Source organism: Dunckerocampus dactyliophorus, chromosome 1 (assembly GCF_027744805.1).
Source record: "Dunckerocampus dactyliophorus isolate RoL2022-P2 chromosome 1, RoL_Ddac_1.1, whole genome shotgun sequence".
NCBI lineage: Eukaryota > Metazoa > Chordata > Actinopteri > Syngnathiformes > Syngnathidae > Dunckerocampus > Dunckerocampus dactyliophorus.
Genome location: NC_072819.1, coordinates 15,800,488 through 16,330,000, shown reverse-complemented (window position 1 = coordinate 16,330,000; position 529,513 = coordinate 15,800,488). Strand labels below are relative to the sequence as shown.

The window sequence follows — 529,513 nt, the reverse complement described above, 5'->3', positions numbered from 1 at the left end:
ATGACCAAATTGTGGTGTTAATAACTATATCCGGAGGTTGCCCACAGTCACAGCTGTTAATGGCAATGTTTGTTGACTCGGGCGAAGTAAAAATCCAGCCGGCTATTTGCTCTTGTAGACCACGCAACCGGCTACTATAGGTGACTTGATGGTTAACTGAATCTGCATTCAATGGAGCTCTTACTGGAGACTACTTGTCGTTCAATACGATGGTGATGTCACTCTGCTTTGTGAAAACGACAACGGATTTCCATGAAACTTTGTGGGGAGGTAGCTAATGTGCAAAGAAAAAAAAAACAATATATTTTGGCACGGCTCTGAATATAACTGCTGATAGGATAGTTTACTTTTTCCTGTAACAGTACACTTGCTTTAGGGCCAAGTGGTGCCGTAACTAACCAGATCCAGCAGATGAAGCTGCACCTACAGGTCTATACTTAAAGAAGTTGTATTTTATTTCATTGTTTATATTTTTGTTATCTGCCCCTGAACACAAAACCCCCAAAATTGCCCAGGCAATTATATCAAAGACTCCATATACAGTATATCATCACAGGACTAATGTATTTCTCTGGGGGTCAAATGCAGCAAAAAAAGGTTCTCTATTAAAGGACCTCTATGCACCTTGCCCACCACTTGTATGCAGATAGTTGCAATCTGATGATGCAAACTGACTCGACCCCTATTCTCAGGAATAAAAGTGGCTACATACTCTGAGCATGATGCGATGTTCAATGTTCAGCAGTATTTTCTTCTTCTCTCTGTAGTCTCTAATGAGGGCGTGTAGCGTGTCACAGTGGGGCACCCAGCCGATCAGGCCTGAGTTAGTGGACAGGGGGATCACGGCGTAGCGCTGGATGCTGATGGGTATGCCACACAACCCAAAATGTAAGAATCAACAGTCAACTTCATATAATGCACACTCAGCTACGAGGGTACCTGAGGTTCTTCCGCAAAGACGCAGGGTCGTTGGCCAGCAGAGTGTTGACCAGGCCAAACAGCTGCATGACTCTCTCGTCCTGCCTGAGGTCCTCGTGGCCCTTTAACAGGAACATGAACTCATGGCCGTTGCTGCCTACAGAGGGAGCAACAAAAACAACACAGACACTGCAATTTGCATACAACCTTTAATGTTGTTGACATAGTAAAGACATTGATATGTTATAGTTGTTGTATGTTCCCTGAAGACCATCCAAGTACAGCAATGTGTTTCCTGTTGCCATGGAAGTCAGCCAGTAAATCTAGGAGGCCCGGTAGCAGATGACAGGTCTTAATCTGAAGTCTTGCTCCAGAGGTCACTTGATTTATTGCCTTTCATCTTTTACAGCCTATGTTGTGTATCACTGATGGAGAAACATGAGAAGAGGTACAACCACGACGACGACGCTGGCCCAGTGGAAAAAGTGGGAGGTAAAGCCAACCATTTGTGATTAATAACAGCGTGATTTGGCTCGGAGACAAGGTGACTTTACGGTAGTGTGACTTTTTTAAAAGGCGTTCCAGTGTTGTATTTCATACCACGCGGTGTAATGGAATGTTGCTATTATTTATTTGGGCCTTCAAATTATTGTTAAAAGATTGGGGTGGCTTATGTATGCATGCAAATTTTCATCACAAGTACTACTGGAGTGGGAACAGAAAGGTTGTTCAGGCATGCTGGACAACCTCTGATTGGATTGGCTATAACATAATGGAAAATGAATGAATCTAGCATTTTAACATTCTTAGTTGTCATACAACTGTGTTGTGTAAAAAGAAGACAACCACTGATTATAATAAAACGTAGAAACAATAAATAGTATACACATCTGTAATTTTATGTTTGAGAGGCAAGTTATTTCACAAAGAGACTACATTTCTTTTTCCGTTATTAATGCAGACTTAGGCAGATTGGACTAAACAGCCAGGACAGAAACGTGTGTGTAACGCTTTCCACTCACGCAATAAGTAACATTTCTGGTACTACGGCAGTTACCACAATTTTTCCTCTGTGGCAATATCTAAAAAAAAACACAAAAAAAGCCAAGGTTATTCAACTGGTGACCTGCAGGCCAGCGGAGTGCTTCTGTCATACAGTATAAAGGATCTTTGACTTGCGTTTTTGCTGTAGGTCGTTAAAAATAGTGGAGCGCTTCTGTCACGCAGAGAACCTTTGACTACATTTTTATAACAGAGCCTTAAATACAGTGGAGCGCTCCTGTCATATAGAGAATCTTTGACTAGTGTTTTTGCAGTAGGGCGTTAAAGACATTGGAGCACTCCTGTCCTGTCAACCTTTTTACAGTCACGTACCCCATCAGACAATTGACCTGAAGCCATACATCCTCTACTCCTACACATATTAAAAAAACATAAACCTTTTTTATCTTAAGTAACTTGCAAAATTGAACATAATTACTTGGTTAATTAATTTTATAGTAATTCCGTGTCAAAAATATGTATTTTGAATGGTGACATTCTCATACAGTTTCACATTGGCACTGATACATCAATAAGTAATTATCCTACATAGCTTTTATTCCATTCTGTTGTTGGCATCCTTCTGTCTGAATGGGTTGAATTTTAGCTTCACTTTTTTTTGTCAACTCACGATGGCTATGGTTTAAGTGTGCATATTAATTTAATACCAAATTGAAGAGGAAGGTTTAACAATGACGATAAAGGAGTACCCGAAGTACAAAAATACATACAACCAACGATAGACTTATTTTCGGGGGAATCCCCACTCACAATGACAGGTTTTCACCGCTGTGCTATGCGGGGATTGGAACTGCAATATAAATGAAATCTTCGAAATTAAACACTCTTAATGCACAAAATAATCATCAAATTTACTTATTTGTTCATATAATGCACACAGAGCAAGGACCAACTTCATGCTTTGTCTTCTTTCTGCTCCGTTCTTCTTGCGGCGTGAGGCATTCAGGCGCACTTGTAATTGTGAGTGTTAGGCACTAATTGTTTTTTTATTTTTATTCACGTACCCCTGACAATTGGTGTACGACTGGGTGTACACGTACCCCACTTTGGGAAGCTAGGATACAGAGAATCTTTTTAAGCGTTTTTGCGGCAGGGCATTAAAGACAAAGATCGCTCCTGTCATATAAGGGATCTTTGACGTAGTTTTAGCAGTTGGTCCTTACAGATAGCAAGTTGGGCCATGTCAAAACAAAAAAATGTTTTTCAAACATTCACACTAAACTGATGCTAATCCTTACCCATGATGGTGAGTTTGCGAGGCCGCTGCTTGGAGGTGATGACCTGCAGGGAGGGTGCAATGGACTGGATACGGATTATGGGCTGATTGGGGTCATAAGTGCCAGGCACGGCTAATTCCAGGTCGCGACACATCAACAGCTTGGGAGAAACGTACTGCAGCTCCAGGGAAGTCAACTAGTATGCAATTTTGATGAGGAGAAAAAGTTAATGAGATGGGGTGACGATGCGGCAGAGGAAGTGAAATCCTTCTGTTAAAAAAGCTGCAGGGATAAAACTAAAGATATACTACTAATTTTGCACACCAATAAATACACAACTATGTCTCATTAAACAATCACATTTCACATGTTATCACACCACTGTGCACCATGAAGCACATTTTATGGTTTTCCACACTTGTGGATGCTGATGTAAGGCAATTTCATCACTGCATCAACCTGCAGCCTAGATGTGCCCTGAAGTGGGTTTATTTCTGTAGATAACCCGCAGGCATATATTTGCAGCAATCCCAGCACCTTATTATGTCGCTGTATATTTCATAATGTTGCAGCGGGGAGAATCCCACCTCCCTAAAGGCAGCACCCTTGTCACAGTCTGTTATTTATGTTGGGGGTTTTGCTGTGCTTTATTCCTCATGTGCTCTTTGTGATTCTATCTGGTTTGCACATGTGTCTCATCCTCACCCTTGTCTCCTCCAGTCAGCTATCTCCTCCCTCTTGTCTAGTCCAGGTGTGTCCTGTTGTCTAATTAGTCTGAGTATTTAGTTCCCTCTTTTTCTGTTAAGTCTCTGTGTGGTGGTTGTGTGGTGAGTCTGCTTCATGCTAGTTTTAGTCTCTGAGCTCGTCATGTCCTTATGTTTTGTGTGTTCTGGACAGTGAAAACTCTGATTGTATTTTGTCTTTTTGGATCCTAGGTTTATCCAGTGTTTTTGGTAATTAAACCTTTTTTTAGCTGCATTCTACTGTTGCCTCTCCCTGCTGGGCCACTTCAGCTTGCCACCACGCCCCAACATTAGCAGCCGAATCCTTAAGTGTACTGCCCCTGTCAAAATTGGTGTCATTCTTTAACTTTTAAATGTGAGATACTCTCGGTGTGTTGATTTACCTAAACCTCAAAGAGGATGGGGATTGGGAATTGAACCAATTCAATTCAAAAACCAATTAAACCAACCAAACAACCAATCCAATTTAACCAATAAATTGGAAGCAAGCACTAATTGGCGAGAAGCTGTGATTTCCTAAATGTGAAGTCTTACTATATACTCTCAAAAATATAAATGCAGCACTTCTGTTTTTGCTCCTATCCTTCATGAGCTAAACCCAATAATCTAAAGCTTTTTCTGTGTACATAAAAGACCTATTTCTCTCAAATACCGTTCACAAATCTGTCTAAATCTGTGTTAGTGAGAACTTCTCCTTTGCCGAGACAGTCCATCCACCTCACAGGTGTGGTATATTAAGATTCTGATTAGACAGCGTGGTTATTGCACGGGCGTGCCTTAGGCTGGACACAATAAAAGGCCACTCCAAAATGTGCAGTTATATCACACAGCACAATACCACAGATGTCACCTCTAGTATTGAGGGAGTGTGCAATAGGCATGCTGGTGCAGGAATGTCCCCCAGAGCAGTGGGCCGTGAACTGCATGCTCATTTGTCTACTATAAGCCATCTCCAAAGGCGTTTCAGAGAATTTGGCATTACATCCAACCAGTCTCACAACCTCACCAGCCCAGGACCTCCACATCCAGCCTCTTTACTTCCCAAGATCATCTGAGACCAGCTACCCAGACAGTTGCTGCAACAACTGCTTTGCATAACTTTTCGTCTCCGTAACCAACGCGAGTGTGCAAATGCTCACATTGTATGGCATGTAGCACTTCGGAAATACTGCTATATTTCCCAGCTTAGATTTCACCAAAAGCTTTAATAATACACTTTTCATGAGCGATGTCACACACACAGAGGAAGAGAGCAGTGCACAGAGAGAGCACTTTCAAAGCATTTTCTCTTACATACAGTGGTGTGATTTCTTATTTTTTTGCATGTTTGTCACACAAATGTTTCAGATCCTCAAACTAATTTCAATATTATTCAATGACGACACAAGTGAACACAAAATGCAGTTTTTAAATGAAACTTTTTATTATTAAGGGAGAAAAAAAATCCAAACCTACATGAACCTGTGTGAAAAAGTGATTGCCCCCCCCCGTTAAAACATAACTGAGATCTATCAATCTGGAAAAGGTTATAACTTTGGGACTCCAGCAAAACAGAGTAACAGCCATTATCCACAAATGGCAAAAACATGGAACAGTGAACCATCCCAGGAGTGGCTGGCCAACCAAAGTTACACCAAGAGTGCAATGCCAACTCATCCAAGAGGTCACATAAGACCCCACAACGACATCCAAAGAACTGCAGGCCTCAATTGCCTCAGTTAAGGTCAGTGTTCATGACTCCACCAAAAGAAAGACACTGGGCAAAAACGGCCTGCATGGCAGAGTTCCAAAACCAAAACCACTGCTGAACAATAAGAACATTAAGGGTTGTCTCAATTTTGCCAGAAAACATATTAATGATCCCTAAGACCTTTGGGAAAATACTCTGTGGTCTGATGAGACAAAAGTTGGAACTTTTTGGAAGGTGTGTGTCCCATTACATCTTGCATAAAATTAACGCCGCATTTCAGGAAAAAAAGCAATATACCAACAGTAAAATATGGTGGTGGTAGTGTGATGGTCTGTGGCTGTTTTACTGCTTCAGGACCTGGAAGACTTGAATCCTGTAATCCTTAGGTTTAGGGGGTAATCACTTTTTCAAACAGGGCCATGTAGGTTTGGATTTTTTTTCTTCCTTAGTAATAATAATAATAAAGTTTCATTTAAAAACTGCATTTTGTTGTAATTAACTAATTTGTTTGATCTAAAATATTTAAGTGTGACAAACATACAAAAAATAAGAAACAATGACAACACCACTGTAGTTGTCATTTCTGCATGCCATTTGCTGTCATTTCAACACTGGTCCATGTCTTTGGTTCATGTTCTCATTTGCTGAAGTGAACCGAATCACACCAGAGTTCGCTTGCAGGTGGCCTGAAACCTCTTACCGCTTGTTCAGATGATCACGTTCATACCAAATGAACTGTACTAGCAAAGCAAGTTCCTTTTAACCCAATCAAACAAGTTTTAATGCACCCTTAGCGTCCAGTTTTACATACCTGTGGCAACTGTTTGGAAATGCGTCTGAACACGTGGTAGTAAAGGTCCCAGGCCTGGGTCAAGTCTTTCACGTTTCCAGAGCGCATGTACTTCCTGCACCAATCCTGAGCCTCCATCAGATCCCTGCCATAAGCCTTGAGCAATGAGGACAGATTTAGTGTTTGTAAAAAAAAAAAAAAAAGTTCCATTCTGTATAATCCTTGATTTGTCATAAGGTCAGAACTTGCTGTACTTTCCTGAGAATGGCTTTAACCCCAATCTGCCAGAGACGCACCTGATTGAACGAGGTCTCTTTCAGGGTCTGCGGCCCCCTCTCCATCATGGCGTGTAGAGGCTCCAGTACAGCAAACATGCCCTTGACGTTGCGCTCCCCGAAGTAGAGTCGCGATGCCTCCTCCAGGCCCTCATGCCACATCTCGTGCCACAAGATGGCCACTCTGATAAGCTCCTCGCTCACCTGAGACCAAGGACGGAGGAGAAGACCTGGAAAAACTTGCAAACTCAAGGCAGAAAACTTTGAATAATTTATAGTGGTCTAGCAGTACATGTATTTGGTACGGCAGAGCGGCAATATAGTCACATGTCTACTGTGTAAACAAGTAAGTGCAGCCCACCCTTAGGGCTAGAGGAGAAGCCATGAAAGTCTCCTATTTGGCAACACTTGGCCTTCCCGATAAAGATGAAAGCAGTATGTCGGCATACCATTGCACCCCTAATAGTTTACATAGGGTTGACTAGTACTACTAAAAGTCCGTACCATGATGGCTTGCTGAACCAGAGTGTTGCAGTGTTCGCACATGTTCTTCAGGATCTTGTTAGCGGCATTGTGGCGAGCTGTGGTGGTGGATTTGGAGGCCACAGTCAGCGGGTAGATCAACGCCTTGAGAACAGCAGTTCAAATGTAATCAGTGCTCCCAGTTACCGTTTTAAATTTTGGTTTTAGAAGCGGGCTTACTTGGGGATGATAGCGGCCGATGTCTGTCAGCAGTTGGTGGATGAGGCGACCCACCAGAGCACGAGGAGTGTCTATTCGAGCTATGAGTTGCGGGATCACCTAAAATGGCACAAAGACAGGAGACGACTTAAAGGAACACTGCACTTTTGTTGGAATTTTGTCCATCATCCACAATCCTTATGTGAGACATGAACACATATGTCTTTCTCTTTTCTGTGCATTCAAAAGATATAAAAACAGTTAAAAAGACTTGGCTAAGAATGCACGTAATGGGAAACACACTAAAAACAATGTCAACAATACTCCATTTACATATAATGTGACGTGCATATTAACCAGGCTGAAGCGACATTGTTGTTGTTATTATTAACATTGTTACGGCAATTGAACTATGTTACTGGCGTATTGACACCTTGCCACACCACACAGGCTAGCCGGCTAGTAGCTAGCTCGCAGCGCGTCAGCGCCATGTTCACAGTGCCTCAGGCGACTACAAAGCGGTAACCCTACATATTGGAGCTGCTGCTACTGCTGCTGTGTTTTTATTTCTGAGTTTGGGAAAATGACCTCCACTAAGGCATTGGTATCTACAGTACAAGCATGTGTTGTGTTGTGCAGAAATAAGACAACACAATGGCTAAATACAATTTTTGAAATTTACAGTTATATCTATATCTCAAATTATAGTTATGTCTTTGCATTCCTGAACAGAAAACAAGTTTTATAAAGCCCAAAGGTCTGGTAAATAAATTTCTATTTTATATATTACATACTTTTCTTCTTTTACGAGGATATATATTTATGATTTATTTTAGATGATTTAATAAATCTATTTAATAAAACATTAAATAAATGTTACGATTTATTTTAGGTGATTTAATAAATGTTAAGCACATGTTTTTTTTGTCTATAGTAAAATAGTGGAATTGTACCTAGTATTGCTTCCTATCATGAGAAAATGCAAATTCTTATATTAAAATCTGCAGACAAACAAAATCAGTGTAAACAACACAAATTGCTTATAAAAAAAGAACAAATATAATATCCCAGCAGTGGATAGATAGCTTAAGACTAGCTTATGTGCATGTTTTACCTGCAGCCAGGTGTCTATTTGTATGGTTTTTATGCCCTCCACTAGGGCCTCATTCACCTCAGGCCAATGACCATAGTCGAACCACAGAGTTAGAACCCTGAAAAACACAAACAACAAAATAATTATATTGGCGGCAAGAAAGCAGCCACTAGAGGTCCTCTTAAACCCACATTCTAGGTCTACAGTGTGAAGCAGTTTGTTTTCTTGAGTGTGTTGCATTCATTTGAGTCACCTTAGTGTATCCTGCAGGTTGTTGCCTCTGGAGAGAGAGATGGAGCGGAAGAAGCCTTGAACGGCAGGAACTGTGTACAAGAGCAATGTTTTGGAGAGGTCCTGTGTGGCCAAGCACAGCAAAAAAATTACAATTTCTCACTTGTTAAGGCTCACTGTGTGGAATTGATTGATTAGTGTCTTCCTGAAGCAAGCAAAATTTGGCCACAGCCAGTAGAGGCGCTGTTGATTCAGCTTCAAAAGAAGAACACCTTACATGAGCTAAAGACCTACAGCCACATAAACCTTCACTATGGACACCTCCTCTAAGTAAAATGTACTGCACATTTTACTGCTACGTCATTAAAAAGTCTGTGTGTGTGTGTGTATGTGTGTGTGTGTGTGTGTCTGTGTAGACATAGCTCAATGTCCCATTGCTGACATCTTGTTCTTCTTTACAGCGCAAACTAGTTGAGACTGAATAAACCGTGCCTCTGCTGGTTGAAGCCAAGTAGTTCACTTCATTTTTGCCTGAATTTCTTTAAAACGCTATTAATTAACAAATGCTACCCATATCTATTCCCAACCAGGCTCAGTGAATTATGATGTGATGGTGTGGATCTTAGTTGACTATATGGATGGAGGGGTTCATTCCGTCCGACTCTCACTTCATTGACTTTTTTCTGTCCCGCACTGTGGTCGCTGCAGTCCATCTCGCTGTCGCTGTTACTGGCCTCGCTATTGGCGCTGGCGCCACTGGCGTGCCGCAGCTTCTTCTTCTCGTCGCGGGCCTGGTTTTGGTGCTTGTAGTGTAGCACCGCCTCGAAGTTCATCACTGCCCAGGCGTGCCAGGCCTGAAAATAAAGGGGGCAACGACTGGAAATGACTTCGATTAATGGCTCATGATGTCATTTTCCAAGTTTAAGGTATGACACGATGTCTCCACGGGGGTGATCCATGTGTGCTGTGTTATGCAACCAGTCTATTAAAAGGTTAAAAGCTTAAGGGGGTTGGCAAAGACAGATGAGTAGGAAGTTGGGTAGGTGAGTAAAATACAAACATCCCAGTAGCCTGCAGGTTGGATTAGAAGAAATAAAAAACATCTCCTTCTCAGCATCCCCTGAAACCTTTGATATCATCAGGCGAGGCACCATTCACTGATCTACATAAATGAACCATGCAGCCACTAAACAACATTCTTAGGGAGATGTGTTTAAAAAGGCATTTACAATGAAGAAGAACGTTTCTTCTCGTAAAGAAAACCTCCTGCCGACGCACCTGGAATTTTTACTGAGGTCAGTGAGGTTGAAAGTTTAGAGCGTGAGGGGTGACGTGTTTGTTGGGGATGTTTGGGGCTGACCTTGTACCAGTTGCGGTCGTGCTCGGTGGAATGGCTATAATACTGCAAGACTTTGGGAATGGTGCTCTCATTGATGCCCTGCAGACTGAGCTGCCACTCTCCCAGCTTCAGGAAGCATCTGTGAAAAAGAAAAGCACAGAAAATCCTTCAGTAGGAAAACCAAATCACTAAATTGTGTGTGTGTGTGTGTGTGTGTGTGTGTGGGGGGGGGGGGGGGGGGGGGGGGGGGGGCGGCAAGATGCTACAGGAGGTCGGAGGTCAACCCTGCTGTTTGAAGCTCTGCAGTATCAAGTTCAGCTAGCTCAGTCACAATACAGAATGTTAACACACCTGATAAAATAACATGCTTAAAATAACATATTTTTATGATATGGTATACTATATCCGAATAAATATACCAATACAATAATACAGTGGTGTGAAAAAGTGTTTGCCCCCTTCTCACACTTAAATGTTTCAGCCCATCAAACAAATTAAAATCTTAGTCAGTCACAACACAACTGAACACAACTGCAGTTTTTAAATGAAACTAAGGGAGAAAAAAAAATCCAAACCTACAGTAGATGGCCCCATGTGAAAAAGTGATTGCCCCCTAAACCTAATAATTGGTTGGGCCACCCTTAGCAGCAACAACTGCAATCAAACATTTGCAATAACTTGCAATGAGTCTCTTACAGCGCTGTGGAGGAATTTTGGCCCACTCATCTTTGCAGAATTGGTGTAATTCAGCCACACTGGAGTTTAAAGCATGAACCGCCTTTTTTAATGTCATGCCACAGCATCTCAATAGTATTCAGATCAGGACTTTGACTAGGCCACTCCAAAGTCTTCAATTTGTTTTTCTTCAGCAATTCAGAGGTGGACTTGCTGATGTGTTTTGGATCATTGTCCTGCTGCAGAACCCAAGTTGGTTTCAGCTTGTTGTCACGAACACATGACCGGACATGCTCTTCCAGGATTTTTTGGCAGCAGCAGAATTCATGGTTCCATTTATCACATCAAGTCTTCCAGGTCCTGATGCAGCAAAACAGGCCCAGGCCATCACACTACCACCACCATATTTTACTGTTTGTATGATGTTCTTTTTCTGAAATGTGGCGTTACTTTTAGGCCAGATGTAGTGGGACACACGCCTTCCAAAAAGTTAAACTTTTCCCCGATATGTGCTTCCTCACAGCGTGCTTTGCTGTACTGTTATTGTAAATGGCTCTTATGTTACACATTTATGGCTCACATATTTGTTGATTATTCAGCATTATTCGTTGGTACTGTCTTGTCTGTTGCTATCTACCTATTATGTTGCGGTGTGATGTTTTTTTTTTTTTTTTTAGCTCTTTCTTGAAAGACAATGTGAGTAAGAATGGTATGTGGAATGGGGGGGTAATACAGTGGTAATACACCACTACAGTAGTTGTATAAATTGAATATATTACTTTTTTAATACAATATATATTAAACAAGCTATGCACATTTGACAAAGCCTACCTATTATACATTTCTTTTATATTTATATATACTGGTAAATCATAGTTCATATGTATTTTATTAGTTAATTTTTTTAAATTATATTTTATGTTAAATTTTTCTCCTAATATTCGTCTTATTTTCAAGATTATTAAAAAAAGTAAATCATATAAATATAAACATTATATAAGTTCATATTTACATTTATCTAATTTTATAAAAAAATCTAAATGTATCAATATCTAAATAAAAAATGACAAATAATGCAATTATTTTATTTAAAAAATACGTTTTTAAATGAATGGATAGCTTTATTGTCATTGCAACAAGAACATTACAAAAAAAAAAAACATAAATGACTGATCAAATTCTGAAAAATGCTGATATTTTAAGGTTTGATAAGCAAGCACAAGGGCCCGGTGCATTGCGCTTTGGGTGGCGGTTGAGGGCGGGCCCCTGGGCGACCTGGTCTTCGACTGCCAAATCTGGTTCTTGGGACATGGAATGTCACTTCTCTGGCGGGGAAGGAGCCCGAACTTGTGAGGGAGGTTGAGATATTCCGACTAGATATAGTTGGGCTCACCTCGACCCACAGTTTGGGTTCTGGATCCAAACTCCTCGAGAGGGGCTGGACCTTGTTCTACTCTGGAGTTGCTGCTGCGGAGAGGCGGCGAGCTGGTGTGGGCTTATTAATAGCCCCCCGGCTCGGTGCCTCTCTGTTGGAGTCATCCCCGGTTAACGAGAGGGTTATTTCCCTACGCCTTTGGGTTGGGGAAAGGGTCTTGACAGTCGTTTGTGTGTACGCGCCGAATGGCAGTTCAGAGTACCCAGCCTTCTTGAAGTCCATCAGAGGGGTGCTGGAGAGCACCCCAACTGGTGACTCCATCGTTTTGCTGGGAGACTTCAACGCCCATGTGGGCAATGACAGTGTGACCTGGAGGGGCGTGATTGGGAGGAACGGCTTCCCTGATCTGAACCCGTGTGGTGTGTTGTTGTTGGACTTCTGTGCGAACCACAGTTTTTCCATCACAAACACCATGTTCGAACATAAGGATGTCCATAAGTGCACATGGCACCAGGACACCCTAGGCCGCAGGTCTATGATCGACTTTGTAGTCGTATCATCAGACCTGAGTCCGCATGTTCTGGACACGCGGATAAAGAGAGGGACTAAGCTGTCAACCACCTGGTGATGAGTTGGATTAGATGGCGGGGGAATATGCCGGTCAGACCCGGGAGACCCAAACGTGTAGTGAGGGTGTGCTGGGAATGTTTGGCAGAGTCTCCCGTTCGTCGAGTCTTCAGCTCTCACATCCGGCAGAACTTCGCCTGCATCCCAGGGGAGGACGAGGATATTGAGTCCGAATGGGCTCTATTCCGTGCCTCCATTGCTGAGGCAGCCGATTGGAGCTGCGGCCGCAAGGTGGTTGGTGCCTATCGTGGCGGTAAGCCCCGAACCCGATGGTGGACACCAGAGGTCAGGGCTGCCGTCAAGCTGAAGAAGGAGTCCTATCGAGCATGGATGGCTTGTGGGACTCCTGAAGCAGCTGATAGGTACCGGCAGGCCAAGCGGCACGCGGCTTCGGCGGTGGTCGAGGCAAAAACTCGGGTGTGGGAGGAGTTCGGTGAAGCTACGGAACACGACTTTCGGTCAGCCTCGAAGAGGTTCTGGCAAACCGTCCGGCGCCTCAGAAAGGGGAAGCAGTGCCCAGTCCACACTGTTTACAGTGGGGACGGGGGCCTGCTGACCTCGACTGAGGATATACAGTAGTTGGGCAGTGAAAGGAATACTTTGAGGCCCTTCTCAATCCCACTGACATACCTTCCATAGAAGAAGCAGAGGCTGAGGACACAAACGCGGACAGTTCCATCACTGTGGCTGAGGTATCTGGGTTAGTCAAAACGCGCGCGCCCCAGTGGCAAAGCTCCGGGGGTGGATGAGTTTCGCCCTGAATTCCTCAAGGCTCTGGATGTTAAGGAATTGTCTTGGCTGACACGTCTCTTCAACATTGCGTGGAAGTCGGGAACAGTACCTCTGGATTGGCAGACGGGGGTGGTGGTCCCCCTTTTCAAGAAGGGTGACCGGAGGGGGTGTGTTCCAACTACAGGGGGATCACACTCCTCAGCCTCCCTGGGAAAGTCTATTCCAGGGTGCTGTAGAGAAGGGTAGGACCGTTAGTCAAACCTTGGCTACAGGAGGTGCAATGTGGTTGTCGTCCTGGTCGCGGAACACTGGACCAGCTCTACACCCTTGCAAGGGTACTGGAGGGTACTTGGGAGTTTGCCCAACCGGTCGACATGTGCTTTGTGGACCTGGAAAAGGCATTCGACCGTGTCCCTCGCGGTTTCCTCTGGGGGGTGCTCCGGGAGTATGGGATTGTTGGCGTGCTACTACGTGCCATTCGGTCCTTGTACAATCTGAGCAGGAGCCTGGTTCGCATTGTCAACGGTAAGTCAAGCCTGTTTCCGGCGAACACTGACCTCCGCCAAGGCTGCCCTTTGTCACCGATACTGTTCATAATTTTCATGGACAGAATTTCTAGGCGCAGCCAAGGTGTTGAGGGAGTCCAGTTCGGGGGCCTTAGGATCTCGTCTCTGCTATTTGCGGACGACGTGGTCCTGATGGCCTCATCGGGCTGTGACCTGCAGCGTTTACTGGGACGGTTTGCATCTGAGTGTGAAACTTCTGGGATGAGACTCAGCACCTCCAAATCTGAGGCCATGGTTCTCAGTCGGAAAAGGGTGAATTGCTCCCTCCGAGTGGGGAATGAGGTCCTGCCCCAGGTGGAAGAGTTCAAGTATCTCGGGGTCTTGTTCTCGAGTGAGGGAAGGTTGGAGCGTAAGGTCGATGGGCGGATCGGCGTAGCGTCTGCAACGGTCACCGGACCGTTGTGGTGAAGAGAGAGCTGAGCCGGAAGGCAAAGCTCTCAATTTACCGTTCGATCTATGTTCCCACCCTCACCTATGGTCATGAGCTTTGGGTCATGACCGAAAGAACGAGATCGCGGACACAAGCGGCTGAAATGAGTTTTCTTCGTAGGGTGGCGGGACTCACCCTAAGAGATAGGGTGAGGAGCTCGGTCATCCGGGAGGAGCTCAGAGTAGAGCCGCTGCTCTTTCACATCGAGAGGACCCACCTTAGGTGGCTCGGGAATCTAGTCCGGATGCCTTCCTGGTGAGGTGTTTCGGGCATGCCCAACCGGGAGAAGGCCCCGGGGAAGACCTAGGACACGCTGGAGGGATTATGTCTCAAAGCTGGCCTGAAAACGCCTTGGTGTCCTCCCGGTGGAGCTGGAGGAGGTAGTTGGGGACCGGGAAGTCTGGGCTTCCCTACTAAGACTGCTGCCCCCGCGACCCAGACACGGATAAGCGGAGGAAAATGGAATGGATATTCATGTTTGATATTTGCTGTATTTGCAGCAAATGGAAAGAGAGAGACACTGAGGATAATTATTATTATGAACAGTGACTATGGTGTTACATTCAATGCACTGAGGACCGTCAAAAAAAGGGAGTTAATTCTCCTTTGACTTTGAGAGAATAGCGTAAGGGCATTTATCAAATCTATGACTAATAAACTTCAAATATCTACTAAAAGGTTCCGGGAGCACATCTTTAATGACTTTTTCTACAGTACCACTGAGCTCCGAAGCAGGTCGCACTTTTGACTCCACTTAATCCATCAAACAGCTGGATGATAAGACGCTTCTTACAGGCGGGCGTCTAGTGTCTGGCATCGTCTGCACAAAACACTCATATTTAACCCAACTAAGCGCTTGGCACACATGGTGTTGTCATCTGATCCATCAACTGTCCAACAGTCTAAGCCCCATTTGCAGAATACCTAAACTAAATTGTTTTTGGGAGATTATGTAATTCCTGAGTGCTTTTCCATGCAAAAAAAAAAAAAAAGGTTTCCTAAACTACTGCAAACTGCAAACAGGTTGAGGGAGAAAATAGCTGTTTGTGGGAACAATGTGTCATTTGGACAGAGGACGCCGCCAGGCTTACTGAGCTTAGTCACACACTACATAGGATTCTTCAAGGGAGGGGGACGGCAGCGTTGGGCATCCAGGTGTGCTGTATACTGCGACACGCCGACCTGTGTTCTCCAAAGTGTGTCAGCACGTCTGGAGGTAGCCTGTCCTTGTCTGACAAGATACAGGTGTTGTCGCTAAAATGCATTCCTCAAGCGCCCGGCATCCCTCTTGGGAGGATGGAAGCAGTTTTCCAAAATAGCCCGTGTCTTTAAAAAAAAAAAAAAATCTTGTCACGCTTCTCTGTTGTCATGTGTGACTAATTACAAACAATGATGCATTTTTGTGTGTGTTTCTGTGTAACAAGCCAAAACAGACCTCCACCAAGACAGAACAGTCTTCACGTTGGTCAAGTGGTCGTTCTTGATTCATGTGTTACCAATCTATAACGTTTTAAATGACAATTTACAGTACATCTTCTCAAAGGACAATGCTATGGAGAGTAAACTTAGATATATTTTATAGTCAATGCGCGGTATAGATTTACTATCCACTAAAAATGAGTCAACACACAGCCATAATTGTCTAAATAGACGGCAACACAAGTGAATAGCAGGGTAATTGTGCCTTAACTCGACTGGGGATGCGTGAGTGCTGCGGGCCCTGTGTAAGCTGTGGTTCATTGAGGGAAACATGAATTCCAACATGTACATTTTCAAAAACTGCATAATCTTCTCCCTTTTCTTCTTGAGTTTAATGAGACAAAACAGCATGCAGCATATCATGCATTGTCTGGGCCATCAAAGTATCGTATCACTTTGTGTCTAGTGACTTGTTCTGGTCTTTTGGAGTCTTTTGGCATGCTAATTGTGTCTTGCCTACAGTCAAGCATGGCAGTGGTAGCAGCATAATGGTCTGAGGCTGCATGAGTGGTGCCGGCCGGCACTGGGAAGCTGTGGATCATCAAGGAGAAAGATTAATTCCACCATGTACTGTGACATTGTGAAGCAGAAACTGAGCTGCATGGCAGGTTTCCAAGATGATGATGAGCCTTACCACACCTCCAAGATGACAAGTGTCTTGCTGAGGAAGCTGAAGGTGAAGGTGATGGAGTGGCCAAGTATGTCTCCTTCAGACCTGAACCTTATTCAGCAACTGTGGAGGCATCCTCAAGCAGGAGGAGTAGGGAGCAGTGCAAGGTGTCTAACATCCACCAGCTCCACCAATGATGTCACCATGAAGGAGTGGAAGAGGACTCCAGTAACTTGTGCAGCTCTGGTGAATTCCATGTCCAACAGGATAAGGCAGTGGTAGGTAACAATGGGGGCGATGCTAAATATTGACACTTGGGCACAATTCACTGCAGGGTGTTCCCCTCACTTGTGTTGCCAGCTATTTAGACAATAATGGCTGTGTATTGACTCATATTCAGTGGATAGTAAATCGATACCGCTATATAAGTCGTACACTGACTACTTTAAAGTATATCCATGTTTACATTCTATAGTACTGGCCCTTTACAAGATAAAATAATTAAGAATGAAATGCTTTCTGAAACATCAAAGTACAGTCATGAACAAAAGTCTTGTCATAGGTAGCCAGTATGAAGTAAAAACCTCATAACTCCACCTGCATCTGTTCCATCCATGAAAACCATGTTTCTTCAGAATACTAATGTTCTCAGTATTTTATTAGTACAAGTTGCATAACATTTCATGACACTATCTTTGATCAGTTACATAATGATTACAAAAGGGTAGATTTTCAGCTGGACAAAAGTCTTGTCACGTTTTACACTTTATTGAAATGTATTCAACAAACATTTCTTTGTTTCAGAACAACATCAAAGCATCATAGCAACAAGCATGTTGAACATTTTTACCATGAGAGATTTGATAATTTCAGTATCGGCTGTGGCTTCCCTTTGCTTGGATGACGGTTGACATTCGGCTGGGCAGGGACCTGTACAACTGGTTGATGAAGGCATCTGGGATGGCATAAAACGCGGCCTCACATGCCTTCCACAAGTCATCTAGATTCTTTGGCTTTGTCTTCCAGGTGTCTTCCTTCAATTTTGCCCAAACGTGCTCAATAATGTTCATGTCTGGGGACTGTGCGGGCCACTTTTCGAGAACTTTGTCTTCTTCTGCTGCAGAAATTTCTTGGTAGAGACCGATGTATGGCATGGAGCGCCATCCTGCTGGAAGATCTGACCCCTCTTGTGTTCTGGAATGTAGTGGGAAGCAAGAATCTGTTGATATTTGATGCTGTCGATGTTTCCATCTACTTTGCAGGTCTTCCTTCCTCCTCCATGTCGAATGAAACCCCACACCATTATCTTCCCGCCTCCGAAATTGACCGTTTTCTGGGTGTACCTTGGATTTAGTCGGGTTCCTGTAGGTCTAGGGTGCAATTCTACTGAAGATTCATCTGAAAAGTCAACTTTCCCCCACATTTTGGTGGTCCAGCCTTTCTCAGGGGTGTGGTCTTTAGCAAACACAACTCGATTAGTCAGCTGCTTCTTCTTCAATGCTGGCTTCTGTGCTGCAATACAGCCTCGTAGACCATGTCGACCAAGAATCCTTCGTACTGTTCTGGTTGAGACAGGATTGGACGGCGTCCAGTCCTGCTGAAGCTGCGTTGAGGTTGCAAATGGGTCAGCTGTTGACTTTTGGACCAGCATCCTGTCTTCTCGAGTAGTGGTTTTGCGTGGTCTTCCTGATCTGGGCTTGTCGCGAACATCACCAGTATCTTTGTAACGCTTCTGGATCCTCAGTACATGGCGCTTGGACACATTGAAAGTAGATGCAACATCACCAGGCTTTTTGGTCTTGAGGGCTTTGATGATGAGCAGCTTTGTCTCAGGCTGAATCTTCGGCATGTTGGCTAGTATTCTTTTAGAAGTCTACCAAGCCTACTGTGAATCAATGTGAGCCAAATCTTTGCTTTTATACCCTGGCAAACCAGACCGTGACCAATCAGGGCCTTTCAAACCATGTCTGTACACAAAACAGATGGAAACATACAAGGTGACAAGACAAGGTGTCTATTTGTGACTATTACGTAACTGATTCAAGACGGTTCGAAGACACGTCATGTCATTTTTACCAGAGAATGCCAAGACTAAAGTGATTCATATGAACCATAGTTCTCAACAATAGGAGGATTAGTTAGGGAGTTATGAGGTTTTTATTTCATACTGTCTACCTATGACAAAACTTTTGTCCATGACTGTACTGTACTCACTTTTGGGAGATACTGTAATCAATTTAATCGGTGTCTGACAGTTTTTTGAATAGCTGACAAGCTTTTGAAAGAGGCTTCATGATTTTCCCACATTGGGCTGCACCCTTCTGCCAGAGCTGTCAAGGCAAGCATTCAGTGGGAGGGGTGTGTGCGTAGGTAAAAAAATAAAAATATGGCAGTGTCGGGGTGGAGGCGGCATACAAGATCTATGACTTGTTTAGGTGGCTGATGAGTAGTTGAGTGTGAAAGGGTATCATTTTATGTTGCAAACATTTACTTTTTTTTTTTTTTTCATTCAACGAATCTGGCTCGCCTTGTAAAAGACCATAAGAAGCCAATAAACTTGCAAAAGGTATACTGGTGGTATTTAGAAGATGGGGAAAGAAAGAAGATTTCTTAGATTAGTATCGTAAGTGCTTGTACAAAAACAAAACAAACCTGGCCATCAGTTTGTGGAGCTCCAGCTTGTGTTGTTGGTCCTCAGCCGCAATGGCGTGCTGGGCTTGCTGCTGCATCCCTTGCACAAAGTGCTGCATGTGCTGGAAGGCATCGATCTGAAAAGGAACAAAACAATCTATGAGAAATACACTATATTCACAGCTTCACTCCATCTCGGTTTGTCAAATATATTAATTAATAAACCATGCTGCTTTGTGGTTAAATACGGCCTATTATTAGTAAAAAGCATTAGCATATTTAAGCAAAATTGACAGTTTTTTTTTGGCTAAATTAAGCATTTTCAGGCATATAAATAGCTAAGGAAATTAAAATACAAATATAGGTCATTAAGAAGACACATTCAAACTGTGAATGTAGTATTCTACACCGGTAATTGTTTGGTGAGACAAGCACCAGACTTGATCGCCGGGACAACAGGCTTTTGTTGCAGGTTTAAATAATCTCACAACAGGCACACTAATAATAATAACATAATAGTAACATAAGCTTCTGTTGTGGCTATAACTCATGGCAAGCTAATACTCAACTCTGAACCCCAGATGTCACTTCCTGTCCTCCACAAGGAACACATTTACTGCGACAAACACAAGCACAAGTTTATGCCTTAATGTTTATGTTTATGTTTATGTCTTGGCTTATTTTATCTGATTATATCTACCAATTTGAATAATATAAATGTAAAGGGGACTATCGGTGTTATTTTATGTCTAGAAGATTCTAATAATGTAAAAAAAACATATGTAGAAGGTCTTAAACAGGTTTTCTATGCCACATAAAGAACAAATCCTACTTTGTGGAAATTCACTTATCACGGTCAGGTCTGTAAGCAATTAATCGCGATACATGAGGGATTACTGTATATTGAACTTTGGTGATAATTAACGTTGTGATGGATTAGCTCTCGCCACGTTTTTTAAATTATTATTAAAATATAGCTGCTATAAATTTTTTTCACTGTTCCTCCACAGTGTGTTGAACCACCATTTTACATCTCATCCAGGAGGTTCTCCTCACGACAGTGGTGGAAAATTGGGAATGCGAAGTTAAACAAAGATGCACCAGCATCGTTGAAATCGAAAGTGTGGGCTCACTTTGGCTTTAATAGTGTGGATGTGACAAAGCTGGAAAAGTATGTAAGAAGTATCTCACAAAAATATGACACACGGGCAGCATGACAAACATGCACAGCCACTTCCCTTTCACTTGATCGAGGGTTGGCGCAAAAGCATTTCTGTCCCCCAGTGGGGACATGACAGGAAATCATTGGGAACCACTTCCTTAATGAGAGTTGTTTATGCGTGCCTGGGGATGTACTAGTATATACTGTGTGTATATGCTGTAAGGGATAGGCTGGAACAGCATGTCAATCGGTGCGTAATATGTGTACAGTTCCTGCAAGAGCAATTCATCAAACCGCGTGTTGAACAAACACATGTACAAAGGTGGTATATCCTGACATTAAATGCCTCTTTTAAAATGCCTCTCAGTGTTTGTTGCCAAGGACTAAAAGTACCTAAATCACAAAGAATTGGAGCACAATATTCCAGGAGCCACCTCTTCTGCCAATACTTTAAGTCTTTATGATGAATGAAGAACAAAAAGAGATGTCGTTTAGCTCACTTTCATAGGATAGGATTGCTTGCACAAGAAGAAAAAGTCAAAGTAACGTACACAGCCTGATGCAAAGCCTGTGTTGTGGGTTTTGTTGTAGACATTTATACCTGTACAGATACATTTCATAATCATTGAGTTTTAAAATAAATTGTTCTACCTATGGAAAAAGCTATACAAAAATAAAAAGACATATAGCTATATGACAAGAAAGATTAGCTATACAGAAAGATAAATAGAAAAAAAGGAAGATGTAATTAAGAATACTACCATACGAAATTTGGCCCTGGACTTTTTGGTCCAGACTGGCCCACTACAATCCATGCGCATGTACTGTGCCAACTCGCCCCATTGATGTACACACAAGCCCTTAACAACGCCACTATACTGAACAATATCCCTTTATATTCTGGAGCCTTAAATAAATAAATTAGATTGAAATCAGTTATGGGTGGGCTCACTGGGCTGCTGGGGTTTCTGGTGAGATCATGTCCACAAACTAGGTTGTACTGGGCCTGCCAATTTGATTTTAGAACAGACAATACAGCTCTACATCTTGTATAGACCAGGCATCTCCAACCACCGGTACCAGCTCCGTACCGGTCCGTGGGTGGGGCTGAACCGGGCCGCGGGAAACTTGCAGGTGCAATGATCAAAGAAAAAGCACTACATCAAATTGTATTTAAATGCATATCAATTTTGGAAACATGGGCCATTATTTTATAAAAGTTAGAAATCCTAAAGTTTTTGCATATTTTTGTTGTTTGTTGCGAGCGGCAACCCACTTTGTTCGACGATCCTTGAATGCACTATGGTGCGTGTGCCAACTTTCTTCCACACTGCACAGACAGACTGCTATACTTGTTCCTGTTTTTCGTTCACCTCATATTTGGTCCCAAATGCTACTACATATACATACTACATACTATATGGGAATGAATAAAGGTAAGGTTTGATTACGTTATTGAGTGCTAATAAAACTGTGGAAAGGACAATAAACCAATGTCCTTCATGTCACTTTAAACACTTCAACTCTGCAGGTGACATACAGGTGAAGGGATGTCATTATAGGCAGAATGACTATAGGTATAGGATTATGGGTAGAAATGATTACCAAGTGTGAAAATAGCACATGTACATGCTCAAAACACATCGCATTGCAACATGTGACTTTTAAGCTTTGTAGATGCGCAATGTGGCATTGTTTGATCACTTAAGTATCACTTAAGTGCTTCATAAAAGCAATTAATCAATGAATCAGTATTACTTTGCTTATTGTTCTGTAATACTCATGTTTGCTATTTATTATGTCAAGTAAAGTTCATAGCCAGTTAAGCAAGCGTTCAACTATTTACAGTGCTACCTCGATTCTCCCCAAAAAAGACATACGCACACATGAACACAGATTCCAGGGCTCCAGACTAAATGTTTTTACTAGGAGCACAGTGGCCCCTAACCTAAAATTTTAGAAACGCAAGCAGAACATTTTGGAAAACCTAAATTTACTTGCAAAGTAAATATTCACATTTCCTCTCATTTTCAGTGTATTACTGATAAATACTCAAACAATAAATGACAACTGTCTTCTCTATCCACCCTGTTTTTGTCCCTATTATCTGAAGGCCTCATTGGGGGTTTCATTTGTCTCCTCCTTCCTTTTTTAGAGTTAGTGTGGATTGGCAAACTATCTCCTTTGCAAGTCATTGGGCTGAAGTGTGGAGCACAAGTTTGTCAGCAACAAAAAATACTCATTAATAGGCTCCAGCATACCCCCGCGACCCTAATGAGGAGAAGCGGCATAGAAAATGGATGGATGGAATAAAATAAAATCTCCAAATTAACTGGTAAGGTTGTCAACTTCTGGAAAACGTTGTTGGCAGGGGCAACCAACGCAACACTAAACTCATCATATACATGAGAAATATACAAACATGTACCAATACGAGTTTAAAATAAAAAATAAAAAAACAACTCTTTAAAGTTTTCTCATAAGGCACTGCGTCCGAGTAACGCATTCATTGGTTCGCCCCGGGGCGCTACAATGACATCAGCTTCCCTTTGGGCTCTTCTGGCTCCCTCTGGTGGACAGAGGCAGTATTGCAGAACCATCAATCCATTTTCTATGGTGCTTGTCCTCCAATGAAATGCTTGGCTCAGACAAAATGCATTATGGGAAAACTTAAACATTGTTTTTTCTCATGTTAAACTGTATTGGTACATGTTTGTATATTTGCCAGGTATACCTTTAGAGTGTTAAGTTGCTATGTGATGAGTTTAGTGATGCTTGTAAGATAACACTGTGAGTCAGACTGTTATATTGTTATACTGTTATATATAATGACCTCCTGCAATTTCCAGTGGGTTGACAAGCTCGTCGTGAGTACATTGATAGCTCGTGATTGGCTCCTGCCAAAGAAAGAGCTACCGTTTCCTCACTGACTCACATACGGCACAGTATTTAACCGATTAGTAGTAGTTCTGAAGTTGTGTTCTTTCTAAGATGACACAGTGATTCAGACTGTTATATTGAGTAATGACCTCCTGCAATTTCCAATAGGCTGACAAGCTCATTATGAGTTTTTTCATAGCTCATGTTTGGCTCCTGACAAATAAAGAGATGCCTGGTCCTCACAGACTGGTGCGTGCCACAACATGCCATTTTATGTCGTGGATATGTGCGTCTTATATATGTACAAATCTGTTTTTTCCTCTAAACTTTGTGGGTGCGGCTTATACGCCGGTGCGGCTTATACACCAGAATTTACGCCATGTTTATCTGGTCACACATGCGCAAGCAGATGAAAAATTCATTCACAATGTCTCATATTTTAATTACAAAATGTGATCATTTAGTCTCAGTCTGGAGCCCTGGATTCAAATTTGTTAATGAATATCAACACGGACTCCTGGCGAACTAACAAACACCGGTGTGCCATTTCCAGGTGCTTATGGAGTGACAGTGGGATGGCCAATCACACGTTAGGAACAAAAATGTAATACCTATCGATGAGCTTGTGGGCCGTCTAAAGAGAAACAGGCTTCAACTTGAGCGGCCGTATTCTGCTTGGTCCCAGTGCTTGACCCATCTCAATTTCCACTTAATATAGCATAACATTCAAAGGCGCATAAATAAATAAATAATAATAATAAATAAATAAACGGCCATCCATCGGCCCAATTTTGGCACTCCCAATGGCCAATCCACTCTTGCTACCATATAGAAAAAAGCATATTATGAAAATATTAAAACATATTATAAATCATGGTTGAAAGATTGGTCTGTTTTCAAATTTGATTAAATAATTATTTACAGAAATAAATTAATAAAGAAAGAGAGCTTTTAATTAAAAGAACAACATACAGTAAGTAAAACATGTTTTTCTCCCAAATTTAAAAATTATAGTCACATTTGTATTTATAAACTAGATTATAGATTTAGAAATTATTTTAAAAAGATTATGGATTTCTTTATTTTAAAATTGCCAGTGAAGGTTGTACGAGTACACAAACCCACATATATTCTTAAAATCTTACAAATTGTTATGACGTTTTTAAAATAGTCCCTCCCCCCAAAATAAATAAATACTACTTTTAAAAAACTTTAGAAAAATCTATGTAGCTAGATTATAATTTTTTTTAAATTTTATATTTACCAGTGAAGGTTGTATTAGTACACAAAAATATATATTCATTTGCTAAATTTACAGAAAATATGCATATGTATTTTGTATCATTTACAATTTTTAATAATTAAATTAAATTAAATTCACATCTATCTTTCTGTACATCTAGATTATGCCTTATTTTTTCAGTCTTCAAATTACTAGTGTAATTTGAAATACATATATTTTTGCCATTTAAAATGATTACACATGAATCCTAGTTCTCTTTTTACATGCTAAAAAATGGAAATCTGACATTTTTCTTGCAGCACTTAATGCTTACAGTGCATGGCGGAGGACTTTAATTGTCCAAGAATTTATTGGAAATAAAAAGTGATTTTATCCACACATCAATCATAAACCGCCGCTGCTGAACAACTGACTCATACCCGTCTAACATTACAGACGCTCTTTTACCGTTGTGATGGAAATATAAATGTCTGCGGCACTGGCTCCGCCGACATGCCGAGTCAATCCCGTTCGAGGCCCAGACAGGAAGTGTGAAAATTCTATCAAGGGATCATATGACTGATAGCTTCCAATTGTATTATTCCCATTGAGGACGGCTGGAGTCTTACCTTGCGGGTGCTCTTCCACATGTACTTCATATAAGCGTAGGTTACATGCGGGTGGGCTGTGGGCAGAGGGTGATCCAGTTGCTTGGAGGGGTCAACGCCCAGCAGGAGCACCAGGGTCTTATGGGCTAAAGCCTGGAGGGAGCAGAGCAAGGAAGTCAAAGTTGGCCAAATGCATCACAGCAGGAGGAAGAGCGCTGTCAGAGAATTGGGAATTTTATAGACCATGAACGATGACCCCCGGTGACCCTTTGTTATTTTGGGGAGAGGGGAAAAAAAAAACTCCTTGAGACCTTACAGAGCTTTATTATATAACCGCCATGACACATCCTTAGCCAGGAGGGCATGCATAAGTAATTAGGAAGAGAAGGAAAAAAGGTAGTCTTAGAGGGTCATTTTTTCCAACACCTTGCATTCACATTCACCCCAACAGGCTTGCCATTGCTTTCACTTTCAGTTACATCACTGTTAGCATTTTGTGTGTTTACATAGTGTATGTGTCTAATTGGCTGCGATGCTTAGCAATCAATGACAGTAACAGGAGAAGTCAAACATGGAAAACTACTGGAGTCAAGCAGATGCACAAATATTACTTTTCAAACGTTGATTAAGTCCCTTTCATCAGTGTCAAAACAGCTCCAAATTGTCATGGTAGGAGTTTACTTGTCACAAATAGTTTTTTAACTTTTATATCACGGCTCAGAAAGTGCTGTCACCCGTGCTCTGGCACATTGCATACAGTATGTCAGTATTTCATAATATAGCACTGCATTACTGCAACGTTCCTGACATTGTGGCTTATTTTGAGTCATTCTGTTGATTTTGATGACAAGAAGGTGGATTGAAAATAATTTTAAAAAAGTTTTAAATTACAAGTCACAGTTGTAGCGCTTCAAGAATAAAGTTGTATTTATCGGGAAAAAAGTTGGAAAATTAACATATTAATGCCAAAATTGTTTTTCACGAAATTTCACTCTCGTGCAATTTTTTTAAAACTTTCCTTTTTATTCTTATTATTCTTTTATTCTTATTCTTGTTCAAGTAGGTCCCTAAAACACCTTAGTCCTAATATGCAAGGTGAGGGTTATCATTAATAACTGGTGGAAAGAATGATCACATTAATTACACGATACATCAAGATCGGGCGCTAGTGCATGTGCATGAGCAATTGTACAACCTCAGTCGGGTCAAGTTTGCATTTTGCCTGATTGTTAACTTGTCTGTAAATGTACTGACCAGACGTCCACTCTTGCCACAGAGGCTGGCATATTTCAACCACGTCCTCATGTCCTCGTGGGGACTGATCACCAGGGACCGGACCATGAGGATCCTTTGCCAGTCCTCCACAATACGCTGACAACCCTGAGCGAAAACACACACACAAAAAATAAAACAAATGACAGATGAAATACTCTTTTGTCACCGTAATCAAAGAGAGGCAACTACTCCTGACATTTATGAGATGGTGCTCATGAGGGTCATATTGTTAAAAACCCTGGGGGCTATTATTGCCGTTTCAACACCCCCACACGTGAGGGCAGTCCCACGTGCCAGAAAAAGCTCCCCACACATATAGGTCATGTTTTATGTATTTTCAAGAAGTAACCACTGGCATTCTCTGCGCTGATATCATTTCATGAGGAAGGCAGTATTATAAATTCTTCTTGAGTGTGTAACGCAATATTTTAAGTCTTTTTGCATTGAGGCGATTACCTTATTTCAAGTGATTTTGGACAAAAAAATGACATTTCCTTGGGAGAACTTTTCTGAGGGGATCTCAGTTTTTTACAATTTTCAGTCAACTTGACAGAAGAAAAAGTCTCGAAAAACAGTGGTTCAGGATAGCAGCCTACAAGGTTTCGACAAATGACACAATAAAATAAAATAAAAAGCACAGCATATAAGTGGGACAGGAACTTAAGGGTAGTCTCAGATAAATCATTATGGTAAAAAAAGAAAAGAAACGTGTCTGTCTGTTTGCTCAAAAGATCGCAAAGAAAGTCTCATCTTTGGGGAAAAAAAGTCTGGTCAAGGGTACCTTCATTTTACTGCAGAGGGAATTGTGTGTGTCTGGAAATATTTTCTTTTCAACTCTTAAGTCGGAACGTTTTGAAAAATCACCAGCAGGAATTCTGCCAGGTGCCATTTCAAACCATGAGACCAAGGATCTATCACTACAGTATCTCACAAAAGTGAGTACAATCCTCACATTTCAGCAAACATTTTTATAAGTGTGTATCTTGTCAAGCAACAACAATACAGAAAGCTTGATAAACTTGGATATACTCTAGAGTAGTCAATGTACCGCTCGTATAGCAGTATAGATTTACTATCCATTGAAACTGAGTCGCCACAGCCATTATTGCCTAAATAACAGGCAACACAAATGACTGAACATAATTGTGTCTTGCCACAATCAAGCGTGGTGGTGATGGTGGTAGCATCATGGTCTGGGGCTGCATGAGCGCTGCCAGTACTGGGGATCCAGGGTTCGCAGTGGAAACATGAATTCCCACAAGTCCTGTGACATTGTGAAGCAGAATTTGGGGCACATGGCAGTTTTCCAACATGATGATGAGTCCAAGCACAACAAGATGGCGAGTGTCTTGCTAAGGACGTTGAAGGGAAGATGATGGAGTGACCAAGTACGTATATCTCCTGATGATGATGATGACGATGCTGATCAAAATTGCTATGTCTTCTATGAAGACATGTAGTGTTCCTTCATTCACTCATAATGGCGAAATAAACCTACCTTTACAATATTAAGAAAAGTTAAAGAAGAAAAAGTCCTGCTCCTGCAGCATCATTACCTTTTTCTGGTGCTCCATTACTGTAGATGTGGCGCCACCAGCAAGACGTACAAGGTACTTGTGTTAGGGAAGTGTGTGCATGCGCTTCCCAGCACGCCTTGTGTGTATCTTGATCGCACCGTGAGTGAGATAGTGGTTAGAGCTGATGACCCTCTGTTCTTTTGTGCTGTGTGTTTACGATAAGCTGCTATTGGCAATCAAAAGGGCAAGTGCCGTATGTCACCTGCTCAAGATTACATTTTTGTCAACCAAAAAATATAAGAACACCACCGGCTAGCATATTTTACCAATAATGGTTTAAGAGAACAAATGGAAGAAAAAAAAAATAATTTTTTACAATTCTGAATTAAACTACATAAAATTGACGTAAATCTTTGTTCAGCCCAAATAAGATGACTTCTTCTTAATACTCTTAACACTTAGTCACACGGCTGCCTGGTATTCACACACATGTCTGTAGCATGTCCACACGTAAAAGCAGTCTCAGAGAGGTCACATATTTGCAGTTACAAAAGTCTTCTGTTACAAAAGGCTAAAGAGTAATTCCTCATTTACCACAGTTCGAGACCTGACCGTGATAAGTGAATTTCCACAAAGTGAGATTCCTTATTTATAAATCAAATGTTTTTGGAGTTGGAACATAAAAAACCTGTTTACGACCTTCGAAATACGTTTTTTTAACACTATTAGAGCCCCAGACATAAAAAATCACAAATCTGCGTGAAAATTCGTATATTTTCATAGTCGAGAATGCTGACTCACAAGTATGTGGACATCCAATGAGCTGTCATAAAATATTTATGGAGTGGTAACACAAACCAAAGAAGAAAACTTTGGTGCTGATAAAAATAAGGACTGTTCTATTTTAGTGGACATCTACCTCTATTTTAGTGGACATTCTAGCTCAGCTTGTCACACACAAACATGCCGAATGCCAGTGGATAGTAAATCTCTACTCCTATACAAGCTGTACAGCCGACTACAGAAACCCAATATCATAATGGCACCGGTGTCAACGTAAACGGCAGTAACCGGCTGAAAACACTAAGTAGCAATCGGTGCCTCATTTCCGTGCTGTATGAATGTAGACTCAGCCACCTGCAACAAGTGCTTGAAGGTGATATTGTGCAAGTATCGTCTTGTAAGTAATGTAACGTCCCTACAGAGGCACAAAGTCACACGCTCTTTTTAAACTTTATTACTAATCTTAACACGCAAACAGCAGTGCTGTATTGCAACACTGCATTCTTAAACCCGCACAAACGCTTCTCCGTTGCTCTCTTTGCCATCACACAATACTACCTCATTATCCCCCAATCACAGTCAGCAAGGTGCATTCATGAACACCGAAACACCAAAACCAAACATTACGACACAAGCAGGCCATTAAACTAACTTAATTTTGCTCAATGAATACACGACTTTTGCATGTCAGTTTAACAAGCAAACACACACTTGCAACAGCAGTCTAACATCGCCAGAATTATGTATTAATTGTCAATTTCTGCTAAAATTGTGGGCAATGTATGCTCTTAAGTACTGTAAAATCTTAGGATTTTTTTTTTTGCACATTCTATGTGTTCTGTATTGCTGCTGCTGCTTTGCTGTGATAATTATGAGTCAGTGCTGTGGATGTTATTTCATGATGGTGAATTTATGACTTTTTAAATACATTTTATTTATATCATTGAAGTATTTGAATGACTATTCTGTTTAACTTGCATGTTCCAAAATTCGGGCACAGTTTAGGCACCAGCACCGTTTCAAAAGTACCGGTATTTGGCACCGGTATCGTATAATCTGTAAACGATTCCCAACCGTAACATCAATTGCTCTAAAGTATATCCACGTTTTATTTCTTTAGTACTTTCTCTCGTGAAGATATAATACAGTTGTTGGTCTATCATCCATCTATCTACAGTACAAAACATTAGAATTGGGAAGCAGACGAGCTCTCCATGCTTCCCTGATATAGTCGCGACTCTTAGGCTGTGCTGGGAAAGCACTCGTGCATTCATGTCTGCACAAACGGTATGATGTTAGTCTTACAATGCCTCCCTTGAGCAACAGTAGACCTTTCAACATCTGCTTTAAGCTGCATTTAAGCTTTCACACGTGAGTTCATGGTTGTGTGTGCACACTCCATACATCATACTGAAGGGTTGAGGTTTACCTGAAGCCTCTCCCACCACGTTTCCCTAATAATGTCCCTCCTCTCGGGCACAAGCTTGTACTGGATCACCTCCTCCAGCTCTGACAGCATCTGGCATGACACCATGGCCTGAAAAACACATGAATGTGTCGGTTATGATTCCAAATATTACGATTTATGGGGAGACCAAATACTGTAAATGTACACGACTTGTACACGTGAACATGTGCGGTGGTGGCGCAGAACTGTACAAGATACAGTGGAAATTCTTGGGAAGTCAAACAGCGTTCGTACAATTAATTTTGACTGTATTTTACTGTTTACCCCATAGGCTCGACTGTAGCTCTCTCCAGCCATGGCTGTCAGCTCAGCATCCAGTAGGTCTCTTGCTTTGTCAATGCACTGCAAAACAAATACAACATACTTAGAAGATGCTCTCATGCACCAAAACTGCACGAGTAGCCTCTTTAGTATTGCAATTATTGTAAAATATACATCTGCACCTTGATGTGTACATCTATTAATAGGCAGCAACACTGGCCACACATTTTAATATCGTGCTTTTAAAAATGAATCAAGACCAACTGGTGATGGACGAAGGCTTGACTATAAAAAGATAGTTGACAAAATGAGGGAAAACAAGTTAAGTTTTACTGCTCATATAGCAGTGATAGCGAGCCCTGCCAACAGTGGTGCAGTGGTGTATGACTTAAGACTTTAAATGTGCTGCTAAGTGTTTTATAAGAAGAATTAAATTAACTGTTGAAAGAAACAGTATGGACGTTACGTAACTTCAGGTGTGGGTATACAGTATAGTCGAAACATTGACCCAAGAATTATACATTTAAGTGGGGAAACCCCTAACATTTCAGTAACAACCAGTGCAGTACAGTATATCTCTGAAGGGGCAAAATCTACTACACTGTAGTCAGATTAAAAAATGACTCAACACAGCCATTATTGTCTAAATATAGTGGTGTGAAAAAGTGTTTGCCTTCTTCCTGATTTCTTATTTTTTTGCATGTTTGTCACACTTAAATGTTTCAGATCATCAAACAATTTAAATATTAGTCAATGACAAAACAACTGAACACAAAATGCAATTCTTAAATGAAACTTTTTATTATTAAGGGAGAAAAAAGTCCACACCTACATGGCCTTGTGTGAAAAAGTGATTGCCGCCCCGTTTCCCACACCCAAGCTTTGGGACTCCATCGAACCACAGTTAGAGCCATTATCCGCAAATGGTGAAAACATGGAACAGTGGTGAACCTTCCCAGGAGTGGCTGGTCAACCAAAATTACCCCAAGAGCGCAGTGATGACTCATCCCAAAGGTCACAAAAGACCCCACAACGACATCCCAAAACCTGCAGGCCTCACTTGCCTCAGTTAACATCAGTGTTTGTCTGAAAACATCTCGACGATCCCTAAGACCTTTGGGAAAATGATGAGAATTTTTTTTTTTTGAAGGTGCATGTCCCATTACATCTGGCAAACGCTGCATTTCAGAAAAAGATCATCATACCGACAGTAAAATATGGTGGTGGTAGTGTAATGGTCTGGTGCTGCTTTGCTGCTTCAGAACCTGGAAGACTTGCTGGGATATATATTCCACCAGTGATGTTATCATGGAGGAGGGGACGGGGGTTCCAGTAACAACCTGCGCAGCTCTGCTCAATTCCATGCCCAAGAGGATTAAGGCAGTGCTGCTCAGTGGTGCTCACACTAATTGTTGACACTTCGGACACAATTTGGACAACTTCATCATGATGTGTACTCACATGTGTTGCCAGCTATTAAGATAATAATGGCAATGTGATGACTCATTTTCACTGCATAGTAAATTTATACTGCTATACAAGCTGACCAAGGACTACTCTGACGCATATCCAAGTTCACTTTCTATATTATTGTTCCTTGAGAAGATGTGAAAAATTTAGAAGAATGTGAATTCCTAGGAGGCCAGGGCACACAGCTGTTTCAGGCCAACTCCCAATAATTATTGTTCCACGGGGAAGGGGGTGTAGGCATGGCATACCAAAACACCTATGCAGGCATGCACAACAACAGAAGGGGATTTCAAGACAAGGTTACAATGAGACTAGCTTCTTTACAACCACAGTTAGGGCTCTGTGTACACCTCAATAACTGCACTGGGGCCCTCGGTGGAAATGTGCAGACCAGATGACTCCTGATAAATGTAGTGTATCTGTTCTCTTCCTTAAATATTGTGCTTATATGCACTTGAAAAAAACGTCTATATCATTAAAGCATAGTGTGTAAGCTGCTATATGAATGGTGTGGGACAAATCAGCCTCTGCAGAGACAAACATTGGTGTCAACTCTGTCTGGTGAATAAAACAAAGTTTTGCTGCATGTATACATTAAACACAGAGTAGGAGATCGCTTATATCATGTTCCCTCAGACTGGTGTGGCTACAAACCATTGTCGGGACAGACAAAACACCACAATTTATAGAGCGGCCTCAAATTGTGCACAGACACACAGATGCGCTCTAGGATTGGTAGAGCACATCTGCATGTTGGGGGTAGAGCACGAGGACAGAACCAAACCCCTGTGAAATCAAAAGAAGTTAAGTGCGAAGATTAGGAACCACATCCGGAAGACTAGACTGAGCTCATGTTGACATTTAAGCCTTCGTCCGTGCTCCATCTGCTTTTCATCCCTCATTATTCATTTTGAGTGGCTCGGTGTCAGCTAGAATCAGAAGTCTGCTTTCACAATTCAGTCCTATTGGCCACACCTGGATCTAATCTCTCGCCTTAGAGGGGGGCTAGGTTGAGGACGGAGCACAGAGAGCACAGAGAACAAGATTTGAGGGAGCTTTGTCGTGAAAAGGGGATGCAGTGGATGAATCCCAGGAAATTGGACAAGCAGGCGTTTACTAATGGTAATGCTCAAGCTTGCATTCATTAGAAGTGTTGGCATCCAGCTCCAGTGAGATCATCTCAGCTGTATAGGAAGGGCTCAGTCATTTAGGATTTGTTCGGTCAAGGCAGACTACAAATGGCGTCATCGGGTGCCATTTTGGTTTTTAATCAGGCAATATTCCAGGAAAATAAACTTCTTTTAGGTAACCTTATCTTTCTTAAGACAAATATTTGACACATTTACCATTCAAAGACAGGACTATAAGACAACCCCAAATATAAGACCACTCCGATTTCCTAATTTTTTTGACAAATATATGATGTTTTCAATATCAGTGAAGTACTGCGGGTAGAAATAGAGGACATTTGTCAGCAGCCTAAGCACTCAAGTGGTGCAAAGGGCTAAAGTCAAAGCAAGTCACTACTGGTAGATTGCAATTAAAAGGGATATCACATTTCTCAGCTTCTGGACATTTGGTTGACAACTCTCAACATTAGCATCATCCAGGAATCCTTTGTGTTGATACGCAGACCCTAGTGTTTCCGCCATGGCGGGGAGGTCTGCACTCCAATGAGGAGATTTCGAGTTGAATTGCAGGGCAATAAAGAATTCTCCTCTTGTAGCCATCCAGAGGAGACTAATTATTCCAACATACCTTATAGACATGAACAAAATAGATGCCTTAATTGTGTGAACCTGAAAACTGATGCTTTTACACTTCAAAAGTGAGTTACATAACGCTTACAGTACCATATAGGCATCACATTATTAAAAAAAAAAAACGAACAGAATGAGGCAATAAGGGAATTCAATTGGGTCTGGGATATACGTATAGATATTTTTACGCGTCTTTACAGTGTCCAATGAGGTTAATGCATTGCTTCAAAGACTAATGAAAATTCCAGACCACTGTCAGACTATAGCATATTCTCAAGGCATGTTTTTATGAGACGTTTTCTAAAAATACAGCCGGTAAATGGGGGTGGCGGGTGGAAGTCCGCTTCGTTGGGTGTATTTCAGATGATGTAAACGTACCTGCTGGGCCAATGAGAACAGATCCTGATGCAGGGCTAGCACTGCTCTATAGAAGGCGCCGTCGTGGGTATCTCTCGGGATCATGCATGTATATTCCTCCATGCTGTCCCAATGCCCTGAAAGGGAAAACAATCAAGTCCAAAAAAGACACGCTCAAGGGTGCAATGATCTTTTTAACTTTGCTGACCATAACATAATGTACATACCACATGGACAACAAACATGACATATAAAAGATAGTTCTCATATAGACAAGTCAAACCCACAGACCACAAAGCTCAGGGGATGCTCTTTAACTGTGTTGTTTTCCCTCTACCAATAGACCATAGAGGAAGACTGGACCCTGTTCTTTTTCTTTTATATATTTTTTTATTCTATAGAGTAGGGGTGTTACAGTACATGTATTCATAATCTGATTTTTCAATACGGAACATTTGGTATGGTACAGAGGTATATCAATTTCCCACATGCCACACATTGAGTGAGGGACATGAAGTGTAACTGCCCATAATCACACATCCACTCGATAAAAAAAAGACAGTCAATTCCAGATTTTCGCAAGCAGGAGTCACGGCTAGCAAAAATGCCAAGGAGAAGCCAGCGCTTTAAAACCCTTTTACGTAAAAGCCTCCTGTTTGGGAATACTTGGCCTTACGTAATATGTAAACGGATAAGTCTTTAGCAGTGTGCCGGCAATTTTAAGTAGAGATGGAGAAACTGGAACTGTTAATGCTGCATTTCAGCCAATAAGGAATCTTCACTTACTAAAAAGAAAATGTATTATGATGTATGTATTAGAGTGCGAAAAAGACTTTTCAAACTGTTACTTTTACAGTCGTCTGCATCATGGCACTTTCCTAAAAAGAAACTTTATAAACTATTTTTCATATTTATTTTACAGTCGTCCATCGCCACTGTGCGGTCTGAAAATCACGGCCTCACTCTAACGTGGTTGGTAAATTCATTAATTACGGCCACGACGTGTCACAGGCACTAAGTTTGATTGATGTCAACAACAAATATTGCCGGTTAGAATGATCTCACAGCTGGCAAAATATTAACAATAATCATCATAATCAGAATAATAACACGACGGGGTACAGCTGTGGCCATACTCCAGCTAAAACCCAACCCTGAATCCCCGACGTCGCTTCCTGTCCACCCGTCCGGAAGACAATTTCTTGAAACACACAAGCACAAGTATTATTTATGTCTTAAATAGCTTATTTTCTCCGATTATACCTACTATATTGGGGTAAAGTGCACTGTAGGGGTGTTATCGTATGTCTGAGGGCTGTAATATTATTTTTAAAAAAACTTACGTAGAAATTATGTTATGCACAACTATGAAAATCATTGATTTATAAAAAAGGAAACCTACTTTGCGTAAATTCATTTATCGAGGTTGGGTATGGAAACAATTAACCGCGATACATGAGGGATTATTGTCTTAATGTTTTTACTGGGGATTTACAATAAATTATTGTTGTACTGGTATTTGAATTTTTTAAAGTTGTTTACACAAAAATGCAGCAATTTTTTTTTGTTTTGCATTTTGTTCCCTTGCCGTACCAAAAATGAACCCAACCGTGACTTTAAAACTCAGGTACATACCGAACTGTGATTATGGCGTACCGTTACACCCCTAAGTCATCCATTTAGGCCCTATCCTAGGCCCTTACCTAGGCCCCAAGCAGCTGCAGCAGCCATACGAGCCATCTTGGCCTGGGTTTCTTCACTCACGAGTGTCCATTCCTCACAGCACTGCTGGTGTAACTGGCCCCTGAAGGAAAAGAACACCCAATAAAAATTAGCACGTGCTTGAATTGCATATGCACAATCAAAATATTGCCCTTTGGATTTAAAAAAAAAAAATCTAAATGCAATGTGATGTGTGCCTTAAAAAGCCCTAAAAAACATAAAGACTAATTTATTTTGATCCTAGAAATATACAGTATTTGAAGGAAATTGCTGTTTAATTACTAGAGAACGACTTCTGGTAAAGAACAGACAAAATCATGTCAAGTCTTAATGCAATATGTTGTGGTCTTTCAAAATGAAAGCCCTCAGAAATCAGTGCGAAAGACTCATATGTGCTGATTTTAGACAAATATTCACAAGTTTCTATGTTATGTCATTTTTGTTGTAGATGAGACATAGGAGTAACGTAAAATTATTTTAAGAATGTGTTTAAGAAAATATATGCCTCTATGGCTATATTCAACTGCAGGTGAATTCCGATTTTTGTTGCTCATATGTGACCTGTATCTGATTTTTTTCATGTCAGTGTGAACAGCGCAATTAAAAATGTTTCAAATGCGACTCAGGCCTCATTCGTATGTAGATATAAATCCGATATGTATGCGATGCGACTGCAGTATGAACGGTCAAGTCGCATATATCTTAACAAAAAACCCTCAGAAAAATGGCAACAATGTTCCAGTGACCTGTATTAACAAACCTACTGCGATATTGTTATTGTAGCAGCTAACACGAAAAACGATACTTTTTTTCTGGCGGAGTAACACAACGCCTCACTAGCCGCTAGTCTCAGGGTCACTCACAACGCCTCAAGCCACTGCAATGGGAGAGATGGAAGAGTGGATATTCAATGTCCCTACGAAGACTCAACAAGAGGCTCGTTTGCTGTCAGCATTTTTTACCTGAGGACTGGAGCACAAGTCTTGTGCTGGAAGACACAGTCATCCCAATGGGAGCGGACATTGGAAGTGTTGTTGCTGTTTCTATGCTGCTGTTGTTGAAGGAAGTCGCATTAGCTCCTACGGGGTATCATGGACCGAAATTAACCTGACGCAAGACGCTAAATGCGTGCAAAAACTGCCAAAATCGTACAGATTTTCCATCTAAGACTAATTATTTTGCGTTTGATCGGGTCAGTTCAGTCACGGGAATAAGGGCGCAATATAATTTGCGAAAACCAAATTGCGCTGGAAAGTACGGTATTACGATATTATGGCCATGGTGCGTATGAAAGCAGATCTCTGATTGGTCGTGAAACATACTCCCATCCAATCACGATATGTGTTGCAGCAGATCTTCTGTTGCTGTTGGAAACAAATATGGTGGTCCTGCTGCTGTTTTAGCTGGCCGTCTGAAGACTGAACACAATGATTTCTAAGTATTTTGCCTAGGCGGACTCATGTCACTCGGAGCGGGACAACACTAACAATAACAACCCTCCGAAAAAACAAAAAAGAACGGCCGATGACTTGGATAAGCCCGCGGTTTCTCATTTGGCCTCAACCTCAGCAGGCCCCTCCACAGGCACCAGTGACAGTTCCTGGACGCCGACGGTGAGTGATGGACGACAGCTGCCACCGAGACCTGGTGCATCTCATGTCGCCATAACCAGCTTGTTAAAAACAGTTCGGAAGTAGATGAAAGAAATGAACACGGACATTGGTTATAAAGTCAAGGACGACGATTGTGTTTACGAAATTTGGTGTGAGGTGTGCAAGGAACATGGTACTGGTTCAGATCGTGGGTCGGCTCTTGTGACTGGTAGCAACAGGGTGAAAAAGGAGGCAATACAGCAGCACATTAAATCAACACTTCACCAACGGTCGTTAGCAACCAGGCACGCCAAATATTTAGAAGCAAACAAGAAATCAACTCCAACTGAAGACGGCTTTAAAAGGGCTGATGAAAAGACATTGGAAAAAATTGACAATTTTTTTTGCCTGAAAATTGCTTCTTAGATGAGCAATTTGCTTGTAAAGTGAAAATCAACAAGCAACAAATTGCTTCCACTGGATTTTGGCAATTTCTACCCTTGGCTATGTGAAATCAATGCGCATAGGTAATGTTTTTCGGTAATGTTTTAAATCTTCAAAATACGGCAAGATACTGCAAGTATTACATGTTATCATCAATGTACTTGCTAATGCATGATCACAGCAAGTATATAAAACGATAAAACATTTTTTTGAGGACTTCATGGTCAAAATGGTTACCTCCCATGACGTGCATTGTTAGCTGGCTCATACTAACTTTTCTCTTGTTAGAACACACAGAAAGGGAAAGAAATATGTGTTCATGTTTCAAATAAGGACTGTAGATAATGGGCAAAATAAAAAAAAAATGTGCAGCTTTCCTTTAAAAGGTACTCACGGATGTAGGCAGTCATCGAAAGGCATGGTTAATTGTGCAACACTTGGATAAAGGTACTTCACCAATGTAGGTGAAAAAGTTCTTCTCATCCAAAACTTATTTTTAAAAGGTATTAATAAAGCAGTCTCATCAATGTCTCGCCACTTCTGCCTCAGACACTCACCCACACGCACCTCGGAACAGACGTGGCAGCAAGTTGCCTACAAACTGCCAAAGCCAGAATTCTTGTCCTCTTTCTTGTTAATCTCGGACACAGAATCATTTGGTTGAAAAAATATTGACTCCCGTTGCATAAAATCCTTGAAATTGCCGCAAACGCATTAAGGAGCGCACACTAGCAATGTGCAGATTGACACGGAAATATTGATCCTTCCTTACTACTTATTAAAATTTACCAGACACATTCGGTGAATTTGCACATAGTATCGGATCGGTATCGCAGACACCAGCCTGAATTTTACCCAGTATCAGCTCAGAAATGAAATCAATGGTAACGCACATCACTAGAGCACACACGGCAGCAATCTTTACTTCCGTAAACACACGGTTTTGCGAGTGACGTTGTGCTTTTGCGTATGCACGTCACTTTCCAGACGCTTTGCGTTCACATTAACAAGTTGCATTTGTTTAGTAATGTCAACGACCACATAAAAAAATCGGATTTAAACAAAAAAAAAAACTGCATCATAGCCTGCAGTGTGAACGTAAGCCTAAAGCTCACTCATTGTGACTTTACATTTGATGGACTCAGTTGAGAACGCATCAAAGTCAGTGAGTGCAATTCAAAGTGTTCAAAGTTCTTTGATCTGTAACATCAATGATCCTTGAGATAACTTCTATTGTGGCTTGAACCTATAAACAATAAAATAGACTTGACACTGACCTGTATTATTATTATTGATAAAACTGTATTTAAGCTCTTTGACACCAGTTTTGGATTAGCCCAGCGAGGTCCTGTACAATATCCTTTACCCTGACAGGAAACTATGTGCTCGCAAAAATTTGATCTCTTTTGACTCATGACCCTGTCAAGCATTATGTAATAGTCAGACCGTTACTGGTCCTCACGCATAAACATTAAAACACAACTTCAGCAAAATCATTTTGTTACCAAAAAAAATTATATCATTTACCGAAATGACACTGTTGACAAAAACGACACAAGACAGTTACATAAGTAGATGGCCATCTGCTTAGCGTCAGGATTTCTGTGACTATCCGCGTCGTTGGATCCTTTTGACGTGACTGTGTTTTTCCCCTAAGAATACTCTTATTAGAGTGCGAGCCTTCAGAGTGGAGTGTCTGCACCTCTAACCAGAGTCGGCCACAGGTTCATTCTTTCCGGATTGAATTACTTTGGTCAACGCGGAAGAAACCCTTTTTTCAAATTTTTCACCCCCATCAAAGGGATTTTTGTCAGAACTAGTTAGGAAAAGGCACCGTATAGTTAATATATACAGCAGGGGTCACCAACGTTTTTCCTTGTGAAAGCTACTTTTACAAAATGAAAATGGCCAGGAGCAACTCATTTTTGTAACATTTATTTTCAGAGCTTATTTTAAACCCAAACAAAGCAAATATGCTTGTTTTACCAGAACATTAACACAATGCTGGCGTCCACAACTCACATTTTGTATTTCAGAATGGATTTCTTTCTACTGTTCTTTCATTATTAACTGAAAACCTGAATGAAAAGCAGGCTTGCGGGCACCTCATGTGGTCGTGGGGGGCTACCTGGTGCCCACGGGCACGACGTTGGTGACCCCTGATATACAGTATATGACAAAAATGAGTCCGCCCCTCACAAAGTACAACAGAAATTAAGCTTGAATATACTTTAGAGTAGTCAGTGTAAAGTTTGTATGGTAGTATAGATTTACTATCCAAAGTGTCAATAGTGTAAATACCATTGTTTTCTAGGACTGCCTTCATCGTCTTGGGTATGGAATTCACCAGAGCTGCATGGGTTGCTACAGGAATCCTCTTCTAGTCCTCTATGATGACATCACTGGTGGAGCTTGTGAATGTTACACACGTTACGCTCCCCCACCTTCCTTCCTTCCACATGATACCCTACAGGTGCTGAATAGGGTTCAGGTCTAGAGGAGACATACTTGGCCACTCCATCACCTTCGGCTTCCTCAGCAAGGCCATGTTTTTTCGGAAAACTGCTATGCGAACCACTTCCTATTTAACAATAGCACGGTGCATTTGCAATTCATATTTCCTCTCAATAAACCGCAGCTCCCCAATGCCTGCAGCACTCATGCAGCTCCAGACCATGACGCGATCACCATCATGCTTGACTGTAGACAAGACACAATTATCTTGCTACTCACTTGTGTTGCCAGCTAGTCAATAATGGCTATGTGATGACTCATTTTCAGTGGATAGTAAATTCATCCATCCATTTTCTATGCCGCTTATCCTCATTAGGGTCGTGGGGGTATGCTGAAGCCTATCCCAGCTGACCGGGCGAGAGGGGGGGTACACCCTGGACTGGTCACCAGCCAACCGCAGTGAACAGTAAATCTATACCGTTATACAAGCTGTGCACTGACTATTTGAAAGGTACCGGTATATCCCCAAGTTTCCTTGTATAGTATTGTCCCTCGAGAAGACACACTAAAAATGCTTGCTGAAATATGTTGGGTATACTCACTTTTGTACAATACTGTACAGCAGTGGTCCCCAACCTTTTTTGACCCACGGACCGGCTTGTGTTCCCACAAATCTCCCGCGGACCGGGGGTGGGTTCATACATTACAGCAATCTAATTTATCGTATTTATTTTGTATTGTGTAAATCCAAGACATGAATAACATCAAATTAAAAGCAGAAAATGAATGCCGACCCACTATCCACCAGTTCAAGTTCAAGCCAAGTTTTTTCCAGAAAGATTATTACATGGCTGTTTGACGTGTGTGGTAAAAGGCAGTGTGCTAGCATGAATTAACTTGAGACAAATGTGCACATTAGCACTCAATAAGTCATCAAAACTTACCTTTATGCATTCCCACATAGTATCAGCATTTGACACCAAATATGAGATGAAAGAAAAATGGTAAAAATACAGTAGTAGTCTATCTGTGCGGGATGAGATAAAGTTAGTACACGCACAATGCGTCAAGTGAGACGGATGTAACAGAAAGAATCTGGACACTTTTCAAAATAAAACTAAAAAATGAAATAATGGAAATTATTTTTTCTTTCTGTGCGGCCTGGTACCAAATGACCCACGGCCTTGGGGTTGGGGATCACTGCTGTACAGTACATAACTCAAAAGCTGGAATATTAGAAGACCATTAGAAGATAATGTCAAAACAAAAGGTCTCAAAAACATACCATTCTCCCAGGGCCTCTAAGCAGCGCATCCTGCCCAGGATGAGCTCTGGATCCTCTTTGTTCATGTCGATCTTCTTGTCGTACGCCACCAGGGCATCTTCCCACTCATGGAGCTTCTCGTACCAGGTGGCTTGGATTTCCTAGTCAGAAAGTGACATGTTCTTTATTGCGCAACCTTTGTTCCTATGACAAAAATACCACTGTGAAAGAACTGCACCACAGTGCACACCACGTATCTTATTTATTTTTGGTGTGAAGACTTTGCTTAAACCTGTTTTTTATGTTACTGATTTTAAAATATATAAATTATATACATTTATTTACATAAATTGTCACTACATAGTGATGTCACTTGAAATTGATGTAATTGATCTGAAAAAACAAACAAACTGTAGCTTCCCATACAGGATTACCGTGTAAAGATCCTATCTGTATCAGGTATTCAAGACTCAAGATTCAAGAGTTTTATTGTCATATGCACAGTAAAACAGGTAGTTATACTACGCAATGAAATCTTTATTTTGTTCATTCTCCATAAAAAAAAGAAAGAAAAGGTATGTATGCAAAACGGATACATGCAGTGCTGTAAAAAAGTGTTCGTCCACTTCCTGATTTCTTTTTTTTTTTGCATGTTTGTCACACTTAATGTTTCAGATCATTACACAAATTAAAATATTCGTCAATGGCAACACAACTGAACAAAAAAAGCAGTTTTTACATGAACCTTTTTATTATTAAGGGAGAAAAAAATCCAAAGCTACATGGCCCTGTGTGAAAAACTGATTGCCCCTGCCCCCCAACGCCGTTAAAACATAACAACTACGTTTATTTGAGTTTTATCAGTCTGAAAAAGGTTATAAAGCCATTTCTAAAGCTTTGGGACTCCAGCGAACCACAATGAGAGCCACTATCCACAAATGGCGAAAACATGGAACTTGGGTGAACCTTCCAAAGAGTGACCGGCCAACCAAAATTACCCAAAGAGCGCAGCGATGACTCATCCAAGAGGTCACAAAAAACCCCACAACAACATCAAAAGAACTGCAAGCCTCACTTGCCTCAGTTAAGGTTCATTGTTCATGACTCCATAATAAGAAAGACACTGGGCAAAAACGGCATGCATGGCAGAGTTCCAAGACGAAAACCACTGCTGAACAAAAAGAAAATTAAGGCTTGTCTCAGTTTTTCCAGAAAACATCTTGATAATCCCCAAGACCTTTGGGAAAATACACTGTGGTCTGACGAGACAAAAGTTGAACTTTGAAGAAGGTGCGAGCCCCATTACATCTGGTGTTAAAGTAACACCACTGCATTTCAGAAAAAAAAAAAAACATCATACCAACAGTAAAATATGGTGGTGGTAGTGTGATAGTGTGAGTGTGTTTTGCTGCTTCAGGACCTGGAAGACGTGCTGTGATAAATGGAACCATGAATTCTGCTGTCTACCAAACAATCCTGAAGGAGAATGTCCGGCCATTTGTTGGTGACCTCTAGCTGAAACGAACGTGGGTTCATGCTCAAAAATGTGGCTGAACTACAACAATTCTGCAAAGATGAGTGGGCCAAAATTCCTCCACAGCGCTGTAAGAGACTCATTGCAAGTTATCACAAACACTTGATTGCAGTTGTTGCTGCTAAGGGTGGCCCAACCAGTTATTAGTTTTAAGGGGGGCAATCGCTTTTTCACACAGGGCCATGTAGCTTTGTAGCCCTTAATCAAGTTTTACTTTAAAACTATATTTTGTGTTCACTTGTGTTGTCACTGACTAATATTTAAATTTGTTTGATGAAACATTTAAGTGTGACAAACATGGAAAAAAAACAAAAACAAATCAGGAAGGGGGCAAACATTTTTCACACCAATGTATGTGCAGCAGTTATATAATGGTAGAAGTAAAATATCAAGACTTCAAAGTATAGCTCACAGCAGCACTTCAAACAATACACGTCTTCGCAATACATATGTATTGAATATATATATATATATACACACACACAGTCAAACTTGTCTATAGCGGCCACTAGAGGGAGTCTGCAAAAGTGGCCGCTATAGACAGGCGGCCTCTATAGACAGGTTGGTGTCCAGTTTGAATGTTGACCAGTAGAGGAAAAACAAAGAAAAAAAAGGGGAAAAAATAATAATGTTGACCATTAGAGGGCACTGCGGACTGTGGATAAAAGTTGTACAGCACTACTAGGCTTGTTATTATCATGGTTCATGGTTTTAATTCATGCTGAACATGCATGAGTCAAACAGTAGCACATCACATAGTACAATTCACAATTTTGCATGTCCAAAAAGGAGTAGGAAGAAGCAAAGCTTATTTAATCCTACCCCTCATCAGTTTCACATCAGTTGCAATACATTTATTCACTTCTTGTTCTTCCAAGTGTACTTTGTAGTGCAATCATAGCCAAGGTTTTTACTTACTAAAAGGAAGCTAGAGGCTTAATAATAACTGATAGAATATATCCACGACCCACAGAACAAAGCTGTGCTAGTAATGTCTTACGCTTGTTTTTTATATTTTACTTTTTATACGGCAGAGTGTCATTACAGCTTTAGTTCATCAGGAAGTGACGGGAAGTGACGGTGGGCGTCCCGAGCAGGAGAGCTGGGCTCAGTGCTAGCTGTGAGTTTGGAGAGAGTTGGGAAGTGTGTTTATGTTGGCGTGGATGTAAAGTCCTGCAGTATTCTCCGCTGTTAATAAAGCCATTAAAGTGCATCGGCGACGTGAGTCTCTCCTTCCCCACAACAAGCGGCATTACAGTATTGACCAGTGCACACCAGGAAATAAACGGTGTCATTTCTTACAGGCATTGGCTGGACAGCTATGTAGTGGGGCTTGTTTAACCTTTGCCTTGTGGGCAAGCAGGAAGGCGAGGTGTGTGTGTGTGTGTGTGTGTGTGTGTGTGTGTGTGTTCTGTGTGCTCTCTGGTGGCTGCATTCAATAAATAAAGTTGGCAGAAGCAACAGGAGAAGTTTCCTTCTTTGCTTCGGAGCTGAATAACACTGACAAGTTAACAGACTAGTAGCGAACGGAAAAGAAGACGGCTTTTTTGTGTCGAATAGAGAAGATGAGGACTTTGATGGATTTGTGGATGAGGATGGATGAAAAATAACGTGAGTACATTCTAAAATACTTCAATTAAGTACAACCGAAATCAGTTTTGCTCCCGCTGCCGCATGCATGCTAGCGTATGTTTTTTTTTTATTGTAGCGTCGCTGGGAGCACGTCCTGTTCCCAGCCTACTTTGCGGTAATGTTTTGGTGCAAATGCTCTTAAAGTTACATGTTTGACCAGGAAATAGCAAGCTCAAAAGAAAACGGCTTTTTTATGTGGAACAACTGACAGTTTGTGTGGATCTTGTGAATGATTGTGACTGAGCTAGGACTCAGTAATTAAAGTCTACACACGACGGCTTCATTGATTGAAAAACAAAACTTTTTCGTGCATGAAGCTTCTACTTGAGTTGGTAATTTGGACGCTATATGCAGTCAGATATTGACCAAGGGAGACAAAATGGGTGGCCGCTGGCCGCGTTGGACAGGTGACTGCTATACACAGGGTCTATAACATGTAAATTTGCTGCGGGGGTTTTTTCAGCGGCTGCTATAGGCAGATGGCCGTTCTATAAAGGTGGCCGCTAAGACAGGTTTGACTGTGTGTGTGTGTGTGTGTGTGTGTGTGTGTGTGTGTGTGTGTGTGTGTGTGTGTGTGTATATATATATATATATATATATATATATATATATATATATATATATATATATATATGTGTGTGTTTGTGTGTGTGTGTGTGTGTGTGTGTGTGTGTATATACAGATCTCCTCTCAGATCTGGACCAGGGCATCAATGAGCTCCTGGACAGTCTGAGGAGCAACCTGGCGGCGCCGGATGGACCTAAACATAATGTCCCACAGGGGTTCTATTGGGTTTAGGTCAGGTGAACGTGGGGGCCAGTCAATGGTATCAATTCCTTCATCCTCCAGGAACTACCTGCATACACTAGCCACATGAGGTCGGGCATTGTCGTGGACCAGGAGGAACCCAGGTCCCACTGCACCAGCGTAGGTTCTGACAATGGGTCCAAGGATTTCCTCCAGATACCTAATAGCAGTCAGGGTGCCATTATCTAACCTGTAGAGGTCTGTGCGTCCTTCCAGGGATATGCCTCCCCAGACCATCACTGACCCACCACCAAACCGGTCATGCTGAATGATGTTGCAGGCAGCATAACGTTCTCCACGGCATCTCCAGACCCTTTCTCGTCTGTCGCATGTGCTCAGGTTGAACTTGCTCTCATCAGTGTAGAGCACAGGGCACCAGTGGTGTAGTTGCCAATTCTGGTGGTCTATGGAAAATGCCAATCCAGCTCTACGGTGCTGGGCAGTGAGCACAGGGCCCACTACAGGATGTCGAGCCCTCAGGCCACCCTCATGGAGCCTGTTTCTGATTGTTTGGTCAGAAACATTCACACCAGTGGCCTGCTGGAGGTCATTTTGTAGGGCTCTGGCAGTGCTCATCCTGTTCCTCCTTGCACAAAGGAGCAGATACCGATCCTGCTGAGGGTTGAAGGACCTTCTACGGCCCTGTCCAGCTCTCCTGGAGTAACTACCTGTCACCTGGAATCTCCTCCATGCGTCCAGGTACCGCGGTGATGGTCCAGATCTGGGAGGAGATCCTCCAGGACACCATCCGTAGTCTCATTAGGAGCATGCCCCGACGTTGTCAGGGATGCGTACAAGCACGTGGGGGCCACACAAACTACTGAGAATCATTTTGAGTTGCTACAATGACATTTTAGCAAAATGGACCAGTGTGCTGCATCATTTTTTCACTTTCATTTTTGGGGTGTCTTTGATTCCCCCCTCTATAGGGTGATCATTTTCATTTCTATCAAATTATGTGGCATCATTTTGTTACTAATACATCACCCACGTATTATCAGGAAAGATATTCAAGATCATTTTCCCCCCAGTTTAGATCTGATGTGTTTTCCAAGTGTTCCTTTAATTTTTTGAGCAGTGTATATATATACATACATACATATATATATATATATATATATATATATATATACATATATATATATATATATATATATATATATATATATATATATATATATATATATATATATATATATATATATATATATATGTGTGTAGTACTGTAGTACTGTACTGTAGTACAGGACAATCACAGCATGCATCACAAGCATGCATATAACATAAAAAACTGTGTTTGTAAATAACTAAACATTGTTATTCTCACACTTTTTTTTCAGTCAGACGAGCAAATGCGTTTCCCACATGCTGTGTTTTTAGAACAGGGTAGGCGGCTCAAATGACCCTGTATATTAGGAGAAGGATACCCCATGAAGAGGTGTGTGCAGACATAAGACCACCCATGATACAGTTCATTAAGGTTGTATTATAACTGAAAAAAGGGGAGGTTTTCTGTACTTGTGTGTGTGTGGGTGTTGCTGTTGGTACTGTTGACAGGTAGAATTACTAAGTCCAACATATTCAGAAACTAAGATAATATGGTTTCCATTTGGTAGACTCGTTTTCTCGTCTGCCCTGACACTTTTAAATATACATACAATTATAAAAGTTTGCATTTGTACTTGTTGGCTTGACTACGCTGCAATGAATGAAACATTTTGGCTTATTAAAATGACAAATCCTGCGTATTGATGACTAATTGCAGGTTAAGTGCTATCTGTCAGTTTTGTTGAACTTAAGGAAGCAAAACACTTACCAGTTCACCAAAATGTTTCATGGCGTACTCCAACACACCCGACGCAGCTTCCGGCTGTTGCAGTTTATTGTTGATACTGCAAGAAAAAGAGACAAAAACAAGCTATTGGGACATCTTATACAGGTAGTCCTCGCGTTATGTATGAATTCCATTCCAAGACTGTGATGGAAGTCAAAATTGGTCGGATGTTATACCTAAATTAACTCCTAAGTCACTCACACTACACACAGAACGCATGAAGGATATAAAATATAGTAACACTAAATACAAGAATTAAATTAAACAGTATTAAAAAACAAAAGCTAAAGCACAAGCAACCTTTCCATCTCAATAATAAAACCACTACACTGCAAAGTTATTACTGTCGCTTTCAGAGTATCAGCGACCTGACAGTTATGTGTACACTACTGTTGTGTTAAGAGTTTTGTGTGTGTGTTTGTGTGCGTGTGTGTGCCGAGGGGGGCAGTTACGTGCAGAGGGGACAGTTGAGTTTGCTCATGTTGTTTTGGCGTGGTTGTGGCCAACAGTCGCCTGTTTCGTTTTTGCACATTTTTTTCCATCGACCACCTCCGGGTCATCCAACGTCAGGGCAGACGTTAAAATACGACCTTTACCCTTAATGATGATCACGATAGTCAAGCAACTGAGACAAGTGCGGCAACTGAGACAAGTGCGGCCAATACTGAGCACATACACATTCTGTGGCACACCGCACTATAACTAGTGCTCGTGTTTTCCAATTATTTTCAATTAATTTATGGGAGCTGGTATGTAATCATGGAACGCCGTAAACGGAGAACCAAATTACAAAAGAAAATATACTCTTAATTATTGTGACATATGCAGGCTTTTAGTAAACTTTCAAATACTGTCATAAGATGTAATAATTATAATACAAGTTCATTACCGAAGAAACACAATTTTGACATCACTTTAGGGTGGCCAGACATCTTTCCAAGGTGTCCCGCCATGTTACATAATGTCTGTACTAAGATATTAACTTGTTATAGATTAAAGTGTTACTATATACTACAGTACTATGACAAGTTGTTAATAAAAAAAAACAAAGGCTTTGATTGCATCATCATATGTCATTATTGTGTGTCGCCACAACGCAAGGTTAGATTTTTATGGAGCGTTATGTACGCCATCACCTGAAGTGTTTTCTCTCTGAACAAAATTGATCATTGTTGGGGGAAACAGACTGATTTGCATTTGTCACACTTTTCAAAAGATGTGTTATCTGTCACAATCACACCCTGAACTCACACACACCTCCCCCCACATCTGGAAACACTCCTGTGAAAGGCAACTCTACTTCCTCAACGGGTAAAGAAGCAGGATAGAGTAGAAGTGAAGGAAAGTAGAAGCGGGCCGCCCACAACCAGCCAAAATGAAGCGTTTAAAAAGCGCTGGTATGTGGCAGAGTTCCTGAGGACAGTGAAATCTGTATTTGTCAGAACAGTAGCTTTAACGCACAGTCAAGGTTAGAATGTGATGAAATGGATCAGCAAATGACCACTGCAAGCTGCTGATGCTGAACTCAATACCTGACAGGTACAATTAATATTCACAAAAGGTGGCTTGATCGGAACCAAATGCAACCGCCACACATCATACAGTTATCGTGAGAACACCTTTTTAGCAAGGTCCGGAAAGGAACATTAAATGAAGGTAATGAATTGGATTTGAATAAAATAAGTATTTGATCCTCAAGCAAAACCCTTGTTGGCAAGCACCAATGTCAGACATTTCTTGTAGTTTGTCACCAGGGTTGCACACATCTCAGGAGGGATTTTGGTTCATTCCTCTTTAAAGACACTCTCCACATCCTGAAGGTTTTGAGGTTGTCACTTGGCAACTTGACGTTTCAGTTAACGCTACAGATTTCTATGGGATTAAAGTTCGGAGACCGGCTAGGCCACTCCAGGATATTAATGTTGTTGTTATTGGCTTGCCTTGGCCGTATATAGTGGGACTTTGTCATGCTGGAAGACCCATTCACAACCCATAGGAAGTCAAATATTCCTGTACCCTAAGGGCATATGATAATTATTTCCAACTCCTTAATTTGCATCTTCTTAAGCGACACCTTTGTGGCCTTAGCGGTATATTTTGGGTCATTATTATACTGCAGTATAACATATAACAATGACCCAAAATATACAGCCAAGGCCTTCCATGGAAGACCCATCCACGACCTATCTTCAGTGTTCTTCCTGTGGCCATTACGTTGTAATCAGTGATTCTAAGGTAGATGGCCCTGTTCAACAATCTTCCTGTACCTCAGGGGATGACATACTTAGCCTTGAATTTATTTATTTTAAACTTAAGATGCCAAAAACGTACCACTTCCACACAAGATGGGAGAACTTTTTTCACTCTATCATGTCGGTCATACCATGGCTGACATCATGACTTCACGCAATGTTAGGTAATGTCTCAATATTTTGTGTTTTACTGCCATCTACTGACCAGCATAATACATATCACTTGTATTTCAATATGTTTGACTCTTCTGTGGACCCTGGAGACATAATTGTCCCACAGTGAAAGCCATCTGGCTGCCAGGTTCCCCACAGAAAACACATCCAGATGACAAGGTTCACACACTATGTTCTCCATCAAACTATTAATGAGCACATAACTTCTTGAGACTACTGTCATGCTTCTCTATTGTGGTGGGTGTGCACGCATCATATCTTAATTCAAAGCTGGTGAGGCCAAGAGTGGACTTGAAGTCCACTATCAATATGTTCAGAAAATGTATCATTTATCCTGAATAACATTGCTTAAGAGGTTGAATTACATCTGGATATTAGTAGTCCGAGTCCTCAACTAAAAGAGAAGAAAAAGGAAGGGATTGGCCAGCCAATTGCCTTTATAATGTAAACACGACAAAGTAACCCGAGAGACTATTAGACTGAAAAAAGGGCAATTTCATACCATATAGCTATATATATTAACTCACAGTGGGTCTCCGAGTACTGAACAAACAGGTTTGCTTTTAAGCTTGAATGACGGAGAATATTTATAACCATTTCGATTACAAAAACAGATTTTTGCCCGACTTTTGTTCTTCAAATATCCAGAGGGAAAATCGAAAGTGCAGTATACCGTAAAGTGAAATCATTATGAATCACCAAAAATGATCTTGGCTTTCAACAATTACTACAATGACTGTGAAAGCAAGCTCTTTTGAAAAGTGAATCTTTCCATTAGGTAAGTAACATCCATGCTTACTTGAAAGCCAGCGTTGGACCGATATAGAACAATATACTTTACTACTAAAAATAGAAGAAAGAAGGCCAAGTCCCTCGTTTAATAATCTCTAATGTATGCAAAGCAAACAGAGAGGGATACCGAGCCTTGAAACTGAAACTAATCTAATTATTAAGGAAAATCCACCTGATCCTGGATAATGTAAAGCATAATATTTTTAGAAGGGGGACTGGCAATGTGCAGTTTAGAAAATTAATATTGGTCGATCAAATGTATAGGTTTGAAATCTCCGGAGACATTTCTTCAGGAGGAATTAATTTTTACTCCATAGTGGTATTCTTGTAAGTGTCAGTCAAGTACAAAATGGATCGGGATGTCATCTGAAATCGAAAAACTACAATGGAATCCCACAAAATGACCGCATCAGAGCCGTAACACAAGCTGCCACAATGATACGCCTTTGCCTTTTAAAGAGAAACCACAGAAGGATGGACATTTTTGCAACATTGAGCTAGCATCCTGAATTCAAACGATTGAGATGAGGGACGACTTCAGTGCCAGCATCTGAGTCATGGAATTCTTGTTGGACAATTGCTTTCAATACAAAGCTGATACAATTCAATACATTTCTGATACCACTGCCAAAGGTGGAATGTTGGGGGAAGAACATACACAGTTCTATGCCATTTATACAGAACAGTGAAACACAATAAAACTGAATTAAGGGTCCAGTATTCTAGTATTTTTCAAGTTTTTGAAATCTCACCGGTCGCACATTAGTGTATTGTAAGTGTGACGTCCAGAATTTATGCTGGAAAATGCTGGAATTTAAGCAGTTGAAATGTGCTTTTAAGCCCTATTAGGACCACGCCGTTTTGTGTGTCTGTAACTTTAATTCTAATCAGCCGTGTTTGTCCACGCCTGTCTCCAACAGAATGCGTGGCTCTAGGAAGTGCTATTGTGCACTTCATTCATTTTTTTACAAATACACTAGAATAGCTACAGTATATGAGTTACAGTGCCAACATTACAGTCACATTTTAACAACATCATGCTAGGTTAGCCTATTCGCTGAAGAAAAACAAAAAGCTCTAACTTACAGAGCCCACAACTGCAGCTGACTGTTAGTTGGCAGAGCATCAGTTTTTGTTTGTTTTTTTTAGATGTGTAGCGAAGCCTGCTTTTTCATTCATGACGTCATAAAAACCACACAATGGGCACTTACAGTACTTATACAGACGCCTGTTACTGTTAGAACATCATTATAGAGTAACTTGCGCATAATAGGAGACCATTACTGCCAGTTTGAACAGTCTAGAAAAGCGGCTACTGAAACTGATACTGAAATTGCTACTCAATCAATGAAGAGTACCGTTCAGTAAAAGCAGGCCTTTGGAGCTGTCTAATATAAACCCAACCATAACCAAACCTATGCTTCAAAAGTTTCAATTTTTATAACTATTTCTTGAGCACTATGACTGATATTTAAAGGACCATTACAATGTTAAGGGAATGTTGAGGGAATACAGAGCTTAATTTATGTCATGACATAAGCAGCACACATATCCTAAACATGATTTAAGCAGGAAACTAAACTTGTAATACATGGTCTCTTAGGGAAGTTTGGCACGAATATGTGTTCTATGGTAACGATTAAGAGTTAAGCGCCTGTATTAAACACAGATCTCAGCCTCTCTGCGACAGAGAAAGCGGCACATAGTTGGATGCGATAAGCGTGGATGCAAAGGAAGTTACATCAATACTTGGTGACCTGTGTCCTAGCAAATTGTTTTGGGATAAGAGTGGCTTGGGGGGAGTTTCGAGGAGGTTTTGGTTTTGTTGCCTCAAGCAAGTTAAGAGTGCTGGGCCATCAGCTGGAAATACTATTGAAACGTGATCACCAAACTGGGAGAGACCAACGCAGGCCAGTGTTTTCTGGGCCTCTGCACCTTTCGGGTCAAGAGGCCAAAAGAAAAAAGTGTCTCTGGTGCACCTCCCCACCACCACCACCCCTGAAAACTGGAAGTTACCTCATTGGAATGCTGTTGTTGCCATGTGAACAAACAAGTCCATAGTCAATGTTTTTAAGCCAAATATTAACACAATTGTCAGTAGGATTGTTGGACATAATGTAAACTCCTTTTTTTCTCCATTTAAATTAAAAAGCCAAACTTTATATCATATATATATATATATATATATATATATATATATATATATATATATAAGATAGGAGTGTAATGGTACATGTATTCGTAATCTGTTTTTCTTTTTTTTTTTTTTCTTTTTTTTTTTTTTTTTTTTTTAAATGGTACAGAGGTGTACCGAGTTCCCTTTCTGTACACATTGAGTGAGACACAGGAAGTGTCACTGCCTTGTTATAGTCATGTGTCCACTCTGTAAATAAATACAATACAGCCCAGGTTTGGCTAGTGAGAGTCATAGCTAGCAATAGTGCCAAGGAGAAGCCAGAGCTTGAAAACCCTCTTCTGTCATTAAAGTCTCCTATTTGGGATCACTTGGCCGTCCCTGTGTAATACATCAACTGACAACTGGATAGGAGAAAAGCAGTCTGCCACTGTTCAGTAAAGATGGGGAACTGTGCTACAATCTGGAACAGTTTATGCTGCAATTCAGCAAATAAGGAACTTTCATTTTCAAAAAAACAAATAAATAACTATTCGAACTGTTGATGTTGCATATGTCAGCATCAGTGCACTTTCCTAAAAAGAAACCTTGTAAACTATTATACATACATTAAATTGATTACCGTAGTTTATTTTTGTTGGATAATTGTGTGTATTGGAGAACTACCTTCAAGCAGTTTGCATTTCTTTGTTGCATTTTAAAAATCATTAATGTTGTTTACTAGGGATGCTCCAATCAGGGTTTATGCTGGCGATTCCGATACGCATCAACCAGGACCAAAATCGGCTGATACCGACCACATGGATTAGTTATACATTTTTCAATGTATTTATGATGAGTGCTATTGGCCATATGATATGAAAAAAGAAACCATAAACTCACCTTAATTTAGACAAAAACATATTTGACTTACTTTTTCAACAGAACATATCTTACTGGTGAAACTTGCAGAGGATGAGACGCCTTCTTTAAGGAGACTTTGGATGTGAGAGTATATTGGTAGAGCTCAAGCAGGACTTCCAGGTGAGTAAGAGAGCACTCGGCGAACCTGGTGTTTTCGATAACCGAGAAAGGCCGGTCATCTCGTCCAATGAATTCAATCTTTTCGGGTTATTTGCGTAGACATCTGACTGTCACACACCTTCGGACGGGTGTCCACATGGCTGCGTTAGCTGCCGTTTGACTGATGATCACACTGTGAGCCTCAAAAGCTCACCATACTCCATCAAGTGTTTGTTCTTCAAATGCAGTAATAAATTACAGCTTTTTAAGGTGCTCCCTCCCGCAAGTTAGTAGTTTTCGTGGCATGTGTTGGTAATTAAGTTCCACACAGCAGACATGATGTTTTTGTTTTGGCACGTCTGCACACTGTGAAGGAAAGAGGGAGAAGCACGATGTCAGAAATGTTAGGGCAAGACTCTACATTACATGCATGGATCCTTGCGGGCTGCAATAGTACTAGCCACAGGTGATTTTTTTTTTGTGATTGGCGGTGAAAAAGTACTTATCACCATATGCCGACCACATGATATTTTTCACGGAAATCGGACGATACGGATCGGTGGCCGATCGATCGGCGCATCCCTATCGTTTACACAAAAACTGAGCAGTTTGATGTTTAGCATTTTATTTCCAAAAATGGCCCAAACTGTCACCTTAAAACCGAGGTACGTACCGAATAGTGATTAGGGCGTACCGTTACAGCCCTTAGGCACAAGGTACAAAATTATATGCTGCATACAAATTAACAAAATTATTTATTATTTAAACCAATTCAAATGTCAATATTTCTGTCTCTTGCAGTAAAAGAACCACAACATCCTCACATGTCATTAGTCATTTATATATACCCCGTCATGCCATTTATCTTGAAGTTATACCACACATAAAAGAAAAAAAACAAACCGCTGTGAATACTCTTGAGGACTGCGGCCAATCTATGCTCTATCCGTTCAGGATGTTTGTCTGAGCTACTGGTTTCGGAGAGTGGCAAACTGTTAGCTGACAAAGAGTTGGCTGTACAACTGATACCAGCTGGCAGTCATCACTAACTTAAGCCACCAGAGTACCAGAGGGCCTGCCAAGACATGAAGTCAGCCAGTCAAAGCTACACAATACCCCCAGTATATTCATATCGTCTCCCCAAAATCATGGAAAATAGTACAGAACAGCATGTTAACCCCAAGTCGCCAGGCTTAACCAGGTAGAAGGTCAACATTTATTGGATTATTTTGTTCGAAATGCAAAGCTCTGATTATTCCACTTTTATTGTGGTTTCTTACAATCTGATCAAACTTGGGTGCGGACCACATCATTGGATACAGTTCATAGACCAGATTTGGTTCATTTCGATTTTTTACATGAAAGCAAAACAAACAAACCCAACAAATGATTCTGAATGGAAGTTACGATTCAAAGGGATTGTAGTATCTTGCACCACCCTTCCTCTACCATTCCCTGAAAAGAGCCGAAATGTGGTACAGGTTGTTATTTTGGTACACGTCAAAAGCCATAATCTTTTGACAACAGAACATCGCAGTCAACTGAACTTTACAGCTTATGGAAACAAGGCTTTAGTAAGTTAATGCTGCAAAAGTTCACTATAGTATCAAGAATGTTGAACCCTGTGTTTTAAACCACTATCCATCTTTACATCTATTGGCAATCTTTGAGCACAGAGGCCTACCTCAATCTCCAACCTCAGGTTTAATGAAAACCATATTACTCCACGGTCACATCTACCTTTGATATCCATCCAATATTCATATACAGTTTATCCCATACAGGAGGTCATAGGGAGCTGGAAGCAAGCCTAACTGATATTAGACAAGAGGCCACAGGCTGGCTGCCAGTAGGACTGACGTATGGAGATAAGCGTACACGTAAATGGGCAACTTAAGCCATTGGTTAGCCTCACCTTGTGTTTTTATTCGATGAGAAGGAGCAGGAGCACAGAGACTAAAGCCCCGGTCACACCGCCCGAATTTTGCTCTAGCGTCCCTGGGGCGGTGAAAAAAATCATCACTGCTCGTAACCGCGCACAAAATGGTAAAAAAAAAATAGAAAACACGGGCGTTGTCCTAGCGGTGCACAGCTGAAGCCGCCGTTGCTTTAGTGTTGGTTTAACGGTAGCGAACGTTGGTCTAGCGGTGACGCGAGCCTTGATAGAGCGGCGTTCTGCGCATGCGTGCTGGTGGCATCCTCATTGTTCTGTGGGTGGTGTCGAATAAACAAGCCTACTAGTTATTTATGACTTTAATCACCAGGTCTGCTCGCATGCATCATACAGTACAGCTCCACACTCACACAACTGTTGGTCCCATTCGCAGTCCCACAGTGCCCTCTACTGGTCAACATGTAGCAGTATAAATATAATGTGTCTGCAAACACTACACTCATGAAGTGCTGGAAGGCTCATTCCACAGCTCCACCATCAGCTTGTCATATCCATGGTATTACAGTTTTACTGTAACTTGGGGGCAAATTCGATATAACTGAGGTCTGCACTCAAAGGCTATTCCAAATGGGCTCCTGGCCCTCCCCGTATTAATAGCGAAATTATGCTCCGCCTCCGACACCTCCATACTAACAGCAAACCAAAGTTCATCACCGCAATGGATCGCTTTCCATACAAAGCTGATACAATTCAATACATCAATACACCGTTCTAGCAATCCCGTGTCCGCTCGTAAAGCGCTTACAGCCGCTCCAACTAAGTTTTTGCAATGTTTAATCACCGCCTGGGCAAAGCTGGCGAAGCAGCAGTGGTCCAGCGTTCAAGATTTCTGCGTAGGCGTAGCGGACCCAAAGGTCCACGAACTTCTGTTTAGCGGCGCCAAACTTTGACTGAGCGTTGTTGGAGGGTGATTAACTTTGCCGTAGCGGAAAATTGCCCGCTCCTCACCGCTGGCAATATTTTGTGCAGCTCAAAACTTTTGGAGCGGTAGGAGGGACCATCATCGGTGGCCGAGCGTATACGGCGTTGCCTTAATGGGGACCAACTTCTGTTAAACGGTGGTGCGAGGTTACGAGCGGTGATGAATTTTTTTCACTGTTCCAGGGACGCTACAGCAAAGCTCGGGCGGTGTGACCGGGGCTTTAGGAAGACCATGTGAACTGCCTAGAGAAGGATTTTGTGAGGAAACTATGCCTATTACAGAGTGTCAGCACGTTATCCAAATATCTAAAAATAAACTGAAGGAACAGATTGGTACAAATGGCAAAAAAACAATGTCAGGAGAAAGACATTAACAGTTAATACAAGTTATGTAATTCTTAAATTCGGAGAGACCAAGAATCTGCTGGTTTCAACTCAATGTAATTGAACCCATGAGTGCTCTGCTGACAGCTTGGCTCAGGTGGTTACTATTTAATACCAATGGAGATATACTGACATAAAAGCTCTTTTGGGCTTTTTGTAACTAAAGCATTATGTCAGCCACCATTCCACATAAGGTAAATGCAATTAGCACCACAGGGGGTCCAAAGTGACATCACCATGGGCCTATAAGAATTTGGTAGGTAGGGTGCTCCATATCGTGCAGAGTCTGATGAGTTAGACAGTAGTTTAAAGGAGGTGGTTTCCAACGGGAAAACGAGCATGATGATAAACATGCAAAAATAACATCCAGCATCCAGCTAGGCCTTTCTGGGCTAGCACCGAATGACAAAGTCCAGGGCAAAGGAAAGAGAAAAAGTGATGCCTGCGATGTATTGTTGGCGAGTGAGATGTGACTCACGGAGCAGTTAGGCAAATGAGGAAATGTAGGAAGGCAGAATTTACTATGTTTTTCCGTAAAGAGAGACTGACGCACATCAGTGACCTAAGGACTCATGAAACGGTCAACAATCATCACCCCCATTGTTAATGTGGACACTTATACATTTATAAAACAATAGAAAATTATATTATTGTTATTTATTCATTACGTGTACCTTTTTACACCTATACACATACACAACAATACGCATACAATAAAATAAAAATAACAATTACAAAAAGTCTAAGCGAAAGGATTAACCATATTAATTGGTTAGATTATCTGTATTCATTATTAATTATAAATACAATAAAATAAATAATACACATATTTTAAAACTTCACTGTATAGTACAATAAATGTGTAAATTATTTGATGGTGTTCAGAGGTAAATAGCACAGGATGTATCTGGAATTTCTGTCATTGATGAAGTCTATCCTGCTATTTATTATGCAGCATTATGGTAAAATATTTATTAAATAGTATGTTTAGCTTTTTGCATGTCTGTAAAAACTGTAAATATTAAACACTGATAAGTGTTTTCTGCTTTAACTTCCAAAAAAATAAAAATAATAAAGCCCAACAACAATCGGACTATGTTGAATCGATCTATCTACACCTCCAAACTGATTTTAGAGGAATAGCACTCAAGTCACGAACCCTTCAAGCATTTCACATGTCTTGGCATGTGAGGACCAGATTTATTGAAGAAATGGTCCTCCCCCAGGATATCATAAAAACAAATGTGCAATGTGTAGCTGACGTGTAAACGCGGTGAGGGGGAAATGACAGCGTGACCATAAAACCATCAATATGTATTCACAATACTCAAGGACTTTTCATAGCTTCATCATTAAATATGATTTACACACTAAAAAGGTGACTTAAAACTGGAAATGCGATGCCATCTGGCAGTACTTTCTTTACTTCTGTTGGTACACCTGTGGTTATTTCAAACAAATGCAAAAAACAGAAAAACATTATGTCGCAACAGCCAAAAAAACCTAACGTAACACAGGTCTACCATCTGTGGAATGAGTGAAAGTAAGTTGGGACAAAAAGGTAGCAGGGAAGGGATGAGAAACCTCTCCACCCAGGGAGGGTTGGAGAGTCCAGTGACGGGTGTGCACTGAGAGGGAAGGGGGAGGACCCATATGTGAAATACTTAAGATGGTCTGGGAGAGGAGGTCTTCACTGAGGAAATCAGATTTGGGTCAAAGAAGAGCTACTGGGCAACCACATTTTGAATTGCTACTAAAAACAAGAGCTTTTCCCAATATGTCAAAAATCAATCTGAGCATTGCGGCTTTGCTTTTTGCCCTTGTTCTGGTGACGGTGACATGGGCCCAGAGCCCCAGGAAGACACTGAAATCACCAAAGCCCTCCAAGGGCCAGTGCTGCGACGAGGTGCGCTCTCTCAAGGTCCAAGTGGCCAACTTGACAAGCCTTGTCGGGGAACTGAGTCGCAAGCAGGAGGCCGACCTGAGGAGCGTGGTGAGGCAAATCATGGACCTGGATAAGCAGAATCGGCAGCAGGAAGCCCGGGTCACCGAGGCTGAGAGCAAGTACTCAGAAATTAACAACCGTGTGGAGATCATGCAGCTTCAGACTCTGCAGTCGGCACCTCAGACGACATCAGGTAAGTAGCAGCAGTTTCTCCATCTTGGATCTGAGTTATCTTTGCTGTTAAATAACTTTAAAGTAGACTCTGTCGTTTAGCAAATATTTCAAAGGTCAAAGTTCTTGTGAGAAGTCATAATCAGTCTTGCCCATCAATACAGCTCCCAAGTTCATTTCATTCATTAATTTTGAGCTCTAAAGTCCAATCTGCATGGCTGTCAATCATGTCTTCCAACACTTTAGTACGCACACAACATTAATCAGCATGGGCTCCCATGGCAATGGTATTGTTTATTATTTCAGTACCTTGACTGGGTGGTCTCACAGGATCACGCCTGTATGACCAGGAAAGCGAACAGAGACCTTTTGAGTGAGACATATAGACAGGAAAGCAGTAGATTTAGGAAACTGGTTGGTTTCCTATCTTATTTACAATGCCTAATTTATTTTTTGTGGACATGAAAATGATGATACTTCGTTTTTCCCAGATGCCATATATGACTGTGCATCACTCTACAGCAAGAGCTATAAGATATCCGGCGAGTACAAACTGCCAAAAGACGAGTTTCTGGGAACTCCTGAGCTCAGCGTGAGTACTAGTACTACTACCATGGGGTGTTGTGGTCAAAATGCTTTACAAGTCACTCGAGCATTGAATTAATACACATATCTTCAAAGTTGTATAATTATTAGACAAATGGTCAATGACTTATGGACAATTAGCTGCTAAGCCCCACCTGTGCCCCTGCAAAGATGGAAGCCATGTTTTTCAACTAATTCTGGTCAAATTTTATGGACATGTGTTTGTCAGTCCCCAAAACTTTGTACCAAAGGTGATGATTCGGCAAAACAATCTTAGTTTACAGTGGGTGCTCTGTAGAGCGTGTTGAGCTGTGTGAGAAATTTCAAGTCATTCCAACTTACAGGGATTAATAAGCGCAACCATGTAGTGTATTTGTCAGAAACAGCGTGTTTTGACAAATTTCCATGGCCGCCATCAAGCAACGCCTTTGCAGAAGCAAGGTCGGGACCTGGCAAATGATTGGCCATACATAAGTCATTGACCATTTGTCTAATGATTATACAACTTGGAGATCTGTATTGTAAGTATGCACTTCCATAACATTTTGACCATAACCAAAAGGGGGATGCCACACATGGGCTGTCCAAATTTTTCCATGACCGTATATGATCGTCCATGGTAAGACACTTTGGAAATGCTTTGTAGGTGTTCTGCGACATGGAGACAAATGGAGGCGGATGGACTCTGATCCAGAGACGTAAAGTGGGCCTGATGTCATTCAACCGCGACTGGAAGCAGTATAAAAGTGGCTTTGGATCCATCCGCGGAGACTTCTGGCTTGGCAACGACAACATATTCCGTCTAACAAGGCGGCCCACTGTGCTCAGAATTGAGATGGAGGTAGGTTTTAAGAAAAAAAATATCCATAAAGCATTTTGAACACATAAAAACTAATACGTTAAAATGCTCACAAATGCAGGACTGGGAAGGAGAGAGCCGTTATGCTGAGTATGGCTTTTTCACTGTGGCCAATGAGCTCAACAGCTACAAGCTTTTCCTGGCCCACTACAGTGGGAACGCCGGAGACTCCCTGCGCTACCACAACAACACCAACTTCAGCACACTCAACAAAGACAACGACAAGTGTGTGGATGACTGCGCTTCTTTACGTAAAGGTAATCATTTGTAACTTCAAAACCAATGCATCTTACAAGCACATTTTTACAATGTTCGTGTTTTCGTAGGTGGTTATTGGTACAACTGCTGCACCGACTCCAACCTGAACGGCGTTTTCTACCGCTATGGTGACCACGTGAAGAGCACAGACGGCATCACTTGGTACGGATGGCACGGTCCCAACTACTCCTTGAAAAAGGTGGAGATGAAGATCCGGCCAGTTGGGTTTCAGCCTTAAGTTCTACACCTTATGTCCTGGATGGAATGATGAGGCTTTCCCTTGGCAGCCAAAGGAAGGAGATTCATTCTTTATGTTGGCCTGATTAAGTTTGATGAATTTTTTTTTTATTTGTATCATGTTTGACTGTAAATTGCAGACTGTGTGCGTGTGTGTGTGATTAGTCTATTTATCAGTAAAATGTTTTATTTCTTAAAATCTTACATATGTGTGTGGCTGGATTGTGCTTCATTTATACATAGGGCAAGCAAAAACAAGTGATACGTAGCAACGATTGTGCTCAAATGTGGTTTGAAATTGCTGGAATGGGACCAAATATTATTGAATTATGCCACATTGTACTGGTATACACTAGCCATTGATTGTCATTGTTGTAAAATGTGTACAGATGTGTGTTTTTATATGTGACAGAAAATAAACATATTTTTAAAAGAAAGTGACAATTTTACTATCTCTGTGGCTAGTTTGAAATGTAACTAACATAATGCAGTATTCTCACCATTCATTGCCAGTCTATTTGCGCCAGTCACTGACCTCTGACTCTTAGGTCACATCCTGACATTCAACCCAAAGCGCTCCTAAGCAATGGTAGGAATGAAGACCACACACGAACATGCTAGCTAGCCCTTTCATCGCCTTGAGTCAAATAATACAATTTTGCTATGTTATAGGAACAAAAAGATGGCTAAAAGTTTCAGGAGAACAGTCAGGCCAAGCTCAGGAACTTTGCCGTAGGTTCGGTCAGATTCTTTGACATTAAGTTGTATGACATCCCCATCAGCAGTGTAGTGCATCAAGAGTGACTTACGCCCCCAATTGGTCCCGTGAGCTCAGTTATGGTCGGATATCAGTGAGGAGGAACGTAGTTCCGCTAAGTTGCTGGGGCCATTTAAGTAAAGAGTTTGGCTTCTCAAACCTACATGCCTTCAAAAGAGTAATACATTTGCATCACAAAAATGCCAAAAAGAAATCAGTCGCTTGGCGTTATATTTGTCTCCAACCGTATCCCTGCGCACTGCCGCCTGTGCATTCCTGTGTATGTGATGAAGACACTAGCATCTTCTTCCGTGACGGAGCACCATGGCCATCTTGTTTACGTGTGTGTTCCACAGCAGAACAAGATGCGACCGTCTTCATCGCATACACAAGAATGCACACAAGAATGTGACAGTGTGCAGGGATACGGCGGGAGACAAATATAATGCCGAGCTATTTGTGAGGTCTGATTTTTTGGAGGAGGCATTTTTGTGATGCAAATGTATTACTCTTTTGAACCCATACTGTTTTGAGAAGCCAAACTCTTTACTTAAATGGCCCCGGCAACTAAGCAGAACAACTAAGCAGATGTCATACAACTTCATGTGAAAAAAAATCCAAACTATCCCTTTAAGTCACGGTAAACATCTAATTAAGGTTGTAATGGAGCCCCTTCCCTTGTGGGAAAAATACCATTGCACCTAAAGACCTTTGTGAGAATGTGACAGATGTTCTACTAACCCAAGTCTATAAAAACATGGAACACACTAATGTATAAATCTCAAAGCGGTATATTTATTACAGTATATTTTCTCAAGGGACATACCGTATTTTCCGGACAATAAGTCACACTTTTTTTCATGGTTTGTCCGGTCCTGCGACTTGTACTCCGGAGCAACTTACATATGTTTTTTTTCACACTGACAGCTGCGAAAGGGCGCACACTTATGTGCAAGTATGTGCTATTCCTATCACTCCTTTACCAATGAAAATTTACTATGTAAACATCAACTTGTAAAGACAACTGAGGCCCTGTCCACACGAATACGGATATTTTAAAACCGCATATTTTTCTATGTGTTCTGGCCTCTCATCCACACGCATACGGAGGTTTTTGTACTTAAAAACTCAGCTTTTGGAAAACACCGGTCAGGTTGAAGATTTTTTTAAACTCCTGCTTCAGTGTGTTCGTGTGGATGGCGAAGACATATCTTTTAGCTTGTCGCTTACAGATGACGTAACAATTATGTGCCGTTATTTCCACATTAGATAAGTATAATTTAATGTGTGCAATGGCACACATAACATTGCTGAATGAATTTTTGGCTGTATAAGAGTAAACATACACCTACTTTTGTTTTACATTGGCCAACAAAGGCGCCATCGTGGGCTTCGGAGGATGCTATGCAGCTGCTGTTTTGCTCCCGAAACGGCTAAGACATCCCCGCCAACCATTGCGGGCAAGACCCAACCGGACCTCTAGCTGATGGGACAACTTTCACAAGCATTTGTTTGTTTGGAAGAATGGCGTGCGAATGTTAGCATGACAAGAAGCTTGTGATTGCTTCTACTGTTCATCGCCATGTTTGTTATGATATATCTACGGAAATGACGACATCTGCACCTCTGGTTAAAATTGCCTTCACGGTCTACAACGCCCCCCTTACTTTGGCAAGCTCATGACAGCTACAAATGCCCCCCAAGAGAAAATCACATTCTGCAGATTACAAGCTGCAAGTAGTGAATTTTTCAGCCGAAAACGGTCATCAAACAGCAGAAAAAGTTTGGAGTGAACGAGAAACTTGTGAGGGATGGGAGAAAAGCGGGGGATACTCTAACTGCAATGAAGAAAACAAAGCTAATAACTGACCACAGCTTGTGGAACAAATTCACAAATGGATGCTTCAACAACGTGCTGCCGGGAGAGGCTTGTCAACAGTGCAGTTACGTCTCCACGACCAGGTAGGTGTCAAGGCGATGAATATAGATGGCTTTGCAGGTTGTTTAGGTTATAGTTATCTGAATAACTATAAGTTCCGTTAACATACCACCTATGCTTCTCCATTTTATTGTTATCACTAGAACTTGCCTTTCAAGATAAAATGTCTGTTCTTGGTCTAAGATTTTATAAAATAAATTTCCCCCCAAAAATGCGACTTATAGTCCAGTGCGATTTATATATGATTTCTTTCCTCTTCATTGTGCATTTTTGCCTGGTGCAACGTATACTCCGGAACGATTTATAGTCCGGAAAATACGGTACTATAGAATGTAAACTTGAATATACTTGAGAGTAGTCAGTGTACAGCTTGTACAATGTACAGCAGTATAGTTTTAATATCCACTGAAAATGTTATTGCACAAATAACTGGTAACACAAGTGAGGGGCAAAAAATTGTGTATTGCCTAGAGTCAAGCGGTCGAGTCAAGCAGTCAAGTAGTGGTAGCGTCATGATCTAGGGCTGCTGGATAACAATGGTGCTCATTATAAACATTCACCCCAAGGACACAATTTGGACACGTAGACTTGGACTTGTGTTGTCAGATATAGACAATAATGGCTGTGTTGGCTCATTTTCAGTAAATCTATTTTGCTATACAAGCCGTACTACTGTAAAGTATATACAACATCATTCATTTCTACAGTACAGTATTGTCCCTTGAAAAAATATAAAATGCTTGCTAAAATGTGAGTGAGTGACATCATAAGAGGAGCCAACAAGCAAAAACTTCCACTCCCTGAGAACAAGATGGATGAAAGACTCACATGTCTGCACAGGAGACCAGAGGACAGGGTCTCAAAATGTTGGCGATGGTCCGATGGGCTGCTACACAAAGCGGAAACACTGCTGTGGTCAGCTCTCAAGTGCTTTTTTGGCTTGTGGTGCTTAATCTCTGTAATTTGGAGGTTTGTTCTTTGTAGTGTTTCTGTTGCTTTAGCATTTTTAATTAGATGCGGCATTGCAGTAGTTTTACTACAATTACTGTATTATTACTGCAATTACTAGGGTTAACGATAAACCGATGCGACAGGATATCCGGTTTGATGAAGGACAATTCCGATGCGTCAGTGGAAGCCTCCTTTATCGATAAGAATCAGCCATAAATATAATACAATAATGTCATAATTATTTAATGTAATTTTTTATAATTATATAAAAATATAATTATACATAATTATATTTATATATTATATACATAACTGGAGAAGGACTTGGAGAGCGCAGACCTCCGCCAAGCGCCATAGTTCCCTCCATATTGTGAGTCACACCGCAAATAATAATCCAAATTTTTTGGATCAGTCTTTGATATTTTGTAGAACATGTTGGAAACTTGTCTTGTATTTCTTTTCCAAGTGCTCTGACCATTTTTTGTGTAGTTATATGCACAAATGCCAAAAATCTCTATCTCGTAATGTTAAAAGAATCCTTAAAAAAATTCCTGGATCCAGACGGCGATGCGGATCACCCCCAAAATTGTATCCGTTCTTCCATATCCCATTTCCGAAAATTCCTGAAAATTTCATCCAAATCCAGTCAGAACTTTTAAAGTTATTTTGAACACAAACAGACAAATAAACGCCAGCAAAAACATAAATTATAATTAAATTTCTCTTGGAGATAAATAATGAATGTATGAATGCATGCATGTATGAACGAGAATGGGTGTAAATGGTTGCAGGCTCATAAGCTAGCCAACCCCCAGCCAGTGCGCCTGCTACTATTTACCGCAATTTACTACTCACCGCCTAGCTAATCACAGTGAAAGATTTTCAACACATACCCCCCAAAAAACGAAAGTTTGGAACGTCTTTGGATTTTACAAGAAGGGTGCAAAACTTGAGCAGCCAGACCAAAAGAGGTGAGTATGGTAACTGTTTTGCTTTGTAACTTGTTTACTTAGAAATGCTTCACCTTAGTTACCTACCTGGAGTGTTGAAAACACTATCATGCTCAGTCTGAAATGTTGCACTTAATTATGACATGATTGAATTATTATGACATTTTGAGTAGTTTACTTTTCCAAACTAACACAGTGTATTGTTGATTGGACTGACGGCTAAGACTGTTTTTTCATTGTTATATTTTATACAGTTCTATGGATGTTTATTGTCAAATTAGTTTGGTGGCTCCACTTCCATTTCTAGCAACATTCTTAAATACATTTTTAAAACTTAAATGTTCCAAATCTACCAGGTATAAAACTACAAATAACCGATATAGAATGTAAAATATAGATTTTTTTGGTCTGTGTCTAAACAATATAAACATTTGACATGTTATTCTGTTGACTTTATTTTTGCAGTGCCTTACAGCATGCATGGGGATATGATGTGGTCTTTTACACATTTGAAAATACTGTAAGAATGCTACTTTCATATACAGTAGATCCGTTCCGAGAACCTTTATGTTATAGGGATTTTATGTTTGGCACTTCAAAATATTCAAAGTCCACCAAATATGGTGGGAAAATATAAGAAAACGTTAGCATAAACATAGTAGAGTAACATTCCAATATAAAATAAGGTAATAAATAAGATTACTGTAATTGAATAAAACTGAAAAACAAAAACAATCTTACTGTTCAGGAGAACGCAAGTGGAGGGGAGGAGGAGGACTAGCCTGAGTCGAAACGCGACTCAAAGAGTCTAAGAGTCAGCTGGTCTCACAGACAAACGCACACGCGCTACACGATAATGCTGTGTGAAAATAATAATTAGCCAATGAGAGCGTGAAGCGTCAGAAGGCGTCACCAAGTGTACTCTGTTAGTCTCTCTGTCGCTTGCACCGACTTGACGCTTTACGTTATATGGAATTCCTTTCGTAATACGATGCAAAAACTGTACATAAATTCTTTACGTTCAGTGGAATTTACATAAAAGGAGGTTTACGTTATGAGTGGTACTACTGTAATTGGCATCTTTATTCTATAATGCAAGATTTATGTCTTCATCAACATTAACCCTTGAATCAAATCGAATGTTATCGTTTCTACACTGCATCAAATCATATTGAGTTATTCTGTTTAAAAATATATAATTTTTTTAATTGTATCGTAACGTGTATCTAGATTCGAATCGAATCCTCTATCACAAAGAGATTTACATCACTAGCAATTACTGCACAATTTTATTATACAGTGGTTAAATTCAGTACAACAGTTAAGAATGTTAAAACTTAAACATGATCTGTACATTTAATAAAGGTTTTGTGTTGGTTGAATTATTTCATGTTACATTATTTCTTATTGGAAAACTGTTTGAAAATACAAATAATTTGGAATGAAATGTGATCAACTTTGGAGGTTCCACTCTTCTTGGCATATAATCGAAATATATAATGATAATGTTACATTTTTAAATGTTACTGAAATGTTTCATAATAATTGTAATAATAATGTCCTCAGGTTTAAAGTGTAATGTATTTTAATAAAAATGCCTTCTAAAGGTTTAATTAAATTGTTACAATATTTATATATTCAAGTTGGAACATTCAGATGGTGCGATAAGGATCCATGTGACAAAAATAAAATCAACAACTCTTGCAGTAATCAGAGGGTCATTAACACACACCATGACTAATGACATATTCAGAGAATCGCGCGTTGCCTCCATTATTACCACAATGGGGATCAGATACCGTATGAAAGCTTTCAGAGTCCTTTCTTTTCATTTCAAATACAAGTCACGACTCATTAGAGCCACGTTTACGTCTTGCATTTTGCACACCGGCCCAAACTCTGAAAGGAGGTGAGAACCAGATGCGGAGAGTGCCTGCTCCCATCATTCATCATCATCAAGGCTCCCGACAAATTGAAAACAGGACTGCTGAGAAGTCCAGAAACTCATCGTAGATGAAAAAGAGGCAACCGTCCAAATTAGATGCCTGGAAAACAGCTTTCAACACACCATTCTCCCAAAAAACAGAAATAAGAAAAAAGAGGGACGGAAAAGATGACAGACGACATCTACAGGTCATGGGACAAGGGGGTAATACAAGTATGTCATTCAATGCTGTAATTATTTGATTAAAAGTAGGCTGCAGGATGTTGGCTTGTAATGCTAATCACAGAGTCCCCAGTCAAACTTTATTGTTGTGACAATGACGATGCTCATCCACCAACGATTCATATGAAAGACATGTGAATATGACCTCAAGTTACAATCGATGATGTTATGATCTTTAAATTAAAGTGACTTAACATTAGCAAACCCATATGAACAGCCACATATTCATCTAAAAGGTTATTTAACTTAAAAGGTTCAATAGTATAGTATTACTATACTATTACTATATCTGTGGCATAATGTTAACGATGTATGCATGTCATCTCGAAGCTGTGGACATGTATGGCAATGTTGTGGGTGAGGGGTGGGTTTCAAACGCCCTTGGGGTCGTCAGGTGGGCACCTGATGAGAGAATGAGCTCAGCAGTGAGGAACCGACCTGGGTACAACCACTATCCCGCTGGACAGGATATGAAGGAAGAAATCGTCACACTCCAACAGGACATCGAGAGCAAGCTAACAGCTCGCCGCAACAACCTACACGAGCAGAAGGTAACTCTGGCCGGGGCTCTGGGAGGCATAGCAGAGATTGAAGAGTAGAGGACAGGCACCGGGGAGGCGATGATAGAAATTCTAGACCAAGTGAGCCGGATGCAAGAAAAACTGACAGACCTCGAGGGAAGATCCAGCCTGAACAAAATCCATATGTTCGGCATCTCCGAAGACACGAAAGAGGGCCCTGTGAGTAGATTCATTGAACAGTGGCCAAAAACAGAACTACATCTACCCGAGGACCTGCAGCTCCAGCGTGCCCACCGTGCTCTTGCACAAAAACGTAACCCGGATGCTGCACCAAGATCCATTATTCTCAACTTTCAGACGTTTGAGATGCAATAAGCAATTTTAAAGATGGTGTGGAAGAGGAAGGTGCATATAGGAAACAAGCAAATTTTTTTCAACCACAATGACACAACAACAGTCTTATATGAGCATTAAAAATTTACTTAAGAAGAGAAGGGTTCAGTTCCAGACACCTCTGGTTAAAATGCTAATTCATTGGAGCGATGGAGTGAATACCTACGACCGCGCCACTGCAGCCGCACAGGAGATGAGAGCAAAGGGCTGTCATGGACACCCCAAAAGACGACCAGTAGTGGCAGAGAAGGAGTGAGGAACACCGGAGTGCTGGTGTGTCAGACAAGGAGAGACTTGACCTGAAACGGCACTACGGGCGAGGGAAAAGTTCCAGGAATTCATCAAGAAAATCTAAATGAATGCGGGAGGAGAGCAGTAATACTACGGGCCCATTAACAAAGACTTCTTCATTACTCAAAATAATAGTTTCACCCAGCTGGGAATTGTTGATGTTAATAATGTATTCGGTTGGCGCCTTTAACACCATCCAGTCTCAGCTCCTCTGGGACAAACTGACACAGATGGGAGAAAGTTCACATCTTGTGGCATGGATCACAGACTACCTGACTGGTAGACCTCAGTATGTGCGACTGGGGAACTGCAGGTCCAACACTGTGACCAGCAGCAAGGGAGCACTGCAGGGAACTCTGCTCTCTCCTGTTCTGGTTACCCTGTACACATCTATCTTTGTACAGAAGTACGCAAACAATACGGCCATCGTGGGATGTATCAGGAATGGACAGGAGGATAAGTACAGAAAACTGATCCAGGACTTCGTCAACTGGTGCGACGCAAATCACCTGCACCTCAACACCACCAAGACCAGGGAAATGGTGGTGGACTTCAGGAAAAATAGGACATAGCCAGAACCTGTTCTCATTAAAGGTGACCGTGTGGAGGTGGTTTACACCTACAAATACCTGGAAGTGCATCTGGATAACAAACTGGACAGGACTGCCAACATAGATGCTCTGTGCATCTATGTTGGCAGTCCTGCGGATCCTGAGGCGTTCCCAGGCCAGTTGGGAGACATAGTCTCAAACATGAAGTCTGTATGGTATTTATTGCAATCACTACTATGACAATGCCTGTATGTCATGAAATAACCCTCATAATGAAAAAAAAAGTGAATGTTGCAAAAAATAGTTTGTTGTTATATTTGATTGTGGTCAACCTCCTGTATGTTTATCATCATTAATTATTTTTTTTTATTAGTATTTTTTTAATACTTTTAAAATGATCTTATTCGAACAAAATGTGCTGTAGCGTAAAGCTATGTAATTTAAATTAAGAAAAACTGTTGTTGAGATGCTTACAATAGATCTCTGTGAAATCTCATCAGACACGGTACTAATTCCGTAGGATATTATTACATTGCATTGTTTTCAATTCGGGAGAAAATCAGGATGAGGGTGACACTTTACCTCCTCTGAGCTATTAGAAAAGATATGCCTTACTAATTATGTGAAGGAAATGAAGGCAATTAGAAATCCTAGATGTTAACCATTCAGGTGACAAACTGACGTTTTAGATTAGGCTGATTATAATATGATATGCAGAGATTAATCAACCAGCATTGCACTCCTGAGTTCAATTACTATTTGGCAATTCTCAGGCCAAGTAAACACGGGAACGCTCATGGGATTTTTTTTTGTGGGTTGAAAAAAAAGTCACGTCCACACTGTGCCAGATTAGTAAATATTTGCATCCAGACGGGAACAGATCACTGGGTGAAAACGATATAATACACAAAGAACACCTATGTGTGGCGCTGTAAACACACATGCAGAGCCACATGACACACCAAACTACTGAAGAGAACATATGCGCATAAATCCTTCGTCTTGTGGTTGGTTTTCAAGGCTCATCTAGACATACGACAAAGTGCAATTACTTCTTCGATTCATTTGGGAGAATAAGACGACAAAATATCAGGGAATGTTGACTGGGGTGTGTCATGTCCGTCGAAATATTCTGATATTATGTTGGCTTGTTGTCAAAGCTCACTTCAAGTCACGTGACAGCGACGGGTCTGTGATGTCATCATTTCTGTAAAACCACGGTTCGGCCGTCTATATGGAAACAACAAGCTGGCGTTTTCAGATTTCCTCCACTGTGGAAGCCGTTTTAACAAAATACAGTTTCTGGTCACCCAGAACGTGGATTCCGAGTGGAGGAAAGGCTGAAAGGATAAAATACTTGCCTGTTTTGAACTGAAAACGTTTCCGTGTGAATAGCCCCTCAGTCTAGTTAGGAAAGGAAACCTCTTACCTGATAAGAGACTCCAGGATGAGGGGTGAAGCACCTTTCTGGAATTCCAGCTCTTTGTAATGCAAAGCTTTGGCGTAGGCGCGACATTTGGCAGCCCTCTCGCCAAGCAGCACAATGCCATTGTCATCTCTCAGAGGCAGAGGGCCCTGTAAAGGTGAGCATATGGTATCAAAAACAATTAACAGCACCTACTTTTAATTTATTTACCTACTGTAAATATGCTAAACGTTAAATCACAACAGTTGTCAATAAACTAAAATCCTATCTATACGTCCATTCATCCACTTAAGCGGGCCTCACAGCCCAACGTATGTACACTCCTGATCAAAATCTTAAGACCAGTTGAAAAATTGCAAGAATTTACATTTTGCACATTTGGATCTTAAAGAGGTTTTAAGTAGAGCTACAATATGCAAAAACAAGAAAGGGGAGTGAGACAAGAAGCACTTTTAAAAAGTAATTTATTGAAAACAACAATTAAACTGAAATAGGCTGTTTATCAGCTGATCAAAAGTTTAAGACCACCTCAAAAAATAAAAAACTCTCCAAACCAGAACAAAACATACTTAGTAATGAGTAGCTCCACTGTTCTTGTTAATCACTTCAAAAATTGGTTTGGGCTTGCTTGATGTGAGTGTTTCCAGGAGGCTCGTGGGAACATTGCTCCAAGTGTTGAAGATGGCTTCACGAAGGTGGTCTGGTCTTAAGATATTGACTAGGAGTGTATTAAATATTTAATTAAAAATATGAGGAAAAACGTAACAAAAAAAAGTCACAAAAAACCCTAATATAATTCTGATAATATAATTCAAAACAATAAAAAAAAGGAAACAAAAAAGAAGAAAAATGTTTCCTTTGGGATATGTAGCCACAAGCAGTCCGATAAGAGCTACAAAAAGAAAATATGACCTGTGCAATCAGCTGTTTGAAATACACAACAGGGAATGAGTGGTTTCACATTCAATGCTGACCTTGTCACTGTGCTCCATGAACTCTGCCAGGTTGAGCAGCGTCTGCGTGACCTCAGCGATGTCCTGCGACGTCAGCGCCAACTCGATGCTGCGGATCAGCTCGTCCTGCTGGTCTTCGCTTAGCTCGGACCAACAGGACAGGAAAGCAGCGTTGAAAAGATCCCTGTGGACAAAGACACACCAATATGACACCAGTAGATCAACTTGTGGATACCTTAAACTGAATGACAAATGCAATATGATTTACATTTAGACGATTACATTTGCACAATATTCGTGTTTGCGATTCACAACGTTTGCTAACCGTTTTTGTTTTGTGGTTTGCGTGCGACAAAATGATACATTATGATACAATTTGTTAGGTTAATATTGGTTAATAAAATAGAAGGAATTGTATACAGTCGTCCCTCGTTTATCGCGGTTAATTGGTTCCAGACCTGGCCACAATCATTTCCACGAAGTAGGATTTAATATTAATAAACAGAATATTTAAATAGCTAGAGCATAGAAAACATGTTTATAATCTTCTACCGTGATGTACCAAGGGAAGACTGTACAGCCCAAGAGCGCCTCTGATCCCGCCACTAAAAACAAATAAAAGCTCAAAACTGAGCTGAGCCCAAAAACATTTAAGTGCAAATGCCTATAATACATAATAGAAAACATTTGTTCAATCCTTGCATCGTCTCAAATTTAGTACAGCCCTTGGAGGCCTGTAATAGGATTTTACATTTTTGGACAAAGTTTTGGGGACACACAACCATTTAAAGTTCCTTTTTTTTAATCCCACATTCATCTTCACATAAAATAATGTAATCCGTTTTCTGCAAGGGTGCCTTGCTACTTTTTTTAAATAAAAAAAAACAAAACAGCTATATAAACAAATTGGCCTTTAAAGGGTTAAAATTTCCAAAATATAATTAATACTATTGTTTGGCTACATATGCCCTGGCTGGCAACCAGACCCTAGTGAGGACAAGCGGCACAGAAAATGGATGGCTGGATGGATAGTTAATATTTGATACACACATTTCAGGGGGAAGTAGTTTGACAATATTGACACACTTCTAGTGAAAAAAGCCCCCCAATATTTTTACTGTGGTTTTTGGAAGGTTGCCATTTTTGTCTTGAGGACCTTGAGTGTGAGTTTATAACAAGGTATGAAAATCAATGTTGCTGACAATCACTGTATCAAGGTCCAATAACAATAAGCAAATATGACTCAATAAAAAAAGCCGTGAGTGTATAAAAACATACTGGCCAGTAAAGGGTTAAAAAACACCAAAATATCAATATTTCATATCTATGTTTTAGGCAGAAGTAGTTTGAAAAGACAGGCTCGTTTGAAGTGTAAAAATATATTAACATATGTAATATTTTTACAGAAGTTTTTGGGAATGTTTTTGTCATTAGGGACAAACGAGTGAAGACATTTGAAGAACCTTGTAACGGTCAGTCAAGTGTTTGATCAATCAGGGGTTAAGTAGACCCTGTAGTTTGCAATCCCTTTAAGCGCCAAAGTTCCAAAATTGCGACAAGCAACACTGCTGAATTTAACAAGCCATTGCTGCAAATATGGTCCCTCATTTAGTCAATACTTTACACCGGGAGATGGGGGACATCTGTAACTTCAATCTGAGCAACATTTGTAGGCGTGTTTTTATGCAAAGTTTAGGAGGTTATAGACTTTGAAGCATTGTGTGCGTGCGGCAGCGAGTCCACTAGCCACAGTCCACACGCAGCATATAATTGAGCCGATGCTTAGCTTCACCGTGTTCAGGGTGGCAGGAGGGGACAAGGTGGGTTGTCAAAAAAACGCTAATGATGAGAGGGGTAGCGGGAATGTAAAAAAAACACGGAAATAGCGGCATCACATTAGACTATCCGTGGGAGACTCCTCGGCCGAAAACGCAATGCTAATAGACAGAAATGACCTGAGAACACGACCTGGATGAATGATAATATTCACAGGGATGATACATAAATACTTTATACCTATAAAGGCAGCAGTGGTGTTCAAGATGTCGCTGTAAATGACGATAATGATAGCTGGGTTTGCTTGAGAGATGAGTGGAATAGTGGATCAGACATTTTGATGACCCGGTATCGTGGAGACAGGGATCTGACAAATTTGGAGCATGGCGATGTCATAATATGCAAATTAGATGAGTACATTTACTCTCATCACAAACTTTGGGTCATACTGACAATTTTTCGAATTTACTTTATGTCTTTATCTCTAACCATTTTCAAGTTACAACCTTTTGAAATAGTAATGTCAAAACTGAAAAAAACTCTGGCACCTAAAAGGTTAAATCTTCCTCTTACCTAAGACACTGTGGACGAATGGACAAAAAAACAAATCCCAAAGACAAACTCTAAACTCTTCCAAGTTCGTAATGGCCAGGTGTCCTAACACTTGATAGTGTGTGTGTATGACTGATGTGGTGGCGTACCTGGCCAGTGGGATGTAGGTTTGGGCCAGCGACCAGCATGATCGCAGCGCCGGGGAAGAAGACTCCTTGAGGAGGACCACGCTCAAGCGCCTCAGCCACTCCAGCCAGTCGTCTTTGGAAACCTTTCGTGCGGCGCCCCAGGCCTGTGTGCAGGGAACACATTGTTTTCGCTGAGAACTACGTGGGAGCAAAACACATTTTTACAGTCTGTTGGATGATGGACACTTGATCATCCAAGATTTCAAAGGAAAGACTCTTTTGATTCCAAACTGATCATCCAAGATTTATTTTAGCAGGAAGGCGAGAGGTGTTGTTGTGATTGTTGTTGGGAGGTTTACGTAAAAAAAAAACGACACATTTGTACAAAACTTTGTAGAGTGGTGGCATGTACCAAGAAAGAATCCAGTACATTTTGGAAAAGATGTAGTAGATAAAGGAACCATTTTAAGTAACTATGGAATTTTAGGGTCATCCAAGAATGGCAATGGTAAAGTCTGTCCATTTACTTACAGTCTTCAACACAAACTGCATTGGATGGATGGATGGAATAGCCTGTGTTTTTCCACACTGTTTACCAGTTTTAAGTTGCTATGGGATTTTGCTGCTGTTCATCCAAGAACAAAAACAGTACACTGCTATGGGGCAAATGAAAATGGTCAATTGTTGTGTCTTATTAGCAGAACAGTATTATTTGCTGCTACGTTACAGCAAAGATATACTGCACTGAAGAAAAACACTATACAGATAGCTGGCAGAGCACTAGGTTTTAATTTAAGATGTGTAGCAAAGCCTGTTTCTTCTGTCAATAGTGGAGCAACAGAACAGTATTAATTGCCGGTGAACTACAGCAGAGATACCCTCAACTATATTGCAGGATTGGTTGAACCTTGTTGGAGGTCTTTATTCAACAGCATTAATGTTGGTTTACATGCCATGGAGTCATTCATTTACCCACTGTGCATCTGCTCACATCAGACTTTCCCACAAATCACTTGGGGTTTTCCCACCCTTCTAATTTGTTTGTTCCTAAGCCACCACCCGGAGTAAATTGTACACCAGACTGCAGGTGGTTTGTTTACTCTATCCAATCACATTGCAGTCAAAAACAAAGCCTAATTTTGTCATGGTGTCATGATTCTTTCTGACCTTCTGAAGAGCTGTCGTGCTGACGTGAAGCTTCTTCATGGGTCCCGCCTCCACGGGTCCGCTGACCAGGGCATCGCCTTGGTTACCTCGTAGCTGGCGGTGTTGGAAGATTAGAGGGTTGTCTTCCTCCTCTGCCAGAGTGTAGCCCTGTTATGAACATGCGAGGACCACACACACACACACAAAAATAAAGGCCCCACACACAAACAACTGTTGAATCAAGGTTTTTTTTGTGTGTGAGTGAACAAGTGCACATCCTTCCTGAGGGATAACTAATGATGAGCTAATTATTTGCTTATGTTGCATATGTGCTGAGAAGGTTGTGCTTGATTATAATTATGCAATCTTTTTGGAGTCAAACATGTGGTGCTGTGCAATGTCAAGAGGCCTTTACTATTTTGACCTTACATATGCGATCAGTGCAATTTAGAACTGTTGAAATGGAAATACAGAATCTGAACACCATACACACCACAAGGAAAAATGGAAATTAAAATGATATGCTCCAGGGTCGAGCTGTTGCCCACATTATTATCTGTACAGGAAACATTTCAGGTAATATCTTAATGGTTCCATATTGCAGTATTTGTCACCAATTTTAAGTAACAATAGTGTATAGGAAGTGTCCAAAATCTAGCCTTGATGCTGGCATATAAACAAACAGTTTAAAAGTGCTTTTAGGAAGCCCTACTGGGAACACACTATTTTAGCAATGTGAGCTACAGTGCTAACAGTACAGTCGCATTTTAACAACAACATCATGACAAAAAAAAAATAAATGACCAAACTTATAGCTCCCATGTTTATACCTGATAGAGCGACTGTTGGCAACTCCAGGCTTTATTTTTAGATGCGTAGAGATGACTTTTATACAAGGTGATGGGCTTAGACACAAGGCGGGCTCATCGAACTAAAGACGGGTCAGGGGTAGTATCAAGGAAGAAGGTTTTTCCATTCATGACGTCACGTCTTCTTTTAAAAGTGGAGCATACAAGTGAGGGACATGATAGATTTCTTTCATGCTTGGTGCTCATGAGCAGCCACTAGGAACACGTACTACTGTTAGAAGAGCCATTTTGCATAATCTGAGACCTTTAATTTTCTTTACAGTCAGAAATGCGTAACAAACCAAACATACACACTAATCCTAATAGCTTAACTGAACTCTAAGAATCTGACTTTTTATTTGACATGAGTGGCCTGAAAATTGTGTTTTAGTTTCCTTAGCAGAATTTGTAACGTCAAGTTGCTTTCTGCGTTTCATATACAAAAAAAAGGGAGCTCACCTTAACGATGCGACATATCAGTATGTCATAACGTTGGTGGTTGATCCGGTGCTTCAGCATCACTTTATTTACCATAGGGATGAAGATCTGGTACTGCAAATAAGAGGGAAGGGGCGGAAAGTAAATAAAAGGGTATATAAGTGTTTAATTATACAGTTTACCGAAAATGCCTCCTTTTCTTTTACCATAAGCCAAATAAATAAGGATCAAAAGCTTCCATTTCGCATGTTGCCAGACGTGGCTACACAAGGAATGCTAACGATAGTGTTGATGAAAGAGGAGGGGGTAACTCTGACCTCATCCACGCTCATAAATAGCACCCCCGCCCCCGACAAACATCAGTCCATAACATCAGTCCATGACATCAGTGGTCTGGCAGGAAGCAATAAAAGGCCATGATGTACTGTAGCAGCCAGCAGTAGGTAGGCTGGAATTGTTCTACTGAATAATGGGCTACCTTCTTGCCCAGCTGGAACACCAGCGAGGACAAGGTGTCCATGGAGGTGGAGCGCAGCTCTGGCGTGCTGTCCAGCGTCCGGACGATGGGGTGGATAATGCGAGAGGCGTAGTCAGTAAAGTCCAGGGATTCCGTCAACCTGTCCAGAGTCTCCAGAGCAACCCTGACAATCAAGTTAACACAAAACACTCAACTTTAAAGAGTATTATTATTATGCAGTATTATTCAAAATTCAATTATTCATAATGTTCTAACCCGTAGAGCAGGGGTCACCAATGTGGGCACCAGGTAGCCCCCCACGACCACACAAGGTGCCCGCAAGCCTGCTTTTCATTCAGGTTTTCAGTTAATAATGTGAGAACACTAGGAAGAAATGCATTCTGAAACATAAAATGTGAGTTGTGGATACCAGCATTTTGTGAATGTTTTGGTAAAACAAGCGTATTTGATCTGTTTGGGTTGAAATAAGCTATGAAAATAAGTTCTACAAAAATGAGTAGCTCGTGGCCATTTTCATTTTCTAAAAGTAGCTCTCGCAAGAAAAAAACGTTGGTGACCCCTGCTGTAGAGTCTGTTTACAAGCACCAAACGTGAGAAAAATCTATCATCTCCCTCACTTGTTGGCTCCACTTTTGAGAGACGAGACGCTCAAACGCTCACTTGTGAAGTTGTGACTCTTCAGGTATGCTTTCCAAAAAAACACTTTGCTACACATTCGTCTGTGTAGGCTCTCAGTCGTACAGGAGTTGTCCATCGAGGAAAAGGCTTCTTGAGACGTCATCTGTACTTCTGTGTAGAAGGTGTCGGACGTTTCGCTCCTCATCCGAAGAGCTTCGTCAGCAAACTAATAAGTGCTGGTAGCTTAGGCCTTAAATACAGTAAGAGTGGGCGGAATTGGTGTGCCAACACCCTCCTCCTATTGGTTCGTTACACTAAGCCTGGGCGGAGCAGTGGTATAATCCTATCCTGTTATTCACACCTACGATAAAAGGGAAGTGTCGCTCCCTGAATTGGGTATGAACGACTCTGATACTGGCTTGTTAGCATCTATTGTTCTGGCTCGGCCCTGCCTTCACCTCATTTGCAAGACTAAGAGCTGTGGGTTTAGGTCTCAGTAACCTGCTGAACACAGGGTCCAAATTAAACCTCAAACCACCATTCCGGTTCAATGATGGGTTCTGTTGTTTGACAAAAATAGCTTCCTTTACTCCTCTTTCAAACCATCTGTTTTCTTTGGCCAAAATCTTTACCTCGCTGTCCTGAAAAGAGTGATAGGTAGCTTTCAGGTGTAGATGTACTGCTAGTGGTCCTCAATCAGCAGTACATCTACACCTGAAAGCTACCTATCACTCGCTGTCCTGAAAAGAGTGATAGGTAGCTTTCAGGTGTAGATGTACTGCTAGTGGTCCTCAATCAGCAGTACATCTACACCTGAAAGCTACCTATCACTCTTTTCAGGACAGCGAGGTAAAGATTTTGGCCAAAGAAAACAGATGGTTTGAAAGAGGAGTAAAGGAAGCTATTTTTGTCAAACAACAGAACCCATCATTGAACCGGAATGGTGGTTTGAGGTTTAATTTGGACCCTGTGTTCAGCAGGTTACTGAGACCTAAACCCACAGCTCTTAGTCTTGCAAATGAGGTGAAGGCAGGGCCGAGCCAGAACAATAGATGCTAACAAGCCAGTATCAGAGTCGTTCATACCCAATTCAGGGAGCGACACTTCCCTTTTATCGTAGGTGTGAATAACAGGATAGGATTATACCACTGCTCCGCCCAGGCTTAGTGTAACGAACCAATAGGAGGAGGGTGTTGGCACACCAATTCCGCCCACTCTTACTGTATTTAAGGCCTAAGCTACCAGCACTTATTAGTTTGCTGACGAAGCTCTTCGGATGAGGAGCGAAACATCCGACACCTTCTACACAGAAGTACAGATGACGTCTCAAGAAGCCTTTTCCTCGATTTGCTACACATTAAAATACAGCCCAGAGCTCTGCCAACTATCAGTCAAAACTGGGACCTGTAAGTTTGATCATGTTGTTTTTCTTCAGTGAATAATAGCAAGCATGATGTGGCTGTTACAATGAGTGTGTAATGCTAGCACTGTAGCTCACATACCTATGCTAGTGTTGCTAATGTTTGTGTCCTCCTGTCCAGAGTTACTGTACACAGTGGCGTGAAAAAGTGTTTCCCTGATGTCTTTTTTTTTTTGCATGTTTGTCACACTTACATGTTTCAGATCATCAGACAAATTTCAATATTAGTCAGTGACAACACAACTGAACACAAAATGCTGTTTTTGAATTAAACTTTTCATTATTCAGGGAGAAAAATGGGGATGGCGTTGTCGGCGCTATCTCCGGCGGTGGCTCCTGTGTTGGAGGTGCTGGGGTGGCCATTTCTGGTCGAGATGGACTGGGTGCCCTGGAGGGCTGGGTGGGTGTGGCCTGCGGCCCATGGCCTGCCCGGGTCTTTGCTGTGGTGGGTGGCCTGCCGGTCGTGTGTCCTCGGTTCCCCTTCGCTTGGTTCGGGTGGGCACGTGGGGCTCCTGTCCTTCCTGCTTCACTGCACCAGTACACCTACATATAGGACTTTGGGGATGGTCTACAGTCGGACACCCCCAGAGCTTTTAATTGTATAATAGACACATCCCATCTCATCGCATACACGGGTGGAGTGTGCTGGATCGGGGTGCCTCCTGCCTGTTCCATGACAACTGTCTGCTGGGCAAGGCTGGAGCTGCGGTTGTGGACTTGTCCGCGTACCACCAGGGCGCGGTGGCTCAATCGGGGCGGCCTAACCTGTGGGGGTTTTGGTCTGGCTGACCTGCCTTTCCCGGGGAGACCCACTGGGGGCCGGATGATGCAGGGGCTTTCGCCGGGGGTGCGTCCTTGGACCGACCTGGGCTGTGGGTATTTGTGTGCGCTTGGGGTTGGGTCCCGCAGTCTCCGGGGTGCGGGGTCTGTGCTGCTAGCGAGCTGCAGGCCGCCGTGGTGGGGTGGCCTGAGGATGCTGCGCTGCTTTGGCTGCTGGGTGAGCTAGGCTGTGATGTGGGGTGGGGCGTGGTGTCTCGTTTGCAGGGATCGTAGGCCTGGGTGTGTGTGTGTGTGTGTGTGTGTGTGTGTGTGTGTGGTGGTGGTGGTGGTGGTGGTGGGGGGGGGGGGGGGGGGGGGGGGGGGGGGCAATTCGTCTTAGGTCGGGTCTGTTCACTAGTATAGTTAATTGTTACTACCGTTACCACTAATAAGTATGACAATACTTATTAGACAATACTTATTTCAATACAGTATTATCACTATGGCTGTTGATATTATTTTGTCATTTCCATTACGGCCTTTACAGTGTTCCATCGCTCTATCGCGGTTCACCTTTTGCAAAATTTTTTAGTGCTTCTTTTTTTTTAATCACAGCATACAGTATGAACGCTGTTACAGGCCAAGCCTAGCCCTTTAAGAAGAATTGCATTGTGGGAAGTTGAGTGTCACTTTTTCACGCAGGATTATTTTTGTCCCTTAATAATAAAAACATTCATTTAAAAACTGCATTTTGTGTGCAGTTGACTAATTTGTTTGATGATCTGAAACATTCAAGTGTGACAAACATGCAAAAAAATAAGAAATCGGGAAGTGGGCAAACACTTTTTCACACCACTATATATAAAAAAGTGGTGGTGGCATCTGCAATATGCAGCGTTACCTTTCGGTAGTGGCCTGAGGTGTTGTAAGCGAGTGTGTGGTGAAGCTAGTTGCTAGCCTGTGTGGTGTTTTAATAACAATAACAACAACGATGTCGCTGTAACTTGCTTAATATGCTGGTCACATTATGTAAATGGAGCATTGTTGGGGGTTTTCGGAGGTTAACGTTTGGATATTAACCCACACACTTAATACACTATAGTTCCCCCTCGCAATATTGCGGTTCGATTATCACTACCTTCCTGTATCACGGTGTTTCAGAAATTAATTAATAAATGATCGCTGTTTCGTGGTGGACTATGGCCTATTATTAGTCAAGACATATTGAAATACAAGTGATATGTAGCACTGTGGTCACTAGGGGGCAGTAATGACATAAAAGATTGATGAGGCATTACCTTACATTACATTACCTTAAAACTGTATGAAGTCATGAAGTCAGCCATGGCATGTCTGACATGATAGAGTGAAAAAAGGTCTCCTCCCGTTTCGTGTGGAAGTGGTATGTTTTTGGCTTAGAAGAAATACATTTGGAGGCTAACTGGTTAGCTCGCTAGCTTGTTAGTGAGCTAGCTTTCAAGCTAGCGGCCGTCTCGCGTCCATGCAGCATAAGAGTGCGCAATGTGATGTAAACAATGAATAATAGGACAGTAAAGGTGGCTACAGGCGTGTTATTTCATGTCTACAGAGCTCTAATAATGTTAAAAACTGTATTTAAAAAGTCATAAACACGTTTTCTATGCTCTAACTACAAAAATAATCCATATATTAAATTTGAATCCTTTATCGCGGAAATTCATTTATCGCTGTCTGGTCTGGAACCAATTAACCGATATAAACGAGGGACGACTGTATTGTGGGATCTCTGACATATGTTTAAAACTGTTGAAAAACACTACAATATGGAAACACTAATGGGTTCCTTCTTCCATGTACCACCCCTCTACAAAGTTTCATGAAAACCGGTGCTTTTTTAAAAAATGTAAAACATGCTGAACTACTAACAATAAAACCACAAAGCTCGTGGTGACCTTAGATTTTTGCATAGCACTATAAATGCACAATAGCAATTCTCTAAGTTAATGGGACGCGACTGCCGTTATATTGTAAAGCTAGTATGACATTTGAACATTGAAATGCAAAGTACAGTACTGACTTGCGGGCCTGCAGAGGAACATCGGGCGCATCAAACAACTTGACAATAGGAGGCAGTAACAGGTGGAGGTAGTCGTCCAGGTTGGCGCCAAACAGCTGGATGGCGTTCAGCAGCTGTAGATGAAAGCACACCACACGAAAAAAACAACAATTTAAGGTGTTGTTGTCATTTCTATAGTTTAGTATGATAGTGTATGTAATGCTGCAAGAAGAGGGTGAGTGAACAGATGATGTATGTTGCATCCGAACGTCCACTCCAGACGCCATCTAACGTCATGACCACAGCTGATTAGCCCTCTTGTTTAAATGTGCACACGGCGCGACAGCAGGAAGCTGACGTGGAGGAGCTCTGTGAGATTATGGTAGCTGGAACGAACAGCCCCTTGAAATGATGGAAGTATGTTTTTCTTTTTGCTTTCCTTTAGATTAGTGGGTAACCCGAGTCCCATTTCCCTGATTTTAATCCTCGGGAGGCTACTCTCCAGAATACCTGACCCAGTCCATAGGCTGCTGTTATCCAATAGTCATGTCTCTGTGGCTAAAAGCAGGAGGCAAAAAGTTTTGATAATGTATGGTGGTCTTTGCCCTGAAACCATAATTTAGGACTTTAAGGGAAACTCAAACTAATACTGGCAGCAACAGCAGCTGAAACAAGAGAGAGTGCCATTTACAGGTCTATATCATCTTTGACCTGCTCTATTATACACATGTATGGTATAAACCTGAATGGGCTTGAAGGAAACCGCAAAGAGAAAACATAACTGGAATAAATCAATGAGAGTGGAACCTCGAAAGTGAAAGTGAACATTTTTCAGGAAAAATGTGCCTCTAAATTGATAAAAATCTTGTGCATGAAACCATGACTCATCAGCCTATTGTACGAGGAAGGATCAGAGGATTTTTCTTTAGCTTTTTTGCAGCAAAAGATGAGTACTGTAAATCGACTCACGTTCAAAGCATTAGGACGTCCACATCCTCACTAGCTATCTACAGGTAGTTGTTCTAGCTGTTGTGATGTTGCCTATGACAATGGTGCACAATTATTTACTGTCATGCCCCTCCTAGGGAACAGAACAGAACGAATTTGATCTACTATTGAGAGCATAATATGACCTGTACAGCACTGCCCTATGGGAAGTCAACAAAAACTGTGTTTAACTATAGAAGTCGCTGTGCACCTATGTTTTTGCAGCAAAACAAGCGCATTTAAAAAAAAGTACACACCAGCAGAGTTAAGTAATCCACCTGAATACCAAGTATAGTATCTAAGACAGGGGTGCTCACACTTTTTCAGCCTGTGAGCTCCTCTGAAATTACCAAGTCCCAAAGATCTACCTCGTATTATAAATATTTTCCGGACTACATGTCACACTTTTTTTAATGGTTTGGCGGGTTCTGTGACTTGTACTCCAGAGCGACTTTTTTTTCCCCGCACTTACAGCCTCGAGAGGGCTCTCTAGGCTTGTGTGCCAGTGTTATATAGTGTATGTGTCATGTTGTTTCACTTCAATGCCCCTAGATGGCACTAATGTGTTGGGCATCTGTGGAGTATGTCTGTTGTATGGAGGAGCTGTTAGTTGTGCTGTCGCTATGCTAGAGACAAGATGTTGCCACCCACACTGAAATAAAGCAATAAAGCAACCCAAACAAGAGATAAGTTTCTCTCTTTTTAGTTGATATATAAAGATATCACAGCCAGTATCTGCTACTCCTATCACTCCTGTACCACTGAAAATTTACAATGTAAACATTAACGTATAAAGACAACTCAGGGGCTATCCACATGGAAACATTTTCCGTTCAAAACGGCAAAGTATTTTATCGTTTCAGCCTCTCATCCACACAGGAACGGCGTTCTGGGTGACCAGAAACGGCTTCCAGAGTGAGCGTGTATACAGACAACGATGGTATCACCGACCCACCACCGCCTCGTCGCCGTCACATGACCAGACGTGAGCTTTGATGACAAGCCAACATAATATCTGAAGAGTTCTATGGACATGACTCATCTTAGTCAACATTCTCCTGATATTTTGTTGTCTTATACTCCATAATGACTTGCAGAAGTAATTCCACTTCTCGTAAGCCGAAGACGACAGACTTATGCGCATCCGTTCTTTGTTGTCTATGGTTTGGAGTGTCGTGTGGTTTCGTCTATGTGCCTGTTCACAGCACCACACATAAGTGTAGAAAGACGGAACACAATTGCCCCCAAAAAGAAAATCATATTCTGCGGATTACCAGCTGCAAGTAGTGAAACATGCAGCCAAAAACGGTAATCAAGGAGCAGAAAGAAAGTTTGGAGAGAACGAGAAACTTGTGAGGGACTGGCTAAAAGCGGAGGACACTAACTGCAATGAAGGCAACAAAAAAAAGCTAATCACAGGCTAAATGGCCACAGCTAGTGGAACAAGTTCACAAATGGGTGCTTCAACAATGTGCTGCCAGAAGAGGCTTGTCAACAGTGCAGTTACGTCTCCACACCCAGGTAGGTGCCAAGGCCATGAATATACAGTAGATGACTTTGCGGGTTGTTTTAGTATGTTATGTTAACATACCACCAATTCACGTTACGTTAACAGACGCCTGTTCAGCCTGTTGTTCTCCATTTTATTGTTATTAGTATAACTTGCCTTTCAAGATGAAATGTCTGTTCCCTGGTCTCTGATTTTATGAAATAAATTTGCCCCCAAAAATGTGACTTATTGTCCAGTGCAACTAATATATGTTTTTTTCGTCTTCGTTGTGAATTTTTGGCTGGTGCGATTTATACTCCGGAATAGACGGTACAGTCAAACTTGTCTATAGCAGCCACTGGAGGGAGTCTGCAAAAGTGGCCGCTATAGACAGGTGGCCTCTATAGACAGGTTGGCGTCCAGTTTGAATGTTGACCAGTAGAGGGAAAGAAAAGAAAAAAATAATAATAATAATAATAATGTTGACCAGTAGAGGGCACTGCGGACTGCGGATAAAAGTTGTACAACACTACTAGGCTTGTTATTATCATGTTTCATGGTTTTAATTCATCCTGAACATGCATACTTGTATGAGTCAAACAGTAGCACATCACATAGTACAATTCACAATTTTGCATGTCCAAAAAGGAGTAGAAAGAAGCAAAGCTTATTTAATCCTACCCCTCATCAGTTTCACATCAGTTGCAATACATTTATTCACCTCCTGTTCTTCCAAGTGTACTTTGTAGGTCTACATGACAATGTAGTGCAATCATAGCCAAGGTTTTTACTTACTAAAAGGAAGCTAGAGGCTTAATAATAACTGATAGAATATATCCACGACTCACAGAACAAAGCTGTGCTAGTAATGTCTTACGCTTGTTTTTTATATTTTACTTTTTATACGGCAAAGTGTCATTACAGCTTTAGTTCATCAGGAAGTGACGAGAAGTGACGGGAAGTGACGGTGGGCGTCCCAAGCAGGAGAGCTAGGCTCAGTGCTAGCTGTGAGTTTCGAGAGAGTTGGGAAGTGTGTTTATGTTGGCGTGGATGGAAAATCCTGCAGTGTTCTCCGTTGTTAATAAAGCCATTAAAGTGCATCGGCGACGTGAGTCTCTCCTTCCCCACAACAAGCGGCATTACAGTATTGACCAGTGCGCACCAGGAAATAAGCGGTGTCATTTTTTACAGGCATTGGCTGAACAGCTATGTAGTGGGGCTTGTTTAACCTTTGCCTTGTGGGCAAGCAGGAAGGAGAGACGATGCTGAGAGATGTGTGTGTGTGTTCTGAACTGCTGTCTGGTGGCCGCGTTCAATAAATAAAGTTGGCCGAAGAAACAGGAGAAGTTTCCTTATTTGCTTCGGAGCTGAATAACACTGACAATTTAACAGACTAGTAGCGAACGGAAAAGAAGACGGCTTTGTTTGTGTCGAATACAGAAGATGAGGACGTTGATGGATTTGTGAATGAGGATTGATGAAAAATAACGTGAGTACATTCTAAAATACTTCAATTAAGTACAACCGAACTCAGTTTTGCTCCCGCTGCCGCATGCATGCTGGCGTATGTTTTTTTTTTTTTTTTAATTTTAGCGTCGCTGGGAGCACGTCCTGTTCCCAGCCTAATTTGCGGTAATGTTTTGGTGCAAATGCTCTTAAAGTTACATGTTTGACCAGGAAATAGCAAGCTCAAAAAAAGACGGCTTTTTTATGTGGAACAACTGACAGTTTGTGTGGATCTTGTGAATGATTGTGACTGAGCTAGGACTCAGTAATTAAAGTCTACACACGACGGCTTCATTGATTGAAATACGAAACTTTTTCGTGCATGAAGCTTCTACTTGAGTTGGTAATTTGGCCGCTATATGCAGTCAGATATTGACCAAGGGAGACAAAATGGGTGGCCGCTGGCTGCGTTAGACAGGTGACTGCTATACACAGGGTCTATAACATGTAAATTTGTTGGGGGGGATTTTTCAGTGGCTGCTATAGGCAGGTGGCCGTTCTATACAGGTGGCTGCTAAGACAGGTTTTATTTACTATATTTATAAATATTTGATATATGTAAATATAATGTATACATAAATACAGTGGTGTGAAAAGGTGATTGCCCCCTTGCTGATTTCTTATTTTTTGGCATTTGTCAAATCATTCAATACCAAAGACTTATTCATACGTTTTTATTAACCCAAACGCCCTATCCCAAAGACGTATAAACGTCTTTTACTTTTTTTTGCGCAAGAGGCAAAAAGAGGTGATGACGCAACTGCACAAAAATAGACTGTCACTGCAGTTTTAAGCCAGAAAAACCGCCACAAGGTGCATTTGAGCTTGGCATGAATGATTTGTATGTGTTAACACACTCAACAGCAAGGAGGAAGTGGAAGAGCATGGAGGAGTGTAGCATGCAAAAGGTTACGCATTTTAGGGAAATTTTTACGAATGTACACCCACACAGACGCACACATAGTTTTGTTCAAAATGTGAAAATTGTAAATAGTTAATCGTGTTATATTTGTAAACAAATTGTTATTTTAATGTAAAACAACCATCTTTTGTGCTGTTCAAGTTGTGGCACAGCTGTTTAGATATTTTAGCTGTGACAAAAGCAAAAAATTTGTGTCAAAGTGAAAGTGTTTTTCTCCCTTTCCTTGTTGGGAACTGATACTTTCCTGAAAATGAGATATGTACTACTGCTGATTACAAAAGAACAGAAAAAGGAAAAAAATAACTTTTTCTGATGAAAAACGAGAGCCTGTTTCTTTTGGTAGGTTCCATATTTATATAGCCATAGAACACATGTGCCTTCTGTGTGCCTTGAAAAATCGGTCAAAATAGTCTAAAATGGCTGGTACTGAACAAATGTAAATATCACTCAATGACAACATAACAGAACATAAAATGCAGTTTTTAAATGAAATACTTTATTATTAAGGGAAAAAAAAATCCAAACCTACATGGCCCTGTGTGACACAGTGAGGGCCATTATCCATAAATGGCAAAAACATGGAAGAGTGGTGAACCTTCCCAGAAGTGGCCGGCCAACCAAATTTACCACCATAGCGCAGCAATGACTCATGCAAAAGGTCACAAAAGACCCCACAACAACATCCAGCACTGCAGGCCTCACTTGCCTCTGTTAAGGTCAGTGTTCATGACTCCACCATAAGACACTGGTCAAAACCAGCCTGCATGGCAGAGTTCCAAGACGAAATACACTGCTGACCAAAAAGAACATTAAGGCTTGTCTCAATTTTGACAGAAAACATCTTGATGGTCCCCGAGACCTCTGGGAAAATACTCTGTATGGTCTGACGAGACAAAAGCTGAACTTGTTAGAAGGTGTGTGTCCCATTACATCTGGCATAGAAGTAACGCATTTTAGAAAAGAAAGAATCATACCAACGGTAAAATATGGTAGTGTGATGGTCAGGGGTTGTTTTGCTGCTTCAGGACCTGGAAGACTTGCTATGATAAATGGAACCATAAATTCTGCTGTCTACCAAAAAAATCCTGAAGGAGAATGTCCGGCCATCTGTTTCGGACCTCAAGCTGAAACGAACTTGGGTTCTGCAGCAGGACAATAATCCAAAACACACCATCAAGTCCACTTCTGAATGGCTGAAAAAAAACAATATGAAGACTTTGGAGTGGCCTAGTCAAAGTCCTGACCTGAATCCTATTGAGATGCTGTGGCATGACCTAAAAAGGCGGTTCATGTTTGAAAACACTCCAATGTGGCTGAATTACAACAATTATGCAAATAGAAGTGGGCCAAAACATCTCCACAGCGCTGTAAGAGACTCACTGCCAAGTTATCACAAATGTTTGATTGCAGTTGTAGCTGCTAAGGGTGGCCAGTTACTAGGTCATCGCTTTTTCACACAGGGCCATGCAGGTTTGGATTTCTTTTCCCCCTTTATAATAAAGTTCCATTTAAAATTGCATTTTGTGTTCAGTTGTGTTGTCATTGACTAATGTTTAAATTTTTTTGATGGTCTGAAACATTTAAGTGTGACAAACATGCAAAAAATAGACATCAGGAAGTGGGCAAACTCTTTTTCACACCACTGTATATGAATATTTATGTACATTATACATGTATATCAGGGTGCACCCACTTTCTCAGCATGCAAGTTACAAGTAGACATGATCTATCTCTGACTATAAAGCATAACACATTTACAAAATCTAACCAGTAAACTTTGAAACTACTATCGTAAATACTAATAATTAGTATTTCACATTCACAATTTCAAACTTTACAGGTAATCAAAGTAGTAGCAATGATTAACAAATCATTTACAAAGCAATTCAATGTGGCAATAAAGATAATTACACATAATTCCTAAATACTTATGTACATAACCGGAGTACTGGTAATATCAAAATATCAATATCATTCAAAAAAGCTACATACACACAGTTTTACACAAAGTTCATGTATTAGCCCAGTTAGCATTTTCTATCAAACATTACCAATACACAAGAAATTAAAATGATTATTTAAAAGACAATGCAGCCGAAGTCAAGGCAACATATAAAAAAGTCTGAAGTCAGCTGGGATAGGCTCCAGCATACCCACAACACTAGTGAGAGTAAGCGGCATAGAAGATGGATGGATACATAACTAGCCACTGCAGGAGAACGGATAACTTTTATTATAGATAAAGGCATCTTACCGCTGAGCTAGTTTATCCGTAATCGGAATAATAAAGGTAAAAGTTGCATCGCTGTGTGTAGTGTGAGACATCTCTTCACTTAATCTTTGCCGCGGGAGAGCAAGAGCGAATTAGTAGGGGAGAATTAATATATATCTACAACAGACGTTTATGAGACCAACCGAAACAACCTTCGCAATCTACCCCGATCTAAGCATTTCAGTTGCATCACAAAAACGGACAAAATAAACAACACAATCAATATTATTCGGACCATGTGCTACTGAATAATGCCAACGATTAGGCAGTACGACCAACAGTACCAATATCCATTGGGTATCCATGCATTATCCCCTAAAAACTAAAGTGTGTTTCACCTACTATGCATCTTTCTGCAGATTTTTTCGCCAGTATGTGTAGTTGCAAGTCAAACAAAGATTGTTGTTTTTGCCACGTCAGCCACCCAGCACTTACCTTAATGGTAACGCTGCGCCCGGTGCTGTTGTCGTGCATAAAGACACGCAACATGTGCGGGATGAGCTGAGGCAGGTAGAGTTTGAACTCTCCACCCAGTGCTACCACGATCTGCTCGATCAGAAGGATGATGGTGTTCTGCATCGGGTTGTTGGGTGTCCAGTACTCCTGTAACACACAGAATAATATAGTTCCATGTTATTGTTCCTATTGCCTTTTGAAGGTGTGGTCCGCCTGCATGATAAATCAAGAATAACTGTACACTTGTCTGTTCCAAATGCACAATCTCGGTGTGTATTGAAAGGTGAATGAAATTCCAGTGTCAGTAACATTGTGGCTGTTTCTACTGTATGTTGGAGTCATTTAGGTTCAATTTAAAATTGCGATAGGTATGCTTACAGACCATATAAAGCCTGTGTAATTCTTTCCTAGAAGGTGTGAGATCGTGTTGGAAACCTTGCAGTGAGTACAAAATAATCAAAAATTTCTATTAAACTATAGGTCGCCAGTGGCTAACATCAAGGCTCTGTGCTCAGTATTCATCTGTGAAACATGTGGATAGACTCAAATGGACAACAACAAAAAAACAATGTGTCGACAAGAATAGCCTTGAAGCCTGCAGCCCACCAGCAGCACAGACCCCGCAGCCCGGAGACAGAATTTGTCTGCCTGGTTAGTCAGATGTATTGGATATATATTTATATATTATATTTGGAAAGAGGAGCTTCCTAGCTTTCAAGTGATACTCTAGGGCAGTGTTCACCAACACATCGATCGCGATCGACCAGTAGATCTTTGGCACTTTGTCGGTCGATCGCGAGAATATTAAAAAAAATGTATTAATACATCAGTGTCCTCCCCTCGCAGAGAGTGACCAACAGGCAGGTATTTGGACCACTGAACACGCCCGTAAGCTTTGCCACTCTCCAGGTACGCAACCTTCAAGTTCCAACCAGGAACCCAGTCCCCAAAACCCGGCCGGAGGTACGACAGCACCCACACCGGCTCGCCTTGCTCCGCAAGCAACAAGCGTTTAGCGACAAGCATGCAGAGGTTAAGAGAGAGGGGCTGAGAAACGTTGCATATTAATATGGCTCAAAATCTGCCTTTGCTACCTCAAAATTAAGGCACAAATATAACTCCATAGACATGCACCTCCAAAAAAATCTTCGAGCTGCGCGGACGCGGCTCATTAGGGCTGACAGTTGTAACGCATTGACCTGCCCCTCTCTCCTCAATCACCATTGCTGGCCCACGACACTGAGCCAACAAGCCAAATAGAATTGTGGTTTGTTCATAGAGCCAACGCCACAAGCCCAACCCCAACGAAGATCCACAAAAGTAGGGGTGCCCAGGGCCAAGTGCGGCCCAATTTACAAAACAGCAAAAAATTGTTAAAAATAGAGCAAAAGGCCCAATGAGTAAAGTTTGAAATGTTGATACCAACAACTAATGTATTTAAATACAAAGCTTTAATAATGTATCACTTTTTACTTTACTTTAAAAACATTTCTCCAAAAATAGAAATATATATATACTGCAGATACATTCCTGATCAAAATCTTAAGACCAGTCGAAAAATTGCTAGAATTTGCATTTTGCACATTTGGATCTTAATGAGGTTTTAAGTAGAGCTTACAATATGCAAAAACAAGAAGGGGGAGTGAGACAAAAAACATTTTGAAAAAGTAATTTATTGAAAACAACAATTAAACTGAAATAGGCTGTTTATCAGCTGATCAAAAGTTTAAGACCATCGCTCAAAAAATAACAAAAACCTCTTCAAACCAGAACAAAAAATGTTGTCAGTAGGACTCAGTAATGAGTAGCTCCACCGTTCTTGTTAATCACTTCAAAAATTGGTTTGGGCATGCTTGATGGGAGTGTTTCCAGGAGGTTAGTGGGAACATTGCTCCAAGTGGTGAAGATGGCTTCACGAAGGGCACCAACTGTCTGGAACTGATGGCCATTTTTATAAACTTCCCTTGCCATCCATCCCCAAATGTTCTCTATGGGATTTAAATGAGGGGAACATGCAGGATGGTCCAAAAGAGTGACGTTATTCTCCCTGAAGAAGTCCTTGGTCAAGCAAGCATTGTGAACTGCAGCGTTGTCCTGTTGAAAAACCCAGCTGTTACCACACAGACGAGGGCCCTCAGTCATGAGGGATGCCCGCTGCAACATCTGCACGTAAGCAGCCGCCGTTTGACAACACTTCACCACCTGAAGCTCCAATGTTCCACTGAATGAAAAAGCACCCCAGATCGTGATGGACCCCCTCCACTGTGCCGGGTAGAAAACATCTCAGGTGGGATCTCCTTGTCATGCCAGTAACGTTGGAAGCCATCTGGACCGTCAAGGTTACATTTTTTCTCATCAGAGAATAAAACTTTTTCCCCCTTTCAATGTCCCATGTTTGATGCTCCCTGGCAAAGTCTAAACAGGCAGTTTTGTGGCATTGAAGGAGACGAGGTCTTAGATTCCTTTTTTGTTTGTTGTTTTCCTGCAGATGTCGTCTGATGGTTATTGCGCTGCAGTTGGCACCAGTAAGGGCCTTAATGTGAGTGGAAGACCGCCCTGTGTCTTGATGAACAGCCAATTGGCTCCTCCGGCTCTGCGCAGGTGTGATTTTTTTGGGTCTACCACTTGACTTTTTTGTTCTGTAATGCTCAGGATCTTTAAAAAAAAATTAGAATGACTGATTTACTGCACCAAACCGCAGAAGCAATGGCACGCTGCAAGAGGCCTTGCTTATGCAGCTCGACAATCCGACCACTTTCAAAAAGAGAAAGCTTCTTAGATTTAGCCATCAGGAGGGCATGACAGTGTGAATGCCTGACAGAAAATGAAAATTTTAAGCAGATTTTGGCTTTTATAGCCTGTGGTCTTAAACTTTTGATCACATAGGGTCGTCCGGTGTGGGTTGTGGGGGGCGGCCTCTCCCCTCGGTGGGGGCACGGGTGCTTGAGCCCAGCTGCCTCTGTAAAGCCATCTCCGCTGGGTAGGAGGGTGGGTTGAGGGAGGGCGGTTTTAATTTTTCTGTTTATTTTATTTTATTTTTTTTTATAATAAAATAAGTAATAAGTTAATTAACTTATTACTTATTTTATTGTATTTTATCTATTTACATTATTTGTGTATGGTATGTGTGGTATGTGTGACATGTAGAGACTGCGTGCTGCCCTCTAGCTCTTGTGACTCTCCCCCCGATGACTGGGAACTTTCCGGCATTACCGGTTGCTCTGGGGACCGTGCCGACCTGGAGGGCCCTGCTCTCTTTGTGGCCTGCATGCTGGGATGCCCGGGGTGCGCAGGGGTGGGGGTCTCGGATGTGCAGTTTGGGCTTGGGATGGGGGTGCGTGGTGCTGGGGTCGGGGGATCCCTTCCTTCCTCCCTTCTGGGGCATGGCCGCTGTGTTGTGGTGGATGGGGGGGGGGCTGCGGGCGGATGGGTGTGTGGGTGCCCGTGCGGGCAGGGCGCTGGCTGGGGTCGGCGGGGGGGATGCTTACTCTGGTGTGGGGTGATCGGGGGTGGCTTTGGTGGGGGGGTTGGGAGCGGGTCTGGAGGGGGGCTGATTGGCGGTCTCCGCTACTTGCTGGTGTCTAGCTACTCTCTGTTTCCTGGCGCGTGGGCGCGGCTCCTGCTGTTCTGGTGGTGGTCGGGTCTGCCTTGGGGCGTGTGGCTGGTCCGTGGTGTTTGGCAGTGGCGCTGTGGTCCGGTAGGGCTCCGGTGTTGGGGGTGCTGAGGGTATCGCCTCTGGGGGGGTTGGACTGGCCGTCCTGGGTAGGACCTGTGGTGTGTCCTGTGGTCCGTGGCTTGCCCGAGCCTGTGCTGTGGTGAGTGCCCTGCCTCTCTGTTTGGGCGGTGTTGGGGTGTCCTTCCTGTTCCACTGCACCAGCTCACATACATATAAGACTTTGGGGGGTGGTCTACAGTGGTGAGGGAGTGGAGTTGCCTTGCGGAGGTTTCTTTGCCCCTGCCATGCCACTGACCTGTCGCCCCTCAAATTGAATCGCACAGTCGACACTTAGGTTGACACTGTGCGTGTGCCCTGGGGCCGGGCGTCCTGGGGGGGTGGTGCTCTGCCGGGCGCTTGGGCATTTGTCACCGCTGGTCTTTGTGCTAGCTGGGCCGCTGTCTGCGTCTTTGCCTCCCGCGGTCTGTCTGCGGGCTTGTCGAGGGTGGGGCTCCAGTGCGCGGGTGGTGCGCCGTCGGCTCTGGTGGCGTGTGGGTGGTCGGCTTCCGGTGGAAGGTGGGGTCCGGCGGCTGGTCTGCTGCTGGTCTCGCGTCCTCGGCTGTGGTGCTCGGCCTCCCTCGGATTGGGGGTGCAGCACTTCCTCTCCGGGGTTTTGCTGCCCCGCGGGTGCCGGTTGGCGCTGTTTGGTGGTTCTCCCACCTGCTTGCTCATTTGCTGTCACTTCTGGCGTGGGCGGGCTTCTTTACAGTTGTGGGGGCGTCTTTTTTTTTCTCTTCCTCTCTATCCACTCCTACTCCTGTCCGGCAGCTCCAAATTTGCATGATAACAAAACACCAAAGCCAAATAAATTCTGTGTGAAAGGGGAAATGTATCTCACACTTTTTCCTGGCAGAGTTGGCAGATTAAATCTGTTGAGCACGTGAGGGCATTTAGATCAACAATTCTATCTGCCTTAAAGGCTGGACAGGACAGGGAAAAAAAAAAACAAACAAAAAAAAAACTCATTAAGATCCAAATGTAAAAAATGCAAATTGTAGCAATTTTTCAACTGGTCTTCAGATTTTGATCAGGAGTGTCTTGAGTTCTGGACTCCTATAGAGCAGCTACACACAATAACCCGCAAAGAAAGCTTTCTAGATCTTCCAGACTCTGCACCTCTTCCTGCAGTGTTTCCTGCCTCCCGCCCAAATTGTCTGTGTAATTTACTCCACCCCCGGCCCTCCTCCAGGTACGCCTCGTGCCGAACGCACTCCGCTGTGACTGGTCACACTCCCAAGCGCTGCCAGGGACTGCCGGACAGCTGCCCAACCCCTTTTGTCCCATTACTTACACAAAATAAACAGTTAGGACACTGATAAGTTGTTACTTACAGCTTGTTCTCCTGACTTGTTCAACACGACCAAGTAACATTGGAAAGGTGTCAGACTTCAGCAACAGTTTGACGGATAGTCCAGCTCAGTATTGGCCCATGTTAACAAAACAGTCCCGTGTGAAATGCCGTTGACAGATGAGCATATTTTTCTATTGCTGCCCGGCAATCAGCAACTTCAACCACTTCTGCCTGATGCTTGCGTCTTTAGGTACACCTGAACAAACATTTCCTGGGAGCCATATGTGCTAACACGGTAAACAGAGCACAGTGACGCAGAGCGGGGGGAGGGTAAGCCTACAGCCTGCCCATATAAGGAAGTCTGGGTTGCACTGACGTCAATGGAACTCGGTGTTAAAAAAAAATCTGTAAAACACTGCATGAAAAGCCGTCCAAAACTGCTTTCAGGTCTCACTTCGAAATGAGCAAACCCCATTATCTGACAATTGGCATCGTTTAACACGAGAATCATAGTATCAACATTTATAGGTCAGAAAAGCAGGTGCTCTTAAATGTTTAAGATCATCAAACAAATTTAAATATTAGTCAATGACAATAAAACTGAACACAAAATGCAGTTTTTAAATGAAACTTTTTATTATTAAAGGAGAGAAAAAATCCAACCCTACATGGGCCTGTGTGAAAATGTGATTGCCCGCGAAACCTAATAACTGGTTGGGCCACCCTTAGCACCAACAACTGCAATCTAGCATTTGCCATAACTTGCAAAGAGTCTCTTAGAGTGCTGTGGACGAATTTTGGCCCACCCATCTTTGCAGAATTGTTGTAATTCAGCCACATTGCCACAGAACCCCCTTTTTAACATAATGCCACAGCATCTCAATAGGATGCAGGTCAGTACTTTGAATAAGCCCCTCCAAAGTTTCATTCTGTTTTTCTTCAGCCATTCACTTGCTGGTGTGTTTTGGATCATTGTCCTGCTGCAGAATCCAAGTTAATTTCAGATTGAGGTCACAAACAGACGGCCAGATATTCTCCTCTCCATTTTTTGGTAGACAGCAGAATTCATGGTTAAATTTATTATAGCAAGTTTTCGCAGGTCCTGAAGCAGCAAAAACAGCCCCAGTCCATCAAACTACACCACTGTATTTTACTGTTGGTGTAATGTTCTTTTTTTGAAATGCGCTGTTACTTTTATGCCAGATATAATGAGACACACTTTCCAAAAAGTTCAACTTCGTCAAAATTGAGAAGAGCCTTACTGTTCTTTTTTTCAGCAGTGGTTTTCAATTTGGAACTCTGCCATGCCGGCCATTTTTGACCAGTGTCCTTCCCATGGTGGGGTCATGAACACTGACCTTAACTGAGGCAAGTGAGGCCTGCAGTTGTTTAAATGTTTTTGTAGGGTCTTTTGTGACCTCTTGGATGAGTCGTTGCTGCGCTCTTGGGGTAATTTTGGTTGGCCGGCCACTCCTGGGAAGGTTCACCACTGTTCCATGTTTTCGCCATTTGTGGATAATGGCTCCCACTGTGGTTCCCTGAGTCGCAAAGCTTAAGAAATGGCTTTATAACCTTTTCCAGATTGATAGATCTCAATTAATTTCAGTTTAGAGTTTCATTCAAAACTGCATTTTGTGTTGTCATTGACTAATATTTAAATTTGTAACATTTAAGTATGACAAACATGCAAAAAAAAAAAAAGAGAGACAAATCAGGATGGGGGAAAACACTTTTTCCACATCACTGTATATAGAGGTGCTCCGATCGATCGGCCGATTTCCGTGAAAAATCACGAGATCAGCGTATGCGTAAATGCCATTCAACACCGATCACAAAAGCCGATATCACCTGTGACTAGAACTATGGTTCATGGTTCATGGTTTTGCTCTAAGTAACTATTGCAGCCCGTTGCAGCCAGAAGTCTAAGCTAATACCCTAAAAAATAATTGAATTCATTGGACGAGATGACCAGCCTTTCTCAGCGGTGGAAGACACCTAGTTCGCAAAGTGCTTTCTCACTTACCCGGAAATTCCACCAATGTACTCTCACATCCAAAGTCTCCTTAAAGAAGGTGTGCCATCCTCTCCAAGTTTCACCAGTGATATATGCTGTCTTCAAAAAGTAAGTCGAATATGTTTTTCTCTAAATTACGGTGATTTTATGGTTCCTTTTTTCAAATCATATAGCCAGGGTCAGGGGTAAAGCCGGGAATTCTGGGTCCCATGAAAAAAAGCTCTTGCACAGGTTCATGTGCGAGACCAGGGATCTTGGGCTGAAAAGGGTTGGTGACCACTATCTATAGGGTAAAGCAATGCATGCACTTATGGCCATGGGTATGGGTTTCTTGAGTCATTGATTGAATAATGAGCTCAGGATTTGACGAAATTATCAAATACACTTGTTTTGGTGTATTTGATTACGTCTTTTAGAGACATTAGATTGTTTGTATTACATTTTCATATGCCGTTAAGCTACATTTTCCGCTTCGATGCCTACTGGTGGCACGTTAGGATGTGTATTGTTTATTTATATTCATTAAAGTTTTCAATGTACAAAATATTAACACTAATGTAGTTGTTGACGTGCATTTTGTGCATGTTGTTTCAGGTGTTCAGTAAATGTAAAACACAGTCAGTCACTTAAAAATATGCATCAAATCGGAGGCATTTAAGACCTGCCATGTAAATCTAGATTTTACTTTATGTGGCCAATATTCTCATAAAAATCCATCATACGATCTAAAAGACAGCACATAAACCAAAAAAACAGATGAGTAAGCTAAAGGTTTCTTCCAAAATATGAGTGACCTTATTAAATGCTATTCCAATTTCTGGATATACTGTAGGGTGATTCATGTTGATAATATTTAAAGTGTGGATTCCAAAGCTTTTAACCGGTTTGGGTCAAGTGCAGAGAAAATGGGACAAAATGTATTTCCACTGAATTTGAGAGCCAGGAACAGTGAGTGCCACAAAGCTGGAGAAAAATAATAGTTTATTGGAAAATAAGACTATATCACACCTCTACGATGTTTACGACACTGGTTCTGGAGTAGTCGCATAGTGTACGCTAGAGATAATGGCCTTTGGAACACCTGAAAGTCAGGCCATATGAGCTCTTGTAGAGGTGTATTTGGGAAAGTCACAAGAGGTCCTGGGCAGCTTCTCACTTCCTGCTGACTACAAAGCAAATGAGTGTACATTCTGAATGGCTATTGCAGCCCACTCATCTGGATGCTGCAGTAGCTAGGTTGAAGAAAAAAAAAAGTGAATAGATTCTTTGTTTCCCTTGCCTTTTATTAACACGGGGGAGGGGGACCGGTTCTCTCAATTACACCCCTCTAAGATTTATCGCCCTTTGTAAACTTTAATGGCAAATACGAGGACAGTCATGTGATATGTTATGCCTTGCTATTTAATTATGTGCTTAGGCAGATGGGTTTGTACTGTATGGCTTTTGCAGTCATTCAGCATCATGTGAGAAGAGTCATTGCCGGTATTCGGCGCAAGAAAGAACTGGACGTTTTGAATGGAAAACATACCTCAACAGCTGTTAACTGCGGCTAGTCGTGTGTAATTCGCTGTGTACAAGTGGAAAGAATTTAATGTCCACATAAAAACTTGATTGGATATTTGACATTTCCGATTCCTGTTAGTGGAGTGAGCACGCTGTGTACTAAACTGCTACAGTATGTGACGCTCACCACTGTGGCCAGAGGCCCGGAACGACTTACTAGCAGAGAACCCAACAGAGTTTACAGCTGTTCACATGACTCAGGTAAAAGAGACAGACAGTTGGGTTGTTCATGACACCAATCAATGAGCTGTTAACTCATTGAGTACAGGAAAAATGGACTGTGGATACAAAATAACGGGCTTATATGATGCACAAAAATGAAATCGCAATGAATCATTTTAAATCAAGCATAGAGGAAAAAGTGTGACGATAAGCATAGAGCCAGAAGTTTAATTTGCGACACAGGAAAGGGTCTGGCTGCTCAATGCTATATGAACAATCCAATCAATTAAACATGGTTTATATTTTTAACAATAATAATTATTATATTATATTATATATTATCAATATTATCAATTATTATTATATCAATTATTATAACAATAATAATAATAATAATAATGTATATACCGTAAATGCTCCAATTAATGCCTCTACTGAATCAACTGGCGAGTCTCTTAGTCGCCATGTGGGTGCTGGTCTACAAAAGCAAATAACTGCTGGGGTCTCTAATTAGCACCGGGTCAAAAAACACTGGCATTAACAGTTGTGGCTGTAGGTAACCTCCTGATGTAGTTATTATTTTTTAATTAACTCCACAAGATGACAGTAGCGCCATTTGAAGTATCTTAAGTAGTCAGTATCCAGCAACTTTATCTATGTCTGCATACTCTTTAAAAGGATGTTTGTGCTACTCAGCTGTTGAGTTGAAACTCATGCATGTTACCCCCACTGCACTGAACTCATCAGTGCTATTAATGCTGACAGAGCAGTTTGCTCCTTACCGCTATTACAAAATTAGTACTGTTGCTTCTATGTTGTGCAACATACTTGATAACAAATGGCCATGTGCTATGTTTTCCTTTCCACTTTCTCATAAACTGAAAATTATTATTAATGCTAAAAAAAAATTAAAAAAAATAACTTGCGTATAACGAGTTTTCAAATTGTACAAATACATATAAAAACACCACTAGGTGACAGTAGGTGACAATATATGACCAAATATATTATATTACCAAATATTAGGTCGGCTGGGGCATTCGTAAACCAAATTTGTTTTCTTATTAATATTCTTTTTTATTTATTTGTTTATTCTTTGTGTTATTTTGTTTATTGCAGTATATTTTTTTTCAACAAAAAACATTTATGTGGCGCATTCATTTTCTATATGCACTTTGAAAAAATTAATCTGCCATCAATGTTTGCCTATGCTCAGTCCAATTATAGGGGAATATTCACTATAAGTATATGTAACTGTATAAGCAAGACTTTGGATAAGTTGCTGACCAACATTACCATTTTTTATTTAATGTACACAGGCAAATTAAGGGTCTAGCTAAGGCAAGAAGGCAAAAGCTAAAGATTGTACAGGCAGCCTCGGCTACCTTTAAAGCAATACAAATAACGGATTGTATTTTTGCTCTAAACTACACTAATAAAAATGTACCGTCAGACCAGATGACTAATCAATAAACAAGTTCCAAACGACAGACTTTCCAAAAAACATCTGAAACCAGCCTTTCTCAGAGCTCCTCTTAAAGTCATCTCATCCGTGACACATTAAATCATTGGAACTTCCACAATGATGAGGAGTAAAGGGGAGGGCGGTGGACACAATTAGCAGAACGGAAAGTAAACATAATTACTCACTCTGATGAGGGTGAAGATGTCATCCATGTAGGGGCGGATGTGGATCTTCACAAAGCACACCACCATTCCCATCTGCTGAAAGAGGAACTGGAGGACCACAGGGAGGAAATCAGCATCATTACCAGTAACATAAACCAGTAACTCATAAACTCTATCACTGCCTACCTCTCGGATGCTGGCGTCGCACACCCTGATCACGTTGAGGAAAGTGGGCATGACCTGCGGCAGGAACTGGACGCACTTGAGGCCCAGAGATTTGAAAATGAAGGTGACAGCCTGGACCACCATGGTGTGGTGGTTTGAGAGGGACGGGTCTCTCAGGATGCGCATCAGGGTGACGATGGCCACGGCCGGGTAAAACTCATCCAGGGGCAGGTTTCCCATGTTGACCAGCATCTCACTTGTGCTGTAGTCGGCTGGAATAAAGACAGGAAAGACAAGTTGACTTTGCTATGTTGAGGTTTTATCTCAAACTTAATGTCACGATTTCTAATGTTATGATGACTCAGTCTAAAGTTTGGAGACACTGTCTCATGCTAAAACATGAGATGGTGTATCTAAACATTGTTTGCTTGTATGCATTACACAAAAAGGACTACTGACCAAAAATGGTGGCGAACCCATCCATCCATTTTCTACTGTATACTGCTTATCCAACTCAGCGTCAGAGCTGGAGCCTATCCCAGCTGACTTAAGATGGGCATACACAGGGTGACTTAAGCTCGGAGTTTCACCAAAAATGGTGGATAATTGCCTGCCCAGCCCTCCATCAATACATTTTGTATACTTCTTATCTTACTAAGGGTGATGGGAGAGCTAGAGCCTATCCCAGCTGCCTCAAGATGGGCATACGGAGCGGGAATTTACCCTGGAGTTTCTCCAAAAATGGTGGAGACTTGTCCACCCATCTGTCCAATACATTTCTATACTGCTTATCCTGCTCAGGACTGCGGGAAGGGATGGTGCCTATGCCAGCATACGTAAGATGCACATACAGTGCAAATTAAGCTCTGAATTTGACAAAAAATTCTGGAGAATTGCCTATCCATCTATACAAACATTTTCGATGCTACTTATGCAACTAAGGGTCACAGAAAAGGCTATAGCCCAATCGCAGATGACTTAAAACAGGTACACACTCAAATTAAGCCCGAAGTTTAATAAAAAACGGTGGAGAATAGTTCATCCATCCATCCGTTGGGATGGGCTCACACGAATGACAGCAAATGTAATCCAGTCAACCATTTGTTGACTTTGCTGCATTTGACCAAGGTTTGTGACTTTTTCAACGCTCATGTTAGGTATCTGTTTGAATCCCCTGGATGGTTTATTTTCAAACACTAATGGTGGTTGGTGATGGGCTGCGTCCTGTTTCATCTTCTTCAAAGCCTTCCATGGAAAAGTATGTGTCGTCCAACATAAACACAGTTTCTCTGCCATTGAGAGCTTCATGCGGTAATCATCACAATATGGGGAATCGGGGTCTACAGTATGGTTATTATTATAGCTTTAAGCTTACAGCCTTACTTTGTCACAAATATATAATAGTGCTTACTCACAACTTTCTGGCACGCATATTAAAGTGAATTAATTTTTTTAAAACCATGTGTCCTCATTGGGGTCATGGGTGAGCTGGAGCCTATCCCACCTGACTTGTGGGCACACTCTGGTCTGGTCACCATTCAATCACAGGGCACATATAGACAAACAACCATTCCCAATCACATTCACACCTATGGCCAATTTACAGTCTTTAGTTAACCTAACGTACATGTTTTTGGGATGTGGGAGGAAGCCGGAGTAGCTGGAGAAAACCCACGCATGTACAGGGAGAACATGCAAGGAAGATTCAAACCAACATCCACTAGATCATCGTACAGCCCACATTAAAAGCTGAAACTTGAAAACATCCAACCCCAAACAATGTCACAGTGCATGTTGCAATTCATGTTTCCCTTCAATGAACTGCAGTTTCCCCAGTGCTGGCAGCACTCAAGCAGCCCCAGACCAAGACGACCACCAATTGTCTTGGTACTCACTTATGTTACCAGATATTTAGACAAAAACGGCTGTGTTTTAAGTAATTTTTAGTGGACAGTAACTCTACACTGTGACACAAGCTGTACACTGAATTCTCCAAAGTTATATCAATTTCTATACCATTGCCCCTTCGAAGATATAATAAAAATGGTTGCTGGAATGTGGGGGGTGTACTTACAGTACATATAGCTGAAAGAGCGGTTTCATCTCTTAATGAAAACCATCAAGGACAGCACACATCCACAACACTCATTATTCACACTCCTACCGTCAGGCAGACGTTACAGGAGTTTGAAGTCCAGGACCACAAGGCTGGCAAACAGCTTTTACCCACAGGCCATCAGGCTCCTCAACGAAGCACTCGCACACGCCGCACGCACACACTCATAGCACTTTATTTATTTATTTATTTATTTATTTATTTATTTGTATTATTTGCTTGTATTAATGTCTCTTCTGTTGTTGTTGCTTAATTTATTGGTATATATGTTTATGTGTTTATGTTTCTTATGTTCTTATTCTTTCATTTGTTTTATTTCTTTTCTTGGGAGAATGAACAGAATAAGATTTTCATTGCATGGTATAACTGCTGTTTTACTATGCACATGACAATAAAACTCTCTTGTATCTTGTATCTTGTAAAACCTGAGACAACAACCAAACTTTTTAGTATTAGCAAAGCATTTGGGCAAGTCAATTGTCCTTTTGTAGAGAATAAATGTGGCTACATGAAATGAGTCATCAGCTGTTGCATGAGCAGTTGCACCGCATGTTCTCCTTAATTATTTTCACAAATGTTTTCTTTGACAGGTGATGCTTACGGGGTTAATGTGTCCATTTAGCCATGCAGAACTAGTGAGTTTTACAGGCAAAATAAGCCCACAGACGTCTGGTATTCAGAGTTTTGCTGACCTTCTCCCTGAAGACGCAGGTTGTAGACATAACAGACTGACAGAGGCTGCAGAGAGAGGCTTCATTATTGGCCCTTTTATGAATACCATTCAGGCCTATCACAGGTTTGTAGAAGACAAGCTGTTTATTTATACCTGAACAGTCATCACTATGGTCCAACGAAGACATGGGAAAAAATTAAAAATTATAGCCATTTTCTGCAGCTATAGGCAATAATCGGTCAGTTTTAAGGCCTTGACTTTCAGAAAAGAGAGATGGGCAGAACGAATGACAAAATCTGTGCCCTAAAAACCTACTCTCTCCACAGTGACACAATAAATCCACCAACACATACAACCTGATCCTAGGGTCTGGCTGGATGCCATTCAGTTGGAGAACAGATCTGGTAAAACTATTATCACGCAGACACAAGACACATAGGGCTGAGCTCCTCTATTTGTGCATATGTGCAAATGTGCAAATGCAAATTCACGGTTACGCTGCACAATCATTGCGTGTCACTTGTTACTTGCAAATAATTGGCTCTGTGAATAAAGGTCTGATATAGGACCTGCTTTGATTCTTTCTTGAAAGCATGGTCGTGGATGACCATATATCATAAGAATAGTGCCTTCTATCCAGCGGAATGCCATTAGACGGTTCTAATACTACCTTCGGATGTGGAAAATTGCAGTGCAGGTGCCGTTTATACAAAACTGAGACAGAAAAAAAGGAGGGCAGGCTTTTGCAGGCAAGTAGATTCTTCCGTACGGAGAAGCTGCACATCAGAGCCATACCAGTAGTTGTGGAATTTATACGCATGTGCCTTTAATAAAGTACCCAACAACTTGGGCCAGAGTTGTATGCTATTCTTAGGAGGCAGAACATTTTCAGGTCAAGTTTGTAACCCTCACCCCATTTCAAGGAAAAATGGCAGCTTTTTTACTAACAGTATCTTCTTTCACACAAAGATGCTACAAAATAGGCATTCAACCTAAAAAGCGACATAGACAAAAGGAGGAAACATTCTGGCATTAAGTAGCCTCTTTCACACAATGATGCCACACTCTGCCTAGTCTCAGTTTAAGTGCTCTCAGCAACTTTGTCATTAAATTAACAGTTTTGCAATGGTTGTTGAAAAAGTTATATAAATAAGTTAATAAATATATTAATAAATCATAAAAATTATTATTTGTCATGACAAAAAAAATTGCAGACGCAGAACCGGCACAACACAGTGGCGGCAGTCCGCCCTCCTATGCAGCCCGCAACCACAGCCTCAAAAAAGTCCTAGGGGAAACCCTGCGTGACCGCTGCAAAAGAGACCGTGTTAGAAGAATCCTTTTTGATGAGAAAGCACCGCAAAATCCAACTGGCATTCAGTCAACCCAAACAGCCAAAAAAGAGATTCCCATCACTATAAAATGCCACATTTTACATCTGAGATACTGTATGTGATTTGCTTTTGAACACATTTCCCACCCTGTCACATGTTCTGATTTTAGCGTCCATAAGCATTTGACCGTCCACGGTAAGTTTGTCCTAGTAAATGCACTGTGACCTCCATGCCTCATTGGAATATATATTTTCAAATTCCTATGTGAACACTATGTATTATGGCTACAAATGTCCTGTGGTTATCACGCATGTTAAAATCTGGCAGACATCATAAAATGACACCAATTTGTCTGTATATGACAATATCCATCTGGCTTACGCGCACACTCACACGCACGCACGCACGCACGCACGCACACGCACACGCACACGCACACGCACACACATTGCAGGCACAGCTTAAAAAGTCCCGGAAGGATAGCCCAAAATGTACATGTGTGTAAATAATGACCATAGGCAGACACTTGTGATGTAGGCGTACAGACTTTCCAGCTGCTAGGTCTGAGAATTTAACACCACGGTAGTTTTAAAGAAAATAAAAAATAAAAATCAATATTACAGAGCACAATGAAACGTGTTCCCTACGCATAGAGTTTAGCCATGGTGATACAGTTTACAGTAGGCATACCTGAGTCCTGACTGGACTTGGACTCGGAGAGACTGACGGCAGACGCATCTCGTGACTGGTCGATCATGCCGATGTTCACCTTGTGTTTGTATGGGTCCAGCGCACCGAGCAGACCCAGTACACGGATGGCCTGTCGGTAATGCACAAAACCACAGTAAATCGTCTTTTAAATAGAGGCCATCTGCCAATATTAACGAATACTTCGTGAAAACCTCCATCAGTATTATAAAACCATAGCTGCAATTGAAACCTTGGATCTAGAAATGTAAGATTTGAATGAAATCTACAGTACAAAAAAAATGTGACAGAGTCTAAATGTGTAAAGTAAGATTTTTCAAGTTAGACTTAAACTTCCACACAAACTAATAATGAAATAATTATAATAACAATGTCAAATCATTTTATTCAGATAAGATACTTTTTAAAATCTTGACAAAAATTTGTATTATTATTATTATAGTGTACAGTATATATAGTTTTGGCAGATATACATTGTCAATGTGTAGTTTCTTTTGTTAGTATTACTGTTACTATTGTTATACTCCATTTTCCTGTAATATATATACTGTAGTTTAGACAGATTTACATTCTTAATGTGTAGTTTCTTTTGTTCTATTCATTCTTAGTAATTAATTCATATATTAAAATTAAATACAATAAAATTAAAATACGTAAATCATTTATTTATATGTGTGTTTGTCCGCAACCGAAATGAGGATTAAGCAGCACAGAAAATGAATGAATGAATGAATGAATGTGTGTTTGTGTACATTGATTTCAATACTTTTTAAATTACTGTTTGTAATATAATTTAACATATATGAATTCAAAATTTGAAATGAAATATTATACTATTAAATAAATAAATAAATAAATATTTTTTTGTTTTTGTTTATTTAATTAAGTACTTCTTCAACTACCTTTTAGGGATTCTCCATGTTAAATAAAAATAAAAATAAAAATCTGTTTACTCTGTGTGGCTGCTTTTAGCATTGTCAAAAATGTGTAGACTGTTAATTTTTTGTAATATTAGTCCGTATGAATTAATTCATAAATCAAAATGTAATTTACATTTTTTTTTACATTTCTTTATTATATTTTAATTGTTGTGTATTCATTTAACTACTTATGGATTCTCCATCCCCAATTCTGTTTACTCTGAGTGGCTACCAAAAAATGACCACATCGTCCCTGAGCCTCTCATTATGTAACAGGTAAGGAAACAAACAATTTTCAATTACATCAGACTGAAAAAATAGCAAAAAAAAGTTTCAGGTCTCTATGGAAAAGTGCAGTGTTTATATTCATGCAATGACAATTCAGTGTTTCAAGTCCAAACAGACAGGCAAGCCTTAATTTGTTAAGCATGTGTGTGCAGTCAGGCCTCATTACAAGTTACTGAGCTCCCAAAGGCATGTCGCCTGTAAGGAAAGCGTGAGAAACACACACGTGTGCGTATACCTCTCTTCTGATGCCCTGGTTTTGCTCCGTCTTCAGGAAGTTGAGCAGCACCTCCAGAAGGGAAGGGTACTTTCGGTAGGGCTCCACCACATAGCCGGTACTTGCCACCTGTTGGCCCAAGGTCCACAATGCCACCTGGTGGAGAGACACAAACAGCAATATTATAAGTTAAGGAATTTTTATCCTGGTAATTTTTAGGGATATTCTTTGTGGTGTGACAGATCGTTATACAGTTGACCCCTCGGAATGCAGACACTTGGAATTCAAAATTAGATGGAACAAAAAAAGAAAATTTTGTTTTGGAGTTTGATTTTGGGAGTTGTGTATTTTCTATTGCCAGGATACAAGTTAAGGTCAGAAGAAAATGGAGGGGGGCAACAAATAACCTTATTCTATTTTAACTTTTACTGTTAACAAGAATTAATTGCATAACGTGCATTTACATAACAATTAGCTATGCTAAAACACTTCCTGTGCTGCATGATAACTTTGTTGTTTAATGATTACAATTTCCATTATTTTCCGATACAGAATCAGCTTCTTTACGTCCTTTTTCCTATGTTGCTGTTCTATATAAATAGCACAAGCGGATAAATGCAACTAGGGAAAAAAATAAGAAAGAGAGGCCACAGTCGCATCACATACCTGTCGTTTGGCCAATGAAGACGAGTCCTGCAGCATGTCCATGATGATTGGGAAAAGCTCGTCCATCCACTTCCTCATCTCCAGGCCGCTCACCTGACAGGGAACAGAACAGATTAATATTCAGTTGGTTTATTCCTGCTTTCAAGTCTCTCTTCCACCCTTTCACACTTTACCTGGGCCAGCTCGCCAATGGTGGCAAGCACGCTGATGACCACTCCAGGATTGGGGTCTGGGTCTTTCAACTTCAGGATGAGAGCCTGCAAAAGTAAAGTTTACAGAAGGTAAGTGGCATATGCACCTTCACAGTGGCTAGAACTAACACAGTTGAGATAGCACCTTGAGGATGGGCTCCATGTAGGGCCGTATGAGGCGAGGGGCGTTGGAGACCAGGTGGCCCAGCATACGTGCACTCTGCTCCTTGTTTCTACCAACTCCACTGTGCTCCAACTCGGTTAAAATCTGTGACAAAAAAAAAACCCAGCTGACTTTTTAATTATGTTCTAACAGTAATGTGTCGCACGGTGGTCTAGTGGTTAGCACGTTGGCCAACACAGTAACAGCTTGGAGATCGGGAAGACCTGGGTTCGATTCTCCCCTGGGCATTTCTGTGTGGAGTTTGCATGTTCTCCCCGTGTGCGCGTGGGTTTTCTCCGGGTACTCCGGCTTCCTCCCACATTCCAAAAACATGCAGGTGAGGTTAATTGGCGACTCTAAATTGTCCATAGGTATGAATGTGAGTGTGAATGGTTGTTTGTCTATGTGTGCCCTGCGATTGGCTGGCGACCAGTCCAGGGTGTGCCCCGCCTGTCGCCCGAAGTCAGCTGGGATGGGCTCCAGCATGCCCCCGCGACCCTAATGAGGAAGAAGCGGTATAGAAAATGGATGGATGGATCACACAGTAATGTGTCCCTAGAACCTGCTTATCAGCACCAAAATTGAGGAAAATATATAATCTTCCACACTTCTCACTTGAGGACATCTTTATAAAAAAATAATACTAATAATTTTTTTTTTTTTTAAAAACAGGCTTTGCTACACAGTTGCAGCTCTGCCACAGTTTGATCATGTTGTTTTTCTTAGGTAAATAGGCTAGCCTAGCATGTCGCTGTTAGAATGGGAGTATTCACATTGCTATGTTAATGTCGCTAACATTTGTGTCCTCATGTCACACTCCTTAATGTTATGTTGTAATATATGGCATCTATTACTATATTATGGGAATACTGGTATTTTTCGATTGTGGGTTATAGTTTTTCTGCATTAAGGTTTGTGATCATACAACGATGTAATTTTTATATAGATGTGCCTATACTGCTCTCTCCTGGCGCCAAGTAGTAACAGCACCCAACACCCATTGAGCACAACTAATCCCAAATGTGCATGATGATAAATATCTTACAAAACATTTTTAAAAAAGTACTCCTTAATTGAACACATATTGTAAAAACAAATGGCCCATTGTCCACATGTACTACCTGAATGAGCATCTTGCGTAAGAAGGGCATGACAAAGGCCGGGTTCATGCTGCTGAGACGTCCGATTGTGCAGATAGCCAGTTCTCTGATCTCAAATACTTCATCATTCAGGGCCACAAAGAGCGCTTGCAGGTTCTCTGCCTGTGCCAGGTGGGCATCGAAGCGCTCGTCGAGGGACGCCAACACACAGTATCTGATGTCGGGATCTGAGGAAGGACAGCGACGATAAATCATTTGCATTGATCTATAAAGGTCGTCCAGGGTGGCGGTCCGTCATAGGTTACCTGGGTCTGTGATGCCGACCACCAGCAGCTTACTCAGCACATCCGCAACCACCTGCACAGCTGTCTGGCTTACAACATGGCCACTGATGGGGTGTATGGAGGGAGTGAGGAGTCGGGAGCAGGTCCTCGCTGCCTCCATTCGGATCTCCTTGTGCTCGCTGTTCAAGAAGTGGTCGGCACAGTGGCGCACAAACTGGGTGAGGGAGTGTCCTGATGAAAGACCACCAAGTTAGAACAACCTCAAAATCAAATGTCCCAGACGTTGAAGTATTGGTAGAGTGCAACCAACAATATGCAACTAAAACCCAGAGTTGTAATTGCCACTGTGAATCAGATCACACGGGATCTCAGCAAATCTTGTGAGGCTTCAGCATAACTTGTCTTGACACTCAGCCATCTAGTCAAAACTTCAGAACACATTTCTGTCCAGGCTGCAAGTACAACATGGCTACGTCAACATTATACACTGTATGGCATTTAGGAATGTTAAAATGTTACTTATATCATTGCCTCTGTTTACCTTACTTTTACACATGTATGACAATAAAGACTTAAAATATTACTTGCATCTCCTTAATTTATTTTTACACTTGAATGACAATATGAATGTTAAATGGGTTACTTAGTCCGCGATCTTCATCCGCGCATGTAAACAATGTGGAACATGTACACAACAACGAACAGGCAACAGCGCCAACTAACCAGAACTACGTTCCTCATCACCGAAATCCAACCAGAACTCGGCTCAAAGGACGAAGTGGGAGGTAAGTCACTATTGATTCACTACACTGCTGATGGGCATGTCATACAACTTCATGTAAAAAATCCGAACTATCCCTTCAAAAAGGTTAAAATGTTCCTTGCCTACGCTTAACTATTTTTAAACTTGTGTGAGTTAAGTTAAAATGGTACTTGCCCATGCTGAACCTATTTTTACACTTGTATGGCAGTTAAGAATGTTAAAATCTTATTTGCCTCTGCCTAAATTCTTTTTTTACCCTCTGTTACTTAATAATAATAACATTGTCTCCACTTATTTTTACACGTACCTTTATATGAAATGTTAAAGATCCTTGAAACATTGCTTGAAGAGTATTTTTGTCATGGAGACAGTTTATTACATAACATTATAACAGATTATTTATATTGTCATTATTTCCTATTGGATCAAAATGTCTTACCTTCAAACTCAAAGCTTCCCAATGTGCGAAGGGCCAGAGTGATGCTGCCAACGTCACTGGCCTCCGGGATGTTGGTAAGGCTCGGTGAGGCCAGCTGGTGAGCCAAGCCTTTGGGCATGCCTGGGTGACGCAGCGGCTTGTGCATCAAAACCAGCGAAAGCATCTTCAGCAGCCCATCCTGGATGTCCTTCTTCAGCTGGGGGATCTGGCGGCTCAGGTCGTACAGCACCGCTGTCAGCGCAGGGCTGGACAAACGGGGAGGACAAAGTTATGGAATAAAATTCAGGCATTGTCAAGCATACTCTAGGGTGTATGGTACCTGAGGCCCACAGCTAACATGGGCTCCAACAGCTCCTTGATGTCTGGCTGGATGCTTGGGCCCATGGCCCTGGACAACATGCTTATACAGGTAAACACTGTGGCATCCACCTGTATTGACTTCTGCCTCCTGCACACCAAACACATAACAGTGAAACACAAGGGCATGGGAGAAAACCAAATTCCAAGAACTGAGCAAGAATACTAAATGTCAATGATGACTGACTTGTGAGCAAAGTCTTTGGGTGGAAGAGCCGCCTTGATAATCTCCAGGATCTTAGAGAGATAGGGCTGGATTTCCACTCTGACCGCCACCACCAGCAAACCCAGAGCTTGGAAGGCTGCTGTCCTCTCCTTCTCCTTCTTTAGGCTGCCCAGGAGGTATCCCATGGTGTCTGACAGGTATTGGTCTATCCAACAACAACAGTGTCCAACAATGTGATCTCAGTGTTCAAGTCTATATGTTGGCTGGAACATGTTGACCTGAACTACCTTGTTCATCTTGTGTTGGATCTCTTAAAAATGAACTACACTCACCAGTAAAGGTGTGCGGCTGGAAGGCACCAAGCCGTGGAAGCAGATTGAGGATGGTCATCTGGATGAGAGGATTCTTACTGGTTCGGTATTTTAGCACCCATCGACACACCTGGAAAAAACAAGAGATTTTGTTACTTCTCCAATTAATGCCTCTATTCAATTAAGCACCTCCTTCTGTGGCCAGGTGCGTAGCCTACAAAAGCAAACACCGCCGAAGTCTCTCATTAGTGTTCATTAGTGTTCATTAGTCATTATTCAGCAACTTTATCTCTGCATGCACTTTAAAATGTTGCTACTCAGCTGTTGGTGTGAAAGTCTTACGTGTCACGCTTGCCATACTGTTGTTTACAATGAACTCATCAGAACTACAGTATCAATGCTGACTGAGCAGTTTCTATCCTTACTGTCGTTACAACATTGGTTGTGTTGCTGTGTTGTGTCACTCTACTTGTAAAAAAAATATCATGTGGTCAAAAAGATAGACGTTTGCCTTTCCACCCTCCCATGCACTCCAAATCATCATTAAAGATATAACATTAAAATCTTATATGTAACAAACAAGTTTTCAAATTTCTAAAATAACAGCCTCTCTCACAACACACTCTCACTCAGCCAGTTATCATCTGAGTAACACCCCGTCCCTCTTTGCCTTTTAGGATAAATAAATGCCCCAGCTATGCTTACAGCGTTTATTGTATCAAAATTCCACTAAACATATTTTAAATATTTTTTAGCAAGACCTTGAATTTTGATTTCCCAAGTACAGTAGACGTCCCTACAGCGTAAATAATCCGTTCCGAGAACGTTTATGTTATAGGGTTATACGAAGCGTAAAATACAAGTAAATAGCCTAATCCGTTCCAAGATCTTCCCAAACTCACCCCTTTGGCTATTCAAAATATTCAAAGTCCACCAAACATGGTGGGAAAATATAAGAAAACGTTAGCATAAACATAGTAGAGTAACATTGCAATATAAAATAAGGTAATAAATAAGATTACTGTAAATGAATAAAACTGAAAGGCGCCACCAAGTGTACAGCACTGTTAGTCTGAACTTGCACCGACTTTAAAAAAAATAAAAAAATTAAAAAAACTTGCACCGACTTTAAATTTGCCAAAGTGAAACCCCTTTTTTATGTTTTCATGAAAGAACTGAAGCTGTACTTCAAATCAATATCCTCTGCTAATAACAAGAAAGCTATCAAGACTATAAATCTGTGCTCCCACTTCAATATCCTTAATTCAATTGAATTTTCATTGCTCAGGTCCCCTGGTGTAACTTACTTTAATAATAATAATAATTAATATTATTATTATTATAATCATCTTTATTTTTTTTGTATTTATTTATCACTTTTCTGTTACGTTTTTATTTCTTTAATCTCGATTTCTGTGTGATTTATTTTGTGTTTTTGTTATCCAACTGTTAATTTTCAATGGCCATGGTTTGATGCACTGTTAGTGTAATTTGTAAGGCATTAATAAAGTTGATTGAGAAAAAAAAGACGCTTTACATTATATGGAATTTCTTACATCATACGATGCAAAAACTTTACATAAATTCTTTACGTTCAGTGGAATTTACGTAAAAGGAGGTTTACGTTATGCGAGTTACTACTGTAAAAGTACATGTATAATTTCCAATATGAGTTTGTTTGTATGTCATCAAAGCACCAACAGATGACGATGCTCTCAAAACAATTGCAACTGTTTGATATTGCTTATGAGGGTATTTGTTTTATAATTTATCTGGAAGGGGTAAAAGAACATATTCCGACAAATACTGGCTGTCACTGAGGTAAACATCTACCTGGTCAAACCGCTCCTCCATGAGCTCCCGGCAGTATCTGCTCTCCACCAGCGAGCTCTTAGCAGGCACCGGTGTCGCTCCAAAGCTGAGGAAACCCTGCGGCGTGCTGTAGCCCAGCAGGCCCAAGAGAGCATTGGACTGCTGCGGCTGCACAGACTGGAAGCTGGTGAAAGGGGTGATGTGACGGGGCTTGGTTCCGAAGCCCATCAGCTCCTTGCAGTACTTGTCGTGCACCAGCTGCTGCTGCGTGATCTCCTCCATCTCCTCGCGCATGCGCTGGTGGATGGCAAGATAAGTCAATACACTTGGCTGCCATAGATGCCATGCACAAACAATTACCAAGCTGGTCACAAACGTGAACAAATATGCGCCACATCTCAAACAGACAACGTCCTTTTGCAGGTTATGTCAATTATCCTATGACTGAAATTAGACACGGCATCTAAAAAGCTGATCTTTACAACAGAGATTAAAGCAGAAGTTAGTTAGCAAGGAGTTCCAGGATTTATTCCAATGCAGAAGGCTGTAATATAACACAGAGTAACATTATATTATACTGTTTATTATGAAACATATTACACTGTAATGCACAGTATTGTGTCACCATAAGATGCTGTTTTACCAATAATTTCATTATCACTTAGAACTAGAATGTCACTTAGTAGAGCCCTGCTCTCTCCTGAGGCTGAACTGTTAACTTTCCTTTGATGCTATACTGACTGTCACAATTGAATTCCTGTGTAAATCTCTTTATCCAGATCTCCACCAAATTCTTATGGATTCTGCCCTGGTCCATGTGCCACTCCTCTATAAATCTGAATATCTTTTTGTGTATTTTATAGTGTAATTTTGCTACTTGAAAACTACAATTTAGTTTAATTTACATTTTTTTCATAAATCAAGACCACCGCTAAGAGATGCCTGACATCCTCTGCAGTTGAGTAAAACACCGTAAGCCACTATAGACAAAGAAAGAAAGTACTGTAGTCTAATTAGATGTCTTAGCTTGACTAAAATGTGCGTGAAAACAGAGTGAGAGGACTGTTTCGTTTTTGGGTATGAGTGACAAGTGAAAAGCAAGCATTACCTCTCCTTCCATGCTGCTGATGCGAACCAACTCATTGAGGATGAGGAGAGCACCATGGAACCTGTCGTCCCGATTCATCCCTTTCTCCTTGGCCAGTGTTTCATCAAATCCCCTCTCTGCCTCCTCAAACGTTTGCTACAAAAAATAGGTGAGTTTATATACCCCGATGGCACACTGAAGGGAGGATCCCTGTCATTCATACTTTGTACCACTGTGGTTTCTGCATTTCTTTGGTCTCCCTTTGCGTGGTTAGGATGAGGCAGGCCCGCAGTGCTGACACGGCGCCCTCTCGGATGGCCTGCTTGGGGTCCCATACAGCGTAGAAGATGTTGTCAAAGAAGGGCTGCACTTGCTGGAAAAAGAAGGTGGGGGCACTCACGGCCAGCTCCCTTAATACCAACACCTGTAATCGAAAGAAAGCATTTTGTGACTGTGACAGCAAACATAATGTAATTTGAAATAATACAAAGAAAGTCAAGAACAAGAACAGCCTTGTAGCTCCTCAAGAAGTTGCCTGGGGTGTTTAATGGAGTTTATTGGAGGTAATATTTCCATATTTACAGGTAATATTTAAAAAAAGATTACAACATGTTTATAATCTGTGTCATGTTTTGCGGCTCCAGACTATTTTTTTTTTTTTTTTACTGCAAGAAGAGGAGGCAAAATGGCTCTTTTGATGTTAAAGGTTACCGACCCCAGTGTGGAACTTCTCACTGATCCAGAGGAAGACATTTTGCCAAATGCTCAGCAAACATTCCGTAATGACGGAAAGAAATATTGAGCTTCAATACATCAAACCTTATCACCTGAAACGCAAGCATCGCTACAACGCCCAGGGCCTTTTCACATTTGGCGCGCGTGTGTGTGCATGCATGCGTTAAAATGTCCCTACAATGTGTAACCTTCTGCACGCTACACTCCTCCATGCTCTTCCACTTCCTCCTTGCTGTTGAGTGTGTTAATACACTCAAATGATCCAACCCGAGCTCAAATCAAATGCAATTCTGCCACCTTGTGGCCGTTTGTATAGCTTAAATCTACAGTGACAGTGATATCTATTATTGTGCAGTTGCCTCATCACCTCTTTTTTTTGTCAAATCACACTCGGTTTGAGTCATTCTTACCTACAGGTGTGCACAAACAGCAGTTAAATCTAAATTTGACAAAGTTATCGGTCATTGCATCGGTCTTGAGAAGCAGGAAGTTATCGGTATCAGTAAAATATATATAATAAGCACCCCTAGTAAATAAACAACTTTGCACAAATGATAACTTACTGCTGCATGGCGTCTGCCTTCATTCCTGTCTGCTCCCAGCCACTCCAGTGCCCGCTTCACCTCAAACTCCACATATTCAGCAGTGAAGGTATCCCCAGCCATGGACAGGTGGCCCATGGCTTTGGAAGCCATCTCCATCACCACCGGGTCACCAGAGGGGAGCAGGTTACGCAGGTAGTTGGCAAAGCGACTGATCCTGGTGGCATTGCCTCCCTCCACTCCAATCAGACTCACTAAAGACAATAAACATACATGTATGCATTTATATCATCGCTTTGCTTGATGGAGCACGAGATGGCAGTAGCTGTATTTGAAGTACCATGAGCGGTCAGCATCTTGCAGCTTTCTCTCCTGCTGCATGCGCTTTAAAAATGCTGGTTGTACTCATCCATTGGTGTGAAACTCATGTGCGTTACACCTGCTGTACTGTTGTATACAATTAACTCATCAGTGCTCTTAATGCTTGTTCCACACACTAGTTAATAAATTGCCATGTGGTCAAAGACAGCTAGGTTTACTTTTACAATTTCTCACGCACTCTTAATCATTATTAAAGTTTAAAAAAACAATTTTAGGAACTAACACCGTCTCTGTCGGTAAATGAATGACCCGGCTATAATTAGCGCATGAGATCTTTATTTTGCTTATTTGGTTGGTTTATTTGATCCCTAATTCTTTCTGGGTAATGTTGACTCCACTCCACTGTTTGACAGATGCCATGTCTTCTCTGCCAACAGGGTGTGTTGTGGTAAAGATGTCTTCCACCACACAGTCTCAGTAAACTGAAAGTATTTTTTATTAAGGGAAATGGCAGATATATACTGCTCAAAAAATTAGAGGAACACTTGGAAAACACATCAGATCTAAACTGGGGGGAAAATGATCTTGAATATCTTTCCTGATAATAAGTGGGTGATGTATTAGTAACAAAATGATGCCACATAATTTGATAGAAATGAAAATGATCACCCTATAGAGGGGGGAAATCAAAGACACCCCAAAAATGAAAGTGAAAAAATGATGCAGCAGACTGGTCCATTTTGCTAAAATGTCATTGTAGCAACTCAAAATGATTCTCAGTAGTTTGCGTGGCCCCCACGTGCTTGTACGCATGCCTGACAACGTCGGCGTGCTCCTAATGAGACTACGGATGGTGTCCTGGGGGATCTCCTCCCAGATCTGGACCAGGGCATCAATGAGCTCCTGGACAGTCTGAGGAGCAACCTGGCGGCGCCGGATGGACCTAAACATAATGTCCCAGAGGGGTTCTATTGGGTTTAGGTCAGGTGAACGTGGGGGCCAGTCAATGGTATCAATTCCTTCATCCTCCAGGAACTACCTGCATACACTAGCCACATGAGGTCGGGCATTGTCGTGGACCAGGAGGAACCCAGATACCACTGCACCAGCGTAGGTTCTGACAATGGGTCCAAGGATTTCATCCCGATACCTAATAGCAGTCAGGGTGCCATTATCTAACCTGTAGAGGTCTGTGCGTCCTTCCAGGGATATGCCTCCCCAGACCATCACTGACCCACCACCAAACCGGTCATGCTGAATGATGTTGCAGGTAGCATAACGTTCTCCACGGCATCTCCAGACCCTTTCACGTCTGTCGCATGTGCTCAGGTTGAACTGGCTCTCATCAGGGAAGAGCACAGGGCACCAGTGGTGTAGTTGCCAATTCTGGTGGTCTATGGCAAATGCCAATCGAGCTCTACGGTGCTGGGCAGTGACCACAGGGCTCACTACAGGACGTCGGGCCCTCAGGCCACCCTCATGGAGCCTGTTTCTGATTGTTTGATCAGAAACATTCACACCAGTGGCCTGCTGGAGGTCATTTTGTAGGGCTCTGGCAGTGCTCATCCTGTTCCTCCTTGCACAAAGGAGCAGATATCAATCCTGCTGAGGGTTGAAGGACCTTCTATGGCCATGTCCAGCTCTCCTGGAGTAACTACCTGTCTCCTGGAATCTCCTCCATGCGTCCAGGTACCGCAGTGATGCCCTGGTCCAGATCTGGGAGGAGATCCCCCAGGACACCATCCGTAGTCTCATTAGGAGCATGCCCCGACGTTGTCAGGCATGCGTACTGTACAAGCACGTGGGGGCCACACAAACTACTGAGAATCATTTTGAGTTGCTACAATGACATTTTAGCAAAATGGACCAGTCTGCTGCATCATTTTTTCACTTTCATTTTTGGGGTGTCTTTGATTTCCCCCCACTATAGGGTGATCATTTTAATTTCTATCAAATTATGTGGCATCATTTTCTTACTAATACATCACCTATTTATTATCAGGAAAGATATTCAAGATCATTTTCCCCCCAGTTTAGATCTGATGTGTTTTCAAAGTGTTCCTCTAATTTTTTTGAGCAGTGTATATTAGAGTTGTGGTGTGTATTTATTCAAGTTTAATTTGGCCATGGCATCTATTCGCATGGAGGCCACATAGAAGGAAATCAGTACATTTGGCACAAAAGATACATAGATTATTTCTTACCTATGGCAAGAATCCCTCCTTTCTTCTCATTGACATCAGAGCTGGAGACCAGCTCAAATATGTGGTGATTCAATTCATCGTAGAATGTGGTGGCTTCATCTTGACTTAACTGTTACAAAAACAAACCAATGCTTAAGAGTAGTCTGTTCACTTCCTGTGTTTAACATGTTCACACATACAATACAGGGTTTCCCACACATCCAATTATTTGTGGCGGCCCAACACAATTAATTTTGAACCACCACCGAAGAATTTGGCGCTACCTTTTATTTATTTATTCTTTTTAGAATTGGCGCTATATGCTCTGACTCAATCCCAATCACGTTATAGCAAGTCTGTTTGAATGGCTTGTTATTAATTACAATTCCGTACAGAAGATGGTATCGTAACTCTGCATAGTCAGAGGCACTTCAGCTTCTTTAAAGGAAGGTGATCTTCAATATCCAAACGATAGCTGACAACTAGCTTGACAATGCAGGGCAAACTGATAGCTGACAACTAGCTTGACAATGCAGGGCAAACTGATAGATTGTCATCTAACAAAACCACAATCTTACAGTACAAACCAAAAAATAGCACAACAGCACAACCCGTAACAGGTAAGTGAACACACAACAACAATGAACTACCATTGTAGGTGGATAACAGTGACTAAGCACTAACAACAAACCAGTCATTTTAACTGGTCTTTACAAAGTGCCCACAGGGCATGCCAGGTACTCCAGTGGGAACTCGCCTCGACACTACAATACAGTGAGATATCAAATGTACAATGTGTACATTATCTTCAAAATCAGCACACATTTACATGTAGTCCAGGACACATTATGAATGTTTTTTTTAACGCACGCATGCCAACCACTGCACACAAAAAAAACACCCGTAAGTCAATAACTTCATGTCCTTTTGTTAAATAAGGTTTACAAACATGAGATAATGCTGGATATTTCTTATGACACAAACCAAAAAGCTCAGATTTACTTGTCAAACAAAAACACAAACACTGAGTTTTGCGTTATGTTGAATTATGCAAATTAGTCTATGGCGTTTTTAGGAATACAAGGTTTGTGTGTTCTGTGGTTCTTCACACTTTTTCAGTCAAGTACCCCCCATAGAATATTTTTTGCAGCCTACTACGCTCTAACCAGAGAAAAAAAAAAGACATAAAATACAGCGGTGTGGAATCACTATCGGACTTACTACTGTCCAAAACCGTGCTCACCTGTAGTGGTCTTGTTTGAAACATTTGCAAACAAAATATAAACATATAAAGCTATAAAATAACTTACATTTTAAACTAATAAATTAATCAGTTAAAAAAGCTTTGTGCACATAAAATAATTATCAACATTAAGTGCCCTCTTCTGCGATCATGATAAAAATGTGTTCTTCAACGCAAATACTATTTATTTGTTTTACATTCTATCTGCCTCAGTTAAAATAAACATATAAAGAGTCTGTACTGTTCATATCTTACAAGGGGGGTAAAATCAGCACAAGATCAAATACATATTTTCCTCACTGGACAATATACATTCATATATATATATATATATTATAATCCCAAGTACAGTACTCTCATTTCTCCTGTTCTCAAAAATTATTCATAGCATATGGATTACCCTGATTGCAGCTCTTTTGCAATATGGCCAGTGACTGTAATATGGATAGGAACACACACTGTATATTTACCTCTCTCAACTCTGTTGTCACATAGTGCTGCAGATCCTTCGCAGACTTTGCTCTGGTGTCTTCATTTCGACTCTTGAGCCCGCTGACAAACTGCTGCAGCACAGTGGCTGTGCCTGACATGATCACCATTTGGATGGCCTGGTCTGCAGGCACACAAACACCACCAGTCAACCTCAATAAATTAATTGTACTGCAGAGGAAGACCGTTTAAAGTGGAGTGGGTGTTTCATTAACCGGTGTGTAGCTAGGTGACAGGAGAGACTTCGTTTCTGGTGTCGAGGTAAAAATCCTATACTATATGGTAACACTTAAATCAAATATGTACAACCTATATGTCAACAATGTATCATTTTAACACATACTATTTCTAAGCATATTATGGCTAACTGTTTATGTTTAGCTAACGTCAGCTAGCGCTAAACAGAAGCTACCTTAGCCATTATAGCAGACATCTAACAGCACAAAAGCGAACGCATTGTTTACTTACGTGTTAGCAGCTATATACAGGCAATCGATACACTATAGGACCTTTGCAGAATATCCCTCATGGTACGAACACCTTTAACAACGGACACAAGGTTAGCTAGCTAATGTTGTTTAGAACGAGGTGCTCTGCAGGCTTCTCGCGAGTAATTCAGGAGAGTAGTCTTGCGCGGAAGCGGCGCACATTGCGCAGATTTGCACGATTTTACGATTTTTTTTCAAATTGTTTTGTCTTTTAACGCGATAAATATGATTTTTTTATAATTAATCATTTAGTAGTATATATATATATGTTGTGATTTGATTCTGATTATTTTTGGTAGGTTTTTAGAAATATGAATTTTTAAATATTACAATAGGCCAAACTGACGCAAATAGACTTATAGATCGATAGATACTTTATTAATCTCCAAGAGATTTTTATAATTTTTGCGTTATACTGATCAGTAAGCTAAATCATTGTTAAAATTGGTGGGGTTACTTAAATTATTCAGTGTCCACAACTTATTTATTTTGCTGTATCTCACTTTTTAGCCTGAAGAGGGAGACACAGTAGAGGTTTCCAATAGATGCAATTGGTAGTAGTTACAATTAGTACTTTTACAATAAACTGTTAAGATTACAGTAATCGTGTCAATCATGTGTATTTTAAACAAAGAGAGATTTTTCATCATCATGAATTAGTTTTCAACCTCGTAAAATGAAGGTAAAATGAAAAGAAACCAGGTCTAGACAACGAGACAGTGAGATTGCAAGCACAAACTGCGAGTCACCTTCTTTTACAGTTGTTAAAATAGATCAAGAAATAGTAAAATGCATTAAAATTGTAGGAAATAATGGTTAATAGAGTAATTCAACAAAATCACACAAACTGTTGGACTTGTGTTTGTTTTTCCGTGTTTTCGGCATGACGTCCATTTTAAACTTTTATTTTGTCAAGCCCATTTCCTGTGTTTGCCCTCCTGGGGCAACGTTACGTTCTGTTTAACGCTGGCAGCTAACGAATTATTGTATTATTTCAGTTTCATTTGCATGTGTTGTTGTACGTTTGCTTGCTTTTGCTTCCTTGCACTTTTTGGAGGACAAAGCAGGGTTTCCCCTAGGATTTTTTGAAGCTGTGTTGGTAGGCTGCATGGGAGGGCAGACGCTGTCTTGTGCCACTGCTGCATCTGCAATTTTTTTGTGATGACAAATAACAATGTTTACAACTTATTTATTTATTAACTTTTTCAACAAACAGCAGAACATGTTAGCATACTAAGCAAATAAATAACAGAACAAAAAAGCTGAGATATGCTCCAGCATACCCCCGCGCCCCTAATGAGGAGAAGCGGTATAGAAAATGGATATATGGTATTCATGTCTCTTCTGTTATTGTTGCTTAATTTATTGGTATTAATGTTTCTTTTGTTGTTATTCATTTTCTTGTGTTTTTCTTTCTTTTTTGGGGGGATAATGAACAGAACAAGAATTTCATTGCATAGCAGAACTACCTGTTTTACTGTGCATATGACAATAAAACTCTTGAATCTGGACTGTGAGCAGAGTTCGAGTCGGCTCTTTGAACGCAAACTCTGTTTCTGTCTCTCTATCTAACACACATAAACATAAGTCATCTTTGCAAACAGTTCATTTCTCCCCATTTCCATGCCTTCCTCCTGACACTGTGTATAGTTATGACTGTTGACATATATTGTTTATTAATTGCTTTTGTTATGTTGTAATAGTTTATCTTCACCCTCAATACATACACAGTCTCCTTCTCATTCTCTCTGAAACACAAACGCACACATCTGTTGTGATGATGTCTGATTTCCATCCATCCATCCATCCATTTTCTATGCCGGTTCTCCTGTTTAGGGTCGCGGGGGTATGCTGGAGCCTATATCAGCTGACTTCGGGCGAGAGGCAGGGTACACCCTGGACTGGTCGCCAGCCAATCGCAGGGCACATATAGACAAACAATCTGAGTTGTTTTTGTTGAAAAATAAAGCTGGTATTTTTACATACACTGGTTTTATATCTGAAACTTTATTCTATCATTCTGTTCACCCCGTATTAATTTAGTGCAAGGTTGTATATTGATAGGGGCCTCTGAGGCTGCTTTTCCTGCTTTTTGTGTTAAAAAAAACATATGAAATGGCCCCTGGCTATGTTCGCCTTAGGCCCCAAAATTGCGAAGTCCGCCACCGTTAATAATGTGACACTCACATACCTGTGAGGAAGAAGTAAATCTTTATTTGGCAAACTGAGTAACAATAGAACTCACAATAAACTTACCAGCTCCATAGAAATTGCGGGGGAGTTATCATTCCACATACCATTCTTACACAGGGTCTTTAAAGAAGGAGCTAAAAAAAACATCACACAGCAAAGTAATAGGTAGATAACAACAGACATGACAGTACCAACAAATAATCCTGAATAATCAACAACTATGTGAGCTCTAAACATGTAACTTAGCAGCCTTTACAATAACAGTGTTACGAACGGCCAAGGCCGTGATACAGGAATCCAAAATGCAGAGTCGACTACGTGAAACAGAAAAGGTCTTTAATACAAAAATGGATAACAAAAAGGTACAAAAACAACACAAGAAACAAAGTACAACAAAAATACCTCCGGACCTAGTCGCGGGAAATAGTAACAAAAAACACTGCTAGCAAGGAGAGCTGAGCAGGGAAAAATACAGACAAGTAACAAAAAGAGCTGCTAACAAAAACTAGCAGAAGTACCAAAAATACAGCTACTGCTGAGAACGTCAAGCAGGTAGGTAGGTACTTACAAGAGGGCTGAGCGTGGGTCAGAAAGCCAAAACACAATGCACAAGAACAAGCTGGAAGGAGCTGAACAGGGTGTAGCAAAGGGACAATCTGGCACTGAACCTAGCATTGCACACAGCTTAAATAGCACTCCTTAATAAGGCACAGGTGAGGATGATCAGCTCATCAGGAGTGTCAGGGATGTGCTGCAAGGGAAGACAGAGAGATGGCAGTACCGAAGCACACAATCCTGACAAACAGTACAGCAAAGCACGCTGGGAAACAGGAAGTGCTGTTGTCAAAACCATATAAGTAGATGCCGCAGGTGCTGAGCCTTATGGCAACGTCGCCACTATATTGGATGTGGCAAGGCTGCGCTGTAAGTGAATACCAATAAATGTACTTACTTACTTATAAAGCGCCTTTCTACAAAGAAATTTAAGTTAATGCCTCTCGTTTATACATTCACACACGCACTAATATACACTAAGTCCCCAACTAACGAACACAATTGGTTCCAGACGACTGTTCTTAAGTCGAATTGTTCTTAAGTAGGGAAAAGGTAATTACCAATGATATAGGTACTACATGTACATGTATACATATACAGTATATGTGTATGTATGTAAATATGAGTTTGGATGCAGTAGTAATATTAAACGAGGATAATTAATGAAAAAAACAATAATAAAAAATGATATAATAATACGTAACGATAAATGTTATTTACCTTTGAAGAGGAGTGGTCAAGCATACGTCGTTGTGGTGGAGGTGGAGGAGTTATTGAAAAAGGACAAATTGTTGTCGTCATTAGACTCTTCTAAAAGAGGTAGTGTTCTGTGGGTGGTGTAGAATTAAGCAGGCCTGTTAACTCTTCATAAACTTTAATCACACGCTCTGTCTGGGTTGTATAGACCAGCTACAATTTAGCTTTCCATTTCTCCTTTACACTCTCTCCCCACCGCCTGCCTCTGTGTGGGTCCCATTAGCAGTGTCACAGTGCCCTCTACCGGTCAAGCATGTAGCAGTATAAATACTGATGGAGCGACTACAAGGCAAAATAAAATCAAATATAGACCAGTCGGCTTTGTTCGTATCTCCAAGTGTTCGCTAGTCGGATGTTCGTAAGTTGGGGACTTAGTGTACTTGGGAAACAGTTAGACATGTATTTGATCTTCTTAGAGAGCCAACATAAGAATTTCATTGATCCCACACAGTAGTATGTAGTGCCGAAAAACCATACACAGTTTATATATATATACTGTATATATATATATATATATATATATCCATCCATCCATCCATCCATTTTCTATACCGCTTCATCCTCATTAGGGTCGCAGGGGCATGCTGGAGCCTATCCCAGCTGACTTCGGGCGACAGGCGGGGTACACCCTGGACTGGTCGCCAGCCAATCGCAGGGCACATATAGACAAACAACCATTCACACTCACATTCATACCTATGGACAATTTAGAGTCTCCAATTAACCTAACATGCATGTTTTTGGAATGTGGGAGGAAACCGGAGTACCCGGAGAAAACCCACACACGCACGGGGAGAACATGCAAACTCCACACAGAAATGCCCAAGGGAGAATCGAACCAAAGTCTTCCCGAACTCCAGACTGTGACTGTGTGGCCAACATGCTAACCACTGGACCACCGTGCGACCCACCCCTTTAACTAAGAATAAATTAAATCTTTCCAAAAATGACATAAATCAAGGCACAAGGAACACAAATGTATTCTTATATAAAATATGTAATACATTAATTATCTCCTCAGAGATGGGTGGAGGAGCCAACAAAACAGCTCTGTAGCCGGTCAGTGCTGACACTGGCTAAAAATTGAGTCTGCGTTGTGTTATTTGACGTTTGTGAGTGACGAGGAGACAGCTGAAATTCTCTTGCCAGCCAGAAGGGGTGTTTATTCTCTGTGCACAACATATAAAATATACACAACTTGATGCGTGATTCCATGCACACGTCTCCTCTCCTCAGCAGTCCAGAAGGCGACTGAAGCATTTTAAACAAAATATACAAAGAGGGAGCCGATATACAGTACCTGTGCACAACATATAAAATATACAGCAACTTGACTACGTTTCATGCATACGTCTCCTAAAAAACAGAAAACCACCTGAAAAACGAACTCCCCAAAACTAGCTTCATTAGCTGCAGTAACTTTTGTGAGTTGTCTTGAAATGCTGCACATAATACAGAGAGCACACACTGGCATGAAATGTCTCTTATATTCACATTAACATATTAAAACATTGTTGCCACAAGACGAACCTCTCCTCAGCAGTCCAGAAGGCAACTGAAGAGGAGCGCGCCAGAATGACAGGAAATGACATCACAGCGATGTCAAAGTTCACACAACAAAAAGGAACGCAAATAAAATAAAGACTGCCCATAAAAAGGTGCATATAACAACAAATACATACGTGAGAAATTAAAAATGAATTATCGGTGAAATTAAATTAACTGAATTAACACATCGGTTACATCCTCCCCTCCTAGATTTCACCAAAATTAAAAAAAAAAATTGCTTATACATTCAGCATACATTCAAAATACACTTTGAAGCAAAACACTGGAACAACTGATACAACATTTCACAAACCAGCCAGGATTCACGAAAAGTCTCTAAACTTTACCATTAGCTGTATAAGCTACCTACTAACATACAGTAGGTTCAGAGAAAACTTACAGTAAGGGTGATCAAGCCTTAGGCCTTTAGAATAGCATGAGGAGTGACTGGGACTTTCTATCGACTAAACGTGCTAAATCTTTAAAACCAAAAAGTTTTTGTGCCATGGACTCTATGAGTCGGTTGACTTTCTTTCTGACCCTTCCTGCCCGTGTCCTAACCACTTGCCCAGTATCTACTGATGAATGAACATCTGTGTCTAGGTTGTGTCTTGAATGCACTTTGGTTTCAGGAAGTGGGTCTAGTGGTCGAATTACTGTGTCACTGTCTGTGTCACCAGAACGTAACTGGGTGCTCTGAAAGCACATCTGTCATGAGCGGTGAGTTCGTGTAAGGTTCTGCTACTAAACTGTCCGAGTCATTGTCTCTGTTAGGATGGGTCTTGTCTTCCCCTTTCACGCCTGGAAGGATGCCTCCCACGGATGACGAATGGCATGATGACTGAAATAGTGGGATCGAGCTCCTCACTTTGCTGGAGTTCCTGTAGCGTGAACACAAGGAGGTTGTCTTGTCCTGGTGGCAGCAGATCTTGAACTGACTGAATCAACTCCACAGCTCTAGTCTCAACAGCAGTATCCCACTGGTCATGGACATCCAGAACAGCTTTTACAGTAACAAAATCACAGTGACACTGAAGAGGGTGGGATGGGGACTTGACACCGCCGTTAGCTGTTCTTTGTACTTTGTGACACTGGATCTTCAGTCGAAATGTGTCCTGGATGCCATCTTGAGTCATGCCCTCAGCTTCAGCAAGTAGGTGGTGGTACTGCTCTGTGATAAGTCTGTGGCTGTTTCTGCAAAAGGATCCCTGCTGAGAGCATCAGCCACTATGTTCTTGCTGCCAGGGATGTGCCTCAGGTCGAAGGTGTAAGGGGCAAGGTGGGACACCCATCGCTGTTCACATGCATCTACTTTAGTTTTGTCATGATATAGGTGAGAGGGGTTATTGTCAGTCCATCCTGTGAATGGATAACCTCTTAACCATTGACTACCCTGCTCACACACACTCCACTTCAAGGCTAAAAATTAAAGCCTGTGGGCTGGATATTTTTTGTGGGAGCTGCTCAATGTCTTACTCGCAAAAGCGATGGGGTGTGCTTTCTCTTCACCAGCTGGGACTTTTGGGATAAAACAGCTCCGAGCCCATCTAGCGAGGCATCAATAGACAAAACAAGTGGCAGTAAAAAATCTGTGTGCGAGACGACAACACAATTTAAGAGACTCTCTTTCAATTTATGTAGGGCCACATCACATTCATCATCCTTTGGATTCATCTGTCCAATCAAAAGGTTAGAGCTTCCTTGTTCTGACCCTACCTCGTTTCTTCTGTCCAGCAGTAAGGGAAAATAACGGTTTGGAAATTGAGGAGCAATTGGGGATAAAGTGCTGAAAGATTTTATCCTCTTCACTGACGGCATGCAGCCATCCTCCTCCATGAGATGTGTTTTTGAGATTTTGGTTATGACCTCGACTTTTACTGGGTCTACTGCAACTCCCCTGCCATCTAGCTATTATGTGACCCAAAAACTTGACTGAGGACCTCATTAAATGACATTTCTTTGGGCTTAGTTTGAGGTTGTTCAGTCTTAGTTGGTGGAAGACAGTCTCTAGCCTCGCCATTGCCTCCTCTTCAGTTGCAGCAAACACAAGCAAGTCGTCAAGATAGCACAACAAACATGAAATTCACGTCTCCTAAAATGCTCATCATAGATAGACTGCCACTGGAGACAAGACACCAATAGTCACTGCTCGCTTTCAACTGATGCATAAGGAACCTAACGACGTTAGTGCCTATGATCAAATCTTCACGTTGGCCAGGTACTACAAGTACGGGTACAATGCCAGTCTCTCCCTACAGTTTCATCTCGACCTCATACATGCATTTAGGCTTGGTTAAAGTCCCTCCGCATTCCATGAGCACAACCTCCTGAGTTAAGAGGAGACAACATTTTCACCCAACATCTTCAACTCTGCTTGCTCACTGAGGGTGCATGCCATGGAATCAATCATCCCTTGAAATGTGTTCATGCTAACAGAATTGTAAAACAGTTCATCATAAGTGCCCAGTTTCTGTGTGTTCTGAACTATTACTTGGGCGCCAGCTGGTGCTGCTGCACATGCTTTTATATAGCGCTGTTCGTCATCACCACTGTATCTTCTTCACCCGCACATCCCTCATTAAATGCGGGCCAGCTAGTTTAAAGGCTCAGCATTTTGTGGCAAGGGGACACTTTGAGCTTTGTTAGTATGACAGTTGGGACAGTCCTTAATGTGATTTGGCTCAAAGCATGCCAAACATAAGCGCTTCTACCAGCAGTGTGCAAGGGTAGAATGCTCTGTGGCCTGACAACCCTGCAGGATCTGTGCAGAAAGTGTTCATGTGAGACAGGTTTGTGTGCAGCATGGCTCTTCTGTGAGAGTGCATTTTCAAATAGGCTGACTAACTGTTTAAGGCAGGTATCATTACAAGCGGCTTTGGAGTTACACTACTCCCACTTTGCACTGGGGACTCTCCTGGATGGAAGTTTTCCTCTGAGTCATCAGGTTCTGGAGTCTGAATGTGGATTACCATTGGCTTAAGGCGCTTTGATTTGGAGAGCATCTTTTCTTTCATTTCAATCTGCTCTTGGACCTCACTAGCAGTCCATTTATCTGGGGCCTTAAATCTGAAAATGGCGGCAAACGTGGGATCTGGGCAGTATTTAACAAACATCATGGCCACCTCCTGACATGGGTCCTCCATGTGTCATCCTAATCTTTTCAGTCCCTCCTCTGCTTCATCAACTGCCTTACTGAGCCGAAGCCAGTAGTCAATGAGGGCCTCTCCTGTCACTGGGACTGTGCTGTAGAAATAAGCCATAGGCATGCAAGAATAAGTCACCTCGCTGAAATGCTGTCTGAGGATGTCGTAGATGATTTTTGGATTTTCTTGAGTCTTCATCTACGAACTGCTTCTCAAAGTTATTCTCACTGCATCTTTAGCCTTGCCCATGAGCTCAGACATTATTTCTGGGTACTGTTCATGCAGGGGTGTGGCTCGTTTCCTGAAGTACACTTGCATCAGCTCCTCCCATTCACAAACTGTGTTCTTGTCAGACCCATCTCCTCTGAAGACTGGGGGCTCTTTGACATCTGACTGAAGGACTAGCTTTGCACCGGTCAAGTTGAGGTAAGTCGATCACTGGAAGTCTGGCCTACACTGCTTTGAGTCAGGGAAGTCTGAAGATGTGGCAGCCTGGCTGGGACTGGCTATAGCTTGACCCATTATATTTGTAGCACAAAAAGCTGGTGAACCAACATCAAATGTGCCCCTAGCGGGTGTACAAAGTGATTTGTAAATTGATTTTCCCCTTCCAAAAGCAAAACTGTCAGGTGAATTTTTGTCTGCATCCATATTTTCATGAATATTTGCCATTTTAAACAAAATCACCTTCAAAACATAACATGTGAAACAGCTGTTGAATAGTTTTTCCCCTACTTAACACTTCTATCCATCAACAAAATAAACATTACAACCAATGTGTAGCAACCTCATGGTGACCAAGATGGCATTGATCCACAGCTCCAGGAGAAATGATGAACCAGCCTGAACCAGCGTGGATCCTGGTCACGGTACCACTGCAGCCAGTCTGTGCTGACACTGGCTAAAGATAGATTCTGCGTTGTGTTATTTGATGTTTGTGAGTGACGAGGAGACAGCTGAAATTCTCTTGCCAGCAAGAGAGGGTGTTTGTTTATTCTCAGTGCACAACATACTGTATAAAATATAAAGCAAATTGAATACGTTTCATGCACACGTCTCCTCTCCTCAGCAGTCCAGAAGGCAACTGAAGCATTTTAAACAAAATATACTAAAAGAGGGAGCCGATATACAGTACCTGTGCACAACATATAAAATACACAGCAACTTGAATACGTTTCATGCACACGTCTCCTAAAAAAAAGAAAACCACCTGAAAAACGAACTCCCCAAAAATAGCTTTATTAACAGCACTATCTTTCGTGAGTTGTGTTGAAATGCTGCACATAATACAGAGAGCACACACTGGCATGTCTCGTATATTCATATTAACATATTAAAACACTGTTGCCACAAGACTGACATGCCTCTCCTCAGCAGTCCAGAAGGCGACTGAAGCCAGAACGACAGGAAATTATATCACAGCGATGTCAAAGTTCACACAACAAAAAGGAACGCAAATAAAATAAAGACTGCCCATAAAAAGGTGCATATAACAACAAATACAAATGTGAGAAATGAAAAATGAATTATTGGTGAAATTAAATTAACTGAATTAACACATTGGTTATAACTACACATATTTAGGAGTATTGTTACTTTAGAACAATTTTACTGAAGAAAAACATATGTGATGTGGTATCGGTTGATATCGGAAACGGAAATTGAGAGTTGGACAATATCAGCATATCGGTTATCGTCAACAAAGCCAATATCGGACATCCCTAATAGAAACACAATAAACTGCCTCCTCTTTTAACCAGGCTTCGTGAAGATTAAGAAACATTTGTGTTTGAGATCTTGCTGTGTAAAACAGGACGAGCTCCAACCTACATGCGTGATTCATTTGCACTGAGCTCCACATCATGGCTTGTGACTGCCTTTGAGCGGCAACCACTGCTGCTCAGTGAGAACACAAAATGCCAAACAATACATGCTTTCACCATAAGAAGAAAACTCCCCAACGACACCAGAAAAAATCGCTACATTTGTCGATAGTTGCTTTTGAGAAAATATGTCCTCAAGGGGGGTTGGAATGTCACCAGATCTAGCAACAAAATCACCAAGTTGGCAACAGTGGTTGTTGTTCCTTGCTCGCTGTCTGTGACTACAGAGTGGCTACAGACTTGCATATGACCTGTGGCTAGTCTGCACTTGATGTTTACTTGTTGTTCTTTGTTGACCTGATAAGGAATAACATAGAATGTTCATTATTTATTGAAGTGCAGTTTTGTTTACTGAGACTTGATACTCCATTTTATTTATTGTTTTTATTGTTGTGTGTGCTTTTTATTGGAGTGGGGTTTTTTTTGTAAGAGAGACAGGGGCTGTTTTTTTTTATTGTTTTTGCTTATGATTTTTTATTTAAGTGCAACTTTTACTAAACAAGACTGAGAGTCCATTTTGGAGTTTTAGAGTTACTGATAAAGCTGACAAAATTATCATCGCTTCATTATCATGAAGTACTGTGCCGTAAAAATAGCACTGTGTCACATAGGTTAGGTTTTAATGGAGCATGCGCGCTCCCGCGACCTGCATGCCGATTGCCGATTGCCGATTGCCGATTGCGTGCATGCAAAACTCAGCACAACACCGTCTGCGTCTGTGACGGTGTTGCCTTCGCCAGTTTATCACGGCAAATTGGGTCTTTTGGAAAGGTGAACAACCTTACTCCTTCTGCTCGAGTGTTTGAGCAAAAGCCTGCCTCACAATACTCAGCCGTTATATCAAAAAATATGCATAACAACAACGAGCCGCCACAACACAGAAGCAATGTAGGGGGCGTCCCGGAGCTGACGTCACTTCCGCAGAAAAACTAACTTAGTGACAAAACCTTAACAAAAGTCAACATTCGAGCACATATCTACCATAGGAAATATGCCTTACAGTGTAATTTTTCACAGAGAAAATAAGATGTGTTTTGTGTTATGAGCACTTGATTTTATTTAAAAGCTCTTGACATTCCAATCACAATGTTAAATACTCTTGAGAAATTAAAGTTTATTGCTTTTAATACGATGTGCTCGCATTATTATACAATATAATTAATGAAAAAATTGTTTCAAAAAATGTTGTCAATAATATCCAGCAAAATTTTTTGTGACAGGCCTACACACAAGTAGTGTTTTGAAGACAAGCCATAAGTATTATAATGATAACAAGAGAGCAAGATTGTTAAGTAACAATCTTGTATGCACCTCATGAACGTGATAGCCACTTGTAGCTCGCCAGTGGGACAACAACGAGCTAGCTCGCTGCCGCCAGAGAGGAAGTGACAGCCAGGAAAAAAAACAAAGACGCCAGAAAGTTGAATAAGATTGAAACGTGAGCAATCACACACGCTGGCATAGATAGGCTTAGCCTGTGACAAGCTGTCGTCAATTGACTCCATATTTTACGGACTAGGTTCCATTCTCGCGATAATAAGGAACAAAGTAAACGTCAACACAAGACGAGCCCGCGAGTTTGAGACCCCTGATGTAAGGGATAGACAATAAATGCTGGCTAAAGATGAAGACAGGACATTTTCATTCTCCTCAAATGAGGCTGAACATGCAGCCAAGGAGACCCCTGTTGGCTTGGAGGCACTATCGCCTGGTTTGCCTACAGCAGGGGTGCCCACTACATCGATCGCGAGCTACCGGTATGTCGTCAAGGTAGTTTGAGTCGATCACGTAAATGTCATTTTGTAGATATCATATGACATCAGTCAGTTGACATTAACCTCCCCTCCAGATTCCTTCGTTCTCCCCTGTGGTGTTTCAACCTACACATGGAGATGCAACTTTCATATTTATTATTCTGAATACGGATAAACTAACTCAGCGGTAAGATGCTTATATCTATAACAAAAGTTATCTGTTTAGTGTAACGGCTAGTTATGTAGAAAAAAAGTCAATTGTTTGATGGCTTTACTTCACATCATGAGCTCCACTACAGAAATCAGTGTTTTCTACACGTCTGCTTCTTAAACTATTATTTCATGATGAAATGGAAAATGTGCCCATTGGTGAAACCTTGGGCCGCACGGTGGTCTAGTGGTTAGCATGTTGACCAACACAGTAACAGTCTGGAGATCGGGAAGGGTTCGATTCTCCCTTGGGCATTTCTGTGTGGAGTTTGCATGTTCTTCCCGTGCGTGCGTGGGTTTTCTCCGGTTTCCTCCCACATCCAAAAACATGCCTGTTAGGTTAATTGGTGACTCTAAATTGTCCATAGGTATGAATGTGAGTGTGAATGGTTGTTTGTGTTGTTTGTTTGCGATTGGCTGGCGACCAGTCCAGGGTGTACCCCGCCTGTCGCCCGAAGTCAGCTCCAGCATGCCCCCGCGACCCTAATGAGGAGAAGTGGTATAGAAAATGGATGGATGGATGCTGAAACCTACCTCAGCTGCATTGTCTTTTGCATAACCATTTTAAATTCTTGTATATGGGTAATGTTTGATAGCAAATGCTAACTGGATGTAATACATGAACTGTGTCTCCTAATGAATGTTACTTAGCTATTTGACATATAACCAGTACTCAGGTTATGTTCACAACTATTGAGGAATTATGTGTAATTATCTTTATTGCCATATTGAATATAATTATGATGTCAACGACTTTGATTCCCTGTAAACTTAAAAAATGTGAATGTGAAATACTAATCATTAATATTTACGAAAGTATTGCAAAGTTTACCAGTTAGATTTTATAGATGTTATATGTTTTGTAGAAAGAGGTAGATCATTTTGACTTGTACTTGCATGCTGAAAAAGTGCGTGCACCTCTGAGAGACATGTATAATATCTACTGATATGTTTTTTATAAATGTGGTAAATATATATATTTTCGATATTTATAGTAGGATGTAAATCTTTGGGACTCGGTCATTTTAAAAGTAGCTCGCAGGCTAAAAAGGTATGAGCACATCTGGCCTATAGCAAGAAACGACCCTACCTCCAATCATTCATCACTGAAGTTGTATCCTTGGGCATAGGATACAGTAAATGACAATCGCCCCAAAATGTCCACATGTCACAATGTGAAAAATGTTTGTGATGTGGTTTTTGTACAGGGAGGTACACTTATGACACTTAACATGGAAAAAATTACAGCGTCATGGAAACATGGTGAGAACATGTAAAAATGGAGAAAGGTGATCCTTTTTTTGTCCTCTCTTTGAACATTTTTAACTGTTGAGACATGGACGTTTTCAATCAGCGAGACTCACCGTTCTGCTGAAGCTTTTACTCATGTGTGAGCGACAAGCAAAGAATGACAGGCAAGGTGAAATGTCCACATACTTGACTTGGACATGCTCTACACGTGTAGTCAGCGCTCCTGTCTCAACAAGCCTCTGGACAGGATGTGTACCACGGGATGTCTCATCAGCTGGAGACTTTGATTTCTTGTGTTTATTTTGCTCAAATGTGTTTTGGAACTATTATGGTGGAGTCTATCATTAACGCTTCATGTCTTTTGTGCCATTCAGTTTTTCATTATTATGTAGCGGTATAGAGTGAATATAGGTGGAATACAAGTGGATATTTATTTTGAAAACCTTTTAGAATTGTCATCTGTCATCTGTACCCAAAAACAGCAACACATTTGTTCACTGGGACCAAAAATGTCCAATTACAATCTATTGAAAATGCCATTTTAAAGCCAACATTTTCCTTAACATGAGCTAATATAATACTTTATGTTAACATTTCAATTTGGACTACTGTCGTTCAATTTTTTATTTGTATATTTATCTACGAATTCCGCCACTTTTTCCCATTCAAAGCATGTAGCAAAATTTCACACCTTTAACTGTTTTTTGCAAGGGTGCCATTGCTACTGAAATGCTAGGTGTGTGTCAGTATTGATGTTTAATAGTGGTGTGTATTTTTTTAAAAAAGTGTGTTTGTGCATTTTTACTCGAAAACACTGGGGTTATGTAAACTTACTGCCTTTGAAAGGGTTAAAACCCTCAAATATAAGGGGACTTTGTTTGAGTCACAGATTCCTGAGCGAGGATTCACAAGGTAACATCTGGTTCTTGGGGGCGGAGGGAGGCTCTCATCACCTACCTGGACACAACCCAAAAGTCCTGTCTATCCCGCTGTGTTCCACCTGGCCAGAAAGTAATCTGTTTTTTAAGCTGTTTGAAAAGAAATTTTGTATATTTTAGGATCTCTTCCAGAACTTGACAAAGACACATTCCAATAACTTGTGCTTAATTCTTAGAACTGATCTCGGAATCTGCAGTTGTTTAGAAATAGCTCAGTGGCTAGATCCTCACTCATTTCCTTGAACGTTCCCTATTTTTCTATTATTATTAGTCCAGTGAGTACTGTCAAAGAAACTTCAGCCTGCAGTCAATGGTGATCACTAATAAGTTAGTAAGGCTTGGCTGTGTCAAATTAAAAGACATTCTAAAACCTTCAGCACCACTTACTATGATATAAGTGACTGTATGTCCATCCATCCATCTTCTACCGCTTATCCGAGATCGGGTCGCGGGGGCAGCAGCCTAAGCAGGGAGGCCCAGATTTTCCTCTCCCCGGCCACTTCGTCCAGCTCCTCCTGGCGGACCCCGGATCCAGTTGGGATCCAGTTGGGATCCTCCTCGAGGCCTTCTACCGATCGGACTTGCCCTGAACACCTCCCCATCCGGGAGGCTATTATCTTTGAGCCTGTGTGTCAGATTTTGACCCTGTGTGGATTAGGCGTTCAAATTTGAACATTGAATTCTTATTTTAACTGAAAATGTATGTGAAATCCCTGGTGTAATCGGACAGTCTTTTTCTTTTCATGACAGAGGGCTTGGGGTCAATTCCCAGACGGTTGCATCATTAGGGTATCAGGCATATAAATTATGCCAAAAACATTCATGTGGTGATCCCTGATCGGAAAAAGCTGACAGTGAGAAAAAAAAATAGACACAATTAGAAAAAAGCATCCCTGGTTGTGTAATTGTACAGGCAAGGCACTTTAGATTTCTGGCCAGGGTTGCATCAGGAAGGGAATCTGCCTTAAAAACTAAACCCTGAATTATACTCCAGCACCACACAGCCAGCATAAAACAACGCCACCTGGCTCCTCCCCCTCCAAATCCTATGGCGGAGCTTGACATGCATCTTCCAAAAAATAACTTCTTTGCGTCAATGGCGACGCAGACCGCAGAGCTGCAATTGATCTGTCATGTTCTGTTACTTATGTTCTGGGTTTTTGCTGTGGTTGCTTCTATGTGCTTGTTTGTGCCATGATTGGTTCATACTTTATGTCTCGCCTTCTACTCTTCTGTTTCCTCCAACCACTCTCTCCTCGCTCTCTTGTCTAGTCCAGGTGTGCCTTGTTTAATTAGTCTGTGTATTTAGTTCCCAGTATTCTAGCTTGTCTTTGAGGGTATTCTGCGAGTTTAGTGGGTTGGTGACCTCTGTGGAAAGCCGGACCTGCCTGTTCAGCAAAGGTTGCTTTCTTTTAAGGCAGCTGTGTCACCATAGCAACTTAGGCTAAACTCATAACCTGGTTGCGACCAAGTTATGTCCAGGCCTTCAGCTTAATGTCGGCTATGAAAGTGCCACCGTTTCACTGTTTAACTCATTTGGAGATGCCGTCACCATTTCTTGAGAACCTACAAGGTCCCCGACGGGACGTGGGAAAAAAAAGAGCATTGATTCGAGATAGATTTTACACTAGATATGCCCACTTTTAGAGGAGAGCAGCAGGAAAAAAATGCAATATGAAATATTACTACTCTACTTAGGCCAATATTAGCAGAGGTAAATGTCACAGGAGTACTTAGCTCGTTACTCTTCTTATATTACAATATTTGCTGGAGGTATAAACACTCTGATGCATCAATCAACTGAAATAAACCACTTGTTTTATTATGACAAGGAAAAAATGTACAAGAAAAAAATGAAAAAGGTTGCCACAAAAGAGCTGCACGGTGGCCTAGTGGTTAGCATGTTGGCCACACAGGGCAGACCTTGGTTCGAATCCGCTTGGGCATCTCTGTATGGAGTTTGCATGTTCTCCCCGTGCCTGCATGGGTTTTCTCCGGGTACTCCGGTCTGGCCACCACAAGCTCGTGTCCCAACTCTGCAGTTTTCCAAGGCGCTCTCCTGCTCTCCTTCACACCTGCAGTGGCAGCACACGATAACCAAACTCCAGCCTTTCCTTGGTCAAGCACCCAAGGGGTCCCAACAGTTTGGCTGGGCTTGACGTCCCGGTCGTCCCCCGCGGGGGCCCAGACGACTCAGCTGGGCTTGCTGTCTCCCTGACTTCTCCAGAAGGTTCCTCCTGTTTCTGTTTGGACAGGCTTCTGTTTCCTCCACTTTTCTCAAACATGAAACTTTTCCCCTACACTCCAGACGGGCTTGTGTTCAGCTGAGTCAGTACAGCTTGTCAAATGACGATGATGATGATGGCACAAAGTGGTACAATGACGCAGGGCTGTGCAATTAGCTAATGCAACCATTTTAGGGTCAAACAAAGTATGCAAAGGAGTGTAGTCATGATGATGGTGCACTTTTTTTTGGTCCCACTGCTTAGTTAATCTCTGGCACTCTCTCAAGGGCAGTTACAAGGACATGCACTGACTGTCAATGTCTTGGCGTTTGCATCCTCTGCTGATACGTATGGAAAAAGATCAAACATTATTGCTAATCCATGAATGTGAAGACCACTTAAAATTAATGTGGATCCTTCTTGAGACTTCATTTTCTGTACATAAAGAAGTATTTAATCAGGGTGCAGTAAACTATAAACTTCTGCTCATGAACCACTGCACACAAAAAGGTGAATATTTGTCTAAAAACATGCGCCCCTTCCATGCTGTCTGTACTGTTATTTTTCTGACAAATAGTGGCAAATGGTGGCACTGTTATTAAACCCCAAATTTTGACCGCATTGACTTGAAATTTCTCACACAGCTCAATATGCTCACAAAGCAAACAGTAACTTTGGAGTGTTTGTTGCCAATTCACCATGAAATTTGGTGCACACTTTTAGGGGAGCGTCAGAAAATTTCAAACCTTTACACTAAAGCATCATCGTAAGTAGTTCGGAATCAATATTTATCTAATAACATGACAAAAACCTAATAAAATGTAAATAAAATACATCATGCTCACCAGAGATGCAGATTATTTATAGAAAAACCAACCCTCCTTTCCAGATGGCTACAGACGGTTTGTTAAACAGTTTTGCTCTGATCAGCCATGTCCTCTGACAGAAAAAGGCTGACATTATTGTGTGCTAGCTACAGTACATGGTCCTCTGAGGCGAATCTGAAGTCTAATTGGTAAAAGAAACAGCCCCACCCATTGCTAATATAGTTTAAGATTCTGATTCTGAAGTTGGTAAGACATGAAAGCTGAACAAAAAAAAAAAATCCCTCACGTACTGGAAGCAGTACAGCCAAGAGACACTCTATGAAGTGAAGATAATAGACTGTTTAGGATAAGTAATACGATGTCAGCTAGAATTTACCGCAAATTCAGGTGTGTAAGCCACACCGGTGTACGGTATAAGCACTAAATTTAGGTCCCTTTGCAATCCCTCTCATCTTAGGGTCCACCTGTCATGTGCTCCAGCAAAGACGCACCAACATTGTTGGATCATTTTCTGGATAGTTACAAGGTTGGGTCATAGCATCTGTACACTCCAACATGGTAGGTGCAGTAATGCGTCTTACTGTAAAGCCTGCAAGAAGAAAACGCAGCACCACCATGTAGACATGTCCGCGGGGTACCGTGGTGAAATTAGCGCCCGGACTGCTGTGTCATGGTTTAGGGAGCTCGCACTGGAAGGGTTGATAATAGGCACCTTACAAATACTACTAAACATGTCGAAACGGCGGCGAAAAACCTTGGAAACTCCTCTGTTACGGCGCGTGAATGGAAGCTAGCGAGGTTCGCTTAGTTTAGCTTGTGCAGCCGTGCGTGCGCGTGTGCGTGACTCAGGCTGGATGAGTATATTTTTACTGTGTTGTGTTTTACTGCTTTAATGTAAGGACCAGTTTACATTTCTCTGTGACGACGTGCAGGTTCTGAGTGAAAAAAGATGAGAGGCACGTTTATTCTTGCACCCAGCACGTATCAACCGTCATTTGCCATTCTCAACACACACACAACACATTCTGGTCTTCAAAATAAGAGCACTCTTTGTCACATTCATCTAATTGTGTAAACAAAATAAGGGTGTCATTAAAATATCTTACATTAATAACGCGATTGGAATTACATCTGTGACATCTGTGTCGCTAACCCAAATAGCACATACTCTATTCTGGTAAAATAAGCGGAACAGGTAAAAAAAAAAAAGAATTCTAAAAAATTTAAACGGAAAAAACGGAATTTGGGAAAAAATTAAACGGATTTCATAGGGCCCTAAGAGAGTTTGTTAAAAAAAAATCTTACTCTAAATCACACCACAAATAGATCTATAACCATGTCAAATGATTAGTCCTACCCTAAAAGTATTTTGCATTTTATTGGATATTTTAGATTAGGGACCTGGTTTGTTACAAAAGCCAAACAATATTGTTGGCCATGCTGTGTAATCCCACAAATTCATGTTTGTAACAAAAGCTTATTATTATTTAAAAAACTAACAAACAAAAAAAAAGATCGGTACCGGATCGGATCGGCAAGACTATAAAAAAAAAAATCGTATCGGAAGCCAAAGAATGTGGGTTGGGACATCCCTACTGACAAGACATTTTTGAATCCTTTAAATCAACTTTCTGGATGAAAGAGAAAACTAAAAAAAAGAAAAAGAAATGGGATAGGCCACATGAGGAATTGAATTATGTCACATTCCAGTTCAATGCACAGGGATAAAACCAGGTGTGAATCGCGCTATCGTGTTTAGACTTGACACCACAGAGCAGAGGGCCATCTGGCAAACTGTCAGACAGCTAAACAACGCGTGTTTGCTGCAACTCCTTCCAGTGCAACTGTTTGTTAGGAACGTGTTGCTGCCACTGTGGCAAACACAACACCTGCCGACACTTTCTGTCTTTTTTTTGCAATATGAGGAGCATTGTGGAGAAAGCGTTGCTGAAAATACAGAACAACTTCAGCAGGTGTGCTCCATTATTTATGTTTCACTATGAGAGATTGCAAAGCTCAGAGAGTTTTCTGGCATGGCCCTGCACAGTGATTCCCTGACATCCCATGATGCAGCGTTGTACTACAGTGCAGCTGCTTCTCAGCAACAAGCCTTCCACTGGGATTTGCATACAGTTTGGCTGTTTGTTTCGCATCTTGAATTACATCTCTGTCTGCCCCGTGACACTCACAAGAACACAAATAAATGCTCTAACAGTAATGGGAACCTAAACATAAGCCATTAACTTTGAAGTGCTCACGACACCAAAAAAAGTTTGAAAAAACAAAAACAAAATGAAAGCCCCCACTTAACAAAACATTTTTGCCATACTGCTGTCATAGCTAAATACACAACTATGAAATAGGAGTGAAATGAAGTGGTGATTTTGACACGCCCCCCCAGGGAGTTGTCTGAACCGACGCCATCTTGGTTGTGACGTCACTGCCAGACTACGTTCCGGGAACCAGATTCAAACACATGCAGCCATGAACTCACAGCAAAGCCAAGTAAGTGACATATTCACTACAATAACACATTGATAACATTCACTGACATTGTGTTGTGATAACTATGATATCACACACACAAAAAATGGCCACAAGTGTGTTTTTTTCACTGTCAGTATGTGACACAGACAGCTGCAAAATAAAAGACCAGTGAGCCCTGGAATGAAACCCCGTAAGATTATTGTAAGATTCATAGAATAAATCTACTAAAAAAAAAGATATTTACTTACTGACACTCACAGATCGACTCCAAAATGGGCTAGAAAGACGAGTGCCAGCAATCCATGTTTTGCAAGCAATGCACGTCTAGAATACTTATGGGTACACTTACTGTATACTTATGGGTGAAATATATAACAAACAACATTCACCAAGAACTGGAGCATAACGCCAGCCAATGCATTATGGGGAAATTTGTTGATACAGATTTGAACTTCTTTGTAACACATTGTTATATTGCTTTATCATTTTCTGGCAAAGGGAACATGTTGAATAGGAAATGCACAAATGTATTAGCAATTGATGTAAAATGTTGAATAAACTCTGCTTTTTTTGGACATGTTGAATTGCGAATTGTCATCGGTGATGTATGCCGAAGTAAAACGTACAAATGTTCAAATAAATCAAACCACTACCAAGTCATATATTGTTCAATATTTAAAAAAAATAGCATTTCACATTATATCCTGCCATCCTGTGTTACTTTTTATATCAAAAGTCACTTTTCTTTACCCTAGAAAGTTGTCTGTTTGTGCTTACTCAGCTGTCAGTGTGAGGTTTAGGAACAAATTTCTACAAATATCTTCTCCGGCAACCGTGCTGGAGTAAGCCTGTCATTTTCCCAAGAATAGACGGTAGTTAAAATTATAGCTTTTAAGGACTAGAAATTGACGCACTGTCTGTTCTCAAGTGGGAGTATAGCCATGTGTTAGCATTTATACATGGTAAGGTTTGTGATATAAGCAGGGATCTTTAATGATATACGACACGTATACGACACGTGTAGCCTGGACCTGTGCAGCATTCCAATTTTGTTTTATTGTGGCTATTTAACCATACATTGCGCAGTGAAGTTTAGGTAAAGATTAACATAGCATAGCTCTTATTAACAAGTCTATTGCACAGCATAGCAGCAGCAGAACCAATGTTCTAACAGAGTAAGGAGCAAACTGCTCAGCCAGTATAAATGCTGCTGATGAGTTCAATGTAAAAAAACAATACCGCAAGTGTCACATCAACAACTGAGTAGTCTTACAGACATTTTAAAGCCCATGCAAAGCTGCTGGATGCTGACCATAAATTATACTTAAAATGCAGCGACTGCCATCTTGTGAAGTTTATAAAAAAAACTACAACATGGGGTTGCCTACAGCCACAGTTATGAATGCCAATGTATATTTTTTTATTTAACAAGCACTAATAGAGACCCTGGCATTTTGTAGACCACTCACTCGCCAACTTAGGAGTTATCCGAATAGATGTGGTATGCACTTCTCGGTTTGAACATCACTCCCTCACTCTATCTCGGTTTTTAAAAATGAATGAATTCATAAATGATTGTAGTTTCGTGGATGACTATGGCCAATTATTAATCAAAAAGTATTGAAAGATAAGTCATACGTAGTATTCTGGTCACTAGGCATCAGTAATGTTACATTGATGAGACATGACATGATCTTAATACTGCATGGAGTCAACCACGGCATATCCCATATGACAAAGTCAAATAAAGTTCTCTTCCTATTCTGTGTGGAAGTGGTCAGTTTTTGGCTACTTACATTGTCTTTCTTCCCCACTACATTTGAAACCCTTTCTTAAATTTAGAATAAATAAATTGCAGGCTAACTAGTTAACTCGGTAGTATGCTGTGCTTAAAGTACTCATGACACCAAAAAAAGTTTGAAAAAAAGCAATAACAAAATGAATAAAACATTTCAGTCCTACTGCTGTCATAAATAAATAAAATAAAGTAAATAAACAATGGTGAAATAGGAGTGAAATGAAGTGGTGACTTTTACACACTCTCAGCGAGTTTTCTGAACCGACGCCATCTTGGTGTGACGTCACTGCCAGACTACATTATGGGAACCAGATTCAAACACATGCAGCCATGAACTCACAGCAAAGCCAAAAAAGTGACATGTGTAACGATTTGCAGCACGGCTGTCGAATGCTTGACCCCCGGTATGCAGAGAAATAGGCAGCTTGAAAATAAAAGTGTTTTGATAGCGCGAGCAGGAGCAGGTACTCACGGTTGTGCAGAGAATGAACAACAAAAAGCGACAGCAAAAAAGGCTCTGCGAAAACACAACAGGTAGATCTGGAGAGGAGCAACGGGCAGGAAAAAAACGTTCAGGTGACAGCATGGGTGAGGATAACAAAGGCAATTAACCAGCGTCGTCCCTGTGACAACGCTGGGCTTATAAACCCAACTAATTGGAATTTCACACAGCCACGCACCGTTCCACTGGGGTGAAGCGGATGCATACTAAACCCGGTAAAAAGTACACCCCACAAAATAAAAGCACCAGACAGGAAGTCACTCTTCCTGTCCTGTGGAGCATGACAAAATATTCGCAACAATAACGCAATAATAACATTCACTGATATTGTGTTGTGACAACTATGATATAACAAACACAAAAATGGAAACAAATATGTTTTTTAGACTGGAAATGGAAAATAAAAGACCCTGGAATGAAACCCCATAGTATTATTCTAAGATATTTACTTACTGAAACTGAAAGATCGACTGCAAGACGGGCTAGAAAAACTAGTGACTGCAAGTAATTCAGGTCTCGGACACTTACGGGTGACACCGGCAACCAGATGAATAGAAGCACAGCCCTGAAAGCACCAAAGAAAGTGACATATTCACAACAGAAGCACGTAACGGCTAGGTTCTGGAATTAGCTTCCAAAAATTGCCATTGCTCTCGGCAACCTCCTGATGTAGTTTTTATGCTACAAGATGGCAGTAGCTGCATTTGAAGCGTCATGAGCGGTCAGCATCCAGCAACTTTATCTACCTCTGTATGCATTTGAAAATACTGTGACTTAGCTGTCATTGTGGAAGTGCCGTGCGTTACCGTACTGTTGTTTACAATAAAATCATCCACGTTATTAATGTTGGCTGAGTAGCTTGCACCTTACCCCGCTATTACAACATTGGTTCTGTTGCTGCTGTGTTGTGCAATATACTTGTTAAAGTATCATAATGGCGTCAGGTCAGCAAGAGATATGTTTTCTTTTGCACTTTATCATATTTATCCCCCCCAACCCCGACGCCCCACCACCACCACACACACGCGCGTTTTGTAGTTTAAAATTGAAATTGACCGTCTGTCCGACGGAGGGCGCCGCTGCACAGCCACTTTGTGAGGACGTGCCTGCGTGCTGCGTCCCTACAACCCCCCACACCAGAAAGACAAACACACTTGTGGCATCACCTCTTCAGATTGCATGCAAATCCAGTGTGTGTGTGTGTGCGTGTGTGTGTGTGTGTGAGAGAGAAAGAGAGAGAGAGAGAGAGACCGTGTGAGGAGGGGAAAAACGGCAAAGTGTCGCTGCATTCCTGCAGAGCGAGAGAGCGGGAGGGAGAGAGAGAGAGAGAGAGATTTCTTCTCCTTCCGCCTCCTTCCTTTTCTCTCCCATCCAGCACTTCCAGCCGGCGGCAGATTTTCAAGCCGGGCTGCAGATGCGCGAAGCTGGGCAGCGGGGTGGAAGAGACGACGCTCGAGAAGTTGTGGAGAAAGGCCAAAAATCAAATCCATTCAAAACACTTTGGAGTAACCGCACACTCCTGGTGGTAATATTTTAGATCAAATAGCGAGTTTTTTTTTAAATCAAGAAAAGTTAATTTAAGGTCATGAGTTCCCAGAGGAGGATCAGTGGAGCCGGCCGAGCAGCGTTGCTCCTGGCCGGGCTTCTCGCGGCTCTGTGGCGTCCTTGCGCGGCCACTTGTCCGGAGAAGGACCTTGAGGACCGGGAGGAAGAGGCCAACATAGTTTTGACGGGAACCGTGGATGAAATTATCAACATGGACCCGGTGCATAACACCTACTCTTGCAAAGTGAGTGTGTCTCCATGCGGTTTGTCATTTTTTGCACCTGCTGCATGCATGAAAACTACACAAAATGGAGTGCAAGAGACATTACAAAAAGACAGTTTTTTAAAACTTAGAAACTAAGTGAATCCCCTTGAACTGTTTCGCAGTACAAGGACACACACACTAGTGTGATAGGCTATATTGATGATTGCCATTAGCAATAAGTGAGGATTTATATAATACTGTAATCCTAAATATTCTGCAGCTGGAGCTTTAGGTGCATCTCAACCTCTGGATTTGTGAGAGATATTTGGAATTTTTTTTCATTTGCTGTTTTTTATTCATAGAAATCACACCATTGTAAGTTAATGTTAAGTCAAAGTCACTGCAGTTTGGACACAGAATGGGATGCTTGTCAGTTTTCGGTGAGTCGCTGTTAGTGTGGAAGGCATTTCATTGGTACACTATTCAGCTCATTCTTTCAAATTTTGGTGTTACCTATTCATACAAATCACAGCAGTGAAAGGGGCTGTTCACAACTGAAGAAGAAAAAAATAGTTCTTTTTTTACAATTATGAATTAAATTGAATAGAAATTGCCGTCCGGGCCAAATAAGATGACTGGCGTGTATGCCTGTCACTCACAGCTGTCTTGTACACATTTCTGTAACGCGCACAAACACGAAAGCAGTGATATTAATTGAAATGATGTTCTACTTGTCCTTTGCGTTAGATATGAAAAACACGAGAAGGATCTTCTGACTTCAACACCTTCAGCCCACCAGTGCTGAGCAAAGGCACCTGCTTACATATTCGAGCAGGAAATGGGCGGGCTATAATGCTCGCAGCACGTTTGAAATTTAGCGCCCTCTAGGCAGCCGCATAACTTTTCTTTGCGCTACAGAATCTCATTGAAATTTTGGCTGACTTAAAAAAAAACAAAAAACAAAACATAAAACATGCCCTGTTCCTGGTTCGTAGCTCTGGAAGGAACCATTCTTTTCCCCCTTTCTATGTCCATTCATTGTGAAACGTTTTGCACCGCAGTCGACTTGTGGTTGACCGCTCTATAATCTGTCAAAATAAACAGTCGTGTTTAGTCAGCTTGCTTTCCGTCACCAAGTGAATGAATGGAGAAGATTAGAGACAAGCAGCTAGCTAGCTCTTACCCTGGAGACATAAACCACAAGTGGCAACTGCTAAAATAAGAAAACTCCTCCAAAATCTTTGTTGAAGAAACAATATAACAATCAATAAATAAGTAAATATACTGTGAATAAAAATAAATAATATACACGGGCATGCTCATCAAGCTAGTCAGAGGTGGTATGATGTCCATGATGAGGGAGTTTTTTGTTGTTTTTTCAAGAAGTCATGAAAAGCCGCAACTTCAAAAGTGTTTGAGCGCCTTTTCTCTAAAAAGTGGAGCGAACAAGAGAGGGAGATGATACGTTTTTTTCATGTTTGTTGCTCATAAACAGGCTCTTGGGACATACATTATGCACTATGCGCAAAATTGATTAATTAAAAAAATGTATGTGTTCTGAACTCCTGTTTCTATCCCTGTGTTGCTACAAGCAGATTCATAGTTGGGAAGGTCTGCATGGATGTAGCTCAACCATGATTGATGTTGTGTTGTTCTCTTTAGACAGCAAACTAGTTGAGAATGAAGCAACAGCGCCTCTGCTGGTTACAACCATGTCATGCACTCCATTTTGTCTCAGTGGTCAATTCCACACAATCGATTGGCCATAAAATATGTTTGATAAAATCCTGATTCCAAATTGACTTGTTTTTGTCATCCTTTGGCTCCAAGGTCAGGGTGTGGCGGTACTTGAAAGGCAAGACCAGCATCAACCGCGAAATCCTGTTGGACGGCGGGAACAAGGTAATGATTGTTGGCTTTGGCAACCCGGGGGTCTGCGACAATCAGGTCGCCACGGGGGACACTCGCATATTCTTTCTCAACCCAGCCCCGGTGTCCATGGGGCTTGAGCACAAGAATGCACTGATGCTCAACTCGAGCCTGATGAGGATTACGCTGCGGAACCTGGAGGACGTGGAACACTGTGTTGAAGGTAAGATGGCAGTCTTCTTTTCCGCTAAAGCCATATTAGTGTGTTGTGTTGAGTTTTTTATGGACTGAAAAGACTGAGAGCAGTTGGTAATCACTTAATCTAACAAGGATTCCTTACAATGCTTAAATGACATAGCCTGAGGCTTCCAGACTTTCCCACAGTGCCATGAATCGAGGACACCTGAGTCTTTGATGCTATGGTGAAGCTCCAAACTCATATTGCCTTGAGGCGGGTGTGCCTGAAAAAACACCTTAAGAGTCGTCGGGCCTGAAGTGGTCAAAGGGTGATTCCTGACCTTTGCACTGGCACAGTTTCTCGCCTGTGTCATTAAGTCAGTGGTTACACTGCTTGCAGTGTAGTAGGGATCTGGATTTGGCTGCTTTTTACCACTGCTTAACTTTATATTAGCACTCAATGTCAATGTATTCATTTTTACCGTTTGCAGTTGTTCAAAGTTTGGAGTTTCTTTGAGTGTGGTGTACCTGTAGATCAATGGTCCCCAACCTTTTTTGACCCATGGACCGGCTTGTGTTTCCACAAATCTCCCGCGGACCGGGTTGGGGGGGTGGGAGGGGATGGGGGGGTTGGGGGGGGGGGTCGTACATCATAGCGATCTAATTGATCTTATTTATGATGTATTGTGTAAAACTAAGACATGAATAACATCAAATTAAAAGCACAAAATGAATGCCGACCCAACATCCACCGGGTCAAGTTCCAGCCAAGTTTTTCCAGAAAGATTATTACATGGCTGTTTGACGTGTGTGGTAAAAGGCAGTGTGCTAGCATGAATTAACTTGAGACAAATGTGCACATTAGCACTCAATAAGTCATCAAAACTTACCTTTATGCATTCCCACATAGTATCAGCATTTGACACCAAATATGAGGTGAAAGAAAAATGGTAAAAATACAGTAGTAGTCTATCTGTGCGGCATGAGATAAAGTTAGCGCACGCACAATGGACATGCGTCACAATGGACAAGTGAGACGGATGTAACAGAGAGAATCCGGCCAGTTTTCAAAATAAAACATAAAAAAGTGAAATAATGGAAATTATTTTTTCTTTCTGTGTGGCCCAGTACCAGATGACCCATGGCCCGGTACCGGGCCGCTGCCCCGGTGTGGGGGATCACTGGTGTAGATGGCTTTCTGTGCCATTTTTGCATTTCAGAGTTAAAGCGAGAGTTTGTTTGCGTTGTTAAGTCTGTCCTGCCTTGAACCTCCTGCACTGGTAACCCGTTCATTCATCCATCCTCTCACCCTGTCCATCTCATTGCTGCTTTGGAGAGGGCAGCATTTTGGCTCTGACTGGCTGGCTCGAATATCTCCTGTTTGTTTTGGCCCTTGTATTTGGGGATGGTCTCTTGAGACACATTTTCTTATGTCAACATTCAACTGAACGAATACTCATTTGGTAAAAGTTAAAGTGGCTTTGGCTTAATCAAGTTGATGGCTTTGTGTAAAACGTAATTATAAACACACCGTGGTGAAAAATTGGGATTTATTGCTAACTTCAACAATCATGAAAATTACTTATGAAATTACTACTATAAACTATAAATTACTTCTATAAACAGTCCTGTTTAGAGCGGCTAGTTTGGGGGTTTGTCCTGCCTCATGTCAATGAGCCACTGATCACTCATTGAGGTCGAATCGCTTTCACACCACCATCTAAATCATTGCAGAGTTTCTCCAAGGTGCATCTTGGACTGGTTGATTGAAGTTGATATCGTATGGTGATACCTGACCAAAGAAACACACTAACGGGTGCTAAAATGAAAGCACCCAAAAAAACTCATTTCCATCCAATATCATAACATCGCGAGATGATTGACAGCTTCACCAAATCTGTATAAATTGTCTCAGGCGCTGCCTTGGCAGTCATCCATCTAAGTGAATAGTCTTTTGGGTGTGTTTCAGTGCTTTTCAGCACAAAGATTTAAGTCCTATCCCCGTTGTATGCAACTAGTACCTTCAGAGGCTTGGGTGTTAGCAAGTGGGACAAGACTCTACCTGCCACCACACTCCATTGTATCCTCCTCTCTGCTTTTTCTCCTTTCATGACATGTTGGATAGATTCAGGAATGCCTGGCAGAGAGCTCGATGGGGAGACGCAGTCTCTTAAGAAAAGGGCTTTGTGCGAACTACTTGACACTGGGAGGTTGAGAGGAACAGACCCAGGCAAAACAGTGTCTGCATGTGAGGATGCAGATTCGTGATGTATTTTTTGTTTAATTACAGATCATACCCTTGTTCTTCTTGCATTTGTTCTTTTGCCATTCTTTTCCTCAAGTCAGACCATGACGACAAAATCAAATGTACCATACAAACCTAACAACTGGTACCCCAATACTATTTTCAGCAGGTCTCGGAGGTGCCACAATTGTGTATTGGAAGTGTGTTGTCCAACATCTAGCCTTGATGTTGGAATTTAGTAAACCCCCCTGGGAAAAAATACATTTCTGTAAAAAAAATCGTGTGATCGGCATTTGCTGATAAATGCCTTTCAACGGCAATCACAAAAGCCGCGGCCTGTGGCTGGCACATTGCAGTCCGCAGCGAACCTTTCGTATAGTGTAGTGTCTTGGCCTCACTGACGTCTTGGGCAGTGGCGTCCTCGCACTTTCCTTCAAAACAAAAACAATCATGTCTGCCGTGTGGAACCTAACTGCTCACACATGCCACGAAAACTATCTCACGGCGGTAGCACGTTAAAAAGGGGGGGTATTTCAAATAGGAAAGTTCCTGTGGTGGAAAAGGGGCTATTGTTACTGTGCCATTATGCATCATCTGCATTGTGTGCTGGGCTTGAACTGTTATTTTGCTGTGTCTTCTGAAGTTCTGCTACTATACAACATGTGCAGCTTTTTGTTATGATTTCCAATTCATTGTTGACTTAATGACAGCAAAGCGATAAGCCCCAGGCGTTAGAGGAAGGGAAGAAGCTCTCCTGATGGAGAAGTGATGAGCACTCTGGGAGATCTTATCCATTTTATGTTTCTCGCGATGACTCTTTCCTTCAATACCCTGACAAAGAAGAGAAACAAATGCATTCTTTCTTTAGAGCTGGATCAAAGCATTGTATCACCAGGCAGCAGCTGCTTCAAAGATCCTAATAATGTAATATTGCAAAGTTCTTGTTGATGTCTGCGTGGCATTTTCCTTGCTCAGTTTTCCGGACCCTGCATGATCAGGTTCCATAGCGATTGGGTTAACCAGGCTTGCTGAGAAAATGACGGGGGTCCAGATTTACCAGAAGGTGGTCCTGCTTAATGATGGGCATGCAGACAGGTCTGTGGAATGTTTCTCAGGGTGGGTGGTATACGGGTGAATTGTGTGAGTCAACCCCCCCTTCTCTTCCCTTAATACTCCTTCTGCTGCTCCTTCAGTGAATGAATCTTGGCCTCCTGGAAAATTCTTTTTTTTTTGGTCCACTGTTTGTGCAAGGTGGAGGTAATGAGTTGTCTGGAATGCCCAACCTGCTTGAGACACCTGGCTGCTTCTTTTTTCCAATAGAGGAGAATAGAGAGAATAATAGCAAATGCTCTGGCCTTTTATTTCATAACGCACATGCCATATTTGTTTATCACTAGGTGTTGCTATTATATATGACAATTTTGGAGTGGATGCCTCATTGGCCTCATGAGTATACCCTTCATATTTCAGAAAGCATTTTATTGTCAATGGACAATACTATATAAATACAACTTGGATATACTTTAGAGCAATCAGTATACAGCTTGTATAGCAGTACAGATTTACTACCCACGTACACTTACAGTCAACACATAGACATTATTGTCTAAATAGCTGGCAAAACAAGTCTGGGCTTCCCTACTGAGACTGCTGCCCCTGCGACCCGGACCCGGATAAGCGGAGGAAAATGGAATGGAATGGAATGGAATGGAACAAGTGAGTACGCATCACAGTGAACACGTCCAAATTGTGTCTTTGGTGTGAATATTTAGTGAGCACCATTGTTTTCTAGCACTGCCTTAATCCTCTTGGGCATGGATTTCACCAAAGCGCTTCCACTCCTCCATGATGACATCACTTGGGGAACTGGTGGATGTTAGACATCTTGCGCTTCTCTACATTCCTTCCTTCTGCTTGAGCCCCACAGGTGCTCTATTGGTTTCAGGTCTGGATGAGACATACTTGGCCACTCCATCACTTTGATCTTCAACTTCCTCAACATTACTTGTCATCTTGGAGGTGTTTTTGGACTTATTATGTTGGGAAACAGTTTCCCAAGGGAGCAGATCATGCTGTGCTTCACAATGTTACAGCGCATGCTGGACTTAAACTTTCCCTTCAGTGAACCACAACTCCCACAATGTCGGCAGCACGCATGCAGCCCCATGTCGTCATGCTTTGCTGTAGGCAAGACACAACTACCCTGCTACTCACTTGTATTGCCAGCTATTTAGATAATAATGGCTGTGTTGACTCATTTTCAGTGGATGTATGGGAACGTTTCATTTGTATAGTATTTGCCTTTGAGGAAATGTACTGTATTGACTGAGGTATTGCAGTAGATGTGTAAATGATGACATGAAAGATGACCTTTGCTCAGGAAAGAGTGTGCTAGAATCCTGAAATGACACACAGGTGACATCCAGATTTTCCTTCCATCTCTGCCTGCAAAAGCAGTCTCTTTGTTCAGGAGTCATGAGGATTCAAGTATACGTATCGCAGGTGATTCCAGGTCTCTTTTAAACTGACAACAGGAATGAAAACGGCGTCGTTTTGGCCGTTTGTTGACCAGAAACAGTAGCTTTTTTCACACAGATCTTGCAAGATAGACTCATCAGAGCTGCAACAGGAGAGTAAGTAAGCATTTGTTCACCTGTGCCTCTCGTACAGAACACAGTGACGCGTGGTATTGCCTCAACTGTATTCCATAATCAAATATTTACATGCAGGATGTCAGCTTTCGACTATTCCCTTTCATGGAGGTGTTGTCTTGTCGAATCCTAACTCTAATTCTAACTGTTCTTTTTCTACCTCTTGAACACAAAAATTGCCAGGTCAGGCTTTTATAAAAAACAGCGACATGCAAAAAAAGCAGTGTGAAAGAAACGTGCTATCATTTGTCGGGATGCCCGATAATAGTAACCGCAGAGTAACAACAGAACTCACAATGAACTTACCAGCTCCATAGAAACCATTCCACATACCATTCTTACTCACTGTGTCTTTAAAGAAAGAGCTAAAAAAACACAGCAACATAATAGGTAGATGACAACAAGACACTACCAACAAATAATTCTGAATAATCAACAACTATGTGAACTCTAAACATGTAACTTATCAGCCATTTACAACAACAGTACAGCAAAGCATACTGGCAAACAGGAAGTGCTGTTGTCAAAACCATATATACGTAGATGACGCATTGAGCGCTGAGCCTTATGTCAACGTCGCAGCCATATTGGATGTGGCCAGGCTGCGCTGTAAGTGAATGCAAATAAATGTACCTAATTTCATAAAGTGCCTTTCTACAAAGAAATTAAAATTAATACCTCTCGTTTATAAAGTCACACACGCAATACTATAACGTACGGGAAGCAGTAACGTACCAAAAACAATGTATTTGATCTTCTCAGATCGCTAAGATAAGGACTTTATTAATCCCAAGATTAAAGCTACTATATATATAGTAGTTTTAATGCAATAAAATAAGAACATGAAAGCAAATTCATATATTTTAAGCAATAGCCCTTTAACTAAAAATAAATAAAATCTTTCCAAAAATAACATAAATCAAAGCACAAGAAACACAAATGTATTCTTATATAAAATATGTAATACATTACATTACTATTAATACATTAATACATTACTTTACAACAATTTTACTCAAGAAAAAGGTATGTGATGTTACACCTATCGGTATCGGTTGATATCGGAATCGAAAATTGAGAGTTGAGACTTGAGAGAATCGGTTATCGGCAAAAAAAGCCAATATCAGACATCTGTAATCATTTCTCGTGGTTTAAGTACAATTGCTTAATGTATCAACATGCAAACTAAACCATGTACACGATAAAAAAAGTCAACAAATGTTTTTATTCTTTGATTTTTATCATTTCCGTTTAATTAAATTATCCGTCCACTTTTGGACTGAGACAAAGAGGTAGCTTTAGATGAGTAGCTGTAGGATGAAGTCCTCAAATAGTTTGTCTTTGAAAAGACGTTGATGTTTTCAAGGCTATGAACTTGTAAGGTGCAAAGTTAGTTGGTGTCAATGTCCCGTTTAGATTCTTTTCAAGGTGAAGAACAGGGGAAATTGAAATGCCTCGGGAGATTCTGGGCAGTCACTTGGATGTACAGTGACCCGGAAAACTCCCTCTTAGTCCGCGACATAAAGGAATCAGAGCGGCAGTCTGCGTGAGATTGGGGCTCCCTCTGGGCAACCGAATTCCTGCTCCCGGGTTACATTTCTAAAGCAGGGCAGCCGCTGTGGCAAGTGCAAGGCTCCAAAAGCGACGATTTAGAGGGAGATTAAGGCTTTGGTTGGACACCCAAGAGATAGCAAAGCACATTTTTAAAATTTTTTAATTAGTTGTAGTTAGGCCTGTCACAATAACATTTTATCATAACAATTTTGCTGGATGATAATTGTCCCACAAATTACTCATGAATGATATTATGGTCACGTATATATTTTGAGACCATTTTTACATTAATGTCATGATAATATATAGCATAATAATGTGAGTAATTTCTCAAGAGTATTTAACATTGTACCGTATTTTCCGGACTATATGTCATTTGATAAAATCAGAGACCAAGAACAGACATTTCATCAAAGGCAAGTTATAGCAATAACAATAAAATGGAGAACAACAGGCTAAATAGGCATCTGTTAACATAACGTGAATAGGTGGTATGTTAACATATTAACAGTTATTCAGATAACTATAGCCGAAACAACATACAGTAACGTAACTAGTTTGCTTGTACAGTATCTTAATAATCTGCAGAATATGATTTTCTTTTTGGGGGCATTTGTGTTCCATCTTTCTCAGTTGTCTTTATATGTTGATGTTTACGTTGTAAATTTTCAGTGGCACAGGAGTGATAGGAGTAGCAGTTACCGGCACACAAGCCTAGAGCGCCCTCTCGTGGCTGTCAGTGTGGGAAAAAAACATATAAGTCGCTCTGGAGTATAAGTCGCAGGACCAGCCAAACCATGAAGAAAAGTGTGACTGTGAAAATACAATAATTGGAATGTCAAGAGCTTTTAAATAAAATCAATTAAACAAGCAAACAACATAATAAATTAAACAAACAAAAAAGACAGAAAAACTCTGATGAACATAAAATGGTCTCTTTTAGCAGAAATTGCATTTGAATAAAACCCACAATTTTTCTGATTGAATCAGTGTCACTTTCATTGTTGTCTGGATGTTGACAAAAAAGATTGAGAAAATACTCTGAAGTTCACATTGTGTGTCAATGTAGATGTCAGCTCATTTGCATATACACTTTTAACTCATAGCAACTTTGTGTGTGAAATAAGCTATTTACATTTAATGGGGTGTAACGTTTTGTGGGAGTTTGGTCAAAGTACATGTTTTAGATGCAGCAAAATGCGTTAGCTGCATAAAGAAGTGTTATACTTCGGGAATCAGCTGAAACCTAAGTTCCACCGTTTTGTGTTATTTATTTAGTTGTCTTTGTCCGAAACATCTTAATGTCACAAAATCATGATGCGCAAACAGGTTGAAATTGACATCAGATCGTGTTTTATCCACGACAGGGACGCAGAAAGTATTCCATCACGTAGCACACAACACACACAGCTAGTGAGTGCACACAAGTGGTGCTGCTGTGTGTGCGCTCGATTGCAGCCCCGTCACTGAGACAAAGACGCTGAATAACTGACAGGAATCTTGACTCACTACGTTCATTTCGCAATAGAACCAACGTGCTCTGGTGCTGAGACCGAAGTACAGAGTGAAACTTCTTGTCATCCAGGCTGTCTGAGAGAGAGAGGTGAGGAAAACAAACACGCATGTACACGTTAATTTTTCGAGGCTGGCAAAATTATTGACTTTGATTTTAGTTATTGGGCTATTAATTGATTTATTGATTATCGTGACAGGCCTATTTGTAATCCCCTATTAAAGAATCAAATTGATTGTAAATTCTGTGAAAATATCGGATGCACTACTTGGCTGCAACCAGCAGACATGCTGCTGATTTAGTCTCAACTAGTTTGCTGTCTAAAGAAAAACAAAATTACATCAACCATAGGAAATTGATTTACATCCACTTATTCTAATCAGTATGAACTGGAAGGAAAACAGGAGCCCAAAACATTTAGAGAGAGATGCCTATATCCCTTTAGAAAAAAAATGACTTATTAATTGAATGTTATGTCCATAGGTATGTCATATTCATACCTATGGACAATTTGGAGACGCCAATTAACACCAATTAACCTAACATGCATAATAATAAGAATAATAATAACAACAATAACAATCATTAATAATAATAATAATAATTATTATTATTATTGTTATTTATATATATATATACATATATATGTATATATATATATATATATATATATATAAATAACAATAATAACAACAATAACAATCATTAATAATAATAATAATAATAATAATAATAATAATAATAATAATAATAATAATTATTATTATTATTATTATTATTATTTTATTTTTATTTTTATTTTTATTTTTATTTTTATTTTTATTTTTATTTTTATTTTTATTTTTATTTTTATTTTTTGTTTTAAGTTATTCCTTTTTGCCCTGTTATTGTCCGGATCCACTTCCAGGTTTTCCTATCCTGCCGGCTTTCATGTTGTACTGTGAGTGTCATTGAATATAGATATATGGGTTCCTAATTCAGGCTCCAGCATGCCCCTGCGACCGTAATGAGGAGAAGCGGCATAGAAAATGGATGGATGGATGGATGGGTTCCTAATTCCAGTACTTTGTTGAGCAGGTCCTGGCAATGATGATATAAAATGTCAAATGTTATTGAATGTAATTCTAACTGCATAGTTCTCTCTTTGTGGGTCATATCCTCCATTTGCCATGTTGTCATGGTAATATGATATTTCATATGTATACAGATTGTTGATTACTTTGACAACAAGCACTAGCTGGATGTAGATTTTGGCGTTGGTGCTCCAAATGCTTTGTATCTTTCCCTGCTTCCTCAAGTCTCTTGCTTTGTTGACGATGTCAGCGTTGCGTTTTGTCAGATGCTCATTCGTGTAGACATTTGCACCTTTCAGCTTCTTTCCTGTTTCAGCAGTGCACTTATGAATTCCATGTTTGTGAACTTAACAATGATGACGGGTGTGGTGTTGTTTCTGCCATACAGTGCAAGTATGCAAGTATTGATAGTGTTGACATTTACAACCATCTCCCTTGATTGTGGAAAGTTGGCAGTTTGTTGCTTTGTTGAAGGAACATTAATTTCATCTGGTTCTCTATTTTGGACTGCCCTGTCTTTTGACCTGAGTGTAATTCGGAGCCTCGTGAAGATCACATCATTCATCCGTGCATTCTGATCCATCTCATCAATTAGTTTTCATTTGCTCAGTGATATTTTCCTTTACTTCTTTCGCTTCCTCATGAGTGGTGCGCAAGACAGCATTAGCTTGCAATAGTGTCTTGATATGATCCATTAAAACCTTAATATCATTGCATAATGCTCAATTTTCTTTTTTTAACCTCCTTGAGAGCACCGCGCAAGGCAGCATTAGCTTCAATGGGATGTCAACCTCAGCACATATTGCTACAACATCTTGTATGTATCTTGAATAAACGTTCCCCTTGTCTTTTTTTCACTCACAACCTGCACGTCGTCAGTGAGAAATGTAAAATGGTCCTCACATTAAAGCAGTAAAACACAACACAGTAAAAATATACTCATCCAGAGTGAGTCGCGCACACACGCACATATGCACACACGCACACACAGCTGCACTAGCTAAACTAAGCAAACCTCGTTGGCTTCCATTCACGCTCCATAAAACAGAGGAGTTTCTAAGGTTTTTTGCCGTTGTTTCGAAATGTATAGTAGTGTTTGTGTGGTCTCTATTATAAGAGTGGCACTTCCCGTGCGAGCACCCTACACCATGACGCAGCAGTCCGGGCACAGTGAGATAGAACTACCGCTGTAGCTACAGAGCCGAATATCCAACGTCCAACGTGAAACTAACTTCACCACGGTACACCGCGGACATGTCTGCATGGTGGTGGTGTTGCGTTTTCTTCTTCTTGCGGGTGGCGCGAGTCGAGTGCTCAACCAGCACATTACTGCACCTACCACGTTGGAGTGTGGCTCAGCGTTACAAATGTGATATGACAACCGGATCGGCCCGATCTCGTGGCGAAAACCTGTATTATCCGATCTTCACAAATACAGCGGATCGGCAGCCGATCCCGATCCTGTAGATCGGATCAGAACATCCCTAGCTGTGAATGTAAATAACGACGCAAAATCCGGAGGTAAAAAGGTTTAACCATGTATTTCTGAAATTCTCATGAAATAATGCAACAATTCCATAGACAAAACTCAGAATATGAGTTTCTATAGAACTGTCGTATAGAAGTGGTCCTAGTCCAAATAAGGACCGTTTGGTTTTCCTGTGTTCCCAAAGCATGTTTGTTGTGAATCCGGTTCGGAAAAAAATATAGTTCTGAAATCTCAGGAAATAATGCATAAATAAATTACGGTAGACACATTTCCGGCATACTCAAACTATGGTTATCTATGGTGGTCTACAGTCTGGTAATCCAAAATAGAATCTTTTTCTCACAGTAGATTTGGAACATGCTGAATCTATGCTGCTCAAACAGTCTTATCATCTTACCCGTGTTGTCATGCTCCATGTATCTACCAATTTGAAAATGCTGACACTGTGACACTGGTGTTGATGCATTACTTGATGTTGCTGCACATACAGGAAGCATGGTAGACCTGCTGGTAGGAAGTCACACTTTTTTTAATCAACAAACACGGGATGCGCTGGTTTGTTTTTAGCCCTTGGGACAACACCTCGGTCTACGTGGCTTCCTTTCCATCCAGTCACACCTCCCTCTGTCAATGGGTTGTCATGATGAAGCCACTTTAAACGCCACTTGTCCTCCATGTTTTCTTCCCTTATCACTTTGCCTTACATTTCACTTATCTTCAGTCACCCAATCACATTCTTTAGATCAGTGGTTCTCAACTGGTTTGTCTGCGAGAACCACCATCTCCCCTTAATGACAAGCGGTGACCCAAATTGCGGAAATCTTTCAACTCAAGTTTCTCCAGTGTCTTAAATTTAATGATAAGACGGTGCAGTTTGAGTTTGATGTACAAAATAACACTGTGCCAGCACAAAATAAGTTTAATGAACATTTCATGAACGTTAGGTTTTTATCAACAGACTCAAAATAATTTGAACAGGTTTTTAGTACATCAGGGGTGCCCATTACGTTGATCCCGAGCTACCGGTTGATCGCGAAGGTAGTTTGGGTCAATCGCATAAACGTCATATGACATCAGTTTGCTGACATTAAACTCCTCTCCTTCTTCTTGCTCCCCCGCAACAATGTTAAACAGATGTCACAGAGATGCAACTTTCATCTTTTGATTATGGATAAACTAACTCAGCGGTAAGATGCTATCTATAACAAAAGTTATCTGTTCAATGGTAGCGGCTAATTATGTAGAAAAAAGTGAATTGTTTGAGGACTTTGCTTCGCGTCATGAACTCCACTATAGAAATGCATGTTTTTCTACTCTTCCCTTTCTTAAACTATTATTTCATAATTAATTGAAAAATGTGCCTGTTTTTAAAAGTTTTTTAATATGTTGCCTTGACTTCGGCTGCATTGCATTTCTGGTATATTGGGAATGTTTGATAGCAAATGCTAACTGGACGTAATACATGAAGTATGTGTCTAATGAACGCTACGTTCCTATTTTGACTAACATATTACTTAGTTATATACACAACTATTAAGGAATTATGTGTAATTATCTTTATTGCCATATTTAATTGAATTGTGAATTATTTGTGAATGATATAAACTACTTTGATTACCTGTAAACTTTGAAACGGTGAATGTGAAATATTGATAATTGGTATTTAGTATAGTAGTTTAAAAGTTTACCGGTTAGATCTGATGTATATACGTTATATGTTTTATAGTAAGAGGTAGAACATGTGGATTTATAACTTGCATGCTTAAAAAGTGTGTGCACCCCGATATACAATGTACACAAATCAGTGGCGAGTTTGAGTTGCACAGGAAATGGTCAAGGGACTTCAGCTTGCTTAAGGAATGGGCCCTTTTATTGCAAGCAATTAGCTAACAACTAGCCTGACAACACAGTGCAAATGAAGGACGGCACTAGACAGGACCACAACGTCACTCGCGGTACGAACCAAAAATAAACAGCACATCGCGTAACAGGTAAGTTAACACACAACATTATGAGCTAACATTCTATGTGGGTAGTAAACGACTATGCGCTAACCACAAACACGTAAATGTTAACTATCTACAAGTGCCCGCAAGGTATGCTGGGTAGTCCAGTGGCAATACCGGCCAATGCTACAATATACTGCAAGATTACCCAGCATACCTTGCGGGTTGTAGATGTGACTATAGTTTTGCACATATATTAGTGTATAAGTGTTATTTAGATACTTGCATAGTCCATTTGTTCCATTTGTGATGACACACATGGAATCCTGTTGTTGCGTTACCGCTAGGTGTCTGTGTTTATGACCTTCTGTCCTTTTCTGTTGACAGATTGTGTTGGTAAATAAAAAGCATTTCTTTAAGCAAGCTGAAGCTTTAAGCATTTCTTGACGCCGACTCAAGCTTGCCACAAATATGACTACAGAGCAGTAGCAGTAGACACCCCGCTGCAAATTTCCAACCAAAACCAACTTTTGTGGGGTTACAGTTGGTATTTTAAAGAGCGTGTCGAGCTGTGTGAGAAATTTCAAGTCAATATGATTTAGTTTTTTCACAACTTGTGCAATATTATTCCGTCTTCTGACAACCACTTTAGTTGGTATTTCTTCTACTACTAATACCCAAACACCGCCAACCCCCCTCCAGGGTCCATGCTTGCTTTCAGACTCATGGCCTAGCCCCGCGTTGTGTTGTTTTAACCAACAATGGCAAGGACATGATGGCTTTCCTAGTCAAACAGAGACATGTGTGGCAAAGGATATCTCACCAACTTGACCATGTGTCTGTGTACACACACATAAACACACTCACGCACACACACACACACACATGCGCATGTACACACAGTACACAAAGATTTCACTCGACTTTCATTCTAATCTTTAATCTAACTAATCTAAGAAAACATCTCAGTCCACAACAAGCTTTGTTATTTTAACTGTTTCAATTTTTCACAGCAATTATTCTGACATCATAAAAAAATAGTAGGACACATACAGTTTGCGATACAAACCCCCCCCAAAACATTTCCACAATATGTTGTACAGGAAGAACACATTAGATGTTGGTGAGGATCTGGATAAAGGCACAGATACATTAGTTGAATTTTGCTGTTTGAGTCATTATGGCATGAATGGAAGTCTGGACACGCCAGCATTATAATCGTACCACACTTCTGTTTGTTAGGCTTAACCGGGAAATTGTCTGCTAACTGTAACTTTTGTTGACAGTTTGGGATGCGCTCATGTTCTTGAAAGCCTTGCTATAACAAATCCCGGTGAATATAGTGTGGTTTTGTACAGCTATTAAAAATACCGACCAAAGGTGAACTTTATCACGGTGTTATATCTCCACTGCACTTTATACACATAGTCATCGTACTACTTGCTTTATGGAGCCAATGATGCATCGCTGAGAGGTTGTTACTGCCCCTGCACCCACTCAACCTTTTTATAAGAGGCAATCTCCTCCTCTTGGGCTGTAAAGTTATATGTTAATCAGACCCAAACATGACCCACTCTGCACAGACCAAGACTTTCTAAACAGCAAGGCCTCATTATGCATCTCTTTTTGTCATTCAGTATGTATCATATTGACCCAAATATAAAGCGACCAGCAGTGAAATAAACACTGGTAGATTGCAATAAAAAAGGATATCATGTCGAGCAGTTGGACAGTTGTGTGATGACTCAGCTTCATTGATCACCGTTAGCTTAAATTTAGCTCCTCCTCTGTTGTTTGCTAACGAGATAGCAACTTTTGAGGCTTTTTAGACTTTTGGAACTTTTTAGTCAAACTGTTTAAATGTACAATTTTTTTTTTTAATCTGTTGTTTTCTTACCAATCAGTTTTGTATGTTTTGAATATAAGAAGACCCGTCCTTCTCAGGCTGTTTTTTAGTGGGGAAAAGCCGCCTTATAACCGAAACATTGTTTGTATGATAGCAGCATAAAGTTTACAAAATGGAACCACCATCCAATACATTCCAGTTTTACCCCATAAGAATAATGTAAATAGAAATAATCTGTTCCAGAGTCAAACTGTTGCAAAACCAAAACAAAAAAAAACAATAAAATTGATAAGATTCCATTCAATCCACGTCTTGTTTCCTTGTCAAATTCTCTTCTTGAGCCCTCTTGTTGACTAAAACACACAACTCAGAGATGAGTGTTTATGTTGCTGTAAATTGCTGTCTTTACAGTTGGACAATTAGCTGTGAAGTGCCTCAAGGTAAAGTTGTTGTTGTTTTGCTCCATGTCTTCCTCTGTAAAGTTGGTGACGATGGAAGTTAGCGCACAGGACGCTAGCAGAATTTTGATTAGCTCCAATTCACATGGAGACAATAGTTGGGCTGGAGAGGCAACCTCTCGTCTCTACTCTCCCCTTCTTGAACTTCCTGTTCCTCCTCCTTGTCCTTCTTCTGTTGGCCTGTCCTGGACAACCCCGCCTCTTTCATTGTGGGCTGCCTTTGAGCTGAGGGACACAAAAGATGGACTAAACTAAATGAGACTTAACTTCATCTTCGATCACGAGGGGAGCTGCCCTTTTTCTGCTGATGAACAGAAGACGCACGTGTCCTTACATGGACACTTAAACTCTCACTCTCACTTCAACAACTGTGACTTGTTGATGGACCGTATTTGACATTAAAAGGTGTTGTCATATTCAGACAAACGCATCTGCGTTTTGAGCAAAGCACTCCAGACAAAAATGATCTTATCGTGTTTTAACAAATTGTCAATGTCAGCGGGCTGTCAGCGTGCACTTTGGTTGTTGAAAATCTCTGTATTTAGTGTCACTTTTAATGGCATGATTTAAAAAAATGAACAACACGGGGGGATGTGTTCCTCTAAGGGTTTTTCGATGGTTGACTGAAGTAATTGGAGGGCAGGTAGATTTTGGACTCTTTCAATTTAGCTTGCCACAATCTGGTTTTGAATGGCTTACTTTGGTAAAATTGTGTGCTTTTTTTATGTTTAAAAGGGTTCAAGTGTCACTGAATAGAACAATGAAACAGGTGTGAAGATAACCTGTTCGACATATGTACAGTATCTCACAAAAGTGACTAGCCTAGACTCCTCACATTTCAGCAAGCATTGTATTATAGAACCTATAGAACCTTGGTTAGCATCATTAATTCCTTCTAGAACAGGGGTCTCAAACTCGTGGCCCGCGGGCCATTTGCGGCCCACCAAATCGTATGTTGCGGCCCACGACTGGACATCAAAGAGTAGTGTAACTGCAGCCCGCAACATCCGGGCAAGCTCAGTGTTACTTCCATACTTACAGGGGCAAGTAAACACCGACACTGAACTAACAGTGGTGTTATCATATGGACCGGGGGACGGGTGGCCCTAGACGTCGAGGGCCACCCCTCCACTGAGAGGTACCCTGAGATTCCCAGCCCTACTCCCAATACTTGATGCGGCCCAGCCTCAACCAGACGCTACATCCAGTGGCCCCCAGTGAAATTGAGTTTGAGACCCCTGTTCTAGAAGGTCCAACTCTAACCGAAATGGACATTAACTGAATCAATGTTTCCCACAAGAAATAATGTAAATCCAATTCATCACCTCCAGAAAGCCAAAAATAATACCGCAAAGCATGTTTTGATAGTTTTGTAATTATAGTTTTACATGCAAAAAACAATTCAATTCACTGAAGACGTGACTGAAATCAGGAAGGTGGTGGTGGTTGATCTCACTGCCATCTTGTGTCTTTGGCAACACATCTCCAGTGAAGGTAAAAGTAACCTTAATTGTTCGTTTATCTTTTTCATTTGTCATGTTTATGCATTTGTAATTGTTTTATGCATGTAAAACTATAATAGCAAAACTATAAAAATGTGTTTTGTGTTCACATTTTTGAGAGTCAACCGCTGATGACATCACAGACAGGCGACTTAACGTAGCTAACAGGATGCTAACAAGGAAGGACGTTGTGTGATAAAAAAAAAAAAAAATCATTAAGAAGACAGTTGGACACTCACAGTGTTTTAACAACACGACAAGACACGCTCCCTGTTATACGCTAACTGGAGAATGCACGCAAACATAAGTAAAACCGTGGCCCCAGACCATGACTCTTTCCCCAACGTGCTTGTCTGTAGACAAGACACAGTTATCCTGCTACTCACTTGTGTTGCCATTGCTATTTAGGCAATAATGACCGTGTGTTGACTCATTTTCAGTGGATAGTGACTCTAAACCGCTCCACAAACTGTACACTGACTACTCTAAAGTATATCCAAGTTTACTTCATATAATATTGCACCTTGAGAACACATACTGCAATAAAAATGGTGTCATAGCTTGTTGTAGCCTGTTGTGGCTATACTAAATGAAAACAAACTAAGAAAACTAACTGAAAGTGAGGTTCTAAACTAACCACCATCCATCTAGTATAATGTAAAGACCAATGTATCACGGTGAGGAAAACCCCACTAAAATAACCTACTATTATATTGCTTTCTTTGGCATGAGATTTAAGACTGAGTTTGGAATGTTATACCTTCAGGCTGCGCAACCATTTACTAAACTCCATAAATATGTCAGCAGCTGCTGCTAAATACATTTTAGACACATTTGAATGAATCATCAGTGTCACAAAGAATGAGCATTTCACCCAAATGGTGTTTTTTCCACTTCCAAAGCTTAAATCTTTTAACTAGCTTCAGCGGTAATTATTTTTAAAAAAAATCATTTTGGGATTTATTTTTTTTATGTATTTTTTGCCTTAATCGTATTTAAGTGTTACAAATGTGATATGGCAACCGGATCGGCTTAATCGTATTTGAGGTTAATTCTCTATTTTCCATGATCCCCACCAAACCATCTATAATTTGGTTCAAGTCATTAGACTCATATATAAATAAATTTCTTTGGAAAAATAAGCCAGCACGAATAAGTCTCAAAACATTACAAAAATCTAAAGAATATGGGGGCTTGGAACTCCCAAACTTCTCCAACTACTTCCTTGCAAACAGGTTACAGTATATCTTAAAATGGATCAACCCTAACCCATTGGATTATTTATGGCTAGACATCGAACAATCACTTAGCCACGAAATCCCAATTTGTAACCTGCCCTTCATTAGCCAAATCCTCCGGAAAAATAATTGTTTTCAAAATATAAATATAAGCAACACTCTGACAGCTTGGTGGGAATTTTTAAAAATAACCAAATTCTCGCTCACTCCTTGCCAATACACTCCCGTCTGGAATAATCCTGACATCTTGCTTAAAAAGAAACCATTAAATTTCCCAACATGGCACGAAAAAGGAATAAGTTGTATGAAAAATATAATTATAGGAAACAACTTTATCTCATTTAACGACCTTGTTACACAGTATGGAATAAATCATAACAAATTTCTGAATACATACAAATTAAATCCATAATTAAAGCAAGTTTCAGGACCATATCATGGGAAAGCAATACCACTATTGACCAATTTTTAAAAATATCTGCCCCTAAAACATTATCTAAATTATATATTCTACTTTCAAAAAATGACAACACAATTGGAGTACCAATCTCCAAATGGAGCTCAGATTTATCTAAAAGCTGTGACCCTGAATTCTGGAAGCAAATATGTCTTAATGCTTCCCGGTTAATCAATAATCCCAACCTACAGCTGATTCAGTTTAAAATCCTTCATAGAGTACACTACACAGGACATAGAATGTTTAGAATGGGCTTAACTGACTCTAACATCTGTACACACTGCTCAGACCATAGAATAGATGACTACTTACACTCCATGTGGACCTGTGCTCCCATTAAAAAATTTTGGCACGGAGTGTGTGAGTACCTATCTTTGGCACTTGGGTTCTCCATTCCTACCTCCCCTTTACTATGCCTGCTGGGTGATCTCTCCACAATTGATGTAGAAACAAACCAAACACAGCTTCTCATCACTGCATTAAGCATCGCCAAGAAAACCATTCTCATCAATTGGAAATCAAGGAAGAAACTGAACATAGCTCTTTACAAAAATCTTTTGTTAGATCATATAGCTATGGAGAGAATGTCTGCTGAATCTAAAGAACAAATGTCAGAATTTCAGTTTATATGGGCACCAATAATTAATTCCCTGACCTGACTCTCTCGGGGGTGAGGGCATCTGTCTCTGCCCCTGGGGGTCTCGTTCATCTGGCATGGGGTGTGGTCCTGGTCGCTTGGGCCTGGTACCTCGGGGGCGGGCGGTGGCGGGCTTGGTGTCCCGGGTCTTCTTTGCTGGGCTGCCTGCCTGGGGGGGCTGGTGGGTGGGGGTGGGGAGGGGTCCGGGTCGGGTGATGGGGCGGGGGCGGGGTCGGGGGGGCCGCCCAGAGGGCGGCGTTGGTTGACCTCCGGGGTGGTGGGTGGGCGGGGTGCTGCATCCTGCGGGTGCCGGGCGCCTACTGCTGCTGGGGGGGCCCGTGTGCGGCTGGTGGCGCTGGCTCTCCCTCGCCTCCTTTGCCTCTGGGGGTGGGGCGGGGTCTGCCCTGGGCCCTCCTGCTCGGCTGCCGTGTGGGGCCGTCCGGTGTGGGGTGTGGGGGCCGGCCTCTCCCCCTGGTGGGGGCGCGGGTACCTGAGTCCAGCTGCCCCTGCGGGGCTATCTCCCCTGGGTGGGAGGGTGGTTTGGGTTGCCCCTTTTTATTTATTTATTTATCTTTTTTTTTTTTTTTTTACTTTATTTTATTTATTTTACAGTATTTTATTTTACCGATTTATGTGTGTCGTGTATGTGTGATAGGTGGGAGCTGCCTGTTATCCTCCGGCGCCTGTGGCTGTCCCCCGGGTGACTGGGGGCACGGAGGTGGGGGTCGCGGATGTGCGGTTTGGGCTCGGGGTGGGGGGTGCGTGGTGCTGGGGTGGGGGGGATCCCTTGCTTTCTCATTCAGGGACGGGGCCGCTGCGGCTTGGTGGGTGGGGCGTGTGGGGCCCGTGGGCGGGTGGGTGGGTGAGTGCGCGTGGGAGCGGGTGGCGTGGTGTCCATCTGCGTGGTGCTTCCCGGGATCGGCGGGGGGATGCTTGCTCCGGGGTGGGGCGGTCGGGGGGTGGCTTTGGCCGGGGGCTTGGGGGTGGGGCTGGCGGGGGGCTGGCGGGCGGTCCCTGCTGCCTGCTGGTGTCTGGCTGGTCCCTTGCTTCCGGGCCGGCGGTTGTCTCCCTCCCTCCGGGGTTTCTCCCTTGGCGTGTTGGTGGATGGGCGGGGGGTGGGGCGGTGGCCGGTCTGCGGTGTGGCGGGGGGCGGGGCGGGCGGGGGCATCTGCTTGGGCGCCGGGCGGGGTGCCGCTCCTTTCGTGGGCCCGGTCGTGCGGTGCTTGCTTCTCTGTCCCTCCCTGGCGCCTCTGGCCTGCGTGCTTCGTGGGTGTGGCCGTGCTCCGCTCCGTGTGGGGTCCGGTGCTCTTGTGGTCGTCGTGGTGTTGCTCCCTTGCCGGCCGTGGTGGTATGCGGGGGGCGCATGGGCGCGGTTCTTGCTGTCCTGGTGGCGGTCGGATCTGCCTTGGGGCGTGTGGCTGGTCCGTGGTATTTGGCGGTTTGGGGGTGGCGCTGCGGACGCTACCTACGGTGGGGCTCCGGTGTTGGGGGACGCTGGGGGTATCGCCTCTGGGGGGTTGGGTGGGCCGGACTGGGCATCCTGGCGGGCCGGGTAGGGCCTGTAGTGTGTCTGCGGCCTGTGGCTCGCCCGAGCCTGGGCGGTGGTGGGCGGCCGGTCGGCCATGTGTCCTTGGTCCCCCCCTGCTCGGTTTGGGCGGCGTTGGGGTGTGGGGCCCCAGTCCTTCCTGTGCCACTGCACCACCTCACATATACTGTATATAGGACTTTGGGGGGTGGCCTATGGTCGGGCGTGATTGGGGAGGGGAGCTGCCTTGCGGGGCTCCTTTGCTCCTGCCGTGCCACTGACCTGTTGCCCCCCAATTTTAATCGCAGTGTAGACACTTAGGGTTTGGGGGGGCTGGTCAGGTGAGGGGCCCTCCGAGCGGCAGCTGTCCCCCGATTTTAATTGCACCATTAGCTATCATCCACATACACCCCATATACATGCACACAGATACACCATCCTCTTTTATTTTATTTTATTTATTTATTTATTTTTTTAATTGCATTATAGACACAATCACACCTTATCACATACACGGGTGGGGCGGGCTGGATTGGGGTGCCTCGTGCACCTCGGCGTCTGCCCGCCAGGGTCGGCGGTGTGACCGGGGGCCTGGCCGTCACGGTGGCTCGCCCGGGGCGGCCTGGCCTGTGGGGTGCCCTTGTCTGGTTCGCCTGCCCTTCCCTGGGGTGGCCCTCTGGGGCCTGTTGATGCCGGGGCTTGCGCCGGGGGGGCGGCTTGCGGTGCTTCCCCTGGACTGACACGTGCTGCGGGCGCCTCTGCGCTCTTGGGGCGGGTTCGACGGTCTCCGGGGGACGGTGCCGGTGCTGCGGGTGGCCCGTGTGCCGCCGCGGCGGCTGGTGGTTGCTGCGCTGTGGTGGCTGCTGGGGCGCCGGGCCGGCTGATGGGTTGGGGCTTGGTCATGCTTGCGGGTACTGTGGGCCTGGGTGGCGGGGTGGGGGTGGGGGGGCGGCTGCCCTGGGGCTGGGCCCGCTGGGGGGGGGTTGTGCTTTGCCGGGCGCTTGGGCGTTCGTCGCCGTTGCGCTTTGTGCTCTGCCGGGCCGCTGTCTGTGTCCTCGCCTCCCCCGGTCTGTCTGTGGGCTTGTCGGGGGTGGGGCTCCGGTGCGCGGGTGGTGCGCTGTCGGCTCTGGTGGCGTGTGGCTGGTCTGGCTTCTGGTGGTTTGTGGGGGCCGTCGGCTGGTCTGCTGCTGGTCTCGCCTTCTCGGCTCTGGTGCTTGGCCTTCCTGCGGCTTGGGGTGTGGTGCTCCCGCTCCCTCTTCGGGGTTTGCTGGCCCGCGGGTGTCGGTTGGCGCTTTGTGGTGGTTCGCCTGGCTGCTCGCCCGTTTTCCCGCCTGCCTGCTCAGTTTCCCGCTTTCCTCCTCGCTGGCTCCCCTGTCTGCCTTGCTGGCGGCGTCCTACCGTTGGGAGAGTGTGGCCTGGTGTCTTCCTGCTCCCCGGCGGTCCGCGCTCTCCGTGCCTGGGTTCTGGATCGTATGTCTGGGACCCCGGGGTCCCCGTTACCAACGGGGGATAGGGTGGGGCTTCCGGGTGTCGGGCAGTCGACCACTGTGTGTGTGTGTGTGTGCACGCGCTTGAGTAAGTAAGTGCGTGTATGAGCGTGCGCGTAGGGGTGTGTATGTGCGTAGGAGTGTGTATGTGCGTGCGTGTGGGTGCGTAGGAGTGTGTACTGTATGTGTGTGCGTGTGTGCACTTTTATTTATTTATTTATTTATTTTAGTTGTTTATTTTGGGGGGGGGGGGCATACAGGGGTTTGCTCCGTGGGGTCGGGTGCTGGGTGATACATCTCTGCTGCCCGTGCCTCCGCCGGGTGGGTGGAGGGTGTGCCTCCTGCATCCCTTGGTGGGGCGGCCCTGTGTCGGGGGTCGGGCGGGGGTTGGCCCGGGGCGGGCCTGGCTCCGCTCCCTGGGGGTGTGGGGGGGCGGTGGGCGGGAATTGGCGCTTCCGGCGCGGGCAGGCTTCTTTCCGGTTGTGGAGGTGTCTCTGGGCCTGCCGGTTTGTGGCCCCCGGTACCCGTCTGCCTTTGTGGGGTGTGATCTCTCGCTGGTCTCAGGGGTTGGCAGTCCGCCGGCCCGCTGGCGCCCTGTCCTTGGCTGGGATTACCTCTCTTCGGCCCCTTGCTGGTCTTCCCGGGGGGGGGGGGCCCTCTGGGCTGGCTCTTGGGGCACTGATCTTTGTGCTGCCTGCCCCTATGGGCCTGGTGACCTTCTGGCGGCCGGGGCCCGGCCTGGCTATTTGGGGCGGGGCTCTCTGGGAGGTGAAGGCGGCCCCTTTCCTTTCATGCATTCTCAGTGACAATTACTTCCCACACATTTCTGCACCTTTACATATATATGAAGTCTTCCCCACATACAGAGATACCTGTACATATGCACACTCACAGTACATACGTACTTCCCCACATTACTCACTGAGTTAACCAGGGTGTTGTTATGTTGTTGGTTTTATTACAGCGACGGTGATATCAGCAGTATGACTATATATATATATATATATATATATATATATATATATATATATTTGGGGTTTTTTTTACAATGATGTGCATTTCAGTACTTTTCATTCTGTTCACTATCATGGATAATCATTTCATTACTACAATTATGTGTGACTGTTTCAATGCGGTATTGTCATTGTGATCACTATCATATTTCATCATTTCATGACTGCTATTATGTGTGACTGTTTCAATGCAGTGTTGTCATTGTGATCACTATCATAGTTCATCATTTCATGACTGCTTTTATATGTGATTGTCATTGACAGCTTCGTCATTGTGGTTGTTGATATTGTTTTGTCCTTATGTCCCTGGTCGTCTTGAAAGTTGTCACAGTCATTTATTTGCTGATGTCATTGTGGTTGTTGATATTGTTTTGTCCTTATGTCCCTGGTCGTCTTGAAAGTTGTCACAGTCATTTATTTGCTGATGTCGTTCTGTATGCTTCTGTTGGTCTGTCACTATTGTTGTTGCTGCTGCTGTTGTCCTTGTCTCTTGTCTCTATTTTTTTGTTTTTGTCCCCCCCCGTTTCCTTTTTTCTTCTTCTCTGTCCCCTCCTGCTCCGGAAAAAAAAAAAAAAAAAAAATCGTATTTAAGTGCAGAGTAGAATGTTTGGTTTGAAGTTGCTAAAGGCCGGTGTATGTCAGTACGTTCCAGCAGCATGTAATTTGTTGCATGATTGTTTTTGGCGCAGTACAGGTTTATATCCAAATATTATAAAATATAATGTCATATTTCACACCGTTGTGACCAAAATGGGTCCTTGCAGAAATGGTGCTTTAAAAACCATAAAAAATAAAACCTTTTTATCCACTTTCAAAGTTCAGATCTTTCAATTACCATCAGTTGTAATCTGGATGATACGTTTTTTTTTTCTTTTTTAATATTATTTTTGCATGGCACCCCACTTTGGTCAACATGGTCTTACAAACTGAGCTTTTGTCCCTTTCAATATCTGTCTACAAACTTGATCTTTATTTAGAGGAAGTACATAATGTCCTGATTGCAGGCTTTATTCACCATTCGTCATTTAAGAGTGCTTACCACAATATAGCAACATTAAGTCTTACTTATCGGTTTGTCTTGTAAAAGGTTGAGCTAGATGGAGGAGCTTCCGCTTGCCTGGGCAAGGCATGCAGCACAAGCACCCGCGGTCGGATTGTAAATTATTACCCTCACTCAGCTTCTCCCTTTTCAGATAGCCGTAGACAAAAGATCGGAGGCCAGTTTCTGGTGGGGTGCGGGGGTGGAGTTAGATCCTTTTGTTGTTGACTTCTTCTTGTCTTTTTTTTCAAAGTGTCCCCCCCACCTCACAGCCACCTGTCCACGATCGTGGCCCATTATCAAAGCTCCCAAAGTCCTGCACTGTGGACTTAAAGGGAATATAATATTGGCATATCCCAGAGGCTTTGAATGGCAGCCACCTATGAACAGGAACCAAGTTCAAGGAATGATGAGGAACTCTTTGGGAGGAGATTAAAGCAAGTAGCGACGCTGGCAGCTCTCTTGAAGAATCAGGGGTATTGTTGCAGGCTTGCTCATCCCAGCAGAAAGGGGTCTGAAAGGGGCTTGGGGGTGTACCGCCATTCCTGCACTGGCATACACAGTTTGAAGTTTGAGATAATGAGGTTTTGCTTTAAGTATTTCCTTTTGCACAACCATACATTTAGAAAAGCCAAAAATCATTGCAATAAAATTCTTTGGGGTAATCATTAGGTGTCTTTTTCCCACCCCTGAGATCACAAGTTTGGCCAGTTTTCACTCTCCAAAGTATTTGAGCCACTGCAGCATATCATGCAGTGTCAAATGAAGCACATTTTCACAAAGTCTGTCCAGTTTGCAGATCCGTCATCCCACTTGTTTAGAATCCTAGCAGCAGCGGCATACCATGCACTGTCGTGACTATTAAACATAGATTAAGTCAAATTAATCCAGATTTACAAAAAAAAATAAGGCTGTGAGGACTGGCTTTTAAAGCACGACCAATTTTTGGAGCCGCTAGTTCCAGTGAATCATTGTACGATAACATGTAATAATTGTTTTGTAAGGTATTGCCAGTCAGGTCTGCACATAAGCCCCCTGTTGCACTGGCCTTAAGTCAGATTCTTGCTGTCATGATGCAACATACTGAATCTGAATGTCTCTGATCCTCCAGCAGCAGCATAGACACTGTTGTGTCTGCTGGCATCCAAATTGTGTTCAGCCGTTCCGATACGCATCCGATGCACCAAGTTCTCTTTTTAAAAGAAGCTTCAATTTATGCTGGCGCGGCAGCAGCAGCATACCATGCACCGTTTCATTGGCGTAATATTACAAATTGTCTGCCTTGTCAGCACATAACAGTAGCAGAGTGATTCTATTTGTAGGAAGATTTTTCCACATTTTACGTTAAAAATAATCTACACTTTTTGAGCCGCTAGATCCAATCAATTTTAGTAAGATAACATGTACCCAGATGTTCTTAGGCATTCCCAGAGCATATATGAGCCGTAAGCCCCTTTCAGTGCCCTTAAAACCCAGCTTTTCCCTGGGTATTATGTATCTTATTCACTTATTTTGTGGCATCTCTGTATGAAAGAGGCTTAAATCTTAGTAGTAGGACCAGCAGCAGCGTACCATGCATTGTTGTGACTATTGGCATCTGAACAGTGCTCAGATTGGGGTTTTGCTACTGCAAACAATATACTCAGAGTGTATTCATATCTTGGTTATGGTTGGTACTGGTTTAATTTATTTTGAACATATAATTTAAAACTACCCTCCATCCGTTTTACATCAATTGCAGTACATTTATTCACTTTCTTTATTTCAAATGTACTTTTTGCTAGTTTAAAATACAAAGGAAAATGATAAGGCAGTATAACAATGTGGTAAAATAGGAGTCAAGGTTCTTGTCACTGTAAATACATTATACAACAGTCATAATAAATAATAAGAAACTTGAAATGCTAATAAAAATAATAACTGATGAAAGGAATAGCTCGGATTTTTTTGACATGGAGTTGTATGTGGACCTACAACGAATAATCAATTAGATTATGCAATTAATCGACAACAATTTTGGTAATCAATGAATTGTTTTGTTTAAAAATGTAAATGTCCTGCTTTCAGCCTCTCAAATGTGACTATTTTGTAATTTCTTTAGTTATCCATGAAATAGGCCTATTATCTTTGTGTTTCAGGCAAAACAACATAGTCACACACATCAGCTTTGACTTTGAAAAAGAGCAATCGTCAGTTTTGCCTCTTCCGATATCTTGCAAAGCAAACCACTGCCGAGATGTGTACGTACGTAAGAACGTAAGAACATTGCCACGCAAAGTATGGGATTTATCCACTTGTACTTGCCCGTTGGAAAATGCGTACATTTATGCATAACTCTTACCATGCGTACACACAAAACCTGGTGGCAGAACAGTGAAACTACAAATAGCTATGGCTGTGCCTGTCCAGCACAAGGCTATATCATCTTGCTACGTGCTTCACAACATGACCAACAAACAAGGCACCACCCCTCCCCCCAGACCAGACGCGCCGATGCCAAACGCAAAGCCTGCCCCTAAAGTTAATTTATTTGTTATTTCTTATTGAATTATTGCACATGTAGCACTGTGCCAGTGACTTGTTGTGCAGTACAATGTTTGTGATGTTTGTCAGTTGATTGTTTATGCCTCTCTACTTCAATTTCGGTGTCTGAGAAATTCCTCTTCCTTGCCCTGTTTGCTATGACTTAGGGGAGTAAAAAAGTCCACGGATGCATTCTTAAAGGGATTGCTCCTAAGAGGTGGAAATTAAAAATGTGTTTTTAAAAATCGGATTAATTAATTAATCTTTTTAAATTAAATAATTAATTCAATTAAAATAATTGATAAATGAATCGGTTATTAAAATAATTAGTTGCAGCCCAGGTTGCATGACATCCCAATCAGTAGTGTCGTATATCAAAAGTGACTTTTCCCCAACTTCGTCCCACGGGCTGAGTTCTGGTCAATTTTTGGTGTTGAAGAAAGTAGTTCTGGCTAGTTGATGGGGTCACTAAAGTAAAGCATTTTGCTTCTCAAAACAATATGCGTTCAAGAGAGTAATACATTTGCATTGCAAAACCATAAAAAAGTCAGACCTTACAATCGCGCAGTGTTTTCTCCTCTCCCTTTGTATCACCACCCCACACTGCTGTACACTTCACAACACTACCCCCACCAACTAGGATTACGTACTTTCTTCAGCACCAAAAGCTAACCAAAACTCAGCTCATGGAATGAAGTGGGAGGGAAAAGTTTGTTTTTTTATTATTAACCTTTATTTAACCAGATAAAAACCCACTGAGATCAGGATCTCTTTCACAAGGCTGACCAGGCCAAGAGGTCAGCAGCACACGTCACACGTGGTAAATTGTACAAATCTAGGAGGTAACAATAAACAGTGTATATGAACACACATACTTTGTAAGGTGCAGGTGTTTTGTGATAAATACATAAAAGCTATTTAAAACAAAGGCACTGTTCTGTGGTCTCACGCTCTTTGTCCAACAGCAAGGCTCCAAAAGGGATGAATTCTGAGAGCTTTAGCTCAGCCTGTAAAAAATTCCACGCTGTGGGGGCTGCAAAACTGAACGCTCTCTTCCCCAGTTCACTTCTGACACGAGGAACAGAGAGATGGAGGATGTCACGAGATCGCAAGGCATCATGACTTTCAGTTCTCTGGAGTAAAGTACTTAAGTATGTTGGGACTAAGCCAAGCACAGCCTTATAAATCAGGATCAGCCAGTGTGTATACCTCTGCGCACTTAAAGAGGGAAGTCCTGATTTCACATATAAGTCACAATGATGTGTAAGGCGGCCATCACCAGTGACAAACCTCAAGGCACTGTGACGATTGGAGACTGGAGACACTTGAGAGGAGCACCCCTATACAGCACATCTCCATAATCAATCAGAGGGAGAAATGTAGCTGAAACAAGCAGTTTCCTGGCTCTAAGTTCTATTTCTATAATAGAACCCGGGTTTCACCCTGCGTTTGGACCCCAACATTTTTTGACCCACGGACCGGCTTGTGTACCCACAAATCTCCCGTGGAACTCTTATTTATTATGTATTGCGTAAAACTAAGACATGAATAACATCAAATTAAAAGCACAAAACGAATGCCGACCCACCATCCACCAGTTCAAGTTCCAGCCAAGTCTTTCCAGAGAGATTATTACATGGCTGTTTGACGTGTGTGGTAAAAGGCAGTGTGCTAGCATGAATTAACTTGAGACAAATGTGCACATTAGCACTCAATAAGTCATCAAAACTTACCTTTACGCATATGTAGTCTATCTGTGCGGCATGAGATAAAGTTAGCACACGCACAATGGACATGCGTCAAGTGAGACGGATGTAACAGAGAGAATTCGGACACTTTTCAAAATAAAACATAAAAAATGAAATTATGGAAATTATTTTTTCTTTCTGTGCGGCCCCGTACCAAATGACCCACGGCACGGTATCGGCTCGTGGTCAAGAAGGATTAGAGACCAGCTCAATGGTGTTACCCTGTAGTGTTAAAACAGTTGGTATGTTTATACTGGTAACACACTTGAATTTGAAAAGACCATGAGCTTGTTTTTTTCTGTATTTAAAACCAATTTCAGGGCCCTCCGACGAGACTTTACAACATTAAAAGCAGCTTGTAAAAACTCAAAAGCCTGAGTTAGTGAGCGTGAACAGCAATAAATAATGGCATCATCGGCATAAAAATGATAAAATGCGTTTGACACGTCAGTACACAAACTGTTGATGTATAATGAAAAGAAAATGGGTCCCAGAACTGATCCTTGGGGCACCCCTTTAAACAAATCCAGAGAAGTGGAAGTGGATCCAGCCCACTGAGTTCTGTTGGTTAAGTAATCAGAAAACCAGTTAGTGGCCGATTTCGAAATACCACTGCTGCGTAAAATTTCAACCAAGAGTCTGTGGTCTGCTGTGTCAAAGTCACTGTTGATCCCCACTACACTACTGGTGATGGGGATGTCATACAACTTCATCTTAAAAAATTCCAAACTATCCCTTTAATCTGGTGTGCTGTAGCTAGATTGCATCCTGGCCATCCTGGTTTGCAGCATTTAGTCACATCTGACACAAACAAATCTCCATTCTGAGGACTACACGTGTGTGAGAGGGCAAACGCGGACAAAGCCAACATAGTCAGGTGGGTTCAAAAACCCAAAAAAGGGCTTCACGTTCCTCAGGGAAGTGCACAAAACACGCATGCACTCGCCTAAGCATACTTTATCCTGACCGATGTGTGCTCTCATGTCGACAGATTATTCACGGGGATTTCATTCTAAATGAGGGGGGAAATGATTTATCTCAGTCAAGCGGCCCGGCCCTTTCAGAAGTCACTTCCACAGTTTTGGCTGCTTTTCTGGTTCCACCTCCCTTTTGTGGGCTTGTCAGTGTAACCTAACCCTTGAGGTGGCAGGCACTTTTTGCTCAAAGCACAAACCAGACTCTAGTCTAATTTTTCATGACTAATTATGGTGATGGTGGTTGAACGTTAACACCGACAATGTTCTCGTTTTTCACAGGAAATGTCTGGTTTTAAACTTAATGTAGCCAAAGTACTAAACTGTTATGTGAACTTTGCTGTCCTGTTCAACACTCAATTGAATTAGGTACAAGGTAGCCTAAACTTGTTCAAATCAGAAATATGCTTTTGTCCTGTGACACGAATTTGTATGAATTGCCATCACACTGACAAATGTATGTAGAAATGAATCAAACTGACAGTAATTTCATTACATTCAAATGCGGCGTTTCTTATCGGCAACGGCCGACAAGAAATATATAAATATAAATATATAAATATCACTAATACGTACTGTTGTGACAATTGTTTTGTAAATTAACATTGTAATTTCAATTTAAATGAATAAAACCTTTAAATAATTATGATTACAATTAAAATGTCAGTTAAAAAATGGCAAATTTGGCAACTCAATAGAAATTCAGTTTATGATTCATTTAAGTTTACACAATGATGTGATTTTTTATTTTTTTCATTTTTTTACATTTCCAAACTGATACCTTTTTCTTGCTTTTGTCATTGGAGTCATTGCTTCCTATCATGCACTGTTGAATGAATCATTTAGCTGTTTTCCATCATCTGCTCTTTTGAAATTGGAATAGCAGCAGCAGCAGCATACCATGCTCTCTCGTGGCTGTTATAATACATAATACTGGCATAATACTGTAAACTTGTCACTGCCTTCCACACTTCAATCATGTGACGCCAGCATGGTGCCTCTGTTTGTCAGTAGGCCTATGCAAAAAAACAAAAAACAAAACAACACCCATTTAAAAATTATTCTTAAAATAAATAAAAAGCTAATTTAAATAAAACAACTAATTTAGCACAACGGAAACAAGTTGGCAGACAAAAAAAAAAAAACCTACATAAAATATTATATACTACATATAATATTTACGTTTAAAGTTGGGACAAGGCTGAATTGATGTTTTGGAATTGGATTCACCGTAGCATGTCATGCAGTGTCAAATAAAGCCCTTTTTGGCAGAAGGGTGCCAAGTTCTATCATGCCACACTTTCTAAATCTTAGCAGCAACCACAGCAGCAACAGCATACCATGTGCTCTTGTGACTATTGGCATAATAGTGTAAACTTGTCACTGGTTTTCCGCACTTCAAGAATTTGATGCCATTATAGTACCTGTGTGCAGATTTTTGCACATTTTGTATATAACAAAAACGTCTAATAAAGAAACCCTATTTGCGAAAATGTAATCATATTTTGGAAAATAAGTCAAATTTGAATTATTTTAGCAATTAAATAAGAATTGGACCTCATAGCTTGGTGTCATGATAACAATCTCCAAGGGAAAAGGAGCCGCATAAACCTCTGTTTATTGATGAGACTGAGGTGGAGAGGGTGAAAACCTTCAAGTTCCTTGGCACACACATCAGCGAGGACCTCACCTGGTCTCACAACACCCAACAAATTCTGAAGAAGTCCCAAAGGAGACTGTACTTCCTGAGAAGACTGAGGAAATTTGGCATGTCCACCACAATCCTGAGTTGCTTCTACAGATGCATCGAAAGTGTCCTTACCGCCTCCATCACTGTTTGGTACGGTAACTGTACAACACGTGATAGGAAGGCACTCCAGCGGGTGATCAAGACCTCACAGAACATTGTTGGGGCAGCCCTCCCCTCACTGCAAGACATTTATAAATCTAGAGTCCTACGCAGAACACACAACCTCATCAAGGACAGCACACATCCACAACACTCATTATTCACACTCCTACCGTCAGGCAGACGCTACAGGAGTTTGAAGTCCAGGACCACAAGACTGGCGAACAGCTTTTACCCACAGGCCATCAGGCTTCTCAACAAAGCAGTCACACACGCCGCACGCAACACAAGCACACACTCATAGCACTTTATTTATTTATTTGTATTATTTATCTGTATTAATGTCTCTTCTGTTGTTGTTGCTTAATTGATTGGTATTTATGTTTCTTATGTTCTTATTCTTTTTCTTGTGTTTTTCTTTCTTTTTTTGGGAGAATGAACAGAACAAGAATTTCATTGCATAGTATAACCGCCTGTTTTACTGTGCATATGACAATAAAACTCTTGAATCTTGAAATAAATGCAAATATAAAATGACTTAAATGCACAGTAATTTGGTCCAACAACAATCAATTATACTGTACATACTGGAAGTCACCTGGAGTTAAGCAGTAAGACTCCAGGTGAACCTTGGATGAATGTTCCAGAACATACAGTAGACCTCATAGGTTCCACTGTGAAGTATGTTTTCCCGCAGTTAGCACATCTTAGCACCGACATCTTACATTCTTCCAAGTCTAGAGAGGATAGCTACACTCAGATATTTTGGTATTACACTATTTTGATGCTTGATCAAAAACCTTATTCACTATTAGAGGATGGACAAGCGAGACAGGCATCTCTCTTTGAGTGTATTTGCACAGTGTCAAAGGAAGGAAATGGAAATGCACACACACTCAGTTGTCCTTCAAGTTCCCTGTTGGCCTCTTAGCCATCTGCAAACATTGTTAGCTTGCAAAGCTTCTCCCAAAAGGACCGTGAGGCCATTTCAACGCGTGCTCTGTCATCCACACGTCCTCAGCTGATATGCAAACAACTCAGTTCATTTTTTCCATTCCACTTTTTATCCACTTTGCCCAAACTTGGGACTGGAGTGTGAAGGGAATGACGAGTGTTTGGTGTTGCAGTGGTTTGGCTTTGCCTTTTTTGTCTCTTAATGACCCGAGCTAGTTAGCCACTCCATTCAGAGTGTTTCCCCACGTTCAGTTCACTCACCTGGGGGAGGGAGATAATGGAGAATTTTCACTCAACTTGGATAACACAGGGAAGGATGCTGTTATTTTTGAAATGAGAAAACTCATTATATTCTGTATATATATATCTGTATTCAACTAAAATTCAAATGGTGGACCCATTTGAATTGTAGTTGGTGCAGAAAAGTTTCTCAAGCAGAGGTCCAGAAGGTAGATATGCATACAGATGTTCTTTTCAACAGCTAAATACTCTATGTTATCAAACCATTTATCAATTCATAAAAGTGCCCAAATACGTTGTAGAATATATTAGAACTTATATTTTTACTGTTTAATGTTGATTTGGAGTGCACAAGTGGAACGGAAAACATGTTTTTTTTTTTACCAGATGGTCATTTAAACCATAAATTCCAGGCTATAATCCGCTACTTTTTTCACACACTTTGAACAATTATGCATCTTATTTATGGCTAAAATAAGTACAGTTCCCATGATGTTTGGCGTGCAGTGTCAGAAAATAGTGAATTGGAGTCGTGAAGTGGGTTCTAATATCACGTCTTGAAGTCTTATGCAGTGATCGTGTTTTGATCTGCAAATCATAAGCAAGTTTGATAAAACTTAGAATTACTACAGCTTCTGCTTGCACTGCTTGGACCGCTGCAGCTGTTGAAGTGGAAAAAAACGTCTCACGTCTCACTCATTGGAGCTAACGAGTGACGCTGGGAATGCCGAGTGCAGGTAGGATTGCAAGGTTTATAGTGGCAACAGCGGCTTATAGACAAGTGTGGCCTATGTACAGTATGTACAATTTTCTTTTCTTTTTAAATCTGGTGGGTGCAGCTTATGTTCAGGTGTGCTTAATAGTCCAGAATTTATGGTATATTGCACAACACAACACCAAGAGAACCAATGTTGTAATGGCGGTAAGGAACAAACTGCTCAGCCAGCACACTTATTTTGGCACCTAAATTGTATTTAAAAAAACAAGGACCAAATTTCAAATATATAATAAAAAGTTTGACTGTACAAACAATGAATGAACACAAGAGGCTTATTTTTAAGTTAAATAAAACTGCACCGGTTCCTCTGAAAAAAATATTAAATAATAATTTAATAAGTGGCTCTTTAACAGAAAAGCTGCAACAGTACATTGTTTGCCTTTGAGTAAGATCTCTGCAGCAGAAGCACTCCTCCACCACTCTCGCGTCAGTGAAATATGTTTTGTTTTGCTCCAATATCCATACAATCTTTAGTGAAGACTCATTTGCATGTTGCTGTGCTATAAATGTATGTGCTATGACTCGTAGATTTTTCATACGGGGCTTTACAGTTTCAGAGCATATGAGACGCAGCGGTTTGGCACTGGATTCAGGAAGAATGAACATACATTGGTCTGTCCTTTGACTTTTAAATGTTGAGTTTTCTCAATCAACTTCTTACTTTTGAGCAAGCAATGGTTCTCATTTGAAGATTAGCGGCATAGAAAATGGATGGATGGATGGTTCGCTCGGCAAGTAAACAAACGATTTCATTGGCTCATTTTGAGTGACGTCAGAGCGTTTCCTGTCACGTTAACCGTAATAACTGCAGTAATTACAAACTGCAATCGGTCCGCGAGCATGATTATATGTTATTATGTTTCCCATTCACTTTAATTGGTCACAGGTCCATAAAGGGCCATCACTGGGTCCCGAGCCGGACCGAGGTCCGCCATTTGGTGATGGCTTCTGTACATGAACATTGAAACATACCAGTTTTTCATTTGAAATGGCCTTTTTTTCTGGTAGCCTGTTCAGGCAGCAAGTGAGCAAATGCAGTGACATTCATCAGGCCAAGTCTACAGCATACAAATCTTAGCTTGATCAAATTCTTGTGTCAATGAAAACCATCCCTAAAACCACAGTAGTTCACATCACTGTTCCATTAGTATATAAATTTCCATTTACTTAGAAATATGTTGTGGTTTTGTGCCATTAGTGCAGGTACACAGCTTTACTTAAAGCTGACAGCCTCAGTGTCCTTATCCATCATGTCTAATCAGGTTACAGAGACATTTATGGGTTGCTGGTACATGCAGAGGAACACTAATCCCTTAAAAAGAAAGATATATGAATTTATTTATCACATATATTGATTTGCTGGCCGTAAAATCTGATAAGAGCAGTCTGAAGTTGCTTTTTTTTCCTTATGGATGGATGGAACAAATTAATGATGAAAAAAACAAAGTTACACTGTATTTCTTAGACCTCAGTCCTTGTGGTGGTGCTTAGTCTAAAGACCTCATGACGACAAAACGTGTTAAAAAAAGAAATTAAAAAATGTATTCTCTTAACTGCCATTGGCTGGCGACCAGTCCATTGTGTACCTCGCCTCTCGCCCAAAGTCAGCTGAGATAGGCTCCAGCATACCCCAGCGACCCTAATGAGGATTAGCGGCATAGAAAATGAATGGATGGAAGTATTCTCTTAATAATACGTTTTGACATCTTGGCTGTGACGTCATGCCGAGGACTCAGCCAGACTCATCAAAACACAGCCATGGACGCACAACAAAGCGAAGAAAGAGAAATATTCACAAAAATAACATCCATCCATCCATCCATTTTCTATACCGCTTCTTCCTCATTAGGGTCGCTGGGGTATGCTGGAGCCTATCCTAGCTGACTTCGGGCGACAGGCGGGGTACACCCTGGACTGGTCGCCAGCCAATCGCAGGGCACATATAGACAAACAACCATTCACACTTACATTCATACCTATGGACAATTTAGTCGTCAATTAACCTAACATGCATGTTTTTGGAATGTGGGAGGAAGCCGGAGTACCCGGAGAAAACCCACACGCACACGGGGAGAACATGCAAACTCCATACAGAAATGCCCAGGGGAGAATCGAACCAGGTCTTCCCGATCTCCAGGCTATTCCTGTATTGGCCAACGTGCTAACCACTAGACCACCGTGCGGCCTAGAAGTATAATATAGAATGTAAAATACAGTACATCGGGCCGATTATGACGTATTACCAATTAATAAGTATCGGTGAAAATGTAGCCGATATATAACTTTTTTTTGCTGGGTTGAGATGCAATCGCTCCCTCCGTGTCTCTCTCTCTGCTTGCTGCCTTCACCTGGCCCTCCCCCTCACACACAGAGCAGGCTCTCCCGCTGCCGCTCCGTCTGTCCGTCTGTCTCACTCACTCTTCTGTAGGAAGAGACGATTTAAACATGCAGAAACTGCATTTTTGTACACCATGGTAAGCTGTGACTTTGTAACAATACAACACTACACTTCACTGCTACACTGTCAGGGCCCGTCAAGGAGAACATTCTAGTTTTCACGCAAGTTTTGGAGAGCGTTTAATAGCGCTTTTTAACTTTGTAATGTTAGCTTTAGTATTTGTTTTCAGCAGCTGTTTGCAAATACTCAATGGCTGCAGATATAACTTTTCAACAGCTAGTAAATATGACTAATTGATTTGTGAATATCCATCCATCAATCCATTTTGGATGTGCTCAGCCTTTTATAAACACATGAAGTCTTTGTTGAAAAACACCTCACATTAGCCTATGTATTATCACTTTCAGCCCAATGCAGCCGCTTGTTTTTATTTTAAAGTATTCAACTATAGTAGCAAACTCTAGGCTGATGACCAAAATGCACTAAATGTTTATATTTTCGTTTGCCAGGCATAAGGGAAGAGTAAAGTTAGATGCAACATATGCAGTGTGTAAGTTGGCCAGGGTTTCAGCACCAGCAAAGCAAAGAACACCACAACACCTAAAAGTAAATCACAAAGAGGCTTGTCCTTATGTTGACAGTCTTATTAATTAAACTTTCTTATTTTCATTTGGTAGTCTTCTCCTTCTTTGCGTGGAAGGAGATCCCCCAGGACACCATCCGTAGTCTCATTAGGAGCATGCCCCGACGTTGTCAGGCATGCGTACAAGCATGTGGGGGCCACACAAACTACTGAGAATCATTTTGAGTTGCTACAATGACATTTTGGCAAAATGGACCAGTCTGCTGCATCACTTTTTCACTTTCATTTTTGGGGTGTCTTTGATTTCCCCCCTCTATAGGGTGATCATTTTCATTTCTATCAAATTATGTGGCATCATTTTGTTACTAATACATCACCCACTTATTATCAGGAAAGATATTCAAGATCATTTATCCCCCAGTTTAGATCTGATGTGTTTTCGAAGTGTTCCTCTAATTTTTTTGAGCAGTATATATAGTATGTGTCCTGTGTAGATCAATGCTCTTTTCTCATATATTGCCCGATATATCGGTTATCTGCCGATATATTGGATATTGGCTTTTTTTCAGCCTTCACTATCGGTATTGGCATCAGCCCCAAAAATCCCATATTGGTCGGGATCTACTGTCTATCTACATTCGAATCGAATCGTCTATCACAAAGAGAGTTACATGTCTATTGCTGACAAAGCAGTTCATTGAGCATCTGATATAACGCACACAAAAAATGGGCCACAACAGATATGTTGTTTGACTGACAGTGATTGACACTGACAGATCTATGCAGAGACTGCAAGATACAAGAAGAGTGACCAGAGGTCCCTGTTCAGCTAGCCTTGAAGTTTGTTATGAAAACTCACAAGATTCTAAGATTCATAGAATATATCTAGGAGAAAAGATGTTCTTCCTGTCACCTAGGCACGCTTTTCCACTGTCAAACCTCTTCTATAGTGTTTTAACTCGCAGATCCCCATCTGGGTGGAGGAAAGATACTCGGAGCACACCCCAGTAATACACATTCAGTCCCAGACTTTCCTTTAACTGAGGCACAGTATAAAAAGAACTGTGTTCGAAATGTGCCGAACATAATACCGAAGGATCTGACGTGACGAATGCTGTTTTTTGGAAATGTGAACAGGCTTACTCTCTCCGCTCAAGTGTTTGAACAAAAGCCTGCCATACAATCATAAAAATATAAAACAACAACAGAAAATCAACAAAAAATGCACCACAACAATATCAAACCAATGTATTCCATGCATAGTTCCGAAAGGCCGTGTTCTCAAAGTGATGTCACGTCTTCCTCCTTCTTCAGTCTCTGACAGGATTGTTAATCAGTGGCAAAAAATGTAAATATGTTGTAAATATGTTGTAAACATTCGAGCAATATGCCTTTCACTGTTACTTTGCACGGTAAAAATAACATGATGGATGCGTTTTGTGTTTTGTGTTCTTTAAGTCTCATCATACCTGTCAACCCTCCTGTTTTTGCTAGGAAACTCCTGTATTCTGCCTTTATTTCCTGTCGCTGTCTCGTTTAGTTTCCCGAAAATTTATCATATTTAACTCATCAAAAAAAAAAATCCTCTCCTGTACGGCAGGTGACAATGGTGAGAGTATCTGTGCTTGAGCTCCAGCAATCAACAACATCATGCTAGGCTAACCTAGCTCCTATATCTGTAGCTGACTGATGGATAGCTGGCAGAGCACCAGGCTTTAATTTAAGATGTGTAGCGATGCCTGTTTTGTTTTGTTTTTTTGCAAAAACGTGAAGTGGTGGCCGTATACATGGTCATCTAGCTGGGGCAGGTCAGAGCTGGTATCATATCCATGAAGAATGGGTTTTTCCTTCATGATGTCATGAAAGGCCACAACTTCCAAAGCGAATGTTTGAGCGCATCTTCTCTCAAAAGTGGAGCAAACAAGTGATGGAGATGAGACATTTTTCACACGTTTGGTGATCATCAACAGGCTCTAGTGACACACATTACTTTTAAAACATCATTTTAAAAAGTTCTGCATTAAAGGGGACCTTTTCAACAAGGTAGTATGTTGCTTTATTGTGTCTATAGCAGCTACCACCTCCAGCTCTTTGTATTCACATTCAGAAAAAAGGGCTCGTGGTCAAGTGCCCTATCTGCTTGGTTGCTAAGGAATTGGCACTTAGCTAATGAAATGCCCACTGGCTGACGGGGGCACTTGATTGTGCTGAGACTGAGAGAGAGCAAGTTAGAGGTGGGAGTGGAATGGGAACTGGAGCAAAGGAGTGTGAGCTGGGGACAGTCCAAAGTGAACACTAAGTACATAGCATTGAACTGCAGTAAAATATAAGTGGTCTGGGGGATATAACTTTTTGGTACTTATCCGTCACCTGAGCAAAAGAAGATAAGCCTTATTCTGAGGCTTCTTGTGGTATCAGTATTGCAAAAATAGCCAAAGTAAAAGTATTTTTGTCATTCTCAAATACAGCTTTAATAATAAGCTCTATCTACTATCCCTAGTTACCTGAGTATGACAACGGTACCATACTATTACCTCCAGAGGTTCATTACCTTGAAGCCTGCCACAACCTATGACCTTTGCACCTACCTTATGACCCCTGTCTTCAGAGCCATGCATCCTCTACAGACTCTTGTAAAATCAGCAGTTGGAATGTTTAAATTTATGTCCTTTCAATAAGTAACAAGTGGAGCATAGAACCCGGAGTGGAGCACATATGCACTTCCTGGTTAACTTTTCAACATTCCTTAAATTCCTTCCTTCCATTGACGACTTTTGCTTTCTTGTCGTCACGTGTCAGCGCACCGCTGGTCTTTACCCGATATGACTTTCAACTAGCTCAGATAGAATGAATGCATTGTGTGGCTATCACCGAGGAAATTTGGGGGAACTGGTCGCAAACGAATCAATGCAACCTTTGCTCTTTGGCATGGTCGACATCTTGGGTCAGATATGCTTTCAAGTCATCATGGCTGTTTGCTAACGATACCCAAAATGTCTAAATGTTTATGGTTTTTCAACAATTTGAAATAAGTCAGGTCAGAGGTCCAACAATAGCATATTCCGCAGTTTAATTTAGGGTGTGTATTGACAAAAGGGACTCCCAACAGATAATTTTCATTGGAACGTTCCCCTTCAGGGTTTGTCCTTTTAAAGGCTCCACACCATTAGTAAGGAGATGAGAGCTGGCTTGCAACAACATTCCTGCTCATCCCCATTACAAAGGTGTTGAGCAGGATTGAGATCAGGGCCTTGTGCACCAAACGGTGGGAAGCAAATCTGATCAAAGACTGTGCTTTGTGCACAAGAAGTACTGTCATGTTGAAACAGGATACAACAATGGGTATGTCAGCCAGTTTTAGCATTAGGAATTGGAAGAACAACAACAGATGTATGTTTCAAGGTGTTGATGAGTGAGACTACACGTCCTTTTTGCAGCCTTTGTCCCGAGTGAGAAGAACAGCAGCTGAAGGAAGTGAGGTTTATTTAATTGCTTTGGGTGACAAGAAATCACACTTTAACAAACCATTAAAACCTTTACTTAGACCACTGGGTCTTAGAGGCTAACCACATGTTTTCAGGTCAAAAGGGCAAAGTATGTCATCCTTTCAGCCTCCCATCTAAACGGAAATGGAGATCTGGATGAACTGAAATGGTATTTTTTGAAAACTGCTTCCAGAGTCGGAAAATCTGAAAATGCCGTAATTCCACTTTGTCGTAAGTCTAGACGAGCCTTGGAAGAGCAGAAGATGACGGACGTTCTTTCTTCTTCTATGGTTTGGTGTGTCATGTGGTTCCATATGTGTGTCTGCTCACATGCCTTGTGTATTACATCGTTTTCACTCAGTCATCCGATCCCGTCTGGATGCGTCTATTTACTAATCCGGCACAATGTGGCCGCAAATCTTTTTCAACCTGCAAAAAACACTAAAACCTCAGGAGCATTCCAGTGTGGATAGGGTCTTAATTGTTTCCTGTCATGCTCCCGCTAGGGGACACACATTTCTTTTTTTACCATTTATGATCAGATATTTATTTATTTAACTGTACGGATCGAGGCAAATTTTTTTTAGATGAACCAAAAAATACACTAACTAGGAAATGTATGCGGACTGAGGTAAAATGTTTGTGGAAATTTTTGGATGTAAACCAAAAAATACACTAACCGGTGTGTACGCTGACCACTGTACGTAAAGTCATGTGAAAAAAGGACACCAACATTTAAATTCCATTTATGGCGAACCCTACGGGTTGTGGTCAAAATGCTTTGGAAGACATTCTTGAAGACAGATTGTGGAAGTTTTATTGTCATTAGAAAAAATGGTCAATGATTTATGATTAATTACCGGTAAGTAAGTAAGACGGGATGGGAAACTTGGGTGGTTTAATAACAGCACCACCATGTGGTTATTTGTCAGAGAGCACAGTAGCGGTGCATGTTTTGACAAATTTGACCCTTTTGTGCGAAGCGGTTCAGGGGTAGAACACTTTCCTTGGGGTGTCTTAATTCTTTCACATTAGCTAAAGTTTGTGATTAATGAGAAATTGTTGGAATTAAAAAATCAACACTAAGATTGATTATCAACTGTTATTAATAATTGATTTTTTTGAGGAGCTGACATTTTGTCAGCTAAGGGACGATTTGATACATCCATGCCATGGCACAGCGTTATTTTTTCCTCAATACCACAATGGTATGGCAACAGGAGTTCAGAACATTCAGACAACAATTCTCCCATCCCATTGAAAACAACAGTTAAAACGAAAACTTTTATTTGAATGGAGACGAAATCTGTGGGGCCATTGAGGCTTTTGAGGTTTTTGGATGTCATATCACTGCAGCTGCAAGGCTGGCTGGCTGGACAGCCGTCCTCTCCACTGTCTGGGCACTGTTCCAAGCTGGTGTGCTGGAGGATGCGTTGGCTTTGGGCTTTAATCCCTCTTTTTACTCAAACTTAATTTTTACTTTTTACTTAATTAAACTTACTTTTTACTTAATTTTGACACATACTGTGAACTGTCCTTTGGGAAACTGGGCCACATGGGATCATGGTCTGGGGCTGCATGAGTGCTGCCGGCACTGGAAAGCTGCGGTTCATCAAGGGGAAACATGAATTCCAACATGTGTTGTGACACTGTAAAACAGAAATTGGGCCGCATGGCAGTTTTCCAACAGAAGGAGCCCAAACACACCTCGTAGATGACAAGTGTCTTGCTGAGGAAGATGAAGGTGAAGGTGATGGAATGGTCAAGTATGTTTCCTCCACACCTGAACCCAATTGAGCACTTGTGGGCTCCAGCTGCACCAGTGATGCCATCATGGAGGAGTGGAAGATGTTTTCAGTATCAATCTGTGCAGCTTCCATGCCCAACAGGGCTAGATAACAATAGTGCTCACACTAAATATTCCCACCAAGGACACAATTTAGACATGTTCACTGTGATGCGTACTCACTTGTGTGCCCAGCTATTTACGCAATAACGCCTGTGTTGGCTGAGTGGATAGTAAATCTGTCGTGCTATACAAACTGTACACTGACTACTCTATAGTATAATTAAAATAGCTGAAATGTAATGGCTGTAGTCACTTGAGTGTGCTTCTTCCTCTAAAGCCAAAAACCCCTTGGTTTTTCACCTTACCTCAGAGTGTATTTGACACACACGTAAATCATTAGCAAGCTGTTTTCTTGACCAGGTTGTTGTTAACCTATCTCTCTCGCTCTCTTTCTCTCTCTCTCTCTCTTTGGCACTCTCACCGACACTGATTCTTCTTATCGACATTGTTGATGGACAAATCCAAGCCAGCTACCATTGATCCTGGTTCTGTTGCGCATATTAGAATAAAACACTCCTAAACTAGGGATGTTATACGGTTTATTAATAAATGCAATGCTTGACCAGCTACAGCAGTGCATTCTGGGACATGTCGATAAATAAAGGTTTCATACTCTGCTTCTTTGATAACAAACAATAAAAATGCATTATAATGATCTATTTTGGTCCTGAACGCAGGCTTGTTCACCATGATCTTGTACAAAATAAACCCAATTTCCAAGCTGTTAAAGTTAAGCTCTTGGTTCCAAAGGTCTGTTGCAGACTAATTAATTAGAAAAAAACTATTAGGAAAGACACTCTGTAAGTCTGTGGTGTTGGACTTCCTACTAAATTTCCATGGGAGCAGCACGGGACAGTGTACGCAAAGAATAAGAGCTTTGTTGCCAAAACTTAACCTGCTGCTGCTGTAACGTCCTCTAGCTAAATCTAACCTGATTTAAGCAGCTGTTTCCTGTCTTAAATCCACTCCTGCAGTGTTTTTTTTAAGCACCTGAGCCAAATTTAGCCATTTAGCTTTTATACCTAATAAGAAGCAGATTCCCAAAACATAAAGTGTCTTTTGATTTTAAAAAAAAAGCCTCCAGTGAGAGGAAATGTTGGATTTTCCAGCTCATGAAAAGTCATCCTGAGGTAAAAGTGCTTTTTTGGGCAGGTCGCGGCTTGAATTGGCCTGCCTACTCCTTTGCTTTTCTCATAGCTACTGTTTAAAAAAAACAGACATATGTTACTTTTTTAAACCTTTTTTCTAACACACTGTTGATCATAACATGTGACAGTTTAATGGCGTTGCGTGTCACTGCTTATCGAACTTGAAGAACTTTCATATATTAATTACTGTATTGAGACACATTATTTCCATTATTTCTAATCACGTTTTTGGAAAAATATTTTTCAAGACAGGAAAAAAATTGCAGGTAGAAAAATTCTTGCTTGGTTAGACGTTTGATGCCACCTGTTGGTTTGCTTGTATAAATAACTAAATCCAGAATATAAGACTTTGTTTCAATACCTGTTTTTTGATTTTGTCTAAATCAAAGACCACAAAACACAAAACAAATGTGGGTAAGTGATGAGAAGAAACCCTCTCTCTCATTTGGGGGGAAGCCAGCACCTGTTGGTTTGCATGTACAGTACAGGTATACACATATAGACCCTGAATATAAGATAACCACTCTTTTTCACACCTTCCATCCATCTACTATGCCGCTTATTATATGTGGGTAAGCTGGGAGCCTATCCCAGCGGACTTTGGGCAAGAGGCGGGGTACACCCTGGACTGATCACTAGTCAATTACAGGGCACATATAGACAAACAACCATTCACACTCACATTCATACCTATGGACAATTTAGAGTCTCCAGTTAACCTAACATGCATGTTTTTGGAATGTGGGAGGAAGCCGGAGTGCCTGAAGAAAACCCATGATCACCATTATCTTAAAATTAACATCATAATTCTGTTTGCTAACTTGCTAGCGGCCTTTGACACACCGCCGTGTTTCCAGGACACTGGTGTGTGTGAGTGTCGAAGAAAAACTAGACAGATTACCTTTTTCAGACTTGTCTATGTGAAGAATATTGTCTTATTTGTTTTGAAATGTTAAAACTACTCTGATCCAAGGAAACAGTGATAGTTATAGTAAATGTCTTTTAGTGTTTTCTAACCAGCTGGACCTGGACTTTGTGCTGTCTTCTGCCCCGTTTACTACCACACTTCCTGTGTTCTTGGGTAACCGCGGTGTCTTGGTAATTAAAGAGACTTCAATGGGTTGGTTTCCTTTGCTTTCTGGATATGACATTCTCCACTCTGTAATTTGTGGTACCTACCAGATTTTGTAAGTCCCATGCAAGTACTGGAATATTACAACATAGATCCCTGCATTTCATGCTCATGTTCAATATACCATAGCTGTGAATGTCTTTAGTTAAAGTGTGACTCCCGTCTTTAGTGTCGCCCTCCTCTGTTATCTCCCACTGGCATCGTCTGTTATGCCGATGCGGGGACTCAACAAATCCTGAGACAGTTCAAAGGGTCAAGAAAAATGGCTGATAAGACGTAATGGTGTCCAAAATCACACGTGAGGACACACTTATCTTTATGGTTCATCTCTACATAGCCACACAAGTGAGTAGCAAGACACTTGTGTCTTGTCAACCATGGTGGTGGTAGCCGCATGGTCTGGGACTGCACGAGTGCTGGCGGCATTGGGAGCTGCAGAAAAGGAAAAAACATGAATTCCAACATGTAATTCAAAATGGTTGCTGAAATGTGAGAAGTGTACTCACGTATTGTGAGTGCTACCTAGGGCTAGGTGATCATATTGTCATGTTCGTAATAAATCCCAGGTCGATAACGGTGATAGCTTTGAGCATATTTCAATCGATCAAAAATGGCGGAAATCTGAATCAATTGAAATACCACTCCCGAGTGATGATACAGAAAGCGTAGAACGGGAAAGATCGATAGTCTCAATTTTAACGTGAAACTAGCTAATCTGTATTGTTATTAAAGATAATGCACATTTGCAAGCAGCAATCATTTTACAAGATACAAGAGAGTTTTATTGTCATGTGCATAGTAAAACAGCAGTTATACCATGCAATGAAAATCTTATTCTGTTCATTCTCCCAAGAAAAGAAATAAAACAAATGAAAGAATAAGAACATAAGAAACATAAACACATAAACATATATACCAATAAATTAAGCAACAACAACAGAAGAGACATTAATACAAGTAAATAATACAAATAAATAAATAAATAAACAAACAAATAAATAAATAAATAAATAAATAAAGTGCTATGAGTGTGTGCGTGCGGCGTGTGCGAGTGCTTCGTTGAGGAGCCTGATGGCCTGTGGGTAAAAGCTGTTTGCCAGCCTTGTGGTCCTGGACTTCAAACTCCTGTAGCGTCTGCCTGACGGTAGGAGTGTGAATAATGAGTGTTGTGGATGTGTGCTGTCCTTGATGAGGTTGTGTGTTCTTCGTAGGACTCTAGATTTATAAATGTCTTGCAGTGAGGGGAGGGCTGCCCCAACAATGTTCTGTGAGGTCTTGATCACCCGCTGGAGTGCCTTCCTATCACGTGTTGTACAGTTACCGTACCAAACAGTGATGGAGGCGGTAAGGACACTTTCGATAGTGCATCTGTAGAAGCAACTCAGGATTGTGGTGGACATGCCAAATTTCCTCAGTCTTCTCAGGAAGTACAGTCTCCTTTGGGACTTCTTCAGAATTTGTTGGGTGTTGTGAGACCAGGTGAGGTCCTCGCTGATGTGTGTGCCAAGGAACTTGAAGGTTTTCACCCTCTCCACCTCAGTCTCATCAATAAACAGGGGTTCATGCGGCTCCTTTTCCCTTGTTCTTGGGTCGATGATCATCTCTTTAGTCTTATCTGTATTGTATTTTAACAGCGTATGTAGCATCATAACCCATTTACTTTATTTATTTTGTAGGGTAACATTTTGAACAAATCTCTATTTTTTTAGTTTTTAGAAGCTTTTAAAACTGGCAGATTAAAACAATCCCAAAAAATAATGATAATAATATGAAAAAATATATTGTGATGATTTTCTTTGCCATATCGTCCAGCCCTAGTGCTGCTTCATTTATTGTCATGTTAACGCCTGCATTTGCATACCTAATAGGAAGGTTTGTCAAACACACACACTTTCTAGTGCGACCTCCACAGTCAACAACTTTATGAACCTACTAGAATACACTACTTGCCTTCACCTGTAAAACCAAGTGTGTTCCTTAAACATGCAGTCAGTGCACAGCTATTATCAGCAGGGATAAAAACAAGCTATTCATTAGCCTTCAGCTAGTCTGGCTGTCCTCTGTCTGTCTTCCCTCAAAGGCACCTTAGCAACCATGGGAAACAATGGATGTGTGTGTGTGTGTGTGTGCTCTCATGTGCGTGTGTGTGTGGTCCTCTCGCCATCATAAAAAAACAGTATTTAGTGAGTGCGGACTTTGGCTGAAGCAGGTCAAGAGGATTTCCTCGCTCATTGATGGAATGCAACCACAGAGGGTCAGAGTGATGTGGTTTGTCTAAACCTTGTTTCTGTGTCGTTGACATGTGACGTGTGTTTGACCTTTGGCCTCACAGGGCAGGATGCTAACACACAATATGTCAATAGTTTCCTGTGAAAATTCAATAAGGGTCGCTTTCCCAGGTACAAATCCAAGTGGAAGGTCAGAGTAGCTGGGAGAAGCGTCAATAAAGCTTGTTTGTTTGGCTTTAACTACTTGGAGGTTATGTCCAATTGTGGAGAAGTTGCTTAAGGAAAATTTGCAGTTTGCGTCCTCACAGTGTGACCTCATCATTTTGCGTACCTCAGACACCAAGCAGGACAGTTTGGGATGGTAAAGCAATACAATAGTAGAGTTCCGCAGTTCTGCATACAACACAAGATCCTTTTCTGCAGGGTAGCCATCCGCTTCACCACGGCAATTGATGAAAGATATTTTATCCATGAGGAAACTGTGAGCAGCAACTAAAGGGAACACGCAGCAAGGTGGGGACTCTGGTAGATAATACTGCAGTCTGTGGTGAAAAGGTTCTCTTTTCACCTGCAGGGTATCCACCTGCCTCACCTTGCCTATTGACGATGCAAATTTTAATCCAAGAAGAGACTGTGGGAAGCAAGAAATCCATGGGATAGTGCAATCGCATTGGATAAAAAAAGTTTTCCTGTGTCTCCTGTCAATAAGTAGGGACACACTTTATCTAGGAGAAGACTGAGGACAGCAATTAAACTAGCCTCTGCAGCAAAATGGAGATTGCGGAGGAGGAGCGACTGTGTTTGGCATGCTGGCTTGGCTTAGAACCCCAGAAATAATAATTATATTTCTAGTAATTGGTAGTACCTGGTTAAGACTGTGGATATATGCCAATATATTTGTAGCGAGCCACGTAGGTACCTGTGTAGCTATTTTCTGCTGCAGGGTAGCCATTGGCCTCACCATGGCTATTGACGATCCAATTTTTATCCAAGAAGAGACTAGGGGCAGCAAGCAAACCAAGAGGATACTGCGGAAACCACGCTGCGACACTGGAGAATGAAAGTCTCCCTGTTCATACTATGTGGCACGCTAATTACATTCGGAGAGACACATTTATCCAAGAGGAGACTGAGGACAGCATGAAAATAGACCTCAGTGTTTGGACCTTTGTGCCTGTATATACTATGGGGCATGTTGGCCACAGTGAGGAGGAACACATTCTTATTCAAGAGAAGACTGAGGGTAGCATGGAAATGGAGTGCTGAAGCAAAGTGGAGACGGTGAACTTAGGCTGAATCCCAGTTCTTCCTCTTAGCCCTTCCCCTTAGTCTTACGCCTTGTCTTACCCCTTTCCCCTACCCCTTAAAACCAAGGGCCAAGGGGAAGAAGCCACTAAGAAATGGCACACCGCTTGATTCTCATTACATCATCACCCTTCACAGCTATTATTGTTCATAACACATGTTTGCTTCCATAAAGTACAGTGCATACATTTATACATTATTTCAGTGTTATATAGTCAACCTCACAACACCTTTTTTTTTTAGGAACTGTGGCATTTATTGCACAAAAAATAAATCTAATAAATAACAGCTTACAGCCAGTACTATAACAACGTTTATAAAAGTGGAAAATGTATCAAATATACATGAAATAGAAATAACAGTATAACAAATGTCATCAACAAATGTATAAGTCCTATTCAGCATCATTTCAAAGTTTAAAAACCTCCCCTTTTTGGCCTCGCTCGCCTCCTGTCGTTGATGTTCTCCCTCAGATTGTTTTGTGAGAAAGTCCAGAATGGCATTTTGTTGTATTTGACTTTTCCATACTGATATTGTAGCTTTTGAAAGGTCCTGGAGTGCTGTATCGTGTAGCAGAAGGCTGACTTCACTTGGCTCAGCATCTCCTGCAGGAATGGCACATATGCATGATTGATGGGCTGCAACTATTAACTCATTGTAAATACAGTAATAATAGTAATATTGCAACGGTGTGCCAAAAACCAATATGTGTTGATGGTGATGGTAAAAAAACAGATGGGACAACGTTAGATTCCAAAAGTTGAATAAAGTTTGATAATGAGGTGTGCTGTCCACACATGGCCATGTTTACATCTTTTATTTAGCTCATGAACACAATAAACATATCTCATGACAATTGTTGGTGGACTACGGTGGCTATAATTCATAGCAAACCGACTTCACTACGATGTGCTGCGTTACATGAATGATAAGATTAGAAAACGCCAACGTCACTGTACACTGTTCACTCGAGCGGAGCGGAGCGGAGAGAGCCACCTGCCATGGAGGTGCAATGTATGTGGATGTATTGTATGTTCCGGGCAGCCTCTGGCTCAGAGAACCAGAGTATAGAGCAGGAAAGCCACCCGTCGTGGCCTAGAAAGGGGGCGCTTTAGTCGGAAACAAACATGGCACTCTCTTGGCCAGTTCAGTAATGTAGAGTCCCCTCACTAGCGAGTGATGTTAAAATACAACTTAGAATTAACAGGCTAATGTGGTCGCTATCTCTTTCTAGTCATTGTCTAATAATTCATGAAATTCAGTAGATTGCAGTGAAGTCAGATATCTGTGTTAGCCGGGTAGTTATAACTCAAGGCTACCACACTGGTTTTCAAGGGGTACATACCCTTTAGCACTTACCCCTTAGCACTCGGTTTAAGGAGAATTGGGACACCACTTGAATCTCGTGAACGTGCAAAACCTAGGGGTAAGACATAGGACCAGTAAGTAAGGGGTAGAATTGGGATTCAGCCTTACAATACGGTAGCTTCTAGAGCTCAGCAGCAGTGGTAGCTAGCTCACAGTAGCACCACTACATTACCAATTCTGTTTTTGGAAACACGTTGCTTAACCAACTGAAGCAAACTTTGAGCTGTAATTGATGGACCCCGGCCTTTTACTAATACACTCTTACATTAGCTTCTCTATCTCCAATGAGCTGCTTTTCTATCTAGAAAGAAGAAGAATGGTCCCGTCAGCCAAGCTCGGGGGAGACAACTTAATTTCTCCCCTGGTAATTAGATCACAGCCGCCGTTGGCTGAGCAGCCAAAGAAAAGCGCCCTGCTCTCTGGACCACAATGGATGAATCAGTGCCACTGTATCTGCCTTTGCATGGTACGAGGAGGGGGGTGGAAAGGAATGCTTTAATGGAATTGCTGTGACGACCTGGATAGTGGCAGCAGGGAGCGGCTTGAAACTCATTCTTTTGGTTGGAGGTGCTCTTTTCACAAAGTTGCTTTTGTAGCTTTTGGCTGTAAAATATGCAAAGATGAACCTTTTGTGTGATTTCTTTAGGACTTACGGTAATTAGACTACAGAACCGTCATCCTGCACCTTCTCTGTGGTCATGTTTGAATTTTGTTGTGCCATTGTAGTCCTACATTGTAGACCAGCGGTGTCCGAAGCTTTTCCACTGAGGGCTGCATGCAGATGGCCCACTTTGATATTCTTCACCTTTGGTTTATTAAACATGCTAAAACCAATCAAGGTCAAGATATGCTAAACAGTTACATTTAAAATGTAATGATAGAAAACTTGATAGTTTGAATTATTAGTGTGATATCTTGAAAAATGTTTTCAACTCTTTCCGTGTGTGTGGGGGTTTTACTCCGGTTTCCGCCCACATTCCAAAAAAAACAGAAACATGCATGTTAGGTTAATTGGAGACTCTAAATTGTCCATAGGTATGAATGTGAGTGTGAATGGTTGTTTGTCTATATGTGCCCTGCCATTGGCTGGCGACCAGTCCAGGGTGTACCCTCCTCTCGCGCAAAGTCAGCTGGGATAGGCTCCAGCATACCCGCGACCCTAATGAGGATAAGCAGCATAGAAGATAGATGGATGGATGTACTTTAATAGTCATACACGTGAAAAAGGAGCAAACCATAGTGTGATATGAGGGTTTCCCCTAGGATTTTTTTGAAGCTGTGGTGGTGGGCTGCATGGGACTGCCGCTGCTGCGTCTGCAATTTTTTTTTAATGCCAAACATCAATTTTGATGTTCATTATTCATTAACCTTTTTTCAACAACCAGCAGAACATAAATGGAGAACATTGCAAAACTGTTCATTTAATAGCAAAGTTGCAGAGAGCACTTAAAAATGAGTCTAAAATGTCAAGCCTCTCGTTACCTGACCTATTTAGTCTATGTGACTAGTACAAAAGTACAACATTTAGTACTATTTGACACAAACCTACATTTAATTTGATGTCTGTTTTGTAATACGAATACATGGGAAATTTGTTGTTCAATAATATTTTTTTTCAAGATAACACGATTAACAAAATAACAATTTAAATATTTCTGTTACAGAAATCTGTCCTGGATTATGATAAAACAGGTGTATCTTGCAGCACTATTAAATCTACTTTAACAAAAAGAAAGGAGAGGTGAGCTATCTGTTTTATGTGACTGCCAACATTTAAATTGCACTTTATTTACAAAGTACATCTCCACTCAGTGTGCTCATTTGTCATTGAATACAGGTGTCGTGTTTAAATAGAACACTTATAAAATACTAAGAGGTGAAGCAAATATTCTTCGGTGAACTACTCAACAGCAGCTGGTGAGCTACTGCTAGGTTACGCGCTACCTGTTGGAGACCCCTGTGATAGCGTCGCTGTCTAAAGCTGGACACATTACGTGTTTATGTTGAACAACTTCAATACACAACTAGTGTATTGTGTTAATGTGTTAATGATAACGAGAGTTCAAGATTGTTAAGTGACACAAAAAGTTAGTTGAGATGATGATCGATGATTGATACTGTACTGTACTGGTACTGTATCTCATGAACATGTGTAAACAAAAATGCCGTAAAGTCGAACGAGATTCAAACGTGAGCGATCACACATGCTGATATAGATAGCCTTGGCATGTGACAAGCTGACGTCAATTGGCTACACATTTTACGGGCTATTGTTCATTTTCCCGATAATAAGAAACAAAGTGAAAGTCAACACAAGACGTTTCGTGTACCTGGTCGCAGTGGCAGCAAGGCAGACAGGTGATTGCGGTGCATGCTTATCAAAATAAAGCGTAGTGAACCATTTTGATGATATATATATATCAATATATATATCAATATGTGCTTAAATATATATATATTTTTTTCTTTTTTTTAGTTTTAATTGTTTTAGTTATTTTTGTTTTTAATTCAATGTACTTATTTATTTATTTATTTATTTTTTACCTACTTCTTGGAATGTTTTGCTTTTTATTGTTTTTACTTCCTGTTTAAATATTTTACTTTTGTACGTTTCTTTGTTTTTATTAATTGGATTTTTTTTTTTTTTTACTTAACATTGTTTTCAAGTTAAAAGAAAAATCCCTCATTTTTAAGGTGTGGCAGCTTTTATTTTCTAGTCGCTGTCCGCCACGATCAATTACAAGCAGCGGAAACCCTGGATACCATATACCAGGGGTCACCAAGACGGTGAAAAAGAGAATAGAAGACAGAATAGTAGTAAGTAATAGTAAGATGGGCTTCAGCCAAACGGTCAAACAGTGCACGGATACACTGACGGTGCGTGCGTAAGTGTCGCTATACACTACCACATCGTCTAAATATACTGAACAGCCATCCAGCCCCGACTCTACACGGTTCATCAGGCGCTGGAATGTTGGCGGAACATTTTTTAACCCAAACTGCATGACAACATATGAATATTAACCTGAGGGTGTAAAAATGCCCTGGGCCCGCTCAGATAAAGGCACCTTCCAGTAGCCGTTCAACAAATCAAATTTGCTGACAAGTTTAGTCAGAGAATTAACTTTTCTAAAGTCAGTACAGAACCTGTTGGCCTTATCAAGTTTAGGTAACAAGGTCCATAGAGATGGAAAGCTAGATGGTGAGGGAACAGCAATGTTGTTTGGGAGCATGTAACTGACCTCACAATCCAAAAACTTTAGCTTCTCATGCGATGTCCGGCAAAAACGTTACCTAATTGACTGTGTGTCGCTGATATCTATGTCGTGTTCGATCAAATTAGTGTGTGACCAAATATTATTAGTATTACCAAATAAAGATGGATACTTGCGCACCAAATCAGCTAATTCATTGCATTTTCGACTCTGGCAAATGAAACAACAGCTTCTCCAAATTATGGAGAGATGCAAAATTTTTCAAACAACCATGCAGCAAACTGTTGTCCAACTCCGGCAATCCATCACCCTCCTGCAAGGACACAGGACTGACAGCAAGAACAGGCCGCACACCGTCCTTAACTGCAGCAACATCCGCTCGCCTGTAACACGGTTTCGGAAGATTAACATTGCGTAGTTGTTTTGATTTTTCACGGCCAGGTTTTGCAATAAAATAGTTCAAGTCTGAAACCTTGTCAGCCACAGTAAAAGGACAAGTACACTTTGCTTGAGACGGTGAGCCAACCACAGGCATAAGAGCCAAAACCTGGTCTCCTGGACTGAACTCGCGCTGGTCTGTACGACAGTCATATAGGAGTTTCATTTTTTCCCGAGACTCACACAATTTCTCCTTCGCAATCTGACCGGCAACAAGCAAGCAATGTTCAAAACCATTTACAAAATCCATCAGGTTATTAGGTGGCTCAGCATCAACCCAATTGTCCTTCAATAAAGACCACCTTGTGGCTAAAAATGTGATAATTTGGGCTAAAACCTGTGCTCTCCTGAACAGTCTCTCTCAGCAATTGAAGCCCCTCTTCTTCTCAATCTACTCGAAGGAGAGACTTAAGTGTTTGGAGAAACTGTTCCAAAACTCCCTGACTTTTTCTAATTATGTCTTCTATATTGGGCAATACGAGTGTAAAGGAGAATATAGGGGTGTTATTCAATGTCGAGAGGGCTCTAATGTTAAAAGCTAGGTCTGCAACAACTTATTGATAAAGGAATAATCTTTCACGCAAATTCTGTTATCACGGTCAGATCTGGAACCAATTACCTGTGATAACCGAGGGATTACTGTACCTCAGAGTTCCTTTAGGGTTCCACTGTTCTGTACAAATGAAGTGTTATCTCACATTCATAACATAGCATAGGGCAACATAGTGTTGTCAAAATATTTTAGTAGGAGGCTAGAGACACTTCCTTTTGAAGCATTTCTGGATGTTTTGAAAGTAAGTGGTTTTGTCGGATGGTTGGAAACATGGAACATCTTTGGGTTATCCAAAACCACAGTATACTGTATATCAAGGTCAGCATTCAAGTCAAGCATTTTGTAGTCCATTCCCTCTTGTCTTGTTTTCTGCCGTGCATGTAAATACTGGCCCTCATGGAGCAGAATACCTGGACTTGGGACTTCCAGCAATGGGATCCTTTTTCATTCCTCCCTTCTTAACTCACAGTGTTTCCCACCAGGATCCCAAGAAGCAGGCAGTTTTTTTTTTAAATGATGACACAATGAGACCTTTTAACTTGGCCTTGATTCATACCGGTACCTGAAAGATCATGAAATCTGTCACTCACCACGCTCAAAGCCAAGAATTTAGACCCTTTCACACAGGTTATTAAAGCCAGGAATCTTCTGGCATATTTGTGTGAAAGACTCTGCTGATATCATAGCTCTTTTTACACTGACTATTAAAGCCAAGACCTTTTCGCCTTTTTTTTGTGTTGCTGTTGTGCTCTGTGTGAACAAGACAGACACGGAAAACGGACCCGAAAATTTTCTGGCTTCAGAGGTAGTATCAGAGGCCTAACAGAGACCTGTCAGTGCCTGTGTGAAAGGGAATAGCGGAAAGTTGGAACACAGATGTGAAGTTTGGTATCTAAATAGGTGAACTCGGAATTCCAAGTCCTGGGTTCTGTGTGAAAGACGTTGACAAAGCAATGTCTCTGATGCAGTACTACAGCATCTCTCTGTGAAAGAGGCTACGTAGACCCTAGCCCCTTTCATACTGTCTGTTGAAGCTGGGGAAATTGTTTGCCTTTTTTTCCTGTTTACTGTTCTATATGAACAGCACCAATGTGGAACGGGGGGGAAATATACCTCTCAAGCTACACAAAACTGTAGTCATGGGGCACCTTAAACTACCTCACAAGACTCCAGGCATCAAACTCTACTGTACGCCTTTTCTTTGTTGTTTTGAGAGAAGAAGCTTAAGGTCATAAGCTACCCTGCTTTGTAGTTTTTATGTTTTACAAGTACTATGTCAGTGCTCAACTTCTTTTTACACATGTATGCCTCTTGTGTGACAATTTAAAGTCAAGACTGTTTTTATTTTGACATCCTAATATTTACAGTATCTAACTTGTTGTCATTAGAGCAGGCGTGTCCAAACGTTTTCCACCGACGGCCACATACAAAAGATTGTGTTTTGAGGTGGGGTTCGGGGCACTTTGATGCAATGCTCTGAACAAAACATCTTAGTTTTGTGTTATAGGTGACAAGGCAAATTAGTGTCATGTCTAAGAATATATAAATACGCCTTCTCCAGCCTGCTAGCCTCTAGCGCTAGCATGACGACCAGGCTAAAGGCTACCCCGTGACTCTGATTCCGATTGTTCATCGATCATTTTACATGATCATTTATTAGTGGGGAGTACCTATACATTTTGTACTTTAAATGCGTTTAATAAGTGTGTGAGGCATATTTCGGGTTTAAACTTGGATTGTGTTGTGACAACTAAAGAGAGAAGGGGAGGGTACTGGAACTGAATCTAAACTTACTAACTTGCAATATAGGCATGTAAGGTTAGATATGCATGGAAGCGGCATACTTGCCGCAAAAAAAAAAAAAAGCTAGCGTGGTGTTTGCTTTTTGGATTGGAGCAGGAGTTTCTTTACCCTGTTTTTAGATGCTTTAGGAGAGTTCACTGTTCATGTGAAGCCATTTTGCTGCTGACCTCAGCTTTTCCTCATCCCCCAACTTGTCCCCAGACCAGATTGTACAGGTCCTTGAGGATTGATTGGATTTTTGCACAGGCATGCAAGGGAAAACCTGCATTGTGAATAATGCATTTTACAGTAAGCACTGTAAGAAGAAGTTGGGGGGGGGGTGAATGATTATTAGATTCTTAACTAAATAAATGAGCTGTAACAGTTGGCCCTTTTAGACATGACTTCCCAACATCTAATTACCAGTCTACTCACTCCAAATCTGTCCCACAAATCAGACCTTTTAATCTCTTGGGGGGAGACCTTTCACACGCAGACATACATAGTAGGAGTGGTTATAGAAGGGGGGGAGTATGTTACAAAAAAAGGAAGGTCGAAGCAGAGACGTACCAACAGGATCACAGAGCCATGCAAGTTCTCACCAGCGCAGGTCAAAGGTGAAAGCCTTGAAGTGGTGGACAGGGTGGGGCGGCTTAGCATGGCCTAGGGTCCCATATGTGTGGGAGTAAAACGTGCACAACACATAAACCTCCAGTAGTGAGAAGTAAGGCAAAATGGAGTGCAGTACTTGGCTTCAACCAGCAGAGGCACTGTTGAGTCAGTCAGCCAGCTTTCCGAAGGGCAGGACTCGACGACTGTTAAGTATGTGTTGGATTTATTTATTTATTTTTTTTAATGTATGACTTAGATTTAAATGAGATTAAAGATTAAAATGTGACTTTTCTCTTAAAGTAAAATTGTTTCTTTGAAAATAGGCCTTTAAAAAATAAAAATCAGGAAAATTGCAACGTAGTAACATTACCACTCTTCCACATTATGACTGTTCTGTTCTGTTTTATTATTGTAACATTAACCTTACTTTATTCACTTGTAAAAAAAAACAAAAAACATAAGGTTTGAACTTTCTTCTTTTGAAGATATTACTTTTAATTCACTTTTATCTATGTAGCTATTACCTATTTCAAGTTTATCTAATTTTATATTTCTCTGTCAACAACCCCCCACAAAAACAAAGTAACTTGAATTTCCCTTGAGATCAATAATGTATCTGCTATCTGTCGTTTAATTTTTTATGGCATTCTGACTTTATTTAAATTTTCTTTAACTTATTAAATCCCAGCCATTTTTCAAAAGGCGATCCCTTCAGTACGGGCCATTTTAGACGAGTTTGACTGATTTTTCAAGGCACACGGGATATTGTGTCCAATGGGTAAATAAATGTGGAACCTACCAAAAAAAGATTAGACTCTCATCGTTCATCAGAAAAAAAAGTTTGTTTCTACCTTTTTCGTTCTTTAGTAATCATCAGTAGAATATAGGTCAATTTCAGGAAAATATCAAATCCCAACAAGAAAAGGGAGAAAAACCGCTAGTTGTGAAAAGATACATTTCAAGCATAACGTCTTTGACACAATTTTTTTGCCTTTGTCACAGCTCAAATATCTAAACAACTGTACCACAACATAAACACAAAAAAAGGTTGTTTTACTTCAAAAAAAGATTTATTTACAAATATAACACCAGGAACTATCTACAATTTTCACATTTGGAACTAAACTGTGTGCGCACGCATATGTGGGCGTGTGCATGCATTAAAATTTCCCTACAATGCGTAACCTTCTGCACGCTGCACTCCTCCACGCTCTTCCACTTCCTCCTTGCTGTGGAGTGTGTGAATAAATGCAAGTGATCCATGCCGAGCTCTTATCAAATGCACTTTTGCCACCTTGTGGTCGTATTTTACGGCTTAAAACTGCTTTAACAGTGACATCTATTAGTGTACACCTCTTTTTGCCTCTTAAAAATAAACGTAAAAATGTATACGCAAAAGACGTATGAATACATCTTTGGGATCGGGTGTTCGGGTTTATAAAAACGTATAAATACATCTCTGGTATTGAATGAGTTAAAAATTGAGTGAGTCAAAAAAGTATCATCCTGAAATATGACCTTATTTCTTCTAAAACTCCCACTTTATTCCTGTAAAAAATTGTCAATGTGTCTACTACAATCAGTGGTGTGCATTCAGGGCCAGCAAGGCCTTCTCTGATGGCCTAAACACTATCAGAAGCACTGACCTGAATTTACAACTGAAATTCTAGTATTCGTTCAATGAAATTGTATTTATCATTTATTCCCAACAGTTCATGAAGTGGTGTCTCTTGGCTGCACTGCTTCCAGTTGAGTATGCTAGATTTATTTTTTCCAATCAGATATCAGCTTCTATGTGTTGCCGTGTCAATCTAATCTGCCCAGTGCCTTCAGAATCAAGAGTGCTGGCCCATGTCACATACACAATTTTAGCAATAGGGCTGTTTTTGTTACCAATCACATTTCAGATTTGCCTCTCAGTGCCAGCTAGCTGGCCCACAGTGATATCAGCATTTTTTCCGTCCTCTGATTGGTTGATCTGAGCGAAACTGTTCCACAAGTGAAGTTATGCCCACAACGGCTGATGGAGGAGGAGGAATTGACATCTCTGGTTGAGTAGATGTATTTTATTTGAAAGGTTTTATATTTTTGTCATGTTATTAGAGAAACATTGAGTCTGAACTGTCCTGGATGATATTGTAGTGTAGATGTTTGAAGTTGTCTGTACCCTTAATCACTGAGACATTCCATTTACACTCGTTACATTTGGTTGACGTTTACACGCACCGCCTCCACCAATCCTCAGTGAAAGTTACTAATGCTCAAAATTGCTAGCAGAAATGGAAGTCAGGCATGTCGGTACTATTCAAAGATAAGGGGACTTATTGCAGTGACTAATTGTGTTGGAGTTCCTCTGTTACTAAGCACTAGCATAATGCATTGGTAAGGATGCTAGCGTACAACCAGGGAAATTGTGGTTCGAAGCCCTGCTGGGGGCTATTTTTACCATTTTTTAAAATGTATGTTTTCATTCATGATACCGGCCGTCACAGTGTCTGCGGAAAAAATTCAAACCGGTTAATGAGCGGCACACACGGGAGGCGACAAATGACCGTGATTGGCGAAATTCATCGCCATCGCGTACGAAACCATGCGCACGGGAGGCGACCAGCAATTGTGACCACCTACACAGGTGAGCGACGCATGCACATCCAGAGCGAATTGTACGAATCTCGCACGGTTTGATTGGCTGTCAGATGTGGAGGGAATTTCGGGGTGTCAGAGTAGTTCAGAGGAGGAAAAGCGGCCGGTGTTGATCGAGGACTCTTGCTAGTACTGGTTCTTTGTAGTACTGAAGATGAACTTACATAAATGTCCATTTAAATTAATGTAAACTTACTACATATGTTTACTCTGGCGCCAACGGGTCCACAAGCCCGTGCTTTTTTTATATCTCCATATTCTTTTTTTTTTTTTAGAAATGTCAAATAGCTCCGGGAAATCTGACACGGCAAGTGTAGCTTACTGATTAGCGTCCTGTCCGCTCATTGGTCGATCAATGAAACTCCCGCTGTTTGGTCCTCGTCTGGGCGACGGCAATGAAAAGTTGTAAACTTTCTGGGATCGCGTCGCAAGACACGTGTCGCATGACACGCACCGGCACAAACTTTCACACGCACAAATTTTGCATGTCGCTTGGCTGGACGGTTACGCGATAATCGCCCTATCACGCAGGTTCCATTGAAAATGAATGGAGTCAAGGTGATGTCTTTGTGTGTGGCGCCTGTAAGTCCCTACTGAAGGCTCATGTACCAAATGCACTGCCCGTCACTGACTATGATTGTGATTTTATCTTATGTCTTTTGTTTTGTAATTCAACAATTCTTCAGCATGGACTGAATAGTGTTTTTGTAAGTTAACAACTTTTTTCCTTGCCTTTTTGTTTGTAGCAAACATCATTAGAACACTGACCCCAAAAACCTCTACTGAGTGATTTGCCTGGCCTGTTGTGACTTGATGGTATTAATTCCTGCCTGTCCATTTCCAACAATTGCTTAGGCAAAATGCAAACACAACTCTGTGTGGGTGATTGTGTGTGGATCATCCATCTATCTCCGAAGGGAAAGGTCCACTGGTTTCACTGGACACATATGTCTTGAGCGTGTCAAGGGGAGGTCAATACTCTGCTGGCAGCCTAATCAGGACTGATGAATGGATGTGGAGTAACTACATATATTTTATTAAGCTTTACTTCATTAAATGAGCTTTGTTTCTGCATCTACAGCTGTGACTTGTACAAATATGTTTATTTAACCGGAGGTGGAACAGGGAGCTAAAACAGTATTGCAGCATTTTGTGCACAAACAGTGGCATCATCTAGGGAGGTAAGGGTGGCAGTAATTGATACATGTTTGGAGCTTCAGATCCAACCTTTTGAAATCTTCACTTTCATAGCTAATTCACCAGCAACGTCCTCCTCCTGTCTTGTTGTCGTGAGAGAACCTAAACCTCCATGAATGATGGCACCATAAAAATGTTGCCGCCTCCTCGCCAAAAGGCTTTTCTTTTTTGGAAAGGATCCTAGAATTACAGAGCCAGAAACATGAAGTCGGTCTAAAACATGGGATCTTCTTAGGGAATGCAAGCAGGAAATTTACTGCTGTCGGTGCCAATGTTGCTGTCATTTGCTCAAGTCTTTGTACAGGTGTCGGGGTTGGGGGTTGGGGGGTGAATGACAATACGCCTCTAGAGAGCTGTGTTTATTGCCCTGACCCGATCAGTAAAGGGTCATGGAGGGGAGGATGGGTGGGTGGGATGAATAGTTGACAGAAGTGTCATCTGGTGGAGGTGGGGGGCGGGCGGTTCCTCTGGCTAGCGGCAAACAGCCGGAACACATGGTTGACTGTCATGGACCTCTCCTCCACGTTCTGTTTGTTTAACCGCCGTCTTCTCTGTTTATGAACGGCAGACATCCAGCTGGCCCACAATGACAGCGCTCATGAGTTAAATGTCTTACATCAACACCAGAATAAATGATGTTTGAGTACAAGGACATGGCCCAATCATCCTTCATGATGGGGGCCTTTATAGGATGGATTCCAGGGCTCATATTTATTCTATTAACACACAGACTTAGAAGTAATAAATTGTTGTCTTTTCTGGAGCATTTTCCCCTATAAAATGTACTCAATCAAATGGGTTCCTTAATCAATTATTGTTAAAATGAACACATCCTTTTTTTTTTTAAGTGAAAGTGAATTTATTTGTTAAATTGGTATTTTGTAGCTGGGAATGTTCTGCTTTCCTTTTTTGTTGGTTTTACATATTAAAAATATATAAAATTACTGGTCATTTTTTTAGTTTAAGCAACCCTTAAGCAACATTTCATAATTTTTTCTATTATATGTATACTGGAAATGACTGTTACAATTATTAACGAAAACTTTTTTTTTCACTATTAAAATGGTCAGCATATTACACTTAGATGTTTTTTTAAAAAATGTTTTAAAAGTGCCAAAAGACTTTTTTGTTTTTTAAATATTAAGTTCTATTTTAGTTGGAAATTACACAAAGTGGTAATTTTTTTTTTATTAAAATATTTTTCAGTGTATTTTTCTATTTACAAATTAATGGTCAACATTTTACATTTGTATATATTTTTTTAAAGTGTTCATTTTTAATAGTTATATTTTAGTTCAAAATGACTCCATCTGAGAGCTCTTAGAACTATTAATGAAAAATAATCGCCATTTTTACTTTTTCATTTACTATTGGGAAAAAAAGGTAAAATTAACAGTTAACATGTTACATTTTTATAGTATTTAAAAAATATATTTTAATGTGTGGGAAAATACTAAAGTGTGTGTGTTTCCATTCTGATAGTTATTCCAACCAGTCATTTGATTATTTCAATGATCTACACTTTAAAATATCTATCACATTTAAAAAAATAAAAATGTATTTGGTAAAGTTAATTTCATTTCAAGTGGAAGAAAGTACGAGAAAGTATTGAAAAATAACAATAATGGCATAATGGTGGCGCATAAATGACTCAGTAGTACAACAGTCGGTGTGGCTCAGAGCTATCGTTATTTTGCGTCAAAAGTGCATGTGCAAAAAACACATCATGTTTGGATTCTCAAGAAAAATACAAGTTAAGTGGGGGGAATCCAGACGTATTCATATGCTAACTCTGCTAGCCTAGGAACCTCATTCCATTTGCTCTCCATTGTTTGTCTGTGCTGTAAGTACAGTAGAGTATGTTTCCTTGCTCCATAAACATTCGCTATCTTTGTTTTTACTGCCCGTTTTGTTTAGTTAAGACAGCAAACTAAATAACAACTCAATTAAAGGCCATTTTAGCTGCCGTGTGTTTGTGCGTCAGCTTTTCCCGTCGTCCTTCCAGATGTGGGCATGACTGACCCTCACCCTGAGCAGGGCTGTGATGAAATGGTTGCCTTCATGCTTATTGCATTAACTGCAATCAATAAATCCTTTTTTTGTGCGCTTGCTGCAACCTCCCCTCGTCTCTCTGAATCTCAATAAAGCGAGAGTGCTTTCACGGTAATGAAGATTGCTCGCCAACTTGATTACCCTTAGTGCCATCAAATAAAGGTGCTTTTTTAGGTACTGTATGCTTTTTCATGTTAACATACGGGAGCCAACGCAGCCAAGACACTTGCAGTAAACACCATGGTAAACAAGATTTGGTTTACACACATTGCATTTAATCAGTAGTAGGCCTGTCACCATAACGCATTTTGCTTGATGATAATTGTCCTACAAATTATTGTATTATTGTCAACATTATTTTTAAACCATTTTTTCATTAATGTAATGATAATATATTGCATCAAAAGCAATAAACGTTAATTTTTCAAGCGGATATAACATTGTAATTGGACTGTCAAGAGTTTTTAAATAAAATAAACACCAAAAAAAACCAATAAATACAAAATCTGTATCTTTTAGCAAAATTTGCCCTTCACGAAAAATCATAACCAAAAACAATAAATAAAAAATAGACCCTGTCTCTGTTAAGAAAAAAACAGTCACACAACACACACAACAATAAAAACAATAAATAAAATGGAGTATCAAGTCTCTGGAAACAAAATTGCACGTTAATAAATAATGAACACTGGGTATTACTCCTGAACAGAAACGCTTAAGATGTAGCGAATGGCACTGTGAGAGTGCACCATTTTGCACTGTTTTGTTTATATTTACTTTGCCGAACAAACACCTCATTAACACCTCATTAACCGCTGCACTTTTTTTCCCATTTGGGAAAACTGAGGTTTTTGAGGTGCCTATGCAAGTTGGTTGTATTCTCCTTCTTCATCGCCACTAATTTCCAACAAATGGGACATATCGGCTCATCGGTGTTCATTGGCTCACGTTGTTAATACTCTTTAAAGCCAAAATATTCCCACACTGGGGCTGTGGCATTCGCCACCATCGCTTAAGTGCCGTCATTTATATTTGCGTTTGCTCACTTGCAGGCTGCAGCACTCCCTGGCTGTGTCCAATTTAAGAGTCTGCAGCCGTCAAGGCCAGTAGCCTACCCGGTCGACGAAGGCCAGACGTTCGAAGGCTCCGTTTCCAGCAGCGTTCAGCCTTGTGAATTTATACGAACTAGCCTTCCTAACACTGGTTATATCACATGTTCTCATGTTTACCCTGGTGTCATGACGGCCTGATGTCAGTCATCTGGGACTGCAAAAGGAGAGCGAAAACATAACTAAAGCTACAGGGAACAAACTTAATGTAACATTATAGAAGCAAATGTATTTGTTTTTTTAGATGCAGGTTTAGATGCAGGACCTGATACATAAAAAAAGTAATTTTTAACAGCTAGTTTTACATTTTTGCTACTTGGTTCGTTTGTACAGCACTCTGATCATCAACAACACATTTATTTTTGAAGTCTGTTTATATATGAATATGAACATTTAAGGATCATTTGACTACCTGGGCTATATTTGTATAATAAACTGTATTTATTTGATCACATATATAATTTGTACATGGTGTTACCACATGTCTGCCTGATTTGGCCCGTCATATTGTTTTATGTGGCCCGCAAAAACCTGGATATTATGCAAAACGACACTGCATGCAATTGGAGTTTATTATTTTTTTGTTGTCAGAAACCCATATAACAGAATTATACAATAGTTGTATACTCAAATTTCTGCTTGGCATCTTGACTTATGATTTCAATGTAAGTAAATAAATAAGTAAACAATCAAATGAGATGACTACACATTTATATGGTTTCACAGTTAAAGGCATCACTGTGAGGGTAACATAACTTCAGTGTGGCCCATGGTAAAAACTAGTTTGACACCCCTGCTCTATACTGAAGGTATAATAAAAAGGTACAATAAAGGTATAAGAACAGCACTTCATTCCTGCCTTGAAGATTCTGCCTAAAAGTGTCCACTGACTCTGATGATCACTCTTTGATGCTACTTTAAAATGACTTTGCAGACCAAAAAATGTGTGTTTCTTCTTTTTGAACCTTATGAAGTGTGTTTGGTTGAGAAGTGGCAAGAAAATGTCAAACCTTTCATGGAGAAAATGTTCAACTACTGTTGCTCCCATGCCCTCCATGGCTTATGTGGGAACTGACCATTACGGTACCAATGGTCCTAGGACACCACTGGCCACGACACCTCTTTTATTCTGCTGGGTCATAGAAGAGGCTTTGCTGGGTTCACTCAGTGGTCTCGTGACCCTGGCGAGATGGATAGGAGTCGATAGCGCTCTTGTTTTGTCTGCAGCTACTTTCCCACTACACAATATCTCTCCATCAAGGCACCATCCTCAGTGATAAACCCAAGAGCTTCTCCTGCAATCCTCCCTCACCATCTTCCTCATGCACATCTTTACCTTCCCTCCTCATCTTTCAAGTATCTTTTTTTCCCCCAAATGAAATAAATATGAAGCCAACTAAATAAATTAGATTTATATTTAAATATTTAATAATGTATAAAAATGTGTAATGCATTATTAAATCACCTATTAATACATTTCATTGTAAAATAATATATTTAAAATAATAGTGAAATAATATTATTAATTAGTAATACTATAATTATTTTCTCCATGACCAATATATTAAATAGTCAATTTACATATGTTTTATCTTATATATATTATATTTGTCATGTTGCAGAAAAAAATCCAATATATTGAAAGCAATACATGTTTTTGATTTGGAAATTAATAGGACATCCATCCAATAATATGCTGTCCATTTAAAGTCATTTTTTGTCCTTTTTTCCCCCCAAATTACACAATGTCATTTCAGAGGTTTTTTCCTATCTAAAAATAAGAACAAAGCTGAGACAATAGTGACAGCATTTATACCAGGGGGGTCCGAAATATGTCCGACAGTTTGTTTTTTCTAAAAATGCGATTAAACAAGAAAACATACAAAAAAAATCAACAGCAAAAATTCAACTTTTGTATTTTTCAGTAACCAGGCTTTGTCACTCTCTCACGGCCCACACACAAGCACATGCTCATAGTGTGCACACACACACACGCACACGCAGTCTCAGAGAAGCTATCAACGATTAGCAGGTAGAGTGTGGGATACGGTTCGTTGGAACGGTGGCGCCCCCATTGCAGTACCTAACCATGACAGACAGCACATTTAATGTCTGCTGTTTTGTAGTTAGCTTTCTATTGCTGTTTCCTAAATGTCTGTCTGGTTTACGTGGTCAGTCCAAACAAGAATGTAAGACAAAAGTACTTCTTTACCTAAAAATACAGCAATGAGATGCCATTTTCTTTATCCTTCGCCTTTCCAGGATGTGATTCAGTTCAGTGGAATACAGTTTCCTCATTGACTCCAGGACAACATTCCCATGATGTCTATTGTTTGATAAAGTGGGATGGACTTCAGTGTGACAGTGTATAGTCCAATATGCCTGTTGATGGATGCTTAAGTCTTGCTAAACGGCGTCTAATGTTGTCTTCTTTCTCTTTCATGTGCTGCGTCTCTTTTGTCCTGCCAACACCCTTTCAGGTAAGACCACTCCCTTGATTTTATTGTCTCCCTGGGTCTTTTCCCCTACACCACATCTGTCAAAACGCCCCCATCCATTTCTGTTACCTCAAAAGACCACATGTGAAGTCATGTCAGAAACACTGCAGGAAAACGATACCTGCTTTTGATTCCTGCATCTTCCCTTTGTAACATACTGCCAAATGCATGGTCTACCAAGGCAAATAACCGTCAGGCTCTAGCTAGCACGGCGTCAAACAATATTGGCATGAACAATCCGTGGCTGTAGGTAACCTCCTGATGTAGTTTTTGATTGATGCCATAAGATGACATTACCTGCATTTGAAGTATCACAAGTGGTCGGCATCGAGCAGCTTCTTCTACGTCTGTTTGCTCTTACCCTTTTTACAACATTGGTTCTGTTCCTGCTGTGTTGTGTAATATGCTTGTTCATTCATGACCATGTGGTCAAAGATGGCTCTCTCAGGCAAGATGGTTGGAAACTTTTGTTCCCTTTTTGTTTTGAACTCGTTGAGCAAGAAGCACATTCATGTGTAGCATTGTGAATGGTCCATCAAGAGCAGATGTCTTTGCTCAGCCTTTGATGCAGCCTTCTACCACCACCATGACGATGACACGATGAAATGTAGCAACAAGGGGACGAACAAGTGGTTCAGGCGGTCCAGCCCTACTGCTAGGGAAGGTCTGGGAGGGATGTCTTTTGATATGCATATTTCAAGAGCTCTTGAGTCAAGACAAGCCTTTCCCAGTCTGTCATTTATGCTTCCAGAAGACAGACGGTCTTTCATGTTTTGTCCACTCTTTGCTCTACCATCCCTGTTGATGCAGTCATGGCCAAGCTCATCCATATTTCTTTTTTTCAACAATTTTAAATAGGTGTCAGAGGTGCCACAATAGTGTATTGGAAGTGGGTTGTCCAATCTGGCCTTGTTGTTGGAATTTAGACAGTTTAAAAGTGCTTTTAGTAAACCCTACTGGGAACACACCATTTTCTGTGTTTGTAGCTTCAATGCTACCTAGCTGTGTTTGTCCACGCCTGTCTACAACAGTGTGTGTCTCCAAGAAGCGCCATTGTGCACTTTAACCACTTTTTACACTTTTTTTTATGATGGTGACAGCTGGACCCCAGATTGGGACGGGGGAAAAATGGGTAAAAATGTCAAAATGCAAGGAAATCCAGGGTTGTCTGTTGTACATTAGAGCTGTCCTATATTAGGGAGAAAAAGCACAAAAAAGTCTTTTGAGAGCTTCCTTGTTCATGGAAACGCTAGATTGATAGTGATGGGGGCACCTCACTGACTGACAAGAGGACCTCCCACTTCAAAGAGGCGCAGCGATGAGGCGTGACCACTCCTCTGACAGGTGTTTTGTCTCTCTCGGTGCAACGTGCTGTGGACACTTCCACCAAATAGAGCTTATTCTGCCTTTACAAAGCCACGAAACGTCCATCAATAAGGCAGCGTGACAGTGGAGGGCTAGGTAGGTCAGTGAATGCAGTGACGGCACATCAAAGCCATGAAGGTTAAACAGTTTCTGCTCTACGTGGGGTTCTCAGGTGTGTCAGTATGTCCCCGTCAATTCTTAAGACTCGTCTGGAATTTAATCATGAGAAATCTTCTGTGGGCCGCAGAGAAAAGGCATTTAAATCCTATTACTACATACAAAGGCTCTACTGTTGTATTGCTATTTCATTTCTAACGTGAACTAGCAGCTGCTGTACTGCCGCCATCCAAAATCTCAAATCCATCAAAGTCCGAAAGCACTTGGAAATGTTTCATTCATGCTGCAAATCCTAGCTTTTTGATGACAACTCGAAGAGCATTGCTTACATTTGCAGATAACCCAACTCGTGTACAAATAGTACAATTTCATACAAAAAAAGCAACATAAAAACTATATTTTTGTTGTTTTCAAATTTTTGGTTATTGACGCTGTTGACTGTGTGTTAAAACCTGTGTAATAGGACAGGTGTAATGATTCGGTGGTAAAAACCTATCAATCTGAAGTGTTCTTGCTTTTTTGGCTTTAGAAATGGACATTTCAGAGTATTGACTTGTCTATATTTGCAACTCGCTCTGCTCACGTACAACAATACAAGTATTTCATCCAAAAAAGCAGCCATATTAGTAGAAAATTATCATATTTTTGGGCTTTTGCTGAATGCTGACTTCATCCCTGTGAAAACGTCTTGCTACAGTATTGTCTCAAAAAGTACAGCATCCCTGCTTCCATTCAAAAAAATAAGAATTTCACACAAACATGCAGTGAAATGAGTAGAAAACTATCATTATTTTGGTTGTTGTTAAATGACTAGAGAATGTTGACTTTTTTGTGTGTTAAAATAACTCATTTAATACCAAAGACGTATTTATGTGTTTTCATTAACAACACAAACGCCCAGTCCCATATTTTACATTTTTTGTGTCTTTTTGCCCCCCCCACACGGGGGCTGTGGCATTTTGCTTTGCAAGCATATTTTTTCCTAACGTTACCTTGCATTGCTCCTCATGAAGTTCCACTCTTTGCTGTGTGTCAGTGTGTGTATGCTAGCAGCCCCGTCTCCCCCCACAGAGACAAAGCGACTATGACTGACAAGAGGTTTCACTCTGTTTGCCGTTGTATATATGTTTGAGGCAGAGGAAGCGTCTAGGTGCTGAACCAATGCACAGAGTGAACTCTCTTCCAGCCTGTTTGGAGGCGAGAGACGAGGACAACAGACACGCATTTTATTGTGTGATTAATTTATTTACTGTATGTATTATCACAAGGCTTTTTCGTCCGGTGTCTAAGTGCCAATAATAAAAAAAGACAAAGAAAAAGCTAAGTTTATCCTTGAACTCAGCACTGATGTCTTTGCCCAGGTCTCCCATGACATCATGTTCAAAGTCTGATATCTTGGTATGCTGAAGTTTCCCCCAACAAGTTTGTCTGTACGACCTCAGGGGTACTGACTGTAAATGTGTGAGAGACAATGAAGAGGTTGGAATGCAGATTTCATATCCTTCCAGATAATAAGATTAGGTACATACCATCTGACGGAGGAATTCCACTTATCCCCCCCTCCTTTTTTTGTCCTTCCTTCGTTGCTCCCAACACGGAGCACTGCAACAGGACAAGTTGACATTTTTTCCTCTCACCTTTATTATTAAAAAAATAGCTCCTTGACTTTCATTTTCATGGGGTCCTAAATGTGTCATTAGGTCATAATAGGTGCAATAAATGGACAAAACTTTATTACAACTTTTTAAAAACTTAAACTATAAAAAACTAAAGAAACTAGAAGTAAAACAAACAAACACCGTTCGTTTGACAGAAACAGGAAGTGCTGGATAATAGCGGTCCACTCCAGTCTTGTGGGTGGCGGTGTCCCAAATGTGATGGGTGATTTCTTTGCTAATACGCCACCCTCCTTTGAAGTTTTTTTAGATGATAAGTTATGTTGTGTTTGTGTAATCATGCTCATAATGTATACCCAGGCCCTTATATAATAAAAATATATTGTGTTTTATTTTGTATTTTCTTTTTCTTTTGTTGTTGTTTTTTTATTTTTTTAGTTTAATCAAAATGTATTTCATTTTCTTTCTATTTTATTTTTTTTCATAAATGCAGTGGGTTATTTCTTGGCTCATGCACTACCCCCTCAATAAAGTTTCCTGGTAATTGAATGTTATTTTTATGTAATCATGCTTCTATAAAAATGGCTCACTATCTAAAAATAATAATAATAATAATAACAATAATAATAATAACAATACTGCGATTGGCTGGCGACCAATCCAGGGTGTACCCCGCCTGTCGCCCGAAGTCAGCTGGGATAGGCTCCAGCATGCCCCTGCAACCCTAATGAGGAAGAAGCGGTATAGAAAATGGATGGATGGATAATAACAATAATAATAATAAACAATATTATTTTCATCCTATTTTGTCATTTTATATTTGATTTTTTCATCTCTATAAGGTCTGTACGTTGGCAAATAGAGTGTGTGAGGGATTCTGTGCGTGCGTGCGTGTGTGAGTGAGAAAAAGCACACCTAAGCAAAGTGTGGTCATGCAGGAATGGTACACCCAAAGAAAAGACAAGCCCATGCACGTCTTTCGCTGATCCTGTGTCAGCCTGCATTGACATTCTTTCCTTCTGTCTTCTGTCTCTCCGTCTGCCCTCTCATGGGATATTTGTGGAAAGCTTCACTTGGCGCTAAACCAGCTCATAATGTCATTTTAATCACAGGACAGTCACAACAGCCTAATAATGATGATGATGAGTAATAATTATCCTGAAATAATCGCTTGCAATAATAATGCTCACTGCTTCCATTCGGCAATCACGCGGACACTAATTGTATCTTCATTTTTTCCCCCCACACAAACCATTACTTACAATCAAGGCTTTTTGATAACTTTCTGGAAGTGTGCTGTCAAAAATCTAGCCTTGATGCTGGAATTTAGACAGTTTAAAAGTGCCTTTAGTAAGCCCTACTGGGAACACACCGTTTTGTGTCTGTAGCTTTAACGCTAATGAGCTCTGTTTGTCCATGCCTGTCTCGACATGTTGTACACTTTTTACATATACACCCCTGCCCAGTTCTATTAATTTGTTTTCTAACACCTTCTCATTTGCAAGTAGTCATTTGCGTTCAATTTATCCCAGAAGTGTTTCTGTATTCAGGGAATAGTTGCCATTGAAGTGTGCCATTTCATCTGTTGTTGAGCCTGAGAAAATGTTTGAAGTGTGTTATGCTTTTCGTAAGGGATGAGCCGGATACTCGTTATAAACATTGCGCGTCGTACGCAAGTTGCAATCTTAAACTTGTTTCATAACGCACTCGGTGCATTTCACAAGACAGCCTAATACGACTTGTGCGTCAGTCACTGCCTAGATTTACTTATGTGCATGGCTCAGATCAAGGGTACTCAAGTGTTACATTTAAAATTTTAAACTGGTGGATAGACCTTGGTAATGTTATCAACACAAACGTCAAACATTGCAAAACACACACCCAACATACCACAGCTCGAGACATCTTCCATTTCCCATAGCTCCGATGTTCACTCTTTCTTAAATGTAAAGTACATAACTCGGTGTCCACTCGGTGTTAGGCTTTTGTTCAAATAATCTTATTTTACTCTTTTATACACAAAAAAATCACTTTAGTTGCAGAGTTGAGTAATTATTCCATGAATATATACCATTGTAATCATCATGGGGTTTGTTTTTCCATGGAATTATGTTCTTCAAAATTTTCATCGGCAGGCGGACACGAAGGTTATGTACTTTTCACTAATGATTACACAACAGTTATTTTTTGAGACAGTCAACAAGGCTGACAGATTATGTCCCTGTTTGCCATCAGTAATTGTTTGCATGTATCACCAACTTCACACAGATCATTAAAATATATAAATATAGCAACTTCTGATTAATCCATGTCAATTTTAGACTTAAAATAATGTAGCAATGTAAGCCCCACCCATTTCCGGATAAACCACACCCACTTCCGGTTTGTGCCCCGCCCACTCTGAGTACAGATACGGATCATTTAGATGGGTGGACAGATACAGGTATAGATACAGATAGTGGTGTACTCGATCATCCTTACTTTTTGTTCATCGTTTGTTTATGTGGGATATGTGTCATTTTTGAAGGTGTTCCTTTCTGGAGCTCACCCAGCTAATCGCTAGGGTGTATATGTGACTTCCCATGTAATGTAGCGTTGAGCTAGCGCATTTGTTTGAATGCATTTTTTTCATGTTAAATGCGATTATTTTATTATTTTGTATATTCTGTAAGTCATATTGTTACATGCTTGATTTCTGTATGTTCAGTTTTACAGTGCTTCAACTAAAGGCTTTGAAACAGAACTCCACAAAAGTAGAAATTGTTATCTGTCTGCACCTGTCTAAATGTAATAGATGCCATATATCACATACAACAACGTAACACTAAGGAGTGCGACAGAAGGACACAAACGTTAGCAACACTAGCATAGCTGTGTGAGCTACGGTGCTAACATTCCACTCCATTTTACGCTACATAATGCTAACATCAGCTCATTGACTGATAGTTGGCAGAGCTCCAGACTTTCTTTTTCTTTTCTCTAAAGTGTTGGGTAGATACACGGGTTGGGCTCATCTTGCGAGAGGTGGGCCAAAGGTGGTGTCATCTCCATGAAGATGGAGGTTTTTCCTTCATGATGTCATGAAACCCGCAACTGTCGTCTCTCAAAAGTAGATTAAACAAGTGAGGGAGATGATAGAGAATGTTTGGTGCTCATAAACAGGCTCTAGGGACGCATATTACACATCATTAAAAAGTCATGTTTGCATCATAGGGGAGCTTTAACTTGCCTTAAGACTTGTAATATGATAACCTTACAGTAGATTGTTAATGTCCTTCCTTGTCAGTATGTAACGTCTCTTTCAGTTGTATATTGTAATTTTTCCGCCTGTAACCACCTCATCTTGCCAAACAGTTAAACCAGATGGTTGCAGTGGTGCGGAATTCCACTTTTAACATGTCCTCTTTTTTCTGAGAATCAAATATGTGCTCCATCGCCATCAGTTCTCGCAGTGCTGCTGTTCGTGCAGGTGGTTGTTGTGTTAATTCTATAAAAAAAACTCCTGAAGAATGACTGTGTGTTAGTCCATGTGTGCCTGTTTTACTCATTTGTTGAGTGCGGTGTGTTGCAGTGCAGAGAGCGAGGCCTTTGCACCGTCTTTTACTTACCCTGTGGGAACATAAGTGGCCATTGTTGGCTGCACACAGTGCCAGCGGGTGGGGTGGTATTGGGATTTTAGGGGGGATGGGGAGTCGTTGACGTAAATATGGAGGGAAGCCCAAAAATTCTGGGGCAAGCGGGTGCAGCGACCCATCCTCCTCCATCCCAGCTTTTGTCCAATTATCAGTATGCAGCATATACAGACCAGCTCCCATCACCATGCAGTAGGCTGACTTGGACCTCTGAATGAATTTAAGTAGAGGATTAAGAAGGATAGCCCCAGGAGCTGTCATGCTAGGCCCTAGTGTTCGCTTTAATAGCTTTTTTATTTGTCTTTTTTAGGTTTTTCAGTGGTTATGTCATCACCAGCACTTTTCACATATCACCTTGCATCAGACAGGATGGGTAATTACAGCCTCATATCACATTGCTCACCTGGAAGGTTAGAAATGGAGGACTGCAGCCTTTGTGGGAAGCCAGTTAACTCGCATGCAGATGTTCTCACCAAGAAGAACAAGGAGGACTTTTTTGGGGTATGCAGGCCTGCAGACTTGTTCTCCATCAACCAACACCTCTGATGCACTTCTTGCTCTGGCAATGCTGTTTAAGAAAAGTTTGGGGTTTTTTTAGACAGGAGAAGCCAGGCTGTTATTGATACGTCAACTTAAAAAATGCTAGCCAAATATCTTCTATATATGACATGAACACTGTGCTGTTTTTAAGATTTTCCTCCAAAAATAGAACTTCGGGATCCTCTGTATGACAGAGTACCGTCATGTTTTTGAAGATCTATTGCAAAAATCCAAAGATCCTTTTAAATAGAGGTTTGTCCTTCTGTTTTTAAGGACCTACTTTGAAGACCTACAGCAAAAACGGTAGTCAAAGATTACTTTCAAGACAAGAGGGCTCTACTGTTTTTGAAGAACCTAATTAAAAAAAATACCAGTCAAAGATCCTCAATTAGACAGAAGTGCGCTGCTATTTTTGAGGACCTACTGCCAAAAGTCTATTCAAAGAGCCTGTCTAAATGATGCAATGTGACTTAGTATTCATCACAGCGAGTCTGCCAGGAGCTTACCTTACACAGACGACTGACTGGACTGACTGCTCATCAGCTTTTTTCCTCGCCCACCCTCTAGAACACTTAGGACGATTGCTTTTTCTGTGACCTGACTGGCGTGGGAGGTTGAGCGGAAAGGACGCAGGAAAGAGAGAGGAAGGAGATAATGAGATGGAGAAGCGAGATACAGTAGATGAAAGGTGGTGTTACTTGATGACTATACCCTCTTTATGTCGTTTGATTTTGTCATCATCAATTGACCAAACGGAATGAACATCTATTGCACACGTTTTATCCAAGAGGAGTCTGAGGGCAGCAAGAAAAAGGGACCCACGCAAAAAAGTGGAGACAGTGGAGTACACACCAACAGCTAGTTAGCATGTGTGCTTATTTTCTTCTTTTGTATCCCTAAAATTGCATTCAGGTGCAGATGATGAATCTTTTTTACCATTGACTGACCAGTGGTATACATCACACACATCGTATCGACTGCCTGGCTGACCAGGTACTAGAAATAGCACCTCATAGTACCTGCTTTGACTAATGGAAATGTTTTTAATAGTGAGTAGAGACAGTGCTGACAGGCCGAGGGCCATTTTTGTTCATTGAGATGTTGGGCTGACATTCTTAGGGCTGGGTGATATGGACCAAAACTCATATCCCGATATATTTATGTTGAATATCGATATACGATATATATCCCGGTATTTTTTAAGCAAAGTGAGTTTAGACAAAATCAAAATCAAATATGCGTGTCAAGTTGTTTTATTAAAATAAATACGTAACATGAGGATGTTTTTACAAATTTTAAAGCTTCATGCAAGATGCACATCAAAAACATCTAAAATAGCCTTGAAAATAAGGTAGAAAAAGTCAAGTCCTCAGCTAATAACAAAAGAACAACATTTGAAGGAGTGCCCGGTTTAAGAGGAAATTTTACAATGTCAGCAAGTCAAAAATACTTTCAATTGAACAGTAGTATTTTTTTGGTAAACATTTTTAGAAGACACAACATGTCCTTATGTTGTGCCAGGAACACCAACCTGTCAGTTGTATCAGGCTTAGCAACTCTCTGTCTGACGTCCTTGTATATTTGTGGCCGAGTTTGTCGTGCTAAATAACTGTGACTGCGAAGCTCGCTGGACATCAGCAGGTTTTGAAAGCCATTTTTTCCACTGTTGCAACGGGGATCATATCTTAGCAATGTGATAGGACACCTCTTTATAATAGATAGCACACCACTTTGCTTTTCCTTTCATGAGGAATGCAACAGGAGCGCACAGCTTCACACATTCCTCGTATTAGAGTTTGCGTCAAGTCTTAAGGTGGTGAAAAATATTTTTTTATGCTTTGAATTCAAAGTACCTCCACATTACTGAACTACCGCTTATTCCTAGCTGCTCTGCCCCTCCTGCCTCCTCCTGCATGCAGGGATGAGGGAGATACAGCACAAATCCAGTCTATATCGAAATCAACGATATGGTTGGTTTTGATATCGTGGTTAAAGTAAATATCAATATTCAAAAAATATTGATATATCGCCCAGCTCTATTGCCTATGCTTGCTGTCAGCTTTACACTTCAAGTACTGTGGGGAACTGCAAAAAACATGCCTCAAATGCATCAGTTGGAAGGAAACATGCTCATCAACTACATCAATGGATGCCACCGTAAGGAGGCCACACATTTTATCCAAGAGAAAACTGAGGGCATCAAGCAAAGTGGAGCCTGGAGTCTCTTAATACAATGTCCAGAACTAGCTTACGTTAGCATTTGTGTTTATTTTCCTCATTCCTGGTTGTATTGTTACAGTGTTACATTTACAGTGCATAGTTGGCAGAACCCCAGGCATTATTTCAAGTTGTGTAGTGAAGCCCGCTTTTTTCAGTCAAGTTTTTATTTCTACAAGCCTGTCCTTCGTGAAGTGGTGGGTGTGTAGTATAGTGTCTAAACTGGATGACTACATGGGAGCCAAACATTCCAAAATCCCTGTAAAGCGAGCACTTGAATGCCTCGCTCAGGTACGTGTGTGTTCATGCATGTGTAAATGTACAGTATGCATTACGTCATCAGGATGGCAGGGTAGTCGGTGATTGACTAATGAAGCCTCTTTCATTTTTGGGAGGGAACTTCAATGTCACGCATATACACACACATGCACGCAGACACATGCACACACACACACACACACACACACACTGACACACAAGGCACAAGACAAAAAAAGACTCGGGCAATATTGCGGGCGGAAGAAACTAAAGCACCTGCCAGGCGGATGAAGATGGATGGCAACCTTTCCACTCGGCTCTTTATCTGGGCGTGCACCAGCCAAACACAACAAAAGCAACAAAAAACTTGCTCTCTTTCTCCACTTTTAAGGAAAAGTGTGTAAAGACAGTGACATTTATGGATATTAATGCCATTGCACTGAGCTGTGACACTCGTTTAGAACCAATGCAGTACCATTTGTTGCAAATATGACTCTAAAGTCAGAGGATTTGGAATTCAACCCAAATATTTTTAGGTTTTTTCCAGTTTTTGTACACCTTATGGCAAATAAGGAAGCGTGATGATGATCATAGAACAGGAAATGGAAGTCTCAGACGATAACAGAGGATGCCGAATGGAATCGTAGCTGTGCTTAGTCTTGATGTGAAGACACTCGCCTCCCAGGCACAAGCAGTAATCCTCCCTCAATCCGTGTCTGTCATTCAAGCCATTTATTGTGTCAAGTTTTATTACACAATTATTACACTTCTTTTTACACTCGTATGGCAGATACGAATGTTAAAGTGCAATCACTTCCTTTTACGCCACATGTTGATGTGTTATCAAGTGAATAGTTCCATTTTAATTGATTATTTATCATCCTTATTTAGTTTTTTTTTGTACAGCGGTTAACTTCTTTTTACACTTGTGTGACAGTTACGATTGTTGAAAGGCACAGTGCGGCGAGTCATCGTCAGAAATCCTATGCTTGAGTAATTTCATTTTAGTCTTGTTTTGTTTTGTCATACAGCGATGAACTTCTTTTTACACTGATATGCCAGATAAGAATGTTAAAATGCGTGATTCAAGAAATGAACATTAAATAAAAATTTAAAAAAAATGCTCCACTGTTTGTTACGTTCCAAAATGCAGCATTTGAAAATAAGAGGACAGGAAGTGATAATTCCTGTCCTGCGCTCTTATTTTGGAATGCTGCACTTCCTGCTGGGGGTAAGATGCAGCCGCTTTGCCTCAGTGGAATTATGACCAGCTGTTGGCAGTTACAATTAGTTGGGTTTATAAGCCCAGTGTCGTGTCAGGTACGGTGCTGGTTCATTACCTTTGTTCTCCTCATCCGTGATGTTACCTGAACGTTTTCCATACCGGTTCCGATTGCCCAAGACTGCCGGTTGTGTTTTTCACAGAGCCTTTCCCTCTGTCGCCTTTTGTTCTTTGTTCCTGCACAAGTGTGAGTACCTGCCTGTGCTTAATAAAAAGACTTTTATTTGCACGCTGCTGCCTGTGTGTGTGCATACTGGGGGTCAAGCATTCGACAGATCCACCAAATCGGGACTCTATACATGTTATCAAGTGAGTATTATTTATTATATATTTTTATTCATATATACAGTAGTATTAATTGGGCTGTCAAAGTTAATGCGTTAACAGAAGTTTCCTTTAACGGTACTATTTTTTTGATGCGCACGTCCTGTTTGACCGTCCGCCCACACTGTAGTTTGAGGAAGTAAAGGTGACTGTGGAGCCACAAGCGGGAATAAATATTGAGCAGAAATGGACAAAAGGGTATTTTGATTGGTAAACTTAGCTTCAACGCCCTGGCAGATGGCTCTCACAGCAAGACCAAAGTTGTTTGTACCTACTGTCGCTGTGACTGGGATTGTCACGGTCTACGTGGACATGCCGAGTGAGACGGTACTGAAGCACTACTGCCATATATCGGCTGATTTTTTTTTTTTTGCTTTGAACTGTGAGCTAAAATTTGGGTGCGAGCTGCTAGTTGACGGTAGGCATTGCCAAGGACAGCTATTTGGGGGATTATGTCAATGTGACATAATCCACGCTAGCAAGAGCTAGCATTAACAATTAAAAGCACAGAATGAATACAGACCCACCATCGACCAGTACGAGCCTGGACTTGTTTTTCAGATGGGTTGTGTACTGAACAAATACGCACATTAGCACTCAGTAAGGTCAGCCAATCTTTCCTTTATGCATTTCCACATAGTATCAGCATTTGGGACCAAATATGAGGTCAAAGAAAAAGGGTAAAAATACAGTATAGTAGTCTATCTGTACAGCGTGGGACAAAGTTAGAAGGTGCGTTCAAGGACCATCAAACAAAGTGAACAAAACACCACTCGCATTAAACATGTAAAAACTAGGGGATTTCTAAATGTACTGTATATAATTTTTTAAAAAAAATAATGGCCCATATTTCCAAAATTGATATCCCTTTGCATAGACTTTTATGTAGTTATCATAGTTTCACATCAAATCGCTTACCACAAAGAGATTTAAATCCCTACATAATATAAATAACTTATTTCTATCTGCGGTTAAGTGTGATTAATTATGAGTTAACTATGGACAAAATGGGATTAATCGCCATGAAATAGCTTAATCGATTGACAGCTGTAAATATTAATAATATTAAATGTATTCATGTATTTATTTTAGTTTATTCTATGGCTGTTAACCTCTTTTTACACTTGTATGACCATTAATCATGTTTTAAAAGCGCAATGCAAGAAGTAAATTCACCTTTAGCTGTCCTCTTTCTGTGTCCACTTCTTTTTACACTACAGTCGTCCCTCACTGCATCGTGGTTCCAATATCGCCCCCTCACTCAATCGCAGTTTTTTAAAAATTATTTAAGAAATGATTGCTATTTTGTGGTTGACTATGGCTGGTTATTAGTCATATTGAAATACTAGTATTAATAATATTAATAATATTGAAATACAAATTATATGTTGTAGCATCACTGAATGCACCAGTAATGATGCAAAACATTGATGAGACATGGTATTACATCACATTAGCCTTACACTGAACATAGTCAGCCATGACATGTCTGACATAATACAGTAGAAACACAAGAATTTCTCCTCTTATTTTGTGTGGAAATGGTACATTTTTGGCTCGTTATTTTGTGTGTCTTCCCTACTCCGTTTAAAACCCTTTCTTAAGTTTAGAGTCTTTTGTGTTCCTGCAGTGATGCCGGAGCCTGCGCATTAGCATTGTGGTGTGAACAAAGAATAATAGGAGTGTAAAGGTGACTATAGGGGTTTTATTTGATGTCTAAATGGCTCTAATAATGGTAAGAAAAGGTTTAGAAAGTCAAGTTCATATAAACATGTTTTATATGCTCTAACTACAAAAATATGCCATTTATTATTATTGAATCCTACTTTGCGGAAATTCACTTATCGTGGTCGGGTTTGCAACCAGTTGACCACGATAAACGAGAGACGACTGTGTGTGTGTGTGTGTGTGTGTGTGTGTGTGTGTATATGATGTATGGATATAGGATGTATGATGTTCAAGTGCAAAGACAGAAATAGATTCGCTATCGTCCTCCTCTCTCCTTTACACTGTTCAAGTCAGTGGTTTTAAGTGAGTAGTTTTGCTTTGTTTTAGTTTTATTGTACTGTTTTTAAACTTTAAACTCGTGTGTGTGTGTGACAGTAGAATGTAAAAAAAAAATGCGATTCAAGAAGTAAGCTTTTATCTGCACTTTTTTCACCACTTCTTTTTATGTTATACATGTCATCAAGTGACTACTCTTCAAGCCTTCTTATACAGTGGCTAAGTTCTTTTTACACTTGTTAAGAATATTAAAAACTAACCTTCAGCAAACCTCCAGCTCTCTCCTATAACACAAGTCATCAAGTGAGTAGTTTTACTTTATTGTTCTTTTATTGTACTATTTTCAACCTCTCTTTACACTTGTATGTATTGTAAGAATGATAAAATGTGATAAACATTGCCTGGACAGTTAAGAGAGGTTTTATGATGGCGACAGTTGGAATGATTTAACTTTACATTGTTTTGTATCATCCATCTTCTATGGCGCTCATCCTCACTAGGGTCGCAGGTATGCTGGAGCCTATCCCAGCTGACATCGGCAAGAGTCGGGGTACAACAGTTACGCCAGCCAATCACAGGGCACATATAGACAAAGAATCATTCACTCTCACCTATGGACAATTTACAGTCGCCTAATTGTGGGAGGGGCAGCCCTCCCCTCACTGCAAGACATTTATAAATCTAGAGTCCTGCGAAGAACACACAACCTCATCGAGGACAGCACACATCCACAACACTCATTATTCACACTCCTACCGTCAGGCAGACGCTACAGGAGTTTGAAGTCTAGGACCACAAGGCTGGCAAACAGCTTTTACCCACAGGCCATCAGGCTTCTCAACGAAGCACTCACACACGCCACACGCAACACACGCACACACTCATAGCACTTTATTATTTATTTATTTATTAGTATATTTATTTGTATTAATGTCTCTTCTGTTGTTGTTGCTTAATTTATTGGTATTTATGTTTATGTTTCTTATGTTCTTATTCTTTCTTGTGTTTTCTTTCTTTTCTTGGGAGAATGAACAGAATAAGATTTTCATTGCATAGTATAACTGCTGTTTTACCATGCACATGACAATAAAACAATCTTGAATCTTGAAACTGGAGAAAACCCACACACGCACGAGGAGAACATGCAAACTCCACACAGAGATGCCCAACGGAGATTGGAACCCAGGCCAACATGCTAACCGCTAGGCTACCGTGCGCCCCGTTTTGTATCATAAAAATGTCCAAATACAAAAACAAACTGCGGCATCCAAGGATGGATTGTCTTTCAGGTTTTAGAGGTTCCACTGTGCCATTTTACCACCAGTGCATCATTGCCACTACCTTCCCTGCCCGACCTTCACCATGATACATCGTGACCTCATCACCACTTCTTATTGTTCCGTTAATTAAAATCTCGATCATGGGTCTCAAGCACAAGCCGCTGGAGGTAGAGTCTGAGTGAGGCTGGGCCGCATCAAGTATTGGGAGTAGCGCTGGGAATCTCGGGGTACCTCACGATACGACACGCGATACATGGCTCACAATAACAATAATATCTTGACACAGTAATAGGGTGAATCAAATAAATAATTTCACAGTTTATATTTTGCTGCATTCAGCTGGGATAGGCTCCAGCTTACCTGTGACCCTAATGAAGACAAGCGGTATAGAAAATGGGTGTGATTTTTGTGACTCACTCACTCTTAATTCAGTGTAGGCTTATGTGTGCATCCTACGAGTAACATTGGCTTATCGCACGCCGTATCACAGTAATCTTTGAAGACAAGTTGCGGGCCGCAAAATGTGACTCGGCGGGCCGCAAATGGCCCACGGGCCACGAGCTTGAGACCCCTGATCTAGATACAGAAGTTACGATACGATTCAAAAACGATATATTTTAAAAACAGAACGATTCGATACGAGTCGATGCAGTGTACAAATGATTCGGTTCAATACGATTCGATGCAATTAGATTCTACGGTTAATGTTTGTTGATGTAACATTAACTTACATTATAAGATAAAGATGCCAGTTATATGAAAGTGTCATTCTTACGGTATTTTCCAATGTGTAAAAGACCACATCATATCCCCAAGCATGCTGGAAGGCACTGCAAAAATAAAGTCAACAGAATAACATGTCAAATGTTTATATTGTTTCGACACAGACCAAAAAAAGACTTGCTGAATGAACATCTTTTTCCTTGAAGGGATCAATATTTTACATTCTGTATCTGATATCTATATTTTTATACTATTACATTTGGAACATTTAAGTTTTAACATGTCTTAATGCTGCTAGAAATGGACGTGGAGCCACCAAAGTAAGTTTGATTGACAATAAAAATATTTTGCTGTGATTAGCTAGGCGGTGACTAGCAAATACTGTAGTCCCAGGTGCGGCCGGCTAACGGCCTAGCTAGCTAGCGCGCTGTCTACTACACTGTATTTACACCCATTCTCGTCTTCAGCCATGACAAGCTATGGAGCAAGCGTGACAGTCCTTTCGCTGGCAGCCCAGGCTCTCGTGTTGTTTATGAGACACTGTCAACCGATTGCTTTTCTCACGATACCCGGTGCATGACTCCACAATCGATTCATATCAAGATTTATGGCTGATTCTTATCGATACAGGAGGCTTCCACCGCCTACTCGGAAGCATTCCTTCGTCAAACCGGATAGCCGGTTGCATCGGTTTATCGTTAACAACCTTAGCTACAAGGATCTTGTGTGTCAAATAATAATGATATCACTCAGCTGCAGAATGTCTGTAAGCAAGGACATTCCCACTGGGTAATTGGATGCCTCACCCTCAAGTATGTGCGTGATTTGAGCTCAGTGTTTCACCGCGTTCCTTCATTACACCTTGATAGATGATGCTGACCCTCCTCTCCCATGAATTGATGAGCTTGATAATTACATATATTTATATTCCCTCTAATAGTGTGAGCTTTTTTTGACATTAGCTGAGCCGTTTTGTAAAAAAAAAAAAAAAAAAAACGCTTGCAGGAATATTCCAGTGAGAAATGATATGATATGACATCATCATATTCTTAAATAGCGGTCAGTCATGATGTGACCTTATGGATGGTACATTTCATTTCCTGACGTCTGTTTGACTTTGCAAAAGGCTGACGACATCTTCCGGCTTTAATTACATAGCTAAAACCTCCATGGAAAGGTTGCTCATGCCAAGCTTGGACTTGTAGTCTATTAGGCGAATGCATCCATTGCTTTTTGCTGCCTCAGGGAACACTTGACAAGGTTAATGTAAGTAAGTGTGGCTATCGGGCCAAGACTTTATTGGAATACAGAACATTTCGAAGCACTAGTTAGCACATTTGTCTGTATTGACTGATGGAATGTCACCACGGGCTGACGATGCTAATGGGCTGAAGCAAGACCCTCTTTTTACAACCAACCAGTTGTGGCCTTTTCTAACTTTTAAACAATACGATCCTGCCTTGTGAAGTAGTAGATCTTGTGCGCTGGAATGAAGCACAACTAAAAGTAAAAAAAACAAAAAGAGGCATTGGTTTCATTTATTTTTATGATTGTGATTGCATCATACTAAAAACATTAGCTTGTTAGCTAGATAATGAACAGTGATAGTAAAATATAATGAAAATAGCATTACATTACATTAACTAGTTTTGATCGTATAAAAGCTCATGCTAATACCATACCGTATTAACCCAAGTATGGCAGCCTTTTTTTCTGATTGCTATAAAAACAGTCTGAAAACGACTGCTCTTCTTATTTAGGTTCTCGAGATTTAAAATGTAAATAAATGTCGGGGCTTGTCTTACTGTCACTCTCATACACAAGCACACGGGACACAGAGAGTCACAGTCCCAAAGGTTTTCAACAATTTTGAGCAACAATGCTAATTTTAAGACAATGGTGCTCAGTGAAACAGAGTCATTAAACAACTGTCCAGCAGTGTGATTAATACACATTTTTAATTCATATTTCACTGGTTTTGGAATGCAAAACATTTAAATATTTTTTTTTTTTTTAAAGTGTACTTTTTTTGCTTATCAAAAAATCTAAAAAGAGGTCATCTTATATTTTCGGCCAATATGGTACTAAAAAAAAAAGTTATGAAATTACACCTTACGATTTTTAACGTAATATTCTGTCTATATTCTGTATTCTTAACAGTCATAAAAGTGTTACGTGTTATCCGATAGCGGTGTCAAATTAGTACTTTTGAAACGGTGTCGTGCTTAAAGACAAACTGCACTTTTTAAAAAATTTTGCCCATCAGCCACAATCCTTATGTGAGACTTGAACACACGTCTTTCTCTTTTCTGTGTTGTTCTAAAGATATAAAAACAGATAAAAAGAGACAGCCAAGAATGCACGTGATGGGACGCACCTATTCCGCCTATAAAGCCTTCTGAAAAAAACCCACTCATTTACATAATGTGACTTGCTGATTAACGAATAATGCTGAATAATCAACAACTACGTGGGCCCTAACCGTGTAACTTAGCAGCTATTTACAATAACAGTACAGCAAAGCACGCTGGGAAAAGGGAAGTGCTGTTGTCAAAACCATTTACGTCGGCCGCATCGCTTAGCCGTACGTCAGTGTCGCCACCATATTGGATGTGGCAAGACTGCGCTGTAAGTGAATATACGTAAATGTACTTCACTTCAGAGCCTTTCTACAAAGAAATTTAAGTTAATGCCTCTCGTTTATACATTCACACACGCACTAATATACTTGGGAAACAGTTAGGCACCAAAAACAATGTATTTGATCTTCTCAGATGGCTAAGATAAGAACTTTATTGATCCAACACAGTAGCAATAAAATAAGAATATAAAATAAGAACACAAAAGTTATCAATCAAAATAATAATCAGCAAATTCATGGATTTTAAACGATACCCCTTTAACTAAAAATAAATGAAATCATTCCAAAAGTAACATAAATCAAGGCACAAGAAACACAAATGTATTCTTATATAAAATATGGAATACATGAATGATCTACTCAGAGATGGGTGGAGTATTCGTGTGAAGCTTCTGGGATGAGACTCAGCACCTCCAAATCCGAGGCCATGGTTCTCAGTCGGAAAAGGGTGGATTGCTCCCTCCGGGTTGGGAATGAGGTCCTGCCCCAGGTGGAGGAGTTCAAGTATCTCAGGGTCTTGTTCACGAGTGAGGGGAGGTTGGAGCGTGAGGTCGATAGGCGGATCGGCTCCGGATGCCTCCCGGACACCTCCCTGGTGAGGTGTTTCGGGCATGCCCAGCCGGGAGAAGGCCGCGGGGAAGACCTAGGACACGCTGGAGGGATTATGTCTCACAGCTGGCCTGGGAACGCCTTGGTGTCGTCCCGGTGGAGCTGGAGGAGGTGGTCGGGGACCGGGAAGTCTGGGCTTCCCTACTGAGACTGCTGCCCCCGCGACCCGGACCCGGATGAGCGGAGGAAAATGGAATGGAATGGGTGGATTATTCAACGAAACAACTACACTCATTTAAAAGTATTGTTACTTTACAACAATTTTAGTCTAGAAAAAGATATGTGATGTCACACATATCGGTATCGGTTGATATCGGAATCGGAAATTGAGAGCTGGACAATAATCGGTTTTCTGCAAAAAAGCCAATATCGGACATCCCTAAATATTTTCCATCGTAATAATTGCTTTTAAAAAGAAAAACCCAACAACAAGAAGAAATGAACAAATAACTCTCAGCTGTAAAACCTCACTCCTCATCAACAGAGATACTTTACTTTTCCCCTCTCTGGGGAGTGATCATGTCCAGCAAAGGCCACCATGTAAATTGGGAACACATGAATGATGTGCTTCATGACGTAAACAAGGAGCAGAAGAATCTCTTCCCTACAGCCTTTTTCTCGTCTATTTATTCTAGCGAGTGAAAAAGTAAAAGGGGGTGGTGTTAGGCAGTGTGTACCTCACAGCTGGAAGCTGATAGCACTTTTTTTTTTTAACACAAGCGCCTGTGAGAAAATGCAGTGATCCCTTTAGACTTATCTCCCACTTACTGGCCTTGTTTGTGGCTTCATTCTTACAAATTAAACCCTAGACCAGTATGAGGATGAGTTTTTTTTTTTTTAAGTGTACAATAGAGAGAGAAAGAACAGGAGGGATGACAAATTTCCCTTCCTGTCCTGGAAGGAGGTCTCTTTGAGAGGGGGGACAGTATTCAGTGGGTTCTCTTCAGAATCAGACTTGCAAACAAAGACTCCTTTTCTTTCAGCGGGGACACACCACTTTTAACAACAACAATGTGGACTGGAACCTCATTGCAAGTTAAACAGCATCAGGAATAGTTGTCAGCCTCTTGTACAATTTCTAATTTCACCAAAATCATCTAAAAATGTAGCCTCTAAAGTCGCAAAATACTTTTAAAAGTCACCAGATAACCTCTCTGCACGTGTGTGTAGCTTTTTCTTTGGCTTTTTCTGACTTTTTTTGCAACAGTGATACCAAAAAGAAGCATCCACAGTGTTTGTGCGTTGTACAGTGATTCACTTCTTTTTATGTTTGTAAGGAACTGAGCTGTACATTGCTGCATTATGCCTTTGTCATAATGGTTAAGACTAATTTTGTACTTTGTACTATTGTTATTAACAGTAGTTGTTTTTTTTTTTACACTTGTGTGTACTGAGCCGTGGTGCCCCGCCACGATCCATTACGTGTAGCGGAAACCCTGCGGGAGATCTGGAAGGTCTGGGTCTGAATCTCTGTTGGGCATCTCTGTGTGGAGTTTGCATGTTTTCTCCGGTTTCCTCCCACATTCCAAAAACATGCATGTTAGGTTAATTGGCGACTCTAAATTGTCCATAGGTATGAATGTGGGTGTGAATGGTTGTTTGTCTCTATGTGCCCTGCCATTGGCTGGCGACCAGTCCAGAGTGTACCCTGCCTCTCGCCCAAAGTCAGCTGGGATAGGCTCCAGCATGCCGCCACAAACCTAATGGATTAAGTGGCACAGAAAATTAATGAATTGGAGAATCTGGCTTTAAACTGTGCTATGTTCACAAAACAGCTGTCCATGAAGTGGCCAGATCAGATGAGCAGTGACCGTGAGGTAGGTCTTTAGCTCCCCAAAAAACAACAACAACAAAAATCTTTCCATTACTTCCCTACTCCGATTTAGATACACAATTCTTACATCCGAAAAAACACTTTCTGGCTAACATTTTGTCAGGAAAATGCGAGCAAGCAGCGGTTGCCAATTAGCACTGGACACTTGGCAAGTTAGAAATGTAGGACATGGCCCCTTTAAAGATGTTAATCTCTTTCAGGAGGGGCAAATTATTGGCATCCATCAAGCATGAGGAAACCTCTAAGGAGATTACTGCTAGAAACTACTAAAATGGGCTTAAGCACTGTCCAACGCATTTTTTGAAAAGTGGCAGGACTGTGGGGAAGCTTTGCACAGTGGTCCGAATCCCCCATCATCAAGACATGATCTTAGATTTAAGCAAAGTTCATGCAACTCTTAAAAAGAAATGTGACATTGCATAAGCTTGTGGAACTCCGGTTTCCTCCCACATTCCAAAAACATGCATGTTAGGTTCATTGGTGACTCTAAATTGTCCATAGGTATGAATGTGAGTGTGAATGGTTGTTTGTCTATATGTGCCCTGCCATTGGCTGGCGACCAGTCCAGGGTGTACCCCACCTCTTGCCCGAAGTCAGCTGTGATAGGCTCCAGCATAGCCGCAATCCTAGGGAGGATAAGCGGCATAGAAGATAGATGAATGGATGGATGCCAAGGGCCAATAAAACAAATTGCGTGCCAAAAAAATGGCCCCTGTTCCTCACTTTGGACACCACTGCCGTGACTACTAGTATCGCTGTCAAACCTGAGGTGCATTTAAGGGCAAAGTTTGACAGCAGGATGAAAAATGAAAGTTTCATTAAGAAACTTTATTTTACAACCCTGAGCTTGATTTATTTGTCTTTGATTGAGCTGTAGAAAGAAATTGCGATCAGCTGCTTCTCTCCATCTATACCTACATGAATCACTTGGAACCAACACTCTAAATCTAAATGGACCACCCGCCCGTCCTCCCACCAGCCCCCCCTTCCACCTTTTAATCACATTATCCTAAGTGATATGGGAACTGCAGGCCAGACACACACTCCCCTCCTTCTCTTGCCGTCTTTCAACTCCACTAAATAGCCACTCCTCTGCAGATTTAAGTTGTCTTAAGCTCCATCTTTGGATAATAGAATGTTTGCTCCCTTCGAGACCCCCACTTTGGAATAATGAGGATGAAGGAAGAAAGCAAAGAGAAAGTAAAGAAGGAGAAGAGAACATGGGGATAATGCCTGCCCTCTTGTTTGGATGCTACTCGGCTCCGGAGGTTACGTGAAGAACTTTTTAGTAAAAAACAGCTTTCACAGCTTTTGTTCCTCAAGTTTAAACCTTTTATTTCACAGACCAAGCAACATTTTAGGGAAAAATACACACAGCCCAAGACTGAGCATGTAGTAAATCACTTTACGTGAGGGGTGGCCGTCAGTTGTCAGCCTCCCTTGGACTGGCTGACTCACGTTGATATAACGTTATGTTGATATAACCAGATTTGAAGCTGGCCATATTGCTAGCGCGCTTACTTTGGCAGGAGACACAAGGAGAATGGGCGATTAATAAAGGATCTTTAAACCTACGGCAGTTTATTCACGCCATTTTGTTAGTTGGTGTGGTATCCAGGTTATTAATGCCATGCTTTTATTTTGAAGCTTACTTTGCCCTGAACAGAAGACACTGTGTGTATATTTTAATGCTGTGTACCTAGACGGTAGTTATTTCTGTTGTGGTGTCACACAGCTTAGTGATAACGATGAAGTTAACAATTATGTCGACAAAAGCGGGCACATTTCAGTAATGGACCAGGACTCGATGAGTCATCCACATAGACGGGTTGTCCACATAAGCGACACCTACTTCTGTGGGTTCTACTGTATCCACCTACCTACTTAAAGGGCCTTGCTATCATTTTTGTTGTTAATTGGCACTGTGCATGTTAAAAAAGTGGTTCTACAGTCACTGTCCTAGTTGCTCAGTACTACGTGGCTAAGTTGACCATTATATGATAGCAATTTAAACATTGATTATTTCTTTTGAAAAGTCCCTTCCCTGTTTGAGGTCATGGCAAGGGTGTCTTCATACCAGGAATCTATCAAAATGAACATTTTTGAACACCAAATCACTCTCATCTCACCCTCTCCTATTCTTTTAAAAAATACATTTTCCTTGATTTTCCCTCAAAGTAATCTTTAATAACTTTTCTTCTGCCTCTTCCTTATTGCCTACGGAAGCTCACAAGTATATTGTGGCAGGTAAGAACTTAAAACTTACATTTTTAAAGTGTATTATATTAGTAGGGGTGTAACGGTACATGTATCAGTAATCCAATTTATAGTTATGGAACATTTGGAATGGTACAGCGTTCCCACACGGAATGCGTTGAGTGAGGAACAACTATTGGATTTTCAGTATTTAATTTTTTAGATACATTTAAAAAAACTTATTAAATTGGAACTGTTGACACACTTATGTTTTGCATTTTGTTCCCCGACTGTACCCAAAATTAACCGAACTGTGACGTTAAAACCGAGGTACGGACCAAACTGTGATTGTAGCGTACAGATACACCCCTACTTGTACATGTTAAAATGTTGACTGATTTGAAAAGGAACAAAAATAATGCTGTAAAGAGTCGCATTAAGATGGGAGAGCGTATGAGCTTACATTTCTCTTTATGAGCTTTGTGGTTTGATGCCACGGTTGTAACAACACCATGTCAGGCTCTGCTTCTGACATTCAGTAAATGCATTTCAGCTTCTTTTTGTATTTATTTCAATTCTAGATTATGCATTGCCAGTATTTATTCCTTTGAATGTCTCCACGTTCTATAAAAAGCTCCTTGAATAGCATGCTCATCTTCCAGGTGCGTCCCTGACACGGCAGCATTACGGTCATCTTTGCCTCGAGCCTTTACGAAACAAAGGCCAGGTAGTTTGGCTTCTTTCAAAAGAGGTACACTCTCCAAACAATGCACGCCAGCGCATCTATTGTGTGTTCCTTCTTCCGCAAAATACATTCTCTTGTTTCCTTCAGTGTCGCCTCTTTGCTGAGCCTTTCAATGAGCAAACGTTTAATGCTGCACTGACTGAAAGGCTGGTATTTGACTTAAATGTCAAACACACCCACGTTATTCAGACGGTATGCTTCATATCTAGATGTAGTCCCAACATGCAAGTCTGGATGCTGGGTTTTCCTGACCTTTTCAGCTCAAAGTTTGAATTTGGTACTCAAAAATTACATTTTTTGAAGGACCTAGTACAAAAACAATGCTAGTCAAAGATTCTCCATATGACATGAGTGCTTTGCTGTTTTTAAATAGCCTGCTATCAAAACACAAGTCAAAAGATTCTCCAAATTACAAGCGTGCTCTGTTTTAATGGCCTACACTCTTTAATTTTAATCAAAGATCCTCTATGAGACAGCACCGTCCTGTTGTTTTTAAGGACCTACTTTAAAAACCTTAGTCAAAGATTCTCTACATGACAGGAATGCTCTGCTGGTTTTAAGGACAGAAAACAAACGCTCATCAAAGATGGAAAACCTCGATGTGGCCGAGCATGTTACCCCTCACTGAACCGCAGCTACCCTAGTGCTGGCAGCACTCGTGCATCCCCAGACCATGACGCGACCACCACCATGCTTGCCTGTAGGCAACTGACAATTATCTTGCCACTCCCTTGTCATGGCTGTGTGTTGTCTCATTGTCAGTGGACAGTAAATCTATACTGCTATACAAGCTGTACGCTGACTACTCTAGTAAGTAAATCCATGCTTGCTTACTATAGTGTTGTTCCTTGAGAAGATATCATAAAATGATTGCTGACATGTGAGGGATATTACCACATTTTTTTAGATACCGTACATATACTTCATGTGTGATTGGAGGACGCCATGTGGGCTACATTGATACATGTAGTCATAGGGCTGGGCGATATGACCTCAAATCAATATCACAAAATATTTGGGCAGTTTGACCTTGATATTGATAAATGCACGATAAATCCCCGACCACAAAATATCTTTGCTATCTGCAAAATAATTGCAGGAAATGCAAATTAACTGCTTTTCGTTGATTTATTGACCAAGTTCAATGAAAGATAATGCACATAATGGGACGCACCTATTCCGCCTATAAAGCCTTCTGAAAAAAGCTCAAAAAAGCACCAACTAAGCTCCATTTACATAATGTGCTTTGGGTGGTTACGACACTTTTCATATGACTTTGCATTTCGTGTTCTTTTGCTCAACATCATCTTTGTGGAACCCAAAATAAATCTCCCTGGGACTGCGGTCCACAAATATGAATGTATCGCACATACCCTGTCATACTACGTACTGTACACACGTACTAAGCTACACATACAGCCACATGACATGACTGACATCACATCTCATGCAATTACATTACTAATGGCCACTTATCACATTGCACAAGAATGGCGTTGATGTCAACCCAACCTACCATGTCAGGTAATATATTCCATCCATCCATTTTCTATACCGCTCCTCCCCATGCTGGAGCCTATCCCAGCTGACTTTGGGCGACAGGTGGGGTACACCCTGGACTGGTCGCCAGCCAATGGCAGGGCACATATAGACAAACAACCATTCACACTCACATTCATACCTATGGACAATTTAGAGTCTCCAATTAACCTAACATGCATGTTTTTGGAATGTGGGAGGAAGCTGGAGTACCCGGAGAAAACATGCAAACTCCACACACAAATGGCCAGGGGAGAATCCAACCCAGGTCTTCCCGATCTCCATACTGTGACTGTGTGGCCAACATGCTAACCACTAGACCACCGTGCGGGCCCTAATATATTCCAATAATAATAATACTACCATTTATAAATATGATGACTTTCTCATTTTTCTAACAATTCTATTCAATTCCAGACATTCCATTGTCATGTTATTTGCCTATATGTGTGTGCCATGCTGGCTTTAGAAACCGGATAGATAACATCATCAAAATGATTATTTTACACAACGAAAATAGAATTTCACATGTTCTTGTAGCCATGTGACCATCTATTAATGACATCAAATAAAGCATGCAATCCTTAAAAAACTGCTACTATTAGCAAACTAATCATGGTTTCCTACAGAGACACTTTTATAATGTTTTTATTATCTTGATCTTTATTTGTGAATTGTCAATTTTGCATAATTGGCCATGATGTACATGTTTTTTGCTTTTTTAAAGGCTTTAAAAATCCATATGTTAAAAGTCAAGTATTTGTGTTATTACTTTTTAATATCATTCAGAGCGGCGTTACGATGAATACAAACAGAAAAAAAAAGTGGGAAAGCAGTATAGTACGTCACAGAGAGCAGTCAGCTTTCCCGCAGCGTTACAGTATCCAACTGATAACATAGCTACAGTAGTTAACTACGTCAGCGAGTGCAGCTTGTACGGCTGAGACGTCATCGCTCGTTGCCGATTTGAACCAAGAAAAGTTGCAGAGACACGTAGATTTATATACAGATGCGCCAAAATGTTACTCTACTTTGATTCACTTTGTATGGACTTATTTCAGGAGCAAAATGCGAATGAAAGGGTTGAAAAACGTAGTCGCACGTGTGATCCCTTTTTATTTTTTCTACTCACACCGTCTATTTCTACGCACATATGCGAGTGGAATGCTGGCACTGTACAGCCGCTTCTTCATTTCAACCGTCAGCCGTTCCCTCATTGTCTGTTTCCCTTCTTGTTCAGGCTGGATGGGTGGCGTCACGTGACTACACACGCTGTACCTCGTCTTAAAGGGGAATGAACATACTGTGGCATACCGGCACACACAGTCCAAACAGACAAGAAAGACTTTTATTTTCTTTTTTATGAAAACACAGAATTTAGCGACATGGGCAAAATGACGTCGGTTTTTGAGGTAGATTTCGGTCACGGTAAATTTTTGGTTTATCGCCCAGGCCTATGTAGTCATATGCCCTAGTTTATAACTTCAGTTGGTTGTACAGTGGCTAGCATTGCTGATCTTTGTGCAACTAGTTTGGCATTCATTCCACTGTGCTTAACCGGTGTCCAGTCCAGGGTGTCGTTCACCCGAAGTCAGCATTCTCATACTTTATGGTACTTGTGTCATGTCACACATGAGCACACCTTCTTTGGTCAGTAGGTTTATTCCCATACATACTATCTCTTCTGCTGTTTTTGCTAGACTTCCCATTTAGGCAGTGTTATCATTCTGGCGTTATCACCTCCTCACCTCTTTTTGGCGTCTCATCCTCCCTTCATCCCTGATCTATCTAAGGAGGAAACCACCCAGTAGTCAGGGCCATCCTGACCCTGCATATCAGCCTGCGTGCTCAGATAAGAAGCTAATGAAGCCACACGCTCACCAACAAGAACCTTTTCAAGGACCGGACTTGTCATTTTAAACTTCAGATCACTCATACTTGACATTGCTGCAGAAGTACTTTGTTTGGCCAAGTGGAACGATAGCTGATGCATATGAGCATGCACGTGCATGGGGGTTCTTCTAATTATTATTATTTCAGTAAATAATTTGCCTTTTTGGAGCTTTAACATATTCGTACATTATAGCGATCTAATTTATCTTATTTATTTTGTATTGTGTAAAACTAAGACATGAATAACATCAAATTAAAAGCACAAAATGAATGCCGACCCACCATCCACCAGTTCAAGTTCCAGCCAAGTTTTTCCAGAGAGATTATTACATGGCTGTTTGACGTGTGTGGTAAAAGGCAGTGTGCTAGCATGAATTAACTTGAGACAAATGTGCACATTAGCACTCAATAAGTCATCAAAACTTACCTTTATGCATTCCCACATAGTATCAGCATTTGACACCAAATATGAGGTGAAAGAAAAATGCTAAAAATACAGTAGTAGTCTATCTGTGCGGCATGAGATAAAGTTAGCACACGCACAATGGACATGCATCAAGTGAGACGGATGTAACAGAGAGAATCTGGACACTTTTTAAACTAAAACATAAAAAAAAGAAATAATGGAAATTATTTTTTCTTTCTGTGCGGCCTGGTACCAAATGACCCACGGCACGGTACCGGGCCGCGGCCCGGGGGTTGGGGATCACTGCTGTAAGACACAGAGGTCCTCTGCCATGTTGGTCGCCAAGTGCCATTTTTTCAGGGATTTGGGTTGTTTTCTTGGTTTGTACTCGAACAAACTCCTCTTACTTGATTGGGAATACTAATACTGTGACATTTCAAGCCATTTTAACACACATCAACCTCCAATCTAGTTAAAAATCATAAGGATGGCACAAGTTATGTCCCATTTTTATATAAATTAAAGTTCATATTTTTAAAAAAACTAGGTAAATGTGAAAAAGTGGTTTTCCCATAGCAAATATTGGACATAGAATGAATGTGTTCCAGGGTCTGTACATGCACTGTTTTCAATAGCATTTTAACATGAACTGCCATACAAGTGAAAAAAGAAGTTAAGCACCATTACTGGTAATAACGTTACCTTACCCTTCAGCCATATTGAACTGAGCATGTAAGACAGGGGATTTGTGTTCTGCTTTCCTACATCTCCATTGTCATACAAGTGTAAAAATAAGTGAAGCGCTCTTAATAGTAAAAACTGGTAGATGACTACTTGTGCCAGGGAGTTTCTTCACATCGCATCTTACTATCCAGTTTATGGTACATTCTGTTTTTTTACTTATTGTCACTTCAGCCCTGTTGTACTGAGCAGCCAGGACAAAGACTGTCCTACATCCCGTTTAACAAGTGTACAAAGAAGTGAAGACACTGTAATATTAATACAGTGGTTTTCAAAGTGTGGGGCAGGCCTCCCCTGGGAAGTATCAAAAAAACCTCAGGGGAAAGGGCAGCAGCTTGACAAAAATAAATTATAGATTTTTTTACTTCCTATGGCGAGAGACCAAATGGGGTCAAGTGTGAACAGAGAAGCCAAAGAATGTGTTTTTCGGCCAGTAGGGGAGGCTCACTGTGATGCACTTTGACAACACCTGCATTAAAACAACCATATTGTACTCAGCAGCCAGGACATACAAATGTGTAGATAGATAAATAGTTCCTGTGTCTCAATAAATGCCATTCCCACTTCTTTGGTTATGATGTCGCCGATAGCCTTTTGTGGTCACATGACACAAAACTAAGCCAAAAACACTGAGGAAAAGCAAAATGGCTGCCGCTCTTGAACTTTGTGTCACTTGTTGGTTGAACTGACATGAAATGTTCCACAGAAGGCATCTTTTGGAAGCCTCTCACCTTTTTGTATTTGTCGTGAGTCATTGTTATTCTTCGGTTGTTATTCCAAGTCATCTGTGACCTGTTCTCGTCAGTCAGTCATAAGCTTGTGTATATAAACACTTCAAAGTGCCATGGCCATGCAGTGTATATACAGCACATGCATACTGTACAGTGTATATACTGTACATGTCACTTCTCACAGGCTGGTGCGAGCTACGCTTTGTGACGACTCGGTTTGCACTCGTGACTTGTTTATTTCCACCGACACACATGGATTGTTTATTTGCAGCCTGCACACGTCTGAGCTTGAGAGCTTGTTTCCAAAAAGCGTCTGGAAGCACATGAGCCTCGGGCTATGTAATCATGATGCTACAAAGCCTTATTATTTGAACTCTTAACTTCAAATCCACTTAGTCATGTGGTGGTAATTGGCATATTCCACAGCAATGGTAAGTTTAGTTTCTTCTGTTTATGACTGTTTATTCACACAGTCTAATTATAGTAAATGAACACACTGCAAAGACAGTAGCTCCCCGCTATTCCAAGACCCCCCCGGATGGTGAAAAAACACAAATAATGGACGCACCAATGAAAAGCCCGAAAAATGCCTATTTTTGATACTCAAAACCAGGGGTGTTAATCGTGAGTTACTCCATTCACACCCTCATGCTATTTCTTATCTGCAAGGGCTCATCAGGCCTGTGGATGCCTTGACCCACTGGAATCCACAACAAGTTGCTTCAGATGAGACCATTCATTCTCAAGAGTGGTTTTAATTGATTTCACTGCATTTTCATTACAGCATATCCCTTAAAAAGTCCCCTTTTATTTCTCTCTGTGAAAGTTGTGCTGACTCAGCCATCAAGATGAAGGTCTTCCAAGAGATTAAAAAGCTTTTCCAGTAATTGGAAGCTTGCAGTTGCTTCCCCCCCCCCCCAGACTCCTGTCACAAGTCTAAGCATTTTCTGCTTTATCTTTGCATGTGCTGCCCCCTCATGGCTGCGTGGAGCAATGAAAGGCTGCCATGATCATGGAAAATTACCTAAAATGATTCATACCTTGGCCAAATGTTGAATTAGAAGGGGTTTTTATTTACTAAGGTGGCAAAACACCCGGTATATTCTTAAAAATGCTTAACATTTTGCCGGAATTTGCAAAAAATAAAAAATACCTGACAGTTTTTCGCCACTATATTGTGTCATTTCCTGCTAAAATATACCACAATTATTTTACTTTATTTTATTTAATAATTATTATAGGGCCGCACGGTGATCTAGTGGTTAGCATGGTGGCCACACAGTCACAGTCTGGAGATCAGGATTCGATTCTCCCTTGGGCATTTCTGTGTGGAGAAACTCCGTTTTCCTCCCACATTCCAAAAACATGCATGTTAGATTAATTGGCGACTCTAAATTGTCCATAGGTATGAATGTGAGTGTGAATGGTTGTTTGTCTATATGTGCCCTGCGATTGGCTGGCGACCAGTCCAGGGTGTACCCTGCCTGTCGCCCGAAGTCAGCTGGGATAGGCTCCAGCATGCCTCTGCGACTCTAATGAGGAGAAGCGGCATAGAAAGTGGATGGATGGAGGGATAATTATTAGAACAATGAAACAGATCATAATTGGAGGAGAGTGAAGTCTGGGCTTCTCTGCTAGGCTTCCCCAGAAGATGGCTTAAACTCACACTCCAAATTTGGCTTAGATATGAGTCATTTTTAGGCTTTACTGGACATAGTCAGATGTTATTGGTGAGTTTTAAAACTGACAACAATTACAGGAAATACATTTTCAAACAGTTTAAAAAAAGAAAGTTGGAAAACAACTCAAACCTTAACATGAATGCTGAGTAAAATACGCGGTGCATTTGTGTTTTTATTTCATTTTATTTTATTTTTTTTATAAAATATATATTTATGTGTTTATATATTTATATTTATTACATATTTTATTTATTATATATGTTGCCCATTTTTAGTTGGTCTTTTTTCATTTACTCTAGCATTCAGTCTTTTTGAAATATAAGAATAAGGATAAGAATGATTTGAGAAAGCAGATTTGATTATTTTGTACACGAGAAACTGACAAAAATAAGTATCATTTCGATCCATTCTAAATGATTGTGTAATAAATTTGTTTTATTTTAGTTTTTTTATATTTAATAATGTTTCATATTGTCTGTTGTGTTGTTGTTTAGTTCTTCAATGACACCACCATGTAATACTAATAATCAATATTAATAATCACCATCATCACTGCAATAATAATCATGATAATCATAGTCATAATAATAGAGGGAAAATTCAAACCTGCAGAAATGTAAATCTTAAACTTCAGTGGGGGAAAAACTCTACATTTCTAGCTTTTATTATAATTTACTGCATGTATTTAATGTTATTTAGTTTTATTTTATCGCAGGCTTCAACCTTTTTTTGGTAAACACTGAAGCTGTGATTTATGTAAATGTTTTTCTATTTTTTGTGTGTTTAATTGGCATCACGTGACGACATCATTAAATTATTCCTCAAGAGGCGCGATGATGAGCATTACCACCAGAGGTCGTCATTGCTCCTACAGTGACAATATGTAACACTGTATTGCGGTCATTTCCACACGGCAATTCAGCTTTTTCCACTTCTTATGATGCTCTTTCTCCTAATATTTATAGTTCATCTGGTCTTTTAGTTTGAGATATTTATTGACACACTTGGTCGTTATCAAAGGGGAGCAGTTGGCTGAAGAATAAATAAGAGAGGGGAGGGCGTTTGTTCATGTCCATTCATATTTAATATGTCATATGAGCTACTGTATAAAGTGAGCTGGCTTCGCCGCTTGGGTGCACCACAAGGGTTATCATATTGCCAAGGGCGCCGTCTCCATTGGGTCATGGTGGTGGGCTGTGGGGGGTTTAGTCCAGTGTATCTAGGCTATGGTAAATCTTCTATTGTATTGATGATTGGAGGGACATGTGCTACAGTAAATAATGGACAATCGGGGGTCCCATCTGGTGTGGAAGTGTGTGTGGGTGGTGATCCCCTCCTTTTCTGACCAGGTTAAGAGATCTGACCCAGAATCTGCAAACCAACCCCTCACCCACTGTCCCCCTTCCTTTATTCACTAACATTTCCTGGTTTGGATGAGACAGACAAGCTCCTGGGACAAGGCCTCTCCATTAGCAGCCTGCGATGGAAAGTAGGGGTTAAAAGCAATGGAGGATTTAGTTCAAAGGGGTGGGGGCGGGCAGTGGCGGGGGTGAGATAACGTGTAAGCAAGTGCAGATGGTTGGGAATATAAAAGAAGAAAAAATCCATATCAAAATCTATCTTCTTCACTGAAGAGGTTTATAGACACATATTCCAGTTCCAAGCAGGGGTGTCCGTCTGGTGCAGTGGCTGTTTGTTTTTTCAGCTGCTTTTAAAATGGTCCGCTGTGTATTTTAAGAAACAAAATCTGAAACATTTTTCACAAAGTAAATGTTAACAGTGGCTGTTTGAAAAAGTTATCATACTAATACTAATAACTAAACTTTATGTACGGTAATAAAAAACAGTACAAACAATATGTGCAGTTTTATCCCACAGCGCAATGCCACAGATATTGCAAGGGACCGCCACATGTAGCATCTTCACCACAAGATTGTCTGAGACCAGTCGCCATGGTGGGCATGCAAGAGCTGGTATGTTTCAAGTTTCCAGAAATATTGTACAGATTTTTGCAACCTGAGGCTGTGTATTATCATGAGTTGGTGGTCCTGGATGAATGGTGCAACAATGGGCCCCAAGATCTCGTCAAAATGGCCCTGTGTTTGTAACACACACCTGCACAAATGATAACCCCACCGCCACCACTTGACCTACAACACAGGTCACCTCGTGTTGCAGGATGCATTGGCGGTGGTGCATTTGCTACCTGGGCCTTCAGTGGGGACTTAACTGGACAATTTTTTTTTCAGCAGATACCGTAAGAGCCTGTATCATAAAAATGAATAAACAAATGAAAATTGTGGAGTTTTGTACCACTGTCACCCGTGTTAAGCATAAACATAATTACCATTGTGTCATGCTAGCACTTAGCAACAGGGGAACTCCAACACAATAAGTAACTGCAATGCCAATACTATTTTGGTAATAGGTCCCTTTATCTTTGAATACATAGTCACCTATACACCTGTCTTACATTGCTGCTGGTAACTCGAGCATTAGTAATTCATTTCTACTGATGATCGGCAGCGGTGGTGCTTGTAAAGTTGGCACTGAGACAAATGTAATGAGCGTAAATGGAATACCTTGGCGACTGAAGGTTCAGACAACTCCAAACATCTACGCTATCACCTGGAGTAGTTTACAATCAAATATTTATCTAATAACATAACAAAAATATAAAAGCTTTTAAGTAACATACATCTACTCAGCAGAGATGTCTCCTCCTCAGCCAGTCGTAGTGGGCGTAACTTGGCTTGTTGAATAGTTTTGCTCGGATCAACCAATAAGAGGATGGAAAAGTGCTGATGTCACTGTGGGCTGGCTAGCTGGCCCTGAAAGGCACATCTGAAATGTGATTGGTTAAAAAAAAACAACCCCATTGCTAATATTATGTATGTGACATGGGTCAGCACTCCTGATTCTAAAGGCCCTGGACAGATTTCATTGATATGGCAACACATAGAAGACAAAAACAAAATTACCATACACAACTGGAAGCAATGGAGCCAATAGCAACGCAACAAAATGAAAGTAATAGACTGTTGTGAAAGAATACTAGTATTTAAGTTGTAAATGTAGGTCAGTGCTTCTGACTGCACACTACTGTTAGCATGGTAATGTATGGCCCCACGTTGTAAGGATCTGTACACAGTTCTTGGAAGCTGGAAACATCCCAGTTCTTGCATGGCCAGCATACTCACCAGGCATGCCACCCGTTGAGCATGTTTGGTACTTGAGGCAAATGGTGGTCACACCAGATATTGACTGTTTTATGGACCTCCCAGATTCCCCCAATGCAGTAAATTGGCACAATTTGAAGTGGACTTTTATTGTGGCCAAAATAAAGCCCACCTGTGCAATAATCATGTTGTCTAATCAGCATCTTGATATGCCACACCTGTGAGGTGGATGGATTATGAATGCTCACTGTCAGATTTAGACAGACATGTAAACAATATTTAAAAGAGAAGCTTTGCATTAGATTATGTTCAGATAAATATGATAAAAGTGATTTAAAAAATGACTTTTAGTCAAAGGGAGCAAATGTGTGATGTTTTAAGGAACAGAGATAACAATTTGGCTCAGTGTATCGTTATTTACATTGGTTGATTTTCGCATGTTTATGAAAGAAATCAGTTTTTCTGTCGTCGACATTTAAAAATACATGCGTGCTGATAAGCTGATAAGCATCCAGTGATAGACTGCTCCTATTCCTGCCCACAGATTTGTATTTAACTGAGCTCTAATCCGCATCCTTCATAACGAAGTAAACCCCCTCCCCCTTCCTCATATATCCCAAGGCTTTTATCCCATCCCCTGCATTCCTCCCTGGTCCAGACATGTCCTGGATCCACTGTTGTTGCTGCTGCCCCCAATATCCATACAGTGCACGCACAAGGCGCTGACCCACTGGGAGGTGGGGGGCAGCTTTGTTTGAATCCAGGCCACACCCAGTGAAGAGGACCCACTTTTGTGTTGTTTGTGTCATGGAAGGAGAAGGCTTGAGGCCTTTAGTGGAACACAAACATCATTCCAACACTGTGGATGATGTCGTGTACAGTGGATTTATTGGGATTTTTTTGCTCCTATAGGCAATAATGGAAATAGAAATAATCTGTTCCAGGGTCAAACTGTGGCCATCATAACATATTTATTAACTATATGTTTAAAGTCACATTTTTGTGTACATTCTCGTCATGGACTTATTGACGCTGGAGCTGTGAATTGCCTTGACTGTGACAGGCTGTGTTCCGTTTTCTTACATCTCAGTTCAAAGTCCTACAAGTGTAAAAGAAGCTAGCCGATACGACAAAACTCTGTGTCATGAGTCATGTCGTAGATGTGTCTAACCCATTTTTCAAATTGTTTTTATTAACATTGTTAATTGTCATGGAAGTGTAAAAATAATTTAACAACTTCAATAATAACGCAGTGAAACAACAAAAAATTATTCAGTGATGAATGACACACGTCATAAGTAGGGATGCGCCGATCGATCGGCCAATGATCAATATCCGTGAAAAAGCATGTGATTGGCATATGCCGACAACTGCCTTTCAATGCCGATCACAAAAGCCGATCACCTGCGGCTCGTACTATTGCGGCATGCAGCCCGTAGCAAGCGTCCCCCGCCCACTTTCCTTTGCACTGCGTAGGCGTGCCAAACCCAAAACAAACATATCTGCCGTGTGAACCTTACCTGCCGTTTTTGAGAGTGATATAAATGTTGCACCCATAAAACATGCCACGAAAAGTATCTTGCCGGGGTAGCATTTGAACAACAAACACTTGACGGGGTATGGTGAGTTTTTGAGACTCACGATGTGATGTCAAACAGCAGCTACTGTAGCCAAAACACTGGACAGCGTTCACCCGTATGTGCTTGACAGCCAGAAGTCTAAAGCAAATAACCCGAAAAAGAAGTGAATTCGTCGGACTAGATGACCAGTCTCCCTCTGTGGTGGAAGACACCGGGTTTGCCGACTACGCTCTCGCAGCCTCGCTGCGTGCTAACTGGAAGTCCTGCTAGAGCACCATCAGAACGTACTCTCACATCCAAAGTCTCATCCTCAATTTACAGTCTCATCCTCTGTAAGTTTCACGAGTGATATATGCTCTCTTGAAAAAGTAATTAAAATATGTTTTTTGTTTAAATGACAGTGATTTTATGATTCCATTTTGGAGATCATAAGCCAGTAGCAGGGGTGCAACCAGGAATTCTGGTGGAAAACAAAAAATCACATATATTTTTTAATAATTACCTAATTTTTGGGGCCTCCTGGTAGTCAGGGAACCTTGGAATTGACCTAACTTTTCCCCTTATAGGGCACCACAAGTCGACAGCACTCATAAATACATTGACAAATTTACAGTTGTCATGAAAAAAAAATCATTAGAGCACCCTTTCTTTTTCATTTTAAATTACATTACTGTCCCTCTGCCCCCCGCCGAAATGATAATATCGGCGCACGAGTGATGTGGAGCACAGCAACAAGCTTGCTAGCTTCTGCTGCCTATGTCTGTATTGGTTCTTTTTAGTATCGGAAATTTTGTGTTGGACAATATCGGATGCCAGTAAAAAGCAAATGTCGAGCATCTCTAGCATAAATATTATGATATTAAATAGAAATTATAACTGTATACAACGTTTGTTTAATTGACGATAAAGTTTCCCCTTAACAATCTTGTGGGAATAGTCAAATTAATTAATGTATGCTTATTGTGCCTTATTTATGATGGCTCCCAGTGGCAAACTCTCATTTAATGATAATTAAAAAGACAAAAATTAAAGCTCCCCCTATTTGATAAGATAAGCAGGCCATTATGGGATTTATTGGCTGCACTTTCAGCATCCACCTCCGTTTTTTTTGCCCTCTTTGTCACGTTACACTAATCCGTCCCTGCTTGGCTTTTTCCTAATGGTGTGCACGCAACAAGCACACCACTAAAAGTCATTTGCACAAAAGCAGCAGCTGAATGCAAGAAGGAGGGACTGTTAAAATGAGATTATGTCGGTAACGCGCTCCAGCCGTCAACGGGCTAAATGGAGAGCTGCGAGTAAAATTTCCATTAGGAAGAAGGTGAGATGTTATATTACTTAATTGGCACCTTTTGGATGCTTAATTGGCCAGCCAGGAGAAAATGCAGATATATATAGTCAAGGCTTTGTTGATATGCATGATGCATTAAACATTTACCCTGACCTACAAGTGCTGACAGCCTCCCTTCACTCACAAGCATCACTTACCTTCCACTCTCTCCACGTACTCTACTGTATATACACCATTGTATTACACTCATGATGTAAGCATTTCTCTATATACTCTTTTTTATGCATTTGTGAATAAGTGTTACCACTGCAATGTTGGAGGAGCAGTTTGCTCCTTACCGCTATTACAGCATTGCTTTAGTTGCTGCTGTGTAGTGCAATATACAATACTTGTTAATACATTAGCATGTGGTCAAAAAGAGCTACATTTTTATTTCCGCTTTCTCATGCACTCTAAATCATTATTAAAGTTAAAAAAAAAACAAGTTGTTATATATTCTACAACATATTTGGTCAATTTTGGAAGTTTAGGAAATAGTTTGATAACACTTAGTTGCCCAAAATAACGTCCATCCATCCATCCATCCATCCATCCATTTTCTATGCTGCTTCTCCTCACTACGGTCGCGGGGGTATTCTGGAGCCTATCCCAGCTGACTTTGGGCGACAGGCAGGGTACACCCTGCACTGGTCGCCAGCCAATCGCAGGGCCCAAAATAACATCTCTATACATATCTACCTCTGCATGCACTTTAAAATGTAGCTGTTGTTGTTGGTGTGAAATTCATGCGTGTTACGCTTGACGTAATGTTGTTGACAATCAATTCATCAGTGCTATTAATGCTGGCTGTCACTGTGCAATCCGCAACCGGAATCGCAATCGGTGCTACGCATGTGCAGAACGCGTCTACATCCGGTCCAATCCAATCTGGTAAGAGGACAACCAAGAAAAAGAAGAGAATAATTTACTTTGGTTTGTTTTCAAATGCTTCTTCCATGCTACTTATCCTCATTGGGGTTGCCTATCCCAGCTGACTTCGGGCAAGAGGCGGGGTACAACCTTAGCTGATCACCAGCCAATGGCAGTAAGAAAAAAAAAAAAAAACTTTTTTGGCCCATTTATTGTTTTTATTTTTAACTGAAAAACATTTGTGTTCCTTATCCTTCTCCAAGTCTTGGTTGTCAAATTCATTCGTTCATTCAGCATATATACTGTATCTTGCATTTGACTTGTTTGCAAATCTAGCTCTAGTCGGCACTGCTGTTTGTGTACGTATTTCAACAGAGTAAAAACAAACAAAAAAAAGGTACATTCTGTGAACTTTGACCTCCCATCTTTCTGTGTATTTCACTGCTTGTCAATGCATGGACTCATCCCTTAAAAGGGAAGCTCTATTCCGTCACCATTTTTTGTGTGACTTTTTGTCTTGTCCTTCAGTGTGTGTGCGTGTTTGGGGGGTCATCCGCTTTGCTCGCTCTTTAGCAGAAGAAACTAAAAGGGTATGGTGGACTTTGTGGACAACAGAAGGGGAGACAGTCGATCAGTCAACATTATCGATTGAGCAAAGACGAACTCTGCCAAGGAAGATGTTTGTCCCGCTTCCTCTGCTTTTTAGTCTTAAAAGGGTGTCATGGCTGTCAGAGTCAAGGTCAGATTTGCTAACTTAACTTGTTCTGTAAGTAAGTGAGCTCAATTTGGCCGCACTAAACCTGCGAGACATCCAACAAAAACGAAACCAAGGGTACTTGGTTACATTTATAATACGCATGGGGCTGTTGGAGCTAGTAAGCAAGATGACACTAAAACTAAAGGCTGTTTTCCATGAAAGTTTGTGTGTAATCAGCTAAATTTGAATAAAAATGTGGATATAGGAAGTTATAGGAAGTACAGACACTAACATTAAGCATACTCCTGAAGCATTACTCCGTAATTTTGGAATGTTGTGGTTTCTATTTGTTGTGGGAATTGCTTCACCAGATGTCCTTTTACCGGTATTATCATTTTGCATACTGCTGTTATTACAAAAGTCAAAGTATAAACCAGCTCTGGCCTTCAGTTATTTATAATTATCATCAATTTATTTCACTAGTGTACTCCACACAAAATGTCCAAAATGTTTCTACAGCCATTTTAAAGACTTGGATAAAGCAAGGTAATCTGGGAGATGAAGTGTTGTGCTATCCTTCTATCCAACAATTCGAAAGTTTAAAAAATGTTTAATGATCTGTTTTATCTGAGTAGGTTTTCAGTGTTAATTTGTGATTTTAAATAAAGTTATTACACTTAGCAATTTACTGTAATAAAGTATTGTGCACATAAATTCCACACAATAATATTTTTATAAAATTCACGTTTTTATATATATACTGTAAAGCTTCATTGTTACATGCACCTTAATTATGCAACGTGGATTTCTTTGAATTTCATGGAATTTCAATTCTACTTCCTGCAATTCGAATTTGAATGGCAATTCAGCTTTCAGTTTGTAACCACAATTCAAATTCAAATTCAATAATTGAATTGGAATTTAGAGGTCATTCTCAATTCAATTCTGAATTTTGTACAGCCCCGATGTGGAGGCAAGGCATGGCGGACTCAAGTGCAAGGAAGCAGGGACAGCGAGAGTGGAATGGTGCTCAAAAAGGTTAAATGCTAAGAATTTGGTCATTCAACATTCAACATGCAAAGTTCCAGGTAGTGAAGTAGAAATATATTGTATTACTTTACAAATATTATTATATTATTATAATATTATTAATTAATATAATAATAATTGTTAATTTATTATTATTATTATTATTATTATTATTATTATTATTATTATTATTATTATTATTATTATTATTATTATATTTAATAATATAATTAAGTAATTCTTAATAATTAATTATTGTAATACAATTATAATATATTATTAATTATAATATGATACAAATATTATTGTATGCAATTAACATAGTGTAGACAACAGACACACAAAGGACATATGACGATCCGACAAAGACAGGACAAAAAACTGGGAAGTAAATACACATACTAATGACACACCAAGACACACCTGGGCTACACACAAGAGGGAAGAGAGAGCTGATTGGAGGAAACACTGAGGTCAGAGCAAGACAGAGGATCCAATCACGACAAACGTGGCCATAAGGCACACAGCCACAACAAACGGAATATAACGTGAATGAGACTTTTTCAATTAATACAAATATTGTCTTATGTGTGTGTCAGTGCATCTCTCCAAGTCATTGGTGTGTGTGTGTGTGTGTGTGTGTGTGTGTGAGTGAAAGGAAGAAAAGCACATGGCAAGTAGATTGTCTGGCACCAAATACACCCCCATGAATGTAAGACGACTCATGTTTTCAAGGCTTTTTTTCTAGAGGAAAAATGTCTAAGCCCCAACTTGAACAACATACTGTAGATAAGATGAATGAACATCATCATGCATGTTTTAATGTTTTACATGGACAATGAATGGGTGAATGTGTTTTATTTGTCTGTATGGGAGCTCAGGTGTGTTCTGTGGGGGCTTCACTCCCATTGGCTCCCACCTTACTTACACCCTGAATCCCATAAGGTCGGGTTACACTGGTAGAGATTCTACCTTGAGCGTTACGAATGCAGACATCTTTCAGGTGATGCTGCTCAGTTTCTCTCCTCTGGTTCCTCTTAGACCACCTTCTCCCAACAGCCATTAGCCAGCCTCTTCCCTGACTCTCAACCTTTCAGCCCCTCGCTGTCACCTCTTACTGATTATCTCTGTTCTTCCACCGCAACCACCACCATACTCCACTCCCATGTGACTGTCCCAGTTCTTAGCCTTCACTTTTGCTGTCAGGCGTGTTCTCCTCTATCTTCTTCTACTGTACACACTTATTTGTCTCCTCCTCCTCCTCTTCCTACAAGCAGGTCTTGAGCTCCTTTTCTGATGTCACCCTGAGATGTGACACTATAATTATTATTGCTTTTAATTCACAGTTAAACAGACTGTATGCAACTTGTTCCAAATTAAACATTTTTTTCAAGCAAAAATTTAAGAAGAGATTGTCCAAAAAAAAAATTCTATATTTTTCACAATTACAAATTAAACTGCATAAAAAATATTGTACATTTTCATTCGACTCAAATAAAATAACTAGTATTCAACACCGTCAATCATCGCTGTCTCATATATTAATAGAAATAAAGACATAAAGTCATTTGGCGGTTGTGTAATTATCTGCTACTAGGCCCATGGCAGCCAATCAGAGGAGCTGATTGGAAAGCAGCCTCGTTTGTTGCTGTGGTGAAGTGAGACTTGTCATCTGACCTCACGTCCTCTGCGGAGGGAAGTCAGCAGGTCCTTTGAGGTCTGGTAAGGGTCACACGGTCACATGGACTGCGTCAAGAGGAATGTGTATGGGAGAAAGGTGGGGGGGGGTCTTGTTGAAATCAGAGAGCAGCACTGGGAGTACTTTTACATGAAGAAGGGTCCGACATGTTCCTTACTGCCTGCTTTGGATGCAGGCGGCGTTGTGTTCCGGCATCATTTAGCATGTGGAGGAATGGTTTGCAGGTGTTGGGATAGAAATGATATGAATGCCAGATGAGATGACACAAATTGTGGAAAAGCACTCCAGCAAATTGTCGACTCTCTTCGCTCTTCGTCGTCTTCTCGTCACTAAAATGAAGTCCCACAAATGGCCATTTTTCTCTCCATGGTGGCTTTCTCTCCATACTGGGTGTCGCCATGACAACGGGGCAATAATTCATCCCCCTGCTGTCTTGCAGCAGCAGCAGCGATCATGGATGCATGGATGTGAGATGTGAAATATGACGCCTGCTCTCCTGCTCTCTCTTGCTGTTTCTGCTAAAGTGATTCCTTTTGGGCGGTGGGGCGGGGTGGGTCAAGGTGAGGGGTCATATGATTGTAATAGACATATAGTATATACAGTATATATGTGTGTGTGTGTGTGTGTGTATATGTGTGCATGTAAAACAACCTATGCTTTACCAAGGAGGTTATGCATTTTTTATTATATGTATTTCTTACAATAAAACTGTGAAATGGCAAATAACCACTGAGGTCCCTAATTAGCACTGGGTCAAAAAACCATTGCTGGCAACAACTGTATGGAGGTTGTTTTTGTTTTTTTTAATTAACTCTAAAAAATGGTAGTAGCTGCATAAAGTATCATGAATGGGCAGCATCCAACAGCTTTATCTACCTCGGCATGCAGTTTAAAATGTTGCTACTCAGCAGTCGGTGTGAAAGTCATGCATGTTACACCTGTGTGCCATTAATGCTGGCGGAGCAGTTTGCTCCTTACTGTAGGACAAGATTGGTTCTGTTGCTGCTGTGTTGTGCAATATATTGGTTCATAAATGACCATGTGACTAAAGAGAGCTAGGTTTTTCTTTTCACTTTCTCATGCACCCTAAATCCAAATAGGTTTTCAAATTTATTGTATGACAAAAATCATGCAAATGCAAAAATGTGTAATATCTGGATCTGGAAGATCAGGGTTCAAATCTCTGTTGGGGCAAATCTGTCTGGAGTTTGCATGTTCTCCGGGTACCCCGGTTTTCTCCCACATTCCAAAAACATGCATGTTAGGTTAATTGGTTAATTGTCCTTAGGTATGAATGTGAGTGCGAATGATTGTGTGTCTATATGTAGCCTGCCATTGGCTGGCGACCAGTCCAAGGTGTACCCCGCCTCTCGCCCAAAGGCAGTTGTGATATGCTCCAGCATGCCCCCACTACCCTCGTGAGGATAAGCAGCATAGAAGATGGATGGATGGATTGGTTGACCACCACCATTTTCCACTCTGTGGTTGTTTCCGTTCATTTGGCTTGTTTATCAGTTTTGTTAGCCGGATGAATAATGGATAAGGTGGCTTGTTGCCTCGGCAACATGCCACGCTCTTTGCTGTGGTGCGTTTGCTTGTAAAAACATACAGAAAAAATGACCTCCTCACTTACCAGCCCTCCCTCCTTCCTTTGACTCCGCTCCTGCCACTTGTAGATGACAGCTGAGTTGATGCATAGGCTCTCGCTCCTGCTGCGTCTTGGCTGCTCGAAATGAAGAGGAGAAGGCCTTAAAGGAATCTTTTCAGCCATTCATCATGCCCATAAAGCTTCTATCAGAGCTCTAGAGAAACAAATATAGTATGTTACACACCTCTATTCAGTCACTTTGGGCCTTGAAGCCTTTCTTGTGCTGTTTTTGTACTTACCATACATGTCTAAAAACCCTTAAATAGATTAAAAAAAAAAAACATTGATAATAACAACAGAAAATAGCAGCAGCATTTTACACTATAACATCACGTCAGAGTATAAACGTCTGTCATGGCCGACCTAGCAATAATATTTTTGTGAGTTAGCAGGCGACTTACTTGTTTTATATAAACGCATAGACACACTCTAGGGGTGTGGACAATTCCTGAATATGCTCCTTTATTTGATGTTTTTCCTTGACCCAAGTGCCAGTAAATAAATAAAAATTCAGTCATGTAGGTTTTGCGGCTAGCTAACTTCAGTTGTCAACGACCAAACCAACCAACCAGTCAACAAACAAGTATCCGAACAAGATGTCTTGCTTATCATAATTAACATAATGGTGGTCTATATTTAGTGTATTTAGTGGTATATATAGGAATTTGCAAGAAACCCACCCAGCATTGAACACATCAGTCAGTACACAAACAAACCTTGTAAGGGGGCGCTGAGGGCAGCGAGACAACCGACCTCCACAGCAAAGTGGAGACTGGGCGGTATAATACTACGGCACAGGAGCAGTTTTTTTTTAATCCAATCTTTCACCTAAATGTAATGCATTATTCTTTAGCAGAAGTGTCAATCCACTGTGCTAAAAACCAGTGATATCTGAAATTTTGGAATCTAAAAATGGAGAATGATGGTTGCAATATTTAAATATGTTGAATGATGGCACGAGGACTGAGGAACAAACCAGCAACTAAAATTATGTTGTAAATATGAATGATTAGTATTTCACGTTCACATTTTCAAAGTTTACAGGTAATCAAAGTAGTTGCTATCATAATTCACTTCAATATGGAAATAAAGATATATACACATACGTCCTAAATAGTTGTGTACATAACCTGAGTACTGGTAATATGTCAGTCACATTAGCTATGTAACGTTCAATAGGGCACACATCATGTATTACATCCAGTTAGCATTTGCTATCAAACATTACCCAAATACAAGAATTTAAAATGATGACGCAAAAGACAATGCAGCCGAAGTCAAGGCAACATATTGATAAGGTTTCAGCAACGGGCACATTTTTAATTTCATCATGAAATAATAGTTTAAGAAGCGAACGTGTAGAAAACACTGATTTCTGTAGTAGAGTTCATGATGCCAAGCAAAGCCAGTAAACAGAATTACCATAATTAACATAATTGTGGTATATAAACCAGTGATTTCATGGTAAATAAAAAAAAAATACACATGGTATTGAAGGAATGGTTGGATATATACATTTTGCTTTTTCTGCAATATCAAACTAAAAGCACGTCGACACATTCTAATAAATATTGCTAAGCAGCCTTTTCATGGCTACCGGAGTAATTGGGACTTCTTCACCGAGGCGCACACTTTTCTTTTCATTAGACTTCTAATTCCTGCATGCAGTCAGATACCGCTTGGCTGCACTTCCATTAAAAACAGCTGGAATTATTTACGATGTGAAAAAGAAATAGCAGAAACTACTGACTTATTTGAGAGAATGCATATATAATTTAAGACTGTCTCATTTGTAGGCTGGCCAATTAGTAACATGGCCTCTCTGCTTCTATCAGGGAAGATCCAAGTGGACAGGCAGCCACCAAGCACTGACTCTGTAGTGCACATGCAAACAAATGCAATACAGTGTAGCCATACATCCACAAATGAATTTGGCTAGTGCTACCTGTTCATCCTCACTCGAAAACACATTAAAACGCACCTGGTCTGCTAAAAAATAAGAAAATGGAACAGGAGGGAATGGTGTTGCTAACTTAGCGATTTTATCGCTGTATTTAGCGAGTAATCAGACCCCTCTAAATACTCTTTAAAAAAAAAAAAAAAGCAACTACCAACAACCCTAGTGAAGAGACTTTTGGTGACTCTGACATGAAAGCATGTACAGTGGAACCTTGGTTAGCGTCATTAATTTGTTCCAAAAGGTCTGACGCTAGCAGAAAACGGATGTTAAGCAAATCAATTTTTCCCATAAGAAATAAATTTAATCCAATTAATCTGTTTCAGAAAGCCAAAGATGTTAACACGTTTTTATAGTTGTACAGTTATAGTTGTACATGCAGAAAACAATTTGAAATGCATAGAAATACATATAAATTATAAATAAAAGGGATACATTAACATATAAGATTACTTTTACCTTCATTGAGGACGTGATCCCAAAAGACATGATGTGGCAGCGAGACCAACCACCACCATCTTCCTGTTTTTGACACGATTTGAGTTATTTCTTCAATTCAATAGTGTTTCTCACCTCAATACTCTAACCCGAAATGGAGCCAAAGAACGTTTCAGCTGCCAGCTTTTGATAAAGAAGATGAGAAACACTACTGAATTCAAGAAATAACTTATGACAAAACAGGAAGATGGTGTCTGTGGTGCCGTGCTGCCATATTGTGTCTTTGGGAACAGTAGTCTTCCATGAAGGTAACCTTAAATGTTCATTTAAATGTTCATTTAGCCTCACTCATCATTTATATACATTTAGAATTGTTTTATGCATGTAAAACTATAATTGTAAAACTATAAAAACATGTTTTGTGTTAACATTTTTGATGCCATCAGTCAACCACTGATGGCATCATAGACGGGCAACGGTTCTGGTGGCCATTTTGTTCGTTAGCTAACAGAATGCTAGCGAGGAAGGATGTTTTCTGATAAGAAAAATATATTAAGAACACAGATGGACTCACGCAGTGTATTAATAACATGACAAGACGCGCGTCACATTTTTTGGTAACCAGAGAATGCACACAAACTGAGGCAAATTTGTGGCATACATTTTTTTACCTTAACCAAAAAACACACTAACTGAAGCGGGCGCTAACTGATGTCGCTCTTCTCAACAAGCAGCGAGTGCTGCTCTGGGTCCTTTCCCAGCTAAAATTGTTCAGAATGTAGGCGTCTTTGTCTTTGTGAAAACAACACAAAGCGACAGTTCATTTGCAGTTCTAATTTTGCAAATGCATCATGGCCAAATATGCAACTTGGATGATTATGTCAGCCCTGCAGTAATCCACCACCTGTTAAATGTCCCAGAATTTACCATTTGTCACTGAATTTAAATAGTGTATTGGAAGTGTGTTGTCCAAAATCTCGCGCTGATGCTGGAATTTCGAAAGTTGAAATGTGCTTTTGGTCAACTCTACTGGGAACATGCAATTTTGTTTGTCTGTAGCTTTAATGCTAATGAGTTTTGCTTGTCCTTGTCTCTGACAGTGTGTGTCGTCCCTTGCCACATTGTGGTTCAAGTTTCGCAGCTTCACTCTATCACAGTTTTTCAAAAATATATGAATAAATCATGCTGTTATGTGGTTGAATACGACCTTTTAGTCGTCAAAACATTTAAGCAAATAGTATGTATTTTTTTCCTAAATTAAGCATTTTCAGGCAGAAACTAAAATGAACTAAAACACAAATGTGAGGCATTCAAAAGACGCATTCAAAGACGTTGATGTAGTATTCTACACTGGTCATTAGGTGTCAGTAATGTTACTGTAATGTTCGGTGAGACATTCAATCACCAGACTTGATTGCTGGCTTTCATTGCAGCTTTGAATTATGTCACAAGAGGCACAATAATCTGTAATAAAAATCTCTAATAAAAAAAAAAAAAAAACGGGCTACTCATGCGGCCATAGCCCACGGCAATCTAACACTCAACTCTGAACCCCCCGCCGTCACTTCCTGTCCACCACTCACTCTGCTTCCCTAGGGAACACATTTATAGCGACACACGCAAACATGAGTCTTATTTATGTCTTAAATGGCTTATTTATTTACACTTATTATTCCAATACACTATTGTGGAACCTCTGAGACAAATTGTTCATAAATCCTATAATATGGGCCCTTAATTTTAAGATGTGTAGCAAAGCCTTTTAAAAAATATTCTTAACAAGACTGTCCTGCGTGAAGTGGTGGCCACATACACGGGGCAGGCTCATCTATCTCGGGTTGAAGCCGAGGCGGTATCATGTCCATGTGGAAGGGGAATTTTTCTTTTGTGACATCATGAAAATCTGCAACTTCAAAGCCGCCTGTCTTCTATCAAAAGTGCAGCAAACAAGGAGATGACTGATTTTTCTATTAGCGCCCATAAACAGGCTCCAGGGACACGTATTGCTGTTAGAACATCATTAAAACGTCACTTGCAGAATATGGGACCACCTCCCCACTGCTGAGGCTAACGGTGTTAGCATCCTGACTTACGATGTTTACAATTAATATCTCAGTGAGACCTTGCCTCCAGGGCTTCCCTCCGCTGCACACTTTAGTGCGCATGAGGAATCCAACATGGCCTTCACATGTCAACCTAATGACCCCTGGAAGCAGAAATTGTGTCCTTGAACAAATGACTGAGGTATTTTTTTTTAAATACAGTTCCACAGGGCTGCAAGAAATTGAATCATCTGTGTGTTCTTTAAAGTCAATCTTAAAAGGCAAGAGTGTCTTTTTGCTGATTATCCTCTCGGCTTTTAGGTGGCGCAATCATCATTCAGCATGGGCAACTGCTGCGTGTATCGCTCGCACACACACATACACACTCACACACCTGCACACACCCACACACACACACACATGCACCTCTATTGACCCATCAGTGCCAATCAGTTATTGAACTAGACAAATGTCTCTCTCTGCACACAAACAGTAACTGTGGCCATCATTAAACAGGAGAGCAGCTCCTTTGGCTTCTTTAATGGAATTTGCAATTTCAAAGGCTTCCAGAGAGAGATGTTAACCTCGCTCGGTACCGGTGCCATTAAAAATGGATCAAAGCGCCTCAGCTTTGATGTGGGGGAGAGGGCTCCACACCGCCCTCTGCTGGGAGGATGCACACCTGCAGTGTGTTGTTGTTGCGCTGAAGGTCTTTTCTTTTTTGTGTGGCCAAACAAACGGCTGTAAAAGTGAAGATGGCGACAATAAAAAGGCTTTCTTTGCCTGTAAGCCCATTAATCAGCTTTTGTTGTGCTGCTGATGGGAATTGTTGCTTCTTAGCAGTAAAGGATGGGGGTGGGGGGTGGAGGTAGCCGATGGTAATGATAATAAGGGGGTGGACTCTTGAACCTCAGCAGGTCGTTGAGAAAGTGTGGACTAAAATGGACAAATGTCAAAGATCCCGTAGCTCACAGAGCGCACTCTGCTGCTGCAAAAATCACTAGTCAAAGATCCTCAATGTGACAGGAGTATTTAAGGATCTTCTGCAAAAATCTTCGTCAAAGATGTTTTTTTGGATTATAAGTCACCCTTTTTATAGTTTGGCTGGTCATGTGACTTATAGTCAGCTGTGACTTGTATATCAAATATATATCAAACTGAACTTAATGTGCTGCCTAGAAAAATGGGGTGGTGCTTGGTTTTTGGTGACACCTATGCTAGGTTCACACTGCAGGTCAATTCAGATATTTTTGCACTTATGTGACCTGTATCTGATTTTTATCATGTCATTCGTATGTAGATATAAATCCGATTTGCATCTGAGCTACTGCAGTCTGAATGGTGAGGATGCGCATATCGGACCTATATGTCATCGAAAGGTGTGTTTTGCTGTGCGAGACTTGGACAAAGTTACTCACCGATGTAGACAAAAGTTATTTTTGTCATCCAAAAATGTTTTCAAATAAGTGTCAGTGAAGCGGCTCAGGTCAATGTACCACCACTCCTGGCCCCGACGTCCACCCACATGCTCCTCGGAACCGACGTCACAGCAAGTTCTCCACAAACTGCATCTTCTTGTCGGTGTAAACATTGCCCCCTGCCTCTTTGTCTTGGCCTTGTCTTCTGCTCTTGTGAATTTAATGTTGTTTGGAGCGACCCCATGACACTTCTAGAAAGAAAAAAAAAAGCTTACTGTGATGATAGCTCGATCATAAATACCTGTAAATGCAACATAGTCCAGTGTGACTATTTCGTCTTGATGGTGTATTTTTTGGACTCAGTCAACTTCTACTCCGGAGTGACTAATAGTCTGTAAAATACAGTAAATCATTGCATTCATCACTGCACTGGACAGCATACGCTTGATAGTAAAAAAATAAATAAAAACCGTGCTCATCTAAGATCCTGTGTATGACAGAAGTGGTCGACTGTTTTTAAGGAACAACTGCAAAAATGTGATTTGAAGATCCTCTCTATGACATGAGCGCTCTGCTGTTTTTAAGGACTGAATGCAAAAAAAAAAACCACACACACACACACACACACACTAGTCAATGATTTTTTTTTTACAGGAGCACCCTGCTCTTTTTAAGAACCTACTGCAAGATCAGACCTGCCAACATGTAATCATTTTTCATACCCTTGAATACGCTGCTATCCAGGTACGCATTTTGTCATTTTCAGTTTCGATTTCAGTCTGTGAAACCTGGATTATGCTCCTGTGTCGAGGCACTAGCATGTGTTTCACCGGCTTACTCCTCCCTGCACAGCCTCTCGTCACACACGCCTTCAACAAATCTAACCTACCAGACCGTAAAGGCTGTGATCAGTGGGCTTGTGAACATTATTTCCCGTGTGTATACGACTCGTTCAGAGGGTGTACAGCCCATCCGTGCCTTCTCCTCCAATTTCTAATCAATAAAATACAAATGTTTGTTGTAATGCGTCCATTTGTTCCAACTACACTCCCCTTCATCATTCACTCGCTACGAAGGAAGCTAGCAAGCTAAATAGTCGGCAAAAGTTGTGGCTGCTCACAGAGTTGACGTCACGTCAGGCGCTCAACCCCTCTGGCAAAAAGCTATAAAAGCAGGTGTCTGGGAGCTTCTTTTTTAATTGGCCCTCAGCACCTTGTAGCAATACAATTAATTAAAACGACAGCAAAAAGGGGAAAATAGAGCAAAAGGCATAATGTAATGAGAAAAGGCTAATAATAACACAATGGATGCTTGATTTTTTTTCAGAAATAATAATGTCATCTGCATTTCTCAACATTCGAAGGAATCTTTTACCATGCCACCAAAATAACCATGGCGCATCAACAAAGACCTACCTGTATTTATCAGAAAACACAATGATCACAGAGAAATATCACAACTAAATTTGTCTTTAAAAGTTACAAGTCAATGATGAATAGAAAATGTGAAGGCTTACCTCACCTTACCTACTTCAGCACATCTGTTGTGACAGGTCATCACTATAGTTTGCCACATTGTGCTGGCGTGATTTTGGGTCACTCTTCTTCCAGTCTCTTCCACAGCTTGGTAACTACAGTATAATTGGTCTCTTGGCCATACGTTTGGTGCCGAGGATTTTCCAGAGGTTTTCTATTAGTTTTAGATCAGGATTCTGAAATGTAGTTTATAAGAGGCCAACTCCTGCTGCAGAAAATAATCCCCAAACCATGACTCTTCGTCCGCCAGCTTGTACTGACTTCTTTACACACCTTGGGTTCAGCCTTTGCATTTGTCCTTTGTGGAGGACCAGCCTTCTTGGCAGACTCGAATGAGTTTGTGACGTTGTTAAGGTGCAAAATTCTAGAAATCACAGATTTCTAGACCAGCTTCTCTTGCTATGGCTGATAGGGTCATCCTTCTGGCCTTCATTTGGACAACTGGCTTCCGGAGGGTTTCAGTCACTTTAGAATGCTCACCATCTTCAAAAGTCAGTGGAATCTTGAACGTTATGCTGCCAGTTAAATACCGTTTGTCAGATAATTACGAGAATTAGAGCGAGAACTGAAGAGAAGATGCTACTGCATTTTGTTCTGGATAAAGCACACCAGATGAAATGAATACTAAATACAAAAAAAATGGTTTGATAAAAACAGATTATCCATGAAACTAAGTAAAACTAAAATATAATAATGCTATTTAGCAATAGCAGAAAGGACACTCATACGCAAATACAAATAGATTGCGTGGGCATTGACAGGGCGAGCGAAAATAGATTTCTAGGTGTTACAATAGACGACAGAATGAGTTGTAAATGCCACATTACGTATATACAACATAAAGTGGCAAGAACAATATTCAGTACAGAATTAAATTCATTCTGGACCAAAAATCACTCCATTCTCTCTATTGTTCTCTGGTATTACCATATCTAACTTATTGTGTGGAGATATGGGGAAATAACTATAAAAGTAGACTCCGCTCGCTAACCGTGCTACAAAAAAGATCAGTTGGGATAATCCATAATGCCGGTTATACTGTAGAGAACATACCAACCCTTTACACACAAAATCCCAATGATTAAAATTTGCTGATCTGGTAAACTTTTAAACAGCGAAAATCATGCATAAAGCAAACAATAACCTGCTACCCAAAAATGTTACACAATTCTTCTCAACAAGAGCGGAAAAATTATGACCTTAGGGAAAAATTAAACGTAAAACACTTATACGCACGAACAATGCTAAAAACCTTCAGTATATCAACATGTGGAATTAATTGTGGAACGGATTGAGTGAAGAACTATGCATTAAAATGAGCCATTTCAATAAACATCAAAAGCAGTTGATGTGTACAAAGTACAAAGAAGAAGAATCGTGAGCCAGATAAGAGCTATCCGTAAAACGCAATTGTTATTATTCTTCATTATTATGGCTGTTACATAATTCATAATTTCTTTATATTGATTATTACGACCTCAACTCCTATTTTACATTGTTATAATGCCTTATCATTCTTTTATGTTGTTTGGAGTTGGTAAAGGGTACATGCTGAATACAGGAAGTGGACAAATGTATTAGCAATTGATGTGAAATGGATGGGGGTTAGGATTAAATAAACTCTGCTTCTTCCTGCTTCTTTTTGGACATGTGGAATTGTGAACTGTAATATTTGATGTATTCCAATGTAACATGTACGCATGTAAAAATGAATCAAACCATAATCATAACCAGCATTAGGTGCTTGAGCACTGCCAATAACCAGAAGGTATCTGAAAGTATTCTCTAATTTTCATTAATGTTTTTTCAAATATGTCATTTAAATGTTGACATTGTGCACCAGAATATAGGGAACTCATGAAATATGCTTAAACTTGAATTTAAAACTTTTACTCCTGTCTGGATCATTTCAAATACAACCATATGGTGACCTTGAAATGTAAGAAAAAGGTAGAAAAAGGTCTAATCTTGTGATGTCCGGCATACGTATGAACAAATCTGTTTTTTGTGGGTGCGGCTTATACACCAGTGCGGCTTATACAACGGAATGTACGCCAATGTGACGTGCATATTAACCAAGCTACAGCGACATTGTTATTATTATTATTAACGTGGTTACGCCGATCGAACTATGTTATTGCCGCATTGACACTTAGCACCGAGTAGCTACTAGCTGGCTAGCGATGAGCTTCACCACAGATCCACCTGCAGCGCCTAAGCGCCTTGCTCACAACGCCTCAGACCACTACCAAAAGGTAAGGCTACATATTCCAGATGCCCCAGTGCTGTTGTGTTATTATTTTTGAGTTTGTTAAGTTAACGTTAGGTATAGGTATTCGTTTCTATACTGCTTTGCGAAATCAATGTGCCGAGAAAGGAATTTCCAGTATTGGACAAAATACACAAAATACTGCATATACTGTAATACTGTACGGTTTTTGGAGGCGTTTTAATTGCGGTCTTTGTAGGCGGCATTGGTGGATCCCATTACGTGCAGTTTCATGCAGTTACCAGCTCGAGCTGTCACTTTTTATCTGTTTTAGTATCTTTAGAACGCACAGAAAAGAAAGACGTGTTCATGTCACACAAGGATTGTGGATGATGGTTTTCCTTTAAGAACCCACTTCAAAATGCTAGTCAAAGATCCTCTACGTAACCATCAGACCAGATCTGGTCCACATGTGAAAAAATACCAGGATGAGCTCTTTTCAACTTATTAGTGTGAGTGTGTGTGTGTGTGTGTGTGTGTGTGTTTGTGATGAAGTGATGAAGATGGAGGCAGAGCAGGAGCTGGAGAAGACACAGAACAGAACATGAGAGAGTGAAGAAACATAAATAATTGATGCTCCATCCCGCCTTGCATCTGCCGCCTGCTGTCGTTGAGTTTATTCCGAGCCGACACATAGCATGACCTCATTATCGCATTAGGAGAGAAATGATGAATGGCTTCTTTTTTTTTTTTTAAGTGCTGTTCAAATTTTCATGCTGTGATATGGATGCAAATGCCTTCACTCTGCTTCAGTGTTCCTATTTCAATCTATGGCTATAAATAGAAGAGGATGATAAGAGAGAATGAACATTTGGTAATGCTTATAATTGTGATGAGAAGATCATTACTTTAATACTGATTGAACTGATTGATGATTGAGTCAGTTGAAGCCAAAGGACGTGCATTACCTCACTGGATGCTGACCACTCACGTTACGTTGATGTATGCACTTGATTGCAACACTGCACTCCACTTTTGTGGTGTTAATAAAAAAAAAAACGACATCAGGAGGTTGCCTACAGCCACAGCTGTTATTTTTAATGTTTTTTTTCACCCTGTCTAATTAGAAGCCGGTGTTATTTGCTTTTGTAGATCATGTGCCTGGCGTCTTTAGGCAACTCTGTGGTTAATTGAATAGATGTGTTCAATGGATCATTCATGGTCATTTATGCGTTTTCAGTTCTTTTTAAACGTGTGTGTGAACATTTGGACACCTTTGTCATCAGTAAGGATCCTTTCAAAAATACCCTTCATGTACCTTTACAGTGTTGTGTTAATATTCGAAAGTAGGGGTGTTTTGATGTTTTTGAGCAAAAGTAGTTGTGCGCATCTTTTAAATGTCAGTATGAAAACTCTCTACAAAAATGTTTTGAAACGCACTTTACCTGTCTTTACTAGGTTGGTGCAAAATCACTAAGGCAGGGCTATGCTGACAAAATGTAAGCTCAAACACTCCCTGAAGCATTGAATGTGATGTCTTTTTGTGATGGAACATGTTAAACACAGGAAGTGAACACATCAAGAGTAATTGCTGAGGAAGACTTAAGGCAGCTCTATTTCTTCCTACTCCTTTGTTGTATTGTGATGTTCAGTTATTGTGTAAATTGTTAAGAATGCTGGAAACAACCGTTACTATTACCATTTTTGTGCTATTTTGCCGTAAAAAGAGTACGTCCTAAAGGTCCGTGCCGCGCAGATCCCTTTTGATTCGACTCATTCCGAACAAACTGAGGAGTCGATTGACATGTCCAGAAGACCTCGACCCCTTCTTTTGTCCGTACACTCCACCGTTGCACTCCCCTCACTGTCAGGACTCCAGCGCTATTCAATTCCCAAGCCTTTTTTTAAATTCTTCCTTGCCGACCCCTCCTCCCTTCTGTCTTTTGTTAAGACGGCCCCCCACCCCTCTCTTGCTTTCGCTCTCTCTCTCTCGCTCGCTTGCTCATTATCATTGGTTCTGCCGGCTGAAGGCTGGAGCGCTCAGGAGGAGCGTGTTTGAAGAAGCAGCAACACGCCGTTGTTGTTGTTCCACAAGAAGAAAATTGATACAGTGGAGTGGCATTTTTGGTAACACTCCTTTTACTTCCCACTCCCACATCTGTGGTCTGACTGGGGGCGTCCACAACCGGGACCACTACCTGCTGCCGTGGGATTAAGCGCTGGATGCCGTCGCCTGTGAGGACCTACCTTGGAGGAAGGGCTACCAGACAATCAGAGACGCTGGATTCTCAGGGAGAGGAAGTTATTTCCTGGTAATCAGGGTGCAATGAGAATTTTTTTTTTTTCGTAAATGAGAGCCCCATAAATCTTTTCCTTAGACGCCTCAGTCGCGGACCTACTCTGACAGGTTAAATCAACTTTTCCCATCACTTCTTCAGACGAAAGGAGAACCCAAAGCGAAGAACGTATTTTCTGGTTCCTGGTTTTGGCCGGATCTGTGGATGTGCCACGCTTCTCGTGTGTCTCTCCACCGTGACCAGCCTATCCACAGGATACAAAAAGAAGCAGCTGTGTGGAGTTTGGGCTGGAAAAAAAGAAAAAAAGATGTGCGCCTCTTAGGAAATACTTGTTGTCGGGGGCACCGGACCTTGGCGTTTGGACAGGGAGGCGGAGGGAATCCCCGGACCAACCGTCCAATTACCAATAAGGGTCACCGCAAGGACAGAAGAGAATTCCATGATGATATCTGATTAAAACACTTTTTTTTTTTTACACAAGGTGCCACTCACTTGCATATTTATCACCACCACCTACTACGCATTTATATTCACTGTAAGTATTAACACCGTGTACATAAACCACACTAAAAAGACCAATACAATTTTCCCAGAGAGATGGAGGTAGTATGGACAGGCGGTGGGCTGTAAGAGTCCAACATGTCCCCGACTGTCGGGCCCACGTGTTTAAAAATGCGTTGCCTGGATACGCATGAAAGTTTGCCTGCTGGAAATCACCGCACCTGAAAGCCGGATTACACTTCTATTTTCCGAATTTTTTTTCATTCTTTGCCGCTCAACCACCAAACCGCCATCATTTTCTCCAGCGGGTCTTTGGGCGCCTCGCGACGCCCGCCACGCCCCGTCGTCCCCTCAGCCACCACCCTGGAGGGGCGGGGATCAATGGATTGGACCATGGGCGGGTGCCACTATCCGTCGCCAACGCCGCCTGAGCGGGACCGTCGGTACCAACATAAAGTATCTCTGGTGGTGCGCTACTTCATGATCCCCTGCAACATCTGCCTGATCCTGTTGGCCACCTCGACGCTGGGCTTTGCCGTTCTTCTCTTCCTGAACAACTGTAGGTTCAAAATCCGTGTGTGCAATTTAATAAACATTCTACTCTCTTTCAACAATTTTAGATAGAGGTCTCACAATAGTGTATTGAAAGTGTGTTGGCCAAAATCTAGTCTTGATGCTAGAATTTAGACCTACTGGGAACACGCCGATTTGTGTGTCTATAGCTTTAATGCTATTGAAAAGTGTTTGTTCGCGGCTGTCTCTGAGAGAGTGTGTGTATCCAAGAAGCACTATTTCCACTTTTTACATACACACACGGTAACTCTGCACTTGTCCAAAGTTATAGATGCCATATATTACATACAGCGAGTGGGACAGGAGGACATAAACGTTAGCAACAGTAGCACAGCCATGTGAGATACAGTGCTAACAGTCTCAGTCTCACAACATCATGCTAGGTTAACCTGTTTGCTGGAGTAAAACAAAATGATCAAACTTACAGCTTGCTCTTTGTAGCTGACTAACGGTTAGTTGGGCAGAGCTTTATTTTAAGATATGTCGTGAAGCCTGTTTCAGTACAAACCTGTCCTCCGTCCAGTGGTGGGTGTATACTAGGGGGCATCCTGATGTAGCTGGGGGCAAGTCAGAGTCTATGTTGTTGTAGTTTACGCCTTTGTCAGTCTTACGCTTGTCGTGTTGTGTTTTGGGAGGGGTGACTGTGGAGGGGTATCATTTCTAACATTATCGTATTACCACAGCCAGACCCAATCTGTCAGCAATGCTACAAAGTCTCCCCAAAGCTTGCTTCTCAAATGACCTAATCGAGAGGGAAAAAAAAGGAGTAATGGATGAAGTCAGCATGTGGTCACAGAATGACAGGAGCTGGACTCCTGCAACCGCAATGTTTGTGATGTGTGTTGTACGTCACTATCACACATGCACACACTCTGACATCATTCCGTATGACTCCACATTGAAAGTGACACCCGCATACGTACGGACATGGCTAAATGTCACCCTCAGACACGTATTGATTTGCTAAAGATATTGGCTGAATGATGGCCGTGCGGTGACATTCAAGTTAGATGGGGAAAGGATGATATATTTATGAAAAGACCTTATGTCCGTTTTCACGGAAGATGGGATGAATTGCTTTCCCTTCATCCCACCGCTCTCACTCTCTCGCTACTCTTTGTGTGTCTGTTTTCCCCCCAACACCAATGCAGTGCGCATGTTAGGGTGCTAGAATTGGCTTGTTTTTGTTTTCAGTGCATTCAGAACAAGATTTCCCAAACTTTTTACCTGTCATTTGGGGAATTTTGGGCCATTTGTGAGGTCAGAGGTCACTGATTTTGTACCAAATATTTCCCAAAGGTGTTGAATGTGTTTGTTCCTCCACACAGAACTCACCCAAGCATGTTTTTAAGGTCGCTGCTCTGTATACTGGGAGCAGAATTGTTGAAAAGAAATTCAATAGCATGAGAAAGTATATCTCAACTTTTGTTACATTACATTATTATTATTATTATTACTGTAATTTCCAGTGTATAAGACGCACCGGTGTTTAAGCTGCACCCATTTAATTTAGCAAGAAAAACTGAGTTGTACATATATAAACTGCACTGAACTATAACCTGCACGTCATAAAATGGCATATTGCGACACGCACGAGTCCGTGAGGACCTGGCAGCTCTTTATTTGACAGGAGCCAATTATGAGCGATGAGCTTGTCAACCTATTGAAAATTGCAGGAGGTCATTACTCAATATAACTTTCTGACTCACGCTGTCGTCTTACAAAGAACGCTAAACTCATCACACAGTAACTTAACACTCAAAAGGTAGCTAGGAAGTATACCAGTACCAATACGAGTTAAAAACAAAGAACTATTTTGCTATTTTAACGTTTTTCCCTAATGCATTTCATCTGAGCAAAGTCTTTAATTGGAGGGCAAGTGACATAGAAAATGGATGGATGAATGGCGCTGCAATGCTGCCTCTGTCCACCAGACAGCGCCCCGGCAGGCACCAATGAATGCTTTGCTTGGACACAATGCATTTGGAGAAAACGTTAAAATATTGTTTTTTTTCATTTGAAACTTGTATTGGTACTTGTTTTGTAGATTTCCTAGCTAACTTTTGAGTGTTAAGCTGCTGTGTGATGACTTTAGCGTTCTTTGTAAGATGACAGCATGAGTCAGACTGTTATGTTGAGTAATGATGATGATTGCCTCCTACCAAAGAAAGAGTTGCCCTTTCCTCACTGACTCGCAAGTGGCACAGTATTTAAATGATTAGTAGTAGTTCTGAAGTAAAGGAGATTTCACGAGATTAGAATTTAGCCATAAATTAGCCGCAAGGCTGTATCAGCCACAGAGTTCAAAGTTTATGAAAAAAGTAACGGCTTATACACCGGAAATTACGGTAATTTTTATATATATTTTACATATAAATTAATAATGATACTTACTTGATAGACAGTTACTATTATTACTGTTATTATTGTAAAATAATAATAATAATAATAATAATAATAATAGTAATAATGCAGAGCATTTATGAACTATGTCACTTTTCTAGGTACGCTAAGATGCTGAACAATAGGGGAAAATGATTTACAGTGCAGGTGGGATAAAAAGTAGCTCTCCCTGACCACATGGTCATTCATTAACAAGTATATTGCACAACACAGCAGCAACAGAACCAATGTTGTAATGGCAGTAAGGAGCAAACTGCTCATCCAGCAGTAATAGTGAGTGATGAGTTCATTGTAAACAACAGTACGGGAAGTGTAACACACAACACTGATTAGCAACATTTTAAAGTGAATGCAGAGGTATATAAAGCTACTGGATGCCGACCACGCATGATACTTCAAATGCAGCTACTGCCATCTTGTGGAGTTAAGTAAAAAACATCCACAGATGTTAATGCATTTTTTTTTGTACCCAGCACTAATTAGACCAACTGGCGGTTTTTGCTTTTGTAGACCACACACCCGGTGACTATAGGAAACCTGACGGTTCATTGATATAGAGCTTTTAATTGGAGAAATTACTCACACTTTACATTTGGGAAGTTTCTAAAACTAAAATGCATTTTGTTTCTTATCTCTTTCAGACAAACCTCCTCACTTTACACCAGCTCAGCCTCCTGATGGTAAGTCATCTGTATTTTCTTAATCATTGCCTTGGTTGGCCACTGCTGATTTGGGAATAAGACCCTCTCATACCTCAGACAACCTGGGAGGGACACCACCCTAAAAGCATCCCACACCCTGTGCTTCGATCAGTACTGTGGGAGTTGTTTTATGCATTTTTGCAACCTTTAACAGAAACCGAGACATCTAGTTCCGCCTCATACATGAATATGCATATGCTATAGCGCAGTGCAATACTAGCTGGATAGATTTTTGGTTGTGTATTTCTTCAATGCCCAGGGCTGGGTTTTTACTGGCTCTATAGGCAATGGATCATCGCGCTTGTTGGAAGGCACCAAAGCCGGAGGCGTAAAGGGCAAAAAAAATAGGAAAGAAATGTTTGTAATGCTGTGGTAGAATGGACTTTGTTTCTGGACTCATTCCGTCCTGACCCATGTCGACCAGTTTCTTGACTGTATGTATTTGATTGTGGAAGGTAACTCTTCTACCACTGAACCGCTGCACACAATAGGGTGAACATTTGTCAAAACACGCACACCTACTGTGTTGCCTGTGCTATTATTTTCTGACAAATACACCACGTGTCATGGTAGCTACTGTAGATCACTTACACAATTGTCAGCAATCCCACTTCTGACCCCAATTGTGACAGCAGTCTGAGCACTAGTGCTCTTAAATAGGATTTAACTTTGTGTATTTCTATTATGGCAGTTAGTGTTTATCATTTATAACTGGTGGGAGGAGCGATCACATTACCGCTGCCTTGCACACATTTATGCGTTCATATGCAAGCGACCTTAAGGTGGGCTTTGTGTTTGTGGATTATTTTGAGGCATTCTGTTTGTCTATTATAAAACGTTGCATGTAGAATTAATAACTTGTGAGAGGAGTGATTGCATTCAGTATATGTGCTTGGACATACACTAAGTCCCCTACTAACGAACATCCAACGTGCGAACATTCTGAGACACGAACACAAGCCGACTGGTCTATATTTTCATGTGTTTTGCCTTATATGTCCATATTTATACTGCTACATGCTTGACTGGCAAACCCATATTTATACTGCTACATGCTTGACCAGCAGAGGGCACTGTGACACTGCTAATAGGACCAACAGATACAGGAAGACAAGGAAGAGGAGAGAGGAAGGCTAAGAGTTTTATGATACAACCCGGACAGAGCGTGTGATTAAAGTTTATGAAGAGTTAATAGGCCTGCTTAATTCTACACCTCCCACAGAACACTACCTCTTTTAGGAAAGTCTAACGACGACGACGATTTGTCCTTTTTTCAATAACTCCTCCTCCTCCACCACAATGACGTATGCTCGACCACTCCTCTTCAAAGGTAAATAACATTTATCATTACGTATTATTATATCATTTTTATTATTGTTTTTTTCATTAATTAATTATCCTCGTTTAATATTACTACTGCATCCAAACTCATATTTACATACATACGCATATACTGTATATGTGTACACGTACATGTAGTACCTATATCATTGGTAATATTACCTTTTCCCCTACTTAAGAACAATTTGACATAAGAACAGTCGTCTGTGTTCGTTAGTTGGGGACTTAGTGTATACCCTTATATTTTTGTGTCTATTATGCAACGTGGTATCTTTCATAACCAGTGGGAGGAGCAATTGCATTAATCATATGGCGTTTGAAAGAAGTTAAAGAAAGTGCTGTTACAGAATGTGACCGCAAAAGTCTGTCTTGTCTTTCTAAACTTTTCCCCAAAACAAAAGCAATAAATTCCTGCTTAATGGAGCCCCATGCATTTGCCCCGTCTGGGGCCGCAGTTTGTTTCTGCACAAGTCAAGCGTTTAAAAGCCGCTGCTAGCTCTTAATTACCTTTCCAATAGTTCTGCAGGCTCTCCATCAGCAGCACATGTTTTTTTAATATCCCAAGGAAAACAAAAAGACCAAGTCTCCAATCAGTGGATTAAAGCTTGTCCGGTTGGACGCTGTTTTCTGTGGGTCATTTAACGGCGGGGAGATTAGTGAGACAATTACAGTCGGCCTCAGTAGGCAAGAGTCGTACCCTTTTTTTTTTTTTTTGGACATTTAGTAGCGACATTGGGGGGTGATTTAGAAGATGCTCCCTAGCGGCAGCCGAGGGCTAATATAACAACGCCATTAGTCAAATCTGCTCCGAAGAGCTGTGGCAGGGCGTCCACTGAATGTGTCCTCCAACGCCAAGGACACTTCACTCCCTGGCCCTTAATTACAGCAAATCAAGGATACAGAGGAGTGTGCATTTTTAAACAGCCTCATACATCGAGAGATTCCTGTTTTTTTTGCAAATTAGTGCCATAGAATCCAGTGGGTCTTAGGGGACAAATGATCCCAGCTCCTGGGTATTTATGGCATGAACCCCCTCTACTCCCTCTCCCCAGTGAATGACCTGTAATCATCAGTACAAACAGTCACAAAACAGCCTTTAATTACCTCAACTCGGCCACCTACTTTTACTGCCTGTTGTCTCCTAATGATAAGACACTTGCTAGACTGCTAATATTGTCTTTGAGAGGGTTTAGAAGTGGACTTTTGGAAGTTATTTCTGGAGGAAAACAAATACTTACTTGAATGAGCTATAAGTGGTTCTGTGAAGATGACCTCTGCCAAAGGCATAGGGGTTGTTTGTCTGCAACTTCCTGGCTGCCGTTTTCGATGTATCATCTTATTATTTTTTTTATGACGGATGGGTGTTCTTCCAAGGATGTTCCGATTAATTTAATAACTGGCACGAGGAGCGATGCAATTCTGACACATACGTTGCGGTGGTGTTGCAGTGGGCTTTGACTTTGAATTATTTTGAGTCTTTCTGTTTTTTTTCAATAATGCAAGGTGGTGGCATAATAACTGGCAGGTACAGCGATTACATTATACTAACCACAAAAAAAGCATCAGCAGGCTTGCTTACTTTGAAAAGACGATCTCCAAATTAAAGTAAGTTTTTGTCAGACGTGGAATTATACAATAACTTAAAAAAAAAAAGGCGAGGAGGTCAGGGCCCCCTATCATATTCCACCCTTCACGTAGCCACTCGCAATTTATTCTGCTTGAGCCTTCCCATGTTCTTGACAATATGCCTTGACTCACCGAGAAGCAGAATTAATTATGATTCCTCCGCCTATCTTAATTAAATCTTTTCACATCATAGATTCCTCACAACAGAGACAAAATATCTGCATCATCTCCGAGGGGTTACAGTCAGAGAGAAGGTCAGCAAATGTTGAAGTTTGCCAGAAACACAAATTCAGAGAAGTGTTGTCATAGCCGACCCAACGGAGGCCTTGTGTTCATCAAAACACAGTTTAACGCCCTTCAAAAGTACACACAACCCTTGAGTCAGGGTGCTCTGGTTCATGTCAGCAACCCAACATATCATATGCTTGATTTCTTGTGTTCATGGTAAGTGAATCAGTCCGACTTGTCACCACATTTATGTTGCGTGCGTGTGATCCCAATGACTGGTTGTCCGGTCAGACATTTTTTCAAAAAGAAAAAAAAAAAACACAACTCTTAGCCAGAAATACTGTCTGGTTAACAGTATTGACACTTATTGACACTGAAACGGATGAGGAGGTCATTTCAGGACCCTGGACTTTGTAGGGATCAGCAGATATTTGGTCTGAGTGGATTAGTTGTGTTTACATGGATTACAAATATTAAGACAGCACTGTGTAAATTACACAGTCCAATGACCTCAACCTGGACATTAAAATGGACATCATGAAGACCTGTTAAGTGGGCGGGACTATGTACTGCATTTGGAATATTATGTAGGCAATTCATGAAAAAAAAGAAAGACAAATATCCCAAATTGCATTCCAAAATATGTATAAAATTGAAAGAGACATATAAATAATGAATACAAATGAAAATAATGAATACAAATAGAGATTAATTAAATAAATGGAAAAAATAAATGTTATATACAAATAAATACAAAAAATAGGCATAAAGCTTCACACGTTGCAGAGAAAAAATACTTATCAATTAAACTGAAATATAAATAATAAATAAAATGAAATAATAAGAGTGAAGAATATAAAAGTTGGTGACAATTCTATTGAAAAAAATGAAAATAAGTAAAAAGTATAAGTAAAAAAATAAATATAAAATAAAACTAGGGCTGTCAAATTTTAGTCAGATTAATCACAGTTTTCAAATTAATTAATCATGATTAATCACCATGTCACACTATGTTACCTTATATTACCTTATCATATTATCATATTACCTTATCATTTTCCTATGCATTTAAAGTAGCAAAGAGTACATTTGGAATGCAGGAGGTGAATCAATGTATTGCGACTGATGTGAAACGGATGGGGGTAGGATTAAATAGGCTTTGCTTCTTCCTACTCCTTTTTGGACATGTACAACAGTAAATTGTACTATGTGATGTATTCCAATGTAACTTGTGTGCATGTTCCAAATAAATTAAACCATTATCATTATCATGTCTGAAATATGGCAATTTTACTGTTTTTTTTTATTGAAAGAAAGATAAATGATGTATGTATTAACAGTGCCAAATGAACTTCAAATTTAAATCAAGTTAAGAGATGGCACACATGTCTGAAAATCTATTTACCTAACACTGGTTTCTTTAATAGCAGATATTTGAATCAGACTTTAACTGTGTTGTTATGAACAATGAGGAGTGTGTTCAAAGACGCCTCATTATTTAAGTTGAATTCACGTTTTGAGTGAATTTTGAGTGGATTTCCTAGCGCTTTTAAATGCAGTAAATTGTACTTCCGCATTAAGAGTTACAAAGTGAGTGCTAAGAATATCCAATTATTGATTTTCATTGCATTTCTGTTTATTTAGACAACCCATAAACGCATAACAAAGATGTTGTGATGTTCGGATTTTCCATGAACGCATCTCGCGGTCTGTCTCGTGACAATGAGGAAGTGTTGTTGCAATGAATGGAAGAAAGACGTGTTTGTTTGGAGTAGGAGATACATGTATGGTGTTGGCATTGCACTGCTGTTGATGTGTTCAGGTAAGAATAAATATAAATATATAAATATAAATATAAATATAAAAGAGCATCGGACACTGTGTGACTCTGCGGGGAGCTACACTGTGCCGCCGTCTGTTGTCATAATAGAGAGCTGTGGCTTGCCATGATGTGTGGGCGTTAATTACGCAAATAAAATTAAAGTAAATAATTAAATATATTAGTTACCGCTGTTAACATGCTATTTTTGACAGCCCTAATACAAATATAAGGTCATCACAAAAAATAAGCAATTTTCTCGCTTAGTAAAAGCTATTATAAGCTATTATATTTGACATATTCCTTTATTTAGCCTTATCATGCATTTAAACTGCTCCAGATGCTCAAAGTGCTCTAGAATGTCCAATATGCCCAGTATCTGTCAAATATAACAGTTTGTGGGTGGGATAATCATCATCTCTAGCTGCTTATCAAAGCCTTCATCAGTCAACACGGTGATACAAAGTCCAACTGTGTCATGTATTGCATGCAATTAGCATGTGCTAATGCAATGCCGCTTGAATGAGCTGTTACTGTAATGCTGATGGCGACGGCAGCCATTAATACTCCTTGTTTATACTCCATTCATTTTTTTAAAGCAGGAGTCTTTTGATGGGCGTGAGGCTTTATATACATTGTTGGGTGGGCCTTGACAGATGTCATCGTAAGTATGTTAATTACAGCACGATATGTAAATGAGATTGAACGAGGTGTCTCGCCATGTCAACGCGTTGCTGAACAATATTGTACTCCGATTTCCTGCTATTAGAAGAGTCTTTCATCACGGTCTGTGCTTTCCATAACGAGACTGGCTCAAGTTATTTAAGCGTAGAGTGCACTGATAACACACACACACACACACACACACACACATACACGCATATTATTCCATACCAAATGCAAATGTTTCCCATTGGAAATAATGTAAATAAGCAACGCTTTAAGTCACATTTACGCTTAAAAGTGTAAAAAGGGGGACGGGAACCCATATAGGACAAATAAAGCCTCTCATTGAGGCTGTTCCTCTGCACTAAAGTGAAAGAAAAAGCTAATTTTCAAAATAGTTTTAAATATTGTATTTTTACTGTAAATACATACCTAAATAAATAAATCCATCCATCCATCTTCTCTGCCGCTTATCCTCACTAGGGTCACGGGTATGCTGGAGCCTATCCCAGCTGACTTTGGGCGAGAGGTGGGGTACACCCTGGACTGGTCGCCAGCCAATGGCAGGGCACATATAGACAAACAACCATTCACACTCACATTCATACCTATGGACAATTTAGAGTCGCCAATTAACCTCACCTGCATGTTTTTAGAATGTGGGAGGAAACCGGAGTACCCGGAGAAAACCCACACCATGCGGCCCTAAATAAATAAATAAATACAAAAAATAAAAATGAAATCTTTTTAAAAAAAGATTAATCATCAACTTGTGAGTTGTCATGCATGACATGTTTTTTGTGTGAATTTAGCGGCACATTTTCCCAGAAAATGTCGATCAAACGTCTTAATTTGTGAACTTTAGGGACCTTAAAGGTTCCACTGTGTATATTTTTCCTCTCTGTGTGTTAAAATACATTAGGATGCAGCAAACAGACTATCGCTTTACCCTACGTTATTGTTATATATTACTTTAGCGGCGGTTGACGTGGCAACCATTATGTCATTTGCTCCGCTGCACACAATTACAACACAGCAACATGTGGCTCAGCACCATGCAGTGTGTACACACACTTGCACACAGTGCTGCCCTCAATAAAATTTACAACAGCAAAAAGCCACAGTAAGTCGTCAAGAGAAAGCATCTGAATCACAGTTTTGGCAATGTTCCCTCGAGATGTTGTTTTCCTTCTCTTCCACTTGAGTATACAGAAAGACATCACTAAACAAATCATATATTTGCTATTTGCGCATTGTTTGCCACCATGTGACGCGCAGCCAGCTAGGAGGCATAGTGGATGATGATAAAGATGCATTCTGTTGTTTACTGGCTTGTCAGCCACCTAAAATGGCATTAATGCACATCCCCGGGGCTTGTTTACATGCATGTACATTTTGGCACTTTAATATGTGTGCTTAGAAGCCTCTGTGATGAAAAAGATGCTGCCATAAAACTAAAAGGGATTTACTTTTCCAGACGCTGATGATGAGTACACAGGAAAGACCTGCTTTGGGAAGGACTGGGAATTGACTTAATGTTATTTAAAAAAATAATGCTATGGGAATTATACTCAGGTCTAGAATTGAACACGTCTGGACTGTTCAGGTTGTTTTGGAAGACTAGTCCATCTAGTCTAGTCTATCTAGTCTTTTAAGACAACCTGAACAGTCGAGCTGTGATCGATTCAATGTCCTGATAATACGACCTAGATGAATGAGAATATTCCAAAAAAAAAATATCCCAAAAAAAAAAAACATTCAAATTTTTTTGGATAAAAGTTTTCACTTGACAAGACAATTTATTCATAATTTTTTGACAACAAAGTCGTAATATTACCAGAAAAGGTCAGACTTTCACTAGAAAAAAGTCTGAATTTTAGTAGAAGTCATTGCAGTAGATCATATTTTTTATGTTAAAAAAGGAAATTCATAATTTTGCTCAATTAAAAAAATATATATTTTAAATATTCTGAAAATTAAATATTTTTTGCACCCTTAAAAACGAAATAATTTTTTACTGGATAAAAGTTGTACTGTACTGTAGTAGTATTTTTTTTTCTTTGCAAATAAAGCCACAATAGTAGGACCATTTTATAATGACATCATAGTTTAACAAGAAAGTCTAAAGTTTACTACGTAAAATATATTATAGTTTAATAATGAAGCTGTAATATTGCAAAAATGAAGTTGTCATATTGTGAGAAAAAAGAATAAAGGTGTAAAATTCTCAGGAAAAAATGAGCAATTATACTAGATAGAAGTCATAGTTTCATAAGAAAAAATAAGTCATTTTATGAGAATAAAGTTGTAAAATATTACAAAGATTAAGTTGTAATATTATGTGGGGAAAAAAAGGCATTAATTTTTCCATTTTCAAGAATATGTCCTTATTTTATTGTTTGTACTTTGGTAATATAGTATATTTAGATCATATTTAACACTTTATTCTTTCACCGTACTGTAGGTTTGATTTACTGTGGGTGGTTCCACTTGCTATGGTGCTGCTGCTTATGTAAATTCTTGTTTTTACTTAGGGTGTCAAATGATTAACATTTTTAATCATATTAGTCACAGTTTACAAATTAATTTGTCATAATTAATCACAATTTTCAACTATGTCTGACATATACCAATTTTCACTATATTTTCTTAAAATAAGGCTTAATGACAGGACATGTTTACATGGATTAATATACCGTTTGGTATTTAGAACAGTATTATATTTTTCAAACACAGTACAGCAAAATAGTAAAATTAGGAGATACAACACTTTTGTCCTAAATAATGAAATTGGGCCATCTCTTTTGTGAGGAAAATAGAACCTTGCTTGAATGAACTTCTTGTTACCGCTTACCTCTTACAGACTCTGTCCACAGTCATAACAGAGAGGGGTAGCTTTCCATGATGCACATAAATTACTGTAATTTCCGGACTATACATTTGTACATACTGTATACAGGCCACATCTGTCAATAAGCTCCAGGTGTCCATGTTGTAAAATGGTATATTTAGTAAACAGAAAGATGTTACACAGAAAGATTTTTTAAAACTGTTAATTAAATAAATGTCTTTTTCCAAGCAGCTCCAAGCAGTGCTTGCAATACGACCAGTTCAACAGCAACCTACCAGAAAAGTCATTCGCCGCTGTCCTCTTCCTCTTGCGAACTAAAACCACTAAAGTCGTTCTCTTCAAGTGTTGGAACCGAACAGCGCTACAATTCCCTCAGTACACACGCCGCCGGTCACTCTCCTTCTTTCATTGTCGCTACCAGCGTCACCTCTGCCCAGAGGCAAATCAGCCCCCGAGTTTATGCTGTCCTCCCCAGCACGCAGCAGTCCAGTCCCCTCAGACCCGCTGGCAACAGTGGACCTCCCGACGCTGCCCCACGCTGCCAAGATCCACCGACAGACCCAAGCTAAAGCCGCCATCACATGCACCTCTTCGCACGTGCTCCATGATGATTAGTGATGTGCGGATCAATACTGAAATATTGATACCGTCGATACCAGATCTTTAGGTTTTAAAATCGATTCTCAAATCAAAATATTGATACTTTGATACTTGAGTAATTTGAGGTAATGTATATTATTAACAGGAAAGAGTGGAAAGTAACACAATTATTGAGACCTTGTGTAAATATTATGCATTTGTTGAAAATAACAGAATAAATTACTCTGATGTCTTATATTCTTTATTTTATGAGCTATGCTACAATTTGAAATACACACCTTTTTACACTACTTTTTAAAATTTACTCGACACGTTAGTATTGGCACAAGGTATCGGATCAGTATCCCTGAAACCAGCGTGAATTTTACTCAGTATCAAATCGGAAAGGAATTCAGTGGTATCGCATATCACTAATGATGAGTGTGCACGCACAAACCACAAAATGACTTCTCCGAGGTACACAAGAGGTCGCGATACCAAAGCGCGACCACAAATTAGCTGCGTCACTGTATAAGCCACAGGGTTTATAAAGCGTGAGAAAAAAGGTAGCAGCTTATACACCGGAAATTACGGCACTTGCCAGCGTTACCGCATTATATTTGACAGCCCTCGTTTTTAGGTCATTGATCGCCATATTTTAGTGATGTCAGGCTCCAATTGACAGGAATATGTCCCATCTACGTGCTTACGCTGCTGTCGCTCTGGCAGATATCCGTTTCTCATCTGATGAATACAAAACAAAAGATCCTGATGAGTAATATTCCATTCTGTTGCTGACATGTTGAGGATTGCATGATTGCAAGTGATGTTTGTGATGATTGCTTTCCAGATATTGACTGATTAAATCAAGTCAGCTATGGCAGAGGCTTAAATTAAAGCCGAAAAATGCATTCCTCGCATTTCTGCAAGTCTACTGATCTGCCTACAGGAGATCCGAAGAGCAAGTAAACAACAGCAATCCCCAATTATGCACAACACTTCCACACACAACATCCTACATACCCATCTATGCCACGCTATTCCCTATTTGGTGTGTTTTTGTGTACAAATGCATAGGAAAGGTCTGCTTGCTAATTCGCTTTATGAGTTGTGAATGCAACTCATGCATGGCATTTGGGATGAAGTATTTCTGCACACACCTTCACACACACTGCTGCTGCTGTCAGAAAAGCAACTGAGTTCATCTCTCTGCAAGTCTGGAAGGAAGCAACATGGAAAGTAGGTTCCGACTCGGAGCCTAGGACTGCTGCAAGGTTACTCAGTTCACTAAATAAATGGGGGGGAAAAAAATTCACCATGGTTACCTTAAAAAGTAGTTTTTATTTTAAAAACCCCGCAAGCTTCTTGAATATAAACAGGGAAAACAGTGAAAACGGCCACAAAGGTTCCAGTCTTAAGGTTCGAATAATTCAGTGCTGTCTATATTAAAACTGCTGACATAGGAGAACGAACGCTAATTAAGGATGTTTCAACCTATGGCCTTTTCTTCCATTTGTGCATATTTTTATTTTGATTCTTGTGGTTTTTTTTAAATTATTTTATACTCTTATCTAACAGAGCTCTTCCTTTACTTTGTTATACGTCTTGATTGCCATGGCAAAAATTGCGTGCTTCATTTTTATTTTTTAATGCTTTATTTTTAATCTTACTTTGCACAGAACGAGGAAGGCACTGGTTTTAATGCTTTGTCACTAGACAGTCGTTACTGTATGTTGCGGATGTCGTTTCACAATGCTTACAACAACAAAGCCAGTGGCAGCCTTTTGCACAGGACTGTATGCTCTCTCTCTCATACATCAACGCATCACTAGACTTCTTCTGACACCTTTTTATTATTAATCATTACAATGACTTCTCTGGGCACTCAACCTCCAAATCCAAACACACATACACACTCCTTCAATAATTGATACATTGCTCTTTCTCTTACCTAAAAATAGTCTAATCATCTTTTGCTTCATTCAATGCTACCTCTTTGTCTCTCTCTCTCTCTCTCTCTCTCTCTCTCTCTCCAAACACACACACACACATATGTGTGTGTATGTATATATATATAACTCATAGTATATATATAACTCATCGTTTTCCCACACACTGAGCTCCCGTCGAGCCCTCAGGCAGGAGCACATGCACAGACCCCAAACATGCAGACGCAATATCGGCTTATGCAACGTGCGGGCAATACTACATAAGCCTGCAATATCCTTGCCTACAGATCTTTAATAATTACTACAAAAAAAGATGGACTTGTGCCGGTGAAAAACACCCAAAGAGATCAGGAATCGGCTTGAAGAAAAGCTTAAAAAAACATTTGGGAATTTTGTTGTGGCTTTTGTTTTTAAATTGTAGCGAAGGTAAGAGGTTTTGCATTGATTGCCCTCTCTTCGTGGGTTTGTTAGTTGGCAGGGTTATGCAAAACACTGCAGACGATTTCCATGACAAACAATGAAACCAAACACTAAAACCTTTACAAGACCAGTATGCGGAGCAAAACTATGGAACGGCTTGAGCAAGGAGCCCAAACTTTGTGTCAGTATGAGTCTGTTTAAGAGACATTTGCAGACCTTCCTATACGTCACACATTTTGCCCCTTCAATGCGCTTGCCCGCTTCGCTGCGCGACACGTACACATTTTGTTGCATTTCGCCTGTTTTAGTTATGAGTTCAGTCTGTGAAATCTGGATAGTACTCCTGTGTCGAGGCACCGGCGTATGCTAGACCGGCTCCCTCCTCCTAGTACAAACTTTCTTGAGTTGCAGCGATGCAGACAATTGTTGATTGGTTGGCTCGTAGCACATTATTTCTATTTATTGTGTATACGACTGGTTCAGAGGGCTCATGTCTGCAAATGCCTTCTCCTCTGATTTGGGATCGCATTTACAATAATCATTTACAATAATAATTACTGTTGTTGCTGTTGTAATGCATTGATTAGTTCCAGATGCAATTACACTCCCCTTCTGTCTTTAATTGACATTGTCTTAATTTTTGTCTGCTCGCTATATGCTCATTTATTATTATTATGAATTATAATATGAATAATAATATGATTAATAATGATGTATTATTTAATGAATACTACAGTGTCTGACATCATTTATCTTGAATACATGAATTAATTATTATTATATGGGTTCAAATCTCCGTTGGGCATCTCTGTGTGGAGTTTGCATGTTTTCCTCGTGCGTGGGTTTCCTCCCACATTCCAAAAACATGCATGTTAGGTTAATTGGTGACTCTAAATTGTCCATAGGTATGAATGTGGGTGTGAATGGTTGTTTGTCTATATGTGCCCTGTGATTGACTGCCGACCAAGTCAGCTGGGATAGGCTCCAACGTACCCGCACACCTAGTGAGGATAAGCGGCAAAGAAAATGGATGGATGGATCATAACAGTGCTTTATTTAATCTAAAAAAATAGTGGGCAATTTGTGGGACAATAAACTTTTCAAGACACGCCTACATTGTTTCGTGACTCAGTTAAATAAAAAAAGATTGCCCAGACATATTTTTTCATTATACTTTTCTTAAAATCTCGTCTGGTCTCGTTCTCGTGGACCCAATTTTGTGCATTGTCTCGTCTCGTGAGCTGGGTGTCTCGTCACACCTGGTAAGTATAGGTCTTCTGATAAACACACACGGCATTTTCAATTCTTTACAAACACAAAATAGGCCGTTTTGTATCAAAATGTTTAATAATGTTTCTTATGTTCTTATTCATTTTCTTGTGTTTTCTTTCTTTTTTGGGAGAATGAACAGAACAAGAATTTCATTGCATAGCAGAACTACCTGTTTTACTGTGCATATGACAATAAAAACTTTTGAATCTTGAAATAGGCTATTTATAACAAAAACAAAGGCATTATTTGGAAAACAGTATGGTCAGCCGCCGACGGCCACCAATGCATGTTAGGTTAATTGGTGACTCTAAATTGTCCATAGGTATGAATGTGGGTGTGAATGGTTGTTTGTCTATATGTGCCCTGCCATTGGCTGGCGACCAGTCCAGGGTGTACCTCGCCTCTCGCCGAAAGTGGGATAGTCTCCAGCATACCCCCGCGACCAGAGTTGAGGATAAGCAGCATAGGCTTCTTGAGACGTCATCTGTACTTCTGTGAAGAAGGTGTCGGACGTTTCGCTCCTCATCCGAAGAGCTTCGTCAGCGAACTAATAAGTGCTGGTAGCCTAGGCCTTAAGTACAGTAAGAGTGGGCGGAATTGGTGTGCCAACACCCTCCTCCTATTGGTTCCCTACACTAAGCCTGGGCGGAGTAGTGGTCTAATCCTCTCCTGACATTAGCACCTCTGATAAAAGGGAAGTGTTGCTCCCTGAGTTGGGTATGAACGACTCTGATACTGGCTCGTTAGCGTCTATTGTTCTGGCTCGGCCCTGGCTTCACCTCATTTGCAAGACTAAGAGCTGTGGGTTTCGGTCTCAGTAACCTGCTGAACACAGGGTCCAAATTAAACCTCAAACCACCATTCCGATTCAATGATGGGTTCTGTTGTTTGACAAAAATAGCTTCCTTTACTCCTCTTTCAAACCATCTGTTTTCTTTTTGCCAAAATCTTTACATCGCTGTCCTGAAAAGAGTGATTGGTACAGATGACGTCTCAAGAAGCCTTTCCCTCGATGGACAACTCCTATACAACTGAGAGCCTACACAGACGATAAGCAGCATAGAAAATGGATGGATGGACAGATGTTCTTAACTGATTCTCTATTGTTATCTAATCAAGTTATTGCTTATCATTTATTATGTACTAATTTTCCCATTAAAATTTAACTTGACAATCAGCACCAAATTGAACAGGAGAACTTGTTGCAGCCTCATGAATATGTTTTTGTGGTCGTACGTGTGATCCACACTTGCTGGTTTCTGGTCACAGAAGAGTTAGTAGTGGTCACAGTGCATGTGTGTCTGTACATTTCCAGGAAGGTAATACAAGCCAAAGTAATGGCCTCTGATGGGCTACAGCATGTTCTAGAACCCGGAGTGATAATTGGTCACAACAGAATGTGTGGCTTAACCGTGCATGTGGTACTGGCATGCTTGTATTTTTTTGGACCGACTTACCAAATACAGGAAGTGTTACGCCGAGTTTGCCCGAGTGATGCCAAAGCTGTTTTTTTCAGTTGAGATTTTTTTTTTTTAGACAAAAGTAAACATATATAACAAATGTGGTATAAGTACATTTCCAAGCTGCTGCAAAACACAAAGGAAATAAGGAAATTAAAGTATGCATATGGTAAAAAAAAAAAGTAAAGAAATGGAAAATGAAACAATAAACTAAGTGTTTCATACAAGATTCAGATGATAAATTGGATGAGTTAGTTGCGCGGCTGGTTTTGTCAGAGGTGGACAAAAAAGAAAGCTAGATTGTGAAATAGGCCTTGCTGACCTTTTGAACCCACTCATATATAAAATACCACATAATGAAAGTTGGTCTACCTCAAGTTGCCAGGTTTTAGACAGGTGTGCATGTCTGATGGTGCTCACAGAGGTGCAAGGATTGCTCAGGTCGTTTGTGTGTATGCTCAGACACGTGAAAAATTAGAGGAAACATTGATTGTGGCGCCTCTGAGACTTAATTAAAATTGTTGAAAAATACTACTTGTATAAACTGGGACCTTTAAGCAACTACTGCCACTACTACTACTGCTACTACGAGCCTTCACACAGTTGAAATATCTATACTACATGTATGGTTGCCAATTTTGCAATCATTTATTAATACAGTATTTCATCCATCCCTGACTTGCTTCAAATTGGTATCATTTTAGCGAAGGGACAGATGGGTGGAAGCTGTTTACCTGCCTTCCTGGACAAGTTTATTAAATACTAATCAGTGTGGGCCGCATAGATATTAAGTAATAGATCATAGTGATAAAAGTGCTCATTCATCCGTTCAATGATGAAGATTGAAATGTGATCCGAGTGGACTTTGGTGCTGAGCATAGCCTCAATTTAGGCTCTTAATTTGAACAAAACATCCCATGCATACATAGAACAAAGTTCAAAGGTCAGAGCCCCATCATACCCCTTCAATGTCACCTCCTATTATTTCCACTCCAATTTCCAGGATGTAAATGGCTTCATGTGAAACTCAATACTGGGGGTGAAGCATGAATATGGAGTAGTCCTTGCAAGGGAAATCGCACACGCATACACACAATCTGACCAGTCAAACACCCCCCCAAACCAAACCAAACCAGCTGGAGATGTTCTGCTGGGAAGCTATGGACATTGAACAACCTAATCCCACCCACCCTAATGCACTATTCATGATGCCCTTTCCATTGGTCCTGTCACTACTATCCCCCAACGTGTGCACACGTGCACACACACGCACACGCACACACAAAAGCATCATGGACTGGTCCAACCGGAGGTCCCTGAGCATGTCAGGTATTCAGGAGGATGCATTCACTGCCTCTGCTATTAGTAGTGATGGATAAATGGATGGAATCTCTGGAGTTTGCATGTTCTCCCTGTGCGTGTGTGGGTTTTCTCCGGGTACTTTGGGTTTTCGCTCACATTCCAAAAACATGCAGGTTAGGTTAATTGGCGACTCTAAATTGTCCATAGGTATGAATGTGAGTGTGACTGGTTGTTTGTCTATATGTGCCCTGCCATTGGCTGGTGACAAGTCCAGGGTGTACCCCGCCTCTCACTTGAAGTCAGCTGGGATAGGCTCCAGCATACCCCCGCGACCCTAATGAGGATAAGCGGCATGGATGGATGGATAGATAAATGGATGATAAATGGATGCTTAGATAGACAGATGGATGTGATTGATTAAGGGAATGGATCCATTTATTGATGTGAGGCCATCTCCAAGGTGGAACGCATCAACCCGTTCTCTAACACTATTTGACTGTTTCTAGAGCGGTTCCAATTTAATAAAAATACAAATAAAAATTCCATTATAAATAATGTAAAGTCCATTAATCTGTCCCTGGGTGAAACTGTGGTCATGATGATATGCATAACGGCTGGTTGATGTTTTGTACAACTTCAGAGGAGCAGCATATGATTCCTAATATTTGTGGTCAAATTTAAAACTGTCGCAAAAAAGCCACTGCAAGTGAAAGACAAACCACAGTGACTCTTTTGAAGCCCATTGATCTGAGGTCTTGTGAGATAGGCTAGTTAGACTTGCGAGGCCTTATTTGAGCCTCCAAGTGTTGGTTGACTTCCAAGTTGGATATAATGTGATGTGAATTAAGCTGTGGCCATTATGTAGTTGACTCATTGTGTAATGTTGTGCATGACAGCTGCTTGAATTTTGTGCCACTTGATGATGTTTCCAGAAATGTTGGTCAGTTTCTGAAACGTGTCGCAAAAAAATAAATCATAAAATAAATGCCAAAGAAAAAGCAAAAACAGAGGTAATCCTTTTACGCTCAATGAACTGAGACCTTGTATGACAACTTTAAGGGGTTATATTCATCCTCCAAAGTTAAACACAACGTTGACTTCCAAGTTGTTCACAACGGGCACAATGTAAATCTGTTTCAGTTCTTTGGTTAATCTGTTCCAGGGTCAAATTGTGGCCATGATGTTGTTGCAAGATGACGTGCATGGCAGCTGGTTGAACTTGGTTGAAGTTTTTTGCAACTTTAGAGGTACAGTGGATCACCGCACATTTTTTCTCTGAAAATAGGCCTTTTTCCATGGAAAACACACCTCGATCTCCATAAGGTAATAATCAACGGTAATAATTTATAAATAAGTGGTAATAAAGGTCAAATGTACAGAATACATGTACCACTGTTAGAAAGCCACACAATGTTTACATGTTTATGTCTTTATGCGTCAGTGACAATGTTTTTTTGTCAAGCGTTGTTTTTTCGCACTATGTTTGGTGGTTCTTGAGGCTTGAACACACCATAGTTGTGTACTGAGGTGCAAACGTTTCTTTGGCTATGGAAGCACGAGCTTTGACAGTCAATCCGGCCAGCAAGGTGCAGCAAGGTGAACACAAGTGATTACAGGATTTACAATAGGCAAGCATTGTGGCTCATCAATCATTCATTAGTGTTGCACTCCTGTACATGTTAATACATTTAGATGTGTTTAATAAGTGTGTGAGGCATATTAAGGCATATTAATCCAACAAACTTGGATTGTTTCGCTAGTGAACAATGACAATTGACGAGAGAAGGGGAGCTTACTGGAGCTGAATTTAATCTAATAATTACAACAGCCGCTTTTATTGCAAATCCAAAATCTGAGGAGAACATCAACGTCAAGCTAGCAGAAGGATTTGGAGGGGGAGGAGGAGGAGTACAGTTTTATGAGCGTATCAATTACTTGTTTTTTTGCCATTCACTGGTGCTTCCGGAAAGTAACTCCTGTGAAAAGCGGGGCTCTACTGTGCATTTTTTTTTTTGAATTTTTTGTGCAATTCTGAATCTTGTTGCAAGAAAACAGTAAAGGCCAAAGGAAAAAAGCTTAACTAGAGTTAGTGGAATGATGCTCAATGAACAGTATATCGTGAGATCCAGTAGGTAGTTGTTAGAGGTCTACTTTGATCCTCCAGAGTCCAACATAATCCGTTCTTGACATTGGTTGACTTCCAAGTTGTAATTTCAACATGTGTTTTTCCCGTAGGAAATAATAGAAATGTATCTTGTTCCAGGGTCAAAACTGCGGCCATGATGATGTTGTGTGATGTTGTGCATGATGGCTACTTGACCTACGAAGTTTTGTGCAACTAACAAATGAAGTTTATCGTCGTAAATAAATAAATAAATAAATAAATAAATAAATAAATAAATAAATAAATAAATACAAATAATAATAATAATAATACACTGTTAAATGTAATTCATTATTATGGGAACTCTGACACTTATTTGAAATTGGTGAACAATACTATAAACTGGGACCTTCAAGCAATGACATCACATCACACTTGGTGAATGGGAGCTACAGTATAATATAATACTATAATCATGCTTGCGGACAACTACAACTACAACTACAGAGGAACGAAGCTGATGAACCATACAATGAAGTTGTGGGAAAGAGTAGTTGAAGCTAGACTAAGGGCACAAGTGAGCATTTGTGAGCAGCAGTATGGTTTCATGCCAAAAAAGAGTACTACAGAGGCAGTATTTGCTTTGAGGATGTTGATAGAGAAGTACAGAGAAGGCCAGACGGAGCTGCATTGTGTTTTTGTAGATCTGGAGAAAGCTTATGACAGGGTGCCTAGTGAGGAACTGTGGTATTGTATGAGGAAGTCTGGAGTGGCAGAGAAGTATGTTAGAGCGGTGCAGGACATGTATGAGGACTGTAAGACAGTGGTGAGGTGTGCTGTAGGTGTGACAGAGGAGTTCAAGGTGGAGGTGGGACTGCATCAGGGATCAGCTCTGAGCCCCTTCTTGTTTGCTATGGTGATGGACAGACTGACAGACGAGGTTAGACAGGAATCTCCACGGACTATGATGTTTGCAGATGACATTGTGATCTGCAGTGAGAGCAGGGAACAGGTGGAGGAGAAGCTGGAGAGGTGGAGGTTTGCCCTGGAAAGGAGAGGAATGAAGGTTAGCCGCAGTAAGACAGAGTACACGTGTGTGAATGAGAGGGACCCAAGTGGAAGAGTGAGGTTACAGGGAGAAGAGATCAAGAAGGTGGAGGATTTTAGGTACGTAGGGTCAACAGTCCAGAGCAATGGAGAGTGTGGAAAAGAGGTGAAGAAGCGTGTACAGGCAGGATGGTGGGGGGGAGAAAAGTGTCAGGTGTGATAGAAGAGTTTGAGCTAAAATGAAAGGAAAGGTGTACAAAACTGTGGTGAGACCAGCGATGTTGTTTGGTCTAGAGACAGTGTCAATGAGGAAAAGACAGGAGACACAGCTGGAGGTAGCAGAGATGAAGATGCTGAGGTTCTCTCTGGGAGTGACCAGGAAGGATAGGATCAGGAATGAGTACATCAAAGGGACAGCACATGTTAGACGTTTTGGAGATAAAGTCAGAGAGGCCAGACTGAGATGGTTTGGACATGTCCAGAGGAGAGATAGGGAATATACCTGTATAGGTAGAAGGATGCTGAGTTTGGAACTGCCAGGCAGGAGGCCTAGAGGAAGACCAAAGAGGAGGTTTATGGATGTAGTGAAAGAGGACATGAAGGTAGTTGTTGTGAGAGAAGAGGATGCAGAAGACAGGGTTAGATGGAGGCAATTGATTCGCTGTGGCGACCCCTGAAGGGAAAAGCCAAAAGGAAAAGAAGAAGAACCATGCTCGCGGACCAATCACAGTCTAACTTCAGTTATTATGGTACCGTGGTGGCAAACGCGATGACATCATCCAAAATGAGCTAATGAAATGTTTACCTGCAGAGAACCGAATGACAGAACCACGGCTTGCTTAAAAGTAAGACAACTTGATAGAGAAAACCGAACATTTCAAAGTGAATGGACCGACCAATATACGTTCATGCTTCCAGAATCCAGTGCCAAATTGCTGTGTCTAAAAACTCTGAAACTGTATCGCTGGTCAGACGCGAGAATGTGATGTGTGACGATACAAAACACAGACCGTTCGATGGGGAGTATCTACCGAAGTCTGATGTGAAAGCACGGATAATAACATAGGTTAGAGCCCAGTAAGAAAAATCTGCAGTCATAACACATTCATTTACAGCACAGGAGCATGAAATGAGTAAGGCTAAGACTAAGGATTGTATAGATAGTGGGGCAAAACAAAACATCCTTCACTGATGGGAGAGTTGTGAAGAGTGCTACAGCTGCAGAGACCTTACTCAAAGGTAAACAAAAGGAGGACTTGTATCACAAAATCAAGCAAATCCCAATGTCAGCTACAACAATAACCAGAAAATCGGAAACTTTAACAAAGGATGTACTGTTGCAGCTTGTCTTTGAAAGAAACATTATTATTTGTTTTTTCTGCCTCTTGTGTTCATTTCATTGTTTGTACATTCAAACCTTGTATTTATGTGAAATTTGGTTCTGTTTCCTTATACACGTAATGTAGATGCCAAGTTAATTGTGTCGTATTGAAACAATAAGGAGATGTGCAGAGTTTCATTACATTTCATATTCATATGAGCTAGCCTGTTTGATGCAATTTAAAGCAAAATGAGGGTCGGACCTTCAATGTGAAAAAAATTGTATTAACAGACCTTACTCAATTTTAAATGAAGATCCGTGGTGTAGATTCTCACTGAGCTGAAGGCTCACAAGACTTGCTGACGAACTCTAAGTTTTGTTCGATTTTTCAAACATATATTTTTTTATCGACTATGCCATTAATTTAGACTGGGGTGACCTCAATCGACACAATTTCTGTGCAACTCAGAAAGAGCCAAATGTAGTTTTATTTATGTTTTTATCAAAATCATCCGGAAAGTGCGCAGCAATTATATCTGCAACCATTATATCTCAACAAACACAACACAACAGAGTGTAGTCTGGTTTTATGTTGTTGTTCCTGCCTCTCATATCTTCACGGCACACATTCACAGCCAACAATGCATCTCAGAATAGCCCCTATATTTAGTAGACACATTCTGGCACGCCATTAAATGGAAAGAAAATCTTCTGACGCAATCTATGTTTCAAGGCTGCATGCTGCAAAGTCTCCGGCTCTCTGCGCGATGATGAACACTACACTTACACAAAGTCACACACGAGTAGTAGTAAACCAACATGGCTTTGCCTCCAAGTATGCTAGCATCATTAGCGGCTGATGAAAAAGGTAACAAAAACAGTGTAATCAAGTAGCCTATTTGTTAGGCTTCTTATGCTCCAAACTAATTGTGGTTGACTAGCTATTTGTTTTTCCAGTACCCAAGGTTTCTTCAAGTTTTGGACTGGTGCCGTATATTTATAAACATTAAAGTCTTCTTGGACAGTGGAATTGGACTTGATATAAAATACACACCCAATCGAAATGTGAAGCCATGCCACTGGCGAAATGACCTAAAAATAAGATTAATAAATTAATACAACCAAAATATAACAAAAATGTAATAACTCCTTATAGCAGTAAAATAAAAGACAGGACGTAATGGATGTAGAAGCCATGCACCGTTCCAAGCAATATTGTCTTAATGGTCAAACAAGTGTAAAAATAAGCAAACCAGGCTAATTTTAATGACTATATATTATGCAGCTTAATTTAAAATGCAGCTTAACTCCTTGACAAGACCCAAATGGAACATACACTGCAAGTAAAAATACAGACATAAAATAAACAATTTAAAAGCATCATCATTTTTTGAAGAATAAAATACATTTTTTTGGTTTTAAATCTTTATGAAAATCTCTGCGTTAACCAAATAAAATACATGAAACCAAGATCTGCACCTATCTGGAGCCGTAACTACATTTGATGATTTTTTTTATATATATTTTTTAATCCTGCTAAGAATTCAAATGTACACAAATAAGCACAGCAGCGTGAAAAAAGAGTGTCTCATTTATCGGTTGCCTTCCCTCCCCACACACTCTGCCTGTTTTTGCTTTTTGAGCTTATCTATCATACCTTACGTCGAGCAATTTATATGGAAAACACTGTTAATGTGCTGCATTGCCTGCAAACGAGACATCCGTTTATATATAAAAAAAATACAAATTAAAGAAACATGGCAGCTGTGTTTCATCTATTAGAGGTGATTCAGAGCCTCCCGATGTTTCAACATATGGCGACGGAGATAAATCCTGCTCATTGTCTCCGTGGTCGTCTCTTGTATAAACGTCGTTATTTCTGGATTATGGTCTACTAATGTGAGGCTAACCATCCTGTCAGCGCATGGACGGAGATCACGTCAGGCCCAATTAGTTCACCTGCAGTTAGGTTAGGCTTCAATGTATGCAGACACCTGCTGGGACACTATGCACTTGGGGTGAACTTTACCAATTTTACGGTGAGCAATAACATCACGCCGTCTTCCTCTGGTGTGAGCCTTTTGTTTACACACTTTCCCCTGACACGATTTGGGCTGCTAGTGTGAGTTCATCAACTGTAAAGCTATTCACTTTCATTTGAACAGAGCAGCAAAATGGATGCGGCAGCCAACAAAAAGCGGTCAAGGAAGTGGGCGAGCTACTTGGAAAGCCATAGACAATGTGCATGCAGTGCTTGACATAAATACCAATGTGACACTTTTGTTGCGGAAACGTGCAGGTAAAAAAAGATTTGCTGAATGCAAACAAAAGGCTTATGGTGTATCATATAATTATCTGTGTTACACAGGCAAACAATGAAAGAGGGCTCTATAATTCACATTGTAAGTTCAAGAAAGCTCTTTATTGGTAATTACATAGGCACAGGCCTTTTGTCATACACCGTGATCATCTGCATTAGTGGTCCCCAACCCCCGGGCCTCAGCCCGGTACCGGGCCGTGGGTCATTTGGTACCGGGCCGCACAGAAAGAAAAAAAAAAATTCCATTATTTCATTTTTTTATGTTTTATTTTGAAAAGAGGACGGATTCTCTCTGTTACATCCGTCTCACTTGACGCATGTCCATTGTGCGTGTGCTAACTTTATCTCATGCCGCACAGATAGACTACTATTGTATTTTTACCATTTTTCTTTCACCTCATATTTGGTGTCAAATGCTGATACTATGTGGGAATGCATAAAGGTAAGTTTTGATGACTTATTGAGTGCTAATGTGCACATTTGTCTCAAGTTAATTCATGCTAGCACACTGTCTTTTACCACACACGTCAAACAGCGATGTAATAATCTCTCTGGAAAAACTTGGCTGGAACTTGAACTGGTGGATGGTGGGTCGGCATTCATTTTGTGCTTTTAATTTGATGTTATTCATGTCTTAGTTTTACACAATACGATTTGTGGGAACACAAGCCGGTCCGTGGGTCAAAAAAGGTTGGGGACCACTAATCTAGATACTGTACATGCAATGGATCGCATGACGGTGTGTATTTGTTTGTGTAAGCTTCTACTCTTGAACCACTGCACACAAAAATGTTGTCAAAACATGCAGCACCTACTGTGTTGCATGTGCTATTCTTTTTCTGACAAATACACCAGATGGTATGGTGGCTCTTGTCAATTGTTTATACAAATGTCAACAATCCCACTTCTGAGACCATTTGTCCCAGAACTTTGAGGAGTAGTTCTCTTAACCTATTCACTGGGTCTCCAACTGAGCATGCCTCAAACAGCTTCATGCATAATCATCCTGCTTCTGACAGATTTGCCTCAGAACCAGCAAACTCCAGTGCCCTCAACCTGGATTTGAACCAGTCAGAAAACTAGTTCCCTGACTACGACAGCCTCCATGGCATGGTAGCTAGATCTCTTACATAACTGTCAACGATCCAACTTCTGACACGATTTGTCTTAACCAGGTCAATGCGCCGTATAAGACGACCACTTTAACTTGAGGGTGTTTAGTCGAATCACCGTGATATTTGGTACACGCCATTATGCAACTGGCAAAGACGAGTGTGTAAAATTTCAACAAGATTAGTCTTTGCAGGAACACCTTCAGGACTTAGCAACTAATTGTCCATAAGTCATTGACCAGTTCTCTTCTGATTTTAAAACTTTGAGGTGTATCACATACAGTATTTGCTAGCATGTCTTCCAAAGGATTTTGACCACAACCCCAACGGGGCGCCACAAATGCCATTTACAGTTGCTGTGATGCGGGTGACACCTAATTACAGTAGAACAGATTGTGACTGTTTACACATCAAAACATCTGATTCTGTATTAAATGCTTGCAAGTGTGTGCATGAGCAGAGTAGGAAGCAATATTGTGCGTGAGGATGAGCACAGTGCTCAGAAGGGATGAAAATGAAGACAAATGATGTCAGCACTGCTAAACACTTTCTCTTTCAATTCTATATTACTCACCAGCAGCACGCTACTTTTTCAATTTTTTTCCCTCTCACTCCCAGTTTGCTAATGAAAAGCACAAAAGCGTGGCACTTTTTTGTGTGCTACTTTTGTGTCACCGTCAATTAATTCCACAGCAGAAGCTGGAGGCGGCTTGCATCGCTATAACACCACACTTAAAGCCAGCAGTGCATGTGCTGTATACCGCCTATAAATTTCAATCTCTGTCGCTTACTGTTAGCTATCGTCTCCAAATATGTGCTTTTGTGTAAATGATGTGAGCAGAAGGCCCTGAAGCTACCTGGATGGATGTGCAGGCGATTTTGAGCACAATTATATGCTGCATTCACCTTTCGGGACTACTAACAGCGTGAGCGTCTGGTAAAAGTTTGCAGAAAGGCTGAAAAACACTTCTTATCGCCTCAAGTTGAAGTGTTTTCAAAGCGGAGGTTTATTTTTCACGTCGGTCACCCTTTTTTTATCCACTCAGGTGAGAAGTGGGCAAAAGAGAGAGGTAGCAGAAGACGAAAATGAAGTGATTTGTAGCCGCATTGATCAACGGGTTGGGGGTTATTGATCAGGGAGCTGAAACAATTGGAGGTAGGAGGTGCACAGAGGGGAGGTGAATAATGGGACTCATTGGAGGTGGCGCTACAACTGAGCCAGCCAACCACAGGTCATCTTGGAGGAGCTTTGTTCATAAACTTCACTTTACGGGAGAAGGAACACGAGATGAGAACTGAAGCTTGGAAATCAATATCAGTCTTCCAGTTTCATCACACAGTAAAGTTTGGTTCATTTTGGGTGTGTATGTTATATGTTTTTATTGCTTTGGCAGATTTCCAATACATGATATCACATCACTGGATTACTGCAATTTTTCTGACTGTTTCACGACTTGTGCTTTGACTTTGTGTATTATTTTGAGTAGCTCTTTTTATTTGTAATAGTTATTTATTTGATGCAAAGTGGAGATGTTATCATTAACGACTGGTGGGAGGGGGCCGCACGGTGGTCTAGTGGTTAGCATGCTGGCCACACAGTCACAGTCAGGAGATCGGGAAGACATGTGGAGTTTTCCTGTTCTCCCCGTGCGTGTGTGGGTTTTCTCCGGGTATTCCGGTTTCCTCCCACATTCCAAAAACATGCATGTTAGGTTAATTGGCGACTCTAAATTGTCCATAGGTATGAATGTGAGTGTGAATGGTTGTTTGTCTATATGTGCCCTGCGATTGGCTGGCGACCAGTCCAGGGTGTACCCCGCCTGTCGCCCGAAGTCAGGTGGGATAGGCTTCAGCATACCCCCACGACCCTAATGAGGAGAAGCGGCATAGAAAATGGATAGATGGACTGGTGGAAGGAGAGATTGCAACTTATTTTTATTTGTTGTCGTTATTTGTAGTGGTTATTTCTATTATGAAAAGAGACTGTTGTCAATAACCGGTAGGAGGAGCCATCACATGAATTATAAGACGCGTCTATGTTGTCCTTATCTTGAGTTACTGGTGGGAGGAGAGGTTGCATTAACTACAAGACAAATCTATGCTTTGTGCTCCTGTGCTTTGACTTTGTGGATTATTTTTTAGATATTGTTATTATTTCTTGTGGGTATTTCTATTATCACAGTGGTGGTTATAATTAACAACTAGCCAGAGGAGCGGATCACATTAATTAGAAGACACATCTAATGTGATCACTCACATTAATTAAGCACTTCTCTGTTTTGACTTTGTGGACTATTTTGAATCATTCTGCTTGGTTATCATTAATAACTGTTGAGAGGAGTGAGCACATCCATTATTAAGACACTTCTATGTTGTGGACTATTTTGTGTTGTTCTGGTTATTTGTAATTATAGTATTATTATGCAAGGTGGTTATTATAAATAACTGTCAGGAGGAGCAATCACATTCATTATAGGACATGTCAACATTACGTGCCGTGTGCTTTGACTTGACAAGTCATTCTGCTTATTTCAGATAGTAATTTACAGTTTGCAAAATGGTGTAGTTACCATTAATAACTGGTGGGAAGAACTTGAACTGAACTGCAAATTGAATGGGAGAATCTCAATGTAAAGATGATTGCAAACTGTTTATGAGGATCATCTTTGTTGAATTGATTGGCAGGTTTTTATGATGATACACCAAATAGCACAAACATGGTTCATGTAAAATGCCGTCTATTACCTGCAGTATCTCAAATTGTCCTCTTAATGGACCCATCAAGAAGGTTACCAGTGTCCCAATTCGCCTTTTCCCATATGGTGGCACTAATGCACCAGTGAGCAAACACTTCCTCTCTCAGCTATGCAGAGTGGTAATGAGTCTGTGCGCACTTTGTTGTTTGCTGTTGACGACCATATGGAGGAGGCTCATCCAGGAGAGGCGGACGCTTGCTGGCTCGCCATCCAAGCTCTCCCCAGGTTGTCTGAGTGATGCATCCTGCTGCCATCTGCTATTGATTTGGGCTTCGCCAGAATTCCAGGGGAAAGAAAAAAAAAATAAAAATAAAAACAAGCACCATCCCAAAAGTGGAGGCCTAGATTCCTCTCCAGCTCCTTCTTCTTCTGGTGGCTGGTCATATCAGGAATGACTCAGGGGTAGAGTCCAAAGCAATTCAAAGTTGTTGAAATATTTAAAAAGCAGTTCATATGACGCAGCAGCAAAAAGTTAAAATGCTTTTAGCTTGTGGCACTTTGGTCTGATTTCTCTCTCAATGTGCGTGTGCGCGCGCGTGTGTGTGTGTGTGTGTGTGTGTGTGTGTGTGTGTGTGTGCGCGCGCGTGCGTGCATGTGTGTGTGTGTGTGTATGCATCATTAGCTTTGTGTCTGTACATCCACATCTCCGAGGATGCAGTTCCTCATTAAAAAGCATCCCTCACAATGCTTCCTTATAATTAAGCAGGGTTGAAAAATAAGACCAAATATGAGTGACACAAAAAAGTCTTTGAGGAGTGACGTCGCCAACAAAACGAGCGACGCGCCTTTCCTCATCACTCCGACTTGGCTGAATAATTGAACTGGAGTCAGAGTGTGCAGCAGTGCTGCAGCTTCCTTCATGCATTATTGCAGAGCCGCTGAAATCTGTTCTATGTGGCAAACTGCTGCTGAGTTGGAACAGGATATAGGAGTTGACAGAATCGGGTTCTGTCACCCATGACTCCATTATTGATTATGTTTAGCACAGTGATGCTTGAGGGGGGAAAACACAAGATGACAGTGATGCTTAAACGAGTTTTTGATGTCAACAAACTGGTTTCAGTGTTAAATAGCGCTGGGACACCACTTATTAGGGTATTACTACTTTCTGTCGACTGGTCCTGCTGGTCCCCAGTTGGAGTTGACTGACATTAAATGCTGTAATTATGGACGGGGCATCTGTATACTCCTGATTAAAAAATATAATAATAATAAGACAAGTTGAAAATTTGCAAGAATTTACATTTTGCACTGTTAAGGAGGTTGTAATTAGAGCTTCAAAATGCAACAACAAGAAATGGGAGTGACACCAAAGAAACTTTGGAGTAAGAAATTGATTGCAAACAAGCATTAAAGTGAAATAGGCTGTTCATCAGCTGATCATAAGTGTAAGACCGCAGCCTTTAAAAGCCAAAATCTTGGCAAAAATGTGGATTCAGTATAATTTTCTGTCAGGTATTCACACTGTCGTGATGTTTTGATGGCAAAGGCAAAAAGATTTCTCTCTTTGAATGCGGTCGGATTGTCGAGCTGCATAAGCAAGGCCTCTCGCAGCGTGCCATTGATGCTGAGGTTGGACACAGTAAGACAGTCATTTGAAATTTTGTAAAAGATCCTGCATTATTTGTAATGGGGGGAGTATTGGAGAGAGGCTGTTACTAAGTGTGGAACCTCATTATACAGTATATACAAAGTTTAATATTTGTTTTAACAGCTGACCACAACTCCCATAATTGCTCAAATATGTTCTAGAATATACAGTATCAGTTTTGATTAATCGAGTAATCGGTTAGGCTCTCGGCCAAATCAATATAAAGTAAACACAAACAGTGGTTTGGTCCACAACATATCAGAAAAGAGGCAGACATGTCAATCACTGTTTTCCAAAGTCAAAGCTGATGTGTGTGCATATCTTGTTTTGTCTAAAACACAAAGTAAATAAAAAGTCTGCTTTCATGGATGACTAATGAAATTAAAAAAAAAAAAATTCACATTTGAGAGGCTGATATCAGAGGATATTTACGGTACATTTTTAAATAAAAAGCAATTAAAGAAATACCACAATAATTATACACTACATAATAGCACTGATGGGTTTATTGTAAACAACAGTACGGCAAGTGACACATGCATGAGTTTCACACCAACAGCTACGACGTAACAACATTTTAAAGCGCATGCGGAGGCAGATAAAGCTGCTGGATGCTCGCTGTTCTTGACACTTAAAATGGATTATTTACTGCCGTCTTGTGGAGTTAATTAAAAAATAACTCAAGAAGGTTGCCTACAGCCAAACCTGTTAATGCCAATGTTTTTTGATCCGGCGCTAATTAGAGACTCCAGCAGTCATTTGTTTTTATACACAATAATCCCGGGGTCTATAGGCAATATTACAGGCTATCTACGCAATAGGTACATTAGGGGTGTCGTGACAGAGATCTCTACCTATAAAAGACGGTCTCACGGGCACTTGACCTGGGATGATAATAAAATAATTAATTAACCACACGATGAATTGAAATTAATTTGATATTTATATTGCCATGTGCATGTGTGTCTGTTTTCCTCTTCTCTCGCATCCAAACAGGCAGGAAGAGGATTCACTCTGTGCATTGGATTCAGCCCCTGGGCACGTTTGCTCCATAAAACAACGGCATGAACGGAGCTACATACTGTATATATCTATCTATCTATCTATCTATCTACTGTATATATCTATCTATCTATCTATCTATCTATCTATCTATCTATCTATCTATCTATCTATCTATATATATATATATATATATATATATATATATATACAGTATATACAGTATGTGTGTATCTATCTATCTATCTATCTATCTATCTATCTATCTATCTATCTATCTATCTATCTGTCTATCTGTACAACTTAGTACAACTTAGGACAAACAGATGCTTGCAAAGTCAAATGCTAAAGCCCAAATGTGGGAATATTTCAGCTTCAAACCAACAGTATGCCTTCGAGAGCCTTCGCCCCTGTAGTCCATGCTGAACGTTCGGTGGACAAAGTAAATACAAACGGAACAGCACAAAATGGTTAGTAGAAAGTTAGTAGATACATTGCAAAAGAAATGCTGCTGTTTAATACAGTTCAAAACCCATCATTTCAAGAAACGCTGACAAACAAAAAATACTGTACATGTTACAAATAGCGATTTCACAATTTTACAACACTGAAACATGACATATTAAAGGAATATTGCATCATATATCAATAATAATAATAATAATAATTTGTATAATCATAATATTAGTGGTTAATTTGGTCAACATTTCAAAATGCACCTGTATTATTTTGTGACTCAATTAAATAAAAAAAGATTTTTGTCCAGTCATATATTTTTTCATTGCACGTTTCTTAAAAGTAATGTTAAAATCTCGTCTCGTTCCCATAGACCCAATCTCGTGCATTGTCTTGTCTCGTGAACTGAGTGTATCGTGACACCCTTAGTAGATAGAACAGAAAGTTTAAGAGTGCACGTGTTTCTACCTCATTACTTTGCTGTACTGTATTGTGGTGCGATGAAGACATATAACTGTGAGTCTTTTGTCAAACATCATTTTTTTCCTCTTCGCTATAAGCGCGATTAGGCAGATGTTCTTTTCTGTCAACAACTGTCATATTTTAGAGCTGATTTATGAAGACGCAGCATCTGCTCACTTCTGAAAACCTGAAAGACCTAAGATAAATGAGGGAAGATGAGACTGATGTGGCCATGTTTGCTTTTCGGTAACTATTTTATTCTTGCTGTTCAGATTTATTTTAACGTTCTAAGTATGTCCAAAAAAAACATGATCATGACCATATTTATACAGACAACTGGACAAAATCATATTTATTTTACATTACCTATTTTCCCTTTTTTTTTAAATGTTGTCATTGCAATTTTTAAATCACCTCCTCAACGGTTCCAATTGAGAATATAGGTGTCAAACTCATAGTATGGTGAGTGTTTGTTTGTATTTGCTCACTCTTTTTGGGCATGGCACATTCAGCTCCATGCCAGGGGGACATAATTAAAATAAAAGAAGTAGCGTTTGTCAAGGGAGTCTGCAAATAGCAACGACTGCATCCCAAAGCAGACAAAACAATAGGAAACAACGTCAGCGCTGAGGAGAAAAAGTAAATAAAAAGACAGATCTGGATTTGTTTTTTAAGGATGCTCTATATCCTAACAAGCAGACTATCGAGGGATGACCTATTGGTTTTGATATAAGTAGGTGTGGTAAACAACAGCAGCCAATCCGGTGCCTATTAAAATGTATGCAGAGAGGAAATGCCTTGCTTTTCTTTTTTATTCTAATTTTCCCTCACCCATGTTCCTTCTTCTGCACACTACATCTACTAATGAAGCTCTCCCAGCTCTACTGTTTACGTCTTATTTTCCTAAATTTGCTTACAAATAGTGCTAGTGTGGCCTGTGCATGCTCAGTATTGAGTATAATTTGCTAAGTAAGTGTTCATGTTTTCTAATTGTATGCAGAGCCTTTATGATTGCTTCATTTATTTCACACATGCCGCTTGTGTTCAGTGTTGTTGTATGTTTTAACTGTATTGACTGAATGGGGCGCACCTACCATTAAGGCAAAGTCGGTAAACGCCTAAGGTCCGCAAACAGTAGGGGGCCCCCAATCAGCTGCCCCCGCCTCAACCAGCATGGGCCAGGGCCACCACAACCAGCGGAACCCCCAACTATATTCATGTATAATGTTAGCATACTAAACAAACAAAATCAAAAAAGAAAGCCATCTGAAAGCTAAATTCATATATCTGCCCCCCTCGCTCCCACACTACAATGGATGGTTCCATGATGACGAAAGACAGAGCAGCCAGGAATTTATGTGGGTCAGTCCAGTAGGTGGCGGTAACACCCCTTTAAGTTGGTTTGCCAACCGCCATTAAACATCGAAGAGGAAGAAGTCGTGAGTTTGTGAGAAGCTAAGTGTGAAGCTACTTAAAATGAAGCAAACTTACCAGAGCGGGTCCGGAAAGAGGAAACGGCGAGAGGACGGCAAAAAATATATTGCCTCATTACCGAAGGTCTCAAGAGTCCTTATGGTGTTGGTAGAAAACAATGTCAATGAGCCGGCGCTAACTACCGCGGACTGTAAGCCGAGTTCCAGTCAATACATGCACACTATCTTTCTCGCTGGTTTTATATCTGAAACTTTATTTTCCCATTCTAATTTAGTGCAAAGTTGTATATTGATAGCGGCCTTTGAGGCTGCCTTTCCTGCTTTTTTGAAGTGTTAAAAGAACATATGAAGAGGGCCCCTGGCTATGTTCGCCTTAGGCCCCACTGGTCCGCCACTGGTTACCAGTTCAGGGTGTACCCCGACTCTCGCCAAATGCTGGAATAGCCTCGAGCATACCCGCGACCCTAGTGACGACAAGTGGTATAGAAAGTCGATGGGTGGGAACTGTAGTTATCCACAGTATTTCACTAGGTAGCGACCAGGAGAGGGTGCCATTCATCCAGGCCTAACCAGTATAGTGCTGCCTAAACGTAAAGGGATCATTTTGAAGTACGGCAAATGCTCTAATTAACACCCCTATGCAATTAATGGCCAAGTATACTATCGTCCCCGGGTGTCTGGTCTACAATAGCAAATAACCCCCAAAAAAAAAACATTGGAATCAACAGCTGTGGCTGTAGGTAACCTCCTGATGTATTTTGTCTTATTATTTCCACAAGACGGCAGTCACGGCATTTGAAGTATCATGAGTGATCATGCCTCCAGCGGCTTTATCTAGCTCTGCATGCACTTTAAAATGTTGCATGTTACACTTGTCTACTGGTGTTTATCTTGAACTCATCAGGGCTATTAATGCCGGCTGAGCAGTTTGCTCCTTAGACTGGTTATGTTGTTGTCAAAGAGCTGGGTTTTCCTTTGACTTTCCCATGCACTCCAAATGATCATTAGAGTAAAACTAAATAAGTTGTTATATATTGTACAACATATTTCGGCACTTTTAGAATTTTGATAACATATTTAGCTGCCCAGAATTACATCTATTACCAGAATTACATCTATTACTCAGCGGTTGTTGTGAAACACCAGTGTGTTACACTTGCCATGCTGTTGTTTACAATGAACTCATCAGCGCTGTTAATGCTGGCTGAGCAGTTTGCCACTTACCGCTATTACAACAATTGTCCTGTTGCTGCTGTCCAATGCAGTATATTTATTCATAAATAAATATGTGGTCGAAGACAGCAAGGTTTTCCTTTCCACTTTCTCATGCACTCAAAATTCTGCAATTATCGCCTGCTTCCAATTAACACCCTGTCCTGTTTGCAGTTTAGGTAAATAAACGCACTGACTATTTACAGCAATAAATAGTCATTACAGTAAATGCAGCATTTATGGTAAAATCATTTCGAACAAAGTTAAATATTGCAACGTATACACAAATTGGTGGAAAGGCAATGACGTGAGGTTCCACATGCTAGCACAGTTGGCGCGTCAACATGTCTTTTTTAACATTTCTTTTATATTTATTACACGTCAAACTACTCCTGCAAAGTTTGCTGTAAATAACGAAATGGATGTGTAGGTACTGTGCAATCAAAGCTGCTACTGTTGTTCACCCTCTCATCAACACCACACTTCGTCCCTGGAATTACCTCTTCAAAATTAGATTGCCACAAATGAAAGTTCCCCTTCTCTGGAAATGCTGTGAGGCTGCATAGGGATTGTTGTGTGTATCTAAACCACCTGTGTGCATGATGGAAGTTTTCCGGTTCCACCCTTCCAACCGTATGATGCAAGGCACTCTGAGTTGTTTGCTGGCTGTCGGCATGGAAACCTTCCACCTCACTGGTACATCTCCACGAATAGAAGCATATTAAATAGAAGGGTCAAGACACAAGCAGCCATTAAAAGAGCACATCTATATTACTTAGTATCAACCGTGAAGAGAAAAAAGTGAAGAGTGGTGTCATTTATTGGCCGGTAAGTGGAAGATGTCCCTCAGGAGTGATCCAGCCTAATGAATTTAGCGTTGTTCAACACTGATGTGGCGTTAACCCCCTCCTAAAACACCACCCTCTTTCATTTCCTGATCTCCTGAATGTTGTTAGCGGGTGTCGCTGATTAAATCCCATCACAACACATTTGGCTTCACCTTAACAGGCTCACCAACATGTTTTCCATTTGTGCATCACCGCCTCTGCTTGTCTTACTGGATTTGCAACACGTCACAACATTCCCATTTCATTTTCTCCCAACTGGCACGGTTTGGAAACGAATATCATCAGGCCTCTTCCAAATGTGAATACAAATCAGATATGAATTGCCTACAAAGCATGAGCAAGCTTGACTTCATCGGAATACGATGACGTATAAACGCAGGCGACTCTCAAAACACAAAACACACCTACGGTGAATAAATACACCCGTGGTCAACATTACAGTAAAGTAAAAGCATATACAGCATGAAATAATATGGTGATAAATATGGTATATGAAGGTCGGTAGACAATTAAACAAGAACAACAAGTGGAGTAATACTTACAGTATATTGCGTGAAAGATTTCTGTTATTGTGTGCCATTGTTTGCTTCCGTGTTGCTGTTTTGTTGCTGCTCATGTTTTCCTGTACCGACCAGTTTAAATTTGCACCTTGTAAGTTTTTTTCAGATTTTGCAAACCAAACTCAAACATACACAACTCACAATTTACTCAATTCAGGGATATTCATCTTTAAAGTGCAATTTGTGAACGAACCTAAATTGCACTAGTCGTCCCTCACCACTTCACGATACGAACATCGCACCCTCGCTCCATTGCGTTTTTTCAAGAAGTAATTAATTAATACATTATAGGTTTGTTTCGTTAAAAAAAATTCATACTTAAGAAAATTTAGCATATTCTTGGCTTAAATTAAGCATTTTTAAGCATAAAAATGTAAAAATGAGTTAAAATTCAAATACAGTACAGTATAAGGCATTTTGACGATGGTGAAATGTCGTATTCTACTATGTAACTAACTAGGTGCCACTCAGTTCTGAACCCCCTGACGTCACTTCCTGTCTGCATCTGCGGAAGACATTTAGTGCAACAAACATGAGCACAAATCTTATTTATGTCTTAAATGGGTTGTTTCGTTTATTGTACAGGTGTTATTTCATCTCCAGGGAGCTCTAATGTTAAAACACATATTTAGACGATCGTCAACAAGGTTTCTGTGCTCTAATTATGGAAATATTTGATTTATAAATAAGGGATCGTACTTCGTGGAAATTCAGTTATCACAGTCGGGTCTGGAACCATTACAAATGAGAAATGACTGTATAACCTGTACAGGTCAACTTAAGTTGTCTGTTCAGCCCCTTGTGAGAGAGCAGCAAGTGCAACATTAAACAGTTGGACATGTGCATTCAGAGGTTTAGAGCAGGGCAAATTTTGCTCACTTGTCAAGGTTAGAGTGCATTTTAGGTTCATCCTGAAATTTCACCCAAAAGACAAATTTTATGATTAGTTTATATACTGTATTGTAAAATAAAAATTACAGATACAAGAAATAATTTACAATAATTAAAAACACATTTACGAAATTATAAAAAAAAAAAAAAAGAAAAAGACAAACTCCAAAATGTGGAAGGTTTGGAAACATGTTTCAGTTTTTTTTTTTAAATGTGTACGTTTACAATTTCAAAACTTAATTAAATTAAAATTTTAAATTGCAGAATTTTGTTTAAAATATTTGTAAATTTGTTTTTACTTTTTAAAATGTGTTTCATAGTTTGTAAAAGAGTTTCACAGTATGTTGATTTGTTTTCATTTTTGGTAATGTTGCTTAAACTTCGTATTCTCATTTGCACATGGTAATTTGGTATCTATTATTTAAAAATCCCAATAAAAATGAATGGAATGTAGTATAATGTAATTTGAGCCACTAATGTTTGTAGTTTTGAGTATATACCTAATCAGAATATGTGTTAAATTGTCCACTTATATGTTTTAATCACAGCAGTACAATCTTATTTCCTGGATCCTTAAAGCAGCATCGGTCATGTTTCATGGATGAGTCCCAGCAAAGATGAAGCACTACCTGCAAAAGATGTTTGCTCTAACAAGTGCAAACTGGACACAGTCTTTTTCCTTTGCAATGGGATTTTCTTTCTCAGCGTCCAGAAAGGGGAAAAAACTAAGAAATAGCAGAATGGAAGTGCAGCTTGTAACGCTGCAGGGCTCCGGGGAGATTACCTTACACTCTTGGAGTACACGGGCCAGCAAACATGCATACGCACACTCATTTTCACTCTCTAAGACCTTTGGACAAAGAAATGCAAAGCTTGTATTCACGCTGGAAATGGCACGAGTTTGTATTATTAATCAATAGTGAGCAAAGTGTAAAAGCTGCATGGCGCAGTCATCCAGTCAATGTTCTACACAGCAGACTTTTGTAGTCTGCACACACGTCCAATTCACATTTATAATCTAAGCACATCTCATCTTGTCCACTGAAGTGTATTTTTTTTTTACCTTCGCTTGGACATGTAAGTTTTGTACTCCACAGGGTCCACTTTGATGCAGCTGCCCTTTTTCTTCTATAGGATTAAAAACAATGTTACTAACTTGCTAACTGATGGACATTACAAAAATAAACACAAGTTAGCTTACCCTGGATGCTGCCTTAATATACTCTATAGTCCACTTTGCTACAGATGTCTTTTTCACCTCTTTGATTAAAAATATGTTAACTAACAGCAAGAACCAACTAGAAATGTCAAAAATAAACACACGTGCTGATGATAGCTACAGCTGCAACAATTAATTGTTGATTAATCGATTATCCAATTAATCAACAACTATTTTGGTATTTGATTAATCATTTTATTAAATTTAAAAATGTAAATATCCTCTGATTTCAGCCTCTCAAATGTGAATATTTTAAAATTTCCTTAGTCATCTATGAAAGCAGACCTATTAATCTGCGTTTTATGCAAAAACAAAATATTCACACACATCAGCTTTGACTTGGGAAAACAGTGATCAACATTTTTGCTGCTTTTCTGATGTGTTGCGGTCCAAACCACTAACTGTTTGTCTTGGGTTTATATTGATTTGGAACTAACCGATTACTTGATTGATTGAAACAACAAGCTTCAGATTAATCGACTAAGAAAATAATTTTTAGTTGTAGCCCTAATGTTAGAATACTCTGTTGCTCCATCTTTACATCTTTATCATACTCCAAATTCTCCTCTTGGTTGCAACTATCCATTTCTGGCTGCCCCAGTCTCCTCTGGCATTAAAAAAAACATTAACTAACTGCTAAAAACTGATCCAAATTACAAAAATAAACATGTGCTAATTTTAGCAGTCTCAACTTTGCTGCAGTGATATTTTTGCTGGTTGCCGTCACGCTCCTCTTGGATGAAAATGTGTTATGAATAACCCATTGCTGTGTCTTTGCTCAGGACACGCGACAATTTCTCCATGTTGCCCTTATCTCTTCTCTGTAAGAATGCAACTACCTGCTAGAAACATCTGGAAATTACAAAAATAAACACACATACTAATGTTAATTGACCCTGGACTCTGCTTTAATTTAGTCCACAGTCTCCACTTTGCACTTTTACCTTTTTCTTTTTTTTTCTTTCTGCTCTTAGTCTCCCCTTGGATAAAAAAATATAAATTAACTGCTCGAAACAAATAGAAATGACAACCATGTTGCTGTGTTTTTACCTGGGATGCTGCAGCATTATGCTCCACAGTCTCCACTTTACTGTCATTTTGTCATTCAAAGTACAAATACAATACAATTTTTCTTCTTGCTGCCCTCAGTCACCTCTCGGATACAAATTTGTCTCCCAAGAGTGACAAACAGTCACATGGCAAGAAGTATTGTATTGTATTGTATTGTACTTTATTTATCCCACAGCAGGGAAATTCACTTGTTACAGCAGCAAGCAAGATACGCAAGTAAAGAATACATAGTGACTACAACATGGTTCAAGTGGTGCAGGTGTTGTAGAGCCTGACAGCGGTCGGTATGAAGGACCTGCGGAACCTTTCCTTCTTACACCGTGGGTAGACAGTAGTAGTATTAGTAGTAGTAGTAGTAGTAGACACCCTCATTCTCCTTCATTGTTGTATGTTTGCATGCTTGTAGTTTGTTGTAGTTTGTAGCAGTCTTCATGGCTCTCTATTGATGATTTCCGAAGTTTTTTTTTTAAATTATTATTAATTGCCTTAGTGAAGAGACAGAGGACATTGATTCCACATAGTGTACAAGTATTGTATGTTAATCCTTTCTTGCACACTACTACTGCAGAGTCTTGTTTTCTAAATGTATTCTGGTGATGGGAATTATATTGAATACAGGTGAATTTGAAAACTTTTAAAATTAAAACTCTTCCATATTTTGCCGCTTAAATGAACAAGGCTGTTAGACTGCGGGCTCCTCACCATCAGTCACATAGATTTTTTGTACATGTAGAAAAAGCTGTAGAAGTTGTATAAATTATGCATGGGCGTGTGAGTACTCTTCCCTGTTAAGCCTGTTCACATGAGAATTTAGTAGCACGTCATGCACTGCAATAGGCGATAACAGATGTTTTTATTACCTTTATTTGTTACGTTGAACAGCTGTGTTTTTATTATGGAAAGTAATGACAACAATATGGCCGATTATCCCAACATGAGCTACTTTGAGATGATTGCACCGTATTGCTTTTTAGTAAAGCACAGATCAAAGCTGAAACATTATTTTGAATTTTATTCCTACATATTAATCTTAAAGAGGTAGTAAAATGTGAAACATTCATAATATATTTCATGGACCTGCACCAAAATGTAATGAGTTCTCCATCCTCAAACATCCCCTTCTTGATGAATACATTTTTCCTTTATTAGTATTATTTTTATTTCTTTTAGCACACTAGGCCAGGTTTTTCAAGTGTTTTGGTACCGGACCTGTCAGTCCAAGTGTTTTGCTACTGTGGTTTGCAAAATCAGTGATGCACGTGTTTCTGTAATGGTCCAGTTAGAAATGTAATAATATAGATAAAATGGTCACCTGCACCACGGACTACATCGACTTCGGTATGGATTTTGTTGTGCCAGTAAGGACTTTATGCTGCTTTGCTAACAACAAGCCGTGGATAACAAGTGACATCAAAGACCTTCTGAACCTGAAGAAGAAGACCTTCAAAGACACACAAGCACTTAAATGGGTGCAGAACGAACAAAGAGTCCAGCTATGGACAGCAAAGGAGCAGTACGGAAGGAGAATAAAAAAGGGGATGCAGAACAACGACATGAAGGAGGTGTTGCAGGGATTGAAAGACCATCACGGGCTGCAGCTCAAAGAGAGGTGCCCACTTTGAGGGGAATGTGAGAAGGGCAAAGCAGTTAAACCTGTTTTTTTAACAGGTTTGACCAGCCCATCCCACACACAGTAGCGCCCACACAAGTCACCAGCACGAAAGAGGACACCTCTCCGCACCCTTCTCTCCTCACACATCCTTGAATAACAGCAGCTCAAGTAAGTGCGAGGCTGAGGAGGCCGCACTCCAGCAAAGCAGCAGGTCCGGATGGAGTGTCACCTCAACTACTGAAAGCCTACATGTGGGACCTGGGAGACCCTCTATAGTACATCTGCAACTTGAGCTTGGGGTTGGGGAGGGTTCCACAGCTGTGGAAGACTTCCTTCATTGTTCCTGTCCCAAAGAGACCACATCCTGGTGAGCTGAATGACTTCAGGCCAGTAGCCCTGACATCGCATGTGATGAAGACCATGGAACGCCTGCTGCTTTATCACCTGAGGCCACAGACCCATCATGCACTCGACCCTCTGCAGTTTGCATACCGGGAGAAAGTGGCAGTTGAGGACACCATCATCTTCTTGCTCCACCGATCTCTCGCTCACCTGGACAGAGGCAGTGGTGCTGTGAAGATTACAGTTTTGGACTTCTCCAGTACCTTTAATACCATCCAGCCTCAGCTCCTCAGGGACAAACTGAGGAGTACTTCACACCTGGTGGGAGGGATCACAGACTACCTGACTGGCAGACCTCAGTACGTGTGATTGGGGAACTGCAGGTCCGACATTGTGACCAGCAGCACGGAGCACCACAGGGACCTGTGCTCTCTCCTGTTCTGTTTATCCTGTACACGTCTGACTTTCAGTACAACTCTGAGCTCTGCCATGTACAGAAGTACGCGGATCGTGGGATGTATCAGGACTGGACAGGAGGATGAGTACAGAAAACTTATCCAGGACTTTGTCAACTGGTGCAACACAAACCAGCTGCACCTCAGCACCACCAAGACCAGGGAAATGTTGGTGGACTTTAGGAGAAACAGGACACACCCTGAACCTGTTCTCATTAAAGGTGACCTTGTGGAGGTGGTTCACACCTTCAAATACCCAGGAGTGCATCTGGATGAGAAACTGGACTGGACTGCCAACATGGATGCTCTGTGCAGGAAAGGGCAGAGCCGTCTGGTGTCCTTCAACGTATGCAAGAAGCTGCTACAGATCTTCTACCAGACTGTGGTCGCTATTGCCCTCCTGTAGGCAACAGTGTGCTTGGGGAGCAGCCTCAAGAAGAAGGATGCCACACGCCTGGACAAACTGGTGAGGAAGGCAGGCTCTGTCGTTGGCACTGAGCTGGACAGCCTGACATCTGTGGCAGAGCAAAGGACACTGAGGAGGCTCCTTTCCATCATGGACAACCAGCATCATCCAATGCACAGCATCATCTCCCAACAGAAGGGCAGTTTCAGTGGCAGATTACTGTCACTGCCCTGCTCCTCCGAATGACTGAGCAGATCATTCCTCCCCCACACCATGTGGCTTTTAAACACTACAGAGGGGGAGCGATAAAAAACACACAAAGGACTGGACTTACTAAATTCTTACGTATTATTATTAGTATCTATTATTATTATTTATTATGTATTATTGCACTACAAATTTGATGTGATCTGTTCAATATTATGTTTATTTATTCTTATTTTAGTTTCTTATTTTTCTTATGTCTCCTGTTGCCTTGTTTGTTTTATTTTTAAATGATTAAGTTTATTATGACAATTTTGCAGAGCTGCTGGAGATCAGTAAAATATCTATCTATCATCATCATCATCATCTATCATGATCACCCTCCAATGAGCATGTACATCAGGGGTGTCCAGCGAGGGCCACGTACTGAAAAATGATAGGATGCGAGGGCCACTTTGATCATTTGTAAAGCAGCACGTTTAAATATGCTAAGAAGTTATGTATGTATCAAGAAACAACTGCATCTCAGCTTTGTGATATACCTGTAGGTGAACAGGTGTATTGTTAGTATCAACTTCAGTCTTTACTTTTTTCCCAATTTTTATGTTTTTTTTTTCATTTTCCAATTATTTCAACTTTCTTCTGAAATAATCATTGTAAATTTTCTTCTCGTAGTATAATGACTTTATTCCCATAGCATAACTTTTCCCACTGTTTTGTTTGTTTCTCATAATATTACGACTTAAAAAACCTTTTCATTAATATTTTAACTCTATGCTACTAAGATGACATCATACTTCCTCATGTTACGAGTTTGTTCTCGTGAAATTGTGACTTTTTTTCTTTTCATATTTTTACTTTATTCTCTCTTTTTTAATTCTACTGTTTTTTTTCCAACTATTTCAGCTTTCTTATGTAATTATGACCTTAATCAGAAAATATTTAGATTTTATTGTCATAATATAACTTTTCCCGTAACTTATTTTTCAACAACAAACAATGTTATTTTCACTCATAATATTATGAAGTAATTGTTTTAAATCACGACTTTCTCTTGTTAGATTACAACTTTTTTCTCTTAACATTTTGACTTTATTCTTGCAAAATTACTGCTGATTTTTCAACTTTTGCTGCTGTTGTGGTTGTTATTTTTTTTTAGTTTTCTTGTTAAATTATATTTTTAGAATGCCACAGGCCACAAATGGCTACACCAGAGGTCACCAACGTGTTTCCTTGTGAGAGCTACTTTTACAAAATGAAAATGGCCAAGAGCTACTCATTTTTATAACATTTATTTTCAGAGCTTATTTTAAACCCAAACAAAGCGAATATGCTTGTTTTACCTGAACATTAACGAAATGCTGGTGTCCACAACTCACATTTTGTATTTCAGAATGCATTTCTTCCTACTGTTCTTTCATTATTAACTGAAAACCTGAATGAAAAGCAGGCTTGCGGGCACCTCATGTTGTCGTGGGGGGCTACCTGGTGCCCACGGGCACCACGTTGGTGATCCCTGGGCTACACTTTGGACACCAAGTTTAATAACAGCACGCTACAAAACAGCTGTAACATTAGAGTGATCAGACAAATTACCACGATATTTGGTGCACGCCATTAGGTGACTGACAAGCACGTGTGTAACATTTTAACAAGATTGGTATGGCTGCTATCAAGCAAATCGTCTTTTCAGGGGCACCTCTGAGAATAAGCAACTACTATGCTAGCTTGTCTTCCAAATCAGTTTGACCACAACCTGTAGGGAGTCCTAATTTGTTAACCTGAAGTATGTACTTTGTGTTAGCTCCTCTACGTACTCCTGAACTGCTGCACAAAAAAAGGTGAAAATTTGTCAAAACAACCTACTTTGTTTCCTGCACGATTATTTTTCTGACAGCACCACATGGTGGCGCTGTTATTAAACCCCAGACCTCTTAAATTAGATTGACTTGAAATGTGTTATACACACTCACCCGCTGTAACTTTAGGGTGTTTATCAGCACATCAGCACGAATCAGCACATTTGGTCCACACCTTTAGGGGACTGACAAGCAAAGGTGTGTGAAGCTTGAGTAGGATTGGTTCAAAAACATGGCTACTATGAAGCAAAACAACTTTGAAGGGGCACCTCTGGGACCTAGCTACTAATAACCCATAAGTAATAAACCATTTGTCAAATAAATAAAACTATAAGGATGTCTGTATTACGTACTGTATGCTTATATACAAGCATGCCTTTTCTTTTTTTAAAGCAAATGATAAAACTCTTAAAATGCCAACAGATCATATGATTTATATTGTAAAAACACCGCTTATGGTTACATGTTGGACAAACCATTTGTCATAGTTTTCCGGAAGACTTTCCTTTTATTTTATTTGTTACATTTATAAAGCGATACCTTTCTATCTAAAGGATAAGTCCACTTGATCCCATCTACCTCCTACATTCCCGAAGATCACCTGTCAATCAAACTGGGTCAGAGCCAGCACAACATATTTATTGCTGACTATGTTTTGGGGAAGGGTGTTGTTGTTTTAGCCTTGGTGTTCCTGTTAAGTATCTTGTGTCTTTTTTGCAGTGATCGCGTAGAACACACAAGCATCAAATGTGTGCGTCCAAACCCCACCCCCACCCAGAGGAAGGAACTTGATAAATATGAAGTTTGTACGCTCAGTCCACTGCACATACCTGATACCTTGGCTTTGACCAAGGCAGCAGGTCTGGTGTCAGCTTTTCTCGGCTCCAGGCTACAGTCAGATTGGGGAAGAACACAAATATTGCTGAAGAGATTTGGTTGCAAACCGCCACACCTGGGCTGCTTTTCCTGTCCAGATGATGTGTTAACTGTCAGTGAGAACTCTCCCTTTTTAGTGTGCCATGTTGTATATTAACCAAGGAAATGTATGCGAACCAAGGCAACATTTTTGATTACATTTTTGATCAAGAAAGAAAAAAAACGCTAACTGGGGCATAACTGAGGTTCCACTGTACGAAGTTTGTGTGCTTTAAAAAGTACTTGTTTTAAACATGGGAGGAAATCGGCATCTTGATTTACATTTCACAGTTAGTAGTTACACTTTCTATCAACTTTGATGTCCCGTATACATATACTCATATTTATTCATTTTTTCGGAAGTAAATCCAATTAATTGTTCCAGAAAGCCAAAAATGTTAACACAAAAAACTCTTTATAATTTTACATTAACACTTTTTTTGTTCCCATTTTTCACGAGTGAAAGATCTAAAACTTGTTTTAAGATGTGTAGTGAAGCATACTTAGGAATAGATACAGACTGCGTCTACACATACACATTCAACACACACTCACACAAACACAAGCTAATAGTGTGAAAGGATCTCATCTTCACGTCTTTCTTGTGTGTATTAGTCAAAATGTCCCCACAAAGACAATGATGTCTCCACAGCAAAGGTGAGATGTCAACGTTCGTGCCACACAAACATAGAATCACAAGAACACACAGTCTCATCTGGTGAAGGACCTCATTCTAGGATATTTCTTGTGTGGACCAGTGAAAATGTCCCCACAATGACAAGTATGTCCTCACAATAAAAGGTGGGATGTCAAGAGTGGCACCACACAAACACTAAAATGACTGTAGCACACACACACACACACACACACACACACACACGCATTGACATCTTTTCCCCAGATACAAAAGAGACTGAATTCAGGTAGCTGTCAGTTACCTACTGGGAACAGTGGGCATGTCTCTGTGCACACTCTCAGGATAGTGTGAGATGCCTTCGGGAGATGTTGGACTCGCTTTACGGAGACACACTGTCTGTGTTGGTGTGTGTATGTGTGTGTATCAGATTGTCTATCTACTTCAGTGGACACGCTGTCCTGCGTCCGGGCCTGGAAGCCAGTGATAAGACGTATGGCTATCTGTGTGAGAGTGTGTGTTAATGTGACGTGTTTATCCTCGGCACAGATACCAACTCGCTCTCCATTTTTTCAACGTGAATTTTGTTGAGCGTGGATGAAGTTAAGATACCTTTGAGCGTTATAGCAAGGACGCCACGCCAGCTGGCTCCAGAGCGTCCCCGTCAAAGCGAGCGCAGAGCCGTACCAGCTGGTGCTGCCACAACATGGGTCAATTAGTTTCTAACTTGATGTTTTATGTACATAAGATATAACAACACAAGCCTGCTTGGTTTGTGCTTTTTTTTGTCATTGCATCATTTTTGAGTCGTTTCATTACCAAGGACATTATGTTTTCATCTGCAGTTCTTTAGCAGAATAATTGAAAAACTGCTTTACATTTGTAGCCATGTCCACAAAACTTTGTTTGTAGAGAGCTACATGGACTAAAAAAGTACCCTCTAGAGTTTTGCATTTTCATGTTTTTAATTTTTGCTACCTCTGCAACAGTTAACATGTTCACTTATGAGTGAGCTATTTCAAAAAATACAGTACTCATTGCTCATGAGCATGCCTATTCAGTTGATCACTCTGCTAGAGTCGCTGGATGTCTGGTGTACAAAAACAGGTTGGGTCAAAAATTGACATTAACAGCTGTGGCTGTAAGCAACCTCCTAATGAGTTTTTTAATGAACTCCACGGAGAGGCAGTAGCTGCATTTGAAGTATCATGAGTGGTCAGCATCCACCAAGATGAATCTTCCTCTGCATACGCTTTAAAATGTACCGCTATGACAACATTGGTTAGTGTTGCTGTTGTGTTGTGCAATATGCTTGTTAATAAATGACCATGCAGCCAAAGAGCTAATGTTTTCCTTTCCACTTTCTCATGGACACCAAAACTTGATTAGGTCAAATATGAAGTTTGTATACAGTATATTCTACATATATACACTGCATATACAATATATACTTGTATATGGTTTGGTAACATATTTAGCTGCCCACGAGAACATCCATGTACATATCTACCTCTGCATGCACTTTAAAATGTTGCTACTTAGCGTTACACTTGTTGTTCTGTATACAATGAATTCATCAGCGCTATTTATGCTGGCTGAACAGTTTGCTCCTTAGTACTATAACAACATTGGTTCTGTTGCTACTGTGTTGCGCAACGTACTTGTAAATGACCATGTGGTCATAGAGAACTGTTTTTCTTACGTCTTTCTCATGCAGTGCCATTATTAAAGTACAAAAATGAACTTGATTTATAATGAACTTGTTTTCACTTTTCCAATTCACGCTCTGTCCAATTATTAACTGCTTCCAGTTGATGCCTTGACCTCTTTGTTATGATGCTCCTGAAAGACGTAACCTTGCACATGTATTTCAGTTGCTTTTGATTTGTTATTGATCATTCCTAAGTAGTTTTTGTTTCGTTCTATTCGCAGGCTGCCGAGGGATGCTGTGCGGTTTCGGCGCCGTTTGCGAGCGAGACCCTAGCGACCCCGCCGAGGCCCGGTGCATTTGCAAGAGGGTGGATTGCCCATCGTTGGTGGCGCCTGTCTGCGGCTCCGATTCGTCGACCTACTCAAACGAGTGCGAGCTGGAGAAAGCCCAGTGCCATACCCAGCGGCGCATCAAGGTGCTACGCAAGGGTCCCTGCTGTAAGTAGCCATAACTAACCCAAAACGCCCTCTACCAACTGTAGTGCTAACATTACACTACATTTTAAAAGCAACATCATGGTAGGTTAGCCTATTCACTAGGGGTGTAACGCTTCATTTTAATAATGTTTGTATCACGATTTGTGGTTGCCGATACGATTCAAGGACGATATTAGTTCATTTAGAATGATACTATCTGACACGATTCAGTAAATTTACATCGATTCAGTAACCTTTTAGCCAAAAATTCAACCAATGTGACTGTGAAATAAATCCCCGGATACTGGACAGTGCAGGTGAAGTTTCCTACATCCCTATTGTTTTTGCAAGGAATCAGGTATAAATGATTAATAATGCTGATATAAATTATCAATGACTACAAAAAAAATGTTAAAAATGCAATACAAAATCAGGATGAACAGAGGTTGGTATACCTTTCCATGATGAATTATTTACTTTAAATCGTGCAATCCAAACCTGCACTTTGCACCCAAAGGTGAGGGACATTATGCATATTCCTCAGCAAATGAATGTGGTATGGTGTCTTCAATTACGTGTTGAAACTTTCTCACCTGTACGAGCCAATCGCAGCAGGGGCTTTTTTTTGGGCCGATAATCCTCCTGATCAGAGCAGCCATTTGAAAGAACGTTGCAGCAACTAGCAAGAATACACACTGTAAAGCCTGCGGTGCTTAAATCCAATGCTTTATTTCCTGGTATAGATTCAACTGATTGATTACCTTTTAAACAATTTTAGATCAGTAAATATGTCATTCGGAATGGAAACTAGAGAACCCAGATTGGTGTATTTGAATCATAGGAATATAAATGCATCAATGTAGTGAATGACTCGTTACGCTCCTACTATTCACTGAAGAAAAACATGATCAAAATTACAGCTCCCATGTCTGTAGCTCACTGACAGATAGTTGAAAGAGCGCTGGGCTTTATTTTATGATGTGTAGCGAAGCCTTTAAAAAAATATTTACAAAGCTCTCCACCGTGAAGTGGAGTATGTACGTGCTGGGCTCAGAGGCAGTTATCATGTCATGCCTCATGTTTGGTGCACAAAAACAAGCTCTGGCAACACATATTACTAACATCACTAAAAAGTCACTTTTGCATAATAGGGGACCTTTAACAAATATAGTGCTTTTTTAAAAAATTATATTTGAAGTTAGATTCTGCTATGATTTCAAAGTGGTTTGAAATTTAAGATTAGAGGATGTTATTAAAAACAATATCCATTATTAATCACAAATTTCAATGAAAAAAATCATGTAATTTTTATACAAATTAACAGTGCAATTTTATACAAAATCCTACCAGATTCTTGTAAGAACAGTCACCGGTAAGTTTCATAAATGGCCATCATTTTCCATCCGTTTGACTGTAGCCGTAATAAAAGGTGATGATGTGGGGAAAAATACATGTCTTCATTCGGTGACTGCACTCCTGATAGGAGGGGTGAGTTGATTCATATCGGACATGACAGCTTCTCAGTATTCTAACCACTTCATTTACCTCAGCAAAAACCTGCCAATCAATTGAAAACGAGTGAATGTGAGCATTTGCCAGGAAGTCCAACTGACATGATTCTTGGAATACTCACCTTGGGTAGGCTTTCTCTTGACCCCAATCTGCCTGGAAACGCTGATCTCAGGCAGAGTGACCTGTAAAGACCTGTCAATACTGTCTGAATGTAACGAACAAGATGTTGTCACTTGACTTCACATGACCTCCGACTGTGGCTTATTTCACTCTCTCACACACATTCACGCACCGCCGATACATATTTTAGCATAGTCAATTGTGGCATGTGGAAAAAAAAGTTACAAAAATAATTATGGTCAATAAAAAAACCAAATTATTCATTGTTTATTGAGCCGTGTCTTTGATCTTTGGGCGAGCTATAATTACTGTTTTGACACGAATATAAGATGACCCCTTCATGTTTTTTTTCAAGTTCCCTATTAGACAAAAGTGACTATCTAATGATGTTCTAACAGTAATATGTATAAGAAATGTAAGAAAACATTTGGTGGTATTATTATGTTGGACAAGTGCAGTTTCCGTGTGTATGTAAAAAGTAAATAAAGTGCACAATAGCGCTCCCAGAAGCCAACAAACTGATGAACGGCAACAAAACAGTACCTCTTGCCTTGAAGTTGAGAAAGGTTTCTGTGGAAGAGACAACCGCTCTGAGCGTGAAGAGATGTCTTAGTGTGTTGTGTACAGGCACTGCAAGGACGTATGCGCTACGATGTCTCTACCAATATTGAACCTGGAGTGGTGAATACTCTCCCTTTTACAGAGAAACGGCCAGGCCGCTCTCATCTTATGTAGCCACTCTAGTGGAACGCGGCCTTTGCATGCTTCCCTTTCGCACAGCGGCATGCAGGCAATGCAAGCCTCTTCACCTGCTGCTCCATCTGCTGTAACATACAGTACTTCTAGCAGATCCAACACAACCATAGACAACATGTTTGCATGGCGAATTGTCAAAGGCTGGTAGAAAAGTCAAGCACTGTCAATAGGTTGTTTTTCCATAGTTGTCACAACAAACAGTCCGTGGTCTTTATCTTCGATAGGCTGAAGTGGACAATATTCCGTAAGACAGAAACTGCATGTATGTACTCAAAAATGGTAGATTCCAATATACTGGTATCAGGGCAAATTCTCAAAAACAAAATTTCAGGAGTCAATCTTGACTCACATTTAAGTTTTAAAAAACATGTAAAAAAAAAAAAAGGCTCAGAAAACTGAAGCACAACATCTCTAACTTTTGACATATCAGAAACGCTCTTTCTCCCGAAGTTTCCAAAACATATTTACGTGCTATGATTCTTTCTTAAATGAGACATTGAATGACACCAGCCGCACGGTGGTCTAGTGGTTAGCATGTTGGCCAACACAGTAACAGTCTGGAGATTGGGAAGACCTGGGTTTGATTCTCTGTGTGGAGTTTGCATGTTCTCCCCGTGCGTGTGTGGGGTTTTCTCTGGGTACTCCGGTTTCCTCCCACATTCCAAAAACATGCATGTTAGGTTAATTGGAGACTCTAAATTGTCCATAGGTATGAATGTGGGTGTGAATGGTTGTTTGTCTATATGTGCCCTGCCATTGGCTGGCGACCAGTCCAGGTGTACCCGCCTGTCGCCCGTAGTCAGCTGGGATAGGCTCCAGCATACCCCTGCTACCCTAATGAGGAAAAGCGGTATAGAAAATGGATGGATGACACCAAAACATGTTAATCTTGTTATTTCCGCAGTGAAAAATAACATTTGAAGGCATATTTCCTGTGTTAGATGTGTACTTGAAAATTTAAATATTTACCTTTTAAAAATCTTTTAAAGGAGGGGCAAGTGACGTCAACACCAGACGATCCTAGTCGGAATGCTTTCTCAGTTGTTATAGTCCAGTTCTGGATGAATTGCTTTTTGTTTGTTATATATTTTTTTATATTATGCCCGCTCGTTGTGTTGAAGGCTTTTGCTGGAACGCTCGAGGAGATGGAGTAAGCTTGTTCACATTCTTAAAAGACACCATTCGCCTTGTAAGATCGTCAAACTTTGTGGGACAAATGTTTCCATACTGCCCCGCAGATGGAAATAAAAAGTAAAAAACCCACAAGATGTTCGACTGTGGAAAAGCATGCCAAGGTGGTAGTCAATCCGCATTTCTTCTACTAATATGCTTCATAATAGCTAGCCTAGTGCTCATGGCAGCTAATGCAATGTGGATTCCTAACTGATGCGCTAGCTAGGTGGCTAATGTGCTATCTGTTGTAGCTGTCACTGCCAGTAAAACCTACCATACTTCTCACAACACAATATTAATGAATGTTATTATTGTTGTGAATATGTCACTTTCTCTGCGTACGTTCATGGCTGTGCTTGTTTGCACCTGGTTGCCGGTGTCACCCGTAAGTGTTCTAGACCTGAATTGTTAGCAAAGCATGACTTGCTGTCACTCGTCTTTTTAGCCTAACTTGCAGTCCATCTGTTAGTTTCAGTATGTGACTAAATATTTTTTTTTACTAGATCTACAAATCCTAGAATAATACTATGGGGTTTCATTCCAGGGCTAACTGGTCTTTTATTTTGCAGCTGTCTGTGTCACATACTGACAGTAAAAAAAAAAACCCTCATTTTTTGCGTGTGTGATATCATAGTTATCACAACACAATGTCAGTGAATGTTATCAATGTGTTATTGTAGTGAATATGTCACTTACTTGGCTTTGCTGTGAGTTCATGGCTGCATGTGTTTGAATCTGGTTCCCGGAATGTAGTCTGGCAGTGACGACACAACCAAGATGCCGTCGGTTCAGACAACTCGCTGGGGTGCGTGTCAAAATCGAGTCAAAATCACCACTTCATTTCAACTCCTATTTCATAGTTGTTTATTTATTGATGACAGCAGTATGACATAAATTAAGTGAGTACTTTCAGTTTGTTATTGTTTTTTTCTAACTTTTTTTGTTGTCATGACCACTTTAAACTTTATTGGATCACTGTCCGGACAGGTGCTGAAAATACTTTATAAAAAGACAAGATGGTACAGTCGTCACTCGCTATGTCACTGTTCGAATATCGCTCCCTCACTCTCTTGCGTAGTTTTCGCAAATTAATTAATAAATATTCGCTTTTGTGGTTGAATACTGCCTATTATTGATCAAAGAAATGCATATTTAAGCAAATTGTAATTATTGTTAGCCTAAATTAAGCATTTTCAAGCAAATTAATTAAATTAATTAACTAAATTAACTAAAATATAAATACAAGGCAGAGGAAGTAGAATTCAGTATAGATTGGCCACTAAATGTCAGTAATTGTTCAATGAGATGAACACCAGCTCGCCAGAAAAGGCATTTATTGCAGGTTGAAATTATCTCACAACACACAATGATAATAAAATAATAATCATAATAATAATAATACGGGCTCCTGTTTGGGCCATAACCCACGAAAAGCTAAAGCTGAACTCTAAACCTCCGACGTCACTTCCTGTATTCCACATATGTATCCGCCCACCATTACGGTCCCCTAGGGAACACATTTACTGTGATACATGTTATTTCATGTCCAGAGGGCTCTAATAATGTTAAAAACCTTATTTAGAAGATCGTATCGCGGCCAGGTCTGGAACCAATTAACAGCAATAAATGAGGGGTGACTGTGCCACCATGGTAACATTCTGTCTAAATATAACAAACAGCTTTGGTAATTTAATGATCTTTTCTTACATTCGTTTGGTTTATAAAAAATTCATAATGGTGCCCCCCACCTACTGAAAAATTGTGTGATGCTCTTCTCTGAGTCTTATTTTGTTGTTGTTTCTTTGTTTGTTTTACTTTTAGGAAATTAGGGAGAATTAGTTAAGCAATTTTTTGTTGTTCAGCAGTTATGTTTGTTGTTATTTATACTGTATGTATTATTCTTATTTTTATGTTTATATTTTGATATTATACTTTTATTTCATTTTATTTAAATCTCTGAAGAGAAATACCACTTTGGAAATATCATTGTTTTTTTTTTTACATATTATTATTCTTCTTTGTCATGTAACCATTCCAAGGAAGCTTGGTCTCAAGTGTCATGGTCAGGGAACCGGTTTTTCAGGTTTATAGACCTGGCACTGGAGTTTTGGGTACTCTGTGACAAATGGAGCAGAAGCAGGATCGTTATATATGAAGCTGTTTGTGTCCAGTTGGAACAGATGACCATGCGCATATGTTTCAAACCTGTAGGCCTGGTTTAAATTCCTAGACTCTGAGTCATCAGAGTCAGTGACAAATGGTGTAAGAAGTGGGATTGTGCAGGCTGTGTAAGCTATCTCTAATAGCTGTTGTAGTAGCTACCTCGCCATGTGGTGTTTTTCAGAGAAATACCGTAATTTCCGGTATAAGACGCTACTTTTTCCTCATGCTTTGAACCCTGTGGCTTATATAGTGAAGCGGCTAATTTATGGCTAAAAGAACTACAATTCCCATGATGCTTAGAGTGCAGCTTCAAGAAGTAGTGAATTGGATGAGTGAGGTGGACGCTAATGTCACGTTTTGAATGCTTATGCAGCGATCGTGTTTTGATTTGACAAATCTTAAGTAAGTTTGATCAAGTGTACAATTACTACAGCTTCTGTTTGGGCTGCTTGGGCCGCGGCAAAAAAGCGTGTCATGTTTCATCATTGGAGCTAACAAGTGACACAGGGAACACCGAGTGGAAGTAGGATTGCAAGGTTTATACTGTAGTGTGCCTTTCTTTATAGTGTGTCAAAAAATTCACCAACGGGTTTCGAAAGGCTGGACTACAGCGTGATGAAGAGGGCAGCTCAAGCTAAAGGGCTAATTTGCCTCAAGACGAAAGTGACACCGAGAGTGAAGGAAAGGCAATTCTGATGCTGAAGAAGACGACTTTAGTGGTTTTAGTTCCAAGGAGGAAGAAGATGGCGATGAATGAGTTTTCTGGTAGGCTACTGTTTAACTAGGCATGTTACATGCAATGTTCAGCACTGTTTGGAAAAAAAAAACATTTATTTAATTAAAAGTTAAAAACACGTATAATGTGGACACCTCTGCCTTATAGATCTGTGTGGCCTATATATGTACAAGTCTTTTTTTTCTCTTTAAATTTAGTGGGTGTGGCTTATATACCGGCAATAGCACAGGCCTAAGCATTCTAAAGTTAAAATAGGGTGTTTTGTAGAGCATGCACGAGAAATTTCAAGTAATCCGACTTATTATTTTTCAGAAAAATAATAGCACAGGCGCCACAGTAGGGGTATATGTTTTGACTAATCACCTTTCAGGAGTAGAAGAGTGAGTTCACGCAAATGCATACATACAGTGACGTGACTGCACTTAATGTTGCTTTAAACATTAACGCAAACATCTCCACCCTGCAAAGAGGTCTCTAAAAGGTCAGCATTCAGTGGACAAAAATCCTCTGTAATCAGAAATTACGCATGCAGATTAGCAAACTCAGCCATGCGATCCACTTTCCCTTCCCCATTTGCCTCCTAAAGATAACATCTCTGCTTTTCTCGCTGTTGCTGTCATAAGCAGTAGATAGGCACAAACACACAAACTAATCACATTTCTCAGAGGAGATTGTCTAACACATTTATGCACGCTCACGCCAACACACAAGAGGGCCAAGAGGTCACGGTATGCAACTCCTTTTCCCTGCTCTCATTTCCCCAAGGCCTTGATTCTTGCTTGGTATTCATCACCATAAACTGGCCGGACTAACTACGCAGTGTGTGCATGGATGCAGTGCTCATGCCTCATGCATCATACATTAAATATACATTTGTTGTGAAGCTCTGTCATCTTCACAAACATTTGCTGCTATTTTCTCTTCATACATTTCAAAAGAGGACTGCAGATGTTCGTCTCTGTATCAGCAAGCTGTGCTATTGACCTGTTGATCTAAAAAATGTAGCTGTAAATCATACAAAATGTTGCAGAGAAATGCTGCATTCAATGTAAAGTGGCTGCTCAGGTGTCAAAAAGTAAAACAACAAAAGTAAAGCACTCTTATAACATGTGGAGTAGTGGCTCAGCACACTTCACTAACACAGAGTGCTTGTGCTTAAAAAAATGCTTTTTGCCTTTTTTGCTCTAATTTTGCCTGTTACTGTATATTTTACAATTCACTACATTGTTTTAATTAAGTTATAATAATTTGAAAAAAGCTATACTTTCAAAAAAATTATGAAATCAAATCTTTTTTTTCTCCTTATCAATGCACTTTTTAAAAAGCTGTTTAATTGAAATTATTTAAAAAAATAATATATAATAATATTTAAAAAATCATTAAAATACTTTCTTTTTAAATACTTATTGTAGTTGAATTATTAAATATTCAAACTTGTTTAGCGTTTGGGTATATACTGTATATTTCACTACTACATTCAATTATAAATTTTAATTCATTTTAACGTAAAATAGAAAGATTTCTTTCAGAATTAAATCATTGATTAAAAAATAACCATAATAGTTAAAAAGAAATGTATGTCTTGTTCTTTTCAAACTTGTTTAGTGTTTGGGTATACACTGTTACTGTAGTTAATTCAATTATCGTATATACTTATACATATACATATATACTATATAACTGAGCAACGGGGCTGCTATTCAATGCTATATTGATAAGAAACAATAATAATTTATTTTTCATTTCCTTCCTTTGGTAAGTGCGGCTGTTTTGGCATGGCAAGGCAAGGCAAGTTTATTTATAGAGCACAATTCATACACAATGAAATTCAACGTGCTTTACAGAAAAGAAGGGTAAAATCACTTCATCAAATCATTCCGTAAACACATAAAATCATTCTGAAATCATTCCATAAGACAAACACTATATAAAAATGAAGAGTGCAGATGAAATACTTTCAGTTCTGAAATGCACAGTTGAATAGAAGTGTTTTCAGCTTGATTTGGACATTGCCAAAGTTGAGGATTGTAGCACATCTTCTGGAGCAGCCCGTGTTTAGTCTTAACTGGGCACCCGCAGGAGACCACTACCTGAGCTTCTCAGAGCTCGAGATGGTTTATGTGGCTTCCACATGATCACATGGTCAACTGGCAGAACTCAGGTCTAGCAGAACCAAATGTGGGACTTTGCCTGCATCTGTGTTCAGACGGATATCATTTGTCACCGGCACCTTGATGAACACCTGATTGGAAAGTATCAAACACATTTTTAGAAAGGAGAAAGTCCGTAAGCTGTTGGTATACAACCTTTTCAGTACTGTGGCATCAAGACTGCTCTTCTCAGAAGAGGCTTAATGACAACAGTTTTAGGGCTTTGGAAATGTTCCAGTTTGAAGTGAGATGTTAACTAGATGCCTGAGTTGTGGTAGCAAACTGCTCAGCACAGACTTTAAAAATCTAGTGGGCAACTCATCAAGGCAGCACGTTGATGGACCCAGACTGCAGATGATCTCTTTGACTGTTTTGTCAATGACAGGTGTGAAATGTCAAGGTGTCTAGCTGGCTGCAGAATAATTATTTGTGTTGTGGTAATGATTGCATTTTTTATACTTTGAAGTTGTTAATGTTGCAAACTCATTGCACTTAGATGTAGAAATGAGTTGTAAGGGAGTGAAACTGGTGGGTGTGTTAATCTGTTCACTGTAGCATACAGTACACGAGAGTTGTTACTACAGTTGGTGATGATTTCAGAAAAATAACTCTCCCTTGTTCTACGCAAGGTTTGGTTGGAAACACAACGCTTTTCTTTGTAAACCTCATAATGAAACTGGAGCTTTGACTTACGCCATTTCCGTTTGGCTCTCCGGAACTCCCTTTTCTGTGCCGTGACAGACTCTTCTTTTCTCCATGGTGCCTTTTGCTTACTTTTAACCATTCTAACCTTGACAGGAGCAATGGTATCCAAAACATCTACGATACTTGATGTATAAGTGCTCAACAGATCATCAACGTTAGAACACGGGACGTTTTCAAACTTAATCCTTGCAATAAACTGTGTCCCTGTGCTGTTATTAAATAAGTCTTCCCTGAACACCTGCAGAACCAACTGCTGGTTTGGTGTAAAAGACAGGTCAAACAAAACACAAAAGTGATCAGACAAAGCAACATCCACAACATTCACATTTGAAAAAGCAACACCCTTATTAATGATCAAATCAAGAGTGTGACCTCTGCTCTGGGTAGGTTCAGTCACATGCTGACTTAGACCAAACATTTCAAGGACAGCAGTGAGTTCTTTAGCATGCCTGTCATTAGCTACCTCCACATGCATGTTCAAGTCCCCTGTAATGACCAAACAGTCAAAATCAGTGCACAAAACTGAAAGTAATTCAGTAAAATCCTCAACAAAACAAATCTGTGGTGGTTTGTAAATGTAATATAAAGTGTGGAAGTTTGTTTTAACACCATTTTGAAAGACACATACTCAAAAAAAGAAAAAAGCCCAAATTAAAATTGTTCGGTGAGTACGTATTGTCCCTGAATAAGGCGCAAACAGCCCAACCCATATGGTTTTGTCCTGTTTCAGATATAAAGTTGAAATGAGGAGGACTAGACTCAATCAGGACAGCATTAGCATTTGTCAAGCCATGTCTCAATGAGAAACACAAAATCAAGATTGTAAAAGGAAATAAAATGATTAATTTAAAATGATTTATTTATTATTTATCTGTCAGTCGTTTCACTCCACCTCTGTTCAGGTGTGGGCCTTTTCCTTTAAACAGATCTTCTCTTTGCCAGAAGAGATTGAAATATTCAATAACGTGTAGTCCCCTGCACTCACAGACTTTGGACAGCCATGTGTTCAGCTGAGCAGCTGGCTGAATTTGTACAACATCAACTCCTTGTATTGTTTCTTGATTTTGCTCATCTTGGTGCATGAGTTCCTTTCTCAATCCGTTCCATAATTTAATTCCAGATACTGAAATGCTGTGGGTTTTTAGCGTTGTTCTCGCATATACTGTAAGTGTTTCAAGTTTAGTTTTTCCCTAAGATCATATTTCTCCTCTCTTGTAGAAAAGTATCGTATGACATTTTGGGGTAATAGGCTATTGTTAGCTTTATGCATTATTTTAGCAGCTTGAAAATTTACTAAATCAGCGAACTATAATATTTGTGATTTTAAAAATAAGGGATTTGTATGTTCTCTATACGCGGCATAATGGATTATCCTCACTTTTTTGCAGTACATTTAGCGAGTGAAGATTGCTTTTATACTGTAGTTTTTACCCCATAGCTCCACACAGTAAGTTCGATATGGTAATACCAGAGAACAGTAAAGAGTGTGGAGTGATTTTTATCAAGAATAACTTTTGCTTCATCCAATATTGAAATATTTCTCGCCACCTTATGTTGTATATTTTTGTTGTGAGATTTCCAGCTCATTTTTTCATCTATGATCCCCAGAAATTTATTTTGGTTCACCCTTTCAATGTCCACTTTGTCTATTTGTATTTGGTCATATCAATCCTTTCTACTATAACCAAATTATTTTTGTTTTACTTAAATTCAAGGATAATCTGTTTTTACAGTATCAAACCATCTTTTTAATATGGCCGTTTCATCCCTGACTTTTTTAATTAGCTCTTGTGTGCTTTCCCCAGAACAAAAGGCAGTAGTATCATCCACAAATAATACCAACTTTGAGTCTTTCGTCACTTTACAGATGTCATTGATATACAAATTGAACAGTTTTGGTCCCAGTATTGACCCCTGGGGTACTCCACATGTGATATTTAAACTTGCAGATGTGTATTCTCCTAGCTTTACATATTGCTTTCTGTTAGCGAGGTAGCTTTTATCCAGTTCAAAACTAATCCTCTAATCCCGTACCTTTCTAATTTTGTAATTAGGATGTCGTGATTAATTTTATCGAAGGCTTTTGTGAGATCCCTAAATACTGAAGCTGCAGTAAATCTCCGTGGATACCAACATTTCGACTTGGCTTTGGCTTAGCACCAAGTCTATTATAAGTGTCTTTACAGAGTCTTGGAAAAGATACAGTATTGTTTAGGATGTATATAACACTATCACCCTTTCCTTTGGAGGTAAATGTGGACATATTACCACTGGATTCCACAGGGAGTGTTGCATGAAGTCCTTTCTCGGTTTCTAAGGCAAAAATCCTTGATGATACAAACATTTCTTGATGAGATATCAGACAGCTTTCACAAGGAGACTTTGTTTGGATTACTCCTCCGGGCATGTTGAGAGAGTTGTAGTCACTGGCTCGACAGATATGTTAAGATAAGATAAGATAAAGATAAAAATGAAAAAAAATGATTCTAAAAGTCTTGGTTCACTTAAAAGAAAAGAAATCTATATAATCTCCAAGACTAGGGGACAAAGTAGAATGATTTTAAAGTGGAAAAAAAGCAATAAGCGACAGAAGCAAGCAGGAACAAGCAAAGACATGTCTGCACTCGACAGATGCAGGAAGCTTTTGGTTTGCAAAGTACACAACTACCTTGAGGAACATATAGTAAATCATTTATTTTTACAAGTACTGCACATACAGTTAATGCCAACACAACAACAATGTAAATGTGTGTTGTATAATATTGTAAGCACCAGTTAATGGAATGGACTGCCAGTTCATCATTTTTGAAGCAAACATCAATGAACTACATTTACTGTGCGTTTTTTGACTGCAGCTCTGAAATGATCAATTACTGTTTTCCCTTTCAATTGTGCTTTAAGTCTCAACACAATTATGTAACAATTATACTCGCCTTTCTTTTGTTGGTCACTTGATGCCTGTTGTATATCGTGACAATAATGAAATTCCACACAAGTCCCATAATAAGCTATTTTTCAGCAGTGGCTTAGATTTAGTGTTAATCACAACAACGACACTAAATAAACAAGAGCAGTATTTTGTGTTTCATTTATGCAAATCACATTAAAGTTTAATTGTGGAAATTGTGTGGGTGGTCTGCATGTGTTTATAAAATAAAAAAAGGTTTGTTTTGCTCACAAGTACAATGACTAGTCCTCCACAGTGCCAGAAGAATAAATTATTTTTGTCCGCTAGTTACTGTAAGGTCCTGTCCACACTGGAACGCTCCAAGAATTGTTTTTTTTTTTTACGGGGTGAAAAAAAATGGCATCCACGCAGTGTCGGATTAGTAAATAGTCACATTCAGATAGGAATGTATCACTGGGTGAAAACGATGTTAATACATAGGGCACACCTACCTGTGGCGCTGTAAACAGACATGCAAACAAAACCATGTGACAACAAAATTATACAAGAAGTAAGAACCCGCACACACAAGGTCCATCGTCTTCCGCTTTCCAAGGCTTGTCTAGACTGACGACGAAATGGAAATACTTCTGCGAGTCATTTTGTAGTACAAGACAAACAATATCAGGGAAATGTCGACTGGGGGGAGTCATGCCAGCTTGACGGCAGTGGTCACTTGAGGTCACGTGACGCCGATGGGACGGTGACGTTATCACTGTCAGAAAGTAGCTATTTGCTTGTCTAAACGGCAATTACACGCCGGCGTTATCAGATTTTCCCACTCTGGCAGCCGTTTTCAAAAAATACAGGACAGGACTGTTGCCATGCGGATTAAAGGCTGAAATGATCAAATACTTTGCCGTTGCGACTCAAAAATTAACACCACAACCTTTACCTCTCACTGCAGTGTGGTTCTGTCTCTCCTTCTCCTAGTGCATATTATCTGAAGAGAAAATATTAAATAAATACGTAGTTGTCATTTTAAACAATGTCCATTGTGCAGGGTCAATTTTAAATGGGAGAGGGGTCAATGTGATTTCAAGTGGATGTGAGGTGAAAGAAGTACATGTATGGCAAAGGAGAAGAAGAAACCATTTTGATTGTTTTTCTTGTTGAATTTTAAATGAGAATGGATGGTAACCATTGACATGATGGGCTGCTTTTGACTGTATACAGTAGTTGTTCCTCGTTTACCACGGTTAATTGGTTCTAGACCCGACCGTGACAAGTGAGTTTCAGCAACGTAGCATTCAATATAAATCAATTTTTGTAGTTAGAGCATAGAAAACCTGTTTATGACTTTTTAAAGACAATTTTTACCATTATTAGAGCCCTGTAGGCATGAAATAACACCCCTATAGTTACCTTTACACTCCTATTCTTTTCCGTTTGCAACACATTGCTCAACTGTAATGCACAGGCTACGGCATCACTGCAGGGACACAAGAGTGTCATGCCATGTCGGACATGCCATTGCTGACTCCATGCAGTGTGAAGGTGATCTAATTGAATGTCATGTCTCATCAATGTAACATTACAGACGCCTAGTAGCCAGAATACTATATATGACTTGTCTTTCAATAGTTTATGACTAATAATAGTCCATAGTCAACCACAATACAGCAGTCATTTATTAATTAATTAACTTTCGAACAATCACGATAGAGTGAGGGAGCAATTATGCACATATTTATTATTAATTTATCATTTATTTTATATTTTTTCACCCCTCCATTTTCTGATCTCTTATGCAGTTATCAATGGAATATTTGTATTTTATTGTATTATTTTATTATTATTATTATTCATATTGATTGTATGTATTTATACTCCTATGTATTTAGTTGTAATTATTTTTTTATTATTTTTTATATATATATATGTATTTAATTGCATTTGCATGCTTTGAGCAAATCAATAAAACAGTAATTGCCTTTTAGCAGAGTGAAACAATTGTAGCATTTTTTGTGTGTAGTGTAAAACAAGTGTAAAACAGAAAAGTATGGTAGCATCTTGGCGTCAGAGATTGTCTTATTTTATTTTATTGTATTCTTCCTATCTATCCATTTTATGTACTGTTCCTATCCCGTTTTGTTTTATTTTATTTGATTAATTTTCAACACCACTAAAACAGTAAGGTACATCTTTAGTGATTTTTTTTGCGTCCTTTGAGACCAAACTATAGGAAAAACTAAACCCGACAAAAAGTGCAATGTTTAGAGCTGCTGAAATAAAATGGCAATAATTTGTCCAAGTGTTATCTGAGATGCTGAATCGACATATATTCCCTGACGATGATTGAGAAGCGAGTGGAAGCAGAGAGCAGCAATTTGACTGAAAGTGTAGCTTTTAATGCATTCATATGGAGTCGGTTATGGCACTACAGTATATGCGCTTTATGCAAATAGTCCATGGAGAACCATGGACTAACAGCTATTGTAAGTGACATCTTTATAGACATAACTCATTGGCAATTGGTCAACACTCGGCTACGCCAGCAAATGAGCTAATGGAAGGAGAATTTTATTCCTATACAATATATGGCATCATAGTATGTCCTCCCGAGGTCTGGATCACGTTGCAGTGAAGTGTATTTTTTAATAGGTGTAAATGTATAAAGTCCCTCCTGCTACCTAGCCTTGGTGATGCGCAATAACAGTCATTTCAACAGCAGTAGTTAGCATTACAGGCCGACTTAAGAGCACATGCATGTCGTGAAATTTGCAATCTGACCAAAATCTCTTCGAACTGACATCAAAAAGAGGAGCAGACTCAATGACGGGTCGTGACCTGTTATCAAAGTTAAGCTTCAGACTGTTGTGTTACTGTCTGCAGTTAACTTCTTTTTAGACTTGTGGAAAACATATTAAAGAGGTCCCCTATTATGCAAAAGTGACTAACAGTAATATGTGTCCCTGGGGCCTGTATATGAGCACCGAAGTTGAGAAAACTCAACACTCACTCGTCTGCTGCACTTTTAAGAGAAGCTGGTCAGCTTTAAAGTTTTCAAGACGCCATGAAGGAAAAACCTCCTTCCTCATGGACATGATACCGCCTTTGACCCAACCCTAACTAGATGAGACCGCCCTAGTTGACATAGCTATGCTATTAGGGCTGTATATCGATCAAAATATTTAATCATGATTAATTTCATGTTGTCCATAGTTAACTAGTTGTTTATAGTAAGTGTACCTTTGAAATATCATTTTAAAGTTTTTAATACATCTATCAACATGAGACTGCACAATATGTTTGCTTTATGCATTTTTTTGTTTATTAAATATTCAGGCTCACTTCTGCCTTTGTCATATTGACACAAGCCCCCAAATAGCTGTCCTTGGCTATGCCTGCCGGTAACTAGCACATCGTAACACAAATTTTAGCTTGCAGTTCAAAGCAAAAAATCAGCCCAGAGACGGCTCGCATCTATGGTAATGGTAATGGTCGTTGTAATGGTAATGGTTTCATTCATTTGAACAAGTATGCAAGTTACATTGGAATACATCACATAAATACAATTCACAGTTCCACATGTCCAAAAGGAGTAGCTAGAAGAAAACCTTATTTAATCCTACCCACCATCCGTTTCACATCAATTGCAATACATCTGTTCACTTCCTGTATTCCAAATGTAGTCTTTAGTATTTTAAAATACATAGGAAAATGATAAGGTAATATAACAATGTGGTAAAATACAAAGTCAAAGTTCTTCTCACCGTAAATAATTTATATAACAGTCATAATAAATAATAATAAGTATACAATAGACATAACAGAACATTGTTGGGTAATGGGTGAGTACTGACAATGAACTCACAAGAATGAAGGGTTAGTAGTGAGTGTTGCGGTGCGGGGATAAGAGAGGGACAAAAAAAAAAAAGAGACAAGGACAACAGCAGCAACAACAACAATTGTGACAACAAGAACAGAACAACAGAAACATACAGAACTACATCAGCAAATAAGTGTCTCTGACGACTATAAAGACCCTGACGGACCCTGCTATTAACAAATATCATTATTTTAGTTTTACTTTAGTTGTACTCTAAAAAACACTCGTTGGTTGGGACACTCGTATGCCAAGATACCACTGTATAAATGACAAATAAAAAATACCTGCAGTGTTCCAGTACCTTCTCTCTGGCATTTGAGACTACTCAACGTACTCCGTGACAACTCACCTCACAGCGACAGTAGATAAAAATACCTTTGGTTTTGTCGAAGCTAAATTTACCATTCAAAATGCCCTTTTCTTTGTTCAGTTCTGCTCAATATTTGTTCCCGCTTGTGGCTCCACATCAACTGCCACACCGCTGCATTTCAACAGGACTTGCGCAAGTTAATCGCGCGTCAAAAAAATTGTGCCATTAAAGGGAGTTCTTGTTAAATAGTTATTAATGCGTTAACTTTGACAGACCAAGTTTTTTATTTTTTTATTGTAATTTTATTATATTAAGTCACCTTTCTGTTACGCTTTTACCATTCATTGGTAAAGGCCCGGTCACACCGCCCGAACTTTGCTGTAGCGTTCCTGGAGCGATGAAAAACATTCATCACCGCTCATAACCGCGCACAAAATGGGAAAAAAAATCGAAAACACGGGCGTTGTCCTAGCGGTGCACCGCTGAAGCCGGCGTTGCTTTAGTGTTGGTTTAACGGTAGCGAACGTTGGTTTAGCGGCTCTGTCTCTCCTTTTTCTCTCTCTTCTCCTTCTGTCAACAGCTTGTTGCAATCTGAGGAGGTTCTGATTCTGCTGCTGGACTAGTGCACCAATCATAGCAAGTCTCTCAGCATCCATGGTAGTACAGTTTTACTGTAACTTTGAGCAAATTCAATATAACTGAGGTCTGCACTCAACGGCTATTCCAAATGGGCTCCTGGTCCATTTCTCCCCGTATTAATAGCCAAATTCTGGTCCCCCTCCGACACCTCCATACCAACGCTAAACCAAAGTTCATCACCGCAATGAATCGCTGCTTCATCGCTGCTTCAACGCCTGACACCGTTCCAGCAATCCCCTGTCTGCTCGTAAAACGCTTACAGCCGCTCCACCAAAGTTTGTGCAACGTTTAATCACTGCCCGGGCAAAGCTGGGGAAGCAGCAGTGGTCCAGCGTTCAAGATTTCTGCGTTGGCGTAGCGGACTAAAGCGTCCACGAACTTGCGTCTAGCGGTGCCAAATTTGACAGGGCGTTGTTAGAGCGGCGATGAACTTTGCCGTAGTGGAAAATTGCCCGCTCCTCACCGCTCGCAATATTTTGTGCAACTTTCGGAACGGTAGGATGGACCATCAGCGGTGGCCGAGCGTATACGCCGTTGCCTTAACGGGGGCCAACTTCTGTTAAACGGTGGTGCGCGGTTACGTGCGGTGATGAATCTTTTTCACCGCTCCAGGGACGCTACAGCAAAGTTTGGGCGTTGTGACCGGGCCTTGATGACTTTTGCGCTTTATTAACAACCTACTATTATTACTATCATAGATGGTAAACTTATTTTTACACTGTATGACAGTTAAAACATTTCAAATATAACCTAAAGCATTGCCTGTACAGTACAGTTAACAAAGTGTTTATGATGGCCACAGTTTGACCCTGGTATGGGTTCATTTCATTGCCATTGTTTCCTATGCGGGGAAAATGATTTCCAAAACCAAAGAAACGACAATAAAGAAATGAATTCTTCTCTGACTGTCAAGTGTGTTGGATCTCATTAGACTGTAATGTTATGTTTGGTGTGTCAAACAGCCCTTTCAAACCTGTGAAGATTTTTGGGCACATTTTCTTTCCAAATGACTTCCTGCCTTTCATGTCACTGTCACCTCTGTCGACCATTATTCTCTTCTTCTTCTCCTCCTGCTGTTGGGAGGTTAGCGAGTTCTTGATTAGAACTCGCACTGCCAAGTTCTCCTACATCGCATCGTTGCATTTGATTAGCTCCATCCCTCCTCTCTCTCCTCTTTTGTCATTGCTGCAGGAAGCAAGCAGCTCATATGCATGCATGCATGCTTGAAAACACATCACAAGCTCATTTTTGCACACTTTTATATGTGCATGGTCCACACACACACACACACACAGACGTGGGTGGGTGTTGACGGTGTGGCAACAGGGCGTCAGCTCAAGCCTCAGTGTGTTGCTGACAACTTCCTGTCCCTAATGAAGCATTCATAAAGTTGCAGCATCAAACAGTGGATCACAGAGCAGGGATGAGCACCTCGAAAAATCCCCCCCACACACACACACGCACGCAATTACACGCACACACATACACACACGTCACCACCCTGCTTCCTGCTTGCCTGCCGGATGGCTGGATGAGAGGGGAGAAGATCAGAGTAATCCCCCCCATCCAACCGCATCCTTCAAAGCCCCTCTGCCCCACTTTTGAGGAAGACATTATCCTTCTCTCGCTTCTCTTGCTCTTTCTCAGCTGGCAGTCGTCTAGCAACTAAGAAGACTATCAACATTTCAAAATAAAGTGTATTTTTCACTTCATCCAATATAAAGCACAACCAGAGTTAATTTTGTTGATCATATGTTTAACAAACAATATAGCTGCGTTTAAAGTGCTCATGACACCAAAACAAATGTTAATCTTGTTATTTCAGCCGTGAAAAATAACATTGAAAGGCATATTTCCTGTGTTAAATGTGTATGCGAATTTTGAAATATTTATCATTAATAAAAAGTTCTTCCGGGTCTGGAGGAGGAGGAGCAAGTTACATCGACACCAGGCGGTCCTACCTGCAACTTCTCCTTCCCTCCAGTGCTTTCTCAATTGTTATGGTCCAGTTGTGTATGAATTGCTGTTGTTTGTTATATATTTATTTTGTATTATACCCGCTCATTGTGTTGAAGGCTTTTGCTGGAACATTCGAGGAGATGGAGTAAGCTTGTTCAAATTCGCCTCGTCAGATGCAAACTTCGTGGGACAAATGTTACTGCCCCATAGATGGAAATAAAAAGTCAAAAATCACAAGATTATTTGATCATGGAAAGATGTCCCATGGTGGCAGTAAGTCAGTTTGTATTTCTCCTGCTAATATTCTCCAAAGTAGCCGACCTGGTGCTCATGGTACAAACTATATGTACTCTCGCATCCAAAGTCTCCTTAAAGAAGGCATCTCATCCTCTGTAAGTTTCAAGAGTGATGCATGTTCTCTTGAAGAAGTAAGACAAATATGTTTTGCGATTTTATGGCTCCCTTTTTCATATCATATTGCCAATAGCAGAGGTGCAACCAGGAATTCTGGGACCCATGGAAGAAAAAAATCACATTGGGCATCCCCCTTTTTTATTTTATTTTTTTTAATTACCAATTTTTTCGGCCCCCTCGCAGTCCTTGGAATTGTCTGAACTTTCCTTCCTTTTTACGCATATGGAACACTTTACTTACGTGACCCCACCAACTAGCTGGAACTGCTTTCTTAAACACCAAAAAACGACCAGAACTCGGCTCACGGGACGAAGTGCGGGATAAGTCACTGCACTACACTGCCGATAGGGATGTCATTCAACTTTATGTGAAAAAATACAAATTATCCCTTTAATAGTCCTGTTGAGTTCATTGTAAACAACAGTACGGCGAGTGTAACACACATGGCTTTCACACCAACATTTTTTTTACATTTTAAAGTGCATGCAGACGTAGATCAAGCTGCTGGATGCTGACCACTTATTATACTTTCAATTTTGTGAATATAATAAAAAACTACTATATTTTATTATTTGCTTCAGTGGACCATGCACCCTGCAACTATTTGAGACCCAGCAGTTAACTGAATGGAGGTATTAATTGTAGCATTTATGGTAAATTTGTTTTGACAAATTTGTGGATACAACTCTTGTATTGGATTTCACTAAAATATGCTCATAATGTTGTGATTGGTCGCTTTATCACATCTGTCGGGAGGCCAGACAATGTTAAAGGCAAAGTAATTCTGGAACTTCCAAAGCCCCAACTTTTGATTGCAGCAAAACATTATCACAGCACATATAATTAATTATGATTAGGACCAAAGGTTGCCCAAGCAGAGCATTGCCCCCAATGACTGAGCTCTGATTGGAGTGATTTCAACCCGCTGAGTGACAATCACTAGCATGATTTCCATGTAAATGCTTGCAATTATGTCATTACGAGAGTTTTTGAAATGGTTTTTGGTTGCTTGTTAATAATAATAATAATAACAAGACTTAACACCAATATAAACCCAGTTCTCATTGACTTAAGCAGGGTTTTCCAGATGTAGGGGAGCCAAAATGGGTCGCTGGTGAATTGTTCTTTGGGTCACAGAGCTAAATGGATTTTATATAGCTGTTTTATTGATTGTTCAGAAGGTACACTATTTCTTGGCAAAGGGCTTTTTGATTCATGTTTGTTGTAATAAATCAATGTCTGTTGTGTTTTATGCCATTTCTTTATGTACCTGTAGGTTATTTGTCCAATATAATGGCATTACATGACATTTTAGAGCAACAAAGGGAAAACTCTTCTGAGGAGGCTCAGCAGCTTGAGAAAAACAAAGAATAACCTGCTCAGTCAGCTTCAGTTATCCATCCATTTTCTATGCCGCTTATCCTCATTTGGTTCGCAGGAGTATGCTGGAGCCTAACCCAGCTGACTTCGGGCGACAGGCGGGGCACACCCTGGACTGGTGGCCAGCCAATCGCAGCGCACATAGCTTCAGTTATGTTATCTGTATTGTAGTCTCCGAGGGGTGGCTTACTGTGCTTCAGGATCAATAAAGTATCTATCTATCTGGAAATCCCTGTACTGCTATCACGTTACATACAGGGTCAGGCAAAATGATCTGACACATTTGTAGGTTAAATAAAAGGCAAATAAAGTAAAGAAACAAGAAAGTGTTTTTATTTTCGAAAAGTACATATAATGCTATTCTGTTTCATTATGTTTTAAAAATGAAATCAGTCAAATGGGATCCATTATTGTCCACACACTCAATGCAGATCCAGTAGCTGTGAAGTTGGTAGCCCATAACAAGATGGTGTTTCCAGCTGGTACGGGATCACGTCTACCAAGATTGAAGTGCAAACGGAACGCTCGTTGTGTTGCAGTTACAGATTCGCTTGTTTTGATAAACGTTTCCACAATGAAAGCGCGATGCTCCCCAGTCCAATTCATGGCAGCAACTGAAAAAGAAACGAAAAACAATGGCATTATAAAGAAACAAAGCAAAATGGCATATGAAAAAAATGGCATGATATGTACTTTTCGAAAATATTTTTTTGTTTTTTGTTTTTGATCATTTTGCCTGACCCTGTACAAGTTTATGTACACTATTTATCCATGTTGGGGCAATGCGATATGTGGCCACACAAAAATGTTTTCAGGTCAAAACGATAAACGGGAAAGTATTTTATTTTTTAGGAATTTCATCCACACAGAAACAACGTTCTTTGTGTCGATAAGCAAATCGATACTTTCTGAAAAGGATGACATCACTTTCCTTTGAAGTAACAAGCCGCTAAAATATCTGAATACAGTGTTGCCTCGTTTATCGCGGGGATTGGTTCCCAAAATAGCTCGCAATAAGTGAAAGTAGCCAATTTTTTTTTTTTATAATATCATATATGTTCTAATGCTGTAAAAGCCCTCACCCTACACTCTATACACTTTTCTCAGACAAGCAATAACATTTTCTCACATTTCTCTCTTGTTTAAACACTCAAAAAAGTTCAAACCTTTGTTTGACTTTTAATGATCAACCTACAGGTGGGACACAATAAATTATTAAGTCACTCACGCATATTTCACTCATGTGACCATGACTTTTCATCCTGGCGCCGTTCCGCTGTACTGTAGCGTTTTTTTTTTTTCCTTGTTAAAACATATATACTGTACAAACTATACAAACTAATTTAGATTGGAATATTGTGGTTAAAATATACTTAAAATATATCCTTATACTTATACTTATACTTATAAAATATACTGCATATATTACTTTTTTTTTTTTATTAAAACATTTTGAAAGGTGCCGTCCTTTGCAATCTTAGGAAAAAACAATCCCACTCTACAAGCTTTAGCAGAAAATGCCAAAGTTATTGTCCTCATTAGCCAAGGTGCTATAAATTGCAAACTGTCCTCACAAAAAAATGTAGCTACCCCCATCTCATCCTGACTGGCCTCATTTGTCCTAAAATGTCGTCTGTTGGTGTCTTTATCTCTCCTGCCTAACTGTCTGTTCTGTTATCTGCAGTTCCCTCATTATCTCCGCCATTTTTTCAACTGCGTTGAGATTTTCTGCGACGATAGCGGGTCATTTAATTGGCAACGAGTAGCATTCTAATTTTAGTCTTTTCCTTGGCCCCCTCTTGCATTAGAAAGACAAAAATATGAGAAAATGTTCCTACTATTTTTTTCATCCATCATATTTTCTTCCATCAGCACTTGTTAGCAGGGGTGAGTACGTGTTAAGAGTGGTACTAAATATTGATATTGTGTCTCTCAGTGTACAGTGTACTATTGCTGTCCGACTAATTACATGTTTGACATTTAATTAATCTTATCCATATATTATCAACATCCAAACGACCATTGAATACATGTTTTATTCCATTCATTCTCAAACTGTGGTATAGGTACCACTGGTGGTACATCAGCGCCATCGAGTACTCAGGAACAGAGTTTTTTTTTTTGTTTTTTTTCATAAATAGAAATAAAATCATATTAGAGCCAATTACTTGTGGGTACAAGCCATGAATTGGAAGCTAAGCCGTGATGGCAAGCTGAGGTAACAGAAACGGTGGTACTTGCAAAGTAAAACGTATCTTCAAGCCTTAGAATATTCTCATTCATCCAGGTCATTGTATTCTCAGGGCACTCAATCGATCGCAACTGGACTGTTCAGGTTGTCTCAGAAGATGTTTCGCCTCCCATCCGAACAGGCTTTATCAGTTCAAGCTCAAAGACTAGGTGGGACACACCAGTCAGACTAGATAGGACAGATCTAGCCTTTGGGAGTGAGCATGAACTAGACTACAGTTGTCCTATCTAGTCTGTGTGTTCCAACTCGTCTTCGGGCATGAACTGATGAAGCCTTCTCGGGTGAGCGGCGAAATGTCTTCTACGACAGCCTCAACAGTCCATATTTTTAAGGTGGTACTTGGTATAAAAAAAGTTTGATAAATGTAATTTTGTTCTGACGAAGGGTTACGTAACGGCCAAGAATAAATACTGTTTTGTCAGTATTATGAAGTATCATCACGGTTTTAATTTCTGTTATATGAACTGTAGCGTAATCGTGGTATTGTGATTTCGTGGGTATCATTGAAAAAATATCCCAATAATATTATCTCAATATTAGCATCCCAAGGTGCTCGCCTAGCTCTCCTATTTCTACCTCGGGCAGTTCTCTACATTTCCGTAATTCACTCAGGGGAAAAACAACAAAATAATGAATATTATTTTAGTGAGATGTAGTTTAGTGGATTTTCTGAATTCCTGTTTTCATTCCAGAGTTCCTGGTTATAGTGGAGGTCTGATTTCATCTTGCCTTCTTTAGACAGCATAACGGTTGAGACTGAATCAACAGCAACAGCGTTTTTTTTAATCACAATCCATCATCAGTCATTGGCTGGTCTGCACTTTGGTTTATAGTTCAGCTTTGGCAAGCATTTTGCATGCGTTGTTCTCTGTTAAGTTGTAACATGGCCTTTCACCTGATCTGATCGTTTCAGAGAGGTCATCACTGCAAAACCCAGAGGACCATCAGCGGCTCATTGTTCCGACGCAATTAGCGTGTCACAGCGGCCGCTCGCTGATGGATCACAATGACTTGATGATTTCAGAGCCGCTTGATTTCTATAAAAGTTGCGTTTAGATGGTTCTGAATGAGTTCTGGCGTTTGGGGATGACGGGGGAGAAAAGGGTTCGTTAGTGAGTCTTACAAGTACTCAGCAAGCCTCCGAAGGACTTGACAGGGGCATGGAATAAAAGGGAGGGAAATGCATCTAGAGGATAAGGAGAGAGAGAAGGAGAGGAGTGGGTGATATGCTTTGATTAAGAGCAGTCTCTTTCTTCTTACGCTTCCATGAAATATCTCCGATCACATCTCAGCGTCTTATTAAAAAGGCAGTGGTGTCATTCCTCTCCTAAATGGGGGGAAGTAGAGTCTCATGTTTTCAAAAAAAGGCAAGGCTCTTAAAAAGCAGTAGAGAAAATACTGTATTTCCTCATGTAGTGGCTGGCCGTGCTTATTTACATTTCTCCAACATTTATTTCAATTGAAAGCCGGAGCGTTTCATGTACATACACTATGAGATCTCTTTGGTCGACCACCTGGTTTGTACCTTGACATGTCCCCCATAACAAACACTCAGTTCTTGAATGACGAGGTTGGAATACAGTAGTGGCCGGTGCTGCTTATTTACTTAATTGCAGAAAGTAACGGGTACCTATTAGGGGAAAGGCTTGTATTAAATTGGAGGCCTTCATTAAAAAAAAAAAAATGTTTCCCCCCCACAAATAATAATAATAATATTTATTTTTATATATTTTATAATTTGTAATCAAAGTAATATATATTGTAATCCATTATGTATAGCATTAAATATAGTAAATAAAATACAATAAAAACATGAAAAATGTAATAATTAATTAACCGCTGGGTCTCCACAAGTCGCAGAGTCTACAAAAGCAAATAACTGTGTCTAATTAGCGATGTGTCATAAAGCATTGGCGGTGACAGCTGTGGCTGTAGGCGACCTCCTGATGTTGTTTTTTTTAAATTTAGTTAACACAATGTGACAGCAATGGCATTTGAAGTATCATGAGTGACGAGCATCCAGTAGCTTGATCTACCTCTGCTTGAGCTTTAAAATGTTGCTACTCAGCCATTTCCAGCCATATTGCGCGGGTTTATGAATAATTATGGCCATACATACTGTACATCATGCCTTTAAATTAAATTCCACCATGTTTGTTCATTGAATTATCCTGTGCATGGCTAAACATTTTTCAAGCAGTAAGAAATAGTATTGCCATTGGCATTCTGCCTCTTTTTACGGGAGAACATGTTTAAACGTGACAGTCATAAATATGCACTGCAACGAGATGACGATTGTAGTCTACTGCCATTTGTCAAACCGTAAGAAAAGCTCCATCAGTGGCAAGCGAGCACAGGCGACATTTAAATTGTCGCCAGTGAGTCACTCGGCGACAAGTGGCACGCTGTTTAATTAGGCTGAAAACAAAGTCCTCGGGGAGAATGTGTTTCCCATTTTTTCCTCTTCTCGCTCTTGGACTCATTTTGTAGAAAGGTAAATATTCAGCGGGTCCCTTCCCGATTAAAGCTCGCTGGAGCATAGTGGAAAAGCATGTTTGGAGTCCAGAGCTCCCTAAATCAGAATGATACACAACGGCGCAAAAATATGTCCCCACTGAAGGATGTCAAGTACTTCTTGACACCCTGAATGACTGCGCTGGGCTTTCCATAGTGCGCCGGCCGCCACTTAAATACGATGGACTGTCTGCTATCAAGCACTCCATTGTTACTGTAGCAGCAAGTGCCCTCGAGTGTGCAAGTAATAGTCACTCTTTTTTGGTCTAAAACTTCTCTCTCTTCCTTCAAAGCGCTCAAAGACCCCTGCACGGATGTGACCTGCAGCTACGGCAGCACCTGTGTCCAGTCCACAGACGGCTTGTCGGCTAAATGCATGTGCCCACTGGGCTGCGAGGGCAAGCCGGAGCAGACGGTGTGCGGCAGCGATGGAAAGGACTACCGCAACGAGTGTGAGCTGCATCAGTATGCCTGCAAGAACCAGAAGAACGTGAGGTTGCAACACCAAGGCCCATGCGGTAAAATACGTTTTTTTTTTTTTTTACATTTTTAATCAATGAAAGTCTAAACTGGAGGTTTAACACAATTCATTCTGGAATGCAGGTCGGCCCACATCGAAACATTCCACCACAGGGAATGATGGAACTTCCTTAACCTTTATTAACTGTCGCACAAGTGTAAAAATAAGTTAGCCACTCTTAATATTAAGAGCAAAAACAATGAAACACTCGGCAAAAGTGAGTCGCTTCACAAGGATTCACACACAAGTGTAAAAAGTTAACCAAAAAAATCTGTTCACACCTGAAAATACAAATAAAAATGATTTTTAATAATCAATAAATGCGATATGTAGATATAACACATGTAAATAATAATTTTTAAATGCACAATGCGTTATTTGTAGGATTTATACTTGTATCTTTTAAAAGTGCTTGTATTATATTTAGCTCTTTTAGTTAGTTTATGTACTTTTATTCTGGTTTGAGGATGAAAAGCTCAAAGGTACAGTGGAACCTTGGTTTTCTTGATGAATCCGTTCCAGAGGGTCTGTCTAAAGCTGAAACAGACAAAAACTGAAAACAATTTTCCCACAGGAAACTATGTAAATTCAACAAATCCATTCCAGGCACCCTTAAATGTTAACATCAAACACTTTTAATATTTATTTTTATAATATATTTATAATATATTTTAATATAGAACACAATTTTACATGGAGAAAACATTTTGAAATGTATATCAATGACAAATGGATAATGCATAAGACAGACATAAGACATTGTTTACAAAGATGGCAGTGAGGTGGCGGCAAGGGACACACGAGGGGAGGAGAGAGCCGCATGGACGACATTTTTGTATTTTGCTATGAGTTATTGAATTCAGTAGTGTGTCTGACCCTTATCAAAGTGCTGGCACTCTTGCTCCATGGTGGGTTATTTTGCAGCCATGGCCAATAAAAAAAGTTACTGGTGTAAGAGTGTTGGCAAAGAACTACAGAGTCAGCCGCTGATGACATCATAGATGGGTGATGGATAGATGGAGCCGGGGGACAATGACTTCCAGTTTCGGTTTCCAGTTTAGCGGGTGCTAAGGTGGACGTTCTGTAAAAAGGACATGTTACAAACACAGTTGGACCCTTGGAAACCCAGTTGCACGACAACAGGACAAGGCTGAGTCACCAACTCGTGGGATTCTACATTTGGGCGCTTGAGTCCATGGAATGATATGGCGGCAAACAGACTAGTTTGTGTAACATTATCATTTGAGTTTGCCAACTGAATGAGCCTTACAGGATGCCGTACTATTGAGTAAACTATGTATCGCAAGATTTGATGTTTATTTATTACATTTATTTTGTTTTATTAGTAGTATTTTTACTAGTGGTGTACACTGAAAAACTGTTTGACCTCTTTCTGATTTTTTTTATTTTTTTGCATGCTTGTCACACTTAAATGTTTCAGATCATCAAACAAATTTGTCAGATCAAGATCAATGATGTTGTCATTGACTAATATTGAATTTTGATTAATGATCTGAAATATTTAAGTGTGACAAACATGCAAAAAATAAGAAATCAGGAAGGGGGCAAACGCTTTTTCACACCACTATATAAATATGTGTAGTTATTTTTCTGTTTTAATTTTATTTTGAAAGATACTAGTTTGTGTGCGAATGAAAGGTAGAAAAATAAGCTTTTAAAAAATGGTCTACATTCTAATAGGTTTTGGCATGCCTTGTTGTAATTTGTCCCAAATGAATTCAACGTGTCAGCATTTATCCAATCAGTAGAGCCGAAGCTGTTTTCAAAACTACCAAAACTGTTTTCCAAACAGTCAATCACTTTCCAAACACAATCAACTCTTTTTTATGAGCCTCTAACCTAATGGTAGTTATTGGCTGCCACCACAAACTGCCCGGTGTTTTGTTCTCTCCTTCTTTATTTTCTTCTTTCTTTTCCTACCTCTGGCTATTGTTATTTCCCCTTCACTTCCTACACTTACTTACTACGTGGCCCTGCTAATTCTCATTTTTCATTCCAATTGTGGCGCCTCACACCGCCCCTCCTGTGGTGCAAACTGTTGTTTCTCTAAGTAGAGCTGGTCATTTTGGCCCATACTTGTTATCATCTAGCAATGGTTGTTTACTCCCAAGTCGACTGTTGTTTATTTCCTCTTTCGTCGTGGAGAGCCAGATGGAGAGAGAGAACAGTGTATCGCTCTCGAGACGAAGCTCGGTGGTGGGCAACGCGAGATGAATACGTGGGTCTGCAGACAGAAGGTTGGTCGCATAAATCCAGCCTGAGTCGGCCCGTGGGGAATGGTGCTTCCCCGATTTATCCGCGCTGCAGCAAACAGGCCATTCTTTTTGTAATTACCCTCCTTGCTCGGCTGGAGGAGAGCATGGATCTTGGGAAGCTGTTCTTCTCGGTTAATGGGAGGTAATGGTGTTGCTCTCAAATAATGGCCTGGTGGGCATTGAGTTATAAAATCCCTGTTTGCTAGTCTCCTCAAGCCTTTGCATTGTCCTGCGAGAAAACTATCTGAGGCCCTGGACACAAACATCAAGACCACTCTATTCTTTGGTCGGTGACACTACCGTTGGACATGATGATGGATTTAGCCAACTAAATGATTCAGGGTTTTATGCTGCCGATTCCGACACTGATCGTCCGTGAGTGAACACTGATACCGATTGAATAACTGTACACTTTTCAATTTATTTATGATGAGTGCTGTTGGCCATGGCCATTGGCCATGTGTGCCATATAAGGGGCAAAAGTTCCAAGGTCCTCTGACTGCCAGGGGAATTATCTTGACAGCACCCCTGCTATTGGCTACATGGTCTGAAAAAAGCAACCATAACTTCACTTTAATCTCGACAAAAACATATTTGACTTACTTTTTCAAGAGAACACTTGTGAAACTTACAGAGGATGATACGCCTTCTTTAAGGAGAATTTGGATGTGAGAGTACATTGTCAGATGGAGTTCTAGCAGGACTTCCAGGCTGGGCTTCCACCGCTGAGAAAGGCTTATTTTTCGTGTTATTTGCTTAGCAGTCACTGTCTCTGTGTATAATAAATGTCATATATCACATGCAACAACATAACAGTAAGGAGTGGGACAGACACTAGTGTTATTTCATCATTGTCTTGAAAACATATTTTAAATTCATTACAGTTCTTTTCCTTTCTCTGACTTTAACATTGCGTTGCCCGAAGTGTATTGTGGGAAGCATGACCGTGATTTAATATGCAACAGTGCCGACATAAATCCTTTGTCTCCCCTCATGCCAAAAGCGTGGCAAGCAGGATAAAGCTCCGAGTCTTGTTTGGAGGCGTAACAACGTCCCTCCCGCACATCCACAAACCACAATCCCATTATGATGGTTTGCTGATAACACCCAAACAGGCAAGCCTGCAAGGAGGGAGTAGCCACAGGGGCGGACGCTTTATCTTTTTCCTTGTCTTCACTACGATCTCAAGCTCACTTGGAGGTGCTCGCCGTTGCCAGGCTAAGATGATCATTTAATATGTGAAGGGCAGCAGAGATGGAAGATCTTCCTTCCATCCTCCTCCTTCTTTGGTTCAGCAACACTTTTGTTCTTCAACATTTGTTACACAATATCATATTCTATTCACTCGCCATGTGATGCATTCTTATATGTTTTAACCCTTTGCGTGCCTTATAGGATAGAAGGCCGTCAGTTTTATACTGTATATATGATATTAAAATCACGACTAGCATTTAGATACTTTAGTATTTAAAGAGATACCATGAACCTGGGGGCCCGCCATGTTGCATCCTAATGACATTGATACTGTCCACAATAACAATCCAGTAGGCGACACCTTGAGATGTCTACTGTTGTTTTGTTGAACTGAAACATATACACAGATGCAAAATAAACAATGGGCATAGTTTGCTTCTTAACTCTTTAATAATATTGATTTATGAATATATTCACTGTAAAATGTTTTCAAATCAGCATAATTACGTAGCCAGGTAGCAAGACCGCAGGAACTGTAAATAGTTAAAACATGTGAATCATGGCTTTGAAACTCCGAACTCAGCAACATTACTAATTTGTCAAGATATTGATTGTATAATATTCTTAAAGCAACATAAGTACATAGCCAAATAGTAAGATATGCAGGCCTAAAAAAAAAAAAAATAGTGAATAGCAGTATTATTGCATAAATAACATGTAAATCGCAATTGACATGCTAACACAATTAAAGCTTATGTTGTACAATTAACTGTTCAGGCCAAAACAACACCTAGCAGTTAGTATTACGATAACTTAACATAGAAAACACAACTGAAATGCGAACGCAATTAGCACATGTAGGCCTAAAAAAAGCGATTAGCATCTTGCAAATTTCACAACAGGTGAGTTTGAGATGTTTACTGCGGAGAAACCCGTTGAAATACCGTTGAATTATTGAGCTAGTCACTTTAACTTGAAATCAGCGTTCCTTTTTCATATCATATATTCAGTGGCAGGGGTGCAGCCAGGAATTCTTTGCCCCATGAAAAAAAAAAATCACGTTGGGCCCCCCTTTGTATGATTTTTTAAAAATAATAATTTAATAATTATATAATAACTGTAATAATTATTATTTTTTGGGATGTGATGTGCGATTGGCTGGCGACCAGTCCAGGGTGTACCCCGCCTCTCGCCCAAAGTCAGCTGAGATAGGCTCCAGCATACCCCCATGACCCTAAAACAGGAGAAGCGGCATAGAAAATGGATGGATGGATGGATGGATTATTTTTTTGGGCCCATGGCATTCAGGGGACCTTGGAATTGTCCTAACCTTTCCTCCTTATATGGCACCCCTGGCCAATAGCACTCACCATAAATAAATAGAAAAATTTACAGTTAATTCATGTGACCGGTATCGGTATTGGCGGATTTCACTCATGGATGTTCGGTAGCATAAAACCCTCGTCGGAGCATCCCTAGTAATTACGTAGCCAAATAGCAAGTAATGTACAGCTGTATGCCTAAAAAACAGTGATTAACATTATGCTAACTTAGCAGTGGGCAAGTTTGAGATGTTCACAGTTGAGTAAGTTTGTTTTTCAATGCTGAAATACAGAAAACATTTGAATCAGTCATTTGTTAATATTTTAATTGTAAAATGTTTTCAAATCAGCATAATTACATAGCCAAATTGCAAGACGTGTAGTCCTAAACATATGATATTATGCTAACTTAAAATGGAAAATGCCATTGCTATGCTAAGACAATTAGTGCAAGATGTGGCCAAAAAAATGATGTAATGCTAACTTAAAATGAAGACGCCATTGACATGCTATCGCTATCGCAAGGTGTGTAGGCCTAAAAAAAAATCAGCATTTATAATTTTTTTAATCAACTAATTAGCAGCAGAGTTTAGTTTAGTTCTGTGTAAGATGTTTTTTTAAGAATGAAGTAGAAAAATTGATTCAGTCATACTTTGCATTTTAACTCCCTAATTAGCATTACGCTAGTGCAACATGCAAATTGCCATTGACATGCTAACGCTATTAGCACAGGATGTGGAGTAGAATGTAGAATAAAAAACACATTTTGAGGTTAGCATTATGCTAACTTAATGTAGAAATCTCTGTTCATTTTTGGAGCATTTTATCACAAAACATGAACAATTTTAATATATAAAAATGCCACATACACACTATGCAAAGGTGTAGATGAGGTGTACTCACAGAAATATAATTTAACATTTTTAGTGAAGAAAATGAATACGGCAGGTCTGATTGGACAGTACTACAATGAGAACAACACACATTCAAGCATTAAAGTATGAAGAAGCAAACTGATGTTTTTGAATGGATCTGTCCATCTTTCTGCTTGTAATTCCTCATCATTATACAATATTTGACAACGGGTCAAATATTGTTTGTGTTTCCACAGACCCCTGCAAAGACAGCGAGAACAGTCTGAACACAATGTGCCGGGTGGAGGCCCTTACCCGTCAGCCGCTCGTCTTCAGCTCGCCCGACTCGTGCCCCCCGGCTAGCGAGCCACTCTGCGCCAGCGACGGCCAAACGTACCCCAGCGAGTGTGCCATGAAATCAACTGGGCTGCAGAAAGGCGTCAAACTCAGGAAGCTTCACGCCGGCTGGTGCAGAAGGCTCGGTAAGATCAGACATACATTGTCATTCATGGATGATGCATTGATGGTCAAGAGGCCTTCAGGGTCTACCTTACAAAGAGTAGCCTCTACCATCCTGATAAGAGCCTGCAGGCTGGATGTCATTGCAAGGAGAACAAAGGAGGAGGAAGCCAGTTAGTTAACAAAGAGCTGTCAGTTTGTACTGTAAACATGATGGCCTTCTGAGGATGACTCGTCGTTTCCCCTGCTGTGTTTTTGTCAGAGCCTGAGCACGAGAACAGCGTTGTAGGTTTAAGGCAGTGACGTGGACAGACTCTAATGCGTATGGAACATCAAACACAAGAGCAGACAAAGAGTTGCATGGGAGGCTGAGGATGTTTTGAGACTGCTAATTCAGTACTGCAACATGATAGCATGGGAATTTAGTAGGAAATGATACCAAAAATCTTCTGCACGTCCTCAAAAAAGAGGTGAATCATTCTCAAACACACTCTTCAATTATGCTATCTATATATACAATATGTAATATAATATATTATATGAAATCTATCCAGGACACTCTAAACTATCGGTTGTCATAAAAAATTAGTCTGTTTCACTGCAAAACTGTCACCAATATACGCCGCAAATGCTGAAACCTAAGCAAGGTTTTTTTTGTGTACAGGATTTATTATTTTTTTTATTTTAAACCTTGCAATCCTGCCTGCACTCGGTGTTCCCAGCGTCACTTGTTAGCGCCGCAGAGTGAGACATGAGATGAGAGGCAGAGCTCAACAGCTGCCGCAGTCCAAACAGGAGCTGTAGTAATTTTACATTTGACATTTAAGATTTGTCAGATCAAAACATGATCACTTCAAAACATAATATATTGTCCACTCCAATTCACTACTTCCTGAACCTGCACTCTAAGCATGATGGGAACTGTAGTTCTTTTTAGCCATGAATTAGCCACATCATTGTTTAAGCCGCTGGATTCAAAACATGTGAAAAATGTAGCGGCTTCTAGTCCGGAATTTACAGTATGTCAAAGATTTTGTTTAAACTATGTTACACAATTTAGCTGATCTTAAATATTATGTACAGTGTATTATGTGCTAATAAGCAAAATGATCTACCAATAGATGACAAAATATGCCGAAACATGCAAAATGTTATATTTTGTCATGTAAAGCATTCCTTAACTGTACAGGCAATGCTTTAAGTAACTTGTCAGCATTCTTAACTGTCATACAAGCGGAAAAATAAGTCAGATTTTTCTCATTTCAATTCCACATGGAAAATGTCATGTCTGTCCCAGTGTCAAACTGGCACCAACATTCTCAGCTGTCATAAAGGTGTTAAAAGAAGTTAACCATTCATCCACACAATCTTAACAAGTCCTAACTTTATTTTCACATTTTTTTGTACAAAATCCTACTAAATTGTGGCGAGAACAAGCTTAAAAGTAATAGTTTTGAGGTCATTTTTACCCCTTCCTACTACAACCGATGCCCAATGAAAGAATAATTTAATTAGAAAAAGCGATCCATGAAATCATATCCCTTAGCAAATTACAAGTTGCGAACTAATCAGAGCGGCCGTTTGGACATGCTACCGTGACATCGCACATCCTTTCACTGTGATGGAGCACCAATGTAATTAAGTGTGGCTTGACAGGCTGTTAAAGAAAGCAATTGGATTGCTGTAGAAATTTGATTCGCCGATCAGGAATGAAATAAATTTTAAGGCCTAGCGAGTGGCGCCAGAACACAGCCCTCAAATTGGATTTTCTCACTTTGCCGGCAAATGTGCCGTTTAACATCAGCGGTTATTCTTTTTCCTTCATTTTCTAAGGTGATCTCAGCTTAGCGGGTCTAATAGTAATGAACCTAATAGTTTAGACTTAACTTGGCTGTAAAATTACATTTGAGACTTCATTTAAAGTTTCATGCAACTTTTTTGTTGGAAAATTTATCATTAAGCGGAACAGAACATCATATCAAGGATATCTCTACCAATGAGTGACTTTATATGAAGTGATTATTCATTAATTCATATTTAATTAGCCGCACGGTGGCTTAGTGGTTAGCAGGTTGGCCACGCAGTCAGGGGATCTGGAAGATCTTGGTCCGGATCTCCGTTTGGGCATCTGTGTGGAGTTTGCATGTTCTAAAGCATTTTATTACATTACTATTCCAACTTTATTTTGCCATAACTTCTAAAATGTGAGCATTATTTTTGTTATTTTGAAAATGATTCAAACATAACACATCACATAATTATTACAGAAAATGTTTTATTTAATTATTATTATTTTCTTTATGTTCTTTTTACCAAGTATACTAATTATTTTTTGTAAAGATATTTTTATTTAGAAAATTAATTAAAAAAAACACAATATTTGTTTACATATATGCTTTTATTTTAACAGCTAATTTGTACTTTTTTTAAAAAACATTTTTTAAAACTTTCACTACAATGACTTTTTGGACAAAATCATACAACACTCTCCCGAGATGGCAGTAAATCTTCAAATTCCATTATTTACAATATTCTGATTATTTTTTTATATCCCAGCATGGCCCTCATCTGTTCTTAAATGGTGAAAAAAGTATAATTTAGATGAGTCCACAAATGTTTCTATACAGCATCTATTGTGTATATATGCACTATTTACTATTCATTTGTTACTTAATTATTGAGATATATGGTATAGTATACAAATGGTATAGATTTAAAAAGCAAAACAGAATGAAAAACTTAAGCAGATGGTTTTAGGCCAACATAATGTGTCCCTCTGCATCTTCCAGTTGCTTATCGAAATGTGTGGGCCAACAACAAACTATCCCTGGATGTATCTGTCCTTTCTTCTCGCAGAGGAATGTAAAGAAGAATGCCGCTTCAACGCCGTGTGTCTGGTGGAGCAGCTGACCTCCCGATGCTCGTGCGATCCCATCGAGTGCGACGGTACCTACAAGCCCGTGTGCGGCAAGGACGGCCGCACGTACACCAACGACTGCGTGCGGCGTAAGGCCGAGTGCCACTCCAAGACCCTTGTCCCCATCAAGCATGCTGGGCCTTGTGGTGAGTAGAGTAACATGGAGTTTGATGGCTCCCTTTTCATTGTTTGCAGGTGTGAAATTCAAACGTGTATGACGTGGTTTAACGATAAAGTGGGAGGGGCAAGTCAAACCCGTGCCTTCACTTTCACTCGTTCATCCTTTCAGCTCCATCTTTCAACACCGCATGCATACTCCATCCATCCACCTTAGTCTGTCTGTGTCTCTTTAACTGTTGTCTAAAAAGAAAAGCTCTTCTTTCTTGTTTCAGTGCGTCAGTCAATATCTTGTCTGTCTTTGTCCATGTCGACTGTGTCTTCCCCCACTCCTGGCTGCCTCGGCTACAGGTGGAAAAGTGGGGTCACCCAATGGGCGACCTCATCAGAAGGATGCTGAGGGGTGAAGCCTTCCCTTTTGCGCCAAGTGGATCTAACAGGAGGGGGTCTTGTAGTGCTGCTCTTTTTCCTGTGTCTATGTGTTACTCTTCTTGCACACTGATGTGATCCATGAGGTTGGAGAAGTCTCCCTTACTTTTTGCTCTTTTATTCCCCAGTCCTATCCACCCAAGTCTTTCATTTTGTTGTGCATGCTGCCGTGCACGCCAGCCCCAGACCTCATTTATTTTAAAATCTCTACCCTACTCTGTTTAAATCATTATTTTGTCAGAAAACACATTTTAGTTATGATTGCACATGTGTAATATTTCATTTTTTATGACGTTTCTGTAAATTGAAATATCGGAAAGCCATTTTTTTTATTTATAAAAAAATTGTATTTGTATTTAATTTGATTGTATTTCATAATTCACTCAAGTGGTTGTCAATTAAATACATGGAACACAGTAGACAGTAGTAGTAGTAATAATACCAATAATAATCATATCATATAATATCATATAATCATAATAAAAGACTTTTGCCATAGATAAACAACAAAAGCTGACATACAATGGAATTCTAAATGATTTGGAGTGCATGAGAAAGTGGTAAGGAAAACATAGCTCTCTTTGACCACATGGTAATTGATTAACACTTCTATTGCACAACAGCAGCAACAGAACCAATGTCGTAATCGCGGTAAGGCTCAAACTGCTCAGCCGACATTAATGATGAGTTATTTGCAAACAGTGAACAAATAGTATGGCAATTGTAACATACACAAGTTTTACAACAACAGCTGAGTGCATGCAGAGGTAGATAACGTCGCTGAATGCTGAGCACTCATGATACTTAATATGCAGCTATTGCCATCTTGCGCAGTTAATAAAAATGACGTCAGGGAGTTGCCTACAGCCACATCTGATGCCGCCAATGTTTTTTGATCTGTCGCAATTTAGAGATCCCGGTAGTTGTTGGAGGTTAGAGGTTAATAAATAAATGCGCTAATTGAAACATTTGTAGTAGGAGTGCCAAAAATGCCAAAGCAGTTTGTCCCTTGATGTTTGTTGAACTCCAAAAATGTTGGTCAAATTGCGAACGACATGGTTTTGACTTTAAGTGGGGGTTCCAGTGAAAGATTCAATCCGTCTCCTCTCCTCGTTAACATGGACTCGTTCTGCCTGTGCTCTGCATAAACGAAACAGTAGCAATGACAGCGGTAATGCTTATGTGCTTTGTTTCATGCGTACGCCCATCATATCTCTCCACCACCACTGCCCTGCATTTGTTTCATTATTCAACTATTCCTTCCCCAGTGCATCAAAGCCCGCTTTTCAATGCATTCTTTATTGATATTTGCATATTACTCCACAACAGAGCGGCACAGACGTCAAAGCTCGACTTGTTTTTTTTAATTAAACATCAAAAGCATAAAAGCGTAGGAGCCCACTGAGACAGTTAGCTTCATCATTTGATGATATATAGAGTATATATAGAGTGCACAGTATGTTCTTGCCTTTTTGTTTATATTTCCAGTGTGTTGGTAGAGCTGAAAGCGGATTAGATATTAGCACTGTTGGAAAGACTGTAGAGATTAAGTTGGAAAAAACCCAACCTCGTTTCTTTGTTGTTGTATGTGTATCTGTGTGTGCGTATGATCAATTCGTAAACCCCAAAGAGATTGTGCGACATGACACGGTGTGAGGCTTCCTCTGTGATACTCACACCTTGACAGTTGAGCGGCTGTGGTAGAAAATGTCAACTCGGAGCACAAACACACTCACTGCCTCTGGGCTTAGTTTCATGTCTAGGGGGACAGGCGTTTGGTTATTAAACTGGAATACGTGCTACGTCATTCTCAACCAGTATTGTATTCCAGAAAAGAATCCTACAGCGGAACCTACAAAGTTGAAGGTAACCCGTTCTGTGATGCTGGTTGACAATATCCCATATGAAATCATGTAAAGTCAATGTAAAGTCACCTAGCTATATCTATTGCTGGTATTATTATATCATTTTTGCTCATATTGTATTGTGCATCATCACACTTACCCTCATTGTCACTGGTACACTAATAAAAAAACTTACATTTGAAATAATTGACTTCATAACTATGAAAAGTAGACTAGAGTGATAATAGAGAGCAAGATAGATTCAAATTGATGTGTTTTTCTCCAAGATATTGTGGCAGAATGTTGAAAAAGCCTTGTTAAAAAGTGCCAGTCTCCGCCAAAATGTTATGGGTACTTCCCCTTTTCTCTACAAAATTAATTTTGCGTAATCCAGCTAACAAGCAAACAAATGGGGTTAAAACATAACCTTACTGGCAGTCGTAATCTTATTTGTTATTACAAGACATATTTTCACCAAGCAGAAAAGTTCAGTTCAGTTCTTCCTGATAGAATTTGCCATAATCCACAGTATTGTTTGTTTTCTTAGCATTCACTAGAAACCATGGGAACACGAAAGCAGCCGGACAATTCTTGGCCTATCAATGATAGCAATGTTTCTACCTTCGCTATGAAGGTGTAGCAAAAAGTGGGACCACTGACAATGTAAATTGAAATAAAAGAAGTAAAGGATGTGTGAAAACACATCTTTAATTTGGTACAGCACATTCATCAACACTCACATCTTATTTACTCGGTTTCAGATTTCTTTGCCAACAAAAACATTCAGAGACATCATCACTTCTTGCTTTTTAGCAGCTTTTCAGTAGCTTTTAGACATCCCCTCTAGTAAATCCTTTGAAGGCGTATGTTTCCCAGAGTCTTAAAGATTTGGGACTTGACATGAGTTAATCAGCTATGTGGATGGACCAAATTTCAGATTATTGGAGGTATATACTGTATAGATATAGATATAGTCTTTGTTCTGTTTTGGCTTTTCCTGTCTCTGTAAGTCAATCCCCACTCCCATTTGTCCTGGCTTGAGACCGGCACTACACATTTCCAGTGGCTTGGTATTGGGCCCCTGGCCCTGAACTTTCTCCACCTGCATGAAAGGCAGCAAGGTGTGCCATTACAACATTAGGCTACTATATGAATACAATAGATTTAGGCCCTGTGCACAAGGGAACGCTCCTGAGATTTTTTTTTTTGCCGGGTTGAAAATAATTTGTGTCCACACTGTCTCGGTTTAGTAAAGAGTTGCATCCAGATGGGAATGGATCACTGAGTTAAAACGATGTAATACACAAGGCACACCTATGTGTGGTGCTGTGAACAGAAACGCACATGGAACCAGGTGACACAACATACTATAGAAGAAAGGGCACATGCGAATATGTCCATCGTCTTCCGCTTTCCAAGGCTCGTCTAGACTTACGACAAAGTGGGATTACATGTGCGTCATTTTGGGAGTTTAAGACAATAAAATACTGGGAGAATTTTGACTGCGGTGAGTCATGACAGTTGAAATATTCAGTTATGTTGGCTTGTCGTCACAGCTCATTTCTGGTCACGTGACGAAGACGTGTCGCTGACGTCATTGTTTTAAAAAAAGCAGCGGATTGCTCGTTTATACGGAAACGACCATCCGGCGTTTTCAGATTTTTCCACTCTGGAAGCCGTTTTCAAAAAATACCGTTTACTTTGCCGTTTTGACCTAAAAACATTTCCGTGTGGATAGCCTCATAGTAAACACTACGATTATAACTTTAACTTTACTGCAAACATGACTTGCCATTCATAGTAAGCAGGCAATAATTGGAGAGGCTGTTATTTTTTAAATAGGAAAATTAATTATATATCAAGTTATTTTTTTTTACTTTAAGCATGGTTTGGAGTGCGTGAGTAAGCAAAGCAAAGTGTAGCTCTTTTTGACAACTTAGTCATTATTAACAACACATTGCACAACACAGCAGCAACAGAACCAATGATGTGAAGGAGTGAACTTGCTGAACAAGCATAAAAGGAAAACTGCACAGTTTTTTAATTTTGCCCATCATCTGCAGTCCTTATGTAAGACATGAACACATTCTTCCTCTTTTCTGTGCGTTCTAAAGATGTAAAAGCAGATAAAAAGGGGCAGCTCAGAATGCATGTAATGGGACGCACCTACCCTGCCTATAAAGTCTTCTGAAAAAAACGCTCCAAAAACAGCCAACAACGCTCCACATAACGTGACCTGCATATTAACCAAGCTACAGCGACATTGGTATTATTATTGTTATTAACATTGTTACGCCAAAGAACTACATTGTGGTGTGGCACCTCGCCACACCACAAAGACGAGCGGCTAGCTTCACCACACGTTTGCTCACCGCACACCAGTGCCTCACTCACAATGCATCAGGCCACTACCGAAAGGTAACACTACACTTTGGAGCTGTCTCCACTGCTGCTGTGTTTTTGTTTTTGAGTTTGGAAAAGTTATCGATAGGTGTAGCCTCCGTTTCTATGTTGCTATGTAAAATCAATGTGCTCAGGAAGGAAGTTCCAGTAATGCTTCAAATTTGCTATTTTTGATAACATGTTATCATGAATATACCTGTTACTACATGGTTACAGCATGTATATAAAACCAGGAAACCTTGTTGGAGGTTTTTGGAGGTTTTTTAATAGGGGGCTTTGTGGGCGGAATAGATGTGTCCCATGATGTGCATTAATTAGCTGCCTCATTTTAGCTGTTTTTATATCTTTACAACGCACAGAAAAGAGAAAGATGTGTGTTCATGTCTCACATAACGATTGTGGATGATGGGCAAAATCCAAAAAGGCACAGTTTTCCTTTAATAACGCTGATGAGTTCATTGTAAACAACGGTACGGCAAACGTAACACGTGCTATTTATTTAAAGTGCATGAAGAGCTAGATGAAGCTGATGACCACTCATGATATTTTAATTACAACTTTTACCATCTTGTGGAGTTAGTCAAAAAAAAACAACACCAGGAGGTTGCCTACAGCTACAGCTGTTAGTGACTAAGTTTTTGGGTTTTTTTACCCTGTACTAAATTAAAGCCCTCTGTGGGCTATTTGCTTTTGTAGATCACGCACACGGCGTTAATAGGAGTCTCTAGAGTCGAGGTGTTAATTGGAGCATTTACTGTATGTTATGCTAGTTTAGTTCCTATGCTATGTTTGTGTGCAAATAACATACGATACGAAGGTTTGTGCTTTTCACTTTTGCTGTCATCTCCTTCGACACAACGGCAGTTTTTTAAATGATTGCCTTCAGTGTGGCGCTTTTGCCACATGCTGTTCACTATTACACACAGAGCCAACCGCAACAGCTCACTCACAGAACCTCTGTCGTCAACCTCATCACTGTGGTTAATTTACACTCATGATGACAATTTTGAGGCCAGTTGAAAAATTGCAAGAATGTACATTTTGCACTGTTCGACAGGGGGTTTCTAAAAAGAGCTTCAAAATGCAAAAAGAAGCCAAGAGAGCGGGACAAAAAAAACTGAGTAAGCACTTTTTTTTAAGCAAACAAGCATTAAACTGAAATAGGCTGTTCATCAGCTGATCAAAAATTTAAGACCACAGCCTTTAAAAGCCAAAATCTTGGCAAAAATGATGATTCAATGTAATTTTCTGTCAGGTTTTACACTGTCATGATCTCTTGATGGCAAAGGCAAAAAGACTTTCTCTCATTAAACTCGATCGGATTGTTGAGCTGCATAGGCAAGGCCTCTCGCAGCGTGCCATTGCCGAGGTTGGACACAGTAAGACAGTCATTTAAACCTTCTTCACAGATCCTGAGGGTTATGGAACAAACATGTCAAGTGGTAGACCCAAAAAAATGTCACCAGGCCTGAGCTGGAGGATCCAATTTGCTTCAACCAAAATGAAGATTGTTACTGCTGCTGAGTGCAGTCCAATATTCATCAGACAGCATCTGCGAGACAAGGGTTTCAAGAACAAAAACTCGGCCGAGACTTACCCTCGGCCGAGCGTTGAGCAGGTGGAGCAGAGGTGATCCAAACCGGGCCGTGCGTAGACATGTAGCAGGTGCCAAAGGTGACCTGACCTCCGTCTGGCGAGGTGTAGTCTGCGCAGCCGGACCTGGAAGAAGCTGTGCGGCTAGGGATGGACAGCTAACAAGTACACGAGTCCTTTTTCAAGGGACGGATCCCAGACTTCCCCAGATGAACCAGAAGGATGGTGAAGGGGCTGGAGAAGGAGCTGGGAACCACTCATCCGAGCGACTTGGGCCTTAAGCTCCCTGAGGCGCTCCAGGAGACCTCCAGGTGCCACGTGGTCATGCTGCATATGCTCATACTGAGCATCCATCTGCAAAAAAATTCCCATGCGCCGTCCCCGCAGTGCTTAGCTTTGGCTGGTTCACTCTGTTAGGGATTGAGATGGAGTTGTCGGATGCTGGACCCCCGGTATGCAGTGACAGACCCAGTGTGCAAAAGAAAGTTATTTTATTTTGCACGAGTAGGTGCAGGTAGTCACAGTTGTACATGATACAGGCAACAAAAAGTGACAGAGGAAAAGGCTTTGTGAAAACATAACCGGTAGTCTTGGGAAGTACGAACAGGCAAGGAGAAGCTTATGAACCCAACTGATCGCGATTGCACAAAGCTGCACACAGAGATTTTTCTTCTTGGGGACGTATTCATGGTTATGGATAGCTTACCGCGGGAGAGCACACTCACAGGACATCTTCTTTTTGTCTCACTGCACACAATGGCGCCCCTACCCCTTCCCTTGCTCATCCAATCAGCAGTCAGAATGCAGTCTAGATGCATTCACAGACTTACGGTGAGTCGGATATTATAACTCTTTTTGAAAATGCATATTTCCTCCACTTCAGGGTTAAAAAAATCACAGAGCTCGGTGTTGCAGGAGCCGCAACAAGGGCGCTGTGGCTCTGGAGCCACGGGTTGCCGACCCCTGTACTATACTTAGAGCGCCAATCACAATTTAGTTTGTGCAGTGGGTGTATTTTACTGGAAATGACACAAGAAAGAGGTATAAGATACTAAGACATTGCAGTTTTATTTTTAAACAGCTTCTTTCACCACTTTCTTGTGTCATTTTAAGCCATAAAATGCCCATTGAACCGATACAAATGCAGTTTAACTCACAGGTTGGCCACAGCATGAATCATTTTGGCCTCAGCTCTATGTTGTAAAGGGGTGGAAAATTGCTAGTAATTATCCAGTAAATCGGAGTATTTTGAAAATACTAGGCTTGGCACTTTCTGCCAATTAGAAATATTTATAAATAGTACTTTATCAACTTCTATATTCCAACAAAAAGCCAAACAGTTTAAATTCAGTCACTAACTTTATAATGTATTCTTTCAATTTCACATATATCCCCTTAAATTCCAAAGGGCAGTTTTTTTTTTTTTTTTTTTTTTTTTTTAATAACAGAATTTCACCAAGCCGATCTCGATTAACACAACAAACAAAAAAGTCATATTTGGTAAGTCATGTTCCAAATGAAACTTACTTTTCTCACAATGTTAATATTTTTGGCAGCCAAACCAAAACAACTCTCAATTGATCAATTTATTATGAAAATAAAATGTATATATTTTCATTTTTGCAATGTATTTTGTACTTTTTTTTTCCTAATAATTCAAATTCTTCAGTAAAAATCCATGCATTATTCAGTCCCGCCAAACAAATAGGAAAAATAAAAAGGTATTTAAAAAAAAACATTAAAATGATTTTTTTTATAAAATATCTTCACTGTTTAAATTGTTTAATCATTTATTTTAAAAATGGTCAGTAAGGTCCTTTCATTATTCACAAAAGATTCATTAAAGAATATCTTAAATGCCACATGCAAAAATATTCACATTTATTAAGTGATTAAATGCCAGATCGTTTAACAGTTTTCCACATGAGCTTGTTAACCTGGAAGATGACGAGTGGCAGAAATTGGCAGGGGCGACTGAGAAAGTGGGCTACGTCCCTGCAGCACGCTGAGCATTAACAATCAAAATGGCCCAGCGGGTCCCCGATGTCTCCTTGTACCTGTGTGCAGTGTACTCTGCTTAGTGTTCTGCTTTTTCTGGCTCTCGGCTTTGTGAGAGGATATTGGGATCTGTGGCATGTTACTGCGCTGCAAAGACACGCTTCCATCGCCATTTAGACTTGGTTTCTGCCTCCCCTCAGTCTAATGGATGGCAGGAGGAAAACGGCAGTGAAAGAAAATGGCAAGCTATTTTCAAATTAATTGCATTTGATCATTTTTATAAGTTTGGGTGGCATTATTAATATTGGCACTATGTAAAATGATATTGGCATGTATTATTATTATTATTAATAATAATAGTGACAATAATAATAATAATAATAATAATAATAATAATAATAATAATAATAATAATAATAATAGTTATTATTATATTATATTATATTATATTATATTATTGTGATTATTATTATTATTATTAGGTAACATCTGGATGTTGTCGTAACGCAGCCTTTAGAAGATGTTTTAAAATAAAATAGTCTATACTTGCATTTGCTCTATTGATGTGTCCCACCCAGAGGTTTTGCAGGTGATCTGATTGGACACCCATGAGGATGTACATCAGTCTGAGTGCTGTATTTTTTGTTTCCTAATCAAGTTAATTAGAAGAAGTGCTGTGGGAGGCAGATTGACAGCAGCCAGGGACTGCCAGTCCACTTAACACAAGCTGCTGGGGGCGATACGCTGCCAGCAGAAATTGCCATCGTTATTTGGGTCAGCGGAGTGTCAGTAGTGACTTGAGGTTGTAGCATGCCGCCGGGCAAGCCATTCAACACACATTTGCAAAATTTGGCATAATTCCGTTGCACTTTTAGTTTTTCTCTAACAGGCACAGCGTCGTAAACTTTTTCGTGGTCCCTTGTTGCTGGACAGAATACTGCATATGCAGGCTGAAAGTGCTGTGCCCCTGGACAGAGAACCAGCAGGACCAGAAAGTTTACTTATACGAGTGAATTGAAGAAATAACATGAATACGAACTTACAACACTGTATTACATGTAAAGAAAGGAAAAGGGATGAGAGGTGTAGGGGTTACTGTTCCGTGCTGGCGTCAGGGTTAGCATTAGCTGCCATGGTTAAAGGTTTGCCTGAAGGATTAATGTTTCACATTAGGGTTAGATTTGGGTGTTAGCATCAGTGGTTGGGGTAGAAGTTGGGGTTTAGCGTTAAATTTAGCATTAGCTTTTATAGTTAGCTTCAAGATGTACCATTTGTGTTATTGTTTGGGGTCAGTGCTAGGGTTACAGGTTAGATTTAGGTGAAGTCTTAAGAGTGAGGTGCGAGTGTTGAGGGTTATTATTCTAATCGGGTGGTAGACATGTCCTTTCCTTTATGTTAATAGAGCCTTTCCGTCCACTGGCATTCACATGAATGCCTTTAATGCTAAAGGGAATAAGAGATTGGATCAAAGGCTGGCAGGTAAAAAAAAAAGCAGACATGGTGCTGCTTGGTGTGGATTGTCTGTGTCCCATTGGAGCGCACTGGCTTGCAATGTGCTTGTCAGGTCATTCTGTCTGCCAGTTGGCTGCTGAGATCATCACCTGGAATGGACTAGTGCCTCAGTCTGCATAGAACCATTTGGAATAGCGCTTAGACCCTTCGGGAGGTTTACGGTGGAGTCCAATTAACATGCTGTATGAATTGGAATAACAATATTCCCCCCAGCAATTTAACACCATGTTTGAATGTATAAGGTATGGCATTTCAGCATCTATGAGCACCTAGGACACCGCTATATATTATATTTTTTCCTTTTTTGTGTTTCCCTTTACAACAAAATATTTCATAATCTAAATGTATCTTCACTATACTAATAAATAATGATTTTAATAACCAAAAAGCTAAAAGAAAACATAGTTTGGTGTGAGGGGTGGCATTGGTTAGACTTAGGTATTATAGTTTTACTTTGTAACCGTAACAGTTACAAATTGTAACAGTACTCATTTACAGCATGAGTGTAGGTGTTCGGGTTAGCAGTACGTTTAGAGGTGCAGTCATCCATTGTTTATCGCAGTTAAGTGCTTCCAGACCCGTCCGCGATAAGTGAATTTCTGCAAAGTAGGATTCAATAGGAATAAAAGGAATATTTTTGTAATTAGAGCATAGAAAACCTGTTTGTGAGTTTTTAAATATGTTTTTTTTTTACCATTATTAGAGCCCTGTAGACATTAAATAACACCCCTATAGTCACCTTTACACTTCTGTTATTCTTTGTGTATAGCACATTGCACTAATGCACAGGCTACGGAATCACTGTAGGGACATAAGAGACACCCACCGCTTATACCAGCTAATGTCTCATCGACATTATGGTTAGGGTTAGCTTTAAGAGTTAGGGGTTGGGGTGAAGTATAGAATTAGGTTTAGAGGTAACGTTCGGTGTTAGGGTTAGATGTTAAGTGTTGTATTTAGTTCTAGAGGTAAGGTTAGGAGTGGTGGTTAGCATTTGGGTATGGGTTAGAGTTAGGTGTCAAGGATACGATTAGGATTAGCTCGGGGTTGAGGTTGTGTTTAGAGTAAAGGTTAGCCTTAAAAGTTTGGGGTAGCTTTTATAGTTAGCATTGACATTAGTTGTTAGGGTTCATGGTTGTGTTTTGGCATTCAGGTTAGGTTTACGGTTAGCAGCTAGGGGTTAGGTTTGGGTTTGCGTTTGCCTTCAGGGTTTGGGTTGGGGTTAGAGTTACTTTTCCAACAATTCCAACATTAGGGGTTAGGGTTAGATGTTGGAGTTAACTTTAGGTGATAGCATTGGCCTAAGAGGGTGCAAAATATTACAAAATTAACATTTTCCCCCATACTGTCAGCCTTGTCATTGAACTGTTGCAAAGTGTGCATAGAAAGTGAGTTGATGCATGGAATGTTAAAGCCATTTACCAGCATGGTGGCGCTGAATGATGAGCAGGAATCCTTTATTAATGTCCTGACTTTTCATTGCCATCACATTGGACCAATCGCTCTCAATGCCTACTGAGCGACAACAAAAAATGCCTTGCAAATGTATTTGCTTCTGCAGATGTTCTCGATCGGTTGCCAGGTTATTTTCATGAATAAATAACTTGCTTGCTATGGTGACAGAAACACACATACATGCATCAAGTGTTGAATTTAAGGCTTTTGGGTAAAAACACCAATTTCTGACTGTGCTCCAGTGATTTTTACACTCTGGCAGATTTCCGTTTATTTATTTTTTTCCCCAACATGCTCTCTCGTTAATAAATCAGCTGGAAATGTTTTCCCCATCGCAAGTAGAGGATGATAAAAACAGTTGGAGATGAAAGTAGTTTTTTATCTTTTCTTGTTGTTTGTGAAACAAAGCTAATGCAAGACGTTATCAGAGTTTCAGTTTTGGCTGATTAGCTTTTTAAAGCGACAGTGTGTATCATTTGGTTTAAGACGACCGAAAGCAGGCATTGAAAAGCGGGCCTAAATTCAGGTTGTGCTAAATAAATGACGTGCACGTTGATGTCAGTGCACCACCACCTGTATAGATATGAAAAACATATTTTTACTGTTTTCATGTACATACTGTACCTCTGTTCCAAATCAGAGATGAAATATACTGAGTATCAATGTTTCCCCTAATTTTAAAAACCATCTGAGCATTCCTTGGACCTCTGTGAGCACCATTAGAAGTGCACACTGTAGTGTCACACCTGTCCAAAATCTGAGAACTGAGGTAGTCCAACTTCCACTCTGTCATATTTTATGAGTGGTTTCAAGGAGGATTCTACAATATAGCTTCCTTTAATCTAAACCTCAGGCAAAACAAGTCATGGTCTCATACAATTAACTATCTGAATCTTGCAAAAAAAAGTTTAGAATAAAATTTTTCATTTATTTTCTGGTTTACCATTTATTTTGTTAATTATGTATACTTGAATTTCCTTATTTGACTTTCACCTTTTCTTTGCAGCCTGTTGTGGCACTATTTCATCCTGGAAATTTGCTTGAAATTGATGCCATATTTGTTGTACAGGGTCAGGCAAAATGATCTGACGCATTTGTAGGTTAAATAAAAGGCAAATAAAGTAAAGAAACAAGAAAGTGTTTTTATTTTCGAAAAGTACATATAATGCCATTCTGTTTCATTATGTTTTAAAAATGAAATCAGTCAAATGGGATCCATTATTGTCCACACACTCAATGCAGATCCAGTAGCTGTGAAGTTGGTAGCCCATAACAAGATGGTGTTTCCAGCTGGTACGGGATCACGTCTACCAAGATTGAAGTGCAAACGGAACGCTCGTTGTGTTGCAGTTACAGATTCCTTTGTTTTTATAAACATTTCCACAATGAAAGCGCGATGCTCCCCAGTCCAATTCATGGCAGCAACTGAAAAAGAAACGAAAAACAATGGCATTATAAAGAAACAAAATGGCATTATATGAAAAAAATGGCATTATATGTACTTTGCAAAAATAAAAACACTTTTTTGTTTCTTTACTTTATTTGCCTTTTATTTAACCTACAAATGTGTCAGAACATTTTGCCTGGCCCTGTATATGTTTACTTTTGTGTAAATTTTTAAAAATCCAATAAAAATCATCTCAGTCAACCTCCCGGTCCCTTCGGCAACACAAACTCGGCATAAATTATGCAGGGTCACGCCACACACTCAGTCCACACTTTTTACTCCGAAAACTCACTTGCTACTTTGGCTTTGCGCCATGTTTTTTGGAACATCCCTTTTTCGTTCAAAAAATAAATAATCTTACCCAGTTTCATCTCTTGTTCTTCTGTTCGCACATACTCCGACAGACAGGCCTCCTTAAAAGAACCGCTTTTTTTACTTTGGCTTGGTGAGTGGATGTGATACTGCCTGTTCGTTTTGCCATAATACCAGGCTAGCCAACCGCATTTAGCTGTTTTAACTTGGCTGCCTATTAGCTGTATGCTAACCTGGAAATTAAAATATGTATGTGCAAATATGAACTATATTTTCTCACAAGGTGAGCATATTTTTGAGAAATGATGCACCCTACAGAAACAGTGGCCACACTTTGCAAAAAATGCTGTAGTTTGCACGGAATTTGCAATATTTGTAAATAATTATTTAATATTATTATTTCATATTTTCTAGTATTTTTTCTGTAATTCATCAACAATTACTAGACACTTTTTTCAGCTTTTTTTGTCATTAATGTTAATTACTTTAACAATTCTTAGAGCAGTATACACTAGTATTTCCTATTTGCATTTTTTTTATTGCTTTATCATTATGTATGTTGTTTAACAATAATAACAATACATTATTGAATCTAAAATTATAATACTATAACTATTCAAGATTTGCTGAAATTATTATAATAAAATATTCCAATATAATTGCAATAACAATAAAACAAGTGTTTTCTACTTTCATTCATTTTTCAACTCCGCTTCATCCTAATTGTAGTGTGCTGGAGCCTATCCCAGCTGACTTTGGGCAAGAGGCAGAGTACACCCTGGACTGGTCGCCAGCCAATCAAAGGGCACACTCACATTCATACCTATGACAATTTGTCGCCAAGTTACGTGGTGCTTTAGAGTCGCCAATTAACCTAACATGCATATTTTTGGAATGTGGGAGGAAGCCGGAGTACCCGGAGAAAACCCACGCACACACGGGGAGAACATGCAAACTCCACACATCTCCAATGGAGATTCAAACCCAGATCTTCCACATTTCCTGACTGTGTGGCCAACATGGCCACTTTACCACCGTGCAGCCCCTGTTTCTTACTTTTAAAAATGTAGTCAAGTAACATTATTGGACTGGGACATTTCTATGTAATATGTTGTTTCTTTGTTTACTTGTATTTGATGTTATTATTGTGATTACTATCATTTTTATTTCATTTTAACAATATATAATTATTTCATAAATAATACTAGAACAAAATATTATAGTAATTATATTTATTTTGATATTTGATATTTTAGAATTTGTTCATTTTCTGTGCCGAAAGAAATGTATGCCTAATTGTATAGTATAAATTGTATAAATGGTTACTGAAAAAAACTAAAATAGGCAGTTTTCCTGAATTATTTTTTCAATTAATCTTTGTATGTTCTCATGTGAACAGATTGTCAGGTGACATTGTACCTTGATTGATGTGTCCTTCATTAATCAGAGCAAAGCAAGTTAATTGCCGGTGTCAGGTATTAACCCGGCATTAGTGAATTGACTCATGATGACTCATAAGAATGCCAACAACTGATGTCCGTGTTCAATCACGGACACCCTGACCTCCATACCGCTACACAAAATCTGAAAAGAATAAATACAGCCAAAAATGAAGACTTTCGCCTCTGTGGGGGCTTCACCAGCAATTTTTCATTAAGATTTATTTGTTGCTCTGACCCGCAGACACACCGCGTTTGGCAGAACTATCCATCCCTCATTTGTGAAGGCTCAAATGAAAAAAAACCCTCGGATGCAGGAGTGTGCACCCAGACCACAAATACTTCCACTCCTTTTGAAGGAAAAACTGCACATCATCCACAATCCTTATATAAGGCATGAACACGTCTTTCTCTTTTCTGTGCAATCTAAAGATATAAAAACAGATAAAAAGAGACAGCTCTTTACTGCACGTAATGGAATACATCTACGCCGCCTACGAATACCGCCATTAAAACACCTTCAAAAACTTCCCACACGGTTTTATGGTTTTATATACATGCTGTGACCATGTAGCAACAGGCACATTCGTGATAACATGCATTGCTTACAGTATTTTGTCATATTTTGGTCTCTTTAAGCATTACCCAAACTTCCTTCCTAGGTGCATTGATTTCACATAGCAACATAGAAACGAACGCATGCGCCTTGCATTAACTTTTCCAAACTCACAAGTGAAAACAAAGCAGCACTAGCAGCAGCTCCAATAGTGGTGGTGGTGGCCTGAGGCACTGTGAACGCAACACTGACATGCTGCGGGCGAGTGTGTGGTGAAGCTAGGCGCTAGCCGGTGTGGTGTTGCAGGGTGTCAATATGCCAGTACAGTAATTATTTAGCGTAACAATGATAATAATAATAATGTCACTGTAGCTTGGTTAATATGCACATCATATTAAACGTAAATGGAGCGTTGTTGGCGCACAGAAAAGAGAGACACTTGTTCATGTCTCACATAAGGATTGTGGATGATCGGCAAAATTCCAAAAGAAGAACAGTTTTCCTTTTCCTTGAGTCATGTTGACGGCCTCTGATCAAACACTTTTTTGGTTGGGGGACTGGTCGTGTTAGCGCCGTCTACACACATCCTTTTTTTTTGTTTTCTGCATGCTTTTTGCTGTTATCTTAACACTGGTCCATGTCTTTGGTCCATATAGTGTTCCCATTTGAGCTCAAGTGAACCAAATTGCAGCAGAGTTCATTCGCGAGCGGACCGAGACCCATCTCTCAAGAGGTCTCGGTCCATTTATTTGATGCACACCAGGGTTCAGATTATCACAAATGCACCAGAGTTCCCTTTAATTCATCCAAACATGACAAGTGTGAATGCATCCTCAATGATGCCGCAGCGTAAGCGGTAGAGAGTAGAGCCGACACCCTGCTCTGTGATGTTCACATTTCATATCTGCTTCTGCCCAGGAGCTTGCCGTTTTTAAATTATTGAGCAGAACCTCTCTTCATTTTGTCTGTCTTGTCTTTTTTATGATTTCTGTCCATCGTCTGTTTTTCCTTTCTCTTTGGCTGGAGCCGAGGCTCTTGTGGAGACTCAAATGGCGAGCCTTTGAAGGGGCACATTGGGAACGTCAATTAATTCCAACGTTTACTCGAGCTGGCCGCGCCGCCATTGTTCGTAAGATGTTTCATCTCCGCTGTGCCACAGGGCAACTTTTTTTTTTTATGTCGCTGTCTTCCATGCCACCAGTTTTAGCAGACTGCTCAAAGATTCAGGATACATCAGGATTGACACAAAGGAAAGGAAATGACATAGTTGAGGCATCACAGAAAGACGGTATATTCCATCATATTTCTTTACTGCTTACAATCCTAACAGTTCACCTAGTAGCTACATTCCGATGCCCTTTTCAACCCAACACTAACCTAACCCAAGACCTTTCTCCAACCTCTACTTAACACTCCCTCCAATCACCATCCTAACTTTGCCTTCTGGGTTGTCGACCTTCAGATCTCGACACGCCGAGCCCCTGCATGGATAAGGTGTGCAACCACGGCGCGGTGTGCGTGGTCAAAAACAACGAGCCCGTGTGCGAATGCCCAGAAGCCTGCCCACAAACGTCAGACCCGGTGTGTGGATCCGATGGGCACAGTTACGGCAGCCCATGCGAGATGCGAGCCATGGGCTGCGCCTTACAGAAGGCCATCCACATTCAACACAAAGGACCCTGTGGTGAGTAGCTGCATGTTTGGAGCTTGCATAGTTCTTCTGTATCAATGACCCCGAAAGTTGACTTGGCAATTTTCCTGATTTGGAGGTAGTATCACCTGTATGTTTCTGCAATTCCGAGACTGAGGTGTGAAGTAAGCACCCCACACATACCGTACTGACCCAAATATAAGACAACATTTTTGTCTTATATTAGTGGGTCTAACCATTCTTCCTACCACTCACACACATACAGAATCAGTGACCTGGAGAGATGCGGCCTTAACACAAGAGAGACCCGCTGGGCTGAGGAAACGTGTCTCAAAAGGTTGTTAGCAAAGATGAGGCATTATGATGCCAATTTTAAGATTATTGCCAGTGTCATCAAAAGAAGAAATATGAAATATGATGTCATCTGCAATTGAAAACATGATCTCTGATGATGGAAGATGCTAGACATGACAGCACCACTATACTGTAGAGGTCTGGTCTGGAAGAATTTACCTCTACAACATGTTCTGGGAAAAATAATAATAATAATAATAATAATAGCAAATAACAATAACAAAATAATAATAAATAATCACAAGGTTGTGCATCACTGGGGGGTAATGATTCAATTTTTCTAATGGGGAAAATTTAATTACAAATAAAAAAATGCAAAGACCGCCTTAACTACAGCCGTATTACCCTGACCGTAATATAAAATATTGTTTTCAAATAAAAATGCCATTGCCACTGCAAGCGGCCAGTTTAAACACGGTGTAGTGAATCATTTTTAATGCAAACTTCCTGCAGAACTCGCGTAAGATCATGCTGCATATAAACGTGCACTTTCAGAGTGATGCAACCTTTAGGGATTGATCTCAAGTAAAAAAGCCTCTTCTATCATGCAGGACAAACTCTTGGTCTGTCGACTTTTTGTTTTTTTTTTGTCTGACCTATAAGCAGCGATACACGTTAGTCCAGATGAAACAGAAAACGGAGCATACTTGTGTGTAATTGGGCTACATGAGTCACTTGGCATTATCTGGCTGTGTCGGCGCATTCGCTAATCATTAGCACGCAGGGGAGGACAACGGCGGCGGAGCTTCAAGTAGAACAAATATCTCCAGATCCACTTTGCAGACACACAGACCCGAGTAGAGATTTACAGCTTGTTAAAGCCACTCAGTGAATACTCTCGATGCCATCTTGGCAGGCCAATTATCCCGCAGGCGCCACTGGTGATTGAGTGTTTTGTTTTTTGTTTTTTTTGGTCTTCTCACTTTTCACACGACTAAAGTACGGCAGTTATCCCCCCCGCCGGCCCGACTCACTCAATATCCCGTTCACTGCAATGGATTCTTTATTTGCGTTGCATATTTGGCGCAGCCTATAACCATGAGAATCCATTCGATGACCTGGAGTATTGTCACTTTGCAGGTGTGAAAGCATCCACGTAACATTTGCAAAACATTTTAATGGCATATCTAAAAACTCTATTAACTTTAATATCAGATTAAATTAGATTAGAACTAATTCGATTAGATTAGAGCTTCATTGATCCCTTGGGTGTGTGCCTTCCGGTCTCAATAGCAGCAACACCATATGCAGTAGATAGGACAGTAACAATAGCAGCACAGCATGCAGAGTAAAAATGGGAAAAAAATAGCAACAGAGTAAAAATAAAAACAGCTGTGAATATACAATATCAAAATATACTGTACATAGCAAAAGCCAAACTATGCAATGCCCATTGTCCATTCTAAACTGGCCATATCTGTACGTATGTACACTAAGCAAGAATGATCAGTGGAAGCTTAATGTTCAGTGTTCCTCCCTCATTACGCATTCTTATTCTTTTTTTTGTCATTTTTGAGAAATTGCACTGATACATGTTAAACACAAGAAGTGAACTGACTCTCTGCTGAGACGCTGAAAAGAGTTTTACAAGAATAGCTTTAATATTAGCAGAATAAGTTTGTTTGTCTATACAAGTATGTGCCCTGCGATTGACTGGTCCAGGGTGTACCCTGCCTGTCGCCTGAAGTCAACTGGGGTAGGTTTCCAGCATACCCACGACCCTAGTGAGGATAAGCGACATAGAAAATGGATGGATTAGCAGAATAAGTGTTAATATGACAAGGAAAAAGTCATAGGTTTATAAGAAACAAAGCCCTTACTTTATGAGAATAAAGTTGGACTACCATCCATCCATCCATTTTCTATGCCGCTTCTCCTCATTAGGGTCGCAGGTGTATGCTGGAGCCTATTCCAGATGACTTTGTGCGACAGGTGGGGTACACCCTGGCCTGGTCGCCAGCCAATCGCAGAAGTTGGACTACTATTAAAAGAAATAGATTTGGGTTATTCTCCAAGACCATCCCAACTAGTGAGTAATTAAGATGCTCATAAAAATGTTAATTTTTACTTGGGCTGTCAAAAATAGTGCGTTAACGGTGGTAGCTAATTTATTGAACTAATTACGTTAACATTTTTAGCATCATTAACGCATGCGTATCATGTCAACCCACATTTCTTGTCAACTCACGTTATAACGGCAGATGGAGGCACAATCGTGTCTCCACAGAGTCACACAGAGTCTGCCGCACTTTAAAAACATTATTCTGACCTAAACATATGAACACCAGTGCAATTCCAATATCATATATGTGTCTTCAACTCACAAACACGTCTCTGGTCAGCTGGTCCTGGGAACGACACTTCTTCATTGTCACTAGACGACAGCAAGGTGCATTCACTGACACTTGGTAAATCACATCAACATCTTTATTATGCGTATACATGTAGTCTAAATAAACAGAAAGACAAAGAAAAACCCAGAAATCCCAGAAAATACATGTAGACTTAAAACATGTGAATTCATCTTAAGTTACGTGGTATCTTTGAACGCAACTCTTCATGGCTCATAATAACACGGTTAAAGTGTGAGTCAAATGTTTTGCTACTATTAAAGAGACTAGTGTAAGGCAAATACATTTTCAGACATGTGTGCTATCTTTTCGAAGGAGATGTGTTTTCTCTGATTTTCAGAGAAAAACAACAATAAAAAAGCTATTTTGTGTATTTTTATTTTATTTATTTATTTTTATAAAGTCCTGATTTTATGAGAGAGAAGCTGTGGAAAATGCAGAACTAATAGGCCAGTAGTCCAAATTGAAATTTGAATATAAAGGAATTGCATTAGCAGATAAATATGGGATCAAAAATGTAATTGTCAATGGTTTTCTAAAGGACATTCACAAGGAAAAATATTATGCTTTTTGACCATCCATCCATGCTTTTTCTATGCCGCTTATCCTCATTAGGGTCGCGGTTATGCTGGAGCCTACCCCAGCTAACTTTGGGCTCAAAGCGGCGTACACCCTGGACTGGTCGCCAGCCAATGGCAGGGCACATATAGACAAACAACCATTCACACTCACATTCATACCTATGGACAATTTAGAGTTGCCAATTAACCTAACATGCATGTTTTTGGAATGTGGGAAGAAACCGAAGTACCCGGAGAAAACCAATGCACGCACGGGGAGAACATGCAAATTCCACACAGAGAAGCCCGAGCAGAGATTTGAACCCAGGTCTCCTGACTGTGTGGCCAACATGCTAACCACTCGATGCTATTTTCTAGGGTTGTCAAATTGAAGCATTAATTGTGATTAATTAATTACAGTCATATTTTGTGTGTTTTTTTAATTGAGTTAATCAAATTTTCAGTCTCTAACTTTACTGTTTCTGTATGTAAATTGCCTTTTTATAAAATCCGTTTTTATGTGTTGGGCTTCTTGTGCTTGAGTTGTTGTGGGGGGCAAACAATGGTCAGTCACGCCCTGAGGTGGACATTGATTGGCTGTCTTTGTGTTTGGGCATGTTTAGCACCAGCTCTCATTGTAGTTGAGAGGGCAAGGTGAGGAGCAGAGAGTAGTGGAGAGGACATGTGAAAATGGAGGAGCATGTGAGTGTTGTCGCTCCAATGAATGGGAAATTTACATTTCGCAAAGCATCCAGTCGCGAGTGCAGCCACAGTTAACGTTAGCAGCAAAGAAATTAATTTACCCAGCCATAGCAAAGCTCTTTGCCATGAGAACACCCTGCATAGGAACGACCGACAGGCTGCCGAATGTTCTTACCAAGTGGCTATGCGATGAACTACAGGGCGATAAAGATAGTGGAAGACGAGGTATACAGAGGTGTTGCAAACTGCGTCCAATGACCCATCATACAAGCTACCGTGCGGGACTACAGTGACGACCAAAATCAGTAACATGTACAACAGTTTAAAGAGAAACGAACTTAAGACTATTGCGTGGACCTGATGTTTTATTTTATTTTTATTTTGTAATACACAGCAATATTCGCCCCTAGTATTGGAAACTAAAGGTTGCAGGCAGCACTTGGAACAAGTCTCAAATACCTTAGAAGGTAAATGGCTAGGATTGCGTCTGTTCAAGTCTGTTTATAGCAATAAAGCTCCTTTTTTGTTACACGTCAATATTTTGATCACAATAATGTAATGACTTTAAATGAAAATACCTCAAGGTGAAGGCTTTTCTCAGCAATTTTTAGGTGAGATTAAAAAAGGTTAATTAGATCAATTAAATACATATTGTAATTAATCTCTCCATTGTTTTAAAATCTCTTGACAGCACGAGCTTTTTGTGTAGCTTTGCAATTTTAGCTAATTCAAGGAGGAGGTATGGCCATCATAAAATATTTTAAACATGAATATCCTCTCAAAAGTCCCATCTCTTTTAACTAAACACAGCAACTATAGTAGACAATCAGTAATAGCCGAGACTTGGAAAAAGAGTTTGATTAAATACAGAAAAAGAGCATGATTAAATACACTTTGCTTCTTCCTACTCGTTTTCTGACAGGTTGAAATGTGCAAATGTGTGATGTGTTTCAATGTAACTGTGTTAAGCATGTTCTAAATAAAGTAAACCATTGCCATTACCAGTATGCGTTTGCTAGGCCACTTGTTTTGTAACACAAGGACAGGTTTGATGCTGTCCCTGCATTAAGTATAGATAACAGTTTTTTAAGGCCTTCCTGTGCTTGGCATCCCTCACATTCCCTTGCAATTGAATATGCAACAGAAAATAGAAAAACCCCGCTGCTCGGCTGACAGAGATACCAGAAATTGACGTGCCACACCACAGGTAAATGAGTGTCAGCAGTAATGTCTTTATGTGACAAAGCAGACGCCCTTTGTGAAATTCAGCCCAATGGATGTTTCTTGGCTTTGTGGCAGCGTCGCCCTAACAATGCTGATCCAGCCTTCATCAACGTGCCAGGAATTAGCCAGCTGAGGACCGATGGCCGTGATCATGTGGGGTTATTTCTTGGCTGTTTGTGCAGCTTTGTGGGGGTGAAATTGTAAAATGATTAGCTGTAATCTCAGCTAATTATCACAGACTATTTCGTCTGCTAACACTGCTTATGAAGAAGAAAAGGGGTCCCAGTGCCAGGGAAACTTAGGAAGAGTTTATTTGTATGTTGTTTAAAATAATATCCGATGATGCAATATATATATATTTATATATTTTAAATGTTTCCAACAATAGATATACGTTAGCACTAATTAATTCAAACTGTGTAGAAAATGACTATATTTCTACTGATATGTATTATTTACTGTATACTAAGTATTATAGCCGCCTCCGTCACTCACTGAAGTGTCAAGCTCCGGTGCTTTTGTTGTTACTATTACAGATTTGTGCATAGAACAAAACTTTCTCCTTAAACGCCACCGTCAGCTTCATCTTTAGACATGCCATGTCTTTTTGTAATGTCTCTTTGCTTATGATGTCTACTGTGACACATGGTGTGATTAGTCATAGGAACGGTATTTAGGCACAAGCGATATTTTTTTCCCTGAAGGGCTCTATCTGAGGTGATTATTTGGGATCATGGTGTTTCTGAGCATGGAGGTCACTATTTTCGGAAATATGGAAAAATACTTAATTCATATTAGAGTTTTCCATCAAGCAATATAAGGTTTTATGCACCTCCCTCTGTGTGTGTGTGTATGTGTGCTTGTGTGTGTACGCGTGAGATTCAAACATGATTGTATATCCTTCTCCAAGGCTATAAAAACAATATGTCGACTATCTGTGTAACTCAGGAGCAACCTTTTCGCAATATGACTGACATTTGTGATTATTCTTAAGATGTTGTTTCCTCAGTCCCACTCATCCCCTCTGGTGTTTTTTTTTGTTGTTGTTATTTTTTTGGGTAGGTGGTGGGTGACCTTGTCGCCTTTTCTCGGTGGACCGGGAGGTGCGCTTGGTTAATAGACGCCTCAGCTGGATAACCGTCACCTCAGAAAAAGGGTCACTCGTGCGCCTTTTGCCAAACAGATGGAGCTGAGATGCTCGAATGATGTGAGAATAGGGAAAATAACAACCTTCTCCTCACATACAAGCTCAAAATGATATAGACATACGTGAGACCATCAGCATGACATCGTTTGGAGGTGGTAATGATTGGAGAGGAGGAAATAGATGATCGTAGGTCGTCCTGGTTCACTTAGTGCCTGCAGCATACCACACACCTTTGGGACTATTCCAGCAATACTACAAACAGCTCTCAGAAACATCTATCCTTATCTAGCGACAAACAACATGCCATTCACTGTCGTAACTATCCCAGCGTGATTTACTACAAATGTCCCAAGTATTTCCTGATTACGGTACCTAATGTGAAGCAGCAAGCAACACACCATGCATTACCATGACAACCCTACCAAATCTATACTGTTTTGTAATTCTTAAAAACCAAACCATACACTGTCATGACTATCCCAGCATCATACTACAAACAGCCCTCAACAACGTCTCACTGTCGTGACCACCCCAGTGCTACAAACGCTTTACTACAAACGTGTAAAAACAGGATCAAAGATATCTTGATTTCTCGCAGCAAGCGGCATGTCATGCACTGTCGTGACTATCCTGGTCTTATAGTACATAAAGTGCGTTTCCCCAATTTTAATTGTAGTAAATGGCATGTCATGTAATGTCAGCCGAACGCTACAAACACCCCTCAACAAATCTGTGCTGATTTATCTATTTCTAACAACAAGCTGCCTGTCATGCACACTCGTGGTGTTTCCAGCGTAATACGACAAACGTCCCTCAACATCACTGATTTTCCCCATTTCTAGCAGCATAGCATGCACTAGCCTGACTATCCGAGCGTATTTAACCACAGCCATCCTGCAAACATTCTGATTTCTAAATTTCAAGCAGAAAATAGCATACCATGCACAGCTGTGACTATTTAAATGTGTTTTACGACAGGGGTCACCGACCCGTCGATCACGAGGTACTGGTCGATCTTTGGGACTTTACAGTTCGATCGCGAGAATGTTGGTTGTGCAGGTTTACGGCCAAAACCAGGGATCTCGGTCTCAAAAGGGTGTTGGTGACACTCCATCCATCCTGATTTTATAGTAGCATGTCATGCACTGTCGAGAAATCATCTTCATTGGCTTTGTCGAACACCGTCCACAGACCATAGAAAACGGACAGACGGGGTGAGTGCTGCTCAGTACACTCAGAATAAGCGATAAAAGTGAGTCCTCGGTATCCATCAAGCTAGCTGATGAGCAGTGCCAGGCTCTCATTAAAAGCAGCCACTGGCATTGGGACCAGTCTTCTTTTTTATAGCAGTACACTGGAGAGTTCTTCAAATGTCGTTTGTCAAACTTCTAAAAAAGCTGTGTGGCGTCGCTCCACCGCCCTCCCTCAAAGTACTGATTGATGGAGTGTCTGTTGGAGTGTTTCAAACTTTTTACTAGTTTGAGCTCTTTATAGAGCTCGGGTAGTTCCAAATGTCTTCACTTGATGCCGACTCTGCTCCTGGGAATTTTCAGGACTTAGTCATCATTTTTTCCTCATCCTTGTCTTTAGATCTGAACCTCAATAGAGATCTATCTGTGGAGAAGGGTTTTTTTTTTAAGTTCTTATTCAAATGAACAGAATTTGCCTCAGGTAGCCTGTGGTTAAATGTGACTGTATATATTACTGTCAATATGGAAACTTACACTTACACTCCGGTCACTCTTTTCGTTCTAGATGAGGCCTGTGCCAACTGCTCTTTCGGGGCAATCTGCGATGCCCAGAGCGGGCTCTGTGTTTGCGCTACAGAGTGTGTGGAGTCCCACCAGCCCGTATGTGGAAGCGACGGAACCACCTACAATAGCGAGTGCGAGCTGCATGTGCGGGCCTGCAAAAAACAGATGGATCTCCGAGTGGTCAGCCAGGGAGAGTGCAGTAAGTACTGCACTAACACATCACCTTCACCTGCCGTATGTCCTAATTATGTCATACATATACAGTACAAGTCAAAAGTTTAGACACACGTTCTCATGCTGTTGAATGAGAAGTTGTCTCCAAACGTTTGACTGGTAGTTTGTGTGTATTTCCTCACAGAGCTAACCAATGGGCATCACTTGTTTTCTTGGAAAATATATTTTTTGTATTGGATACATCACAGCATGTCATGCACTGTCGTGACTATTTCAAAGTGTTGTACTACAAATTACCCTCAACCGTATTGTCCTGTTTATCTAATTCTGAATGGTAAGCAACATACTAAGACTGTCTTGACTATTCCGATGTGTTTTACAAAAAAAATCTCTCGACAAAGTATATCCTGATTTTGTCATTCCTAAAGACAAGCAGCGTATAATACACTGCATGACAATTTGAGTGTCATACAAGAAATAGCCCTGAACCGAATTCATCTCGAGTTCCTAATTTTTAAGGACATTCAGCATGCCATGCATTTCTGTAACTATTCCAGCACAGTTCAACTGTACAAACAGCCGTAAACTTCAGTCCAGCCTACTTTCCGATGTCTTTTAGCAAACAGAGTTTCATGTACTGTTGCGACGATTCCAGTGCGTTCAGTGCAGCCTTCGGTTAAATATTTCCCAATTCTTAAAAGCAGCGAGCATGCCATGCAGTTTGGTAACTTTTCCAGTATAATAGAACAGCCCACAAACATCACTTTCATAACTGTTCCAGAGTTGCACACGTTTCCATTTTTTAGCAGCAATCAGCATGTCATGTACTGTTGGGATTAGGCCTGTCACGATAATCAATAAATCACTTAATCGCACGATAACTAAAAACAAACTTAATAATCTCACTGGCCTCAATAAATTGCCATGTGCATGCGTGTTTGTTTTCCTCCTCTCTCTCTGCCAAACAGGCTGGATGACAAGAGGGTTCACTCTGTGCCTCTGTCTCAACACCTGGGTGCATTGGTTGTATAGCGGAATGAGCAGAGTGAGTGAACCCTCCTGTCAGTCATTCAGTCTCTCGGTCCCAGTGGGTGGAGTTGGGGCTGCTAGCGAGTGCTGCAGCCTGGAAGTGAGCAAACATGAATGACGGCACAAAAACGATGGTTTCTAAGGTGAATGCCACAGGCCCAGTGTGAGAATATTTCAGTTTTAAACTGAATTAACAAGGTGAGCCCATCGATATGTCGCATTTGTTGAAAAGTAGTGGCGACGAAGAGGGGGAATATAACCAAATTTCATGTGCACCTCAAACACGACCATCCTGTCCAGTTTTCCCAACTGGGAACAAAAAATGCTGCTCGAGGTGCAATGGAGTCTTCATTCCGACAGTCAACACTCACTGAGGCGTTTGGTCGGCAAAGTAAATATCAACAAAACAGCGCAAAATGGTGCACGCTCACAGACAGTGTTGTATGCTACATGTTGAGCCTTCCTCTTAAGGAATAATACCCTGTGTCCATTGTTTATTGAAGTGCAATTTTGTTTATAAAGTCTTGATACTCTTATTTATTGTTTTTATTGTTGTGTGTGTTTTTTATCGGAGTGCTTTTTTTCTTAAGAGAAACAGGGTCTATTTTCTGTTTTTGGCTCTGACTTTTATTTAAGTGCAATTAAGTGCAAAAGAGTCTGAGAGTCTATTTTATTTTCATTCTTTTTTTGTCTTTTTTTGTTTTTTAATGTATTATGTTGTTTGTTTGTTTATTTTATTTAAAAGTTCTGTTGTTTATTGATTTTGATAGTGTACTCGCATTATCATGCCATATATGTATTATAATTACATTAATGAAAGAAACGTTCTCAAAATAATGTTGACAATAATATCGTTTATCTGCAATAATTTGTAGGTCATTATCGTCCAGCAAAATTTGCTATTGTGACAGGCCTAACTGCAATCTTTTATTACGAACTGCCCGATAACAAACCTATCCTAATTTACTAATTTCAAGCACCAAGCAGCATTTCATTTACTGATTTGACTAGGGATGCTACGATCAGGGTTTTTCAGAATTCCTGGCTGCACCCCTGCTATTGGCTATGTGATCTGAAAGAAACAACGACAAAATGACCACAACCCTTGCTTCATCAGTTCTTCTTCATTTTACAACTAAAGGTACCTTTGTTTGGACAAATATAACAATGACAACAAAGATAGCTCAAAAGAGTAATTTTTTTTAGCAGTACAATGCTATACTGTAGCTATGTAAGAACTTAAGTGATTTTGGTTATTATCAAGAAAACCATGGAAGTTGCTAGATATCAGCTCTTAAATTAAACTCTTATGAGCTATATTTGTTATCATCATATATTGTCCAAACAAATGTACCTTTACTTGTACCAGGCATTAAAATTCCACCGCTGACAAAGGCTGTTCATCTCGTCTTGCGAATTTTGCTTAGCCTTCTGACTGTCAGGCACATACGGGCGAGTGATGAGTATGTTAGCTGCCGACTGATGCTGCACCATGAGTCTCGAAAACTCACCATGCTCTGCCAAGTGTTTGTTCTTCAAACGCTGTGTTAAATGAAAGCTTATTAACGTGCTAGTGCCGTCAGATATTTTTCGTGACATGTTTTTCATTTTATATCACTCTCACAAATGGCAGGTAAGTTCCACATGGCAGACATGTTTGTTTTGGCACACCTGCATAGTGTGAAGGAAAGTGGGCGAGGGACACTTCTCCAAGACGTTAGAGCAAGACACTACATTGCACAAAGGCATCACGATAGGCTGCGGGCTGCAGGCTACAATGGTACTAGCCAGAGGGATCGGCTTTTGTGATCGGCATTGAAAGGAAATTATTGGCGTCTGCTGACCATATGATTTTCCTAATTTCAAGGAGCAAGCAACTTATCCTTCATGGTCATGACTATTCTAACACAGTTTACTACAAATTGACCATTATATCTTCACTAGTTTTGTAATTCTAAGCACATGTGGAATATCATGCCCTGTCATGACTCGTCCATCAAATACTTTCAGTGTCTTTCTTCTGCTTTGTTGCATCCACAGTTCAAGCATGTGATTCTAGCTAAGTGCTTTGATTCATCGAAGAATTTGACACATTTTGGCTTCAATTCAATACAGATTTTTAAAGATAGTCCTGTCACGACCAACCTTAAAGCAGAACCGATCTTTTGAGTCACATCACACCACGCTAGAGACAGGAATGACAGGATGTGGCGTTCACACTGCCTACCTAACTATTCCCTTTTAACTCACTGTAATGCTTCTCTTTGTGTGTTATTCAGAAACTTGTGGCAACACTGTGTGCGCCTGGGGTTCCCACTGTGTCCAAAGTAAATGTGAGTGCCCACAATGCTCGGGCGAATCCTTCTCCCCAGTCTGCGGGAGCGACGGCACCACCTACGAGAACGAATGCGAGCTCCGCCTGTCCTCCTGCGTGCAGAAGAGAAGAATTGACGTGGCGAAAGCCGGCAGCTGTGATGAAGGTAGGAAATGGACTTTGAAATGGCGTAATTATGTTAACCAAGCGGCCGTTGAAAGTGTGTAATCATCTTAATCAACTGACCTGCGCTACAGTATTTAGTCATCTGTGCTGTGTTGCTAATGGCCGCACATGCCACCCGCCGCATGCTAATGAACTGGCGAAGAGAGGATGAACTGTAACTGTGCAGCCATAAATACAACCCCATCGTGGGGATTGGCCATTCATTCTGGCTGATTAAAGGCAGATCATTTGGACATTTTCAAATCATTTTTTTTTCTCTTGTTGTGTGGTTGCTGTATATCAAGCACATGCACTAATTCTATTTTCCATGTCAAAAACCATGTGAAAGCGACTGCAACTTATAGAAGCCTGATTGCTCAATAGATTCAAGCTCAGTCAAAGAAGCGCGGCCTGTTCAAGAATGGTGGGCTGTTTCTAATATTTGACTTTCCTATTTGACAGAGTGAGGCAAAAGCTAAAAAGTATGTATGAACTGCAGAAAGCAGCATGCCATGCACTGTCAAATATCCTAGAATAATATGACAGAAACAGCCCTCAACTGAATCTGTCATGGTTTTATAATTCTTCATCTCGCAACATTCTATTAGTGTTGTTACGATCACCAATTTTGACTACAAACAGCCATTAGAGAAATCAGTCCTAATTTCCCACTGTCTAACAGCATGACATATAACGTTGTGAACATGCCATGAAAATTTTTATTACAAACGGCTCTTAATAACATGTTCTCGATGTCCAAATTCCCTAATCCTGAGTAGCAAGCCGTATGTGTTGTACTGTACCATACAATACTGTGTAGTGACTGTTCCATTGCCTTTTACTGCAAACGGCCCTCAAACCTGATGTCCCATAATACAGAAGCCTTCAACTAAATCTGTTTTCCTAAGTCCTAGCAGGTTACAAACGGCCCCCACAATTGAAAGCTTTAAGTCTCGTCTTAAAACCCACTTTTATTCTCTGGCTTTTAACTCGGCGTGAGTCGTGTGGTCCTCTGTGTCTTTTATTATTTTTTAGTTTTAATTGTTTTATTTATTTTAGTTTTTAAATTTAACTTACTTATTTATTTTTTACCTACTTCTTGGAATTTTTTGCTTTTATTGTTTCTACTTCCTGTTTAAATATTTTACCGTTGTACATTTCTTTGTTTTTATTTATTGGATTTTTTAGTTTTTACTGTAGTGATTTTTATTTATTATTTACATGTACATTTACATTCCCTTATTTACGTATTATTTGTGGTTTTGCTAGTCTGTGTAGCACTTTGGAAACAGTGTTTATAAAATGTGCTATATAAATAAAGTGGATTGGATAGGATACAGCATACCGGTGTGACTGTGCCAGTGTATACATTGTAGGGATGTCCGATATCGGCTTTTTTGCCGAAAACTGATATGCCCATATCGTCCAAAGCAGATGCCGATTGTTTCAATGCTACGGCGCATCGAAGCAGTGATTAAGGCAAAGGGATTCCCAACCAAGTATTGAAGATTGACATATTGTTTTGAAAGTAACATATTTTGATTGTTTTGATGTGCAAAAACTGAGAGGAAAATGGTGATTTCTTCACAGTATTGTAATTTTTTAAATTCATGTTTCTGTGGGTTGTATCAGCTAGAAGCCAAAAGTATGTAAAAATAAACAAAGAACTGCGTTACATTGATTAAATTGTGGGCCCTGAATCTATAATCTATGAAAGTTTAACTTTTTGAATGGAGTTATGGAAATAAATAAACTTTCCCAGAATATTCCATTTTTTTGGAAAGGGTAAAAATACATATATATATTTATTTCACTATTCATTTATTTCTGTCATCTTTTACATTTGTTTGTGTGCCCTGTTACTCATTATAGAAGCCCTGCTGTCCATTAACTTCTTCCCAAAGTGCGAAAGTGAATTGTTACGCCTGTAGCTCAGTCAGTTGTCTTAGTGTAGTGCTGTATTCCCAATGAATTATCTCTAATTCACTGAGCAAATCATATCTTGATTGGTGCTGACAGTGCCAAGCGAGTGTATTGCGTTCCCTTCCTCAAGCCCGACTCCACGGGGAGCGACGAGCCAACCTCTGGCTGTCACGCAGATGGCGGTGCACCGTCCCCCTGGTGGCTTTTGGGTGATCACAGTGAGCAGACAATATGTGAAGGAGAGCAGATTGGAGGCAGGTGGAGGAGTAAGGTGCAAATAGACACGAGATTAATCCACTTACGTTTCAACAGCTAGCTTGAGGTGTTTCTTTTCTTTTCTTTCTTTTCGTTTTACTTCGTTCTCATTGTCTAGCACATTGGCCAGGGGCCTGCAAGGCGAATCATGACGCCGAAACCTCTTGTGGTCCATTTAACATCATTTCATTGACTCAGACAGTGACCTTTTTTGGATGTAGAGCATGAAGAAATGTGCGAGTCCATCCCAACCCCCTCCCTCTGTGCGTCACACTCTGTAATTCATCTCTCACTCTGTCCACATTGTCTGCCAGTCGCCCAGCATCAGACCACTCCCGAGGGTCCTTCTCGCTAGGTCGCAGTGCCTGATGGGTTTAGTTTTTTTTCTCTTTCATTCTACGCCTCGTTCATACTGTCCCCAAGCATCCTCCACTTTCCATCACTTGCTCATTTTGATTCAGAGGCATACACAATAGAATCTCGTCTCTTTTTTGTGTGTGTGCTCCACAGCACTGAGCGCCTTGCCGGCTGCCTTCTTGTGTCTCTCCCCAGTTTTTTGTGCTCATCTCCATCAAAAATTGGACCTCTTGACAAAAGTGGCACAGGCAAGGGCAAATGTGATGTTGTCTGTAATCGATGCAACATGAGGCCTTGAGCCCTACTTCTTTGGATTTTTCACATCAAGTCACAGGAAGAAAGGTGATACGATTGTAAATTAAAGCAATTCTTTAGTTGATTATGACATAGCATAGTGGAGACTGTGACGCTAAAGAGAAGTCCAGCCAGTGGGTTAGACTGCTAACGTTGGCCACTAAACAGCTAACTGGCAACAAATATAGAGTAATTCATATATTTTATGATGGTAACAAGTTGACTGTAGAACTGACTATTTTAGTCACCACAGTGCATTTTATTACCATACTGGAATAGTCAAGACAATGCATGGCATGGTACTTGGTGGTCTGAATTGGGAAAGTGGGATAGATTTGGTTGAAGGCTGTGGGTTGTATTACATTGGAGTAGTTACCTCAGTGCATGGTATACTGCTTGATGATCGAAATGAGAAAACCAGGGGATACTTGACAAATTTATGCTGGAAAAATCTTTGCAGTGCATGGCATTCTGCTTGCTGTTATGTATTGGGAAAACAGGGGAGACGGTTATGGGACGTTAAAACGGGTGAGAATAGTCAAAACAGTGCATGATATGCTGCTTGGTGAAATGGGGAGTCAGAATAGGTTTGATTGAGGGCTGTTTGTAGTAAAACACACTGGAGTGGTCTTGACAGAGCATGGCATGCTACTTGCTGCTAGAAAATTGGGAAATCAGGATAGATCTGAATGAGAGCTGTTTGTATTATTACTGGGCGTGTTACGAGATCTCACATCTCAGGATTAAAAAGTGAAGAAATTTCACGTTTGGAGAAAGGCTGTCTCGCGAGAACAGAGCAGTCAGATCAGACTGTGAAATATGGCGTCGCTACTATGAATGGCAATACAGTGATATGGAAGTGGCTGTGCATGAGGCATTATTGGAACTTTACATTAAGCGCTTTACGCACACTATTAACCTTGCTAACCAATCTACCTTGGTGTTGTCAGCATCAACGAATGACATGGCTGTTGGAGTTGAACAGCTGTCTCCATGTTAATGCTCCAAGTTAGTAGCAGAAATGACAGTCAGGCTTATCAGTGACTATGTATTGTAAGATAAAGGGTTAAGTGGGTGTCTTGCTTCATCAATAATTGTACTGTGGTGACCAACTCGCTTCATTAAACACCTCCTACGTAGAAGAGATCTATGTTGACAATTTAGCGACATGGGCTCGGTTGTTCAAAACTCCGTTCGTTTAACCACTCAACAATTTACAGGAAAACAGTAGGCAGCAGGGATAAAAGGTAACGAGAATAGCTAGCAAACGTGGCAGGAGCTTGCATGAAGCTGGCGAGGTAGAAACAACAATCTGGCACAGCACGACTAGCAAGGCTGCATGGCTTAAGAGTGAGTTGATTGAGGGCTGTTGCTCAGGTGCTGGAATAGTCAAGACAGTCAGTGCTATGCTGCTTGTTGCCAGAAATGAGAAAATCAGGGGAGAAAAATGGGTTGGAATAGTCAAGGCAATGCCTTGACCAATGAATACTGCTCAGGTTTGCAAATTCGGGTAGGTTTGATTGAACACTGTTTGTAGTAAAACACACTGGAATGGTCATGGCAGTGCACGGCACACTGCTTGCAAGTAGAGAAAGGAGAATCAGTATATCAGTATAGGTTTGGTTCAGCGTTGTGGTTAGTATTATAAAGAAAGAAAGACATCTTTATTTGTCACATGTACTGTACCATTGTACCATTGTACCATTGTACTCTGCATTTAACCCCTCCTCTTGAAGAGCAGTGGGCAGCCATTGCCCGGTCACTGGATCTGGGTCGTAGGTCAGCATCTTGGTCAAGGTATTTGCAGTGCATGGTATGCCACTTGCTGATAGAAAGTAGAAAATGTTTGAGGGCTGTTTGTCGTAAAACGTTTTAATGGTCACAACAGTGCATGGCATGCTGCTAGAAATTATGAAATCAGGCCTGGGTGGTTGTGGGCTGTTTTGTGTTGTTATGCTGCAATACTTACGACAGTGAATGGCATGTCGTTTGCTGCTAGAAATAAAATAATTATGGTATGGTATGTTCTCAGTGTGCGTTGCTTGCTCAGGGTTCAACTTTGGTGGAGGTCTTCGATGAGTCTTTGAGTACTATGCTCATTGAAAACATGTTTTATCCACTCAATAGAGCTGCTGGATGTGTCTCTTTGGTCATACAAGGTCTATTTCTTGTACACTCCATCAGAGAATAAAAGCCCAAAGACAGTATTGGCTCACTCTGCTACAGACAACATACAAATGGGCCCACTTCAAATCTAGGATAAACCCAAGGAGGAGATAGGATTTATTCTCCTTTTAGAAGAAAAACCCTCCTCTCTTTAGGCTTGCTTGAGGGAAGGGAGGGTGTCAAGTAGAAAAAAAAATTAACCTTGTTTTCTCCCGCTTTTTAGTTAGCAGTAATGAAAAATGACAGCGGGCCCACTGTTGACCATAGAAGGGGAATTTATCACCCGTTTAATTTCACACTCGGGTAGGCCTGGCTTTCTAGCTTTAGCATCTTTTCTCTGCTCAGGAAAAGTGGCAAATTTGAATAGCGCGTACCCTATGTTGCGGGAGCGTAGGGTGTTCCCTCTGACCCTTTTTTAATTAAGTTGATATTTAATAAATTGCTTTCACAAATGCTGAGAGATGTCGTCGTTGAGTTTACCTTTTTTTTGAGAACCTAAGCTAATATGCCCCTGAGTGACTGAACTGTAGAGCATCTGCTTTGAGATATGTCTTTACACCACCATGTACCATATTTAGACCATATTCAATGCTCTACAGTGTAGTTTTGATTTACCATGGGAGTTGACCCGGCAATTTTCCACACTCTTAAGCAGTATCAGTGCCAGAACTGAGGTGGGACGGCACCGGTGTGTAAGGGTGTTAAGTAATGCTGGGACTGGAATGTGAAGTTTAACACCGGACACTCATATGTTTTACCCTGTTGTGTTGAAAGCAATTGGCAATTGTCTCTGTTTGAGAAATACTTTATATGTCAGAAGCTGTATTGCTGTGTGAACAACCACACAAGCCCCTTTCTGACTTCCTATTGAAGCCGGGACTTGAGCACCTTTTGCCTGTGACACTGGTCAGTGTAAAAAGCACCGAATTTTCTGAAGTCGATCTCCAAATATTCCTCCTTTGAAGGTAGTATCGGAGGTAGGACGCCACCTGTGTGTGAGGGTATTCCACAGGCCATATTGTGTTGAAAACAATTATCAGTCAAGTATTGTATACATCACACCAGCTGCTACCGCATGGAATCAACCATGGCATGTCTGACATGATAGAGTGAAAAGAAGTTATCCCAATTCCATTTCCTTTCTTAAGTTTAGAATACAGTAAATAAATCACAGGCTAATTAGTTAGCTTGATAGCTTTCTGATAGTTAAAGCCGTGACCGTCTCTTGTGTCCCTGCGGTGATGGCCTGATAGCCTGCACATTCCAGTGGAGCAATGCGGTGTAAACAAAGAATAATAGGAGTGTAGTGGTGATTACAGGAATGTTATTTCATGTCAACAAGGCTCTAATAATGGTAAAGATTGTATTTAGAAAGTCATAAAAGTCAGCTTTTCTTTGCTCTAACTACAAAAATGTTCCATTTATTAATATTGAACCCTACTTCGCAGAAGTTCAGAAATTTGGGTGTGGAACTAATTAACCACGCTAAACGAGGGATGATCGTATGTAAGCAAATGTCGCTGTTTGAGATGGGATTCAGTGCTGCTTTGTGAAAGTGCACACAGCTGCAGCAGTATAAAGACACATGAGAATAAATGCCACATCTACTGGTTCGGCTACTTTGCATTGTCTCTGTGTGAAAGATGCAAGTGTGTAACTTTGTCTTGCTCCCAACCCTCCCCCTTATCAATTGACGTTGTCATAGGAATGTTGTCCTCTATTATTTTCCCATCAATGGCGTCTACACTCCTGGAGACATGTTAGACAAAAGCATCTCGGCTGCCATTTGTTCTTTTATGCACACAGTCAAATCCTCAATATGTTTTCCTTTTCCTCCCCTTAGCCTATTTTGTATGCTATTTATTTCCTCCTTCTCGTCCTCTCCTCGCCGCTGCATCTTAATAATAGAGCTCCCTTGGCTACATAGACTGAGGCTTTGGACTGGATTGAGTAACAATGGTTGGATGGGCAAAGCAGAGAGTTACTGTAGTCATCTTGGCCAGTGCGTGCATTAATTGAAAGGTTCTCCAGCAGCATGGTGGTTCACATCAGAGAGCAAAAAGCTAATTAGGACTCTCTCCTACCCACCTTTTTTTTGCCTTTCACTTTTTCTATATTCCATTCCAATGTCTTATCTCTTCTATTTATTTGTCTCTGAGAAGGAGGCTGGAGCAGAATACCAATTGGCTTCGCCTGCAGTTTCTCTTTTATGGTGCGCTGCTGAGCTGGCGGAGTAACAAGCGGCCAACCTCGGAATGCCTGTTATTCCATTCTCTTCCTGCCTGGTTGACTTGTTATGGAATATACCTGTGACAGTGTTGTATTGGGAATTTCATGAATGATTAGGTTGAACTTGCAGGGTTTGTAAATATGCAAGTAAGCATTAATGCTGAGGCCTATACTGTAATGAGGCCATGCTTAGAGGATTTTTTTACATGGTTTTGGGGTCCTTCGAAAGGAATTTTGTCAATCTTTTCGAGGGACAATACTATAAACAAAGGGAACTTGAATATACTTTAGTCAACCTACAGTTGTAGTGAGTAGCAAGATATTTGTCTTGCCTATAGTCAAGCGCGGTCATGGTCTGAGGCTGCACGAGTGCTGTTGGCATGGTTCATGGCATGGAAATGGCTGCCAACATGACCTAAGTAATTTTGCATTTATTTTTTTTGTATCTTGTCAAGGGACAATTCTATACAAAGTCAAATTAGGTATACATTAGAGCAGTCAGTGTACAGCAGGTTTGAAAAATGATAGATGTGGGGGCCACTTTGATATGTTTTGTACATTTAAGATGCTAAATCCAATCCAATGTAGGTCAATATATTGTAAGCTATCTGAACAAAACCAACATCGAAGCTTTGTGTTATATAGTGGTGTGAGGAAGTAGATGCCCCCTTCTTGATTTCTTTTTCGTTTGTCACACTTAAATGTTTCAGCTCATTAAACAAATAAATAAAAACGAGTTAAATATTAGGCAATGACAACATAACTGAAAACAGAAGGCAGTGTTTAAATGAAACCTTTTATTACAAAGTATTAATCTGGTAAAGGTTATAAAGCCATACTAAAGCTTTGGGACTCCTGCGAACTACAATAAGAGCCATTATTCACAAATGCCGAAAACATGGAACAGTGGTGAACCTTCCCAGTACCTACGACTAATCCAAGACATCACAAAAAACCCAAAAGACCCCACAACAACATCCAAAGAACTGCAAGCCTCACTCGCCTCAGTTAAGTCAGTGTTCATGACTCCACCATAAGAAAACACTGGGCAAAAACGGCCTGCGTGGCAGAGTTCCAAGACCAAAACAACTGATGAACAAAAATAAAATTAAGGCTCATCGCAGCTTTGCCAGAAATCATTCTGATGATCCCCAAGAACTTTGGAAAAATACTCTCTGGTCTGATGAGACAAAAGTTAAACTTTTTGAAAGGCGTGTGTCCCATTACATCTGGCGTAAAGGTAACGCCCTGAAAGGCCCTGAAAGACCTGCTCTGATAAACGGAACCATTAATTCTACTGTCTACCAACAAATCCTGAAGGAGAATGTCCGACCATCTTTTCGTGACCTCAAGCTGAAACCAATTAGGGTTCTTCAGCAGGACAATGATCCAAAACACACCAGCAAGTCCACCTCTGAATGGCTGAAGAAAAACAAAATGAAGACTTTGGAGTGGCCTAGTCAAAGTCCTGACCTGAATCCTATTGAGATGCTGTGGCATGACCTTAAAAAGGCACTTCATGCTGGAAAACCCTCCAATGTGGCTGATAACAATTCTGCAAAGATGAGTGGGCCAAAATTCCTCACCAGGAAGAGACTCATTACAAGTTATCACAAACGCTTCATTGCAGTTTATGCTGCTAAGCGTGGCCCAAGCAGCCATTAGGTTTAGAGGGCAATCACATTTTCACACAGGGTCATGTAGGTGTGGATTTTTTTCCTCCCTTAGTGTTTGGAGGGTGGATCAATGGATGTTTGCATGAATCACCAAATTCACTCAAAAATAATGAAATAAAGTCTTACAGATGACTTACACACATACACAGTACACATATAGCTGAATAATAAACAATAAATATAGCAACTTCTGTTCAATCCATGTCAATTTCAGACTTAAAATACAGTAATGTACCGATTTAAGGCCAACCCATTTCCGGTTAAACCACACCCACTTCCGGTTCATGATCCGAGTACAGTGACGGATACGGATCATTTAGATCCTAGGTTCACAAAGTGGATTACACGTACCACCAGGGGTACGCCAATTGTCATAGGGGATACATGAATAAAAATGAAAAAACAATTAGAGACGCACTCTCACAATTACGAGTGCACCTGAACGCCTCATAGCACAGGGCAGAATAGCAGAAAGAGGGAAGGAGACACGGCATGAAGTTCTTCATTGCTCCGTGTGAGTTATATGAATAAGTAAGTAAGTTTGATTATTATGTTGTGTATTGAGAGCGTTTAATCTGGAAGGTTTAATTTATATTGGTGTTACAATCCCTGCACTGTGAAAACCTGTCTATGTATGTGAGTGTCAGGATGAGAGAGTGGGGATTCCCCTGAAAATGAAGCTTTATCGCTGCTTGTATGTATTTTTGTACTTTAGATACTGCTTTATCATGTTTGTTTAAACATGGTACATTGTTTAAACTTTCCCTTTCTCAAATTAATATGCAGACTTAAATCATAGCGATCGCATGTGTACAAAAGTAAAGTTCAAGTTCATCCCATTCAAACGGAAGATCCCAACATCTGGCTGAAATAAAACATATACAGGACCAATACTTAGATAGATACTTTATTGATCTCCAAGAGAAATTCATATCTTATCTATTTATCAGTGCTCATGTAGAACTTTTATAAAAATGTGACCATGCAAAATACACATTTTTGAAACGGAATTACTAACTATAAAATTATTTCACCAATTAATCATGCTTAGTATTTCAATTTAATGAAAGTTAAAAATGGTTTCTGTTTTTTTGAAGTGTGCAGGAGTAGGGGGTACATGGCTTCAAGTCAAATGTCTGAAGGGACTGTGAAAAGTTTGGGAACCACTGATTTAGATGGGAGAACAGAAACAGATACAGATCGTGGTGTACTCGCTCATCCCTACTGTGGGCCCCCAGTTTGACCACCCTGATGCATTGCTTCTCGAGCGGTACAGATGAAAGTGAGTCAACACTCCGCCATTATTGTCTAAATAGCTGGTAAAGCTCACAGTGTGCACGTCCAAATTGTGTCCTTGGTGCGAATATTGAGTGTGTGCACCAAGTTACCTAGCACTGCCTTGATCTTCTTGTGCACGGAAATGAACAGAGCTGCACAGGTTTTTACTGTAATCTTTTCCCACTCCTCCATAATGACATCACTGGTGGAGCTGGTGGATGTTAGACACCTTGCTTCCTTCCTTCCTTCCGCTTGAAGATGCCCCATAGCTGCTGAGTTGGGTTCAGGTCTGGAGGAGACATACTTGGCCACTCCATCACCTTCACTTTAAGCTTCCTCAGCAAGGCACATCTCATCTTGGAGGAGTTCTTATCATGTTGGAAAACTACCACGCATCAGTTTCTGTTTTATAATGTCACAGTACATGTTGGAATACATGATTCCCCTCAACAAAAAGCTCCCCAGTGGCGGCAGCACTTGTGCATCCCCCGGCTATGGCGCTAATAACACTTTACCACCACTTGAAAAAGTTTCATAGAAATAGCTTCCATGTTTTTCATGTAATTATGTCCAACTGTCAAAATGACTGCTTTGCAAAAGGTCATTAAAACAACAGCGTTAGTCGTCAAAGACTTTTGCACACTACTGTAGTGTAACTTCAAATGTTTTTTTCCATTTATTCAGTTGCACTGAAAGCTTTTAGTTAGTTGCTTTCCTCCTTTTTGAATAACAAATTTGTTTCAAATGAACTTTCTGTTACCCCCAAGGGTGCTTTGCTCGCGTCTCTCTCTTTCTTCACATGCTTCACCTAATCTCCCTCGGGAGTTTTACTCTAGATTTGTTTTTGGGTTTTCTTTCCTCTTTTTCCTCCCCTAAACGAGTCCCCAAACAACCCTGTAGCTTCTCTTTCTTCCCTCGTCTGTTGCCAGTTTTTAAGACTTGGATTTATCGCCGCGTGGTAAAGTTTATACAGCGGCAGCAACAACAGTTTTTGCGATCCCACCGGTCACGGTCATGGTCTGAATTATGGGGCGTTGTTCAACATATGGCCAACCTGAGCACCTCGTTGACTTATTGAAGTGAACTCATAAAATGTTCTTCTTTCAAGGTCACAGATAAAGAGCTGCTGGGACAACTTTCTATAGTATTCCCAGCTCTTTAATTAGAAGCATCACATTCGCCAGCCATTTTTCTTTTCGCAGTTGAAGGCCAAGCTTGTTTTAGTAAACTGTCAAAATTCAAACAACCCATGACTGTAAGTAAATGACATTTTTGGTGCCCCCAAAATGCTTTGGAGGACATTCTAGCATGTAAAACAGATATCCTTAAAGTTTTACAATTATTATACAAATGATCAATGACTTATGGACAATTAGGTGCTAAGTCCCGCCCATGTCCCTGCAAAGACACTTTGCTTGATGGCGGCCATGTTATCCAAACAATCTTTCTAAAATTTTCCACACGTGCTTGTCGGTCCCCTGAAGGTCTTTGCCAAATTTTGTGGTGATTTGGCCAAACACTCTAAAGTTGTATGAGTCTTTCTTAGGGAGCACATTGGGCTGTGTGAGAAATTTCAAGTCAAGCCCACAAATAGGGTTTAATAAAAGCCTCACTATGTAGAGTATATGTCAGAAAAATAATACCACAGGCAACACAACAGGGGTGCATGTATTGACAAATTTCCAAATTTTGTATGCAGCGGTGCATGAGAAGAAAAGTTTGCAACTAATATCCTGACTTAACATTGCCATCAGAAATAATGAAACTCTAATGTTTATCATAAAACTTTTAAATACTGTGCAGGTAGTCTTGGAAATATTTATTTTTTAATTATTATTATTTTTTCACAGTTATAATTTAAACTGCATAAAAATCGGCATAAATTGTTGGTCACTCACTGATGTCTAGTGTTCACGTACATACACAAACACAAAAGCAGTCTCACGCAGGCAATCGACACTTTGCAGTCATGATAGGCTGTACATTCAATGAGTAGCTAAACTTATCCAAATTGCTATCATTATCTGACAATAAATAATGCGCCTGTGCTTGTTACGTCGGGCCTAGTTTACATACTCAAAGCAGAATGTGGGCAGCCACTCTCTGTGACATACCGCAGCTTTAAGCATAGTTAATTGGCATGAAAGTGTACAAAGAAGTTGTACTACTACGTCAAAACTTAAAAACCCCAAATATATAGTGAATATTTGCTTTTAAGATGATAGCTTTGAATCAATCAGGTTCTGGATTCTTCAAGTTTTTGGAGCTGTTTATCCATGTTTTGAATTTTTCTTCGATGTTTTAAGTTGGAAAAAACTAATAATTTAAAAATGTCAAAATATGATCATCCTGTGTAGTAATAATAACAATAACATGAATAAATTAACTATATGTGTAATTTTCTTAATGTATTGGATATCAGGGGGCATGTGTTGTGTGTATCCTGTACATGTTGAATAATCACTTTTCTGTCATGTTTATTTTAATGCAGATTGTGGCTCAGGAGGGTCTGGTTCCGGTGCAGAAAGCTGCGAGCTGGACCGATGTCGCTTGTTTGGAGGCTTGTGGGACGAAGACGCCGAAGAAGACCGATGCATGTGTGATTTTACCTGCCACACCGTGCCTCACATCGAGGTAGGGATGCCTTTTTCTTTGGAAATAATTTGATGAATATCTGTTTGACAGGATTGTTATCATTATATATTACATTTTTTATCATGTAGGTTTGTGGCTCCGATGGCAAAAGCTACAACAATGAGTGTGAGCTGAAGAAGGCCAGATGTGAGAACCAGGAGCACTTGACTGTTCAGCATCTTGGACAGTGTGCAGGTTTGTGCATCTCTAACACACCAACGTCATGTCAATGCATCACACACACGACACTCATTTTCATTGACATTCCACCTCTCATGTCATTCAATGAAGGGGGTTTAAAATTGATGGGAATTTACCGGGAAAAGGGAAAGAAAAACATTTTGCAACATTATTTTCAGGTTCCATATTATAAAATTGTTCACCAAATAAGTCTCAGAGGTCCCACAATAATGTATTGGAAGTGTGTTGTCCAAAATCTAGCCTTAATGCTGAAATTTAGACAGTTTAAAAGTGCTTTTAGTTAGGGATGCTCCAACCAGGGTTTTATGCTGCCGATTCCCAGACCTACATGAGTGAGATCGGCCAATACCGATACCGATGACATGGATTAACGGAGTGGTTTTGGTCAGGGGCACCGTTAGACAATTCCAGCAGCACCTGGAAAATTAATTATTACTGGGCAGATTGTCCTTTTTTGCCTTTATTTGTGTGAAATGATTTTTGTACTATTTGACAAAAATCTGAATTTAATTGAATGCATGTTTTGGAGTCATACAAATACATGGGAAATCAACTGTTCAATAATTATTTTTTAAACTCAAGATAACGACATTAATAGAATAAAATAATACCAATAAATATCTTTATTAAATAGAAATCTGTCCTGCTCACCTTAAAAGAGAATAAATTCAGTGTCCAGGTTGCAGGGGTCTCCAACTTTCATCGCTATCAGAGCTGTCGACTATTTGTGTTTTATTTATGACTGCCAGCATTTAAATTGTACGCTACTTTATTTACCAAGCAGATCTCCACTCCAACAGTGAGGCCGTCGTCTTTATGCTATTTTGTGGTCATTTGTCATCATATAAAGGCATAAAGTCTTCAACAGTTATAATTAAAAAACTACGAAGAGTTGAAGCAAATATTGTTTGACCCTTTGAGCTACTTAAAATCAGCTGACAAGATAGGAGATCCCTGTCGTAGTATCACCATCATACGGCTGGACACACTGTGTGTTTATGTTCATTAAAAAAACACACACAAATTGTGTTTTGAGGACAAGACACAATTAGTATAATGACAACAAGAGAGTAAAGCTGTTCAGTGACACTTGATTAACTTAGTATGTAGCCCATGAACACGATATCCACTTTCTGCATGCGTGACACAGGAATCGGTTTTGTGATTGGCTTTGTAAGGCGTTTATCGGCATATGCCGATCACGTGTTTTTCACAGAAATCGGCCGATATTGATCGGTGGCTGATCGATCGGAGAATACAGTTATACTTTTAGTTAACCCCACTGGGAACATGCCATTTTGTGTCTGCGGCTTTAATGCTAATGAGCTGTGTTTGTCCACGCCTGTCTGTGTGTCTCCAAGAGGCACGACTGTCCACTTTATCCACTTTAACTATATACTACAACTCTGCACTTGTCCCACATAATAGATGTCATACAGGATATCACATACAACGTACCATTAAGGAGTGGGACAGGAGGACACAAATGTTAGCAACACTAGCGAGGGTGTGCACATGTGATCTGCAGTGCTAACACGGCATATGCGCCTAGAAATGAGCCGTGAGTAGAAAAAATGAAGAGGGAGCACACGTGCGAGTATGTTTTTCAACCCTTTTCCTGAAATAAGTCCATACAAAATGAATCAAACGAGTAAAATTTTTGCACATCTGTATATAAATCTACAAGTCTGCTACACGTCTTTCTTTTTTCACATCGGCAACCTCCAAAACACAGAATATCTCAGCTGCACAAGCTGCACTCACTGACGCAGCTAATTGTTATCAGTTGGATACTGGAACGCTGTAGGAAAGATGACTGACCTTGTGTCCGGTGAAAAATGAAAATCGAGTCGTATTTTCAAAGTGGAACCCAGGAGGGAGGGGAAATTGGTGAGAGATATCTGGGACAACTGACAGTGTCGAGCCAGAGGAGACGGCAACAGCCAGCATTAGCACCAGTCTTACTGACAGTGCTAGCAAAGTTTGCAAGTTTAAATCAGATTGGATCAAACTCTTCTCTTGGCTAGAATTTGAGAGCAACCTCATGTCCTGTAAATATTGCAAAGGGATGAGGTCGGCAGGTAAAAAAAAAAGAAAAAAAGACAGCCTAACAAAACACAACCACTCCAAGCGGCACATTGCCTGCAGAGACAGTTGTCTGACAAAACAAACCAGCCTCGAGGGTGATCGCTACCCTGGATAGGCAGGTGATGATTTCCGAGGTGGAGAGATCAAAATGAACATCGTCTACTTATACACATGCCAGAATGACACTACCTTGTTTTGGTTTAGAAATTCACTATATTTATAAATGCAAGGTATTATTATTATTATTATTATTATTATTGGAAAATATTACCTGACATGGTTGTCGTGAGTTGGGTTGATATCAACGCTGTTCTTCTTGTGCAATGTGATAAGTGGCCATTAGTAATGATGTGATGTCAGTCATGTTATGTGACTGTATGTGTGTATGGCATGTAGTATGCCAGGCTACGTATGATACATTCATGTTTGTGGACCGCAGTCTCAGGGAGATGTAGGCCTTATCATGGCACTGTGTTTATATATATGAGAGAACATGTGTGTTACTGTGTATGTTGTTTGAGTGATAATAAGAAAATTGCTCCTAATTTTTTTTTTTCTGTGCTCATTTAGGAGCACCTGTGCTCCCAGTGGGAATCATTCAATGTTACAGCAGAAGAAAAATACAAAAAGCACAATATACAAAATACCTATATCGAAAAGATAAACAATGTAATATGAAAAATCTACTATAAACATATTAACAATATACAATAAACATACAACATAAAGCCGAGCCAAGCGAGTAAAGTATGATGACCAAGTATGTAGTAAAATACAGTAAACATACAGTTACTGTAGGCACTGAAGGTATTTAACATGAAGTGATGTTGTAAATGAATAAATAATATTACACATGTTGACTGCTAGGTGTCCAAATATATATACAGTACACATGTTAGAACATCATTAAAAAGTCTATTTTGCATAATACTGTAGAGGACCTTTAACAGATTTTTCAAAACAAACGATTATTGTCACTATCCTACTTAAGGATGCATCTTTGTATCCTCAATTTCGCATCAACAACCTCTCCTTGCCTGCAAGTAAATGTCACTGATGGGTAGGAAGAGTTGGATTTTTAAGCCGCATAGGTCGACTGTCTTCCTCCCTCCTCAAAGTTAAATAGCGATGTTTAGCATGTGGCAAAAGCAGAGCAAAGCCACTTAAGATTTCAAGTGATCATTTCAGCCCGTTTGATTCCTCATGGGAATAAAAGAGAGCAGAGAATGAAGAGAGAGGGAGTGAGAATTGCTGGTGTTTTCACAGCCATCCCTGGAGATTGTTCTGCTTCCTAAGCCGGCCTCTTTTGGGCTGTCACGCCTCTCTTTCCATCCACGGATAATCAATCCCTTTTCCAAAGAAACCTCTACGGGCACGAGAGTGCCAAAGCTCTCCTCTCCCGTTGGACAACGGTATGAAAGTCAAATGTTGGGGAATGTCACTGCCCTTTGGAGAAACTTCATTTGATCTCAACTTCCAAAGAAAAGACGTCTGGATGAGCGCAAATTTCAACTCATCCTTGCTTGCTCGCAAATCCACATCAAAGAAAAAGGCAGTTGTTATTTGTTTACCATTTAGGAGAAGCCAGAGTCTGAAAACCCTCTTCCGTCCTCTTCAGTCTCCTGTTTGGGAACACTTGGCTTTCCCAGTGAAATACGTAGAAGGACAAGTGAAAGTGGATAAGACAAAAACAGTGCACCACCATTGTTCAATAGAGACGGGGAATGGGGCTTTAAGCTGGAACTACTTGACTGCTACACTTCAGCCAATAAGAGACACAACGACAATTACAAATCTCAATGAAACGTGTGCGTCAATGGACAATGCACTTTTATTATCTTGAAATATAAGCCTAAATTAGTTACTTTAAGTTTAGGGTGACTAACTCATTTTTACGACTCTATATTGTCCATAGATGTGAATGTGAGTGTGAATGATTGTCTATACTGTGTTGCAAAGGATTATGCAAATAGCATTGTAGTATCATAAACATAACATTTGTTGTTTTTCAATGAAATTCCTGGATGGGGGTCTTTGGATTACGGATATCAATCTCAGACAACGGTCATAATTAGTTTGCCAGGTGAGCCCAATTAAAAGAACTATTTAAAAATGATGTTCCACATTACTAAGGACACCACAGATTTCAAGCAATATGGGAAAGAAAGATGATCTCTGCTGACAAAAAAGCGTCAAATATTGCAATGCCTTGGACAAGGCATGCAAACATTCAATAATTCACAAAAACTTCTGTATGGTGATGAAATTTGTGGCTGATTCAGATGACAGCTGGAATTGTGCTGATAAAGGCATAATGACAAAGGTGTCTGCCAGACAAATTTATCAAATCAAGACAGCACGTACGAAAAAGCCATTAAAAAGCAGCAAGCAGGTATTGGAAGCTGCTTGCCGCTGAGGTCCCATGAACCTCAACAAATACATGAAGATTAATTTTCAAACAATCCCGTTTACTGCTGAGGGCCGTGCAACCTTGGGTGGTTGGGATGGATGAAGAAGAGTATGGCCAGCATATCTCAACAAGGCTGTGATGGCAGCAAGAAGGTGCCTGAGTCATGTTTTGGATTGGAATCATTGGGAGGGAGCTAGTAGGCCCTTTACGGTCACTGAAGGTGTGAAAAGGACCTCAGCAAAGTATGGAGAGTTTCTGACTGACCACTTTCTTCCATGGTACATGAAGAACGGTACCTTCTGTAGCAAAATGACCTTCATGCATGACAATGCACCATCTCATGATGCAAAGAATACCTACCTCTTTGTCATTGGCTGTTATGGGCATAAAAGGAGAGAACTCATGGTTTGGCCCCCTTTTTTCCCCTGTCCTCAACCTATGGAGCATCGTCAATCAAAAAATCTATGAGGGTGGGAGGCAGATCGCAACAAAACAGCAGCTGTGGGAGGCTATTCTGACATCTTGCAAAGATCACTCGGGCACTCAAACCTTTCCACCACTAGCTTTTTTTTGGGGTGAGGAGCTCAGTCATCCGCTCAGCCTCCCGGACGCCTTACTGGTGAGGTGTTCCGGGCATGCTCAGCTGCGAGAAGGCCCCGGGGCAGACCTAGGACCTGGAGGGGTTATCTCTCACAGCTGGCCTGGGAACACCTTGGTGTCCTCCCGGTGGAGCTGGAGGAGATGGCCGGAGAACGGGAAGCAGAGGAAAAATGGATGGATGAATGGATGGATGCTGCAAATTCAACAAATGACAATTTTCGGTACTTAACTTAAGTGAAATGCTTTGAAACTCTGTTGTGCATAATAATGTAGAACAGGGCTTTGTTTTTATGTTTGAAAAAAATAATGTTATCATTGGAAGGTTTGTTCAATAACATTCCAATTGTACTGTAAAGGTTGATGAGTTGAAAATTATGATAACTGTAATTTACATTGGCTATTTAGCAAAATCAGAGAAAAATATAATTTGCATAATAATTTGGAACACAGTGTATATGTGCCCTGCGATTTGTTGGCGACCAGTCCAGGATGTGCCCCGCCTCTTGCCTGAAAAGACAGCTGGGATAGGCTCCAGCATACCCTCGACCCCAGTAAGGACAAGCGGTACAGAAAATGTATGGATGGCTGGAACTTATTTTTACACTTTCATGACTGTTAACATGGTCAGGGTAATGGATGATTTTTATTTGAACATGTATAAAAGTTACAATGGAATACATCACATAGTACAATTCACAGTTCCACATGTCCAAAAGAGTAGGAAGAAGCAAAGCTTATTTAATCCTACCCCCATTTCACATCTATTGCAATATGTTTATTCACTTCCTGTACTGCATATATGATTTTTAAAGATTTTTTTCATAATAAATAGAAATCATATATAATGATCAGTGTAATAATAAATAAATAATAATGATTTGAGACAATCACAACAAACAAGTTCAAGACTCTTCTTCCCTGTATTTTGCAAACATCAACTGCTTGTATTCTTTCTTGAATTTGCTCATCTTGGTTTATTGTTTGAGTTCCTTTCTCAATCCGTGGGTTTTTAGCATTGTTCTCGCATATAATGTGTTTCAAGTTTAGTTTTTTCCCTGAGCTCATATTTCTCCTCTCTTTTAGACATGTATTGTATGACATTTTGGGGTAATAGGTTATTGTTAGCATTCTGCATTATTTTAGCAGTTTGAAAATGTACTAAATCAGCAAATTTTAATATTTGTGATTATAAAAGTAAGGGATTTCTGTGTTCTTTATAGGCGGAATTATCTTTTTGGCAGTACATTTATGGAGTGAAGATTGCTTTTATATTTATTACCCCATATCTCCACACAATAAGTTAGATATGTGATTTTTGATCAAGAACAAATTTTGCTTTATTCAATATTGCAGTATTTCTCGCCACCTTATGTTGTATATTTTTGATGTGTGATTTCAAGCTTATTTTTCATTTATATTTCAATGTCCACTCTGTCTATTTGTATTTGGTCCGATGTGTCCTTTCTGGTATTACCAAATAGCATTATTTTAGTTTTACTTAAGTTAAAGGCTGATCTGTTTTTATCAAACCATCTTGCCGCCGTTTCATCCGTGACTTTTTTTATTAGCTCTTTTGTGCTTTCCCCAGAACAAAAGGCAGTAGTATCATCTGCAAATAATACCAACCTACCAATACCAAGTCTTTCGTCACTTTACTTTACTGTTTTGTCATTGATATACAAGTTGAACAATTTTGGTCCCAGTATTGACCCCTGGGGTACTCCACATTTGATATTTAAACTTGCAGATGTGTATTCTCCTAAGTTCTCATTGCCATTAAAATAGAATTTCTCAATTTTATAATACATATAACTACTAAACTCTCCAAATACCCCCCCCCCCCTCCTGCCCCCCACCGAAAAAAATAAAAATAAAAATTATGGGAAATGGACTTGTATAGCACTTTGCTACCTTTGAGGTACTCAAAGCACTTTAACACTTTCACTGCATTTACCTACTGATGACGCACCATCAGGAACAACTGGGGTTCAGTTTCCTGGTCAAGGATACTTCAACATGATCATGGGAGGACGGAGGATCAAACCTGCACCCTCCAGGTTGGGAAACGACTACTCTGCCACCTGAGCCATGTCACCCCAATCCATTGACTTTTATTAATTTACTCAATTACTGCACAGCCCAATCTGTCCGACAATGTCAACTGCACAGTGAAAAGCTTTGAAAGAGTCGTAAGAACTTACAAGCTTGAAACAAACACCTTCTACTCGACTTAATTGGCTGGGTTGAGATAGCCGAACGACACAAGGAAAGTGTCAAGTGAAATGAACTGTAACCAAAAGCCCATCCCTAGAAAAAGCACTTTAAAAAAGTGAGCCCAGTCATCACCATTAGGCCCAGGCTCATATTCACACCTGTAGTAACCAGTGTGATTTATGGCCCTTGTGTCTCCAGCCTCCAAGCCCCAAATGAGCTGCACGAGAAAAAAAAAAAGAGATTAGAGAGAGAAAACCGATTTCTGCTTTTGCCCACTTTTTTGCTAGGAAGAATTCATAATACTCAATCCTCTCTGCCCTACAGGTCGATGAAAAAAGTGCCGTCTAGTATGTTAACCGAGCCCACAAGGCTGTTTGAAGGGTACCTAGTAGTAGTACAGTGCTGTGCATGAACAGGAAGTGTATTAAATGTAAAATGTGACTGCTCCGTATTAAATGTAATAACTAATTGGAAAGAAAACTGTAAATTTAAATATAATAAAAAAAAATAAAATTAGCGTAGCAGTTTATTTGTTTGTGTGTTTGTTCATGCACAATGATAAAAACAATCGCATATCAGGATGCAAGGCAAATAACTGTGCAGGAGAGGGAAAGGAACCTAATGGGCTTATATAATTTAAGCCCATATAATAATATATAGTATAGAATTGGGAAGATAATTGCTCATACATTTTCTGGTTTGTGCAAAAACTAGACAGGATTTCACACTTATTAAAGACCCATTGGCCAATGAAAGAAAACTGCTATTTCTTAGCCATACCCCATAGTCTATATGAATAAGAAACAAGAAACTAATGGAGCTGTGCAGGAACAGGAAGTTACGTCATTTGTTAGTAACTTAGTATAGAAGATAGAGATGATAATTGCTCATATTTAATTTTACCATTGTTCTGTATTAAATATAAAATCACCCAAAAAACAGCACTGTGAGTTTAAGATAGAAATTTGAGGCTTCTTGCAACATTTCTACTGTATGTCAATAAATATATCCGTAATTGTTCGAATTTGATTTCCTTGTCATTTCACATGTTTGTGTGGCCACTTGTTGTTTGGCAGAATTCACAATTCGTTAAAAACAAAAAACTGGTATGTACTAGGGGCAGATGGTGCCATAACTGAGCAGGAACAAGGGGTCAGATAGACATAAGGAAAAAAAACTACACAATAAGGATTAATTAATTTTGCAACTGAACAGCTGCTCTCTATTAAATACAAACACTGCTTTGATGGGTTTTTTTCTATGCAATTTTCCCCTTAGCAGGTGAAGCAATGTAGATCAACTAAATTGCTCACATTAATTTTCCTGCTCCTGTCACATGTTTGTGCAACAACTTGTTGCTAGATAGAATTCACAATATTAACTGCCACTTAGGTTTTAAGCAAACCATATTTTTTTTGTACCTGTATCCTGCATTCGCTTCCATTTTCTGGACTGTCTGTTTTCTGTCACATCGCTAGGTTGAGGGCTGCTGCTTGCCCAAATAAAGAAGCGCCATACAACCTGAGCCTGCCTGACAAAAATTCTTTCCTATTATGCAGCACATCTGTCTTTTTTTTCAGGGTGCCTGTAGGGCAGCATTTTCAATTGTGTACTATTAGACAGCAACAAATATAGAGAACATGCCTCCTAGTAGGTGCTAAATGTCACTGGTGACACTATTGTTTGTTTTCACTCGAGGTAATAGCGTCATTTTCCTCCCTGATTTTTCGGAGGGGAAAGTCGTAAATAGAATTGTTATCTCAAAGCCCACCAGCAGCTCCCTGCAAACCTCCAGCCCAAACAAAGTTACTGTAGTGATTGTGTTACCATGTTCTTTTTATTTCCCTCACCACACAAATGTCACTTCTTCTGCTTTCCCCTCATCATCGTTTCCTTTTGTTTTTCCCACCTCATCAGTGACTTCAGCCACATTGCTGCCGGGGCCCACGGTGTTCCAGCACTGCAGCGTGTCGGTTTACGGATGCTGTTCTGACAACATCACGGCCGCCTTGGGAGTTGGACTGGCTGGCTGTCCAAGTGAGTCCTCTTCTATGTCCTGTTATGACCTCCTCTGATTGTGTTGTTTTTACTCTCAGGCTGTGTTAACCTATTGCCTCCGGACCAATTCACCACCACATTGGCCATTAAACAAGACGTTTTTCATGCGCCTGTATCCTGCTTTCTATTTGGCTGAACCTACAGGAGTATTACGTAAAAACAACTTTATCAATTTTGCTCAAGGAAGAGCCCGTTAAATTTTGGTGCAGACCTAGCTAAATTTTTGGATCGTACCAGACTAAGGCGCTTGTTGCTTTTCCAGTCCTGTAGATGTCGGTAGAGACTTTTATCCTCTAATATTAAGACTTCTTCTTGTAATATTACAACTTTTTGTAAAACTGTGTTCTCGTGATATTCTGAATTTCTTGTTGTAAAAGTGCAACTCTTTTCTTGTAATATTCAAACTTTATTCTTGTCAACCTTTTATCTTGTACTTTGGAATTTTATTCTAGTAAAATTAATACTTTTCTTCTATAACGGGCCGCTTTGAAGCTGCACTGTTGTGCTCTTTGAAAGTAAGAGAAAGAAGCAACGCATTGTGGAGGAATTGATCTTGTCCTTGTCCTCAGGCACCTGCCAGTGTAACGTCTACGGCTCCTACAAGGGAACGTGCGACCCGGCCACCGGTCAGTGCTCTTGCAAGCCGGGCGTCGGGGGCCAAAAGTGTGACCGCTGCGAACCGGGCTTCTGGAACTTCCGCGGGATTGTGACTGAGAACATGAGCGGGTGCACACGTAAGACATCATTTGGCGTGCATGAGAAAATGGAAAGGATTTTAAAGCGCATGCAGAGGTAAAGATTTATAGTTTTAGATTAGAGACCCCGGCAGTTTTTTGCTTTTGCTAGACCATGTACCCGGCAACTATAGGAGACATTGAGGTTAATTAACTAGAGCCGTTAATTGGAACATTTAGGTATAAATCTAGGTAGCAAAATGGAGTGCAGCACGTCCATCCATCCAACCATTTTCTCTGCAGTTTGACCTCACCAGGGTCATGGGGGTATGCTGGAGCTTATCCCAGCTGACTTTGGCCGAGAGGCAAGGAAGTGCAGCACGTCCGCCATGTTTTTGCAGTGGGTTGTGACATGACTCTGCATTTTTGACGATATTAGTTAGCTGTAGTAATCCTAATAATTCATGTTGCTGGAAAGAAAGTGTAGAAAATGGAGATTGTGTAAGTTTTTTGTCAACATAGTCAAACCTGCATTGAATAATCATCCATTGGTATTCCATTAAGCAGTGATGAGGAGTCAAATGGTTTTCCAGCAAGGATCCTCTTGTATCCTCAGGTGTCAATGCTCAGATCATTTTCCAGTCAAGAGGCTGAGATGTGCCTCGTAGTGACCTTAACAAGGTTTGCCCACAGCAAACAAGGCAGGGGAGTTTTCTCCAATACTTGATCCCAAAACAGGAAAAAAAGCACACATCATCGATTTCCGGATTGTTGTCACCACCTCCTGTCTCCAACACCCCCACCGTCCCTTAAGATTATTCACATGAACACAATTGTCTTTCTACGGTAGAAACTCTAAATGTGGATTTCCACCTAAAATGAGTAGCCAGTCAGTGTAGGATAGAACTAAATAAGTACAATTACTCACCCTGTGAAGACATGTAATAGAGAGAGACGATGTTTGCAGAGTGATACTGTCACCACAAATGTTTTATTGGTCCTGCTGGAATTCAAGCCTTGTCGTCTCGTTCTGTCAAAAAAAAAGCCAAAGGAAAGCAAAAACCTCTAGATAGACCGTGAGCTTGACTTGTGAAATTTGCTGAGGTCGCACCTGATAATGGTTTACACTTAAACCCAAATCGTACAATTTTTATAAATGTATATTCCAAAATAGAGGTTGTACTGTATAATACAAGATCAAAGAATATTAACCTCCACCTCTAATCAATCCTGTCTTCTGTCCTTGTCCATGGGCAGCGTGCAACTGCGACGCCAATGGGTCCGTGCGCGACGACTGTGAGCAGATGTCAGGTCTGTGCTCCTGTAAGGCTGGCGTGAAAGGCATGAAGTGCAACATGTGTCCAGATGGAAGCAAGATGGCCATGAACGGCTGTGACAAAGGTAGTGCTAATTTATTCTTGAAAAACGAGACGTTTTTCTCATAGAATTCACACTTTTTTCTCGTTGAATTATGAATTTTTCTTGTGTAATATTACATTGTACTGTAATAAAATTAGGACACATTTGACGTAACATGACAATTTTTTTCATAATAATTCAACTCTACTTTCAAAAAAGGAGGGTTTTGTTTCTTGGAAAAGTATGCCTTTTTTTCTTGTCACATTATGACTTATTCTGCTGATATTCCAACATTATTCGTGTAAAACAGACATTTTTCTTGTCACTTTATTTCTGTAAAAGTGCAACTTTTTTTGTTGTATTCCAACTTTATACTTGTGAATAGGATTTTTGAAATTATTATTTTTACTTCATTCTTATAACATGGCAATCTGCTGTAATTACAAATGTAGCTTTGGAAAACCATGAAAATGTATTTTTCTTAATATTATGACTGTACTCTTACAAAAGTGAATTATATATATATATATATATATATATACTGTATATATATATATATATATAACCACTCGACCGCTGTTTTTCTTTGCATTTGTGTTTATTTAGCCCTCACATATTCGCAAAATAAAAACGCTGCTGTGACGTAGTCTCGTGACGATGGGGAAATGTCTCGAAGGGAAGGGACTAGAGACACGTTTGTGAATTGTAGATACATACATTACATGGGGTTGGAATTGCACTGCTTGTTGATGTGTTCAGGTCAGAATAAAGTTCTAAAAGAGCGTCACACTCTGTGTGACTCCTTGGGGACGCTACGCTTGCTTCTGTCTGTCGAGGCGGGGCTTGCCATGATGTGCATGCGTTAATTACGCAAAATAAATGTATGTAATTAATTAAATTAGCACGCTATTTTTGACAGCCCAAATATATATACAGTGGTGTGAAAAAGTGTTTGCCCCCTTCCTGATTTCTTTTTTTTTTTGCATGTTTGTCACACTTAAATGTTTCAGATCATCAAACTAATTTTAATATCAGTCACAACACAACTGAACACAACATGCAGTTTTTCAATGAAACTTTTTTTTATTGAGGGAGAAAAAAAATCTGAAATCTGAAAAAGTGATTGCCTCCCACTGTTAAAACATAACTGAGATTCATTGCGATCAGTCTGGAAAAGCCATTTCTAAAGCTTTGGGACAATGGGAGCCATTATCCACCAATCGCAAAAACATGGAACAGTTGTGAACCATCCCAGGAGTGGCCAGCCAACCAAAATTTTACCAAGAGTGCAGTGCCAACTCATCCAGGAGGTCACAAAAGACCCCACAACAACATCCAAAGAACTGCAGGCCTCACTTGCCTCAGTTAAGGTCAGTGTTCATGACTCCACCATAAGAAAGACACGGAGCAAAAACGGCCTGCAGAGTTCCAAGACCAAAACCACTGCTGAAAAAAAACATTAAGGATTATCTCAATTTTGCCAGAAAACATCTTGATGATCCCCGAGACCTTTACGAAAACTCTGTGGCTTGACGAGACAAAAGAACATTATACCAACAGTAAAATATGGTGGTGGTAGTGTGATGGTCTGGAGCTGTTTTGCTGCTTCAGGCCCTGAAAGACTTGCTGTGATAAATAGAACCATAAATTCTGCTGTCTACCAAAAAATCCTGAAGGAGAATGTCCGGCCATCTGTTCGTGACCTCTGAAACGAACTTGGCTTCTGCAGCAGAACAATGATCCAAACACACCAGCAAGTCCACCATTAAATGGCTGAAGAAAAACAAAATGAAGACTTTGGAGTGGCCTAGTCAAAGTCCTGACCTGAATCCTATTGAGATGCTGTGGCATGACCTTAAAAAGGCGCTTCATGCTGGAAAACCCTCCAATATGGCCGAATTACAACAATTTTGCAAAGATGAGTGGGCCAAAAAACCTCCACAGCGCTGTAAGAGACTCATTGCAAGTTATCACAAACACTTGATTGCAGTTGTTGCTGCCAAGGGTGGCCCAACCAGTTATTAGGTTGGGGGGGGGCAATCACTTTTTCACACAGGGCCATGTAGGTTTGGATTTATTTTCTCCCTTAATATTAAAAAGTTAAATTTCAAAAAACTGCCTTTTGTGTTCAGTTGTGTTGTAATTGACTAATATTTAAATATGTTTGATATGAAACATTTAAGTGTGACAAACATACAAAAAAAATAAGAACTCAGGAAGGGGGCAAACACTTTTTCACACCACTGTATATCTTTATACCAACTTTTATTCTGGTAAAATACAGACTCTTACTCTTGCTACTTATTCTGCTAATGTTACAACTTTGTTTTCATAAAACTGTGGCATTGTTGTGGCATTGTCATATTCCAACTTCATTCTTGTGCAACCTTTTCTCATATAAATGAAAGTTTTTTCTTGTACAAGGATGGCTTTTTTCTCTAAATATTATGACTTCTTCTGCTAATAGTGTATTACAACTTCATTGTTGTAAAGCATTTATCTTCTTATAGTCTGACTTTATTTTAGTAATACTATTCGGATTTTTTTTCATGAAAGTACTTGTATAGTTGGAGTGTTATTTATAATTATAATTTCTTTTAAAGTTATTACTTTATTTTTACAAATTACAACTTATTCTGCTGTTTTTACAAAAGTGACTTTTTTTTGTAATATCACAACTATTTTCTCGTAACAAATCAACTTTATTCACATTAAAATAAGGACTTTTTCCTTGTGAAGCCATTGCTTTTTTTCGCATAACATGACTTTTTCTCCTAATACTCCAACTTTTTTCTTTTAATACTCTGACTTCTTTCTTGTAAAATTAGGACTTTTTTCTCATTACAATGTTTTTCCATAATTGGATTATAGTAAAACGATGTAATTTTTCTTGTAGAATTGTGATGTAAATCATAAAAAAAGTACTTTTTTTTCCTGCAAAAGTGTGACTTTCATCTCACAATATTACAACTTATTCCCCAAAAATTCCGACTTTTCTTGTTTTAAAAAATACAACCATTTTTGCTCGGAATTTTGACTTGAATTGTTGTAATGCTGTGCCTTTATTCTTGTCCTGTTTGTTTTCTTTTACACTGTGGCAGTATTACTCTGTCATAGCAATCAATTTTTCATAATGATCAATGATCCGAGATGGTTGAGGTTTACTGGTTAATGGCACAGTTAACAATTTCATAGCCTCGGCGGAGGTCTTATTGTCTTCCACACCCACTGAATACAATTTTTGTACTGTTTATTTGTATTTGTGCATGAGAGATACTCAGATAAATAAGTGGGTGCACAGGCTTAAAAGTAGCGTGCTAGAAAGGTTAGTTCCTACTGTGTGTGGGGGGAGTGAGGGGGCGGAGCAACATACTGCTGTCTTGATTAAGATGCTCTATCAGATATCGACTGGCAGTCAAAGGCTTAATGAAGTCAGCAGTGGTGGGGCGCCCCTCCATGCTCACCATGTCAGATGAAAAGACAAGGCGCTGGTAGGTGGGTTTAGAGGGGGGTGCGGGGCATGAAGCCATTGACTCGGGGGGGCACTTTAATCTGTTATGATGTAGCAGTGATGCAAAGACCCCTCACTTACATCCTGGTGGGCACACAGCGGCTTATTTAGCTCCTGCAGTGGCAACTTGAAAGCTTCAAATGCTGCTTATATGTCGAGAGGGATATGGTGGGTTTTGTTGTGCTTACATTTTCACTTTTCCACACTTTTTGACCCGCTGAGACAGCTTAGACGAAATACTGGGAAACTATGAATTATTTATTGATGTATGGCACAGGTAAATACACTGCTTTGTGGATATATGAATGTATGAACGCCTTGGGTTCTACAGGCTTTACAATACATGGCACACAAATATTTCCATCAATAATTCAATCATAAATAGTCAGTATGATCACACATTACATCTATATCATGTTGCAGTTCATGGTGCTTTTCATTCTGCTCGTCAGTGTGCTGCAGCATCATGAAAATTAAAAACAAAAAAGTTTATTGCATCTAAAAAGCTAATTAAATTCATAAATACATTAATAATTGCATTCATTAACCATGAGTTAACCATGGTTATCTAACGGTAATGGTTTATAAATACATCATAAAAATAAATAATTTGCTCCTGAAGTAATGAGAAAGTGGTCGTGTACTTAAATGAAAGATTAGAAGATTACACCATTAATAAATAAAGTAATAAATGGCCACTAAATAAATACATACATATGTCACATAATATATAAAAATGAAATAAAATAAATACATTGATTGTGAGGTAAACAAATAAATAAATCCATCCGTCCATTTTCTATGCTGCTTATCCTCACAAAGGTCACGGGGCTATGCTGGAGCCTATCCCAGGGAGAGAGAGGGTACACCCTGGACTGGTTGCCAGCCAATCGCAGGACACAAATACATAAAAATATGTTACGAAATAAAACTTTTAATAATTACATAAATAAAAACCTCATCAAATACTGTATATAGATAAAATCAATAAATACTACATAAATAAGTAATTATGTCACAAAATAACTAATAAATAGGTAATTAAATCAGTAATTAATTAGTATCTCAACAAAAACATGATCTGAAGTTATTTTAGATATCTGTCACAATTTAGTAAATCATAATTCATAAATTAATTCTTTTCTCAATTAATTTATATCATAATTATTTGATAAATGGGCTTTTTATTTTGGTACAAAAATGAATCCCTTAAATTTAAATTTACCCTCTTTGTGGAGGTGTGGCAGGCTCCACTGTTAGTTATTTTTTATTATAGTTCATATAAGTGCTTGTTTAGTGCATATTTTGTAACCCTAGTGTGCAACTAGATATTCAAATACAAACGAAATTAACAGACAAGAACATACATTAATTAACACGGCCAACTTTTATTTCATTTTTTTAGGTCCAGAGGCTCCAAATTCATGTGACGAGTTAGTTTGCAGTTTCGGAGCGTCTTGCATTGACGTGAACGGCCAGGCCCATTGTGAGTGTCCTTCACCTGACTGCGAAGAGACCAACAAAACCAAGGTGCGTCCCTCAAAAATGATGTGAGAGGCTTTCCAGTAGGGAGCAACCAATCATTCTCCATCTCTTTTACCGTGGAGCAGGTGTGTGGCTCGGACGGAGTTACGTATGCCGACCAGTGTCAGCTGAGGACCATCGCCTGCAGGCAGGACAAGGACATCAGCGTGCAACACTTTGGACAGTGCACAGGTGAGTGCAACTGAAGCCTCCATGCGTCACCACACACACAGACACATGCACACAGGTCTTACAGGTTGCCCGTGCGGCATCCTGGGCCTCATATGAGTGCATCCCTCTTCCCCCTGTCTCAGGAATTAAAATCCCGTAGCTTGGTTTTATGTGGCACCTTGTACATACATGGTCAGCTTGTCAGAGGTAATGTAGTGGTTCACATGGCTGCCATCCAGGCTGTGGTTCGTCTTTCGCCTTCAGCTGGGGTAGGTTCCACCCCCTGTCGTGACACAGGATATAGCAGGATATACAGGCATGGAAAAAATACGACCTTTAATGCCTACAACTAGAAGTAAATTTTTTGGACAAATATAATGATGACAACAAAAAGAGTTTTATTTAAGAGCTTATATCTAGCCATTTTTATGTTGTTTTGTTTTTATAATAACCAAAATCATTTAGGTTTTTACATGAAGAGCTGTGCTGAACTGCACTGCACTGCCAAAAATGTGTTGTCAGCATAATCTTTGTCCAAACAAATGTATCTTTAGTTGTTCCAGGCATTACAATGAACAAGAAACTAAAGAAACAGGGGTCGTCTAATCATTTTTTCCATGACTGATGAAGGGCTTTTTAATCCCCAAGGTTTTTTTGAGTGCAACTTGCTGTCTTTATTTATTTATTTGTTAATTCTTTATTCAATCATAGTGTTGATGATGCTTAGTGTGAATTAGTCAATGAAATTAATACGGAGAAAATATATTGCACAATACATCAGCATCAGAACCAGTGTTGTCATAACGATAAGGAACAAAATGTAATTTATATTTTTTAACTTTAATAAGAATTTGGAGTGCATGAGAAAGTGGAAAGGAAAACGTAGCTCTCTTTGACCGCGTGGTTATTTATTTACACTCCTATTGAACAGCTGAGTAGCCATACCAACATTTCAAAGTGCATGTAGATGTAGATAGGTATATGAAAGTTACGTTGGGCAGCTAAATATGTTATCAAACTATTTTTCCGCTTTCAAAAGTGACCAAATATGTCGTAGACTATATCACAACTTGTGACTTAGTAATAGTGACTAATAGTGAGAAAAACAAAGCTCTTTGACCACATGGTCATTTATCAACAATTAATATTGCACAACACAGCTACAAGAGTACCTGTGTTGTAATAGCGGTAAGGAACAAAATGCTCAGCCAGCATTTAAAGCGCTGATAAGTTCATTTAAGTCCTGTTGACCTCTTCCTATCATATCAGCACTCACTACATCAACAGGATTTCTTATTTTTTTGCCAATTAAATATTTAAATTGGATTCAGTTCGTGTGCATTCATTTACTATCTGTAAATGAGTGGTCTGAAGTTTCATCTGCACTTGATCCATATTTTTGATTTAATATGAATAATCCCTTTAATTGTGGGGAGGAAAATCCAATTGAATATGTTCAGTCGAGTCTTTCAATTGTTGTGCTTGTGTAGACTGTTGTTATGCAGTAATAATTTAATTTGATTTGTTATTATTATTTATTTAATTAAATACATTGTTCAACAGTCAAGGGAGTTTATGTTTATTGAGATTTTTATACCAATAATATTTTTAAATTTAATAGATTTTTTTTAAAGGCCGTTATGCTATTTGCGGTCGATGTTAAAAATGCCTAAAGCACATATACACTTTCATGACTCCCTCCTCAATAAAGATAAAAGAGTGTTTAAATTGTTTTTTTTGTTATTGTATTAATTGTGCAGTGGCTAACTTTTTTTTAACACTTGTATGAAAGGTTTTACCCAGTTTTACCGTTACATTATTTTCTAAGGGAAAAAATAGTTGGGAAATCCACACCAACTCAGACTGCTCTTGTCTTGAGTGACATTTGCCTAAATGAGTTTTACCGCCTACAGAGAGCTGCGTAAACAGGAGCCATATTCCCTGCGAGGTGAAAGCCAACTGATGTGCGTCGCCGCAGAAAGAAGTATAGCAATGAGATTCTGGAACACCCCCCCCCCAAACACCACCTCCAAACCCCCCAAACCCTCCATGCCCGCTGGGAAGTGTGTCAGTCCATTTGCCGGGAACATGATTTAATGTCTTCAAAGTCCAGATGCCGATGGTTAGTGTTGGGGTGGATGTGCTAGGTCGCCGGAATGAGAGCCAAGGTCGTGACTTTTGTGTCTGGTAATGTTGTCACAGGGACTGCCAGCTTTAGCCACATTAGTGTGGGGGAGGACCTCTAGAACTGAAGACGATGACCAGATGTGTGGTTCACTGCCAGGTGTTTCACACGTGTTTGTTTGGCTGGAAAAATGTCCTTTCACTGAAATGTCAAGTCTTTTGTGCACCTGTTAGCAGGATAACTTATCCATCCCATGGACTCTTTACCAGTCTTTTTACACCTGTAAGCAGGTTAACTTATCCATCCTGCATTATGGACTCTTATGGAATTTTTCTCATAGCGCTCCATGGTCAAATTCCAGGTGCACTGAACGAGGCGCTGATATGACTAGGAAGAGGTCAGCAGGCCAGACAGGCTCTGACACAGCCAAAGTTTAGTCGATTTTTTTGTGCTTCTGTTGCCTGGCACTCGTATGTAATCCCTTGCCAAGTGTTGGCGCGCATGGAAGGAAGGCCGTGAGACGCCTGCTAGCACATTCTTTTTTTCTTCTTTCTCGTTCTATCAAGCCCTCAGGGAAGGAACAGACAGGCACACCGACAGAAGATCTTTTAATTCTTTCCCCCCCCCCATATGCGGTAGCGCGGCTGGTAGCATCTCCGCCACTAGTGTAAGCTTCAGGGGTTTGGATGTGGAGCTCATTTCACGTGTGGCTGGGTGCGAATTAGCATTTGCTGCTGCTGCCTCCTTCCTTTGCCGAGCAACAACCCCAGCCCTCCTGCTGTTTACATGCGGCGTTTGCAAACCTGTCGGATTTAGGGAAGGCTGGTGCTCGCCGTGCCGAATTTTGTTGCCAGGGCAATGCCACGAGCTTATAGAAATGAGGGTATAGTCAGGTGGAGTGGAGTGTCTAATGTTGAACACAATCCGAGACATTTTCCTCTTGTAAGTCATGGAAATTTTAGCTCAAACTGTTGTCATCTGAAAACGTTTATTAACCTTTTGAAGTAACACGAGGGGTGTCAAAATTGGCATAAAAATGAAATATCAGATCATATTGGTGAGACCTCATCAAACTACACTGTGCTCTGCAGTGCAACGAGCTCAGTATGTCTGCGGTCTCGAATAATTTCCAAGTTTTGCCTTCGGATTGTAAATATGCAATTTGCAACGACTTAAAAGCGTTACATTTAGCTCTCTGCGTGTAATGCTGCTCCACCTAAATTGTAGCACTGACTACTAATGACGAACCAGTACCGCTGCACATGCTTCGCAGCGACCACATAGTGGCTGTGAATCACGCCATACAAACAGAAACAGAAAACCTAAATAAGAGCACAAAACAGAAAACTGTGAACAGTAAGGAAAACGAAAGCCAAATACCAACCAGTCACGGGGAACATGACATAAACGCTGGTTATGTGATCCGGGAGCTAGGCGTCTTCTTTCAATACTTACAATTATTATTTTATTTTTTTTATACTACAATTTTTTTAATACTTACAATTTAATATCGTACCTCAGGAAGACGTCAAACGGAGCATTTTGTCACTTTTTCTATCAATTGTATTGCATATTTGTCTTATTTTGCACAAACAGTGTTTATTTGTGAAATGCATCCAGTCGGAGAAGCAACAGTGTTACACGACATTAGTTTGAGGGAAGAATTGAGGCCAATATTGGTGTCGCTAATCAAGTGTTGGACAATATTGGATATCGGATATTTAGAAGATAACCACTATCGAGCATCTTGAGTTTGAACCTTTATTAACTGTTTTAAGTACCAGTTTAACTAGGGCTGTCAATCAATTAAAATATTTAATAATGATTAATCACATGTTGTCCGTAGTTAACTCCTAATTAATCACAGATTGAAAGACGTTTTTATCAATAATAAGTAGGGATGTGCCGAGCCACATTTTTAGGCTTCCGATCCGATACGATTTTTTTTATAGTCTTGCCAATCCAATCTGATCCGACCCGATCCGGCACCGGTCATTTTTTTGTTTGTTTGTTTTTATTATAATAATAACATTTTGTTCCAAACATGAATTTGTGCAATTGAATATGGTTAGGAATATAGCTTTCAAAGCATTAAAAATAATGCAACCCAAGTATTGTTGAATTTAATTTTTATTACACAGCATGACCAACAATATTTTTTGGCTTACAAACCTCTGTGAGTCAGGTTCTTAATCCAACAAATGATCCAACAAAAGTACTTCCAATAAAAGATCAAATTGGAAAAGTGAGAGGGAACTACCACTGTAGCTACGGAGCCGAACATCCAACATCCAACGTGACAGTAGGATGGATCCCATATGTCCAAAAAGTCTAAAGTCAAAAAGAGGGATGGTGGAGGGAGGACCAGTGGTGGGTCGCCAGCAAGACCCCACAAGTGGATGGCCGGTAGGACCCCTACGAGTGTCGACCGGGACGGCGTGCGAGGCGGTGGCGGCAGCACCCCTCCGTGGGTCAGCTGGGACGGCATGCGAGGCGAGCGGCACCCCTCTGGTGGTCGGCCGGGCCAACATGCAAGGCAAGGCTGGCGGGAACCCTCTGAGGGTCAGCCGGGATGGTGTGAAAGGGGGTGGCAGCGAGACCCTTCCAGATGCTTGGCCACTGACGGGCTGGAGGTGAACAGCTGCAAGTCATGTGCCACTAACGCAGGCGGCATTGAGCAGAGGCAGAGAGCAACTCGGCCTGGCGTGAAGCAGAATGCGGTGACGTCTCGGCCAGAAGTGGAGGAGAAGAAGATGCGGGCCATGTTTTCCGGCCTACTGCAGTGAGCCCTACGTCTTGACTTGCAAACTCTTGACTGCAAGGCGGAGACCCAAAGTGTGGGGTCTGGCTAGCTGCAGAGAGCCCTGTGTCATGACTTGCAGTTGGAGGAGGAGGAGAAGGAGCATACTGTGCAACTTCCTAACAGGAGAAGGACCAAGCTGTGCGTCTTGGATTAATGCAGCAAGCCCTACATCTTGACTTGCAGGTAATAGACCCAGTTGTGCGTTTTAGATGGTTGCAGTAGGTACAGGAGCGAGCCCTGCGGCATGACTGGCAGGTACAGGAGCAAGCCCTGTGTCTTGACTTGCAGGTGGAGGGCCGGGATGTGCTTCTTAGCCTGCCGAAGTCAGCCATGCATCTTGACTTGAGGAGCAGGCTGTGCTTCCTCCGTCGCCTAGCAGGTGGTACTAGGTCTCCCTTCCGAAGGCGGATCCCAGACGGCGTTCACCGCAGAAACCGCAACCATAGAATGGAGGAGGGAGGCTTGGAACAGGGTCTCTGGCTGGTTCCGGTCGACTCCTTGGCCGGACGAGCTGGTGACTTGAGATATGGTGCCAGGACGGGTTTGAGGTGATGTGGGGCAGGCTCTGGGGTGGTCTGTGGCTTGATGAGCTGAGATGCAGGAGTGGGAGGAGAACTGACCTCTTGATGTTGCACTGGGGGCAACGTGGATTTGGAGGTGGGAGGCAGCAGGAGCTTGGAGCGCCTTGGCGCAGGAATTGGAATGCGGCCCTCTTCTGGACTTTGAATTGGGAGCAAGACAGAAGAGGATGGAGAGGGCGGCCGGAGCTTGAAAAACAGAGGCGCAAGAGTGGGATGCGTGCTGGACTCTTCTTGGTGTTGCGCTGGGGGCAACGGAGATATGGAAGAGGATGGCAGTGGGAGCTCAGTGCCCTGACGTGACGCGGGAGCCGTTGGCAATTGCATGGGCCGGCACTTAGCAACAGCATGAGGAGGGAGTTGCGCGTCGTCGTGACGTAGCGAGGAGGAAGAGAGTGGCCTCACCGCTTGCCGCCGTGAAGCCTTTGCTGGAGTCAGCCGTGACGCGTGTCCGCAACGCCGCCATGTCAGAGAGTGAGCAGCGGGTCCTGGTAACATCGACGCTATGGGCACGGCGTGACCTCCGGCCGCCCACACCTGGCGTGTACTTAGCACATTCCTCCTCCATCTCCTTGAAAGACTGTCAAGTCATTGTATCCTGCAAGGTCATCATCAGGTTGGTTCATATTGACCGGAACAGGGTGGGGGGACACCTCGGTTTGGCGTGGCGGCAAGGAAGAGAGTGGCTTCACCTTCTGACGCTGTGAAGCCCTCACTGGAGCCGACTGAGATGTGCGTCGGCGTTGCGGACAGTCTGGTGTGGCTTCAGCGGGTCGCGGATTCACCCACACCATTGTAACAAGCGTGCCATCCGGCCCACACACCATGTCCTCCAGCTCCCCTGGCGAGAACATCATATTCTCCTCCTCTATCGCATTAAAGATCTGCAGGGTCCAGAAGTCGCTCTACGTGTAGTCATCTTCTTCTTGTTGGAGCATTCTGTTACGTTTTGGCGTTAGGATTGTGGCAACGACTCTGAGGATGCAGAGAGCAGGACTCAGATGCAGGTAAATGTATACATTTATTAATTAAGGCTGCTGTGCAGCGGTAAGGATCCAACAAAGAGCAGTAAAAAAACGCAAACAATAGTATGATGCTCCAACAAAGGCCAAGAACACGCATGTGAGCTAAATAGGCAGAACTAAAATTAGCAGCAGGTGCGTGAAACAAAAAACATAAAGCGGGCAAACACAGAACAGGGCAACACAGGAAGAACTACAAAATAAGGGCTCAGAAACAGGAAGTAAGGCATAAAAAGGTGACATAAACACACTGTCACACGGGCACACAAACAGGTTGTTACAGAGAAAGTGGAAAGGAAAACATAACACACAACACAGCAGCAACAGAACCAATGTTGTAATCGTGGTAAGGAGCTTTTTTTTTAAATTGCGAAATTCAAACTCTGTTAATGTGTTAATAACATGTTAACGGAAGTTTCCTTTAACGGCACTTTTTTTTTTTGTCTTGTTTGATCCTCGGCCCACACTGTACTTTGAGGAAATAGCGGTGACTGTGGAGCCGTTAGCGGGAACAAATATTGAGCAGAAATGGACAAAGAAAAGGGTACATTAATTAGAGACACGGGTGGATACTTGTTTTTGTAGACAACGCACCCAGCGACCATAGGGGACACAGAAGGTACAGTAATTGAGTAGAGGAAGATCACACAACATAAATGAGGTCGTTAGAAATCTAAAATGTCATCTGAGTGAACCAGTCAGAAAGCCTGATCTTCCCGCGTCGTGTTCAGGACCAGTGAGCAATCTTGGCTCTCAGTGGGAAGTGTCCACCAAGCTGGAAATGACCTGCCCCTCCTCCCATATGGTGTTATCACCTGCAGCACACTGACAGAGAATGGCAGCATACTGCGTCGTCATCCTGCATCTTGTAATCAGGCTTCTGTCGCCTTCACCAGTCATTTTTCAGCATTCAACCCTTCTCTCATTGTTTGTCTGCCATCTTTTCTCGTCACTACTGCCTTTTATTAGCGTGTTTGTCACTCGTCTTCGTTTTCTTCTTCTTCTTCTTCTTATGGGTGCTGTCTTTTCCCTTTTAATGTTCTCCTCGCCACCAAGCATGGCTGACAATCTTAATAAGCACGTTTCAACAATAAGTGCACGCTTTAGACAAGCCATTGTGACGATGACTTCTTTTCTTCCTCTCCATCTGGTGGTGACATGACTGCTCACTGACCTGCTGAGAGGGAAAGATGAGAGAAAGAAAGGCAGATGGAGTGTTAAACACCATTAAAGAGGCCAGTCTTTTCTAAAGAGAAGTTAACAACTGTTTAAGAAAATTAAAATAAAGTGAAACTACTCCTACTGGCAAAAACAATAAGAAGTAGTTTGGAGTGCTATACTGACATCTAGTGACTTTTTATAGGTATTGCTGGTGTCGTGATGTACAATCCAACAATTTTAGAGGTTGGTTCTATAGTTATTGTCAAAGGTTTCATGGTTGCCATTGCTGTTACCATACTGAAAAAAAAAAAAAATTCTCAAAATGTTTTTACGGTTCAAATCCAACTTTGAAAATTCTCCTCTGCTACTATATTGTACGGCTGTACGGTGGCCTAGTGGTTAGCATGTTGGCCACACAGTCAGGAGATCGGGAAGATCTGAATGGTTGTTTGTTTATATGTGCCCTGCGATTGGCTGGCAGGCGGGATAGGCTCCAGCACACCCACGACCCTAGTGAGGTTAAGCGGCATAGAAGATGGATGAATGGATACTGTCACTGTAAAGGCAAAACATCTGTTTGACAAAAAAACATGGCAGTTCGTCAGAAATACATTCCAGAAATAGATGTTTTGACCCAGGGATGGTGATATGATAAAAGAATGTGATTGTATATTATGAAATCAAAATAGTATTGTAATAGTATTATTACAAACAAGAATACAAATGAATACATCGTAAAATATTAAATATATAATAGAAACAATAATACAGATTTTGGAAGATACTACATTCTACAATGTATTTTTTTTTATTATTTTATTGTTTTATTATTAGTTGAATTTAATTTTACTTTAATTATTATTTTCATATTAAGCCTCTATACATTTGTTTTGTTATTTTTTTCCATCCATCCATCCATTTTCTATGCCGCTTAGGGTACACCCTGGACTGGTCGCCAGCCAATCGCAGGTTATTTTTTCCCTTTGTATTATAATTATTATTATTATTACGATAACGTACTTGACAACAAGTTGAATATACAACATTTTACAAATAGAATCGCTGGCAGCGACTACTCACGTATTGGGGTTAATTGGTTCCAGACATGACCGTGATCAGTGAATTTCGGTCTAGTAAGATTTTTTTACTTATAAATCAAATGTTTTTGTAGTTGGAGCATATAAAACCATTATTAGAGCCCTCTAGACATGAAATAACACATTTATAGTCACCTTTACACTAGTATTACCCAATATAGTAGATATAATCAGAGAAAGTAAGCCATCTAAGACATAATATGCATGCTGTATGCATGCTGCTATAAGTGTTCCGAACAGGACAGCAGGTGACGTTGGGGCTCCAGAAATGTGTTTGAGCTTCAAAGTGAATTACGGCCGTAACCGTAGCCTGTGTTATTATTGTGATTATTATTATTATTATATTATTATGTTATTAATAATATAGGCATGTTGTTCCAGTGACTAATAATAGGCCCTTTTCAACCAAGAAACAGCATGATTTATTAATTAATATATTTTTTTTAAATCGCAAAATTCGAATTCTGTTAATGCGTTAATAACGCGTGACATAAACACACTGTCACACGGGCACACAAACAGGGTGTAACAGAGAAAGTGGAAAGGAAAACATAACACACAACACAGCAGCAACAGAACCAATGTTGTAATAGTGGTAAGGAGCATTTTTTTGGTTTTGTTTTGTGAAATTTAAATTCTGTTAATGCGTTAATAACATGTTAACTGAAGTTTCCTTTAACGGCACAATTTTTTTTTGTCCTGTTTGATCCTCGGCCCATACTGTAGTTTGAGGAAATAGCCGTGACTGTGGAGCCGCAAGCGGGAACAAATATTGAGCAGAAATGGTCAAAGAAAAGGGTATTTTGATTGGTCAATTTAGCTTCAAAGCCCTGGCAGATGACTCTCACAGGAAATAACAGTTATTTGTATCTACTGTCACTGCGACTGGAATTGTCACAGAGTATGTCGACTTGCCAGAGAGAAGCGAGGAGGTAATGTAGCACTGTTGTTTTTTTTATTGTCATTTATACAGAGGTACCGTGACATACGAGTGTTTCAACTAACAAGTGTTTATTTTACTGTAGATGTGAGCCGTATCGCGACTGATTTTTTGTTTTGAGCTGCGAGCTTATGGTGCTTATGCAAAGTGACCGTGGATGAAGAGCTAGCAGCGCTACCATTAGCTAGCAATTACAGAGCACTAGCTAGTCATCAACACATCAGTGAAACATTTATACATTATAGCGATCAAATTTGTTTTATTAATTATGTATTGTGTAAAACTATGACAGGAACAACAACAAATTTAAAGCACGAAATGAACACAGAGCTACCATCCACCAGTACGAGCCTGGACTTGTTTTTCAGAGAGGTTGTGTACCACAAATATGCACTCACTAAGGTCAGCAAATCTTACCTTTATGCATTCCTAAATAGTATCAGCATTTGGAACCAAATATGAGCCGAAAGAAAAAGGGGGAAAATACAGTGTCGTAGTCTATCTGTGCAGCGTGGGACAAAGTTAGAAGGTGCGTTCAAAGACCGTCAAAAAAGTGGGACAAAACGCCGCTCGCATTAAACATGCAAAAACTGAGGCATTTCGAAATGTATATATATATATATATTTTTTATAAAATAAAGGCCCATATTTCCAAAATTGATATCCCTTTACATAAAATGTGTTGCGTAGTAGCGTATCAAATCTTTTACCACAAAGAGATTTACATCCCCATCCCTTTTCGATAAAAACGATTTCTATCAGCGATTAAGTGTGATTAATTATGACTTAACTATGGACAAAATGTGATTAATCACGATTAAGTATTTTAATCGATTGAGAGCTCTAGTTCGTAAACATTTGTTGTAGTTGTAGCAGCAGTAGTATTAATGATAAGGATGAAGATAACACCTTTACATTTTAACACAAACTTGAAGGGTGTGAAACTGTGTCAAAAAATTAATAAAACAATAAAAGGTAATCATTTTTTAAATGTGTTTTTTAAAGTTGTTTTTTAAAAAGGTGATAAGTTTCCCATGGTGCGGTACATTTAAATGAAACATTATCTTACATAAAATGTCGTACTCCAACACAATGCTTTCTTTGCTGAATGGGTTTGAAGGACCAAACAGCCTTGGCTCACCGCCCAGTACCTGCCCTCTACCCAGGTGTTGGGAACCCCTGGCCTAACTGGTTAGTGATAAATCAGGTCTTGGGCGAGAGCGCTTATTATCCCCCATTGCCATCTCAAAATGCAAGACATTTTGGACCAACTCTTTGGGAACATTTTGTGGAAGTTCTTCCATAAACAACTCCTGCAGGTGTTCCACTATACTTCCGAACATATATAGTGTCGATTTTTCCACCTTTCCTTCCTTCCTTCCTTAGCCTGCGTCATTATCTGTGCAGCCTTCCAGCCAGCTGACACTAAACCTGCATGAGGAGTGACAGGTGTAGCCGAGGGGAACGGCAATACATGCCACCACAATGTCAGCGATACCATCTCCACTTCTTTTTTGCACTCCAAATCTATCCCTATACAAAAAACATTTCGAGCTCTTAAGCTGACACCTCTCCCAGGCCCTCTACCGTCTTGGGAGGTATCGCTTTTCGCACCTCAGCCACCAACTGTCAGTCAAATAGCGGATTATAGGAGTGTGATTACAATATAGGCGTAGTGTTAGGTGGCTCCTAATGAGGTTAAGGAGGTTTGAGTCACGTTTTTGAAAAAAACATTCATCCATCCATCCATTTTCAAACATGAGGTCCATAAAAACATCAGAGTGCTCTGTTAAATAGAGAATCTTTGACTGGTAGCAGGTATTTAAAAGCAGCAGAGCACTCCTGTCATATAGAGGATCTTTGGCTAGCGTAAACATATTGCTTGTGTTATAATTCCTGACAGTATGACTTTATTTCTGACTATATTATCCATGTGGTGAGTTGCATATCCCTGCCATAAGCAGTGAGGAAGCTTACTGGCTAAAGTAGCATCTTCTTATTTAGTCACGTCTCTCCAGGGGGACTTTTTGTCCTATTTATCGCTCTTTCATCAGACACAGTTATGTCCTTTGGCCACCGGAGCTGGGTTTTTTTTCTCTCAGCATGGTTAATGATGGTCTCTCTGCAGCAAGCATCCACTCTCCTCCATATTCCAAGTGATTCTTTGCCGAGTGTGCGCTTGTTTGCTGTGTTTGTTGGCGGCGTTGGTGCCAGGGAGTCTTTGAAGCCCAGAGTTAAAGCCGGCTTCTCTTCTCGTTTTTTTTTTTTTATGCCCCATTTCTATCAATCATTCATCACCAGAGGCACTAGCTGTTGGTGATTAAAGCTTTGCTTCTGCAAGGCAGCATGTGAATATGGATATGGAATTCAAAGGCACTGGTGTACATGCAATACGCAAACGTGAATAGGAAGCGGGAAAAGGACACACTCCATAACCACGCTCTGATAGCCACAGTGTGTATGCAACATCTGCAGATGAAACACTGCACTGCATACAGATGTGAATCCTGTGTGGCATCGTCCATATTCATCATTACTTTAGTACTAACACTAACACTAAATGCCATTTGTTTTGGAACACTTAAACCCCTAATTTGTTGGGAATTCACAGGTATTTTCCCATATGAAATAATGGAAATAAAATAGTCTGTTCCAGGTAAAAATTGTCACCATTATGACACCTTTATTAACTATCTAGGCAATGTTTAACACACTTAACTAGCATACAAGTGTAAAAAGAAGTTAGCCACTGTAATGTAAATGGCTTAACTTTCATGACAAGTGATTAAGATGCAGGTATTTCAAATGCACCTCTCGTATTGTAAAAATAGCCATGATCTTACAAAAATAAAGTCGTAAGGTTGCAGTGTAAAAATAAGTTAACCGTAGGAAAGCAAAACACTTTACTTATGCTTTAATGCACTTCCTGTGTATTTATTAAATTTTTCTTATACATTGTTTTTTTTTGCACACAAACATAACAAAAAAATCTATATTACGAGAATTACATTATACAAATATGAAGATTGATTTCTCCAAGATTTTGAATAAAAGACTGATTTAAAAAGAGAAAAATATTGCCAGATTCAAGCCAGAATGTGTTGAGTGAAAAAAATGTAACCACACTGTAAAACACTACAGCTGTTTTAGATATGCCAAAAATAACGGCGTTAACGGCGGTAACTAATATATTTCATTAATTACGTCATTTTTTTGGCGTAATTAATACACACACCTCATGGCATGCCCATCATCCACAATACTTATGTAAGACATGAACACACGTCTGTCTCTTTTCTGTGTGTTCTAAGGATATAAAAAAATAAAAGAGACAGCTCATTACTGCACGTAATGGGGCACACCTGTGCCGCCTACAAAGACCGCTCTTAAAACACCCTCCCAGTTTTATATACTGTACATGCTGTGACCATGTAGTAAGAGCTACATTCTTGATAACATACTTTTAGTATTTTGCCATATGTTGGTCCTTTTAAGCAGGAACATCCTTACTGGGCACATTGATTTCACATAGCAACACGGAAACGAACGCCTACACCTAGCGTTAACTTTTCCAAACTCAAAAATAAAAACACAGCAGCAGTGGCGGCAGCTCCAATATGTTGCCTTACCTCTTTGCTAGTGGTCTGAGGCATATACATTATATATATATACAGTAGACGCCCCTAAAACGTAAATAATCCGTTCTGAGAACCTTTATGTTATAGGGTTTTTATGTTATACGAAGCGTAAAATACATGTGAATAGCCTAATCCCTTCCAAGATCTTCCCAAACTCACCCCTTGGCCCTTCAAAATATTCAAAGTCCACCAAATATGGTGGGAAAATATAAAAGAAAACGTTAGCATAAACATAATAGAATAACATTCCAATATAAAATAAGGTAATAAATAAGATTACTGTAAATGAATAAAACTGAAAAACAAAAACAATCTTACCGTTCACGAGATGTCTTGATCAGGAGCGCAAGTGGAGGCAGGAAGGAGGAGGAGGACTAGCCTGAGTCGAAACGCGGCTCAAAGAGTCTAAGAGTCAGCTGGTCTCACAGACAAATGCACACACTACACGATAATGCTGTGTGCAAAATTTTTATTTGTAACTTAACTTAATTGTTTATAAGTTAGTTTAAGGGCGACTACGAAGAGGAAAGGAAGTTGAAAGGACAATCAGCCAATGAGATGAGAGCAGAGGCGGTGCCCCGATAATCAGTCAATGACAGCGTGAAGCGTCAGAATTTCTGGATCCTTTCCTGCTTGGTTTCTATCGACAACTTTTCCCTTTTTTTCTTCTCACTTACACTTGGTTTAGGGCCCATGACTACGGTAGTTTTGACACAAAGAAAAGTAAAAACATTAAGAAGAGATTTCAATGCGTGCAAACTAGTTTAAGGGCAACTACGATGAGGAAGGGAGTTGAAGGGAGCAATATGTCACACAAACACACGGACGAGCTGGATAAGTCAGCCAATGAGATAAGAGCGTAGGCGGTGCCCTGATAATCAGCCAATGAGATGAGAGCGGAGGCGGTGCCCCGATAATTAGCCAATGAGAGCGTGAAGCGTCAGAAGACGTCACCAAGCGCTAAACAAATCGAATTTCTGAACTTGCACCGACTTGACGCTTTACGTTATATGGAATTTCTTACGTAATACGATGCAAAAACTTTACATAAATTCTTTACGTTCAGTGGAATTTACGTAAAAGGAGGTTTACGTTATGCGAGGCACTACTGTATATATCATTTGTGTGTGTGTGTGTGTGTGTGTGTGTGTGTGTGTGTGTGGCTATGACGACAGGCTATGGCAATATGTAATGCTAGACATTTTTCTTAATAAACTTACTTTATAAAAAAAAGAAACTTTGTCAGTCAAAAACAAAGACATCACTTAAATTGAGTTGAACTGCAATTTTAAGGCAGCAGGTGAACTTACATTTGCTAGCTGAATGGACCAAAAATGTTTTACAGTGCAGTTATTTAAGAACTTAAGCAGTTACTGGTAAGATGTATAAAGAGTAACTTTAGCATCTCATGTATAACATATATTTCAACTTAAATTAATTTAAAAAGTATGAGAATGACATATAAATAAAAATTAGAATTTTTAATGAATAACAATAATCCATCCCACCTCACATGTGTGCCATATCACGATGCTGATTAGACACCATGATTAATAGGTGTGCCATAGACTGGCCACAATAAAAGGCCACTCTGAAATGTGCTGTTTTATCACACAGCACAATGCCACAGATGTTGCAAGATTTGATGGAGCGTGCAATTGGCATGCTGACAGCAGGAATGTCAACCAGAGCTGTTGATCGTGTATTGAATGTTCATTTCTCTACCATAAGCCGTCTCCAAAGGCGTTTCAGAGAATTTGGCAGTACATCCAACCAGCCTCACAACCGCAGACCACGTGTAACCACACCAGCCCAGGACCTCCACATCCACCTCATCGGGGTCTCAACTCCAGTTCGTCGTCGTAACCGACTTGAGTAGGCAAATGCTCACATTAAATGGCGTCTGGCACGTTGGAGAGGTGTTTTCTTTACGGATGAATCCCGGTTTACACTTTTCAGGGCAGATGGCAGACAGCGTGTTCTCATTCCCATTTAGCTGGATGTAGATTTTGCCGTTGGTGCTTTGTATCTTTCCCTGCTTCCTCAAGTCTCTTGCTTTCTTGACGATGTCAGCGTTGTCAGATGCTCACTCATGTAGACGTTTGTACCGTTCAGCTTCTTTGCCTGTTTCAGTTGTTTTTAATTCCCTGTTGCTGAACTGCACAATGAAGGTGTGGTGTAGTTTCTGCCATACAGTGGGATGCAGTTATCAATGACGTCGATATCTCCATCCACCTCCTCTGATTGTAGGAAGTTAGCAGTTTGTTGCTTTGTTGAACAAACATCCATTTCATCTGGTTCTCCTCTGTTTTGGACTGCCCTGTCTTTCGACCTGGGTGTAATTCAGAGCCCTGTGAGGATCACATTGCTCATTCGTGCATTCTGATTCATCTCCTCAATTATATTTTTCATTTGCTCAGTGATATTTTCCTTTGCTTCTGTCTCTTCCTCAAGAGTGGTGCGCAAGGCAGCATGATATCATTTTGTAGAACCTTGGTATCATTGCATCATAATCTATTTTCTTCCATGGTTTTTTTTTAACCTCCTTAAGAGCAGCGCGCAAGGCATCAACTTCCAATAGTGTTTTGATATCATTCTGTAGAACCTTGATAGCATTGCATAATGCTCTATTTTCTTCCATAGGATTTTTAGCCTCCTTAAGAGCAGTGCGCAAGGCAGCATTATCATCTTGTAATACCTTGATATCTTCCTGTAGAGCCTTAGTATCCTTGCTCAGTGCTGTATTTTCCTTCTTAAGGTGTATGACTTCCTCCTGGATCCCCATGAGCATTCTGAAGAGGGTGTCATTCTGCGATTCTGCATATTCAACATGTGATAGCTGACACCTAAAATCATGGCTTGCTTGTGCTGCAGTTTGTTGTTGTATCTCTCTCATCTCCTGCTTCAAGGCTTGTAATACTGTCAACTTTTTGCTATCGAGAATAACAGATTTTTCATTCGAGGTATCATTCTCCTCTTCCGCCAGCCAGACTGACCCTGTTTCTGATTTTGAATCCGGATTTCCAGGGCCGTTATTGTTTTGCTTTGTGTTTGGCATTGTTGCTCGGCAACCGCTTTAAACTTCAGCAGTTAGCCAGTTAGCTTGGCTTGCTAGCAGCTGTCAGCACTTGTGCCTAGTTTATTTCTGGGAATCTGTACCTCTCGCCTATCCAAGTTAAAGTTGAGAGTGTCAGCAAGCTGTTCTGATCTTGTGTTCATGAAGTGTAGTCAGCAAACCACCAAAATAGCTAACATTTCTAGTATCGACAGCAGAGCTCTTGCCATGTACGTCCTTTCCAGTCAACAGCAAAGGAAAAACAAGTGCAACACAAAGGTGATGGACCTATTGCATTACATTTTAAAAAAAATACTGTGTAGTTTTTAAATTGATTTTTTCACAAACGCGATGCAGCCGAAAGCATCATATTACAAGAATAAAGTCGTAAGGCTGCTGTTAGAAAATAGCCGAAGGTTTAATTCTCACTGAACTGAGGTCTCGCAGGACGTCATGCAGGTGGTCAGGTGGTTCAAGTGTTTTCTGCAACTTTAGGAGGGTATTTTTTAAAATTAGGGTTGCAATTCAGATGCTAAAACTATATGTCCGTTATATTAAGTTCCGAAATATTTTCAGTCATTGCAGGCTTTTGGTCTTGCTGCTTTAATTGTATTGTGATATTGTTTTGTTGTGACACAGCTGACACAAATTCAAAATTCAACATTTCCATCTTTGTTCAATCATTCATCCATTCCTTGCTTCCTCCCCTTCCCTCCGCCAGAGACCATCTCCGAGCGGGCGGAGCGACCCACTCCGACCCCCTCTTCTGCTGCAGCCATCACAACGCCAGCCCCCTTCCACATTAACAAGGTGTGGGCCATCCCGCCTCCGAGAATGGCCGAGACTTCTGAGACCACAGTGCTGCCCACCGCCACCACGCCCTCACCCACCCTCACCCACCACCGTGCTCAAACAAACCACCACCACCACTCCATCCACATCCAGCCTCAGCCGCCGCGCTCCACCGCCACATCACGCACTAGCCCTGCCCCCTCCGCTGCCACAAATTCTTTCGATGGGTCGGGCAGTGGGGAGCCCAGTGGCGATGACCAGGCCGAGGAAGAGGAGGAGCAGGAAGAGGAAGCGGGTAGCGGTGTACCAGCAGAGGCCAGTGGGGCAGATGAGATTTTGGGTAAATCCTTGCTCTTTCATTATCATTACCCATAATGCTTTGCTAGTTTGAAATGTTTGCCATATCATAACACATTCATGTCATTTGATGTATTGACGTGTTCATTATATATAATGAACACAAAGAGTTCCAATATAATTTGTCCATTTTGGTTGGAAGTAGCCGTTTTTTGGTAAGTACCAAAAACAGCTCGACCTAAACAGCTTGGCATATTGCTACAAAATATTTGACTGGGAGGAGCATGGTGACAAAGTTGGTCTTGGCAAAGAGAAATGCCATGAAACTCCACACAAAGTCAGATCTCAACCAAAGCTTGTGTGTGCAAAGAATCACTGGCAATTTTAATCATAAAACCAATGAAACTTTACTGGAGACTGGCCTATGCCATACAACACACAATAAGTTGACCATTTTAGTATCCCTGTGGCTATTTTTAAGTGTGCTACAAACACTAACTTCTCCTAGACAGTTTGTTGAATTGCTACAACATTTGAACCACGTATACTTGAGAGAAGGGCACAGCATAATCACTAAATATTTGGAGTTTTTGTCATAGCGTGTGGGCACAGAGTGGCAACAAATGTTGACCAAAAAAATGCACAGGTCCCCCATGTGCCACCTTCCTTAACACAGATGAATCGTTGTTCAGAGTATTATAGTATTATAAACTCAGATGAACCGTTGCTAAGAGTGTTATGTATTATAAACTATTAGTATGATAATAAATAATAAAAATATAATAAACTATTAACTTTACTGAGAACCCATGCTGTAAAATGCACAGGAAGTCAACCATTTTGGCTTAAATCTGTGGTTTTAGTGCCCTCTTTTGTCATGAGTGTGCTCCAAAAACAAGGTTTTCTAATTGCTAATCCTCCCAATTTTGATGACGTATACTAGACAGGCCAAGATACTGTAAATTGAGAACATTTTGAGTTTTCATCATAGCGTGTGGGTGGAGTATAGCGACAAAGTTTTTGTTGCCAGTATTTCACGAAACTTGAATAAATCAGCTCCACAAAGTCAGATCTCAGCTAAAACGAATGCATGTAATAAAGGTTGCGTCTTGAAGGTAGTCATGTGCCACCTTCTTTCAAAAGAGTGACCACTGTTAATAATAAAACATAAAGCCAATCACTTTACTGAGAACCCTTGCCATAAAATGCAGAGGATGCCTGCCATTCTGGGTTGAACCAGCTTTTTTTTGACAATCACCAGGGATGCTACGAAAACAAAACTCAAGATACTACCAAACTGTAAATTCTATACCAACCATGTATACTAGATAGATCGGCCCAGCTAAACTATGAAAATGTTGAGTTTTTGTCATCGGAGCATGGTGACAAAAAAAACATGGAACTTGAATAACTCGGCTCCATAAAGATAGATCTCAGCGATGAAGGTCCACCCTGAAGATATCCAGGACGTTCCTAAATTAGACACAGCGCCAACTAGTGGTGACAGTTAGTGTATAATAAGTGTATTAATGCATTGGCATGGTGACTTTTAATTTGATAGGCCTGCTACAAACTTCACTATTGCGGTAGTGGTGCCCCCTACTAATTTCCTTCAAAATATGTACATCGTATCTTCAAGCAGACTTTTATGGGCCTCGACAGGCAAAATCTCAGCTGCAGCTCACATATTTTATCCCATTAGATCATTCAGATATAAAATAATGTTGTGGCCTGTGAGTGTATATCTCAATTCGAGACAGAAAGAAATCTATTTGCATGGTTCACTGTCACTGCATGGTCCATGCTGTCATCCTTCCAGCACTCTCAAATAGACTTGGAGCTGGCCAGATGAAAGCGTTGGCCCATAACTGGGTCTCCTTGGAGCCTGAATGGAGAGGGTGATATGAATGCCTTCAATCAGTCACATGACCATTCGTTCGTCCCACGTCCCGACATGCGCGTGCCCCCCTCCCGTGCCTGAGGATGACCGGTGCCTTTCCATGTGATGGCTTGTTGTTTTCTCCTCCCTCCCATCTATCCGTCCATCTCAGTTGTCAGCTTGCGGCAGCCGTGTAATATCGGATGGTCGGAAAACAGCATGGGCTTTGTTGTGGTCTTCCTTTCTTTCCCACAGTCGGGGATTTATTCTCCTGTCAGAAGCTGACCAATGCTCGGTGGCGCAGGAAGCTTGTCCGCTGTCTACCAAGGAGACCTGCTGTCTTGTGTGGATGAAGTGTAGCCAACCATGCCTTAGTGTTGTGTGTGAGGTGAAGATTTTAACAATATGCGGATGGCAGCTCTCGATGTTGCCAACCAAGGGTGCTCGCAACAATTAGGACCTCAGCATGGAGGTGCAATTATTATTGTTATTCCGGCAAATAAATCGCCTTTTTAGGGTGCTTTAATATCCTTAAAAACTCAACAGATTTTGCAAGCATGTGTATCCTGGTGAAAATGCATGTATGCTTGGGGTCCTGGGTGTGACCCACCAAAAGACGCTCATTGGCACCCCCACGAAAAATGTCGACCAGTCCAGGGTGTACCCTGCCTCTCGCCCAACGTCAGTAGCGATAGGCTCCAGCATACACCTGTGACCATAGTGAGGACAAGCGGCATAGAAAATGAATGAATTAATTACATTTTTTCATTGTATTAAAAACAAACTAACAAGCTAACAAGGGAAAATAACATTCCCTATGATTTTAACCAAGATTTGAGTGGCCTCCTGTAGACAATTTATTACTGTTAATTACAGTAACTGTTCATCCTATCCATTGTTTAGTTCCAATAAAAAACATGAATCTCTAGTTATTAAAAAAAAAAAATATATATATATATATATATATATATATATATATACATATATGATGAAAATGTATATTTTTTAGGGCTGTCAACATTTTTTATTAATCACAGTTTTTAAATTGATTAATCATGATGAATCACCATTTGCACCATTGCAAATATGCCCATTTTTACTGTATTTTATGAACAGAAAGATAAATGACAGGACGCAATTATACTATATATTTGTATGTATTCACAGCTTCAAATGAACTGAAAATTTAAATCAAGCTAAAAGATACCACATAAAATGTATTTGCCTCACAATTGTCTCTTTAATAGTAGCAGAACATTTGAGTCACACTTTAACAGTTCTCTTAAGAGCAATGAGGGGTTGCAATCAAAGAAACCACGTAATTCACGTTTTAAGTGTAGATGTATTTTCTGTGATTTTCCAATTTGCAAATTGCACTTCCACGTCAGTGAGTTATAAGAATATCCTCTTACTGTTTATTACACAGACTCTGTGTGACTCTGTGGGTATGCTATTGTGCCTCATCTGCCTTCATAGCAGAGAGGTGTGGCTTGACATGACGAGCATGCATTAATTACCGAACAAAATTTAACGTAATTAAATAAATTAGTTAACACCGTTAATGCGCTATTTTTGACAGCCCTATTTTTTTATTCAGTTTTCTTTAATTAAAAAAATCATAATCATTTTATATTCAGTAAGTTATATCATTTACCGTACTTTGGGTCACACTTTTTTCACAGCTTGGCTGGTCCTTTGACTTTTTTTTTTTTCACACTGACAGGTTTTGTGCCAGTGAGTGTCTTTGTCATGTTGTTACACTTTAATGCCCCTAGATGGCAATAATGTAATAATGTGTTAGGCATCTGTGGAGTATGTCTGTTGGATGGAGGAGCTGTCAGATTTGCTGTCGCTATGCTAGAGACAAGATGTTGCCGCCCTCTCTGAAATAAAGCCACCAAAACAAGAGCTAAGTTTCTCTATTTTTAGTTGCTATAGGAAGATATCACAGCCAGTATCTGCTACTCCTATACAGGCGATACAATAACAATGACATCACCGACCCATCGCCACCGTCAAGTGGCCAGAAGTGAACGTTGATGACAAGCCAACATAATATCTGAATATTTTGACGGACATGACTCACGTCAGTCGACGTGATATTTTGTTGTCTTCATCTCCACAATGACTCGCAGAAGTAATTCTACTTTTTGTAAGCGGAAGACAACTGACAACTGGAAGACAACCGCGCAGCCATTCTTTCTTCTTCTATGGTTTGGAGTGTCATGTGGTTCCGTCTGCGTGCCTGTTCACAGCGCCACACGAATGCCCCCAAAAAGAAAATCATATTCTGCATCTTACAAGCTAAAAGTACTGAAATATGCAGCCGAAAACAGTAATCGAACAGTAAAAACAGAGTTTGGAGTAAACGAGAAACTTGTGAGAGACTGGCAAAAAGCGGAGGATATGCTTAAAGGTAATCGCGGACTAAAAGCTAACTGCCACAGCTAACGGAGCAAGCAAAGTGGGTGCTTGAACAACGTGCTGCCGCGAGAGGCTTGCCAACAGTGCAGTTACGTCTCAACACCCAGGTAGGTGCCAAGGCCATGAATGCATATAACTTTGCGGGTTGTTTAGGCTATAGTTATCTGAATAACTATATGTTACGTTAACATACCACCTATTCACGTTACGTTAACAGGCGCCTATTTAGCCTGTCCATTTTATTGTTATTACAGTACTATGACTTGCCTTTCAAGATGATGATTTCTTGGTCTCTGATTTTATCAAATAAATTCCCCTCAAAAAATGTGACTTATAGTCCAGTGCAACTTATATATGTTTTTTTTCCTCTTCATTGTACATTTTTGGCTGGTGCGACTTATACTCTGGAAGCACTTATTGTTTGGAAAATGCGGTATATAATTACTATTTTATTTATTCATTTGTTTTCTGCAAAAAATCAAAAGCTCACAAAATTTGAAGAAATATGCTTTAATAATAATAATAATAATTGATTTTATATAACGCCTTTTTACAAGGTACCCACAGCGCTTCACAGTGAAGTGAACCCATTATTCATTCACTCCTCAATCACACAGTGGTGGTGGTAATCTACACCTGTAGGCTCAGCTGCCCTGGGGTAGACTGACAGAAAAGTGGCTGCCAATTGGCACCTACGGTCTCTCCGACCACCACCAAACATTCATTCACATTCAGACAGCAGTGTGGGCAGCACTGGAGGCAATGTTGGTCAAGTGTCTTGCTCATTGACTGGGTGGAGGGAGTAAGGATCGAACCGCCAACCTTCTGGACGACCTGTTCTACCTCTTGAACCACTTCCGTCCCTCTAACTGTTCCTGTCTGATGTAAAACATAGTATACTAAAACATACTATATCTATATATGTATGTATGTATATTGTAATGCTTTTCTTTCTTTGTCAATGGGAGCAGGGAGCATCTACTATTGGGCAGAGTGAGAAACAAATGAGTACTGTACATAAATAACACTATGAATGTCAATGCAAAAGTGATAGGTCGAAAAGAAGGGAAAATGAAGGGTAGATAATGTAACGGTAACTCTGAGCCAACTAGTGCATTGCTTCAATTACAGGAGCACATTCCAGTAAGTACAGTATATAAATCATGCAGAGGTGGGGTGTGTGTGCATACATTGTGCTTGTGTAGTGGTGCGCCATTGAAATCTGTACTTAATCTTTCCCTGTGTGTGTTAGTGTATGTTTATGTGACAGTCACTCCCAATGGAACTGCGGTGCAGTCCTCGCCCGTCCTCGTCTCTTCAGGCCGACATCCATAAATCTGCAGACCACACACCAATAGATGCCCTATAAAACCCCCTACCTCCTCTTTGACCGCGAGTCCTTGAGCAGAATGTCCCGCCCATGCTCCCCAGCCTCTGACGTCTTTACGACTTGTTTAGCCGTTAGCTGTTTGCCTCCATGATTATTTCTGATCTCCGTCAGGCCATAAACCGTGGCGCTTCGGCCGAGACGCCCCCGCCGCCGACACCGTCATTAGAGAAGATGGAGGTTGACTGCTAGTGCTGTGCATTACACACCCAGGCAGCGAGCAGGACAGCACAAACCTTTACGATCTTTATGTTCTCAGGTAGCTGCATGAACAGGACGTCTACATTGCGAGATGCGAGCTGTCTTTTTGTGGAATGACGAATGACGAGTTTTTATATTAGATATGCCAAAAAGTCTTTGTAATCTTCTTAAAACAACCTACAAAGGCAACAAATAGTCAGCAGATATGTGACACTCAACTTTACAACTGCTACCTAGCAGACGACATGCTATGGATTGGATTGTTTCCGGTCATGTCACATTTCCGGGCAACCACATATTGCTAGGCAGAATTTGTGAGGTTTAATTGTTGTCATAGTCCAGTCACACTCACTGTGCTGTTACCTTGACAACTCTTGGAAAGGGGCTCCATTGCCTCAGATTATGGTACTAATCTACCCAGATTAAATCAGCAATTCAAAGTCTACTGTGTATTTAATATTATTAATGTATTCATGTTTTGTTATTATTATTATTATTAGTAGTAGTAGTAGTAGTAGTAGTAGTAGTACTAATTATATAAATTATTTATGTAATTAATATGTCTATTATAATATCACTATGGAATTATAATGATTGATATGTTTTATTTTCTATAGACTATTTTAATTATGATTATACAAGGCACATTCAATCTCCAGAAAAAAATATTTTTTTCATTTTAATGTATCAATTCATATACATTAACTAATAAGGAATTATTCAATATTGTTAAAAACATGAAATTAGAAGAATGGTATTTTGGTCTTCATTTATGTACCAATATGTTTTTATTTGTTGTAGTTTACGTTGTGTGTTTATAATATTTGGACCTCCACCCTTCCAGGTTCCACAGTGTCAAACAGTGCAATACCCATCGCTGACCACTCGTCGTCATGTGACAACACAGAGTTTGGTTGCTGTCCTGATGGCGTGACTGCATCCGGCACACCAGAAGGATTCGACTGTCCGCGTAAGTGCAATGTATTTTAATATAATACCAACTCCTTGGTCATATTTTCAAATGCCTCCCCTCTCCCCTTATAATAAATGAATGGAACACATTTTTTTAAATGTTTGTATTTTGAGCCTACTAATATTCCACCATCTGCGGTAAACAAAGAGAGGAGCAGCTGCTACCGTTTCTGCTTCCATGAATCACCTCCTCCGTCAAAATTTGGGCAGATGGATAGGAAGTAAACAAATCTTCACGAGGGGAAAAATATGACCGACGTTTGTCATAACTGGAAATGATGATCCCTTCACAAAACTGTCCTGTGTGTGTGTTCGCGTGTGTGGATGGATTGTAGTTGTACTACAAGAGACATAATACAGTGAGATCATTTGCGTCCATGGCCACTCCCTAGACAAGGGGTCTCCAACCTTTTTCTTCTGAGAGCTACTTTTACAAAATGAGAATGGCCGAGAGCTACTCCTTTTGTGGAACATTTATCTTCATAGCTTATTTAAGCCCAAACAAACGGAATAAACGTGTTTTACCAGAACAGCTTTGTCAAAATCTCAATTCTTCCACTGTTTGCTTACTTTAGACAGATAACAACATAACAGCTTGTATCAGAGAGTTGAAACCAACGAAAAAGAATAAACGCCTGGTTGCCTTTGTGTTGCGCAACATAATGACTTTGATAGAGTCGAACCTTGGTTGGCATCATTAATTCGTTCCAGGTCTGACTCTAACCAAAACGGACATTAACCAAATCATTTTTTCCAATAAGAAATAATGTTAATCCAATTAATCTGTTGCAGAAAGCCAAAAATGTTACACTAAAACACGTTTTTATAATTCTACAATTATAGTTTGACATGCGGAAAACTATTCGAAATGCATATAAGTGATAACTGAAAGGGATAAATCAACATTTAAGGTTACTTTTACCTTCATTGAAGACATGATTTTTGACGTGACTGAAAACAGAAAGGTGGTGGTGGTTGATCTCGCGGCCACATCATCTCTTTGGGAACGTCACGTCTTCAATGAAGGTAAACGGAACCTTAAATGTTCATTTATGCCTTTCATTTTGCATGTATATGCATTTAGAATTGTTTCATGCATATAAAACTATAATTGTAAAACTATAAAAGTGTGTTTTGTGTCGCTGATGGAGTCATAGACGACGACGTAACTTCCGGTTCTGGTTGCCATTTTATTTAGCTAGCTAATAGAATGCTAACAAGGTAGGAAAAATTTTTGATTAAAAAGAAAAACATTACGAACACAATTGGACTCACACTGTGTATTAATAATACAACAAGACGAGCGCCATATTGTACGCTAACCGGAGAATGCATGCAAACCGAGGCAAAATTGTAGCTTAAATTTTTGACGTTAACCGAAAACGCGCTAACCGGGGAGTACCCCAACCAAGGTTCCACTGTACTGTGTTTCTAGCGCAAAGTCAACCGCTAGTGCGACCAGATGAGTGACATTATTTTTATACATCAACCTTAAACTCAATTTTTAAATGAGGTTATTCAAAATGCACTCTTTGCTAAAAACTGTGTTCCTTCTACATCACGTCGCCAACTACTGACTTATTTTAATGGCTGCTGCGGTTTGAAGTTACTGTCAGCGCCTTCTATTTGTGGTAAATCTTCATCTTCCTTCACATTTTCCTGCTCGGGTTTTAATCTGAGCTCACTGCAGACACCACTTTGTCTTATTAGTCGGTGACACTCTCTTCAATATCTCCCTGGTGTGCTGCTACAGATCACTTTCCTCTCCAGCCGAAGCGGGTCAGTGTCAATCCAGCTTTGTACCACTCTATTTCTCTGTGGACTCAGCCAGAGAGAGGCTACCAAAGGGCTTTGGGTCCAATCATTGCTATCGGACAGACTAAGTTCAAAGAGATAAAGAGCTCTTCCATCCTTTGCTCCGTAGTATCTGCGTCCCACTCGTGTTAATCTGACTGGCAAATTACAGAGCAGCATCTCTGCCCTGTGGAATCCCAAAGCACTCAGTCAACCCCTGCCTCATAGCTCTATATCATGTTTTGAACATCTGAAACCGGCTCCTTTAGCTTTTGTAGGCTCTCTTGGTATGAATTCCTCAATTTGTTCATAACCATATCTCACATTCACATTTTCAAAGTTTACAGGTAATCAAAGTAGTTGCTATCATAATTCACTTCAATATGGAAATAAAGATAATTACACATAAGTCCTAAATAGTTGTGTACATAACCTGAGTACTGGTAATATGTCAGTCACATTAGCTATGTAACGTTCATTAGAGCACACAGTTCATGTATTACATCCAGTTAGCATTTACTATCAAACATTACCCAAATACAAGAATTTAAAATGGTTATGCAAAAGACAATGCAGCCGAAGTCAAGGCAGCATAAGGTTTCACCAACAGGCACATTTTAAATTTCATCGTGAATAAAAATACATTCTTGATATATATTTAACTCTGTCTAGTGAATCTATGGAATATAAGACTTTTTTAATTGAACTACTGAAATAAATAAACTTTTCAGAGATAATCAAATTTATTGAGATGCAACTGTACATCTACAGTACATAAACAATACACCTCATGGTCATTTATGAACAAGTACCGTAATTTCCGGACTATAGAGCACACTATAGAGCGGTATATAAGCCGCACACACAAAATTGAAAGAGAAAAAAAGATTTGTACATATATAGGCCACACCGGTCTATAAGCCGCAGGTGTCCACGTCTTAACACGTAATATTTAGTACACAGAAAAATGTTTCTCAAAGCGAAAAATGACAATAAAAAGCCCAAGAGATGTTGTGAGACCAGAACGCGGCCACATCTTAGCCACATCACTGTATAAGCCGCAAGGTTTGAAGCACGGAAAAAAAGTAGCGGCTTATCCACCGGAAATTACAGTATATTGCACAACACAGCAACAGAACCAATGTTGTAATAGTGGTAAGGAGAAACTGCTCAGCTAGCATTAACAGTACAATTATTATTATTATATTGCAGGATTTATGGTAGGCACTACAGAAATCCTTTGTTTATCACAGTTAATTGGTTCCAGGCCCAACCGTGATAAGTGAATCTTTGTAGGAACCTGTGCACCTGAACATAAGATGGACTCACCAAATTTAAAAAGAAAAAACAATTTTTACGCATAGAGGCCGCACTTGCCATTCAGCCGCAGGTGTCAACATGAGATATTTACACAGAAAGACACACTATAAACCACTATATACTATAAACCTTGCAATCGTGTCCCCAGCGTCACGACTCCAATTGACTACTTCTTGAATCTGCACTCATCACGGCAACTGTAGTTCCTTTAGCCACACGATTATTTAAGCCACAGGGTTCAAAGCGTGTGACATAAGTAGCGGTTTATAGTCCAGAATTTACTCTAATACTGTATATTTTTGAAAAACTGAGCTAGAGTGAAGCCACAAAATTCAAGTGGTGAGGGACAACTGTACATCGAAACTGTGGTAAATTTTCTAATTGTACCATTGTATTGAGTCACCTAACATCTATATGTGGAGATACTTTTCTTCCAGGATGTTTCCCTCCATGGCAAACATCATCCCTCTTAGCCTAAAGTGCGCTACATTAACAAAAAGGCACTAGCACTAATACGACATCAAACATAACGGCCAAGCAATGGCTAGTATGAGCATTAATGGCGCGCTAAGTTCTAGATACTGTAAACTCTTCCATATGGTCCTGAACGCTTGACATCCATTAAAGCAGTCACAGTTCAGTAGAAACTGATGTTCCAACACCTCCTATTTTTATTTCTCAGCCACATCACTGGTGCCGGAACATCACCTTGTCTCATGTTTGTCTTCCTCGCACATTTAAACTCCCAACTTTTTGCTTGTGTTTTATGGACAACATTAAACCTGAATCAGCAGGTCACTTCCTGTGAGAGAAGGCTGCAATGTCTACCATTCTAATGTTGTGTAGTTTCAACCAGGTTGAGTCAGTCCACCGCCCTGCCGCACAATCTTTCACGATAATCATACAAGCCCTCCGCCCATTCTTCCCCCCACGCTGTAGATGCTCAGACAGGGGCATCCATGATTGATTTGGGCAATTTGTTTCATTGATTACAAGCGACGTGGAAGTTCAGCATCTCACTCAACTCTGGAGTAAAACTGTGCAGAGAAAGCTGATTGATGTCGGCCGTCGTAGCCTCTATTGTTGCACTCGTAGGTGGCCCTAGTGAACTCAAATGTTTTTGTTTGGGGTTTTTTTTTAAGTCTATTTGCTTTCATCTTCTTATCATATGAATCAATTGTAAAATATAAATGCGCTCACCAAGAAGACATTTTAATTAATTAACAAGGGTGTATTCACTTGTTCAACGTCCATGTGGGTCTAGTCTCAGTGTTTGTGTATGTTGGCTTTTCCCCTTTTTGTGTGTTATGTGTGTCTATAACATGTTGTCTTTTTACCCAGCCCTCCATGCCTCAGCCAGCTTTTGGGATGACCCTCCGTCTGGTAAAACTTGGCCACAGTTTTCACCTTCTCTCTCGTCCTTTTCCTCTCACATTCCACCCTCCATGTCTTCCTCATGTCCACCATATAGCCACTTTTACCACCCAGTCAGCAGCACACGTTCACGTCTCTGTCAGACGCACACAATCCATCACTAACCCACCAGTGGCACTGATAGCCCAAAACGAAGGCTATGGGGGAAGCAAGATCAAGACAAAAACATGTGCATGAGGTCAGGTGTTTGAAGCATCTTGTCTTCTTCTTCTCTCTCCTCGTAGCTACCATGAAGTTCACTGGCTTCCTGCACTTGGACCAGGTTGAGGGACAGGAAATGTTCTACACCCCCGAGATGGAGGACCCCAAGTCGGAGCTTTTCGGAGAGACGGCCCGCAGCATAGAGAGTGCTGTAAGTGCAGTAATGGATTAATTAACTATATATATTTTTTTATTCATGAGAACAATCACAAATGTTTATCAAGTAACCCTGAGAAAAACCCTAACCCTATCTTGAAGCCCTCACCCTATTTGAACCCTAACTCTAATTTGATAGACTAATTGTAAACCCTAACCCTAATTTTAAACGGTACCTGGAAAATTAATTACTAGACGCATTACTACTCACTACACAATGGCGCGCAGCTTGTGTTGATTAATGCTAAGCAATTACTGCATAACTGTCTTTACTGTAAATATTCCATTATGAGTCTTGTAAATTAATCAGAGGCCTCCTTTATCATTCCAATGGATGTTAAATATTAGGTTGCCACAGAGAAACACGTGAGAATTACCTAGCTGTTACTCAGTGGCGGGCGGTGCATTTTGTACCTTCATTGGGGACTTACCGGTAACTGAATTAATCCACCTTTTAATACCACCACTATCATGTCGCAATTATACAACTTATACATCAATAATATCCAAAAATGCAATATTACAAGGCATGGCATTACGGAGAGAGAGGCATTTCACATAAAGTAGAAAATGGATTTTTAAGAATATCCGATATCACGTCAATTTTTCCTCCTCCTCTGTCAGCCATTGTGGGTCTTACCGTGTGCTAATGGCTATAGACTATTCAGCATGTCCAACCTGACTTCTTTTTTGTCTCATCAATCGATCAGAAGACTGACTAATGCTGACATTATTGTGGGCCCTGTGGGGCAAATCTGAAATCTGGCTGGTCAAAGAACAGCCCGACTGAAGACTAATACTGTTGGGAATAAATGACTACAATTTCATGGAATAAATACAACAATTAAAGCTGTAAATGTATGTCAGTGCTTCTGATAGTGTTTAGGCCAGCAGAGAAGGCTTTGCTGGACCTGATGGCACACCACTGAATTTTGTAAGAAATCTTATGTAAGGTCTATGTTCTGTTCATACTGTACTATGCAAACCCCACAATAATGGAATACACTGAAATAACAACTCCACAAACATGAAAAAGTACATGTTTTGCCACCCAAATGTTATACTTTGCCCTCATGTTATTAAAGGGGTACATAATTAGGTGAATAATCAAAAAATCCATACAAATTCCATTGCATAATTACAAATTCTATTAAATAAATAAAAATCCCATTAAACAATCACAATTTATAAAAATGAAAAAATAAAATAAATATACATTAAATAACTAGAAGAGACCATGACATACTTTACAATATATTAATTGACCATTAAATAAATATATTGTCACGAAATTAAAAAAAAACAGTAACTAGCTTCATTTTAAATATTTATCATTGTAATTAATCATTGTTATTAATTATTTCATGGATAATTTCCTCAATAAATGCATCATATTTTCGGATCCAGCACAATCTGAAAATGAAAGAATACGGCAAGCACTCTGTCCTCTCCAATGGCTTATATCACAATCAGCAGCTATTGATAGAGCCACACAATTTAGTGCATGATGGTTGTCTGTGCAAGCTTCCAGATGGTGTTTGGTGTCTGTGAGATCATCATTAAAAAAGTCACTTTTGCGTAATAAAAAAATACACACCAAAAGCAACATTTTCAAGCATATTCATAGGTAGGTAACGTTGCTGGATGCCGACCACACTTGATACTTCAAATGCATCTACTGCCATCCTATGGAGTTAATAAAATGATACATTCGGACGTTGCCTACAGCCACATCTGTTAATGACAATGCTTTTTGACCCGGAAGAAATTAGAGACCTAGGCGGTTGTTTGCTTTTCTCGACCACGCAATCTGTGACTATAGAAGACTTTGTGCTTAATTGATTAAAACCCATTTGTTGAGATGGTTAAGTACAAATCTCCACAAATCAGATTCTGTCAGCTTCTTCAGTATTTATTACAGTTGTTTTTACACACCTAACACTGTGAGGTTGCTGGGTGATGTTGGGGTGCACTGGGATGATGGAGAGCATGTGTTTACTTGTAGGCTGGAGTAGAGCACCGCATTAACGCAACAGCGTCTGGCTGATATTTGATGTTGGATCAAAGGCGTGTTGGCAAATCCTTTTAAGGAAATCAGAAGAAAAGTACAACTCAGTAGCAGCGTTGTCGTTATTTTCACAAACACTGGCACCAGACAAAGACATCTGGTGTAGTTTCAAAAGTTTTGTTGGAAAAAAAACGAAAGCATCTTTGGCGGAGGCTGAATTCCATTACGTTCATGTGTGTAACTGTTCGATGCTGTAGTTGTTGAAGAAGTATGTTTAAAAGTGCAATTTTAAAGACATGAACAGCAGTTTTTCTTGGCAGGTGACAAACCATACTTATTAGGCATTTGCATTTCAGAAATGGAAGTATTAGGCTGATTATCAGGAAAACTATACTGTCAGTTATGGTTAATGCATTTTCATTTTGTAGGAAGTATTAAAAGATATATCGCCCAAAGTCAGCTGGGATAGGCTCCAGCATGCCCCCGCGACACTAATGAGGAGAAGTGTTATAGAAAATGGATGGATGTATTAAAACATATATAGTTTTCTGCAATTAAATCCTAAAGCCTTATATACAGTATAACAAGATTTTTTTGTTTGACTTTAAAAATGATTTGGAGTGCATGAGAAAGTGGAAAGAAAAACGTAGTGACAACATGGTCATTTACAAACAAGTATATTGCACAACACAGCATCAATAGAACCAATGTTCTCATAGCGGTAAGTACCAAACTGCTAGGGCATTTTAAAGTGCATGCAGAGGTAGAAAAAGCTGTTGGATGCTGACCACTCATAATAGTTCAAATGCAGCTACTGCCATCTTGTGGAGTTAATAGAAAAACTATATCCAGAGGTTGCCTACAGCCACAGCTGTTAATGCCAGTGTTTTTTGACCTACAAAGGCTCTGTGGTTAATTGAACAGAGGAGTTAATTGGAGCATGTGCAGTACTGTATATCAAGTGATCTTGTCAATTCATTGAGATGGCACAAAGAAGATACAAATAAGTACAGTACTTATTTGCTACTCTTTTCACTAAATTTGCTAAAATTTGCATCAGAAGTCGAGATGTGGCATTTTTCCACATTCGCCTTTTATATAGAACCCATTGCGGCAGGATATTGCCACATCTGTGTGTGGAGTGTGTGCTTTCACACAGCGACACAGCTTCCTGCAATCAGATAATCAGACAACGTTGGCAGTGTTGTGTAAAAACTACATATGGAACTACATATGAAACAGCGCAGTAGAAGTGATTCAAATTTCACTTCTGTCTCTGCATTTTCCTTAGACACAAGTGGCATCCCGCCTCTGTTACGGCTGTGATAGTACATTTGGTAATGTGTAAAATTGCCAGGTCGACTTTGTAGGAGGCCGCACGGTGGTCTGGTGGTTAACACTTTGGCCAATACAGGAACAGCCTGGAGATCGGGAAGACCTGGGCATTTCTGTGTGGAGTTTGCATGTTTTCCCCGTGGCGCGTGGGTTTTCTCCGGGTACTCCGGCTCCCACATTCCCACATTGAGGTTAATGGGCGACTGTAAATTGTCCATAGGTATGAATGTGAGTGTGAATGGTTGTTTGTCTATATGTGCCCTGCGATTGGCTGGCGACCAGTCCAGGGTGTACCCCGCCTGTCGCCTGAAGTCAGCTGGGATAGGCTCCAGCATGCCCTTGCGACCCAAATGAGGATGAAGTGGTATAGAAAATATATGGACTCTGTAGGACTTTTACAAGCTTTAGAATGGGGGCTCGATGCATTGCTTGCAAGAGTTAGTGTAGTGGTGCCATATACTGGCTGAGAGAAATGCTTTTAACTATAAAGTAACGGCTCCCTGCTTTTCCGTGCAGAGATTAAATTGTAAAAATAAATAATAAAAACATATTAAAAATGTCAAAGTGCTTACTAAAACCGGAGCAACAAAAAGTATGAGCACGAGAGGAGAGAACTTCTTTGAAAAGTTATCTAAAAAAATAAGTGTGGCCAAAATAGCTGCTTCTACAGAGACACGATGAAGCTGTCCATTGTGTGTTTGTCTCTGTCATCATCATCGCTTTAAACAAACCTTGTCAAGACATTGCTTCGCTCCTCTGATGAAAAAAGGCCATTCTTGTGCGGGTGTGTGCGTGTGTGTGTGTGTGGTCGGTCACAACATATCTTGCAGCTGTTGAATCGCTGTCACGAGCATCCAGTGGGACCTAATCTACCATACCTCAAAGCATAGTGTGTGTCTTTGTGAGTGTGCTTGTTAACACTCTTAGCCTGTATGTCTCTGCTGCTGCCACCCTCCATCATTTACACACAACACGCTGGCACAAGCACACATACAACAAAGTATATTTTAAGGCAAATGCATACAGGTAAATTGAGAGCTTTGCCTTTTACCCCCTTTTGTAGATTTTATTATTAACTCTACAAGATGGCAGTAGCTGCATTTTAAGTGTCATGAGTTGTCAGCCCCCAGCAGCTTTATCTGCTTCTGCATGCACGTTAAAATGTTGCTGCTTAGCTGTTGTTGTGAAAGTCCCACGCGTTACACTTGTTGTACTGTTGTTTACAATGAACTCATCAGCGCTATTAATGCTTGCTGAGCAGTTTGCTGCTTACCGCGAGTACAACACTGGTTCTGTTGCTGCTGCTACGTTGTGAAATATACTTGTTAATAAATGACCACGCGGTCAAGGGAGCTACATTTTCCTTTCCACTTTGTCACGCACTCCTTTAAAAAAAAAGACGGATAAAAATTAGTTTGCAAAGCCTCTCTAACAGTACGGGATAATAAAACATCCATTTCAAACCAAAGTGGCTGATTTTTTTTGCGTTCTCAGGCTTACGTTCTGGAATTTTTGTGTGTGTCCTGTCCTAGCCATAAGAGTCTAGCAAAAATGTTTGTTACATTTTGCATTATACCATTTTGTTTGTACTATACTGTGCTTTGTTCTTTTAATGATATTTTAGCTTTTTTTTCACCTGACTGTAAGCGCTTTTTGACCATGCATCCATCAATCCATCCATCCATCTTTTATGTCCTGTAGGCTTTTTGACCTGGTTCTACAAGTAAATAAACAGAAAGACAAAGAAAAACAGCAGGTGGATATTCTCATCACTCACTAGTCTAACTCTTACTGCGGAAGTACAATGTGTTGCATTTAAAGGAAAGTTGCGCTTTTTTTTGGGAATTTTGCGCATTATTCACAATCCTTATGTGAGACATGAACACATATGTATTTCTGTTTTCTGTGAGTTCTAATGATATAAAGACAGATAAAAAGAGACAGCTCTTTACTGCACGTAATGGGATCCACTTCTGCCGCCTACAAAGACTGCTATCAAAACACCTCCAAAAACCCCCAACAAGGTTTTATGGTTTTATATACAGTACATGCTGTGACCATGTAGTAACAGGTACATTTGTGATAACATGGAATACTTACAGTATTTTGCATTACCGGAACTTTTTCCCTCAGAAGTAGCATCCTTTTTTTCTTACCTTCCTTCCTTGTCACCCTCTTCATTTGAAATATATTTAATGTATTTTGAGTTCCAGTTGTAACACTTCTAGATTTAGGTCCACCACCTATTTGAAATATGATCATAAATTGGCATTTTGAGACAAAATGTCTTGAGGGTGGCGTCCCTGACTAGTATTAGGAAGCTGTAACAGTAATACTGTTATGCCTACTTCTTATAAAACTGAAAAAATGAAACCAGGTCTTGCACTAAATCAATACAAATGTATTTAGGCAGTGAAAACTCAAAGCAAAAAGTCAGGTATATCTGCCAAACAACCTCCACAATATACCAGCAAAATCTTTGCACAGGCAAGCTCAAAGCATTGTCAGACATATGACTAGACACTGCATAAGTGCTCAACATGTAATACTACAACGTTATTGTTGTAACATTCAAATTAACAGCTTTGGAATTACGGTCCATTATTATTTTACATATATAGAATATAATATATATATATATATATATATATATATATATATATATATATATATATATATATATATATAGATATAGATATAGATATAGATATAGATATATATACTGTATGTGTATGTATATATATATATATATATATATATACAGTATATATTTCCATATATATATATATATATATATATGGAGATCGGGAAGACCTTGGTTCGATTCTCCCTTGGGCATTTCTGTGTGGGTTTTCTCCGGGTACTCCGGTTTCCTCCCACATTCCAAAAACATGCATGTTAGGTTAATTGGAGACTCTAAATTGTCCATAGGTATGAATGTGAGTGTGAATGGTTGTTTGTCTATATGTGCCCTGCCATTGGCTGGCGACCAGTCCAGGGTGTACCCCGCCTGTTGCCCAAAGTCAGCTGGGATAGGCTCCAGCATGCCCCGCGACCCTAATGAGGAGAAGCGGTATAGAAAATGGATGGATGGATGGATATATATATATATAACATATATATATAATATTTTTGATTGAATCAACATGGACATATTGTCAGGCTGTAGATTGGAATCAACATTGATGTCTGACATTGAAACAACACTGGGCTAACTCTGATCAACATTGAAATAATGTTGAATTTCCAATCAATTGTGACAATCAATCAACCTTTATTTAAACTATGATATGATCAGTATTGAAATAATGTTTAACGTCCATTCAATTCTAACAATTAATCAACCTTTATTCTGCTATATGATCAACATTGAATGAATGTAGAACTGTATCAACATTGATTCAACTATACAGTATACACTATATGCATTGCAATATACATTGAAACACTATTATTAAAGTGCCATTTCAACAATTTTCACCTTCCTGTGTATGTTTTTAATAAGCATCAATAAATAAATAACCATTTACTGCTCTTTATAGTATACTGTAGCTCAACCGGGAGCATGACAAAGTAGTCTACTTGTCTGTGATATCACTGCCATAAGCCTGAGTGGCATTGCTGTCACTAATAGACAAGTTTGCAGCAACCCCCGCAGAACTTTAAAACACCAAATAGAGGAAAATTATTTTTTTTAATGAGGCATATTAAAAACATAAATACGTACAAAGGGTAAATGCTGAAATGCTCTAATGGTCTATTAAATATGTTGTACTGCAGTGGTTCTCAACCTTTTTATACAAAGACCCCACTTTACAGGGACACTTTTGGGCGACCCCATACTTGATTATAAATATGTCATGGGTGAATATTCAAAAAATGTGTTGTGAGCTTGTAGATTGCCCATTTCCATTTCTTTTTAGGAAAACAAGGTGAGAACAGCTGCTTAACTGCATGCTCTTTTAACAAAAAAGAAAACATTATTCATTTAGTGATTTATTAAGATTTAAAATAAATGTTGTGAAAATCTCGAGGACACAAACATCAGGACACAAACAGGACTATAGGCATCACACATTAGGTCATTGTGTATTGGGGGGTAAATGGGAATTCAGTCGTCCCTCGTTTATAGCGGTTACTTGGTTCCAGACCCGACCGTGGTAATAAATGTATTACTCTTTCAAACACATATTGTTTTGAGAAGCCAACCTCTTTGCTTAAATGACCCAGCAACTAAGCAGAACTACGTTCCTCGTCACGGAAATCCGACTAGAACTGGACCAAGTAGGGGGGTAAGTCACTGTTGATATAGTCCACTGCTGATGGGGATGTCATACAACTTCATGTCAAAAAATCCGAACTATTCCTTGCTCACTTCCTGTTTATGCCCCGCTTACTATCAGTATAGCTACGAATAGAGATAATTTTGAAGGGTGAACAGATACAGATACAGATAGTGGTGCACTCGCTCATCCCTAGTAGCTAGCCAATGTGTTCTGGCTAAGTGTCAATGCGCCAGTAATGTAGTTAGCGTAACAATGTTAATAATAATAATAACAATGTCGCTGTAGCTTGGTTAATATGCATGTCACATTACAGTATATGTAAATGGAGCATTGTTGTCGCTTTTTGGAGTCTTTCTTAGAAGGCTTTATAGGTGGAATAAGTGGTTCCCATACGTGCAGTAATGACCTGTCTGTTTTTATCTGTTTTTATATCTTTAGAACGCACAGAAAAGAGAAAGACATATGTGTTCATGTCTCACATGAGGGGGAAAAAAAGTGCAGTTTTCCTTTATGTGTGCTAGGAAATCCCAGAAAATACATTGGATTGGTAACACTGATTGTCAAAACAGTGGATTCAACTTAAAAAAAATGAGTGCTGTCTTTGAACGCAACCCCTCATGGCTCATAATAACAAGATTAAAGTGTGATTCAAATGTTCTGCCACTATTAAAAAAGACTAGTGTTGGGCAAATAGATTTTCAGACATGTGTGCTATCTTTTAGCATTAATTAAATTTTCACTTCATTTGGAGCTGTTAATACATACAAATATATAAAATTGTTTCCTGTCATTTGTCTTTTTGTTCATAAAATACATTTTTAAAAAAGGGCATATTTCACACATAATTGCAAATAGTGATTATTCATGTTTATTTAATTTGAAAACTGATTAGTTTGATTGGATTAATGTTCACCTCCACCCCGCGTAGAGCAAAGCGGAAGCCGGTGTTTATCTGTTTGTCTGTCTGTTTGTTTGTTTGTGTTCAAAATAACTTGAATATGAAAGAACTGATCAAATTTTGGGGGTGATCCGGATCACCGTCTGAATTCAGAATTTTTTAAAGGACTCTTAACCATTGCGAGATAGGACCATTTTCGACATTTGTGCATATAACTCCACAAAAAATGGTCACCACACTTGGAAAAAAATACAGGCCAAGTTTCCAACAGGTTCTACAAAATATCAAAGACTGATCCAAAAAATGTAAGATTATTATTTTGGTGTGAATCACAATTTGGGGGGGAACAATGGCGCTTGGCAGAGCTCTGCGCTCTCCTAGTGCTTCTCTAGTTATCTCCTCCAAGCACAGCGCAAAGCGCAAGCACAGCGCGGAGGTTATGTTTTTGCTGCCGTTTATCTATCTGTCTGTCTGTCTGTGTTCAAAATAAGTTGAAAACTTCTGAATGGTTTGAATGAAATACTCCTGAATTGTCGGAAATGGGATATGGGAGAACTGATTACATTTTGGGGGTTATCGAAAATCCAAAATTCAAAATTTTCCCAAAATTTGCTCTTTTCCCTTCAAGAAATGATTATGACCTGCTACTACTGTCACATTTCTCAACCGATTCAAGCCATTCCAACATCAAACTGTTCAACGTGTTAAGCACATTCAGGCCAGCTACATTTATACTGAAAAAAAATTGAAATTTTCCCCAAATTCACACTTTTCTGTAAAACTGCTATTGCCTGCTACTACTACTACTTCCACATTTCTTCAATAAAGTCAGGACAATCATGCTAGCTACTTCCACATTTCTCAGACCGTTTCAAAGTCAAAATTCTCAACTCATTTGGAACATTTAGCCTTCCCAGTACTATCATGTGAGGTGTTAGTATGTTAGCATTGCTAGCATGACAGTGTTAGCATACTAGCATTTTTAGCTATTTTCATGGGTAGACACATATATAAACACTTAGCACTATTATGCTACGTGTTAGCTTTGCTAGCAGTGCTAACATTGGCATGTTAGCACTGCTAGGATGCTAACATCAGCCATCTTATGTAGATAAAATAAATGTTGGACTAATATTTATGCTGAAAAATCACAATATGGGGATAACTATGGCACTTTTATGGCACTTAGGAGGTCTGCGCTCTCCGGTTACTTTATTAGTGTTAATCATTTGACAGCCCTACTTTTATTACATACAATTGTTTGAGTAAAATAGTCAATATTGGAAAATAACTAGACGAAAGCAAAAACTACTGGAACTAATGGCTAGCATTGACATTTTGGGGCTTTTTTACCCCCTAAAGCCCTCCTTATTCCCTGAATTTGTAAACAATATAATAATATCAATAGAGCAATATCAACAGTGTAACAATATGAACAACACAACAAAAACAGTCACATATTTGGAAAAATTAACTATTAACTGAGAATCCTGCACTGCACGTAGTAAATTAACTTTTTTATTGTCTTTCAGGGTTTTGAGTTAATTGTTATTTAATTTTTCCAAGTTTGTCCCATTGAGATCAAAGATCCCTTTTACAAGAGAGACCTGGCCAAGAAGGCAGCAGTAGAGTTTCGTTTAAGACAAGCAAACAACATTCATAAGAAGCCGACAACACTTACACAGACACATCCTGGACTGCAAAGATTTCACCAGAACTTTAAAGTCATTCATTGCAAACAAGGGCTTGAAGTCTACATTGAGAATGTATTGTATTCCAAGAATCAGGTGCTGAAAAACTAAACCTTTTTTTGCCCTGTTCAGTTCGTACCTTGAGTACAACAAAGCATCCGTATATCCAAGATTATGACTTCAGATTTCTTGGGAGGAATCATTATATGGAACACGATGATGGGCTTCATTCAAATGTGCAGATTGAAGAGAGAAGAAGGTGGGGGAGGGGTGGAAAGTGGGTTAGTGGGCCCCTGTGGCGGGTAGACTGTATGTGAATATGACAAATCCACCGCACGAATAATGGTGGAATGTTCTTATGTGTGTGTGTGTGTTTTTTTTTTTTTTCCACTAAATGTTGACCCACATTTTTTAAGTTAAAAGTATGGAAGTTTGAATAGAAGCTGCACTCAATGCACATTCTGAGGGAAAACTAATCAGGAGCATGACATTTATCTTCAAGCTCTAGCCCTCCCTCCTCGTCTCATGTGTAGCTAAATGTCACTTTCTTCAATCACACATGCTTTCTAGCAAAGAGACTATAGAAGTTGGTGTAGTGATAGGATGGCTCATTTATTATCTGTCCTCCCCACCTCTCACACTATCCATCTTCCCTTCTTTTATTCAGCTCAATGACCTATTCAGGAAGTCAGAGGTCCGCAAAGACTTCATGAGCGTCCGTGTCCGTAACCTGGCGCCTAGCAACTCCATCCTGGCCTTTGTGGAGGCTCATTTCAAACCAGGTGAGACGGGAAGTCAGTTGAAATATAAGAACAGGATGGGTTCATTATTCACACAGTGGTAGTGAAGGGTGTGAAATGACTGACGTTTTTTCCTGTCTTAAGTCAATTTAATCTCCAGCACTTGTGGATCTTTCATATGCATTAGCAAGCAGTAAGTTTGCATTCTAGAATTTAAAGATCCCCTATTCTAGTATTTTTCACCAATTTCACAAGTCTCATAGGTCCACCTTTAGTATATGTGTGTTTCACTTTGATGTGTTTTATTTTGACAGAAAATTGTAGTTGTTATCTTAATTGTATGACTTTGGAACCTTTCAGCTTTGGATGTTCCACTGATTTATGTAAAAATGTACTGTTTTGTCATAGTTCCCAGTGTTGCAGCAGCATTTTTTTTTCATTTCATTTATTCTTTTTTTCATTTCTACGGCAGCCTGTTAAAGCAGCAGACTGGTGTGAAAGTGCCCTCTCATCACTGGCCGTTGGCCATTGGACCCCCTCGAAAATGAGATGCCGCATCTCTCAATTGAAATTGAAATTAGTACATAACATGAGATATCGCATGAGCAGCAAAATTCTCCAAGATCACAAATGTATCGTCACCGTAAAATCATGGGAGTTACAACAAGTTACAAGTGACAGGGAAAGCTCCGGTTGCACCTGACAAATCCTCCAGCATCCCAGGTGTCTCCTTTCCTTCTGAACAGCACTTAGCGTCCTTCATACCCTTCATACAGGCTAACGGCCGCCGTTAAGTGACTGTCCGCTATGGCCAGTAAAGCACCAACATCTGTGTCAAACATTATGAGAGCAATTCATCTGAAAAAAGCAGGGAAAAAATGCAGGCCAACCAGCAGGTGGAGGACAAGTGGTCCCCTGAGGGAGACCCTCCTGCCTCCTGCCTGTCACAGGCTGATATATCAACTATCTCCTTTACTCTGGAGATCTTGCCCTGAGTGAATATGCCTCTTGTTTATTGTAGAAACAAGATACACAGTGGAGGACATTGAGGGAGCGCTGCTTAAACAGTTGAAGGTGTCCAAGGAGACCAGCATCGCTGTCAAGAAGCCCGTGGACGAGAATATTCGCTTCAACAACTATGGTAAGAACTTGAATGAATCAAACCCTCTACTACTCTAATCTAAGCTCAGTCTCAATTACCGTAAATGTTCCAATTAACGCCTCTATTCAGTTAACAGCCAAGTCACCTATCGTTGCTGAGTGTGTAGTCTACAAAAGCTAATAGCCGCTGAGTCAAAAACAAACATTGGCATTAACGGCCGTGGCCATACCACAGATGTGTTTATTGTAAACAACAGCACAGCAAGTGGAACACGCATGACTTTCACACCAACAGCTGAGTACGCAAACAACATTGTGAAGTACATGCAGAGGTACTGTAGATAAAGCTGCTGGATGCTGACCACACATGAAAGCTCAAATGTAGCTACTGCTATCTTGTGTGGTTAATACTCTATAAGTAGAGACTTATTTATTTAAGTAGTATTTACAGTATCTAGTTGCCATTTATCATTTTCATTTGCAGGCCTCTCCTCCATGCCCTTCTATACCACCACTACTGCGTCAATCACCACTCCTGCTCCCACCACCAGACGTCTGGTAACCTCCCCCTACATCACTCGTCGGCCCCCGGGCACGACCCGCAGGCCCAGCACCGGCAGACGGACCACGACCACCTCTGCACCAGCTGTCACCACCACAGCACAACCCATCGTCACTACAACAGGAATGCCTCCCGCCACCACCACCACCGTCGTCGCTCATGTGCGGGACAGACTACACAAGCACCACAGACCCTGCGAGTCCCACCCTTGTCTCCACGGGGGAACTTGCGAGGAGGACGGCAATGAATTCAGCTGCAAATGTCCTGCCGGGCGAGGAGGCCCTGTGTGTGAGAAAGGTAAGTTGTAATAAATGAATGTCTTCTGTGTCTTCTATCAGTAGTTTGTGTACAGTATGTGGCAATGTTATGGCAATACATGATATTTTTTTCTGTAGGTTTGAGTCCCAAAGGAAGCACCACATTTCTAACTGCGGTATTGAGCTATAAAAATGCGGAAAAGGAATATTAAAAGTATGTTTTTTTAATATGCTGCTCACCAAAGTAGTTGCAAAGTAATAACCTAAGCAGTTCTTTTTAATGGCTCTTACTTAGTGCTACAATATGTAAATGAAGCAATAAGATATGAATTTACCAGGCCCTAATGTCTTAAAAGCATTTAGAGCAATAGAGTAGATTTTAAAATATATGACAACAAGACATGATTTTTTAAAAATTCAATCATATTCACCATTGCACCTTCAGGGCTGTACTTCTGAACTTTAGGGGGCACATGTGGTACAAAAGTAATTAGACACACCACACCATATTTGTCGTGTTTCACTAATTTACTTTACTTGGTGGCAGGTTGGCTGAATAAAGTCTTTAACTAACAAAAGATAAGCTCACACACAGCGCCATGGCACACAAAAAGGCAAAGTACCAAAATAGCAAAGAAGGCTAGGAGGTACAGCTAACGCAAACATAAATCTTACCATGGGGGGTGGAAACAGGAGCATGCAACAGAAGGAGAATAATATCAGCAAACAGGAAACCAGCTAACAGAGAAGCAATGGAAAGCATCAAACATATAGCTAACCTTAGTCCGAGGAAAAGAATGAACCGGCGACTAGCAGCAACCCCAGCTGAATTAAGTAGAACCCCAAATACAAATCAAAGACAGTTATGCTCCCCAGCTGTCTCTAACCCGAGTAAAGGTAATGCATACAGTTCAAACAGGAAACAGACGTAACGAAATAAAGGCACCGAACAGGAAATAATAGCAGAAAAAGGTACAACCCAACCAAAAGTCCAAACTGTCTTGCGGAATATGAGACATATTATATTATTTTTATTATGACTAGGGTTACAATTGTGATGTTATTATTATTATTTTTAGACAAAATCAAAGTCGAATTGACTGAGTTTTTAATATCAGTCACATCTTTTTCAGACTTGTTTCTTTGGAAAATACGCTCTCATATTTGGGTCAATATTGTATTTATTTATGTTTATTTTGTATTAGTTATGCTATACAGTGTTCCCTCGTTTATCACGGGGGATAGGTTACCAAAATAGCCTGCAATAAGTGAAATCTGTGAAGTACCCAGTTTTATTTTTTTTCAATAATTATCTATATTTCAAGGCTGAAAAACGCCCCATACACTTTATACACTTTCCTCAGACAGGCATTAACATTTTCTCACATTTCTCTCTTGTTTAAACACTCTCAAAAAAAGTTCAAACTTTCATTTGAATTTTAATGACCAACCTATGAGGTTGGACACAAGAAATTATTATTATGACTCACGTATTTCACTCCTCTGACCTCTGCCTCTTCATCCTGGTGCTGTTCCACTGTACAGTAGTGTTTTTGTATCCTTGTTAAAACATATTGTTCCTGTCGGCGTATTTTCGTCCTCCTTGCCCTCCTCCATAATCGCGCCCTACAGCCGCAACTTCTACCTTCTTTCAACATGTCCAGAAGTCCAACATTTTGTGCGATGGTTAGCATCCTTCAGAATGATACTGCTAACAATCAAATATTTATGTAAATTTGGCAAGCCGAACTTATTCTGTACTGCACAGGAAGGCGCAGAGGAAACTGATTGACAATGGTCTACCATCCCTTACCCAATCAGGATGCAGAACACAATGCGTGGGTTCTCTCTTAGCCAGTCAGGACACAGACACAACGCGTAGGTTTTCCCGTAGCCAATCACGTTGCAACATTGGATATTTAGTACGCAAAAATATTTTTTTAAACTTTTGATTAAATAAACAGAAAAGTGTGTGTAACATGCCAAGTTAGACAGTGCTGAACAGTGTGGCGTGTAACACAGCCAGTTAAAGAGTAGCCTACCAGAAAAGTCGTCTTCCTCCTCCTCCTAGGAACTAAGACCACTCAAGACGTCTTCTTCAGTAACAGCCTCATAAGTCCTTTTATCACACACTTTGTCAGTCTCTCGCTTTTGTTGTCGCTCTTTGTGTCACTTTTGTCTCAAGCCATTAGCCATTTAGCTTGAGCTCACGCTCTTCATCACGCAGTAGTCCAGCCTTTCAAAATCTGTAGGTGATAGTGAATGGTTGGCGGTCCGAGTAGTTCAAATAGAAGCTGTAGTAATTCTACACTTGATCAAACTTGCTTAAGATGTGTCAGAGATTGCTGCATAAGACTAAGAAATGTGATATTAGCTTCCACATCACTCATCCACATCACTACTTTCTGAAGCTGCACTCTAAGCATCATGGGAAATGTAGTTTTTAGCAATAAATTAGCCGCCTCACTGTACAAACTGCCATGTTCACAGCATGAGAAAAAAGCAGAGGCTTATATACCAGAAATGATGGTACATAAAGGCGTGTATGGATGAGTTTGTTGTGGAGGAACAAGCCCATCAGCCAACTTTTGAAACTAGAAAATGCTCTACCCTTCGAAATCTTGTACAGTTGTCCCGTGTTTATCACGATTAATTGCTTCCAGACCTGACCGCGATAAGTGAATTTCTGCAAAGTAGGATTCAATATTAATAAATGGAATATTTTCGTAGTTATAGCATAGAAAACCTGTTTACAACTTTCTTTGTCTTTACCATTATTAGAGCCCTGTAGACATAAAATAACACCTCTATAGTCAGCTTTAAATTCCTATTATTCTTTGTTTACAACACATTGCTCAACTGTAATACACAGGCAATAGAATCACTGCAGGCACATTAGAGATGGCCGCTGCTTTAAACATAGCATGCTACTAAGCTAACTCGTTAGTCTCCAATTTGTTTATTTTAAACTAAAAAAAAATGGTTTCATATGAAGTGGGGAAGAAGTACAAAGTAAGAAACCAAAACCTTACCATTTCCACACGGAATGGGAGGAGGACTTTTTTTTTCACTATCATGTCGGACATCACATGGTTGACTCCATGCAGTGTGAAGGTAATCTAATTCAATGTCATGTCTCATCCATGTAGCATTACTGACACCTAGTGACCGGAATAGTGCATATAATTTGTCTTTCAATATTTTTTTTACAAATAATAGTCAATAGTCGACAGCGGCCATTTATTAATTAATTAATTTTCAAAAAAACGCAACAGAATAAGAGAGCAATGTTCAAACTGCCAAGTAGTGGGGGATGACTGTACCGTAATTTCCGATGTATAAGCTGCTACTTTTTTTCACGCTTTGAACTCTGCGACTTTTTTATGGTACCATTCTAATCTCACAACATCTTGTATATTTCAGAACAGCCATTTTGCACACCCTCATCTTGGAAAACACACAAGCAAATGCATATGATGCAGCTTTCAAGTTAAAGGACATTGATGTAGCAACCTTTGCTTAAGTGTCAAAAAATCCAGTATCACCAACTGGTTTAGAAAGGCTGAACTACTGCGTGACGGGGCTAATTTGCCTCAAGACGAAAGTGCCACTGAGAGCAACGACAAAAGCGACAGATGACAACACAACAAAGTGTGTGACAAAGGAATTGTGAGGCTGTTCAAGCTGAAGACAGCGATGAATGAGAAGCTGTGTTACACGCACTGTTTGGCACTGTTTGGAAAAAAAGCATTCATTTCTTTAAAAGTTAAAAAATAATCCTTCCGTTTAACATCGTTCTGTGTAGTAAATATCCCATGTTACAATTTGGCTACCTGCGGCTTATAGACAGGTTCGGCCTATATGTGCAAATATTTTATTCTCTTTAAACTTAGTGGGTGTGGTGTATATTCAGGTGCGCTCAATAGTCCAGAAATGACTGTAGACATTCTACCCGCAGCTCCATCTTTTCTTCCATTTGCACTTCCTGTAGCAGTAACCAGCAGGTGTCCCTTAATATGTCTTGTGGCATCATCATCAGATAATTAACACAAATTGCTTTGATTGGAATTAGCCTCTAAGAAAGTTTGATTTGGGGCAACTAAATGAAAGGCCTGGTTTGGATCAATCAAGTCATTAGAAGTTGCCATCCTCCACAGGGCGGACGTGAGGACAGATTGATGGAGGGAATGGAGGATGATCAGAATTGTCGAAATAAATGATTTTCGTGCACCTCCTTCTTCTCATCCTGTTCCCCTTTTTGATAAAGCAGAAAATGATTGTTCCCAAAAATACACATCTGGGTGGAAGCGCGGAACATCTCAGTTAATATGTCATTGTCCTCTCTCCCCTCTTACAGTGATGAAGTACTTTATCCCATCCTTCGGAGGCCAGTCCTACTTGGCCTTCCAGACCATGACCGCCTACCACACGGTCCGCATCGCCATGGAGTTCAGGGCGGCTGACATGACGGGCATCCTGCTCTACAACGGCCAGGACGGCAAGAAGGACTTCATCTCCCTGGCACTGGTCAATGGCAAAGTGGAGCTCAGGTAAACAAGAACCTCTTTTTTACACAGCAGAGTGGCTGGAACAGTAAATCCAGCATTTATTTATTTGTGTCTATTATTCAGAACCCAGGTCAAGCACGATATTGCAGCAAGTGTATGCACTTTCGCATAGCAACATGACATCCCTCAGTCACATAATTCGTGTGACGATGTTAGCATATAACAGTGGTCACCAACCTTTTTGAGACCAAGATCCCTGGTCTCGGCTTTGTCTTTAAAGCTTTGTCTTTAAATAGGAGGAGAGCACTGATGTAATAACTTGTTTTTTTTCCTCAATATTCTCACGATCGACCGGCAAAGTCCCAAAGATCGACCAGTAGCTCGCAATCAACGGGTTTGTTGACCCCTGGCATATAGTGCCGTTTTTACAGAACAGCGAGACAAGAAATAGGTGCAGGCTATTGTAATCAATCTGAAAGGGGAAAAGTTGTAAGCCTGAGGTCAGAAATATCAGAATACGACCAGATTTCTGGGGGAAAAAAGGAAAATTTGCAAGCCGTCGCCATGCATGATGTAAGTATATCGTGCAGGACCTCAGCTCTCTCATTTTGCTCTTTCTTCTGCTTTTTGCAGCTTTTTTTCACAACATTTATTCCAAAAGAAAGAGCAGCCTAAACAAAGTATATTAATAGACCTGTTTACATCAGCCGGTTTTCCGGGTGCTGTCCTGTCTCAAATGAGCCACTCGGATGTGATGATTATTCCAAAAGGAGGAATACAACCTCAAAAAGGAGCATTAAATAAATAAACCCCTGTTTATTGATGAGACTGAGGTGGAGAGGGTGAAAACCTTCAAGTTCCTTGGCACACACATCAGCGAGGACCTCACCTGGTCTCACAACACCCAACAAATCATCAAGAAGTCCCAAAGGAGACTGTACTTCCTGAGAAGACTGAGGAAATTTGGCATGTCCACCACAATCCTGAGTTGCTTCTACAGATGCACTATGGAAAGTGTCCTTACCGCCTCCATCACTGTTTGGTACGGTAACTGTACAACACGTGATAGGAAGGCACTCCAGCGGGTGATCAAGACCTCACAGAACATTGTTGGGACAGCCCTCCCCTCACTGCAAGACATTTATAAATCTAGAGTCCTACGCAGAACACACAACCTCATCAAGGACAGCACACATCCACAACACTCATTATTCACACTCCTACCGTCAGGCAGACGCTACAGGAGTTTGAAGTCCAGGACCACAAGGCTGGCAAACAGCTTTTACCCACAGGCCATCAGGCTTCTCAACGAAGCACTCACACACGCCACACGCAACACACGCACACACTCATAGCACTTTATTTATTTATTTATTCATTTATTTGTATTATTTATTTGTATTAATGTCTCTTCTGTTGTTGTTGCTTAATTTATTGGTATTTATGTTTTTTTTATGTTCTTATTCTTTCTTGTGTTTTCTTTCTTTTCTTGGGAGAATGAACAAAATAAGACTTTCATTGCAAAGTATAACTGCTGTTTTACTGTGCATATGACAATAAAACTCTCTTGAATCTTGAATCTTGAATCTAAAAGAAGAAACAAATTAGACTACAAGAAAAATATCAATTATCGAACAACAATAAAAAAATATGTCTAATAAATGTCACCTACGTATATCATGGACATCGAACCGCCACAAAGCGTGACGTCAATGGATCGCACTGGATTTTAGCACACCTCACAAGAATTTCACCAAGCATTGAAGGATAACCTTGCATTTTTTTTTTCTTTAGCTTTTACTGATGCTTTTTTTTTCCCACACACTCCAGAAGAAGGAGCAGTCTCAAGGAGTGTTAAAAGATAAAGACACTGAAAATAAAAGAATATGACGTACAGTGGAACCTCAATTATCAAAATGCCTAAATCTCGTAAAATTACAACAATCTGAGGAAAAAATGTTTGAAAAATATGCCTTAAATGTCAGATGATATTTCTGTGTACCTCACAAAAGTTTCTATTCAGCAAATACCAAAGGATTTGTCACGCCGTGAACTTGGTTGGACCCAAAAAGGCAGACAGGCAGGGTGGTGTCAAAAAGGAAGTCCTTTAATTGTTCGTTCACCACAACAAAAAGAAGGAAAAAAAAGGGATAACAACAAAAATCTATGGTGCAGGGCAAACAGTAACAAAATAGCACCACGAAGGAGGGGAACCGAACATAAAGACTGCCAAACTCCAAACGGGAGGGCTAACAGGGAGAAGCTACCGAACTGGCAGGAAGGCAATAGAAAAAAGACAGTATATACTGTATCTACCGTGTAAGGTCAAGGATGAAGACGGGCAGCAAGAATGCGTCTGGGAAGATGACGATGGCTTGTGGCGTGAGTCCATGAAGGTCAATCAAACGACGCCTTCCTGCTGCCACAGGTGTGAATATAAAGAGGCAGCTCTGATTAGGAACACCTGTGGCTCGTTCAGTAGCTTCACCCATCAAGGTGGCCCTGCAATGAGAAACACCTGAGAAACCAAATCCAAAACAAACAGAGACCAATAGGTAGCTCACCTGCAGCACCAGAGTGGTGTCACTGCAAAGCGTGACAGTATTCCCCCCTCCCAATTAAGTGGCACCCCTCGAAGGGTTACCTGGTTTGTCGGGGAATTGCTGATAAAAGTCGGCAAGAAGGGAGACGTCAAGAATAAGAGAACGAGAGACCCACGAACGTTCCTCTGGGCCGTATCCCTCCCAGTCGATAAGATACTGTACGCCCCTGCCCCGCTTCCTGGCATCCACAATAGATTTGACCGTAAATGCAGGATGGCCATCCACCAACCGAGGAGGAGGAGGAGGCACTGCTGGAGGGCTGAGCTCGCAGGAGGAGACAGGCTTCATGAGGGACACGTGGAACACCGGGTACCTCTTGAGAGATGGCGGAAGCTTCAGTCTGGCTGACACAGGGTTAACCATACGGATGACCTCAAAGGGTCCAATGAATCTGGGTGCCATCTTTTTGGATTCTCCGGCCAACGAAAGGTCCCGTGAAGACAACCAAACCTTCTGGCCAGGCTTGTATTCGGGAGCAGGCTTGCGATGTCGGTCCGCCAACCTCTGGTTCCGTTTGGCGGTGCGCATAAGTGCAGCCCGGGTGTCTCGCCACACCCGGTGGACCCGGCGCAACAGGGTGGCCACAGAAGCCACAGATGATTCTTTCTCCTGGGAGGGGAATAGGGGAGGCTGGAAGCCGTGGGCTACGTGGAATGGGGAGAGACCCGTCGAAGAGCATACCAACGTATTGTGGGCATATTCCACCCAAGGCAGATAGCGGGACCAGGAAGTGGGATGCTGGTGGCACACACACCGCAAGGCTGCTTCCAAGTCCTGGTTGGCCCTTTCAGTCTGTCCGTTTGATTGAGGATGGTACCCCGACGAAAGACTCACAGTTGCTCCAAGGGTTTTGCAAAAAGCCTTCCAGGTAGCAGCAGCAAACTGCGGGCCTCTGTCTGACACCACATCGAGCGGGATACCATGGATGCGTACCACATGCTGGACCAGAAGTTTAGCTGTTTCGAAGGAGGAGGGTAGCTTGCGGAGTGGGATGAAGTGGGCTGACTTAGAGAACCTGTCGACGAAGGTAAGGACTGTAGTGAAGCCCCTGGAAGCAGGTAGTCCGGTGACAAAGTCCATGGCTATGTGTGACCACGGACGGGAGGGGATGGGGAGTGGCTGCAGCAAGCCTGCCGCTGCTTGATTGGATGACTTGTTCCTCGCGCATACTGAACACGCGGCTACGAAACTCCTGGTGTCAGCATGCAGGGACGGCCACCAGAAGCGCTGTGACAGGAGAAACGCCGTCCGTCTGGCTCCGGGATGACAGGCGAGCTTAGAGGAGTGAGCCCATATGAGGACTTCAGATCGGAGGTTGCGAGGAACAAAGAGTCGATCAGGTGGACATCCGACAGGAGGGGGTGTGTCCTTGTTGACCTCTGCCACTCGCCTCTCCACCTCCCATTGGAGCGCTCCGAGAATCCGGTCTTTAGGTAAAATGGTCTCAGGGGGAGAAACTTCCACCGGAGGGGCGAACACCCTAGAGAGGGCATCGGGCTTCCCATTGAGAGATCCAGGACGGTAAGTGAGGACGAAATGAAATCTAGTGAGGAAGAGGGCCCAACGTGCCTGACGAGGGTTGAGGCGTTGTGCAGCACGAATATAAGAAAGGTTCCGGTGGTCTGTAAAGATGATGAATGGATGAGCCGCCCCCTCGAGCCAGTGCCTCCACTCCTGCAAGGCGAGGACGACCGCCAGGAGCTCTCTGTTACCAATGTCATAATTGCGCTCCGCAGAATTAAGGCGTCTGGAGTAGAAGGCGCAGGGGTGCAACTTTTGGTCCGAGCTAGAGCGCTGGGAGAGTACGGCCCCAACCCCTGTATCAGACGCATCCACCTCGACAAAGAAAGGGAGAGACGGGTCAGGGTGAACCAACACAGGAGCAGATGTAAAACACGACTTTAAACGCCTAAAAGCAGTGTCAGCCGCTGGGGTCCAGACAAAGGGAACCTTAGAAGATGTTAGCTTATTTAAAGGCTCTGCGACCTTGCTGAAGTTCTGTATAAAGCGCCTATAAAAGTTGGCGAACCCCAGAAACCTCTGCACAAGCTTTTTAGATGTCGGAGTCGGCCATTCGACCACCGCCTCAACTTTGGCGGGATCGGGTCTGAGTTGGCCCTTCTCCACAATAAACCCCAAGAACGGCACGGAGGAGGAATGGAATAAACATTTTTCGGCCTTGACAAACAGACGGTTGGCTAATAATCTTTGGAGCACCAAGCGAACGTGTTGATGGTGAGTAGAAACAGAGGGGGAAAAAATAAGGATATCGTCAAGATATACAAAAACAAAGCGCCCAATCATGTCCCTTAGCACATCGTTGATGAGACTCTGGAAGACGGCAGGGGCGTTAGTTAGGCCAAAGGGCATGACGCAGTACTCAAAGTGCCCCAGTGGGGTGTTGAAGGCCGTCTTCCACTCGTCACCCTGGCGAATACGTACTAAGTGATAGGCATTCCTCAAATCTAGCTTAGAGAAGATGACTGCACTGTGGAGAGGAGTAAAGGCTGAATCAAGGAGAGGAAGTGGGTACTTGTTCCGGACAGTAATATGGTTAAGGGCGCGAAAATCGATGCAGGGTCGCAACGAGCCATCCTTCTTTTTAACGAAGAAGAACCCAGCCGCCAGAGGAGAAGACGATGGACGTATGTGACCTGCCGCGAGAGAAGAGGAAATATAATCCTCGAGTGCCTTCTGTTCAGGTTGAGAGATGTTATAAAGACGACTAGAGGGAAGAGGTGCACCTGGCAACAACTCAATGGAGCAATCATAAGGCCGGTGAGGAGGAAGAGACATAGCACGATCCTTACAAAAAACTTTGTGGAGTGAGTGATATTCCTTGGGCACTAAAGTGAGGTCAGGAGGAGCCGGTGGAGGACGATTGGCGTGAGAAGCGGGTGTAGCAGCAGAGCGCAAACAGTGACTGTGACAAAGATTACTCCAATTGGTAACTTTAAGTATAGCCCAATCAATTGTGGGGCTGTGCTGTTTAAGCCATGTGAGGCCAAGGACCACCGGAGCTGAACGTGATGGGATTATCAAAAAACTAATGGTCTCCCGATGGTTACCCGCAAGGAGAAGAGTACAGGGAATAGTCTGGCTAGTAATGCTAGCAAGATGGCCACCATCAAGTGAGCGCACAGTCTTAGCAGACGGTAACAACACAGTAGGAATGTTATAATGCTTTACTAACTCACAGTCAATAAAATTATCGTCTGCTCCTGAGTCAACAAGAGCCTTTATGGATAATGCTTCTCGCCCCCATGACAGCGTACCTTCGATCTGGAGACGTCCGACCACAGTTGAGCCCTTTGAAGGTCTCTCGCTGGAGGAAGGCGATCGGCGCCCTCCAGGGCGAACCGGACAACCAGCGAGCGAGTGATCCGCCTCCCCACAGTAGAGGCACAAATGGAGGCGCAGCCGCCGGCTCCTCTCGGTCGATGACAGGCGATTGGCTCCCAGCTGCATGGGCTCGATTCCGCTGGAATCCCCCGAAGACGGTCCACTGACATCCGAAGGAGGAAGGAGGGGATCCGGAAGGGTTGATGGTGATGCCCGTTGTGGAAAGGTGGGGGTCTCCATTCGGCGTTGGAATGAGCGTTCCCGCAGCCGACCATCCAACCGAAGAGACAAAGCGATCAGCTCCTCCAATGATCTTGTCTCGTCCCGTGCTGCAAGCTCGTCCTGAAGGCGGGAGCTGAGGCTTCCTAGGTAGCTGCAGCGTAGTGCCTTCTCGTCCCAGTCGCTCTCGGCCGCGAGAATGCGGAACATGACAGAGTGGTCCGCGACAGAGGAGTTGCCCTGGCGGATGGAGAGAAGGCGCATGCCAGCCTCTCGCTCTCGCATCGGGTGGTCGAATACTTTCTTCATCTCTGTCACAAACAGGGGTAAGTTGTCACGTAGCTCTGTTTTCTTTTCGCAGATGGCCAACGCCCAACTGGCAGCGCGCCCCGAAAGGAGGCTAAGCATGTAGGCTACCCTTGCGGAGTCTGTGGCGTACGTGCTTGGTTGTTGTGCAAATATGAGGGAGCACTGGTGCACAAACAACCCGCACTGACCAAAATCACCTCCAAACCTTGCCGGGTGGGGCATGCTGGGTTCCCGGACGGAGGAACTGGGCAGCATGAAGGAGGGTGTGACTGGGACAGCATGTAAGGGCTGGTCTTCAGAGGAGGTGGCCTGGGCAAGTGTCCGGACATGAATGTCTTTAAGGAGGGTCGACATGTCTTCTAGGACTTGCTCATGGCGGCTAATAGTCTGGCCATGAGCCTTGAGTGCCAAAAAAATCTTTTCCTGCTCTGCAGGGTCCATCAGTGTGGTCGTTTGATTCTGTCACGCCGTGAACTTGGTTGGACCCAAAAAGGCAGACAGGCAGGGTGGTGTCAAAAAGGAAGTCCTTTAATTGTTCGTTCACCACAACAAAAAGAAGGAAAAAAAAGGGATAACAACAAAAATCTATGGTGCAGGGCAAACAGTAACAAAATAGCACCACGAAGGAGGGGAACCGAACATAAAGACTGCCAAACTCCAAACGGGAGGGCTAACAGGGAGAAGCTACCGAACTGGCAGGAAGGCAATAGAAAAAAGACAGTATATACTGTATCTACCGTGTAAGGTCAAGGATGAAGACGGGCAGCAAGAATGCGTCTGGGAAGATGACGATGGCTTGTGGCGTGAGTCCATGAAGGTCAATCAAACGACGCCTTCCTGCTGCCACAGGTGTGAATATAAAGAGGCAGCTCTGATTAGGAACACCTGTGGCTCGTTCAGTAGCTTCACCCATCAAGGTGGCCCTGCAATGAGAAACACCTGAGAAACCAAATCCAAAACAAACAGAGACCAATAGGTAGCTCACCTGCAGCACCAGAGTGGTGTCACTGCAAAGCGTGACAGGATTCACTTCATATTTTGCTTGATTTTTTAAATAAAGTTACGCGATGTAAGCAGTAAGACTCCACCATCACCACTTATGAAATAAAGCTAGCTTTTATGTTTTACAGTGCTCCACTTCTTTTTACACTTGTGTAATAACAATGTCATTTGCATGTCAAAAAGTAAGACGTGCGAGTGGAATTTGGGACTCACGTCACCTCCACAAATTGAAATTCCTTCATCTTGCGGCTTTGGCTTTGAGCAAAGATAAGACTAAAAACAAATAGGAGGCAGCGTTGATGATGAGGCGAGTTGCAAACAACAGCGGTGAGTAAATAAATATTGACAGGGAAGGTTATTGGATTGAATTTGCAGGTTAAAGCTGCAAAAGCAAAAGCTGTTCATAATGGTGTTTGGTGAGCAGCGTATTTATGCATATGTGCAGGAGGTCTGTGTACAATGTGTACAAGTGTCTCATACAGCTGGACTATACAGCGGCCACAACATTAAGTGCACCTGCACAATGTAATAATAATGTCGTAAAAGCCAATTTAAGAGCTATGTTAAAACCACTGAACCCTGTTCCATGAATACAGCTGCGGTATTACCACCCACAGCCCTGCAAATCCAAGAACAAATTATTGATGGAAAAAAGCAGCACATAGCTTGAATGTCAGGATTTGTCATTTATTTTCCCCCTCACAAAAGATCATTAGATGAATGGTTGAATCAAAAATAGGTTGTGAATTAATCGCCTCATTACAGTCACATTAGCAATGACAAAGATAGTTATTGTGGTAAATAACAATGCTACGCCTGGTTATTTTAGCTTAAAATAACAACTCCAATATCATTTGGGTGCTACTGTGGCTTGTAAAGAGGTGAATGGTACTGTAGCTCTGTTGTCACCATGGCAACCCCGATTCACCTACACGACTAGTTTTGTTGGACCAGCAGGACACTTTTTGTTATGTTGCGAGCATCGCTACGGTGGAGTTGTGTGGCATTGTGTTTGTACAAATGCTGACATTTGCTATTGCAAATGCTATGCATCCCAATGAGGATTTTAATTTTTTTTCAGAAAAACATGCACAAAAATGTTAATGTGGAGATACATGTTTTTCATTGGAATCTTTCTGGTTTTCAGAAAAAAGCACAAAAAAAAATCTTAATGTGGGGATGCTTTTCATGGGAATTTGTCAGTTTTTTTTTCTTTTTGTCAGAACAACAAACAAATTATTTACAAACAAATTATTTGGAAATGCCTTGAGACACATATTTTTGTTGGAATTTTGTGAACATTTGTTGTTTTGATGCAGAAAAAATGGTAGGATGTGTGTCCAAACTTTTGACTGGTAAATATGTTTTCATTGTTTGTCAGATGGCCCCACAGTGGCCAAGTAGTTAGCATGCTGGCCACACAGTCAGAAGAGCTGGAAGATCTGGAAATTTTTATGTGTGGAATTTGCATGTGCATGGGTTTTCACCGGGTACTCCAGTTTCCTCCCACATGTTCAAAAACACGCACATTAGGTTAATTGGCAACTCTAAATTCTCCATAGGTGTGAGTGTGGATGGTTGTCCTGCGTGTCCTGTTGTGTTTGCCCTGCGTTTGGCTGGCGGGGTGTGCCCCGCTTCTCACCTGGGGTCGGCTAGGATGGGCTCCAGCATACCCCCGCGACCCTAGTCAGGATTGAGCGGCATGGAAAATAAATGAATGAATGTTTGCGCCAGCTAAAAACAACAGTCATCAAATATGCAGATGAAATATTTTTAATTTGATGTCAAAACAATTAGCTAAGCAATTTCTCATTTTTGTTGAAAAAAAGAAAAGGGTACAGCCTGGACTGGTCGTCAGCCAATGGCAGGGTACATATAGACAAAGTCGCCAATTAACCTAACATGCATGTTTTTGGAAAGTGGGAGGAAACCGGAGTACCCGGAGAACATGCAAACTCCACACAGAGATGCCCAAGCAAAGACTCGAACCCAGGTCTCCCCGATCTCCTGACTGTGTGGCCAACATGCTAACCACTAGGCCACAGTGCGGCCTGTTTTTAGAAAAAAATATATTATTTTTATGAGAAAAAAACCAAAACAAAACCTATGAAAGATAATTTTTGCTGTTCTTTTGCTAAATACAAAAAAAGTATTGGGACACATTCATTTTATTGTAATATTGTTGTTTTGAATGTAAAACACTAAGAGGGTATACAGTAATCCCTTGTTTATCGTTGTTAATTGGCTCCCATCCTGACCGTGATAAGTGAATTTCCATGAAGTAGGATTCCTTCTTTATAATGGAATATTTTCATAGTTAGAGCATAGAAAACCTGTGTACGACCTTCTAAATACGTTTTTTAACATTATTAGAGCCCTCTAGACATGAAAACACCCGTATAGTCACCTTTATAATCATATTACCCAATGTAGTAGATATAATCAGAGAAAATAAGCCCTTAAAGATATAAATAAGACTCCCGCTCATGTATGTTGCAATAAATGTGTTCCCGATGTGTGAACAGGAAGTGATCTTGGGGGTTCAGAATTGAGGTTTAGCATGGTATGGGTTACGGCTGCAACAGTAGCCCGTGTTATTATTTTGATTATTATGTTTATGTTTATTTATGTTATTATTATTGTGCCTGTTGTGAGACAATTAATAAAAGCCTTTTGTACCAGCGATCAAATCTGGGGCTTGAATGTTTCACCGAACATTAAAGTAACATTACTGACACCTAGTGACCAGTGTAGAATACTACATACCACGATTTGGATGTGTCTCCTTAATGCCCTTTACTTGTATTTGAGTTCATTTAGGCATTTCTTTGCTTGAAAATGCTATTTAATTTAGGGGAAAAAAACGCTTCACGATGCATTTTTTTATTAATAGGCCATATTCAACCACGAAACAGCATCATTTATTAATTAATATATGTTTGAAAAACCGTGATAGAATAAAGACGCAAAATTGTGGCAAGGGGCGATTGTAGCAGTAACATGAAGTCTGAAAGCCACACCTGATGCATTTGTCCTTCTCTAGGTTCAACACAGGTTCAGGGACAGGCATCGTGGTCAGCAAAGTGGACGTGACTCAGGGCCCCTGGCATCAGCTAGTGGTAACCCGCAATCGTCGTAGTGCCATTCTCAGCGTGGACAACGAGCCTCATGTGGAGGGCGAGAGTCCGCGTGGGACGGACGGCCTTAACCTGGACACCGACCTTTTCATTGGAGGAGTGCCAGAAGAAATGAAACAGGAGTAAGTCTCTTTTTTTGTTACCATTTAGGAAAGTAGCAAACACAGCCCTGCTTCCTTGGTTAAAGAAAATCTTTGGCGATTGAATCGTGCACTCTTAACATCTTTTTCTGAAGCATCACATGCAATTTTCCTGTCTCTGTCCATTTTCCTAATGGATCTTGGCATTTTAATCCGCAATGGAGTCTTCATTCATATGTCTTACTTCCAAAGCCTGAGGCAATAATTGAGGAATTTGCGCTCATCTAGTGAAAAAGATCAATTTTGACATTTAGCATCGTGATTTTGACAGGGAATGTCTCTTTGAACAGGAGAAAATAATAGTATTGGACAGGTTATATTGGATGTTTATATTTAAACTAGAAGCGCATTGGTTGTAGATGACGATAAAGTATCCTGCCAGACATCTTCCGGGTTTTCTCAATAAGCAAGTAGATGACAGAACAATTCAAATGTAGTTGTACTAGCTAGTAGGGAAGCAGGTAAATTGAAGTTTCATCATCCCTTTGACAAAAACTGAATTAGGGGATACCATTTTTGGTTGGAAACACACCAAATGTCAACATCTCACACTGTTACTAAGCTCCAAAATACAGAATAATGTATTCATTTGTTGTTATTTAGCCAAAAAATCAGGAGATACTAATTTTTTGTGCGACTTTTTCAAGTGTTTTCTTTTATCCAAGAAACAACAAAAAGTCATTTTTGTAGATTTTCAAAGAGAAATATTTACATAAATATTTTTCATTGGAAGTGTTTGAGTTCTTCCTTTACTCAGAGAAATAAAACATATTTGTTGTTTTCTCAGATAACAGGAAAAAAGTAACTGGATTTTTGCAATTTTTACTCAAAGAACAAAGAAAAGTCATTCCTGTTGTTTTTCAGAAATATAAATTGAGTTACACTACCAGTCAAAAGTTTTAAAACACTCCAATTTCTCTGGAGGAAAAAGCTCCATTTTTAAGTGTTAAGATGGTCTGTCTCTCTGCCATTATTAATTCCCTTAAAATTGGAGCCTATCCCAGCTGAGTTTGGGCGTGAGGCCTCCTTTATATTGATCAAATAGAGACAAAGAATGTTTTTTCTTTTCTTTCTCTATTTGGGGGTTAAAATGGAAAAAAAAAAAAAAAGTAAAATCCCAAAACCTGTATCTACAGATTTGTTTTGTGTGTTTTTTAAAAACAGAGGAAAAAAACTTACAAAATTACAAAAAAAAAGCATTTATCGCCACATATCTGTGTTTTTAGGATAAGAATAAAATAGAAAATTACTTGAAAAAATATCAAAATCACAATCGATTTTTTAAAATAAATAAATAAATATAATTTTTTTAAACATTTTTTTTTCACATAAAAACACTTTCATTAATTCGGTGATTAAATTAAATGACCCATGAAACAATATTGGTGGTCATTACTTCCTAAAATTAAATACTGATGACTCCCCCTTCTCTGTCTTGTGCAGCGTAAGGGAGCGGACCGCTGTAGCCTCGGGTCTGATAGGCTGCATCCGACTGTTGGACGTCAACAATAGGGTGCTCAACCTACAGGAGAGCGGCGGCGACAGTCTGTACGGCAGCGGCGTGGGCGAGTGTGGCAACAACCCCTGCCTGCCCAATCCCTGCAAGAACGGTGCCACGTGTCAGGTCAAAGAGGCTGAGATGTTCCACTGCCAGTGCAGCAAAGGATTCTGGGGTAAGTTGACACTGCAACAGTGTCGCCCGTTCATTCACACACTGCAAACACTATGTACACACGTACGTACATATACTAAACGCTCATGTTCTCAGAAGAATCTGTACCAAAAGCAATGCACTGCAGTGGGTCTTCTTGGAGTTTCATGCAATTTTCACTGTTTTATTCTTGGACTTGATGAAAATAATACATCAACGGTCTAACGATAACTGCTTTGCAGTCATGCCAATTGTACAAACACTACACTTACTGTAGATACTCACAGACCAAAAGGCCAAAAGGGTTAAACAAACCAAAATATGTATATACTTTATATACATATATATATATTTTATATGGATTTGTACTTATTCCCAAAAACGCAAAGCAAATCAGCATGTTCTTCTGAGAATTTAGTGGGATTTTGTACAAAATGCAGTCCTGGCCAACAACCATTAAACTAAAAAAGGCTGTTCATCAGATGATCAAACTTTTAAGACCATACCTCAAAAAAACCTGAAATCCCTCCTCCAATAGAAATCAAATGTTCAAAAAAGGAGTCAGCCATGTGTAGCTGCACCATGCTTGTTAATCCCCTCAAAAATTGGTTTGGGCATGCTTGATGCCAGAGTTTCCAGGAGGTTTGTGGGAATGTTGTCCAGGTGGTGAAGATGGGAGAACAACAACTATGTGGAACTGATTTTTGTAAATCTCCCTTGCCATCCATCCCAAAATGTTCTCAAATGGATTTAGATAAGGGGAACATGCAGGATGGTCCAAAAGAGTGAGGTTATTCCTCTGAAAGAAGTCCTTTGTCAGGCAAGCATTGTGAACTGCAACGTTGTCCTGTTGAAAAACCCAGTCATTACCACACAGACGAGGGCCTTCAGTCATGAGGGATGCCCCCTACAACATCTCCACATAGACAACTACCGTTTGACACCCCTGCACAACCTGAAGCTCCATTGTAAGGAAAAAGCACCCCAGGTCATGATGGTACTCCCTCCACTGTGCCGTGTGGAAAACATCTCAGGTGGGATCTCCTTGTCATGCCAGTAATGTTGGTTGCATTTTTTTCTCATCAGTGTTCCACCTTTCAATGTACCATGGTTTGTGCTCTGTAAATTCCAATCGGGCAATTTTGTGGCGTTGAAGGAGACAAGGCCTTTGAAGACGTATTTTATTTTTAAAACCCTTCTCTCTCGGATGCTGTCTGGTGGTTATTGGACTGCACTTGGCACAAGTAACAACTTTCATTTGGTCCGAGGATCGTCCTGTGTCTTGACCGACAGCCAATCAGATCATCTGGCTCAGGGCCAGTGACATTTTTTTGGGTTTAGACTTCACTTTTCTGTTCCTGATGCGGATGCTGAGTTTGGAACTGCCAGGCAGGAGGCCTAGAGGAAGACCAAAGAGGAGGTTTATGGATGTAGTGAAAGAGGACATGAAGGTAGTTGGTGTGAGAGAAGAGGATGCAGAAGACGGGGTTAGATGGAGGCAATTGATTCGCTGTGGCAACCCCTGAAGGGAAAAGCCGAAAGGAAAAGAAGAAGACTTGACTTTTCTGTTCCATAACCCTTAGAATTTTTGAAAAAGTTTCAAATGACTGTCTTACTGCATCCAACCTTAGCAACAATGGCACGCTGCGGAGACCTTGCTTATGCAGATCAACAATCCAACCGCGTTCCAAGAGAAAAAGCTTTTTTGCCTTTGCCATCAAGAGGTCATGACAGTGTGAATACCTGACAGAAAATGACATTGAATCCACATTTTTGGCAAAATTGTGGCTTTTAAAGGCTGTGGTCTTAAACGTTTGATCAGCTGATAGAACAGCCTATTTCACTTTAATGCTTGTTTGCAATAAATTGCTTACTCAAATTTTTTTTGTCTCACTCCCATTTTTTCTTTTTGCATTTTGAAGCTCTACTTCCAGCCTCCTTAAGATCCAACAGTGCAAAACGCAAATTGTTGCAATTTTTCAACTGAGCTCCAAATTTTGATCAGGAGTGTAAATGTAGAAAAAAAAAAATGTAAACATATAAACGTATTTGTATTTTTTACAAAAAATGTTTCAAAATATTAATATTATGCGATCAGTATTATTAAGACATTCTGAGTGGCAAATAATGCTATTAAAATAACATGAAGGCAACACAACAAATTTGTGTGTTCTCATGAATATGTAGTGGGATTTTGTAGAAAATGAACCCCCTGTAATTAATAGAAAACCGGACATGTATTATTCGTGGCATGTATTTATTATTATTACTATTATATTATTATTACTAAATAAATGTAAATAAAAGTGTTATTGATCTTTTACACTATTATTTATTATATTATTATTTCAATTTTTTATTAATTATATGTATTTTTTTTACCTAAATTAAGCATTTTGAAGAATAAAAATGGCCAAATGAACTAAAATAAAATGTTTTAAAGAAGGGGGACCGGAGGGTGTGTTCAGCTATCGTGGGATCACACTTCTCAGCCTTCCCGGAAAGGTCTATTTAGGAGTTCTGGAGAGGAATTCATTTTTTAAATCTTTTTTTTTTTAATTATCATGTTATCATAACAATGTAGTGTGAATTTGTACAAAGATAATCCACTATAATTAATAACATATATTTTAAATGTAGTGTTATTAATAAATACATGTACTTATAATTGCATTACTTTGTTATATTTTTGGTTATAAAAGAAAGAATGCTATGAAGGGAACCCATGCATCAATAATGTTTGCTGGCAAATAGTCCCCCGAATGTAAGACAGTCCTTAACTTTTGCTAAGATTGCAGGCAAAATCCTCCTGAGAACACATTGACAGTTTTGATTCACTGAAGAGTTTCCTGGACAAATCCCAGACTAGCCTAATTTGATATTGCCTCCCGTCCAGTGGTGCTGTTTGCTGTTTGTGAACGCCATCAAATGCTTGAGTCCAACACAGAAATTGAAGATTAAATGTTGAGACTTGGACAGAAAATGTCCACCAAATGCTCAGTAATTGGCCTTTGGCCTATCTCTCCTTCCATATCCCCTTCTTGTTGTTTCTCTGCCCGCAGCAGCTTCCAGCTAACAAGCATCTCAAAGACAACACAGTTAAGAGCAGACAGCAGTGCAGCCTAATCATGCGTGGTCCCCCTCGATGCTTGCACAAAGTTTTGGCCAGAACCAAGTTAATTGTCAGAGTAAACTTTTGTGCCTTGTTCTAAAAAGGGCTTAATTACTCCCACATGGGGTACACAGGTTTTCTGTGAAGAGAGCACCTTTGTGCTGACAAGGTCCAATAACGCACCACTGAACAATATGTGTGACAGCAAGGGGTGTAACCGTACGTGTAACGGTACATACCTCGGTTTTACAGAAAAACTGCACTTTTTTTGGAATTTTGCCCATCATCCACAGTCCTTATGTGAAACATGACCACACATCTTTCCCTTTTCTGTGTGTTCTAAAGAGAGAAAAACTGCTAGTATGTGGGAGCTAACAATGCACATAACGGGACACACCTGTTTCAACCTGTATATAAACCAAGCTACAGCAACATTGTTATTGTAACAGCTAACACAAAGAACCTTTTTTTTTTGGCTGAGTGACGCTGCGCCTCATGCCACTACACTACCAAGAGGAAAAGGTCCACTCCAAAACAATGCGATAGGACACCAATGGGAAACAAGAACAAGCATATGAACAACTATAAATAGACAACTAAATTATCTGTGAAGTATTCAATGTTTTGTAAGTACACAGCAAGATGGACTGTGTATATAGCTGCGATATCATGCACTGTGTGCTCCATGTATCAGAATCAATATCACGGTGACTTAGGCTGAATCCCAATCCTACCCCTTAGCCCTTCCCCTTGTCTTAGGGACACCGTTTCTCATTACGTCATCACCCTTCACCACTTGCTGGTTGTGACATAGGCAGATGAGATAATTAAATGTTTCATAATAAATGTTTCCTACCATAAAGTAAGGCGCATACATTTCTACATTATTTTGATGCTATATAGCCTACCTTTTTTAATAAAAGGCACACATCTTACAAACTGTGACATTTATTGCAGCAGCTTAGCAACCAGCACTGTAACAATATTTCTACAAATGGAATGGAATATACTTAAGAAACAATATAACAAACTTCATCAACAAATGTATAAACCTTATCAAGCATAATTTCACGATTTATAAACCTCCCAGTTTTGGCCTTGCTCTCATCCTGTCATTGTCATTCTCCCTCAGATTCTTTTGTAAGAAAGTTCGGAATGTCATTTTGTTGCATGTGACTTTTCCATACAGGGATTGCAGCTTTTGAATGGTCCTAGTGTAGCACAGGGCTGACTTCCGTTGGCGCAGCATCATCTCCTGCAGAAATGACACCAATGCATGATTGATGAGCTACAGCTATTAACTCATTGTAAATACAATAATAATAGTAATAGTAGTGTAGTAATAGTGTGCTGAAAACAGATATATACTGTAATAATGGTTAAAAAAGTAGATGGGACAATATTAGATTCAAAAGTGGAATAAAGTTTGATAATGTGATGTGCTGTCCACATATATCTGTTATTTATCTCACTTCCTGACCATCCATACTGTTTGATGAATACAATAGTATTCAAGCAGGAGACTTTAAGGACGGAAGTCTTCTGCTTGGCGCTATCGCTAGCCAAAGGCTGGGCTGCACTGTACAGTGGAACGCGTTTAAGTCAAACCATTTATGTCGACAACCCGTCTAAATTGACCAACTAGTCCATTCCCGGGCCACCGTGTTCTTATCCTTATAAAGTGCCCGCTTAATTTGACGTCAGCATACATGGTTGACCACTTTTGTCAACGAAAAAGTTTAGATCGAAAGGGGTCATTTCCGTTGAATATCTGTTTATGTCGACACGTAGTTTTTTCAACTGTATCATTATTACATGCGTGTTTTTGCAAAAGTAGATTTGTGGTTATGTTAACATCAATAAAAACTCAATCAGAACTCTGTACACCTCTGTACTGTACCCAACTTTCTATACTGAAAAATCAGAGTACGAATACATGTACTGTTACAACCCTAGTACACAGCAAATTCAATAGGCTTAAATGGACTTGGTAGGAGTTCATTTGAACACTTTGAAAGTGTCCCATGGGGTCCACTCAACAAAGTGATATTTTAACACTTTTGAAAATGTTGCCATTTTTAACTATTTATATAGTCCAAATTTAAAACTCGGGGCCGCACGGTGGTCTAGTGGTTAGCACGTTGGCCAACACAGTAACAGCCTGGGTTCGATTCTCCCTTGGGCATTTCTGTGTGGAGTTTGCATGTTCTCCCCGTGTGCACGTGGGTTTTCTCCGGGTGCTCCGGCTTCCTCCCACATTCCAAAAACATGCATGTTATGTTAATTGGAGACTCTAAATTGTCCATAGGTATGAATGTGAGTGTTTGTCTATATGTGCCCTGCCATTGGCTGGCGACCAGTCCAGGGTGTACCCCGCCTGTCGCCCAAAGTCAGCTGGGATAGGCTCCAGCATGCCCCCGCGGCCCTAATGAGGAGAAGCGGTATAGAAAATGGATGGATGGAAATTTAAAACTCATCAACACTGACCAGGGTCACACTTTTTTAACACTAGTTTATTCTCTAGAGTCATTTATGACCTCTTACGGTGTCATTTAATGACTCTAAAAGGAGTTGCAACATGAACACTATAGATGTGTTAATATACTACTGTACAATTATTAGAAGTCCACAATCTGAGACACACAAATTGTTGGCTTTATACTTTTTTTTTTTTTTAAATGATCAGGCAGTAGCTGAAATGACATAATGTGTGACGTTCTGCAGGACAGGAGCGAGCGTCCCCTGTCCTGCGCTCTTATTTTGGTGGGCTGTGCCTTCTCCGGGGAGGACGAGGCAGCCGCTTCTCGTCTGGTGGCCGCGCACCTGCGGCCAATTAACATTTGTGGCGGGTAAAAGGCCAGCGCGGTCGAATGTGCGGCGCTGGTTCATTATTATTGTCTTTGTTATCCGTGTTTCTCGTCTCCAAGTCAGTGCTGTAACTTAAACAATTTACTTACCTGGACTACTTGCACCTTTTGTCACAGAGCCTTTCCTCTGTCGCCTTTTGTTTCTCCTGTTTATATAATTAAAGTACCCTTACTTTTTGCACTCCGTGGCTTCGTCTCTGCATATTGGGGGTCAAGCATTCTACAGCTTCTACTCGTGCCTGACGTTCCGTGACATAATGTCCTCTTTGATAATTCAAGCACAGCTTATCAAATGGTCTGAAATGAGTCAGTTCATGTACACAGGACAGAAAACTCATCTATTTGGTCGTCTGTGCAGTACGCATTAAAGTCACTCGCGGTACATTGTTTGTACATTACGGGCTATTATGACAGAACATTTTTGTGTATTATATCACAAATCTTTTTGAACACATGTAAATCAGATACAGATCAGAACAAATCAGAACAAATCAGAACAAACTAACAGGGAACTCCGTACCATCATTTCTCACCCAGTTGGTACTTGACACACTTAAAGAGCCAAGCTCCTCCCCACCTTTCAAGTTTCAGATTGTTTTTGATGTTGTATGGTTTCCATTACTCAGGTGTTTCATCACATCGTATTACGAGATGCAATCAACACAGTTAGCTGATTCACAAGATAACCCGCAACCTAAAATGAATGCTATTAGACATACAGCTATTAGGCTGTAACTCTCAGGTGCTAAATGGAGTGTGCAAGTGTTGAATGTCTTTATTGTGACACTAACGAGCTGTGATCAATTTCAACACTCCATTTTAATGACAACAATTTCATGATAGCGTTAAAATGAACATTTTAAAGAATATGCAGAGTTAGATCAAACTTCAAACAGAGTCAGACTGACACTTTCATTTCAAGATTCCCATTACTATCAAAAAATGAACACTCCTCAATTTGCTGTGTATAGCGTTAAATATGAGATGAGAAAAGGCTTTTTCCTTGGACAAGTTTTTCACTGCCTCCATCACCAAAGTTCTTGCTCAGTTGGCTTTTTAGTCTAAGAGCTAACGTTTCTGGACCTGCTCCTTGAGAACACTTTTCGAATTATGATTAACAGGAGACAAGCTTTGCTTTAGGGAAGAACTGTGATTAAAAGAAAACACAAAAAGAGAAGAGAGAGTGTAAAAATGTCAAGACAAACCCTGTGAGCTCAGCAAGGATGAAGCTCATTAAAGTGCTTCCTCACCACAGGGCTTTTGACCACTGAAGTAATGGCGAGGCCAAAGTATCACCCAGCAGCCATTGGGGCACTGAACCAGAAACATGGTCGTCTCCTGTTTAATTTACAAATGCTATTAGAACATGACCTCCCTTACAGAGAAAGCCTATGTGTTGTGTTACATTGTCTGTTTGCATATCTCTCTCTAGGTCCAACTTGTGCTGATGTCCATGACCCGTGTGAGCCCAACAGATGCCACCCGTCCTCCCAATGCCAGGCGCTCCCCGAGGGAGGCTACAAGTGCGAATGCCCTATGGGACGTGAAGGGAGGCACTGCGAGAGAGGTAATCCGACGTCATTGTAAGATTGTATTTTTTTTCTCTGAGAAAAAAAGTCTGTAAAAGACATGTTGTCTTTATATTTGTTGTTGAGAGATTTATATATACCTGTATGTCATCAAACGACTTGTCCTCCAAGCAAGTCATAGCTTTTCTTCCTGTCACTCACACACACAATAGTGTCTCAAAGGTTGTTAGCAAGTTAGCAAACAGAGGAAGAGTAATGGGCGCCACACACGGGAGGTCACAAACACCTGCGATTGGTCAAACTCATCGCCACTGTGTAGCAAACCCTGCACACGGGAGGCGACAAACGGCTGTGACCAGGGAATTTGGGGGTATCAAAGTATTTCAAAGGAGGAGTGGCGGCCAGTGTTGATCAAGTAGTCTTGCTAGTACCGAATTTTGCTAGTATTGAAGATAAACTTACATAAATGTCCATTTAAGTGAATGTAAACTTACCCGATATGTTTACTCTAGCACCAACGGGTTCCCATGCCGCTGTTTTTTTCATTATATCTCTATATTCTTTTTTAGAAATGTCAAATAGCTCCGGGAAATCTGCCATGGCAAGTATTACTTTCTCCTCCATGTTTACCTGCGAGAGCGTATTGATTAGCATCCTGTCTGTTCATTGGTCTATCAATGAAACTCCCGCTGATTAGTCGTTGTCTGAGCGACAGCGATGAAAAGCTGAACATTTTTCAGCTTTCTGGGATCGCATCGCAATCCGCTTGGCTGGACGGTGATAATCGCCCTATCGTGCAGCTTCTTTTGAAAATGAATGGGGTAGAGGTGACGTTGCCTCCCGTGTGTGGCGCCCATTATGATTCTAATTTTGAGATAATAGCGATCAGTGATCTGTACAGTTACTAAGGTTTTATGATGGCCACAGTTTGACCCTAGTATGGATTGCAGTGGAACCCACTTAAGTCAACCCCATATGGACCAGCTCATCAAGTCCCGGTCCACCGTGTTCTTCTTAGTACAAAAAAGTGCACGCTTAAGTCGACGCTGACCGCTTTTGTTCGCCTAAAATTTGAGACCCAAAGGGATAGTTTTTATGAAAATAGGCCAGTTTATGTTGACATGTGTTATAGTGTTGTTAACTTCATCAATATCGCAAGCAGTGTGAAACCACAACATAACAACTGTGTAGTTACACAGCATGCACCAGTGACTTCCTGTTCAGCGAATAGTAAATATTCAATTCAAGATTCAAGAGTTTTATTGTCAAATGCATGGTAAAACAGGCAGTTATACTATGCAATGAAATGTTTATTCTGTTCACTGTCCCAAGAAAAGAAAGAAAACACAAGCAAGAATCAGAACATAAGAAACATAAATACCAGTAAATTAAGCAACAACAACAGAAGAGACATTAATACAGATAAATAAATAATAAAGTGCTATGAGTGTGTGCGTGTGTTGCGTGCAGCGCGTGTAAGTGCTTTGTTGAGAATATAAAAGCATGGCACTATTTACTTGGATTCTACCACAGCAACTAACAAAATGCACCCAATTCATTTTTTTTTTTATTGTTAACACCAGAAGAAAGAGAAGCATATGTACGAATGCTTTATTGTCATTGTAACCAAGACATACAATGAAATTCCCGCAGCAGCTTTGTTAGATAAGAGTATGAAATACCATATGAAAACAGAAGACTAAAACAGGGGTCGCCAACCCGTCAATCGTGAGCTACTAGTCGATCTTTGGGACTTTGCCAGTTGATGGCAAGAACATTTTGAAAAAAATGTATTAACATATAAGCGCCCTCACCTATCAGAGAGCACCACTGAACATGGTCGTATGCCTCGCTGCTGTCCAGGCAGCAATCCACGACCCCAAACAAGGAGCGCAGTCCCCAAAACCCGGACATAGGTACACTAGTACTGTACACCGGCTCGCCTCGTAAACCGACTCGCCCCACCCCGCGCTAGCGAAAAGGTCGAGCAAGAGAGGGAGGAAGTGACACACAACAGTAATTATTGTGCGTTAATAGGGCTCAAAGTCTGCCTTTGCTACCTCAAAGTTAAGGCACAAACATAACTCCATAGACGTGCACATCCCCAAAAAATCTTTGAGCCACGATTACGCCGCTCGTTAAGGGGCTGACTGTTGTAGAGCATTAACCAGCCCCTCTCTCCTCAATCTGCATCTCTCTTCCACTACACTGAGCCAACAAACCAAATACGGTAGTTGTGGTTTGCTCATGAAGCCGACGGCACAAAAGTAGGGGTGTAGGGGTGCGCAACGTGCGGCTCAGGGGCCATCTGCGGCCTGTGGCCGCACAAATGGAGGTAAATCATGTCAGCAGACAAAAATCTTTTGTTGTCACCCAGTCTCCTTATGTCTGTGATCAAAGTCACAAGTAAATGTGCAAGCAACGGCTAGTTTCGGTTGCACTTATGTTGACATAACGTTAGGATGAATAAAGGTTTTACATCAGGTCAGTAATCCCAAATAGCACTGAGTAAAATCTCCTAAACTTTGTTCCGAATGTGTGAACCTAATAATGTGACACTAATTCTCCTACAGGCCTATTTACCTGAACACTCCTTGTCTTTCTAAGTGTTGTCGGTGCAGTTCTCAGGGGTTTTGTCCGCCTGGCTGCTGCTTTTTTATCTCGAAGTGTGCCCGCCTGTCTGGGTGGCTGACTGACGCCGCCATTAATCACGGCAGTCGTCGGAGGACTGATGCGATTATTCATCTCATTGATTCCTGTGTTAAAAGAATAAATAAATAAATAAATCAAAAATGGCCTTTTGGAACGAGGGAGACTGTCGATAGCACGGCATCGATTTTAGCTTCACCTCCATCTGTTTGATTTGCTTCACCCACTAAGGGGGACTCATGCTATTCTTGTTTGCTTTTTTGTGGATATTCCCAGTGGGTTTGAGGTTCCAGGGTTCATGCCACTCTTTAGATAATATGTTAGCTGGTGCACTGCCTTTGGCCTTGGTCACAAACCGCCGTGTGTGTTTTTAGTCCGTACATTTTTTGTGAAGGTCACGGCCGCCACGTTTTTCAGAAAATGTGGGGAAGGAGTGGCAAGAGCAAAGCGGGAGCATGTCACTCGCACGTTGCGCACATGGTAAGTGCAGCGTACTTGCAACGTACTTGATGTTGGAAGTTAAACACACAGTTTTGTGTGTCTGTAGCTTTAATGCTAATGAGCAGTGTTTGTACATGCCTGACTCAGACAGCGTGTGTGTCTCCAAGAAGCTCTATGGTGCACTTTATCCACTTTTTACATTTTACGCTGGAACTCTTCACTTGTCCAATGTAATAGATGTCATATATGACATACAACAATGTTAAATTAAGGTGTGGGACAGGAGGACACAAACGGACACCATACTGAGCTACAATGCTAACATTACACTCACATTTTAATAGCAACATCATGGTTGGTTAGCCTATTTGCTGAAGAAAAACAAAATGATCAAACTTCTAGCTCCCAGATCTGTAGATGACTGGCGTAAAGTTGGCAGAGCTTTTTTTTTAAGATGTGTATCAAAGCCTGCTTTTGTTTTTCTTCTTCTTCTCCACAAAGCTGTCAACGTGAAGTGGGTGGTGGGGAGCTCAGAGGCGGTAACATGTTCATGAGGAACAAAGATTTTCCTTTATGTCAGGGGTCGCCAACCCGTCGATCATGAGCCACTAATCCATGTTTGGGACTTTGCCGGTCGTTCGCGAGAACATTTTGAAAAAAAATTATTATCACATGAGTGCCGTCACTTCCCGGAGAGCGACCAACAGGCACCCATTTTGTCCAATGAACACGGCCATACGCCTCGCCGCTGTCCAGGCAGCAACCCGCAATCCCCAGCAAGGAGCCCAGCCCCCAAAACCGGCCGGAGATCTTGTGCAGGTTCACGGCTGAGACCAGGGATATTTGTCTCAAAAAGGTTGGTGACCACTGCTTTATGACGCCATGAAAACTGCAACTTCAAAAGTGCTACTTGGAGACACATGGACAAACACAGCTCATTAAAGCTTCAGACACATAAAACAGCGTCTTCCCAGTAGTGCTTACTAAAAGCACTTTTAAACGGTCTAAATTCCAGCATCAAAGCTAGATTTTGGACAACACACTTCTAATACACTATTATGGGATCTCTGAGACTCTGGAAATAGGTGAACAATAGTATAATAAGGGACATTAATCTTAATCACTTTAAGATGTGTAGTGAAGCCTCCGTGAAGTGGGGGGTGTATACACGGGGCGGGCTCATCGTGTTAGGAGCAGGTCCGAGGTGGTATCATGTCCATGATGCAGGAGCTTGTTCTTTCATGGATTGCCGCAATTTCAAAAACAAGTGTTCAGCGCCTCTTCTCTCATTGGTAGAGCAAACAAATGGTAGATGATAGATTTTTCTCACGTTTGGTGCTCATAAACAGGCTCTTGGGACACATACTGTAAGAGCATCATTAAAAAGTCCACTTTGCATCGTTTAAAGAATAATCCTATGACTCTGAGATAGAAAAGCCCAAATTGAATGTTCCACATGAAGAAGCAGGATCTCAGCAGTATAATATTCACCTTTAATAGGATTCAAATGGTGCTGTATGTCTTTTCCCCCTGCAATGTGTCAATCATAGTCTGGGAATGAAAGAATACAACCAAATAAGGGCTCTCCCCTCTTCTGGCTTAAATCACAATCAGCAGCTATTAATAGAGTCAATCAGTTTAGTGCGTGATGGTTGTCTGTGAAAGTTTCCAGCTGGTGTGCGTCATCATGATTCAGTCTACAACAATCTAATTAGCTTTCTAATCTCCACCCGCCTGACTCAAACACGCTTACTAATTCCAGCCCGTTACCAATTTAAAGCGCCCTCGCCATCCTGACGCTGTTGAGCGTGTGGGTGCATCACATTGCACCAAACATGCTGGTGGCTTTTAATTGCTTAGTTAATGTCAAGACGCTTCTTCTTCTTTTGTTGTCTTTGCCAGGAATGGGGCATCCTACACACATCCTACAAAGTCAAAAAAGAAAAATAGAAAAAAAAAAAAGGAAAAAATTGGTTTAAAGCTGCCTGAGTTTCTCAATATTTTGAGAATAAAAGTGCTACGATTACATTTCTTAATTACAGAAAGTGATATTTATTGTGTGACTAAAATTGTGCACTTTGTATGTGTAAGATTACAAAAATATAGTCATACAATTAAAGAAAAATTGGAATGTTATGATTAATATGGGAACAAAATTTGATATGAATTACTCTTATCCTGTATAGGTATAGGTGTTTTTCTTTTGTGTCACCTGCATTATGATAAAGGTAAAAGGTCTTAACTTGACTTTTATTGTAAAGTAAAGTTACACAGTCGTCCCTTATTTATCGCGGTTAATTGGTCCCAGACCCGACCATGACAAGTGAATTTTCATGAAGTCAGATTCTTTCTTCCTATTTTCTATTTTCGTAGTTAGAGCAGAGAAAACCATTTTATGACCTTCTAAATACGTTTTTAACATTATTAGAGCCCTCTAGACATGAAACAACACCCCATAGTGACCTTTCTACTCGTATTACCCAATATAGTAAACATAATAACAGAAAATAACCCATTTAAAACATGAGCTCGTGTGTGATGTTTTTTTGACTAAAGGTCATATTCAACCACAAAACAGCGATCATTTATTAATGAATTAATACATTTTTGAAAATGCCACGTGGGTATATACACTCCTGATCAAAATGTCAAGACCAGTTGAAAAATTGCAAGAATATAAATTTTGCACTTTTGGATCATAAAGGAACACTGCACTTTTTTTGGAACTGTGCCCATCTTCCACAGTCCTTATGTGAGACATGAACACATGTCTTTCTCTTTTCTCTGCGTTCTAAAGATATAAGGTATAAGGATTGTGGATGATGGCCAAATTCCCCAAAAATGCAAGTTTCCTTTAAGGAGGTTCTAAGTAGAGCTTCAAAATGCAATAAAAGAAATGGGAGTGATACCAAAAAAATACATTTTACATAAGCAATTTATTGCAAACTGTCATTACATTAAAATAGGCTGTTCATCATCTGACCATAGCTAAAAAAAAAAAAAGAAACCCCCAAAAATATAAATTAAATGTTCAAAAAAGGTGTCAGTAATGCTGTGCCATTTTTTGTTAATCACCTCATAAATTTGCTGCATGCTTGATGCCAGTGTTTCCGGGAGGCTAGCGGGAATGTTGCTCCAGGTGGTGAAGGTGGCTTCACAGAGGGCATCCACTGTAATCTGGAACCGATGTCCATTTTTGTAAATTTCCCCAAATGTTCTCAGTTGGATTGAGGTCAGGGGAACACGCAGGATGATTCCAAAAGGGTGAGCTTATTCCTCTGGAAAAAGTCCTTTGTCAGGCAGGCATTGTGAACTGCAGCATTGTCCTGTTGAAAAACCCAGTCATTACCACGCAGACGAGGGCCTTCACTCATGAGAGATTCCCACCTGCGATGTGGGAAACATCTCAGGTGGGATGTCCTTGTCATGCCAGTAACGTTGGAAGCCATCAGGACCATCAAGGTTACATTTTTTCTCATCAGAGAATAAAACTTTCTTCCCCTTTTCAATATCCCATGTTTGGTGCTGTCGTGCATATTACAAACAGGCAATTTTGTGGCGTTGAATTATTGGACCGTGTTCAAAGAGAAAAAGCTTTTTTGCCTTTGACATCAAGAGATCATGAATACCTGACAGAAAATTACATTGAATTTTTGCAAATATTTTGGCTTTTACCGGCTGTGATCTTAAGCTTTTGATGTTTTTGTCTCACTCCCATTTCTTCTTTTTGCATTTTGAAGCTCTACTTAGAACCTCCTTAAGATTCAACAGTACAAAATTTAACTTCTTACAATTTTTGAACTGGTCTGGTTTTGAACGGGAGTTTGTATATTAAATATATAGTGTATTAAGTAGGGGCGTTGCGAGATCTTGTCATAAAACGTGACGAGATTTACTGTTTGGAGAAAAGCTGTATTGTGAGAACAACAATATGTAACAATATGTAGTATGTTGATTTTATTATAATTTGTTTTATTATAACTATCAAAGGACAGCTGGACAGCCCAGACATAAATAGACAAAAACAAGTAGACAAGAGAAAAACAGTGAGCTGTATTATTTGTATTGTTATTATTATTTGATTATTATTATATATTAGCATAACAGTGGTTTATTTGCTCTCAAAAATGTTGACAATAATACATTTGAGCATCAGTTTGTGGGACAATAAACATTTCAAAATGCACCTGCATTGTTTTTTGACTCAGTTACATTAAAAAGTTTGTCCAGTCATATTTTTTTCATTCTACTTTTCTTAAAATTAATGTTAAGATCTCATCTAGCCTCGTGGACCCAATCTCATGCATCATCTCGTCTTGTGAGTTAGGTGTCTCATGACACTCGTAGTATTAAGGGTCAGACGATGTAATATTTAATTTAGATCTGATCCAGATTGCACATTTGGAAGCAATTTAAATGGAATAGAATGGATCATGAAATTAACATTCATCACTTAACATCAAAACCTAACCATTCCACTGATGACACTTATATGCTTCCAGTGGCTGAGAGGAAAGGAGCTTACATGCCGTTATTTAATGGAGACTCCTACCTGGAGTTGAAGGGTCTGCATCTTTACGGCCATGATCTACGGTAATTCACCAACTCATGTCAACAAGCCACTGTAGTTCCAAGTAAAAGTACCTGTTTGACCTCTGCATCTATTTTTTTTTGTCTGTAGCCAAAAAGTCAGCATGACTGTGGTTCTCATGGCCAACAACTCCAACGGTATGATCTTCTACAATGGGCAGAAATCAGACGGAAAAGGAGACTTCATCTCGTTGTCACTCAATGAAGGCTTCCTTGAGTTCCGCTACGACCTGGGCAAAGGGCCTGCAACCATCAGGTTAGCAGTTGGAGTGTTTGCGAGTTTTCTTTTTGTAAATGTCACTTGTCGATTTTGCCCATATAACACTGACAGGAGCAAAGGAAATTGGAGGTTAATAGCAATGCAATTACACAATAGATTATAGTGGCGCAGAGTTGCAGTAAATACAGCAAGTGTTGTTTTTGCACCACACATACCATTTGAAAATGTGTCTAAACACACATTTTACACATTTTCTTGGGAAACCCGAGGATTATGTTGAATTGTTTTGCATGTTTAGTTTTTTTGTATTTTATTTAGCCGGGCCTGTGCCAAGGGGTTTTTGTTTGTTATCACACCTTTTTCACATGTTTCTGGGAAACCTGATGATTATTTCTTATTTATTTTATTTTATTTCTTTAGGTTTTTGTTTTCTTGTATTTATCAGGTCTGTGTCACAGTGTTTTTCTTTTTGTTACCACACATTTTTCACTCGTTTCCTAATTCCTAATTAGGTTGGGATACCTAATATTGTAGATATCTTTTATATATGGTGCTACCTCCTGCTCTGTTGAGTGCAGACATGTCTCTGCTTGTTCCTGCTTTCTTCTTCTGCGTACTGCTTTATTTGCTTTTAAATCATTCTACTTTTTTTCCACAAGTCTTAGATATGATTTTGATTCTTTTCTATTAAATGAACCAAGACTTTTTGAATACTTTTTATAGTTTTTACAATATCTGATGAGCCAGCAACTTTAACCTTCTCAACATCCCGGAGGAGTAATTTAACCAAAGTCTCCCTGTGAAAGCTGTCGGATATATGGGCAAGAAGTTGGTTCCCTACAAGAAAAGATTTTTGTGTTAGAAGCCAAAAAAGGACTACATGAAATGTTCCCAATGGAATCCAGTGGTATAAAGTAGGAATGCTCCGATCGGCCACCAATCAATATTGGCCGATTTTTGTAAAAAAAAAAAAAAAAAAAAAAAAAAAAAACGTGAACGGCGTATGCCAATACATGCCTTTCAAAGCCGGTCACAAAAAACGATCATCGTGCGGTGGCAGATCCTACATGTCTGCTGTGTCACGTAAGGTTGCAAACCAAATTACGTGTCTCGTATTGAGCTTGACACAGGCTACGCCAACTATTCTTGCATGATTGTTTACACGTTTTGCCTCGCTGTCACTGGCTGTACTCCAGCCAGTGTTGGTGCATTTGGGTCCTTCCAAGCGCGATATAGCTAGACTTGTCCACGTAGCTTCCGGTCGTCTTACTCCAAATGTGACTTTTTACCACAGTGACATTTTGTTTTTCAAACAAACAAGCAATGTGATTAGTTTGGAACTCGTGTTTGTCCTACGGGGAAGCCTCAAGTGGATATCATGTTCATGGAGTACGTACTAACCTTTTCAAGTGTCACTGAACAATTTCACTCTCTTGTTGTCATTATACTAATTGTGTCTTGTCCTCAAAACACAATTTGTGTGTGTTTTTTTAATGAACATAAACACACAGTGTGTCCAGCCGTATGATGGTGATACTACGACAGGGGTCTCCTATCTTGTCAGCTGATTTTAAGTAGCTCAAAGGGTCAAACAATATTTGCTTCAATTCCTCATAGTTTTTTAATTATAACTGTTGAAGACTTTATGCCTTTATATGATGACAAATGACCACAAAATAGCATAAAGACGACAGCCACACTGTTGGAGTGGAGATCTGCTTGGTAAATGAAGTAGCGTACAATTTAAATGTTGCCAGTCATAAATAAAACACAAATAGTTGACAGCTCTGATAGCGATGAAAGTTGGACCTAGAACCTGGACACTGAATTTATTCTCTTTTAAGGTGAGCAGGACAGATTTCTATTTAATAAATATACATATCATTTTATTTTGTTAATTTGTTATCTTGAGCTAAAAAAGAAGTGTTGAACAGTTTATGTCCAATGTATTCGTATTACCCAGAATAAAGCTAACAAACAAACAGATTTTTACCACTGTCAGAGCTAAATGTGACTGTGACAAACAGAGAAAACTAAAATCAGTGTGCATAACAGACACCATGAACTCAGCACAATGCGGCAGATGGATGATGATGCCAAATTCCAAGGTCAAAGATACACTGGTGCTTGGAGAAGGAGCCATATCTAATATAAACATAAATAGAATAGCTACTTGCAGCTATCCAAGTGCCACTGTCTGACATCACGAAACTGCTACCTGAGGAACTAGCAAAACGGCAAATGGTGAAACAGCTGATTTTGCACATGGGTGCAGTGGATGGCAAACAGAGACAGTCTGAAACCTTAAAAAAAGTTTTTAAAAAACACTTGATAAGTGACAGTACCAACGTCCATCTGTGGACCTTCCCAAACATCGACAGGAGGATGAACAAATTTAGCCGACAGCTTCAGTTGAACACATGGCTGTCCATAGTCTGTGAGTCCAGAGGACTGCATTTCATTGATAATTTTTATCTCTTCTGCAAAGAGAGGATTTGTTTAAAGGAAAAGGCCCACACCTGAACAGAGCTGGAGTGAGACGATTAATGGATAACTTCCTCCACACTTTGAATCATCATAGGATATAGGCCTGGACTGGATCCTGTGTTGCCACCGAGAGAAGAGAAGAGGAGCGAGAGAAGAACTTCTGCCTTGCCACCTAAGGTCCCAGCAAAGGAGTGTGCCCACAGCAAAGGGCACACTCTTGATTTGATCATTACTAAGAGCGTTGCTATTTCAGATGTGAATGTTGTGGATGTTGTGTTATCTGATCATTATTGTGTTTTCTTTGACCTCTCTATTGCACCCAAACAAGAAGTTGGGTCTGCATTTTCAGGGAAGACTCATAAATGAAAACACAGGGACACATTTTATAGAAAGGATTAGGTTTTGAAAACACCCTGGGTTCTAAAGTTGATAATCTGTTGAGCTCTTACACTTCAAATGTTGTATATGTTTTGAATACCATTTCTCCTGTCAAATTTAGAATGGTTAAAAGTAGGCAAAAAGCACCTTGGGGTAAAGAAGAGTCGGTCAGGGCACAGAAAATGGAGTGCCAGAGAGCCAAATGGAAATGGCACAAGTCAAAGCTCCAGGTTTGTTATGAGGTTTACAAAGAAAAGATATGTGTATTCAACCAGAGTTTGCCTCAGACAAGGTAGAGTTGTTTTTCTAAAATCATCACAAACTGTAGTAATAACTCTCATGTACAGATAAACAAACCCACCTGTTTCAGTGCCCTGAGAACTAATTTGTACAGCGAAGTGCAATGAATTTGAAATATTCTTTCATGACAAAGTTCAATACATTAAAAATGCAATCCTTTCCACAACACAAATAACTACCCTGCAGGCAGATAGACACCTGGAGCTGACACATTTCACACCTGTCACTGACAAAACATTCAAAGAGAGTATCTGTAGTTTGAGTCCATTGATGTGCTCCCTTGATGACTTACCCACTAGATTTCTAAAATATGTGCTGAGCAGTTTGCTACCACAACTTGCTCATCTAGTTAACATCTCACTTCAGACTGGAACATTTCCAAAGGCCTTGCTGCTGTAATTAAGCCTCTTTTAAAGAAGAGCAGTCTTGGTGCTACAGTACTGAACAACTATTGGCCCATATCAAACCTGCCATTCTTGGGAAAAGTCTGAGAAAAAGTTGTACACCAACAGCTTACTGACTTTCTCCTGTCTAACAATGTGTTTGATAGTTTCCAATCAGACTTTAGGCCTCACCACAGCACTGGGACAGTTCTGCTCAAGATGACAAATGGTATCCGTCTCAGTTTTCATTCTGCTAGACCTGAGCACTGCATTTGACACAGTTGACCATGTGATTTTATTGCAGCGGTTAGAAAGCTGGGTTGGAATCTCTGGTACTCCTCTAAACTGATTTAAGTTCTATTTCAAGGACAGGAAGTACTTTGTTGGAATTGGAAATTGTATCTTAGACCAAATGGCTATGACCTGTGGGGTTCCCCAGGGGTCAATCCTGGGACCCCTGTTGTTCAATCCGTACATGCTTCCAATAAGCCAGCTAATATGCAGTGCCCTATCACCACTATGCAGATGACACTCAGGTCTACGTGTCACTGATGGCACGTGAACATGATCCTATAGATTTACTTGGTCGCTGCATCAAAGAGGTCGCTGTGTGGATGCAAAACAATTTTCTCCGGCCAAACTCAGACAAAACTGAAGTCACTGGCGTGTGGCCCACAGAAACAAAGAGGAAGTGTCATCAGTCACCTTGAAACTTTCTCTAAAGCCTAATCATCAGGTTAGAAATCCAGTGGTAATAATGGACTCAGACTTGAACCTTATCAGCCTCACGAAATCAACATCAACAGCTTTTTACCACCTGAAAAATATTACCAAAATCAAAGGAACGGTGTCTAAACCAGATTTAGAGAGACTAATTCACGCATTTGTCTCCAGCAGACTCGACTACTCTAATGGCCTTCTCACTGGGCTCTCTAAACAAGCTGTAAAACAGCTGCAGTACATCCAAAATCCTGCTGCTCAAGTCATGACTAGAACCAGGAAATACGACCATATTAGTCCAGTGCTCAGGTCTCTACACTGGCTTCTTCTCCCTCAGAGGATAGACTTTAAAACAGCAATGCTTGTGTCCAAGCCTTTTCATGGTCTTCATGGTCAAAGTACATCTCTGATGTACCATATGAATCATCTCTGGCTCTGAGAAGCTCAGGGAGTGGTCTCCTGCGAGTGCCCAGAGTCAGGACCAAACACAGTGAGGCTGCATTTTAGTTTTATTCTGTTAGAATCTGAAACAGTCTTCCAGAAGATGTGAGACAGCCTCAACTTCGACAATGTTCAAATCGAGGCTGAAAACACTTGTATTTAGCTGTGCATATGACAACTTAAAGTATTTTATCTGCACAAATGATTTTATGTGTTATGGAATGATTAAATTAAATGTTTTGAGAATTATTTTAAAGAGGACCTATTATGCTTTTCCTCTTTTCTGACCTATAAATGTTGTTACAATGTTGTATTCACGTGTTAAAAGATGCCAACGCGTCAGATAATGAGGTTTGCGCATTTGGAAGTGATAGTGAAAGAAGTTTTACACCTACAGTAGTTCCACTAACATCAACGCAACCCGGACTTCCTTAAATGGGCATGCCCAGTTACACGCTGTAGGCCTGCCCTTCCCCCGCTCTGCTTCGCTCTGTTGTCGAAGATATTACCGTGTTAGCACGTTGAGCAATGGGCAATGGCTCCCAGGAAATGTTTGTCCGGCTGGGCCAAAACGAAGCCAAACTGTTGCTGAAGTCCAACACCTTTCCAATGTTGCTTGGTCGTGTTGAAGAGTCAGAAGAGCAAGCTGTAAGTAACAATTTACCAGTGTCCCAACTGTGTTAATTTTGTGTAAGTAATCGGACAATAAACATATGGCTGTATGTTAAAAGCAGACATTTTAAAAAGATGAATCACCGTTTACTATCAACTCCTGTACGGGCGAAATTAGAAAGTAGGGTTCGGCAGCTTTCTGGAAGTCCTCTGGAGCGCTTGGGAGTGTGACCAATCACAACGGAGTGGGCTCGACGGGAGGTGTACCTGAAGGAGAGCCGGGGATGGAGTGAATTACACAGACCATTGTGGCGGGAAGCAGGAAACCCAAGGAAACACTGCAGGAAGAGGCGCAGAGTGTGGAAGATCTAGAAAGTTTTCTGTGCGGGTTATTGTGTGGAGCTGCTCTATAGGAGTCCAGAACTCAATACAAAGGCCCGAAAATGTCTATAATAAGGCTGAATCCCAATTCTACCCCTTAGCCCTGCCTCTTCGTCTTACCCCTTGTCTTACCCCTTTCTCTACCCCTTAAAACCTTGGGCCAAGGGGAAGAAGCCACTAAGAAATGGGACACCACTTGATTCTTATTACGTCATCACCCTTCACCGCTTGCTGGCTGTGACATAGGCAGATGAGATAATTAAATGGTTTATAATAAATGTTTCCTTCCATAAAGTAAGGTGCATACATGTCTACATTATTTCAGTGTTATATAGCCAACCTCACAACACATTTTTTTTAAATACAAGGCACACATTTGTACAAACTGTGACATTTATTGCAAAACAACAAACAATTGTAATTGTACAATAACAGCTTAACCCTCGGTTTAAGGAGGATTGGGACACCACTTGATTATTGTGAACGCGCAAAACCGAGGGGTAAGTGGTAAGACGAGGGATAAGGGGATTCAGCCTAAGTCTCCTTTAATGATATTTGCCTTCTTTTCTGTAAAGCGTAGGTTCCCAAAGTAGGGTACCAATTGTCAGTAAGGGGTTTAAAGGGGTATTATTTTGTTATTACATTGTTCACGTAATAACAAAATAATAATAATAATAAAAATAATAATGAAAAACAATTAGCACCTAACGCTCACAATTACGAGTGCACCTGAATGCCTCACACACAGTAAGAGCGCACAGTAAGAGCAGAAAGAAGCAAGCAAACAGCATGAAGTTGTTCATTGCTCTGTGTGAGTTATATGAACAAATAAATAAGTTTGATGATTATGCTGTGCATAAAGAGTGTTTAATCTTGAAGATTTCATTTAAATTGGTGTTCCAATGCCCGCGCTGCGAAAACCTGTCGATGTACAGTATATGGGTTTCAGGATGAGTGAGTGGGGATTCCCCGAAAATGAAATCATTGGTTGTATGTACTGTATTTTTGTACTTGATATTATATATTTAGTTTTTTTTTTTTTTCATAAACATGTGTTCAACCTTGATTTCCAGGATCCTAACATATTTCCTTGTCTTTCCCTTTCTAAAATATCTAGTTATTGTTTGTTTCTCACTGGCTGATGTTTGTCAATTATGTAGGAGTAAAGAACGTATCCAGCTGAACGTGTGGAACACCATCAACTTGGAGCGTTCCAACCGCAAAGGAGAGATCATGGTGAACAAGAAGGATGCTATGCGAGGAGAGGCGCCGGTAAGTGTACCATATACCAACATTCCTGCAAATGTAATGTCCTGCTATTAGCATGCTGTGCTATTAGTGGGTCTGTACAGTTTATGTGCTCTATGCTTTGCCATCCTGTTTTTGGTCCATCATCTACTGCTACCTATCACATCATTGCAACAAATGATCAGTCAGTACATTTACATCATGTGACTTAACCTTTCTCTTTGTGCCGGTTTACATGAGCATGATGTCATGTGATTTAGTTTGCCCACTTCTGCAACACTAGGTGGTGATATGTCCTCTTGCAGCTTGTTTATCGGTTGCGCTTTATGTCGTATCAAAGCCAAATAGTTGAGAGTAGCTAGTAGCAAAAGCTAGGTCACAATTTCACATTTTCCAGAATTCCATGTATTTGAACATCTCCTCAAGATTGTTGCCTGGGTTACCAACGTAACATTGTTTTTCTGTTTTGATACAAACGCATAAAAGCTTTTGGGGGGGGGGAGTCTGTGTTATCCTTGCATTCAAGCAAGCACAACATCATGCATTGTCTCCAGCAACATATCATGCAACGTCCTAAGCAGCATCTTGATCACTTTCCAGCTGACAACAAAGCGCGCCTATACACATGTTAAGCATGTGACACAATGTCATGTAATGCCACAATCTTGATCATGTGACCCCAGCAGAGCGCTCCCATTTTCTTGTTTTGGACAACAAAACACTATTATATATTGATTGTAGCTTTTCAAAAACCATGACAAAAACAAAAGTGCTGTTTTTGCTTGATCATTCATGGTCAAGAGACTCCAAGTTTTCTGAGAAACTGTCCTATGCAAGCAGTATATCATGCAATGTCTCCAGCATGCAATGTCCTAGGCGGCATGTCATGCCATGTCTTGACTATTGTGTGCTTGTAGAAAGTAATTATGTAACACCACAGTTTTGATGACATGATGCCAGCGTAGCGCTTCTATTTATTTGCAGATTTTGCCACATTTTGGCAAACAAAATGTTATTTTCAGGTTGACGCTAGTTTTCAGAGAAATTGTCTTATGCAAGCAGCATATCTTGCCGTGTCTTAAGCAGCACATGCATATGTACATGTCGACCGTTGGATGCTGCAGTTTTGATCATGCGATGCCTGCGTAGTGCTTCTATAAGTTTGCATATGCATAACATGCAGTGGCTTAAGCAGCATACTTGCCACCTCTTGCCTATTTTCCACACAACAACAAAGCAATGCAATGCAATGTCAGCCAAGCAGTCATATAATGCCACGGTTTGATCATGTGACTCCAGCAGAGCACTCCTATTTTTTGTCAGATTTTTGGGCAGCAACAAGTCCTAACTTTATAAAAAATGCGCCTGTCGCTACTTGCGATAAAACCAAACTTCACCGGCCCATTTCCGTCAATTATAGTCAATTTTGTCTTCCGGGTACAAACTGGTTGAGACAGAAGGATGTACGCTAAATTCCATTTTCAGTCTAGGAACATTTGAATGTATTAATCCGACTTTTATAAATTGGTATATATGAGTATTTTAAAAGTGAGAGGTAGAGGTAGATTTCAAGGGGCATGTTTTTCCTGTAATCTGCCTTTCATTTGTCTGAAACATGTAATCTGGACACCCGGCAATAAAAAATGCTTGAGGAGCACACCGTGGTGCACCTTTATCAAGTCAGATAGACGAACGGAGGTGGATAGTGGCGTCGTTAAACTGCTTTAGGCCCGGCAAGCAAGTGCATCCTTCCTGATGAAAGTGAGCTTTTTACGCCCGATAAGGCCTCCGTGAGCCGCCCAATTACATTAAACGCTGTCATTTGCGTTTATGAACATGCGCTCTGTTAACTCCCATCATTTTCTCTCGCAAGCATTTATTTATTCTCGCGATTAAGACACTGCCCCCCAATCACCATCACCACCTTCTTTCATCAGCCATATGGTAATTGTGTCCTACACCGGCAATAGAAGTAGAAAATGTTATTAAAATGGGGGAGAAGAAAGCAAAGATGAGGGTTGGAGGATGGTGATGGTCTATTGGGACTATAAGGGATGAGCTGAGGCTAGTTAGTTTACACACACAAACATGGGCTGTATACTCTATACTGTATAGATGAGATAATTCGCATGCTTGGGAGTGTTCATCATATCAGGGGCAGCTCGAACAGGCAGCATGATGAAGCATGTGCTTAGAAAGGTGCAGATAGTGTCACTTGTTGAGGGACACTTTCCCCAATGACACCTCTTCTTCTAGCATGGTCTTCTCAAAAGCTTATGTGCATGCACAGTATTTATACGCTCTATCATACTAATCTCACTCATGCATGCTGGCACTGCTGCATGCGTCATATTCTCGAAGCTGAGGCTTTGTCCACACTTACCTTGTTTGTTGTTTTTGTTTTGAATTCAAATGGATTTTCTATTCACAGAAATTGCATTAAAATAATCTCTTCACATGAAACAAGAAGACTCAAGAGTGTAATAGATGGCACTATAAGACATTACCATTGGGCCTTTTTATTATGATAAACAGAAGTTGGAAGAAAATCATGGAAAAGACAGTCAAAAGAATTGAATTGGAGGGGAAAGGCAATGGCTGTTTTTATTGAAATAGTTTCCTTTTATTTAAGGAGAAGAAAGTATTTGGTGTTTATTATTAAACATAAGGCATTTATTACAGAGTAGGTTTTTAATTTGTAGAAGCGCATTTTTATAACATTTAATAATTAGACTGTTAGAATGATTTTTATAATAATGTTTTATAATGTTATATACAATCTTACATTTGTATGCAACTTAATAATGACACAAAATAAAAATATCTGTAATAGATAATTATTACAAGTAGTAGTAGTAGTATTTATTATTATTATTATTAGTAGTAGTAGTAGTAGTAGTAGTAGTAGTAGCAGTATTATTATTATTATTATTATTATTATTATGATTATTATTATTATTGTAAATCCTCACTAACACCAAAATGCATTATTCCATGTTAAAGAAAGCAATTATTTAGAATAACATTAATTTGAAAAAGTATCATGAAATTACATTCTAATAATAAACTTTAATATATTTTTAAATCAACACTGACATTTAATTACAGTGTCTGTAATACGTTGCTTTTTAATTGTAACTTATTGCTAACACCTAAAAAGTGCTCATTCTTTTATGTGATAAAAATGTATGTATTTATGGATTTAACGTTTTTATTTTATATTATTACATAATTTTTGGGGGGTAGTTGTTTTTGGTTTGTTTTTTACAAAGGAATAACAATAATTAATTGAATATTTTTTATTTCATTGTTCTTTTGTTGTTAATCAACCCTTAATTTTAATAATTCTTTTTTTTTTTTTTTTCCGGGTCGGCGTTAAAATGTTTCACAGCTGTTTTGTACATCTTCACGTTCTCTTTGGACTCCTCCACCGTCAGCTTTACAGATGCCACGTCTGCTCTGCCGGCATATATTTAATATCCGGTATTTATTTATTTAAGTATACGATAAATTACAGCAGGAGCCACTATTGAAAAAATATTTGATGAAATATGTATGCACAGATAGTGGAATTGCAAAAAAAAACCCCACATACAACTACTTGAAATGTCTTCAAAAATACTTGAGATTTCTAAAAAAGCCAAACTTTTAAAAAAGTGTAAAAAAAATAGTATAGTTTCTATGAAGACAAACGACCAAACTGCATAGAAAATGTTTTTTCAATAAACGGCCTTTGTGTGGAAATTGCCTGAGTCTTCTGAGCGGATGCGTGAAGATGCTCGCTGTGTGCATGTTCTGCAGGCTTCGGCATGCCTCACCGTGCACCCTTACCGGTCTTGTATTAACGCTCTTCCTCCCTATTCTTTGTGTGTTCTTTCTCTATGATGTGCTGTCTGGAAATAAGAAATCACGCAAGGTAATGAGACACCTTCGCTTCACTTTGAGACGTTTCACACAGTGTGTCCTCTCACTTCCATCTAAAAAAGCACACAACTTCTGCAGAGTGGTGGGCCAAATTTGTCACTTCATAAAGACACTTGAAGAGAACACGTTTTGGCTTTCACCTCAGTCCGTCTGCTGTGGGGGCGGGACGGGGTGTGAAGGTGGGAGGGAAGGTGGCCATCTTTGTGACATCCATTGTTTTTAAGCGGCAACCACAACGTCTCCATTAGCATCCCGCGTAGGTGGGGATATCATGCGCAGCTGCCACGTTGTTCTTTTCGTCATCACCAAGTCCACTCGCTTCTTCACCCACTCGAATATCAGCAAGCTAGAATCACTCCTCCCTCGCCGAGTGCTGAGCTAAGAAAACAAGTATAGTACAAGTAAAGTATCTTTGACCAGCATTTTTTCCGTTGGTCCTTAAAATCATTAGTGTTCCTGTCATATAGAGCATCTTTGACTTATGCAGCTGTCGGAAAACAGTTAAAAAAAAAAATTTAAAGGTTTTTCTAGCTCCTTGACCCACTCAGCACACAAGAATCACTCCTCACCGAGTGCAAGAGCCAAGAAAACAAACAACATCTAACACCTTTTTATTGTTCACGGTCGTGTTACACAGAACAATGCATGGGAGTATCACTTTCTAGAAAACTGCAACAGAACGTGACAACTTGTTTTTGCTGCAAAGTAATAGTAATAAAAAACATATGATTCTTCTTCAGCACACACCAACACTGAGCATTCGTGCTTCGGCCCATGTGCTTGTGACATCACTTCCATTCTGCTGTACTACTGCAATTTCAATGACTTTGTGGATTATTTCCGGTCGTCTTCGGAATCGCTCTGATTAGTTCTATTATTAAAAGATTTGCAGCGATCGCATTAATGAAATCACACGTCTTCACTGCGCACACAAATGTAGTCGTGGGTGAGCAAGCACGCTAAGTGTTTTGACTTTTGGAGAATTTTCAGTCTTTGTATTCACTTCTATTATGAAATATGACTGTTGTCATTAAGAACCTGCGAGGAGCGATTGCTCTATGACTCAGCGACGTTGCACTTGTGTGTGCATGTAATCATGCCGCGCTCTGGCCCACCTCTTCCAATCGTGCATAAGGAGGGAAAAAGTGTGGCAGAATCTGGGTGTGAAGTGGGCCCAGGTACAGGACAATTGGCCGAGTGTGCACCCTAATACTTTATATGTGATTCTATATAGTAGAATAGACAAGCAAATATTGCTGTATATAATATGTATACAATATAATATAACTGCCATGTTATTGAGAGGCGGGCCAAGCAGGAGCCTAGTAAAATTTGGTGTGGATTCTGGGTGTCTTTTAATTTCCTTTATGTGAGATATTATACAGTCATGTGATAAAAATTAGGACACCTCATGATAGTGACTAATGAACAAGTCTTCATGGGCAATTCAGATTGTTTGGCCTTGGCGGAGGTCCACTATCTACTCGCCACTGTTCATCTTTATTTAAGAGATATCTCAGGACGATTACATTTTTAATGCTTTCCATCTAGAAGATAATTGACCACTCTCTCAGCAGACATAGAAATTAATTATGTTACATTACATTAATTACATTACTACATGGTCACAGCATGTATATAAAAACAAATATATAAAAAGCTGTTTTTATATATTTAGAACACAGAAAAGAGAAAGACATGTGTGCTCATGTGTCACATAAGGATTGTGGATGATGGGCACAGTTCCAAAAAAAGTGCAGTTTTCCTTTAAAAACAGCACAGCAGTCCTGTCATGCAAAGGATCTTTGGCTAGCGTTTTTGCATTAGGTCCTTATAAAGGTCCTGCTCCTGTCATATACAGTGGCAGAAATAAGTATTTGCATGTGTGCGTGTGTGCATGTGTGCGCGTGTGTGTGTGTGTGTGTGTGAATCAACACAGAATGCAAACAGAATGTTAAAGAAATCCAGAATAAAATATTAAATATAGGTTATCCATTAATTTGTATTTGATTGAGGGAAATAAGTATTTGATCCCCTACCAACCGGCAAGCATTCTGCCCCCCACAGACTGGTTATGTGCCCATCAAATGGTAAATGATCTTTCACTTGTATAGCGCTTTTCCACCTCCAAGGCACTCAAAGCGTTTTGACACTGTTAGCACATTTACCTGCTGATGACGCAGCATCAGGAGCATCTTCAGTCTCTTGCCCAAGGATACTTCGACATGATCGTAAGAGGACGGAGGATCAAACCTGCAACCTTCAGGTTGGGAGACGACCACTCTACCACTTAGCCATGCCGCCCCCATCGAGCACACAAATTAGTCCTGTCTGTTTCACAAAGTACTCCTAATCTCAACTCATTATGTAATTATAAAATTCAGCTCTTTGGCATCATTTGGAATCCATTTGTTTGTAGGCAGAGATGCTGAATATCAGCCCAACAACACCATCCCTCTTAAACATGGAGGTGGAAACATTCTGCTTTGGCGCTGTTTCTCTGTTAAGGGTGCAGGAAGTCGTCACTGCTTTGAGGGGCTGATAAATAGGGCCATGTCCAATAGAATCTTAGATGAGAACATCCTGGTCTCAGCCAGAACTATGAAGATGGGTGGTGGATGGGTCTTGCAGCATTACGATGACCCAAAACATATGGCCAACGCAGCAAAGGAGTGGCTCAGAAATAAGCACGTTAGGATTCCAAAGTGGCCTAGCCAATCTCCGGACCTTAATCCCATTCAAAATCTATGGAAGGAGCTGAAACTTCGAGTTGCCAAGTGACAGCCTCAAAGCCGTCCTGATTTGGAGAGAAACTATAAAAAGAAGTGGACTAACATTTCTACGGCAGCAAACATCTAACCTTTGTACTTGCCAACAAGTGTTACTCCAGTAGTATTAACTCTAAGTACTAAGTTATATTTTGCTTGGGGATCAAATACCGATTTAATTCAATCAACTACAAATTCATTAAGCACCTTTATTTCATGTTTTTTTGCTTTTATTTAAATGTTAAGTTATGACAGAGCCTTGCATTGACATAAAATAAGAACAACAGTGAAAAAAGACGCCCGGCCCCCCAGAACAACTGAACTGAATAGCGCTACCATAAACCATCAGTAAAGAACTGCAAAGTTGTTGCTGTTCTGTCTCATCAGAACCTCCACGTGGACCTGAACTTGAAGGAGTCTCTCTTTGTTGGTGGAGCTCCCGACTACAGCCGACTGGCAAGAAGCGCAGCGCTCACAGAAGGCTTCATAGGAACCATCCAAAAGGTACGTTTGACCCTGGAACAGACTAATTCAATTCCCAGCCATTTCCCACTTTGTAATGGCTTTATGGAGCAAAATGAGCAGTTATTTTGAGCAGCCCAGCTGTCAGTGTGTCCACCCTCCTATTAGTGTTTTTCCATTGGGATTAGCATGCACTAATATTAGAATGCTCATTTTCAAGTCCCTTCCTTTTGCATTTTCTCAGATCTTTTCTTGACAGCTTTCCAGTATTTTTTCCCCTTCACTTTCCAGTTCATCTCCAAGCCAAGTGACAAAAATAGCCCTGCAGAACAAAGGCAGGATGTTAGCGATTGCATAAACTTGTCATTAGTTTTCTTCTACAAATTTCGCCTTGACACCCTGGAGGACAATCACAATGCTAAATGTGGTGTTTGTCTTACGTGGGCCACCGGAGAGATGTTAATTATGCAGGAGAGGCATTCATCTTTCTCCATCTCATACGATGCCTTCAACATACATTTCCTGTTACATATTATATACATTATTCTGTATGTACTGCAATACAGAGGTGTCAATTTCTCTTGCTTTTTTTAGTTTTCTTGTTTAATTGTATTTTTAGAATACGGGGACGGCCACACTTTAGACACCCCTGTTATATACAAGTGAAAGTGTTTGCCCCTTTCCTGATTTCTTATTTTTTTGCATATTTGTGACACTTAAATGTTTCAGATCATCAAACAAATTTAAATATTTGTCAATCACAACACAACTGAACACAAAATGCAGTTTTTAAATGAAACTTTTCATTATTAAAGGGATAGTTCGGATTTTTTGACATGAAGTTGTATGACATTAGCAGTGTGGTACCTCAACTGACACTTACACCGCCCTCTGTCCCGTGCGGCGAGTTCTGGTCGGATTTCGGTGATGAGGAACATAGTTCTGGTTAGTTCTGGTAGGGCCACTTAAGTAAAGAATCTGGCTTCTCAAAGCAATATGCGTTCAAAACAGTGATACATTTGCATCACAAAAATGCCGCCTCGAAAAAAATCAGACCTCACAATCTCTCGGCATTACTTTCTCTACCGTCGTATCACTGCACGTCCATTGTTGTGTATGTGTTCCACAGTGTTTAGATGCGCGGATGCAATGCAAGACTCTCTGTGGTCTTCATCCCTTGTGGAACACATACACAACAATGAATGGGCAGTGGTGCGACTGGAGACAAATAACGCAGAGCGATTGTGTGGTCTGATTTTTTCGAGGAGGCATTTTTGTGATGCAAATGTGTTACTCTTTTGAGTGGGGGGTAAGTCACGGTTGATGCACTACACTGCTGATGGGAATGTCATACAACTTCATGTAAAAAAATCCAAACTGTTGCTTTAAGAGAGCACACCCTGTTAAAACAGAACTGAGATTAATCCATCAGTCTGGAGGGGGCAATCACTTTTTCACACAGGGTCATGTAGAGTTGGATTTTTTTCTCTCCATTAATAATACAAATATTTATTTAAAAACTGCATTTTGTGTTCAGTTGTGTTGTCACTCACTTAATATTTAAATTTGTCTGATGATCTGAAATATTTAAGTGTGACAAACAAAATAAGAAATCAGGAAGGGGTATATTGGGGGTATAGGGGTATTTCACTGTATATATTCTAATACAGGAACTATGTATTAATGTGGCATATCTGCAAATGTACAACATGAATCTGACCTTTTATACACTGTATGTATCAACTTATAGGATGCAACCTATGGTGTCATATAGAGGATCTTTGACAAGTGTTTTTGCAGTAGGTTCTGAAAAATAGCAGAGCGCTGCTGTCATAGAGAAGATCTTTGACGAGCGGTTTTGCCAGTATGTTCTGAAAAATAGCAGAATGCTACTGTCATATAGAAAATCTTTGACTCAAGTTTTTGCAGTAGGTCCTTACTAACAGCAGTGCACTGTTGTCGTATGGAGGATCTTCGGTTAACCTGTTACCGGTCGGTTTAAAAATAGCAAGATCCTACTGTCCTATAAAGGATCTTTGACTAGCATTTTCCTGTCGGTTCTTAAAATAGCACAGCACTCCTGTCATTTAGAGCAGTAGTTCTCAACTGGTTGGGCTGTGAGACTAACCATCACCCCTTAGCAACTAGCGCAGATGTAAATTGCGGATTTTTTTAACTCAAACTTCTCAAATGTCTTACATTTAAAGAAACTATTTTCAATGGTTACGTGGCTGCCTCGGCACGGACCTTGTGGCGGTGTAGCAAGTGAATAGCATAGACAATAACGCATGGACACAGAGCCATTACATTATTCCATAACCCACTTTGGGGTCACAACCAACCAGTTGAGGATTTCTGATTTAGAGGATTTTTGACTTGTTTTTTTTTACTTGAAAGGAAAAATAAGTAGTAAGTGCAAGAGTGATTAGAGATAGCATTTGTTTGTCTATATGTGCCCTGCGATTGGCTGGCGACCAGTCCAGGGTGTACCCCGCCTGTTGCCCGAAGTCAGCTGGGATAGGCTCCAGCATGCCCCCGCGACCCTAATGAGGATGAAGCGGTATAGAAAATGGATGGATGGATGGATTGTATGTACTGTATGTACACAGTGGTTCAGGACTCTTCTTCCTTGTACTTACTGTATTAAACATCAACTGCTTGTACTGTTTGTTAAAATGGCTCATTTTAGTCCATTGTTTGAATTCTTTGGTTAATCTGTGTCATAATTTGATTCCACATACTGATATGCTAAATGTTTTTAGTGTTGTTCGTACATACTAATGCTTTAAGTTTAATTTTTCCCTAACGTGATATTTGTCCTCTCTTGGTGAGAAGAATTGTATAACCTTTTGAGTTAGCAGGTTATTGTTTGTTTTATGCAGAATTTTAGCTGTTTGAAGGTTTACCATATCAGCAAATTTTAATCACTGTTATTTTAAGAATAAAGGGTTTGTATGTTCTCTATGAACCGAATTATGGATTATCCTAACTAATCTTTTTGTAGTACTTTTATTGTTATTTCCCCATATCTTCACACAATAAGTTAGATATGATAAAACCAGAGAACAATAGAGTATGGAATGATTTTTGTTTCAGAACAATTTTGATTGCAGTATTGCCACTTTATGTTGTCAATGTCTATGTTGTCTATTTGTATTGGCGCATAAATGTCCTTTCTGCTATTACCAAATAGCATTATTTTTAGTTTTACTCAAGTCTGTTTTTATCAAACCACCTTTGGATATAGTCATTCAATCTGTGACTTTATTTATGCGTACTTTCTCCAGAGAAAAATGCAGTAGTATTGTCTGCAAATAGTACTAGCTTTAGGTCTTTTGTGATTTGACAGATTTACAGATGTCATTTATATGGAGGGTGAACAGTTTGGGTCCCAGTATTGACCCCTGGGGTACGCCACACGATACATTTAAACTTGCAAATGTATATTCTCCTAGCTTCACATATTGCTTCCTCTTTGCTAAGTAGCTTTTTACCCAGTTCAAAACTGGCCCTTTGATTCCATACCGTTGTAGTTTGTTACTTAAGATATTGTGTTTAATTGTATCGAATGCCTTTGTCAAATCCATAAATACTGCAGCGGCTCACTCTTCGATCTATAGCGTTGGCATTTTCCTCGGTCATTGCCATCGAAGTTGAAATGCTAGCTCTGTATTTGTATTGGCTGTCTGTGAGTAATTAATTGTTATTTACAAATGTGTCTAGCCTGTTACTGTTACTGAATAGCTTTTCAATGATTTTGGAGAATTGTGGCAATAAAGAAACTGGTCGGTAGTTTGTAAATTGGTGTTTGTTCCGGTTTTGAAGATTGGTACGGCTATTTTCATTTTGTTTGGAAATGTACCTGTCTGAAATGATAAATTACGGATGTACTTCAGCGGTTCTGTGATCTCATTAATTACCTTCTGTATCTTTTCCATCTCAATACCATAACAATCAGTTGATGTTTTTGCTTTACATTTGTTGACAATATCAATTATTTCCTCTTTTGTCACATCAGTGAGGAACATGGAGTTGGGATTCCTGTCTGTACTTTCATTCCTTTCCTCCACTGACAAGGAATATGTAAATATGTCTTCCAGACTGGGTCCAATATTTACGAAGTAGTTATTGAACCTTTCAACTACCTCGTTCATATTATCATTCTTGGCATTTCCATCTTCCAAATATTGAGGGTAATTTGCTCTCTTGGATCCATTCCTGATGATACTTTTTAGAATGCCCCATGTTGCTCTCATCAGAGAGAAAAATATTTAAAAAAAACTGTCTAAATTAGATTTCCACACTGCCTCATATCGGCGATGACTTGTAACCCCACCTCAATAAACATTAACTAATATTATTTGATTGATTATTCTTTGTTTATCAGATCATTTTAATGGGCACGCCCATCCTACGGGAGGAGAATGCCCTGCGCTCCCAAAATATGGCCATGTTCCAGGCACACCCATGTTCCCGGGAGCCCTGCCACAACGGGGGCCGCTGTAACCCACAGTTGGACACCTACGAGTGTGTTTGTCTCAGTGGCTACTCTGGGGGACACTGTCAGAACAGTAAGTATAAGTCACATTTAATATTACATAAAGTAATTTAAAAAAACAAGATAATTACTGTTGTAATGAACTATTAAGACTTATTTACTTAAGTAATATTTTCAAAAATAGTAATTAGGCCTGTCACGATAATCAATAAATCAATTTACCGCACGACAAATAAAAACAAATTCGATCATTTTGCCGGCCTCGATAAATTGACATGTGCATGCGTGTTTGTTGGCAATAGCAAGTCGCTAGCAAGTGTAAACACAGAATGCTGCAAGTGAGTGTCTTGAGGAGTAATAAGCAAGCAGACAAACAAATGAGTGATTCTCCTGAGAGGGGTACCAGCAAATGAGAGTATTCACAGGTGTATCAGGGACAGTGCAGTTACTTCGGGGGTCATGACACACAGACTACAGTGATTTGAAGCCGTAGCCATGTGAAAATATACCGCAAACACATATACGAAACGTGTCGAATACTTTCTTCGTGCCTCTTGTGTATACAACACGATCTGATGTCAATTTCAGCCCGTTTGCACATCGTCATTAAAAGTTTGTGACAAAGACAATTAAACAAATAATACAAAACGGTGGAACTTACATTTCAGCTATTGTGATTATCGAAGTATAACACCTCATTGTGCACCAAACGCATTTTGCATCCAAAACATGGACTTTGACCAAACTCAGATAAAATGTTACACTTCATTAAACGTAAATAGCGTTTTCAACACAATGTTGCTAAAACTCTATCTTTTATTTTATTTATTAATAAAATATATGGTAATAATAAACTCATTCCCTAGCTTAATTGAAATAGTAGTCAAATATTTTTCTGTAACAAATTGTCGTGTTTGTGCCACTGCAAAACTGGAAAATAATACGTTTATATCTGTATGTGTCATAGTGCTTCACATTTGTATACAATTTTCTACCAAATTCTCACAAAAACACGGTCTTCAATGAGTGGAACTGAGCTAAAATGTGCGTAATTCAGTTAAAAATGTGCATAATTGTGTTAAATCAGGCCATAATAAAGCAATATGTAGTAAAATGGTGAAGTGACACCCAACAGGTGACAACGTGTCACTTTTATCACCAACCTGTCCTACAAAAACCGTTCCCGCCTGTGCCATTAACCTTGTCCACATGGCCGCCAGACCCTTTTACGTTAATTGAAAACGTGCACCAGTTATCTCATTGATCCACTAAACAACCCACCCCCTTCCCGTCCATCCTTCCTTTGCAGCCATTTATGAGAAGTCTGCCGGGACTGAGACTGAGGCCATTGCGTTTGACGGGCGGACATTCATCGAGTACCATAACGCTGTCACCAGGAGGTAAGACAGAGTACCAGAGCACCTTTTTAGCTTTTTAGCTCCCTTAATTAGCCAAGTAACCCCCAGTCCCCCATCCCCCTCCCCCTCAGTAAGCTGTGATGATATCATCAGCTAACAAGCTCGAGGGGGACTACCAGTGAGCTAATAGTCCTTCCTTTAGCGCTTTTTGTCTAATTAGCAATACATTTGACAATCACAGTGTTGCCCTGAGCGCGCTCTGCACTATCTTGACATTTTGCAAAGGAATATAAAACGGATGACATCAGTTTAAAAGAGATGTTACATATAAGATAAGAGTCCCTGCTGTGACATTTAGACACTTACTCAGTGAAGAGTGCGCCTCAGGTATGATTGATAACCAGGATTATTAACCAGCCAGATTTGTGGTGCACCCGATGGGTTGTGGTTAAAACGCTTTGACAGACAGGCTAGCTTACATGTAATACAGATTTCCTCCATGTTTGATCATCATTAGACAATGACTTATAGGCAATTAGTTGCTGCCCCTGCAAAGATGTTTTGGCAACCGTGTTTTTCAAGAATTTTGCTCAAATTTTACACACATGTGCTTGTCAGTCCTCTTAAGGTGCAAACCAAGGTTGGTGGTAATTTGGCTAAAAACCCAGAAGTTACACTGGGTTGTTTGTAGACCATGTGTGAGAAATATCAAGTCAGTTAAACTAAGGGGTTTAATAACAATGCCACCATATGGTGTATTTGGCAAGGAACCATGAAGTAGGCATTTTTTTTAAATGACAAAAAGTGACTTTTTCCTCAACAAATGCGTTACAGCTCTGATGAAATGTCATTACATACCGTTACATTACAAAGGAATATTACAATAAAATGTTTTGAAAAGCATGATTGTTTTAATTATTATAATTATTTATATATAATATATTCAAGTGTAATATTAATTTAATAAAAATTTGGGTGGTTTCAGATTGCATTTTTTATTACTGGAAATATTTGTCATGTATTATTATTATGTATTATGATTATTATGTATTATTTTTGTTGCTTTTTGTTTATTGTGATTATGATATATTTTATATTCTATACATTTTTACACATCTCTGTGTAGAGTTTGCATGTTCTCCCCGTGCATGTGTGGATTTTTCTCCGGGTACTCCAGTTTCCAGTACTCCTAACATGCATGTTAGGTTAATTGGTGACTCTAAATTGTCCATAGGTATGAATGTGAGTGTGAATGGTTGTTTGTCTATATGTGCCCTGCGATTGGCTGGCGACCAGTCCAGGGTGTACCCTGCCTCTCGCCCATAGTAAGCTGGGATAGGCTCCAGCATACCCCCACGACCCTAATGAGGAGAAGCGGCATAGAAAATGTATGGATAGATATATTTTTACAATGATGACCATTTTTATAATTTATTCTGGTTATTATTATTATCAATGTGATTTTTATTACACTTATTACTCTTGTCATTATTTGTATTATTATTAATTCTATTTGATGTAATTAAATAATACAGTATATAAATATAATCATGACAGCTACTCAGGAGTACAGTAGCTTTTGTGGGGGTTACTTACAGGGACCACTAGCGAATGGCGAAAATCCACGAGCAAGTTGGCGTTGACGTTCTCCTCTGATTTCGCTGATTTCAGATCTGCGGGGTCATGAATGCTGAATCGCAAATGCGTGGCGATCAACTGTACTATTAGAAGCTTACACAAAGAAATCCAAAATGTGTGTCTTTATGTGTGTTGTATCTTTTGTTCACTGCCGTCTTTGTCTTTGTCCGTTGTTTGTGCGTGTGTGTGTGTGTTTGTGTGTGTGTCTCACATAAAATGTCCCTGTCCACTGTCTTTCTCTTTTGCACCAATAGCCAACTGACCAATGAGATCCCAGAGTAAGTAGACGATACATCCATGGGGACATTTGTCCAGCTTGGAATCAAGCCCGACTAACAGCGAAACCAAAAAAACACCCATTTGTTTTTTGACAGTTAACCTAATAAACGCATCATCCTAACTGTCCATCCCCAATGTCCATTCAGTCTATAGTCATCACTTTGACAGATGTCCCTAGTTTCAAGACATTGTGCAGCATCATTAGATGCTTTGTGTCCCAAAGTAAAAAGCAGCATGAATGTGTGCATGAGAAGCATTGTGCTCAAATCCCTAAGAGGAATTGCCTTTCGGAGAATGTGCAATATTTTTATGCATGGTTCATAAACAAAAATAAACTGCCAGGCGTTTTGCACTGAATGACGTTATCTGTAATGTGGGGTAATGAACAAGACCTCTACCCAGGAAAAAGTGGAGGAAAAAATACCGTATCCTGACCTAGTTTGTGGTTGGGAAAGCCCTCCATTATGACTTACAGTGGTGTGAAAAAGTGTTTGCCCCCTTCCGGATTTCTTCTGTTTTTGCATGTTTGTCACACTTAAATGTTTCAGATCATCAGTTAAATTTGAATATTAGTCAGTAACAACACAACTAAACACAAAATGCTGTTTTTAAACTTTTTTATTAAGGGAGAAAAAAAATCCAAACCTACATGGCCCTGTGTGAAAAAAGTGATTGCCTCCTAAACCTAATAACTGGTTGGGCCTCGCTTAGCAGCAACAACTGCAATCAAGCGTTTGCAGTAACTTGCAGTGAGTCTCTTACAGCGCTGTGGAGGAATTTTGTCCCACTCATCTTTGCAGAATTGTTGTCATTCAGCCACATTGGAGGGTTTTCCAGCATGAATCACCTTTTTAAGGTCATGCCACAGCATCTCTTTGACCAAGCCACTCCAAAGTTTTAATTTTGTTTATCTTCAGCCATTCAGAGGTGGACTTGCTGGTGTGTTTTACGTCATTGTCCTGCTGCAGAACCCAAGTTGGTTTCAGCTTGAGGTCACCAACAGATGGCCGGACATTCTCCTTCAAGATTTTTTGGTAGACAGCAGAATTCATGGTTCCATTTATCACAGCAAGTCTTCCAGGTCCTGAAGCAGCAAAACGGCCTAAGACCATCACACTACCACCACCATATTTTACTGTTGGTATGATGTTCTTTTTTTTAAATGTAGCATTGCTGTTACCCCAGATGTAATGGCACACACACCTTCCAAAAAGTTACATTTTTGTCTCGTCAGACCACAGAATATTTTCCCAAAGGTCTTGGGGATAATCAAGATGTTTTTTGGCAAAATTGTGACGAGCCTTAATGTTCTTTTTAGTTCAGCAGTGGTTTTCATCTTGGAACTCTGCCATGCAGGCCATTTTTGCCCAGTGTCTTTCTTATAGTGGAGTTATGAACACGGACTGAGGCAAGTGAGGCCTGCAGTTCTTTGGATGTTGTTGTGGGGTCTTTTGTGACCTCTTGGATGAGTCGTCACTGCGCTCTTGGGGTAATTTTGGTTGACCGGCCACTCCTGGGAAGGTTTGCCACTGTTCATTGTTTTCGCCATTTGTGGATAACGGCTCTCGCTGTAGTGTGCTGGAGTCCCAAAGCTTTGGAAACGGCTTTATAACTTTTTCCAGACTGATAGATCTCAATTAATCTCAGTTATGTTTTAACAGGGGGGCAATTACTCTTTCAGACAGACCCATGTAAGTTTGGATTTTTTTCTCCTTTAATCATAAAATGTTTCATTTAAAATCTACATTTTGTGTTAAGTTGTGTTTTCATTTACTAATACTTACATTTTTTGGTTTATCTGAAACATTTAAGTGTGACAAACTAAAACAAATAAAAAATCAGGAAGTGGGCAAGCACTGTTTCACACAACTGAAGTTGCTAAATAACAGTTGCAGTTCATGCTTGTTAGTCCTCTTTTTCAGAAAAATAAGCCCAGCCCAGATTTACATTCTTTAAACTTTTTGTCTGTAAATGCTGGCTTTTTTACACATTTTTTCTCTGTTGTTCTGTGTGAAGAGCACCCATACAGAGTAGGGTGAATGGCAAAAACAGAGGCAGCCTGTGTATAAGGGAATTACACAATGCTGGAACATGAGTGTGGCGTTAACACAAACCACACGTCAATCATTGCAACTGTGTGGCTCTCTTAGACAGCACATTAACCCCTTTCACACTGACCTTGAAAGTACTTTTTCCATGTGAGGTTTTTCTGAACCGTGAAAGCGATTGTCGCTGTCCGACAGGTACGTTATACTGTATGTCACACCAGACGCGAACATCAATTAGCCTCTTTCACTCAGAGATCCTGCAAAATTGACACATTGGACTCAATTGATATAACTGTCGATCCGGCAGTTATTTGCCTGTGCCTTTTACGCAGAACCTAGTGAAGCAAGACAGTGCTTTAAATATGTGAAGTTCACACAGAAATTGCCAGCCACACAGCATCATTTTCAACACAACTGAAACTGGACGGAAGAAGTGAGTCTCCGTGTTAAACTTTATACCCCCTGCCCTGGTTTAGTGGGATACCCTTTCATACAAAAGCCAAACTGAATCTAGCTTTCAAACACGCACCGACCCGTTTCTGTTACAGCTCTGATAAGCAAAAAGCCGGAAATTTCACAGTAGAAACTAGATGTCTGACAGTGACAGTCACTTTAAGCACATCATGGTGGGAAAGTGAGTGTTTGGCTTTAAACCTCACACACCTGCCTGGATTTTGCAGGATAGCCTTTCACACAGGCTCAACCCACCTTTGTTACGGTTCTGATACTACCTCCAAGGCCAGTGAAGTACTGGTTTGACTTAGACACTCCATTTTGTGTCAGTGCTGTTCACACCAAACAGCAATACAAAAAAAGAAACATACAGTAGGCAGTGTCAAACGGGCTAGTGCCTAATTCTGTGTGAAAGCCCACACAGTCGATATTGCTGGGTTCTGTGTAAAAGGCATAGGTGAAAAAATGCAAGATCTACTGTTTGCAGGCAGAGACTATTATTAGGAGTAATTACAACCCCCCCCCGATCCAATTCTTGTAAATTGTACCTCCAGTTGAGATGTCTTGCAGGGTATATATCCACAGGCATCCATCTCACTTAGCAGGAGTACAAGTAGCGGGGGGTGTCCTCTGGGAGCCCCACTGTCCAAAGTTTAATGGATGTCACATTTAGCAGTGCTCTGCATGTGGCCCCGATCAATTTAGCTTAATTTGATTTGGTAAAAGAAATGAATACAATTCTAGCTAAGTTAAGTTGTTAAGTGCTTGATGAGGGAAAGGTAAAAGCTAAGGTCTATATGGCTTCAAGGCCCATTATTTCAATGACAAATCATATCTGGTCATGACTCTCCACTCTTCTGACGTCTGACCTCATTCTTTGACCGCTGAGGCTCATTTAAGTTAATTGATGCTACACTGTGTGCCATACTGGCCTCATTTATATCCACTAGTTTAATTGGCTGCTGGCTAAAGACTGTGGACCATGAATGCACTTCTAAAAAGATCCCTGATCCAATGGCAATATAGTTAAATGTCCCATGTTATAATGCTAATTAACTGTTTGTCCACGCCTGTCTCTGATAGAGTGTGTGTTTCCAAGAAGCGCTATTGTGCACTTTATCCATGTAACTCTGCACTTGTCCAGTGTAAGAGATGCCATATATCACATACACGTAACATTAAGCAGTGGGAAAGGAGGACACAAACGTTAGCAACACTAGCATAGCTATGTGAACTGCAGTGCTAACTTTACACTCACATTTTAACAGCAGCATCCTGCTAGGTTAGCCTATTCTCTGCAGAAAAAGTTAGTGAACTTCACAGCTCCCATGTCTGTAGATAACTGACAGATTGTTGACACAGGTCCAGGCTGCATTTTAAGATTTGTAGCAAAGCCTTCTTTTCTTTTTTTTTTTTTTTGCAAAGCTGTCCTCTGTGAAGTGGTGGGTGTATACACGGGGCGGGCTCATCTGGCTAGGGGTGGTTCAGAGGCGGTATCGTGTCCATGAGGAGGTACATTTTTCCTCTAACGTCATGAAAAGCTGTAATTTCAAGTAAGTCCATCTTCTCTCAAAAGTGGAGCAATGAAGGTGATTATTGATTTGCTCCCTGTTCGGCACTCTTAAACATGCTACTACATAACAAACAAACATGATCAACAAAATCTGTAGGGATCAAAATGAATGAATTAGTTTAACACTCCCATCCATCCATAGTCGTACAACCGTTGGTGTGGACTGTCGCCACGATCAACATAGCTTTTCTCTTTCTAAGACCCTGTGAGTCCACCTAATGGGCTACCAGCAAACCCCCCTTCCCCTCTTTTTCCTCATTCTGGCATCCTGCTTTTACACTGCATGCTGACTTTCTTCCCCCCTGTCCCTTTAAGTCCCGAGTCTTTGGAGAACCCTTCTGACCAGAGGTGAGTCTCACTGAGCTTTTAAAGACCTTCCTTGCGGTCTCTCATTTCTCATTCTGAGACAAACCCTCGTCATCTGTTCTCTGGGGCTAAATCTCCCTCCATGCATTTACCATTATGAGCTATGATTTGGTTATGGCTCTCCATGGTATTCCACACTCTGCTGCCACCTAGAGTGGAAAACACAGCACACATAGGGAGAATGTGAACACGTGTAAGGAGGAGATAAAATCCCATAATTTATAAAACAGCCACATAGTCTCTGAAGTTGTTGGTAGCGTGTACGGGATTTTTTCTTTGTACACGCCGTTGTTTTATTCATCATCTATTCAGCTCGCTTAATAACCTTGAACTTATCACTGACAAGCTGCTGGGATGGAGATTTATTGGTCCCTGTGAGCTCTTTGAGGGTTTGCCAGAATAGGATTCACTGAGCTTTATTTGTTTTTGTTGTTTTTTTCCCCTCTGTCTTTTTTTATTGGGGGTAAAAAAAAATTAAAAAATCACATTTTTGTTATGTTGCTTCTGTTCACCTCAGCAGATTCAGGCAGTGAATATGCGTTACAAGTGAGCAGAATGTCACGGTACATGTTGGAATTCATGTTTCCCTTCACTGAACCACAGCTCCCCAGTGCCGGCAGCACTCGTGCAGCCCCAGAACATGACGCTACCACTACCATGCTTTACTGTAGGCACGACAAGATTGAAAGTCATCATTTTAAATAATCACGCAGAAAAATACATGAAAATTGTATGCATATTAGTGAAATTAATTAATTTTAAAATAGAGGACAAAATCATTTTATTAATTATCATTTTTAAATACAGTTTTTTAAGACATCTTTCTTCCAATGAACTGCAGGTTCCCAGTGCCGACAGCCCCCAAACCTGGACGCTGCCACCAGCTTGACTGTTGGCAAGACACACGATTTCAAATAATCATTTTATAAATTAGTGATCCATAGATACATTAAAAGAAATATGATGCATCTTATAAAAAATAGTGTAAAAATAGTAAAGTATAGAAAAAAAACAAACTGTAGTAATTATCATTTTTGAATGCTGGTTCCGTCAGTGAACAACATCTCCCCAGTACCGGCAGCACTCACGACGCCCCAGACTATGACACAACCACTGCCGTGCTTGATCGTAGGTATGACGCAATTTAAAACGCATAAATTCAATCAAATATAGAAATCCATTAAATTTGAATGTGTCATATTGTGCTATTATAGCATGTAACGCCACCCCAGGATTCAAGGACATTTTGCAGGTACAATCAATAATGTTTTTTTAACTCAGGGAATAAGAGGGACGCTTGCAAGGAGCAGAAGTCCACACAGATGTGCGTTCCAAAATACTAAAACGCAGGAACGCAAAGACGCAGCTAAACGCAGCTAAAATGCAAAGAGCAAGCGGGCAGGAAACGTCCACGGCAAATGCAGCAAATCCACACAACGGCAAACAATATTGAAGCGACTAGCAGAAAGTCCCAACTAAACTAAATAGGAGCCTGACTAACAATTACCAACAGATGCTTCTGCCAGCCCTTACCATGATCCTGAAACAGGAAAGAGAAAACCAAATTAAGAGCACCAAAGAGGAAACAATGTAAAAACAAGGGAAAACCAAAACTGAAGTCCAACCTGTCATGTGGAACATTGCAAAAATGAATATTACAATAAATATTAAAATGACTAATTATATGGATTGTCATTTTATTTTATTTTTTTATTCACTTTTTTAGACCACTTCTGCTGAGGTGAAGCACATTGCAGTATTGCTGGCCTCAGACAAATACTTAAATATTACATAATTGCTTCCCCATGCTTCTTTTTCCTGCTTTGTCAAAAACTATGAAAAGTCCCATGAACCTCTCTGTTTACCACACTGCATTGTGTGTCTGTCTCGTCTAATCATGTCTTTCTCTGTGCTGCTGCTGTCGTGTGTGTTTTTTTGTGTTGTTAAATCCATTTGTTATGTGGCGTTTGTCTCGTCCATGTCCTCACCTTGTCTTTGTGTTTAAATACCCTTTGAGGAAGGTGGATTAGAGTCGTGTGCCAGATGTGCGGCTAACAATTGCACAGATGTTGATTGATGGCATGCACACATTTAACTAACACACCAAATAGGCAGGTAGGCATTTACTGAGGTTCTGTAGAGCCACTCACATTTCAGCAAGCATTTTACTATATCTTACAATACTATAGAAAGTAAACTTGGATACGCTTTAGAGCCGTCAGTGTACATACAGCTTGTACAGCAGTATAGATGTACTGTCCACTGAAAATGAGTCAACACTCAGCCATTATTGTCTGCATAGCTGGCAACACAAGTGAGTACATGTCACAGTATGTGCCCTTTAGTGTGAGCACCATTGTTGTCTAGCACTGCCTTAAGCCTCTTAGGCGTGGGATTGAACCACACCTCCCAAAGTGCTGGCAGCACTCATACATCTCCAGACCATGACTCTAACAGCACCAATCATCTTGCTACTCACTCGTGTTGTGGGCTATTTAGACAATAATGTCTGTGTGTTGACTTATTTTCAGTGGACAGTGAGTCTGTACACAAACTGTACAGTGACTACTCTAAAGTAAATCCAAGTTTACTTTCTGTTCTGTTGTCCCTTGAGAACCTTGTTAAAATTGTACCACCTTAGAGGTTCCACAACTTTCAACCAATTATCCTGACTGGAAAGAGACATTTTTTTTAACATCATCAGCCAGCAAAGGGGTCCTAGGGTCCGGGGTCAACCCCTCATGACTTCACTTTTCTTTTTCCCCACAGTGAAAAGGCTCTTCTCGTGAACAAGTTTGAGCTCAGCATCCGCACGGAGGCGACCCAGGGCCTGGTGCTTTGGAGCGGCAAGGGCGTGGAGCGCTCTGACTACATCGCCCTGGCCATTGTGGATGGCCGCGTCCAGATGATGTACGACCTGGGCTCCAAGCCGGTGGTGCTGCGCTCCTCGGTGCGCGTCGATACCAACCACTGGATACGCATCAAGGCCAGCAGGTGAGCTAGTGACATGGGGGGATTACAATTCATGCATATTCTATTCCTGTATTCAGCGTGATCCCCCCCGCATCAATCCTGTGCTATACTGCGACCATGACAGATTAGTCTCAGATTAAGGCGATTTCCACGCTTGAGTGTGATCAAACTCTATGCATGCGTTAGGAAGGAAGAACATGCAGAACCACATTTTGGCTCCACCCCCGAAATTAATTCCATAAATTGATTAAAACATGCCGATCTTGAAGATCACAGTGTGGCAGTTGATGCCACGCTTTGGGATTTACTAATAAATCTAGCAAATTAGCTGAAACCTGAATCTTTTTATACATCTTGGAGTGGGCTGTGTGTGCTTTAGTACGCTTACCCTTTAGCTAATCTGCTTGTCGAAGAATAGTACACATTCTGCTGCATAATGTAAATGTGCATATAATGTAGTGTATACGTCACTGCCTCTTCCAAGGCATTTTCTCCTCTCTAGACAGATCCAGAGTTTTTTCTTTTACATTAAATGGGATTTATATATTAGGGAAAAAACAATGATTGCTTCCAATTAATGTGTTGCTCCGACGCAATGCATTGTGGGAGGACGAAAAGAGGGTTTTTTTTTTACTCGTATTGGTGCATGTTTGTATATTTCTTGTGTTCGTCTTTTGATTGTTAAATTGCTGTGTGATTAGTTTGGTGTTCTTCGTTAGATGACACAGTGAGTCAGACTGTTGTATTGTTATAGTGTCAGTGTACATACTGACCTCCTGCAGTTTTCAATGGGTTGACAGGCTTGTGATTGCACTGATAGCTCGTGATTGGCTCCTGCCGAGCTACCGTTTCCTCACTGACTCATGAGCGGCACAGTATTTAAACAATTAGTAGTAGTTCTGAAGTAGGAGATGTCACGAGATTAGAATTTAGCCACACTGCTGTATCAGCTGCACGGTTTAAAGTTTAAGAAAAAAGTAGCGGCTTCTACGCCAGAATTGAAGTTATCTATCCAGTGGTGTGACAAAGTGTTTGTCCCCTTCTTGATTTATTTTTTTTTTGCATGTTTATCACACTTAAATGTGTCAGATCAGCAAACAAATTTAAATATTAGTTAATGACAACACCACTGAACAGAAAATGCAGTTTTTAAGTGAAACTTTTTATTATTAAAAAATCCAAACCTACATGACGCTGTGTGAAAAAGTGATTGCCCCCGGTTAAAACATTACTTAACTGAGATTAATTGAGATCTATCAGTCTGGAAAAGGTTATAAAGCCATTTCTAAAGCTTTGGGACTCCAGCGAGCCACACTGAGAGCCATTATCCAAATGGCGAAAACACAGTCTGATGAGACAAAAGTTCAACTTTTTGGAAGCGGTGTGTCCCATTACATCTAGCGTAAAAGTAATGCCGCATTTCAGAAAAAGAACATCATACCAACAGTAAAATATGGTGGTGGTAGTGTGATGGTCTGGGGCTGTTTTACTGCTTCAGGACCTGGAAGACTCGCTGTGATAAATGGAACCATGAATTCTGCTGTCGACCAAAAAATCATGAAGGAGAATGTCCGGTCATCTGTTCGTAGCCTCAAGCTGAAACCAACTTGTGTTCTGCAGCAGGACAATGACCCAAAACACACCAGCAAGTCCACCCCTGAATGCCTGAAGAAAAACAAAATGAAGACTTTGGAGTGGCCTAGTCAAAGTCCTGACCTGAATCCTATTGAGATGCTGTGGCATGACCTTAAAAAGGCACTTCATGCTTGAAAACCCTTCAATGTGGCTCAATTACAACAATTCTGCAAAGATGAGTGAGCTAAAATTCCCCCAAAGCGCTGTAAGAGACTCATTGCAAGTTGTCGCGAACGCTTAATTGCAGTTGTTGCTGCTAAGGGTGGCCCAACCAGTTATTAGGTTTAGGGAGCAATCACTTTTTCACACAGGGCCATGTAGGTTTGGATTTTTTTCTCCCTTAATAAAAAGTTGAATTTAAAAACTGTATTTTGTGTTCAGTTGTGTTGTCATGGACCTATATTTAAATTTGTTTGATGATATCAAACATTTAAGTGTGACAAGTTCATAACTATGGTAATCACATGAGGCGTGGATGTTGAGTGGTGTGGGAACTTTAACTCAGCCATGGGAAGGATGTACATTTTGGGACACAATCACTGTACTGTATATAGGTTTACAGTAGATAGTACTACTGAACATAGTACTGACTCTTTTAAAACAAATGTTTTTTTAAAGTGTAATTATAATGTAATCTCACAATAATTTTTAATGTCTAATACTAATACATGAGGACTTCATATAAGGAGTCTATATGTGCCTTGCAATTTACTGGCAACCTGCCCAGGGTGTACCTCACCTCTCGCCCGATGTCAGCTGGGATAGGCTCCAGCTTACCCAAGACCCTGATGATGACAAGCGGTATAGAAAATGGATGGATAGACCTCACAAGGAATAAACTATATGCCAATTATATATAGTTACAAATAGTTAGCATATAATTATTATACATTATTATTAGAGCCCGATCGATATGGGATTTTTGGGGCCAAAGCCAATACAGATATTGCAGGCTGAAAAAAGCCGATATCTGATGTATTGGCCAATATCCGATATATTGGCCAATAACCGATGAAATAAGAGAATTGATATACACAGGATATATACTGTGCATGAACATAAATTCTTATAATACCCAAAATACGATTCAACACAAAGAAGCAGAAGGCTGCTAAATGAAAATGAGGAAATTTAAACACTGTCAACATAAGGACATGCCTCTTTGTGATTTACCACATTCACCTCTGCTTTGCTGGTGCTGGAGCCCTGGCTAACTTGCACACTGCAGATGTTGCATCTAACGTAACGTTTGTTGAGTCTTTTTTGAAGTGGCTCGACACTTTACTCTTCTCCTCTGCCTGTCAAATGAAACAAACTACATTTAGTTCATTTTGGTCATTAGTATAGAATTTAAAACTATAGTTAACCATTTTACGTGGTTCCGTCTGCGTGTCGGCTCACAGCTCCACACATAGGTGTGCCTTGTGTATGACAACATTTTCACCCCAGTCATGTGTTCCCGTCTGGATGCAACTATTTACTAATCTGGTACAGTGTGGATGCAAATGTTTTTCAACCTGCCAAAAAAAAAAAAATCTCAGGAGCGTTCCCATGTGGACAGGGCATGAGTGAGCAGGCAGAGCGGCACCTCGCTGATCTGTGTGTGAGGGGTATGGGTCAATGGCTCGGGCAGGGAGCAGCACAGAGAGACACACAGGAACGGAGTGACAGAATCTCCACGTAGCATAAAAAAGTTAACACATTCCTGAGACTAGTTGACTATAAGACTAGTTGACTATGAGACTAGTTAAAAAATTGCTAGAATTTGCATTTTGCACATTTGGATCTTAATGAGGTTTTAAGTAGAGCTACAATATGCAAAAGCAAGAAGGGGGAGTGAGACAAAAAGCACTTTGAAAAAGTAATTTATTGAAAAAAACAATTAAACTGAAATAGGCTGTTTGTCAATCATAGTTTAAGACCACAGGCTATAAAAGCCAAAATGTGCTCAACATTTTCATTTTCTGTCAGGCATTCACACTGTCATGCCCTCCTGATGGCTAAAGCTAAGAAGCTTTCTCTTTTTGAATGTGGTCGGATTGTCGAGCTGCATAAGCAAGGCCTCTCGCAGCGTGCCATTGCTGCTGAGATTGGGTGCAGTAAATCAGTCTTTCTATATGTTTTGAAAGATCCTGAGCATTATGGAACAAAAAAGTCAAGTGGTAGACCCAAAAAAATCAGACCTGCGCTGAGCCGGAGGATCCGATTGGCTGTGCATCAAGACACACACATCTCTGTGTAGAGTTTGCATGTTCTCCCCGTGCATGTGTGGGTTTTTCTCCAGGTACTCCAGTTTCCAGTACTCCCAACATGCATGTTAGATTAATTGGTGACTCTAAATTGTCCATAGGTATGAATGTGAGTGTGAATGGTTGTTTGTCGATATGTGCCCTGCCATTGGCTGGCGACCAGTCCAGGGTGTACCCCGACTGTCGCTCGAAGTCAGCTGGGATAGGCCCCTGCGATCCTAATGAGGAGAAGCGCCATAGAAAATGGATGGATGGATGGAAAACCTCGTGTCCTTCAACACCACAAAACTGCCTGTTTAGACTTTGCCAGGGAGCATCAAACATGGGACATTGAAAGGTGGAAAAAAGTTTTATTCTCTGATGAGAAAAAAATTTAACCTTGATGGTCCAGATGGCTTCCAACGTTACTGGCATGACAAGGAGATCCACCTGAGATGTTTTATCACAGTTTCCCAGTGGAGGTGGTCCATCATCATCATGATCTGGGGTGCTTTTTCATTCAGTGGAACACTGGAGCTTCAGTTGGTGCAGGGTCGTCAAACGGATGCAGATGTTGCAGCGGGCATCCCTCATGACTGAGGGCCCTCGTCTGTGTGGTAACAGCTGGGTTTTTCAACAGGACAACGCTGTAGTTCACAATGCTCGCTTGACCAAGGACTTCTTCAGGGAGAATAACATCACTCTTTTGGACCATCCTGCATGTTCCCCTCATTTAAATCCCATAGAGAACATTTGGGGATGGATGGCAAGGGAAGTTTATAAAAATGGCCATCAGTTCCAGACAGTTGATGCCCTTGATGAAGCCATCTTCACCACTTGGAGCAATGTTCCCACTAGCCTCCTGGAAACACTCGCATCAAGCATGCCCAAAGCAATTTTTGAAGTGATTAACAAGAACGGTGGAGCTACTCATTACTGAGTCCTACTGGGAACATTTTTTGTTCTGGATGGAGTTTTTTGTTCTTTTTTGAGCAATGGTTTTAAACTTTTGATCAGCTGATAAACAGCCTATTTCAGTTTAATTGTTGTTTTCAATTAATTACTTTTTCAAAGTGCTTTTTCTCTCACTCCCCCTTCTTACTTTTGCATATTGTAGCTCTACTTAAAACCTCATTAAGATCCAAATGTGCAAAATGAAAATTCTAGCAATTTGTCAACTGGTCTTAAGATTTTGATCAGGAGTGTATATTTGTTAAATATTCACCAATACTGATTAATCTGTGATACATAATAATTGGCCCGATTAATCATCTCGTTGATAATTGAATTGAATGATTATTATGATTAAATAATTAATAGAAAATATAATAATTTTTGGAGATAAAAAATGTAAATATAAAAAAATGAATCAAATAAAGAAATAATACATATAAATGAATGAAGTGTCCTATAAAGAATTAACATTGGGTTGACCGTACCACTACAAAGCCAAGAAAAAAAAATGACTTTTTTTTAAAGAAAATGTATAAATTGTCAAACTGTTCATTGTTATACATATAAAAAACAAATCCAGATCAAAAAACAGTGCCAACAACAACTGAACAAAGACAAGGAGTAACCTCCTTGACTTAGCTCATTCAGTGTGTATGGCTTCAAAAAAGTGTTTTCACATAAAAGTGTTGTGTCATTAGAAACAAATTAACTGCCCGAAATTTGAGCGCGACCCATTCATCACCTTCAGCCTGCTGCTGGATGTTGGCTTTCAGCGTGGCTGTGAATGGAAGCGCCAAGGGGGATAATTAGATTGCTTTCAAGGAATAATTGATCCTTGAACATCCATTCCCTAGAAAAAGATCAGTCCTCATGTCGTCTCTGGGGTACTCAGCCATCATTTGGTTGCTGGCGTCAGTCACAACATGCTTAGTTAGATAGAGCCTGGCAATCATTGTTGCTCGTTTTTCTAACGACGACCCCCCTCTGTCGGAATGACACTTTAGTGGCTTCAAATTATTTCCCAGCGTCACAATTCTTAAGTATGCTTGTTCCGAGTCGCACGATCAGGAACTCTCTGGCAGCATCTGTTAGCTTGGTACTTATGGGAGTGCTCAGAGTGCCACATGTAAACAACAAGCATTTCCTCGACAGAGCGCTACGGGATGGATCGCTACAAGTCGGCAATGAGGCGGCCGTGACTGGATCGTCATCCTTGGCAGCCACCCAGCTGGACACTGACGGAGCGCTTTGGTTGGGTAAGTGTCCATATCCGATTATCCTTATTTCATAAATAAATGTAGTTCATTTTACCATGTTGCAGTTTGGATCAGGTAGACCACTATCCCCTTTCACACAGACTGTAAAAGCCAGCTTTTTCCTCTGTGTCACAGTTCTGTATAACTAGAACTGACCCGGAAACGTAAGGACAAAGTCAGCATCATTTTCAACATTTTCAACATCATCCAAGGTTGTATCAGAGACATAAAAGAGGCGGGACAGCTTAAAGGGTATAAAGGGTATTATGCCCTACCCTGTTGAAAGCAATAGTCGCTGTTTGACAGTTATATTATCTGTCACACTAAACGTTGGCGCTAATGGCATCCATATAAGCGCACACAGTTGTGACAATAGCCCATTGTCTGTGTAAAAGGCACAAGCAAATAAATACCGGCTCTTTCCTGTGTCATCGTTCTCTATAAATGGGAAAGACGAAATCCACACGTCATTTTTCCAGCTTCTGGGGTAGTCTCAGAGGCATAACACAGGCGGGACATCATCTGGCTTCTGTGTATGAGTGCACAATCATCACTTGTTTATCGGGGTTAATTGGTTCCAGACCTGACCGCAATAAGTGAATTTCCATAAAGTAGGATTCAATGATGATAAACAGAATATTTTCGTAGTTACAGCATAGAAAACTTGTTTATGACTTTCTACATACAGTTTTTACCATTATTCAGTCCCTGTAGGCATGAAATACAGTAACACCCCCATAGTCACCTTTACACTCCTATTAGTGTTTGCTTACACTACATTGTGCAACACTTATGAGCAGGCTACGAGCTGTAGAAAGTCATGGTGTATAATAAATGTTTCTGCAACATTATATTACTGGCAAGATGCTGACAAACACAAACTGGCAGGTGCAATGATCTCAGACGGTAGGCAGGGCTTGCTCTCTAAGCCGAGAAGAAATGCTCGCAGCAGACTCATCTTAGGTTTCTGCCCTCTATTTGATCAGGAATGTGCAAATTTAGCGATTTTTACTTAAGAAAATGTTTCAAATAATTGGAATCAGAAATACATTTATAATACAGTTCAATGGAAAACTATTATATTATATAAAATAATATATATTTTATGTTATATTATAATTATATCAAATAGAATTAAATAAGAATGACAATAATAAGTGTAATAAAAATCACATTGATAATAATAATAATCATTATAAATTATAAAATTATAAATTATAAATTACAATTATCATTGTAAAAATATATCCATCCACCTGGATACTATGCCGCTTATCCTCACTAGGATCAAGGGTATGCTGGAGCCTATTCCAGCTGACTTTGAGCGAGAGGCAGGATACACCTTGAACTGGTGAACCAGCCAATGGCAGGGCACATATAGACAAACAACCATTCACACTCACATTCATACCTACGGACAATTTAGAGTCCCCAATTAACCTAACATGCATGTTTTTGGAATGTGGGAGGAAACCGGAGTACCCGGAGAAAACCCACGCATGCACGGGGAGAACGTGCAAACTCCACATAGAATCTCCAAATTTTCAAACCCAGATGTTCCCGATCTCCTGACTGTGTGACCAGCATGCTAACCACTAGGCCACTGTGCAGCATTGGACAGCTATTAAGAATTATTTTTTGTTATCTTTATTTGTTTTTTTTAATTTTTTATCGTGACATGTGAGGCCTCACCTGCCTCCCCTGACTGCACGGCACTGATTGCCATCATACCAAAAATACAGAAAATGTTAACTGTAAAAAAGTGACTGCAGAGTCTCCTATAGTCGCTGAGTGGCTGGTCTAACGAAGCAAATAAGCACCGGGGTCTTTAGGTAGCACCAGGTTAAACGTCATGTACAGCCATGGCTGTAGGCATCTTCCTAATGTTATTAATTAGCGCTACAATATGACAGTAGCTGCAGTTGGAGTGAGGCGTCAGTGTTCAGCCGCTTTATCTATCTCTGCATGTGCTTTAAAGTGTTGTTGCTCAGCTGTTGGTGTGAAAGTTATGTGTGTACACTTGTACTGTTGTCTACAACAGTAGACAACAGTAGATGGATACCACTCATCAGTGGTATCCATGGTGGCTGAGCAGTTTGCGCCTTACCGCCATTACAACATTGCTTCTGGTGCTGTTAATAAATGGCCATGTGGTCAAAGAGAGCACCCCTTTCCCACCCACGCCGAATCATTACTGAAGTTTAAAAAATGAACTTGTTAAATATCATGGGGTTTTCACACCACAGAGAAGCATACACTTAAAAGTGGGACATTTCAGGTCTTGTTTTTTGGGGTGGCTATTTAACAAAAGCGCAATAAAAAGCATCGCAAGCTAAACTGATGTTGTTGCACTCTCAGGTGGATTAAAGTGAGCCCTGCAGCAATGATACATAATCCTCCAATCCCTCCATCAAGGACCCTTCTCTTTCTTCCTCTTTCCAAATCCCCCCTTTTCGCCTCTCGACATTAATTCCTCGGTAATGTGCGTGAAATTAGGCCTGTCGAGCCCCGATTTCGGAGGTGCACAATCCGATTAAGAGGAGCAGAAGAGGCGGTAAGGAGCTTGACATGGAAGTGAACTCTGGGATAAAGTGCAAGGACATCAGTGATGATGATGATGAGAAAGTGCAGCCCGTCTGACCTAGTGAGACATGATGAATATTGGACTTTTCGTTGCTAATATATTGAGCTTTGAGAACACACACCAGTTAGGTCACACAGTCCCCTGAAAGGATATTAGAATAATTCATTCATCATTGTAAATAGAAAAGGTGGGAAAATGGAAAGCACAATGGTTGCTTTGAAGTGCAACACTGTTCATTTCATATTTGTGATTAATAGTTTCAGTCCGTTCACACTGAGATTTAAACGCAGAGAGCACATCCCATATAACAGCATATATCTACCGTATCTATAAGCTTTGCTTCTTCCTACTCCTTTTCAGACATGCGGAATTGGAACATGAAGCATTTCAGTGTAAACTGTATGCATGTTTAAAAGAAATTAAACCATTAGCGTACTGATGGCATTCAGCTAAAATTCAAGTAGGTCCAGATACAGAAAGTTTCCTCAAGCTAAAGGTTCGGTCCGGTCTCCCGACCACCTCCCCTGCAGGATCAGGACTGAAGTGGATTGATTGTTCATATCGTGCTCTTAGACTGCCTTTTTTCTGTGACCTGAGTTCAACCTTGAGTGGGTATGTTATCTCAAAAACTTTGTGCTTTGTCTCGTAGTTTTGCATTGCCACTTTTGAGTGCCACAGTCCCCGAGCATAGAACTGCTTTTGTGCTTCCACAGGGAAGAAGGAACGCAAATGAGTGTGTCCGTTCTGGGTGGAATGGAGAGAAAAGTGAGTCCACTTTGAGAAAAGTGGACAGAGAAAAGTGTTCTTACGTGTATTTATTTCTCTCTTGTCTCCGGTTCACTTTTCTCGTTGTCCAGGGCCAGGGTGAGGGATGACGGGAGTAGAAAGCAGGCCGGCAGGACATTTCTCTCTTCTTTCCCTGTAACTTTCACTCATCTCGCTGTCCTCTTTCTTTGTATCTGTCACTCGTTTGACACTTTACTGTAAGGTTGGAGGAATAAGTATTTTGTAAGTAATTCTGGGCTGCTCTTTCAGTCGTTCTTCCTCCGCCAGAATGGATCTTGCAAGGAGCTCCAGAGCGAGGATAATTGACAGTTATCTTTCATTTAATAGCCGTCTCTTTCTCAACAAGCTACTTCTTCGAGCTCTTGTAGCCCATTCCAGTCTAGTGCAGGTCACCAATCCCTGAGGTCCTTTGACAGCTCTCTGGTCTTCCCCGTGGTGGTGGAAGGGTTTGAATGGAAGCCACTGGTTCTGTGACAGGTGTCTTTTGTCCACATAACAGGTTGAGATTAGAGGCACTTTCTTAAAGGGGCAGCACATAACCAATCCGTGAGGGTCAGAATGTTTGCTGCTTGGTATTTCCCTCATCAAATATTTGGGGTAAAGCTATTAGCAGGGGCTCAAATACCCCACTTTATGATTTGGGGCACTTTTGCTGCTTATGTGAAAGTAATCCTGATGATGTCTTTCAGCGTAACTTGAGCATTTAGTGTTATCGATTGTATTTTATGTTGTTTTCTGACGATGTTTTTCAATCAATATTTCTCTGCAGGCGGTCTGGAGGAAGTGGCAGTTGCACGCCGGTTGCCCAAAGCCTACAGCACCGGCTTTGTGGGCTGCATCAAGGACGTTGTGGTGGATGGCGTGGAGCTCCACCTTGTGGAAGATGCCCTGAACAGCCCCCAAATATTACACTGTCCTGCAGCCAAATAAACAAAATAGACAGACGATACACACTGAGAGAAATGAGGATTCAAAATTGTTTAAAAAATAATAAATAAATACACAAGAACCCTTTTTCACTCCCACCATACCACCTGCTGTAATTATTTTCTATTTTTGTATACTTTTCATGGCTTTTTATATGGGGATTTTTTTGTTGTTGTTTTAAATATTTTTATTTTAATGTGCACCTCCATTCACATGCTTTTCTTTAACCCCCTCTCATATAATTGTTGTTGTTTTTAAAACCCGAGGTAACAAAAAAGCTCATTACTTGAATTCTCATGATTTTTTGGACTTAAATCATGGTGCCATATCTGCCCCCATCATTTTTTTTACAACTACTACTACTACATTCCACCACCGTCTATTATTCTAATGTGAAAGTAACAAATAACAAAAGTACCCATTTTCTCCCATTTTGTTTCATCTAACAGTGCCCCAAAAATGAAATAAATGTTAAATTAAAAATAATTTCCAAAATAGTCCTGGCTAGAGCTGACATGTAACATTAATCCTAAACATGAATACCATATTCTAAATAAATATAGAGTTTACGTTTAGAAATAATATCTTTACGGAAGTCATGATGACCACTAATAATAATAATAATAATAATAATGCATGCACTTCTCAAGTCTTTTTCTTGTTTAATCCATACAAAAACCTACTAGAATCATGTTTTTGTCTTATTTTATTTGCAGTATATTTTTTTCCTGGGTGCACGTTAGTAAAGTAGTGCGGGACCCTTGCAAAGGAGAGAGTGACTCTTTATCATGGGACGTAACCCGCCCGGCAATAGTGGGTCATCAATGTAAACACACACACACACACACACACACACACACACACAAAAGAGGTAATTTCCTGTTTTTTCTATATATAAAAATATATTCCACATTCCTGGCTGTTGAGAGAGACTGTGAGCCCTTTTTTGAAGCCATAACAGCCACAAAATGAATGAATTGTGCTGGTTAACTAACAACATACTGTAGTAGCGCATGGGTTTGTAAGCATTCAGTGATGCAATCGCTGGACCGCATTAATAATAAGCTGTGATTGATGACTTCTTCTTTTGATATGAGATCTTTGGCAATATATTCTATGACACACGTGGTTGAGTATCATAAATGGTTAATTATGTTCCCCCGCCCCTCTGAAATGATCTTTTTTTGTTTGTTTGTTTTGTACTTTGTAAATTTTAGTGTCATCTGTGGAGGTTAATGTTTTTTTTTGTTTGTTTTTAAAGTAATATACACTGGATCCATGTCTGTTCTAGCACACAAGGGATGTCACTAAAGCTATAATAATGCAGGAAGCTCTTTTTCTGGTTTATCTAATCTTCTTTCTTCTTATTAACCATGCTTTTCTTGGAATTTGACCAATCCGGGTGATAATGTCTAAAAAAGAAAATATATGTATATTTGTATGTGCCGTCAAACAGTAAAGACACAAGACTTAATGCCAACTTGGAATTGCCTTAAAAAGCCATTATGCATTATTTTAGCCAATGCATAAGCCGCATAAGAAAAAATAATCATGATCAAGATTTTTGTTTTAATGAAAAGTGGTATGTTCCTTATTTATGTCAAAAAGAGGATGTAAACTACAGTGGCACCACAAACCTCCTCAAAGTTCAGTGGCATGACCTGAACATTACTAACTTTATGACTTGTGTCTTGTGTTCCTACCGCCATCAATAAAATGTTGACCAAAATGGACTTTATTCTTGTTATAGTTCTTTTTTTTATATCTTCAAAATTGTATTTTTTTTTTTTATGCCCATGTATTTCAATTGGAAAAATACAACTTTATAATTGTAATAGTGTTACTCTTTTCTCATAAAATAGAAAATTATTCTTACAGTATTAAGACGGGTTTTTTTCTAAATGACAGTATTCTCTATTACAGCCTTTGTCTATTTTTTTTTCTGAAGAAAATGACTTTAATTACAATATTTAATGTTTTACATGGAAAAAAATGTTTTTTTCATATGCGTCTGTGTAGGCTCTCAGTCGTACAGGAGTTGTCCAACAAGGGAAAGGCTTCTTGAGACGTCATCTGTACTTCTGTGAAGAAGGTGTCGGACGTTTCGCTCCTCATCCGAAGAGCTTCGTCAGCGAACTAATAAGTGCTGGTAGCCTAGGCCTTAAGTACAGTAAGAGTGGGCGGAATTGGTGTGCCAACACCCTCCTCCTATTGGTTCCTTACACTAAGCCTGGGCGGAGTAGTGGTATAATCCTCTCCTGCTATTAGCGCCTCGATAAAAGGGAAGTGTCGCTCCCTGAGTTGGGTATGAACGACTCTGATACTGGCTCGTTAGCATCTATTGTTCTGGCTCGGCCCTGGCTCCACCTTATTTGCAAGACTAAGAGCTGTGGGTTTCGGTCTCAGTAACCTGCTGAACACAGGGTCCAAATTAAACCTCAAACCACCATTCCGATTCAATGATGGGTTCTGTTGTTTGACAAAAATAGCTTCCTTTACTCCTCTTTCAAACCTCTTGGTTTGAAAGCTATTTTTGTCAATGATGGGTTCTGTTGTTTGAGTAATACAGTAGGGATGTATATGACAGGCACGTCTTTAATGAAGGTAGAAGTGACCTTAAATGTCCACGTTAAACATTGCATTTAGAATTGTTTTATGCATGTCAAACTATAAAAAGGTGTTTTGTGTTAATATTTTTGAGTCAACCATCATAGATGGGCGATGTAGCGTAGCTGGTGTCAGGATTGGCTTTAGCCAAGGTGCTGGATCCCAATAAGCAGAGAGGAGAAAAAGTCGTTGCAAAAAGGGTTAATAACAAAAAGGAGGCTCACGGGGAGTGCAATACAAAAAGAGAACACAAAAGGCAAAAGTACAACCGAAAATCCTCCGGGCAAGCCACGGGAAAAAAATACAAAAACGAAAAGCGCTGCTAGCACAGATAGCAGATAGCAATACAACAACAAAAAAAACACTGCTGGAATTGCCAAGCAGGGGAAAAATACTCACAGGATGTAACAAAAGAACACTGCTGGAAATAACCAAGCAGGAAACACGAGGTACAAGATGACCAGAAGGTATGAGAAGCCGCAGAGAACATGGAACTAGAGAGTTGCATGAAACAACCTGGCAACGGAGGACAGGTGTGTGCTGCTTATGAGGTGGCCTGGGGAATTAGCTGCAGGTGTGCGTGAATGGCTCCTCCCAGGCCAGCCGGTCTTGCACTGAAACCAAAACACAAATAGGGGGCAGCGGAGCAGCACCACAGATCATGACAGCTGACTCGTTAGCTAGCTAACAGGATGCTAACAAGTTTTGTGATTCAAAAATACATTAAGAACACAGGTGGACCCACGCAATGTATTAACGCGACAAAACGCGAACCATATTGTACGCTAACTGGAGAATGCATGCAAAACGAGGCAAAAAATTGTCACGTAAAACACGCTAACCGGAGTGGACGCTAACCGAGGTTCCACTGCATACATATCAATAGCAGAAGTATGCATGCAAACTACAATAACATCAGGCAATATTTAATGAACCCTTCAAGGTAATCGCAATTTCAAAAACTTGCGTTGAGCCTAAGGAAGGCATGAGTTTTGAGCTGAAAAGATATGAAGTCAACTACATTAACAGGAACAATTAGAGTGGAGGTAACGTTAAATTATATATTGAGCAGCAACCCTTAATTCTACTGTAACACTTTGTTATACATCCTGATCATTTTCTTACGTTCTCAGACGTATTCCAATGTAACCTGTATGCATATTTGAAATACATTAAACCACATGTGTCAACCTCGTGCCCTGGAGGGCCGAGACGCTGCAGGTTTTCTCTCCAACCAGTTTCTTCAGCAGGTGATTTAATTGATGAGCTCCTTCCCTCAAACTGAAGGTGTTGATCATTAAAATCACCTGTTTTAGTGACTGGCTGGAAAGAAAACCTGCAGTGTCTCGGCCCTCCATGGCACGAGTTTGACACCCCTGCATTAAACCAATGTTCCGGGCATGCCGAGTCGGGAGAAGGCTCCGGGGCAGACCTAGGACACGCTGGGGGGATTATGTCTGACAGCTGGCCTGGGAACACCTTGGTGTCCTCCCGGTGAAGCTGGAGGAGGTGGCAGGGACCGGGAAGTCTGGGCTTCCCGACTGAGACTGCTGCCCTCGCGACCTGGACCCGGATAAGCGGAGGAAAATGGATGGATGGATGGCATACCATACCATGCCATACCAATGCAAGTGGACTGTAACGGCAAAAACAATTGTGTCAAAAAAAAGTCAAATGTGTTCTTCCTTGGCCTAGTCCATGCACCACCTCTCATTCATTTTGCATTTAGTACTATTCATCCTCTACATGCATTTCCATTTCTATCATGTATTGATCAGACGGTAACGTGTGCTAGCATCACATTTAACTGCCCGCCCACGCATAAACAATAACCACTGGCTGGAAGCATTGTGCTGAGAAAAAGATTCCACTGAGAGATGTTGCGTCCATCCATGGTGTCCATCCATGGTGTCCATGCTGGTGTGTGTGGGCTGTGGCAGCACACGGGGGTCAAGCGGCGGGGAGGCAAATAAATCCATAGTTGTCAAGCTGAACAGACAATTGCATAAGCCTGTCCATCCCCCACTAGATTAACCTCCTCTCATAGGCCGCTGACGTCAACGCAACACAATACAACCCACATGATTTCTCTGCAAACACTCTCCATGAGCTTTTTACAACACGGGTGCCCGACATGCCGCCTGTATAATATTATGCTAAAGTTGTCATTTTTTAAAGGAAAAAGTAATATTGCAAGAATAAAGACATCTTTTTTTAAAGACAAAAATGACATATTCTACAATGAAGTCATATTATTTTATGAAACAATCATAATAATATTGTAGTTGTGTCTTTGAAGAAAACAAGTAGTCATGTCACAAGAATATTAGAGAGTAAAGTCATATTTTTTCAAGAAAAAAGTAATATAATTTATACTCTTCTTTGGTCTGTGCAGACCAATTGTTAATTTTCTTGGAATTTATTTGGTAGATTTTGGGTTACGGTTGTAATTATACAGTACCACTCCTGTCCTGTTGGTGGCAACAAAGCACATTAAAAAAGTGGGTGACAACTGAAGAAGACAAATTGAAATGGTTTCTTGTTTGGACTATGCACAAGTCATTCCCAATTTCCTTCAAACTTGTTTTACTGGCTATATCGTGAGTGTCACGCTCTAGTATAATGCATGACCCCAAGATGCAGAGAAGTGCAAGTAAAAGTATTTAACTACAAGACAATTTCAGTAGAAATTTTGAATGGGCCTGCCCTTGCAATTACCCCCGGTACGGCACTATATTCTTGCAGGTCACTATTTTATCACAACCTTGACACTGGGATCAATTTGCCCACTGTACCAGTAATGTCGACACTGGGATCGTTCCACCCACCTCTTTTTATGGTTTGAGATTGCTCTCTGCAGGACGCAGTGAGTACTGTATTCCTCACTAATTACTCTATCAAAGAGTAAAGATTTTATGGATAAAGACAGCATTACCATAGCAGCCTGCTAATGTTGCTTTTTTGTGTGCCTTATAAATTTGATAAATACGTTTGGTTCATTGCCTGAAGAATATTGTACTGTATAATGTACTGTATCTTTTTTTTTCAGAATGAACTCACAATGAAGTGAAGAAAAGGTTAAAGACTGCATGGAATTGTTGCATTTATATATATATATATATATATATATATATATATATATATATATATATATATATATATATATATATATATATATATATATAGTGCATATATATATCCATAGTGCAAGTGGATAAATTAGAAGTGTAACCCGTCTGCCCACACCTGGGATTGTAAACTGAACCTTTCGAATGAGAGGTAAGAGCAATACCAATACCAATACCAATACCAATACCAATACCAATACCAATACCAATAAACAGCCAGACTGTTGCCCAGGTGTTCAGCACATCTTTTAAATGTGGCTGTTGCCCCAGAATAAGCCACTTTTTATGAATTACTTCATGACGATTACACAAAGTGTTGCACACTGTAAATAGCACACTAGCCATGATCAAGACCTCCCTAATGATGTGACATATGCAGGATAGATAGATAGATGGATGGAGGGATGGATGGATGGATGGATGGATGGATGGATGGATGGAGCCCATGGTGCCCCAGTAAACGCTGAAGGTCACAGCCTGATGAGGACATCAGGACCACATCGTCTGCAAATAGCAGAGAAGAGATCCTAAGGCCCCCAAACTGGACCCTCTCAATGTCTTGCCTGCGCCTAGAAATTCTGTCCATGAAAATTATGAACAGAATCCGTGACAAAGGGCAGCCTTGGCTGAGGCCAACATTCACCGAAAAAATATACAAATAATGACGTAATAAAACAGTAAAAAACAGTCAAAACAATGCCCAGGATAACCTGTGTTAAAAGCCAGTCCATAGAAATACGATTTTAACAAAGATTTAAAAATGTTCCAGTGTTTGTACAGATCTGATGTTCAGGGGCAGGCTATTACAAAGTCTTGGACCTGTGACAGAAAAAACGCTATCACTCCGAGACTCTGCTCCCTCCATGGTAGGTATGTCAGTAGGATTGAGAAGGGCCTCAAAGTATTCCTTCCACCGGCCGACTATATCCTCAGTCGAGGTCAGCAGGCTTCCGTCCCAACTGTAAACAGTGTGGACTGGGTACTGCTTCCCCTTTCTGAGGCCTTTCTGATGGTTTGCCAGAACCTCTTTGAGGCTGACCGAAAGTTGTGGTCCATGGCCTCACCAAACTCCTTCCACACCCGGGCTGGGCCTGGCCGGGCCCCACGGGTGACTGCCTGACCACCAGGCATGGCTCCAGAATGAGGCGTCGGTGTCCCACGTCCGGGCGAGGTGCAGTTCCTCTTGTTTTTGAATATAAGGGTTTTCTGAATATGTCCGACATGATAGAGTGAAAATAAGTTCTCCTCCCATTCCGTGTGGAAATGGTCCGTTTTTAGCTTCTTACTTTGTTGTTCTTCCCTAATTTGTTTGAAACCCTCTCTTAAGTTTAGAACAAATCAATTAGAGGCTAACTAGTTCCCTCGTTAGCGTACTCTATGTCGCAGTGATCTCGTAGCCTGAGCAATGTGTTGTAAACAAAGAATAATAGGAGTGTAAAGGTGACTGTAGGGGTGTTAGTCCATATCTACAGGGATCTAATAATGCCAAAAAAAAAAATATTTAGAAAGACATAAACAGGTTTTCTATGCTCTAACTATGAAAATATTCCATTTATTAAGATTGAATCCTACTTCAAGGAAATGCACTTATGGCATCCCGGGTCTGGAACCAATTAACCGCTATAAATGAGGAACGACTGTAGTCAATATTTAATTCCACTCTAGTCCTATAAGTAGCAGTAATGTGCCCTACAAAGTGGAACTAAATCCTCCATCTGCACCACAAACACTTTCTTCTTGTGGTCATGTGCGATCTCTCCACGACAATTTCTGAAACTTGAATGTTGTGAATCGGTGATGTACAGTCAGAGGAGGCAGGTGAGACACAGTCATGATATCATAACATAAAATAAATATTAATATTTGTCCATTGAACTGTGTTATAAATATCTTTTTTGTTGGATGCCAATCGTTTTTAACATTTTCTTTTGTAAAAATTGCTGAAGTTGCACATTTCCTGATCAAATAGAGGACAGAAACCTAAGATGAGGCTGCTGCGAGTGTTTCTTTTCCGGCTTAGGGAGCAAAGGCCTGCCTACCGTCTGAGTGCACTCAGTGAGTGCACTGAGATGGATCATAGCACCTGCCAATCTGTTTGTCAGCATGTTGCCAGTAATATAATGTTGCAGAAGCATTTATAGTATTATACAGCATGACTTTCTACAGCCTGTGTAATGTCTTTAATGTAAATGTGACATTGTTACTCTTGCCATTCGGACAATAAAATACATAGAAATGTCATACTGGAGGCGCTTGCAGTACTCTCCTCATCTTGAAGGGGTGGGGACATGTGTGACCTGGAAGGGGCTTGTCACTGCCGCTCTTCCATGCAGAGGAAAATCCAGTGGTTTGTTTTTGACCGTATCAGCTTAAGAGCAGAAAATCAAATGCATTAAATATACTGTATGTTTATGTTCTTCTGAATGAATGAATGAATTTGACTGCCAAAATGATCACTGAGAAGTGATCAGACTTTTACAACGAAGTATCACAGCTTT

At 40.5% G+C, this 529,513-nt stretch overlaps 3 protein-coding genes across 8 annotated transcripts in view; 2 read left to right on the top strand and 1 right to left on the bottom strand.

Annotated features, from left to right (window-relative positions):
• Positions 1-119,862, bottom strand: part of mtor (mechanistic target of rapamycin kinase) — a 127,066-nt gene extending 7,204 nt beyond the window's left edge. The window contains exons 1-48 of the mRNA XM_054767890.1: positions 119,720-119,862; positions 119,233-119,375; positions 117,541-117,649; positions 115,037-115,269; positions 113,962-114,162; positions 113,760-113,894; positions 112,673-112,948; positions 110,861-110,969; positions 110,550-110,733; positions 110,325-110,453; positions 110,006-110,250; positions 108,825-109,034; positions 108,541-108,746; positions 107,402-107,524; positions 107,239-107,322; positions 107,066-107,158; positions 106,421-106,555; positions 104,960-105,089; positions 100,168-100,418; positions 100,003-100,089; positions 89,587-89,754; positions 81,997-82,109; positions 77,144-77,306; positions 76,687-76,779; positions 75,401-75,547; positions 74,255-74,397; positions 71,799-71,961; positions 70,828-70,973; positions 47,193-47,268; positions 41,425-41,564; positions 35,631-35,731; positions 33,949-34,064; positions 30,344-30,421; positions 30,041-30,148; positions 26,291-26,416; positions 25,058-25,189; positions 19,186-19,301; positions 10,061-10,178; positions 9,369-9,554; positions 8,723-8,823; positions 8,491-8,587; positions 7,398-7,496; positions 7,200-7,322; positions 6,717-6,899; positions 6,442-6,576; positions 3,219-3,393; positions 940-1,075; positions 713-860 (exon numbers count right to left, since the gene is read on the bottom strand). Coding sequence (XP_054623865.1) covers positions 713-860; positions 940-1,075; positions 3,219-3,393; positions 6,442-6,576; positions 6,717-6,899; positions 7,200-7,322; positions 7,398-7,496; positions 8,491-8,587; positions 8,723-8,823; positions 9,369-9,554; positions 10,061-10,178; positions 19,186-19,301; positions 25,058-25,189; positions 26,291-26,416; positions 30,041-30,148; positions 30,344-30,421; positions 33,949-34,064; positions 35,631-35,731; positions 41,425-41,564; positions 47,193-47,268; positions 70,828-70,973; positions 71,799-71,961; positions 74,255-74,397; positions 75,401-75,547; positions 76,687-76,779; positions 77,144-77,306; positions 81,997-82,109; positions 89,587-89,754; positions 100,003-100,089; positions 100,168-100,418; positions 104,960-105,089; positions 106,421-106,555; positions 107,066-107,158; positions 107,239-107,322; positions 107,402-107,524; positions 108,541-108,746; positions 108,825-109,034; positions 110,006-110,250; positions 110,325-110,453; positions 110,550-110,733; positions 110,861-110,969; positions 112,673-112,948; positions 113,760-113,894; positions 113,962-114,162; positions 115,037-115,269; positions 117,541-117,649; positions 119,233-119,361 — 6,699 coding nt within the window. The 5' untranslated portion in view covers positions 119,362-119,375; positions 119,720-119,862. The remainder of the gene's footprint in view (positions 1-712; positions 861-939; positions 1,076-3,218; positions 3,394-6,441; positions 6,577-6,716; positions 6,900-7,199; positions 7,323-7,397; positions 7,497-8,490; positions 8,588-8,722; positions 8,824-9,368; positions 9,555-10,060; positions 10,179-19,185; positions 19,302-25,057; positions 25,190-26,290; positions 26,417-30,040; positions 30,149-30,343; positions 30,422-33,948; positions 34,065-35,630; positions 35,732-41,424; positions 41,565-47,192; positions 47,269-70,827; positions 70,974-71,798; positions 71,962-74,254; positions 74,398-75,400; positions 75,548-76,686; positions 76,780-77,143; positions 77,307-81,996; positions 82,110-89,586; positions 89,755-100,002; positions 100,090-100,167; positions 100,419-104,959; positions 105,090-106,420; positions 106,556-107,065; positions 107,159-107,238; positions 107,323-107,401; positions 107,525-108,540; positions 108,747-108,824; positions 109,035-110,005; positions 110,251-110,324; positions 110,454-110,549; positions 110,734-110,860; positions 110,970-112,672; positions 112,949-113,759; positions 113,895-113,961; positions 114,163-115,036; positions 115,270-117,540; positions 117,650-119,232; positions 119,376-119,719) is intronic.
• angptl7 (angiopoietin-like 7) lies at positions 58,517-61,315 on the top strand. Its single transcript, XM_054767901.1, has 5 exons — positions 58,517-58,961; positions 59,431-59,531; positions 60,171-60,365; positions 60,445-60,640; positions 60,710-61,315. Exons 1-5 carry the CDS (start codon positions 58,601-58,603, stop codon positions 60,877-60,879), a joined length of 1,023 nt encoding a protein of 340 aa, XP_054623876.1. The 5' UTR covers positions 58,517-58,600; the 3' UTR covers positions 60,880-61,315.
• A 23,242-nt stretch (positions 119,863-143,104) lies between the features above and the next one.
• On the top strand, positions 143,105-523,013 carry agrn (agrin). 6 transcript variants are annotated; one of them, XM_054781147.1, is made up of 37 exons: positions 143,105-143,598; positions 145,390-145,651; positions 268,361-268,399; positions 313,698-313,913; positions 339,747-339,971; positions 345,877-346,101; positions 348,935-349,141; positions 365,563-365,784; positions 373,845-374,042; positions 377,326-377,526; positions 390,195-390,337; positions 390,427-390,532; positions 399,768-399,887; positions 400,478-400,642; positions 401,840-401,983; positions 406,858-406,982; positions 407,063-407,168; positions 424,288-424,698; positions 431,391-431,516; positions 436,291-436,418; positions 447,309-447,423; positions 448,403-448,522; positions 448,967-449,341; positions 453,659-453,851; positions 464,328-464,543; positions 466,005-466,234; positions 473,624-473,758; positions 481,313-481,403; positions 481,492-481,656; positions 488,483-488,594; positions 492,475-492,486; positions 495,650-495,766; positions 500,112-500,295; positions 501,532-501,622; positions 510,707-510,931; positions 516,880-516,983; positions 521,123-523,013. In XM_054781147.1, exons 1-37 carry the CDS (start codon positions 143,395-143,397, stop codon positions 521,281-521,283), a joined length of 6,219 nt encoding a protein of 2,072 aa, XP_054637122.1. In that variant the 5' UTR covers positions 143,105-143,394; the 3' UTR covers positions 521,284-523,013. The 6 variants fall into 6 exon arrangements, with proteins under 6 accessions (XP_054637122.1, XP_054637380.1, XP_054637205.1 ...); XM_054781405.1 differs by lacking the exon at positions 424,288-424,698; XM_054781230.1 differs by lacking the exon at positions 492,475-492,486.
• Positions 523,014-529,513: the final 6,500 nt, after the last annotated feature.

Coding starts and splice junctions, on each gene's coding strand:
- angptl7 (XM_054767901.1), top strand. CDS start 58,601: ATGTCAAAAATCAATCTGAGCATTGCGGCTTTGCTTTTTGCCCTTGTT. Junction 59,532..60,170: donor TGGGAACTCCTGAGCTCAGC/GTGAGTACTAGT, acceptor AATGCTTTGTAG/GTGTTCTGCGACATGGAGAC. Junction 60,366..60,444: donor TGCTCAGAATTGAGATGGAG/GTAGGTTTTAAG, acceptor TCACAAATGCAG/GACTGGGAAGGAGAGAGCCG.
- agrn (XM_054781147.1), top strand. CDS start 143,395: ATGAGTTCCCAGAGGAGGATCAGTGGAGCCGGCCGAGCAGCGTTGCTC. Junction 377,527..390,194: donor AGCCGGCAGCTGTGATGAAG/GTAGGAAATGGA, acceptor ATTTTAATGCAG/ATTGTGGCTCAGGAGGGTCT. Junction 407,169..424,287: donor ACACTTTGGACAGTGCACAG/GTGAGTGCAACT, acceptor TCCCTCCGCCAG/AGACCATCTCCGAGCGGGCG.